General features: G+C 37.7%; 1 protein-coding gene across 4 annotated transcripts; it reads right to left on the bottom strand.

Moving 5' to 3' along the window:
• Positions 1-171,843: 171,843 nt before the first annotated feature.
• On the bottom strand, positions 171,844-550,096 carry INPP4B (inositol polyphosphate-4-phosphatase type II B). 4 transcript variants are annotated; one of them, XM_004588140.2, is made up of 23 exons: positions 549,883-550,096; positions 548,028-548,072; positions 520,597-520,715; positions 518,405-518,521; positions 435,104-435,154; positions 425,639-425,718; positions 395,653-395,764; positions 391,608-391,680; positions 374,133-374,280; positions 350,455-350,585; positions 349,974-350,078; positions 335,918-336,026; positions 306,498-306,675; positions 292,298-292,501; positions 279,303-279,462; positions 257,422-257,594; positions 256,246-256,369; positions 255,057-255,174; positions 252,428-252,568; positions 244,101-244,198; positions 226,269-226,381; positions 221,262-221,416; positions 171,844-172,013 (listed from the first exon to the last, which is right to left on the bottom strand). In XM_004588140.2, exons 1-23 carry the CDS (start codon positions 549,971-549,973, stop codon positions 171,881-171,883), a joined length of 2,778 nt encoding a protein of 925 aa, XP_004588197.2. In that variant the 5' UTR covers positions 549,974-550,096; the 3' UTR covers positions 171,844-171,880. The 4 variants fall into 4 exon arrangements, with proteins under 4 accessions (XP_004588197.2, XP_058522805.1, XP_012783286.2 ...); XM_058666822.1 differs by having other exon boundaries at positions 171,888-172,008; XM_012927832.3 differs by lacking the exon at positions 171,844-172,013 and adding an exon at positions 172,039-173,416.
• Between the last annotated feature and the right edge of the window lie 22,877 nt (positions 550,097-572,973).

Here is a 572,973-nt window from a genome sequence, read left to right as displayed (position 1 = left end):
TACATCACATGTAATAAGGAAAAGTGCAGCAATCATATACTTAACCCAAATAGTAAATCAGACCTGCCAAAAATGAAGGTTGAGGTCCAAAGTAACAGTGATGAGTTGTGCTCTTGCATTTTAATTTCAACTGAAGGATAGATACACAGGAAGATATTATTTCTACACAATCCCTGATAATAGACAAACAACTAGAATCCAGAGAACAGGGGAAAGCAAACAGAACTAACACACAGTTTGTGATTTAAAAAAAGTAAAAGCCCAATTATAAGTCTAGTTTTATGTTTATGTCAGAAGAATCAATAGGATTATTTTGTTGTGGAGCTGTGGCTGCAAGAGGAGTTTATAGCTTTTAATGGGATAGTGTCTGTGGCCATCAAAACCAGTAGCTCATCAAGTCACTCTAATATACATGGTACAAAAATCAAATGTGATTTTTCTGCCCTCTGCATTCACTCAGCACAGAAATATTAGATAATGCCTTTATAATTCTTCATCTGTGTCACATAAAGTTTTGGTGCAAAGTTTCTGCAATCATAGGTAAACCATGGTTAGCATTTGCCTGCCATTTGTAAATATTTTGCCCAGCAGAAATCCCATTTCCATACAAAGCCAGTTCAATATTTCTTGGAGTGTGCCTGATGACTGAATCAGGTCCTCACAAAAGAACTTGGTGTACAAGGTACAAATCCGCATCATTAATAGTCTCCTACCATAATTGCATAGTCTGGCCTACATAACATGGAAGCAAACAATGAATCATCAGCAAAGAGTCATGCTTTCATCCTATATTTTATTTTTTAATCATGCATTTCAAAACAAGTTATCTATTGAAGCAGTTGAAGAGGAAATTGCTACACAGAAACAGAATTGAAAATTGTGATTTGTTTTTCTATAGTGTCAAATCTTTCAGAATGATGCTCTCAAAGAATCCTGGATCTCCCTATAGCGTATTTCTGTTTACGATGACGCTAATCATTCTTTTCTTCATGAAGAAATTAATTCATTCAATGATATTGTTACCGTATTTATTGAAAATCTGTGTGTGAACCTTATGCTTGGTGACTCAGTAATTAGAGCTGTGCATGAGAAAGCCACATCTCTGCTGTCATGGACTGAACATCCACAGGACAATCCTACTGACAAAGTTTGGTTTTAGCTACTTGCTACCTGCTTTCTGATGGGCATTAGGGGAGAGTGCATAAAGGCAAGGACTAGAGTTGTTTAAGTTGTTGGAATGAGCTTCTTTGAGAAAGTGATATCTGGGTTCAGCTATAATTTACAATAAGAAATTTATCCACGGGGAAAGTGGGAATCAGAACCATCTAGGAGAGTGACTACTCTGTAGCAGGGAGGGAAAGTCAAAGTGATCAGAAAGAGGGAGAAGACTGAAAGGGGATCTGTGCCAGGTGAGTATCACCTGCTCTCCCAGATGCCAGTAGAGATTATTCTGAAACTGCGGAAGAGACAAGACTCCTTCTCTGACATATACATATTTTTAAATGGAGGCATCAATTTTGTTTTCAAGAGGAAAAGCTGAAGTCAAAGCCTCCTTTTCTGTGAATCATTGGTTCATAAAGTCACTCCTCATTAACCCTTCAACATGCCATCACTGCAGCCAGTGAACAATTCCCTCACAATGCAGTGACCAGTTTAAGCAGGTAATCACTACCCACAAACATCTTGGCAGTTTTTGTGATTTGCGAAGTTGGCGTCATAAGGAATATACAAGTCCTGGGTCGGGGTTAAGTGCAGTCAGAATTGACCTATGATCAAAATCTCATTGCAAGGAAAGTTTCTTGGAAGAATGACTTCATGAATCGCTTTTCACTGAGAACTATTTGGTACTAAAGGAGGCCAACTAATCTCATCAAGAGGAACAGTATGGAGAAAGTCACAAAAGTGCTAGAAGTGTACTCAGTGGAGTGATGACACGCACAGTGAAGGCAAGGAAAATGGAAAAAACAAGATGTGTGGGTGGAGGAGAAAGCTTGGAAAGCACAATTACAGTTCTTGTAATTAGGGATTCATAGTGGTTTAATTATGCAAGGGCTTAAAAGATAAGAGAACTGGTGGGTATAAGCAGAAGATGGGAAGAAGCAACGTTTTTGAGGAAGTGACAGCTAAGAGCCTAACATTGTGGTATTGGTTCTATCTGACAAGTGCTGTGTTTTCAAAGGTTTTTAAGATCATGGTTATCAGTCAAGTTCATGTTGCTGGGCTTTGTTGAAATCAGTCCTCAGGTGTATCTCTGGGTTGTCTTGTCTAAGGACACATCAGGACAATGGTAAGAATAACGATGATTTCACCTTTTTATGCTTCTTTAATGCTAGCAAAGTACTGTTATTTATCTTGTATTTGGTAAGCATGTCTGTCTCTCTTGGACAGAAAGAGTTCCAGAGGCTTGCAAACTTTTTATTTCTGTTACTGATGTGTAAAATTCAAAAATAAAAAGAATCCACCTGAAAGTTTTGTCTAACCTCACTTGAATTTTTTTATGCCCTATTGCCTTTTATATTTCTTCCCAAATAAGTACGAACATTATAATGGAGGTAGAAAATTATTTGTTGTTTAAGAAATCAAAATAAAGCTTGAGTGTGTATTTTTTATTCCATATTTTGATTATTTTTTCTTCACACAGTTCTATTTTGGTGTTTTGTTTGCTTTGCCCAGATGGCAAATGCACCATTAAGCTTATCCAGCCTGAATTAATTATCTTTTTATAGTAAACGAAAATCCTTTCCTTCTGACAAGATGTTTGCACTGTATTTATGAATAAATAAAGGCAGCTGTTATACACAGCATTATTAATAGCTTTGCTTTAAACATATCATCTGAAAAGAAATCCGCTCTTTTCCATATCACGTAAGCTGTTGGTGTTCCAGAGTTTGTTGAAGAGTGGAAAGCACAGACCTGTTATCTACACTGCACACTGGCAATCAATGTCTTGCTTTCTATGAATCACTTAGAGCAGCTAACAGAAGACAGGGCTCACTTCAATGATTGTTTTCTTTGCTAGCCATTTAGCCCTGATTTTTACAGGTTGAGTCTAAACAAAGAAAGCATCTCTCCTTGGAAACAGAAACTTAACATGCAGCCATAACCTCATTCAGGTGTTTGCAGGGACGCTATCTCTTGTTTTCAGTTGAGTGGTGTCTTGACAGGAGATACGCCATTGTAAGTGTGTGTTGCCAAAGCAGAGGAACCCTTTACTCTCATGGAAAGCCTTGTAAGTGCTGAGCCAAGAAGACTAAGGTGAAGTTTAACCTCTGTCACCATTATGAGAGTACAACGCTCCCAGCACAACTAATTGGGCTGCTGGCAGACCCTGGTAGAAGAAACTTGGTTTTTCTTAGGGCTTCGCTGTTTCTCAGTACAGGTAACTTGTCATTAAAGATTCATTTTTTAGATATTTTTTTTTGTAATAACACACATAAAGGCACACATAAAAAATGTTTTCAAGCCAAGGGTCAGTGAGAGAAGTTTCAGGTGTAAATTTTAAGAAAGTGTCTATTATCCAAATATATATTTTTAAATGTGATAGTGAGGATGTGGAGGAAATTGCAGGGGAATCAAACTAGTACAACTGTTAGGAAATATAATAGGAAGTTTACTCAGAAATCTGACAATAGATCTACCCTAGGAGTCAGTCATCCTACTCCTGGGAATAATCTCAAAGGAAAAGAAATCGGCATATGAAAAAGTTATTAGTACCCCTGTGTTCATAGCAGTTCAATGCACAATAGCTAAGATATGGAATCAAGATATTCATTAACTGGTTATGGCCTTATTAAATAAATATGATGCACGTATCTGTGATGGAGTACTACTCAGCAATAAAAACAATGTTATTCTGTGCTTGGCAACAAAATAGATACAACTGGATACCATTATGCTAATGAAAGAAGTCAGACTAACAGAGATCTTTTTTATTTTTCTTACTTGTGGTAGCTGATATAGAAAAAAATTCTGAATGTAAAGAGTAAAATTGACATCTTACGATTTGATAATTGTTTAGATTCATTGTCTATATCCCTGTAAAACAACAGTCTTTTCTAATTTTTACTTGTTTAGTACAATGTTTAGTGGAACATGAAACCTGTAATTATCACATTTCCAATTTATTTTTAAAAAGAAGAAATAAGGAAGAGAGGAAGACAGAGGCGGAGGAAGGGAAGCTCGGGATTGTGTCTATTAAATACATTGAATATGTTCTCTTTATATGAATAAAAAATAAAATACTTTAGTCTAAAAATGATAGAAACAAAAAAGTCTAACTCTAGGAAGACTGTCTTGACAGATACTCTATGTAAACAAAAATAGTAATAAAGTTGTAGCTGAAAAATTCTTGCTTCTGTGTAAAGCTTAAGCAATTTTTCTGGTAACTTTTTAAAAATAGAAAACTTATACATGACTTCTACATAATAAGCATTTACTCCACATGGGAATGGATTTAGAGACTTCTGTGACATGGACACCTGTGTCCCTAGTGTACTCAGTTTGCGATCACTTCTAAAAATATCAAAGTAATCCCCAGCAGCTTCGGGAACCCTTGGCTCCTTGTCAGTGCCTTGGCCTCTTAGATCCTTGCCTGGAAGCAGACTGACATAAACAATGATGGCAGTGATAGTGAGACAAGGAAATTCAATATCAGCTCAGTTCTATGTCTTCTGAAATTTTAATTTTTGTTTAACATTAGAGCAGCAAAAATGAGAGTAAATTTCAAGACATCATGAATTAAAAATTCAAATTTTAGTTAATTCATGAAATAGTTTATTAAATGTGATGATTATCTTTGTAGTTTTCCCATCTTAAATTGCTGCATCATTTGATGCAAAAATAAGGGAAATAAGATGTTTTTATCAATGATAGAACTTAGTCATTTAAATTTTATCTTGGTATAAGATCTCAGTGACTTCTAGCTTCATTTTGTCCTCAGTTTCGTCAATAATCAAATCTGTGTATGTGGTATTACATAATAACTTTTTAAGCATTAGGTGGAGCTGGGAGCGAGATGCCTTGAAGTAGGGCAAGGTCATACCTGCTTGTAGGTTTTAGCTCACTGCCTTTCACTGCCTTTGCCATGGAATAATCTGTTGTTCTCATCATTAAGCTATAAATGCAAGCCAATTTCATCAAATTTCATCATTATCATTTTTATTAGCAAAGATATGAAGGTCATATTAATGTGAACTTTAGTCAAAATTAAACTACTCTCAAGTTTTTATTATTGCCGGATTCTCATAGTAAATGTTAGTGTCAACAATGTGGTAGAAAGCACAGGTAATGTTTGCTAATTTCTCAATATTTGAAGTTGACAGTTGTGTGAGTAGATCACAATGTAAAAATGCGAAGAGTTGCGTGACTCTTGGAGACAATTATGATCAAGGTTACAAACCAAGCATAATTTTTGTTAAGTTCTCTCAATGCTTTCTATTCCTGTTTATGTCAAGTGTACTCTTAACAGGATGTCATGTCAAATCACTGAAATACAAAGACAAGAACTGTAATTTCCATTAGCTACAAATGAATACCGTTTGCATGAGGACCTCTGAACTAATAAATCATCATGAACAATGCCTTCCACCTCTCAGTTTTCCCTGGAAATAGTATCTATTATAGACAGCATCTCCCCAACCCACTGCTCCCCCAAAAGTGACTTATTTTTTCAAGAAAAAGAGAGTGCTGTTCTCATATAAAGGGAATTTTGAATGATGGTGCATAAAAATTAATATTGCTGGGTTGTGATACAGTTTAATTTTAGCATGTCTCTCTGTAAAGGCAAAATCTGACTTATTTACCAAACTCCTGAGTGTTAATTGTGTTAATTCTGAAGTCCTGCATGTTCTATGTTCCTTCAGGACATATAACCATCTCTAATGGGTGACATGTACCTATTAGAATAATTATCTCAATGCTTAATAGATTATCTATAATTAAAATAATCTGTACCAGATACGTAATGCTGCAGTGACCTGCTATGAATAAAGTGTGTTATGTTCCAAAAAGTCAATGAAACATGATGGAGTAGAGGTCACTGACAGCACCTTAGAGAGACAATTTAAAGAATAAATCTCTAGGAATGCAAAATCATTGTCTAGATGGCTAGCAGAATTCATTTCATGCTGTATAAAACCCTACAACAGACTTATCATGGTGGATAACTTAGCATGCGACCGCTTAAAAACTTAGGACTACCCTAGCATTTCCCTTCTGTGTTTATAAAGTGTATTTTAGAAATTTGGGTGTTAGGCTTCTGAGTTTTCTACATTTCGAAACTACGTTTGCCTGAACACAGGAGGAACAGCGTGAGGATAATGCAAAGCCCCACTTAAATGGCTCACCTGACAAAAGGACAGAAGGGTTCTTGGAGCCATGGGCTTGAACTGGACTCTAACCATGTGCTTCCAATCCCATCAGACATCACAACACATGTTTGGTTCTTTCTTTTATAAGGTCCTATCATCTTTTCAAGGGGTTCTCAAGTTTTAACATTTTTTTTTGGTTCACCAAGAGGGCTCATAAGAACACAGACTGTTGGACTCTCAAGTCTAGAATTTATGTCTCACAGGAATGTCAGTGTTGAGGGAAGAAGCCGGCATTCATATTTTTAACAAATGGTGTGGACTGGCTATGGGGAGTCCATAGACTATCACATTAGTATATTGCTTTTGAAACACTTTCTTTTGTAAGACTCATCACTCTGTTGTCAGTATCTGCCATTTTTAATATTTTTCCCCCTTACCAAATTAAATTCCAATCAAAAGAACAGAAACCCAGTCCCAACAGTCCTAAGTCATTAGGTGACTAAGTCAGAATTAGAACTTATGTCTGTCTCTCTGTAACCTAATAGAGTACTAATGGATTTATTCTTTAGATAAATAAAACACTTCAAAGAGTTCATGAAAATAGAAATAATAAGCTTTAGTGCACAGGATTTTGTAATCCTTACATTTCTTTTTCGTAATACATGTTCTCCACAAACTGTTTGAACACTCATATTCTTGGAAGTCTTATAAAAGCAGAATCTTTCAAAATACTGATTATTTATTTGAGAAATGGAGATACAAAGGTAGAAGGAGAGAGCACCTATGATGTTGCACTCTCCAACTGACTGCAATAACCAGGAGCTGGGATAGGCTGAGACAAGGAGCCTGAAACTCAATTCAGACTTTCCACATTTTGGCAGGGCCATTAGTTGATGCCTCCAAGAGTCTCAGTTGCCAGGTATGTGGAATAGACACTGAAACCCAGAACTCTGATGGGAGATATGGGTGTTTCTCACCACTGAGCCAAACACAAGTTGTAGGAGCTGAGTTTTGAAAGGAACCTTTTCGATTAAAGACTGAAACTTAACACAGCTTTACCCTTCAAAACAGAGTGGAGTGAGGCTGGTTACTACAACAGTTCTCCTCTAACCCTAGAAGCCCCTGGAGTCTGTTGTCATTGCCCTTCCTCCATCATTATCGTTTCCGGGACGTTGTCTGTCTACTGCAACAAACATCTCAATCATCTTTCTTCCAGAAAGAAGGCAAGAGTCCTGTGCAATGCCTTCCAGGTTCACCTTGGAGGAAGGTCTTTATGTTCTTTTCACTTTAAGCCCTGTGCAGATTGTTCTCTGTATGAGCAAAGACAGACTTAGGTTTCATTTTCTCTCCTCCATCACTTTCCTCAAGGACTAATAATTTTATCTTTTCTGTACATCTGTTTCCCCAAATAGCTTAAAATAAAACTGCTACGCTTGATTTTTTTCAAATGTCCTTGCAATCATACGAAGAGCAATTAATCAAGCAGAAATGATGATAGGTGTTTGAGGGAGAAGGCTGGCTCTAAAAAAACCTTGCCAGGGAATTCTGGTCATTCGCTCCACATAAAGTCTGTTCTAGGATGGGAGGAGTTCTCAAGGGTACATGACCCTGGGTTTTTCTGGTTGCTGTTAGTGGACCTTGGAGTCTTTTGAGACTGTGATATTCTAGACATTTCTGAGAGATTGCAGTGACTTTGTGAGGTCACTGTGTTTCTATTTAATTCTCACCATAGCCCAGAGTTTTTTTTTTTTTTTTTTTTTCTCAGACGTCTTGACAAGTGCCTATCAACCATATTGATGAAAATTCCTGCTTGGTGCAGTGGTTTTAGGTACTACCTCTGGAACACAATGCCACTTACAACTTACATGAAAGGGTCAACTCAGAAAAACTGGATTCAGAGAACGAATCCTGACTAGATGAGTCATGGAGAAATGCAGATACATATAAGAAGAAAGTGGACAAAACATTTGTGTGACGAAATGTAAGAAATTACATGTGAAAATAGAAATTAACAAATATGCATTGGTACCTAGAGACTTCAGATCTGTACTGTGTTTTCTTTTATAATACACATTTCTTCCAACATTTTTAGAAGACCGGTCGTAGAAATGACCAACAGTCACTTAGGTTGGGGTGCCTCTGTGGCCCGGGATGGAATCTATATGCACTGTGTACCCTCCTGTGTTTAATATTTTAAACCCACCTCTAAACCCCAATGTTCAATCCCAAGGTCAACTAGGAAGAACACAAATAATGAAAGATTCCCTTACTCTTCAGGTAGAGGAGTTACTGTGGTCATCAGCCACATTCTTGTGATTTCCAACTCCCAGCAAAGAGCAGAGTAGAAGAAGCCAAGGGGAAACCTTTCCTCCAGTACATCTTCACCATTCTTCCATCATGACAGAACCCTGCTGTGATCTAAAGAACACTCTCTGCTGTGTTGTGACAGCTTCAGTGTGCTTCTGAACGACTGGAAGGGGTGTTTGGAGTCCAGCTTGCACAGCTCTGGACACTGGTTCTGGAGGGGGTCTTGTTACTTGAAGATGACATTACCAAAATAGTGAAACTGGACTAGCAGCAGACTCAATCACCATGAAATACCGGGCTCCATACAAACATGGAAGAATCAGAAAGACTTACATTATGAAAATAAGTGCAAAAAACACCTTTGTTTTTGAAACCAAATAATAAACAGTCTGGATTCTGAAGCTTCCTTTCAAACAATCCTACTTTTCCAACTTCCTTGGAGGCACACATTCAGACATCCATCTTTCTGGGAGTCTGCAGAAGTGTTAAAAAGGAGAACTGAGAGAAATCTTGCAAGAACTCTAAAATTTACAATGAGTATTTAGTAATAAATGGGGTCTATGGGAGTTAAAATTAATTTCCCACAGAAGTGCAAAGGCTTCTTGTTTTAGGAAGAAAAGGGGGTGGGACGCTATAGGTGCCAGGGTTCATTACACACCAGGCAGTGGTTTGTACCACCATAAAATAATGGGAATAGATTTGCACTTACAAATTCAGAGGGTTTTGGATAAAGAAATGCTAGCAGGCCCAGCATAATAGCATAGCTGCTGAAGTCCTTGCCTTGAACACACCAGAATCCCATATGGGTGCCGGTACTGAGCCTAGTGGCCCCACTTCCCATCCAGCTCCCTGCCTCTGGCCTGGGAAAGCAGTCGAGGACAGCCCAGTGCTTTAGGACCCTGCACCAGTGTGGGAAACCCAGAAGAAGCTCTGGTCTCCAGGCTTCGGATTGGCTCAGCTCCAGCCGTTGTGGTTGCTTGGGGAGTGAACCATCAGATGGAAGATCTTCCCCTCCTTCTCTCCTTCTCTCTGTATATCTGACTTTGCAATAAAAATAAATAAATCTTAAAAGGAAAAAAAAAAGAAATCCTAGCAATTCAATGAAGAGATTCAACCCTTCCAATAAAGAGTACTTAAAGAATTGGATGCTTATTTAGGGAAAAAAGATCTCACATCTTCAAAAAAAAAAAAAACTTGAAATGATGAGTCTTAGATATAAAGCTAAATCTGTAAGATTCTAGAAAATAACACAAGAATCTCCACAACTTTGGTTTACATGAGGTTTCTTAGATCAAACCCAGAAAGTCCTAGCAATGAGAAAGACAAGTGACAAATGGAGCTTCACTGAACTGAAAGCTTCTGTTGATGAAAATTCATCACTAAGAGAATAAATAGCCAAGTCTCAGATTGGAGAACATATTCTCCACAGAAAACCTCAGGAAATAAAAAAGGCTTTTCTGAGAATAAATAAATAACTCATACAACTCAATGATGAAAATACAAATCAGTTATTGGGTAAAAGATTTGACAGCTACTTCACCAGAGAAAATATACAAATGGCCAATAAGCACATAAAAAGGTGTGGAACGTTACTATCCATCAGGAAATGCAAAGCAAAACCATCAGAACCTATTACACACCAACTTCAATGGTTACAGTGACAGAGAATTATATCATGTGAAGTAATGGGCCTCTGGTGTGTAAAATAGTGTGACAATTTCAGGAAATAGCTAAGCATGTTCCTATAAAGTCAAACAAATACTTCCCACACAACTCAATAGTTTCTTGAATAGTTTCCAATGCTTTAGACAGCAGTTTCATTCAAAATAGACACAAACTAGAACTATTTCAGGTGTCTGTCAACAAGAAAATGGGTTAAAAAATATGGTGCTATTAAATACCATTCTAAGGAAAAATCATATATGCAATAAGGTAGGTGACTTGGTATCCACTGTCCTAAAATTCACAAAGCCCTTCTGCTGAATGAATGAGGGGAGATCTGGCAAAATAACTTTTATATCAAGATCTTGAATAGTCAAAACAAAACCAAGACATTTGCTTCTTCTATTGAAGTTTTAGCTGGCAAGGGACACAGAGGAATGTCTGTGATGATGAAAATATTCTCTTCGTTTGAGGGGCAGATTCCACTTATTTATTAATTTGTCAGAGTCTTTGATATGTACAAATGAGATATTTCTATTTCTTTTCATATACATTTTATTCAGCAAAATGTCTCTAAAGGTTTGAAATCGTATTTTAATGTATTAAATAGCCATGGTGTGTCCTGTTTAACCCTCTCTGGAATTAACAACTTAGTTAAATTGTAGTAGTCTTGGAAATAACTTTAAAAGATTGTCCCTTTTTCCCACCAAAGACCTTGGGGATTTTAAATAATTCATCTTTGAAGACACAAGCCCAAATTTAAACTGAACTTCACACACTTAGTGGATAAAGCTCATTCTCATTCCTTAGCAGGTGTGAGGCAGATATTCAGAGGGGAAGTGTCTAAACATTTCAAGACCAACTAATGCATTCAATATCACAGTGGAGTATTACTTTACAGAGCTGTTGTTAAACCCTTGAAATTAAGGGACTCAATTCCTAGTCTTCCATGATTCCTTAAACATTAGTAATAGTAATATTACACATCATATATATATATATATATATATATATATATATATATATATATATTCCTCAAGATTACAAAGGAATAGCCCCACCCAAGAATGCTTTGTAAGCCATCAGTAGAGTATGGAGATTAGCTTGTTCACAAACGTACAAATTTTAGTTAGCTAAGTCAGTGTTGTCTTTGGAAGTCTTTTGAACTAGGTTCTCACTCAAATGATGTCCTTTTTGTGCAAAATCTTAAGAACTTATTTTAAAGCTCAATCATGTAACAAAACATGTTTGAAAAACTGGTTTAATCATTCAAAAGTCATTTCAAATTGCATTTGATTATTATTTTTAAAAATGCATCCTTAGGAAATAATGATTTGCTACCAGTGGCAAAATTTAAGAATTTATTTGCTTGACCAGGTAAGTTTTCAGGAGAACAGGAATCGAAAATTTTATGTAGGTTTGCAATATGGCTTCAGTTGGTTTTTAGGAAGATGTATCTTCCCGTTACGATTATGACAGACTTAATGTTTCCCTCAGCTTGTTTAAACTTACAAAGATGTTTTTTAATTATAGACCCAGACCTCCTTTTTCATAGAGCATTTTCAGAAGGAAAACAAGTCTGAATTTATTTCTGCACCCTTTTGTGTGTATGCAAATTATCTTGAAAGATTCCCCCTAGTAACACAACCAGGAAGTATCTTTCTCAAACACTTAGGAGTCATCATTCTGAAGTTATTGCCCTTCTTGTCTCTGTGGCTGGGCAGAGGCCAAACTTCAATGATCCTTTGCTTCAAGTTACTCAAATACCTATTGTCATAAAGACAAGAGGAGAATTTGCCTTTCCATTGGGTGAAATCAGTTAGTGAACAGGTGACATGCAGTTCTTCCCCGGCATTTAAAACCTCTGGCCCTTTGCTTTAACAGGTGTGAGTGCAACCCCTTTTTTCTATTGTATTAATATTAATATTGAATAAATAGCAATCTTGAGGAATTTTAAATGAAAAATCTTGGCTAGCCTAGAATAAATACATTCTTTAGTAATTTAAAAGTCTGCTTAACTTTGGTACAAATGCTGACTTTGACATTAGTTGGACAATTCTATTACAGATCATGGATAAGAAGAGCGAGCACTGATTGCAGCTAGTTAATTATGAAGCTATTACCATACTATAGCCATAGCAGAACTAAATCAAGAAATTAATGCAGAAAGAGACAGACATAACATTTCGAGAGTACAATCTATAGGACTTAGTGACTTCAGATATTTAAAAATAACCAAATAATTATTTGTAAGACAGAGAAAGAAACACAGAGATGTACCATCCACTCCCCAGATGCCTGCAACAGTCAGGGCTAAGGAAGCCAGAAGCCAGGAACAAGGAATTCCAGGTGAATTTCCCATTGCATGATAGGGATCCTGTTACTTGTGTTATCATTGAGCAGAGAATGCAATAGAAGATGATTCTGGCAGGGTGCATCTGGAGAACAATGAATTTCCTCTAACATGATCTTCGCTTTCACTGGTGACTGTTACCAATTGCTGAGAGCTAAGGCATAAGCACCTTGCACCTGATTTTTCTATTGATCATGGTGATCTCAATTTGCTATATTAGGTTTAAAGCTGGAGCTAAAACACCATTTGAGAGACCCTGGCAAATAGTAGTGTTGAACAGATTCAGATTTTCTGCATATTTCAACAAGAAAATAAAACTGTCTCCAGGGTCATTGTCTTCATTTCATCAACAGCCGGTGTCACAGTTGATTGCTGTGCTCTTGTACCAGCACATAAAACCTAAAACAGCTATTCCAAGGGTGCACTAAATATAAAATAGCTGAGTCATTCTATCTTGCTTGGAAACATATGGGAATCTCTGCTTCCTAATAAAGAAAACAATGGGGGTGGAGGAAGACATTAGGGGAGTATCTGAATCACAAAGCTTCCAGACCAAGCAAACAGCTTGAAATGTGCAATGATTTTAGGCTGTTAACTTTCAATATGATAATGTTTTGGAGGGGAGGATGCCTTTCGCAAGAAATTTTTAATAAGTTCAACTCTACATTGGCACAAAAAGACTAGGTAAACTACCTTGGTTAATATTAAGGTCTTTTTTGATTATACTTATTAATCATATTCAGCATACTTTTCCTGAATACCGATCCTGTTAACTTCCGCATTTCGGCCATCCATCATCTGAAATCATATTAAAATGAATGTGCTTGACCTCACCTTGCCATTTAATTGTTGTAAAAGTCAATGTGACATGAATGGGTCATTTGGGGCTCCGACAATGTACTAAATTACACTTAGAACAGGGTCACCATTGCAAAAACAGGGAGCAAATGCTTTCAAAATAAGGACATGTTTAGAGTCCAGAGGTTCTCTGTGTCTTAGAAAAAGCTGGACTGTTGTCTTTTTTATGCGGAATTGCAAGACTCTGTGTGATCTTTGCTCCTACTTAGAAAATTGCAGAAGAGGAGAAATAATTTTTGCCCTTCCTTATGTAAACTAATAGAAATGCATCAATGTTAAATCCATGCGTCAGAGTATGGGGCAGCTTGGCCTGGGTGTCCCCTTCCCCCTTGTTGCTTTCTCTCCAATTTTCCCCTGCTATCCACCCAGTCTTTCCTCCTCCCTCCTTAAGATGCTCCTCCCTTCCCCTTCCTACCTTCCTTACATCCCTTAGTCTGGCCTTCCTACTTGAGTGACTTAGAGATCACTGAAGTGCCCTACTGTTATTTGATGAGGCTTGGCAAGTCAGTGAGGCCTTTAAAAGATTCCTAAACTAATGACCTAAACATTCTATTTCTCAGAGAAATCAAGATAAACATAGAAATTTAGGGTTTTTTTTTTGGCAAAAATATGCATCTTCAACGTTCTAGACATAAATCATATTAGGGCTATTATTTATTGCATCCTCATTCTGAATTAACACCAAGCAGTTCATTTTCACGGCAGTAATCACTTAATCAGTGCCTTGAAATGAAACAGAAAATTCTTATTCCTTGCTTCCTTCACTATTCAGAATCATAATTAAAAATAATAGGACTCCAGACAACATATTTGGGTAAGAATGCATGATTCTAAGATGGAATGTTGGAAAAAATGGCAAAAACAAAAATGACCACAAATAACAATTAAATATTGCCAGTACTTAAGAACCAGTACAGTTTTATTATTTCTCAAGCCGTGTGTGCCTACTGTGCACAGTTATCAACCACCTGCACTTTCCTGGTCATCCACCCCAGTCTCTGGTGGTACTAATCACATTGTTTGGTTCCATTTATGGTAAATTCCATGGGCTGCAGCAATACAAGTGGTTCCAATAATAAACACTGGCAGAAAGAGGACAAACCCAGCAGATAATTCATTTTAATGGCCTGAGTCCCATGCACACAGCTGACAAAGTAAGCAGTGTTCTCTGAGGCACCTGAGACCCAATACTCAGCTACAGAAGTTTGCTCTTTTCTGTTTCAGGAGGGTAGACAACAAAGCATCTCTCAAAATAGGGCATATAAACAAATACATTTTGCAGATTTCTTGAACACATGAAGTATCAAAATATTAAATTCACTGGTTTAAGAATTGTTGGACTTTAGGAAGTTGCTAGGTCTACTTGTCTGGTGATAGAAAATGTTTGCTCTGGAATAACAAGAACAATGACTCCCATATCAATTTAATTTGATACTAAGATAATTTAATAGTGTTTAACCAAAATTCATAAGACTGGGAGATCATTGTGATGGCTGATTGAGTTGTCACAAGTGTTAACTAAAAAGATTGGATAGGCCCTGGGACATGTTCCCTCACTCAGCAGCAGGAAGGCCAACCAGATCTAAGTACCAAGAGTATTCTATAATGAAAATGCCTGGAATGAAGGAACACATTATTTATATTGGAACTACATTTGTCGTTAATAAGGAAGCATGGAAGAATTGATATAGTTGAGCATTCCACAAGGAGAAACAACTGTGGCAAGTGCATTAATTGGAGTGGTAAGCAGAATGTAGTGTTAAATTAACTACCCCCATCTTCACTTTCTATCTTCTAACTCTTTGTAATTAAATGTAAGTCATCTCAGAAGTTTTTGCTATCAAAATTGATACTATAAATTTATTACTGACTGTAATGATGACACGTGAAAATGTGCTATAAAATGTTTACAAATTTGCAAAGCATCTTCTCTTCAAAATCATTTGCTTGTAAAAATGTCCAGATAATTATAAAATTCTTATAAATTAAAATGTACGTTGTCTTTTTAGCAGTGTTTTAAAATTTTTATTGCACTTCTTTGAAAGAGAGAAAGTTACACAAAGAGAAAGGAGTAGGGGAGAAACCAGGAGAGGGAAAAGATCTATAACTTAAATGCCTGTACCATATGTTGCTAGGCCAGGCCAAAGCCAAGAGTGCAGAAATCAGATTGAAGCTCCTGTGTTAATGCCAGGGTTCTAACCACCTGGGCCATCTTCTGCTCCCACCAGCAGAGCCAGTAACATGGACAGGGAGAGGGGCTGGGGATGAAGCACCGACAGGAGACCAGTGATGGTAGAAGTCTCTGTGAAGTCTCCCTTTATTGCTCCTTCGCCTCTCCTTATATACTCTTCCCCTACCCCCACATCCTCATTTAGCAGGATACAGATGAGTCCAATAAGCCTAGGAGTTTTTAGCCACAAGCCCAGTTCCTGTTCCTGCCCAGGTTAATGAGCACTAATCAACTCCTTAGCCCACAATAATTTTCATGCCTCCCAGGATGTGTGAAGTCAGAGCAGAGCCAGATCTCAAACCCAATCAGTTCAGTAAGGAATGGAGGGATCCTAAGCATCTTAAATGCTGGACCAAATGCCTCCGCCATGTATTATTTTTGCTCCATTTTTTCATGAGTTTTTTTTAAGATTATATTTATTTTTTTTGGAAAGTCAGATTTACAGAGGAGGCACAGAGAGAAAGATGTTCTGTCTGCTTGTTTACTCTCCAAATGGCTGCAATGGCTGGAGCTGAGCTGATCTAAAGGCTGGAGCTAGGATCTTCTTCCAGGTCTCCAACACTGGTACAGGGTCCCAAGGCTTTAGGCCAATTCCTGCTTCCTTCCTAGGATATAAGCAGGGAGCTGGATGGGACGTGGAGCTGCTGGGATACAAATTGGTACCCCTATGCATCCTGGTGCATGCAAGGTGAAGAGTTTAGCCACTAGGCTACCATTCCGGGTCCTCCATAAGTCTTCAAAGTAAGTTTGTTATCAAGATTTGTAATTACATGATCTTTAACAAAGATTGTGGCTCTGGGGCCAGCCTTGTGGTACAGTTTAAGCCACTGCCGGCAATACTGTCATCCCATTTTAGAGCTCAGGTGCCCTGCATCTGTTCCAGCTGGCTGCTGATGCATTCTGGGAGGCAGTAAAATGATGGCCCAAGTACTTGGATCCTTGCCACCCAGATGGGGACCTCAGTGAGATTTACTGACTCCTGGCTTCAGCCTGGACAAGCACTGCCTGGTGCTGCCATTTGGGAAATGATCAGTGGATGAAAGATTCTCTCTCTAACTTTGCCATTTAAATAATTTTATTAACAGAATGTGTTGTGGGGAAAAATAATGAGATTCAAGATCTCAGAAATGTTAAGGGGAGCACTGAATGTACACATAGCTAGATACAGTTCACAACAGCAGTAAATAGAAGACAGAAAGGAAACCTCAAGGGTGATAAGGTAGTTCATTTGCTGGAAGTATTAAGTAGGAGATCGTGCAATTCTAAAAGAAAAGCAGTCATAGTTTTTCATTGTCTAAAAATGTAGAATAAGACAAGGATCTTATTCTTTCTGTTTCTGTGGGAGAGAAAACATTCCATCTCAAATGTATTTCTTTGCATATTTCAACTTGGTTATTCAGAGAAAGTGCAGTACTTCTCAGAGACAGAGGCTCTGCCAAGCTGTTCTTTTGTAAAAACGAATCCATGTCTATCTACATTAATAAGTAGGCAGAGATCTTGCTATCTGGTATGTATTCTGCTCTTCTCCTATCTGCTTAAAAAACATCTTTTCCAGCCTGGCACAGTAGCCTAGCTGCTAAATTCCTTGCCTTGCACGTACCGGGATCCCATATGGTTGCCAGTTCTAATCCCAGCTGCTCCACTTCCCATACAGCTCTCTGCTTAAGGCCTGGGAAGGCAGTGGAGGTTGGCCCAAAGCCTTGGGACCCCGCACCCTTGTTGGAGACCCTGAAGAAGCTCCTAGTTCCTGCCTTTAGATCAGCTCAGCCCCAGCCATTGCAGCCACTTGGAGAGTAAACCAGCAGACAGAAGATTTTTCTCTCTGTGTCTCCTTTTCTGTAAATCTGAGTTGGGATAGCAGTAGAAGATCTCCCAAAGAAGTATAAAGAAGTAGAAGTAGAATCTGGACCCTGCACCCACTTGGGATACCTGGCAGAAGCTCCTGGCTGCTGACTTCAGATCCACTCAGCTCTGGCAGTTGTGACCACTTGGGAAGTAAGGCAGGGATGGAATATCTTTCTGTCTCTCCCTCTCTCTGTATATCTGCCATTCCAATAAAAATAAATAAATCTTAAAAAAAAAAGAAACATATTTTCCTAGGAAAAGGAGATTGGGGGTCTGACGCTGGCCCAGAGAGAGCTGATTACAGGTGATTGTTACCTGGGCCTCCTCATCTACTTCCCAACCCAAACCTGCTTGCTGTGCACATGCTTCTCCCAGCCTTGCCCAGAACTCCAACCTCCAATGCCTTGAAGCTCTCTGTATGAGTCAGATATCCGATCCCACTTCGAGTCATACATATAAGTTCATGCACACACAACAAATACTGGATGGTCTTTTTCCTATTATCTGACTTTTGTCAGTTCATTTCATACATATTGCAAAAATTTCCTTTTTAAGCAAATTGCTGAAAATTCAGAGGGAAATGAATGAAGTTAAAACTTCATCATAATCCTAGCATGCATGAAGGGATGATTAAAAACATTCAGTATGTGTTGGAGACCAAGGATGGGGAATATAGGCCCTAATTAGGCTGGCATAGAGAAGCATTCTGTCGTGTCAGTCTCCTAGGACCCAGTCTCCAGCCTGTGGAATCTCTTCTGGCAGGTGCTGGAAGTCTGTCTATTTCTTTCATAATTTAGGTTGGCAGAGGAAAACACTTACAAGAATTATTTGTTTGATTGAAAGAGCCTTTGGTGTCTTTGAGTCAAGGTGTCTCCGGGCTACACTCTGTGTGTGTGAGAGCACCTGCTTTGATAGTTTGCCCTCTGAGATGTGGTCATAGGCTCCGTTGTCTGTGCCTTTTGTGTAGTTTTCCAAAAGAGAACCACAGAGTGGAGCCCACAGTCATCAGGGCCTCAACCACCTGCTGTTCCAGCCAGACAGCGTTTCCTTTTGTGTTTTTGTCTCAGGAGTCTGGATTTGTAGCTAGAGGATACATTCTTTGGTTTTCACCACCTGTTGTTGGTGGTGTGAATGGACCGCAGGTTTGCTGTGAATCCAACTTGTCTGTCTGAATATGCCAGGTCTCAAAGGAAATCATGTCTCAGACTTTGTGATTTGTCATTAAGTAGAAAGGCATAATCAGATTCCCTTTTTCTCTTATCCTCCAGCTGAGAGCCTGGCTTTGTGACCTCTGAGACCTCTGATTGCCACAGATTCATGATGTCCACAGTGCCTGGCAGATAATCTGAAAAGACTAAGAACCCAAGTCATCAAAGGACCAAGCAGCACTCTTTTTCCTGGGAGTTTGGTTGCTGTGGTCTCAACTTTCATTTCTTCCTGCCATTCTTAGAATGTTGGTAGGGTAAAAATTGTGGATTAAATCACTATTGGAATGAACACACCATTGGAAATCTTTGTTGTCAGTGGCCAGACAATGGATTATTTAAATTAGTATAGCTTCTGTGCTCGTTAATTTCCTCTTAACTCTCACATCAACAATTTATTGGTATATAGGAGATGATAAAAACAATATGATGGAAATGTATATATGATTCTCTGAAATAAAAACAATAAACACTGTTATTTAGACTTTTGTTCTACACACACACTTATTAAGATTTTCTGGTCTCCCTATAGGTTCATCCGTGTTAACTGAGACATTGTAACTATATTTAGCTCTCCCTTCTGCTTCCTCTTGAGCAGGGTTATTGCTGAGAAGTTCACTATCTACTTTGGGAAACTGCAAGATCTCCTGAACTTTGACTGTTGGGAACCTGATCTTCCCATTTTCTTCCTATTGCCATGTACTCCTTTCAATCCTCCATGGGATTCCCTTTAAGCCATTTCTGTTTCGAGCCATAGGTCAATGTATAAAAAAATATTACTAAGGAAACTGTGGCACTCACAGTGGCTTTGAGGTCATTTCTGGAGAGACCATTAATCCCCCTTTGGAGTCGTCTTTCTCCTGGTGGATTCCCAGGATTCACAGGTAGGGTCACCCATATAGAAAGGCCTAAATGTCATTGGTAATGCTGGTTTTTGGGAGTGTCTAGAGTTACTTTACACTACAAGAGGATCCTGGGGTCTTTGAGTTTGTGGAAATGGACAATTCACTGGGCAGAGCTGTGAATTTTCTTCCTTCCTTCTTTCATTCCTTCCATCTTTCCTCTCTCCCTTCCTTCCTTTCTTTTTAAAAGAAATATATATGTATTTTTAAAGATATATATATATATATTTAAAGACAATATATATATATTTGAACGGCAAAGTAAGAATGACAGAGACAAGGATAGAGAATATTCCATTTTCTGGTTCACTCCCCAGATGACCTCAAGGAAACCAGCATCCAGGAGCTCTAGCAGTTCCATATGGATGGCAGGGACCCAAATACTTGGACCACCTTCCACTGCTGTCCCAGGTGCAAATAGTGTTGAAAGTGGAGCATCCAGATCTCAGTTTTCATATGAGATGCTGGCATCACAGGTGGCAGCTTAATATGCTGTACCACAATGTTGGTCCCAAGAAGTGCAATTCTAATGTGGCTAACAGCAGTTACTGAATGCAAATGGATAATGCTGCATGAATAGGTAACAAGGAATTCAGATATCTAACTGGGGTCAGACTGAACTGGCAATGATGGACAATCAACTATGAGAAAAGTTCATTAGTTAAATTAGTCACGGGATTCATGGAGCTAAAGCCACAGCATAATGATAGGCATAATTAAAGCATTTCAGAGCTCTCCCAGCCTTGGTGACCTGAGTGGTAAGATAGCTGTTTTGCTCCTACAGTCTGGCTTTTCTGATCAAAGAACCAGGTCCTGTGGCATTTTCCTGTTCCTAGACTTCTGTCTAAGATCAGAGGGACCCAGGACTCGGTGCAGCCAATTACTTTGACCAGGATTCTGAACTTCTCTAAATAAAATAAAATAAAATAAAATAAAATACCAAAATATTACTAAACAATCGTTCAAATATATTGATTTTTGGTTTGTTAAGTTTTATAAAAATGGAAATATAATTGAGCCTGGAAGTAAATATGTTCTGTTACTATATGAGAAAACACAAATTTCCAGAAAGTCTGAAATAATGGTATTTTACAGAATGCTGATACATAATTTTAAAATTGACTTAAATTGTGCCTGATATGTTTTTTTTAAATTTATTTATTATTTTTAATTCATTAATTACATTGTATTATGTGACACAGTTTCATAGGTACTTGGATTCTCCCCACCCTGTGCCTGATATGTTAATGCCTTTTTCCCAACTAATTTTTCAAGCCCACTCACAAGCAATGGCAACTGTTGGAGATAAGAGATGCATTTCCATGTATATAATACCAAGAAATGTGTGTATTCTGGTGAGAAATTCAAAGGAAGGAATGAAGATGTGGCTTATATTCAAGGAAATAAACATGATCTATTGTGGAGGTTATTCAAAGACTGTTTTGCAACACCCATTGGTTCGCGTGGAAGACAGGGTTGGAAACAGAACTGACCCAGCAATTGCAACCATCTGCATGTGCATAAGCTGATTGGGATAACTGACTGTGCCGTACCCTGTACTGCCAAAGACACACACAAATCAGGCCTGGGATCACTTCAGATGGAGTTTGTTTGGGCATCCCTCCAAATGAACTGTTGATTTCAGAACCCCAACCATGAAGAGAAGTGCAGGTTCCACGGTCTGACCATGGAGTATACGTGTCAAAGCCTCCTCATAGACTCAAACGGAGCAGTAGGCAGTATATCCAGGTGCACATGAAGGATATGGCATTCCATCGGAACCTGCAGAGGACACCTGGTACCACAATAGAGGGTGGAGGATAGAACAAATCAGTCATCTACTCTAGCCATGTTTTGGCAGTGAAAATCTGGGCAGAGATGCTAGGGTGGGCTATATAAGCCAGTGAATTCTGCATAGATTTCCTCAGACCCTCAGACCGTGGGATGGGTGGGAGACTGGAAGGGCCTTCTGCTTTTATCTCCCTTCTTGCCCAAGATACAGATACTTTCCTGTAGCCCTTGACACTTTGTGCCCTGATCAACCTTGGGAAGATTATCAAAATAAAATAGTAATTTTGAAAAAGCAATAAAAAAATAATGACTGTTTTGGAGAGAGGCTTTTGACCTAGTTGTTTAGACACCAACATCCACATTAGAGTGCTGGATTCATGAGCCAGGTACCCTTCCGACTCTGTTTGATGTGTGTTTTTGGGTAGCAGCAGGTAATTGCTTAAAACTGTGCCTCTGTGATCCATTTGGGAGACATAGAATGACATCCTGGGATCCAATTTGATCTGACATAGCCTGGTCACTGAAGGTGTTTGAATGGTTACCTAGCAGATAGGAGCTCTCAGCTTCTCTGTCACTGTCTCTTGGATCAATTAAATAAATAAATTAAATAAATAAATAAATAATATTTTAAAAGATTGCTTTAAGATTTCAGAGATACAATGTAAATATATTGACATGTAAATAATATGTTTACACACACACAAAAATGCCAAAATATTACATGGATCAAACTGACTAAAATTAAATGCATTTACTACAAGGGTTTTAAATTTGATCATTAACATCGAAAGTCCATTGATTCACAAGTAAGATTTGTTTTTATGTACTATTACCAGGAAATACGAAAATACGATTTCACCCTACAGAACAGGGATGCAGATTCACACAGTCAGAGAGAGACTGTTGATCATATAACTGCCTGTGCTTCCTTGCTCATTAATCTCTTGGGAAATTGAATCTAATCTCTATTAAAGAAACAAGTTTTTTTTAAAGTTATGTAATATCTTATACTTTCTTAAATAATTTTGAACAGTCATTCTGATTAAATGAATTATAATTATTTTACAGTGACCTATGATCTTATCTCAGTGAAGTGTTTAGCCTCTGATATTGGAAAACTTTCTGAAAGACCAAAATTAATCCCTCTGACCCTACACTAATTTTGAGACTTCTGGAGTTCCTGGCTTTGGAAAAGAAATCTTGAAATAATTAGGTTTATTACATATTTTAATCTGTGAAATACTTTAGAATGAGAATAATGTTCAATCTTGATGTTTGAATGAATGTGTTGCTAATACAAGTTCCCAAATTGTCTAGAAGTTCATGGTAGCTTGATAGGACTTAGTAAATGTTAGCTGTCATAATTTGTGACATTGTATTTTTTTGTGTGCTACAGAAATAATGATATTCACTTTCAAGTTTTTGGCTAAGGTGAACTATTCCAAAATTTTTAAATGTGAACATTCTTTAAGGTTTATCTACTTTACTTGAAAGAGTTACAAAGAAAGGGCGAGACAGAGAGAGGGATCTTCCAGCTACTAATTCATTCCCTAAATGTCAGCCAAGAGCTAGGTCTTCTGAAGCCAGAAGCCAGGAGCTTTGTCCATCTCTCACATGCAGGATCACAAGGGTTTGAGTCATCCTCCACCACTTTCACTGACCACAAGAAGGGAGATGAACTGGAAGTAAAGCAGACACATATGGGACTAGAACGGATTCCCATATGAGATGCTGGCCCAATAGGCAGAGGTTCAACCTGATCAACATCACCACACCTATCCTAACATGGACATTTTGAATCCATGGAGTGTTTGATCCTGTGGCTTCTTTTGAAAGATCTTTGCATGAATGGACAATCCTAAGTTTTCCCGATGGCTCATAAAAATGACAAAAGAGCTATGATTAGTATTTCTAACTATCAGTCAATGGTAACTTTGAAAATGCCACATTGAATTGAGTAATCCCAGAATTTAGAAACTGAAGTTATATATTTGATATTCCAACATCAATAAAGCCAGAGTCAATTATGTATGACTAAAATGATGTTAATGATGTGTTTATGTCTTTTTGCCCATCCCATTGCGAATTCTTTTCATGGTTTGTTTTCTAGACTTCAGAATATTTTTTTGGTGGGTGGAGAATAGAAAGCTTTCTAGAGTTTGCAACAATTTTGTAAACATATTTTCTTGTGAGACAAATTGGAGCATTTACATCTCCTGCTGGATCACTCCAGAATTCAAAACCATTGGTGAATTTTTTTAACAAACTATTAAGAAATCAAAGAGCCGATAGGCCCAATCATTACTTACTGTACTTTATGCAAATAATCAGGTGAATTTGAATAAGACGAAAAACCCATTACAGAATGAGGCAGGTCCTGCAAGGTCTAATGCCAGGTGTGCATAAAAGCAACCTGTACTGTGGGTCTTTGCAGAAGAGACAGATTGTAGTCTTGGCCAGCACATGTGGGAGACCTGAGCTGGGGTAGTCAGCAATGAACATCACTGAATACAACTCACTGGCATACATTAAAACTAGGGCTGGAGGTCTACCTGGCAAGACTAGATTACAACACTCACCAGTGCGAGTCAGAACAGGCCGGTGTGTAATGTTAGGCTGGGCCATGACAATAACCAACACTTGAAAGAATCAGGTCTGCAGCAGAATATGTAGAGGGTTGTGGGTATGTGGGTTCACCACTGTGAAACTGCAATCTCTACTGACACATGCAAAATCTGTGGCTGGAAACAAGCCTGGTTGGAGAGTTAAGAGTTGGGGTTACTGGCTGGGTTGGGGTTCCTTCTGATGAACATCAGAGCCAGAATGGTGCAGTGGTCTGCACTGGACATGGCTGCAATATTGCTCAGTATGGATGTGGACTGGCTCTGGGAAGTGCCAGACTGGGCTAGACTCCAGAACCCACTGGTACTTGTGAGAGCCAGTGTGGGTGTAGAACATGCTGAACCATGTGAGAGCTGTGCCTGGGAGTGTACCAGGTGTGGCTGGGCTACAATACCCAACAAGAAATGTAAAGGGTGTGGGCTGATTTGGCAAGGATACTATTTCTGCCAGAACAAGAGGTGGACAAAATCTACCTGGGCTAAGCCACCCTCCCTCCATTTGAATCCCATTCATTCATACCTGGTATGCACAAGATCTGCCATGGGGAAGAGATCTGATGGAGGATCTTGGGGAACTCCTTTTTTAGGACAAAGTCCCTGCAGGTGAGTGCAAAAATCAAGGCAAGGAGCAGCCCATACCATGCAAGGTTACAGTACCCACCGTAATGTGGATCAGGTCTGGGGGTGGACCAGGATGGGACAGTTCATAATATTCATGATCAAATTTGAGAACCAGGACAGGGTGCAGAACACCCTGGGTTGGGTTGCAACATCAACCAGTCCTCATTAGAGCTGGGGTTGGGGCTCCACCATGCCCATTAGTGGAATCAAACCTTAACCTGCATTCGAGTCACTCACTTTTTTGGTTGTTGTTATCTCTGCAGGGTAGCCTGTTGGTGACATTGACAAATCTAATTCAATGAAAAGCATAAAGATTAACCCTGAGAGGAGTTTGATACTGGTAATTGCCCTGGATATCAAAGAATGGTGTGAAATATGTATGTTTTAACAAGGTCTTGATCATTAAATAGAAGATTTTAAGAGTATAATTTTCTCAGATCCAGCAAAGTAAGTTAAGTAGATAAGCTCTCAATTAAAAATAAAACCTTATAATCATATTTGTCTAGATTAAACAATAATGAACATAAGGCTTTATTGTAAAACAACAAACCTCAGTGAGTAGAAAAAATAGTATATGTGTTTGACTCAGAGGAGACCAACCCAACGAAATACCATTGATACCTGACAGATAAATGTAGAAGCTTATCCAGACAGACCCTACCAAATTACACAAACATTTTCTCTATTATTTGTTGGTTAGAAAATTCTCCATATTCTTTCATCACAAAATCACTTTAAAGTATAATTATCCAGAATTGTAGCATTCATTTCTATTTGAAACTATCAAGAGATTGTGAAGAGCATGATATATCCAGAGTAATCATTTTGTTAGAAATAAATTCTCTATTCCTCATAAGAAAATGCATCTGTACATTTTAGGTAGTTAGATTTACTTCTATTCAGTTCAATTGACATTATCTAGAGAAACTGAAAAAGAAAATTATATGATACACTAAGACATATATACTTAGCAATTCATTTAACCATTAACGGCAATAGCAAAATTTGTCTATGGATTCAGTTTTAACCCAGTATTGATTAAACCATCCTAGTGGCTACTTACAATTAAGAATTCCAACTTCTTTCTATTCTAAGGGGCCCTGGGAAGTAAATACTAAATTAAACAACATACAAACCAAAGATACTTCATTAAGGTATGGATTCTTAAGTCCAGTTTGTAGTCTTACACTTCATTTATCTTAGAAAATTAAAGTTTTAATTTAATGTACATAAGGTAATGAAGTGCATGCAGTGAGTCAAAAGACAGGTATGTGAGTCACTAGAGATTTCGGACAAACATTGGAAGTGTTCATTTCATATCAAGTTCTCCAGGACATCAGGGATAAGTGTGTGGTCTTCTTCCTTTCTTGTTGTAATGTTTTGTCTTGATTGACGATAAAAGGAAGACAACATACACTAAATATCAAAGTTATGCCAGGAACTGCTAAGGGATCCTTTTAAAGCAAATTCTTAAGCAGAATTATGAAATAGACAGTATAATCTTGAGCATGTGACTCCCAGGAAGTCTAAATAACTCATCCTAGGGACCAAGAAGTGAAGATAGCACTCTTATACATTAAATATTTTTTAATAATAAAAGAGAAAATAGATTGATTTGAGGGATTTGCTTGGTAAGCTGTCATTTATAAATGTAAAAAATTATAACATGTGGAAACCAAGTGCAGAAAATGGTAGATAAGACAGAAGAAGCCTTATGGCTCATCATTCAGAAGAAACCTACTTGCAAACCTGAGCTACGCCTCTCAGTGTGACATGAAACATCACTTTTACCATTTGGGGTAAGTAAAAAATCCGAATACTATAATAATACAACTATTCATAATTTTCATCATAAGATTCTTTTTACACAAGATGTTTAAACACTCAAATACCTTCATCATATCTTAAGAGAAATAGAAGATTACATATTAAAACATTTCATTGATTCTCACTGTATATACATGCATAGAAAGAGATATCGTGAGAATTCACAGACTGGAGATTCCACATACTATAACTTTACAAAATTATCTCTATTTTTAATAATTTATATATTTTATTATTCCATGATGCAGTTCCATAGGCTCCAGGATTTCCTTCCCTCCCACTCAAATATCTGTCCCCTCACTCTACTCTCCCATGTCATTATAATGGTATTGTCCTTCACAATCAGTTATAAGTCCATCATTCTGCTATTTAAGCATATCCTGACATTGTAGGCATGGACAGTGGCAGAGTCCAGCATCCTATTGTCAAGATATATTCAACAGTTTCATTGAGAGTCCATCTTCAATTTATAGAGATGAACAATGCATTGTATCTTCACATCTGTATTTAATGGTCTCTACTACACATTTGCTATACATCCCCTTAAGTTAAAAGCCACAAAATAAAACAGAGAGAACAAATTTTTTAAAAATTACTACAACAATATGCAATTAAGTAACATGGTACTGAATGACCAATGTGTTGCTGAAGCATCCAGAAACCATTGAATTGCTGGAGGAAAACACAGGAAGCACTCTCCAATATATAGGAATTGGGAGAGACTTCTTAGAAAAGTCACCAAAAGCATTTGCAACCAAATGGTCCCAACTACAGACCACCATGTTCAGTGAAATAAGTCAGTCCCAAAAGGACAAATACCAAATGTCTCTGTGATATAAGGCAAACTTTATGGAAAATACAAGATCAATAATCCTTGCAATATTGTTTTTGCTGCATGTCATGAATTTTGACATTTGGCTTTATTTTCATGTCTTCAGATAAGTTTTTTTTTCTCTTATTAAATTCTTTACTGACTCTTAGATCATAAAGCAGCATCATTTACTTCAAGAAAATTTTTAATTTTTTTCATTTCTTCAACAATACACGAGTCATTCATGTTGTAACTTCTTCCTGTTGTTGATTTTGTTTTATGAGAAACACTATTTTACTTGCATTTCTTTTTTGTGTTTTATTATCATTATTATTATTATTATTATTATTATTATTATTATTTTATAATACAGTTCCATAGGCTCCTGGTATTTCCCTTACCCCAGCCCCAATTTCTGTGCCCCCCCAGTTCCTCTATATCATTACTAAAGTATAGTTCTATATACACAGTCAAATGTCCATCATTGTGGGCATGGACAATGGCAGAGAGCCCAGCATCCTATTGTCAAGATATAGTAAACAGTTTCGTTGTAAGTCCATCTTTGTCTGGAAGCAGAAATGCATACTACAAATGCATATCTTCACATCTGGATGGTAGTCTCCATTTCACAGCTACTGTACATCCCCTCAAATGAAAAGTCATATTACAAAATCAACAATAGAAAGAAAAACAGAAATTTACAATGCCATGAAGTTAAATGACATGTTACTAGATATGACAGTCTCCATTACACAGCTACTATACATCCCCTTAAATGAAGAGCCACAAAACAAAATCAACATCAGGAAGAAAAAAGAAATTAACAACACCAAGAAGTTAAATAACATGCTACTAAATGACTAACGTGTAGCTGAAGGAATGAAAATCAAGAACCTTCTTAAAGAAAATGATGCTACTATACTCTTGGTTTTCTCCATTTTAAAACTATGTACATGGTGTGTTTCCTTTAAATGATTTGTTTTGAATAAATTTCCATTTCATTTTTTAATACACAAGAAACTGATATTCAATAATACACAATTTAAAAGAAATTTATCTTAATCATCCATAATAAGTGGTTAAAGCTTAAATATAGGAATGATTGGGTAGTAATTTTCTTAGGCTATCTTTTAAATTGTTATTTTAATTTCATTTCATGGGTAAGGGTATTGCAGACACATGTATGCCTACAATTTGGATGGAGAGGGTTGGGATGGAGGGGAAGATGTGTGACAGATAGTTCAACCTTTTCTCCTGTGTCCAAGATTGGGGTGTGGATGTGCTACTCCTTACTGTCAAACTACATTGATATCCAGGGGTGGAGCCTGTCAGTCGTTTGATGTTACATTGGAGATCCTGACACAGGAAGAACATTTTGAAGGTACTATCTGAGTGATCTTGAGTGTTCTGAGAAGGTGTCTTTTTGGTATACCTCATATAATGATTAAGAGGTGATTTTATTGTCATGTGATTTTTCATTCTGCTTGCCCCAACATCCCTTACTGACCACTTTCCTTCCAGATATTCTTTGTGGGAAAGTCAGACTTCCTCTGTGAGATCAGCACAAGACAGGGCTTTTCACACTCAGTGTGTGTGTGCCTCTTGAGGACAGATGTCCAAGTCTGGGCAGGGCCTTAGGTTTCCTTCTACAGCAAACCTTTGAGCACTGAATTTGTAGAGCTCAGTCTTGCTCTCACAGAAATAATGCTAGGGATTAATCATTGAAGCAGTTGAAAGAACACAATCTACTTAAAATTTTTACATTCTTTTCAATGTTTGGCTTTTCAGCCTTTTAGTCTTTATTGCATCCTAATTTGAATTTCATCTCTCTTTTTTAAGGTCATATCTTTATTTACCTTAATCAAGAAAACTTTGCAAATTTTCCGGTGAACTCATTACTAATCTTATGACTGATGAAAAATTACTAAGATAACTGCCTCTTCTGAGAAGGTTATTATTTTTTTCCCAATTTTGATATGCCTTTATTTACTGAAATAATTAGTAATATATTTTACATTTTTTTATTATTTACATTGTATTATGTGACACAGTTTTATAGGTACTGGGATTCCCCCCTCCCCTCCCCTAACCCTCCCCCCACCCTCCCCCCATGGTGGATTCCTCCACCCTGTTGCATTACCACAGTTCAAGTTCAGTTGAGATTCTTTCATTGCAAGCATATACCAAGCATAGAGTCCAGCATCTTATTGTCCATATAAGTTCAACGGCTCATTGGGGAGACCTTCTCTGGTCTGAAGGTAGAGCCAGCAGAATATCATCCCGATCCATTAAAAGCCCCGACATAACATCAGCAACAATTTATAACGTTATGGAATTAATTGACATATTATTGAGTAACTAATATGTTAAAAAAATGCAAGTTCTTTTTTAATGTGAACTTTCCCCTCCAAAATGCATTTTTTGCAAGTCCAGAATTTATCTTTGTTCTTCCTGAGTTAAATCATTTGGTGACTATAATTTCAATTAATTTCAGAATGCAGGAAAAGATTATATATATACTGAATATAAATATATTCAAATCAGAATACTGACCCTCTGCAATAGCCCCTTCCCTTCAAAATTGTTTTGTTCAGTCTTCTGCCTTTGGTTATGCTGTTCCCATATCACCATTACCACTCACAGCACTGGGCTCCAGGGATGTAAAAATCTTTTCCCAAATGATTTCCCAACTCAATCCATCCTTCAGTAATTACATTTTTAGATAATGGAAAAGAAACCATTAATGCAGACTGCTTTTAAATCATAATTAATTGCACATGCAAATGCACTGCTAAATTTGGATGCTCAATTACACAGCTAATTACATTGAAAATGAAAGTGTGCCCTTAAATTGAAGACCATGGGCCCTGGCCCACCTGTGTGCATCCTCTTATTTAAACAAGCAACAGTCTTTCTTCTTGATGCGGTTGGAAGCAAGGGAAGAAAAAGGGTACCACCTGCAGAAATTGGAAGATGTAGCCAATCATGATTGTCAGACAATTTGCATCTATAAAACAGATAGTCTATTTTAAACCAGATCCTTTGAAGATGAGGCACCCTGGAGATTCTAGAAGTTTTAGTATGGCCTAAAAACATCACACTTAGGAAATTCAGTGTCTTTACAGAGTACTTTACTTTGAAAATGTAGGAGATATTTTCCTAAGGACTTTTAGCTAACTGCTATAATATTTTATATCTTGAAAGCTCTGCTATGAGAAATTGGTAGTTAAACTGGAATATATTCACCATTAATATTACGAACAAACTGTATTATTTATTTAGCAATCAGAATGTATATTTTAATATGCATCTGATCATCTTATCACCATACATGAAATGAGTAAAAAATGTATGATTATCCATGTGTTAGGAGCAGGAAACTCTTTTTCAAAGAAGTAATGTTACTTTCTAGAGAAAGTAAATTGCAATAATGAACTCTAATTTCCACTTTAAAAAATCCAGTTTGATGGTCTTTCACCAAAGCAGTGGTGAATACAAAAATATACTTCATGGAATAAATGGTACTGTAATCTCTAGTATTCCAAAATTCATTGTTAAAACATGTGATAATTTTTTAAATTATGTAAGATCAAAATGATGTTAGGTATGGTGATACTTCACAGATCCAAAAGCATATCAATGTTCTAATTTCTGAACCTGTAAATGTGCTAAATTGCATTACAAAAATATACTCCAAAGACGGAGCTAGTTAACCATAAGGTAAGTACAGAGTTTTATGGGCTACATCAGATAACTTAGAAATGAAAGAGGGAAGCAGAAGAGGTTAGAAAGAGAGAGAAGAAGAGAGATAGAGCTACAGAAGAAGGTATAGATGGATACATCACTGCTGGATTTGAAGATAGAAAGTATGAGCCAAGTATTGTGTTTTCTTGGACCTGGAAAAGGCAGGGAGATAAGTTCTATTTTAAAGCCCCCAGTAAGGGACACAGCCCTGAAAGCATCTTCAGTTTAACCCAGTTAGATTTGTGCCAGACTCTTGAGATTTAGGATTGGATAAATGCATGTTTCTTAAACTACATTGCTTCTAATGAGTTGAGGAAGAAAATAGAAGACTAATACAAATTGTATATAAAATGTGTGACTGTATTATTAAAATGAGATAATCGCACATGGGATTTGCCTCTTAAATCCATGCCACTGTATTAGTTCTCAGAAACAATTTCTACGCTTTTCTTACAGTTTACTGAAACTGCTGGTCAAGAACTTGCTTTGTGAAGACAACCCCTTTTGTGTTTCATTTTTGATGAAGTTAGCTCTTCATGCAGCTTGCGGAGGCCTTCCACACATTGATAGAAACTCTTGAGAGGCAACTGTTTCTTAGTACTCAGACAGGAGTTCCTCAGCTTACAGTGCAGTTACTTGCTGAGAAAATCATCATATGTTGAATCTGCCATGTAGACATGCAAGTTTCGTACTTTGTCTACTGAACACCCCAGAGAAGCAACACAGAACGTTGCTGAGTAACAGCTGTGTTGCCCTGTGATGGCATGTCTGACTGAGAGCCACTGCACATCATACTGAGAGGTTCCAGGGCCCTATTTCATGAATGAAGCTTAACTTGGTTTTAGGTTGATTGACTTGCACATTGTAATTAATTTATTGTGTTTTCCAGTTACCATTATTGGAATAAAATTTGGATGATAATGGCATTCCTTTCCAAGATATCAATACCTTAGCTCATATTTAAACACTTAAAATCTTCATTCATCATAAAACCACAAACACTAAAGGGTTGTGGGTTCCTATTTCTTAATATTTCTGCATGCCTTATTGAAGATAATAGTTTTTGATGTTTAATGAAAAATTAATGTCAAAGCAGAAAAGTTACAGAAACAGTGAAGATCATACATTTTCTTTTATTGAAGTAAATTATTGGAAGAAAAATTACATTCTTTCATTAGCTTCCCCTTCCACCTCCAATTATCTTCTCTCTTTTCTTTTTTTCAGAGAGGCGAAGAAGCATTCCAGGACTTAAGGAAAAAGAATACATGACAAACAAAGAATGAAGCAATACTTTGTTTTGCCACAGCGATGTGTTAAAATGAGTAACGTTAACTCTAGGCAGTGCCATTGAAGGTAGAAGTTGACAAATTCCTTAGATTAGATGGAAGAAATTTCAAGGCAGTTAGAGGTTAACATAAATGCATTAATTCTTCTCTCTTTCTTGCTCTGGGAGAGCCAGCTACCTTGTCTTGGGGACGCATTGGTGCATCTGTGGAGAGGACCACATCAGAAAATAACTGAAACTCCCAGCAACCAGTCTGCAAGCAACTAAGACCTTCAGCCAGTAGCCACTGGAGGGGGCATTTGAGGCAGAGAAGTGAATTCCAATCAAGGTATCACATGTGCTGGTCCCAGGTGGTTGAATGTCTTGTAAACTTGGCGAAGCCTAGGGAAAATCCAACCTGTAGGTTGTACCAGGCTTGGGAAATAATTTGATCTGGCCCTACCAAGGCAAGTGCAGATAGAACTGGACAATAAAACACATCCACAACAGGCTAATTTTTAGATTGATACCTTTGTATGGTGTGCAAATGATGTTCTAAACCTCCACATGACCTGAGTACAGCAGTCTCCCTGACCGACTGCCACCATACACACAGCTGAGCTGCTTGTACAATTCCTGACATGGAAATTACAAAATCATACTTGTTTACTTTTGCATTCAATACATTTTGAGGTGGCTTTATATCAGGTAGTTATAAATAACTAATGTCATAAAAATGAGTGTAGTGCTTAATCTGAAAAAAAATGGAGCAGTGTTCACAGTGTTTTTGAAGAGATCCAAGAAGATGAAGATGCAAACTTTGAATTATCCAAACAAATGATATTTACTGTATTTCTTCAGGTGATCTGATGATTTTAGATTTCCTCTTAGTTATAAATGAGTCACCAAGAGCTGGTACGTTGGGTCTTCAAGGCCATCCTCATGTTGAACAATTTGCTGGAATGACTCTCCTATTCAGAAAAGATGTTAGGCTCATGATTATGCTTTATTGCGGTGAAAAGATACAGATCAAAATCAGCAAAGGTAGAATGTGGATCCAGTGCAAGTCAGAAGAGAACAGCTTCTAGTTACTCAATAATTAGATATTATCATAAGACACACAGAGTGAGAAAAGCCCATTTGAGCCTTGATGTCTGGGATTTTAATTGGGTGTCATTCAATGAGCTTAGTTACCGAGTACACAGTTCCTCCAGAGTTTAAACTGGTATAGGATGGTGCACCGTATTCAGGTCTTCCGAACCCAGTTCTATTAAAAATGTAACCTAACAATATCACAGTGAAGCTGCCTATACTTGTCTCGTAAGTCCAAATCTTTTTTTGCCTTCTTTCTTGCTAGTACAACCTCACTGATAATCATACTTATTTTCCTGCTGTTCTGAATATTCTTTCTCTCACTTTCCATCTATTCTATACGTTATTCCATTCTAAGATCATATTGAAGCATAAACATGTTTGGCCCAGAAACCAAAATGATTTATCTGGTTTCATAATTCTACACACCCCCTCCATCTAGAGAATACAGTCAAACAGAAAACATCTTGACAGGCAGGATTGGCCATGTGTTTCGACAATAATTTATAGGAGCCAGCACAGTCAAATCCTTTACTGAGATTGTACAAGGTTTTAGCTCCGTAGGCATTTTGAATTATCCCTTTGCTATATAGATATGTGGTTTATGCATTTGTGACTTCCCATTTGTTATTTTATCTGTGAAGCATCCTCATCATATAATCAGATGTAATTATTTTATTATGATGTGATAGCTTGGGATTCAGCTATGCTAACTTACCAAGGCTAAAGGTACACTGAGTGACCATGGTGTACAACACCGATGGAACGGCCCACACATCACCAGCTTGACAGCATGTCTAGGTGATTATAAGCGTGCTGGGCTTGCTTCAGTAGTGCTGCAGGCAAGAACGGAGCTTTTCTAGGGAGAAAGCTGTGAATACCCAAGTCAAATCAGATCATTCATCCCTGACTATTTCTACAAACTTCCCTGTGTCTTAAGTTACTCAGTAATAAGACACAAACTGAAAAATAATACACTTTCCTACCTACTTTAGCTTTAATTGTACACATAAATTAGAAATATAAAAACTTTGCACCTAAGTTAATTGGATGTGATGTGCTTTACTAAGGTATTAATAGGGAGAGGTTTGTGGACTGATGAACCTGGAAAAATCATTGTGGTTCCTGAGCCGGGCACTTTTATGATTGAGATGATATTTGAATATTTGAATGGAGTGATGTATACAGTAGTTTGGAAGTGAGAGAAAATAAAGCATGGCAGAAGACAGCATGGCCCAAAGAGAGGTTGTGCTAGCAAGAAGGAAGGCAGGAACAAATTTTGGAAACAGTGAGAGTGGCTGGTTTAACTGAAATCATTTGGCTGCATGTTAACAGGTTTTGTAAAGTCCAAAGAAAATTCAGCAGATGCAGTCAATTTCTGCTTCTGTGGCAAATTTAATCTATCAGACATTTTAACAAAACACACTTTGATCTCTGCAAATTTTCTCTTTTTCATTCATTTTCGCATTAATCTAAATTCAATCTTTTCATCTGATTTTGCATTTTCTAAATTTGCTTTGCCATCTTTTGATCTTGCTGTATTTTCTGCTCAACATTATCCTCATTTTCCTATTTGGACTTTGTACTAATATTGCTTTTATTCCTTTATGCGCCTCAACAATTAACACCAATTTGATCAAGTTGTGCACTTCAAGCCTCTTTAGGTAAGCTTTCTTTCAGCTTTTTTGTTTGTTTCAGTCCTTCTTCCTTGGTCTTCTGAAAAGTTCATTATCATGATGCATGGGTGATTTGCTTTACATGGGAGTAATATGAATTTTGACTTCATGTCAAACTGCAGAGGGACATTGGCTCCTGTGCAGACACAACTGCCTTTGTATTTGAAGTTGTTTATTTTCTTTGCATCTATTGAATAACCTTGTCTGCCTCTAGGTTTTTTTTTTTTCTATGAGGGACTTTATTAGGGTAAAGAACCAGGCTGTTAGCTAGAGGCCCAACATGACAGTTATTTATGGAGGTGAATCCCTTCAAACTTGTAAATTCCTGTTACACGAGCATAGCCTTTATATCATACATTTCAATCTTGAGTCATAAATCCATGTTTCAGCAACTAGATAAAAACATAAGCTTGTATCCCTACAAACCAGGTTGAAAAATGGATGTGGAAAGAGACAAAGCAGAGTTTAGTTGCTGCAGCCTGAATTCAGCCTTACATGCAGCTAAACGATTCTGAGTCTCAGAACTAGATGAGCTGCCTTCCTGTGGGAGACTCAACAATCCTGACATGGTGACATGTCAGTGGCCTGCCTACTGTCCGTTCTTCCAGGTAAGCTTCATTGTCTAGATAGAGTGTGAATCCCTGATGGTGTTTTGATTTTAAAATGCATGAAATCATTTCAGTTTTTACAGGTGGAAAATTTCAATGTAAGAGCAGGGACTACAGAGGTCTTAGAACAGAACTTGACATTCTTTGGTTGAAAAGATATTCCATTTTGAGCTTCTAAAGCAGCTGAATTTTGTATTCACCCTCAATGGTCTCCTCATCTTCCCTGATCCAGCGTTTCTGTTATTTCTTCTAGTTAATATTTAGAACTAAAAATAAACAAAGATGATACAAAAATAGTAAAATACAATGCAATTGTTGAGAAAGTATGGTGTCCAAAGAAATAAAAAGTCTTGAACAGTTGTGTGTAGGATATGGGCTTACAGAATAACAACACAAGATTTGCCTTCCTAACAAAATTTACAATACAGTATTGCTAAATATATGCACATTTCTGTACCAGAGATCTTTAGGTCTTGTTAACATTATATGATTGAAATTCTGCACCTGCTTATGTTAGTCACTTTGGGTTGCTATAACAAAATATAGACTGGGCAGTTTAAAAATCAGTCATTTATTTTCTCAAAGTTCCGGAAGCTGAGAATTCAATATTAAGTTACAAGTTATTGGATAGGAAGTGGCCTTCATTATTGCGATACAATCACTTTACTTCTTCTTAAGCATCCAGGGGAAAGTGAGAGAGGAAGAGAGAGATAGAGATAGAGAGAGAGAGAGGGAGAGAGAGAAAGAATGCTCTAGTGTGCCTTTTATGGTGAGGATGCTAATCCTAATTCAGCAGAACTGTGTGCTGCTCATTTAACTTCGGTCACATCTCCAGGACAATCACAGGCCAAGTGATTAGGGCTTCAACATAGAAATTTTTATTGGACACAATTTAGTCAGTTCACAGAAGAAGCAAACAGCACATTCTCATTTCTCTTTCCCATCAAAGCCTGGCAATCATCATTCTAATTTCAGCTTCTTTGACCAAAAATTGCAGTGGATATGAGAGGGCAAATAACTCATTGACATTCAATTTGATACTTTTGAATAAATACCAGAGGTAAGGCTGTTAAATTACAGGTAGTCTTATGTTTTAATTTAAATTTTATATTTTAATAGTTTAATTTATATTTCAATTTTTCATAGTGGCATCGTCAATTTATAGTTTCATGATGAGTGTTCTAGTTTGTCCATATCCTTTCTGGCACTCACTATTACAGCTATTTTCCTTTCTTTTTTGAAAGATTTATTTATTTTTATTGGAAAGGCAGATATACAGATAAGAGAGACAGAGAGAAAGATCCTCTGTCTGCTGATTCACTCCCCAAGTGGCTGCAATGGCCAGAGCTGAGCCGATCTGAAGCCAGGAGCCAAGGGTTTCTTCTGGGTTTCCCATGTAAGTGCGGGGTCCCAAGGCTTTGGGCTGTCCTCAACTGCTTTCTTAGGTCACAAGCAGGAAGCTGAAAGGGAAGTGGCATAGCCATACTATGTTGCTTACCATTTCATATAGACTTTCTCAATTAATATTTTGCAGGAGAATTATAACTACAGAACATTATTTGAGTGACTTCTTCACAAGTTTTTCAATGTTGATATCAAGCTTTACTCAATAAGGGCATAAGAGAAAAATGTTACATACAATGTGATGAATGTCTTGGGCATAGTGTTTAATTTGTTGCTGAATCCTAGAGGGATTATTTAAAATGTTTTTCCGGTTTGGGATTGAAGTGTGTGTGATGTGATATAAACATGTGATAGATTTGAAGCAGTTTGGGTGCAGAGGAGAGAACATGTATGGAAGATGAAGGTACCAACACTTTGAGACTCAAGCTGCTGTGGTGTCTGAGCAATCTGAAACAAGGCGCCTTAATTCTTTGAATCACCTTCGTCAGTTAAACAGGAGATTGGGTTGGGTGATTTCTTAAAGGCCTTCCCAGTTGGAACTGAGCTTGTGTCTACTATGAAGGGAGTAGGTCATTGAGGAGATGGGTTTCTAACTCTGAAGAGCTATTGTGTGTGCATCAATAAGGAAAAATTGTCAATATCCTACAGTACCATGATTTCTGCTATTCTGAGTAGCAGGTTTATCGTTATTTGCTAAACTACCTTTGAAATTTATATTCTTGTGACTTTCTCATGAAATTAAAATACATTGATTTTTAAATAAAAGTGTTTATTACAACCAGAGGTGCATGTGGGAAACAAATGTCATTGGCCAAAATTGAAAGTAATTACAAAAGTAATACTTCATACATTGTTTGATTTTCTTGTCTGTCAAGGTTCCAAGCTTGAAGCTGGATCTCTTTCTGTGAAAAAGTAACATGAACAAGTGCAAGGGAACTATCAATGATCTTTATCAGTGTATGGAGCTTTTACTATATAAAAATATTAAAAGGATTGGCCCAGTGCAGTGGCCTAGCTGCTAAAGTCCTCACCTTGAAAGTGCTGGGATCCCATAGGGGTGCCAACTCCCTGCTTTTGACCTGGGAAAGCAGTTGAGGACAGCTCAAAACCTTGAGACCCTATACCTGCATGGGAGACCTAGAAGAGCTCCTGGCTTCTGGCTTCAGATTGGCTCAGCTCCAGCCATTGTGTACACTTGGGGAGTGAATCATCAGGCGGAAGATCTTCTTTTATCTCTCTTCCTCTCTCTCTCTATATCTGACTTTGCAATAAAAATAAATAAATCTTAAAAAGGAAACAGAAAAGGTTCTTTTAAAAATAGTGCAGTTATTAAATGCAGTATTACTGAATTATTTTAAATGATTTATGATCACATCTAAAGATATTCCAGCCCTGGACTTGCCCTGATGGTCCCCACGTCTGTGGCAGCAAGAGCATAGGCCACACAACTTGAGAGACCTGGGTGCTTTTTTGATGCTGCCCTTGACCAGCTGTCTTGTTCTGGAGCTTCAGAGTGCTCACAAATGAGCATAGCATCCTTTGGAGGAAGTAGAAACAATGTATGCAAAATTGTAATGGAAAGGAAAGAACTAAAAGACATGACAAGAAAATACCTCAGCACAAATTCAGATGGGTCAAGGGTAAGGTGACATGTTAAACACACAGAGACCGTTTCCAGAGGAGACTGGGTCTCAAGGTCATGTCACGGACCTGTGCTTTGGGCTGTGAACTAAACTAGCTTCTCAGTGTTTAGCCTCTTTTTTTTTTCGCAAGCTGGGCAGGAGAGCTAGGCTGGGCAGGAGTTGGGGGTTTCCCTGCTCTCATTTAGAATGGCACAGCTGGCTGCTTTTGATTATTCCCTTTCTCCCATGTCAACTGGTTCTGACAAAACCCCAGCGAGGTAGTTTCTGGTTATCTAATTTCTGCTAAGAGTGTACCTTGCTAAGAAAACAAGAGTCCTGTGACATATTTAAAACTCTTTCTGAGCTTGGTGATTGGACTAGCAGTTAAGAGGTCCCATAGAACTCCCTCATCCCATGTCAGAATGCCCAGGGTTTTTTTTATTTTTTATTTTATTGTATTGTTGTTGACAATGTTTACATAGTTAATTACGGTTAAAAAAAAAAAAGGTTCATGGGGTATAGGGAAGTGGGCAACACTATTATGTCCATATTGTTTCCATCATGTATCCGAGGTAAAGGGGAATATTGAGGGAGAAGCCCCACCCGGTTTCCTGCCCACCCCAAGTCCCGGATGTGGGGCATGCTCTGAGATATGTGCTCAAGTGGTTTTAATAGTTCTCCAGTTATGAATTGCTGCCAGTTTCGCTCGATGAGGTCGTCCACTGACTGATATGGTCCATTATAAAGTCTCCGTTTGCCCCATATTTCGCTGCCAACATATAGCTGAGATAAATGATTGATCTGCTCTGTCTTCTGTCTTTTCTTGATTAGAGTTCTGAGTCCAGCAGCTCGATTGGGGAGATCTCCAAAGAAACTTTGAAGTATTCCCAGACTGGTTTCTTGTATGTTCTAGCAAGCACAGGGCCTGGCACAGTCCATGACCCCGATCAGCTGGTGGTTGCAGTTGCTGGGTTGGTTCTGTTTTCAGTCCCGAGTTGCACTGGAACCAATGGGTGTTGCAGTCCAGTCTGGTTCTGCCCAGCACATACTCAGCCCTTACATCAAGCAGTGGGAGCTGCAGCCTAGTTGGGGCGACCCACAATAACCCCCACCAGGCCCGCCCCCTACCCTGGTTTGCCAGTATGTGTAGCAGTAGACCAATCTGTCCCCCATACTTGTCACTGGGTATTAAAGCTTAGTTCCATCTAACCAACTCAACCATCCAGCTCTCACGGATGTTGTTGAGTGCCTCTCTGTCTAGCCTCCCCAGCCCCCGTCCTAGTTTTCATGCCCTCCCGCTGGAGTAGTGACCCAAGAAGGGGGAACCCACTTTTTCCCTCCCAGGTCTCTCAGTCCCGGTTTTTGCACTCTTTAGGTGGTTCTGTGGTTTGACTTGACAGAATTAGTCCCCAGTGCCAGCTGATGCTGCGGCTAAGCCCAAACATCATTCACCCATTCTAATTTATGCTTGCACCAGCAGGAATAATCAGCCCAGCCTGGCTTTTCCCTGATCTACTCCACATGCAGCGCACAGGTGTTGCAGCCTTGCTTAGTCTGGTCTGTCCCCATCCCAGCCCACGCTCTCCAGTGGGAGTAGCTGTCCGGCGAGGGGACCAGCCCTTTAATCCCCCTGCCAGCTCTGTCCCTCCCTTCCTGGATCTCACGTGTGCTGGCTGGGCGCTGCAGTCAAATCCAGTACAGGCAACCATGCCCTGAGAATGCCCAGTTTTGAGTCCTGAATCTGCTGCTGACTGCAATTTCCTTGCAATGCACCCTCTGGGAGGGGTGATGATGGCTCAAAAAACTGGGTTCCTGCCACGCATGTGGGAGATCAGGACTGCATCTCAAGCTGCTGCCTTCAGGCTGAGCAGCCTTTGCTCTCGTGAGTGTTTGAAGATTGAACCATGAGCTGGGAGTTTCTCCCTGTCTCTCTCCTCTCTGTCCCCTTTTCAATTAAACAAAAATATGAGTAATTAAATAAGAGAGAAATATATTTTCTTTTCCCCTTTCCTATTGTGAGAACAAGGATATTTTCCCTCAATATTTATAACAACCTAGTGGACTCCTTGAAACTAAGATTCACAAAACTGAAGGCTCCTCAATAGGGCAGTTTTTCACTCAATTATTTATGCAAGCCTCACCTCACCTTTTTTCCTCATTGTTTAAGATTATTTAAATGCATCTGTGATTTGGTTAATGCAGTGAGTTGTATTTATTGATTTTTATATTCTGAATCATGACTGTACCTCAGGAATGAATTTGACTGTGTCATGGGACTTGAACTTTCAGCTTGCTGAGGACTTTTTTTGTGTTAAATTCATCAGGGATATCGGCATTTAGCTTTCTAGTATTGTAGAAGTGACCTTGTCTGGTTTTGATAATAGAGTAATGCTGGTTTCATAAAATTAGCTTAGACACGTTCTTTCCTCTGACATGTTTTCAAAGACCTGAGCAAGTTTAAGCATTTTTATTTCAATGATTGAAAGAGTTCTCCACTGAAACAACCTGGCCTTGGGATGTTTTTTGTTGAGAAGTTTTCAATTACTAATTCAGTCTCTTTACTAATTATAACTATGATGAAACCTTCTGTGTGTAATGTTGTATGCTTGTAAGATTTACCTATTTCCTCTGGTTTATTCAATTTAGTGACTGTTCAGTCATTTATAATCCTTTCTCTTTCTGTGACATCAGTCATAACATCTCTTTCCTTTTTTTTCTTATCGTAGTCTCCATTTTTTCCTAGTTTGTTCAGCTATGTTTATTTTTGTTACTATTAAAATCCTATATCACGTTATCTCATTTTTTCCCCTTCTGTTCTCTATTCTTTACTCTGTGTTCAAATCTAGTCAGGGAAGATCAAGGGCCCCAGATAAGTTAGAAGCATTTTGAAGTATCTAGTAAACATCATTAGCTCCAAATAAAAGGAATGATTTACTTTTGTGCATTTTGTAAGAAGGTCTGATCATCATTCATCCAGTCCCACTCATGTGGTAAGCTCTTCATGTAATATCTGTCTGACGACAAGAAAATGCTTTGTCGGGTCCAGCGGCGTGGCCTAGCAGTTAAAAGTCCTCGCCTTGAAAGCCCCGGGATCCCATATGGGCGCTGGTTCTAATCCCGGCAGCTCCACTTCCCATCCAGCTCCCTGCTTGTGGCCTGGGAAGGCAGTTGAGGATGGCCCAATGCATTGGGACCCTGCACCCGTGTGGGAGACCCGGAAGAGGTTCCCTGTTCCGGGCTTCGGATCGGCGCAGCACCAGCCCGTTGCGGCTCACTTGGGGAGTGAATCATCGGACAGAAGATCTTCCTCTCTGTCTCTCCTCCTCTGTGTATATCTGGCTGTAATAAAATGAATAAATCTTTAAAAAAAAAAAAAGTGCTTTGTCAGCACTTCTGAAATACTGCCCAGGAAGGATGGATGATGCCAGGTTCTGCTTGTTCCAAGGAAGGCAACAGTGAAGTAATAGTAGCATTTCCACTGGCATTCAGAATTTCAGTGGAAATCATTAAGGACTGTGAACCATTACTGTATTGGTGTAATAATCAGGTGTTAATACTCCAGTTTCAAGGAAGAGCGTATTGTTGAAGACCCATTAAACTCCTTGGGTGAGGTTTTCAAATAGTGAGAGAGGTTGAATATTTGTTGACACATTGAAAAGAAGAACTTGGATATTGTTTCCTAATTCACATCCGGCACACATGGAACAATATTCACACTGAAGTAGAGCCGCTTGCTCCTAATACCTTTGAGGATTATTTTATGCAGCCACAGTGCCTCTTCCTTAGCATACAGTTTCTGTGCCAATAATATCAAGAAGGACTGAGGCAATGCATCTTAACCTGTGTAAGGCTTGAATTGTCAGTAAATAAAAAGAAATGCCGAACAACATGACCAAAAATGACATACCTGGTTTTTTTGTTGTTGGTTTTTGGTTCTTGCTTTTTTTCTTGAAATTTTTGGCAAAATTCCATAGGGTCTGGGATTTCTCAACCCTTTCCCAAATCCCCATCTCTGATTGCTTTAAATGAGGACTTAATGAAAGGATTGTGGGTAAATGGAAAATCTAGAAACACATTATGTGTAATAAAACAACGTTTCCAGATTTGCTTTTTACTAGAAATTCCTCCATACGTTTTTTGCAAAGCAAAGCCAACCATTGCTCAAGAGTCTGTTGGCTCTTTGCATCTCCATAGGAAGAATTCCTTACATCAGCAATGAATCAAAAACTATACTCTAAAACCAGACCTATGCACTGCATTTTTTTTTCTGATTTCAGAGGAATTAATCAAAAGCAAAATGAAATTCAGTCACATGAACTGAAATAGTATGGGAGGAAATTAAAAACCAGATTATTCACCAGAAAAAGAGAACACAACTTTAAAATCCTAACAGGAAAATATTCTGCTGCTACCTGAGAATTAGATCATTAAGCGGTGTCTCACTGTGAAGTGATTTCTCTGTATGCTTCTACCACAATCCTTTCATTGGACATTCTCTCTCTCTCTTTTTTTTAATAAAGATCTGATCTAAGTCTATTCAAGCCTATAAGATATAAAGTCTTTTCTTTCAATATCCTGAGCTTCTTTCTTTGCCTTCACTTTACTTACTTTAGGTTTTTGTAAGCATATAAAATGTAACCATGGAGCAACAGAGTTTAAAGAGAGTTACTTTGTAATTCTCATGAATATTTAAATGAATTGCGGTACATAGCGGTACACAGAAAAGTCATTTTACAAAATAAATGTGTTTTGCAAAAGAGCTTTTCCCGTGGTTATCAGATATGAACACTATGGGTTCTGTGTTGTCGTTTCTCAGCCATGCTTGAGCGCTTACTGCATAAAGAAAGCAAGCTGGGGGCTGTGAAACAGAGACAAGAACTGTCCTGGACGTACATTTGCAGGCCGGTGTACCCCTGCGCTCAGGGTTTACCTCCCGCCCTTGCTATCGCCGCTGCCACCACTATCACCACTCAGGGGGCATGGAAAACCTGAGCAGAATGCTAAAGGAGCTAAGTGATCAGCAAGACTACTCAACGTGTTCCTTCAAAGTCAGAACGTACGCCTAAAGAGGCACCTGCAGACAGGAAGAGCAGGTCCCCAAAGGGAAGCAGAGAAAACGAACACTAGCAAGGATGGGAATGAAAACAGATGCCCAAATCAGACCAAGCTACAGAAAGTTAAGGTGTTAACAAAGTCAAGTGAAGAATGCATTTTCAACTAATTACATACTTCTGTAGAGTACACGGATTGAAATTCACTTTCTCATCAAGTTTTACAAAACTGGAGATGCTTGTTTTACTCTTTTAAAGCTATGGTGCTAGTACACAGAATATTCCATTGTTTGGGGGAAGCATGTGTATGTCACTAACAAAACTTCTGAAGTTGGGTTAAGGTAGAGGCAAACACCTTTCTTTTTCAGGTTTGAGAGACTTCCTCTTTGCTGAAGGAAGGAAGAATTGGGAGGAATTCTTGCTACCGATGCATGCAGCTGGCATGACACAAACAGCTTGTGGCATGCAAAGAAATCGATTTTATGTCTTTTTTTACCTCTGCTCAACATGTCTTAACTTCCTTAACACTAGTGAGTTATTGGAACCCGACTTTCCCTGGATTTATTAGTAATATGACTGGAACAGTAAGAGTAGCAATGTTGAGATTGTGTCCCTCAAATAAGTAATTTTTCTAGACTGTGGGTCTCCTGATTAATTATGCTGTCATTTTAATTCATTTCCTGAAAATCAGGGTCAACTCATAAAAATGTGTTAATCACCGTGCTAAATGTGCAGTGTTAACCATCAAGCTAAGCTTTCCCATCAGAGTATACAATGAAGACTTCAATGGGTTTTTGTAGTGGCTTTTTGATTGCAGTGTTCTATTGAAGAAGGGAGTGTGAAAGTTGTTTTATACTTGCCATAACTGTCTTCCCATGTTCTGCCTGAAATGTTGTGTTTATTTATGAAAAAAAAAAAAAGCTTTAATAAAGCTGGATACGCTTTGTCTTGGGGAGAAAAAAAAAAGAAAGAAAGATGGTGGTGAAAGCACATCTCATATCTTTGCATCGTTGCTGTCAGTGAGTGGCACGGGCCAAGGATTACTGAAAGAAGAGTAAAACCAGAACTGAAGGCAGACCCTGTCAAACAGGGCATATTCCAGAAGAGAACAACTCAATGGGAAATCTGCATCTTTAGCAGGCCCCATATAAGCAAGGCCAGGATTGAGAGGAAGGAGTATATAGGTACTGAAGGGAAGCTTTACGTGTCTTCTACTGACTTAATGTTTATTTGTTTCAGATAGGTTAGACAGGCTGGCGCAATACTTCAATTTTCCATAACAACACTCTAAGAACTGGCTTTATATAATATATGTCCTGCTGTACACTATGCTGAAATCTCTTAGATGATGTATCAGAGCCAAAAGCGGAGCTCAGGGAGCCAGTTACAAGGATACAGAAATTACTTCGGTCACACAAGCATTCCCTACATGCCTGCAACAACCAGTGCTAGAGTGGGCTTACCCCAGGAATGCGGAATTATTTGGGTCTCATACATGAGTAGTTGAGGTTCAAACATCTTAGCCATCATCTTTTGCCTCCCAGGATGCAAAAGTGAAATTTGGGTTTCATATATTAATACTTTGTGGGATAGCAGCATGTTTTAGTGGTTCCAGAGATGAATTCTCTCAAAACAATGCTGAATATATATTTGTAACATATTTTATATATCAAATTAATTATATTATAATGTCCCAAACCCAGTATAGCAAATGGGTGACAATTTTTTCAACTTCTGAGTATATTTTTCTCTTGTTTTCTTTAGTTGGAGGCAGGACCCAGCATTCCACTTCAAAATGCCAGCAGTTAAGGCTTTGCTGATACTACATTTCTTTTATCACATCTTTGTATGTGAGTGTGTGTGTGTGTGTGTGTGTGTGTGTGTTATTCCAAGCAAAATTGCAAGCAAGTTAAAGATGACAGCCTCAAGGTTTATATCCTTCTATAGAGCATTGGCATAATCTTCCCATTATAGATATTATTCTTTAATGCCGAAATGAAGTAATGCTGTTACAGTGAAGCTTAAATTGGGTTTTGCTCATCTCCTTCTAAGATTTCTTTGAAATTTTTCATTTCCTCAAGTTCCCTTTGGTTGGGGAAAAGCAAATCCCTAGAGCAGGCGTTCTCTAAGGGGTTGTGTTTCTGTATTAAATTCTTGCCACAGGGCAAATCTCCTGACCCAGAAAGATTTATTCTAAAACTTTTCTAAATAATCCCATCCCTTTTCATGTGCTTCTTCCAGCATTCTAATTACGTTTTTGAGAAACGTGAGAACAAATTAGATGGCTGTGATGCTTATAAGAGATAAGAGAGGTTTGACTAGAGGCATTGAGCAAAGCTCCATTGCCCTTCTTAGGATTCTGCCTCTGCTAAATCTTTATCAATATGCCAAGCAGAATATATTCTTCCTGATTTGATTGGATTTTTGAAGAAAGAGTTGAAAATATTGAGTTACTGATGTATGACTCATGTGGAATTATTATGAAACTGTGCACTAGGGTACGTGCCGATTCGGGACTGTGAGCTGAGCATCACCACCAGAAGGGCACTGAACATTTGCACATGAATATGTGTGTTTGATTCCTAGCAAACTGACCAAGCCATCAGGTGCAGAGGGAGGCTGTAATAATACCGGGAAGTTTTGGTATTATTGGACTAAAGCTCATGTCTTTGGGATAAGAACACTGAAAAAAAACAAGAGTGCCTGTGAAATTTGCTCTAATCCTTGCATCCAGTTAATTGGGCTGCTGACTGTCACAAGGGCATTTGCTGGAAATGCCACTTATGACTCCAGATTGCTGTCATGGCATGTTCCAAAGGGGAGATGGGAGTAGGTGTTGGTTGTTGTCTGATGCACTCAATGATTACTTTCATTTTCCAGTGTATCCTGGGGTGCTTCCTTGATGGTCCTTTTCTGTAGTCATGCACTGTCTACTCCATCCACATTCACTTAAATTTATAGAAGCATAGGAGAGGCAGAAGCCTCTATGATTGGGAAAAAAAGATAAAAACCTGGGTTTTTCCCTACACTTGATCTTAAGTATGTAGAGTCACATTAAATATCAGATGAGTTAGCATCCTTTTCCAACAGTAATCACATTATAGAAGAGTTCTATAGAGCACTCCAATTAAGACATCTCTGTAGAGCAAGAAGGAAAGTTGGACTGCAGAAATAGGCTCCACAATGGGATATAGATGAGGTGTAGGAAAATTGGTTCCAGATTCGCATGGCTGATGCTGTGACCGGAGCCAGCTGCCTAAGCATATGTCCTATGCAGTCACTCAGGGCCTTGTGCTCAAAAAAATCCCATACTTCATTTGTTGCTCCGTATTCACTGTATCACATATCTTAATGGTTTGAACAAGTAGTCCTGAATATCAGCAGGTGTTCAGATTATGTTGTCATTCCTGACTATAACTGTTCTTCTTACCCCTTTTCAGTTCCTATATATTTGAAATGGGCTTTCATGGTTTCTTTCCTTATGAAATATTGTGTGTAATAGTAGGATGGGGATCAGCACTCATTGACCTATATCTCCCTAAAGAACACAAAAACCTGTGAAAGGGTAATAATTCAGGAGTAAGGGTAAGAACTTTCCTAATGACAAGTGGGAAAGTCACAATTTTTTCTTAAAGAAAACTGCCTACAGTGCTGGTATTATGGCACAATTAGCTATGCTGCTACCTGAATCAGAATGCCAGTTTGAGATTTGGCTGTTCTGTTTCAGGTCCAGCCTCCTACTGAGGTATCCAGGAAAGCAGCAGATGACGGTCTAACTACATGATCCACACTACCCATGTGAGGGATCTCACTGAATTCTGGGCTTTGACTTTTTTTTTTAAATGTTATTTATTTATTTATTTATTTATTTATTTTTAATTTATTCATTAATTACATTGTATTATGTGACACAGTTACATAGGTACTTGGGTTCTCCCCATCCCCAAACCCTCCCACCATGGTGGATTCCTCCACCTTGTTGCATAACCACAGTTCAAGTTCAGATGAGATTCCCTCATTGCAAGCATATACCAAACATAGAGTCCAGCATCTTATTGTCCAGTCAAGTTCAACGGCTTCTTAGGTAGACCCTCTCTGGTTTGAAGACAGAGCCAGCAGAATATCATCCCGATCAATTAAAAGCTCCAACATACCATCAGCAAAATTTTACATCATTATGGAATTAATTGACATAGTAATGAGTAACCAATATGTTAAAAATAAATGCGAGCTCTTAACCACATTCTGTGACCACCTCATTGACATTTCAATTTTAGTTTATACACAACTTATAACATACATAACATAACATGTTATACATAACATCATATCATCTTAAATTAAGGCAAACATGTGGTATTTAACCTTTTGGGATTGGCTCATTTCCCTTAGCATTATGGTTTCCAGTTTGGCCCATTTGGCCACAAAGAACTGCATTTTGGTTTTTTTAATAGCTGAGTAGTATTCCATGGAGTAGATGAACCATAGCTTTCTTATCCAATCCTCTGCTGATGGGCATTTTGGCTGGGTACAGCTTCTATGGAAATCAGTATGAAGAACATTCAAACAACTCAAAATCAACATACTATATGACCCAGCAATAGCACTCCTAGGAATATGTCCAGAACACTAGTTTTATGAGAAACCAACATGCACTCCTATGTTCATAGCAGCACAATCAGTAATTGCAAAAACATGGAAGCAGCCAAAATGGGCTTTGACTTTGAACTGGACCAGTCCTGCCCTTTGCAACCACTAGGGGAATGAACCATCAGATCTTATCTATCCCCCTCTGTCTCTCACTTTCTGTCACTTTCCACTTCAAATAAATAATTCTTTTTTAAAAAAAGGGAGATGGGGTAGGGAATATCCCTATGTTCTTAAATCTGTATATATGAAATACACGAAACCTGTTCCCTTAATGTAAATTAAAGAAAAAAAAAAAAGAAAAACCCCACTACATTTCTAGCACGATTGTGTTGTTCAAAGAAAAGAGGCTTACTCTCATATAAAAATGAAACCTTTTCTTAGAAGGAGTGAACACCTGTCAGTATGCCTGATTGAATTCCATTTCCAGAAGTTAAAATGTTTATTAATTTAGCAATAAAGAGTAAGGAAGTTTGTCTTGTGAGGTCTGGATTGGAGCTACACTAGGACAAGGTATATAACCAAATCTAATCCTTACACTGTTGGTGGGAGATGCAACGAAGAAAGAAAGTTAAATAAATAGCTAGAGAGCTGACACCTGAAGTTTTAAAGTGAGAATCTGATCTAGGCTTTGCTCATGTCTGGTCAGAGTCTGTCCATAATGCTTTTAGTTTGCACTGTCACCCAGCTGTCTTTCTTAGTTTTTCAATATTCTTTGTTTAGTTTCTGTAAGGCAAGGGTTGTCTAAATCATTTAGTCTTGAATGTGTGTCCTTTCACTACAGATTAATACAAAGTAACCTGCAGCCATGTTCCTCCACACTGAACGCTCTCTTATTTTTGTTTACAGCAACAACTACAAAAATAATAAATACATATCTTTAATCAAGTACAAAATATCATTTTGTTGTGTCATTTAATAAAGTCAAGCCAAGTGTAAATTTTTTGGACATTTTCGGTAAAATAATTTTACACATGAAGTATAGTGAATGTAGTCATCAGAAATGAAATATATCTTCTGATGGACAAACGTTTTCAAAGACAAGGAAACAAGTTTCAAAGGGGAATTATCAATGATGGTATCATGCTCTGAAGGAAAGCTCTGGAACCTGGGAAATGAGAAAGGCTCACATATTCAGTTACTAGGATAATAATTATTTCCATGAATTTATTTTTAAAATCACAAAGTAATATACAATGCCTCTAACATTAATATTTTATAATGCTTTAATGCTTTATAATTTTTGATGAATCAATATGCAATTGAGATTTGGAAACTATGGGATAGCTATATCAAATGTGGTATTTACTTTTATTGTTAGAAATGGAAGTCAAAGTAAGGAAGACATTATGATTACAAGGCAGAATCTTACCTAAAATGACAAGGCTCATGTTCACAAAGTACCTCAGAAATTATTTCCTGATGCATATTTTATTTTTTCAAAGCCTATGCAGGTAGGAATGGGGATTATAAAAGCAATTTGTCAAGTCATTCTTCAATCCTTTCTTCTGATTTCTTTTCTCCCAAGGAAAAGGTTTTTGTGTTGGAGAGGGCATTTCAGAGAAGTTAATTGTGTTCCTTTGCATAAAATCAGATTTGTCTGAGACACTTCAGAGCAATTAGCAAATTGTCATCCATTTTCCGCTTCTGGGGCACTGGGCCCAGGGGAAAATCAACGGAGACAACTCTCACAGTGAAAATGCTGACATTCTTTCCCCATTACATGTTTGTGCTATCTCCAATCTAAGCCTCATGCAAACACAGTTTTATTATTTACAGAGAAAAAAGCACAAAATTTAGCCTTGAAAAGCCAAACTTATTTTCCAGTTCTATGATTTCTTCCCTCTTGGTATTTCACAAGGGACGAGATTTTCATTTCATACCCATGAGAAGGAACATTATCATATCATCATCAAGAACTAAATTAGCTCCCATTACCCTTGATCCAGTAGTATGCAGTTGCCCAATTAGAATTTCTCTCCCCTGCTCTTGGAGCTTGGACTGCTAGGGGACAGTAAAGCAGGCAGTGAACTATAAGGTTCCTAGTGTCCCTCTTGAGGAATGAAAAAATGAGCATTGCTCAGGAACTCATAGAAGGGTAATTTCATGCCAAATAACATGAGCACTGTGATCTGAATATTTGATTGTTAATTATTATTTCTGGGAGCAAGTGCACTTGAGAAAGGCCAGTACCCTTCCATTTTAAGCACTTGTCATTAGGTAGAATGTTAGTGTCAGAGGTCTCATGGAATTATAATAGCTTGGTATAAATGTTAGTCTGTCCCTGGGAGAACAGCTCAGTATTCACAAGATAGTGCTTTGAAGGGTCTGTTTGTCTTCACCATTCTTTCCCTACAAATTTAAGTTTATTCTTCCAGGTTCTGCTCAAACAAGTGAGTGAGCTTTAAGGGCTGCAAGTTACTCTTTTGAGTTATCCAGGCATACAGCAAAAGTCAGCATCAACATGACATAATTAGACCTGGTTGCAAGGCTAGGACTCACCGATGTCTGGATCCTTGGTCTGAGGGAGGATCTTTAATTCCCAGAACCAATAAGTACACAACACTATCCCTATTGCACAAGTAATGTGAAAACTATGCCTCATGTCTGTTTTCATCTGGGAGTCTGGACTTTTAGTATCTCTTAGGTAAGAGAGCTGCCTATGTGATAAGCCCCATTAGGAACTTCGGGCAATGAGTCTCTGTCGCAAACTTGTGCATAGTTCCCTCCTTACTTCATGCCCCATGCTCCCTCCATGGCTGGTTTTGAGTGGTAGTCTTTGCTGTAATACATGGTAACCACGAGTACTACAATATGCAGAGTCCTGTGAGTTTTCTGCAAATCATTGAAACTGAGAATGGACACCCCAGCACACAGGATGCAGCAGCAGAGTACCTAACTCCGCTTTTTAAATAGACTTTTATAGTTAAAGTTTATGTTGTAGCTTTTATTTGATGTCACTTTAAATAAGTTCTAAAATGTGCATAAAGCTTGGAGAATTTTCAGAAAACTTTAATGAAAGCTGTAATAATTGGAATAAATCTGTTACCGTTTATCTACTTAAATTCATCTTTTTCTATAATCGGGCACAGTACTTAAAGTAGGTGCTGGATGAGATTTTCTTTTTAAAAATGAGACAATTTAGGTTAAGTTGATTACACAAACTATGAAGGGCAAACGTATGGGAATAATAGTCCACTAGTCAGTTCTCCAGTGGTGTGTATCGTGAATATCAAAGGACCTCTGCAGGCACAGAAATCCATGTGCATCCAAACATAACTTGTTGACCATAGGCTCATTAACTTAAAGTGTTACGAGCTGTTTCCACAAGACCATCTCCTCCAGAAATCAAAGAAAAGCCAGATTTACTTCCGTATTTGAAAATCAGTTACAGGGGGAAAAGACAGAAAGAGAGGGTGAGAGAGAGATATTACCTATCTGTTAACTCACTCCTCAAATGGTTGCAATGGTCAGGACTGGAAGCCATGAACTCCACCCAAGTCTCTCAGGGAAATACAGAAGAATAAGCACTAAGCCACCTTCCATAGCTTTTCCAGGGGGCATTAGCAGAGAGCTTAATTCTAAGTGGAGCAGCAGGACACGAATTAATGCCCATATGAGATACTGGCATCACAGGTAGTAGGTTAACACACTATGCACCGATGCTGGCCTCCAGGATGAATGATTAGTAGTAGGTCAAAACATTGCTGTGCTCCAACTCTATTCTAAATAGAAGTTAAACTACCATATTAGCTAGCACCAATAGGGCCTCAAATAAGATGTCAATTCTGCTTTCCAGTCACATGATGTGATTTAGGCCACATTGTTTATATTTCAAGACTTGTTTAATAATCCATAAATTTGGAATGACACAATGCAATTCACAGGACTAAAAGAATAGCCAGGTGAGAAAACATTATGTAAATGTCGGACCTGAGGACTACTCCTGGAACATCATGCTAAGTACTAAATAAGAGGTAGAAATTTTGACTAATTCTTTGTCCATTGGGAGAATCAGAATCTTCCCCAGACAGATGGTCAAGCAAGCATAAATAAATAAATTGAATACATTTCTAGCAATTGTGCTCTAGAGCAATTAGTTAGTTTCCCATGTGAGAAACAGTGTGATTGAAATATTACTGTTTGAAATTCAAAGGTTCTCTTGTAACTTGTGACTTGAAATACTTTTTACTTCCTCTACATGTTATTTTAAACACCATTGTGTTTCTTCTAATTTGCAATCATGCAGGCTCTCCAGGAAACCTTTCTTCAACGAGATTTGTGACCAGTCCATTCCATGAGTGGTATCATAACATTTTGTATGCCATATTTTGGGTAAAGTCAATTAAAAAAAAAGATTTATTTTATTTGAATGGAAAGTTAGATGCACAATGAATAGGAGTGACATAGAGGAAGATCTTCGTTGTGATGATTCTCTCTGCATGCAGTCACAACAGCTGGAGCTGTGCCGATCCAAAGCCAGGAGCCTCTTCCAGGTCTCCCATGCAGTGCAGGGTCCTGAGGCTTTGAGCCTTCCTCAACTGCTTTCCAAGGCCACAAGCAGGGAACTGGATGGGAAGCAGGGCCACTGGGATTAGAACTGAAGCCCGTATGGGATTCTGGAGCACACTTTAAGACTAGCACTTCAGCCACTAGGCTACTGTGCTGGGCCCCATGGTTCAGGTCAAATTTGGTGAAAGTGAATCCAATAACTTTCTGGATGCGTAGTAAGAGAGATGAGTAGGTAAACATGGACATCATTACTTTTATCCCTGACATAATTATATTGATGCCTGCTTTTCTCCCTTTCTCCAATTAATACATGGACAATGCTAACTTGTATTTCAGGATAGTGTGACAGCAGGGCATGTATTTAGAATTTTCTTTTCAATTTCAGATAGTAACTAAAGATATTTGGAGATGAACAATTGAAAAACAAAGCAAACCTTAGATAAAATTAAAGAAAGTAAGGATTAAGAGGTGAAAGAATAGTTTATTGCTAATTGGTAGCTAGAAGAAATGACTTATAGAATCAAAAAGTGAAGTTTCAACAGAGAATTTCATTAGACATGAATAATCCAAATAAACCTGCCACAGACCCCCAGCACCTTTGTCAGACCTTAGGTGATGTATGGTGCCGTTGGAGCACCACATTGATAATGACATATTATTGGTACCTTTGTTTCATCAGTTCAGAATTAGCTTCACCTATCAGTGTGCTTAAAGTACAGATATTCAGAGGTTAAGGACTAACTCCCAAGTTACCCTCCCTTTCTCTGAAGACTTTTTGACCCCAATTTAGGTAAAAATAATCAATACCTCCCTTGGCCCTTCTTTGTGTTCAAATATTACTTAGATTATGGAATCCATTACACTTTATTGCTATATGGCTCTTTTTTTCCATGTTGATTATAATTTTCTTATGGACTAAGAAATTAATTTATCTTTGTACATGCCTAGCACAAAAATGCATTGCAGATTAATGATCAATTGTGTAAATGAGTGAAGCTATAAAGGAGGAAAATAAAGAATGAAGTATGAAATTAGATTATCTCATACATTTAATAAAATGGTAGAATACAAATTGTTGAAAGAGAATCAAGTGTTTTTCTCATGGAGGCTTACTTAAGCAATGAGGAGAATGATTTTATACTTTCACACAAATCTTCAAAAAATTATTGACTGCAGAAATACTTTCTAAATGTAAAATAAAATGAAATATGAATTTCTGATCAATATTCTTTATTAAAGGAAAAACTATAACCCTGATGTCTGGGTAACTATGAATGAAAATAAAATACAAAGAAAAAGTAAAACAAAGGGTTGTTGTATGCATTTTTACCTTAACATTAAAATATTTTTTAACTGAAAATAGCTTTCAGACTTTTTAGTGGATGAAATTCAGTTGGGCACATTCAGCAATGTTTGGCAGGAGGTAGACAATCCCCTGCACTTCTTGAGACATAACTTAGTGCCTTGAGTATTACCTTAGTGTAGACTACTTCATTCACCTGTTTATTTTTCTAATTTGAAGCAAAATTTTGGACATCAGTGATTTTCCAAGATATTAAAGTGTGGGCTGTGGCAATAATGGTTCCTAAGACCATCAGAGCTCTGTATTCCAGCATCAATCACATGAGATATTTATTGGCACCAACATATTTTCTCATTAAAAAACACCCAAGAGAAAATGGTCCTTGATGAATTTGAGTCAGACCTGGCAGAGTTGGTCTTGAGACAAACAGTCACCTAACTATATATAATCAATAATTGAGGATATGGTCTTGGTCCCACCACTGAGCATACCAAAACAGATTTTCAAGATATTGAGATCCTGGAGGTATGGCTACACGGTCATCCCTTGCTTCTATTCAATTGTTTCTACCATCAGGACATGATGTGTAACTCTTTATCAAGTGATTAACTCTGAGTTTGTACACTGAAACTAGAACATATACTCTGTCTAAATCTTGCCTCTTTCTTCATATTCTAAATGTGCATACATATACATTAAACAGAATGAAAGAGGGGATATACATGCATACAATTCTAATATACTCAGTCAAAATAACTATTCAGTGCTATAAAGAGTGGTGGGAGCTTTAAATAATACAAAAGTGACTAAAATCTAATGAGAACTTGAATTTGAAAGTAAAATTGGAAGGGAATAATTAACTACAGCAATAAAGTAATCTAATAAATTGTTAATTGTAGATGTTGAAAATAAAAATTCAAAGGTCAATTAAAGAACTTTTTATTACACAACGGTGATATTAACAAAAGTATGACACAGGTAAGTTTGGAGCGGAAAATAGTCTAGAAGTAATGTTAACTGTGTCTTTAAGTCTACTCATTTTGAAAGACTGTGCGCTCATTTAGTTGAAAGTTTCCAAGAGTTTTGTTATATATGTGGATAGGAATTTTGAGTAGGCAGAATTAGAACTAAAAATCTAAATTCATTGTCCTCTTGGTGATGATACTGTCAATATGAGAATTGATAAGTTCAGCAGGGCAAAAAGTACAGTGAAGAAAGAAAAGTCCCTAAAAGAAGCTTTAAAAAAAATTTAATGATATGAAAGAGATCAGTAACATGAATAAAAATAAAAAGAAATTAGTAAAAATTGTAAATGTCAGAAATTAAGACCATTGTAACAGAAATAAAGAATGCTTTTGATAGACTCAATATAACAGACATAATAAAAGATATAGTGTTATTTTGACGACATCAACTATTAAAAATGGAATGTATATCATATGTTCTAGAGCATGCACATAATATCATTAGTGAAATCATATAATTAGTGAACAAATAGTGTAATTTACAGACTAAAAGTACTGTCTGGTATGCTTGTGAGCTAGGTTTTGGGGCAGGCTAGATTGGGCTAGGCTTAGTAACTATTTGTGCTTGAACAAACCAGAGTGGGTATGGAATGGTCAGTACTAGGCCCTGGTACCTACTGGGTCACAAGAGAGCTGGATCTGGGGTTGGACCAGCTCAGGCTGGAATCTAGCATCTTCCAGTGAGAGCTGGAATGGATGCAGGCAGTCAGGCCATTCTATGGTACCCATCAGTGAGTGACAGGACTGGGCAAGGAACATGTCAGGTTGGGCACCTGCTGGCACAGTGGAGATCTGGGGCTGACAACAGGCCTGGTAGAGGGACTTAAGGGACTGCCCTGTTGACTGTTGCTTCCACTGGTGAAGATGACAGATGAGACTGGGTGTGGTGTGGGCATGGCTGCAGCACCCATAGGCTATCATGTGGACCTTGTCGGGGGAAAGAGAGCATAATGGATTAAGCTGGTGCAACCACTGGCACACATGAGAATCAGAATGGGTACAGGCTGACCAGTGTAGGCCATAGCACCCATGACAAATGACTGCCCTGGGTGTGAATCATGTAAGTACAGACTACAGTACTCCTTTGCAAGCACAAGATTCTGGGCTGTAGGGGAGCTGTGGGAACTCTCCACAGAGCTTCTGCTGAGGAGCACAAGAGCCGGGGCTGGAGGGTAGGCCAGGCTTTACAAGGTGGTAGCACCAATTGACATGCCTGTGAGGAGGTTTGGGGGCTGGTTGAGCTGAATTAAGCTGCAGCATCCATGGGTATGCACGAGAGCCAGATAAGATGTGGTACTGCCCAGGCTAGGCTGCAGCACATGACAAAATGCACAAAAACCCTGGCTGGGGTCAGACATCATAAGGGTTAATGGAGGCTGCCTAAGTCAGCCAAAGTACCTGCTGGTGTTCATGAAGACTGGAGCTGTGGTGGACTTGGCTGGGTTAGGACGGAGTACCCGCTGATTCACATGGCAGATGGGACTGGAGATAGAATTGACCAGGCAGCTGCATCCACCAGCATGTGCATTCACTGGTGAAGCTGACTGATCAAATCTAAACCTGCACTGGCTGGCACACACAAAAGCTAAGTCTGAGATCACTCCAGGCAAAATTTCTTGGGGTACTCCATAACTAGACCGAAGACTCAAATTCTGGCCACAGGAAATCTCCCCCATATATGTGATTTTACCTTGGAATACATGCTTTTACCCTATGCCTCCTTAGTTGCAGATGGCTACGCAGCTGACAGCTCCTTTAGGTCAGCAGCGATGTCAACTGCTTCATAAAAGCACAGAAGACAAATCAAGTTGAACAACTCTCCCCGCCAAGCTTTACAGCATGTTCCTGGGTCTGTGGATGCATTAAGGTAGATTAATCAGCCCATAGACCTTGGAAAGATTTTCTTTGCACTGGTGCAATGAAATCAACAGCATCTTAAAACTATCAAAACCACTCAAGTAACACCCTCTGGACACTCTTCCCCACATTGGGCTCTCTAAGGCATCATCAAATAACGATCCCCCATCCCTTAGTACTGCTGCAGTTTCACAGCCAGGAGTGGCCCCCTCCTCTTTACTCCCAGTAGAAACAGTAGGGAAAAAAAGTCCCACCCACCTTTCTTCATACTTTGACCTCCCCACCCTAATCCGAGCCCCATATGGGTGTGCATTCCTGTCAACTATGCAAATGATATTGAAAATAGAATAAAAATTTAAAAAGAAGAAATTAGTACATGAACATTATAAGAGAGAAATAGTGAGTCAATTTAGCTAAACATCATGCTGGTCATAGAGAACACATTGTCCCTGCTCACACCAGCACCGAGAAAAAGGTAATAGTCAATCTAAAAATCAGTCAAACTTAGCCAGGTTTCTAATCTTGTTGAGCTTGAACTTCCTTATCCATAGACAGAATAAACATAACCCTTCTCTTGTGTGGTGTCAAGAACACTGACAAGTTAATCCTGGAGCATACGTAGAAGATTATCTGGCACAACATAAGCAGTCAATTAATCACCATGAGCAAAAGTTGTGTACAAATTCATGAGGAATAACGAAGCATGCATGATGTGTGAGCATCCGTGCTCTTCAGCACCATGCTTTACTTTCTGATGAGCTTTGAAAGCTGCTATTTATTAAGAGGAAGAAAACACAATCTAAATTCTATATCAACTTCAGGTTAGATTAAAGTATCAAGGAAAAATGGATCCTTCTGACAATAATACAAGTATAAGATAATAAGACTTGTTGCTTGAATTTTCTCTTTGCTCTCAGACATAAGAAAAGCTTAAACAAGAGTATTCAAGGCATGATAGCTGTCTTCCAAAGATGAGAGATTTGTGTGACATCCTTTTCCAGTTGTCGCTTTCCTTTGTATCTCCTTGGACCAAACTGACAGAATCATTTAATCCATCCAGTTCAAGCAGTCAAATATTGAATTACAGAATTTCCAGGTGCCTTCCATCTCTGAGATCCATAATGGCCACCAGTGATACTTCTATGGGGAAAAACTATTACATTTTTTATTCCTCTGTTAGTAACTGGATTTTGTTTAAATATCAGATCATTTAATGGTCAGGTTTGATGTTTTAATGCTTCATTTAGCATTTTGATTTTGTATTAATGTCTTTTCTCACATTAAAGCAATAATGCTTGGAGAATAAAGATTTTAAAGGCTATTTGATAACTTTAAATGTTGAAACACCAAATATACATGTTCATGTATATGAATATACAAGCATATGTATATATGATTTTAGTGGAACCATTACATCACAGTACATTTTTAGCGCCCTCATAAGGTGAGAATGTTACTTTTTCTTCATGAATGTTTTAAGACAGGAAAAAATAGGTATTGACAAACAATTGAAGATTTCAATTTCATGTCTACAAACTTTTTCTGGAAAACAAATGACACTGAAGTTAATATCAAAGTAGGTGGAATTTTGCCATAAAAATGATTTGGATGTAGAATATATATTCTTTTAATATGATGTTTCCTGGATATTTTTGTGAAGAAAATTGTAGGTGAGCTGATTATCCCATCCAAGTGCCTGTCACTATTCAAACAGAAATGCATCCTTTGTGAATGGGAGAAGACAGAAATGAAATAAAAATATTCTGAATTAAGTATAATGCCATATCTCAAACCTTTCATAATGGCTTCTCATTTCCAAGTGTCTACCTGTCAGACAGAAACTACAAATGTATTGATTTCAAGTTTATTGAAGCCTGGTTCTAGAAGGATTTTTTTAATCAATTAAATAGTTCAAAAAATATGTCTTAATCTACTATATATGTCTGGTATTTCTCTCCATATTGAAAAACACAGTAGTAGCAAAGCCTATCTGATTTTAGTAAGGTTACCTAATAGAGAGCGAATGAGGATTAGATTTTGTTCTTTTAAAAAAGTAGGACACATGGAATGTTACAGGATAACAAATGTTGTATATAAAAGGCCTGCAAAGGGAATGAGAAGCTGGGCTATCTTGGGCATCAGAGAGGTTATTACATTTTTAAAGAAGATGGTAAACTAGAACTTTTGAGAAAATGTTATTCATGTGAATAAAGTAAGTCATGGTTATTTGGAGGAGAGTATTCCAGGCAGAAGGGCAGTAAGGGCAAATACCACCATGGAGCAGTTTTAGAAAGAAGAATGACACGAACCTCATTTGTTTTTAAAATATTATCTTGAAAGGTACATACCATTGCCTATACCTAAAGTGCCATATTACATTTAAATAGCAGAATATTGGATTTGTGACTGTTGCTAAAGCACCATATTACTCTGATAATACAGAAAAAAAAATAGTGGGGTGGGAAGAGTGAGGAAGAAGGAAGGAAAGGCAGAGGGGAAATTCCAATATCTACTAAACCTTATCATGGAAAATAACAATAATAGCAAATAAAATCTTGTTTTAAAAGAATAAGTGAAAAGGTATAGCCGTCTTGGACAGAAGTAGGAAGGACTGTTAGGAGTTCTTTTACTCATTACATTAACAACCTTGGATTGGGTCAAGATGATAGCAGCCAATGTGGTTTTTAAAAATGCCCAAAATATTTTCTAAAGAAACTTTGATGGATTAGATATTCAGTATGAGGGTCAAAACCAATTAAAAAGGTGATCTTGCAAGTAATGGAATAGGAAAACATTAAGTGGAGTACATTCATAAAGAAGAGTCTCACATTCAGTTGTGAACATTTTCAATTGAAAATGCAAGTCCTTGCCTTGCATGCACCAGGATCCCACGTGGGTGGGGTTCTAATCCCAGGGTTCCCACTTTCCATTCAGCTCCCTGCTTGTGATCTGGGTAAGCAGTCAAGGATGTCTTAAAACCTTGGAACCTACACCCACTGATCCTGACTCCTGGTTTGGATCTGCACCGCTCCAGCCATTGTGGCCTCTTGGGGAGTGAATCAACAGCATATGGAAGATCTTCCTCTCTGCTTCTCATCCTCTCTGTATGTCTGAATTTCCAATTAAAATAAAATAAATCTTTAAAATCATGAAATTGAATGAGAGATTAAATAAGGGGTAAGTGTCTGGAGCATCAAGAAATTGGAGGAATTAAGATGTGCAGGAGAGAAAAGTATAGAGTAAGTGAGATAGAAAAGCAGATCAGAGGATTATGTAGAAGAGGTGAGGATGACCACTGGTGTGAAATGATTCTGGTTGGTCTATCACACAGAGAATGACAATTCATCCACTCTATTTAGCACATTATAGGAAAAATGTCTCCAGGAGGTGTTAAGGATGAAAGACTGATTAGAAAAGAAAAGAAATTTAAAACTTTAAAGTCCAATATTGGTGACAATGTATTAAGTCAAAATTGCTTTAATAGCAACAGAAAATAGACACCAACATATTATAAGTATGGAAATGCATTACAGACAGTAAGTATAAAGTAATGCATATAAATTGACAACTGTAACTACAAGAATATGATGAGAAAGAAATTGGAATAAGCATTAAAACCGCTCACTAGAAAAACAAAGCAGGGGGCCTGGCAGTGTGGCCTAGCAGCTAGGGTCCTTGCCTTGGGCGCCCTAGGATCCCATATGGCCGCCGGTTCTGATCCCGGCAGCTCCACTTCCCATCCAGCTACCTGCTTGTGGCCTGGGAAAGTGGTCGAGGATGGCCCAATGCTTTGGAACCCTGCACCCACGTGGGAGACCCAGAAGAGGTTCCAGGTTCCTGGCTTCGGATTGGCGCAGCACCGGCCGTTGCGGCTCACTTGGGGAGTGAACCATCGGACGGAAGATCTTCCTCTCTGTCTCTCCTCCTCTCTCTGTATATCTGACTTTGTAATAAAAGTGAATAAATCTTAAAAAAAAAAAAAGGAAAAACAAAGCAGGATAATAACTTCTGGAATTGACATTGCTAACTCTCATTCCCAAATCTCTGCTGTATCTATGAATGAGATAGAGAGTAACATTACAGTAGAGCAAGCGATAGTAACATTGTATGCTAAACTTTGCTTAAAACAGCATTTAAAAGTTTCCTTTGAGGAATATAAAAGTTGAGGTCACAGTCATCAAAGATGATATCGGCATACTTAAAGCAATGAGGAAACTGGCCTTACATTCAGTTCAACAAGTGTACCTCACAAAGCAAATAAGGAAACAAAGTCCTGACATTTATGTAATTTAGAAAGTTAAGACCTACTCAAAGATGGATAAAAATAAAAGCTAGCAGTGTTTAAGAATGAAAATTTGATCAATATCTACTTCTGGGTTACTTAATATTATGAAAATCAATGTGACAACGTCTTGTGGAACAAAAATATCATGCAGTCTGCTACAGATTATGCCTTCATTGAGTTTCAAGTCTATTTGAAGGAAAAAGGAACACAAAGAGTAACGTAAGTGAATGTTTAAAATATGAAGAGAGGGACTGACGTTGGGATGCAGCTGCTGAAGCTGCCTTTACAGCACTGGAATTACTATGAACATTGATTTGAGTCCCAGCTTTCCCATTTCTGATTCAGCTTTCTGATGCTAGCTCTGAAATGCAGCAAAAAAAAAAAAAAGCACAAGTATGTTGGCCCATGCTCTATATGTAGGATATTAAAATGAAGCTCCTGGATACTGAATTCCAGAAGGTGGAAAATCTCTTTTTTTGTTCCTCTAAGTCTGACTTACAAGCAAGAAAATAATTTTAAATAAACAAATAACTAAAACGTTAAGAGAAAACTAGAGTAGTTGTCCCCGGGTAGTTCATGTTTAATAATGCAATAAATGAGACATTGAGGCTACAAAGTTTTTGAAGTAAGAAGCTACTGACTAAATGGACAGAGAAACATTAATCAGTATGAAGCAGAGAGGGCACATTCCAGGAAGTAGGGAAAGACAGAACGGCAGCAGAGGGATACCTGGAGACTGACAGACACAGGAAACCAGTGGAAATAACATTGTGGTTTTGCCTCTATCTCTTCTTTCACTCTTGGTCATTGTACTTCTGGTTATCAGAGTCTTCTCCTTGGGGCAGGATTCTAAGCTGTGTCACCCACAGGTCTACAGTTAGATTTTATTGCAGTTAGCACATGGCTCTTTGTTTGCAGCCAATTGTGCCACTCCCTCCAGCAAGTTCCAGGTCTTGGTTCTTATATTAGATTTCCACCATGGTCTCCGTAGCCCCAGCTCCTGGCTCACCACTCCTCACCTCCTGTGAGGCTACACTGCTGTCTGTAAAATCTTTCTCCCACTTTCAGTTGGAGCAGGTCCCAGGATTAGGCAGATACCAGGTATCCTATATACTAGGTTGTTGGTGGTGCTGATCTTGCCGGAACCTGTTAACCATTAGGTCTGAAAGCCACACGGACCTGTTTTGACCTGTACAATGCTAATAGTCAGTATTATTTTCCTGTGGGACCAGTTTAATGCAATGGACTCAGTGAGTTCTCATGAGATCAGCACATGCACAGCTCACTGTTGTCTCTACAGCCTCAAAGCCTTTATTTACCACACTGATCAAGATGGCACATGATGTACCACTACTAGAGTTGTTGATTTGCTGGCCAACAGGTCTGAGGGCTACCTGGACCTATCTTTGTGGCACCTGTAGAATGCCACGTTGTTGCAGTTCACTGAGCCTGAAATGAGTTCACTGCCAGCTCATCATTTCCTCAGTCCTTTCCCTTGCCTTTTCCTCCTTAATAAAAATGGGGCTGGACTGGTTTGTGAAATCCATCCTGTTCCCGCATTGCCACTCTATAATCTGCAACTGTGTCTCTGCTCCGGGTCAAATCAAACAGATCTGCGGAAGATCAGTTCTTTGTCTGGTTTCATCTCCTGAGCTCCCAGTGAAAGTCCCTTCCCACCTGGTTGCTGGTGGAGTTCTGACTGCTGGTCGAGTTCAGATCACCATGCCTTGAATGCTGCTGGGGTATCAGTCTCTGCAACACCACACTGTTAATCCCACTGGTTTCCTGTGTCTGTCAGTCTCCAGGTAGCCCTCTGCCCTTGTTCTGTGCTCTTTTATTACCTGGAATGTGCCCTCTCTTCTTCAGTGTTGCTAATACTTCTGTCTGTTACACATGTCCTTACCCTATGGTTTCATTCATATTAATCATTATAGTTTAAGTTACGATGTTGAATATTTTGTTTTGATTGACAAACAAAAACAAAAATAAGATTGCTATCAACATGTAAAAGTTTTCCAGATTTTTTTATTTAAATAATTGAACAAGTAATTTTACATTTTAAAATAATTTTAAAGCTCATACTCAGAGATATTAATAAATCTTGGAAACAGTGCATATAGAATATTGGGACATACATGCAAGTAGTCTCTTCAGGAGAAAGCAAAGCAAAAAAAAATTTTAACAGTTTTTCTGACATTTTACACAGTTTTAACCATCAGGAAAAAGATGTATAATTGGTTTTGAAATTCAAAACATTTAGTCAGTATCGTTTTCCCAAGGACTCATTTTGAGCGGATGAACTGCTTTATATAAGTAATGGAATTACAGTATCAGAGGGTTTTTTTTTTTCCTTAAAAGCCTGAGTAATTTCTCCCAACTGGGATGGCTCATTCAAACCACAGAACACAGAAAATTATTTGAGTGACTATTTTCTCAATTCCCCCAAGGATGGTACATAATTATAACTTATCAGAGATAATTTAATCAATTATATGCAAAGGCTGCCTTAGAAATTAGAGTTTAATTCTCTAGTGGAAGGCGAGAACCTAATGAGAGTACATAAAAAGTAATGGCACTTTCACTGTATGAAGGAGGAATTTTTGAGTTTTTCTTAAATCATATGGTTTATAATTTTTAAAGATCAGTGTGTTTTATTCGAGCCTTTAGAAGACATGGATGATCTATCACAGATTATAGTTTGTCAATTGGATTTTTGACTTTATAGGTTTCAGTATCTTTCCCTTTTTCCCACCCTCACTTCAACCATTCCCTGAGGTCTCTCTCCTACTTTTACTTTTAGACCAACATTGAGAATAGTAGCTTTGATAATACTGTTAAAAGTGTGATTGGCCTTGGTTGTTTAAGTGTACATGCGTGCTTCTCTAGAAAGCTCTCAACGCATGGAGATCTCTTTTTCATGTATGTTTTTCTAAATCTTAGAGATTTTTAACATTTTGCCATATTTACTTCCTTTAAAGATATTATATGCATGCACATTTTTCCATTTTTTCTTGAAAGCAGAAATATCAATATCATGAATGGAGGGATCATGATAAAAACTTGGAGGAAGGAGGATGGATTGTCAATGCATGGCATGATTCAGCAGAGAAATATTGAGAACTATATTGAAATGTTATGACAATACAATTTATACTGTCTCTATATTAATTTCCCAAGAAAAAGAAAATGCGACATTTGTTTTCCTCAGTTTGGTTTATTTCACTTATCATAATGATCTGCAGCTCCATCTATGTTGCTGCAAATATTTTCAGTCATTTTTTATGGTTCAGTAATATTTCATTTTTTTTGACAGCAGAGCACAAGTTCATGAAAAATAGACCCATTTACAGCTATAACCATGAGGAGGCTGTCTAGCTGCCAAATGGATATTCAGATGCTGCCGCTTTAAAGGATAGTTTTTGGTCCCAGTGCAGTACCGTAGCTGTTAAAGTCCTTGCCTTGAATGCGCTGGGATTCCAGGTGGGCGCCAGTTCTAATCCCAGTGGCCCTGCTTCCCATCCTGCTCCCTGCTCCCTGTTTGTGGCCTGGGAAAGCAGTCGAGGACAGTATAAAACTTCAGGAACCGGCCCCAGCGTGTGATACCAGAAAGAGGCTCCTGGCTACAGGCTTCTGATTGGCACAGATCCAGCTGTTGCATCCTCTTGGGTAGTGAATCAGCAGACAGAAGGTCTTCCTCTCTGTCTTTCCTCCTCTCTCTATATATGACTTTCTGTTGCTGTCCTGCAGTGATGGACTTGGTGCAAGGAGCCGATAATAACATGCATGTACTCTGACTGATGGTCTAAAGCCAAAGTTGATTAACAGCACCAGACTTTTAACGGAAGCTTGTCATGTAATCATCCAGGGAGGAGGGGCTTGAGCCATTTACATCTTAACAGCAAGGTACAGTTCCCCAAAACACAGCTAGTTTCTCTAGCAGGTTCTTTATCTAAGGCTGTGAACCAGGTTGTATCCTGCTCATTCATCTCCTTATCAATTGCTCCTGGTGCCTTCAAGGGGGATTCAACTGGCTTTTATCTCCCACAATAGCAAAGATTTTGAATGTCCTTCTGCAACTTTCCAATAAAAATATATCTTTAAAGGGTTGCTGCTTTGTGGCTGGATCCATATAGTTATCTGGTCTCATGGACTTTCTTTTTTTTAAATATATTTTTATTTTGAATTCTGAATTATGTGGTGCAATTTCGTATAGGCTTAGATTCCCCCTGCAAACTCCTACCCCTGACAGATTATTCCCCATTTTACTACAATGGTGTAGTCTTTCACAACAAATCATAATTCTATTAGTCTCTTATTTAAGTGTACCCTGACATTGTTGGTACAGACAATGTCAGGCAGGCCAGCATCCCATTGTCTACACATGTTCAACAGTTTCATTGGGAATCTATTTTTTGTCTGAAAGCAGGAATGCATGGTCCATTATTCCCCCGTGTCTGCATATGATAGACCTTAGTACTCCATCATTATACATTTCCATAATTGAGAAGCCATGAAACCAGGTCAACAACTGATATCAGTTAGAACAGCCACAACAACAACAACAACAACATCCACAACAAATTACACACCATGAAAAAATGTGCCACTGAGTAACCAACACATGAGTGACAAAGAGGAAACACCAACGTCTCTTGGGAAAAATGATGCCACCGTGTAATCCATGAGCCAGTGAGGAATTCGACAAGAGAAAAAGAATTATTTGGAATAAACAAAACTGAACTATAAAACATCAAAACACATGGGATACAGCCAAAAAAGCAAACAACCAAACAAAAAAGAATACGGATCGGATTATTGAAGTTACATTTTCCATTTTGGTTTCCTTATATAACAGAGAACATATGATGTTTGTTCTTTTGTGATTAACTCATTTCACTGAGCATAATGATCTCTAGTTGGGACCATCTGGTTGAAAATGGCATAATTTCATTCTTCTTAATAGGTGAATAATATTCCATGGAGTAGATGTGCCACAGTTTCTTTAACCACTCTTCTTTGGATGCACATCTGGATTGTTTTCATGCCTTTGCTATTGTTGTTTGTGCTGCTACAAATATAGAATTACAGATCCCCTTCTCATATGCAGATTTCACTTCTGTTTGTTTATATTTCTAGGAGCAAGATAGTTGGGTCATATGGCAGGTTTATTTGGAATTCTCCAAGCACTCTCCATACTGATTTCCACAGTAGTTGTACTAACCTACACTCCCACCAGCAGAGAAGAAGGGTGACTTTCTCCCCACATCCACGCCAGCATGTGTTGTTAGCTGAGTTCTGAGTGTAGCGCATGCTCATTGGAGTTAAGTGGTACCTCAACATGGTTTTCATTTGTATCTCTCTGATGGCTAGGGAGCCTGAGCATCTTTTCATATGTCTGTTAGACATTTGAATCTGTTCTTTTGAGAAATGTCTGTTCATTTCCTTTGCCCATTTTGCTACAGGGTTGTTTGTTTGTTTGTTTGCATTGCTGCCCTTGGGTTTCCGAAGCTCTTTGTAAATCCTAGATATTAGTTCCCTATAACTTGTGTAGTGTGTGAAGCTTTTTAGTTTGATGTAGTCCCATCTGTTCAGTTTGACTTTGTTGCCTTTGCTTTTGGCTACAGACTCCCTTTTGATTGGCCAATCTCGATAGTTGGGCAGACTCTAGCTCTTGGAGGTGACATTAGTGTTATGGTACCTAGTCTGCAAGAGTTATTGGAGGTACCTGTCAGCCTAGCTATGAGAGGCTGGTAAGCAAATGCCTAGAATGTGAAATTAATTAACTGTGCACAAATCAGAATTGGTGGGCCGCTACCTTTGTTTCAAACCTGCGTGAAATTAGCATTTAAGAATGTACATATACATGTCTTAAGACATACATATATTCATGTCTTAAACATATAAATATATCAAATATATATTTTGCATTTGTATAAATATATATAAAAGATGCATAGTTTGTATCAAACCAAAGAAATAAGAATAGGGATAACTAATTTAAGATAATTTATAACCCAATTGTTCAGTGATTTGAAAATAGCAGAATGTCTGAAACTCACATAGATACCCAGTAAAGAGTTTCTTAATTATCAGTACATGGAATTACAATGTTTAGTCAGTTTGGGCTACCATAACCAAACAATAAAACCTTTAGCTAAATTAAACAAATAAATAACAGAGAATGTGTATGAACTAAAATTGAAATGTCAATGAGGTGGTCACAGAAGGTGGTTAAGAACTCGCATTTATTTTTAACATATTGGTTACTCATTACTATGTCAATTAATTCCATAATGATGTAAAATTTTGCTGATGATATGTTGGAGCTTTTAATTGTTCGGGATGATATTCTGCTGGCTCTGTCTTCAAACCAGAGAGGGTCTACCTAAGAAGCCGTTGAACTTGACTGGACAATAAGATGCTGGACTCTGTGTTTGGTATATGCTTGCAATGGGGGAATCTCAACTGAACTTGAACTGTGGTTATGCAACAAGGTGGAGGAATCCACCATGGTGGGAGGGTTTGGGGAGGGTTGGGGAGAACCCAAGTACCTATGAAACTGTGTCACATAATACAATGTAATTAATGAATTAAAAATAATAAATAAATTAAAAAAATAAAATCCTAAAAAACCAACCAAACAAAAAAAATAACAGAGAAGTGTTTTCTTACATTTCTTGGCAGTCAAAAATCAGGTGGCCACGTGTTAAGCTGTCGAAGGAATGAGTATTGCCTGAGAGAAGGCCACCTGCCTACTCAATGTTTCCTTGCATGGTACAGAGAAAACAAATCCTGCTATGTCTCTTTTCATGAGTATTGACCTTGTGGTTGTGTTGTGGCAAAGAAGAAGAAGAAGAAGAAGAAGAAGAAAGATGTCAGTGTGTTATATTGCTTTCACAATGAAGGCAAAAGAAACAAAGATGCTTTAGTGCATTGTATGAGAAAATTTCCTGACGTAATTGGCTTATCTCACACTGATGTCTCGTCTATTTCACAGAAATCTCTAGAAGCTGAATTTAAATTTGTAAGATGTATTTGTTTGTTTGAAAAGCACAGTGACAGAGGGAGGAAGGGACACATACACAGAGAAACATAGAGTGATTTTCCATCTGTTGATTCACTGCCCCAAACAGCCACGAGAGATGGGTCTGGGCCAGGCCAAACCCAAAAGCCAGTAACTCCATCCTCCACCCCCTCATGGGTGGCAGGAGACCAGACATTTAAGTCATCTTCTGCTGCCTTCCCAGTACACTAAGGAAACTGGATCAGAAACAGAGTAGCTGATCATACTGATATGACAAGTCAACATGGCAAGTGTTGACTTGTCACAAAACAGGCCCCTGATTTTCAAGTTAATGAATTAACAACATGACATTTGACCTTGCTCATTCCAGGGAAGAGTAATGCATCCTTTGAAATGAAGCTATGTGTTGCAAGGAGCTCAATGTTAATTCTTATTAGTCTCTGCACATAGTTAAGGGCTGGTATCACTGTCCACCTTTCAGTTGAGAATTGAATATTTATTGGAAATCCCTTACATTAATATTTATCAGAGACTTCATTTCTCAGAATCCTCATAAATAATCAGGCCAGTATATTTGACAACAGAGCACAAGTAGTCACAAATCTGGTTACTCTCAATGGGATTCTTGCAGTTAAGAGACACTTGGCAAAAGTTCAAAAACCAAGGGGGGAGCAGAAAACTAGGAATGAGACAGGGAATACATTTCGCTTTATCTTAAAAAGATAAGCTGTTTGAATCTTCAAAAACATATGCAATTTGCAATTGTGGCCATGACCTTTGAAAAGGACTTGGAGATTTCTGCAGTGGCTGATTGGTAGAAATGAGACAAGCACCCAGTTGCTAAAAGCTTTGTATCAGACAGCTTTTTGTTACTTTGACTAAAATGGTTAAAAAGGGCTACTTATTAAGGAAGTTGCTTTAGTTCTGCCTAAACTTTTGGAAGTTCCCCACCCAAGATGAGGTGACTCTGATGAGGCATCTGGTATGGCTGGATAATGGCAGAGGGATGATGTCATGGCAAGGAAGCAAACAGAGGTACATGGGGCTCACACTCTTCACCCACCCTGTCTGTGGTCTCTCTGTAATAATAATGCTACAGGGATTCCTTCAATAGGCTTCATGCTAGCTGCTGAACCCAATCCAAGGCTTCTCAAGAGGCTTCATTTTCAGTGCAAATGAAACAAGTCTCCACTTACATCCCTCACCCATTAACATTAATCCATAATAATTTGAGCACTGATCAATTTCTATTTTTTTTCAAAATTTATTTTTTCTTGGAAAGTCAGATTTACAGAGAGAAGGTGGGACAAATGTCTGCTGGTTCACTCCCCAGGTGTCCACAATGGTTGGAGCTGAGTCAATGCAAAGCTAGGAGCCAGGAACTTCTTCTGTATCTCCCACACAGATGCAGGATCCCATAGCTTTAGGCCATCCTCTACTGCTTTCCCAGGCCACAACCAGAGAGCTGGAAGGGAAGTGTAGCAAACAGGACATGAACTAGCACCCATGTGAGATCCAGGTGCATGCAAGTTGAGGACTTTAGCCAATAGGCTACTGTGCCAAGTACAGATTTATCAATGTTTTTTGTGGCTGGGGAACCAAAGCAGCAGGTTAAAATCACAATATAAAGAAAAACAGATTTAACATATAAATGCTGAGGGGTGTGTGTGTGTGTGTGTGTGTGTGCTTAAAATTGCATTTCTTTGAAAACAATATGATGATAGAGAGACAGCAACTAAGATTTCTTATCTTCTGCTGGTTCCCTCCCCAGATGACCACAATGAGCTGTGCCAGGTCAGGAACATCATTGGGGTCTCCCATGTGAATACCAGGAGCATAAGCACTCGGATTTTTTTCCACTGTTTTTCCAGGCAAATGAGCAGGAAGTGGGTTAGAAACAGAGTAGCTGGAGTGAAATCAGACTCTGATATGGGATACCAACATCATAGGTAATGGCTTCTCTCGCTGCGCCACAACCCTGGCTCCCTCAGTATCTTTAAAATTTAGGGAAATATTTCTGCCTTCTCTCTTCATGTAATAGAATGTCAGTATTTATGCTAGCACAGCAAACACAACCTTTTTTTTCATGTGATCCTGTTAATCTCGGTCTTTCTTTAGGCTTCTGGTGGTCGGCATGGACTTCTGTCTTATAGTAAAGTAAGGCTGCATTGAGATAGTAATTCCCGCACTGATTTTCCCAGTGTCACTCATGTCAGGCTCAGATACTTCGCAAACCTAAACAGAAGCCCAGTGCTCAAGCAAACAAACAAACAAAAACACCTTAAAAGTGCTCATTGGATGGGAAACAGGGAAACATAAAGCTGAAATTCAGTTGTTGGTATTTTCATAATGCATTTCCAATACCCAATTCTGGGATATTTCTTTATGTATATCTCTCCTTATTCTTAATCTTGTTGTTTCCTCTCTTCAGATCATCTTTCAAAAAACCAGAAAAGGATAAGATTTGCTTTTCAAGAGTTATTGACTTATTTGAAAGGAAAAGTTACAAACACACACACATACAGATTGATTTACTTCTCAAATGGCCACAGTTAGTGGGACTGGGCCATGCTGAAGCCAGGAACCTGAAGCTCCAAGTCTCTATGGGGAGGCCAGGGGTCCATGTATTTGAGCCATCTTCCATTGCTTTCCCAAGCACAATAGCATGGAACTGATTCATAAGTGGAGCAGTAGATACCTGTATTTCATGCAGCACTAACTGGCCACACCACAATGCCAGTCCCCAGGAAAAATTATCAAAACAGTGCCAAAAAGACCTCTATTGGTTCCTAGGCTATAATATAATATGGTTATAATCATCTGTTAAGTCATATGCCATCATAAGTCTGTTTGAAGTTTAAGGTTAGTATTATTTTTCTTATTTCACAACTTTTTTAAGCCTATCTGTCTGATGTCAATCATTATTTCTGTGTTGTGCATTTTTTTATTTGACAGCTAATATTTTTAATATATATTGGCTATAATGCGATACCTGGATACATTTACAAGTACACAATATATAATTATTAATGCAAACTTTTTAGCACCTCTATCACCTAAATATTTATTCTTTTGTTTGTTCTTATGAAAATTCAAAAGCTTCCATTCAAGCTATTTTGAAATATACAATTAGTTACTGTTAACTAATTACCATAATGGGTCAGTAAAGAGTTTTACCAAGAAAAAGTCCAGTCAAATTTTCCTCTCCAGATTGTGAATAAAGAGCCTCCCTAGGAACAGTTTTCATGTTACTGTTTTAAGAGCACTTCATGAAATACAGCTTTTTGGCAAACTTTAAGTAAAATGAGCTATTGTGAAGCACAGGCACCATGTGGTAGAGTGAATTTCTAGAATTTGTTCATCTCACTTGACTGAAATTCTACACCTGATGATTTGTAACAGCTCTCTTCGTCCATATTTCTTGGCAACCATTGTCCCTCTCTCATCCCATGAATTTGACTCGGGGGGTGGGGGGGTGCCCCTTGTAAGTGGAATCGTAAAGTACTTTCCGTGAATGTTTTATTTTACTGAGAAAAATGTCCTCAAGTCATCTGTGTTGCTACATATTGCTGAACTCAAAATGATTCGACATTTTAAAATATTTATTTATTTATAATTTATTTGAAAATTATGTTGTATGTGGGTGTGTGTGTGTTTCAGAGAGAGAGAGAGAGAAAGAAAGAGAAAGAGAGAGAGAAACATCTATCACTCATTCACTTTTCAACTGCTCAGAACAACTGATGCTGGGCCTAGCCAAAGCCAAGGACTTCATCTTGGTCTCCCATTTGAATGGTAGCGGAGACACAAGCACTTAAAACCATCCTTTCCTGCTTTCAGGCTCATTAACTGAAAGCTGGGTTGGAAGGCAGAGGCCAGACTTGATCCTTGTACTGTGATTTGGATTGCAGGCTTAACCTACCCTAGGTTAACAGTTTAATCACAAGAATTTCAATTATAAAGCTGCAGTGATTTCATGCTAGGGCACTTGAAGGCAGGGACAGCAAAACCAAAATAAGGTAAATGGGCTGCGCCAGAAGAGAAACTGCTGCACAGCAATGGAAACAGGAAAATGAAGACACAAGTGGCAGGAAGTCAATAACTTAAGCCATCACCTACTGCCTCCCAGATACAAAGCAGCAGGAAGCTAGAAGAGGGAGCAGAGCTGAGCCTCCCTCCCAGCACCTTCCCATGGGCAATGGCTAACCAAATGCAGCCTCTAAAACGATAGCCCAAATACCTGTCATGATCAGGCTTCTAAAAAAGTGAATTTTAAAAATTTATTTAGTGTAAAAATTCAATATGATGTGTCAATGACAGCTACTATACTTTCAATAATTTTAGTATTTAAAACCGCCTCCAAAATTCAGTGGAGTATCTTGTGCAAGAAGATGATTAAGGCATCATGGTAAAAAGTGGAAATGAAACTTGCATTTAAGCTGTAAGTAGACAGTTTAATAAGTGACTCTGACTAACAGTGATTAAGTTACTAAACTTGACAAAAAATTTTAAATTAGGCGTAGGATTTCTGTTTCTAGACACGTGGAAGAAATGCACTTTTCCTTATTTCTCCTATTAGCAGAACTAAAACTCTGGACCCATTTGCACAAAAACACACCCAGAAGAAAACTCCAGGGGTTGGTATTGTGGTATAGTGGGCAAAACTGTCACTTGTAATGGAAACATCCCATGTGAGTACTTACTCGTGTCTGGCTTCTGCATTTCTTTTCAGCTCTCTGCCTGAGAGATCAATGGAAGATGTCTCTCTGTGTCTCTACTACTCACAAGGAAGGCTCAGCTGAAATCCCTGGCTATTGTGTTCATCTGAGAGTGAATAATTGACTAGAAGATCTCTCTACCTCTTTTGTAATTGTGACTTTGAAATATATATGTGTGTGTGTGTATCCTCAGTGCTTTCTCTGCTTTATATATATATAATATATACGCATTCACACACATATATGTGTGTGTGTGTATATATATATATATGTATATATATATATATAGTAGAAAAATAAAGCTCTGAAGGACAAATGAGTACTGACTCCAGAAGAAAGGGAAATTTAGCAAGAAAAAAATAGTAGCTATTCTATTTCAACCATAGCCCACATGGGGAAAAATGCACATTTTATGGATAAACTGAAATTCTACCATTGCTAAACTGTATCAAGGCACCCATCTCATCCAATCTTCATCCCATTGAACAGGTGTCACTGAAGTAGTAGTAAGCCAGAACTAAATCCCCATCTCCCAAACAGTACAAGAACCTCACTTGAGTTATCAGCACTACATGTCGGAGTGTTCATTAGCAGAAAGCTGGAACTGAAAATGGGGCCAGAATTGAATCCAGGCACTCCAACATTGGCTGCAGTGGCCTAATCAGTGTCTTAACCTCTGTGCCAAATGCCCATCTTTAAAATCTTTTTTTAAGTCAATAATTAAAGCATTTGTTTAGAAATTTAGAGCTACAGAGAGGGAGAGAGGGAAACAAAGAAAGAGAGAACACGGTGAGAGCTCTCCCATTGGACAATTTATTGCCCAAAAGGCTATAGCAGCTGGAGTTGGACCAGTCTGAGTGAGGAGCAGGGAGCTTCTCCCAGGTCTCCTGTGCAAGTGCAGCTTCCTAAGGCTTTTTTTTTAAGATTTATTTATTTTATTGGAAAGGCAGATGTACAGAGAGGAGAAGAGACAGAGAGGAAGATCTTCCGTCGGATGATTCACTCCCCAAGTGAGCCGCAACGCAATTCGAAGCCAGGAGCCAGGAACACTTTCTGGGTCTCCCACACGGGTGTAAGGTCCCAAAGCTTTAGGCTGTCTTTGACTGCTTTCGCAGGTCACAGGCAGGAAGCTGGATGGAAGTGGAGCTGCCGGGTTTAGAACCTGTACCCATATGGGATCCCGGCATGTTGAAGGCAAGGATATTAACCATTACACTATCACGCCAGGTTCTTCCTAAGGCTTTACACCATCCTCTACTCCTTTTCGGACCATAAGCAGGGAACAGGATGGGCAGTGGAGCAATCAGGACATGATCTGGTGCTTGCATAGGAAGGGTTCATAAATTGAGCCATTTTGCCAAGCCCTGGACATCCTTGTTCTAAACCTATGCTTTAATGACCATACTATATGGCTTTTTAAAAAAGAAGCTTTGTTGCAACATTACATTTTCAGACTGTTTATCTGTGAGTTTACACACTTCATACAGCACTGAGAAAAGGAATGCAGGCATGTATTTGTGCCTATCTAGTTCACCTTGCAATTTGCTTCGTCCTCTGTAATAAACTATCTCAAGATAATTTTGTCTCTACTTAATTCCAAAGCACTCCATAAGAACTGAGACATTGAAAACAAAATTCTTACAGAGTAGGCACTGTTCTATAACGCTCATTGCATAGAAGAGGAAAATATGACTCAGAGAACTTAAGTGGACTAGGGTTCCTTGGTAATAAATAAGAGATCTAACGATGGAACCCAGTCAATGTGCCTTCCTCACTCTATTTTAACTATTGCAACCCCATTGTCTCTTCTTCAACTAAAAATCACAGAAATGTATAGCTACAGCCCAGAACGAGTGCTTGTGATGGAGGAGGACAAAGGGCCATGATACTATTGGATAAGAAACCCCTAATTTAGAGAGAGCAGGGAGATAGATAGAAAGATTTCCCTGAAGAAGAAACATTTAAACTGAAATCTGAAGACAAATAGGATTTATAGTCCATAAAATGTTGTTGTTTTGAAAAAACAAAGCATATGGGAAGATGTTCCAGGAAAAAAAGACAGAGAAAACCCCAAGAATAACGGGTTGGTTTTGAAGATTCAGTGAAGCTGGTATTCAGATGGACGGCAGGCATGACATGAGCTGACAATAGACAGCTGGGTCACAGTGGTTCTAATGAGTTTCATTTTAAAATATTTTATTAATACTACTTGCTTAAGGGCTATAGTATGGCATTTCAATATGTGCAGATGATGTGTATTGATAAAATAAAGGCAATAAAACCCTATTTTAAAGTTTTATTTATTTTCATTTGAAAGGCTGATTTTATAGATAGGAGAGACAGAGAGATCTTCCATCCATGGTTCACTCCCCAAATGCCCCAACAGCAGAGCTGAACTGATCTGAAGCCAGGAACCAGGAGCCATTCCAAGTCTTCCAGTAGGTGCAGGGTTCCAAGAGTTTGGGCCATTATTCACTGCTTTCCCAGGTAACGAGCAGGGAGCTGAATGAGAAGTGGAGCAGCTGGGACAGAAACTGGCACCCATATAGGATGCTGGCACTCCCTCCCCTGCTTTCACTTCACTTCACTTTATGAATTGAGGCTTGGAACTTCTTTCTTCTGTTGCGTGTTCCTAAAATACACATTCTGTTACTGTGAAATGTATCTACCCAAGTATACCATGTAATATTAGGATCTTAATTCTAACTTTTATTTTGTATACATTATTGAAACTCCTTCTGTGTTCACCAATTCTCTCAACTTCTAGTAATCACTATTCCGTATTCAGATTGATTTTTTGTCTTTTTTTTTTTTTTTTTTTTGCAAGGGAAGCCAGAAGTTTAACCCTTACTGGAAGAGTGATGAGCCATGTCCTTTGTGCTGTGGTCAATGGTAACTGGCTAAGGGATGCAAAGCTTCTAGGATAACAAGGCAACCACTCCTGACTAGAATAGTGTCAGTGGAGTTGCAGTCCAGTGGGTGGAGATTCCCACCCCTGCCCTAATGTCAGTACAGGCTGCTGGCAAAACTTTGCAGCTCTTATGCATCCACCAAAGGAATGTGTCATGGGAGTCTGGCAAGAGCCTAACTCCCTCCCTTCCCAAAGCAAGTTGAAATTTTCTAACCTAAGTTGTGATGTTGATTGTGGAAACAGTTACTATATCTTCGTTATGGCAAGAGATGATACTTATATATTTCATATATATGACATATATGTATGTGTGTATATATATACACACATATATACATATATATATATATACACATATATATACTGTATGTATGTGTGTGTCCAGAAAAGTCAGTTAAAGCAGAAGGCTTACATAAGGTCAGGAATCTGTTAAAACTGTACCCTAAAAGTTAATGAGTCGTTTTGTCTGTAGGAATAATGTTGTGGCTTTAGTAAATACCGTTTTTTGAAACGTAAACTTATTCTGAAATAAAGTACAATTCTAATTGTTTAAAAAAAAGGTTAATGAGTCAATTTAAAATTATTGATCACATGCCAACACATAACAGTCCTGTAGAGAACAAGGCTAAGCAATGGATAGTAAAAGAATTAATTAGAAATATGGAAGAATTAAAAACTAATCAAATAAGATCCAAAAACATCAGGGACCATGATTGACTTATGGCACAGCCAGGCACAAAAGTTCCGAAAAACTCCCTGAGTCCATTTCTGTTCTACGTGTACAAATCGAGTATTACATAATTCTGAAGTTCTAGAATTATCTATAGTTTATAATAACAATTATTAATGAACATATTATTAATTGTTTTGGTTGCTGTCCTCCTAGATGCTAAGTAAACACCCCTCTATAACACAGGACTGTGTTAGGGAGTTAGAGTCCCTGTCTTTAGGGCTTTTACAGCAACAACGTCTAGATGCTGGCATTCCAAACATTGATCATTGCCCATTGCAGGGGCCTTGCCTGAGGGAGGCATACCTCCACCCTGATCTTGTTTCCATAAAGAACCACGTGAAAGTTAAGAAATCCAGTTTCTGCCAATAAGGTGATGTCACCTACCAGACAGACCATATCCTACTCTAAAATTAGGTCTTAGTGAAGTGTAAAGCAAGCTAAGGTTAAAGCTAGAAATCCCAACACACTCCAATAACCAAATGATCTCAAAATTCTAAAATAAATATGACAAAAATGTTAGAATTAACAGGATAAAGATTTCAAAAGAGCTGTCACAAAATGTTTCCATGAGAAATTATAAACATCATTAGAAAAAGAACAAAAAGGAATGTTTCCAAAAAATCTCAGAAACGACATGGATAAATTAAAATGGAATTAATATAAATGTTCAAGAAGTCTTCAGGGAAAAGTAAAGAGAGAAACAAAGAGCATAAAATGAGAACCAAGAGAGAAGCAGTTTACTTGGATTCTAATGCTCAATGTTTTAAATGCACTTTTTTTAAAAAAGATTTATTCATTTTATTACAGCCAGATATACAGAGAGGAGAGACAGAGAGGAAGATCTTCCGTCCGATGATTCACTCCCCAAGTGAGCCGCAACGGCTGGTGCGCGCCTATCCGAAGCCGGGAACCTGGAACCTCTTCCGGGTCTCCCCACGCGGGTGCAGTGTCCCAATGCATTGGGCCGTCCTCAACTGCTTTCCCAGGCTACAAGCAGGGAGCTGGATGGGAAGTGGAGCTGCCGGGATTAGAACCAGCGCCCATATGGGATCCTAGGGCTTTCAAGGCGAGGACTTTAGCCACTAGGCCACGCCGCCGGGCCCTTAAATGCAATTTTATAAACAAGTTTTATGGTTTATAATTTACAGTGGTATGACTGAGTACATAGGAAATCCCAAGGATATTCAAAATATAACGTGGAGAATTTATGAGCAACTTCAGCAAGGTTTCAGGCTGCAAGGCAAACATACAAAGACATCTCACCTAGCAGAACAGATTGTGAATAAATACATGAAACAGTGTTCAACATATTCAGCCACTGAAAAATGCAAACTAAAACCACAATGAGATATCACACCAGAGTGCCTGTAAAAAACAAAACAAAATAAAAGCTAGAATACCAAACACTTATGACCATGTGAAGACAATGTCACACATACTTCATAGGAAGGTAAGATTCTCTGGATAGTAACTTCTTATTTTCTTCAAAACAAATATTAAACTACCGAGCAATAAAAGAGTTATACTTCAAAACATTTATATCAGAGATGTGAAAATAATGAAATTCATGTAAACTTTACATATAAAATATTTATAGTAATTTCACTTGTAATAGCTAAAAAGGAAACCATCAGATACTCTTCTGTGCATTGCAAATCAGGGACACCCGTAACATGGAAAATCACTTAGCTATGAACAAAAGTAGGAAGTGAATAGATCTCCAGAGAATGATGATGGGTGGGAAAGAGGAAAGCAACTGAAAATGTTACAAGCTGTATAATTTCATTTATCTAATATTCATAAAATCACAAGATTATAGAAGGGAAGAACAGGTCAGCAGTTATCAGGAAGTCAGGAAAGGATGGAGATGGGAGGAAATCGGGTATCCCTCTCAGAGGGAACCTGGAGGGATATTCTTGCTGATGGAAATGTCCTCCAACTTTGATATAATAATCTGAATATTCCGAGTATGATATTAGTCTATAGTTTTATATCATATTATCACTTTTGGAAACCAAAGGATATTTAAGATTTCTCTGCAGTATTTCTTATAATTGTACAGAAAAATTATGATGAAATCAAAGCATGATTTTAAAAAATCACGAAGTCATATTCTATTGCAAGATAGCATTAGAGGTCTGGGTACCATCTGAAAAGCCAAACTAGCAAGACTGCTGACTTTGGTTTCTCCTATCAGTCTCTGAGAAAATATAGAAGGAAAACAAAACAGTAGCAACAACCAAAAGAAGTGCAGAAAGTGATTTTAAACTTCTCAGTGTGGTAAGTATTTTTTCTAACCTTTGGCCTGGAATGTGGCTTTTTCCTAAAGAAAGAAACAGCAAGGTACTGTCATGGAAGGATGAAGCACAAATGAACCATCAGGGTTCTGCTTGTTTTCCCCAATGACCTTGCTTAGGGATAATGAGTGCCTGTCCTTGGCACCTGCTGCTACTCAAAACTAGTACAGCTGCTCTCAGAAGGAAATTCATGCCAAGTAAGAACTCTTATAGTTTTGAAGATCTGATTTGTTTTTATAAAGTTACTTTTAAGCCAATAATTTCCCAACAACTCCACTCACCTCTTCCCAAATTCTCCAGTGGCTGGTGAAATACAATTTGGGGAAAATTAGGAGTTGCTTTTTTTAAATTGTTGTTTCATTTATGTTTTAGATTTGGGGCTGCACACTTGTAATGTGTGATGTCACAGCTGATACCATTATGGGGGATGAGTTCATAGCTCAAAATTTTCAGACTTAAACAGTCCAAACATTTTAAAATGGAAATAACAATACATTAAAGATGCGGTAGAGCTAAAATACTAGTGACAAAAGAACTATGAGAATAAACTTAGATCCATAAAGCAAACAAAAAATATGAGAGAGGATACTGGCAATATGAAAAGCTATCATACTTTTTAAAAAAATCTATCAGTAGTAGTTATGAAACATAAAACAATTGCTATACAGACCTAACAGGTAAACATTATTCAGGTATTCAGGGCCAGCATTGTGTCAGGGTAGATTAATCTGTTGCCTTTGATTCTGTTACTCAATAAAGATGATGGTTCATGACCAGACTGCTCCATTTCTGATTGAGCTTTCCATTAACATACCTGCAAGAGAAGTGGAAGACGGCCCAAATGCTTGGGTTGCTACACCCTTGTGTGAGTTCCAGAAGGAACTCCAGGCTCACAACTCTGACCTAGCTCAGTCCCGACCAATGCAGTATTTGGTGAGTGAACTAGTGAGTAGAAGATTCTTTGTCTTTTTCTCTTCTTCCTTCTCTTTCTATAACTGTTTGTCAAATAGATAAGTATTCTTTATTTTTTTTCCAAAAACAACTGAGACAGTGATGACAGATGTCAGATAGAAAGCCTCATAGGAATTTTAAAAAAACATGCTACTAATATAAGTCACTGTGTAGGTTTAATCTGTGCATGAATTTGCCTCATACAGAGAAAGATGAAATCTGTAGAAAGCACAAGTTATTAAGAATAAGCCCAGAATTTTCAAATTCCCCAAGGAACAGACTTCTTTTAGAGGGGACTAGAGGCACAGTTAACATGGGTTTATAGATTTGAATTTGAGTACAATCTTAACCCTACCTGACTTCCGTATTTTATACCCAATTAATGCATTACATGGTTTAGCAGTTTTGACTTCATCCTAGCAGTCTTTTTTTTGTTGCATTTGAACAAAATATTATTTTGTTTTATACAGTTTAATGGGCCCTGGGATTTCCCATCACCCTCCCCAAGATCTTGCCCTTTTACTCCCACTGATTTCCTCCCCACCCCCCGCCGTTTTACAATGGGTATCTTACATGAACACTCATAAGCTCATCATGGTGCCAGTGAAGTGTCTCCCGACCATGTAGGTGTGGACAAGCATGGACAATGTCAGAAGGTCCAGCATCCTGCTGTCAGGATGTCTTCAACCATTTCCCTGGGAGTCCATCCTTGTTCTGTATGCATAGAGACACACTGATCTCTGCCTCCACCAACGAACATAACAGCTTCTGCTACACTGTCCTTATTCATCCCTTAAATACAGAGCCAGTGTACACAGTCCACAATGGGGAGGAAATGGTAAACTTTCATCAACGAGAAGTTAATGAACATGCAACAGAAATACCAATTTGTCACTAGAATGGTGAGAAAAGGGTAGCAAGGCCCTTCACATAGCAATAGATGCCAGCGCATGACCCATGTGTTACTAAACAAATTAGTAATGACTTTTGGGGATTGACTCATTTCCCTTAGGAAAATGATCTCCAGTTCAGTCCTTTGGGCTGCAAACAATTGTATTTCATTCTTTTTTAATAGCTGAGTAGTATTCCATAGAATAGATGAACCACAGTTTCTTTGTCCAATCCCCTGTAAATGGGCATCTCAGTTACTTCCATGTTTTTGCAATTGTTAACTGTGCTGCAATGAACATAGGGGTGCATGTTACTTTCTCATGTATCAGATCCTTTCAATACAGTCCTAGAAGTGGAATTGCTGGGTCATATGGTAGGTGAATATTTAGTTGCCTGAGTTTTCTCCATACTGACTTTCAGAGTGGCTGTACCAGCCTGCAATCCCACCAGCAGTGGGGTAGTGTTCTCTTTTCCCCTCATCTTTGCCAGCAAGTGTTGTTGGTAGTTTTCTGTATGTGGATAAGTCTTACTGGGGTTAAGTAGAATCACAGTGTTATTATTATTTGAATTTCCCTTATTGCTAGGGAGCATTTTTTCATATACCTGTTAGCCATCTGGAGTTCTTTGTATATTCTGAATATTAGCCCCCGATCTCCCCTGTAGTGTGAAAAGATTTTCTCTCACTCTATTGGTTGCTTTATTACTTTGTTGCTCCTTTATTACTTTGTTGTTCCTTTGCTATTTATGCAGAAGCTTCTTAGTTTGATGTAGTCCCATTTGTTTATTTTGGTCTTGACTTCTTTGCTTTTGGTGATTTTTCTAGGAAGGCACCAATTGTGAAAATTACTTCTTGACACTGCCTTGACAGGATCCCACACATTTTAGTATGTTGTGTTTGACTTTTCATTGGCTTCAATAATTTTTTAAAATTTATTCCTTAATTTATCCCCAACCTATTGTTCATTCACAAGCATGTCTGTCATTTAAGAGCTTATGAGTTTCCTGAAGTATTTTGCTTTATTGATCTGTAGTTTTACTCAGGTGGTCTGAGAAAATGCATGGTAGGATTTCAACTTTTTTGAAGTTCATGAGGCTTGCTTTATGACCCATCCTGGAAAAGGTTCCATGTACAACCCCCCCAAAAATACATATTCAATGTCTGTGGGATGGAAGGTTCTGTATATACCTATTAAGTCCATTTGTTCTATTTTCTGTGTGAATTCTGTTTCTTTGCTGAGTTTCTGTCTCGTTGTTTGTTCAGATTTTCTTCAGGATGTTTAAATAATTGTGTGTTCTTACATTGATTACCTTCTATTTCTGCTATTTTTTCTTCTGCATCACTCATCCATTGTTTATACTTTCCATTGTTTTCTTTAGCCCAGATATTTTGGTTTGGGCCTGCTTTATTGACTCTCTCTGCAATGATGTGATTCTTAAATTCCTTCAGTTCCTCCCAATAGTTTTCACTGTCTCTGAAGAGATTCTTGATGACTTTTTTTTATTCCCTATCTTGGAGTTCCTTAATGTCTTTTTCCTGCAGCTCTGAGACTTGTGTGATCTTTTGTTCATTTGTAGGGGGCTGGTGCTAGCTCCATCATCTGAGCTATTTCCTTTTCTATTGCCCCTTCCCATATCTATGGGCGTTCTTGCCACTGTGAGCCTTTAACCTCTGATGTGTTGGGGTTTTCTGGGACATTTGTGCCTGTCTGATGTCCTAGAGGATGCTAAGGTTGAGGGACACACACTGTGTCCCTGCTCATGGGGGAGGGTTGAGTTTCTGTCTGACCTGCCTTCTTCAGGCAGTGGATAAGCAGCAGGAATAGTTTTCAAGCCTCCCTCTGCCAGGTAACTGAGCAGTGAAAATGTTTTCCAGCCACTGACACTTTGGTACATACACTGTTCGCCTCTTGCTACTTGATGAATGAGACCTCTCATTCGCCGCCCCCCACCCCAGGCCTTGGTAGGTAGACAGTGGGAATACTTCTTTGGCTTCTCTCCCTTAGGCAGTTAGGTAGCAAGAATGCCTATCAGGCATTACCATTTTCTGGGTGATGGACAAGTGCATTCTCCAGCTGAGGCTCTCCATCTTCTTCTGCCCCCAAAAGACAAGCAGCAGGAATGCGCTTCAGCCACTGCTGCCCTGTGCGCTCCCAGGATCTGCACTTTTGCTGCTCGGTGTCTGAATCAACCCTCTGTCACTGAAGGATCCTGTGTCTCCCTCTCAGGTGATTCAGGCATACTGTTGTAGAGTGCGAGAGAGATCACACCGGACTCAGCTGTAGGATGTTCAGGAGTCTTTATTGCCCAAGCCTGGGGACAGCAGCTCCCGCTACACTCCAGGAACTACTGCGCCGCATGTCAGAAGCCAGGGGTTTTTAAGCCCTCACCTTCCAATTAGTTTGGAAGGTACACAGTACAACCTTTTAGCAGGAAGGAGGAAGGGAAGGTCCGGAGGCACTAAGTACTACCCATGAAGGATATAATTAACATTTCAGGGCTGTTAGCCCACCCTCCTGTCAGGAACTCTTTGTAAGTACACAATTAGCTTCACAGACTCCACCAAGCTGTGAACAGAAAGGGGGGGCCACAGCCATGTTCCATTTGCCCAGATGTCAAGGGGTGCTGGCTATCACTGGCTGCACCTCCTAACAGTACCTCTGGAGGGCTCAGGGTACTGAACCTTCAATGCGGGTGGACTCAACTCATGTCCCATGTGTTTGACTCAGATGGTCCAATTCTCCTCAGTTGGTGTCCCTTCCTCAGCCAGGGGTCACCGGGTCCCATGCCTGTGGGTTTCTTGTCTGATTTGTTTTCTTTCACCAGTGTTTTGTCCTATGGGTTCTTCCACCTTCCTCTGTCTCCTTTGGGAAGACTTACTCATTTGAAACTCACCAGGCTTTGACCGAGTGCTTAAGTGTTATGGGTGGGGTCCATATTCATCTCAGCTTGCAGGTTAAGGTGTTAAGCATTTTCAGCACCTCTTCCTCACCTGCGTCACTCCTGCCTCACTCCATTGGACCGCATGGAGTGTCAGACACTGTGACCAACAACTCTCCTATCTCTCTGCTCCTATCCCTACTCCCTCTGCAAACTCAGACTTTGTAATTGGCCATCTTGAACTCTCCCATCCTAGCATTCTAATTATGGTAATGTGAACATTGGTAATGTGAATATGGACTCTAACACAAGATAATGGATGCTTAGGGCACCAGGAGCGCCAGGAGTTTATATAATTAGTCTCAGTACACACTGGGAATATTCTACCCCATTCTGAACAGCATGGACTTGCTGAGGATATAAGCGTTCTAGCTCAGTAGTTGCCTTGCTCATCATTGAGTCAACAGGCTAGCTACAAACTTAAATGAATTGCTGATTGATCTAATGGCTAACATTCCAGTTCAGGTAACCCAACTATGTTCTTAATAAGGTTACCTGGATTTGATTCCTAGCTTCTATATTTCTGACTCCAGGTTCCCATTAATGTACACTCTAGGAGGCAGTACTAATGATGGTCCATGTGGGAGACCTGGATGGAATTCTTACCCCTGATGTTATGGACATTAGGGAATGAACAAAGCTTTCTTTTGGACTTTCAGATTAAAAACTATTATTTTCTATATATTTTAGTACTGCTTTACAGTTTTTATTTGAAAGGCAGACATGTACACACACACATGCATACACACACACACAGAGTCACAGAAATTTTTCATTTGCAGATTCATTCCTGCACTTGCAACAGCTGTGTTTGACCAGGCTGAAGCCAAAATTGGGACCTCAAACTAAGTCTCTCACATGCCTTTCAGATGCCTAAATACTTGAGCCTTCATCTGCTGCCTCTCAAGGTGCTTGTTATCTGAGTGTTGTATCACAGCAGCATCTGGGATTCAAACTGAAGCCCTTGGATATAAGATACAGGCACCTCCAGCAGCATCTAACTAATGTGCCTAATACATACTACAGCTACTGTATCTTTAACATGTGCCACCAGGGTGAATCTAGATTAGATAAGTTTAGAAATCATTGCTCAACCTGGTTCCAATTTTTAATTTGTGTATTCATTATATGAAAGGACTGGAAGTGCCATGGGAAACTGTAAAAGAGTTTAGAAATACTGGACACAGTGGGTACACATCAGATTGAAGTACTGGATAAGGTAGTCTGGCAAGGCATTGGTGAGGAGAGATTTAGACAAAAACTTGAGGATGAAAGAATGAAAGAAACAATATTTCCATGGAGATCAATGAGATGCAGTCAAAACATATGGTGCCAGATTACTCTAGACCAACGTGGCAGAAGCAGAAAGCATAAGAAAGCACATACAAATAAGGTGTATGAAGGATTCAAAGCAAGAGTCCTGGAGGAGGTAAGATGAGTCAATTTTGAAAACAGTGTGTGGGGCCCAGCATGGTGTCCTAGCAGCTAAAGTCCTTGCCTTGCATGCACCAAGATCCCATATGGGCTCCAGTTCTAATCCCAGCAGCCCTGCTTCCCATCCAGCTCTCTGCCTGTGACCTGGGAAACCAGTTGAGGGTGACCCAAAGGCCTGTACCTGTGTGGGAAGGCTTGAAGAAATTCCTGGCTCTTGGCTTCAGGTAGGTGCAGCACTGACTGTTGCTGTCACTTGAGGATTGAATCATTGAATGGAAGATCTTCCTCTCTGTCTCTCCCCCTCTCTGTATATTTGACTTTGCAATAAAAATAAATAAATCTTTTTTTAAAAGCCAGTGTAGGAATTAGCCAAGATTCACAGGGGATAATGGGAGAAAGTTTGCTAAAATAGAGTTGAACAATTCTAACTTGTCAAGTCACAGACCATAGCACATGAAAATCATTAGAGAATGAGATATTTCCATAGTCAATACAAAGAATAATAACATCCATTTTAAAAAATTAATCAATGCCTATGTTAGGCTCAGTTAATATTAGAGATAAGGAGGTTATGTTACAAAGTCATCTTTTATTTTTTTGTAGATGAGTTCACTTAATTATACATCTTATTATCACTTATTGCTTTTTTCTCTCCAGCAACAGTAAATAGGACAAAGTGCCAGCTCTCATAGAGCTTGCATTAAACTTGTTAAGGCAGAAAAACTATCAATACTCCCCCAAGCTTGCAGAGTGAAAAGTAAAATCATTCTTAAGAAATCTCTGCGGCCAAATACCTGAGCTTCAGAAAACTTACAACATCCCATCGCATTGTTGTTTATTTAAGACATAGATTGGGGTATGAGAGTGAGAAAAGCAGCCTTAATCTCTACATACAATTTTGAGTACCTTAATATTTGTGGTAAAATGATGTCAAGTGCAATGCAAAAGGTTCTGTTTATATTATTCACATGGACTGATAAATTATGAATATGAAGTGAGGAGCCCTTTTCATAAAGCTAAAGCTATATCTCAAGGTAGCCAGCGAAAAAGCTGTGACCTTTAAGAGCACAAGGATTTCACAGAAATTCAGTCCTCCAGGCAGCCACCCAGAAAAGTGCACACTTATCTACAAGCCTCAGAGACAAGCTGCACTCTTCACTCATATAACAGCTATGTCTTCCTTCAGAAAATTATGGAACTATTCTTAGACTCTGAAAGATTGCAATTGTGAGAAGAGCTAAGAGGAAGCCATGAGCATATTACATGAGGTTCTGTAAGTAGAGATTCCTTTTTGTTTGCTGTGCAAATTGAATATCAAACAGGTACATTTTAACTATATGGGCTGTGGATAGCTGTGGGACATTGCTTCTGGATGCTCTTGTTCTTAAATTATATATAACTGCTGCATTAAATGTAGCCTGATTGTACTCAATGGGGTCCTTTGTTGAATCTTGCCAGCCTTGACTAAATTCAGTATGCAGAACATTCTTGGCTGTACTCTCAATTAAATAACATGGTGCTTCCAGTTCTTCTATATGATGAAGTAATAACTGTCTTGTTTATTTTAGCCTTTAGGTACTAGATCAGTGTAGTAAAAGTGACTGTTGCTTCCATAAAGTCTGTTCAAACGTTTTCTCCCTGATAAACTTACTTAAAATTGGAAATCTCACTTTCACTTTAGCATTCCATATTCTCCTTTCTGTTCCATTTTTGCCTCCTAACAAATGATTTGCTGACCTTATTTATTTTCTGTTTTCCTTCAGTGGTAAGTTTCTTGAGAGCAAATATTTCTTCTCTATTTCTGTGTCGTGTTTGTGTTATAAATTTATTCTTTGAACCTACAGCAGTGCCCAGTGCATTGTAGGCTCCCCCGTAAGTATCAGTGGAAGGGAAAAGGGAATCAGAAATCCAACTGCATCATAGATTGTTTTCCTCGACCTGAGCTTGCCTTCAGCAGAGCACTAATGGAAAAGGAAAGTGTGGTCAGCTTTCCTGCTTCTCACTTCCTTCCTTTCTCTGTTAACTGGCTGCTACCTCTGGCTATGAGCATCCGGTGTGGAAACCATATGGAGAGCTGGGAGTTGTTGGGAGCCCCCATGGATAGGACATAAGAAAAAGGAAAGTCTAATTGCCTCTCTTCATTGTTTGCTGCCATGTGTGAGTGTTGAAAGAATACACTCTTCCTGATAAAATATACAAATAATACACATTAATTAAAATTTCAAAAATAATGTAAGGAAAAATATTCTAGTTCAGATGCAGGAAATGAAATAGAAGAATGCAGAACTATGTGTGCTTATATTTATGGCGGGGGAAGACAGCAAATCAGGGCCAGTTGGATAATAACTGTTACAGATACATAATGCAGTGATATCTTCCATGGCAGGCACCTTTACTGGACCCTAAAAAGACCACATTTCTCAGTATTTTCACTGCCTTGGCTTAAACTATAGCTCAACTGGAAGGCGATTTGTTATGTTACTTAGCTACTATTATCCAAATATTTTATTTGCTGTGTTTCAAAATGAAAGAATATGTACTGGGCCCGGCGGCGTGGCCTAGCAGCTGAAGTCCTCACCTTGAATGCCCCGGGATCCCATATGGGCGCCGGTTCTAATCCCAGCAGCTCCACTTCCCATCCAGCTCCCTACTTGTGGCCTGGGAAAGCAGTCAAGGACGGCCCAAAGCCTTGGGACCCTGCACCCGTGTGGGAGACCCGGAAGAGGTTCCAGGTTCCCGGCATTGGATCGGCGCGCACCGGCCGTTGCGGCTCACTTGGGGAGTGAATCATCGGACGGAAGATCTTCCTCTCTGTCTCTCCTCCTCTCTGTATATCTGACTGTAATAAAATAAATAAATCTTTAAAAAAAAAGAATATGTACCTATTATAACAAATGAAATAATTACATATAAATTTTAAAAGGCAAAATAAAGTTCCCTTTGTTTCATACTCCAAATTCCACCGGGTAACTAATATTAATAAGCTCTTTCCTTCTCTTTTCTTTGTTCACATATAAATATGCATGTAAATATGGAATATTATGTTAGTCCATTTTAATTTATATATTTTACTTATTAGAGAAAAAAATGCTCCCATGTGCCAATTCACCATGCAAATGCCCATTATAGCCAAATAAGGACTCACTCCAGATTCCTCTTAGTTTATTTTGTTATTTTTGTATACTTACCTTGTAACAACCATATATGCACTTATTTTATTACTTCTGGAAATTTGTGTCTCTCAATTGGTACACAATCGTGTCTTAAGTCCACATTTTTTAAAAAAAGTGATATCTCTTCTTGTCCAATGTTAATACATTTTAAAAAACTTTATTGCATTTGTTAGTATCAATAAAACACTAGTAATAGCATCTAAGTAACTTAGACTCTTATTAGCATAGTTTTAGGTTTCCTCTTAAAATTGTTAGATGTTAGTGTCTTTTTAAATAGATTTTACAATATTTCAGTGATACTCTATCTCTCACTGTTTTCCTTAAGAATAGCTGGTGGTGCTAGGGTTGTGACATGATGGGTAAAATCTTTACCTGCATTGCCAGAATCCTATATGGGTGTCAGTTGAAGGACCAGCTACTCCACTTCCTATCCAGCTTCCTGCGAATGCATTTGGGAAAGCAACAGAGGATAGCCCAAAGGCTTGGGCCCTTTGCACTCACATGGGAAACCCTGAAGAAGATCTTCGCTTTTGGCTTGCTTCTGACTCAGCCCAGATATTTGCAGCCATTTGAAGAATGAACCAGCAGATGGAAGATTTCTGGATCTCTCCCTTTACCACTGCTCTGTAACTCTGATTTTCAAATAAAGAAAAGAGAAAAACAAAGAGAGACAAGCAGAATAAATTTTATCAGATGCTTTTTCAGTATGTACTGATGTGATTAAACAATTTCCCACCCGATTTGTTACTATAATAAATTACTTTAAGGAATTTCAGAGGAGACATTATGATGCAGTGAGTTAGTTTGCCACTGAAGGTATGGCCTTCCCGTGTCTACTCACAGACTCCTGTTCTGCCTAGCCTACTCTGGGTCCAAATTCTGACTAATGTACCTGAATAAGTAGCAGAAGATGGACTAGTTGCTCAGATCCTTGGTTCCACATGGAAGACCAGGATGGAGCTCCAGGCCCCTGGCTTAGGTGTAGCCCAGATCTGTCTGTTGCAGCAGTTTAGGGAGTAAACCAAAAGCCAACAGAGAGAAGACCTCAACTTCTCTCCTGTGGCTCTCCCTCTTTCCCCTTAGCTTTCCCTACTCCATCCCCACCTTTTCCATCTCTTTCCCTGATATTTTCCTTTAAATTAATCTTTCTAAAAACTTCTACTTTCCTTATTTTATTAATTTCATCATGCCTTTTTTTTTGCTTCCATGCACTTTGTTTTTTAAAGATTTACACAATTGAAAGACAGATTTTACAGAAAGAGGATAGAAAAAGTCTTCCATCCACTGATTTACTTTTCTTTCTTTCTTTTTTAAAGATTCATTCATCTTTGTTGTAAAGGCAAACCTACAGAGAGAAGGAGAGAAGGAGAGAAAGATCCTCCATCTGCTGGCTCACTCCGCAAGTGGCCATAACACCAGAGCTGACCATTGCAGTTACTTGGTGGGGGTGAATCAGCAGACAGAAGACATTCTTCTCTGTCTCGCCTCCTCTCTGTATATCTGACTTTTCAGTAAAAACAAATAACAAATCTTTAGAGAGAGAGAGAGAGAGAACTATGGATCAATAGCCATGATGAACATAGATGCAAAGATCATCAACATCAACCTATTGAAACATAAAACCACCTGATCATCTCAATGGATGCAGAGAAGACATTTGACAAAATCCAACAGTGCTTCATGCTAAAAACCTTAAACAAGCATAAAAAGAACATTCTATAATACAATCAAAGCATTATACAAAATACCCAATGCCAATATCATACTAAATAGGAAAAGACTGGAAGATTTTCACTAAGATCTAGAAATAGTCAAGGATGTCAAAATTCACCACTGTTATTCATATGGTATTGGAAAACCTTGCTAGAGCTATAAGACAAGAAAAACAAATTGAAGGAATCCAAATTGGAACTAAACAATTGAAAGTATCACTTTTTGCAGATGACATTATTCTTCACATAGGAGAAACTAAAGATTCACTTAAGGGACTATTGGAACTCATAAGAGAATTTGGCAGGGGAGCAGGACACAAACTGATGGACATAAATAAATGGCTGAAAAAGAAAGTTTCAAATACAGTCCCCTTCAAAATAGTGGAAAGGAATCTCAGATTCCTGGGAACTAAGCTAACCAAAGATGTGGAAAATCTCTATACTTAAAGTTACAAAACATTAAAACAAAATAAGAAATTGGAGACACTAGAGATGATGAAATTTACCATGTTCTTTGATTGGCAGGATCAATTTCATCAATGTGTCTGTATTACCAAAAGTAATATACAAATTCAATGCAATCCCAATCAAATCCCAACTACATTCTTCTCAGAAAGAGAAAATATGATATAAAAGTTTATTTGGACACAAAAGGGATCAAGAACAGCCAAAGCTATCCTGAGAATTAAAAAATCAAGTTGGAGGAATCGCAATTCCAGGTCTTCAGACATAGTGCAGAGTAGTGTTCATCAAAACAGTCTGGTACTGGTACAGAAACAGAAGAAGATCAATGGATCAGAATATAAACCCCAACAGAGACCCCACACATGCACACCCAACTGATATTCAACAAAAGAACTAAAAATAATCCAGGGGAAAAGTCTGATCTCTTTGCAAACACTGCTGGGACAAATAGATAACATCCTGCAGAGGTAAGAAGCAAGACGTCACCTGTTTCCTTATACAAAGATCAACTCCATCTGGATCAAGGACCTAAATCTGCACCCAGAAACCATCAAAATATTAGAGAAAAGCATATGAATCATTTCTCCAACATATAGGATCTGGGAAATACTACTTACAAAAGTCACCAAAAACACAAGCAGTCAAAGCCAAAATAAACAAATAGGGCTACATCAAACTAAGAAGCTTATGTGCAGCAAAGAAAATGATCAACAAAGTGAAGAAGCAACCAATGGCATGGGAAAAAATGTTTGTGCACTATACAACAGATACAGAACTAATACCTAGGATTTACAAAGAACTTCAGAAACTGAAATACAGAAAAACAACCCTGTGAATAAATGGGCAAAGGAAATGAACAGGCAGTTTTCAAAAGAACAAACTGAAATAGCTAATGGGCATATGAAAAACTGCTCAGATTCTGTAGGCTGCAGAGAAACACAAGTGAAAACCATATTGAGGTTCCACCTAACTCCATTGAGATTGGGCTACAATCAGAACTCCACTAATAACCTACTGGCATGGATGTGTGGAGAAAGGCACCTTCCTTCACTGTTGGTGGGAGTTTAGACCAGTACAACTACTATGGAAGTCAGTATGCAGAGTGCTAAAAAACTGAAAATTGACCTGCCTTATGACCCAGCTATCCCACTTCTGGGGATATAACCAAAAGAAATTAAATCTGCATATGAGAAAGGGATCTATAGTCCTATATTTACAGCAGCATATTCTACAACAGCAAAGACATGGAAACAATCTAGATACACATCAAAAGAAGAATAGTTTAAGAAACCGTGGCATGTCTACTCCATGGAATACTACTCAGCCATTAAAAAGAACGAAATTCTACCACTTGCCACCAAATGATCCTAACTAGAGAACATTTTGATCAGTGAAACAAATTAATCATAAAAGGACAAATAACAAAAGTTCTCTCTGATATAAATCAAAATTCATGCAAAATAAAGAATCAATAATCCATTCAATATTGTCTTTGCTGTATCTCAGGGAGAATGAAATTTTTTTTAATTTTCATTCATTCAAAATAAGTTTTTATTTTTCTTATTCAATTTTTTATTGACTCATACATCACACAGTAGTATCATTTGCTTCAGGAATGTTTGATTTTCTTTTTCATTTCTTCAGTGACACATTGGTCATTAAATAATATGCTATTTACTTCATGTTGTAAGTTTTTAAATTTTTTCCTACTTGTTGATTTTGTTTTATGGATTTTTAAGGGGACGTTTAGTAACCATTTAGTAGAGACTCTCACACACAAATATTATGTGAAAATACAATGCAGTATGCATCTCTACTTCCACATCAAAAATGTACTCTCAATGAAACTGTTGAATGAATTTTGTCAAAAGAATACTGGACTCCACAACTGTCTATGACTATAATGTCAGGACACACTTGAATAGCAAAGTAATTGACTTAGGACTGATTGTGAAGGACCATACTATTATAATGAGAAAATCAGTGGTAACAGGACACAAATTTGAGGAGGGGGCAAGGAAATCCCAGAGCCTATGGGCCTATTTGATGGAATAATAAAATAAATAAATGAAAGTTCTTTTAAAAGTATCAGTTGCACATAGCGTGCTTTTACTTTCTCCCTTTCCTTGATCTCTCTCACCATTTGTCTTTCTTGCCCCTTGTTCTCTGCTTCTTGGGGGGGGGGGGGCTTTTACTAGATCCCAGTGATGAGATATAACAGCAGGAGCATGGGTAGTAAAGTCACATAGATTTAGATCTAAATTACTTTTCTGCTACTTCTTTCTGGGTGAATTCAAGTCACCACCAGCCTGTGAAAATTGGTTTCTCATCTGTGTAAGGCAACACTAACAGGGATAGTATGGAAATACCTAAGACCACAGTCTGAAATGTCATTATGCATCAGGTAGCATTTAGATGTTCCTCTTTCCTTTGCTGAAAACTGTGTGCTGCTATTTGCCCTAAGAGGTAAAGTAATTTGAAATTCTAGCCACACATCCCTCCTGCTAAGAAAAGGAGCAATTGGAAAAACAGCACCTTTTCTGTCCAGCCAAGCATGTCTGTTTCCATTTTTGTGTTCACGTTCTGCCTTTGCCCAAACACTCAGATTTGGAAGTACTTTAAGTTGACAGGTCTGTGTTTTCGCAAAAATATATCTATGTTTGGCTTTTGCAGGCAGATCATTTTGCCTTCCTCTTCCTAGTAAGAGATATTATCTGGAATCAGATTTGAATCCAGGATTTGGTCCTCTAAAAACAAAAATTTGACATAGTTAATAGACATAACATATATAGTCTACAGTTGTCTCTTTTCTTAGAGCATTCCAAATTTCTTACAAAACAATTTATTGCCTAACATGATGGTTGGAAAAATACATTAAATTTTCAAATAAATGCGAATTTCATAATACAAGAAGCCAACACTCTGCTTCCAGGGACAATGATTTCTGATGTTATCACAACCAAAAACTCTATTTGTTTTAAAAGATGTGCTTGTTTATTTGAAAAGTAAATCCAGGGTCAGAGGGAAAGACAAAGAGAGACCATCCACCCAATGATTCACTCTCCAAATGGCAACAATAGTTGGGACTGAGACAGCCACACCAGGAACACTATTTGGGTTCTCTCTATGGGTTAGTAGGTACTCAAGCTCTTGGACCATCTTCAACTGCTTTCGCAGGCACAGTATCAGGGAGCTGGCTCAGAAATGGGACTGCTGAGACAAGAACCAGTACTGCCAGCAATATAGGTAGCAGCTTAACCCATTAAAACCTAGCCCTAGCTCCCCAAATCTCTAATTCTCTACTTGTTAGCATGTAAATTTCTAATCCATTTTATTGAGTATATATTAAATTAAGGTTTGGTTAACTTCATCCATTCAATTATGTACTAAAAGAGTCCTTTATTACATTGAAATGCAATAAACAGTACATTTTATTAATTTTATAGAAAATGCACTGTAGAAAATATCAATTTTGTAAATTTTTTTTGAAAGTTGTGTTATATATAGCCTTGTCTCGGAGTCATCTTCGGTTGATACTTGTAGGATTTTGGTTGAAGAGATACTTTTTCTTTGAAACTGGATGAACACACGTAAGGACACAAAGTCCTCAAACTGTGCCTTGCTAACTTTACACCTACGTCCATACCAAGGATTCACTTCTAATTCCAGCTTTTTACTAGCATACACCCTGGAGAACCACAGTAGGGATGACTGAGGTTCCTACTGTCCAACTAGGAGATGAGTATTGAGCTCCAAGCTTTTGGCCCTTGCCTGGGATGTAGAAATGGATCAGGACTTCTGAGATTTCTATCTTTCTGTGTCTCTCTCTACTTCTCAAATAAACAAAATGAATAGAACAAAGTTAGTTTTACTTTTTTGTTAAAGGTTTATTTATTTATTTCGTGAGGCAGAGAAACAGAGAAAGAGGAGATGGAAATAAATTTTTCATCTGCTGATTTACTCCTTAAATGGCTACAAAGACTGGGACTGGACCAGGCTGAAGCCAGGGACTCAAAGATCCATTTGAGTCTGACATCATCATCCTTTTCCTTCCCAGGCACATCAATATAGACCTGGATTTGAAGCAAAGCACCCAGGAGTGTATTCTGTGCACCAATATATGACACCAGCATGGCAGGTGGCAACTTGGCTCACTATGCCACAATTTTGACTCTTATTTAAATATTTATAATATAAATAAATCACTTTGAGATTTTATTACTTTGCATAATAGATTATTATGTATTAAGAGTACAGGCAGCAATAATGAAGAGAAACTTATAAGGAAGAGAGTTGAGGGATAAATTTTAATCATTTTTATAACTGGATTTATGAATGTTGTCTTACATCAGAGAGAACATATAATATTTGCCATTTTTGGGGTTAACTTACTTCACTGCACAATGGTGTGTTGTTTAGACAATTTGGTTGCAAATGGTAGAATTTCATACTGTTGATGGTTGAGTAGTATTCCATGGAGTAGATGTAACACTCTAGCCCTTTCAATACTGTTTTTGCTACATCTCATGGGTTTTGATATTTTTGTTTTTATTTTCAATCATTCAAAATTTTTTTTCTTTTTAACTTTTCACTGACTCATAGGTCACACAGTAGCATTGTTTGCATCAAGGTTGTTGATTCCTTTTACATTTCTTTATTCCTGTTTTTTTCTTTCTGTTGTTGATTTTGTTTTATGGCTTTTTCATTTCAGGGATTGCCTATTATCCATGTAATAGAGGTTATCATATCCAGATGTGAAGATACAATGTAATGTACATCTCTACTTCCCAATCAAAGCTGAACTCCCAGTGAAACTGCTAAATATACCTGCCAATAGAATGCTGGACTCTGCCATTGTCCATGACTACAGTGTCAGGAAACACTCAGCAGAATGATGAACTTACGACTGTACTTGAAGAACTATATTATTGTAATGACATAGGGTCATCTGTAAAGCAGTAGAATTTGGGGAGGGGGAAGGTTTTGTACCACAAAATAATAAAATATGGAACTGATTCATGAAATAATAAAATAAATAAATTCACTAATAAATTTATAATTTCTAGGATAAAAGTCCATTTATTCTCTCTATTAGGAAATCATTCTTTGGGTAACAAACCATAATTCTATCAAAACAAATGCTTCTTATAGCCCCAGGGAAATTGTTATTCTAAATGTGTAGAAAACAATTATATGACAGTATTTGGTATGAAGCTAGAAGTAATTGGATTTAGGTACCTTGCAGGTGACATTAGGAAGTGAGAAGACTATACCTTCTTCACTGTACTTCGGGAAATTTCTGCTCCGAACAGGTTACTAGAGTTTTCATCAGTGTTCTATACCTGGTGATGCTGCAGAAATCAAGTTTTTGAACCATTTCACATCTCAACTTTTCTGGCACTTTTTTTGAGGCCTTCTATTTGGATCAGGCTAGATGCAATTTCAAGTTAGGTGTTTTGGATAGTATGTGCTTTCCTGCCCCTTAATACTGAAGTTAGCTGACAGAAAACTAATGGACTTCATTAGTTTTACTCCTTATTTTAATTTTTACTGCTTATTTTTAACTTCAAATATCACCCCCAAACTTGATTTTTCTGTTGCAGAAAGTCTAGAGAAAGGGAAAATAGAAAAAAATGTTTTATTCACCAAATGACATTTTAAGAGGCATTTAACAAATTTTTTTTGAAAGGCAGAATTACAGCGAGAGAGAGAGAGAGAGAGAGAGAGAGAGAGAGAGAGAGAGATCTTTCATCTTACGATTTACTCTTTAAACAGCAGAAGAGCTGGTGCTAGCCCAGGTTGTAGCTGTAAGCCAGGAGCTTCAGTTTGGCTTACTGAGTGACTGACAGGAATCAAGCACTTAGATCACCTTGCACTGTACTGATTTCCCACAAGGATTTCCAAGGAGTTGTACGGGAAATGAAACAACTGGGACCTGAACCAGCACTCATGTCAGATGCCGGTGTTGCAGGCTTAACCTGCTGTTCCCCATTCTGACAAGTCTTAATAAAAAAAATAATACTTTTGTTCTGTTTATCATCCTTCTTCCAACCACTCCCCTCTTTCGATCATATCCCCTTTTTCCCAGTGCCTCACCACAATCAGTTTTTAAAGAGTATGCATTTGAGAGAAGGATTTGGTTCAGAGCAAAATTAGAGGAAAGAATCACCTTCATGTTCCCTAACTCCATGTGCACACAGCCTTCCCCACCATAATGGTATGCCAGCTGATCATTATGAATCTAGCTTGTTATACCACAACCAGACGTAGACCATAGCTTACTTCATGATGTGTATCTACTCTTAGTGTTTTCATTGCCCTCAAATTCTCTTCCTTACCCCATGGCACATTTTTAAAGTTTTTTTTTTTTTACATAAAGGAAAACATGCATCCTTTATACTATCGTAAAATTTCATCATTCTGTAGAGAATTAGATTTATTTTGTCACAAACCCAAGTCAATACTCAGCATATAGATAAAGCAAGGGAGAAGGGACTAAGGGAGAGAGTGTCAGAAGATTGTTTTACTTGTAACTTTGGCAATCTTCTCTTGTGTATTAATACCTGAAAAGAGGTAAAGGATTGGTGCTAGTCACTCATTGGGCTCATCACTCATGGAGAGGAACTTCTACTTCCCCCCTGAGTGCCTGACAGCAGTCAGAGTGATCTCTCCACCCAATACTGGTTGTGAAGACCAGCCACTTAAGTCGTTGCCACATAAGCATAGTTTAGAATTTAAGGAGACACATTTTTTTCAGAACCCTGCCTTAACTTCTCCAAATCTGAGACTAACAAGAATTCACTAATCCAATGCTGGAGGCATCTCCATTAGCGTCAGAGGCCAAGCCTGACAAAAGTATTGGGAGTTAAAAATCCCTGGATTCTGCTACTTGATGGAGAACCTTCTCTATAGAGCTTCCAGGTAGAACTAAACATGATAAGCTTCCAGATCAAAGGCCAAAGGCCCAACCTAACAATGATGGGACTTCAGTGAGAGAAAGCAGAATCTGAGAACGCTCTGGAGGGAACCACTTCCTTCAAAACGTCACTTCTGTCATTTACAAGTGCTGCTTCAAAGACCATAGTATATCAAGAAATCCTATACATGTGGATATTTATAAGGGTGCATTCAAAAGAATGGAATTAAGTAAGAAATGTGTTTGGTACAATTTTTTTTGAAATCCAAACACAGTTTTACAGCAATGTGTGCATAAAATATACTTTCCATGAACACCTTGAAGCCTTCTCATATTCCAATAGAGACAAGTTTAAGAGATTGGTAAAACAAGTTTTTGGAAGTCACTGTCTCATGAATCCCACAAATGCAATATTTATCTAACTTTACTGCTGCTTACTTTACTCAGATTCCTATCACCAATTTTTGCTTGGTTTAGCTTTTTGATGGGTCTCTAGGACTCTTCCAATGTTTCTTACATTTAATCTTGAACAAAATGTCATCTGAAGTGCAAATTCCTGGATCTTATCCTTCCCCCACCCCGCCCCCCAAAATGAACTTTTACCCAATACCAAGGAAGCATACATGAAGAAAATACAAATCAAGTTTGTAAACATTGCTCACCCCACTTTTAGCCATCTGTTCTTTCTGTGTTGCCACAGCAATCATTCTGTGTGCAAATCTCACCAGTAGTGTCCCAGGCACACCCCAAAGCTCATATTCTTACTTAACTAAAATAGATGTCTTTCTATGTATAAGCAGCCTTCAAACGTTCTTGGAAATGACATTATTGTTTAATTCTCTTTCTCATGAACTGTTTGAAATATGCTTATATTGGTTATGCTTTTCCCAGTCTTTTCCCAGAAAGAATGTAATAGCCATCACAAAAGTATGCAAAGTACTAAAAAAATGTTGAAAATAGAATTGACAAATTTCCTTTGGTATATAAAAATAGAAATTCACATGTACGAGGGATCTTCAAAAAGGTCATGAAAAGTATATGTCATGAAAATATTGTACCAAAAACGTATCTTAATGATGTATAAAGATGTTTAAAATTCAGAGTTATGGATATGGGAGAGAATACAGAACTTTTCCATTTGCTGGCTCACTCCTCAGTGGGCTGCAATGATCAGCGCTGGATTAAGCCAAGGCCAGGAACTTCATCTGGGTTTCCCAAATAGCAAATAGAAGCCCAAACACTTGGCCTGGTTTCCTCTGCTCTTCCCAGGTCATTAGGAGGAAACTGCATTAGCAAGTAAATGGAGCAGCTGGGACACAAACCAGTGCACATATTGGATGCCAGTGTGGGAGGTAGTGGGCTTATCAGCTATACCACATTGCTGACCCCACCAGAACATTTATTAACTCCATATTTCCAAAAACATTTTGAAGCTGTCTGGTTTATACTACACCAAAACTTTAAGGTCAATATCAATGTTTTTAGACCTATGTAAGTCACATTGAATCTACTAAGAACTATAAAAAACTAAAATTAACTTTTAATTTTAAAAGACACATGTAACAGTATAGGTAGAAAAAAAATGCAAGTGAGATAAATTAGAGGAAACCAACATGTGTGCAGCAAAATGCAGCAGCATGACTGAGAGTAAGCCTCACATTTGGTTACAAATGAGCCAGTCATCAATGCAAAGAGATATACTTCATTGACTAAAGCGAGTCAGTGTACAGAATAAAAGAAAATATACATCTAATTAATGAGGCAAACCATCTTGTTCATACTAAGACAGAGCAAATACATTGTGGTGCCTGCTGAGGAAGTAGATCCTGTGCAACGTGTGAGAAGCAGCATCACCACTCAAAGGGTGAACTCAGACTCAAGAAGTATGTCAAAAGTGAGACTACAGTTACTGGGCTGGTGCCTACAGAGCCAGCACACTGGGGTGGATTACAGCAAGAGATTTGTTTCCTAGCACACAGGTGCCTCTCTTGGTTCCTCGTGGCTGTGTAACGATCAGACTGAACTCTTGTTAGAATTTATTTCAGTTCTATTGACCTGTAAGAATTTTCAGGTGCATGTAGCACAGCTGTAGTTCTAGCTCATTGTCTACTCAGAGTAAAAAATCTCATTTTTGAAAATGAATCGGATGTTACTTCTCACAAATACAATGAATAGTACTCTGATAATCAACACTGTGATTGTTTGTAGGGCTTGTGTGTGTGTGTGTGTGTTCCCTTACGTGTTCGTTACTGGCGTGAAGCCTAGTTGTACACATACCTTGACATGATGGGAGAGTCTCCTAATTTCTGTTTCTTCAAAGGTTCCATGGTCAGCTGCTGAAAACAAACAGAGCTCTACTGTGTTTACCAGGAGTAGGATGTGAGTTAAGTAAAAAAAAAAATAATAAATAAAAATAAGGTGCTGACTCAGTAGCTACAAATGTTATCATTTCCCAATAAACTTTAGAAAGATATTGGACAGCCATAAATACTTTGGGTAAAATCTCTGTACAGTGTTGTGGTAGTGTACGCATACTACTTTAGAAAGTTAAGTATGGGGCAGGACTACAAATCCAATATCAGAATGAATCACACAGAATCAAGGAAACATGCTTCAGCCCTGCAGTTGATAAACCAAAGCAATACTTCTAGGCAGGGGAATAACTGCTCTCAAGAAGTAATCCTTGGTCTCTACTAGCAAGCAGAACTTATGAAAACAGTTTCATAATCAACCCGGCAAATGTGTAAGGTCGTATGGTTATCCTCCTATTGTGACCAAACAAAGCCTGGGAGGATTAGAGTAACTCAGCCAATAATTAACAAAGCTGGCACCCAAACCCAAAGTCATCTTTTAAACTTCCATACTATGCTGCCTGTTTTCTATAAATTCTTCTCCTACCACTCTTATTGAACACAATACCAAAATGAGACATTAGTGGGTATATTTAACATTGAATACAATATTCCTTAAGTCCCTAAACAACTTCTTTTCATATAGAATGAAACTGGAAAAATCTAACACAATGTTGAAAGCCTGTAGAGTGTAGCTGGCACTACCCATATGCAATCACCCCTATAAATTTACCCTGGTCTCCAGTGTATCAAGCAATCTGCATCATGCTCTTCTGTACCTCAGCATACCATTTATTCCACAATAAATATTTATGCTCTTCTTACATTTCTGATAAACTTCCACCCATCCCTCAAGTCTCAATTCAAATATTTCATCTATTTTATTTTAGATAAGATAATATCTTAAAAAGATTTATTTATTGTTATTGAAATGGTAGATTTGCAGAAGGGATGACAAGATCCTCCATCTTCCGGTTCACTCCTCAAATGGTTTCAATAGCCAGAGCTGAGTTGATCTGAAACCAGGAGCCAGGAGCTCCTTCTGAGTCTTCCACATGGGTGCAGGGCTGCAAGGCGTTGGGCAATCCTCTCTAGTCTTCCAGGCCACAAAAAGGGAGTTGGATGGGAAAGTGTAGCAGTCAGGACACAAATTGTCACCCATAAAGGATTCCAGACTTGCAGGCAGATGATTAGCCTGAACAATACTGTCAGCTCCAGGATAATATCTTTTATATAAGGATAGGACACATGTGCTTATTCAGGTTGTTTGTGATATATATTACTACATTAGCTATTATAAGTGTGCAGGTATCCTTTTCCGCTTAGAGTGGGAGGCAGTGAATTATTTCCAGATAGCCAGGTAGAAGAGAAAACAGATGTACTCAGAACTGAATAAAGATACAGAGCCTCTTTAATTACTACCTTTCTCATTTAAGGAGTAAGTGTGAATTATTATCAGCTTTATCATTTGTAATCAAAAGTTGAACAGATGCTAAAGGTTTAGTTTAAATGATATGCGTTTTTCTATAACAATTTGCAATATGCTCTCTAAGCACTATTTACCTTCCACATTCCATAACCTTGATACAAGGGAGTATATTCTTAAAAGTAATTTGAGGTAAATTAAGCACAATAAATGCGACTTTATTCAGAGATAACATTTAGCAGGGCTGTTAGAGACGCACCCTCTGTGCTTTGAGTGGGCATTTGCCTTAAAGAATTTGTTTAACAAGCTTTCATTTCCTTGCTTATGTGATTTAAATTGTTCTTAGAACTATTTTCTCTGAAGAGCTTTGTTATGAATATGCAGCAATCACAATTTGGAGTTTTGTTTGCTTTACAAAATTAGCAACTAAGAGAACTATTTCTAGTTTCAATATCAAGGGTGATGGCAACATTCTTAAGCTCTTGTACACGTTAAAAGTTTTCTTTAGTCTGAAGTTGGGAGCTAAGACTTCCAAGCATACATCCAAGACAGAAAATTCTTCTATTCACTCATAAGTTGCTCACTCCATGCATGGTAGCCAGCACTGTAAAGCAATGAGTAGAGGAGCATGCTCACATTGGGTTCTAGAATAATTGGAGAACAGAGCAGTACATATTTTAAAAATCCTGTGGGTGTCCTTCGAAAGGGACTTAGAATCCAAACCCGAGGGTTTTCTTGTCTGTAACACTTTTGGATGCTTACAAGGAGAAAATGTTCACTCATTATTTGTGTAACCCAAAAATAAATTTGACAGCAAAGAAAAGACTAAAAGAAAACAATTAGAGGCTGACATTGTGGCATGCCGGTAAAGCTATTGCCTGGGGCATTGGCATCCCATCTGGGCACCAGGTCCAGTCCTGGCTGCTCCACTTTTGATCCAGCTCCATGTTGATATATGCCTGGGAAAGCATTGTTTTCAAAATATGAGATTCAAGGAAATTTCAAGAATCAACCAACAAGAGGTAGAAGTTCACGAAACAAATAAAAAACAATTTCTAATTAGAGATTTTTTTTGCAAATGTTAAGCAAACTACTAGATTCCATTCTAATATTGATTCAAACACTGATTTCCTTTTTATTTTTGTTCAGTGATACAACTGTGTGCCAGTCAATCTACTGAACTTCAAGAACATTTCATTGATATTCTGATTAAAATTAGCTATGGATCTTGGAATTTTCCCAGAATACAAGATGGGCCTCTCCTTTGCAATGGATTGTGTTGAAAACAATATTTCAGCTTTATGAATTTCTCATGTTTCAGTGTACTTTTTAGACCAAAGGCAGTGTATGGTATACATACTTCTGTGCTCATTATCTCTTGAGAAAATGGATTGAAGGAAAATGGACAGATTCTTCATTTTATACTTACTGCATATTCTTCAAATAATACTTCATAAATAAATACTCCAAGTAAAGAAATAATGGATGCCCTATTTTATGGAGTAACACAAAAAAGCTGGAAGAGAAATATCATAATTTACTCTAAGGAGGTAGGTAGTAGTACAGACTGACTTACGTAACCCCCAAATTCTCACCTTGAAATTCTAATTCCTAATACAACTTTTTAAAAAGGACTTGGGTTTTTAAAAATATTTTACTTGAAAGTCAGACATATAGAAAGAGATCTGCCATCCACCAATTTATTCCCCAAATGACTGCAATGGCCAGAGTGGGGCCAGCCTAAAGCCAGGAGCTAGGAGCTTAGTTCAGGCTCCCAACATAGTTGCAAGAGCCCAAGATACTGGGAATCATCCTCTGATACCTTTTCAGAACATTAATAGGGAAAAGGATCAGAAGCGGAGCAGAAAGGACTTGAACTGTCATTCATGTGGGAGTTTGGCAGTTCAAGCAGAGGCCTAGCTTATTATACCACCATGCTGACAGGGAAAAAAAAGTTTATTTATTTGAAAGACACACTTACAAAGTGAGAAGGAGAAATAGAGGTAACAATATGAGAGAGAGAAAGATATATGTTCCATTCCCTGGTTCATGCCCCAAGTTACCACAATCATCAGAGCTGGGCCAGGCTGAAGTCAGAAACCAGGAGGTTTACCTAGGTCTCCCACATGCATGCATTGTCCTACATACTTGGATCACTTGGAAGGTCTGTAAAATGGAGATGGTTTGAAGTGAGACATCCAGGACTCCAATTAATGTGCATACGTGATGCTAGTATTACAGCAGTAGCTTAATTTGCTATGCCACAACTTTGAACCCTCACCTAGTTTTTTCCTTTTTTTTCCTTTTCTTTTATAAGATACAAGTGACTATTCTTGTATTTTGAAATAATACCAGTAGGAAGCATTAAAGTTTAAAGAGATCATAGGTAAAAGACCCTGATCCTTTAGAATCAGTTGTGGTATACAAGGGAGCTGATACAGAGGATTACCATACACTGATTAAGATTTGAAAGTTTTATTACTGCCAGTGGAGAGTGGGCCCATACCACAAAGATCTCTTGACTCTCAACCACAGAATAGCAGGATTTATAAAGGCAAAGACCAGAAACCATGATAGACCCAGAGGGCCTGAGCTATTGCAGAACTACCTTAGAAACAAACAAACAAACAAACAAACAGTTACTAACTTTTTAACTTTTGCTGTAGCAGGTAAAACTCATTCTTCCAGTCATGCCTGAACAACCCTGCTAAAGGTTTGCACATTCTTGTCCAGCAGAATGTGGCATTCTCATCAGGGCTACAGCTGGGAGGCAGGTTTACCTCACTTTTAAGATGGAGCACAGCCCAATATGGCACCCTCAAGTCAGGCCTGTTATTTTAAGAAGCTTTGTGAGAATGAGGCTATCTCTTTCCTTCTCTGTCCCCTTCTCAGGCTTCTCTAAACAACTGAGCCCAAAGAGAACACAAGTGCCAAAGCTTCCATCAAAGAGCTGAGACTAGAGGCCTCTGAATGACACCTGCCTTGTTGGTAGTCTCAGACCTTCAGACTTCACAGAGGTGACAAGGAAATTTTGGAGAAACTATTCAGGCTGTGATATTTTTTTATGGCATCCCAAATGGCTTAACAAGGAGTTCTACTCATTTTTACTACTAGGGAGTGACATGTAAGATCCTTGCAATAATAATTACCTTCTAAAGATGTATTTATTTTTATTAGAACATCAGATTTTATAGAAAGGAGAGACAGAGAGAAATTGTCTATTGGTTCACTTCCCAACTGGCTGCAACAGCTGGAGCTCAGCAGATATGAAGCCAGATGCTAGGAGCTTCTTCCAGGTCTCTCACCAGGGTGCAGGGTCTCAAGACTTTGGGTCATCCTCTTCTGCTTTCCCAAGGCCACAAGCAGAAAGCTGGAATGGAAGTGGCACAGCTGGGATATGAACTGTCACCCATATGAGATTCCAGTGCATGCAAGGTGAGAGCTTCAACCACTAGGCTGCTGCTCTGGGTCCTGCGGTAATTATTTCTACATGCATAGCAGATTGAATGGTGCTCACCCTCAAAAACCCATACATAGCCTAATCCCCAGGATCTGTGAATGTTACCTAACAAGACAGAAGAGTGAATCTTACTTTTGATGGTAACCCATGAGATTATGTTAAAAATCTTTAGCATGAAGTGATTATCCAGGATTGTCTGATTATAACTTAAACCCATCACATTATTGTAAAATAAACAAAGTTGAGAAACAGAAAAAAGGCACTTGTTGGCCTTTTCATTTGTAGCTCCAAGTGAAAAATACTGGCCATCACCAGAACTCAGAAAAGGTCAGGAAACACTGGTGCCTCTAGAGGAAGTGCTGTTCCTCCAAAACCTTGCTTTGGAGCTTCTGACCTCTATAAATGTAAGATCATAGATTTAAGCCATCTAGTTCGTGATCATTTTTTCTAATGCAGCAACAAGGCACGAATAAATCCCCACCTTAAAATGCTAATCCATCCTTAAGTGATCCAACAGTTCTTGCATATGCCCAACATCAAACTTTAGAATGTTTAGAAACATTTCAGTCTCCTAGATCCAGTGTGTATATGGGGAGGGCATTTGTAAATTCATGCACATATCTTAAAATATTGGTGAAGATTTTGTCTACCTCTCTTCTTCTAAATAGAGTTGCTACCACTGTAGTAATATAGAAAAATAAGTTACAGAAGAATTCAGGTTTTCACCCATCTTTAGTGCTATTCTGTAATTATTATGGAATATAAGAAAATAAGAATAAGATATGAAAGAAATACCTTGAAACAAACCTAACTAAAGATGCGGAAGATCTCTTTGGTTAAAAGTAGAAACCATAAAAAAGTAGAAGACATGAAAAAATGAAGAAATCTACCATGTTCTTGGATCAATAGAATCAACATAATCAAAATGTACATACTACCAAAATTAATATACAGATTCAATGCAATTCCAATAAAAATACCAACAACATTCTGCTCAGAGTTAGAAAAGATGAAATAAAAATTTGTCTAGAAACACAAGAGAGCACAAATAGCCAAAACCATCCTGAAGAATAAAAATAAAGCTCGAGGAATCATAATTCCATATATCAAAACATACTACAGGGTACTGATAATCAAAACAGTCAGGCACTGCTACAAAAACAGAGATCATTGAAACAGAATAGAAACCCCTGAAGTGAGACCATGTATGCATAACCAACTTAAATTCAACAAGAGAACTGAAAATAATCCAGGGAAAAATGTTGACCTATTCAACAAATGCTGTTGGGACAATTGGATAGCAGCCTGCAGAAGTATGGAGCAAGTCATCACCTCTCAGCTTATAGAAAAACCAGCCCTAAATGGATCAAAGGCCTAAATACAAACCCTGAAACAATCAAAACATTTGAGAAAAAGGAAGGATACTCTTTGTAAGATACAGACATTAGTAAAGACATCTTAGAGAAGCTGCCAAAGCACAGGCAGTTATAGCAAAACTAAACAAATGCAACTACATGAAACTACAAAACAAAGGAGATGGACCCAGTGTGGTGGCCTAGCTGCTAATGTCCTCGCCTTGAATGCACTGGGATCCCACATAGGCTCCAGTTCTAATCCTGGCAGCTCCACTTCCCATCCTGCTTCCTGCTTGTGGCCTGGGAAGTCGGTCGAGGATAGCCCAAAACCTTGGAATCCTGCACCCAAGTGGGAGGCCTGTAGGAAGTTCCTGGCTTTCTACTTTGGATAGGCACAGCACCAGCCATTGGGATCACTTGGGAGAGAATCATTGGATGGAAGGTCTTCCTCTCTGTCGCTCCTCCTCTCTATATATCTGACTTTGCCATAAAACACATAAATCTTAAAAAAAAAAGGAAATGATCAATAAAAGTGAAGAAGACCCAATAGAAAGAGATGAAATTTTTGCACACTGCACAATAGATAGGATACTAATATCTAGGAGATAAAGAGCTTCAGATACTCAAAGATAGCACAACAAACAACCCTATAAACAAATGGGTAAAGGAAATGAACAGGCATTTTTCAAAAGAACAAATTCAAATAGCTAATAAACATGAAAAAAAAGCTCAGTCTCCCTAGCTGTTAAGGAAATACAAGTAAAATCCACATTGAAGATCCACCTAATTCTACTGAGATTGACCTACTTTAGGAAATCTAGTAACAAGTGCTGGCATGGTAGAAGTGTCAGCTAGTACAACTACTATGAATGTCAGTATGGAAAGTACTAAGACAATGAAGACTGATCTACTGTTTGACCCAGCTATCCCACTTCTGCGAATATAGCCAAAGGAAATCAAATCTGCATGTGAGTTAGTGACCTGTAATCCCATATTTACAGCAGCTCAATCTACAATAGTGAAGGCATCAAAACAACTCAGATGCCCTTCAACAAAGGAATTGATAAAGAAATCTGGCACTTCAGGTTCAATGAACCCTACTCAGCCATTAAAAGGAAATAAATTCTACCATTTGCAACAAAATGTTCCCAACTAAAGACCATTATGCTCAGAGAAATAAGTCAATACCAAAAGAATAGATAACATACCATTCTCTCTGGTATAAGGCACCATTCATGCAAAACACAAGATCAATAGATATAGAGTTAAGTTTGTGTATCATTGGGGAAGAGCATACCAAGAAGTGAAAATACAGTGCAGGATGCAACTCTACTCCCAAATAAAATGACTCTCAATAAAACTATTCAATGTGTCTTTACAATAGGGTGCTAGACTTTCCGTCATTGTCTATACCTAAAATGTCATGATAGACCAAAATGCTAGAATGATGGATTTATGACTATTCCCTGAAAGACTATACCACTGGAATAGTATGAGTGAAAATAATGGTGGATAGGGACAATGGAGAGGATGAAAAAGGAAATTTCTGAGCCTATGGAAGTGAATCAGGAAAAATAAAAATTAAAAGCAAAGCCAAGAGATCCTAAAATTGGAGAGTATGGTAAAAAATATTTCAAAGTAATGGCATTGGTAATGCTAGTTAGTTTTAAAGGTCCCAAAGTGCAAATTAGCAATAAGGTTGTGTTTATATATTCTAGCTGAGTAGCTCCTCTCATTGTCTTCAATTACGATAGGTGATTGGCAATATAGTTTGACTGTAGTTGCCCAGGCTGTTAAACTTTTACCTGGCATTTCTAAAGCCCTTACCTACATTCCTCAGACATTAACGTCAGTAAATCTTGAGCATACCAAGGTGACAGGGATGTCCTGCTAAGAGTTTTAAGTTGCTCTAATATTCTGCTTCTTCTGAAACTGAAGATTTTACCTAACTGGCAAATATTTAATACTCCCCAAAAATCAAAGCATTGATTTAAAATATAAACAGTAAAATAATTTTCCAGATACAAAGTATCATGTAAGTGGTAAAAATATGAGCACAATCTTGTCCTTAAGAGAGTTACTAATATGTTGTACTTATAAACACGTAGGAAGCCAATTCATCAAAAGGATCTAACGATAATATTACCATGAAAAAATACAAAAATGAAGGTGAAATCCCAGTTTATGATAGCAAGCATTCAAGGAAGTTACCTGCCTCCTTGGCAGGTGATTGCTGGAGACTTCATCAGCACCACTAAAGGAAATGGCATATAGTTATTACTCTACATACAAGGAAGAAAGGACTCAAACACAGGTGATTGGCTGGATCTCTATGTGTTCTATGGACAGTGAGTTAACAATCTTTTTTAAAAAAACATTTATTTATTTTTGTTGCAAAATCAGAAATACAGAGAGGAGGAAAGACAGAGAGGAAGATCTTCCATCCGATGGTTCACTCCTTAAGTGACAGTTGGAGCTGAGTCAATCCGAAGCCAGGAACCAGGAACTTCTTTTGAGTCTCCCATGCATGTGCAGGGTCCCAAGGTTTTGGGCCATTCTCAACTGCATTTCCAGGCCACAAGCAGGGAGCTAGATGAGGAATGGGTCCATTGGGATTAAAATCGGTGCCCATATGGGAGGTGAGGACTTTAGCCACTAGGCTGCCGTTCTGGGCCCTAAGACTCACTCTTAATACCAAAAAAGAACTTGTTATATCTTCTACATTTTCCCATGAACAGATATGTGTGTTAATGTATGTGTGTATGATGTTCCAATTAAAATTGAGAAAAACTGAATTCTCTGGACTCTTAGATGAAGCTGATGAAAGCAACCCTGTGGGGGAAAATATGTCTATTTGCTTTGCAAAAATGTGATGAGAACTCTGGTTCCAAAGGTAGATTCTCTTAGCTAAATGAAGAGATATTTTCTTCAGTTCTTGGGTTTTCTCAAAACAAAGCAAAACACTAACATATTTTTCTTCTGCTCCTCCTCCTCCTTTTCCTTCTTCTCCTTCTTCTCTTCCTCCTCCTGCTCCTTTTCCTTTTTCTTCTTTTATGATTCAGTTACACAGGCTCTGGAATTTCCTTTACCCCATCTATAAATACCTGCCCCTTCCCCATTGCTTTCCTCCATGTCATTACAATAGTATAATCCTCCACAAACTGTCCTAAGCTCATCATTAAGCTATCTAAGCGTATCCTGACATTATGGGCATGGACAATGGCAGAGAGTCCAGCATCCTATTGTCAAGATATAGTTAACAGTTTCATTGGGAGTCCATCTTTGATTTGGAAGTAGAGAGGCATACGGCATTACACCTTCACATCTGGATATGATAGCGCCTATATTACACAGCTACTATAGATCCCATTAAATGAAAAGCCATAAAAACATCAACAGCAGAGAAAAATAAAAAATCAGCAACAACATGAAGTTGTATAACATGCTACTGATTGATCAGAGTGTCAATGAATAAAAAGGAAAAAGAAAATAAAAAACCTTCCTGAAGCAAACGATGCTACTCCGTAACCTCTGAATCAGTGAAGAGATCAGTACGAAAAATAGAAACTTTTCTTCAAGAAACAAAATGAAAAGAAAAAATGTCAAAACCCATGACATAGTGAAAAACAGTATTTTGTTGATATAGTGTGGCTGACAAAAGATTGGGTTGTCTTGTTGGTGAAATATTTGTTCCCATATTGAAGGTCTTGTGTTCAATTCATCAGCTGGTTTCTGACTTTGACTCCATCAGTACAGACCTTGGGAGCAAATAGCATTAGCACAGATAATTGGGTCAGTGCTATTATGAAAGTGGCATGGATTGAGTTTCTATCTTATAGCTTCAAGCCTGGCCCAGCCTCAACCCCTGAGAGCACTTTATCAGTGGACCACCTCCACACCCCCTGGCTCTCTCTGCTTTCCAAATAAAAATTACAATAAATTTAAGACAATTTAAAGAAAGGGGATTTCAAAATGCACATATTGTTTCTGGCCAACATGCTCTGTTCTTCCAGTTTCTTCGGTTCCTTTCCTGCCAAAGACTACCAATTTACTGTAATCTATCCATGGTTGCAACATTCTATCTCACACAAGCTTGTTGTACAACAGCATGAGATATGGGGGGAAGATAGCTCGAATGACCTCAAGTATAACTCTTGGAAGGCAGACTGACAGATATTTACAGAAAGTGATTTTCAATTTACTGATTCACTCCCCAAATGGGCAGCAGGAGTCCAAGTATTTAAACCATCTCCTGAGTATATTAGCAAAAGCAGAGTAGCCATGAATTGAACTGGTACTCTGATATGTGGTGCTAGAATCACAAGTGAAGACTTATCATGATATACTATAATGCTAGCCTCTCTTTGTGACATGTATTCTACATCTATTATCACACGAGATAATGCATGTAAAAGGCCCTGCCTTACATAACAAACATAAAAAGTCTTAACTTAATGTCTACAGAACACATACAAATCCAGCAAATTCCCTGCCAAAGCTTTTACTTTCTTCTTCTGATAGTTTTGGTATTTGAGCGTCTTCCATGGGGTTAATAATACAGAGAACTTTTACAATGTTTTAAGAGAGTGGAGGAAAATCATAACAAATATACTAATATGAGATGCTATTTTTGTGTGAATTATTTATTTGAGGGTCAGAGACAGAGCGGGGGCTAGAGAGAGAGAAGTGAGAACCTTCTTTCCTCTGGTTCACTCCCCAAAGAGCAAAGGCAACTAGGTTAGGGAAGAGCGAGCGCGGGAGCAGAGAACTCCGCTCTGATCTCTATCCACCTGTGCGTCACGGGCCCAAGTATGTGGGTCACCTTTGTTGGCTCCTCTGAGCAATAGCAGGAAGTTGAGTCAGGCGCAGTGTAGGCAGGACACAAACTGACCCTCAGATATAAGATCCCAACACTGCCTGCAGTATCAGGCTAACATACTATGCCACATTGCTGATTCTAAATGTCCTAGTTATAACATGAAATAATTTCAGCATTGTATCTTATTAAGCACAAATATTATTTTAGCTGGAAATTAATGTAAAATGGTTAATAGGAAACAGTTCATTTTTTCACTGAGTATTCAGAATCTCGCTTTTGACAAATCATATTCAGAGTGCGCAAAGGTTATGTGTGATCTGAACCTACCATTATTATGACAATCACAAATGATGAGGGCAAAAAGTTTGGAGACAGAAAGCATGGGTGTAAATCCTGATTCAGCACTTACTAACTGTGGGACATGAAGAAATGTAAATAATCCAAGTGCCAGTTCCATTAGGAATATAGGAAAAGTTTAAAGCCTGAACAATTAGAGAAGATTAGGATAATACGTAGAAAATATTATACTTTGTTGTGGTTTAAGTTTGGGCCTGATGTTTATTTGCTAGATTCCCGCCTCTTGCCCTGGTCTTACGTTAACAATCTCAAAGACGAAGAAAAAAACAGCGAGGAAAATAAACTCAATTTTGGCAAAGCTTTTTTATTTGGTCTACATCACACAGATAGTTAACTCCATTTAAAGGAGGGGGAAGTGTTTCTGTGAGCAGGTGGCAGATTTTACAGACCCCCCCTTGTTATATAATCATCATTTAAAGAGGTAATTTAAAAAAAATAGATTTGAGTCAAATTTACCCAAAGGAAGTTAACTACCAAAAGCATAGTTTTTAAAATGGAGACCTGCATTCTGAACACTGTAATGAAATACACTGTTAGGAACCTTTATCTTTAACAGGATAAAGTAGAATTATATCAGTGTGTTTCGAAATATAGAAAAAAATGATTGAAAATATAAGTTCATTTTGATGAACCATATTTCATGTGATTCTTATATTTTCATTATATATGTTTTCATCATGAATTTTTTTAAAGATTTATTTCATTTTTATTTGAAAATCAGATATACAGAGAGAACAAAAGACAGAGAGGAAAATTTTTCGTCCAATGGCTCACTCCCCAAGTGGCCAGAACAGCCAGAGCTGTGCCAATCCGAAGCCTGGAGCCTGGAGTCTCTCCTGGATCTCCTGTTTCTGTGCAGGGTCCCAAGGCTTTGGGCTGTCCTTAACTGCTTTCCCAGGCAACAAGTAGGGAGCTGGATGGGAAACGAGACCGCCACAATATGAATCGGAGCCCATATGGGTTGCTGGCGTGTGCAAGGCGAGGACTTTTGTAGGCTATGGCACCGGGCCCCTTTTCATGAATGTTTTAAACACTTCTCACAGAATCATGCAATTAATTGAAACTCTGGACTATTTCATTTCCTCACTTCATAGATGAAATCTGAGGAAACAGAGTAAATTAATCATTAGCAAAATGGTAGCTAGTGATAGAGGGGCTGTGTGAATCCAAGCAGTTTAACTCAATCCTGGAATAGAAAGTAGTCCCTAAAGAATGTGCTCCACAGCCTTAGTCGAAAGGTAAGTGAGCAGAACATGCCGAATCCTTTGCTATTATATTCCCTTTGGCTGGATGTATTCACGCATGATGAAGTGAATAATTAAATTATACTTCATCCTCAGGTAGCAAAGGGCTTCAACCTGAAATAAGGAAAAGGGTATTGGGGGGAGGAGTTTGATTTAATCAGATAATTATTTCGGTTTTGTGTTTTGTTTTCAGTAGAGATGTCATTGTAATATTTCCAGTTTGACTTTCATTTTCAAATGTTTTGTTATTCATGGATAAGGGCGGAGGAAGATAAGTTGTTACTACTGAAGCATCTCTTTGAAATTCTTCTGGGCAATTAAACAACTATTTTCTCCTTATTAAATGCTGCCGAACAACAAGGCCTAGAAATTGGATCAATTGAAGACTGGTTACGAAAATAACAAGTTGATGTTTTGAATGTCTCATGAGGAATATATGACTCATTATGTTATGAACACCACATGAAAGCAGCTGCAAAAGTAAGTTTTTCCTCCATGACCTGAGCTGTGGGGAAATGATCTACAATGTAGCTTGATGTTCCTGACCCCCACTATCCTTAGTGCCACTGTACTTCTTGTACAGAACAATGGGTCCCAGTTGCGGGGAGTTTACATTTCCAAAGGAAATAATATGTGAAGCTAGGCAAGTTTCAGTGCCTTAAAGCTAGCAAAGAATTGTGAAACAAAAATTAACATATATGTATTAGTAAAAGTAAAAAAAGGAAATGTTTTAGAGAAATGTATTTAATAACTTATATAGGTGAAAGAAAAAGGGAGATTTCAGTGGTAGCCTTTTATTTTGCTAAGTATAAAATAAGGCAGTCTTTGATTGGGAAGGGAAAATAAGTTACCCTAAGTTAGCCAGCATTATACAACTTTAGTGTGAAAATTAAACAAGTGGAAAGGCTTTTGGTTTCAGAAGATATTACTTCATGGACTCTGTAGGAGTCAGTACTCACTAAACCTCTATTTCTGAAGCCTTCACATAGCAATTTCTCTTATTATTGTTGACAATATCTCTGAGCCTGTATTCTTCAGTTTATCATTCTTTTAAGCAATGTTTCTTTAATCTCTTCTAAGATCGCTCTCATGTGTAACTTACACAGTTTATACGCTAAATTGTATTCAACATTAGTATTTTTTGATGTAACATCACTTTGTGCCATTGCTTTGTCTTTTTGAACTGTTTTGCTGTGTTACTGCATCTTTTTGTACATTTAACAGTATCAAAGATTTTGAAACTATCATCGCCTATGCAAAAGGGGGAAACAATACCAAAGATGAGGGCTCCCTGTTTTGCATGGTTTTGCTGCTGTAATAAAACACTATAAAGGGAGTAATTAATAAACAGTAGAAATCTCTTGCTCACATTTTAGAGAACAAAGATCAGGTAGTCCAGAATCGAGGCAGAGGCGGATCCCATGCCTGCTAAGGACTCACTCCTCTCTTCACGCATAAGCTGTTGCTGCATCCTCTCCTGATGAAAGAGACAGTAATCCCCTTCATGGGGATGGAGAACTTACAGACATTCTCCTAAAGCCTCCTCTGTTATTATCATCACACTGAGGATAAGGCTTCAACACAGAAATTGGGAGGTAAGGATATGAACACCCACACGACAGTACCAAGCCCCTTTAAGTCTTTTCTTATAATTCTAGTTCTTGAGTGTAGCAAAGAATGGTTCATTGCTCTCCAAACCCCTGTTTGCTTGCTTGCTTTTCTTTTTTTTTTTCTTGAGAACACACTTCTAGACAACAACTCCCATTATCCCTGGGATGGCTAATGTTCCATTTCCTACTTAGTTTCAGTCATACCACTGATCTGCAGCCTGTGGGGTGTGATTGAAATTATCTGTGTCACTTCCATCCCTAGCTTATAAAAATCTCATCTCTATTCAATTGCCTCTCTCTTGGCCACTGAGTGCAGATGGGTATAACAACTTTAAGCTTCCTTTATAAAAAAGACAAAATGCTTAAGCTACAGAATGTGGGCTTCAGGAGAGACATTCCATCAGAAAAACTTATTTTAAACTTGAGTGAAATAACTTATGAAATATCACCACTATCTGGTGCTTTGTCAACTACAATGGTTCTAATTAACTGTATAATGAAGGTGATCTATGCAGTCCTGCAATAAATCCTAATCCTAATAACTTGACCCTTACATCATCCCTGCATGCTATCCCTAAATCTGAATTGCTGTATATACGTGACCTTTTCTTGGTGCTTCCTGAAATTGAACACTGTTCTAGAAACCTGTTACATATGGCGCAGTGTTGGTCTTACCTTCTGATGCTGCAAGTGGAATAGAATCAAGAGTTCTCTTCTTCCACACAAATAAGCATCAGAGACCTCTTCAAGAGTTTTAGGATGTTACTGAACGTGATGTCCTCTGGATCATTTCTGCTCCTGCTTGACTCTGGAGAGAGCTTCGGAAGCCCCAGATCTGCCTATTTGCAACCACATAAAAACTTATTTTTGCTTTGGAAGGAGTGGATTCCATGTTAAGCTTTAAAAATAAGCATATTCTTCATTTTAAAAAAACATAAAATACATGAGGAGGAGAATTGAAATAGAAATTTTATACACAAAATTAGTGGGTAACATAAATTCATGAAAATCTAATCAGTATAAAAAAATTTCAAGATTGATGAAAAATTTTAGCTGTCTAGGAGAACTAAATACTTAATGAAAAATTTATCTTTCTGCATGAAGAATCCTAATAAATGAAGGATTTCATAACAAACCTTCATATGTTCAGTGTCACAGGCTGATGCTACACCCATTACCTTCATCCCACGCTCATGTCCCAAAGCCTTGCAATCTGGGTATGGATTGCTGTAATTTGGACAGGGTTTGAATATGTCTCCTAAAATCACATCTATTGGAAGGCTAGTCCACGGTGAAGCTATGTTAACAAACAGTGGGACTGGGCCCGGCCTGGTAGCCCGGTGGCTCCAGTCCTTGCTTTGCATGCTCTGGGATCCAATATGGGTACCGGATCTAATCCCAGCTGCTCCACTTTTCCAGCTTCCTGCTTATGGTCTGGGAAAGCAATAGAGGACGGCCCAAAGCCTTGGGACTCTGGCCTTGCATGGAAAACCCAGAGAAGTTTGGCTTTGGATGGACTCAGTTCAGGCTGTTGTGGTCCTTGGGCCATGAACTAGTGCATGCAAGATCTTTCTATCTTTATATATATCTGCTTTTCCAATAAAAATAAGTAAATCTGAAAACAAAAAGTCATGCAGTGTAAAGCCTAACTTCTAGCATTGAAACATTAAATTAAAAGCAATTCCCAGCTTTACTGAGGTACAACTGACAGTGCATGTATTTGTGGTGTGCAGCGCAATCTTTAATCTAATATGCATTTTAAACTGGTCACAACAATCTAGCATATTAACACATCTATTTTCTCCCATAGAATTTTGTGTGTCTTTGTTTGCTGAGAAACTATAGTCTACTCTCACAGCACATTTCTATTACACAGTGCAGTATTTTTTATAGTCTCTATGCTACACATTAGATATCCAGAAATCTTTCATCCTCAATAAATGAAACTTTGTACCCAGTAACCAAAATATTTCCTCTTCTGTTACTCACCAGTCTAAGTCATTTTTATGATCTGAGGAAGGTCTTGCCATTTTCTAAGATGACTGTAACAGTTTACATCCCCCTCAATAATTTATAAGCACTCTTTTTCATCCACATCATATTTTTTATTTATTTATTGCAACCCATCACATGCCAATGGGGAATGATAAACACAAATAGTAATTTCCAAGAGCTGAATATTATAGAGTTCTTCCCCTCTGAGATCAAGTTTATAACTCCTGTGTGCTTAATCTCCATATCATAAACATGACTTCAGAAAGTTCAAAGGCGAAAGAAATGTGGAAAAATACAAGGTTTTTTTTTAGGTTGGGATGGTAAATATATTTTAGACCTGCCATAAATGAATGAAAATTACATGGCAATCTTGGTGGCAAGATTATGAGATTATGAAATTTAACTATGTGGTGATTTGAACTGGTTAAAGGAGATTATTTGCTGGGGTAAAAAATTAAGACTAAGAGTATAATAATTTACTGTATTGTAAGCAAGAAAAAATTAAGGATATTATAGTTACTTGTCATCAACCACTGGGCAGAGCACTACTGTAGTTTACCCCAAAATAACTAGGCACAAAATTATCAGAGAAAAATAACAATGATATGAGGAATTACTGGGATATATAGGATTTAGGAAAAGAGAATCAGAACAACTCCAAATGTCCATATTTAATATGCATTTAAAGGAAGGGTGATTTTCTGCTTTCAGCTCGTTCCTATGGCAATTTTGCCCTTGCTTTTATCAGCATCCCATATTTGGTTAGCTCTTTAACAAGCCAAGTGTCATTCAACCAGTAGGTCTGTTGAGAATGTTATAGGTTTTTCAAACTCCAGGCAGCTCCATTTTCCTATGGGGCGCAGTCATACCTCATCACATACATGACTACTCTGATACTTCCGCATTCCCTTATGACCAACAAGAAATGTGATATTACTGACATGGTTTCTAGTCAGAAAGGGGAGCCAAGGGTCCACTAGTTTCAGCCTGAGTATCACTTTTACTGCCCCCAGATCCAACATAAAAGCTGGTCGTTGAAGGATGCATTATAGCAATGAAAAGAAAAGAAGAAAAAAATGATTGAACCATGATGGCTGACTAAGTAGCTCTGGGACCCAGTAGTGGATATCAAGATGACTCGACCAGACATTAAACCCCAAAGGGCTGGGTGCCAAGGCAATAAGTGGCAAGTGATGCAGCGGAGAATTGAGCTACTGCTATGTGCTGAAGTGATGGAGCAGACATGACAACTACTGCTATGTACTGAAGTAATAGAACAATAACCCTACTCTTTGGGCAATGAACCCTGGAGGACACACTGGGTTACTGTAAAGAACCAATAAATGCTCTGAGGAACTAACCATTATCTGGGCACTAAATAATTAGAATGAGATATGGTGCGCTTTTACTTTAACAGTCCATATCTTATTCAAGATAATATTTTATGGCACTCTTTGACATTATATTTTTCTGCAATCAGTTCTAAAATCTCAGTAGTGTGGATGAAAATTTGTGTAATTCTGTCATGTGAGGAAATATTGGCATCTCCATATTCCATTGTTTGTTTTCCAATGTTTTAGTGAATATTCATCCCCAATTTTTTCAAAGTCATATAACATACAAGCAATACAATAATAGCATATTTTGTAAGTACGTGGAGTAGTGGCTTAGAGTCCCCCATTACATTAGGCACAAAGTTCTAGAGTGGTGAAGAAATTCCTTCTACAATATAAGAACACCCATGGATCCACCTGTGTGATTTTTATCTGCAGGAAGCACATGTGTATGCTTGAGACAACTTATAGTTAGAGGACAAAGACGTATTCAAACTTTTAAAAGATTCTCAACTTCTGATTGTCACAATTGATAGCATATAGAAATGACCAAAAAGTTTTTAAACCTCTTCGATGCTCAGACTTCAAAGTAGGTCAGTTGAAACATGATACAGCTGTATAGACGCAGAGTCTTCCCCACTGACCCACCATTTCCCCCACATTACTAAAATAGTATAGTCTTTCAGCATAGTCATAAGTCCATCATTCTGATATTAAGTGTGTTATGACTGTAGAACCCCATTGTCAAGATATATGTAATAGTTTCATTTAGAGTCTTCATTTTATTCAGGAGTAGAGATGGATACTGTGATACAGCTTCATTTTAATATGCTAGTCTACATTCTTCTAGATGAATATATGTGTGAATATATATATATATGAATATATATATTGATCTTATATTTTGCATGCATGTTGCCTTATATCAGAGAAAATGGTACGTTATCTGTTCTTTTGGTATTGGCTTATTTCTCTGAGCATAATGGTCTTTAGTTGGGAACATTTTGTTGCAAATGGTAGAATTTATTTCTTTTTAATGGCTGAGTAGTATTCATTGAAGCTGAAGTGCCAGATTTCTTTATCAATTCCTCTGTTGAAGGGCATCTGAGTTGTTTTGATGCCTTCACTATTGTAGATTGAGCTGCTGTAAATATGGGATTGCAGGTCACTTACACGCAGATTTGATTTCCTTTGGCTATATTCGCAGAAGTGGGATAGCTGGTCATACAATAGACCAATCTTCATTTATCTTAGCACTCTTCACGATGACTTGAAGTAGAGTACCTTTCTCCCCATATCCACCCCAGGAGGTGGTGTTGGATTTCTGAATATAGGCCAATCTCATTGGAGTTAGTGGTTTTTATTAGTCTTTCCCTGATAGCTAGGGAGCCTGCAAATTTTTCCTATTAAGCATTTGAATTTATTTTTAAGTCCATTCATTTTCTTTACCCATTGTTTCACAGGGTTGTGTGTTGTGAGGTCTTTGAGTTCCTTAAGCTCTTTGTAAATCCAGCATATTGGTCTCCTGTGTGTTGTGTAGTGTGCAGATTTCCTCCTATTCTGTTGGTTGCTTCTTCACTTTTTTGATCACTTTTCTCTGCTGTACAGAAGCTTCTTGGTTTGATGTAGTCCCATTTGTTAATTTTGGCTTTGACTGCCTGTGCTTTTGGCAACTTCTTTAAGAAATCTGTACTGATGTGTATATATTGAATAGTGCATCCTGTGCTTTTCTCTATATATTGATTGTGGATGCAATTTTAGGTCATTGATCCATTTAAAGCTGATATTCTTATAAGGTGAAAAGTTGGAAGAAAACATTAAGTTTAGTAGTCATTAAAGCTTTTTGTGATGTCAATATGTTCCCAATGTTGATCACAGTCATTCCAAGGCATTACAGAGAATGGGGAAACACATCAAATTGTCCAGTTTCTGTTATGTATCTGAAACTAAGAACAAATTTAAGAATTTCACATCTGTAGCCTATTAATCATTTGGTCCCCTAAGGGGCATGATGACAGAATTTGTTGATTTTGCAGTAAGAGTCTTTGTTTCCTGTGGAAATTATAAGTACATCTCAGTCCCCCTGTGTTCCCATAGTTACTTTGCCCCATCTTACTTGTAATTTTTTTTTTAATTTCACCTTAAGCCACATATGCAGTGTAGTAGAGCCTAATCGAAATCTGCTTCTACTTGTAAAGTGGTTTTATTTTTAGCCCTTCCTAATAACATTACTGAACTTACTATTGTGTGAAATTATCTCTTTGTGTTGTCACGTGGGCCTGGGTTCTTCTCTCCGATTCAGAAATAGTTCAAGGAGGAGAAACAGTAAACAAAAGTGGAAGTACGATGTTGATATGCAAAGCAGAAACACACACTTAAAAGGGCATGCAGATACATTTAAAGATGACCTGTACCTCATATGGTTTGGGATCATCCTTTTATAAGAGCTTGAGGCCTGGAGCACAGTGCTATAGGTAGGATTTCTAAGGAAAGGGCAGGAATTTATTGATCAATGTCCATTTTATGACCCAGCAGAGCCTCAGAAGGGTCATGACATCAGGCGCATGATGGGAGAAGTAGTCTCAGCCATGGTAATTTTATTATAATATTTTAATAGGCTCTAAGACCTACCATGTATTGCTCCTTTCCAGTAAGCATTGTCTCTGGACAGTGGTTTTGTGGCAGTGCATGATTAGATTCTTAGTCGCGAGTGGAGTTTTGAGGACAACCTGGAGAAGGAAGCAGTGACAGATTTCTTCTGGCACTTTCTCTCAACCTTCCATAACTTTATCAGTTCCATGAATCTGGATATTTTCTTTTCCTTATATATAATACAATCATTTTAAAGGAATAAAACACAGTTACTTGTGCATAAATTTTCTCAGACATATTTCATATAAAATATTTTAGAACTTATACACCAAGAACGTTCTTACGTGTGCATGATGGCAAACATAAATCAAGACATGCATTTTCCTCCTAAGTGGACCATATTCCTTTGCAAGTGACCAAAATGAAATGAATAATTAGAAAATACACTGAAACAGATTCCCACCACTTTTATAAAGCTATTATGTAAATAAAAAAGTAACATACATAAATGAGGAGGTTATTGGACACAAATGGCAAAAAATGAAGTTGATTATTTAATACTGTATTTTTTCTGATCCATGTTCCTTCATAGAAAAAAATTGGAATTATAGAAATGGGCCAGGATCCTATATAGGTGCCGGTTGTAATCCCAGCAGCCTAGCTTCCCATCCAGCTCCCTGCTTGTGGCCTGGCAAGGCAGTAGAGGATGGCCCAACGCCTTGGGAATCTGCAACTACATGGGAAACCTGGAAGAAGTTCCTGGCTCCTGGCTTTGGATTGGCGCAGGTATTTGGAGAGTGAATCATCAGACGGAAGATCTTCCTCTCTGTCTCTCCTCCTCTCTGTATATTTGACTTTGCAATAAAAATAAATCAATCTTTAAAAAGAAATGTGTGAAGAAAATGTAAATAGTAACCCTATTATGCAGACAAAACATATTTCATGGACATAAATGAGTACGTATTATGCATATGCATACCTATATATGTGTGTTTGCATGTGTATTTTAAGCTACAAGTGGGATACTTATACATATATATAATACATGCAAGTGTATACACCACACATTGTTTTGCATATTTGCATGTGTACATATTTATCCGTATGAAAATTGAGAGACTATTATACACACTTTTGATCATATATGAAGTTTCTTCAAACTGTTCATGAAAAAAATAGAATTAAAAGTTATTGTTTCCAAAAAAAATAACTTCCAAAAGTGTAGAAATACATATATAGCTTTTCGTACATTCTTCTGTGAATACTTTTCAAAATTCTGTTCAACAAAATGAAATCGTCTTATTTCATTTTGTCATGAACACATTGAAGTAGCCTCATACATTCATAAATACTTATATATTTTAGATATTAATTTATTGCATATTAATTTATGCTATTACAGTATCTGACAGAAACCAAGTGAAATCTTTCTTCCTGGACTCATCAATTAATTGAGACATAAAGAATAGAAGATGAGGTTCTACTAATATCTTTTTTACTGACAAAGATTGGGTTGGAGAACACACCTGTGTGTGCAAAACAAAGGACCAGCTAAATGAAGTCCAGAATTAGAATTATGTAAATGTACATACACAAGTATAGCTCATTCAAAATTTAGGAAATCTAGTTTCAGTGCGGAAGGATCTGGGATTGGAAAAGCCAGATGGGATCCCAGCATGATAACCTAGTGTCTAAAGTCCTCACCTCGCATATACCAGGATCCCTTATGGGCAGCAGTTCATGTCTCGGATGTTCCGCTTCCCATCCAGTTCTCTGCTTGTAGTCTTGGAAAGCAGTCCAGCATGGCCCAAAGCCCTGGGACACCTGCATGGAAGACCCAGAAGAGGCTCCTGGCTCCTAGCTTGGGATGGATTCAGCTCCAGCCATTGTGGCTACATAGGAAGGCCACTGGGTGAGTGAACCAGCAGTCAGAAGATCTTTTTCTCTGTATGTCCTTCTCTCTATATAGCTGTCTTTCCAATAAAAATGAAGAAATCCAAAAAAAAAAAAAAAAAAGCAGAGGTAAAAAAGTAGGATACAAGATTAGTGAGTTCTATTTGCTTGGTATCCGTCTTAAAATTCATATTTAATATATGACTATGTAATTACATCACAATAATATATTGAACACACATGTATTTATACATGCTACAAATATAAAGTAAATGTTTTTTTCTTAAATGTTACCTATTAGGGACTATGGCATTTTATAACAGGTAAAAGGGCCACTTGCCGGTGTAAGCCTCTCATATGGATGTCAGTTCAAATCGGCTCTGCTTTTGCTCCAGTTACCTATTAACACACTTGTAAAGACAGCAGAGAATGACGAAGTGCTTAAAACCCTTAACCCATGTAGGGGACCCAGATGAAACTCCTGGCTCCTGGTTTTGACTCTCCTAGCTCTGGCCATGGTACCCATTTTTGGAGTAGACCAGTGGATGAAAGACCCCACCCCCACCCTTAACTCTGTCTTTCAAATAAATAACATTTTTAAAAATTGTTCATTATTCTAATTTTCCAACCACATAATGTGTACATATAAGATAACAAATGTTTTGCAATCAAGGGCTGGAATTTTAGCATCGTAGGTTAAGTCCCATTGTGAAGCCGTAGTTCTTGTCTTCACTGCTCCATTTCTAACTCCCTGGTTACGTGCCTTGAGAATGAGCAGGAGATGCTCCAAGGGCTTTAGCCTGTGCCAGCCTTGTGGAAGACATATTTGAGGTTCTTAGCTCTTGGTTTCCTGGCTGATCCTCAACTGTTGTGGACATCTGAATACTGTATCAGCAAGCGGAAGATCTTTGCTAAATTGTATCACCTTCCCTCTGTCACTCTAGCTTTCAATTAAATTAAAAAAAAATATTTTCTTAAAAAAGTTATTCAGTGAAATTACATGTCAACAGTATCATATGCCAATTATAAGATTCACAAATATCTTCTATTTATGCAACAGCAACAGCAAAGACATCTGAAATTTACATATAAGTACTCTTTAAGATTTGTATTTGGTTAAATTAAATTTCAAAGAAAAATGCTTTTGCTCTTCAAACTCAGAGAAAACCCAAAACCAATTTTCCTTGACCTTTAGAATGAATTAGAGTTTAAAAGACTTGCTTCCCAATCTTTTATTATGCTAAATTCACTCATAAGAATTCACCATTTCTGGTTAGAGTAGAAATGCCTTCCACAAATATAGCCTGGGAAAGGTGTGTTGTTTTTAAACTTCAGAAATTCATAGTTTGATGTTAAGTTTCATCATTTTCACTTACAAAATACTCATGGTGTGAAGTCCTTGGCTTAGCAGGAAGGAATTCCCTCACTAGAAGTTTATGGGTTTGAGTCCTGGATGCACTTTTGATTCCAGCTTCCTATAGAGTACACCATGAAGGTCACAGTGATTACTCGGTTACTTGAGCCCTGCCACCCACATGGAAGACTTGGGTTGGTTTCCGTATTCCTGCCTTAAGTCTCAACCTCAGACATAGTGAACATCTGGAGAGAGAACCAGAGATAGGAATTCTCTCTCTTATCTGTCTTGCTTTCTCTCAAATTAAACAACCCTAAAAAGAACTCAGTATGTAACCTTGACTATATACCCAAATTTAGTATAGGAGACACAGCCTTAAATTTAGTGTACAAGAAAAACTTGAGTAAGGATCCATACTAACGAACTTGCTCCACAGTCCCAGCATACATTGTTGTCAAACATCATCAAAGTAGAAAGACAGATGGATAATAAAATCTTCTCAGTTTAGCTGGTTTGTTAGGGGTCATTTATTTTTCTTGCTGGAATCCAGAAGCTATGAATTTAAGTAGTAGGAGCCTCCTAGAAAAATGATAAATTTTGTCACTATGAATTGCCTGAACTTGGTAGTGGCAGGGGTAGGGACATGGGCATGAGTTTAGATTTCAGACTATTTCTTCCACCAAGCAACCACCAGGGCAAAGCCATTGTCTTAACTTGCAATATAGCAGCAGCATTCTTCACCAGCTGTTATTTGAGAATCTGTTTTTTTTCTCCCTCAATCTATTCTAAACTTCTTAATCTTCATTTCCCTCCTGCACTTCAGTCCTGAGGGTTTACTCAGATAGGTAGTACTGATTACAAGGCATTCTTCAAGCAGGTGCATTTGCACTTAGGGGCAGCAGCACTCTCCCTTTCTATGTCGAAATGGTTCCATTTAAGGAAAGTCCAGGCTTGTAGGAGATTTCACCTGCAGGCCACATTTGTTTCAACTGAAAAGTCACTGTCAGATTTCAGCACTAAAGCTGCTGTTGAGACTGTTGATGGGGCCGTATTTTGGCCGTGTGGTCCACTAAATTCTAGAAAATTGCCATTTTTTCCATCCATTAATTTCTCAAGCACTGTGATGCTTACATACTGTGTTGCAATTGTAATAATTTTGAAACTTTTTCTAACATTCTTCCTATTTTCTGCCACTGAGCTTCTGAATTAAACATAATTTAAGGTCAAATGCTTCAAGAAATACAACACAGAAGGAATGAAGTTCTACCTATTTCCATTTGAGACAAGAAATTTAGAAGCTGGAAGCTTCCTCATGCTCTTTGGCTCAGTGCAACTTTGTTGCCATCCTGTATAAATCCAAGAAATAATTCCCTTTTTTCCTTGCCAGTGAGGCCAAGCCAAGCTGTGCCTATACCATATTAAATTGCATCAGTCTGCAGCCTTAGGCCTTAGCACCTGCTGGAATTCACTGCCCTTGCTCAGTCATTTGTTTTGCACTACAAATTCAAGGTCAAACAACAACGATCTGCACTCATGCCATCTGTGCTGAAGAGTGGGTCTGCACCTTGGAGTCCATCTCTGAAAACAGTCATCTGGGGTCATAGCCACAAGATGTAGTCATCAGAAGTCAAAAATGCTTTATGACTCGTGCCTAGGGACTCAGGTTTCAACAATTAAAAGCTAGTTACACAAAATGGTTTAATATCTGGCCTGCTACAATCTCTAAAACGTACCTTTGCAAAAAGCCCATGCCCTCAGCAAAATATGGGGCAAACGGAGACTTTATGATGGACCATATCAATCAGTGGACGACCTCATCGAGCGAAACTGGCAGCGATTCATAACTGGAGAACTATTAACACCACTTGAGCACATATGTCAGAGCATGCCCCACATCCGGGACTTGGGGTGGGCAGGAAACCGGGTGGGGCTTCTCCCTCAATATCCCCCTTTACCTCAGATACATGATGGAAACAATATTGACATAATAGCATTACCCACTTCCCTATCCCCCTGAACCTTTTTTTTTTCTTTTTCCTTTAACTGTAATTAACTATGTAAAGATTGTCAACAACAATACAATAAAATAGATAAAAAAAAAAAGCCCATGCCCAGACTACAGACTAAGTGCTGCTCATTCTTCATAAAGATTTTCCCAAAGGTTTCTGTTCTACTTTCTCCACGTTTTCAGTGATTATATCAAGTGTGGAATGTAAAGACAGATACACAAATACATACAAACGTAAATGCTTTCTTTTATGTGTTATTTGTTTCACTAACTTGTGATCTTCCTTTAAAGAAATATTTATATTCTTGCTCAAACAGGAAGATTTTTTTTCACAATATATCTTATTTTTTTGAAAGGCAGCATTAGAGAGAGAGGGAGATATGGACAATCCTCCACCACTTTCCCAGGTATGTTAGCAATGAGCTGGATTACAGACGGAGCACTGCAACCAGTGCCCATATGGCATGCTATCATTGCAGGTGGTAGTCCAACCCATAATGCCACAGTACAAGCTTCTGTTCCACTTCCAATCCATCTCCCTGTAACTTAATCTGAGAAGAAACCAGAGATGGTCTGACTACTTGGGTCCCTAAACCCACATGAGAGTCCTAAGTGGATTTTCAGGTTTCTGGCTTTGACATGGCTAAGCCCTGGCCATTACGAACGTTTGGGGAGTGAACCAGGCAATGGAAGGTCTCTGTCTCTCCACTCTAATTAATCAAAATAGCTTTGAACTGGAGAAAACACCAAACATAGAAAAACTCATGCAAAGGTTCATGACTTCTTATCACTGAATTTGCCTACCCAGAGTCAGCAATTGTTCATCCCTTTAGCTGTGTATGTTTCATCTTTCCATATTCATAAATTGTATAATGTGCTCTCATTTTGAAATATTAAATTTTTGAAAATCTTTTTTTAAAGATTTATTTTTTTTATTACAAAGTCAGATATACAGAGAGGAGAGACAGAGAGGAAGATCTTCCATCCGATGATTCACTCCCCAAGTGAGCGCAACGGCCTGTGATGCGCCGATCCGAAGCCTGGAACCAGGAATCTCTTCCGGTTCTCCCACGCGGGTGCAGGGTCCCAAAGCTTTGGGCCATCCTTGACTGCTTTCCCAGGCCACAAACAGGGAGCTGGATGGGAAGTGGAGCTGCCGGGATTAGAACCGGCGCCCATATGGGATCCCGGTGCATTCAAGGCGAGGACTTTAGCTGCTAGGCCATGCCGCCGGGCCCCGAAAATCTTTATGTCCTTTTATTCCATCAATGTTCTTCCATCAATGTTCTTCCATGCTTAAATCATTGTTAATAATATTTAAATCAATAAATAATTAAATGGAATTTAGTTGAAAGCCAAATATCATAGGCATATGTGTTTTTTTTCATTTACTGAGAACATTATTTTTAATTACCGTATTATTTATTTAAATGGCAGATTTTTTTGTATTTCATACATGTAGTTTTAAAGGCATAATGATACTTCCCACACCCTGTCCCTTCTATGTTCCTACCTACATCTTTTGCCTTACAGTGTTAACTCTGTTGTTATTGTGTTGCTTTTTGGGATTTATGTCCTTTACTTATTTTAAAGGCAGAGTCATAGTAACAGAAAGAAAAAAAAAAACAGAGAAATCTTCATTCTGTTTCTTCACTTCACGAATGACCACAATGGCCAGGTGGTGGGCTAGGTCAAAGGCAGAAGCCAGGACCTTCTTCTAGGTCTCCCATATGTGGCCGTGGACCAAGTCGTTGATTCGTGTTTCTACTGCTTTCTCAGATGCATCAGCATGAAGCTGGATCAGAAGCAGAGCAGCTAGGATCCCCAATTGTGCCCATATGAGATGTCTGGGAAGAAAGAAAGAAAGAAAGAGAGAGAGAGAGAGAGAGAGAAAGAGAGAGAAAGAATACCTGGGATTAAAGAACTGGTACCCATATGGGATCCCGAGGTATGCAAGGCAAGGATTTTAGCCACTAGGCTATGGCACCAGGCGAGGGAGATTTCAACAGGAATATGAAGTAGGGTTATGAATAGTAAACAATTATGTCAATGTATCAATTTTACTCATACATTAAAATGTAAAGTTTTACCAAAGTTTCTCTTAAAATATATATGTATATATACTCTTAAAAAGATGTATGTATATATGTAAAGGTCAGAGTTGTAAGTGTTGTAAGTAGATATGGAAAGACACTGAGGCAAATCGTTCATTGGCTGATTCATGCCCCAGGTGGCCCCACTAGCCAGAACTGGGTATGGCTGAATTCAGGTGTCAGAAGCTTTATCTGGGTCTCTGAAATTGGTATTGGGACAAGCACCTAGGCTGTCTTTCATTAGTGGGCAGTTATATTAGACATGGAGTAGGTGGGACATGAACCAGTGCCCATATTGGTTGCCCACAGTGCAAGAGGCAGTTGTACCTACTGCACCACAATACTGGACCCAGACAATTTTTGGTAATCTTTATGATTTGATACTGTATCTAAGTTCCCACAAATCAGAGGACAGATGTGGTATTGTCTATTGGTATCTGGTTTTTTAGCAAGCATAATGGTCACCAATTGCAATCGTCTTATCGCAAAAACAAAATTTCATTCTTTTGTGTGACTAAACAGTATTCCATCATGTACATAAATCACATTTAGCTTATCCAGTCATCAGGATGGTCATGTAAGATGATTTTCTACTATTCTGGATTGAACTGTTATGAACAATGGGGTACAGGTAACTCCTTCGTATGCTAATTTCATTACCTTTAAGTATATTCTTAAGAGCCATGCGACTGGGTCATAGTGGATGGCATTTGTTTTCACATATTAACAATTCCATGATATACATAAGTAGCAGAATCTTAAACTTTTAAATGTAATTATACTACAATTTTACTACTATATATGGGCAAATATGATGGGAGGGAGGAAATAAAGAGCAAGGTGGGAATTCCTATAGCTTCAAAAATGTATCATGGAAGATAATAAAAATAATTGAACAAAAAGGAATGAAATAGGTAATTAGAATGGGTAATTAGCATATGTATTTAAATTAAAATCTAGTTATCATTTCATTGGAGAGAAAAGAAAACATTAACTATGATGTTGTTTAGATTTTGCCTTGATTGCTGAGCATATGATCAAGACATGGATAATACAATTTAAAGAACTGTTTTAATGGATTTTAGAAGATGAATCTGTTGTGGATCATACAGAATTTGATCTACTGGTATGAGAGAAATGTGGGATACTCCCACCAAATGAAATTCTTGATTTTATATCATGAGGTTCAATTATGAATTATGAAGCCAATTGCTGAGGATTTAGCCATTGTCAATTAAATTGGAGCAAGGCCCGAACCAGAAGAAAAGCTGGTCAGTATATGTTCTCTTCTAATGAATATTTCAAACCAGCCATTACTTTAATGGAACAGGAAATGGCCAAAGCTAAGTTTTTCGGAAGAACACTGGTCTGTTTACTTAACTAGGGAAGTTACAGGAAGAAGGATAAAAAGAGGGAGAGAGTGAAGGACAAAGGCAAGGAGGAAGAGGGTGAGAAAAGAAAAAGTATGATCTGATGCAATTAAGAACAATCCATCAGGAAAGTATCTCGCAGATCAAGCAACTGTGTTTCATGGCCCAGTGCCTGTTAAATTATGAAGAATAATCCAGACCTTGAATCATATGATGCAAAATCTTAATTTTTCAAAACAACATTAAAGAATTCTTAGGCAGCAGCTTCCAGAGGAGTAATCTAGGCTTCATTTGTAATATTTATGCTAGCGTTGACTGGCTTGCTTAATTCATCTTTATTAAAAATACTCTAACAAAAACTTCCAGAGGTACACTGTTGCTACATGCTTTCTGTGGCTATAAATTGTCTACTGTCATTTGCTTAGGAAAGTGCATTAAAATAATAGACTTAAGATATAATTAAGAATTGTCAGAAAGACACTGGACCAAATTAAGAACACATAATTTGCTGATGATAAAATCTCCAATATTTTTCAGAGTGTTGGAGATTTTAGAGACAATATCCATGAGAGAACTTGGTGTGTATATTTCCACTTGATAATGATTGAACTGCTAAACAGAAGCCCAGAAAATACCTCATACAAAGGGATAAGCAAGTAGGTCACTTTAAAGAAGGATCAAAGAAGCATAAAGAGACTCACAGGGATTTGTTCTAATTATTATTATAACACACAAAGAAACATCAACAAAGAAATATGATTGCAGATGGAATTAACATTAATACAGTTTTAAGAAGAAATTAAATATGCTGAACTAGAATGAAGTTAAGTTATGAATTATGAAAACTATAACATAAATTATAAAGGAATAAACATACTGTTTCTTTCATTTACTGTATTCCAAAGGAAAAAAATATATTGACTTTTATATATCAAATACCTAAAGATAATGTATTTATACATTGATATTCATTGGATATTCTGAAAATACTTTTCAAAGACTTCATACTACCAAAGTAAGAATATCAAACTCTCTTTTAGGACATAATGAAAAATATGTAGGTCTGCTTTTACTAATTTTTACAACCAAAATGTGCTTTAGTGATAAGCATATAAATGCATAAACTGAAAAGAATTCTATGTCAATTTCTTCTGAAGCAAATAAACCACTGGAAGCAAAGTACATAAAAAATACTAGCACAATTTTTCCTATCTTTGGTTTTACAAACATCAGTAAACTTCAGATGTGATTTCAGAATATGTTTTCAAATGCAACAGACATTATAATACTTTTTTTTGATGAGATGGCTACAAAAGTATTCTATTTTTGCCACATCTCAGTCCTTCACTGCCAAAACAAAATCACTCACTTGCTCAATTGGTAGAATAAGCCCAAAAGGGCAGAAGTGGAAAATAGATCTCATTTGTTGGAACAAAAAGGTATGTACTACTTGCCACCTTACACTTCAAAGCAAATATATATGCATTTTTGATTTTTTTCTAACATTCTTACAGTTTTACCATTTCTTGTGTTATAAAGCAAAACATTTATTCTAGATAATATTTCCCTAATTGAACTATGCACACCAACTCATAGATAGTCTTTTCTGTTTTTCTTCACACATAACAATTCATTTCGCCTTCAGAGGATTTGAGTGAGGTAGACACAACAATGGCTCTTAACACAGATTCAGACAGAATATAAGTAACTTCTTAGTGGTAAGGATTTCTATACTTGAATCACCTGGCTAACTCCAAACTTTCTACTCTGTGAGAGTGAGTTTACCTCCAATACAATGCTCTTCAAAAGTCTGAAAAACAATCTCGTAAGTGGAGATACATTGCAGTATGCATCTTTACTTCTGAATACAAATGGACTCTCAGTGAAACTGTTAAATGCATCTTAACAACAGAATGCTGCACTTTAGAACAATCTGTATACCTACAGTGTCAGGATACACTTAAATAGCAGAATCATGGACTTGTAACTGTTGCTGAGGTACAAAAGTATTGTTATAATACAGCGGAAAATAGTGTGTGGTGGGGAAGTGTGAAGGGAGAGGGTGGAAGGGGAAATCCCTGAACCTGAACCTTTATATAATGAAAATTAAATATATATGTATATATATATATTTAATAAAAAAACAAAGACTTCAGAGATCAAGCATTATGGTTCAATAAACCCAGCACTGGGGATGACCTGTGTCTGATGCTTGATTTCCGTCCTGGGATCACTTTAAATTCAGCTGCACTCTTGGAAGCCATAGATGGTGGTCCAATGATTAAGGCTCCTGTCCTTCACAGAAGTTCCTGGTCCTAACTGTTTGGGCCTGCCCAGCTTCGTCTTTGTATGCATTTGGGAAGTGAATCAACTGATGAAAGATCTTTCTCCCCATATACCCATATCCCTGACCTTTCCTGTTGCTTTGCCTTCCATATAAATAAAAGCTGTGTTGTAAGGTACAATACCATAGTACAGATGGTTAAGCCACTCCCTACATCGTGGGCATGCTATATTGTGCTGACTATTCCATTTCCATTACCGCCCCTTTCTAATGTGTGTGTCAAATCTGTACAAGATGGGTCAAGTGCTTTGGATCTTGCCAAGCATGTGTGTAACCAGGCTGCAGTTCTGGGCTCCTGGCTTTAGCCTGACTCAGCGCTGACAGCTATTTCCATTTGTGGAGTCCACCAAAAGATTTATGGTCTTTTTCTCTCTTTCTCTCCCTCTCTTCTCTGTCACTCAGTCTTTGAAATAAATAAAATAAATATTATTTTGGAGATTTATTCTACACAGCACCAGTCCCCTCAATCTAAAATTTCATAGGAGTTGGTATCATAACATAGCAAGTTCAGCAACACCCTGCTGTGCCACCATTGTATATGGGCACCAATACAAGTCGCAGCTGCTCAGTTTCCAACAATGAGCCTAGAAAAGCAGCAGGAAAGTAAATGGAGGGTGCTTGGTCCCTGCACCCACATAGGAGACCAGAGGAATTTCATGGGTCCTTGCTATGGCATCCCTCAGCTGTGGCCACTGCAGTCATTTGGGAGTGAACCAGCTGATGCAATCCTTCTCTCTCTCTCTCTCTCTCTCTTTCTTTAACCCTTCCATTAAACAAAGATTATATTGGAGTGCTTTGCTACCTTCTAGAAAAGGTGAGCAGGGTTTTTTGTTTGTTTGTTTTTCCTGGAGGGTACTCATATTATTTATTGAGATTTTATTAAAAATCAATTCTATTTAAAAAGGAAAAAAGATTTACTTTCATATCAATTATTTACTCGATTTGATGCTCCTTCTCAGATCCTAATAGCTAAAACAAATAGTTGGTGCACCATAGTTAACAGTGGGGTCTACATGACACCATCAACAACAAAGACTGTAACTCTAGAGTAGGCCATACTAAACACTTTTGAAGCATTTGAAAAAAAAATCCTTCAAGTATTTTCATTTAAACTATGAAATCTGATAATTATAGCACTACTGCCTCCAAAAGACACTTTATATATATTTTATATGATACCACATAAGAGTATTACACTGCATTCCTTATGAATACTTACCCTCCCAAAACGCTAGAATTAGTTGATTATGCAAACTCTCATTGTGAACCTCGGAGTCCATATTACAGTACCCTAAACTTTCCTCTTGGAAAATCTAAATTAGGGAAATTTGGGAGACATGGAAATTGTGGAACCATTCAAGTTGAAGTTTTTCTTCGTTTTGTATATTACCCCAACTTCCTGAGTTTACAGAAAGGAAAATTAAGCATTTGCCTCATGTCTTTTGATTTGATGCTATTTTTGACAGCACCATGTTCTTAGAAGTGTGGAGTATGTTTCTGATACTTAGCAATATGTCCCCCATTGCTACAGATAAAGAAAAAAGGAGTGAAGCAGTAATTTGAAAGAGATGCTATAGACAAAATTTCAATAGTACACTTGAGTCTGCATGGGGTGAAAACATCCTTGGGAGTGTGTGATGCTATGAGTAACCCACAGCTAAAACCAGCAGGTCTTTGCTAAGTAATTGAGGAATCCCACCCCCATTTGTACTCTTGTCTTTAAGTGTGTAATTATTGCCTGGGGAGCAATGTCAAGAAATTGTGGACCATCAGAAACAGCTTCAAAAAGTGCCAAACATGTTTTTATCTCTGTAGGAATGGATAAAGTAAGCTTTATTCCTGATTGTCATTAAGATAAATTCACAGAGAAGAAAACCCCATTTCAAGTCTCCTTTCAAATCCAATAATATTATCATATCACATTCAAAATATTTGCAACCAGTCTGTAACACAGCAGCTCAACGTTCTGCTTATGTCAGTTTTTTTTTGTTGTTGTTTTAAACTGTAGTGTAGATATTAGTAATTACTTTACTCCCACCTACAGTGCTTTCCAAAACTTAAGCATGAGGGTAGCTTTAGCTCCTAAAGACAATTAAAACAAAGGCCCTACATCAATATATTCCTCATAAGACTACTGAAAATTAGTAGCAAATATGCCAGTTTTGAAGACACAAAAATGCCTTTAATACATTATGTCTCAGCTTCTTCTAGAAGCTATGACAGCCTTTTAAAGCAAACAGTTGTTAGACACGGTCCTTTAAGCCCTGCTGGTAAAACAATAGCCTAACCATTTTATTGTCTGTCTTTCACTCCAAGAGTCTTGAGGAACCGTCCTCAAGATAGGACTCTCGAAGAGCAAATTCTTTTAAACCGGCAGAGTAGACTGTAATATTGATTCATTTTTTCAGAGCAGGAATGGAGCCTGAAAACTTTGATGATAAGGCCTACTTCTCTGGGCCAATGGGAAGGATATAGTAAAATTCATAAAATCACATAAAAGCCCTTATTTCCCACATTACATATAACCTCTCCATTGTTATTATAGCTATCATTATACTACAGAGCTGATGGGTGAAATGCTAATGAGCAATTCTAGTATTTTTAGAAAGAAGTCAAGGCCATAAAGGAACTCAGAAACTGGATTGTCTGCAGTTACAGAAAAGCTTTTCTGCCTCACTGCCCTTTGCAAACACAGGACACCAACATGCCACACTCAGAATGTGTGGGAATGCTGAGGTTTCTAAAATGTGTACCGTAGCCTGCCACTAATTTAAATCAAAAACACCAAACGTGTATCTTATTTGCACATGTAACATCCTCCTGGTAATCTCTGTTGTAGGAGTTCCTGGTTTATTTCTCCCTCTTTTGTGTCTAGGACAAGTGTTTGATATTCCATTCAATCATCACAATCACTAAGAGGCACACATTTAACCGATGAGGAAATAGATTTGGCTTTGGCAAGTTATTCAAGCTCACACAGCAATTGGAAAAAAAGCGTACTTTTGATTTTAAATCAATTTTAAAACATTACACGAAGGATAGTCAACAGATTGACTACATGCTTAACTTTATTTTAACCCTTAGGAGAATCTGTCAATATGGTTAACAAATAAGAAATCAGGACTGTGTTTGTAAGAAAACCAGGAAGATTATGTTAAACATGTCACATGAAATTTGAAGTCAGGAAAAACTTTTTCGAGTTCTTGACAAATTTTCAATTAAAAAAAGAGATCTATTTAGTTTTTGCTGGAAAGTCAGATATATAGAGAGGAGGAGAGACAGAGAGGAACAGCTTCCTCAAAGAGATAGCAATAGCCACAGTTGAACCAATCAGAAGCCAGGAGCCCATAACCTCTTCTGGGTCTCCCATGTGGGTACAGGCTCCCAAGGCTTTGGGTCGTCCTCAACTGCTTTCCCAGTCTACAAGCAAGGAGCTGGATGGGAAGCAGGGCTGCTGGGATTAGAACCAGTGCCCATATGGGACCCGGGTGTGTGCAAGGCGAGGACTTTCACCACTAGGCTGCCGTGCCGGGAACCAAATTTCCCATTTTAATGTTAGTTTTGGTCTGCATCCAAGATTCTCTAATGAGGAGTATACACTCTAGGGAATGTAAACCCCTAACAGTATAAAACAAAGCAAACACCAAAATCATATCCCAGATGTAGCTACTATAAGTTTCAGATATGTCTCCCCAGCATGAGAATTTCTAAATTTGTTTAACCAGTATTATAGATCTGTTTTTTTTTAAAAAAGTGCAATAATATGGTGTTGATGATGCGCTGGTGATCTGAAATATAGAGTAATTTGTCAGAATACCAAATGGATCTTGGCTGAGTTCTTGGTCCTACATTGTACAAATTACTACCTGGATCTTATTCTTAAATGGTGCTATGTCCAGCCAGTGAATCCAGCAGATTTTGTGTCATAGTACTCAATATTAACAGGACTAGCTAAAGTCACATATGTCTTGAGATGAAATTTTCCTTGAATATCCAAGGGATATTGATAGCCGACTGCTCACACATGCAGAAGTGTTTGTGTGTCTGTTTAACGCCTAATTGCTCCAAAGTACCTACATATGTGGCAGAGCTTAGTTCGAGCTTTGTTTTCACCATGTTGTTGTTGTTGTTGTTGTTGTTGTTGTTGTTGTTGTTGAAAGAGCTGTTGTGGGTGAGGATAGGCAGAGGGAGTGCCAAAAAGAGAGTGAGAACAAGACTCAAATCAAAAATGAAAGAGAGAGAGAGAGAGAGAGAAAAAGAGAGAGAGAGAGAGAGAAACCTTCCTTCTGCTAATTTAGCCCTCAAATGGTTACAACAACCAGGGCTGGACCAGGCTGAAGCTAGAAGAATAGTTCATCCAGATCTTCTTCCCCAAGCATGAGAGCAGGAAGCTGAATGGAGAATGGAACAGCAGTACTTGAACCAGCACCCATATGGGATCACATTACTTCATGCAGCGACCTAGGTCACTGCCACACAGCATTGGTACCTTCTAGCTTTCATTTTTACCAGTTTGAAGTAGAAAAATCTAACTTCTCATTTACCTCTCACACCTAGGGGTCAGTAATATGTATCAGCAGGATTTCAATAGTTACAAGCAGTCACAATGACTTGGATCAGGTCTAGGCAGCTGTATTTTCACTGTATGAATGGCATCATGCCATCATCCACACTGACTTTGGGTATTTGTCACCCCTTGACTGTTACCACCTTTCTGTCAACAAAAGAGAAGACTAGGGGTCCAATAGGAAACCCTGCTGTCCTTGACTTTCAGCAGGTCCCTGGGGAGATTGGCAGGTCATCAGACTGCCTGAAAACATTGCCATCTGTGGACTTTAAAGAAGCAGGCTTGCAAATGGTCAAACAAAAACAGTTATCCTCTTAGAAAAATAACTCTATTCAGATTTGAATGCCGTAACAAATATCCTTTAAATCAAGGGCTGCTGCTTCAAAGTTCTGGATTGGAAAAAGTTCACCATGAGAACCACCAGATATGTTATCTCAACTGTCTTTATAGTGATGTCTCTAAACTGTCCGAGGGAATGTGCAGTCTTAAGGTCAGATAAATACAATCCCTATTTGCTGCCCCATGGCAGAGGAAAAGTACCACGACGCTCTGTGCCTGGAAATAGAACAAGACTGATAGATAGACCTGGTTATTGAGGTTACGATTTTGGCTGCACACAATATATAGTGGAAGCTTTTTTTTTTGTTTTGTTTTGATTACTAGGCTCAACCAAATCAGCCTAACCTTACAGGAAATAATTTTTAGTAATTATGCACCTGCATTGATTTTTTTTTAAAGATTTATTTATTTATTACAAAGTCAGATATACACAGAGGAGGAGAGACAGAGAGGAAGATCTTCCATCCGATGATTCACTCCCCAAGTGAGCCGCAACGGCCGGTGCGCGCCGATCCGATGCCGGGAACCTGGAACCTCTTCCTCCAGGTCTCCCATGCGGGTGCAGGGTCCCAAATCTTTGGGCCGTCCTCGACTGCTTTCCCAGGCCACAAGCAGGGAGGTGGATGGGAAGTGGAGCTGCCGGGATTAGAACCGGCGCCCATATGGGATCCCGGGGCTTTCAAGGTGAGGACTTTAGCCGCTAGGCCATGCCGCCGGGCCCCACCTGCATTGATTTTTACAGATTTCATTTCTACCTAAGACTTTAAGTCTACATGATGCCTGACTAAAGAACTAACCTAAGCATAGTCTTTGAACAATATAAATTTTCTTTGTTGCTATTCAAAAACCTCCAAGATTTAATGACTTCCTAAAAATTGGTATTGTCGTATTGTATGTTGGTTACAGAAGCACACATGCTCTTCGGTCTTTGTAAGTTGCTACACCAATACCTGTGCAATTTATATTCAAGGGGAAGGCTTAGAAAACACTGTTTAAATGAAAAATGACCTCTCATTTTCCTGCTCTTGTACACACAGTAGAAGTGGACTAGCTCATTCTCAAGGTTGCTCATGACCTCATAATTCTCTACACATAATGGTTGAAGGCAAAACAGACTATAGACTCAGACTTATAGGCCAATCTCATATTTTCCTCTCTCCAATAAAGTAGTAAAAAATACTGTAGTACCATTGCTTTCAGGATCAAATCAGATAATCACCACAAAGCATTAGTCACACTGTTTAACACAGACAGGTTTTAATATTTATAGCAATTGCATATTTATATCTTCTATTTAACTTTCTTTAAAATACAATTGTACAGCTCTTACCTTAGCTCATGTTAGCTCATTGGTTAGCACATTCTTGATGTCTACCTAACAAATTTATACTGACTTCATGACCATCTGACACAGTAACTGAGTGTGTGAATTTATTTGCTCTTTCCCTAAAATGTCTGAGTTTTCCTCTGATCAAACGTGCCTACGAGTTAAAAAAATTATGTACTCTTTGTGAGTGATGCCCCCCCCAAAAAAATACAATGTTAAAAATCAATTGTAGAGAAACAGTGAGAAATGAAATTTAGCAGACACTAGGAACACAGGAATTAAGTGCCAAAAGACTTGACCAAATGTGTGTAAAACTGATTTGTCTTGGGCCCAGCAGCGTGGCCTAGCGGCTGAAGTCCTCGCCTTGAACGCCCCGGGGATCCCATATGGGGACCGGTTCTAATCCCAGCAGCTCCACTTCCCCTCCAGCTCCCTGCTTGTGGCCTGGGAAAGCAGTCGAGGACGGCCCAATGCTTTGGGTCCCTGCACCCGCATGGGAGACCCAGAAGAGGTTCCTGGTTCCCGGCATCGGATCAGCGCATCACAGGCCACTGCAGTCACTTGGAGAGTGAATCATCGGATGGAAGATCTTCCTCTCTGTCTCTCCTCCTCTCTGTATATCTGACTTTGTAATAAAAATAAATAAATCTTAAAAAAAACAAAGCTGATTTGTCTTAATAAGTTTCATAAAAATAGGGTTATATTCATGTTGTGTATATGGACATATGCACACACACACATACACATCTTCAACTATGTGATGTCTTCAATCTGCTGCCCATTTAAAAATCTCATGAACAAATAAATATAAATACGTTGTCTTCATTTTAAAATTCAGCTTTGTATCTCAAATTTAAAGCCAAGCATAAACTAGCATGTGAGCATCAACACAGCTGTAAAGAAGACAGTCAATTTGGGAATGTTCAATTTCTACATTCTTCCATATCTTCTATATTTTAAATATCTTTATTTTGATTTGTAATATATACATACTTACTTATTACACAGACGGAATGACAGAGAAGGGGAAGAAAGAGGATGTGGGAGAAAGAGATTCTTCCATTCCTTGATTCATTCCACCAATGCCCACAAGTCTTTTAGGGTCCAGGCCAAATGCAGGAACAAGTAATTCCACACAGAATTCCCAAGTGTGTAGCAAAGAGTCAAGTGCCTAAACCACCTTCCACTGGCCTCCCATATGCATCAGCTGGATCCAAAGTGCAGTAGCTGCAACTCAAATTGGTACTTAGATATGAGATATGAGCATTCCAAGAAACAGCTTAAACTATTGTGCCACAATGCCTGCCAATAATCTCCTTTGCTTTTAAGCTTCTTCTATTTTTGTTTGTTTGTTTATTTGTTTGTTTTGAGTTACTAGTAGACTTAAAACACGGAGTGCTTTTCATCCCAGAACTTTGACGGGTATCACAGAGGAAGTGCTTTCTGTCTTTTGCAGTTCATTTCTGTGTAACTTTCCGGATTCAGCCTCTGGGTCAAAAAGCAAGTTCTCTAGTATCGCCCTTCTTATTCAAGACCAACAAGGCATCACTCCTCTGTAACATTCAAACATCATGTGTAGTGTTTAAACTGTGGCTTACCTTATCTATCTTAGCCACAAAACTGAACATCTTCAAGGCAGGAATTTCAATTGTTTCCTCTTGAGTCCACTCCATAAACATAGTGTCCAGCATGTAGTGCTTGCTTATCAAATATTTATTCAACTGAATGGAATCTATTTAAAACCAAGTTGGTGTATCTAAATTTGTTCCAAAGGGACCCTAAGTTTCCACTAGTCAAAGAAGGAATATTTGTTCATGTGCAGTTTTCTGAAGTTAGATTATTTCACTATATATAAAAATAGCTACCTGATGATTTATTATTTATTTGAAAGAGAGGAAAGGAATTTAGTGTGACTTTGGTTCTCTGTCCCAAATGCCTAGTACAGCACAGCCCTGCTTTACTGGGCTGAAGTCAGGAGGTAGGAATTCAATGTGGATCTTCTAAGAGAGTGTCAGAGACCAAGCACTTGACTTATTATTGATATGTCCTGGGATACACATTGGCAAGAATCTGAGATAGGAAGTTGAACAAGGACCTTAACCCAGTCCACCCCATAGGGGATGCTGGTGTTCTAGCCAGAGGTTCAAATTTGTTGGGACAAATAATTGTCGAAACATGCTCTTTTTATAAAATCAGATTCCGACTTAAGTTGCAGTATCAGATTTCAGATTCTCACTGGGGTATACGAGATGGTAACGCCAAACTTGTGACACATGAAAGACGTGAAGCACAGCATTCAATGGGCTAAGTTCATGGAAATGAGTTGATCTCCAGGTTTGTACATAACCAAGAGTTTCAGTGTATCTATTTCATTTTCTGCTTTCCAAATGTAAATATTAACTATTCCTTTCTGCCCAACAAAAGGTACTAGGATACTTGCCCTGCCCCATAAGACAAATAAAGCACGATTTTTAAAAATTCATCAGAACTCATTCTTGCTGAATTCACTATCATGTGGTTCCAATATCAAAATGGTAAGTCTGTAAAGCATACATAAGAGCAGCAGCTGATTTTACATGTCTTGAGTTAGTAATACTATGCAAAAGTAGGTTCATTGGAGAAGGAGAAATTCTAGACTACAGGAAAATATATAAGTTCTAGTTAATAAGAGTCCTATATAAAATAAGATTGCTTTCATTTAGGTTGGCAGACATCTTAATGACATTTCGATTTATCTTATAGAGATAAGAGAATCCAGTTAATTTTCTTTACAAGGAAAATGAAAACACAGAAAACAATTTACACACTCAAGCTGATATACACCCCATCCCTCAAAATGCTCTCTCCAAAGAATTTATATTTTAACTGTCAGTAGTTTAATAAGAGGCATTGCATTGTTGAAGGTACTATATTCTTTCAAGAAAATTATTATTCCTTTTTTTTAATATTGTCTCCATTTAAAAGTGGAGAAGCTAAGCAAAAAGACAGTAAGTTGTTAGAGATTGGAATAATACCGATAATAGTAGATCAATTTTCCATTTTTACTGCTGTAATCTCTGGGATTCATTTCTCCTTAAATTTTAAAATGACACTTGAAGAAAAGCACAGTTAGGGCCATGAAGGACTCCAAGAAACCATTATCACTTCAGGTAAAATAATGACTAAATGATTTTCCACAGATGACTACTTGTCTAATACTTCAAACACAAAGCAAGGCAAAATGAGAAAAAATTATATAAACCCCTACATTGAAAATAACCTCACAGGCATTTGCAGCACAATGTGTAATACTAACCAGAATATACAGTCATTCACTTAATGCCTTAATCTCCTAATAATGTTGAATGCTATCCTGTTAAAAAATGCATATTATTCGTTACCATACCATTGTTAATCAAAGATCCATTCAAACGTGCAAGCAGTCACTGAATGTCCACCACCATGCATTAAAATCTACATTGATGTAAAATTTGAGCTTTCTTGGTAGTTAAAATTTTGTTTTCCTAGGAATCTGTGATCATTTCCTGCCCCGGGATGTAATGGAAGAGGAAATCATCATGGTATTATGACAGGCGGCTTTTAGCTTCATTGATGATTTACAATTTCACCTTCAAAACTTATTCTTGCTCAGCACTTGTAAAAGAAGTCAGCTGCATATTACATACAGGCTATGTGTTTACTCTTTGCTGGAAATTCATTCTGCATCTTAATATATTAAAAAGCTGCCTTTTGCACTGCATTTCAGTTTCCAGTTTGAGGACACTAGAAGTCTTAGAAAAGTGTTGTGAATTTCATGTCCTATATTGAAATTCTGATTGTCCTAGCTGCTCTGCTGTTGAAATAGTCTCATGCTACTACATCATAGAGGGCATTAGATGATGGCCCAATTGTGTGGATATTTGCAATGCCAGCAGAAGACCCAGGGGGAGGTCCAAATTCAAGTTTCAATCCAGGTAGATCTGGCTATTGCATACATTTGTGGAATGAACCACCAGATGGTAATCTATCTCTCACTGTTGCTGACTTTTAAGTAACTGAAATTAGTGAACATGAAAAGTCACATAATTTGCTCATTTTAATATGAGTTTCAGTGCTCTCCCCCAGTTTGTTTAAAAGTTTTATTTTTTAACATTTGATCCAAGCTAAAGATTTCAAACTGCCATATGTGAAACGACTATTAAATATGAAATAATTTAGAGAGAAAACTTTCAAATATTTTCAACAGTAAATGTCAAACACTAAAACTGTTTAGTTGGAGAACAACCTATCATGGAAAAGATACTATGGTTACAGAGTATAAAAGCATTAAAAATAACTGTGTTTCTGTATTTTAAATACACAGTCAATGCCAATTTCCAGTGCCATACTGAGACACAAAGCAAAATTATATAATGTCCTTGTGGAACTTTCTTCAGAAGAATATTCTAAGAAATGATTATGTCAATGAAATGTCCCTCACTATAAATATATATATATATATATATATATATATATATATATATATATATGTTTATAGTTTATTTTTATTGGGAAGTCAGATATACAGAGAGGAAGATCTTCTCTCTGCTGATTCACTCCCCAAGCAGCTGCAATAGCTGGAGTGGTGCCGATCCGAAGCCAGGAGATAGGAGTCTCCTCCAGGTCTCCCACGTGGGTGCAGGGTCCCAAAGCTTTGGGCCATCCTCAACTGGTTTCCCAGGCCACAAGCAAGGAGCTGGATGGGAAGCAGGGTTACTGCGATTAGAACTGGTCCCCATATGGAATCCTGGTGTGCCATTAGGCTACCGCTCTGGGCTCCAAAATAAATTTTTATAAGACTAGCTCATAAATAAGAATTTCAGAATTGTATCTAAACTATTAGTTTTGTTTAGGGTATTTATATCTGTAATCTTGTGCCTGCCATCTCCTAAGGCAGTAAGTCAAAAGAAAAAACAAAAATTTTCAACAAAATTCTATACAACATAATTTAGTCTTTAACCAACTCAAATTTGTTTTCAAATTTTATTTTATTTTAAAATTTTTGCTAATTACAAATACTTTTAGGAACACATAAAACTACATGTTTATGAGAGATCATATAATGTTTGCATATATGTTTACACTGTTTAATGTCTACCTAGGTTAAAAATATCTAATTTTCTCTGTCCGTAGGTTTTTTAAGCTTCTTGTAGATCCTAGATATTAGTCCCCTTTCACTTCTGTAGTGTGTAAAAATTTTCTCCCATTCTGTTGGTTGCTTTTTCACTTTGTTAATGGTTTCCTTTGCTGTACAGAAGCTTTTTAACTTGGTATTTTCCATTTGTTTATTTTGTCTTTGACTGCCTGTGCTTTTGGCATCTTTTCTAAGAAGATTTTTTTTTCCCATTCCCATTTCTTTTTTTTTTAATTTTTATTTTGAATTTTGAATTTTATGGTACAATTCTATAGAATCTGGGATCACCCCCTCTTAAATTCTAACCCCCCGACTGATTTTCCCAATGTGTACATTTCTGGTACAGACAATGTCAAACAGTCCAGCATCCCATTGTCTAGAAATGTACAACAGTTTCATTCGGAAAAATTATGCAAAAGAAATGAACAAATATTTTTCAAAAGAACAGATTAAAACGGTTAACAGACATGAAAAGATGCTGAAGATCCCTACCCATCAGGGAGACACAAATGAAAACCACATTGAGGTATCACCTAACTCCAATGGGACTGGCCTTCTTTCAGAGCTTTACTAACAACACCTGCTGGAGTGGATATGCAGAGAAAGGTACCATACTTCACTCTGGTGGGAGTGCAGGCTAGTGCAACTGCTATGGAAAGCAGTATGGAGAGTGCTTGGAGAATTGCAAATGAGCCTGCCATATAATCCAGCTCTCTCGCTCCTAAGAATATACCCAATAGAAATGAAAATTGCCTGTGAGAAGGGGATCTGTAAATCCTCTTTTTACAGCAACAGAATCTACAATAGCAAAGACATGGAAACAATCCAGATGCCTGTCCAAAAAGGAGTGGTTGAATAAAGTGTGGTATATCTATCTGTGAAATATTACTCAGCAATTAAAAAGAATGAAATTATACCATTTGTAACTAGATGGTCCCAACTAGAAAACAATATGCTCAGTGAAGTAAGTCAATCCCAAAATGACAAATATCGTATGTTCTCTCTAATAAAAGGAAAGCATCATGTAAATTAGGCTTTTATGTTTTTCTTTTTGTCACCTATATGTTGGTTATTCAGTGGTGTGCTTTTTCAACTTTGTGATGATGTAAATTTTTGTTGTTGTTTTAACGTCATACCTATTCTTGAGCTTACTTCATTGGCTTCTCATTTAACAGAATATATAGTGATGGAGTAGAGACTACCAGATCCAGATGTAAAGATACATTGCAATATGCACCCTTACATCCAAATCAAAGATGGACTCCCAGTGAAACTGTTGTACATATCTGACAATGGGATTATGGACTGACATTGTCTGTACCAGCAACATCAGGGTGTCACGCTTAAATAGCGTACCGATGGAATTATAACTCCTTATGAAGAACTATGCTATTGTAACGATATGTACACATTGGGAAAATCAATCAGGGGTGGAAATTTAGGGGGGAAACCCCAGACTTTGTGGAATTGTACCATAAAATTCAAAATAAAAATTCAAAAAAATCTAATTTTCTCAAAAAATTAACATTTCTTGTGGCTACAATTTACTGCAATAGGCAAAGACACTGTTGGGAATTTCAACATTTTGTATTTTCACAGTGATTTCAGTCTCGATTGTTCTGATTAATTCACTAGGGAAGACAGCAGAAAATAGCCCAGGCGTCTGAGCCCCTGGCACCCACCCTGGAGATTAGCTGGAGTTCTTGGAATCTGGCTCCAACCAAATAAAAAATTCTCTGTGTGTGTGTGTGTGTGTGTGTGTCTTTATCTCTGTCTCTGTTTCTCTTTCTGTCTCTCCTCTCCCTCTCTCTGTTGCTCTGACTTTCAAATGAATAAATCTTTTTCGTGTTTTCAGTGACCAGTTCTTTATGTGGAAAAATGCTCAAATCTCTCAATCACTTTGTTGCAAACATCAGGATTTTATTCTTTTTTATTGAAGATTGATAGTCCACTGTGCATATATGCCATAATTTCTTTATCCAGTTATCAGATGATAGGTATTTAGGTTGATTCTGCATTTTTGCTATCGTGAGATGAAGTACAATAAACATGGGAGTGTAGGTATCTCTTTCATATGCTTGCTTCATTTCCTTGGGTTATAGTCCTAACAGTTGTATGGTTAGCTCATATGTAGAACCATTTAGTGTTTGATGAATATACACACTATTTTTCATAATGGATGTACTAGTTTGCATTCCCACAAACTCTGTTATTGTATTTTGTTGGTCAAGTATGTCTTTTTTAATGACAATACTGCAGTTTTAAATACTATCTATTTAAAATATATTTTAAACTAACGCAAGATTTGTTGTTTTTGCTCAATGTTGCTTTGGTGTTTAAGGGCATCTACACACATACATATATATTTTAGTGTTTTCTCTAGTTCTGTAAAAATATAATTGGCATTTTAGTACAGAATGCCTCTTACATTTGATTTGCCCAGACATTCATACATTTATTGAATAAAAATGCTAGAAGTTGTTATCCTTGTCTTGTTACAGAATTCAGAGGACACACTTGAGTTGTGCTGCATGTAATAACGTGCTAGCTATTGTTTTGCAATATATGATCTTTATTATATTCACATGCGTTCCTTATAAACGTGTGCCACTTGTACAGAGTTTTTTCTTGATGCTTAGTGAATTTACTCAGTGCCAGTTCTGCGTCAGTGGAGATGATAAATATTTTTGGTTTTCGTTCTGTGGTGTAATATATTGCATCTAGTGATTTGCATGTGTTAAAACATTCTTGTACCCTAGGGATAAATTCTACTGGATCACTCTGTGTGTGTTCAACGTTCTGCTGGATTTGGTTTGCTAATATGTTGCTGATGATTTCGCATCTGCTTATTTATCAAATACACTAGATTGTATCTTTTGTCATCATTCACTCATCTGACTTTTAATAGCACAGCAATTCGTTTTTCATGGGATGATCTTTCTATTTTTTTGCAATTACTTAAGAAGAATCGATCATGATTATCATTTGAATGTTAAGTAGAATTCAGCATGAAACTGAAGGTATCAAACCCAGGAGTTTGGGCGTTACGCCTTTTGGATAGTAAATAGGGATTTTTCATAATGTATTTCAAGTGATCATATGTAACCTGTTCCATCAGAGTCTCTGATGTCCTTGCCCCCAGGGAACAAGACTGGTCAAGGTTGAGATGCCCTGGAAAAGCTGGTCAATCTCCACCTACTCCTCTGCTTTCTTGGAGTAACTCCTAGAAACACCCCTAAGATTCCAAACTACAAAAAGCCACCTTGCTGAAAGACTAGGCCTCTCCCACATGGTCACTCCCTTTAAGCTTTCAGTCAGACATCCTCTGCGGATTTATTTTTCTCTTTGATAATAAATCTGATTTGGCTGTCAGTTCCTTCTCCATCTCTCCATTTCTCTGTTCTGCTTCTGTTGCTAACAGTAACCAATGTGATCCTAGGCTTTTCTTTGCTGGGAGAATATTATTCATTGTCACTATTTATTGATCTGCTTAAGCATCCTATTAATTTATGATTCAATATTAGTGGAATATATGTGCCTAAGAAATTGTTTATTTTTATCAGATTATTATATTTTTGCTTATTCATTGTAATCTCCAATAATCTCTGTGGTGTATACTGTAATATCTCTTGTTCTCTGAATTTGTGTACTTAGGTCTTAAACTTAATGAAGTTGTCTCCTCTGTTCTTTTCATATATTATTTCCCCTATGTTTTTTATGTTGGCTTTTTATTCTTTTTTTACCCAAATTTTCTATTTATTCTTCCTGTTTCTGGGGAAAGGTGGGAGATCAGGCGAGAAGCCATACCCAGCCAATTGCCCCAATACGTGGCAATTGGGAATGGTTACCCAATATTAACCCAGTGTCCTGATATGGTATATGCAACGAAGTTTCTGCCCAGGTCGTTTTGATAGTTCTGAAATGCTGTAAATCTTTCCAATCTAAGGATGAGGAAACCCTTCCAGTGTCCATTGACTGACATAGGCAACCTTAGAGTCTCCATCCAAATTTTTACTGTTAACCTTTGGCTGGGGTAGTTGTCCTATTGTTCTGTTCGCCTTCCTCTCTTATGGTACCAGATGTCCTCGGTAGGCCCAATGGGCAGCCATATTCTCCATGTGCATCAAGGTTTGCCATCCACTGCTCTGTCTTTTCCACTGACGAGCAGCAGTTATCATAGGCAGTCCCAAGGACCCGGGCAAGGTGACCTGGACACTGCCAGACCCCACTGCTAGGACCCATGGACCTGGCATCCAATGTATGGGTGGGCCCAAGGACCTAAGCCAGGTGATCTGGGCGTTGCTGGACCTCCTGCCCCAGAGAACTTTTTATCCTTAGAATTGACTTTTAAGTTTTGTTTCTATTTCATTGTATCTTAAGTTCCAGGACCTCCAGATACCCATAGTAACCAAATATTTTCCTTGCTTCCGAACTGCAATAACCAGGAAACCTTGATTTCTTTCACTGGGAAACTGTAACTTAGAAATCAATGACTAGGTGCCTCATTGTTTCTGGTATGTTCTGATGTCTCATTGTTACTGGTATATCACTGCCTGTGCGTCATTTCCATGAATGAATACATACTCCACAAATATGTTTACAGAAACGTTTATGTATATACACACATTTTTGTCTGTTTTTTCTCTGGGCTTATGGATATTTATATATGAATATGTGTGTTTATATTAGCTATCTCATATGAAGTTGAGTGATATCTCTGTTTCCAATACAGCACCATAAGTTATATTCTTTCTTTATTTTTAACTTCTTTCTCAGACAGAAGTGAGTCTGCTTTCAACACCTGCAAAACAATGACTTATTTATTCAAACAGCATACATATGTTTTCAGAATTTCTAATCCATACTTGTATATAGGAAACAGTTTCAAGAAGATTTAAATGTGCATATACAATTATTTCCTCTTTAACTTACCCACAGTTAGGACATGAATCCAGTAAAAATACCATCTACTTCCAATGTGGTTGTATCAGAAGTCTGCAGAATAAATAAGTAAAAAGGAAAACATTGATAAATTTGAACTGAATGCACATGAAAATTCAACATGCTAAATGTTCAGGATATAGTCAAAGTACTACTTGGAAGGGTCTTTCTCACTAACTAACTGCTTGTTAGGATGAAAATTCTCAAGTCAGCAACTTAAGCTAATTTAAAAATGAATGGTTTCTGGTTCTTCTGCATATCATGTGCTGTATTTTTCTGCTTTCTTTCATACTTTTTCTTGATCATTGATTTATGGAAATTTGCATATGATATGCTGAGTTATCTATATAATATTTGCTTTGTATGAGTTTTTGATATATAGTTTTATATTTGTCATTAATTTTGGTCAACATTTTGCCATTATTTATTGCCAATTTTCTTCTGTCATGTTCTCTTCCATTGCCCTCAGTTTCCTATAACTCAAATGTCAGCTCTTCTGACATTTTCCTAGACCAATTTTGAAGCTCAATTTTCTTTTTCCTTTCATCTTTGAGCATGTAGAATTTCTTTTCATCCATCTTCAAATGTTCTGATTCTTTTGTCTGAATGATAGTGCTAAGACTTCCAGGTAGTCTCCACATGTTTTGCAATATTCTTAACACCCAGGATACCCATTTTATTTTGTCATAAAATTTCCACCTCTTTCCTCTAAGCTTCCATTTGATATTGCATTTCTCAGCTCTTTTATGTAAGATCCTTTGACAATTTAATCACAGTTATTTTAAAGTCTCTCTGCAGCTTGCTACAAACATTGCCACGTGGATGTGTTTCTGGTTGCTTGTTTTATGGAAGTATCTTTAGTCTTGTCTCTTTGTGTCATATAACCTAAGCAGCTTTGTCAGACAGTAAATGCTAAAGTTAAAGATGTTTACACTTAAAGGTCAATATGCCTTCCCTTGTGTGATTTATGTGGTTTAAAAGAAAGTTATGTTGTAACTCAGAGTAGGGCTTGGTATGCATTTTACTGTTGCTATGGTTACCATTAGTAAATTTCAAGTTCATCAAGTTAATGGTAGTCTTTAGTGAATTGGTTGGTCTTGCCAGATTATATTCTTTCTGTTTTCTTTATACTTGTTTTCTTTAGTCTCATTGTCAGCTCTCACATTTTGAGATCTGATTTTTTAAATAATTAATTCATTTTGTTTTTGATGATGCTTACATAGTCGAGAGGAATGAATGCACATAAGTACCAAATATTAGGAAGGGGAGGGTCCAGGAATGGGGCAAATTAGATGAGACAGCTACCTCCAATCTCCTTCTTAATTCTTATATCTGGGAAAAGTGGGGAGGGAATGGGAATGGGCTGCTCCCAGCATCCCAGCTGAATCAGTAGCCAAAAATGTGGGATGACCACTCAATGTTATCCCAGGGTCCCTGATGTGAAGCATGTTCTGAGTTTAGTGGTTTTGATGGTTATGACATTTTATTGATTTCATTGCTTCAAGGTTGAAGAAATCCTTCCAAGGTCCATTTGCTGACAAAGCTCACCAGAGTCTTCACACACCGAGATATTCACTGTCGAAGCTTGACCATGAGAACTGTCCAATTTATTCTACAATCCCTGGTACTAGACACCCTCTGTAGGCCTCAATGAACTGGTTGTCATGTTCCCCATGAGCATCTGGGTGTGCTCTCCACTGCACAGACATCAGCAACCAAGAAGATCCAGTTATGAAATGCACTCCACAGTCAGATCACAGAGCTTGTGATTTTCCCCATGGTTAGAGTTCTGAGTCCAGGGATCCAGTCGGGTGTTGGTGAGGAGGGCAAAGAAATCTCACCAGAGGTGACTCCAGATGTGACTCCTGTGTGTTCCAGCCAATGTCGGGTTCAGCTCAGTTTATAACATATTATCAACCTATACACATACTGGTAGTTGCAGTCATTTGCTCAGTTTTGTCCCCAGCCCCAGTTCACATGCAAAACGGATGCTGCAGCCCAGCCCTGCCCTGCCCATCACACACTCGACCCTCACACAGACTAGTGGGAACCACTACCTGCGGGGTCTCCCCCACAGATTCCTCCACTACCCCGTTGCCAGAGGGGCTGAGCCTGCTGCCCACCACCCAGCACTCCCGGCCTGCAAGAGACAAACAGATGGACAGAGGTTCTGTCTAAGCAGTTCCAATTTATTGGGGGAAATTCAATTCCTTATATAGGGTAAGCAATAGCCTTAGGCCAGGGATTTCAGAAACTCCAGGAGGGGAGAAACTAGGAGCCAATTACTAGGAGCTTGACTGCGGAAGCCACCTCCCATAGGCCAAGGGTAGGTGAGTGAAATGGCCCTGGCCAATTAGCTTTTCTTTGAAACAACGTGACTCCTGCCCTGGTTCACACCCAGAGCTCTGTCTCCGTAGCTGCCATCTTGCTTGCCATAGGTAACCCAGTGACCTTGACTATTAGTCGCCATCATATTGACTCAGTGACCTCTTTGCCCCTGATTCCCACACAAACCTAGTTGGATAGACCTCCAATAGCCCCCACCAGGCCTGCCTTCAGCCCTGGTTCCAGCTCCTTCCAGTATGTGCAGCAGACTTATCCAGTCTGTCCAGCATTCCATATACATTTTGGGTGTTAAAGCATAGCTCAGCCCAACTGACCCCACTAGCCAGCCCACATTTATGCTGGCAGGTGCCACTACCTATGCAGCCAAGCCCTGGTTCTCATGTTCACCTGCAGCATATCAGAAGGATACCCACAATTTCCCCTATTGGGTCCATTCCCAACCCCACATGCACTTTCTAGGTGGTTCCATGGTCTAGCCTGAGAGAACTTGCTCTCAGTCCCAGCACCTGCTAGTCAATGCTGCAGCAAAATTCAATCAGCCTACACTCTGGCTCATGCATGGCTCATAGATAGTTGCTTAGCCCAGCCTGGCTTTCCCCCTAACCCAGCAAATATACAGGACAATGGGCTTTGTAGCCCTGCCCAGTCTGGTCTGCCCCCAGTCCCAGCTCTAACACTCACCAGCAGGAGCAGTGGCACAGCAGGGGAGCTCATCTAGCCCCACTAGAGTTTGCCCCTCATCCCATGTCCTGTGTGCTGGTAGGTGCTGCGACCCAGCCTGGCATGGCTTGCCTCACCTCAGTATTCACCAGTGTGTACTACAACCAGGCTTGGCCATGCCTGCACCCACTTCCAGCTCACATGAGTGCTTCAGCCTAGCCCAGCCAGTCCTGACCCTAACACGAACTAGCTGGTATTTTAGCCCCACCCAACCTCTCCTGTACCCCATCCTGCTTCTCACATCTGCCAGTGGGTATTATGAACTGGCCCAGCCTGGCCTGCCCCAAGATATGAGCAATATATATGCCAGAATGTACTGTAACTTGGCTTGTTCTGGGCTGATCCCAGCCTTGGTTCTTGCACTTACCTACGGGGACTGTTTGCTGACAGAGGAGTTCCACAAGCTCCTCTATCAGATCACCTCCCAGTTGTAGATCTTGTGCACACCATTGGGTTCCAGGCCTAGCCTGACTTGGCCACCTCATGTCCTGGCAGATACAGCAGCCTTGTCTATGAGTCCATACCCACATTCACTTAATGAATGGGGCACTTAATGTTGGGGACTGCAGCTCAGTTCTGCCTGGTTCAGCCCCAGACTTAGCTTTTCATGGGTCAGCATATACAGAGACTCAGTTTAGCCTGTCCTACACCCACTCTGACTGTTGCAAGCACCAGTGGGTGCTGGAGCCTAGTTCAGTTTGGAACATCCCAGTTCCAGTCCACACCCAGGCTAAGAAATACTGCAGCAATGTAAAGCCCAGGCCGTTGCCCTCATTCTGGCTCTCATGCTTGCCAGTGGGAACCGAAGCCCAGTAGGGGCATCTGCCTATCTTCTTAACCAGGTTCACTCCCAGCCACAAATCCTGTGTGTACTGGTGTCTGCTCCGACCCAGCCCAGCATAACCCATCACCCAGCATGGCCTTTGCCATTTGATGCTGTGCCGTGGTCTGCCTAGTCTGTCCCGTTTCAACTCTTGCTGGTAGTTGCTGCAACCTAGCCCTTCCCAGCCTGCCCCCATCCCTGACTGTCTTGAAAACTGTGCAGTGTGATAACCTATCCCAGCCCAGCCCAGCCCAGCCCAGTATGGCCCACACCACAGCTTGGCTCCTGTGCATGCCAGTATGCTATGGTTTAGCCTGGTCATGGCCAGTTCACACTCCCAGAGCCAACACACACACCTGCTGACAAGTGAAGCAGGCCTGCCTGGCCTAACCAGTACCCTTCCCTGACTCACATATTCACCAGCAGGAGGTATGACCCACCAGAGGAGTTTCCCAGGTTCCTCTACTAGGCTCACTCCCATATTTAGATCTCACATGTGCTAGCAAGTGCTAGGCTGTTACCTGGCATAGTCTTAACCCCCAACCCTCAGTCTTGGCCTTTGTGTGCTGGTGGATGTTGCAGCCCACCCCACACCTAATTCTTGGATGAGCCTGTGGGTGCTACAGCCTGGACCAGCTTGGGCTGTTCCAACCCTGGTACCCATGCATGTCACTGGGTTCCATGTACATGCCTAGGTCAGCCTATCATCCTCCCCATACCTCAAGCAAACCAGCTGGTATGGCAGTCCCATGGGAGTGAGTCCATGATCACCCCACAGAATCTGCCCCAAGGCCCAGTTCTCCAGCATGCTGGTTAGTGTCATGGCCCAAGCTGACATGGTCCAAAATGCCTTGTCACTCACTGGTTGGTATGGTGGTCAAGCCCTACCAAGCAGGCCCCCAGCAATGGCATTCATGTGCACCAGTAGGCAATGGCTAGTATCAACAATCCCAGTTTAGGTCTCCTATGTGGGCATGTACATTGATTTGGCCCCCAAATGTCCTCCAATTTCCCTCCCTTCAATCACCCAGTCTCAGCCCTCTATTTTACCCCCATTGCAGTAGCCTGGTTGGTGGAAGTCCCTCAGAAGTCACTCCTCACCTATACCATTCTGCCTCAGAAGTCCTCCCTCCCACATATGTCCAGATCCACTATGCTGAGCAATCCACAGATCCCAAAGTCCATGAGCAGGTCACAAGCTTAGTCCTCAGACAGTGTACATTGCCACTAAGACTCTGCCTGCCTACCCAGGGTCCACAAGCATCCTTGTGCATGGATCCCCAGACACTGTCTGCTAGTGTACACACATCTGCCCCACTCCCTCAATTTTTAAACAAACATAACAGAATAAGCAACTATGCTGGCACACTGGTATAGTTAACACAAATTTGGCATTAGCAGGCCCAGGGTGCCTTCCAGGTATTAGCTTTGTTTCTCCCAGCAGTTTAACACTTGCTTAGTACAATGCAACCTAGGCAGTTGCCTGCAGCTGGGGAGAAATGTGATTATTGGCTATAGCCCTTGCCTATACTCTTGAAGAACCATAGTTTTTCTGCTTACTACTTGTTGAATTCTTCATTTAGTGGATGTTTAAGTTTGTGATGACTAAAGTAAACTAAAAGTACATCATTGTAGGAAGAAATGAAAAAAAAGTTTTGAAAGGAAGGAGGAGCAAGGGTAGGAAGTTGCCTTATTTTCTTAAATCCACTTATATGAAATTTTTCATCTTATACAAATAAAAATCAAATTAAAATATATTCAACAAAAAGATGAGCCCATATAAAATAACAACAAATGAAGATGTCAAACTTATTTTTGTTACCAAATTATAAAGAAATTTTAAAAAATTGCAAACCATACCTCTTTTTAAGTTTCAGTACTAAGATTTCAAAATCTAACCTTGAGGATATAATGACGTTACAAAGAATAAATAGACTAAAAAGGTTTGGAGGACTGAAACCTAACATCTTCCTTACTGAGTTTATTTATTTTTTTTTCCATGGGCTGAAGGTTGGAGCTGGGTGGCAATATGGAAAGATAATGAATTAAGGAGATAATGAATTAAGTAGAAAATTTCCATTTATATAGTATCATCTTTCAGAATGTTTCCTTAGATCCTGACCATATACAGTCAATACCAAGGAAGAGGTGGAGATGTACCACGAAGACCTGTCTTCAGAATACTTTGTAGAGAAAGGTTTCTGTGTCCTATTAAGTAGACAGCCTTGGCTCTTGATCAGGCCTTCTGTTGCCTCCCCTTTCCTTCTCTGTCTAGGATCACTTGTTTTGTGAAATCACATAACTAAGCGAGACTAAAGGTTTTTGTGTTGCATCCAGAGCTGTGGAGGTTACCAAGGGGATCCAGCAACCTAGTTAGTTTTCATTATCATTGAAAGTCCCAGGGGACAAAAAGGTTGCATTTTTCTGGAGATACAGTTCCAATATGGTTCCTGGGTCAGTGGTTCTGAGGACCAGTGTTTTCTCTTCCCAAGTGGTTTTTATTAGACAAACACATTGTGACTTTCCTTTGACCATGGTCAGTGGCACAGACACTGGTTTATAGCTTTTAAAGTACAGTATCCTCTGAGGTCTACCTGTTTCCTTATTAACTGTGAGGGTCTCAGTTAATTCCTAAACATTGTGCCCTACTGTCTAAGATATTCTATTCATGTGTGTTGCAAGGGCAGTTTTTAAAAGATATGACCAGTTGGAGGCAATTCAAGTGAAAAGCAAACAATTTTACATGGCAGTGACTAGTGTTTCCATGAGGGTTATTGATTGCTAAAAATTTAATGCTGTTATTCTGTTAATTGTTTATTTGTTGTTTATAAATTGATTTCTTCACTGTGACTTATTATTCTGAATCTGTGGTTTTCCACAGTACTGCTTATATTCAATTCTCACTGTGTTTGTACAATAAATTTTTCACTTTGTGGTTACCATGAGATTTACATAGGTATCTTTTTACTAAGAGTAAACAGTTTTATGCTGAAAACAACTTCAATATCACACACTCTAGAGGCTGGACCTTCTTTCACAATTCATAATTTCTTTCAAAATTGATCTTTTCAATTCATTAGTTTTTTTCTTTATTTTTAATGTTGTGCACATAGCTGAGAGAAGTGCACGCTCATTTGGCCTCTGGTTAGGGCGAGCAGGGTCAAGGCATTAACAAAGAACATATCACACATCTTTATTTTTCTTTGTTTTCTTCTTTTTACTTTTATTTTCCCTTCCGTGTCCACAGAGGGGGAAGAGTTGCTGCTTGTTGTCGGACTGTATCAGAACACAGGGACAGAAGATGGTCAGCTTATGACATCTTGCATACCCCAAATGGGTCTCTAAGAATGTTCCAAGAGTGTTACTTGAGTGATTTTGATAGTTCTGATATGCTATCAGCTTTGTTGCACCAGGGTTGAGAGATTCTTTCCAAGATTATTGACTGACCACGTCTGCTTCGGTGTATCCACAGATAGAGACATTCACTGCAAAGCTTGACCAAGACACTTGTCCAACCTTTTTTGCTTTCCATCCACTCAATCTCCTCTGCTGGCCTAGATGAGCTGGCTATCATGGTCCTGTGTGCATCTGGGTATGTTGTCCACTGCACAGGCATCAGCAAGTGAGGGAGCCCAAACCAGACATACGCACTCTGAGGACAGACAATACATTTTGTGATTTTTTTTCCTGTAGCCAAAGTTTAGGTCCAGTGATCTAGTTGGGAAGTCCGTCAAGAAAACATGCTTAGGATGACCTTAGATTTGACTCCTGTAGGTGTCAGCCAGTGCTGGGTCAGGTTTAGAATGTCACCTGCACCAGCCAACATACAGAAACTGGTGGATGCAGCTGCCTGGTCAGTTCTGCCCTCAACCTCATCTCTGTCCTGAACTGATGGGTATTGTCTTCAGGTCTGGTCCTCATATAAACCAGTGGGTGCCACAGCCCAGTTGGCATGAACCCCATTAACCTTTAACTGGCTCAGCCCAACCCTGGTTTTTGCCTGTGATGGCATGTTCTAGCTTGCTCCATTCTGAATCCTATCCCGCTGTCATGCGCATCAATGGACATTGTGGCTTAGCTCAGCCTGATGTGTGCCCAGACCTGGTCCACATGAATGCCTATAGATCTGCCACTTTGTCCAGCCTGGGCTACACCAACCCCTGGTTCTTGTGCTCACCAGGTGGGAGCTACAGTTTAGCAGGGGAGTACCCACAGTTCCCCCTACCAGGCCCACTCTCAGCCCTGGACCCTAAGGTTGTCATGGGTATTGTCCAGCCTGACATGATTTGTATCCAGTCCTGGCACTTGTCAGCAGGTGGTGGAGCACAGTGTGCCTGGGAACCAAAGCAGCTAGCCCCGACATGGTATCCACTGCCTCTGCCACACTGTGTCATTTCCCACATATATTTAAATAAACAAACAGAATGAGCAATTATGCTAGCACACTGGCATAACTAACACAGATTCAACAGTAACCAGGACCAGAATGCCCACTAGCTATTGGCTGCTTTTCTTCCAGCAGTGAACATTTGCCTAGGTACAAGGCAACCTAGGATGTTGGCTATTGCTGGGGATTATGCATTTAATAAAATATATATGATGTTATTATATATATATATAACATATATGTGATGTTATTAAATACATAATTATATATAAATGTAACATTTTATATGTATGTATGTATATACAATTCTTTGGCTTGTAATCTCCTTTCTAGAGACAATATTATGCGTAAAACAATATAGGAGTATTGATCTTTTGTTTATCTTTTTCAGTGAATTTTATGCCTGTCAGTAATTTGCTCTGCTTTAAGAAATACCTTAAACTGCACCAGCCAGCAGAGCCAGTAACGTGGACAGGGATACGGTCTGGGGATGAAGCACCGACAGGAGACCAGTGATGGTGGAAGTCTCTGTGAAGTCTCTCTTTATTGCTCCTTCACCTCTCCTTACATACTCTTTCCCCCACATCCTCATTTAGCAGGATATTGGATACAGATCAGTCCAATAAGCCTAGGAGTTTTTAGCCACAAGCCCAGTTCCTGCTCCTGCCCAGGCTAAGGAGCACTAATCAACTCCTTAGCCCACAACATTAAACATTGCTTTTAAAGGTGATCTAATGCTGGTGAGTTCCCTCCAATTTTATTTTGCCTGTAATAGAAAGACTATTTCTCCCACATTTTTGAAGTACAAATTTGCTGGGTACGATATTCTTAGATGGTAGTTTTTGTTGGTTGTTTAATTTCTGATTTCAAAATAACCCAGATTTTATTCTCTCTTGGCCTTAAAAACTTCTAATAAATCGAGAGACTAATACTAATTCCCTTAGACATGGTTTGTTTCTTTTAAATTTATTATTTCTGAAAAAGATGTATTATTTATTGTTATTGGAAAGTCAGATTTACAGAGAGAGAAGGAGATATAGAGAAAGATCTTCCATCCACTGGTTCACTCCCCAAGCAGCCACAATGGCCAGAGCTGAGCCAATCCAAAGCAAGGAGCCAGGAGCTTCTTCCAGGTCTCCCATGCGGGTATAGGGTCCCATGGCTTTGGACCATCCTCGACTGATTTCCCATGCCACAAGCAGGGAGCTGGATGGGAACTGGAGCAACTGGGACATGAAAGGCACCCATCTGGGATCCTGGCACATGCAAGGATTTTAACCACTAGGCTACCATGCTGGGCCCTGAATTTATTCTTTGTTTTTGACTTAAAACAGCTTCATTATGATAAGCTCATAATATGCTTGGAGAAAGCCTCTTTAACTTGAATGTGCTTGAAGATCTTTGAACTTTAAGAATTTGAATGTCTATTTCTATTCCAAGACATAGGGTACTTTCAGCAATTTTTTAAAACTAAGCTTGTCATCCCTATCTTTGTCTCTTCCAGAAAGAAATCTCATAATGCAATGCTCACTTAATTGTATCCCATAAATCTAGGTGTTCTTCAATATTCATCACTCCTTTTGTTCTCTCGGTAATTTCAAAAGATCTTTTAGTTCCAAGTTTCTTTTTTCAGCTTCCTCTTATCTGCTACTAAGCTTTCTTCACCACTTCATTACACTTACAAAAAATGTAATTTGAGCTGTTGTAATGGTATATTCAGGTTAAGCCATTACCTACAGGGCTAGGATCCCATATGAACACCTGTTCAAGTACCGGTACCTCCACTTCCATTTCAGCTTCCTGCTAATGTGCCTGGGAATGCAGCAGAGGTTGGCTCCTGCATCCACATGGCAGACGTGAAGGAAGCTCCTGCCTTGTGACTTTGGACTGGACCAGCTCTGTTTGAGGTGGGAAACTATCAAATAGGAGCTCTCTATCTTCCCTCCTCTATTTCTGCCATCCCTTCTTTGAAATAAACAAACACATAGACTTTTAGGGAAAAAAAAAATTGAATACTTCACATTCAGGATTTATGTTCAGATCTTCTTTTACTTATTTTTTTTAAGATTTATTTATTTTCCTTGGAGAGGTAGATTTACAGAGAGAAGGAGAGACAAAGATTTTCTATTGGCTGGTTCACTCCCCAAATGGTAGCAATTGCTGGAGCTGAGCCATCTGAAGCCAAGAGCCAGGAGCTTCTTCCAGGTGCAAAGGCCTTGGACCACCCTCTATTGCTTTCCCAGGCCACAAGCAGGGAGCTAGAAGGGAAGTAGGATAGTGGGAAAGTGAACCAGTGCCCACCTGGGATGCCAGTATGTGCAAGGTGAGGATTTAGCCACCAAGGAGCACGCCAGGACCTAGGAACTTTTATAAACTGTCCTTTGAATTTCTCATTTATATCATGAATTCTTTGCCTGACATCTTGGATTACTTTCTGTAAGAACACAGATTGAGTTTTCTTAATTATTTTCAATTCCTTTTCAGGCAATTTACAAACTTAATTTACTTTGGGATTAATTGCTGCAGATTTTTAAAAAAAGATTTATTTGGTTTTATTGGTAAGTCAGATAGATATACAGAGAGGAGGAGAGATAGAAAGGAAAATCTTCCGTCCAATGATTCACCCCTCAAGTGGCTGCAAAAGCCAGAGCTGAGCCTATCCAAAGCCAGGAGACAGGAGTCTCTTCCAGGTCTCCCATGTGGGTACAGGATCCCAAGGCTTTAGACCATCCTGTACTGCTTTCACAGGCTACAAGCAGGAAGCTGGAAGCGAAATGGAGCAGCTGGGATATGAAGCAGCACCCATTTGGGATACTGGCGTATGCAAGGTGAGGATTTTAGCCACTAGGCTACCATGCTGGGCCCAGTTACTGGATAATTTTTGTTTTTGTTTTTGTTTGGGGAGGTGGGTCATTTTTTTTTCTTGTCATTTTATTTTTCTTCTGTTCCTGTACTGCCTGTGACCTTGATGAAACAACCTGCTTTTCCAAGCTTTAGGCAGTGGATTTCAAGCAGGAAGCTTTCATCTGAAAAGTCCTGATGAGCTAGTTAGGGAGGACATGGTGACACCAGTTCTAAATGAATTCAGTATTGTTAATTTCCAGGAAGCTCCTCCAGGTGCAGTGATGACAGTGGGGGCTCTTGTGTCCTGGCAGGTAGGAGTTCATAGAAGCAGTGGTGGCAGCACAGGTCTGTAGGATTTTCACTAGTAGAGCCTTTTAGAGTCTGTGTTCTTCATTTCCCCACAGTGTAGAGTCTTTGCTTAGAGGTATTCCTCAGTTTGATGTCTGGCATGGCCACAAGCAACTAGAGCAATGCCGAGTTCCAGGAGACGGAGGCTCAGTGTGGCTTTGCTCTCAGGATGCTGGGCTCTGAATTCACAGAACTTATCATTCAGGTTGATTCTGAGGCAGCATGGAAGCGGACTGGCTCTGTGGTTTGAACCAGAGGGCGAGGGCTTACTAGCTGTGACTATACCCCTGGCAGTAGAACACATCACTCTCCAGCTCTGAAGGTGCTCTGGAGATTTGGGCCACGGCAACATGGCACAGGTGAAGTTCACAAACCCAACCAAGAAGGTATAGTGACAACTTAGGCTCTGAAAGATGAGGCATTGCAAAGTGGTCTATGAACTCTAGGATGAGGAAACCAAGTAATTTTCTGGTGGAAGAAAGTTTACTGGGATATCAGAACACAGCTGTTGCTTGAGCCCTTGGACAGCGAGAACAGCAGAGAAATGGGTCAGTGACGAAAGTGTCAGCAAATTAGACACTTTGGGCTAGTCCTGTTCCAAGAAAACAATGTTCCATAGTAGTTCAGCCAACAGGTTGAAGTGTCTCAGATTACCCACTGCTGTGTCCTCTTGGATATGGGGTACTACATCAGTTCAACCATAGCATGCATGGTACCTGGGCTTGGTCAAGACACTGTTTTTCTGATTGATGATGTGCTGCTCAACTTTAATATGGGAGTTGGAGTGAAATAAATGTTCTGGTGTTGCCAAAATGCAGTGTATCCTCAGCAACAGTGCAATAGTGACTTAGAGAGTCGGATAAAGCCAGTTAGACTTCACCGAATGACTGATATAGGTAAATATTGTACGTGTGTTTGTATTACTGTTTTTCTTTTTTACAATGAGTGCCCAAGTCTTCTGACTCCTTGTTAAATAATCTTACATTTTTATATGCTTTTGGAAGTGTTTATATATTCTGAATATAAGAACTTTGCGGGCCCGGCGGCGTGGCCTAGCGGCTAAAGTCCTCGCCTTGAAAGCCCCGGGATCCCATATGGGCGCTGGTTCTAATCCCGGCAGCTCCACTTCCCATCCAGCTCCCTGCTTGTGGCCTGGGAAAGCAGTCGAGGACGGCCCAATGCATTGGGACCCTGCACCCCCGTGGGAGACCCGGAAGAGGTTCCTGGTTCCCGGCATCGGATCGGCGCGCACCGGCCCGTTGCGGCTAACTTGGGGAGTGAATCATCAGATGGAAGATCTTCCTCTCTGTCTCTCCTTCTCTGTGTATATCTGGCTGTAATAAAATGAATAAAATCTTTAAAAAAAAAAAAGAACTTTGCTATTGTGAGTACTGTAAATAGCATTTCTCACATGGGATTACGGCTAATAATGACATTTATTATTTATTTTGAAATAATAATGCAAATTTATCAGTATTTTGTTTTGTCATGGGTGACTATGTGTTCTGTTAAGAACAAAAGCTCTTTTTATTAGTGCAGATAATTTTATCAACATTTTTATTAATGGTTAGCGCTGCTGTACTCTTTGAAATTTCTTTAACCACTGACAGTTACAAAGCTAATATTTAATATTATATGGTAGCTTTAATGCTTTATTTAAAATATATAGACTTGAAATCTTCCTGGAAATGATTTTCTGAAAACATTTTTAAGCTTCATTTTCTTTAAGAATACAGGAGACAGGACCTGGCGTGGTGGCCTAACGGCTAAAGTCCTCGCCTTGAATGTGCCAGGATCCCATATGGCAGTCCCACTTTCCATCCAGTTCTCTGTGGCCTGGGAAAGCAATCGAGAATAGGCCAAAGCCTTGGGATCCTGTACCAGCATGAGATACCTGGAAGAGGTTCCTGGCTCCTGACTTTGGATCGGCGCAGCTCCGGCCATTGCGGTCACTTGAGGAGTGAATCGCTGGACAGAATATTTTCCTCCCTATCTCTCCTCCTCTCTGTATACCTGAGTTCCCAATAAAATGAATAAATCTTTTTGAAAATTGAATAAAGGAGACAGTAGGGGAGGGAGGGAGTTTAGAGAGGAAGAAAGAGGCAAACATCTACAAATATCTAGAATGGTTTGTTATTCTTTCAGATCAAAGCAAAGAACGTCACATGCAATCCACATCTCCCAGTCAGCAGGGACCCCAACACTTAAGTCATCACCACTGCTTTGTACGGTGTGCATTAGCAGGAAGCTGGAATCAGAAGCAGAGCTTCAGTTGAAACCAGGCACTTCTACATGGAATGTGAACATCCCCAACCAGATTATGAATCACTAGAATAAAAGTTTGACCCTGATTTTTTAAAATGTGGGGTAAGGCAAAGATTAACATAAGGATATTGTTTCTCCAGTGCTATTTCATTGCTTCCTTTTCTTTGTCTCACTGAAGCTGGTACGTTTGTCATAAGCCAAATGACTCCACATGTATTAATTGATTCTGTGCTGCCATCTGCATATAATATTCTTTCCAACAAGATTTGTATTCATACTTACCATGTGTTCATATTAAGTTTATGTGAACATGGATATCCTTTGTTCTTACATAAAATCTAAGACTGAGATAGCTCAATCATATGGTTCATACTTGTCTACCTCTAAGAAGAAACTATTGGATTCTTTTTCAATGTATCTGTAACTTACTTTTCATAGCAACATCACTACACAAGAGTTCCAATTGCATGCATACACACATACACATATTGGGGAGAGAGAGAGAGATAGCGAGATGGAATCTTTTCACCACTGGTTAACGCCCCAAACGTATGCTATGTTTGGGACTCGGCTTGGAGCCAGGAACTTTTCTAGTTTATTATTATCATGAACTATGTTTAGCACTGAAACCATAATAATCCAGTGGTCAGTAATGCTGTTCATTAAATTTGACTTGCAAAACTGTTTAGAATTTTGATTCTCTCCACAAATAATTTTGACAGTGTTTTCCCCTTGCAATTCTTCCTGATTTGATATCAGAGCAATACTTGCCATGTGACTGAGTTAGTTAGTATCCCCTCCAATTCAATTTTTCATTATGTAGGTAAATGTCAGAAGAAGAAAGATATTAGCTAAAGTGTGCACGCTCAATTCCTTGTCTACTTTTACCATTCAAAATGGCAAATTGTGAAATGTGTTATGAAGACTACAAACAGTACCCTATGGGATGTTCCTCACCTGAAACAGGAACAACAGTAAAAGAATATTTATATATATTTTTCTTTCAAAAAAGTTCATATTTTATTCTAGGAGTAAGCCAAGAAACACTGGATTTCAAAAGCAATGCATGCTTCTGGTGATCATGGAATTCAAGTGAATTTACTACTTGTCCCTTGAGTGAAGAAACTCCTACCAAAATCAGGCCTCTTTCACTATAACCTAACATCTTAAAATTGGAGCTCCTGCGGGCTTGATCTCAGTCTTTAATCTCACTACACACACCCTCATATGAAGTAAATGTCTGTTTCCCCGATGTCCATCCCTTTTGGAAGCTGGTCCTTCTCAGTGCCACATAGAGTTGCTATTCATTCTTTCTGGTATAGGGGTAGAGAGGTGACACAAGCAACGCCCAAGTCCACCCAAGACGTGGTGGCTGTCTTCTGGGAGACTGGTGATTTCTCAGTGACAGAGGACTTCTTTCTTTTTGTGAGACTCAAGCTGAATGTTCTATGGAAGCATGGAGGTGGGAAGACTCTGCTAAAACATGATATAAAAACAGAGAAACCACAGGCAAAAACGGGATGTGCATACATCTAGAAATACATACAAATGTAACTGTATGTTCTCTACATAATATATGCCCAACTGTGTGATACACACAATATACATTCTATATGTATCTAGGTAACTATAGGCAGGTGCCGCAGATACAGAGAAGCGCAGCAGATATGTCCTCAGCTCCATTCCTTCTCTTTCACAGCTAAAGAGTCAAGATATTCCATTCTTGTCTAAGCTGGTAAATGTTGTCACTTTTAACAAGTGCTAATCACTATTTTAAGTATTCTTATTCATTTACATGTGCTGACAGCTTACATTATTACATTCTCACTTTAGACTCTCTAAACTTCAGCTTCGTATCTATTAATGTGAGCCTCCTGTGCTCAAAGCCAAACAATTGGCTTCTCCCTAAAAGCTATTTCCTGCTTCATGCTTCTGCATCTAACTATATTACCACCACCATTTAGTTGTTCAAGTCAGAAAGCTGAAACTCACATTAATTATCTGCCTTCTCTCACTCCCCCATGACACTCCAATCCATCACCAAGCCCTACTGTTCTTACTCCCTAAGTAAGTAACCTATAGCCTCCAGTTCAGTTCAGGCCAATGCTGCTCTTACAGTACCACATGTTCTCCTAACCGCCTTGACACTTTTAGTCTTGAATCTCTGTAATTCTTTAGCTGAACATCACCTAAAACAATTATTTTAAAAGTCTAAACTAGACCACTTCAGTCCCTCGCTAGGAAGATCGTACTCACTTCTAATTACCTGTAAATTGAATCGTTTCATGGTCTGAAAGACTTTGAATAACTCATTCACCTCTCCCTAAGCTCCATTTAGCCCACAAACTGCCCTCTCTTCTGCATCCCTGCTTTCCTCATCTCCTCCTGTGGCTGGATACTTCTCTCCCTGTGACTCAGTCCAAGCTTCATCTCAGAGAGATCAACTCTGATCTTTCTACAGTAAGTAAGCTTCAATACTACCGGGGCTCTGTCACACCCTTAGGGCATTTACCTCATGTTACATGTGATAGTTAGCAATCACTGGCCATTTGGATATTTTTTTTTCCATTCTCTTCTGTGACTAGTTGGTAGTAAGAATAGAAGAATAAGGGCCCAGCGCGATAGCGTAATGGTTAAGGTCCTTGCCTTGAATGCGCCAGGATCCCATATGGGCACCGGTTCGTATCCCGGCAGCTCCACTTCCCATCCAGCTCCCTGCTTGTGGCCTGGGACCACAGTTGAGGACAGGCCAAAGCCTTTGGACCCTGCACCCGCATGGGAGACCCGGAAAGAGGTTCCTGGCTCTTGGCTTTGGATCAGCACAGCACCGGCCATTGCAGCCACTTGGGGAGTGAACCATCGGATGGAAGATCTTCTTCTCTGTCTCTTCTCCTTTCTGTACATCTGCCTTTCCAATAAAAATAAACAATTTTTTTAAAAAATAGAATCATACCTTTTATCTAACATGCAACATTTTATTAAATAAGTAACCAAATAAATAAAGTGCCCCATTTTCTTTCTGATTTCCTCCTGCCTTCCAAATGTAATCTAGGAGCTCATTGGCAGATGTATATAATATTTTGAGCTTTGGTGGTAAGCATGTCAGATGGAATGTAGTCTCAATGCTGCACTGCAGAAGTTTGGGAAATGTATACAGAATGCCCACAGAAGACTTCAAGTACAATAGCCACGCCTGAATCACTGCACACAGTTTCTCACTTTCCACCACAAAACAGGAAGTCATGCCATCACCTTTGCCATACAGAAAATAATGTGAAGAAGAGAAACATGAAATAACTTGGTGTAGGTCTATTTCTAACAATGAGAGGAACCAAGATTTGTTCTCAGGTATTCTGACCCAAAAAATCATGTGCTGTGTCCTGAGCAGGTGTTTTCCCCTTAGAAATAACAGCCTTCAAGGAAAGCATACCAATTGAGCACAGAACGACAAAGGACAGGCTTCTGGGAAACTTCTGAATGCAAAACAGGTACAGAAAGCAGGAGGAGTGAACCTGCAACCTGCTGAGCAAAGGCTCAGAGACATGAGAAGTGTGTACCACATGGATCTGCGGAGGTGAGTTTTTCAGAAAGTTGGTGTTACCATATCCTCAGAAGACCATCACACTAGGCAAAAGGCATCACTCCTGATAAATCACCTTATTAGGAGAAGTTGTTATCAAGAACAATGTGTCATTGCTATTATTATCACTTTTAATACTTAATTCTGATAAAAGGGGACTGTGATTAAACAAGACATAAAACATAGCTTTCATCCCAAGTGGTCTAACCAAATTTGCTTTTTCCCTCCCTTCCCATTATGACTTGGGGTTAATAAAAAAAAATAATAAAACCTTTTTTGAGTCACACTTATTTATCAAAATCACTGAGAAAATAAAGAACTCAGTGTTCATCATTACACAGCGCAGGCCAGAGAATCATGCTCTTGTGGTTACTTTGGCACAGAACAGGTGCTGGTTTCACAAGGTCCAACCACATTATCTCACCTTTCCCTTTCTACCCTCTGATGAAACTAGACAATGCTGCAATAAACTTTCCAAGAAACTTGTAATCTGAGTTCGAGTGAAAATGTCACTCCATTATATCATTCAACAAATGCTGAAGGTGTTGAAGAGCGTTAACTCCTCATTCAGGCTACTCTTGCCCTTTTACATCAGGTGGCCTTTGGCTGTAATCCAACACACACAGTTTTACCATGAAGCAAAAAACTCCAGTATTGCTCCTGCTCAGATAGAGAAAGATACATTCGTGGGAACCTGCGCTGATGATCCTAGTACAGAAGAGGAATGTTTTTTATTGCAACACCAGATTTGTTTTTGAAGTTTTCCAGATGGCAAAATTTCATTCTTTATATGCAAGCAGGGGCCTCATTTGGTTAATTATTTTGCAACAAGATCTGATTAAAATTCTTTTGAATTTGACAACTACTACCAACTGCTATGATAGATTACCACTGAACAGACCCAAATAGCCAATAAGGAAAAGTTGCATTGTATATTTATATAATCATGACAGCGAAAATCAAGGATTTGCTCAGCGCTGGAGCAGTGACACCTGGCTCTTGAATCTCTATTAACCTTGTGGTTGATTTTCCTCCCTTGGGTAACTCAGAAACACGCACTCTGCAAATAGAAATAAGACTAACCTAGCATCAACGTAAAATTTTTAAAGTGATGTGGTCTAACGGAAAATTAACTTGCTTTGTGAAATATCATTTGGGGCACACTTCTGCCATCTTAATGAATGCATAAATATCAGTACACCAATGGAAATGGTAAAAAAAAAAAAGGAGAAAAGACAAACATAAAAATAGCCATTTATTTAAATAAACATATACACACAATATACAATGAAGATGGCTTACACAGAACAACAAAACAAAAATGATATTTTTTCAAAGGCCACTCTAAATAATCTAATCTACTTGTGTCTCATTTTCTAGGATTACAATTATTGGATCATCTAGATTAAATCAGATAAACAAATACTATTTTGTTGAATACCACAAGAATCTGAGAGTAATATGCTAAGTCAGATAAAAATAATATCCAGATAATAAGTATATGAATACAAATGAATGCTGTGAATGAGAATGACTGGAGCTATAGACAAATACAGTATGCCATTTGAGACGGTGAAATTCCTGTAACATGAAATATTTTTAATGTTGATGATAATAGAAAGGTGCTACAACAATTATACAGATAGCATAGCAGACTTGGCACAATTTATATCAAGAATGTACACTAGCAAATAAAATACATCGAGTGATTACTAAGGAAGCGATTATGGATCCTGCCCATTCGTGACCTGAGAATGACTTGAATAGGAATGTGGAAGGGCAACATGTTGTAAATATCTATGTGTCTGTTAGTTGCATCAGGCGTTCTTTCATTTCATAGTCACTCTCTTTGTGTATTATCCATAATTCAGAACTTGTTCGGTTTTAATTTAAAATTTTAAGCTTTCATGCATTTGTAAGAAAAAAAAACATGCTCAAGAAAGTTAATTGCACATACATTTTGAGGGATTATATTATCTCATATTTTCCTATATCCTTGTTACTAATAGCCAAAGATGATTTCTTTCAAATAAAAAATGTTTTAAATCTTCTTATTTTGTTAGAAATAAAATTCACAGTGATTAATGTGCACCATGACACAGAAAGAGAATACGCAGATTTCTACATCTTAACATGTAGTTTTGCCTGCAAAATTTTATCTAAGACAATAATTTTATTTTCCTCAAAGACTAGTTTTACTAAAGGTGCTATCTCTGTAATGAAAAGTTTTAAATTCTAACTGCCATAAAAACAAAAAAATGTAGTATATTGAGACGTCATAAAGCTAAGGAAATATGCAAATTAATGGGTGGGGAAGCACAGCATACACAAACTGAGGCAGAGTTAAATGACTGTAAATTCACACTAAAACTGGCAATCAACTACACAACTCCCATCAAATTATTCCTTCTTAGTAGTGTCTAATTTGAAAAGCCTCAAGCTATTGGCGATGCCGTGTGTTCAGGATGTTTGCTTCCCCCAGTCAATGCTAATCATGCTTTGCTTCAGTTTTTTTGATCTTTCATAAGTTGATTTATTTCATAAATGATTACAAAAGGTGCCCTGCATATTGAAATAAAATGACTAACCACTATGCTTGGAAATTACACAGCATAAACATCTGTGCTGATTTAACACATAATTCTACAGTTTAATTTGTATAATCTAACAGTTTGGGTAGGAATTGAGCTATATTTATTAGAATCTGGATATGGTAACAAGTTTTTTTTTTTTTTTTTTTTTTTTTGCTATTTTTACCAACTACCTACAATATGAACTTTAACACTGAAACATATTTGCCATGACACACTGATTAGGTTAAAGGCTGTTGGCATTTAATCCTGAGTTTTGTCAATTCAAAGCTGCATTATGAAGACTTTTTAGAAAACACTGGAAGTTTCCAAACCCATCCCTGAGATGTACTAATTTTAATTATGAATAAAATATAAACACAAAATATGTAGCTTAATAGGAGTCTTTAAAGACAGTACAAGCTACAACAAAACTGTAGCATGTCATTTTAGTAATGCTGTATTGCTTCTAAGAATTTGTTATTTTCTTGAGAAGTGATGATATTAAATGATGTACCGATAAATGTTTTACAGCTGGTTTCCAGAGATGAAATGTCCTGGTTTGCAGCATGCACTAGTTTCCCTGGTATACTCTCTCCTTTCAAGGCAACAAAGTAATGTTCTGGACATACAGTCAGGGAAAAGTTCATGAAACACATTGTTACAAAGGATTTCCACAGAAATCCCACATCACCTTGAAAGCACAGAGAAATAATGAAATGTGGTCAAACAGAACATGGCAAATTTTGATTATTACTTTTGTTTTTAATAAATTAATGGTGTTTCATAATTTCATATATGAGGGATTGCATTTAATAACCAGCTTTAAAAACAAACCTATAGCGTTAATTGTCAATTCAAGAGCAATGCTGCTCTCTTTTGTGACAGCATCTATATTCATAGGATGCTGTTTTGTTGGTTTAGGAAAAAAAAAACATTTTTCTCTACAATGAGTTATTTTCCCTTTCTACCTTGAGTATTTCTGTGAAATCTTACATTTCAAGGAAGATGAGAAACTATCCTTAACCTGGTGACTAGTTCATAAGGCTTCACTTTTTATTTACTTGTGTAAACTAACAGTGGAGTTTAACAATGCAAAATACTGCCCTAACCAAGTGTTAGTTATTTTAATACAATTCATTACATGGATCAAATATAAGTTCTGGCACACTGGTTTGTGGGACTAATCAAATTATTTGCATCACTGGGTGGTTTTCACAGACTGTAGACAAACTCAATGCCACACAAGAAAAAAACACCCACAGGAGAAACAAACTGGTGGCCGTAAGTATAGCTCTGCTTCAGGTGAACATTTCAAACATTTGTGGTCAATTGTTTTGGGCTACATTTCCAGATGGCAGATCTTTTGTCACTGGGTCAAACTTAAAAAAGGTTCCATTTTTCTTGTGCTTAATAGGCTTTTCCTAAAGCTCTATATATAACAAAAAATTTATATCTACATTCAGATATACTAAATGGGAAACATTTTGTGAGAAAAAAAAGTTGCTTACAAATGTCAATTTCTTGGTTTTTTTTTGTTTGTTTGTTTGATTTTTGATTTTGCTCAAAATCATCTCCGAAATTGGGGATATAGCTTTAAAACAAAAATATTGATAGAAAGCATGATTGGAACTATTTGCAAAAGAGACTGAAGTTGCTTTTGTGTAGCATTGTTCTTTAATTTAAAATGTCTAAGTAACAAGAAATAGAGTTAGTGATCCAAAGAAACAGAGTGTCTTTCATGAAATTAGCAATTGTTTTTATATGAATCCTCTTGATGACATCCAATTTTACAAATATGCAAAAATATAGGCTTTTACATTAAAATGTATAAGACTATGCTAATAGTAAAAATGCATATGGATTTTGCATTACAGTAAGCTTTGAGAATTCCATTTTGGTATTTATTTAGAAGAAAAAAATAAATGAAATGTGTTCTGAAATAAGCAAAACTGTTGGCTTTAATGTTTTTTACATATTTGAGTCAAGATATTCAATTTGTTTAAATAAAAACAAAAGTTGTTTATAAGAATATTTACAGAATAAATCACAAAAGGTCTCTTGGCACTCAGACCATTACCTAATATGCTAACACTTCGTAACTATCTAAACAGACCTTTGTTATCCCAATTGCTTTCCTTATGTTCTATAGTAAAATGGAAATAAGCAAATGTCCAGCAATTTCAAATGAAATTCTAAAAACTAGAAGATACACTGATTCACTAAAATGAGAATGAATCGTAACAGGGAGCACCAAGATCATTTCGTCCATGACTAGATTCAGAGTTCACAGCACCTTTTCATTGAAAAATTGGAGTTTGGCAGTTGTCTCAACAATACTCAAAGGTCATTAGATAAAACTATAGAAACAGTTTTAGTATGAAAATCCCCAAAAGGTCACTTGCAACTTGGTAATGATTCAAAACAAAACAAAACACAACAACAAAACTCAATGCAGGACTAAAGAACTGTTTGGAATCCATGTTTCAAGAGCTATCTTAAAAAAAAAGTATTTTTCCAGCTATAAAAAGTGCCATCATCATTCACTAATCTTATCACCGCTAAGAAAAGTCCGTGGAATAAACCTCTGGCTTTTCCAAGGGTGATTTCTATTCTCAATGGCATGCAGTCCCAAAGGGAAAGAAAAAAAGAAAAAAAAATCATAAAACTTGGAGAAAATAGCCTTCATTGTTCAGACTCGGGTACTCTTCAAGTCTGGTGACAAGTCCCAGTTTCTATTTAATTAACTATAATTTCCCCCGATTTGGCTCACATATTTCCCATAGCAGTTTGGAGCAGGAACAAGCTGCAGGCTCAGAAGTATGAAAGAGTAAGAAGGCAGGCAGAAATTACAATAGTTATTCTGCAAGAATGAAGCTGAATGATTGGCCCTAATTTTCTCATTTTTCAAACCAAAGTGTTGTAAAGGATGATCTCTGAGTACACTTTTAATTTGGAATCTTAAAATATCTTTTTAAGAATGGTGTTTTAGGGCCCAGCTAGAGTCCTCGCCTTGCTCCCGCTGGGATCTCATATGGTCTCTGGCTGGTATCCCAGCTGCCCTACTTCTCATCCAGTTCCCTGCTTGTGGCCTGGGAAATCAGTGGAAGATGGTCCGGAGCCTTTGGACCCTACACCCATGCAGGAGACCTGGAGGAGGCTGCTGGCTTTGGATTGGCACAGTTCCAGCTGTTGTGGCCACTTGGGAATGAATCAGCAGATGGAAAATCTTCCTCTCTGTCTCTCCTTCTCTCTGTATATCTGACTTTCTAATAAAAAAATCTTTAAAAAATGGTGTTTTAAGGCTTCTAATTGATCGAGGTGACACTCTGCTGGCTCTGCCTACAAACCTGAGAGGGCCTCCCTAAGAGGCCGTTGAACTTGAACTGGACAAGTGGGATGCTGGACTCTGTATGGTGTAAACTTTTAATTAGGGAATCTCAACGGAACTTGAGCTGTGGTTATGCATCAAGGTGAAGGAATTCATGATGGGGGAAGAGTTTGGGGTGAAGGGGGGGGAATCCCAGTCATGTAATGCAATGTAATTAATGAATAAATGAATATTAAAGAAAAAAAAATGGTGTTTTAAGTTGTGCATGTTTATTGAACTGAACTAGAAATATAGCTAAATCTACTATTATTTTACTGAGCAAGGAAAAATTTAAAATTTTTATTAGTAGACAGTATCTGGCTCTGTTTATCATTAGCGATGGTTGCACAGGCCTAATAAAGCTTTATTCACATATAGTGATTTATGCCAGACTATATACTTACATGAAGGTAACTGCTAGAAAACCGGATGACTTCCGTGAACTCCACTACATAGTTTGGACTAATGGAGGTTTTTATTATGACCATTGACAGGCTGTTCATCTTTAATCTCCTTGACATGTCAGTTACTTGCAGTGTTTGGTTTGTTATACTAACCTCTCTGCACGTTTATGACTTTGCTAACACTGCTCCTATGCCTGTTAGAGGAAGAGTCATGCCACCAGCATACCTGCAAGCTGCTTCAGCTGTGTATAATGTGAGATGTTGCAAAAACATGAGAAGCCTCTAATAGTGGGCTGTAAGTTCGTGGGTGGGCGAGGCTAGGAGGAGCTGCTAGAGAAGGCCTTTCTTTACCTTACAATCACCTCTCTATATTATCAATTATGTGTCCCTCTTTGGTCACCCCCATTCCTACTGAATCTCTACGGTTTCATTCCATGAGTGACATATCCCCTTTCTGCACTGCTCTCAACTAGTGAGGGTCAACACAGAAGAGCTTAGACTAGAACCTATGAGAGTTTTTTTTTAATGGATTTCTTTGAGAGTTAAACATAGCCAAGCGTTCAAGTAATTCCTAGACTTTGGCAAACATCTGTGGTCACCTTGTCCCCCAAAGTCATAACAATGAAAGAACTGAAAAGATTAAGGTAGGGATCATCCAATGGACATATATTTGTGTTCTTGTTTATTTACATGTTGATAAACTTAGGTGTCAGCTTTTCCGTAAGTGCCCTCTGGAGGTCTGTAATACTTGGGGAAAGCCATCAGCTGTAGCATGTTGAAAGCATACTTTCTGCATTTGATATTCTTCAGCACATTCTCTAGGCGGCATCCTTCTCTGGTGAAAGGGAAAAAAGCACAACTTCATGAAACACAGAATAAATAAATATGCTTTATTTGTTCAATGCAGAGTTGTGTCAACAGTCCAGGTAAAAATAACAAAGAGTCAACTCTACATTATTATTTTTTTTTTCACAAGTGATGATACATCTTACAAAATTAAATCATAGGCCAGGCCCAATACCATTATTGCCTTCGGAAAGAGATGATTAAAGTCTCTTTGCTCTTAACATATATTTAAAGTTTAATAAACTCTTTAAATATAATTTGATCCACAATACAGCTTTACTTCAGTTTCATAAATATATCTGCCTTTTTATAACTTTTTCATAAATTAATTTTTCACTTTCTTTAAAACACATTAAAATCTATATGTTAGCCCTAAGGATGCAGGTTCTAGGAATAAGGCATTTACTTGATTAAGTCTGGCCCTATAGATTTTTTAAAGAAAAGTTTGATCTCTATTTTACTTCATTATTTTAGCTGTGCAATGAAGAGAGAAAATGGCTTTCCGAACAGCCTGTTCCAAGTCTCAGTTTTGCAAGGGAAGAGTACTTCTCCACAGACGCTACAAAACTCACAGGTGCTAAAAATGGTACATCAACACACAAACAAGACTTTGTTAAAAAGAATAGAAAAGTACTCTGAAAGCCAAATCAATCCAAACAATAGTTATAAACAGGTTAATTTAATTACAAAACATAAATAGCCATTATTGTCATAAAGTTACTTGACATGAAAAGTTAATTGCAGCAAAGAAATAAAACAGGTTAGACACCCAAAGAAAAGTTTCTATTAGCTGATCACAACTACAATGTTTGCACAGTGGAAAGAAAGTCTGTAACCTCCCATGTCTCTAGGACTTTCTCAGGAATTCAATGTGGTATGCAAATCCGGTCTTAATTTTCTTAATTCCACGGGAAGAGGAAGAGGAGGTTCAGAACGTCAAGCTTTCAGGATTCTGTTGTCTTTTTCCAAAGACAATAATTTTGAAATACATGAGCCAGTGAACAGTGAGAAACACTTGTCCATGAACAAAAGAGCAAAATAATCCACTTAATGCATAGTACTTTATGTTTCTTAAATTTTAGGAAAAACAAAAACACTTTTAATTCAAACATTGCTTTAAATTTTTTGGATCTGAAAATGTAGAAATATTACAGCATTGTCCCCATAATTCAAAGTCCAATGTCATTTATAGAAAAGAAAGGAATAGAATGTAAAACTTATTGGTATTTGGCTAATAGCAATGCAAGACTTAAAATGAGCCACACTACTAGCAGGTGCGAGCTGACAAGCAGCAAGGCGACAGGGTAGAAGTGTCGAGAAGTTGGCTTGTTGTCAGTTAGACAGCCTGTCTCAGGATCATCGGATTCACTCAGTGCTCCCTGGGTTTGTCTGCTGTTAGACGGGGGAGTTAGGGGAGAAAAGAAAATAGCAGAGTTTTCATACAGTAAAGAAATTCAAGGAGAAATATTCTGAAAGACAGCACTTTATCTTAGACAATACAGAAGTTACAGATGAAGATTTTATGCTAACAAAGTAGTTCCCCAGCATGCATTCTTTTCTCCAGTTACAGCATAGAAAAAGGTATTTAAAACAAGTGGGTCCTTTTGCACAAGACTACGAGAGAAACCCAGGGAGATATTTGCATAGACTGAATCTGTAGGTGTAAGGAAAATTCAAACAAGCATAATAGCATCGATACACAAGACCACATGAATAACACTGAGAGATGGATCAGCTCATAAAAATGATATTATAGATACATCTTTAGGAAAGGAAATGAGAAACACAGGATGTAGTTTGAGCAAATGGCTGTGACTGGCACATTTATACACACTCTACTGGTATTGTACCTATATAATATATTTAAGGTTATAAAAATGATATATGGAAATGGCTTGGTCTTTAAAATGAATGAAACATCTGACATGTCATCTTTGCCAGCCATAATATTACTTTAACAAAATCCGACTCAGCACCCTTCTGTTAGTTCAGATCATAAATTAGCTTGTCTCCTGCTAATCTTACTGAGATAGATAAGGACAAATCAGTCTCCTGTGGACTCCCAATCTGAAAGGATTCAAGTGATATTTCAGAAAGTTTGCAAGTTAAATTTCCATGTTGTGTATGTGCATTTTCAGAATTATAAGAAAATAGCAAACAAATAAAAATAGTTTTTACATGCCATTCTGCCTAGAACCAGTTTTGAGTTGGGCACACCTGAAATATACCATGCTGATTTTAATCAAAAACACAATTATTTTCTATGGTTATTTCATTTGTATTAAGAATTTCTGTCACGTTCATTGGTCAATAGATGGTTTAAGCTCTTTATTTCCTCTTTCTCTCCTTCTACCATCCTGCCTTTCAAATTAGATTGAATGAATACACTGAATATATGTCATATGTAACAAATTATATATATACTTTTCAGCCATTTTTAGATTTAATTTGTATAATTTACCTATTTTTATCTGAAAAGCTGAGTCATAATAGAGAGAAACATCTTCCATCTGTCTGCTAGTTTACCCCACAAATGGCTGCAACAGCTGTGTGTACCTGCCCAGGCCAAAGCCAGGAGCCAGGAACTCCATCTTTGTCTCCCATGTAGACAGCAGGGATTCAAGTACTTGAACCATCCAAAGCTGCTTCCCAGGATCAACACTAGCAAGCATGCTGGATTTGAAGCAGATGCAGGACTCCATAGCAGGCATATCAACACAGGAATCAGGTGTCCCAAATAGTAGTTTAACCTATAGTGCCACAACACCTACCCAACTCTGTATCTTGAAGCAGAGAACTTCTTCCTCAGTTTTATGAAGAGTGCCAAAGTACAAAGGTAAGAATCTCCTTGGTCATGGTTTTTTTGCAAACATGTGCAGTCCAGAAAATGTTGAGTACCTGGAAGTTTGACCAAGTACAGACTAGCAGAATCTACACTGGGGAAGACAGCAACCCTTATTATTTCAGTCATCTGAACGATTGTAAAGTACTGTATCAATTGTGCTGCTTTGTGGTCTGATGTAACTAATGACAACGTAGAAGCAGGAAAATAAATGGCTTCCTAAGCAAAAGGAAATATTTATTCTGAATCTGCATATTTTTATTGCCAACTGTATAGATAACTTCAACACGCCCTCAATTTTCTTCTACATAGTATTTGGGACATGTTCAGTAGATTTTAGGGTTTTTTTTTTAAGGTTTCCTTGTATTTTTTACATCTTATATTGGCTTAAAATTCCTACATGGTTAATCCTAGAAAACCAGTGAATCCATCTATACAATCAATATGTTTTAATGTCTACTGTGAGCCACTCATTGCTATAGGAACTGGGAAGACAGACGTGAGTAAATCACAAAGACATCTGTATCCTTAGGAGGCTTATTTTTGAGTTAGAGAAGGGGGAAAGAAAAAATAAGAATAGCAATTGGTTAAAACACAGTGACAAAAGTGAAGGAGGGATGGAGGAGTGTGTGAGTGTGTGTGTGTGTGTGTGTGTGTGTGAGAGAGTGTGTCTTAAAAACCATTAGAATAGCACTCACAAAAAAGTGATGCTTGATCAAACACTGAAGTTGAAAAACAAGAGAATCCCATGGATGTTGAAGGTTATTTTCTCATTGAGTCAGTGTATTTTCTGATATAATGAGACAGACAAACCTAAGTTGAAATACAAAGAGACATGAAAGAATGCTGGGAAACCTTTGTTTATCTTGGCTTTGTCTCCAGGATGGCAGCAATGGAAGTGGTCTGAACTAACAGATGAGCAAAGAGGAGGAGGCACTCCAGCATTAGGAACCCCAGTGTCTTCACAGTCATCAAAGCTAGAACTGTCACTGAGTGTGGCAGTTTAATTTCCCCCTAAGACTCCCAATGTGATAGACAAAGGGCGCTGTATCGCCCCAGCAGTGGCTGTAGCTGATTCTAAATGACCCACTGGAGGCAGAGGACTAAAGTATTAAGGCTTCAATTTTATACTAGTGTGTAACTGATCCATTTAAAATTTTTATTTTTCCCATCCCATAAGCCATATCTTAGTAGCATAGCACATATAGAAACATCTATGCTATAGTAAATCAGAACACAGACTCCAGTGTGAGAATTTTGTTGAAACTCAGGGCTAACACTAGTTAAGTGACCATGGCATAAGCTTCTCAAAAGCATAAATCAGTTTCCTTATCTATAAATGGTGATAACAGCAACATATACATGAGAGCTGCTACAAAGTAGCAATTCGGTCAATATTTACAGCTCTTGAGAATTCATATGACAAACAGTCAAGTTATTATAACTATATCATCTATATACCAATAAATATACACAGCTTGGTAATATGGTTAGGGCCTTTTCAATTAGTATTAGCATTAATCAAACAAGGTTGTGAGCCAATGATCTGGTCCACTGGCCCTCAAAATAGGAAGTGCAGTAGGTGTTATTGGAGGAACAAAGGGTCATGAGAGAAGCTTGATTTCATCAGTATTATGTGTTTGTACCTCTATAGAATAATTCATTTGAATATCACCTCAATGGCTATATTATGAATGAAGAATGTTCATAACTGCTTCTAACAAATCACACAGTAATTTGAAATCATTTTAAACACAAAAGAGGCCATATTAAGTTCGAATGAAAAAGAAAAGCTAAAAAATAACATTCTATCCACTGTCTCCTGCAGAGAAACACCATTGACAAATACAAGCAGAGGCAGAATGTGTGACACTGTAGGAAATTGGGATAAACAGCCTGCCCAGGCTGGATGGGAGGCTAACTCACTGGGTATGCTGATGTACAAGATGTTTACAAGTAATACTTGCCTTGTGTTTTTTCTAACCTCAGCAATAACACCTACTAGTTATTCAAGCTTCAATAAAAACTCAGCTTACTTCCTTTGAAATTTCTCCACATACACAGAAACTACAGGGCTATTGAAAGGATTGAATAAAATGACACACAAAAAATAAAATTATGTCATAATTCATTAGATCCTTACTAAAATCGTCTCTTTTTATATTTAGTTTTTTTAAGATTTATTTATTTTTGTTACAAAGTCAGATATACAGAGAGGAGGAGAGAGAGAGAAGATCTTCCGTCCGATGATTCACTCCCCAAGTGAGAGCAACGGCCGGTGCTGCCCCGATCCGGAGCCAGGAGCCAGGAACTTCCTCCAGGTCTCCCATGTGGGTGCATGGTCCCAAGACTTTGGGCCGGCCTCCACTGCTTTCCCAGGCCACAAGCAGGGAGCTGGATGGAAAGTGGAGCTGCTGGGATTAGAACCGGCACCCACATGGGATCCCGGGGCATTCAAGGTGAGGACTTTTACCACTAGGCTACACCACTGGGCCCTATATATTTAGTTGTAAGGTGAATGTTATTTGTAGAAAATTGTAATTTTATAAAGCACTTGGTCCCTTTCTAAGGTTCCCAATAAGGAAAGAAATGCAGAAGATATCCACTATCTGTCTGTCTATATTTCTATAATAATATAAATATTACATTCTGAGTACAAGCTCAGGCTAAAAAAACGACAATGCATAAATATAATAAAGGGTTACTAAATTTTTCCCTGTGGAGACATCCTGTACACAGGCGCTGCCTTGTTGAAGCAATACTTTAGTTAAAAAAAAGTTTAAAATATCTTACTACAAAAATAGGGACTGATTTGTATTGGATGAAATTTTTCCTACAATTTCAAGAACACATTTTAAATTTTCCCATCAGAATGCTGTATGGTGTGTCTAAATGTAAATGACTAAATTAATTTTTTTTTCTTTTGGGGGGAAGTTTTATAATTGAATTAGTTTGTTGCTTATTAATTTCCATCTCTGGAGAGGAGAACATTGCATTAAATGCCTTTCACAGAATTATGCTCTCATCTTGGCTTGTGAGGCTGCTGCAGCACTGGGGGTTTGGGGTCCACAATGGCCACCAAGCACACATGGGTGCGCTTTGGGCTTGCTTTCTGCTACAAGTAGTACAAATATGGTCACAGATGGAGTTTATGCATTTTACAAGTATAAAATGCAAGAGATATATCAAGTGATATTCATACAGTAAGTTCCTCATTGGGAGATGATAGCAAATAGTTACTTACTGCCTGACAGGCAAAATTGGCAGTCCATTGTCATTAGGTTTAGTCATCACTGCTTGGTAGATTCCTATGGGAGTGAATCACAGTGCTGTTTCCACAGAAAATATGGCAAGATAAGGCATCTAAGGGCAGTTACAGAATCTGTTAAGTAGAAAATAACCTTTTCTGTAAAGATCTGTCAAAACAACCATTAAGAATAGGAACAAGTAATACGAAATTTCTCACTTTAAACACATTACTGCCTATGTGAGGAGACATTTCCTTAAGAAGAACCCAACGTGGGCCCGGCGGCATGGCCTAGCGGCTGAAGTCGTTGCCTTGAAAGCCCCGGGATCCCATGTGGATGCCGGTTCTAATCCTGGCAGCTCCACTTCGCATCCAGCTCCCTGCTTGTGGCCTGGGAAAGCAGTCGAGGACGGCCCAAAGCTTTGGGACCCTGCACCCGCGTGGGAGACCCGGAAGAGGTTCCTGGTTCCCAGCTTCGGATCGGCACGCACCGGCCCGTTGCGGCTCACTTGGGGAGTGAACCATCGGACGGAAGCTCTTCCTCTCTGTCTCTCCTCCTCTCTGTATATCCGGCTTTCCAATAATAATAAAAATCTTAAAAAAAAAAAAGAAGAACCCAACGTGTGCAATTTGATATTTACTTATTACTCCTCACGCAGTGTCCATAGGATACCATGTCGTGTCCTACCTAGATCACAAAGCATCCATTGCCAATATCTTCTGGAATAACTGACATTCAAAAGGAAAAGGTAGAGTTTTCCTTACTGAGTAGCAATTCATTCTCAGTTCTTACAGTTCAGATTTTATTCCTTTAATCACTGTAGCTCTTCGAGCTCCAAAAGGAAAATTAACAATTAAAACTGAATTGCGAGCTCTTTCCTGCAGCCAGCAAGCTGGTTTTCTCCCATAGCAATGGGGCTATTCTACATTTAACTGCAGGCTCCCAGTTGGCAGTGATAGGCATACCAGCTTTGAAGGATGAGTCTAGATTTTAAATTCACTATCTTACAGACATTTATTTGACTTAGTATTCATCTGATGAAGCAACATTAACAGAGTGCTGTGTTTCAGACCTTGGAGTGCTGATTCTATCAGATTTGAAACAGATAGGTTTATGTCAAAAAATGAACATAATGTAGGAGTGGTGCCAATGAAAGCTTTCAGAGTTGCACCAGAAATCAGAGCATCATTGATGCTTGGATGTTAAATGTGACTTTAAAAAATTCAAGTTGGATTTATATTTTTACAGAACAGGAAATAAATGTAAAATGTTTCCTATGCTTCTCCAGTAGCAAGGAGCAACCAAAGTTTCCTGAGAATTCAACTTCCTAGATTAATGGTTTGCTTCTATTCTTAGTCTGATAAGATTTAGGGAGAATTACTTTTTTTATTTTTTAAATTTTGACATAGGTCCATGAAATTAGATGACTAAAATACACTTAGATGACATAGTTACCTACCAAAATTTTCTATTTATTCAAAGTGTGATTAAAATATTGAAATATTAGGATTATTAAAAGATTGTTATTTAACTTTATGGAAATTTTCAAGAAAAAAAACTGAAAAGTTCTCAGTGGTCTAGATGTTAAGAGTAGCCTGTGGTCAGCGGATCAGTAGCCACTCTTACATGGCCTTCTCTTGGTCCAACTGGATTTCAGAATCTAGTTCAGGATATATTACTGTATTATTTCAGCTATAAATGAAAAAACTTCAGTCTACATGAAGACACTCATTCAGTGGACAAGACAATGCAACGGTGTTGAATATTCTGGTCATAAAGTAACCATTTCTAATAATTCTGGGAAGTTGGCCACTAAAGATAGAGAGATCTTGAGCATCATTAATCAAATTATTCACCTACAGAGCTGCAAGTACAGTGAAAAAGCTCTATACTCACTTGTAGAAAGGTACTTCCAACTAGAGGTTACAGAGCAAATATTAGAATGAAGTTTGGCAATCTAGAAGTTCAGAAAAGACTAAATGTAGGGTCAATATTGTGATATAGGCTGCCACCTGTGACCCTGGCATCCTATAGAAACACAGTTTTGAGTCCTGGCTGCTCGGCTCCCAATCCAGCTCCCTGCTAATGCGTCTAAGAAAGCAGTGGACGATGACCCAAGTGTTTGAGACACTACCACTCAGGTGGGAGATTCTAACGGAGTCCCAAGCTAGTGGTTTCATCCTGGCTGAGGAATGATTGCTCAGCAGCAAATCACCAAATGGAAGATCACTGTCTGTGATTCTACCTCTCAAACATATAAAGCTGAAATAAACAGAACAAGAAAAAAGAATGTATCTATTGGAAGAAGAATCCACTGGGTCTGAGAAGCAGAAAAATTATGATTACACGAAGACTGATTTCAAATAATAAAATAATCAGATGCTGTTTAGTTAAGGCCTTTGCTACTTTGAACAGCAGTGAACATGTATATAGACAGCAGTCCCTCTAGATCATGACCTATCTTTTGCATACTGCTTCTTACATATTTTATTCATTCCTCAAAAACAGTCAAGCTAGGAATTAGTATTAGCACTGGCACAGAAAAAATTTAAAATTTGATCAGGTAGAATATGGGGGCGTTTTTCCTTTCATGTATTGAATAAAAAAGCCATGTCTCTTTCCCTTTATGACTGGGATCTCTAGAGTATTTCTCCTGCTACCTTTCAAAACCATGTGATGTGCTTCTCTTGTCCGTTATTAAGATTAGATTCAATGACCTCTTCTATTACTTTTATAAATGATGAGAAGCCTGAGGAGAAATCTTTATGAGGGAGTGTCTGAGGTTGGGCTTTTTCTTTTAGGAAAAGATCAGTATATGATATGATAGCTATATTCAAGTATGTGTAAGAGGTATAACGGAATAATTTGTATACATCAGTTCATAATTGGCTAATATTCTCTATCATTTTTTAAAGATTTATTTATTTTCATTGTAAAGTCAGATATACAGAGAGGAGAGACAGAAAGGAAGATTTTCCGTCTGACAATTTACTCCCCAAGTGACCACAGTAGCTGAAGCTTAGCTGATCTGAAGCCAGGAGACAGGAGTTTCTAATGGGTCTCCCATGCTGGTACAGGGTACCAAGACTCTGGGCTGTCTTTGACTGCTTTCCCAGGCCACAAGCAGGGAGCTGGCTGGGAAGCAAGACCACCAGGATTAGAACCAGTGCCCATATAGGAACCTGGCACATTCAAGGTGAGGACTTCAGCCACTAGGCCATGATGTCGGGGCCTAATATTCCCTGTCTTTTTAATAATGTATTTAAGAGATAGTAGACAGCAGGTACCCCACATATTTTAGTAGTGCTAAAAGCAAGTACAGCTTCGAAATAGATTTTTTTCTCTATTTATGACAGGTAAAATATGAGGTATCTATTGGTAGGGGTGATAGACAGGAAAAGAAAACATCCTTAAAATTGAGACAGAAAGAAAGAGGGAGAAAACCTGAGGCAGAAGCAGAGGAAGAAACAAAGATAGCCGAGCTAAGGGAAGGGTACAAAGGGGCAACGTTTGGTACTGGAATGAAGACCAGCAGAGGGTCCAGGCTGTGGCACGCATGATGGAGGATGTCCTCTGGCAGTGGCCAGCCTCAGCATACACCTGTCATGAGGTTGGCTAAGACTAAGTGCCATGAAAGGTCCTGATGATATTGATGACACAGGGAATGGGAGTTGCAGCGGCTGGCAACTGCTACAGTCTGATGGTTTCAATGCAAGGACACTCTCTGACAGGAGAAATGTACAAAATAACGGAGCTTGACTTTCGTCCATTCTGGCTGCCTAGGAGCTGAAATGAGGAGTGAAGTCTAGCTAAAAGGAACATTTTCAGAGTAACAAATATATATTACAACTTACGCATCTCAGCAAGCAAAGGGAATTTCTGCAAAAGTAAAGACTGCAAGGTATTGATTGATATGTTCCTGTGATTTGTAGCTCACTTCAAGGCAGTTACATGTCTCTTTGTATAGAAACACCGACAAATTGTCTACATTTTAATCACTTCAAATTAATGGGCAAAAAAAAATACAAGAGAAAGGTCAGTAAAACTCTTCTAAGTGTGTTTGTTGCTAAAATATTTTAAATTGTAAACAACCATTGTCTCACTGGTCAGGTTGTCACTCTCCTGATGTATCTGAGAGTTTCTATACCCTTTTAATGGAAAATTAACACAGAAATATTTAAGGTATCTGATTCCCTTAGTAAGCCATCTCAGAGAACAGCGTGATAGAACCAACATTTTCTTCCTCCTTGTTAGAGCGGGTAACCAAAGCAGACAACTTGACTCCAGGGCCCCATTACACTCCTTAATAATAGGAACCACCCATACATACTACTCAGTTATAACTCACGTTGTTCCAAAAGAAGGATGTACAATGTATCAGGTAAGAATAACAAGAAGGGAAACTTGATCATGAGGAACTCAAGAAGCAAATCAGTTCAGCTTTTTATTACCTAATTCTATCAAGCCCCAATGTCTTTAAAGTGAGGATGTTATATCTGTCTTAATGGCTAATGTTGAGTATTACGTAAAACCACAGAGCACACAATCAGTAGTAAAAATAAGTAAATAAGAGTAACTCAAACTTGTTTCTATTTCCTTACCCTCACTAAACCTCAGCTCAACAGTTAGGGGTACCTTGGTCAGGGGTGGAGACGCTGAGTTCTCACCCTTCCTTATCTCCGGCACTCTGATGCCAAACTGCGTCAGAATTGAAGGCAATACCCTTTATCTCATGCTATATATTTATATACTTGCCCTAGTTTCAACAACTTCATAACTTTAATGTCATTTAACACTGATGGATCTTAAATGTATCACACTGCATTAGACTTTCAGTGGAATTATAGACATAAATCTTAATATTCCTAGTTAGATATCTGGTATAAAATTTTAGGAAACAAAAGCATGATGCAACTTGAGTTCCAGCTGCTTTGCTACTACCCCAAATCAGCTCCTCCCTATCTTTTTCATTGCAAAGTGACACACATCTGCTTCCAGACATTCCTGTAAAACAACTCAGTCCAGTTTGATTCTTCTGTAATCTTTACATTGTACATGCATCAATGCTGTTACTGCTAGACTGAAACCCCGTATCATCTTGGTTTCCTATTAACAGAAGTTATTTTACCAGCTTTAATACTCTTGTCTTTGAATTACATTTTACTACCATCTAACATCTCCATTTAGACATAAGGCAAAGCAACCAACACACTATCCTACTTGTATTCTAAAAACATTTCCTGAAGAGATTTTATGACACAAAAATCCAGCTGTGTCTCGGCTACCTTCAGGGAGCCCAGCTTGTCAAAACAGCAGTGGTGCATTTCCATCTGCAGGGAAGTGGAAATATTCTCAACTGTTTTGAACTCAGGGACCAAGGCTCTTGAAAAAAAGGAGGTTCATCAACATTCTTTCGCTGAACAAACTTTCCACTGTCTCAAGATTTTCTTCCCCTTCTACTGCTACCACTTCTCCTGTGTCACAGCATAGCAGATGAACCTTGCCAATCTTTCTAAACAATGGGATCTTGCTTCTGGGGTTTCATTGTTGTAGCTTAGATCGATAGAGCTGAACATAAAACAGTTCAGTATCAGACTTCTTCTCTCTAGTACTGTTCATTCTCAAATACTCAACCCACAATTTCAACTGAATTCTCTAAAAACTGAATTCAAATATTTTATCCCTGGAGCTGTTTACTCATCATATTCCCTGGAAGGATAGTATCTATCTTTCCCCACCTTCCAGTAGTTCCCATTACTATCTCCTGACTTTTCCTTTTAGTCCAATTATACCACACAAAGCACCATTACGCTGCTCTTTAAGGAATCAATTCCTGCAAAAGAAGGCTGATGCAAATCCTAGCAAAAGAGAATAAGACACATACAAGAATGTTACATTTTAGTTTTCAGGTGCAACAAATACTTAGCTAAGTGTAACAACAGCAGTTATACAACATAAAAAGGCAGAATATAAGCTATAAAATATGCCAGTGAAGAACAGCTCCTAATGTGTATCTCAAAGTGCTGTGTATATATATATATCACCATAAATCCCTGTTATAGAGATCCAAAGATGAGGAAATCTTTCTTCGAGAAGGAGACTCTGTGATGGATAGTGAAGGTAGAATAGAGGTTTGATGATGAGAAACGAAGGGCATCTGAAGGAATATAAATAACATGAAAAGATGTGGAACCCAGAAAGTATCAAATCAATTTGGGAATGAATCACAGTCTACTTTTGCTATAATGATGATACAGCAAAGAAAGCCGTGAAGGAAGGAAAAATATGCTATGATATTAGCTTTTTTTTTGCTTATCTATTGTATCTAATATCTTAAACACATATTTTATAACAAGAAAATCAAATAATTTATTTTAAAACAAAACAAATCCATGTTGTCAGTGTTCACTGTTGATGAAAAAACTTAGAATCCTTAATTTCTTGATGAATACGAACATTGAGGATGTTACAGCAGAAAAATGATGCAACTAGCTATGTGCTATAGGACAGCACCTGGCAGCAATAAAGGGGGCAGTTGGGGGGCTTGAGCAAGACTGAGGCAAGCAGGAAATAAATCAGTTATATGGACACAGATTAAAGACTACTAAGATGACCAGTGAAAAGATGATGGAACTGTCATCTGGCAGTGGAAGAAAAAGTGAGGAAGCTAGATATCCAAGACAGAAGTAATTTGAAAAAATAGAATTCATGTTAAGAGCATAGTTAGGAAAAGATAAGGCAAAGACAATGGTACCATCAAAGTTTCAGACTTAAGGGTAAAAGCCTTTACACTTATACCTGCTAATTATTTTTCACTGTATTAGTTAGGCATATATAACAAAATGTCACTTGCATAGAATTCATAGTTATATAGGAAAAGTTCTGAAGTTTAATGCAAAACAAACAGGTAACCTAGAGGAAGTTATCATTGTGGAGAGTAGAATGTGACTTTTTTAAATGAAAACAATAAAATAGAAAATGGATTTTTTAGTGCACGTATCTTTGAGATACAAAAATATTTTTTATAAACTCTTCTCCATGAATATTTTCAAGACCAAAATCTCTTGATCTCAAACAGGTCGTATATTTTAAACATTTTCATGCCCAATCATCCATCCATATGCTTAGATTTAATTTTCTTCAAACTTTTGAAGTATTTACAAATGTTAAAACATCTAATGGCAAAACTCTTGGGGAATCAACGTGTTTTAAAGCTGAAAAGGAAGAAGGCAGACAGTAGACAAGGGCACAGACACGTCACAGGTGCTAAGAAAATGAGTGTGGCCTACAAAGCGTAAGCTGCACCTAGAGTAAGCGCATTACAGAATCAATAGAGAGCATGTGACCCTATCACTGCGGGACTGGAGAGCATGTGACCCTATCACTGCGGGGCTGGAGAGCACGTGACCCTATCACTGCAGGGCTGGAGAGCACGTGACCCTATCACTGCAGGGCTGGAGAGCACGTGACCCTATCACTGCAGGGCTGGAGAGCACGTGACCCTATCACTGGGGGACTGGAGAGCACGTGATCCTATCACTGCAGGGCTGGAGAGCATGTGACCCTATCACTGCAGGGCTGGAGAGCACGTGACCCTATCACTGGGGGACTGGAGAGCATGTGACCCTATCACTGGGGGACTGGAGAGCACGTGACCCTATCACTGCAGGGCTGGAGAGCACGTGACCCTATCACTGCAGGGCTGGAGAGCACGTGATCCTATCACTGCAGGGCTGGAGAGCACGTGACCCTATCACTGGGGGACTGGAGAGCACGTGATCCTATCACTGCAGGGCTGGAGAGCATGTGACCCTATCACTGCAGGGCTGGAGAGCACGTGACCCTATCACTGGGGGACTGGAGAGCATGTGACCCTATCACTGGGGGACTGGAGAGCACGTGACCCTATCACTGGGGGACTGGAGAGCACGTGATCCTATCACTGCAGGGCTGGAGAGCACGTGACCCTATCACTGCAGGGCTGGAGAGCACGTGACCCTATCACTGGGGGACTGGAGAGCATGTGATCCTATCACTGGGGGACTGGAGAGCACGTGACCCTATCACTGGGGGACTGGAGAGCACGTGATCCTATCACTGCGGGGCTGGAGAGCACGTGATCCTATCACTGCGGGGCTGGAGAGCACGTGACCCTATCACTGGGGGACTGGAGAGCATGTGATCCTATCACTGCAGGGCTGGAGAGCACGTGACCCTATCACTGCAGGGCTGGAGAGCACGTGACCCTATCACTGGGGGACTGGAGAGCATGTGATCCTATCACTGGGGGACTGGAGAGCATGTGATCCTATCACTGCGGGGCTGGAGAGCACGTGACCCTATCACTGGGGGACTGGAGAGCACGTGATCCTATCACTGCGGGGCTGGAGAGCACGTGATCCTATCACTGCGGGGCTGGAGAGCATGTGATCCTATCACTGCGGGGCTGGAGAGCACGTGACCCTATTACTATGGGACTGGTAGCCTTTGACTTTGATAATTTTAGGAGCAGGGATTTAGAAACACCTGTGGAAGGGGCAGTGAAGAACAGCAGACAGCGTATTTCCTATTTCAACTATTACAATTAGTACTTTGAGAGTAAAAAGTGTAAACACTGCACAACACCTCAAAGAACCGTGATGGGCTGTGAGGGGAGTGTACGTTGGGACACAGACCAAAGGAGTTGATAGCGAAGAATCAGGAAGAATGCACGATGGTTGGCCATCATTTCTTTTGAGGAAAAGTAGACATTTGGTGTTGAGGATTAGTCATAAAAGAAGAGTTCTCACCACTTATGAAAAACTTGTAGATCAGAATCCACAACCTCAAAGAAGTTCCTGATTCATCTGACAAGAGTTTAATATGATGAGAAGGGGGTTATATGAAAGTAATCTAATTAGAAAATGTAGTTTTTTTTCAATCTGGCCACAATAATAAATTTTTCAAATCACTCTCACTGATTTAGTAGGAAAATAAAAAGATTTCTTAACTCACAATTAATTCAAAAAAAATCATAAATGAGAACATTCATAAAATAGTGTTTTGAGAATAGTGTCTGAGTAAAATCTTGAAGCTCAGTCCATGTAGGGTAGAAGAGTTCCAAGTGTTCACACTATAACTATCAATAGATGGAGTTAATCTCCTGGATGTTTCTTCTTTTATTTCACATGCTATTTGCTTTAAAGCCTTCTAGTGGATATATACACATAAATTCTGCTAATTGATAGCATGTGATAAGTGGAAATGATGATGAAAATGATCATGCTACCAATGCTGTTCAGTTGCCTTTTAATTTCTAATAGCCATTAACAAGATTTCCTTATCCTGCACTAGCTTTTATACCCAAGCCCACTATTTCTGATCCTAGTAATTAAGAAATTAACCAAACAGAGACCCAAAAAAATCCATACACAAAATCAATGAATCAAAAAGTTGGTTCTATGAAAAAATAAAATAGACATACAGACACATAGGCATGGACAAAACCTTCCTAGAAAAAAACAAAAGCAAAAGAAGTCAAGACCAAAATAAACAAATAGGGCTACATATTAAGGTAAAAGATTTCTGCACAGCAAAGGAAATATTCAAAAAAGTAAAAACAAAACAAAACAAATCAGAATGGGAGATCTTTGCATACTACACAGAAGAAAAGGACTAAATTCCAGAATATACAATGAGCTCCAGAACAACAATAACATCAAAACAAACAAACCAGTCAAGAAATGGGCACAGGAAATAGGCAGACACTTTACAAAGGAACAAATTCAAATGGCTAACAAACACATGAAAAAAATGCTCAAGCTCTATGGCAATAAGGAAATTCAAATAAAAACAACACTGTAGTTCCAGCTAAAGCCAGAAAGAATCGCTCATATGCAGAAAACTACCAACAACACCTGCTGATGAGGTTGTGAAGAAAAGGGAATCTTATTCTATTGCTAGTGGTAATGCAAGCTAGTGCAGCCACTATAGAAGTCAGTATGGAGAACATTTAGGCAATTAAAAAAATCACCTACTATATGACCCAGCAATACCATTTCTAGGAATATATCCAAAAGACTTGTTATACGACAAAGCAACATGCACCCCAATGTTTATTGCAGCACAATCAACAACCGCAAGCACTTGTAAGCAACCTAAATGCCCATCAACAGAGGATTGGATATAGAAACTGTGGTTCATCTACACTATGGAATACTACTAGGCAATTAAAAATGAAATGCATTACTTTGTGGCAAAGTGGGCCATATGCTAAGAGAAATGAGACCATATGCTAAGGGAAATGAGCCCATCATATGTTTGCTCTAATATAATATAATGTCAAATCTAGAGACATCATATGTGAATCTCACTCTATGTTACTCAATATCACTTCATATTTACCTGCACCTAATGTAACAAGAACTTGTGATGTAATTCATTAATCAACTGTCCACAAGATGTTGATTATTTATAATCACCTGAGACAGCCAATATTACTGTTATTGGTATTGTCCATAAACAATGAAGAACTAATCCTTACTGTATCTACATTATGGCCTCAGGATACAAGAAATAACCTACAACGAAATGTTAGACTCCTACATGACTGTGAGACACTCCAGTGAAAGCATGATGGACTTGGGAAAATTCACAATGGACACACATTATGAACCCAGAAGGGAGAACAGACTGGAGTGGAGGGAATTTAGGGGAGGGGAGGGGAAAGTCCACTACCAATTAAATTGTATCACAAAACAAAAACAAAACAAAACAAAAACAACTATTTCCCAAGAAATCTATGATTAAATAGTACGGAAATCTGGTTTTCAAAATTTCACTAAGACGCATAGTTTACTATTTATTTAAGAAATACGTGCCAAATTTTAAGTACTACTAAAGTAGATAAATTCCCTGCTTTTATGAAACTATTTCCATTTTTTATGGAATTATTTCAGTTTTTTTCCCTCACTGGTACCTAACTTTCCTTTTTGATTGCTAGCAATGCTGTACATGTTTTCTTTATAAATATTCATATATATCAATTATTTTATTTGTACAAGGTGAATAAATTTCAAGTATTTCGCCATGTATATTTAAGCGCATGGTGATACATTCCACTCAACTCTCCCTCCTGCCAGTCCCCACCAACCCTCCTTCCTTCCTTCATTCACGTGTTTAAATTTTTATAATAACACACTTTCAAAATCACAGACTTAGCAGTTTATTAAGCAAACAATTCAAGAAACAGTTAGTAGAAAGAAAAAAAAACTCTGGTCCTCAAGATTACACAGAAAGGCTGGAAACAATACCTACTCTTTTCAGAGATGCAACCAAATGAACGCCTTATGTAGGTAATCATAGGAGCCCTGAGCCAACATAAGCCAGGGGAAGGGTGTTGAGAGCAATCACAGATTGTCTTGTATAAGACAGCTGGAGCACATTTTGAGGCGGTGACCTCATCTGTGCGAATTTCCAACACTAACTTAATCCCACAGGTATTTTCTTCTTTATTGGCAATAAAAAAAAGTCAATGAACCAACACCTTACAAAACAATCTCCAAGAGAAGCCAAGCAACTCTGCTCCCTGCATCTCCAAATCTGGAATCCAGTAAGACTCAATTTAATAACACATAAAAATTGTTATTTGTGGAAACTTAAACTTTTACCATGAGTGCAAATATACTTGACAAGGTGATCTCGAATTAAAACAAAAATCTTTGTTGAGACATTTTAGTCTCATTATTCTGTAATCCAGGAGAGTAGTAAGAAACCCCAAAGCAAAACTGGCCAGAGTGGGGAGGGGAGGATTGCTTTGGCTTGGGACTCACATTTTTTTGACCCTTGTGGAAGCCAAGCAGGTGTCTGAAAGATTCACGGAGACAGCAGGGTTGAAGGAGCAGATGAATAAACAGCACAACTATAGAACAGTACAGACAAGGACACAAAAATGGAAAAGTCAGCTATGCAGAGGCAATTCTGACTAGTTCATACACATGGCAATTTAAGATTTTTGGTAAAGAAGACGGAGTGATGCGATTGGAAATGTTGATCCATTCAGAAATCATGAAGACCCTCAATCAGGGAAGTTTTTAACATTTCATGTAACAGGGAGAGACAAGATCATTGTCAAATTTTATGGGTGGAGGAGCAGGAAACACCTTTGTTTGTCAGAGAATGTATAAGGTAGATGAGAAGGTAAATGATTAGAAAGAAGTGTACAGGGACCTGAGCGGGGTAGCCTAGTGGCTGGAGTCCTCCTCTTGCATATGCTAGAATCCCATATAGGCACTGGCTGGTGTCCTGGCTACTCCACTGCCCTTCCAGGCCTCTCTGCATGTGGTTTGGGAAAGCAGTCGAGCATGGCTCACAGCCTTGGGACCCTGCACCCACATGGGAGGTGTGGAGGCTGCTTCCTGTCTCCTGACTTCAGATCGGCTTAGCTCTGGCAGTTGTGGCCACTTGGGGAATGAACCAGCAGATTGAGGATCTGTGGGGCTCTTCTCTGTAAATCTGGCTTTCCATTAAAAATAAATTACTTGTAAAAGAAAAAAAAGTACTGTTCAGAGGGTAATGCAGTAGTCCAGGTAAAAGGTCATAAAAGTCTAGAGTAAAGCAACAGAAATAGAAATGAGTGGGATCATGCAGGAAATGGGGGTGGGGCTAATCTACCAAAGAACTCAGCTGTCATAAGCAGAGGGAACAGTTGTAAACTGCAGTAGTGAGAAGACTGTGTTTTATCTCAAACACATTTTGTATTCTCTATTCTGTCGTGTAGGTGCACTGAAATGAATAATCACAATGCATTTAACATAGCCCTCATTTCTGACACCTGCAACAACTGTGCAATACTTCTCGGAATGGCTGTGTTGTTTGCCAAACAGATGGCTGTCAGAGACAGTACAAAATATCACTGAGAGCCCCTTGTGGTGATTGCTTAGAGTTAACTTTTAAATGAAAATGAAGTGTTTCAGCACTTTTCTTCTAGTAAAGTCAAGAGAATTCCAAGGGCACTAATGTTTATTTTTTCTATCCATCTGGTCTGCATTTTGCTTCATATCCATCAGAATCACATTCTATATTGACCATTGTGTTCGACTGAGTAAGGCAAAGACAAAGAGCTTGGAAAGGGATTTTCGCCTCTAGTTTTTCAATTTTGTTTAAGCTTTCTCCCAATCGCTCAAAGTTTTTCAGATGGAGGCTTCAAAGATCATGTGGTTCAACACTTCCATTTGTCAAGTGAGAAAACAACGTCTTCCAAGGAGGCGCTACTCATGGGTAGTCCAGAAACTAACTTGTAATAGTATTGTTCTCATCCACCAAATGAAGCAGCGTCTCTTCCTTCATGCACAGCCCCTTACAGAGAGGAAGGAGTTAATTTTTTTCACTTCTCAGATTTTTAAACATGGAGGAAAAAGTTGCAGAAGCAGGCAGGGGATTGGGATGGGTGCAGCTGGAAATCAAAGATATATGACTGCAAAACTTTTTCTGCCTCTTCCATGCCAGGGAATTTGGTTCCTCATCCTAGAAATTTATGGTGGGAAATTAGGTTTTCTGAATACACACACAATGATGCCTCCCATACCACTGAGAAATATAAGCCATTGAGAACTCCCACTTACAGAGGAAAGTAAATGAACACTCATTCAGATAATGTGGCCAAATCTCACAAAAACGTTACCAATTATAGGACACTGATTATTTTACCAATCCTGATCCTTGCAAGCTTTTGAACTTCTTTAGTCCCTTAGCCTCCTATGCCCCCTAAAGGCTAAGTACAAAGATCCATTCTGAAAATGAAAAGTTCAGCAATGTGAAAGGAAACAATGGTAGAAATTCTGTCAACAGAGAAGTCAAAGACACTCATATCATAATTTACAATCGTACTAGTTTTCAATTTTACATGTTATCTTCACAGTAAGTAGAACAGAAGAGTAGCTGGCTTACTGCATTTATGTAGCTTTGGAGTCTACTGCAAGCACACATGTCCTGTAAATTATGATGCATACTACTAAAACTTTACATCTGTAATTCAAAGAATAGCAATGGGAGGTACCCATACTAGTACAAAAAGCATAGGTGACCTGAACGTTGTCACATGCATTTTAATTGCAGCTGTATGGTACCAGGACATAGCAAATACATAGTGCCAATTCAAATACTGACTTGAATTTATTCGATTTGTACATTTGTTTGAACTCACATCTGTATTAAAGCTGATGGCATAGGACTTTAACACTTAAACATGTGGACATGTGAGTATGAACAATACTCAATACAGTTTATATCCAAAAGAAAGAAATGTAAGAGTTATTTTTCCTCAAACATGTTTACAAAATATATGAAGTTGAATATAAAAGGGAAAAAAAAGGAGAGAGGGAGGAAAGTATTGGGACATTATTGGAATTATATCTATGAAATAAATAAAACATGTTCTATATGTTATATTTACATTACTAATATATAATACAATGCAAATAATCAAACTATATTAATATAAAAATATTAATCAAACGCAAAATATATTGCTTTTGACTTACTTGCCGTGACAAAGGGAGTAGGACTTAATGATGTTTAATAGTTTAAACTGACTGGTGGTTTGAAAGTCAATTACAAAGGAATAAGAAGAAATCAGGAGATTCACAAGTAATAGTAGTAGATACTGCATCAAGAAGAGTATGTTATTTGTCAAATTCTGAAAGATGAGCATTAAATGAAAACATAAAAGAAAAAAAATAACCATAAAGTTACTTATGAACTACTTGGTACACTAGCTCAACTTGACTAAAATGTGAATCGTATGGGTATTCAGTAGATATGAAATATGTTTCTTTTTATAAGTGTAAACAGATCCAGAAGCAGAAATTAACATCATGGAAATTAAAGTAAGAATTTTTCAAGATACATTAAAAGACAATGTATCAAGAAAAATAAATGTCAATACAATAAATATCATAGTGCATTACTGAACTCCACAAGTCATTACAGTATGTATATCACATATACAGGAAGCACCAACCTGTCACTTAGTTCATCACTTTTCATCAGGAAATGAATGACTGTGACTGAGTTGCAGGATCACAGAGCTAACTCACATCTGCATTCCTTTAATTATTTTTCTAAGTAAGAAATAGACAACTAGTTGAAGATCAGCTGCCAGGAAAGCAACTAATGGATTATTTTAAGTTTTTAGCTATAGCCTAAAACATTCTCATATAGAAATACAAATATAATATTTACCAGGACTCTTATCCATTAGTTTTAGAAAATGGCACCAGAATGGACATGATTCTAATCAAAGAGGTAGCTATACCCTTAATTAGTTTTATTACCCTAAAATATTTGCCAATGGAGTAACCAGGAAATGGGGACAATTGATTAAAGTCAAAATAGAGATTTTAGTTAGTGGAGTCCTAAAAATTCGTTAATAGTTTTTAATAAATTTCTTTAACAGATAATTCTAATATCTGTTTTCCTTTTTACTCAGTAGATAGCATTGCATAAATACACTTTGAATCTATATATAGTACCATACCTATATGCCAGAAAAATAGTCTAAGGTTTGAATGACTTCTTTTTGTTATCTGTGCTACTTAGCAAAATTTTACTAAATATTATTTTAGCTATCTTTAAAATGAGGGCAAAAACATTTTCATTGTACTTAGGTTAATCTGAAAGGTAAATATATAAATATACACACAAAACCATACACATACATATGCATATTTATGTTTGCATACATCTAAATTTATAAATGTATGTTTATACACATATATAATGTATTTCATATGAATGGCATACATTAAGTATTCAATAAATGACTGCATGATTATTAATGTTCTTATAGACATCAATTATTACAAATTGAATCGACAATGGAATAAGACAAGAAATTCTAATTTCTAATTAATTCTGGAAAATACACAACAAAAACTAGCGATATCCACATAAAGTCTGCAAATTTCTACATGATTTCTGATAGTATGTTGCTTTAACTATAACTATATAGAGTAACAATGTATATTATAGCACTTTGTTTTTAAAAAAATCTTACTAATACAAATTTGATAGACTATTGGACAAAGTGATTCTTTTTTACAAGAGGGTTTTACTTGTAAAATATTACTTGCTTTCTTCTATTACTGTGTATTTTAAATAATCATTTCTCTTAATTTTCTATTCTATTTCTAGCTTAATGATTTTTAAAATCAAAAACTGGGATCTGGTGCAGTAGTCTAGTGGCTGAAGTCCTCGCCTTGAATGCACCATGATCCCATATGGGCACCCGTTCTAATCCTGTTCGCCCCTCCTCCCACCCAGCTCCCTGCTTGTGGCCTAGGATAGCAGTTGAAGATGGTCCAAAGCCTTGGAACCCTGCACCTGTGTAAGAGACCCAAAAGAGACTCCTGGCTCTTGGCTTTGAATCAATGCAGCTCTGGCCATGTGTCCACTTGGGGAGTGAACTATTGGATGGAAGACCTTCCTCTCTGTCTCTCCTCCTCCTTGCATATCAACTTTGCAATAAAATAAAATAAAATAAAATAAATTCTTAAAAAAAGAACTGAAACATGTTAAAGCAATATCCTGAATCATCAGTCTTATAATTCATCTCATCCTACATGAGTAATCATTAAATTCTGATAAAATGCTGACACAATATTTCCATAAGATATCATTAATTTAGAGATTTTTGTTCAAATATTTACGCTTTAAAATGTAAGTATTCAATTTCTTATAATTTAGATATTGTTAGATTGGTTACATAATAAAAGCATGATAATTTCATAATATTCAAATAGCTTTTTATTTGAATTATTTATTTGAAATTTAGTTTTCAAAAAACTCCCAACATGATGACTGAATTATAACCTATCATCTTCTGTAGTAATATAGTTAGATCAGTGTGTAGATAAGAATTGAAATAAATACATAGGTTTCTTTACACACTTTCACAGTTACATATTTACGTAACTATTATTTTTTTCTGAAAAAGGTCACAGTCAAGAAAGCATTGGATATGTCTAGTAAGCATTTTAAACATATTCTTTTATTTATTAATCCGAAATTATAATGTTTAAATTTGCTAGTTTCCAAAGATGGAATTATATTCATTGTGTTGAGTAGGAAAGTGGGCATAGCCAAAGCTGAGTTCAAGTTTCTTTACGGTAGAGTTGTCCTAAGATTTCACATAAAGCTGTTAGGTTGTGTTGGGAGCTAGCAACATCTATTTTGTGGATGTGAGCGATTATTTCAATCTGATTCAGCATAAAAATTTTAGAAATATATGTATGTCTTACTCAGCTGCTAATACTAATGCTTTAAAATTATGTCCATAATATATAATTACATTATGAGAATATATCAACTAGAAAATGCTTTGGAGGGGCATAGGTGTTACATCATAAAAGTAACTGGTATTTTAAGGAATATGTACTAGGAAATGTTGCTCTACAGAGTTCAAAGTAAGGTAAAAATTACAGAAAATAAAAAAAAACACTTATCAAAATGAACATCACATACAAGGTCATGCTATCTCAAAAAGGTAAGGAGAAAATAAAATGATTCAATTCATTCTGTGAAATGTGTTATCCTTATGTACATACAGATATCACTGAGTTTGGGTATTTATCCTAGATAGATGTTTCAATTCTCTTTTCACTTGATATAACATGAAATCTAACTAAATCTCTATGTACACTGGCAGATGTTCTGGTACAGCAGGAACACTGTGGCTTAGGATGCCCACATCTCATCCTTGGGTGTCAGTTCAATCCGCTGGCTATACCACTTCTGCTACAGCTTCCTGCTAACACATTTGGGGAGAGAGCAGAGGATGGCTCATTAGAAGGCTGACTGATTTGGGGTTTCTAGGTTGCTAGCACTGGACTGACTCAGCCCTGACATTGCAGAGAATTGTGGAGTGAAACAGTGGTTAGAAGAGTCTCTCTCTCTCTCTCTCTCTCTCTCTCTCTCTCTTTCCCTCTATTGTGTATATGTAGGTGACTGTGTATCTTTGAAAAAATATAAATATGAATTAAAAAAATAAAAATTTTATAAATGTGGGTCTAGGATCTATTATAAAAGAACACATTAAGGATAATCACATCATCCTCATTTATTTTCTTTTGATAGTCAAGAAACTTAAATTTGAGTTACACATTGAAATCTTACACTGTTTTGACTTCCTTTGAACCATATCCAAGTGTTTTTTGAAGAATAGACTATCACACTCTCATTATATTTAAAATGCTTGCAATATCTTATCCCTAAAAATTTGTTAAAATTTTCTGCACTTCTTTTACCATACATTTGAAACTTTTTAAAGATTTATTTATTTTTCTTGCAAAATCAGATATACTGAGGGAGGGAGAGACAAAGAAGAAGATCTTCCATCAGATGCTTCACTCCCTAAGTGACCACAACAGCTGGAGCTGAGCCAATTTGAAGCCAAGAGACTGGTGCCTCCTCCCACGCAGGTGCAGGGGCCCAAAGCCTTGGGCCATCCTGGACTGCCTTCCCAGATCACAAGCAGAGAGTTGGATGGAATGTGGGGCGACCGGGATCCGAACCAGTGCCCTTATGGGATCTTGATGCATGCAACGTTAGGACTTTAGCAGCTAGACTACTGTGCTGGACAGTCTAATTTATTTTTTAAAGATTTATTTTGAAAGTCAAATGCACAGAGAATGAAGAGGGGAAGAAAGATTCAGGGAAAGGGAAAAAACAAAGAGAGGGAGAATTGTAATGCACTGCCTGTTTCACACCCAGGATGACCACAGTGACCAAGGCCGGGTCACGCTGAAGCCAGGAGCAGGGAGCTCTATTAGGATGTTCTGCCTGGATGACAGGGTCCCAGTCACTTGGACCAGCTTCTGTTGCCTTCCCAGGCCATCAGCAGGGCGCTGGATGGAAAGCAGAGCACTCGAGACATGGACTGGCACTTAAATGGGATATTGGCTTCACAGCTGGCAGCTTTACCCTCTAGGCCACAACCCAGGAACTAAGGAGCTATAATTTATTAATGTCATTGAACTCAAGAGCATTGCACATTTTTTATAATTTTTCTTTTTTAAATTTATTTTAATTTTATTGGAAAGTCATATATACAGAGAGAAGGAGTGATATAAACAAACATATTTCATCTGCTGATTCACTCCCCAAGTGACCGGAACAGCCAGAACTCAGCAGATCCATAGCCAGGAGCCCGGAGCATCCTCTTGGTTTCTCATGGTAGTACAGAGTCCCAAGGCTTTGGGCTGTCCTTGACTGCTTTCCGAGGCCAAAAGCAGGGAGTTGGATGGGAAGGTGGGCCTCTAGGATTAGAACTGGTGCCCATATGGGATCCTGGCATGTGCAAGGCAAAGACTTTAGCCACCAGGCTGCCATGCCGGGCCCTATAATTTTTATTTTAAAGGCAGAGTTACAAAAAGCAGAGATAAGGAGAGAGAAACATCTTCCATCTCTGGTTCATTTCCCAAATGGCCACAATGGCCAAAGCTGAGCCAGTCTGAAGCCAGGAGCCAGGAGTCCCTTCTGGGTCTCCCATGACTGAAGGGGTGCAAGGGCTTAAGCAATCCTCTGCTGCTTTCTCAAGCCATTTGTGTGTAGCTAAAGTGAGAACAGAATAGCATGGCAGCATGAGCCCAGTACAATGGTTAAATTCTCACTTTGCACATGCTGGAAGCTCATACGAGTGCTGGGTTGTGTGCTGGCTGTTCCACTTTCCATGCAGCAACCTGCTTTTGTCCTGGGTAAGCAGTAGATATGGCACAAAGCCTTTTACCCTGCACCCATGTAGGAGAAGCAGAAGAAGCTTCTGTCTCCTGGCTTTGGATTGAATCAGCTCTGGATGTTGTCACCACTTGGGGAATGAACAAGTGGTTGGAATATCTTTCTCTCGTCTCTGTTAATTGGCCTTTCCAATAAAAAATAAGTTTTAAAAAGGTTCTTAAAAAAGTAAGCAAGTGGCTTAGCAGGGATACAAAGCAGCACCCATCTGGGAAGCCCGCACCACAACTTCAGGCTTAAGAATTACTAAGCCACAGTGCTGAGCCTGGTTTGTGCTTTTAGCAATCACTGCAGACATGAAACATTTACATGTGCAGGTGCAGATGCCTTACTCCTATCTGATTTCTTATAACTGTGGTTGCTTAACAGGTGTCACACAAGAGTAGGGACTGGGCTGATGAAATTTAAATACATTTACTGGGAAGACACACTCCTCTTAAAGAAGTATTAACAAGGTAACAGGTGGGGGTGAGTCATTAGCAAATCAAAATCACACTGGTTCAGGGAAAAGAGAAACAGCAAAAGGATAGGCAAATGGTTTCTGAGTTTGTTGCTCTCACTGAATGTAGATGCGTGCTTACACTTCACTTAACTTTATCCAGATGACAGAAACCATTGAGTTAGATGCTCTCTAAGCCTAAAGTCTATTGTACTTCAAGATTTCTAGGATTTACCTATACGATTCTAAACGTACATTTCTAACTGTACATTCACTATTGTCAAGATGAGTACTAGTAGAAATATGAACACATTTATTTTTAGACTTCAGAGAGAGAAAAGATATGGAAGTCAACATTAATATCTAGGTCTTACGAAGAATGTCTACCTAGCGAAGTTGAAGCCCAGGTAAAGGAACAATGAACCATCACAGAGGAGGCATCACTTAGGGTAGACTTCACAAATGTGGGGCAGGTTATCAGGCCAAGAAGGGAAGACACAGCAGACAGGGACAATGTTGGAAAAGAACAGTAGCCCCTAGGACCTAGCAGATGGCTTGTGAGGAGAGAGTTGAGGGGCTGGAAAAGATCGAGGAGGGGAGAGGACTTGTGAGAGGCCAGTGGCCTGCCCTTGGGCAGAGGGGGGTCAGTTTTGCTAAGTGTTTTGAAACATAAATGTAGACGGTTAACACAAAGGACAGACTGTTAGGAGTAGAACTCTGGTGGAAAATTTGATAGAACCTCAAGTAAATGCCAACATTTTACATTATCAGCACAGAGGGAATATGTATGTCCTGAGAGAAGAGCAGTGATGATGCTTTGAGAGGAAACACTGGATTTTATGGTCATATTGTTAATCTCAGTAGTGGCCATTACATTGTCCTAGATAGGAAAGTTGCTTCTGTGCCAATAGCTAAGGACCAAACTCCTGAGAATACATATTAGATACACTTGAGTGTATGTCAGAATTTAACACAATGCCTTGATTTCTCTCCAAAATACATGGAAGGGATAACCCAGGTATGGGAGATGTTTGGGAAGCTGATAAGTAAGTATTTGCCAAACTCGACCACAGAGCAAGAATATGACATTAAAAAGCCTTTTCATCACTTATTGTGTCAAGTCTACCTCTAATGTAGGGTTCAGCTACCATGCTGTAAACAATTGATGCTGAATCCCCCCCCCACTTGCAATCTGCACTAAAAATTTATAACCAGGAATAATCATTCACTCATGTCTGTAGAATGTCATTAATATTTTAGTCATAATCTAGAACAGCTGAGGAATGTACATGTTTTCCCAAAAACCCTAATGGTTTTAGTGAGTTTCTAGGCTCATGGGAAGGCAGACATCCTTTCTTAGAAATATTGTACAATTCCAAGCAGCCCTCACTTTCATTTATTTGTTTTGAATACTACTGGCCACATATTAGGCATTATTTAACTTCAGATGGCAATGCTGTCACACAGGACATAGAAGCGGGAAAAAAAGCAAACCTCTGTTCCTGTTGTGTGGTGCTGTATCACTCTGTTGAAACAACGCAAAATAAACCCAAACTGGGCTGGCTGTCCCATGCCAGGGTGATAATATGTTCAGCAACATCACTGTGCTTTTATGTGTTTCTGCAGAACTGCATGGCACAGGAGCTGAAAGAATCACTACTGTATCTGAACCACTGTATGAGCATGTGTGACAGTACCACTGCAGCAAGTTCAAATTAATTATAACCTCATTTTAAGTTCCAACTGGAACTTAACCTTACATTGAGACTGAGATGAGTTTTGTTGTCCCTACTGTGGTGCCCAGAGGAAGATCCTATCCAGGCACAGGGAGGGTGACTGCTTTGGGGGCTACAAACTGCTTTTGAGACAGCTCACCCCATTTGCACATACACCCTAATACAGGCAATGAGAGGACTCCCCAGTACTTCAGAGGACCTGTATTTTCTTGAGAACTTCATGGGTTGTTTCCTTGACTTCATTTGGGAGCTACATCATCTATTTGAATATTTGCTAATATAAACTCGTGCTTTGATCATAAGATATTCTACAATTATACAGCATTACCAAATTATGGTTACATATGTCCACAATGAGACAATGTCATGGGCATCACATGTTTGGAACACAGAGTTAAAATAAATGTAAAGGACATTAAATCCAGTTTTCCAGGTTTGAATAAATGCTCTGAAGTAGTTTACTTAAACTGCTATCATTATCTGAAGTTTTCCTAAGTGACAGAATGATTAAGGGTGTGTGTGTATACACACAGGTAAGACTCTCACTCATTAGTTTGAAACTTCTAGGTTTTTGGCTTTGCCTTTTAATTCAATAAACATCTTTTTTGTAGGTCCTTTCTGATCTTCTATAATTCCAACATGGCAGGAATTATAAAAGTAACTAACTTACAGAGAAGGACCTATCAGGATCACCATTTTCAGTAGTACAGCAGATTCAATGTGGTGGGATGGTTAAAGATACCACTATTGTTAACACATCACTGATGATCCCTGCCTTCCAGGAAGCACCTCAGAAGAGGCTCAAACTCTACATACACTCTTGTCATTTATAATGTGCACAACACTCTGAGGCACATGTGGACTGTAAACAATCATTCTAAAGAGACCATGCCACACAACACAGCCTCAAATTAATAAGATAAGTTTTTATCAAATAGGAAGGTTATATTAATTTCTTTATCTGATACTCATACATTTCAAGGCTGGATGAGATCATGATCCTTCAACTACAAAAAACACTACAGAAATGAAATTACATTGGTATTTGAATTTAATGAAAGGACTCCATTACACAGGTCATTTTCTGAGCCACTAGCGTTAGTATCAGTATATATATATATATATATATATATATATATATATATATATATACACACACACACATATATATGAAAATTTATATTTACATTTGGAAACTAATAAGACAGGGAGGGAGGAAGGCAGCCTGACAGAGAGAGGGAGGGAGAGACTTCCAAAATACCAACAATATTCCAATATTGCAAGGCTGAAACCAAGACTGGGATTCAATCCATGTCTCTTGGGTGGATGGCAGAAACCAACCTACCTGAGACATCAGCATAAACTTGTGGTCACGGTCCAGAGGTGGATATCACAGCAGAACACGCCTGCACAAGCTGTGAGCATCTTCCGTGCAGGTTATGCCCTACATCTTCCCTGAAGTGACCATTGAAAATATTAAAACTGATAAATAGTATTTGCTGAATATTATTTAATTCATAATTTTATCCAAAATATTTTTCACAGAGGTGTGTTGTATAGAATGCATAAAGTTTTCTTTAAAAAGGAAAAATAGCAACATTTTAATATTTTGTGTTTTTCAAATGATTTAGTTCCTGTGAGAAGTATTTATTTTTTTTAAGATTTATTTATTTTTATTGCAAAGTCAGATATACAGAGAGAACAAGAGAAAGAGAGAGAGATAAAGATCTTCCCTCTGATGATTCACTCCCCAAGTGAGCCGCATCGGCTGGTGCTGCGCTGATCCTAAGCTGGGAGCCAGGAGCTCTTCCGGGTCTCCCATGCATGTGCTGGGTCCCAAGGCTTTGGGCCGTCCTTGACTGTTTTCCCAGGCCACAAGCAGGGAGCTGGATGGGAAGCGGAGCCGCCGGGATTAGAACCGGCGACTATATGGGATCCCAGCACATGCAAGGTGAGGACTTTAGCCACTAGGCCACCATGCTGGGCTCGTGTGAGAAATATTTAAACTGTCTGAACTCTTCTAGCTAAATCCGATTTTTAAAAAGAATTCAAAGTACAGACAATAAAATGTGAAATAATGTGTCCCTTTTCCAAAATGTTACATCTCACAGGAAATGTGTGATTAGGAGATTCAACACAATGGTTTGTGAAAGAGATAATCCAAACAAAGCAAGATGATGAGGTATCTGTAAAAATGTGATCTCACTAAGGAAGTAAGCAGTAGCAAGAACAAAAGTGAGATTCAAGGACTTCGGATTTCCAGAACAACATAGGTCTGGGCCCCAGGAATAAGCCACTGTGAGTATCTGATGCTTCTGGGAGTGATGCAGTGCCAAAAATGACTACAAGCCGCTCTGCTTAAAAACACACACATATTTTATAGGGAAGTGAACAGCCTGAAGCACTAAATTAGAAAATCTACATATGCAAAAGGTTGGTAGCATTAATATTTTATGCCTGGTTCTAATGGGGCATGCTGCTGAAGGTGGAAGTCTACTCTCCTCTAGTTGCCTTTGGAAATCTGAACAAAACAAGTTATGAAGAAATTAAATTGATACATCAACTTTGAGCTACATTTTGTAATTGAAACAGAATTTCTCTCTTTTTCTGGTTGCTTGGAAACTTTGAAGGCTCCGATCAGGCATTTTACCTTTCACCTCTCAGAACGATGTTTGAAGAGGAAAATACGCTAAAAAGAAGAGTTTTCCTCTCCAATTTTATTGCACTCTTAGTGACGTCAGAGTACTCATCTTACAGGATGGCAGGGCCCACGGAAATAAGTAAACACAACAATTAGGAAACAGAGCATACTTCACATGAACTAATACAATGATTTTTTTAAATCCCATTTTAGTATGAGAATAGTAAAAATAAAACACAAACAATTTATTTGCATCATGTTAGCTTTTTACTTTATTCTACTTTTAGAGACAATTTGTCTGTAATCAAATCCTTCATTGGCTTAGAATTAAACACTATGTTCTTATTTCCACTCCAGTACTGGTTAACCATTGAAACTAAACACACGAAACAAAATTTCATTCTAGCAGGGAGCTACATTTTTCTATTTGTATTTAACATTCGAAAGAGTAGTGTCAGTAGCTTTTTCATATTTGAAAGACAGTTTGACACATACCCTGTTATATTGAACTTGAAATTGTGAGGTCAGTTCATGCTGACATTGACATTAATATTAACAAAGACTCACAGGCAAAACTAGAAATAAATTTGCCTGGGTATAAAGATTATGGAAATCCTTACACAACCATAAGCAAAAGAGAAAAGCATAAAATCCAGAAATAGTGACATTCTATTTCCTTAAATTACTCAGGCTTAAATTACATAAAAATTAGTTTTGTTTTATTCTCTTAAACTTTTTACTTTCTGCATATCCATTCTTTCTTTGTGGGATTTTTTTTTTTTTTTTTTTTTTGCTTTCCATTAAATAGTTCTAGAATTTAGAGTACTTAAGATTCAGTGGACACAAAGACCACTTTAAAAAAATCAACCTGCCATTACTTACAAAACTCGTGTGTTCCAGGCTAAGAGAACCAGAGGGCATTGCCCTACTCCTGTGGGTGCTTAGAGCAGGTTCCATACCTAACCCGATGGCACTCACCCAGGTGGCTGTGAATTTCCTTCTTGTGCCTGTTTTGTCTCCCCTATGAGACAGGCATTATTTGAAGAGCAGAAATAAAGATCTACTTAGCATGTTATATACTAGGGAGCAGTATATAAATATATATATACCCTGAGTCCAGGTCCCCTAGGAGAACAAGCGGTATCTAGCACAGGTTTCAGTATTGTATTCTGTCCACATGTAGGCTAGCTATTAATAAATAATTGCATTTGGTTAAAACTGATTATACCTGATTGATTATGTCTGAGGTGAATTAGTGCAACACAGAGTGTAAGGATAATACCTCTTTGTATAGTGATCCAATAATTTAATCAGTTCATGCTATTAAATCTCATTTTTGAGTCATTTAAATAAAAAGCAGTTCTTCATTCCCCCAAAAGCTTTAAAAAAAGTAATATCTTATCTCTGAGGCATTTTTCTTCCAATAATCTTTGGTGTTTTTTTTTCCTGATGGTACCTTTGAAGAAGTTATTTTAAGTCCAGTTTATTTTCTGCTTTAACAGCATACAGGAAACCAGACAGTCGCCAATCCAATACTACATTTAAACTACTGCATGATTCATACCACTTGCCTACCAAGTCTGAATGTAAACCTTAGAAACAGGAAAAATTTGAGACTTTGAAAAACAAAACAAAAAAAAAGAGAAAATCCTATTTTAAAAAACAAAGGAAATCCTGTTTTGCAGGAGCAATAATTTTAATTCCACTGGAAAGCCATAATCCAATATTGAAACTAGTGAGGATTATTCATGGACATAGTGAATTTATGAATATATATTTTAAAAGATCTGGCCCTAACATAGTTTCACTAAGTTTTAGAACAAAGTTTTGGAATTTGGGCGGTTGTGACATTTAAGGGAGAGGAAAATAAGTAAGACTGGAACTAATGGGAAGTACATTTTCTGTTACTGTAGTTTCAGCCATTTACAAAGGTGTGTGAAGGGGATGTAAATTCAGGACAGTCTTAGATCATTTAAGAAGCCATTCTATGTATGGAGAGATGAGGGGTCTTAAACCTTTATAATCATGAAACTCATTTTCTAATTTTTTTCAGGTCATTACTTTGTCACAGATCATAATTTGATAAAGTAATCCATTAAATATTCATTGTCAAATGTCCCAATGTTAAGCCTCTAGCAATGCTAATAACTTTTTTCTGTAGCCCCAGACAATACTATAGTTCTCGCCTCTCTCATCAATCCTGTAGTTACTGTTTAATCATTTATCCCAAAGCAGTTTGTCCACCATGCCATCAAAGGCTTAAAATGCACTCAAAACGTCTTGCATTTTTATATAGAAGGGTATTTGGAAGAGTCTACTCCTTTTGATAACTGACATCTGCCATGATGGAATAATAATGTGGAATAAAATAAAATCATTTCTGTGGAACCAATGCATACTGAACAATTCAACCAAGGTTTAGCTAGGCCCAATAATGCAGAGGGAAACCGATCACTGTAAAGCTGTACCTTTGCCTTTTGTGGTAGCAGACAAATCCTCCAAGGATATATGACTCCACTCTACAAAAGTACAACATGGACTTAGCTCAGGAATCTCATTTGGACTCTTGCATCACGGGTGGATCTGCATGAATTAAAGCAGGTGCCATGACTGCAACTATTCACCAATCTCCAGCCTTTCTCGATTTCAGTGTACTTGTTCAGTTGAAACCGAATGGGAGTATGCTTAAATTCACAATTATATTTCCCCGAATTTTCAAATGTGGCTAATTCAAGAATCAGCTCTAAATTAGTTGTAGTGCAATATGAGTCAATGTAATTATCTGATTATGCCCAAATAGGCTCACCTAATTGAAAGATACTTTGGCAGAGGGAAGAAGGGGAAGAGAGAGGGAGGCAGGGGAGGAGGCAGGGAGAGAAAAAGATAAATACATTTATTTGATGGTTCACAATAATCCCACTCTTGAGTCTGTATGATGCTTAAGCCAGGAGCACAAAACTTTGTCTTGATCTTCCTTGATGGTGTCAAGAGTCCATTTCCTTGGACCATCTTCTGTAGCCTTCCCAGGCACATTAGCAGGGAACTGTGTTAGAATTGGAACTGCTAGGACTTGAATGGTACTCTGATATGGAATGCTGGACATTGTAAGTGGCAGCTCAATTCTCTACAAATAAGGCCAGCTGAAATTTATCTTTCTACTATCCGGTTATTTATATATTTATGCAAGTGATTAGTCTCAGAGCACTTAATTGTCCATTAAGTGAATATCCCAGGATAAAACTCTCACTAAACTTGTTCTATTACTCTAAGGGGCACAGGAAATATATAATACCCCTTTAAGACACTGTGCATAGCTGAGGACTCAGGATGGCAAGAATAAAAATACATTAATTTATAGTCCAGTGTGACTTAGAAAGTACTCAAGTAGAGCTTGGAAGAAACCTTTCTAGATGGTAGTGGACATTATGAAAGTCTTTGTCACTCATTCCCAATGAGGCAGTTCCTTTGAAATGCTTGTGCAGCTTATGAACTCATCAATAAAGAGATAAATATAAATGTATCATGCTAAGTTCCTAGAAGGAGGGACTTTAAGTAAAGGGGTCTAACGGAGGTACTTTTTAGCTATAACATCTTGCACAAATCATATAAACTCTATATGTTTATTTCTTCATTTGGGACTTAATCCATAAAATCAGGAAGGTTAATATTTTCAAAATATGATACTTTTTAAAATATTGTACAAATAAGAGGAAGGAAGGAAGGAAGGAGGGAGGGAGGGAGGGAAAGAAGGAGGGAGGGAGGGAGGGAAGGAGGGAGGGAGGAAGGGAGGAAAGGCAAGTAGAGAGACGATAGAAAGGTAAGAAGGTGAGCAGACAGGTTATCATTGTATTTTACTTTGTATTTTTCATGTTAAATTCAGAGTATTTTGCCTGATACTTAAAAAGTGGTATTGACATGTAGTGGTAATATTGTTCAGGCAGGATGGTCTCTACTTTTATAACTTAAGGGTTTTAAAAAGTTATGCATGACACAGCAAGGAACTTCAAATATTTAACAGGCTCATCTAACTGATGACAAGCTTATCATTCTACAGTAATCCAGGCCGATGAGTACAGCAATAATTACAACTTATCTGGTGCCAGGCTTCAGTATAACATGTAGGTTATACTGTAGGTAATCTTTATAAATCATAACTGCCAATGATGGACTGGGATGGTACACAAAATAACAACCTTCACTCAACCCCCATGCTATTGGACAAGTACAAGTCAAGTCTAGCTGAAAATCTGTCAGGCACATTGTAGAAAGACTCCCTGCCTTGTCTGACAGGGTCTCTTGGTAATCTTGAAGGTCCTTTTCAAATGTGAAATCTTAAAATGCAATAAACATGAAAAGATATAAGTGCACAGAAATGGAGGAAGTTTGAGAACTGATTTTTGAAAGAGTAATAATCAAGGCATACACAAACATTTATTCTATTATTAAAAACAATAAAGTAATTAGTTTGCAATATTTGGGAAATCTAATGCTATAGTTTTAATAATTCTTTTTTCAATTTGTTTCATTTTTAGAAAATACATACGTATGGAAATTTAAAAATGAGTATTACATTTAGTGGTTTAAAAGTAAAAGCACATCTCTCACAAGTGATACTGACATTGCAATTTGAATGAAAGCACAATTTAGAAACATGGTTAAATTTCTAAGCAAAAGAAATAGAATTTTCTAATAGTTTGATGTATTATACACTATTAATTTATACCCAAAAGGAATGGTCAACATTTCTAGTATTTTATATACCATATACTAATAATTCATAATATGTGATATAATGCACAACTATATTTTATATACTGTATTTGCATTTATTAATATCTATAATGCTGGCCTCTAAAGGAATCAAATAATGACGTAAAAAGATTACTCCAATCACTTATCAGTTTCAGTTATTCTTTTTGGAGGATAAGTCTTGCAAGTTGCCAAATTCATATCCCCACATACACGCCTAGCAATGAAGTTTTGAGTTAAGACAATTATTCTTGAAGTAGTAATTCTGTGCTTATCCTCACTGTTGCTCTAGGAAGCTTATTTCTCCACATTGTACAAGGCAGACATTATGTGGCACCTAACATATCCTCTCCTGCCCATGGCAACATTATGCCTCAGAACACTGAGCCTTGCTTATTAGACTCCCAGCACAAAATTTCTTAAGGAAACATCTTCTGCAAAGCTTAGGTAAAAGGTTAACATGGACCTAAGAACAAAGTCAAGATTTAAAAAAATAATTCCTACATGAATCTATTCCTTGACATAAATGTCTACATTGGGGGCCAGAAAACATCTGGTTTCCAAAACTGATTCAAGAGAAAAACTTTTTTAAAGACCTCAAGTATGCATCATGCAGAAGTGGACAAACATTTTAACTATCCTTATAAATTAATATTCTTTTTTTTCTTATGTTTAAATGTTCTCTTTTGACTTTAAGCAAGCAAGTACCAATGGGAGCACAAAGCCAGACAAGAACTCCTGTGTGTTTACATGAAAATTCTGTTGCAGAAATGAATATTTTGCAGCTATTATCATCTTGCCAAGAATGATCCTTAAAGGAGAAACCAACATTACAGGCAGTGCAGACCACTTATCTTGCAACAGGTTATCTTCCTGCTTGGTGGTTGAAATTAGTTTATATCACCATGTCAAGAAGAAAGATGGATTCTGAAAGAGAAAAGACTCCCACCTAGACGACCACTCGACCTCTCCAGGAATTCATAGAGAGGGTACATACAACCATATCCTAAGTTCATTACACAGCTTCTGATGATCTTCTGCCCTCCATGACATAAACCTAGACTTTCCCAAGATTCCCTTTAGTTTTGTATCTCTTCTTTGTGCTAATGGATTTGTTAGGTCAAATATCTGCTTAAAAACAAACAAAAAATGTACTGAATCGCCACCCCCTGTTTCATTTCCCAAATTGTTGCAATGGATGGGAATTTGGCTAAAGCCAGGAACCAGCAGTTTCTTCCAGGTTTCACAGCCAATGTAGGGTCCCAAATACTTAGGCCAGCCTCTTCTGATTCTGCAGGCACTTTAGCAGAGAGTTGTATCTGAAGTGGAGCAGCCAGGACCTGAATCTGTGCCCATACAGGCCAGAATGCTAGTCCCCAAATTTAACTTTACTTACAAAATTCCAGGTAGAAATTTACAGAGCTTATCAACAAATTTGGAAACCATACTAATATGTGTATATGATTTAGTTGGAGATATGTGTATTTGAATAGAAATAAATAACTTTAAAATTGAGATTAATAAAACACATATGCGTAATAAGCTTATTTTCATAAGCACTGATACACTAACAATCCCAGACTCTTAAGGCTTTTGAATAGAATGGAATCTTTTTCACTTTCCCTTCATTTCTGTGTCTGTGCCAGGTTATTAATATTTACTTCTTTTGCTATTCAGAGGATGAGAGAAAAGGTAGCAAACTAAACATACACACATTTATCATAAAAAAATAAAGCAGAGTGGGAAAAAAAAACCAAAACTTTCTTTTAGCTTGCCACAAATAGAAATGAGACACAGGATTTATACTTTCCATTATGGATTGAAATCATGACCTTTGCAATATAAATTTCAGTTTATAAAAGGAACATTAAAGATTGCATAATGGAATTTCTAATCTACTACACGAATATCAAGCATATAGTTTCGTGAATAGACCTATTTAACTCCCAAAGAAAGCACCATGATTCAGAATTCATTTCCAATTTTCCACAATGACTCCATACTATAAAACATATAGCTGCATCCTTGCTACAGTGTTAGTTCATCAAAAGCTATGTGGAATCAAACCATCTTTATTTTCTTCCAATATATCATATCTTTTATTCGTTAATAACCTTATCATAGAAAACAGGCTCAATTCTGTTCAGTAACTACACCATTCACAGCAACTTTGACGCTATTAACATGCAGAATAATATTACATGTGCAACGTTAAGTCTCAGCAGATGGAACATTAAAATCATCAAGTGCCTGCGGCAGCTTGAATTTTCCATTTTCAGTCACCCAGAAATGCTTCCTACACAGCATCCACCTATATTATGTCTGGACATCGGGACCATGTCATATATAATAATCTGTGTCCTTTTACATATGCACTTGGCATTCTTGCTGTTAGGAAAAATTCATTTTTATAATGACCTGAGATACCTGGGGTTTTCTATAAATGGGTATACTTCAAGAGCAAATGCTGTAAAATTATCTCATTTCTTTTGAAAAGGAAGACATTTACATCTTTTTCAAACAATTGTATCTCTTGACAGCACTGTTATGCCTCTTTCTCACACCTTGTCTTTCCAAAAACAAATTTATTATAAATTAAATAAAACTGCTATAAAATGCTACCTAAGCATATTACATAAAATTAAATTACAGAAGAGAAGCTGAACCAAAGATGACACCTATTGTGTTTCTATTTTTAAGAGCAAAAGGACGGTTAAGGTGATTTACAAATTTTTCGATTATATACAGATACTTTTTCCTCAGCTAGGAAGATACACATAGTTCTGAAGCGTATAAATTTGGGGAAATAAAAACTAAACTTTTGCAGCGTAAAAAAATGGTAGTGAATTTCAGCTTATAGAATGCATAGAATAGATTTCGGGACACTGGAGAAGAGGATTTAGAGACTTGTTTTCTTGATTTTATTGTTATGTAAGTATTTTTCCCTGGTTTGTTCCCAAAGGAAATAAAGGCTGTAAATGTAAAGATAATATCATAAGTTTAAATCAGAAATTAGGCCACTATATTAAAAGATGCTCTATTTGACCATGAAATGCTAAGGAGCTTTAAAAAATTCATGAAGAAATGGAATTTTATGCTTATTTTAAAAGTGGAAGTTTATATATCACTTCTTCATGTGTATTTTTCATGAACTTATGAAGACCCCATGTGTTTTTGAAGTAGATGGATCAGAAATTGACCGTGATTTAGTAGTCTCTTCAAATGGAAAACTAAAAACTCAAACACAATCACACATATGTTCACATGCACCACTATCATTATGGAGAATCAGATACAACCCTTACGCTAATGATCACAGAGAATAGTATGTATTCTGGTAGAAGCCTAGACTTTTCCAGTGGTATGCTGAAAATATATGAATTTAATAACCTGGACTTACTTTCTTGTGTAGGAGGGTACATATAGCAGGAACCTCTGGTGTGTGAACTCATGGATGCCATTGCCTATGGGATGACTAAAATAACTGCTCAGGTGTACTGGTGGTAAAATCCACTGGATGGTGAAAGGGATGAGATTGGAAAATCACTGTCTGTTTCTACCTTCTAGGCACATAAACAGATTCTGAAGGTTGGCAGAACTGTTCCTGCCCACAGATCATTCAAGCCTTGTATCTAAGGAGAAAAAGCCCTTTCCACGGGTACTTCTTGGTTCAGTTCATTTCCCCAGTGCTAAAACACGGATCATTTCCCTACTAAAACAGAGGGTTTTAAAAGGGATTTCTCTAAAAGATCTTTGCTCCAGCGTGGTTTCTAGAGAAGTACATCTTTTGCAGTATCTTTCACTTAAGTGATCGTTGAAGCAAAACACTGTAATGTCAGGATACACTTAAATAGCAGAATGCCAAACCTATGACTGTGAAGGACTAAATATGACAATAATTCAGGGGAAATCAGTGCAGAAAGGGATTCCGTGAGATGGAGGGGAAATACCAGACCCTAAGTAATTGTATCACAAAATAAATAAATAAGTATATGAGTATGTTTTCTAAAAAAAGGAAAAAAATTGAATCGGTTTAAATGTGATTAGCCATGATTAAGGTAACTTCATCTAGGCTTATTTCAACTAGTAACAAAACAAAAAGACCACTGAAATTCTCAATGTAAAGTGTAACACTTTGTGATAATTGAAAATGAGCCCCATCATATGGTTTTCTAAAAAGCACATCTCTTTTTTTTATAGTGAAAAAAATAAGCATCAATTCCAATGTCAATGCTTACAATTCTCCTCTGTATGTTAAAGATGAGATAATAAGAAATAATAAGAAATTAAAGCAGTTTTTCTCAACTTGATTCAGTAAAAGCTGAGGTGCAAGCTTACTGAAAGATGAAAGAATTGCTTCCATATCAACAGCAAATAACTACACTATGCAAAAGGTGAACCCTATAAGCCAGAAGGTTTTGACACACACAATCTCTACTGACCTCTGTTGGTTAAAGATCACTTACTTTTATAAAGCCAAATGTTTTCCACATAATGTTTCCCCAAAATATAAAGTTCAGATTCCAACATAATGAGGATACCATTCAACACAGGATTAAAATCCAGTAATGCTTAAGCAATTTACTACATCTCTTATGAGTTAAATATTCACTAAAATAGAATGAGTAAAACTATCTTAATGGTGATAAATATGTTGTATATTCAAACTTATCCCGATTTACCTTACTAATGGCATATCAACTATCTTAATTCTAAGGAGCCATTAAAGAGTGACAGATTCACAGAATAATGGAGCAATAAGCAAATGAAAGGCAGAAAATTGAGCAATATGGTACCATGTTTTTATATTGCACACACACTCCCTTTCAGAGTTTGTGTTATGCGAAATAACACTGCACTGGAATTTTTGTGTTAAATTACTTTATGGTGACAATTAAATTTCCCAGAAAAAGTATTTTTGCTGAAACATTATATTAAGCTTATCATTATTTCAATATGATCATTTATTAATCAAATACAAAAATGTGATGCCCTGCTCTCTGCAAGAACATTGGGATGAAATGACCTTTAGCATTCAATGGAGGTTCCATAAGCAAAGACTGAATGATTATTTGCCTTTGCTAGAAATAACCTGCAATTCTTAGCCATTCTTTGCAAAATTCTATTGCAGATATTCATGGTAAAATTCACCCTCACACAAATATTTCAAAACTGAAAGATTGGATGGCTATAGCAGGCACTGAGTCTTGGCATAACATCATCAATGTCAGCTGATGACTTAAGTAATAGGTAATTTTATGAAGACAGATTCTTCAAGAGATTCTCAAATCAGCTTCCATCTCAGAGCCTCCTCTTTGCAGGACTTATTTTTCTACCTTTTCTAAGTCTGATGTTTAATTAAAGTTGAGAATCAATGCTTTCATCTTATACTGAAACAACCACTGGACCCTTTAAGAGTGAAATCCACCTAGGAACTTTGATAACTTTGGAAAACGAGAAGGCCCTTCTGCCATGCCTATCAAGCTGTTATTAGAAGCTGTGTCAGCAATGTGCACCTGCAGAAGCTCTTGAGACTAAGATGTTACATCCCAATAATCCCATACTAAATTGAAGGTATCACAGGTTAAAATTCATTTAATACTCCTAACCTACCAAAAGCTACAACTTAGTGGCATGTTATCCTGTATCTGTGATCCTGTGGCAAGCTGGGAAGTACTGAAGCTGGCAGTGACCCAGCATTGCAACAGTATCATTACTGCCCAACTATGCAACAGTGTCATTACACATACCTCTGTGAAAAGGTCAGCATGCAGTAACCTTTGCTTTCAAATTATGTTGGTGAAACACAATAAACTGTCTTAAGGACCATCAACTGTCCTAGAGTGTGGAAAAAGACTGAATTACTGCCATGAGTTAAGGTTGTCACTGATTTCTCTATTTATTTAAATTCAGATCAGAAACTTTGTGAAACATTCAACTCCATCTCTGGAAATGAGGATATGAATATTTCATAATTGAGTGACAGTTTCATATTCTTAATTTCAGATATCTATATATACACAAGATTACCTACTATCAAGGGACTTTAAAAAGTTTATAAAAGGGGCCCGGCGGCGTGGCCTAGCGGCTAAAGTCCTAGCCTTGAAAGCCCCGGGATCCCATGTGGGCGCCGGTTCTAATCCCGGCAGCTCCACTTCCCCTCCAGCTCCCTGCTTGTGGCCTGGGGAAGCAGTTGAGGATGGCCCAAAGCTTTGGGACACTGCACCTGCGTGGGGAGACCCGGAAGAGGTTCCTGGTTCCCGGCATCGGATTGGCGCATACCGGCCCGTTGCGGCTCACTTGGGGAGTGAATCATGGGACGGAAGATCTTCCTCTCTGTCTCTCCTCCTCTGTGTATATCTGGCTGTAATAAAATGAATAAATCTTTAAAAAAAAGTTTATAAAAGAAGTTGAGGCTATGACAACAGCTTCACTTCCAATTCAGTTCTCTGGATAATATTAATGTGCCTGCAAAAGGCTCTGGCCATGGCGGCCACTTGGAGAGTAAACCAGCAGACAGAAGATCTTCTTCTCTGTCTTTCCTTCTCTCTATAAATCTGACTTTCCAATAAAAAATAAATAAACCTTTAAAGGATTTTAGAATCCTATGTTACTCCTTTGTTTACTCATCTTCCCACTAATTAGATACTAAAAACATATATCAAGGAGTATTATTCTATGTGGTGGGAACAGTTGAGTGAACAAAGAAAAACAAAAATTTCGGCCCACATATATATAGACAGATAGATAACACAAAACTAGGAAAGAAAATGATATGACTACCTTAATGAACTTAAAAACTCCAGAGAAAAATTCCAGAAAAGCAATAGGAAAGATGAAAGGTAAATTAAATTGCAGCTGGTATTAAGTAAAATTAAAATTCAAACATACGGAAATAATTTTTAATGTATTAAAAAATCCTAGTTGGTAGCCCAGAATACTTATGAAGTGCTTTAGTGCCTCAGATCTCAATTCCAAACCATGTGGTAGCTAAGTCAATGAATACTCAGTTCAAAAGCATCAAAAGGGTTATGGTACACATTTTGTTTTTAGAATTTACTTATTATTTGAGAGAGAAGGGTGAGAGAAAAAGAGAGACAGATTAAGCGAGCTCTTGCCTAAGATGGTAGGTTAGACGTGGCCAAAGCTCAAATGCAAGAATGCTATGAGGGTCTCCTGGATGGCAGAGAGTCAGTCACTGGAGCAAACATCACTGCATGCAGGTGTCTGCATTAGCAGGTAACAGGATTCATGAGCTTGAAACAGGTATCAAACACAAAGTTTCAAATAGAATAAATGCTCCAATACTTATTTATTTATTTACTTACTTACTTGCTTATGAAGATTCATCTATTCAGCTTCAATGTCCTTGAAAGGCAGAGAATTAAAAAAAGAAAGCAGGGAAGTGGGTGGGGAACGGGAGAGCTAGTGTTGGTTCAGGATGAAAATAAGGGCCTAGAACTCCATCCTGCTGCCCCATGGGAGTGACAAGCACTCAATCACTTGATTTATCTCCTTATTGTCTCCCAGGTTGCATCAGCACGAAAACTCGAACAGAGGTGGTACAACCAAGACACAAAATGGAACTGCCACAGTTCCAAGCAACCTCTTAACTAACTGCACCAAAATGCTTACTTAAAAGCAATTGTCCCCCATCCCATTTGGCTCTGGTACTTGTCAATGGGTATTAAAGCTTAGTTCTATCTAACCAACTCAACCATCCAGCCCTCACAGGTGTTGTTGAGTACCTCTCTATCTAGCCATCCCAGCCCCCGTTCTAGTTTTCATGCCCTCCCACGGGAATAGTGACCCAAGAAGGGGGAACCCACTATTTCCCTCCCAGGTCTCTCTGTCCCGGTTTATGCACTCTTTAGGTGGTCCTGTGATTTGACTCGACAGAATTAGTCCCCAGTGCCAGCTTCTGCCAGCTGATGCTGCGGCCCTGATCTAGTCCACATGCAGCGCACAGGTGTTGTAGCCTTGCTTAGTCAGGTCTGTCTCTATCCCAGCCCACAGACTGGTCTTCTGCTACACATACTGGCAAACCAGGGTAGGGGGTGGACCTGGTGGGGGTTATTGAGGGTCGTCCCGACTAGGCTGCAGCTCCCACTGGTTGATGTAAGGGCAGAACCAGACTGGACTGCAACACCCATTGGTTCCAGTGCAACTCGGGACCGAAAACAGAACCAACACAGCAACTGCAACCACCAGCTGATCGGGGTGATGGACTGTGCCGGGCCCTGCGCTTGCTAGAACATACAAGAAACTAGTCTGGGAATACTTCAAAGTTTCTTTGGAGATCTCCCCAATCGAACTGCTGGACTCAGAACTCTAACCAAGAAAAGACAGAAGACAGCAGATCAATCATTCATCTCAGCTATATGTTGGCAGCGAAATATGGGGCAAACGGAGACTTTATGATGGACCATATCAATCAGTGGACGACCTCATCGAGCGAAACTGGCAGCGATTCATAACTGGAGAACTATTAACACCACTTGAGCACACATCTCAGAGCATGCCCCACATCCGGGACTTGGGGTGGGTGGGAAACCGGGTGGGGCTTCTCCCTCAATATCCCCCTTTACCTCAGATACATGATGGAAACAATATGGACATAATAGCATTACCCACTTCCCTATCCCCCTGAACCTTTTTTCTTCTTTTTTTCTTCTTTTTCCTTTAACTGTAATTAACTATGTAAAGATTGTCAACAACAATACAATAAAATAGATAAAAAAAAAAGCAATTGTCTGCGTGAGAGGTATTCACAGAGGACATATGGAGGAACCTGGAAAAGCCTCATTTCCCATGAAACTATAAAACTGGACAATGTATTAAAAACAACCACTTCAGATTCCTGGCAATCAGGAAAAAATCAGTCAAGTCGAGAAATGTTTAGAAAAATCATTGTACATAGCAGCAGAGCATTCTGGGCAACTTCACTACCCAAGGACCTGATGGGATTTTAAGGGCAGTGTAGAAGGAAAAAGCCTACTTGCAACCTTATTAGAAACAGTATTGCCATTAGTATCAGACTAATCATAACAGCATGTCTCACAGCTGGCTTGAGACCACAGCCCTCAGTGAGGCAATAGGCAGTGATTTCGGAAATGACAAGAACAAGGGGGACCATGGTAAGTTTCCACACTTTCCTGGATGACCTGAAGGATATTAACAGGGCCTACTGGAAATGAAGGGCAATGGATAACTGAAATTCTACAACATTGGTTGCATGCCCCAGCACACGAGCAATACACAACAGCACTGAAGGGAGTCTAACTGGATTGAGTTTTTGAGCATCATTTCTGATCACCATAGAACGACCACAAGCTACAGCAATATACATGTCACCCCTGGAGACAAAGCTAAACTGCTTTAAAAGGACACGATTGGAAATATAATATTAAAAGACCAATAACCAAAGCAGAGCGTAACAAATGTTGGTGAGGATGTGAACAGGAGAACACTTACATTCTATTGGTGGGAATGTAAATTATGGTAGCCTCTATGGAAAACAATGAAGGGGTTTCTTTAAAAAAACAGAAATAAACTTATCATATGATTCAGCAATCCCATCAGTGAATAATATACATATTTACACACTCAAAAGTCTTAAAGCCAGTAAGTCAGAGATACCTGCACCACTGTGCTTATAGCAGCACTGCGAATAACAGCCAAACTCAAAAATCAACTAAAGTCTCTAAAAAGGCACAAATAGAACAAAAAAAAAAATGTGCTACACTCTCTCTCACACACACACAGGAATATTATTCAGAAAAATAATAATAATAAAATAATATTCTAGCATTTGTAGCAAAATGTACTCAACTGGAGGACATCATATGAAGTGAAGTAAATCAGACACAAGACCACTGCCACCTTCATTCCCTTACATGCGGGAGCTAAAATTCAAAACAACCCCCCCCCCCCAAAAACAAGTAGACCAGCACTGTGGCGCAACAGGTTAAATGTCTGCCTGCGGGGTCAGCATCTCACATGCACTCTGGTTCTAGTCCTGGATGCTCCATTTCTGATCCAGCTGTCTAATTACAGCCTGGAAAATAAGCTGAGGCTGGCTCAGTTCCTCAGACGCCTGTGTCTGCATGGGAGACACAGAGGAGGTTCCTGGCTTTGAACTGGTTCAGCTCTGGCCATTTGGGGAGTAATCCAGCAGACAGAAAATATCTCCATGTCTTCTACTCTCTCTGTAACTCTGCCTTTCTAATAGAAATAAACAAATCTATAAAAAGCAAAATTGAGATAAAAGATATGTCTGTGTAGCACTGTCATTGCAAATACAGTCCATAAAACCTTTATATCTTTGTCAAACCAGCAGTTAACAACATCATACTGCTGCAGTTTTAATTATATATGATCACTTTACAACATACAGAATATAAGTGAAATGGTCATTTTTCTACTCAATTTTGTTTATAGTCATTGTCTGTATTGTTAAAGTCTTTTTACTTTTTAATTGTTAAATTTATTTGGTGAAGCATTAAGCTTTTTATTATACTGCAAACCAAAAATGTGCTATCTCAAAGTTAGAAAAAGAGAAAAAGAGACAGAAAGGGAGAAAAATGGAGTATAGGAGGGAGTGAAAAAAGGGATTTTATTATGTTCTTATATGTATATCTATAAATCACATTGGATCTATTAAACACTTATTAAAGTTAAACTTAATTAGTAACAAAAGAAAGAAGATGCTTAATTGTTCTGAACATCAGAAGCCAGCAGAACAAATTCTTCTGTGGGGTTCTCTCGGTTTATTCAACCATGAGTTGTATCTGTTTTATTCTGGACAAAACACCATACCTAATGCCTGAATATAATGGAGGATGTGATGGATAAGGTAGATATTAAAGAGTTCATATTCTAAAGCTCGTGTAGGCTTTGCAAGATATCACGATTTGATCAGATACTCTGTTTTGGCAGTTTTACTTTTCTAAAAGTTTATGTTTGTATAACTTCTATTGAAAGTAACAAATTTGAAGTTGTTAAATACATACAAAGTACATTTAAATCACAGTATGTAGTTACTTTTGATACAGAAAAATAATGTTAAAGTATAATCGGGAAGAGGAGGAAAATAATATTAAAATAGAACTAGTCGTGTGGCAAGTTAAACCACTGCCTGCAGCACAGACATCCCACATGATCATCAGTTCTAGTCCTGGTTACTCCACATCCAATCTAACTTCTTGTTAAAGGGCCCAGAAAAGCAGCCAAATGTGGCCAAGTCTTTGGGCTCCTGGATCCATGTGGGAGACAGATGAAGTTGCTGGTTTCTGGCTTCTTTCTGCTCCAGCCCCAACTGAGGCCATTGGAAAGTGGACTCTTAGATAAGAGACCCCCTTCTCCCTCTGTCTCTCCCTGTATCTTTATAATTCTGCCTTTCAAATAAATAAGTAAATAAACCTTTGGAAATACACACTAAGAAACCAAGATTCTAGTACTGGCTCTAGTATTTTTGTAGTATTGTGGCTAAACATTCTGGATATTTGCTTCATTATTTAAATGAAGGTTACCAATTGAATGTAATCTTTCATAACATACACAGCATTTGTAAACATATACATGTTTATAAGGTGCCATTATTTAATAAAAAACTTATTTGATTAAATTGGCAAAATATTAGATTTGATATCTTATCTAAGCTTGGCCAGCATACTTACTGCTGGAGTTAAACTGTGTGTGTTCATAAACATAAGGACATGAAAATTATTGCCAGCTAGACTTTACTGTGCCTGGGAGAGCTGAATGGTAATATCATGACTTTAAATTTATTTAACAAATCTTAATTTATTGTGTGCCAAAGAGAACTCTAATCACTTTACACTTATGACTTCACTTAATCTTCAAGATAATTCTAAGAGGTGACAACTACTATCATGACTATTTTACATATGACAAAACAAACATCAAGAGACTGATTAATTTACCTACAGCACTAAGCATAAGAGATGAACTTTTTAATAGCTAGCAAGAGACATCTGGCTTGGATTTAAACTCAGGTCGGTTGGCTCCTAAATCCAACCTGATACCTATATTGTTTTGTTGCCAGAGTTGATTAACTTATCATCTTGATGCATGAACAGAATATCCAAAGAGAGAAAGAAAGGGTAACTATTAAATAACAGAACATATCTTATTTTTAAATGTATACACATGTATGCACATAGAGACAAATCTTCACATTGCCATGTAACCCTTGCATGTATACAAAACCAAATGATAACTTTGCAGATATAAAATTTGAACATTAAAACAAAACAGAACACTCAAGAAGAGGATTACCAGAGAAGTTGAGACATGGAAGTTAGGACCTCAGTAACTTTGAATAATGTTTTGAAACCTTATTTAACTTAAGAACACAAAAAGCAACCCATAACGATTTTATGCCATGAACAACTGGCTGAGTACATAAGACAGAGTCTGAACAACTGTATACAATACCAAAGTATGTGGCTTAGTGCGACAGCTGTAAAAGAGATGCACACTTTATTATCTGTCTGATTCCTTCAAATTTTAAATATCTTATCCTTGCCTTATGTAAACTTGTAACTATTTAAGCTTCCAGACAATTTGCTAGCTCAGTCACGTGAATCCTACAATGCACCTTGCATTTCCATAGCAGAGGTTCCTGTTCCCCTCACCAAGCACCTGTATACCACCCACAGCGATGTCTGCAATGCTTTCCTGCATATTTGGGGGATTTAATTCTCAGATTCCAGATTTCTTCAATTAGTGCTGAGACATTATACTACAGAAAATAATACACCAACAAAATGTGTTTTACATGGCTGAGATGTTCATGTCAGAAGTCCAAGACAACCTTGGACATTTGTCAAAAAATTATGGTGGAACTCACCGATCAATGGAAATGTCAAGAGATATGAAATGCAATGAAATAGAGGACCACAGAAATCTCTCACTAGTGGAAAAGCATACAAGCTAAGAATGAACACAGCTAAGCACCCACATTTCCACTGAAAAAGACCGCAACAATTAAAAAAAATGGGAGTAAAAGTTATTCCAGGTCAGCAGCAGTCCTCTCCAGTTCAGTCCTAGACATCCATTTCTGGAAATGGGGAACCTATTCCATACTTCCTGATGTGATTCTAAACTAGTCTTTTAAGAAAAGACAATTTCATTTAACTTTTTAATTAACATATGCCCTTGCTGATGGACACTGCGAATGAGGCACATTTTCTTTCCCATTATGTCTTAGATTTTAATTACTGTAGAAATGAATCAAGAAACATGACTTGGGGCAAAGCGTTGCGGATGTCATCAGAGTAGCAATGTGAATACTTTATTTTGAAGTGTCAGTGTTATCTCCTTTATATGATGAATGATATGAAAATGATTCTGGGAAGTAGATTTCTGGTTGCTGACCCAGAGACCCTAGGAAGACCCAGAGCCGTGGGAAGCCCATCTGTCAATCATGACTGCAAAGGCTTTGTCTTGGTAATGGCTTAGTTGTACATTGCGCGTACTTATGTCTACTTAGTTGTTGAGTGAATGTACTCTTTGAGTGTTAAATCTGAGGATTCGGAGTTTATGAACTGGAGCGAATGAAAAATACTGTCCATATATATCATCAAATGTGTTCATGGGTATATTTTCTTTTATATCCTGAAAGAGAAGGGGAGGATACAGAAACAATTCTATCTCTTGTGCCATCAGTTATAATCTACAGAAATATAATCAATTTACTAACTATTTATTCCTGTAATAAATATGTAGCTTGGGGAAAAAAAACTCAAAATGATCTTAAATGAAACACGAGATTTAAGACAGATGGGATACCTTCTCATACAGTCCAGCGCCCGGATGAAGTAGTCCTTGTGCAACTGGTGTTCATCCCTCAGGATGGAGCACTGTTCGAGTGTAACCGACATCGAGGTCCTGTCTTTGGCACTTTTACAGCAAGTGAAACGGATGCCATTTAGTTTGCGACAAATCTGTAACACATGGACATACACAGCTGATTATTCATTTATAGGTTATTGTCAAATGGTGACCTAAACAATCCTAAACATTAAACATTTGCATGAATCTGCATTTGCATTAATTGCTAGAAGTCAACTGTTTCAATTTATTTCAATTTGTAGTTTTTTGACTTTAAATCCAATTATTTTTGCTGTGACTTTTACCTATTCATTAGTGTCTTTTTCAATAAGTCCTTGTGACTCCTTAACAGATAATTCATATGAGACATTTTGATCATTTATAAGCACCTGATATTGTAATTGTCCCTTTCAACACTGTTTCTGCTACATCACATGGGTATTCCGATTCTCGTTTTTATTGTCATCCTTGTTTTTATTGTTATTGTTTCAGTGCCTCATAGCTCATGCAGTGGTATTATTTTCTATAAGAAGCTTTCTGATTTTCTTTTTCATTACTTTTGTGACAGATTGGCCATTCTGTAGCATATTTAGCTTCATGTTGATGTAAATGTTTCGTTTTTCTCCCTGTTGTGGATTGTGTTTTTTTGCCCTGTATTTAAGGGGATGTAGAATAGAAATATAGCAGAGACTGACGTACCCAGATGTGGAGACATAGTTCAGTATGCCCCTCTGTATCTAGACCAAAGATGAAACTGTTGAATATAACCTGACTACCCACTGCAATACCAGCATAGAAGTCAGTAGGGGAGGGGATACGTGGAAAGGGAGATGGGAAATTCCAGAACCTATGGAGCTGAGTCATAAGATGAAATAAAAATTTTAAAAATGATAAAAACCACTTTATATGCATATACACGCATATGTACACATATATGTATGTGCGTATGCATGTATGTGTATACATAGGGTGTGGGAGTGGTGAAGCCGTATGAGTTGTGGAAGACCAAGCAGAAGATGCAATGCCACTGAGAAGCTACTGGAGCTGCAGTGCATGCTGATAGGTAACACAGCTCAGAAGCCACAACTTCACACACCCAGAGGTGGACACATGATTTGAATTCTAGCTAGTTTTATTCTTTCATTTTATATATCTAATTCATTTTTTTTCATTTTGCTTTTTACACTATGAGATTAACAAACTTACTTGAGAGTGAAAGAGCAAGCACACAATCCCATCCCTGGTTCATTTCACAGATGCCCAAAACAGCTTTGATCAGTCCGGGTCCCAAAGAAGGAACTCAGAACATCCAAGTACCCCACATGGATGGCACATTCCAACTATATGAGCCACCCCATGCTGCCTTCCAGGCCGTGTATGAGCAGGAAGCTGAATTTAGGAGCAGGGCTGGGACTTTTTATTTCCTCTGGAATTTTTTCAGGTTTAGAATTTATAACATTTTATCAGCTTTATTTCATCTATAGAAATCATATACATATACATTTACTATTTTCCTGAAAACTCAAATATTAATATCCCCAAATGAGGTATTCATAGTATTGGTCATTTTGTGGAGAAAATAGAGTACATTATGATGCAAGATTTAATGAAATAATATTTCTAACAATATTTCAAATATTATGACATCAGCACAGTTTTTTATAGCATTCTTCCAGAGGTTATGATCATCCTTACTGGTTGCTCATTCACCAGGCCAAACTACTGCCCTAAAGTGATGAGATTTTAAACATCCACATAAATCCTCATAAGATAAGTGAACCACTTTTCAATAACATACAAAATATCCAAACTTGTCATCATGATGGACGAGGAAATGTAGATTTAGTTAGGTCAAGTACATTTCACACAACTATGCAGAACTAAGATGCAAATACAGTTCTACATAAATCTAAGGCCCAATTCATTTTAGCTTTCCATAGATTGTTTCTACATTTCTTTTTGCTACCCATTTCTATTCTGTTCCACTGATAAGGATATCTATTTTTGTGCCAATACCAGGATATTTTGATTATAAATTCCCTATAGTATATCTTGATGTCTAATATTGTGTATTCTCTACCTTTATTTTTGTTGTTTAAGATTGTTTTAGCTACTCTGGGAATCCTCTATTTTGGTATGAATTTTCACAGGACTATTTATATTATTTTAAAAAATACAATGAGCATATCAACATATCATCCTTATTAGAAACGTACACACCACTGCCTATGATATTTAGTGTTCTTAATTTAAAGTCAAGTGGGTATGAAGGAAATTTTATTAGAATAGATGTAAGGTTATAATATTTGTATTTCTACAACTCTTGAACTATATGAACTTAATTTTATAAACTGTATTAATGGATACTTTTTCAATGCTCTCTTTCATTACTTAAATTCAGCAATCAAACCTCATAGATATATATTTAATTCAAAATGTAAAGCATCCAGAAAAGCAGTGCTTTCTTGAATATATTTAAAGACAACAGGAAAACTAAATAGAGATAGAGATTAAGACTTCCTGGAACCCATAAAATTCTATTCTTCTTCACGTTAAGGTATTTTAGGTAAATTAAGATTTAAAACCAACTTATTCATCCAGTCTAATGGTATACCATAAACCATATTTAATAAGCACATATATTGAAAAAGTATATTAGAAAAGCATGGGATTTTGAGAAAATATTTAATATATAGATGGGAAAATTATAAACTGCAAAAGAATACATGCTTTGTGATTGTATGTGTATGCCCTTAATTTCTCTATTTACATATAGTTAAGACATATGCATGTATGAAGATGCTTCTATGATCCTAAGTTGTCAGATGTCCTTGGTAAATGACCAAGCTACTTTCATGCTATTAATTAAATGGGAAAAAAACTAACAACTTATTTCAAAAACTTGGTAAGAATTAACCACCATAGCTGACCATTTCCTGTCTGGTTCTAAGCTTTCCTTAATGGTCTCTGTCTATCTGATCTAAGTTTTGGCAGTGGGGGGGGGGACCTCCGGTGCAACCCTGATGGTCATTGCAAAAGAGTGGGGGATGCAAAGTTGGAACTAAGTAAGGACCAGAGAAAGCTCCCTTCCTGAGTCCCAAAAGAAGTTTGGACTCACATATACCTTACTAGGTAGGACACAAAGAATAGTTACTCCACACTAAGGTATTGAAGATTTCTCTGAACACCCCTCCTAAAACTGCTCTGCACCTCAATTGTTAACATATGCCTTGTTAGAGTTATAAGTCAGTTTGGACTATCCTAAAATTTGCCATGTTCAGTAAAAATTATGCTTCAATACTATAAATTGCTAAATATAAAAATGAAAATAGACACAAGACAGCTGAATAGTACCCTATACACATTCTAAAGTGTATAGCAGCCGGTTGTGTATAAGTTAAAATTGAAAAGTTAATGAAGTAGTCACAGGATGTGGTTAAGAACTTGCATTTTCTAACATATTGGTCACTCAATACCACGTCATTTAACTCCATAATGTTGTAAATTGTTGTTGATGTTATGCTGTGGCTTTTCATTGGATGGGCTTTTCATCCTCTTCTGCCAGCTCTACTCTCAGAGCATGGATGGTCTCCCCCAAAAACGATTGAATTTATCTGGACAAGATGCTGGACTCTATGCATGGTACATGTTTGCAATGAAGGAATCATGACTGGATTTGAACTGTACTACAGAAACAATGTGGAGGAATCCACCATGGGGGGAGAGTTTGGGGAGGGGTTGGGGGAATCCCAGAGCCTATGAAACTGTGTCATAAAATGAAGTAATAAAAAAGAATTAACCACCATATTAATCTATAGGAATACAAAGAGGAGTCATAATGAAGGAAAGAACTATTAAGTGAACACTAATGCAGAATAGTCCTAAATTTGAACAGTAAAGTAAAAAGCCTTAAAGAAATGTTTCATAATTTTCCCTTTGATGTTCTTCCCTAGGATTCTAGGATGATGTGTAGAGTAACTCAAGCATCTTTCCTCTTCATTGGTCTTGGTAAATTATTTTTTATTATAGCTTATGGCAATTTTTCATTCTTCTCTTGCAGAAGACAGCAAATAATAATTTATTATTAAAAGTGGCTGATGGTAGGGAAAAGGCTGTTTCAAATGCTGTTGCCAGAAAATGAATGGACTATGCTAGAAGCTTAGTTCCAACTCATAAGACGTACCATTGTGGAAACTACGAACACGACATTCTTCACAAAGATCCCCGTTTTATGCCTTTCTGATGAAAAGACGTGTTCCTTATAAAAGGATTTAGGGTATAGATATTCTACAAAAATCATCTGTTTCATATGAGCAAACGTCCAATGGCTGCCATGTCAGGGCTCAAAAAAGCACAGGCATGATTCTCTCAGTAACTTTTGTAGAAGCCTATATGGAAATGCAGGCAGATCTTCCAACTAAGGGTGCCAATAAGGGAGAAAGAACCATACAAAGTACACCCATTCCCTTCTAAGAACAGTCAGTAATAAATCCTTTGCCAACTTCTACATTAACTGACACATTTATAAGCTCGTTAACTGTAATGTCCAGGAGTAATGTCCAGGAGCATTACTGAAGCTGTAAGTCAGTGATGTGGTAGCTATACTTAGTGAAACTATGTGGCTGCAGATCAGCAGTTCAAAATTCTGGGTCACAGGTCAACTAGCATTACAATCTAAAACCCTAGGGAAATGCAAAACACTCACTTCAACTTAGAGTGACAATATATCCTGGGCTGAAAGAACAGTTACTAAGTAAATTTCTTGTTTGGTACATCTTCCTTCAAGTTATGTTCTAATCTGTCAGTGCAACTATTAACAAGATTGAAATATGCAATTATCTTGATAACAGAGGACATCTGAAATTATAGTAACTGAAATTATAGTAGTTTTATCTAGCATAGTACATAACTGATAACACCACTCATAATGTGATGAGGAACAAGACTTGAGATGGAAGTGCTTACCGTTGCAGCCAGCCACATGATTTCCACATTTTTTCTTTTTTTGGCTTGGATATTTTGATGAAGATTTTCTAGTAATCCTTTTACATCATACTGTTCTTGAAAATGTGAAATGTCTAGGAGAATACAAAATGAAGGAAAAATGAAAAAAAACTTTAGCACTAAGTTGTACATGAATTTTTCATTTTGCAAATGTAATTTTCAAAATAACAAATGTCATTTGGAGCAGTGTCTGTAAGTTATCACAGTTTTTAATTCCTTGGGTTATATTTATTACTTGAAAATATGGTCAGTTTGACCTATTCTCTAATCTGTGTCTCAGTGGTAATATCAAACAGTCATATGCTATTATTTTAATGAGAAGAAAATTGCTTTTCCATGGATGATGCTATGATGCCATTAAACAAATCCTTTTTTTTTTTTTTGGCCACTGATTAGCTAGCTACTCTGAATCTAAAGGATTTTTGGAACTGAGTATCTCAGGGGTAAAATAAATCTGAAAGTTCAATTTTAAAACATGAAGTCGGTTTCTATACAGCAAAGCTCGACAGTGTCAGTACACCTGACATTGTGAATCAGATAGCATTGTGCTATTGTAAGGAAGTGCTGTTAACTGGGTATTACTAGGTGTCAGCAGTTTCCTTGAACTCTATCATTCACATGCCAGAAGCACACTTCCCAGTACAACAATAAAAAGGTCTACAGTTATTTCCAAATGTCCCCAGATGGAAAAACCTATTCTGATTGAGAACCACTGTCATAAACCAGGACAGGTACAACATGGAAAGAGGAACAATAGCTGGCCATAGTTAATGACAGATTGTTTGGGCAGAGACCAGAAAAGGACACTAGGCATTTCATAGGTAATAAGTGCCTAAATTTAACAATGTATATTAAACTTAGAGTAACATGGCACAAATACCTCTCAGAGTTGGAGATGCAGAATTTAAGGTTATAATACAGTAAAGGAAACTTATAAAATAGTCATTATTTTCCTTTTATTATTGTTTATAACTATTTCCCATATACCCACTGAACTACACAGTCTTAATTTTTACTTGTAGCACTTTTTCTTTAATTTAGCGGAACATTAAGCCTTTGGCTAAAAACTAAATTTAAAATACTATTGCAAAAACTAAAAGAAAAGAAAGAAAGAAGGGAGATGTGAGGAGAGAGCAGAGAGGACACGTGTAGTGGATGGGAAAAGCAGCAGCAAAGGGGAGGCGAGGGTAAAAACAAAGGAAAGAGAGCAACAAGAATGGAGGGGAGAAGGACAAAGTCCTGTTACACCATGTTTTGAACTGTATCAATGAACTGCACTGAATCTATTCTCTTTGTATTAATATCATATTAACATGAAATTTGATGAAAACTGGCATAGCAATTATTATGCAAATAAAACCAATCAAAAATTTGTATAAGTGAATGGATGAATAGATAATGCATAGTATGAAAATAAACTCTACTACTGAATGCTAAAGGTTAGAAATGATGAATTCCTGAGTCCTCATTGATGTTAGAAACAGAGGAGAAAATAACTAAAAACTAGAAAACACATGAGTGTACTTCAAAAATGTTCATGGAACAAGTCTACACAAAGTTTCTGAAAAATATTCTTGTGATTAAATTGTACTAGGATTTCAAAAATTGTACCTAAGAAACCTGTATTTTCATTTAATTTTTCACACACTTATTGAAACATGTTTATATTATTGACTTTGATCACAAAAACAAACTCTAATTGACTTAAATAGTACTTTTCAAATCTGAACCTGATGTCTAAGTACTAGTTTTTTTGTTTGTTTACTCTAGCATTAAAAGATTAGAGGAAGTAGCCTTATGAGCTACAGGAATGATCTCCAACTACCAATGAGGGGAGACATGTGGTGACGAGGCAATGGTCTCAAAAGCAGTCATCTTCTCAGGTTTGAGCGCATGGCCACAGCATAAAGGTCAGGTAGAGTTTAGATATGGACCTTGGGTTAGCAAGGTGAGACTTGAAAAATCCACACTGAATGTATGCATAATTCCAAGGTATTAGTCTTAAAGGAGGAAAGCTGACAAAATAAGTACTTACTATGTAATTAGAGAATATTCTCATAAGATAAAAAAGATGTGTTCACTAAAAATATCATACTATTAAGTAAAAGACTTTCTGAAACACAGAAATTTTAATGGACACAGCCTAAGATCAAGGGAAGAAAGCTGAATGTAGAATGCCCTGAAAAAAAGTTTTTTAAAAAGATTTATTTTTATTGGAAAGGTGGATATACAGAGAGGAGGAGAGACAGAGAGGAAGATCTTTCGTCTGATGATTCACTCCCCAGGCAGCCCCAACAGCTGGAGCTGAGCCAATCCAAAGCCAGGAGCCAGGAGCTCTTCCAGGTCTCCCACGCGGATGCAGGGTCCCAAGGCTTTGGGCCATCCTCGACTGCTTCCCCAGGCCACATGCAGGGAGCTGGACGGTAAGCGGGGCTGCTGGGATTAGAACCAGCACCCATGTGGGATCCAAGGGCATGGAAGGTGAGGACTTTTACCACTACGCTATTGTGCTGGGCCCCCAAAAAACTTTAAAAATAAATAAAACAGTAAGTACTCTGCTAATAAAAAAAGGTGAGAATGATTTATGCTCATAACATCTGAGAAAAAGAAGTGAGAGCTACCATTATTGCTTTTGATGTTGATAAATGGTGATAAAATGCATTTAGGGTAATTCATAAATCAGAATTATATATAGGTACATGACCAATATATAATGTATCCTTGAAATCACTCAAAAGTGAACATTGGTTAGGCTTACTAATTTATTTGTGCAACATTGTCTATATTGTATGAATGTCTATGTTGCATGTGTATTTATCTATCTATAGATAGACATGTGTAGATATTCAACCTTCATAAATGTGTGTGTGTGTGTATATATATATATGGATGGTGACATATCAATGTAAATATTAACAGTTTTCATTTTAGGTTATATGTTTTACAAAAATGTCATTTACATATCATTTAAAACACAGAGGCATTGCTTTTAAATAGTAATCACTAAAAAAGCAATGGTCAACACAGTATATTTATGAGAAAATAAACTGAATTCTTACAATATGGAAGGCCTCTTTTAAAATCTCTAGTTTTTAAGGTGAGGATGTTTGTATTAACCCATTATTAAGTGCAACAGAGTTTATACAGTGCTATGAATAACCCAGTGAATATCTGTCAGGCCAAAAAGGAGGGGTGGGAGAATCTGTAAGAATACTTAGGTAAGGAAGAGGGTCCAGCAAAGATAATGCTTTGTGAATGCTGAGAGTGTATGAGACGGAGTGAAAAATAAAAGTGATGCATAGAGACATAATGTGCTACTGTGGACACAGGGTGTGCTGATGTTCCTGGAGGCAGGATTCATGACGGGTCCATCTTGCTAGGCCGGGGAATCTGGGCTTTTTCCTAAGGGCAGCATTTAGCACACAGCACTGCGACTTCGACTAAAGGCTTTGGTGTATTTTTGAAATTGTCAAGGATCATAGGTGTGCACACACATACACACTTTCACACGCAAGTGCTAATTATCACAGATGAAGAAGATATGGTTAATTATTTAATGGAGTATCTGTATATTAAAAGCATTCAGCTGTACAGCATAACTATGTATTTTTATCACCAAATATACCTCAATTTAAAAAAGGAAATTGATAGCAGTTATGTAGACACATATATACATGCTCTATAACAAAAATTACATGTAATAATATTGACCTAAAATGTTTTTACTCCATTTCATGTTAGTGCTTAAAATGCCAGTCTGAAACCATCAAACTGATTTATTAACCCACAGCAAACATTTGCTAAGTACTAACATGGGGTGACCCCGTTTCCAGGATGCTTAAATGATTCTTACAACCAGGTTCATATCTGGAGGGAGAATCAAGCTACAAAATTCCCTCCCAGCTTCTAAATCCATACTTTCTCACAAGTACAAGCTGGTATCCTCAGGATAAATTTACAACCAGAAAACAATATATTGTTATAAACATAGAAGGCCCACTTCTTAGGAATTCTTGGATTCCACACAAAGCATATAATTTGTTGAAATAACTGAGTGTTACTCTCCATATGGCAATTTTTAGAAATAATCCACTGAAATCAGAATATGAGTTCCTATATGTATATTTGTGAAACAGCCATCTGCCATCCCATAATACAGTGCTTGACAAGAAGCAAACACGATGGATGTTTCATGGAAATTTTATGCCCTCTCCCTATGGCCTGAATTTTTGAAAGAAGTTATTTTGATGCCTTTTAAACTGTCAGGGTAACATTTCTACTTCCATGATGATAAAATTTGCTTTATTCAGAGTGCATCTCCATAAACTCTTACAGTGCAGTTGTTGCCAGTGTATTTCAACCTAGTAAAAATCTTGCAAGCCACAGACATTAGTTCTGGGCCGAGGAGGAGTATCATTAGTAATGACTACCCTGTAAGCAGAAGTTTAAGATGTAATTACACAACCTTATGTATCCACTGAAAATCATGGTATACACTCAGAGCAGATGATTTTGGCCAAAAATCACTCCCCTCAAATCTGAATCCAAGCAGATATTATTCCTACATTTCTCACTAAGATGAAATTAAATAACTGAGTCTCTGTAATGTATCTTCTTAGAAATGCTCTCTTTCTAAAGTGGAGTTCAAAAAAGTAATTAGAGATGAAAGTAAATAATTCTTTATTGTGGTAAATGACAAAAATGCCCAGGTAATTTCCTTGAGAGAATAAGTAGAAAGTGACAATTTTATGCACACAGGAAAAAGAGTAAAAATTATAGAAAACTTTCTCATATACAATAATAGTAATAATATAATGAGATGCACAAAACTGCATCGTGTTTATGGACATATGCTTATAAAATAAATGTGTATAGGAGAACGTAAAGACTAAATTCAGAGCATTGATTTCATCAGAGGATGGGAGACTATAGGGTGGAAACATGATGTTGGGATAAAAAAAGTTGTTTATTCTAACTAAATATTAAGGCAGTCTCAAGCTTGAGGCTGAACAGCGGGAGTGCGTTGCCAAGGACTTGTTATTCCTGCTTTCTTCTTTTTGTTTGATACCTTCTTTCAAAGAAAACACTGATCCAAGATTCTGCGAAAATGATTTTTAATGCCAATTCGCTTCCTGCTATTGAAGTGTGGTCTTGGGTGAGTTGCTTAACCTTTTGTCCAAATTTCCTCAACTGTAAAATGAGGACAATAACCTTGTCATGCTCCAGTGATTGGTAGCGGAAAGCAATTAATAAAATTCTTGGCAGAGGAACCTATATTATCCAACTATACCCAAATTCTGAAAAATAGAAGACATATTAGTGGCTTTAAAAAAACTTCGCAATTCTCTGATGGTTAGTGATCCTGAATATCTTTCCATGTGTCTGTTGTACTTCTTTGAAAATTCCCTGTCTATGTCCTTGCCCATTCCTTATTGCTTGTTTTGCTGTCATTGAGTTTCTTGAGTTCTTTATAGATTATGGCTATTAATACTCTATCAGTTGCATAGATTACAAATTATTTTCCTATTCCATTGGTCGCTTTTTTTTTTTACTTCTTGGGGTATTTTCTTTGCTGTGTAGATTAAAAAAATATTTTCAAAATAATAAATACTAGTGGGTAGGGGAGGAAAATGCTACACAGACACATCTGTAGCATAACCAGTAAGGAAGGTATTTTTTTATTTTTAATTTCATGCCACTGTGTGTCAATTTACAGACTAGTTTACTGGGAAAGACTAGTCTTCCACGAGTGGTGGCCTTCAGAATGCAAGACTTAGATTATTTAAAGAAGGAAGTACTCAGATAAAAAGGAATGAATGAATGAAGAAAATTTGTAAAAATGACCAAAAGGCCAGACATCTAAGTCTGTAACTACATATGCATCAGTGGAATACAGCTAATTAGAAGCACACTGTATCTAATTATGCAGGGTCACAAAGTAATGTAAGAGTTATAAAGCTCAATGCCTCATTGGCTAGGCAACTGGCCTTCTGTACACATGCAAACACATAGTCTGATCGCTTACTGTGTTCTGGTTTTGTACTTTCACTCAAGCTACAACTTAAAGAATGCTATAATGTTATGTGTTAGTTTTAACTTCATTAAAAGTGAGCATCATTTTGTATCACTTTTCCTTTAAAAATTGTCTTCAAGACTTCTTCAAGAGACAATGGATAAGAAAAAAATACCTTTTCTTTTTTGAAAAAAAAAATATGTATTTATTTTTACTGCAAAGTACAGAGAGGAGGAGACACAGAGAGGAAGAGCCTCCATCTGACGATTCACTCCCCAAGTGACTGTAATGGCCTGAGCTGAGCCAATCAGAAACTAGGAGCCAAGAGACTCTTCTGGGTCTTTCATGTGGGTGCAGGGTCCTAAGGCAGTGGACCATCCTCCTCTGATTTCCCGGGCCACAAGCAGGGAGCTTCATGGGAGGAAGAGCTGCTGGGATTAGAACTGGTACCAATACAGGATCCCGGTGAATACAAGGCAAGTACTTTAGCTGCTAGGCTACAGTGATTGGCCCAAATTCTTTTACTTTTTACCAATACCAAGAGCATCACAGTCTTCAAAAGCTAGGTACATCAACATTTCTTTCAAAGTGGATGGAAAATAAACTTATATATGCAGAATACAAACAAAATATAAAAGCACGGTATTATAAATATTCAAAATTTTTTAAAAGTCTATAATTTTAAAGTCAAGGCAGAAGTCCCTACGTAGTTTTGGCAAAACAGAAAAATAAAAATGAAAACAACAGTCAACTGGAGGTCACCAGGCATGGAATCTGGTTCCCATTTTTCTATTGGCTGAGTCTATGGACTTAATGAATGTTAGGAGCCACAAACTTATGGGCCTTGGACTTGACATGCCTGACAACCTGTTGCATTGCATAAGCCTGCCTTGGGCAAGCAGGGTCACAGCAAGCAGGATATTAGGCCAGAACATCCTGTGTAAAGCAAGCAGAATAGAACCTCCACCCTTGTTCCTGTTCAAATAATTAGTTCTTCCCGTTTTAATATAGATGATTAGTTCCTTCCCTGCTTCAATGAAGATAACTACTTCCAGGAAACCCCTACCCTTCCCCTCCTCCCCTAGAGAAGAAGGTATATATATGAGGAGCAAAATAAAGAGATGAGGCACTCTTTTCCACCAAGTACGTGTGTCCGTGTGTTTCTTGGGCCAGCAGCCCGGCATTCCCAGTTCACCCTCAGGGTTTGAGCGTCGTGTCCTACAGGTCGGGACAAGTGAATCTACCCTGAACCTTAAATCCCTCTTAGCAAATGATAGTGTTAGACTACCTATATTTCCCAAAAATTCACGCTGAGTAGTATTCATCTAGTAAAGTGTTAACAGGTTCATTTAATGTTTTAGATCTCACACTGCATAGGAAAGGCTATGCTAAAATTAATTAGGTGTTGACAATCTACAGTGTGATCTGAAAACAGTGTCTAAAGAAAGACTAAATACAGGTGGTCTCTATAAAGGTCTTATTTTATTTTATTCTATTTTATTAGAACTCATCCATGCTCACTATATAAGTATCATTTGTGACCTAATTTATATGGCAATGTAAAGTTGAGATCATATGGCCGTATAGGGGAAAATCTTGCCACTATTTATAAGCTTTTTCAATGTGATAGTATGAATTCCAAAACAATCTGAATATAGAGCCTTTTCTCATGCAACAATTACTAGCAGAAATACTGTGCCTTGATTAGATCATTCCATGGTTTAATAAATTCCTTTATTCTCTGATCCTTTATGACTTGTAATTAAATTATCAGATGTATTCTTTTTCTTGATACAGTCAATGAATATTTATGCATGAAAACCAAGTGTTAGACATATTTTTTTATATTTTGAATTAAAGTCAACACATGCAAGGGTGCTTCACAAACTGGAAATGGGATAAAAGGACGTTAGGCTTAGTGCAAAAACTGCTTGAAATCTATTCATATAAGAGGTTTTCATAAAGCTTGGAAATGTAAATTATAAAATAATGATGCATGAACAAAGATTCCTGTCCTGGAGCTGAAATCCTTGTGAAGCAGCAGTGTTTAACAAACTAAACACCACATTCTATGTTAGATCATGACAAATGCTATAGAGAAAAGTAAAGAGAAAGGGAGATGAGGTTATGCAAGGATGCAATTATAATGGGGTTGTTCAAGGAAAACCTGCAAATGCAGCATTTAACAAATAGAAAGAATTTGATGCCCTAAAAACAGCAAAAGATCAATGTGGAGCAAGTTATAACACAGAGACTTAAAAGAAGGTGCATCAAACAAGCAGCATTTTCGAGATTGAGACATTAGGAACAATTATAACAACTTAGGTTTTTAGTTAGAACAATTAGGGGCTAGGAGTATAGAGACCAGAAGGGTTTAGTGACATACATTACTACACTTGTATTTATTTATTTATTTATTTATTTATTTATTTATTTATTTATTTATTTATTTTGGAAAGGCTGATATACAGAGAGGAGAGACAGAGAGGAAGATCTTTCATCTGATGATTCACTCCCCAAACAGCCCCAACAGCTGGAGCCAGGAGCCAGGAGCTCCCAGCCAGGAGCCAGGAGCTCTTCCAAGTCTCCCATGCGGGTGCATGGTCCCAAGACTTTGGGCTGTCCTCGACTGCTTTCCCAGGCCACAAGCAGAGAGCTGGATGGTAAGCGGGGCTGCTGGGATTAGAACCAGCACCCACAGGGGATCTCAGCGCATGCAAGGCGAGGACTTCAACCACTACACTATTGCTCCGAATCCTACACTTTCATTTAAAAACAGTGACATACTAGTAGGTTGTGGTAAGAATAGACTGAGGGTCCAGTGTGGAAGCATAATAACTGAAGTCCTGGTCTTGCATGTGCTAGGATTCCATATGGGCACCAGTTTGTGATCCACCTGTTCCACTTCCAATACAGCTCCCTGCTTGTGGCCTGAGAAGGCAGTGGAGGATGGCTCAAAACCTTAGGACCCTCCACCCACATGGGAAACCCAGATGAAGTTCCTGGCTACTGGCTTCGTATCAGCTTAGCTTTGACATTTGCGGTCCCTTGGGAAGAAAGATGGAAAATCTCTCTGTCTTGCCTTCTCTCTGACCTGATTTTCTAACAATTAAAAAAAAAGAGTAGAATGAATGAGGGGTGATGGAGGAACAAAGAGCCTGGGGGAAAGTTATTTCCATAACCTGGATGAATACTAGAACGTGCATCAATGTAACTGGTGAAGATTAGTGCACGTATTGTGAAATTTCTGAAGGTAGTTGAAGTAATGTTAGGATTGAAAGAGATGTCTCAAAGTAGCTCCTTCCCCTTCCTCCAAAGTAATTAAAACGTTAGACTAGATAAAAACTTAGATGAAGAAGATTTTAGAAAGAGGAAGCCTGTAAGTGAATCAGGAAGCAAATTTGAAGTGTTGATCAGGACATATAAGATGAGAGAGGAGAGACAGATTGGCAATACACATCTGCAGATCAATGGCCAGTAGTTAGGTGATGTTTAAACCAATGAAGCTACATTTAACTATGGGCAGAATATATGTCCCTAATCTGCACAGTAGGATGTTCTGGCAATTTAGATGTCAGACAGTTAATGAGAAATTTATGTTGCAGGTTGGAAAGAAATATTGAAACAGTAGGAGCGATTGCAGAAAACAATAGTGATCTGGAAGCCAGGTGATGAAAGTGGAAACATCTCATTATGCCAAGTCTACTTACTGGATGAAGTAAGATGAAAGCAAAACTGGAACACAGAATGTAATAGGGTTGAAATCTGAATAAGTGAAGCTGGTGTAGATAAATATCTGGCTGGAGCAAACTTAAAATCAAGCAGAAAAAAAATTAACCAAACAGCAGCACTCACTTCAGCAGCATGTATACTAAAATTCAACAACTAACAATTTTCAAAATATGAATTTCATCTGCCCTTTTGGAGATGTTTTCAATCTTGAGACTGGGCTGTAATACAACACACTTTCCTCCTATAATCTCAGTTCCTGTTAAATGTTTCTCAATGTGTATGCAATATAAAGCTGAACATATGCTTAATATATGAAATATTTAAATGCAATCTGATTCCAAATATACATACATTTTAATAAAATAAAAATCAATTAACTGTATATTCTATTTCTGTGAGTGCCTGCATTGTCAAGGATGAGACATCAATGAAGCACAGATTATTAGCAGTCAATGGATCAAGCTCTAAATTAATCTGCAGTTCTCACTGGAATGATATTCATATGCTCACTTAGGAAAATCCTTATATCTCTAGTTCATTGACAAAACTCCCCCTAAATCTGCAATATTCAAATTATTATGTATACTTAGGGAAATAAGACATCTTAACGTAATAAATCAAAGTAATTTCACATTGTACAGAATCATTGCATTTGAATTGCTTCACAGGCTTAAGTCAGTCAGCTATGAATATTTGTTCAAAATCAAATAAATGAATGAAAAATAGTTTTAACATTCTGGGCAATTTCACATTCTTTTGTATCCACATGTAGAGAATAAGTAAAATGCAAAATATAAAATATAAAATGTATTTAATAGCTAATTTTTAACATCTTAACAAGGCCAAAGTAGTGATTCTCAGAGTTTTATAATGCAGCAGACTAAGACAGTGGCTTGTTGAAATACAAAATTATGATTTCCCACATCCAGATGAAGATTTGTTAGAAATTACTCCTGTATGGGTGTATGGTAGGCAGAGGTGCTAAGTAGCAAAGGTGTAGACTGTGCTGGCCAACTGTTGATTTAATCTCATAGTTGGACCTTTTCCCTTTCTGCACGATATCACAGGAAATCTAACTTCCCAAGCAACTTGGCACCACTTGGATTACACTCAAGCTTGGATAATGAAGAGTCAAGATGGAGATAAAAGGCTAAAAGGGTGGAAGTAGCAAAGTTCTGTCCACAATTTTCTCCTTCTTAGAGGCCTCTGGGTACAGCTGTCTTCTCCTTGACTAACTCTTGGACCATGATTCTAGCTTCCTTTGGAAAGTCATCATCAAGAATCTAGACCAGGTATTGTGGCCCAGTTTTGTTTTCTGGTGATACTACCGCTGACCTACTGATTGCTTTAGCACCTAGGCTATTAGATACCAATATTTCCTTGGATGACTCCACAGACTGCAGATGGATTTCTAAATGACTAGAATTCTTGTCTTCCAGACTGTGGCATGACTTGAGAGATGCAGACACTGAATATTTAATTTTTTAAGCATAAGCTATCATATTTAACTTAGGTGCCTTTCTCCAACTGATCTTACTTGTAGGGCAATCCCTACTTACATGGTTGACCATAACATTGATGGGTTATGAAAATAAAACAGAGGAAAAACATGAGGGGGCAGAGACTGACAGTGCTTTTGTCACAGTAGAACCTCAGTTGACAGAATCATACCGTAGCCTTGGATGCTTCTGCTGTGAGTGTTAGAAGGGTCTCTCAACATGAATGAGAATTGTTCAGAAGAAATACATTATTATCACATGCGGGACAAAGGTTAATAGTTTGACATTTAGTTTGGAATCTGAAAATGGCTCATCTATATCAGAAATCCTCTTTGGGAATCAGAAATATTCATACTTTGAAGACCTTGTGTAGTTTATCGTGTGTATATGTGTATGTGTTTGTTCACGTCATTTGTCTCATCACCCATCCTGATTCTATAAACTCAGGTCACTTCCAGAGTCTGTTAAGCTTGGAACAGCTGACTCCAGAGGTGGTAGATTCAAATGACATGAGCATTGAAACACCCAAGAAACATGGCAGCAGTGAGACAAGTATCACACATGTTAACCCCAATTTTATAGAAAGCAGTGACTGGCTAACCTAACCTCCTGGTTATGCAGCGATGCCCCTCTCTGCAGGAACACATACCTTGAAATGTCAGTATGAATTCTATCACAGTTTCTAGTTTGGGCTGCAGCTCCTGAAATAATCAATAACTGAAGGAAACATCCATGTAAATAGCCTCAATGTTTTGTTTTTAAAGTCTTTTAGGCCAGAGTGACAGAGAGAATGAGAGATATAAAAACATATCCCATCTAATGGCTCACTCCTCAAATGCCCAAGACCTGGGTTTCCAGGTGCATTAGCAGGGAATGAGGTTAGAAGTGAAGCATACAGGATTTCAGCTGGCACTCAAAGGCACTCATAAGGCAAGCCAACATCACAGACTGAGGGTTAAACCCACTGTGCCACAATTCCAGCTCCAATTTTCATTGTTAAGTGCAGCAAATATCATTTCATTCTTTTCACCCCAATATTAGTATATGTACTACCAAAACGAACACATTCAACTCTTCTCAACGACTTTATTTCAACAACTGATTTATATTATGTTATTCGATGTTTTTTAGCCATTTGTTGACATGTCTCAGTGATTCTGGTGTTAAACAATGTTTTGGGTCCAACGTGCAATTAGATAAAGCAGCTCCTAAGTTTATTTTACATGCAGTGTGATTGTGAATGATACCATGGTGTTCTCTTCATTTCTTTTGGAAACAAAATCCAACTGTTTCCTGGGGAATATGCTATTACATATTTGTCCTGTTCTAAAAAACATCCTGATTTGCTAGAGAGCTCCCTTCTATATTTGGGAAACATGTTTTTAATGGCCATATGGCAATATTCTCAAAATACCAAGAGTGATTTAGCCCATTCTTGGATAATACAAATTGCATTTATAGTAAAATTCTTTTTGACCTGCCTCTGAACAAAGCTCTCATTTCCAGGTTTACTTATCTCACTGCAGGGCTACTACTTTTTAAAATATAAATTCTGGGATTAATAATTTTCCTTCTTGTTTTAGCCTGGCTTGACCTAATTTGTTTCATTGATCTATTTTTAAAGGACAGTTACAAAAACCTGAATTATAAAAGCATGAAAAATCCTAACTGAAAATGTACATTTAAAGGGCACAAAATGCTTTAGTTTTAAACAAATTTCATTCCATTAACCAAATGTTAGTTCAGTAAACTAAACATTGGAGTTCTTGTCATGCATGCCTGGCTTTCATACATTTTATATTTAAAAAAAAACACATGCTAACCATACTAAAAGCATTGACAAGATATCAGAGAAAGTTATGATTGATCTGCTATTAGATTAACCTTACTAAAGTTAACAAAAAGTAGATCTGAACAAAATCTGTATTAAAGGTTATTTTATCCTCTGAAGCAGTTGAAAAGGTCTCTGGGGTGGCTGGAGTGGTGACTCAATTGGCAAATGTTCCACCTGCTAGTGCTGGCATCCTGTAAGGGGTGCTGTATTCCAGCTGCTACACTTCTCATTCAGTTCCTTGTTTGTCACCAGGGAAAGGAACAGGGAATGTCCCAAAAACCTGGGACCCCGCATCCTCATGGCAGATGCACAACCAGCTCCTGGGCCCTGGCTTCTGATTGGCTCAGCTCCAGGCCTGTGGCTGTTAGAGAGTGAATCAGCAAGTGAAAGATCTTTGTCTCTCCTTCTCTCTGTATATCTGCTTTTCCAACGAAAATAAACATATTTTTTTCTTTTTTCTTTTTTTTTTTTAGGACTCTAGAAGTGCAGAAACAGTGATGAACCAGCAGAGCTCTGAAGACCAACTCTAACCTAGATTTTGAAACCTTTGTAAATCATTTGCATACAAAAAAAAATCAACCCTCAATAAGTTCTGAGTGGCTTCTACCGGAATTGTCAAGATACTAAAGCGGCTTCCACCAAACCTGACAGATTTTCTTTTTCTGTAAATCACGATACAAAGTCTTCATGATACATGCAAAATGTGTACTATATAAAGACTGTGCATACCTTTTAATGTTTTGCACCAAATTAAACATTGTTTAATTCCATTTTTCCATGAACCTTTTTAAAAGGACCTTTGGGTATACTCTGAACACTAATTTATGCATTCCACAAGAGCCTGTGTTTTAGAAGTTTGTTGCTTATTTTTAATTAATTAATTGTTTATTTATTTACTAATCAATCACATAGTTACTAACAATGGTTCACCGATTCATAATGGAAACTTGATCTAAGTATGATGTGTGGAGGGATGATGTTATGATGCCATACATAACATCTGCGATGTTAACATCCTGTTAGCAAATCATCCATTGGAAACCTGGGTGCTCCCTTTCCAATCTAGCTCCATGATAATTCACCTGAAAAAGCAGCAGTCTAAATACCAGGATCTTTACTTCCCACATGGGAGATGTGAATGAATGAAGATTTGAGTGAAGTTCCAGACTTCTAGCTTCAACCTGGATCAGGCTCAAAACTTGTGACTACATGGGGTGTGAACAACAGATGGAAAAGTGGAAAAAACTCTCTCTTTCTCTCCTCACTTGAACTCTTAATAAATAACACAATCTTTTTTTCAAAAAATTCCACAATTATTTTGATATTTGGGAGCTGCAGCCTAGTGGGAGGTTGTTAGGTCACAGGGGATGACCTTGGAAGGTTGTTCTCCTGAGAAGCATGGATGTGAGACCAAGCTGGGATTAACACACCCTTCTCTCTGCTTTCAGTTTTGCTATGTTATCCTTCCTTTACTTGTGCTCTCCAATTGTCTCGCACTCCAGCTTCCTCAGGTGGCTGGACAAATATGGTCTTCCTGATACTGAACTGTGAACCTCCAAAACTACAAAATAAGCCACCTTCTTTCGTAAATAGCTTTCTTTTGTTAGGTAGTTAATCTCAGCAATGAAAACCTGACTAGATCACATTCATAGTACTTTTTCCTGCTGTTTGGAAAACTCAGTCTCTGCCACATACGGGGGTCCAGCCTTCTGCTTTGTCTTGGGCTCCTTATTAGATTTCTGGCTGTTTCCACAGGCCTTTTCATTTCTGCTTAATCAAGAACCTTTCAAGTCTGGTCCACAGTATAGGTCCTTAGTTCAGAGATTCCACCCTGAAACTACTACCTGTCTTTAGACATGCAGGAGCCTACCATCTTGAAAAATTGAATTGAAGAGAATCAGAGGAGAAAAAAATCCTGTCCCTTGATACTATTGTTTTCAGACGATAGTTTTCATGTTTTTCCATTGTATGCACTTTACTAAGTAAGTAGCTTTCACTCTGTTTACCTACTGAGCCTGTGTTTAGCAATGTAGTTTCATTCCATGATTCTTTTTTTTTTTATCAAAACTCCTTCACCAAAATTAGTGATTCACAATTGTCTAAATTAAATGGTTGATTTTCATCTTCAGTCGTCTTTCACTTATGCATTTATGTCCTTGTTCCTTTGTTCTGAAATAAATTCTTCTCTTCTGCCTCAAATCATTTTTCTACTTTTGAGGAGAAATTATTCCCCTAGTCACTCTTGTTTTATATTTAGGGGTACTCTTATAATATATCTGTATTCTTATTTTCTGTATGTGGGTTTTAGAAACATAATCAAACAATTTGTCTAAACTTGATTATCCAAAACTTATTATATCTTTTGCTAGTTTTAGACATTGAAAGAATACAATTTGTTTTTCTTAATGCAGAAATGATATCTGTGACAATGTATTAACAAGCAAGAAATGCTGGGAACAATCAAGTAAAGTGGAACTTACTGAATATCATCAACACACAAGCAACAATCAGAAAAAAAAAACCTAAGTTTTTCAGGAAAAGGATCAATGCTCCAAAACAGCAAGTATAATTCTGGAAAAAAAGTTTAGATTATCTACTGATTGCTTTAGCCGTTAAATTAAAAGCTGTTAGGACCATACAATACATCCTAGTAATCTTTTATGATACACAAAAATTAACAAGTTTTAGATATTAATGTGGCCTCCAAGAAAATGTAACCAAAATTGTATATATGAAAACAGTCTACTTACTTTCACTAAAAAACTAATGTTATTTTCTAAAAGAAATATTTTTGCATGCAATTCTCATAGAAATTTCAAATATTACAGTTATAACAACTCATAGAAACTTCAATATCATTCTTTCTTATCTCACAATGCTAGACAGCTCACCCTCACCATGAAAATAGAAGAGCCCCTGGGTGCTGGAATTCCCACGGGTCTGTATGGCAACACCCTTCTACTTGGTCTTGGATAAAATATAAAAGATATGAGCATTTGTTTTGGAGAAATAGACAGAATGTGAGAAATCAATAGTCCCAACTCCTTCAAATAAGAGAGAAGCACTTTATTTGCAGTTTTCATTAAGGACAGGATCCTATGACTCATGTAATGATGCCTCTAAAATATGAAGTAGTTTATGCTAGATCTACAGAAAATTCCTATTGCATTTTGTCCTATTTATTGATACTGTGAAATTTAACTGCTGTAATATTTTGGAAGGGAATAAAGGGGGCTAAAGAGCAAAACATGTATGTGATCATCAAGCCCAATGGGAAGATCAGAGAATGAAAAGGAAGAAGCACTGATACTTATCCCACTGAAATTTCCCATTATTCATAGAGACCAGTGATTAAGCCAGGTAAGTACTTAAGGGAGGAACTCCTGAACATTTCCTGTGCCTTAGTTCATGACCAGAAGACCAACTGTCTGAGAGCTGTAACACTAGACAAAGAAAACTGGGAGGAAGACATCAAACACACAGTACCTAGAGAGAGCAGCCAGTGGCAAGTCTGTCTATTCAGTACCAATCTTACATACACATCACAGCAGTTCCTTGCTATCCAGGGAGGAGCTGTTTCCAGGATTCTTAAGGATACCAAAATCCATGGATTTTTTTGTATATAATGGTATAGTATTCACATATAAGCCAAGACATAAATTGTCATATACTTTAAATCACGTAGATATTTAGTGCATTATAAATATTATGCAAATAGTTGTGACACTGCGTTGGTTAGGAAATAATAACAATGGAAAACATTCAGTTCAGATTAATTTTTGTTTCACAATACTTGTGATCTGGTAATCCTATTATACAAACTTAAATTGGAACTGCAAGCACATAAACATACATATGCTATTGCATATTTTGCTGAAAAATTCACTTGGTTATAAGAAGGCTTAAACACTTTCATACCTCATAAATTTCAAACTACGTAATAGAATACACACTAGAGAACAAATCAACTAAGATTAGATGACACATCAACTTTGACTAGTGATTCTGGTTAAAAATTTTCATAACGTATCCTGATTCCTTATTAATTTGAAATATTCAGTATCTCAACACAATAATGCTATTTATAAAGGAATTTAAATACACTCCTGATCATCTGACTTTGGACTGCTCAAATGCTATGTGTCTTATTATTGTCAGAAAAAAACAATTGCAAAACTGATAAATGGCGAAACTAAAAATCCAAAAGTGCAAAACATTTATAAAGGCTTGGACTCCTTAACTACTTCACATAAAATATTACAATAAAAATATTGTATAATAATACAATGCCTCATCTATGCCAGTTAATAATAACTTGCATACCTCAAACCTAATTTTACTTTCTACTTCTACATATGTGATATGTGTAATGTAACATAAAATTTAATTACTTCTTAAACTTGTTTACATGGTTAAGTATTACAGAAAAAATTCACTGGAATAAATGGAGATTTCTATTTGTAAGTTACATATTTTAACTGTTTTTCACTTTCTAATGGCACTGAAATTAATGTCAAAACATGAGCTGATACATTTAAAAAATTTCAATGTAATGAAACAGTTTTCAGCTCTGCTTATGTTTAGTTCAGATGAACTGAAAACCATTTTAACTTTCCCAAAGTATGCTATTTTATTTTGTTGACTCTACCTGACCTCTATTGAAGACTTATAAACAAGAAATGAACACTGTTGTTTTCTGTAGCTTGCATACTTACAATCAGGAGGCATCTTTTCCATAAATATTTTATAATACTCTTTTAGCAGTTCAAAATTTTCTTGATTAATATTTTCTTGCAAAGAGACATCTCCAAACCTAAAATTAGAAGCAGAGAAACAATTATGGAGTATAAATTAGCACCAGAAATCAACATTTTTTTTTTACATGAAGGCTGAGTTTACTTTTGGAGGCAGGCTCTCATAGAAAGTAACACTAATACTTCACGATGATTTCAAACATGTTCTAGTCTCTACTGACCTGATTCAACCAATCCACTCTGATATACCCAAATATTCTCACAACCATCAACTGTGTAGAGAAATTAACTAGCAAATATAAAGTGTGAGTCTATGTGCATGTGCCTATTTGGTACTCAGCTAATAACAATTTACCTTGTCCATCTTGTACTTCTTTGTGGGGACTTTACTTCTCTATGTATTTAGAAAGAATCATCTTTTCCTCTTTTTATCTGCCCGATTTTACACTTTACCCGTGAGAGTCTACAGAATGGTCCCGAAGACCAGGGCCAGACACTGGGCTGTGTGTACTCCAGCACACTCAGTCTGCAGGCACACGCAGAGCCTTTCAACCTCCTGGAGGTTGGTTCACTCATACCCAGGCCAGAAATGCCACTGTCTCTGTAGCAGTGTCCTCTCTCTTCTTCCAAATGCCTCACTTGGCTTGTCTTCCCTCTGAGAATTTTCCCAGTTCAACATTGGAGTCTATCTGTCCATTTCTACAGAAGGATCCTGTGTAATTAGCTTCTAGTTTATATCTCCACCCAAACCAGGTTTTCTAAGTTTCAGATGAAACATTCAATGTGACTTTCCCATTTCACTTCAAATGCAACATAACTCTAAACTGGAAGAAGAAAAAATATTTATATGGTTCTATCCACAATATTTGTAATAAACTCAGATTCAGTATCTACACACTATTTTAAATGTCCTAATTTGCTGCCACTCTGCCTACTATACATTGGTCATTTAAACATCAGTTTCTTCTCACCGGGATTCTGTCATCATATATTAGGTATTTAACAACACGCATTCTGCACTCTCTCAAAGCTTTCAAAATGTCAAATGGTATTCTTCCAATTTCTTCTCTTTCAGTGTACCCTCTACAACACAGTCAAATCTTTCATTCATTTAACACATATTAACTTTAATCTTAGCCATATCCCATGCCCCCTTGCACTGTGAAATATCTGAAATGTTGGAAAAGTTAATCTAGCATGCATTTCATCACTAACAGAGCTGCCTTTCTTCTCCCTGTGGGGGTAAGGTACACTCTCTGTAGTTTTGTACCTAACCTCTCCATAATTACTTCTGAAACATCTTTTGGGAATGTAGTGACACTACGTACCCTCAACATCAATAATCAACGCCTCTGAGACTTTCCTTTTACATGCAACTCAGCCCTCCCTTTCTCCTTCCCTGCACCTCCCCTGCTCTTGACTTGCTGGCAAGAGTGTCTATTTTCCTAACTGGGTTGACAGATTTTTATCCCCTACTCAAAGTACAGAAGAAACCTCCTGTTTTCTATGATCCTATTGAAAGGCAGCCACTTTTATCTGTGAATCACTGTCTCTCCTGTCCTATTTACTCCCTTATACTGTGATTATGGCATGACTCAAACCATAATATGTATTTGTTAACTTGACAAACTCATGAAGAAACCCTGCTTCCTGTCACTATCTGTTCTTTCTGTATCTCAAGGTTTGGAAGAACAGCATTAGCTAGAGAATAAATGTCCAATTTCCATAGTTCCAGAAAGTGCCAATGATTTTTCCTTAGGCTGTAGGATAAATATTCCAGCTTTTTGACTGACCCACCAGTGTTCTGAAAATATCCTCTGCTAATGTATAAGCATCATGCCCAAGTGTTTGTTCCCTTTAAAAGTGCATATGTAACACCTGATTCTGAAGTATGACTATTTGGCGAGGGTGTCTCTAGAGCAATCATTATGGTTAACTAAGGCTGTGAGAGTAGATATCTAAACCTATAGCAATAATGTCCATAACAAGAATGGGAGATCCTCCTGTCTCTGAAACAAATAGGATTCATGTGAGCATATCCAGTGTGGCCAGTAATACTCACCTGTAAGACAGGGAAAGAACACTGATTACAAACCACACTGCTCAGCATCTTGATATTGGACATTCTAGCCTCATAAGCTGTGATAAAGATTCTTTTTTAAGATTTATTTTATTTTTCTTGGAAAGTCAGATATACAGAGATAAGGAAACACAGAGAGGAAAATCTTCCATCTGATGATTCACTGCCCAAAAGGCTGCAACGGCTGGAGCTGAGCCAATCCAAAGGGAGGAGCCAGGAACCTCTTCCAGGTCTCCCACACAGGCACAGGAACCTAAGGCTTTGGGCCATCCTCAACTGCCTTCCCAGGCCACAAGCAGGGAGCTGAATGGGAAGCAGGACTTCCGGTGCCCATATGGGACCCTGGTGCATGCAAAGTGAGGACTTTAGCCATGAGACTATCATGTTGGGACCTAAAGTTCTGTCATATATATATATACACACACTAAAAATGTATTCACTTGAAAGAGAGTGAGAATGAGAGTGAAGTAGAGAGAGACAGATCTTCCATGGCCTGGTTTACTCCACAAGCAGCAGCAACGGTTGGGACCGGGCCAGGCCAAAGCCATGAGACTGGAGCTACCAGATCTCCCACATGGGTGGCAGGGGCCCAAACATTTGAGCCATCTTCTGTTGCTTTCCCAGTCACATTACCAGGGGTTGAACTGGCAGTGAAACGGTTGGCTTGAAAAGGTGTACATACGGGATACCAGTGTCATAGGCAGAGGTTTAACTTGCTGTGCCACAAGGCTAGTCCCTGAAAATGTTTCCTTCAAGCTACCTATATTATATTTTTTAAGTCTATAGCATTTTATTGTTGAGCTTACTATTTCCTTATTTAAGAATGGTTATCCATAACACATGTTTTATTTGGTGTAGATGCATAAAATATTAGAACTTGAAAATATGGCACATATGATAGACATGTGTAGCCTGGTAAAGTTCAAAGTTCAAAATTAAAGAAATGAAGCTCAGAGATCAGAGAAGAGATTTGCTCATCTAGAGTTGATAGATATTTTAGTGATATCCAAATTCAGCCTTCCTGCTTTTTTCAATGTTTTTCTCTACATTGCTGTTTTCCCCTGGAAGTTCTCTGTGCCTCATGTAGGTTACACATATTTGTAAACATCATTTTATTAACTAACTAACTAATTAAGTGATACAGTTCAGCAAGCTCTGGCATTTCCCCTCCAATCTCCCCAAATTCCTTCCTCCATCATTGATTTCCCCTATATTATTATAATATTACAGTACTTCATAATCAGTCATAAGTTCATCATGCTGCTACTTAAGTGTATCATGACATTTAGATATGGAGAATGGCACAGAGTCCAGCATCCAATTGTGAAGACATATTGAACAGTATCATTGGGAGTCCACATTTGATTTGGAAGTAGAGATGCATACTGCATTGCATTCTCACATCTGGATATGATAGTTCCTATTATGGAATTACTATACCTTCCCTTAACTGAAAATCCATAAGACAAAATCAACAACAGGAAGAAAAACAGAAAATTTATGACAAGAACTTAAAAAAACATGATACTGAATGACCAATGTGTTATTGAAGAAATGAAAATCCGAATCCTTTTTGAGAAAAAACATTGCTACTGCATGACCTATATGTCACTGAAGAAACAAGATAAAACATTTTGGAAAAAATTAAAATACAAATATTTAAATCTCTGAGATGAAGCAAAAACAATATTGAAAGTGACATCTATACCTTCACATGCTTACAAAAATATAAATATCTCAAATAAATAATCTAATAACTCATCTCAAGGACATTATAAAAGGAAAAATGAACAGGAAGCAATAATAAAAATAATAGTTAATATAAATGAATTGAAACTGAAAAGCTTTTCATATTATGAAAAGAAAGAGCAATTTTTAAAAAATGATCAAAACAAATTTTGAGCCAGAATTGTGAAAAAAAGCAAAAGAGAAAAACCAAATAAAATTAGAAATGAAAAAGAAAACATCCTAAGAAACTAGTGAGGTGAACTCTTCTTGCAGAATGGATCCTTTGATCCTTCTTATCACCTTTAATAGTTTTCGCATCAGTCTACATTGTCTGATACAAGAATGACTACACCCGCTCATTGTTTCTTTCCATGGGATTTCTTTTTCCAACCCTTCACTTTCAGCTTCCACATCTTTGTTGGTGAGATGTGTCTCATGTAGGCAACAGATAGATGGGCTTTGCCTTTTTATATGGTTTGCTAATCTATGATATTAGCTTGATGAGTTTAAGCCTTTTACATTTAAGATTAATATTGACAGGTAGTAATTTGGTCCTGTCATTTTAGCAATGGGCTGTTTATTGTTTGATTTACTGTTCTAATGTTGTTTTATTGAGATGTTCTCCATGTTTGCCTTTGGTTTTGGTAGATGCTATTTTATTTCTCTGCCAATAGCATATTTTGAAGAATCATTTGTAGAGCAGGTCTGGAAGAGGTGAATTCTTTGAGCTTTTTTTTTTTTTTTTTTTTTTTTTACTGTGGAAGAATTTTATTTGACTTTCAAAGACAAGGGAAAGCTTTGCTGGATAAGTTATTCTGGGCTGACCATTTTTTCCTTTTATAATTAGGATATGTCATTCCATTCACTTCTGGCCTGTAGCTTCTTGTGAGGGACAGCACTGAGTCTAATTTGGGCTCCTCTATATGTTTATTGATTTTTTTTTCTCATGTGGATATTTAAGGATCTTTTTCTTGTGTTCAACTGAAGATAGCTTATCATGTGTCATGGCAAATATCACTTTTGGTAAATACTATTGGGAGCTTTGTGCCTCTCCTGTACTTTGTTTTCCAATTCTTTCTCAAATTAGCGACATCTTCCATTATTATTTCATTGACATATTTTTAAAACAGCTCCTCCTTCTGTGCCTTCTGGAACTCCCATAAATCATATTTGGCCTTTTAATCATGTCCCTTAATTCTTGAATATTTTTCTTAGCTTGACCAAGTTCCTCTTCCAGCTGTTTTATGTTTCCCCCATTTCTGATGGAAATCTCTTCTAATTCTGAGAATCTTTCCTCTGCTCCACTGTCATTCTATTATTATTCTGTTATTGAGGAATGCCACTGAATTTTCTCCATTTTGTTCTGAATTTCTAATATACTAGCTATCACTTGAGTCATTGCTGCTATTTCCCATATGACATATCCCTTAAATTTCTTGGATTCCTGAATGTGCTTCTCATTGTTAAGAACCTTCATTACAAGTTTTTATAATTCTTTACCCCCATTTCCTTCATGTTTTCTTCAGTTAACTCTGAGTATCACAAAGGCTTTTACTCCTTTGCAGAGAAGTCATCAGTGATAGTCATTGTGTCTCTGTCTCTTGCTCTTGGTCCTTGTACTTCTGGTTAACAAATTCCTCTCCTTAGGGCCAGTTTGTAAGCTGTGTTGCCTACTGTTCCACAGGTTGATTTGACTGATTATGTTTACTGACCTTGTTCTTCATTTAAAGTCACTTGTGCCACTCCCTCCGGTGAGTTTCAGTCCTGGGCTTTTGTACTAGGCTTCTATCACGGTCTTCATAGTTCCTGGCTCATCACTTTCAAAGCCCTGTGACCTTGTTCTATAGCTGCACTACTGCTTATACAGCCATTCTGATACTCCTGGTTTGAGCAGTACCAGGGCTTAAAGAAACACCAGCTGTGATAAACCACTGTTTTGTCTATGGTACTGGTCTATCTGGAACCTTCTACAGGCCATCTGGACCTATTTTGGGTGGAACCCACAATATGCCAAGTCAGTACCATTTTCCCTGTGAGACCAGTGAAATGCATTCACCCAGAAGTGAGTTCTCTCCAAATTCAGCATGTGTGCAATTCACTACTGTTCCTTTAGCCCCACAGCCTTTTTCTCAGTACACAAAACGGTGCCTAATACAGCACTGTCAGAAATGTAGGGTGCCAAGTCAGTAGTGTTTTCCTTTTCGGGCCAGTGTGATGTGTTGACCCAGAAGTGAATTCTCTCCTAGTTTCTTTGCACGTGTGAAGCTCATTGTTGTTCCTTCAGCACCTCTCTCCTCCTCCCCACTCTCCGTTGCCTTTTCCTCAGTAAACAGAATGACACCTGATGTGGCACTGGTGGGCATCTGGGCCTGCTGGTCATTAGGTGTATGGGCTACGTGGGTCTATCTTGGATGGCATATCCTATAGGCTGCCAAGTTGGTACTGTTTATCTTCTGGGACCAGTTCAATGCATTGAGCCAGAACTGAGCTCGCTCCTGGCTTAGTACCTGTGCAGCTCACTGTTGTCCTTTCATCCCCATAGCCTTTTCTTTCCTTCAGTACACAAAATGCCACATGATATGGCACTTGTGGGCATCTGAGCCATGAAATCCACCCTGTTCCTGCACCCACCTGCTTGGGCTCTGCCACTCTGCTTCTGCGCATATTCCAATCAAGTAAATCAGTAGAATGGTCAGTTCTATGCCTCTGTATACCTCCTGAGCTCCTGGTGAACTCCTCTTCCTACCTGGCCACTGGTAGAGTTCTGATCACTGACCACCACTGGGTTATCTGGTTCCTGCAACACTGCTCTGCTGTCTCTGCTGTTTCCCCATGTCCACAAGTTTCCAAACACCCCTCTGCCATCAACCTGTCCTCTCCTGTTTGCTGGGATTGAGGTCTCTCTATTTCATTTTGGGTAATGATTCTCTGTCTACTTAAACATGTCCCTACCCTATTCCACCATCTTGTTTCTCAAAAAATTATTTTTTAACACATAAAATTGGTTGAATGGTGAGGAGAGACATCTCTTAACCAAGTGACTGTAAACTTAAGCAGTTACAATATCATGAATAATACAAACTAATTCATTGCAAAAACCTTGAAAAGACAGTGCTATCCAATCCTTGAAAAGTCTTTAAATGCATGAGTCTCATTTATTTCTCAAGATCACACCCACAAACCTTAACTCACTAATTCAAAATCAAACATCTCTACATTCTAACATAGTAAAATATCCAATTTAGAGTACTGATTATTTTCCCAGATTGTATAACTTTCAGTAATATTAGTCATCTAAAACACTAAATTTGCTCTAAAATCAGTCATATACATACATATATGTGTGTGTATGAGTGCATGCATATCTTACAGTAAATTCGGGGTTTTAGATACACACACATTTATATATAACTAGAATATAGAGGAATCTTGAATACTGATTTTCAAACATTTAATTGCCACTGAAAGCTTCTTATAAAATAAAATGAACAAAACTATGTTCTGATTTGTATGTACCATACAGAGATTAAAAAAGCTTCCATATACTTTGAAATTAGCATAGAATATAAACCTTTGCTATCTACTTTGTTACTGACAAATTAAAATTATGTAAATCAGTGATGCCTAAGAAATATCTTTTGATAAGATGTAGAGGAGGATAAACAATTTCCAAAAAACAGATGGCAGCAGGCTTCTTGAACATCACTGGTATTCAAGAGGGCTCTAATGCTTACAATCCTTTTATTTTTGCAAAAGCTTACAATGTATTTAACAAGTCATGCAGAAAATAAACTTAGCTAAATTTCAATGGTTATTTAGGAAGGAAGGAGAGATACAGAGTTTGTTATACACAAGAAAATATCTTAAATATAAAGCAAAGAAAGTCTAAAATTCCACCTGTGTGGAAACATTTTGAGTCAGACCTTGTAACAATGGATAACATCTTTGCTGAAATACTCCACAGTTGTGTTCTGTGAACTTTAAATTTTCACAACACTTATTGTTACTCATAAACTATGTAAAATATAAAATTTCTTTTCTCAAAAATGGTAGTTTTTCAATCAACCATTGGAATCATGTACAATCATTTGTAGTTTCACAAAGAAAATTATTACAAAAAGACACAGTAACATTAATCACAAATAAATATTATAAAAAGATTAGGTGTACTATAAATCCATGAATTTTTCAAAATTAAATCTGTTCACATTGATAAATATGAACATAGAAATCTAAAGCTTCTATGTGAGTTAGTATTAGTTTCAATGTTTTTCTCAATATTTTTGCAATATTTACACTTGAGACATGATTCCCGCAATATAAATATTTTACTCTGTACCAAACAACTTTGTACTGATAAATTAGAAAATGTTGTTCTCATCTCCAAGTTCTGTGTTCCGGAATCACGGGTTTGCTCAGCATTCACTAAAAGAAGGAAAAATAAATAAAAACCAAATACAATTTTGTACTTGAAGCTTACCTCTCAGCAAGAGTTTGCTGTTCATTGATTCCAACATTGAAAAGAACTGGATGCACACGAAGCAGCTGTCCTTCCTTGATCTGTAGAGGCAGCAAGTCAAACATCGAGGCTGGAAGCTTGACCTCCACCACATAATGTTCACTGACGGAGGTGAAGGACAGAGGAGGGAAGAATTACGTACTAATTTGCATTATGCATTTTCCTTAAATCACTGCTATAAGAAATAGAGTGAGAACACAGCACTGATTTGGTTTTTGCCTGCTATGTGCTTATGTTCTGTTGTTTATTTATTCAAAAATCACTCACTCATTTCTTTATTAAATTACTTGGCATAAGGAATTAGAAGAATTTGCTTATATGTTTAATTTCTTTTAGTTACTATGAGACCAGACTTTTGCCCCCGGATTATTTTCAGTTCTCTTATCAAAGATTAGTTAGCTGCACATATATAGGTTCCCTCCTGGGGTTTCTATTGTTCCACTGATCTTCTGCTCTGTTTCTGTACCAGGACCAGACTGTTTCGATGACCCCTGCACTGTACTATGTCATTAGGTCTAGAATTGTAATTCCTCAAGCTTGATTTTTATTCTTCGGTATATCTTTGGTTATTCATGGTCTCTTGTGTTTCCAGATAACTTTTGTATCATCTTTCCTGTTTCTGAGAAAAATGTTGCTGGGATTTCGATTGGGATCACATTGAATCTGTACATTACTTTTGGTAATATGGCCATTTGGATGATGTTGATCCTGCCGATCCAGGAACATGGCAATTCCTCTGTCGTTTAATGTGTTGTTCTATTGCTTTTTTAACGTTTTGTAATTTTCATTATAGAGGTCTTACATAACTTTAGTTATGTTAATTCCATAGTATTTGAGTATTTGAGATTTTATAGGGGATTGTAATTACAATTTCTTTCTCAGCCATGGAGTTATTTGTGTACACTAGTTTCATCAATTTATGTTGATTAAGCTTGTATCTATTGGAACCAATAGCCTCTTGATTGAATCTATTGGTTCTCCTATGTAAAGAACCATGTTGGATAACACTATTAGCATTTTGTTTCTCTCTGGTGCAAAAAACCAGCCTTCTATTTCTAGAAACATAACATCATGTTCATGCATGTGTTAGTTGATAAGTCCCTGAGTTACCACATATTTTTTGGCTATTATTAATGGTGCTTCCATTAAGATTCAGCTATAGAATTTTGTGCAAACATGGTTAATTATTCTAATAGTCATACGACAATTGAAACTTGATTTATGAGGCTGCCAAAATCTTCAACAAGGATGCACCATTTTTGTTTTTAGGCGTTTATAAATCATACTTATATCTTTTCAGTTCAAATATTTAACACATTTTAAATTAGGATTTAGTTTTCATATTGATAGGTAAGTTTTTTATGAACTATACAATATGAGCCTTTAATATGAAAATAGACACTTTGTCATCTATGGCTATATTTAATTTTAATTATGTTTTTGCTTCAATTTGTTAAGAGAAGGTAAGTTGGCTCAATGTTCTGATTAAAAAGAAGGGCCTGTATTCAGTAATTGCCTCGGTATTGGCAAAGTTCATGGCATGACATGGCAAAAGGCAGGTCACTATTTTTAAAGACATTGGCATCCAATAAGTCATAGGGTTCTTCGCTGACACTTGGATGAGCTCATCTGATCCTCCTCACCTACCAAAGCTTGCAAGTTCATGATTCGGGAATGAGCATTTGGTACTGTGCTTTAAGACTCCTCCTGGGATACTTGTTCCACATAGCAGAGTACCTGGGTGTGTGTCCTGGCTCCACTTCTGATCCCAGCCTTTTCAAAAATGTAATAACTTATTTATTACTTATTTGTTTGCTTGCTTGCTTATTTTTTAAATTTGAAAGACATAGTTATACAGAGGAAGAGAGACAAAGGTAGAAGTTCTACACACTGCTTCTCTCTCCAACTCTTAATAACATCTGGAAATTTTTAAAAGTGCTAACACCAGAATGGCTGAAACTTGGAGAACTTCTGATGGAATCAACTTATCAGAGACTAACACTCCTCTATTACAGGCCTATGCCACATACAATCATTCTTATTTTTGATATTTTGCTTATCACACACTGACCTTCAAAGCTATTTATTTAAAACCTTTCTCGGAAATCTCACAGTCTGAATGAATTGTCAAAAAATAATTAAGAAAAATGGTAGTAAATGCCCCTGACACAGGAATATATCTTTTCTAAAATGTCTCTGCTTTTACTGAATTTAATTTAAAGTCATTTCAAAAAGCATGATGCTATTAACTGAACGATTCCCGCAAATGTAAAAACATTGGGAGCTTTAGATCACAAATTAATAAAAAGAATCTGTTCTTTTCATGCTTGCTATTGTTTTGAATTTCTCTTTATCATGGGAGAACATTACCATACTGAGTTCATTACAATGTATTAATGCTCAGAAAAAACATCTAGGAACCTTTTTAAAAGACTTCCCCTGGTCATGTCACCTGCATCTATTTAATAGGAAAAAAAAAATCAAAAGACCTTTTCCCAAACTGTGTCTAAATTCCCTTTGACTCTTTTGTGAGGAGTTCATGCAAAATACATTAAAAAGTTGAGTCTTCAGGATATGGGGTATCACTTACCGTCTTCCTGTTATGACTGGCAAGACATCATTGGATTTGGCTTCAGTGATTTTAAATGCTACTTTCTTTAAATCTGAAATGCCAACAGCCATGTCCTCTAGCATTCCAATTTCATCACCTAAATGAGAGAAAAGACACTGAGCTACAAACATACTATCTGAACAAAATGTCATGGGCTACTATACCTCTCTGCTGGGGTTTGGCCTAGCCTTTTAGTGAATGAGATTCTGAATGCAGTGAATCCATTCTAAATGCCATTCTTCCGAGATGGAAGGTTTTCATCAGTGAAATAAGAACCATCTAAAAGGACTTCACAAGTCAATGTGTACACTTTGATAAACTAAAAAAAAAAAAAAAAAATCATTGGCCAGAGGGCTGGAGTGAGGTTTGAACTCCATTAGGAAACAAAGTGTAGTGCAGATTTCTTTCATGGGCAAGATTGCTGTTTGATTCACACAGATAATGGAGACGGCTGCCTGTAGACTGCCTGCCCTGGCTCGGGCTCATTTTATATTTCTATACACTGACAAAATCTGAAAAGGTGATAATTAAGATTCTACCCCAGCAATGTCCAATAACATGTAATGTGAACCACAAATGTATTTTAGATGTCTTAATAGTCACATTTTTAAAATAAAACCTAATAGATAAAATTAATGCTAGTAATATAGTTTATCCAATCCAAGATATCCAAAATGTCACAACTATAAATCAATATAAAACTATTAATTATTAATATGAGATTCTTTTTATTAGTCTTTTGAAGTCCAGAGTGCATGTCTCACATATATTGATTTGGACAAGATGCATTTCAACTGCTAAGAAGCCACATGAGGCTACTACTGTATTGAACAGCACAATTCTACACATTTGATTGTTAAGATTTTTTTAAATCAAGTCATTGAAACTATGTTGGAAGAGAGCCTTTTATATTAAACAAAAGACAGATAGCTCCTCAGGTGTCCACTCTAAAATAATCCATAATTCTATTTTCAAACATAATGAGAAGCAAAAGTAAGTTACAAGGTGAATAAATGAGAAAAGTAAGTTATTTTATTTCTGCGATGTATGGTGTGACAATAGTTTTGCTCTTACTTGGTTCATAGTTTTAACTCACATCTTAAAATACTACATGTTAACATTTTTAGTAATGAGAATATAAATTTAACATCTGCTACAACATACTTACTGTATGTACTTAGCAATCCTTCATATTGTACTATCAACCCCACGGTATAAAGCTGCTGCAGGAATCCAGGGTCATTTAAACTTGAATGCAATTTGATGATAAAACCACAAACCAATCCAGCCAGCTAAAATAAAATTTGAAGAAATTTACTGGTATCAGGAGAATCAGAGTTTTTAAATATTTTAAGACTTTAGAGGCATCATGAATTGAATTTACAAATGCCAATCTGTATGGCAAACTGTAATTATTCACATAGGCATACTAAAACAAGTTGACATCATTTGCTCTAGCAAGGTACTAAATGAAATCTTGTGCAGGTAACATTGCAGAATGGGACGCGAAGTGGATTTTGGAACCAGAGAGATGCGTATGTCCATCTGCTATCCACCATATTAACAGTGAAATTGTTAACTATGTGAGTATTTAATAATTTCAAATGTTCTTTGCATGAGTAGATACAGTAGTACTCACTTCACAGCCATTCAAAGGATACAATAGAGAAATATATAGCAGGCAGAAACCAAGTCTAGATCCTGTGTGGGAACATTTGTCATTAGATTGCCTGTGGATTAGGCATGGCATGAGAGTTGGTGAAAATATCCTCATTTCCTGGAATGCTTAGGAGGAACCCCACTGTTTCTTTCCATCCATATGTTTCATCTATAAAACTCACCCACAAGGGTGAAGACAAGAGTGAAGGCAGGCAGCATTGTGCCTCTGTAACGCAGGATGGCAGAGGTGTTACGAATAGTGTTGGGGATAGGAAGGCAAGGTGGTTCTGCCAAGCCTCTCATCAAGTCTTATGCCTTAAGCTTTATAAGCAAAATAAGAGATTATATTAGAAGGAAGTTGTATAAATAAAATGATTTATTTTGCCAAGTCTGAGCTGGTCACTCACATTGCAAGGTAGTTTCCATCTTTTATGGCATTACCTATACCATAATACAAGAATGGGTTTTCTTCATTTCTAAGACATTTCACGAACCCCAGTTTAGAGACACATACTTAAGCTCTTATAAACTATCCCCATGTGATATTCAGCTCATGCATATACATGAGGGGACCTTGGGTATCAGATCTTTAAAATAAAATGGCAGAAAGGAAAAGTCCATCAGCAGCAAGGATGGATGAGTAACAATCCCACATTGCCCTGCAGAAACAACAGCAGGCACCTACTGCTTGGCTGAAGACGATGTCTCTTCTCAGTGTGAGCATCAAACACTGTGGCAAGCTGTATGCCAGTTCCTGGAGAAGCACAAACGTGAGGGACTGCTTGGCTCGGTTCACTACTTCTCCCATGCAGTCTTTCAGAGTGAGGATGAGGGGGTACAACTGCTCATACCAGTCCTCTGATGGAGAGTGCAAGAAGAATGCAATAGGTAAATAAAAATGTCTTAGAATACAGAACACCTTACACTTTTTTTCTTCAGTGAAATTATACATACTATTAAGGATCAGTACCAATTATATTCCAGTGTCTCTAACTGTAATCTCTTGCCTCACTCCTCTTGCCCTGAATCACATATGTACACAGCCAGCCACTCCTAGGTGTATTCTCCACATGGATGAATTCAACATCCTCAGAGTAAACTTGCTCTTCTCTCTGCTTATTCCTCACCTACAACTGCACCTGTGCTGCTGTGTGTTTCAGTGTGTGCCACACCACTATGCTCTTAGAGTTTTCATGGTATCTTGATTATTAAGCAATTTTCTCAAATGAATTGATAATCCACAAGACATTCAACTTCATCTTCCTTTCTCTCAGCCCCATGGTTTGTTCCCCATAAGCAGTCTCCCTCTCTCCAGTCATTCTCTACTCAGGTTCTCCTCAACAGTGTGCTAGAATGATGCTTCTGATCAGGGTGACTCCATTCTCCCACTCACAGTCACTTGTTCACTTACAACATTTTCAAACATCGACATATCCAGAGTATACTTCAAACTCATATACACAAGCCTTATGAATGATCTTAACAACTAGTTAGTTGTCTTAGAACTTCAGTTTCAGTACTGATTCTCAGGTGAGCTGGACAACTTTGGATTCCCTGATCATGTCAATATTTTTGCAAGGTCCTATGTTCTCTCCTAAAATGTTCTTCTTTTAGCTATCCTCTTCAAAAACAGTATCTTTTCTGCAACTTCAGCTCAGAATTTCTTTGCTGCAGGAAGTCTTCCTTGATTTGTCCCAACCCCTGAAGTTTGACTTTCTTTGGTACTTCACTTCACTACTGAACTTCAGTTCCTTTCGATCTTCAGTTCATTTTCTTTGATACCCAAAGTTTCATGCCCTTTTTCTTTTAGAATTGCACTCACATTGCTTTTCATGAGAATGCAGTCTCACTAAAGGCAAGGGATTTATTTTTTTAATCACAGAAGGAATCTATAGAACTTAATATAATGACAGGAAGATAGAAAACACTCTGTTATAGTTTGAAATCAATATGCAAAATTAGAATAAAATAAGTAAAAATTAAAGATACAAAGAAGCATTAGAAAAGTGCAGTTTGACAGTATTTTGGTTTTCAAATCTCAAGTTAGAATGAAAAACTGAAACCACCTCTGCTATTTGCCTAGGTTTCAAATATACATCAATTCTATAAGTATGAACTTGGTTTATGATATAGAAACAAATTGCACTCTGTTTCAGTTTGAGTTCAAAGTCTTGATAAATGTCACATACTATTAATTTTAGAATATATGACATTCCACTAATAGATAAATAAGCATCAGTATGACAAATATAATTTAATATGAGTATGTGCTGCAAGATAATTGGGAAGCCAGATCTGAATGATACTCTAAGCAGCATCATGAGTGATATGAATTGTCATATCCAGTTAAGACCTTGAAAAATTTACAGGGAATGATAAAAAATAATTCTTTCAGTAGATCTACTGTCATTTATTTGTATATTAATGTAACAACTAGATAAAATTAACCCAAACAGTTGAAATAATAATTAATGGTCCCAATCTAATAAAAGCATACTGTTTTATTAGTTGTTATGTAAATACCTTTGTGATGTTAGGAGCCATTTTTTATACTACAGATAAAAGTGATACAGGAATAAAAAAAAAAGAGGAGGAAGGACAATCCAGTGGATGCTTCAAAATATATAATTATTTGATAAAAATTCAATTACAGGCACCCTAGAATGAAATATTTAAAATGGCCAGCAGAACATGTAAAAGACAATATAGGGCTCGGCGTGATAGCATAGTGGTTAAAGTCCTCGCCTTGAGTGCACTGGGATACCATATGGGTGCGGGTTCTAATCCCAGCAGCCCTGCTTCCCATCCAGCTCCCTGCTTGTGGTCTGGGAAAGTAGTTGAGGACAGCTCAGAGCCTTGGGACCCTGCACCCACGTAGGAGACCCGGAAGAGCTCCTGGCTTTGGATCGGCGCAGCTCCAGCCGTTGCAGCCACTTGGAGGGGGTAAACCATCAGAAGGAAGATATTTCTCTCTGTCTCTCCTCCTCTCTGTATATCTGACTTTGTAATAAAAATAAATAAATATTTTTAAAAAGACAACATACTACACTATACTTATTTGGAGAATAAAAGACACATCACAGAAAGCCTGAAGCAACAGTTTACATTTCTTTTTTTTTTCTAATTTTTTGCACATCTTACATCTTTTTCTCTCTCATACTTAGGTAAGCATTGCTGTCAATCTAAATGAGTATGGCAACATATACACACACACAAATGTGTAAAAACTAGAAAACATGTTCAGTAAATTGACCCAGACACAGATATCCTCGGATTCTTCTTGAATACCCATACATAAATAAACCTTGCGTGCAGCAGGTGGCGCTGGTTTATCAGGCTGTGGTAGAATTGGCTTTATAACCATGCAGCTAATTTTCATCTTACATATTTGCATAGTTTGCAAACATTCTGCATAAATTGTTTAAACACATACCAAGACACAAGCCTGTGAAAAGTGATTAATAGCTTGTTCATGGGCGTTATATGCTCTTTTCTATCAGAAAAAAGAAATTTAGGCTACAGAATCATTTTTCCCATAATGATCTTACGTGAAAAAAAAATCAAGTTAAATATAACTTTTAGCTTCCCTTAAAAATATTTAAAATAGAAAACCGCAATCATTTAGCCCATGAATTCTTCCAGACACATTAACCAGATAACCAAAGGAACAGTACCGTGTATATCCCTACCAAAACAGAAGCAGAAATCTAGAAAAAGAGATTTATGCTAAACCTCGAAGGAGTGCTATGATTCATATGTTAACAATATTCTAATGTAATTATAGATAACTTCCACAGCTAAGATGTAAAGAAAATGCTAATGTAGCAAAACATTAATTATGAAAGTGAAAATTCCAATTTGGTGATGAAGGTAAAATTTCTTAAAAGTAGCATGATTCCTATGGAGGAACATAAGTGAGAAATCTAGACATACATATTCTCGAGGAAAGGAACAATTTATTCCCGGCAAGTCAATGCAAATCGAAATAGCACAATGCAAATCGCACTGACTACAGGTTTCTACTCTGTTAACATTCACTCAGTGTAAATCTTAGGGGTGAGAGAAACACAATGGGGGTGTGACAAAGCAAAGTCTGTTCAAAAAGGACTTTTTGCTTCACTGAACACTCCAAATCATTATCACAAATGAACAGCAAATGCTTTAGTTTTTACTTTAAAAAATGTTTGTGGGAAAAGAAAAACAAAAACCCTTGTACTACTCGCTCTTCTTTCAAACACACGCACATATGTGTGTACACACACACACACACTACTTTCACCCTCATCTCTGCAATACAACCAGCATGCACATGGCTACACACATACAGGCACACACAGAGACACACACATTTCTGTGTAGCTGGGAGCTGAGGGGGCAACTTCACTTCTCACAGAGGCTTACCAGTCTAGCTGGCACTTAAATGCAACACCCTCCCTTGGGCTTCTTTCCATACAAAGGAAAATATGAAGCGAATGTTTTAGCGTCTGTATAAAAACTTGCTGAGGAGCCTCCTTAACCCAGTGGCCATCAGGCAGATTCTTTCCTCAGGAAAACATAAACCGCATGTGGCTTAGCTGAGCTTTTCCTGAGCTCTGTGAAGAGGGCTGGAAGGCATCCAAGAGCTGTTTTGCAGCCCTTGACTTGCTTCTCTTAATGTATTCAAGTGAACTCACCGAAGGATTCAAAGAATGACTGCTGAGTGCCCCCGTCACCTCCTGCACATACCATCCCTTTCCTGTACAGGATGTTCGCATACTCTGAGCTTGATGGTTCTTACTTTACTCAGGAGGAAAATAAAACAGCCAGGTATCAACTAGCTGTAGCGGAACATAATGCTTTCTTTCCAATTTCTGAGTCATTTTCTTCTCAAGTGTTTGATCTTTGCTCATTTAAAATAATTAGCAACCATTGTTATTTTCCTTATTGCAAATTTTAAGACATAGAAAACAAGCTAAGATGTTTATGCACACATGAAATTTCTATATAAATAGATAAGAATTGAACCTAGCTCTTAGAATTTGTCTAAGGTGAAAAGATACTGTGAAGCCCACCAATTAGAATGGCCTTTAAGGAAGCTGGTCAAATTCCTAATATCACAAGATGAATGCAGACAAAACCCTCAGTCAAGCAGTTCTGTGCTATGCTCATATTCCAGACAGTGCAGACATGATTATGGGTACAGTACTAAGGGTTCAGAGAAGAGGGAATTAACACCATGCTCACAGAATTATTGTTGCCTTGGACAATTTATGTCCAGTGCCACCCTAGATACAGCTATCTAACTGCCTATATGGTACTCTGAATGAGATTTCTGTTTTTCAGGTACAATTTTATAATAGGATCTTGTAATACGGAGAGGAATTATTGACAGGTCCTCCTCTTCAGATACTTCAGAACCAACTTCCTTTGTATGAATATAATTCATATGGCCAACCTAGTTATAGACCTTACACAGCTTTCCATTGGAGGTATAATTTGAGAACATAAATTAATTATTATGGAATTAAATGCATTTGTTGATGCTTGGCTGTGTCACATATTCTCCCTTAGAACGTCTCCCCGAAGCCTTCTTGGCACATCATGTCACTGTAATCAATCACCTCTTCCGGGCCAGGAGTTGGCAAGGAGCTGCACATGCATCTTACTTTACCACACCCTTTTCCTCTTTGTTTTTAAATTGTATCTTGAGAATTGTACTCTTTCAGTGAAAAAGTACAAAGTCTTAGATTGAGGCCCAAGGGTGACACTATTATCTATAAATCCTGACCCCTACCTGTTAGGGAATTTAAAAATAAAGACAAGGAGGTAAGCACTTTCAAGGGGTATCTACAATGTAAGGGAGAAGAGCATGCTAAGTGGTAACTGTTACAAAACAAGATTAGAGGTGTAAAGGTTTAAATTCAGTGAAACTGAATGCAGTGCTTTGACATTTACGGAACATGTACAGACAGAAATCATAGAAGTCTGCATGTCCTGGTTTATGGTGATCTTGCATTCAAGGAGAATGTGGAGGCTATAGTGTCGAGGAGGGAAGGCTGGCTGGTAATGTTAAGTCTTTCAGTAAATAGCATAAACTGACAAGAGACAGAAAATTACTGAAAGAGGGAAGAGAAATGACTGAGATGATTCAGGGAAGACAGGGATAAAACACAAGAATATACTTAGCCTTAAATGATAGCATAAAACCAGTGGGAAGTTAGGCATGGATCAGCCCCTTAGTAGGGATGAACAATGAAGGTTCGCAATGAAACAGGATGCTGCTGAGTATTTGTGAGCAGAATAAAAACCTAAGCAGCATGGTGCATTCTCAAATAGTTGGTTTGAGAGAGGACAAGTAGAAGCAAGGACTACAGCAATCCCAGAAGTTAAGGAACCCATGAACGTGGTTTCTTCTTCATATTCCACTACAGAGTAGCATTGAGACTACCAGGCACCCATGTAAATTAACAAACATGTATCTTCAAATGCAATCACGGCAGTATCCACTAAATAATCATCCAAGATAAGTGACTGATGTAACACGCTTCCAGATATATTAGAATTGAGTCCACTGCTTATCACATGACAAACAGTAGGCAAAGGACCAAGGCAGTTTTTTCCCATATCAAGGAGACCTTGTTTGTTTAAACAGTGATAGCCTGAGAGCACAGCATTATAAAACTTTCCATTCTTCTTCTGAAAAAATAGCAAAGGAAATGCATCAACTGACCTCCCAGTTGGATTCCTGTATTTGTAAGCACAAAGTTGAAAGCCTTAAGCAAATACTGCTAAGACAGTTCCCAGGAACTAATCTACTAATCAAACAAGCCCTATATTTGTTGCAGCACAACATTTTGGAATTTGGATTATGTCAGATCAAAAAGAGTCACATATTTTTCCTTCCCTGAGCTTATTTTGCCCTTTTGCCCTCAATAGAGTGACTTCAGGAGTCTGGCTCAATAGTAGGACACGTATTTAAAAATAGGCTGCTTATGTCCTAAATCATCGAGGACCCTAACATATCTGCCCATATAGCCCAGGTAATTTAAATATGAACCATGATGTAAATCTGTGGGAAAAAATGCAGAATACACTGAGTTGATGGGAGTCCAGTGAGAATTCAGGTATCCAGGAAAGAGGGGCTGCTCTCATACCTATAAACGAAGGAGGCAATTGTTCTCTGGTATTACTTAAGGCCAGTGGAATAGAGTGCATAAGAGTTTTTTTTTTTGTTTTTTCCCCTAAAAATGCAACAGAAACTACTTCTATAAATTTAATTTATAAGAACTTCCAGCAGCCACCAGCTACTGGGGGCACCCAGGTCGGTCTGGATTCCATGCTTGGGGCCCAGTTTCAGCCATCACCACCACACAGTTAGCTGGGCCCAGGCCTGCCTAGATCGAGAGGCTTCTCCCTTCCTGCTGACTATGCTGGAATGGGATCTCTTGGAAACAAGGTGGGCCTAGGCTCCACCCACCACCAATATTGTGTGGTGGGAAGCTCCAGAGGAGTGTAACCTTGCGGTTTGGTTAGACAAAACTTCCAGTAACCACCAGATGCTGGGCACACCCGAGTGGGGAGGGATTCTGTGCTTGGGGCCCTAGTTCCAGACACCATGACCACCCAGTGAGCTGGGCCCTGGCCAATGCGCCATTTGGTGCCAGGCTCTGCCTACTGGCCACCCTGCAGTGAACTCAGGGGTATTGGGGATGTGGAATTGCTGCCTAGATATGTCCATGTTGAGGTCACTGTGCACATGGGTGAGGAATCAATCCTGATGGACTCCCAACAACAGGGTAACTTTTCCTTTAAGGTAAGCGGGGGTATTGGGACTTAGTGTTTCTGAGGATTAAGACTGGATGATCTGTATGGGACAGAATGATACACCAGTCCACTTGTTACTCCTTTGTAGAACTTGTTATCATCGAACAATGCTAACCACCACACACCACTCCACGGAAAAGCTAAAGCTAGGGGCTTATCTAGCAGAGTTAGATCCTAGTACCTGACTGATGTTGGATCAATGGACAGGTCGCATTAGGCAGGGCCATGACACTAACCAGTACATGAGAGAAACATGTTGGGCAGTGGATTCAGGGAAGGGGGTGTGAGTCAAACCCTGTGGAAATACTAGTCCTGCTAGTTAGCTCAATAATTGGGGTGGTGATGGGCTGAGCTAGATATGACCACAGAACCTGCCATCACTCACAGGTAAAGGAACCGACAAAAGTCTGGGCAGGTCAAGGCAGCAGCACCTGAATGTGCATCCTAAAACAGGGTGTGGGGTAGCCTGGGCTGCAACGTTCACCAGCTCATACAAGGCCAGAATGGAAGGGCAGACTATGCTGGGCACAGACCTAACATACACTGGCATGCATGAGATCTGGATCTGGGAGTGGGTCAACTGGGGGTACTCGGAAAATTCCCCTAATTAGTCACAACTCTCACTGATTATCACATGGCCCAATTCCTGGGGGTTGGGCAAGCTGGCAAAAGTAGCTCCTACTGTTGGCTAATGTGCGGATTGGATATGGAAAGGGGCAGACCGGGCAGGGCTGAGCAAACCTTAGCTCACAAGCAAGAACAGAAATCAGGCTAGAGCACAGGTTATGCCGAGTTAGGGTCTTACACCTACTGGTTTGCATGAGCCAAGGATGCTAGGCCACAGCATCTAAGGCAAAGGCCAAGACAGGTGAGGGGAGATCGGTGGCTGGGAACAGGCCTGGTTGGGGAGCTGAGAGGATACCCTGGCTAGGGTGGGTTTCCCACTGGTGAGTGTGGGAGCCAGAGTGGGGGCTGTGTTTTGGTCTGGATATGGCTGCAGTCTCCCTTGGTACAAGTGTGGACTGGGACTGGGTGCATGGAGCTGGGCTAGACTCCAGCACCATCTGGTGCTCTGGAGGACCAGGATAGATGCAGGACAAACTAGGGTAGGTCTCTGCCACTACTGAGCCAGTGTGAGCTGTGTCTGGGTATGGATGATCCTTAGCTGGGCTGAAACAACCAACAGTGAGAACTGAAATGGGTTGAAGGCCAGTTAGGAAAGGACACTGTTCCTGCCAGGACAGGAGGTGGACTAAGTAGGGCTGGCCCATAGAACTACCAGTATGCACAAGATCTGGCATTTGGAAAGGTTTCTGATGGAGGAGCTTGGGAAACACCTGCTAGGAAACAGTCCCTGCAGGTGAGCGCAAGAACCACGATAGGGAGCAGCCCAGACCAGGCCAGGGAAAGGTACCCACCAGCATACATCTGATATAGGTCGGGAGCCAGACCAGGTGGAAGCAGTTCACTTCACCCGCTGGCGAATCTGAGTACTAGAACAGAGCATGATTCCAGCCAGGTTTGGTCCCAACACATATCAGTATACATTACAGATGGAATTGGGTGCCTGCTTGGCTGGGCTAGGCTGTAACCCTCACCAGTGTCAGCTGGAATTGGGGGTGGGATGGGCCAGGCCAGGTTACAGCATCCACTGGCAAATGCCAAGGCAAGCCGGGCCATGCCAGAATGGGCCACAGCAACCAACCAGAACATGTAGGAACCAGGGAGGGAGTGGGCAAAGCCCATAGGGGAATATGGATGGCTCCCTTGCTGGACAGCCACTCCCACTAGATAGCATGAGTTGGGATGGGGGCAGACCAGACTGGGTAGGACTACAACACCTGTGGGCCTCATGTGAGCTAGATCAGGAAAAAGCCAGGCTGGGCTGACTGTTCCTACTGGTGCAAGCATAAATCAGAGTGGGTAAGGGTTGCGTGGGCTTTGCCACAGCACCAGTAGGCAGGTGGTGGCACTGGGGGTTAATTCTGTCAGGTAAAACTGCAGAACCACCTGGAGAGTGCATGTTCCAGGAGTGGAAGTGACCCAGAAGGAAAATACTGGGCAACCTCCTCTTGGGTTATCACTCCCATTGGAGAGCATGAAAACGAGGTATGGGGTAGGGTGGCTGGACAGAATGGCACCAACCAGCATGTGTATGGGCTGGATATTGAGGTTGCTTGGACTGAACTAGGCTTCAGTGCCCATTGACTTATATGAGAACTGAATGGGATGTGGGACAGACTGGACCAGTCTGCCGTACATGCTGGCAAGCACAGGATGAGGGCAGGGGGCCTGGTGGAGGTTATTGTAGGTCGCTCTGACCAGGCTGCAGCTCCCACTGGTTTGTGTGAGGGTTGAGTGTGTGCTGGGCAGAATCAGGCTGGACTGCAACACACATTGGTTTGTGTGGAAGACAGGGCTGGAAACAGAACTGACCCAGCAATCACAACCACCTATGCAAATCCATAGGCTGACTGGGGCAACAGATTGTGTTGGATTCTGCGTTGGGATGCACATCCAACAATCAGGTCTGGGATCACCTCAGACAAAGTTTCTTTGGGGATCCTCCAACTGAGGTGCTGATCTCAGAACCCCATGAAGAGAACTGCAGGTTCCATGGTCTGACCATGGAGTGCATGTGTCAGAGTTGGGCCTCCACAGAGGCTCAGATGGAGCAGTGGAGAGCATATCCAGTGCACATGGTCTTACCCTTTTCCCGTAGCCCTTGACCCCTTGTGTGCCCTAATTAACTAGGTAAAGATAGCAACAAATTAATTATAAAAAACATAAATAAATTTAATTTGCAAATATTGAGTAAGCAGGCAAATAATCAAACATATCATAAATGTTGAATTACTCGGGGTTTTACCTGGATAACCATCTGCCTCACAGTTCCCAGATGGGAACTATCACCTCCCTTTTCTTCCATGCACCATAGTTTCTCTTTATGGTGTGAATATTTCCATGCTTTTGAGAAATAAAAGTAACAATTCAAGTAAAAAAATAACAAATTCTTAGTTTCCACATATGATTGCTCAATAAGTCTTCCAGACATTATACTTATAGGGTTAATTTTCATGAGGTTATTGTAAGTGCCACAAATGTGCATCTGATAAAATTTAACATATTGTCATCTTGTTAAAATGGTAATGACGAAAATATTTTTTTCACCGAGCTAGATTGCAGAAACTTTTCTCCTGGAGAGCATGAAGGTAGGTTAAGAGTTTGGGAGCAGTTTCCATGCTTTGCCACTGAACTAGAAATTAAAGTACACAGTCTGTTCAACTGTGTTCTTCATCCATTACCTCATAAGTATTTTAAGAAGAAAATAACACACACACATACACACTTTCAATTAGGTTTTAACAAATACTAAATACCCATAAATGTCAGGATCTATGTTAACACAAAGATAAAGTAATTTATATGTGCTATCCTTCATCTGCCCACATACTAGCATTATCTTATTAAAATGTACAAACTTACTGGAGAGGCAGAGAGGGAGAGAGAATAATATAGAGAGAGAGTGAATTAAGGGACTAATTATGCACATGATTACGCCACATTTCCATTATTGGGCAGCTTGATCCAGGACTTGAACATAGGAACTATGATACAGGATGTGGGCATCCAAAGTGGCATCTTAACCACTACCCCAAGTGCTGCAGTTCTTTGAATATTACACTTAAAATAAAACAGAGCAAAATCAGTGTGGCCATTATAAAAAGAGTATGGAGAATCCCCATACAATAAAAACAGCAATAGACTTTAGTTGTAGTCTTAATGCCCATTTGAGTACTACAGCGCCAGATTCAAGTTTTGCTTTCTCCTCTTCGAATCCAAATTTTGCTAACATGTGTCCTGGGAGGCATCAAAAGATAACTCAAGCACTTGGGACCCTGTCTGCCACATGGAAGGCTTGGACTGAGTTCCTGGCTTCTGCATTTGGCCTGCTTCCTTGTTTACTGTTGTAAGAGTGAATCAATGGGGGCTCGGCGGCGTGGCCTAGTGGCTAAGGTCCTCGCCTTGATCCCATGTGGCCGCTGGTTCTAATCCCGGCAGCTCCACTTCCTCTCTGTCTCTCCTCCTCTCAGTATATCTGACTTTGTAATAAAAATAAAATAAATCTTAAAAAAAAAAAAAGAGTGAATCAATGAATAGAAAATCTCTATCTGCCTCTGTTTATGTCTTTGGTCTTCCAAATACAATGGAAAGAAATATTAGAGAAGATCCACAAAATGATCCAGATATTCTACTTCTGAAAACATATTCAAAGGTTAAAAAAATAAAAACAGCACATGAGAGATGCATGCACTCTAATGTTTATCTCAGCTTTAGACACAATAGTAAAATTATGAATTAAACCTAGATACCCATCAATGGATGAGTAGATAATGCAAACGTGGTATATATACATGATGAGATATTGTCCAGTCATAAAAAGAAAGGAATCCTGACACTTGCAACAAAATAATAGAAATTGAAAACATTAAATAAGTCAGACACAGAAGGACAAATTCCATATATTTTCCTCATCAGTTCTTAATGTGGAAGTCTATCTATGGACCCAGTAAAAAAAAAAAGTATGAGTAAAATATTATTTTACTTTTTAAAAAAGTTAAAAAAAAAACTTTTAAAAACTTTTTTAAAAAAGTTTACCTGAATTGTATCCTTTGTTTAATAATATATTTTTCTAATTTTAGGATCTTTATCGTGAATCTGAAATTATGCTATATTATTATATCTACCTTTGCTTTTTAAAGAAACAAAATTTGTGTAGTAATTATATGTGAATGAATATGGTAAAATGCTAAAAATTGTGTAATCTATGTCTTCTCACTCAAATTCTTACATGCTTAAGTAATATTTACAATATTTTACAGTAAAAAGACAAACATACATGTGGTATGACTTATTTATAATGTTTTATGTTTGACTTGCAAACACACTTTAAATTGTCATATGGCCTGGGGCTCATACGACAGCTCAGTTGGTAATTTTCTTTATGTTAATGGCAGAGAAAGCCCTGGACAAAATTGAACCTCCATTCATAATAAAGTCTTGGAAAAATTATGCTTACAAAGGAACATACTTTCACATAATAAAGGTTATATTTGACAAAAACTTGATCAATATCATAATGTGTGAAGAAATTCCATCTATTTCTCCTAAGGTATGGCATAAGAATAAACATTCTCATTCTTATTTGAGATAGTACTAAAAGTTTTAGTTAGCACTATTAGGTGACAGGATTAAAGATATACAAGTTGGAACAAAGGAAGTCAAATTATATGTTGATAGATGACATATTTCTATATACAGAGAAACCTGAAGAATCCACTGGAAGAATATAACTGATAATTTCGATAAATTTTCAAAATGCAAAATGCACACAAATAAACATCCTTTATAGAAGCCAATAATGAGCTTTCCTGAGATAAAAATTTATAAAAGCAATTTCAACCACAATAGCTATGAAAGTTAATCAAATAAATTGAACTCAATTTACCCAAGTATGTGAAAGATTTCAGCAAGGATAATTACAAAAACACTTAGTAAATAAAAGAACAAAAAGCTAAAAAAAAAAATTGAAGGCGTCCATGTTCATGTATTTGGAAAACTGATATAAAATATCCATGATATTCAAAGAAATATAAAGATTCAGTGCAATTCCCCGAAAAGAAATATCAATAACACTCTTCAGAGAATTCTATAAAGCAATCCTAGAATTTATATGGAAGCACATACACACGCAGACAAATACCAAACAGCCGAAAAACCCTAAACAAAATCACAAAGCTAAGGATCAACAATGTCTGATATCAAGATATGCTGCAAAGCTGCTGTAATCAAAATCTCATAGTGCTGCATAAAAACAGACACACAGAACAATGGAACAGAATACAGAGGCTGGAATTACTTCATGAACCCACCGGCAATTCAAATTCAACAAGCACTAAAAATATACACTGGAAAACAGGTAGTTTTCAAAAATGCATAGAAATATACAAATTTAAACTAACTCCTACCTCTCACCTCACACAAATAATCACTCATAATGGATCAAATTCCTAAGTATAACAGATAAAACTATGAAAGAACTTAAAACACTTTTAAGGTAAGCACTCCAATACAATAATATAGGTAGGTAGGTTTTGTTTTTAATATATGAAAAGCAGAAGCAAGAAAATCAAAACAAGACAAACATGATAATGTCAGACTAAATGTTAAGAGGACTAAAATAAGTGCTGAAAACAGATGTAAATGAATCTTCAGGCAAATGATTAATGTGCAGAATATATCAGGAATCTAGAAAACTCAACAAAAAATAACAAAAACATCCATTTAGGAAATGAGCAGAGGATCCAAACAAACAGCAAATAATAAACATAAAAAATCAACAAATATATGAATAAGTGTTCAGCATCACTAGTCATCAGGGAGTGCAGATTAAAGTCACCATGAAGTATAATCACACTTCACTTAGAATGGCCATCACCAGAAGACAAAATAACATTGCTGATAAAAATGCAAAGACAAAGAAACCTTCTGGCATGTTGGTGGGGATGCTAATTAGGACAATCATTATGGAGAATTGTATGGCTATCTGCCCTTCTGTGTTCATTGCAGCATTATTCATAATAGCCAATACAAACTGATGCTGGATAAATGGTTAAGGAAAATATTTTATATTATGTATAATGGAGTCTTAGTCATAACACAAAATGAAATCTTGACATTTACAATCAAGTGGATAGGACTGGGGTTGCTCTGTTAACTGACATTAGTCAGACACAGAAAAATAAATGTCATACATTATCCCTCATATTTAGGTAGTAGATATGAACTTAAAATGGTGGTTACCAGGGATAAGGAGGGATAGAGATGATGAGGTAACAAGACCAAAACATTAAAGAAGAATTAAGTCCTATTGTTCCAGAACACAGTGCAACTGCTTTGATTCAAAATTATGTATTATATAATATAAAAACAGTATAATGAGAGCTGGTAGAATTCAAGCAAAAAAGAAAAGAGTGAAGCAAACAAAAGAATGCAGGGATGATATTAACTGATTTATCTGTTTCAATGGCAATCATGTGGTGCTATTAAGAGATGTGATCTGCATCCCTAACATGAGAAACACTGACCCTGTACATGGCTATCCATTCAAGTTTTAGTGTGTGGATCATCTGTAGGTACGTTCTGTTTGATCCTGGGTACATTAAAGAAAAGACATGTATTCTATTCCTTACTCAGCAAACAGCACAGCAATTCCATTCTTTACCTTGGCTCCATATCACAGTCATCTAAGGATGCAGAAAAACTCTAAGGTTCCCAGGGCATATCAAACACTTTATGGTGCCTCAAATAGGACTTGGTGCATCAATGTTACCCAAGGAATTTAAAATGCAGTCAAATGGAAACAGCTTTGCTGCATAATACCTTATATGCAACAAGAATAACTGCCAGCATGACTCATACCCTTACTGAAGAGCAAATACTACTCTATTGGGGCCACTTTATGGCAGATTCCCAAGAGATTCAAATATGTGACCAAGTAGAGAACCTGTACTTACTCTCTCTCTCTCTCTTTCTCTTTCTCTCTCTCTCTCTCTCTCTCTCTCTCTCTCTATATATATATATATATATATGTATGTATATATATATAATATACATATTGTTATATATATAAACAATATACATATTGTTTTATGACACAGTTTAATAGGCTCTGGGATACCCCCAGCCCCTCCCAAAAGCCCTCCCCTCATATTGAATTCCTTTATAATGTTACAGTGGTATAGTTCATATCCAGTCATGATTCCTTCATTGCGGGCATTGACCATGCAGAGAGTCCAGCATCTTATTGTCCAAATAGATTCAACAGTTTCATTGGGAAACCATCCCTGGTCTGAAAGCAGAGCTGGCAGACCTTACACTAAACTCTCACTACTGTCTCATGAGACAGAGTATGTTATTATTTACATCTTACAAGTAAGGAGCTGAGGTCAAGGAATGCTAAGCAATGAGCTGTAGTCCTTCAGTCAGCAAGTCATGGATAAAATGAACTTCTGACTTCCAGAGCCATGAACTTCATCCACAGCGATCTCCAGCCTGAGAAACGAAAAGTCCAAGTTCTATTGCCTTACCCATACAGGATGTTGCCAGGTGAGATATGTGTTCTCTGGATGCTTAGTTTTCTGCTGAATTTCATGTTTAATAGCTTTCCATAAATGCTCACATTATTTTTGAAAAAGTATACTTTTAGCCAGAAATTTCAAAATCCTATGTATATTGTTGCACAATTTTGTCACAGAAAAAAATTTCCCAAGATCTTGACATAAATAAAGACATGCTTTAATTTCAGGTTCATATTTCAGCCCAGCGTACATTAGAACATACAATCGTTTTTGTTTTATTTTCATTCATTCAAAACATTCTTTATCTTATTAATTTCCTCACTGACTTATAGGTTACACAGTAGCCAAGATATTCTTTGATTTTCATTTTTATTTCTTCGGTGACACATTGATCATTCAGAAGCATGTTACTTAACTTCACGTTTTATTAATTTTCTATTTTTCCTTCTGTTTTTGACTTTGTTTTATGGATATTCATTTAACAGGATGTATAGAAACTGTGTAATAGAAACTACCACAACCAGATGTGAAGACGCAATGCAGCAAGCATCTTTACTTCCAAATCAAAGATGGATTCCCAATGAAACTGTTAAATATATCCTGACACTAAGATGCTATACTCTGCCGTTTTCCCTACCTACAATGTTAGGATACACTTAAATAGCTGAATGATGAACTTTTGACTGATTATGAAGGACCATACTATTGTAAGGGTATAGGAGAAATCCAAGGAAATCTCAGAGCCTATGGAACTGTATCACAAAAAATTTTAAAAATTTTTCATACGTTGTGTATAAACTAAAATTGAAGTATAGGTGAGGTGGTCACAGAAGGTGGCTGGGAACCCGCATTTACTTTTAACATATTGGTTACTCATTACTATGTCAATTAATTCCATAATGATGTAAATTTTTGCTGATGGTATGTTGGAGCTTTCAATTGACTGGGATGATACTCTGCTGGCTCTGTCATCAGACCAGAGAGGGTATACCTAAGAAGCCGTTGAACTTGACTGGACAATAAGATGCTGGACTCTATGTTTGGTATATGCTTGCAATGGGGAAATCTCAACTGAACTTGAGCTGTGGTTATGCAACAAGGTGGAGGAATCCACCATGGTGGGAGGGTTTGGGGAGGGGTGGGGAGAACCCAAGTATCTATGTAACTGTGTCACATAATACAATGTAATTACTGAAGTTAAATAATAAATAATTAAAAAAAAAGAATACGTAATGATAGTGGCCTACTTTTAATATTACATTTTCCTGAGTTAGAACAGTAAGAAGGAATATTTGAATGCCAAAAGATTTGCTCTTTAGGTTATACCATGGGTATGAATAAAATTTTATTTACTTAAGGGATTTACTGCAACCTTATAAATGATTTTAAAGTTGGAGAAAGACAATATTCTGACTCAGAACTCCCTTGATTTAAAAAAAATATGTAACCATTTAGCTGGAATTCAATTTTGAGAGCATAACATTGTCAATACTGAGATTTGACTATGAATACATTTCAACTTTTGATACCAAAGTAAACATATCTTTTAATTTAAAAAATGTAGCAAAAATTGAGTAGCCATAATCCAAATAATATGTCCGGATCCATCAATAGATAATCTACAGCAGATTAATATCTCCCTCACAGCTGATGTCAATAATTTCTCAATAAAGGACAACTGAAGCATATTATTTCTTCATAACACAGCTATGACAGGCTTTCCTTTTGATGTATGTAGATATATGGACCTATACCATAATTAACTAATGTAACTAATATTACTAGAAAGAAAATCTTCATAGATCCACTTGTTATCATAAAAATATATCTAAACTTTTCTCCTATGTGAATGCACAATGGAAGAGGGATTGTCTATTAAGAAAAATATTTAGTTGTTTGAGTGTTCTCCATACTGATTGCCATAGAGGCTATACCAACCTGCATTTCCACCAGCAGTGGAGAAGGGTTCCCTTTTCCCCACATCCTCGCCAGCAAGTGTTTTTGGTGGTTTTTTGTATATGAGCCATTCTTACTGGCGTTAGGTCGTACCTCATTGATGTCTTACTTTAGATTTCCCTTATTGCCAGGGAACTTGAGCAGTTTTTCATGTTTGTTTGTCATTTGGGTTTCCTTTGTGAAATGTCTGCCCATTTCCCATGCCCATTTCTTGAGTGGTTGGTTTGTTTTGGTGTTTTGGTTGTTCTGGAGATCTTTGTATATTCTGGAGATTAGCCCCCTATCACCTATGTAGTGTGCAAAGATCTTCTCCCATTCTGTGGGTTGCTTTTTTACTTTGTTGATTGTTTCCCATACCATACGATCCAGCAATAGCACTCCTAGGCATATATCCAAAACACCTGTTACACGAAAAACCAACATGCACCCCCATGTTAATAGAAGCACAATCAATAATTGCAAAAACTTGGAAGCAACCGAAATGCCCAGCAACAGAAGACTGGAGAAGAAAGCTATGGCTTATTTACTGCACAGAACACTACTCAGAGACTAAAAAACAAAAAAAAAAACCAACCAAACAAAAAAACCCAAATGCAGTTCTTTGTGGCCAAATGGGCCCAACTGGAGACCATTATGCTAAGGGAAATGAGTCAATCCCAAAAGGTTAGATACCACATTTGCCTTCATTTAAGTTGAAATACTGTCAATCTGAAAAATGGTACCTGTAAAATGTAATATTATTTCAACCTCTAACAACCTGTATCTCATGCAACAACATATTATGATGTAACCAATGAACCAACAATCAGTGTGAGTCAGACTGCTTATGATCTACATCAAAGAAGTGTAAAACCTGAGGGGGGAATCGGGTGCGATCCTGACAACCTCTTAACAGGAGGTCATGTGCGTGGAGCAGGGGAGCACTCCAGGGTGGAGCAGGTGGTAAGGAGAAAGCCTGGATCCCAACCATGAAGACTCCCAGACCTTCACCACAAACTATTAATACGAGCAACAAGGACTATATCCCAACTGCCAAGGAGGCCACAGGGAATTGGATGCCCTCGGAGGCCGAGTACTCTGAGGTCACCCACCCCCAACCGGAGCTTCCACAGGGGATGGAAGAAGTCCAAACACTACAGTGCAGAAACCAACGTCATCGGAAAGACAACCAGAAGCCCTGAGTGGTCTGCAGAAACAGAAGAACAATAAACGTCCTTCCGGACCAGGGAGGAGAGCTTTCTCTGGTCCGAGACTGGCTCCACCTCTGGACCCCCCCTCCCTCGCAATGACCATCGGGATCGCTTCGAAAACCCCTCACAGCAAACAAACAATCATACAAACTAAAAAAAAAAAAAAAAAAAAAAAAAAAAAAAAAAAACTAAAATAAATAAACAACAGAAAGTAGAACTTGAAATCTGACAGGAAAGAGCTGGCATGGATTGGCTCATGCCTCGCTGGGTGGGTCACAAAGATTAGTTTTACTCCTCACCATGGTGCTGAGGATTTTCCTGCACACTCCCCCCCCCCCAAAAAAAAAAAAAAAATGTTCTGCACCTAAAATGTTGACATATATCTTGTTAGAGTTACAAGCCAGTCTGGATTATCCTAAAATCTGCCAAGATCAGCAAAATTTTACTTCAACACAACAACTGGCTAAATACTAGGATGAAATGGACACGAAACAGCTGAATGGTGCCTTATGGCCATTTTAAGGTATAGAGCAGCCGGTCCTGTATATGAACTAAATTGAAATGTCAATGAGCTAATCATAGGTTGTGGCTAGGACTTGTTTTCCTTATTTCTTTTTTTTTCTTTTTAATACACTGGTTACTCAAAACCATGTCAATTCCATAACATTGCAAATTGCTGTTGATGTTATATTGGGACTCTTAATTGACTGTGATGATATTCTGCCAGCTCAAACTTCAGACCAGAAAAGGTCTCCCCAAGAAACTGTTCAACCAATCTGGACAATAAGTAGCTGGCCTCTATGCTTGGTATATGTTTGCAATGAAAGAATCTTGATTGAATTTGAACTGTAATACTGCATCAAGGTGGAGGAATCCACCGGGGGGAGGGGAGGGGGAGGGAGGGGGGGATTCCCAGAGCCTATGAAACTGTCACATAATGCAAAATAATTAACAATAAAAAAAAAAAAAAAAAAAAAAAAAGAAATCAAATAGCCTCTAAAATCCAAAAAAAAAAAAAAAAAAAAAAAAAAAAAAAAAAAAAAAAAAAAAAACCTAATGCACTTTTAAGACCCTATGCTTCTCGGTAATGGGGCGGGAGAGCAGAGAAATCTTCCATCTCCCTAGAATGTGTGAGGCAGACGTAAAGCATAACCTACCAAGAACATAACAGGGAACAACAGAGACAACAGACTCGAATCAGCATTAGACAATAGTAAAACCACAAAGACATAGGGGGTATCAAGAGCGATCCTGACAACCCCTTAACAGGAGGTCATATGCACAGAGCAGAGGGAATCCCAGAGTGGAGTTGGTGGACAATAGGAGGCTTGTATCCCAACCCTGGAGACTCCCGGATCCTCACCAAGGACTATCAGTATGGGCACCAAGGACTATATCCCAACTGACAAAGAGACCACGGGGAATTGGAGTGCCTTTGGAGGCCGAGTACTCTGAGGTCATCCACTCCCATTTGAATCCCCCACAAGGGATAGAAAATGTTCAAACCCCTCCTCACAAGGCCCAATGTCACTGGAACAACAGCCAGCAGCCCTGAGCAGTCTACAGAAAAAGAAGCACAATAAACTCCCTTCAGGACTCAGAAGAGGAGCTTTCTCTGTTCCTTACTTAGTTCCAGTACTGGATCCCCACCCTCTCTTGCAATGATCATCAAGGTCGCCCTGGAGCCTCCCCCCAAAACAAAACAAAACAAACAAACATCAGAAAAAAATTAGAATAGACAGAGAACAACAAGGAAAGCTTAGAACTAGACAGGAAACGATCAGTGGGGACTCACACATACCTTACTAGGTAGGAAACGAAAACAAATTACTCCGAACTAGGGTATGGAGGATTTCTCTGCACACCCCTTCCAACAGTGTTTTGTGCCTCAACCGGTGTCATATGCCTTGTTAAAGCTATAAGCCAGTTCAGACTATCCTAAAATCTGCCAAGTTCAGTAATAATTATGCTTCAACACAATAAACTGCTAAATACCAAAATGAAAATAGACACGAGACAGCTGAATAGTATCCTGTAGCCGTTTGAATATAGATAGAAGCCAGTTGTATACAAACTAAAATTGAAATGTTAATGAAATAGTCACAGGATGTGGTTAAGAACCTGCATTTTTCTAACATATCAGTCACTCAATACAATGTCAATTAACCACATAATATTGGAAACTGTTGTTGATGTTATGTTATGGCTTTTAATTGGTCGGAACGATATTCTGCCAGCTATGTCTTTAGAACACAGTTTGTCTCCCCAAGAAACTGTTGAACTCAGCTGGACAATAAGATGGTAGACTCTATGCATGGCACATGCTTGCACTTAAGGAAAAAAGACTGGATTTGAACTGTAATACTGCAATAAGGTGGAGCAATCCACCATGGGGGGAGGGTACCGGGAGGGGATGGGGGAACATCAGAGCCTATGAAATGAGGTTATAAAATGAAATGCAATAAAAAAGAAAATGTTTAAAGTCATATTTCACAAATACGACTTCTAAAGGACTCTACTAAAAATCAAGAGAAGAAAGATTGGTATTTTACATGATTAAACTGATGTAAATATGAGTGATGAAAAATCAGGCAAATTGGAAAACATTAAACCAATTTCATAAAAATACTATTTCAGAAAAAGAATATAGTGAAATACCTTTTATTCTTTCTGAACATTTTTAAATTCTTAGCAAGGAAAAAGAGGTCTAGGCAAGTCTCAAGTTTCTGCAATTATGAAGAAATGTAGATGGCTGTTTTTAAGTGTCTCAATATAATCCGCTAAAATGTGCTTATATAGGGGGATCAATAATCAAACTCATAAAAATAACTGTAGTTAAAATGGCATCATATTTTCCAAGAAGCAGTTTGGACATACATTTAAAATTACCTCTTTCATTTGTCAATCTTTACCTATAGACACACACGTATACATGTATATCTTTCTGTACATTATTTCACAAAATACAATCTTATCTATATTTTCAGAAAACACACTTTTCAGAATTCAAGATGCTTAAATGCTTTTGGAATAATTCACAAAAATATTCTCCAGAATCAGGCAGGAAACATTCTACCATATTGCATTTCATTTAGTAATTATGTAAGACTGTGTTCTGATATCTTTCTAAGTTTCTCAGAGTTAACAGATCAGATGTTTCTTTGTCTTCCTAATAAAATTTTGGAAGAATGTGTGAAAGTAGATTAAGCCATGTCACAACCTTTAGAAGAATATTCTGTTTTTTACCCTAAGATTTTTATGTAAGGAAAAAAAATGATGAGCCTTACAAGTGGCTCTGAAACACAACTGAGCTGCAATCTGACAAACAGCCATCCATCACCTAAGCCAGGGCAGTGGAAAAGCATGCTATCAGCGCTCCCATCAAAGGCACTATTGACTCTCTCCTTCTATCTCATTTTATCATGACTTTCTCATTTTATTTACTCAGTCAGTGATTGGGAAAAATGATTTCTTACCCGTTGGCTGAGGCATGATGGAATCCACTAGTGAAGGGTCCTTTTCTCCATCTTCGCTGCTGTCAGCAGTGCCTTCACCACCACCGTCTCTTTCAATCAATTGATCCACCATCGCTATTACGCAGTTCAGGCTCTTCCCCACACTGGCCCACACCCTGTCCTGAAAAGAGCATGAGTATCACTACACAGTTTTCCACTGCAAAAGTAGGAAAGACAAAATCACACAAATCTGTTCTGGAGGAACAATCATCAGAATGAAAATTAGGCGGTTAGAACACTACCATGAATTTCATCAACTCACAGATACAAGATAACTGCTTTCTCCTTAGCAAAGCGAATTCAAAATCTTACAGATTTTTAAACTTAGTCTAATGTTTTAGTTCTGTTATACATAAATCATGAAGTATTATTACAGCCCACAATTACGTTTTTAAATTGGAGATCTTATTTCTTTAACAGCATTTAGTAAGAATGGAATGCCACACCAAGCTTTTTAAACAACAGCTATGATTATATATAGATTCTAATTTTTGAAATCATGATGACATACACATGAGCAATCACAGCAGTTTTTTAAAGATTTATTTATTTTATTGGAAAGTCAGATATACTGAGAGGAGGGGAGACACAGAGGAAGACCTTCTGTCTGATGATTCATTCCCATAGTGGCCTCAATGGCCGGAGCTGCACTGATCTGAAGCCACTAGCCAGAAGCCTCTTCTGGGTCTCCCACATGGGTGCAGGGTCCCAAGCCTTGGGCCATCCTCCACTGCTTTCCCAGGCCATAAGCGGGGAGCTGGATGGGAAGTGGAGCTGCCAGGATTGGAACTGGCACTTACATGGAATCCTGGCACATACAAGGCAAGGACTTTAGCCACTAGGCCAGTGCACTGGGCTGTATCATAGCATTTTTTAATTTTATACTGCAGTAGCTTAAGTCCATTCAGCTATTGCTGTCACACTACTTCAGGACCTTTAGTTCTTCCTAATGAAACTCCACACATATTATATCTAGGTTCTATTCCCAGTTCCTAGAAATCATAATTCTGCTTTCCATACTATATTTGATTACTATACTTTCCAGAAATACTGAAGTGCTGAAACTTGGACCACCTGTAACAAAATAGCCTAGAGAATAAAAATGCAGATTGCTGAATTCTACCAACTTAATCAGAAACACCATAGAGGAGGGGATCAAGTTTAAAGCTTGATAAATTACTCTGGAGCCTCTGAACACAGTAAGTCTTCAAACCTCTATTTAGAATGATATGGTACTGCTACATGATAAATCACTCTGAATGATACATTTCCTAGGAGGAAGAACATACCACTATGGTGCTTCTTTGTCATTGACACTCTCAGTCTGATTAGGGCCGAGTGTTGTTTAAGACATTACATAAAACCAAATTCTTTGATTCATTCTATTAATATTTTGGGTATAAATGCTACAGTTTTAATACAGAAGCCCGCCATCCTTGGGTCGCCTTCACGCTCTGCTTCCCACATCAACTACATGAAGACAAGGATCCCCCTCCAATCCCACTCTGTGTGAGCGCAAGGAATAAATATATTCAGGTGCTTTCCCCGTGCAATCCCATAAAGCTATCATTCAGTAGTTATTTATCCGGTAATGGAGCTATTTCAGGTAACTGGCATAGCATTTAGTGCAAACATAATGTTCAGCTAAATTACTTCCATGCTGGTGGGCATATTTTCCACACATTTAAAAAAAATTGCCTAAATTGATTCTGTTACTTTATACATATATAGACTAGCTTTACAAAGAATAAATCTATAAAGATGAAACCATAGTTTAAATTATTTCATGGTAGTTTTAAAAGATTGTTAGTTGAGTAATATAACCATAGCAAAAATGTTTGGACCATGGACATACATAGTTTAGAAGAGAGTGTAACAACGTTTCGTAGACCCCATTCAAAGTTAGAAAAGGCAACTTGCAAGGCACTTATGCGATGTTATCTATGAAACTATGAAAATCACCTCATGTTTGGGGAACACCACATTTTCATCTACTATTTTAGATGAAAATTCTTGCCTTATCTACCCATCACACACTGCCATGGGAGCCAAATATCCTGATTTCTATGAAAGTACTTGGGGAAATTAGTACACGTGGGCAAAATCATATCCAATCCATACTGGCTGCATGAATGAATCAAGCTTGTTTTCCTTTCCCCCATAATTGTGTGTGTGAATGCTACTATTAATCACAAATAATCATAATAATCTTTGTCCTACTGGTAGTAATTTATTCCCTAAAGAACTGGGAGCACTTCCCTTTATTAGATAAGACATGAATCACATATAGATTAATTATCCTGTTCCTGCTATCTTGGGGTGGGGGATGAGGTAGAGACAGACTGAAGCCATGAACCATGAAACCATGAGTTCTAACGAGGAACACCTATTCCAGGGGAAAGAAAAAGTAACCCTGAGGTCTTTACATCACTAACATTGGGATGTGGTGAGCAGTTTGCATTTCCAACCAGAACAACAACAAAAAATTGGTCCTTGGTTCCGAACATATTTATCTACAACTACCAATTGCATCATTAGGTAACTAAATTGAAGCAGGAGGCAACCATCTAGCTGATATTCAGAATATATTTTGCTATTAAGGTTGAAAGTGTGTGCAGAATCCTCTGAATTTCCCACATTACCTTTGCTTAGAAATAAGCTTTCAACTCTTTTCCTTTTGCTCAAACGGAAAGGAACTTAACAATCATATGACAGATCTAGTAGTATCATGGTTGCCTTTCTTAAAGAAAATAGTAAAGGAAAAGCTCAATTCTTCATAGAAACAGTTCTTAAAATCCTGAATAAGAAGCTATTTTAGAGACAAGCTCATATTCACACAAATATGCTGCTCTTCCTTTATGGATACCTATTGTTATTGGATTCTGCTGATGGAAAAATATTTTTAGGAATTATTGTATTTCTATGGGATGAACAAATTTCATGCATTTCACAATACAGATTTAGGAGCATATATATATTTCCCACCACCCACTCTCCTGCCATTGTCCAACACAAACCATACAATCAGGTCATTTCACAATCAGAGCCTTAACATGTCCTTGGCTAAGAAATTAAATAACAGCATGTAAAAAAAAAATCACAGTTCCAATGAAACTATTAAATATATCTTGATATTAGCATGCTGGACTTTCTGTCATTGTCTATACTTACAATTTCAGGATATACCTGTAGAATAGAATTGGACTTCTTACAGTTGTTGAAGGACTATTCCCTTGTAATAAACACAGGGAAATCAGTGGGGGTAGGGAAATTGGGAATGTAGAAGGAGTCTACATAAACACTAAACATTCTACTAGAGACTTCTGTGATTGGGAATGTTACATTTGAGGGAAAGAGCAGTCAATTGGTTAACTGTCAAACAGGATGGGTTTGAAGGCGTAAGAGACCTACTTTAGTAGAGACAGGATTAAGGATTCATCCATATAACTAGAATATAAGGCAAAATGTGGACTTCCAGAAAAGATGATAGACAATTCAATTACTAAGGGACTGTTACAAATTACTAAATTATTTTGCAACTAAGATGTTAAAAGCAAGTAGTCCAGATTTTGAGGAGGAATGCTCAATATTGGAGTTCACACCTAAATGAGAAACTTCCTATTATTATCTCTGAAAACGTGCACATAAAACAGCAATTGTCATTCTGATGATCTTTACTAACTTTGACAGTCATAGGCGAAATTCTTTTTTGCTTAGATTGCTCATGTCAGACCTACTTCTCTATCTTCTTTACTAGAACCACAGGATTGGGGCCACTGGCACATTGTTTCAACTGGCTAATCCTCTACCTGGAAGTGCTGGCAACCCACATGGGTACCAGTTCTTATCCCAGCTGCTCCACTGCTTGTGGCCATGGAAAACAGCAGAGTATGGCCTAATGTGTTGGGATCCTGTACATGCAAGGGAGACCCACAAGGAGCTCCTGGCTTCAAATTAACTCAGCCCCAGGCATTGTGTCCTCTTGGGGAGTGATGGAATGGATGGAAGATCTTTCTGTCACTCCTTCTCTCTGTAAATTGTCTTTCCAATAAAAATAAATAAATAAATCTTAAGAAAAAAACAATCACATAATTGGCTTCCAGCTGCTTCAAGGAAAGTGGAAGTCTAGTTAGCGAGAAGACAACTAAAGCATGAAGCTGTGGCTGCAGCACACAAAATTCCAGCCCTTCCTCACCCTTCCTCTAGACCACATTTCAGATCATATTTAGTGTCCCTGTCACATCGGAGGGTTAACACAATTTACTAACTATCAGAAAAGCACACAGAAAAGCCTTATCTTTAAACCTAGCAATCATTGTCTTACAAGATATCCTCCATATAAATGATGTGATATAAAATTGATGAGTTAAAACCTAGCCCTTAGTGAATGAGGCCTAACTGGTGTCCTTAATATTATTGAAGCCCTTGTAACAACCTCATTTCTTGGAGGAGAAGTAGCTATACACTTTCTGGTCAATGAGATCACAAAGTCCATAGGGAACTAGCAGTAGTATTATATTCCATTTTGAGCCGGATGCTGATGTTGGTTTTTCTTTATTTCTGGATGGGACTTAGGATAACACATAGGTCAAACTTCGTGTCACAGTTGCAAAAATGCGATGGATACAATAATGAGCAGCCGAGAAGACAGTATAGCTGGCAGAATAAGCCATGAGGCTAGAGGGCACAAATGCTTACTCAGCATGCTGTACATTTATGCACTTGGTCTCATCATGAGAAATTCTGACTGCTCTGAATCAGCAGCTAACTAATAAAAAATGTGCAGTAATGCTTAACAATCAATTTTTGTAAGGCCAATTTTTGACCAGTAAGAAAGTCAACATCACAGCAGAGTAGATAAAGGAGATCCAAAAGAGTTCCATAAATTATACTTTACTTGTGATCATTTCCTGAAGACCTGGGTTAGAAAGAGTTGGTGAATGAGCCAAACCAAATCTATTTTTACTAGCAAACGTGAGTTCATTTTTTAATTTACTCACATCATTTTTCTCTAGGCTGTCCACTTTCTATAACACTGCAAACTTGGTTCCTAAAGAAATTGTTGATACTTCTTTTCAAATCCTCATTTTACACAGACTGCTAGGTAAAACAAACTGAAGATGTTCTAACATTCAAATTGTCACATGTATGGCACAAGCTATATAAGACTTGAACACATCTAAATATACAAACATATGTCTACTAAATAAATCCAGATTTATAATATCCATCAGGATTAAATGAGATTACACAACGTTAGCTTCCAATGGATTCTTCATTTTAACTTTACTTCATTACTTACATAAAAATGCTTGATTTTCTCTTCCCAGCAACCACATTCCACCCAAAATCCTCTGCTTGTACTATCCTGAAATTCAATCCTTTGTCATACAAAAGAACTCAGGAAGTTGGCCCCTGTTTCTCTAGTACTGACTTCTTCACATTCTGCTTCTTAAGATCAGTTCTGGGGTACAGGGTGGTAGCCTAGTGGCTAAAGTCCTTGCCTTGCACATGCCAGAATCCCATATGAGTGCCAATTCATGTCCAGGTAGCCCCATTTTCAATTCAGCTCCCTGCCTGTGGCCTGGGAAAGCAGTCGAGGCTGGACCCTGCACCCACATGGGAGACCAGGAAGAAGTTCTGGGCTCCTCGCTTCGGATTAGCCAGCTCTGGCTGCTGCAGCCACTTGGAGAGTGAATCATCAGACAGAAAATCTTCCTCTCTGTCTCTCCTCCTCTCTGTATATCTGACTTTCCAATAAAAGTAAAAATAATTCTTTGAAAAAAAAAGAAAGAAATATCAGGTCCAGAACTACACTATTAACTCATTTCTATTGAGTGAAATGGCTGGAGAAGTTCAGCAAGGTTTCCCAACCACTGAAAATACAAATGACAGCACACATTAAGCAGCCACAATGGGAACAGCTGGCATAATTCTATCTTTGTCTATCCTTTCTGATGGGGAAAGTGAATCCTATGAAGGTGCCTTCCTCATTGAAAGATTAACAAAACCAAACAACCTTACCATGTTTGTCTCAGGAATGAAAGAAAGAAAAATGTGGGTAGGGAAAAACAGTTGATCCTAATTTATATTAGCTGGGAAACATTTATAGAAATGATTTCCACATAACTAGTTCTTTTTTAGTTGGCAAAGAAATAATCAAGTTAAAATTGCCACTGGGTTTCAGGAGGCCTTAACTGATGATGAGCTTAGCTATGGTCATCTCTGATGTTCTGAATCCATCCAGAATATTATTAGTTCTATGTTTGGAGATATTTTAAAGATAAACTATTGCATAATCACCTAACAACTGAGGATGACTCCAGGATATAGGGAGATATTGTGAAGAAGGCTAGAATAGTCATCTAAAATTTGATTCAGGCCCTGAGAAAAAAGAATTAAGGACAAAGGGATTGAACTGGGTACTTTTCATTTGGAGAAACAAAATCCACAAGAGAATTCTAGACTGGAAAAAAGTATAATAAACAGAAATATATAAAATTCAAATACCATGTATTTTAAAATTGCATTGCAAAACTAGCTATTTGAGGTCAAATTCCGATACATTAATTTATTCTAGAAAATGTATACTGCATACCTTTTGTGTGTATGGAGGAAACAATGAGTAAGAAAGATACTAACTCTTCCTTAAGGGATTTAAAAAGTTCACAAATACATGGAAGAAATAAACATTTACAATTGATTAAAATTCAGCATTCAACAGATTTCATGCTCCTGGAATGCAGGGACAATGCTTAACCATACAAAACGTATGACATGCGAATTCTTTGACAAGTTCATGGAAAAAAAACCCACCCATTCCAATAACTTTGCTTTTGCAGTTATCAAACATTTTGGAAATAAATGGCCATACTTCAGAACAAATATTACATAACTGAGTAAGATACTGCTTTGAAATCATGTAATAAGTCAATCTGAAAGAATTACATCTAAATAAACAGAATGCTTTGCTTCCTATTCAGTAATATCAGGACAATATTTCACATAAGCGAGTTCTGCCAGAGAACTGAACAAAATCTGTTTGGAATATCGGTTTGCATAAGTACCTGTCCAGTATGCATGACCTAGTTTTTCTTTTCTTTTCCTCTTTTTTTCCCTTTAAATGTGATCTCTGGGATGGACATAACAGCCTGTAGTATAGGTTGAAAACATGAATCACAACAAAATACCTGTGGAGATATGCCTGCCTAATGTGCCTTGTCCTCAAAAGTCAGCAGTGGTTTGCTAGAGCACTGCTTACTGCTTCGAAAGACTATGATATAAACAGCCCCATCAGTGATCCTGTTAGGTCAATTTTCCCTGGGCATTAAGAAAGGAAAACATAGCACAAACTGGATTATGACAGAATTGGCAAGGAACATCTCAATAAAGTGGTTTATGTAAATCTTGTTTCAAATGACAACCCCTGGTAGTAATGAGTTATATTTTAAAAACTCCAAAATTTTAGGTTATATGACTTCATAAACAGGATATTACACGTAAATATTGCTAGTGATCTGTGCCATTATTTCTAAGGTATAAGTGCTTATATAATGGAAAAAATGCATGCCATATATCGTGTTACTGAGACGTAAAAATATTGACCATGATAAGAAATAGCAGGTAGTTTCTAACCTTAAAAAAAGAAGATTAAATAGAAAATGTATGTTTACTTCAATTGTCAAGATATATTTAACAGTTTCATTGGGAATTTATCTTTTACTCAGAAACAGAAAAGAATACTGTAAGTTAGCTTCACTTCTTGGTATGCTGTCTCCTTACACAGCTCCTTTACATGAAAATTATATTCATTCAGAGCCTATGGAACTGTAATTTATAAAAAATTTAAAAATGGAAAAAAATTTATATTACATCTAAGAAGATAATTAAGTTGGATGACGAAATTTTGCATGTAGAAATACATAGTGTTATGTAGAAATACAGTTTAAATAAAACAGAAATACAGCTAAGATAAAATGGATTTTCACTAAGACTAAATAACAGGTATAGTTTTTCTAATTCCATACTTTGCTGGAATGGATGAGAATATAAAGGAGTCTAAATTTGCTTTTGAACAATTTATTTGAATAAGGATAGACAGATTTAGCCATGAACCCAACAGTGTAATAATGTTGAAATTAAATCCCAGTGTTGTAGAGAAATAGTATAATTACTGAAAGCCACAAAACTGGGTCAACTTAATAGTTTGGTTAGATGACATGCTTTCATATCTTAGGCAAACTAATCTTGGAACCCCAGCTGCTGGAAACATCTGCTTCAGTGGTGAGGAGGAAAAAAAAAAAAGCAGTATGCCATCTTTACTAGCTGAAATACAAAGCTATAGTTTTCTATCTCATGGCACAGATTGTCATAAAACCTCAAATACTCCTTTGCGATTTAGTTGTTTCCTAACTTTTAGGAAAACAAACTTCTAAATCATTTGGTCATTTAAGTAAAATTCAAAGAAATAACATTTTTTGAAAGCACTCATTTCACTTCCAACTCCTAACTTATTGACTATATAATTTTTATGAAATTATAAACCACCCATTTTTGTCAACAAAATAGGCTGAAAAGGTAAAGAACAGCCTCAAACTGACTTAGATTTCAGAGAAATTCTCTTTCCTGAACAATAAAGGTTGTTAGAAATCTCAGCAGGATAGGACTCAAGAATAATTTAACAACATGTATTCATGTGCTGCTATTCATCACAAGAAGTCCAATGCAATTGTTGCAGTTAGATAATTGTTACAGTCTCACACAGAAGTAACACAGATATTTTTAAAAATAGAGACACTGCAATCTAATAGGAAAATCTAAGTCAAATTAAGTAACATGTATCACAGAAACCCCATTACTTTAAAGCATTGAATTACTTCTAGAAGTTGACTAGATTTGTGATGACTACTGAAATTTTTCGAAAAACTAATTAAGGAGCACACAGATATGTTTCCAATTCATTTAATAGCACAGCTTCCAAAGGCATTTTCAATTAACAACATTTTCTTTAGATTTACTCAATTTGCTAAAGTTGGGTAAAGCTTTGAAAATAACATTAAATAGGAAACTGGTAAAATTATTTTCCATCTTTTTCATAAGAGATTTCTTTATCTTGATGAAGAATTATTTTACCAAAATATCATTGCTAAGTGCATAAAGCCTGGAATTATAGAGAGTCAAAATTATGTTTTGCAAAAGTTAATTGGGAAAAATAACTGAATGGAGAGATAGGGAGAGAAAAAGAGCAGGGGTGAAATATGTTTACCTTCTTAGTGTCATTTCTAAGAAATACATGAAATACGTTCTCTAACACAAAGCTTAAAAATGAAATGAAAACAGAAAAATCAACAAAATGCTGTAAAAATATTCAAATGGTTAATATTTTCAGAAAAAGCGAACTTAGGGGAGTGGATAAATGACCTTTTTGATTGGGATTTTTTTTGCAACTGTGATAAATTTAGACAAAGCACTTACACACTTCGTGGTGAAAAAAATGAGTTTCTGATCTTATGAAAAGATCTGAATGGCGGCCCAGTGTGGTAGCCGAGCAGATAAACTCCCTGAGATCCCATATGAGCACTTGTTCATGTCCCAGCAACCCTGCTTCCCATGCAGCTTCCTGCTTGTGGCCTGGGAAAGCAGTCTAGGGCAGTCCAAAGCTTTGAGACCCTGCACACACGTGGGCGACTGGAAGGGAGCTCCTGGCTTCAGATTTGTTCATTTCGGCCATTGCAGCCACTTGGGGAGTGAATCAGCAGATGGAAAATATTCCTCTTTGTCTCTCCTTCTATCTATATATCTGACTTTCCAATAAAAAAATAAATCTTTTTTAAAAAAAGAAATAAAAAGGAAAAGATACGAAAGTAACTGTAGACCTTTCTGCCATTGAAAGCAGCCAAAGCAATCTGAGAAGTCACGTCTTCACAACTAGTGTCAGAATTTCCAAGTAAATCATCCAAGCTGAGCGAGCATGATGTTGACTGGTACTTCCTTGCTGCCCCTTCCCAAGGAACTTAATTCTTCCTGTTTTGACATCAATGTGAAACCTGCACAATTCTCTACCTATCTTCTGTGCACGCTTCTCTCCAAGTATGATGCTACTTTAGTGGGGGAAATAGAAGCAGCCATTCAGCCCCACACACCTCACCAATGTAAAAAGCAACTTCACAATGCCCATACAGTTTCTGAAGAAGACAGCATTGCTGGTTAAGACTCATCTTTTCTCCTGTGCACTAGAATCAATGTTCTTTCTTCTTCTACAAGGAATTTGCTCTATCAGATATAACTGGTATCTCACAAATGATCTTTGGGATATGAATATGCTCAGATTTAACAAAAAATGATCTCAACACACACTAATTATTTCCTTCTGAATGTCAGACGCCATATCTTTTCTACAAGGCCTCATCATCTTCTTTCACGAATGGCTAACTTTCGCTTAGTTGCAAATTACTTCTGGAAATCCCACCTTGCCTCCAAGCCCCCACTGCAATTCCCATGTATTTCTTTTACTGTTATTATTTTTTAGGGTCCAATTTGTGGGTATAGGGATTCCTTCCTGCCTCCCCTTCACCTCCCTCCCCATTCCCTGCTTCTTCCATTTTTACCATATTATCACAGTAATATAGCCCTTTAGAAGCAGTTACAAGTTTAACATTCTGCTACTTAAGTATTTCATGACATTGTAGGTACCAGCAAAGGTAAAAGATTCAACATGATAGTGTCAAGATATATTTAACTGATTCATTCAGAGTCTGCCTTTTATCAAGGAATGGAGATGCAGACTGCAATGTATCTTCACTTTTCAGTATGCAAGACTCCACTGCACAGTTCATCTATAAGAATATATGTACACATCTTTTGCCTATATATTTTTTTATTTTGTATGCAAGTTGTCTTTCTATAGCCCTGAGCATACTGTGAAGTCCCCTTGGTGACAGAGTGAATCATGCAGAACAGGTACACAGTAATGCCCATTGAAGTGAACTGTCTTCCTTAGAATTTCTCAGCTGATGATGTTTCTCACTTTCTGCTTCCTTAGCTATAAGACATTTCAATATTTAAGTCATGATCAGACAAGCAGAAGTTCCATCAACTATAATTACTCATCTTTGTAATTGTTTGTCACACATTTTTATCTACCTCTATCTTATGAGCTCTAAGAAGTCATGAATCACCATGTCATTTGGGGCACCTAATTAGAATGACCATCTCAAAAGTTTTTATAAATAAAACAAAGCAGAAGGAAAAGAGGGAAGAAATTTTGAACAAAATGAAGAGGCTGGAGTTGGATAAGTCTTTGAATACACAGTAAAAATGGGGGGAAAGCAAAGACTGGTCTAAAATTCTCACTTGATTTAGTATAAACATGGCCATTATCTGTCAAAAATTAACACTGTAGAATATTCACATATTCACATTTTACAGACTCTCAAACAATATAAGCAAGTACTAATGAATGAAACCTAACTTTTCTGTATCTACCCAAATTATTGAAATCCACAGTTTTCACTTTGTATCAATTCTCTCCATTTATGTAAAGAGGTAGTACTGATTCTCTTAATAAAAAGATATAATTTACATTCCTTAGAGAAAAGAAAAACTACAAAAATAACACTTAACACTAACAGAATGCATTTGTTATATCCTCACATAGTTACATAATTTATCTTTTAACCAAAGAGTTAAGCTGAACAGGTGCTGTTATTTTCATTTTACATTTGAGAAAAATGAACTTCAGAGAGGTTAAGAGGTACATGTGCCTTGGAGTTGTGAATAAATTGAAGAAGAAGGTGAGGTAAAAGGGGAAAATATTAAAATTGCGCTTTTGAAAATGCTTCAGTGGGAAAAATACAATCTTAATCAGCAACAACAAACACTTATTCAGCATTTACCTCGCGGAGCCCTGCTCTGTCTTTTCTGTAATGAAAATTTTACCCAAAGAAAGAACAGGCATCACCTTACAGCCTCTCAAATGGCAGTATCCTAGAGCACAGTGGTCTTCAAGACATTTACTCCCCAAACATTCTTAAATTCCAAGATGGCATGAAAGAGAATTGTTAACTAAAACCTTTTAATCTAGCACTACCAAGTGACATCTGCTTTGCTTCATTTGATTTTGTTTGATTAAACAGATGCTAGAGAAGGGGGTGTGCATATGTGTGTACACACGCTTGGGCACAGGTGCAGATCTTCTGAAGGCTCTTGCATAAAACGTGCTGATGTAATCATAACACTGCCCTGGCCACTGTAACTTTATGTTCTTCTATTCTATTCTGCACCACAAGGATTCCTCCATCCACTTTTGCTTCTTTTGTCTGTTTATGTTTCCTTCCTTGCTACTCTTTTCAGATGTTTAAATGCATTCATTGATTTGCCAATTTTACTCATCTTAGAGCAACATCTTCTGTTTAATTGTGACCTGGAATGATTTAAGAAATGTCCATGTCAACTGTTATTTAAAAGTGAATATTTCATAAAAAATATGACCAGAGCTAATATGCTGTATTACAACAACAAAAAAAAATACTTCATTCAAGCTGCATTCAAGTTGTGGTTATATGGAGAATTTTGATGCTTTTCCAGAGAAAAAAAATGTTAATATCTTATATACCAGGCAACAGAGAAGGAAATAAATAAGGGAAAATAGAATTCTATTCTTGTAACATCTTTGCTTTGAGTATATAGTCTTGATTATACATGATTTATTGGATAGCAACTATATTTTAGTATCTAATAAGGAAGATCATTTACACAACTTCCAAACATAAATTTCCCCTAAAGAAAAGTGGGACCTATTTTCCTCTCATGTGCACTGCATTATGATTGGTTTCTAACATGAGTTTTTGGGGGGAGGCATGGGTGCGGGTGCGGGGATTGAGAAAGGTATCCATTTCCTTTCACTGTTTCTTGAAAGGGTTAGCCATCGAGAGGCAAGAGATACACAACAGACTTACCCACTCTTCCTCATCGTAGTCTGAATGATGTGGTATGGAGTCCTGCCTTTTCAGTGGTGGGGGCTGCTCTCGGGGGCCGCTCTCCTCTTTACTTCCCTTAGGAGAGGGTGTCTTCTTCAGGATTCCCCCTGGTCTTGCAGTGTAGAGTGCTAGAAGAGCGCTTCTGACCAGTTGATCCTTGAAGGCATGTACAAAAAGCTCTGTCTAGAAAGAAATGGACAACGTAAGAAACATCGTGGTAGGGACCTCGGTCAAGTGCTAACGAAAGGTTGATTGCAGATTTGTTGCTACTTAAGGCACAAAATGTACAGGCACCAAAGAGAGAAAATGATTCATACTAATCAATGGAAAATAGTTTGGCTTTGGATTGCTGCCAAGGACTTGAGATTTTCTGTTTTCATGTTAATGCTGAGGATTTAAAGGCAGTATAAGGGCATGGCACAGCAGCCTAGAAGCTAAAGCCCTCAACTTGCATGTGCTGGGATCCCATATGGACACCAGTTCCCATCCAGCTCCCTGCTTGTGGCCTAGGAATGCAGTCAAAGACGGCCCACAGCCTTGGAACCCTGCAAACACGTGGGAGACCAGGAAAGAAGCTCCTGGTTCCCGGCTTTGGATGGGCACAACTCCGGCAGTTGCAGCCACTTGCGGAGTGAATGATCAGACAGAAACTCTTCCTCTCTGTGTATCTGACTTTGCAATGAAAATTTAAAAAATAATAAAGGCAGTATAAATACCATCTGCTTTCTCAATCTCCTCTCTTTTCATTCCAAATCCTGTCTTTGGAGATGAATTTCCCTTGGGATGTTCGTGTGAACAACACCTAGCTCCTTCACCTTTTAAGTAAATCCAAACACACTTTAAAAGAAAATTTGATCAGTCTAAGTATATTTTATATTTTAAACAAGGTGAAGACTATAGAAAAATAAAGATTTCAAACAATAGTCGGGACAACTCTTTTTGCATGATGGGCAGATCTCAATAGTATAAAGAAAAGAGGAAGTCTCATCGGAAAACCTCTTGGCTCCTACTCCTTGTCACCCTTGAAGTGGTTTCCTCCTCATTCATGTTCAGTGACAGCAAGGTTCTTGTGAAACTCTACATGGCACATTACAAGCTTGGGGTAAATACCTAGTAAGGACTGCAGTAATGGTGGATTCCCAACTAGAAAGGACATTACAGCTGCAGTTTGTTATTTCCTGATGAAATACTTAATAGCTTCACTCTGTTCCAGACTGGAGACTATGGTGATTTATTTTCTGTACTGTAGTGTATTTAACATGTGTGTGGCCAAACAATGCAGTCAAAATAGAGAAATAAGTCAAGTACAGACTTACTTTGTTTATAAAGACATACTCTATAATTTACTAGGAATGGGTCATTTAAGACAGTTATTCTGAATAATAATTGATACCATTATCAAATGCAAGGTTAACGATACTCTTGCTGTAACGCAATGTAGCTGCAACTTGGTGTACTCTCAATGTGCTGTCATCAGTGCCATATTTGACAACTGGTTAACAAATTATGCCTTAAGTCTTCATGCTGTGACTGTCAGTAATAATGAAAAAAAAAATCGGTTAGAACTTGTACAAAACAAGTCTCTAGTAAGTCTGCATAGTTGCTAGTTGAAATACTAGAAAATTCCATTGCTATGAAGTACCTTCAAGTTAAACTTTTGCTAACCAAATTAGAAACAAAAAAAAATTGTACTGAGATGTTACAGGGGGTTCTTTTTTCGCAGGTACAGATGGGATAGGTCCATTTTCCAACAAAATCATTAGATATTTCCCCACTGATAATATCCACCATCAACCTGAAAGGCCCTGTTCTTTTTCCCCTTCTTGTTAAGTGTAAGATTTCTTGCTATGAATAGTTCTCATTGATAAGTCTGGATAAAATTATCCCTGCAACTACCTCTGCCATAGGTCTTATTAGAAGCTTCAAATATCCTGTTAGCATACTAGTCCTATTATGTCACTTCAATTTTTAAAATCCATTTTGAAGGTAAGAAAGCAAGAAATACAGGAAACAAAATATGAAAATAAAAGAGCATAAAATATTTTGGAATACATTAGACAAACAAAATTAAACTTTATGGTGGAAAGCGTCCAAAGAAAACTCTTCATTAATTTTTCCAGTGAATTGCTAATACAAGAATAGAAGATATAAAAGAATACAGACAGAAAAATTGGAAAGACAGTATCCAAAAAGGTTCTGTCAATGCAGTTACAGTAAAACTGAGAAACATGGTGTTTACATAATTTAATGTAGCATGGATGTAGCCGCAAATGTGATTTTAAATCTTCAAAAAATGTGAATTTACTCCTGGTTAGATTAACCAACGTATTTCTCTGTTGACACTGCAATAATTTTTTTGATTTATTTCAAGACAAAACAGCTTGTGTTTGAATTTCTGCTACTACAGCACCAGTCCCCACAATATTCACATAATTACTATGTAGCTAAATATCTATTCACACCCAGTGAAATCTTCTAAAGTACTTGTAATAGCCATCATTTTCTTCTCATGTCAGGCACAAGCATAAGCTTCATTTTGGTTATTTAAATCTCATCTGAATTGATTTAACACCAAACGCAAGAAAGATAATGCATTAGATTATCACCCAGAAAATTCTTCGGATAGCTAAAAATGAGGTGCAAACTTTCTTTGTATTCAATATATCTATTTATGAGAGGAATTATGGGAGGAAGGGAAGTGGCAGGGGAGAGGGAGAGACAAAGAGAGAGAGACAAAACGTAAACCAGATCTCTCAAGTGGTGGTGAGAACTTTGAGTGGTCACTGCTGCCTCCAACGGTCAGCATTAATCAAAAGCTGGAGCTGGGAGCCAGAGGTGGCTATCAAACATAAGAATTGTGATATCGGATGTAGGTACCTTAGCCACTAGCCACCCTCACACCACAAAAGTCTTAAATGCTATAATAGCTGATCTTTGTATCTATGTGGGCATATCTATCAGACCTCTTGAATATTCTGAGGACCACAAGGAATTGATTCATAGAATCACATTTTAAAAATCTAAGCATTTCATTGCAATATCCATGTGACCTGAGCAAACCTTTGTTTTCTTGACCTGCATAAATTTTTAAGGGTAAACCAAAGAACATCCTGGGTATTTTACAATCAAAATAAAATCAAACTTTTTTAGGCATTTAGACTATTGATTCAGAGAGCTACATCCAATGCCAGGGAGCTAAGGCAGATCCTGCAGAACTGTGGTGATGAATTAACTGAGTTCTGGCCATCCACATAGAAGACCTAGATTGGGACTCCAGTTACCAACTTCAGGCCCCATCCAGTCTGGGCATATGGGGAAAGTACCAACCGATGTGATCTCTCTCTCTCCTTTAAACAACTTTAAAATATAAATCAAGCTTGAGGTGATGAATGCAGTCCTTTAACCCCAACATATTTGTATATCACCATTCCTTCAGCTGAGATGAGGCCAGTACGTCATAGAGAGGATATACCTGTGTCTCTGTGTTTCCTACTCAATACTCTAAAGATTTCTTTTCTTGGAACCACATTTAATGAAAATGACAGGCTGTCCAAATGTTAAAGATATACGCAAGACAATTCATTTAAAATTATAACAATAAAAGAATAAACTACATTCAGAGCAGAATTCTTTGATTTGTTTCACATTTGAAACAAATGAAACATAAGATAGAGAAAGACTATCTTAAGTATGAAATATTTCCTAGATTTCTTGATGGCTTTCCAATTCCTTTTCTCATACAACTATTCTAGGAAACACACAAAACGAACCAACAAAAAATGAAAATTACTAAAAATCACCTCTCTTTTGAATGACTGCAGATAATCCACTAGTTCCTGAATTTTGATGTCAGAGTAGACAGAATAGGTTCATATTAAATCACTATTATTTTTACTAGAAATTTCAACAAAGAAAGCCAAGGCATTTTCTATTTAGAATCTCATTTTCTGTGAAAAGAATTCAAACCAACGCCTATCTTCAATACAGAAGAAACCAATAACACAAAGAAATGATTATTAGTTTAGTAATCATCTATATGTAATAATGAATCAAGTTTATATTGATATTTTATATGCTTTCATTTTTTATATAAAAATATTGCTCTGCTTTGCCATTAGTGCACTGATGTGTTTTCAACATGCCCAAAAGTACATCAGGGCTAACAGAAAGTTACCTGACTTACCCATATTATCCACTTGGCCTTAGATTAATTACACAACTACTTTTTGTAGTTTTTTACAAAACTACAATGCTTATCTGTTTGTGAAACTTTCATAGGAATTCATTGAAAAGCGTAAAGTTCACAGTTCTATTTATGTTCATCTTTCCTGACTTTTGAAGTTTCCTCTTTGACTTGTCACCTGCTCACTGACAATGTGGTAACTGAATCTAATTTACCTTAAATTATCTTATCAAGAGCCTTTTTTTTCATCGACAATGTAGCCCACACCCTCAGATTACACTGTCCTCTTTACAGTCTGGTTGTTAAAATCCACCTCTAACAACCTTCTGTACCAGGTTTATTAACATTGGCCACTGTGAGTCCTCCTAGTTAAGAGGCACTAACCTGAGCTCATTTTTACAATACATGAATTCTTAAATCGGAGAAATATCATGACTTTCCAGCAACTCAAAGATCAAATTTATGGATCAAATTCAGTAGTGTCTAACTGATGATTAGACATCAACTAACTGTATGTATGTTCATTAATTCCAAGGATTGATGCTTGCGTTATATTGCCATGCAAGTCCCCTAAAGATCTTTTTCTACATCCCAGTGGATATTCTCCACAGGATCCATCCTATTTGATTTAAGTTAATATTTTTTTAAAGATGTTGTTAAAAGGCCATCAAAAGGAGGCTAACATTGTGGCAGATAGGGTTAAGCTGCACTCTGTCCAAGTAGATCCTAAATGCTATATCACTTATCCAGCTATGATCTCTGCTCATGCACCATGGATGACAGCAGAGGTTGGCCTCTGACACAGCAGGGACACAGAATAGTATGGTTTGGGACACGAGAATAGAGTGCTTAGCTCTTGTCTTAATCTTTGCTCGCCCTTTGCCATAATGATCTTTCGAGGAGTGATCCAACAGGTAGATCTCTCTCAGTGTCACTCTGCCTTTTAAATAAATAAAAGATTATAAAAAGAACATTATGAGTAAAATATAAACTCCTGAATCTCAGCCCTGAACTACTGAATCAGAATCATCGCTTTAGCAAGTTCCCCTAGGGTACTGTTGGTATTTCTTCATGCCCAATAATGCCCGATATTTCAAATCCAACATCTATTCTCAGTCTACCTAATGCCCACGAAACATGCATTCATCTTTCCACAATCTACAACTTTCCCAGTGTCTACATTATAAACATCCTCCTGGGGAACAGCAAGGATGCCAATCATTTTAATTTTAACTTTAGGAAACACTATTAAAGTTTGCATATTTCCAAAGTGTTCAAATGCTTGTATACTCTCCCAGTAGGATATGTGTCCTAAAACCTCCAATTATATGCTCAGGGACATTTGACGCCTAGCGATTCTACTTAGATTGTCAGTGGCATTTCATTGTAATTTTCTACTACTCACTGGCAAAAAAATGCTGAACACTTAAAAATAATGATTTGGTGGGCCCGGCAGCGTGGCCTAGCAGCTAAAGTCCTCACCTTGAAAGCCCCAGGATCCCATATGGGTGCCGGTTCTAATCCCAGCAGCTCCACTTCCCATCCGGCTCCCTGCTTGTGGCCTGGGAAAGCAGTTGAGGATGGCCCAATGCATTGGGACACTGCACCCGCATGGGAGACCCAGAAGAAGTTCCAGGTTCCCAGCTTCGGATCGGTGCGCATCGTCCCGTTGCGGCTCACTTGGGGAGTGAATCATCGGACAGAAGATCTTCCTCTCTGTCTCTCCTCCTCTGTGTATATCTGGCTGTAATAAAATGAATAAATCTTTAAAAAAAGTAATGATTTGGCATTCATATATCTTCCTCAGTGAAGTATGATTTTAGTTCATTGACTCACTATAATTGGGATTTCTCTGTTAATTCCTGTTTTAAAAAAAAATTTATATCTCCCCATATGTAGTGTAACAAAGGTTATTGGTTCACTGTCAGATATGTATTTAACAAATACTTTTAGCAGTTATTCATTTGGATTTTCTACACTGATGCTAACTCATGAAGAAACTTCCTTTTTAGACTTTTGTATTTTATTAATATAAAGAGGATGGGTTTATGCATTTATAGTTACAGCTCTGAGATCATCCCTACCTCTTCACTGTCCTCCTCCCTCCCCTCTCTTTATCAGATTTGTTAAGTGATAATTTTCATTCATTCAATATTTCCAGACTTAATTTGACCAAATCATAATTTTGAACAAGTAAAAGGCAAGACAACCTCAGTCTAAAATCTGTTGATTTAACCTTTCATATATGTATGAGGTAAAAATGATATTTTTAAATAGGAATATCCAATTGGTCCAGCATAATACACTGAAAAGAATACCTTTTTAAAACGAATTTCTTTTGTAATGTTGTCTTAAAATATCTGAACACACATGTATGGATCCCATTTGTACATTCTGTAAACTTTTCTGCTTATCATATGTCTATGTTATACTAATATATAAAAACCATATAATATACTGGCAGTGTTCTTGTTGAAAGAAGAATTAATATGTTTGAATCTTTACTTGTTCTTATATGTACCATTTGGCATTCTCTTTAGTAAGAAATATCTTCAGAAAGAAATGTATATGGGCAAAGCTCCCCCTGTGTCATTTCCTTTTCTGAAAATTTTGATTTTTTGGTAGCCTGAATCTTTCATGAAATATCTTAGCTTTTGTTTGTCTATAAAGGTCCTTATCTCCCCTTTATTTCTGAGAGACATCTTCTCTGAGAATGGAACTGTAAATTTGCATTTGGTTTTGTTGTTAGTATTTGAAAACATTCCTTGGTTGTTTTGTGGCACCTAATTTGATGAAGAGGTCTGTTCCATATACTGTGATTTTTTTTTTTTAGTTTACTTTGTCTTTATTCATGGCGACTTGATTACAATGCATCTATGTCTTTAATTTTTATATTTCTTGAATCATACTGAGGTTATCGTGTCCACAGTTTTGTTATATTTAAAAACTGTAATAATTCATAAAAAATTATTCCCATTCCCCATTTCTTTTGCACTCTAAAATATTTATGCTAGGATTTTTGAAAATGTTTATAAGCAATTCATGCTCTAATTGTGTTTTACAAATTTTTGAGTTTAATTTGAATTGTTTTTAAGCCTATGCCTGCAAGTTCACTCTGTGCCTTTTACAAAAAAAAAAATCTAGAAAGCAAGACATAGAATCAAAATTTTTGCCATTCAGTACACTATAATCTAAAAGCATGCAGTGAAAGCAGGAAAACACGACACATAATTGATGTACTGTTGATTCCACACAATATATACTATTCAAAAAATTAAGTTTTAATCTGAGTTCTATTTGCTTGTTCAGGTCTTGGCTGCTCACTTCCCAATCCAACTCCCTGTAAATGTGTCTGTGAAGGAAAAAGAGGATGGCCTACTTGGCCGCTGACACCACGCAGAAGACCCAGATGTAACTGCATGTTTATAGCTTTGGCTTGATCTAGTGGTCATTTTAAGGAGTGAGTCAGCCTAGCTTCCAGTGTTCTGTCTCCACAACTTTACAATTCAAAACAATGAATCTGAAAAGAAAAAATTCAACCCTGGAACTTCTCTTCATCTACACCAGTTATTACAAAGTACTCTTTAAACTTCTTTGTTTCATCAACCACAAAAGAAACCGAAATTCCTTATATTCATTACATTATTCCCTTTCTGTTGGAATTTGAATGTACATAGGAGAGGTTGCAATAAAAACCAATCAAAAATCCATTCTCAAGAGTTTTAATTTAGCATATTGTCCTCCTATCTTCCTGGCACTGTTATCACAGAAAAGAAGAGGTTGTTAAGAAAATGCTAACTTTTGGAAATGAAATATATCTCGTTTTGCTTCGAATATAATAGATTAGCTTGGTATAGGATATTGAAGAATGAATAACATTTGCAATTGGAAGCTGTGATTTTTCTCAAATATACTCAAAACTTCCTTCAACATTTTATAAGATTTTTTTTTAGAAAATACCGGTAATAATACTGTAACACAGCCATATTTTAAAATTCTTCTAATACAAAATTTAAGGGCCATGCCTATGCAGTATTTGTTATACAGCATCAAGCATATAATTCAATTCTGTGTTTAACAGTGCCTTCTGAGGAGCATGATAAGGGTGGCTTGCTAAGCAACATTTCTACATCCCTTTGGAATGGCCAAAGTAAAGGGGATTTCCGCAAGGATAGCTCCCTGTACATTATATTTACTTAGGCATTTGTTTTCCTTGTTTCAGTTTCAGTTTCTTTACATAACACTCTTCCCTGAGCTTTTCTCTTTCTCTTCCTATCCCTTCATTTCTAATCCATTTCCTTCCCATTCCTTCCTTTCCCTTCTCTTTCCTTGTCATTGTGTAATAGCATATCTTAAAACAGAGAACAGAAACTGCATTTTTACCTGACCCTATTCTTATTCTTGTATATCTTATACTAAAATTTTAACGTAGCATTTTTTAATTGGGATTATTTAGATAAACTCAGAATTTCTGTTAGGTAAGTTGAATGATTTCTTCATTATTTTCACAAACTATTATACAGCCACTAAGCCCAACTAGCCATCAGAATATTTACTAGAAACTTTTAATTTATAATTCAGTTTACCTTAGTTTGTGTGCCTTAGAACATGAAAATAATGTAGAAAATATTTTTAGAATTATTAATGTGAAATTTCAGCTTTGTTGTTTCCAACTCACTCCCGTTTCCTCAGTTCTTTGTCTAAGCATCAATCATAGCACTCAAGACATACCATGCTGAAATTCACAGATACATAAAGAGTATGTTTATGCACACATTTTTAATCCAGATCTTCATATAATTGGGAAGGCTCAACTATGAAAATGAAGTTGTCTAGCTCATAAAATTATGAAAAGTGAAGACCTTATAAGAGTGCTACACAGTAATTAACCGTCAGATAAATGCTAACTATTATCACCAAAATCATTATCATTATTATCACAGCTATTACCATCAAGAACCTTAGTTTCTCAGGAATAAGATATCTGGGACTTATTTCATTCCAGTTCTTTTGTGTCATGCTCAGACTCCGCCAAGCAGTTTAAATTCAATAAATATTTTACTTTTTATAAATAGTGATGTTTGTTTATTTTAGGAAAATAGATGCTTACAGGGCTTGACCCTTGTATGACAACATTAGCAGTAAGACTTGGTTCCAAGTAGCAGCAGAGAGGATGGGAATTACTCATCGATCTATAAATATCTGCTAGTCTGAAACCCTAATATGCTTCCTTAACAACCTAGATTTCCCCAGTACTTTTTGCTTTTCTGCACAATCTGGGCATATGTTTAGTCGAAATTGATTCTATTATTCCAATCTCCATGTTTGATGGCTTACTTTGGAAAAAACTATCATCTCTTCACAGAAGAGTCCAAGACTTCTCTCCACGTCCTTCCTCAGCCTTTCTGACTATCCCATCTTACTTAACTGAAATTTCCCAGGTTCTAGTGGTCAAAGGCTATAAAATATCACTGTTTTCCAGTAAGTCTGAGTGAATAATTTCTGTTATTCTTGAAAACATCAATTGATGAATTCCTCAAAGAGGAAATCAGTTTCCAAATACATCAATTTAGAGTTAGTCAATGGCATTGAAAGAGAAGAAAACAGGACACAATGCAGAACAAACAAGACCACAGAACTAGAGCACAAAATGATTATTAAGGATGTTGAAATTATACCTGAGATTCAGCCTAGATTAGTAGACTTTTAGCTGTTTTCCACAAAACAGTAAAAATAAATGTCTGACATGACGATTACATGATTTTTTTTCTCACTAAAGAATTCATTTTATGAAATAAACATAGCTCATAATATCATGTATATTTAAATATATACAATAAACTTAATCAGAGAAAATGAGTTTTTTAAAATATAATTTTATTTCCTAATTCATGGTGTGCAAGATCCATGAAGCTAACAGAGAAACATGTTTAAGCCTACAAGGCTGGTTCAGTGGCACAGTAGGCTAATCCTCCACTTCTCAAGGGCCAGAATCCCATGTCGGCACTGGTTTGAGTACCAGCTGCTCCACTTCCAATCCAGCACATTTTTATGACCTGGAAGAGCAGCAGAGGATGACCCAAGGTCTTGAGCCATGCATCCACCTGGAAGGCCCAGAGAAGCTCCTGGCTTGAGCTTCAAATTAGCTCAGCTCTGGCAATTCCAACAGTTTGGGAAGTGACCTAGTGAATGAAGGATCTCTCTCTTTCTCTCTCTCTTTCTCTCTCTCTGCTATCTCTCTCCCCACCTCCCTGACTTTCAAGGAAAATAATTAAGTATTTTTAATAAAGAAAAAATATTTAAACATAAATATTGCTATTATTTAATTGAGACTTAAGATATGTCTACAACTATTTTACTTTAATGCAGAATTCTTAAAGTGTATTGTAAACTATGGGCAACGTTGAGTCTTCACAGACTATGCAAAACTGTTAACTTAGGAAATTCTTTCTAATTCCAGGAATGCATTCATGAAAGAACACAAATTTAACTTTCAAAAAAATTCCTCTTGGTTTCAAGGATTGAGATTTATTAGGAGACAAAGCTTGTCTACTCAGTAGAAAATACTGTGGGGTTTGGGCAGTCATGGCAAAGCTGGATTAAAGGAGCAGAAAGCAGCTGCCTCAACCACTACAGCAAGTTGTAAATGATGTATGAAATGACAAATCCCTGTCCAACACTCAGGAAGAATATAAATACTGTGCTGTAATCACTGAGTGGTGGCCTATTTGCTCAAATTTTCTGCCTAGGTGATTCCAGAAAAATCTCACCTCATATATAAATCCTAGAAAGAAATATGCCAAAATGAAATTTTACCATTTCACTGTATATAAATCCTAGAAAGAAAAATGCCAAAATGAAATTTTACCATTTCACTGTATATAACAATCTCTCATTTTCTTCTTTTTTTTGCCCCTGCCTCTAAGGACATTTTTTGGCCTATAGAATATTTTTATATTACTAAGAAGTTGGTGCACCATAATTTTAAACAAAAAAATAAATAAATAAATGTCAGAACATACGAATTACATAGACATCAAAATGAAATTCCATTTTAAAGTTAGCCAGTTCCAGTTATAACCCAGGTTTTGTTCCAATTTTAGGCTTTTTTCTGGGTGGATGACTTGGCAGATTTTTCTTAAAATTGTATAGCCTTAGGCATTTTCTCTGTGTATGATCCACTTTTGCGAAGTTGAAATGGACATAAGACGAGAAACCATTTGCCATGACACAGAAGAGCTCCTTTTAAATGGTGGGTACATATTTTGCTCCCTTTTCATAGTGCAGGCACTTCTTTCTGGCACATAAAGAATGTTGTATTTCGATCTGGATGTCTTAAGTTAGGGGATTCTCCTTTTAACTTATGAGAAAGCTCACTTGATGCTTCTGAAGGTTTGATATTTAATTTTTCATGAAAATAGATACTGGCTTTCGGCTATAAGAAAAGTGTACAATTTAAACCAATAAGTAGAAAAAACACAAGGTATTGTGACCATAAATTATTACCTCGGAATAAAAAGTACACATACATACACTCCCCCATTGTTAAGAATCTGTTCCTCAGAGAGGTGACGTACCACACAGATTCAAAGGCTAAAGTCACAATATGAACATTTTTTGATCTATTTGTTCAAGGACATATTTAATAAACGTGTCTTATAACGAATTGTAAGGTGTTCTCAGAATGCAGAGGTAAATGATAAAAACATTGGAATTAGCCTCTAGGATACCTGCTTTATACAATTAAAATGAATCTGTCATTTTCTTGGCCCATCATGGTTCTCTCTGCCTCACACTCATCCTATAATTATTACACAAGATGAGACCAAGCATCAACCACGGGCCAGACTTCTTTTCCCTATAAGAATAGGCTCATTTGGAAAAACAAAGTTTTAAATTCCACTAGATTCCAAATACTAACCAATACTTTCATGACTCTTTGGAATCTTCTAGTAGATATAGCAGAAAGCATATTAGAAGACTTGCCCTATGCCACTAACAGCAATCCACATAAAAGTTCTGCCTTCACACAAAGAGACTTCCTCCTCAAATGTGAGGCTTTGTATACAGAGAAACTAGGTCATTATCAGAGGAAAAGCCATCTTCAAAAATCTAATTTATTTAATAAATAAAGAAAACCAAGGATGCCAAAGTAAAGAAAAAAAAACACATGCATCAAGAAATAATAGGTTTTGTATCCAATGCAATAAGATAAGGCGATATAATCTATAAACCAACAATTAATGTCAGAATACTTAAGATCTACATCGAAAATCTGTAAAACCTACTATACCCTCAATACGCTATGTTAACCTGTAATGGGGGGGAGTGCAGGGAAATCTTTCAGGACCATAAAAAGAGTGAGAAAAAAGTACAATATAGCCTATCAAGATCAAATCTGGTAATTCATAGATAACAGACTCAAAGTGGCACTAAACAACAATAAAACTACTATACCAATGCATGAGGGGGGAATCGGGTGCGATCCTGACAACCTCTTAACAGGAGGTCATGTGCGTGGAGCAGGGGAGCACTCCAGGGTGGAGCAGGTGGTAAGGAGAAAGCCTGGATCCCAACCATGAAGACTCCCAGACCTTCACCACAAACTATTAATACGAGCAACAAGGACTATATCCCAACTGCCAAGGAGGCCACAGGGAATTGGATGCCCTCGGAGGCCGAGTACTCTGAGGTCACCCACCCCCAACCGGAGCTTCCACAGGGGATGGAAGAAGTCCAAACACTACAGTGCAGAAACCAACGTCATCGGAAAGACAACCAGAAGCCCTGAGTGGTCTGCAGAAACAGAAGAACAATAAACGTCCTTCCGGACCAGGGAGGAGAGCTTTCTCTGGTCCGAGACTGGCTCCACCTCTGGACCCCCCCTCCCTCGCAATGACCATCGGGATCGCTTCGAAAACCCCTCACAGCAAACAATCATACAAACCAAAAAAAAAAAAAAAAAAAACCTAAAATAAATAAACAACAGAAAGTAGAACTTGAAATCTGACAGGAAAGAGCTGGCATGGATTGGCTCATGCCTCGCTGGGTGGGTCACAAAGATTAGTTTTACTCCTCACCATGGTGCTGAGGATTTTCCTGCACACTCCCCCCCCCCAAAAAAAAAAAAAAAAAAATGTTCTGCACCTAAAATGTTGACATATATCTTGTTAGAGTTACAAGCCAGTCTGGATTATCCTAAAATCTGCCAAGATCAGCAAAATTTTACTTCAACACAACAACTGGCTAAATACTAAGATGAAATGGACACGAAACAGCTGAATGGTGCCTTATGGCCATTTTAAGGTATAGAGCAGCCGGTCCTGTATATGAACTAAATTGAAATGTCAATGAGCTAATCATAGGTTGTGGCTAGGACTTGTTTTCCTTATTTTTTTTTTTTTTCTTTTTAATACACTGGTTACTCAAAACCATGTCAATTCCATAACATTGCAAATTGCTGTTGATGTTATATTGGGACTCTTAATTGACTGTGATGATATTCTGCCAGCTCAAACTTCAGACCAGAAAAGGTCTCCCCAAGAAACTGTTCAACCAATCTGGACAATAAGTAGCTGGACTCTATGCTTGGTATATGTTTGCAATGAAAGAATCTTGATTGAATTTGAACTGTAATACTGCATCAAGGTGGAGGAATCCACCGGGGGGGAGGGGAGGGGGAGGGAGGGGGGGATTCCCAGAGCCTATGAAACTGTCACATAATGCAAAATAATTAACAATAAAATAAAAAAAAAAAAAAAAAAAAAAAAGAAATAATAGGTTTAACTTTCTGTTAGAAAGAAAAACTAATGTGCAGTAGCATCTTTAAAAAATGAGGTAAATTCATTTTGATCCAGAAGCAGTATTTTGAAGGTTGCTTTTAACTTAGTCTATTTTACATTTGCCAATACAATGAAATATAACATATGCTGAAAGCAACACCAGTAGGTGTTGAGTACTTCATTTTGCCCACTCTAGTGATGATTTAGCTCTTACTTGTTCTGCAAGCATTTTTAAAGAATTCTTCAAGCTGTCTGGAGAACGCTGGCTGGCAGAACTAAGCAGTCGGTCCGCATGGGTTGCTATAAGAGGCTGCAGCTGATTGATGTTGCTCAGAACTTCTTTTGCTTTGGCTGTGTTTTCAGGTGAGTAGTAAATATACTGGTATCCAGTACTGCAACAACAAAGGTAATGACAGGTTACACATACTCACACAAATAAAGAACTTGTAACCCTTGATACAGCAGGTTAAACAATAAACACAACCTCAAATACATCATGTCCTATTTAACAGATAAGAACTGTTCCAAGACAGGTTTACAACACCCTAAAAAGTTTTAGCAAAGTACATTTTAGGACTAGGCAAGACAATCCAGTTCTTTTTCAAACAGTCTATATAACAAAACCAATTATATTGAACCTATTAACATGTTTATTAATGAAGTTGAGCCATATAATAGAGACAGAAAAGGGTGAGCCGTTATATTTGAGCTAATCTCAAGGTAAATATTGCCTTTCCACTTGTTAGCTGATGACAGTGCACATCCTTCAGCTTCATTATTAAGAAAGTGGGAGTAATTGTGGAAATAATTCCAGAAGGCAGATAAGATTAGAGATCACTCATATAAAGTGATCTAAGATACTGATTTTGCCATGATAGTTGGGAAGATGGGGTTGGAAAGGGTGGCTAATATTATCAGCAAATAAATGGAGATAAAATAAATCCCAAGTGGCCACATGGATGATTTTATTGTATAAGAAATCACAGCTAAGATTTCCATTGTTTCCTGTATCTTTTGTTCTTGTGGCATATGATCTGACTTTGACAATACAGCTAAATTGATTGTTAAATTAAGATTATAAACTCATCATTACTGAGACACTTATCGAGTATGTTATGAAAGAATTCATACAGTAAAGCAAAAATGATTAGCTTCCTTAGGAAGGATGAAAGAAGCATTCTAGTAAAGAAAAAAAAAAAAAGAGACACAGAGATCACTGGCCACTCAGAAGAGATGACGGCTAATGTGTTCATATGGTTGGTATGACTTTGCTCACATCCATATTCATTCAACTGTCAAAGCACTTGTTCCTTGTACCTTGCAGCTTATGTTGAGTATTGATTGAATATTTCTATCACATTTAATGGATACGTTACTTAAGTGATCACATTTTTTTATTTGGTGAAATTAGAGGCCAACCAGAAAAATTAATTTCTAGGAAGCAAATCCCTCTTCTTCCTTTCATACTAAAAATACCTTTCATGGGAAAATGTCAGACTCTTTCAGGAGATATTATTTTGCCACCATACAATGAGTGCTCTTCATAATTTATTGATTTTATTTTTGTTGTTGCAAAATGATTAAAACACATGTCCTTGGGTGCTTGAATTATTTAGAAGAGAGAGCTAGAAGTCATTGAGGGTTACATGTTCATGACAGCTAAGAAACACATTGTTAGTCTGATTTATTCTCAATTTCTTAATTGTAGTTTCTTAAGAGAACAGAAGAAGTTAAAACATTTTACTTATATTTTAATGCAAATTAAGGTGAATGAGAAATCACAAACAAGAGGAGAAAAAAAAAAAAAAGGAAACGATATCTCTTCATGAGGTAAGCAGCTCTTATAGAAGCATACCAAAATCTTGACAACAGAAATCACACTCAGGAATGTCCCTTTGTTCCTTTGTACCAGATTGGATAGTTCAGCCCAGGATAGTTTAATAGATCAAACCAATCTGTGACAGTTTTTGCAGGAGATGATTATTTAAAGGTATTTATGAGTCACCAAAAAGTGGACAACTTTTGCTCTCCAGCAACTCTATCCACAGAAGTGGTGGCTGTTCTCTGATTATCCTTCCTTGGTCTGTGCCTGAGATGTGAGCAGGACCGTGCTGGTGTGCTGCTGGGGGTACTGATAGGCCTACTGTGTGGCTGGGTCCCCGGCACACAAGCATGCTCAAAGCCATGTGTGGTCTATGTCACGTTCTTCACATGGCCCTCTGAGTGCGTCACCACTGCTTCCTCATGTACTCAATCCTACTCATGCTCTGTGACTCTTATCATTACTGCCTTCCTTCTTTACCTCATCTCACTCTTTCCTGACCATTCTTTCCTGACTATGAGCTATGATCATTATCTTTTATACCTAGTTTTTAAAGTCCAAATCCTCTTATGTTTTACTCTATTAGATACATTTCTGAGATTTATGGCTCATGTGTTAAGTGGTGCCCAAATTTGAATGGGCATAAAATGCACTCAGGTATGAAGACAAAGCCTGTATGCTCACATTTTTTTTTAAAAAGGTGGGTTGCTTGGCAATACCAGGAAATTCTGCTTCAATAGGTTTAATATTTGTAATAAGCAGCTGAAGATATCTGGATTACAATGGACAATTGAGCATCTTTAGAGACACCTGCTACCGCTGCCTTGACTCTGACAGCCCCTCAAAATTCTTCAACATCCTGCATAATAATGTGTATAAAATTTACCCTTAAGGTGATCTAATTTTTGTAGGACAAGATATGAAGGATTTCATAGGGAAACAATGTAAAGATTATTTAGGGGTAACATTTTTTGAAATTCACCCTTAGCAGAGATCTTCAAAGCACTTCATGGGAAATATGCATTATGCAACAAATGCGGATACATTCTAAAAATGCTGGCCTCCAAATACACTTACAATTAGTTCGGTTTAAATGATTTTTTTTAAAAAATCACTTCTTTTATAAACTACTTTTACATTTCCTCTTTATATTCTTTATCAATTGTGTTGGCTTCCTTCTTGTAGTTTTGTTTGACCAATATTTTTCATCATTCTGTCATCTTATCCCCCCTAATACATTTCCTCTCTACCCACAATACATCACAGGACCCAATCTTAACCCCTGCCTCCTGCAGCTCAGTCAATCTCCTTTGGAACAGAGTCATATATTAGACACTGGTTCTGTGGGTGAAGTCTTAATGATGAACACCTTCCCTAGTGAGCCTGAAAGATTGATTTTCCTCAATAAAACCAACGTTGGTATCCATGAAATAGTATGGTATGGGAAAAGATATCACCATCCATAAAATAATTTTAAGTATGCATAAATTACATCTAACTTTTCAGTGCCTTACTCTTCAAAAATGTCATATTTTAATAATTATAGCTTCTTAAATTGAAAGCTATGCATGTAATTTAATTATCTAGATAAGAGGAATGCAGCTAAACACTATTTTATAGTGATATTTTATCCTATTTTATAGGATCAGCTATCAGTCAGATAAACCACAAGACAAAATATTGGATAAAACATATTTTGTAGAATATTAATAACATGTAAACCATTTGCAATCAAAACTGGAATTTGTTTTGCATTTTTCTATTGATATTATTGATTAAAGTACATTTATTTACAAGAATGTATGTACTTTATATAAAAAATTTGGTTTAAAAATGATAATCATTTTAACATAGAATACAATGATTTTTCCTTATTTTTTACAGATGCCATACTTTAAAGATATAAAGAAAGTTAAAAGACACAGTGATACATTCTCTCTAATTGAATTTGCACCTAATTAAGACAAGGATTTCCATATTATTAAGTGTATGGTAAACCTCTCATATTTGTGTTCAATTTTTGTTATTTCTCTAATTTTAGTACTGGAAGCCCAGGACTCAGTGATCAGAACTCTTCTGTTTTAAATTTGCATGTTTCTCCTTTTAATCTCTGGTCTTAAATACTTCACCTATACCCATAATTTTCAAGTTCATATCTCTAGCCTAGACTTTTTCCCATATTTCCAATAAGCAAGAGCTATCCTCCTGACAGCTACGAGCTAACAAGTCCTAAAGCAAGCTCCTGCCCTGTCCTTGTTCTCAATAACCAGCTCTTCAGTGAGCTACCACAACCTTGCTTTATAGAAAGTCTATTTAATAATGTCTATAACTCTTCTCTTCGTCTCCTACTCTTTGTCCAAAATTTCAGAAAACCTTCCTTTCATCCAGACTAACTCAGAGTCTATCAACTTACTTTCACTGTCCTTTCAACCAACCATCCTGGTATAAGCACCATCATTTTCTACTGCAGTAATCTATACTCTGTGCTCCCTACCACCATCCTTACAATTATTTATTTGGATATAAGTATTCACTAACATTGAGACTTCTTCAAAGTTAAGGTTTGAAGAAAGTAGAGGTCAGGTAAGAGACGAAAATGAAGCAGTTCTGATTAGTCCTGTATAGAAGACCATCCCTCAGGATTATGGTTGTCAATTGTACCCTTTACCCCCATGTACTGCTCTCTCAATTATTTCTCTTGTTCACATAAGCTACCAGTTTGGGCAGTAGAGTTTTGGGGAAATGGAAAGGTCAGCAATAAATAGGCAAGGAGGAAAAAAGGTAAGAAAAACACAGGACAAGTGAAGTGGTCCTTTGGCAGAGGGTTAAAATCACTGCATAGAATGCCTGCTTGCCTTTCTCTCTACTTTAGATCCCGCTTTTTACTGTTGTGCACTCAGAGAGGACGCAAATGATGGCTCAAGGACTTGGGTACTGGACACCCATGTGGGAGATCTGCATTGACTTCCAGGTTTCTCTTAGCATCTGCCCAGCTCAGTCCTAGCTGTTGCAGCATTAGGTCAGTAAAGCAGTGTGCAGAAGATCTCTCTTTCTCTTTCTGCCATTGAAATAACATGAAAATAGAGGAGAAGCAGCATGGGCAGAAGATCAGCAAAGCATTCTTTCAGGTACTGTGTCTGCTTGTATGCCAGAGTTCAGTTTCCCAAGAAAATCTATTTGCATTTTTTTTTTCAAAACAAGCACCACTCATATACTTTAAAAAGGAAACTCTGGAATCCAGGGGGAAAGGTAACCATGCATTCAGCTCTAGCTGCAAAATCACATGTGGATAATAAATGAAAATTCACACCTTAGTGCACTTGAATGTACCCTTCTGGCATCACAGGGCTTAACAATATGCTTCACAAAATTGTAGAAGGCAAAATCATACCCCTCTGCTTCCCCAGAAAACACATTCAATGTTCTCTTTGAAGTGAGTCTTAGAGAAAAGAATGACAAGAAAAACATTTTATGTATCTCCCATGGGTTTCACTTATATAATTAAATGAATAACATGATCTGTGCTTAAAGTGATGTTTATTTTCAAAAACTTTTTCAAAATCCTGGTTTCATGGGCATTTTAAAATCAGAATGTTCTAATGGTCTCCTCCCGGGACCAGGGAGGAGAGCTTTCTCTGGTCCGAGCCTGGCTCCACCTCTGGACCCCCACCCTCCCTGGCAATGACCATCGGGATCGCGCCAAAACCCCCTCACAGCAAACAATCATACAAACTAAAAAAACCTAAAATAAATAGACAAACAACAAAAAGTAGAGCTTGGAATCTGACAGGAAAGAGCTGGCGTGGATTGGCTCATGCCTCGCTGGGTGGGACACAAAGATTAGTCACTCCTCACCATGGTGTTGAGGATTTTCCTGCACACCACCCCCCCAAAAAAATGTTCTGCACCTTAATTGTCAACAAATGTCTTGTTAGAGTTACAAGCCAGTCTAGATTATCCTAAAATCTGCCAAGATCAGCAAAATTATACTTCAACACAACAAATGGCTAAATACGAAAATGAAATAGACACGAGACAGCTGAATGGTACCTTATAGCCATTTTAAGGTATATAGCAGCCTGTCCTGTATATAAACTAAAATTGAAATGTCAATGAGCTAATCAGAGGTTGTGGTTAAGAACTTTTTTTTTAACATACTGGTTACTCAAAACCATGTCAATTCCATAATGTTGCAAATTGCTGTTGATGTTATATTGGGACTCTTAATTGACTGGGATAATATTCTACCAGCTCTAAGTTCGGACCAGAAATGGTCTCCCCAAGAAACTGTTCAACCCATCTGGACAATAAGTAGCTGGACACTATGCCTGGTATACGTTTGCAAGGAAAGAATCTTGATTGAATTTGAACTGTAATACTGCATCAAGGTGGAGGAATCCACCAGGGGGGAGGGGCGTGGGGAGGGGTGGGGGGATTCCCAGAGCCTATGAAACTGTCACATAATGCAAAATAATTAATAAAAAAAGAACTAAAAAAAAATCAGAGTGTTCTGATCAAAGCTCGATTCTGCCACTTGTTAGCTTTGTGACAAGCGATGCTAATTATGTGAGAATTGTCTTCTAAACTTCACTTCTGTTCAACTCACTTCCCTCTAAGGAAATATATGTAAATGCTCTGATCATATTGGATCGCGCCATCTTTTGTAAGCTTTTACCGGAATGTAATTTTCTCTGTGTATTTTCTGTAGTATTATTCCTGCCCAAATAATTTTCTAATCACTCTAAATCACCTTGATGCCAACAAAGTCTGATGCTCTTTTACTTACTCCAGTGGACTATTCTGATTCGTCCTTGATTTTCACATTTTTGTTCACCAGCATAAAATGATTTGTTCATTTGCATTTCTACCCAGTCTGGTTTTTACTCTACAAATCTGAATGGATTAATATACAAATTAAGTTCCATAGATCCCCTTTAATCTCAACCACTTCTCAGGAACTCTCTGGATCAAATCAATTTATATGTCAGTCAAAGTATCCAGTCACAGAAGCACTAGAAGAGAAACCATTCCCAAATATATAGCAAAATGAATATTTACTATGATTATGCATGGGGAGTAGAAATCTTTTGGGGATGATCAAAATGTGTTAAACATTGGTTGTATAACACATAATAACTGAATTATACAAGTACAAAATCACTTTTGCAGTACTTAATTTTTTTAATTTTAAGAAACAAGTATATTTTCCTTGCTAATGATGTATTAATAAACACTAGCACTTTAATATTAGTCAAAGAGCTGTTTTTAAAACCTACCAATTCCTTTCCACATGTACTGCAATGTTTCTGCTCTGTTTACCAATGCCATCACGGGTCCCCATGGCAGTCACCTAAATCAGTCTCATTGATCTGCCCTGGCAGAGTAATTTTGCTCTTTCCCTTGCCCCATTGGACCTCAATCCTCTCATTTCACTCCTTTTCATACTCATTCATTCAGCAAACACTTCTCAGGTGAGTCTATTCTTTTTCCCAAAAAATGCACAATCTAGAGGGAGATTAGGACACGTCAGACTTAAACCAGACACAACATGGCTAAGGAATAGAACGTCTAGACAGATTAGGATTTGACACTATCCTCTACATTTACAGGTAATGAGTTCCACGACAGAGCGTAGACTGAGGAGGTGAGTAACAGGAAAAGACAAAGTTGGGGCCAGCTCACATGTGGATGTGGCAGTCTGCCCTTCTGCAAGGACTTGTGTCCTGCAGTCTCAGATATGTGTAGCCAACAGCACCCTCAGCACTGAAATTTGCCTAAACATAGTCCTCAAGCTTCTTCAGTTTTTTGTTTTTAGTATTCTAAAAACAAATATTGAATGAGTGGCATGATGAAATCTCATACTTTCCTGTTCTGACCCCAGACAGATGTGATCACTTTGCTTGGGGAATCTTCTCTATATACATTATTCGCCTATCAGTTATTTAGCATGCTCATGCCATCAGATTCACTACTGCTACTTTAGTGCTTAGGTTTAAACAAGATTCATTTTTACCAAGTAATGACCCCAAATGCAAGAATAGTAATACTGGTAATTTTATTACAATATATTGTTAGAAAATTTCTATTTTACCATTAGTTGTTATTAATCCTTAACAATCCTAATTTGTAAATGAAATTTACTATAGGTATACATGTAAAGGCATACATATGTGCATGTACAGTACATAAGATAATTCTTAGAGGGTTTAGTACTATTTACAGTTTCTGGTCATCCAAATAGGGTCTTGGAACATATACTCAACAAATATACCTGCCTACTATGCATTATGCACTTTGGATTTTATTCATCAGTCAACAGCAAGCTAAGAAACACAATTTTGAAATCACAAGACTATATTTACTTTGTTGGAAATACTACTCCAATCACAGTGAGGAATGTGGTTTTTTGGAGAGCCAATCTGAAAGCAAATTCTAAAAGCAAATATTGAAGTTGAATTCAATATTGAATCTGAATTAGAAGTTTGGCAGTAGAATAGTTAAGAGAAAATGGATTTGTGGGTCAGGATTTCCTAAGCCCACAGCTCCTGGACAAACTAGAAGTTAGAACTGAATTTTTTCCCTTCTATATTAGTTTTAATTTTATGATACAATTCCATAGGCTCTGGGGTTTCTCTCACTCTCTCCCAAAATTCCCCCACCTCAATTGATTTACCCCATGTTATTGCAATAGTATGGACCTTCCTAAGCACTCATAAATTCATCATTCTGCTATGTAAGTGTATCCTGACATTGCAGGTACAAAGTTCGTGATCTTTCACTTAGTTTTTAAAGATGAAACAAAGAAAGAATTGTCAAGATTCCAAACTATTGAGGAAATGGCTGTGCTGTTTATTAAAAGAAAGAACTCGCCGGGTGGGCATTTGGTATAATGGTGGACACTCCACTTGCAATGTTTTCATTCCATATCAGAATATCTAGATTTGAGTCCCAAAACTTCCCTTAATTTCAGCTTCTTGCTAGGGTGCACGTTAAGAGAAAAAACCCAAGTTGGAGATATACCACTTACAGAGGAAATTCAGAACAGGTTCCTGGCACCTGACTTCCAAGTTTGGCTTGACACAAACCTGCCAGTTGTGGGTATTTGGGGAATGAATAAATGATTGAGAGATCTCCATCTTTCTCTCTACCCCCAACTTTCAAATAAAATAAGAATTTTAGGATGTCCACTTTGTGCATTGCTATTCAACATAGTCCTAGAGGTACTTGCTGAGGCCATAAGACAAGAAAAAGAAATCAAAGGAATCCAAATGGGAAATGAAGAAGTCAAGCTTCACTATACGCACATGACATGATTCTTTATATACAAGAGCCAAGAGGCTCAATACAGAGACTCCTAAAACTTATATGAGAGTTTGGTAGAGTGGCAGGGTACAAAATTAATGAACAAAAATCAACAGCCATAGTGTATGCAAACAGTCCCAAGTTGGAAAAAGATCAAACCAGCAAGTTACCATTCAAAATAACAGAGAAAAGCATGAAGTATCTGGGAATTAACCTAACCAAAAATGTAGGAGACCTATTTGAGGAAAACTACAAACCTCTTAAAAAAGAAATTGAACAAGACCTCGAAAGATGGAGTAACATCCCATGCTCCTGGATAGGTAAAATCAATATCATTAAAATGTCTATACTGCCAAAAGCAATATATACATTCAATGCAATCCCAATCAAATTGCCCAAAACATTCTTCATGGAAGTGGAAACAATGATCCAAAGGTTCATCTGGAAACACAAAAAACCACGGATAGCTAGAACCATTCTCAAGAACAGGAAGTTAGCAGGGGGAATCACAGTTCCAGACCTCTGGACATACTATAGGGCAGTGGTTATCAAAACAGCCTGGGACTGGCACAAAGATAGAGAGGAAGATCAATGGAGCAGAATAGAAACACCAGACGGGAACCCACACAGATACAGCCAAATAATCTTTGACAAAAGGACAAACGATAATTCTGGCAAATGGGAAGGTCTGTTCAATAAATGCTGTTGGGACAACTGGTTGATAGCCTGTAGAAACAAAAAGATAGACCCACATCTCTCACCATACACCAAGATCAAATCCAAATGGATAAAAGATTTAAACCTACATCCAGAAACCTTTAAACTTTTGGAAGAAAATGTTGGAAATACTCTGCAAGATCTAGGAGTAGGTCCCTACTTCCTAAAAAGGACTCCAAAAGCAATAGAAATCAAGACCAGAATAAACAAATGGGACCTCATCAAACTAAGAAGCTTCTGTACAGCAAAGGAAACAATCAATCAAGTAAAAAAGCAGCCCACAGAATGGGAGAAGATCTTCGCACACGACATAGGTGATAGAGGACTAATCTCCAGAATATACAAAGAACTACAAAACAGCCAAAACACCAAAACAAACAAGCCACTCAAGAAATGGGCACGGGAAATGAGCAAACACTTCACAAAGGAACAAACCCAAATGGCAAATAAACATATGAAAAAATGTTCAAGTTCCCTGGCAATAAGGGAAATCCAAATTAAAACATCAATGAGGTACCACCTAACGCCAGTAAGACTGGCCCACATGAATAAAAGCACCAACAACACTTGTTGGCGAGGTTGCGGGGAAAAGGGAACCCTACTTCACTGCTGGTGGGACTGCAGGCTGGTACAGCCTCTATGGAAATCAGTATGGAGAACACTCAAACAACTCAAATTCAACATACCGTATGATCCAGCAATAGCACTCCTAGGAATATATTCAGAACACTTGTTTTATGAGAAACCAACATGCACTCCTATACTCATAGCAGCACAATCAGTAATTGCAAAAACATGGAAGCAACCAAAATGCCCATCAACAGAGGATTGGATAAGAAAGCTATGGTTCATCTACTCCATGGAATACTACTCAGCTATTAAAAAAAACAAAATGCAGTTCTTTGTGGCCAAATGGGCCAAACTGGAAACCATAATTCTAAGGGAAATGAGCCAATCCCAAAAGGTTAAATACCACATGTTTGATTAATTTAAGATGATATGATGTTATGTATAACATGTTATGTTTTGAATGTTATATGTTGTGTATAAACTAAAATTGAAGTATAGGTGAGGTGGTCACAGAAGGTGACTGGGAACTCGCATTTACTTTTAACATATTGGTTACTCATTACTATGTCAATTAATTCCATAATGATGTAAATTTTTGCTGATGGTATGATGGAGCTTTCAATTGACTGGGATGATACTCTGCTGGCTCTGTCGTCAGACCAGAGAGGGTCTACCTAAGAAGCCGTTGAACTTGACTGGACAATAAGATGCTGGACTCTATGTTTGGTATATGCTTGCAATGGGGGAATCTCAACTGAACTTGAGCTGTGGTTATGCAACAAGGTGGAGGAATCCACCATGGTGGGAGGGTTTGGGGAGGGGTGGGGAGAACCCAAGTACCTATGTAACTGTGTCACATAATACAATGTAATTAATGAATTAAAAATAATAAATAAATAAATAAAAGAATTTTAAAAGAAAAAGAAACCCTTTCAAGAGACAACCTTGAGGGTCAAAAAGATGGGAAAATATATGTTCATTTTGAAATGTATTAAAAAGGCATGATGGTGAAAGTAAGGCCACTTCTGAGAGTTTGCTCAAAACAGAATGAAAAGCTGATGGAGGGTGGGCATTTGGTCTAGAAGTTAAGACATCCATACCCCATACCAGAACCCTTGGCTTTGAGTTACAGCTTCCTTGTAATGCACAATAAAGGGAGCAACAAAGGAAGTCTCAAGTAGCTGGGTTCCTGACAGAAACATGGGAAAACTGGAATGAGTTCCTGGCTCCTGCCCCATTCCCTTTCTCTGTTTCTCCCTCTGTCTCCCTATTTCTGCATCCAAACTATTGGCTTAAAAGACAGGGTAATGCAGGAGCCTCTTCTTTGTCTAATTTTAATTTGGGATTGATTGCACAATATTTACTTACACCAATGTCTTTAAATACTTTTCCTAAATTCTCTTCTAGAAATGTTATAGTTTTAGCTGTTACATTTACGTATTAAATCAACCTTGTGTTGATTTTTTAATTTAATTATTCATTTGAAAGGTACAAGATAAAGAGATAAAGGGAAAGAGACAGAGACAACAGCAGAGGGAGAGAGAGAGAGAGAGAATGATGAGACATCTTCCATCCACTAATTTGCTCATTAGAGAGCTACAACAATGAAGACCAGGACAGGCTGAAGCCAAGAACCCAGACCTTGATCTAAGTCTCACAAGAGGTTAGCAGGTACTTAGGAACTCTGCTACATAAGCAAGGGGCTAGATCAAAAACAAAGCATGTAGGACTTGAACTTGTACTATAATACAGAACACTGACATTTTAAGCTGCACCTTAACTAACTGTACAATGTTGTTTGTGTGACAGTAACATGCTATTGTAATGATTATAGTTTGTACTGTCCTCTAAAGTTAGTTGATAAGGTGCCTCCAGTTTTATTTTTCTCATTTTATTGTCCTTTTTTGTGTATTTTGTGGTTTAATATAAATTTTGACTCATCATAATGAGCTGACAGCCAATAAAATATGAACAAAAGTTTTCCAGGTATTTCTTCAATGATAAATATCCAGAATACAGAAGGAACTCAAAAATTGCAAACACACAGAACAAGTCTATGAAATAACCAAAGGACCAGAACATGTGTTTCATCAAAAAGATACAAAAAATCCCACACAAATATTAGAAATATTCAATATCACTGTGAGGAAAATGTAAATAAAAATCACAATGAGATATCACCTTATCCCAGTTAGTGTGACTATTATCAAAGTGACAAAAATGTAATAAATGCTGATGGTGATAATACGGACAGGGTAAAACTGGCAAGCCGTTGGTGTAAATGTCAGTATAACTATTCTAGAAAACATTATGGAGGTTCTTTTAAAACTAGAAACAGGAGTAAGGCCAAAATGATCAACCAATGAAAAGCCACAGTAACCTCAAACACAGAAAAATGCCAAGAAAAAAGCAAAGGAAGGATTTAGAGGATTCATTGAGAAAAATCCTCACTATAAAACAGAGAAGAACAGACTCTGTGGGGTAGCAAATAGAGAGGGGAAAAAAAGACACTACTGCATGACATGTGGTTGGCAGTTATTCCTACATCTACGCTGTTGCCTACTGTTTATGAAGCATTATCTTATCAGGGTAAGCTGGGAGGAGGCTGCTGCAGTGCCTGTGCCTAAGTGGTAACTGTAACTGAGGGAGAATTCCATGGTGCCAATTGGCTTCCAATCCAGCATGAAGAACTGGCAGGGGCCTGAATAAATACTGTAGTCATGAATGGAGGTTACACAGTGCTCCTAGTCTAGTCACATAAATCACCAAACTCTAGAACTCTCTCCTAATGGAGAAACAGCTAACAGTCATGCCACTGTTAGAGGATGCTGGGCTTATAGACAGAGTGGCTAGCAAAATGGACAGGAGATCACCTTAATCTTGTGATTGTTGGATTTCTGCATATAGGCCATAGAGGCGAAAGTATCCCATGTAACAGCTGGTTTGCCATTCACTCACTTCCTCTGACTGTGAAGACTCAGAGAACCCTGTATGTTGGCGATAGACCTAGTGGAGGAGGCAGTAGACACAATGTGGGATGCGTTAGCACATTACAGAATGCCCATGATAAAGTGGATGATGTGCAGTGGTATTGTGAACTTACTCTAGGTTATATTATAGAGAAGGGTTGGGATGTTGGATACACTTGACAGCTCTAAAATCCCCCACTCCAAAATAGCCAGCCATGCAGTGCTACCCCCAGCTTGGATGTCATGCTGGAGATTTTTCTAATCACATTTATGGCCAGAGATACCCAGTCATTCACATACACAGTTGGAAATCAAGTGTAAACTTTGTCACTATACAAAACTTCACAGTCCAATATCTAAGAAGAGGCAAAAGAATTCACGAAATACACAAGCAATAAACATAGAAACCAGAGAAATATGAACAAGGGAGGGAATTGCTGTGATTACCCAAAGGAAACACAGTATATATAAATATTGTAACTTATACAACAGGAGACTGATTAAATGCAAGGGAAATACTTCTGCAGAAATGACTGTAAGGCTACGAAACAAAACAGATGAAATTAAAACAGCACATTATGCATATGAGTAATTCTGCAGAGTGATGTTGAGAAAAAATACCAAACAATTCTTGGAAAAAAAGTAGTTAATAAGTCAAACAAATTTTAAAAAGTGAAAACCCCCCTGCTAACTTCCTGTTCTTCAGGATGGTTCTAGCTATCCGTGGTTTTTTGTGCTTCCAGATGAACCTTTGGATCATTGTTTCCAGTTCCATGAAGAATGTTTTGGGCAATTTGATTGGGATTGCATTGAATGTATATATTGCTTTTGGCAGTATAGACATTTTAATGATATTGATTTTACCTATCCAGGAGCATGGGATGTTACTCCATCTTTTGAGGTCTTGTTCAATTTCTTTTTTAAGAGGTTTGTAGTTTTCTTCAAATAGGTCTCCTACATTTTTGGTTAGATTTATTCCCAGATATTTCATACTTTTCTCTGTTATTTTGAATGGTATCTTGCTGGTTAAGTCTTTTTCCATCTTGGGGTTGTTTGCATACACTATGGCTGTTGATTTTTGTTCATTAATTTTGTACCCTGCCACTCTACCAAACTCTCGTACAAGTTCTAGCAGTCTCTGTATTGAGTCTCTTGGCTCTTCTACATAAAGAATCATATCATCTGCATATACTGAGAGCTTGACTTCTTCGTTTCCCATTTGGATTCCTCTGATTTCTTTTTCTTGTCTTATGGCCTCAGCGAGTACCTCTAGGACTATGTTGAATAGTAGTGGAGAAAGTGGACATCCCTGTCTTGTTCCAGATCTCAGTGGGAAGGGTTCCAGTTTTTCTCCATTCAGTATGATGCTGGCGTTGGGTTTTTCATATATGGCTTTAATCATGTTGTGGATTTTTCCATCTATGCCTACCTTGGTTAGGGTTTTTAGTAGGAAGTGGTGTTGGATTTTGTCGAAAGCTTTTTCTGCATCTATTGATACTATCATGTGATTCTTGTTTTTCAGTTTTTGGATGTGGTGTATCACATTGATGGATTTCCGAATGTTGAACCATCCCTGCATTCCAGGGATGAATCCTACTTGATCTGGATGAATGATCTGTCTGATGTGTTTTTGAATTCTGTTGGCTAGGATTCTGTTGAGAATCTTAGCATCAATGTTCATCAAAGAGATAGGTCTGTAGTTTTCCTTCTCTGTTAGTTCTCTGTCCGGTTTTGGGATTAAGGTAATGTTGGCTTCATAGAATGAGTTTGGAAGGGTTGCCTCTTTTTCTATTGTTTTGAAGAGTTTGTAGAGGATTGGGGTCAGTTCTGTTCGGAATGTTTTGTAGAATTCTGTAGTGAAGCCATCTGGGCCTGGGCTTTTCTTTGTTGGGAGGTCTTTAATCACTGATTCAATCTGTGCTTCAGTTATGGGTTTGTTCAGGTCGTTTGTTGCCTCTGGGCTAAGTTTTGGCAGGTTGTGTGAGTCTAAGAACTTTTTCATTTCTTGGTGGTCTTCTGATTTGTTGGAGTACAGTGCTTTGTAGTAATTTCTAATTATGTCCTTAATGGATGCGGTGTCTGTTGTTATGTTGCCTTTTTCATCTTTGATGCTATTAATTCTTGCCTTCTCTTGTTTTTTCTTCGTCAGTCGGGCCAGTGGGGTGTCTATCTTGTTTATCTTCTCAAAAAACCAGCTTTTTGATTCATTGATTTTGTGTATCGTTTTTTTTATTTCTATCTGATTAATTTCCTCCCTTGTTTTGATGATTTCTTGTTTCCTGTTGTGTGTGGGGGGCTCTTCTGCTGTTGTTTTTCCAATTCCTGGAGGTGTGTGTTTAGTTCCTGTATTTGGTGCCTCTCTTGGGCCTTGACATGAGCTCCAATTGCGATGAGTTTACCCCGTAGCACTGCTTTGGAAGTGTCCCACAAGTTTTGAAATGTTGTGTCAGAGTTTTCATTGGTTTCCATAAATTTTTTGATCTCATCTTTAATTTCTTCTCTGATCCATTGTTCGTTTAATAGCATATTGTTCAGCCTCCAAGAGTGTCTGTATTTCCTGGGGCATTTTGAATTGCTGATTTCCAGTTTCATTCCGTGGTGGTCTGAGAGGGTACATGGTATGATTCCTATCTTTTTGAAGTTATTTAGGTTTGCTTTGTGTCCTATCATGTGGTCGATCCTGGAGAAGGTGCCATGCACTGCTGAAAAAAATGTATAATCTGTGGCCTTAGGGTAAAAAATTCTATAAATGTCAACCAAGTCCAGTTGTTCTATTGTTTGTATGAGCTCTGTTGTTTCTTTGTTGAGTTTTTGTTTTGTTGATCTGTCTACTGTTGTTAGTGGGGTGTTAAGATCACCCACTATTATTGTGTGCATATCTATGTCTCCCCTTAAGTCCGTGAGTAATTGCTTCACGTAGCTAGGTGCGTTTGAATTTGGTGCATATATGTTCACAATGGTAATTACTTCCTGATGGATCAGTCCCTTCACCAATATATAATGTCCTTCCCTGTCCTTTTTGATGTGTGTCAGATTGAAGTCCACATCATCTGAAATTAAGACAGCTACCCCAGCCTTTTTTTCTTGTCCATTGGCATGAAATATCTGTTTCCAACCTTTCACTTTCAGCTTCTTAGAATCTCTTCTGGTTAGATGTGTCTCTTGTAGGCAACAGATAGTTGGGTGCTGTTTGATAATCCATTCTGTTAATCTATGCCTTTTGATTGGTGAGTTCAGGCCATTTGTGTTAAGAGTTAAAATTGAGAGGTTGTGATTTTGCCCTGCCATACTTGTTTTTGTGGGTGTTGATATCTGTGTGATTGCCCTTCCTTGTGTGGACGTTAGTGGGGAGACCTTCCTGTTTGCCATCTTTGCTTATGATTCACCTCCTTTTCTCTGGATTTAGTGCATTTCTAAGGAGATTTTGTAGAGCTGGTTTTGTGCTGGCATATTCTTCTAATTTCTCTTTGCTGTGGAAGTATTTGATTTCGTTCTCAAATACGAATGAGATCTTTGCTGGGTACATTAATCTTGGTTGACAGTTGGTCTGATTCAGGATTTGGAAGATCTTTGTCCATTCTCTTCTTGCTTGTAAAGTCTCTTCAGAGAAGTCAGCAGTGATTCTGATTGGTTTTCCTCAGTATGTGATCTTTTCTCTGCTTCGTACTTGTCTTAGGATTCTTTCTTTGTCTTCGTTGGAGTGGAACTTGAGCACCATATGTCTGGGTGAAGATCGCTTTGGGTCATATCTGCTGGGAGTCCTCTGACCGTCCTGGATTTGGGCTGGGTTCATGTTCCAAGTGTTTTGAAAGTTTTCCTGTATAATTTCGTTGAGCACCATTTGCATTCCTGACTCTTTTTCCGCTCCTTCAGGAAGGCCAATAATCCTAATATTCGATTTTCTGAGGTTGTCTTTCATTTCTTGTATGGTCTTATTGGCTTTGTTCAGACTTGTCTCCAGCTGTTTCATGAACTGGGTATGTTTGTTTTGTGTGTCTTCCGTTTCAGAGATCCTCTCTTCTGCTGTATTTGTTCTGTTGGTTAGGCTCTCAATTTTGTGCTCTAAGTCAAGGATTTTACTTTTCATTTGTTGTATTTCTGAGGCTATGTGGTTCTTGAATTCCTTGAAGTCCTCCCAATTCTTCTCATTGTCTCTGACATATTTTAACATTATTTTTTTGAATTCCTTGTCTGGTAGATCTTCTATGTCTTCATCTCGCATCTCCGAAATAGACATTGGCTTTTGATCCTTTATTGGTAGGGTGTTGGCTCTCTCATCTGGATCATTACCTTTTCTGGTATTTCTTCCCATTGTGTTAGTGCATCTCTTTTGAGAGACCTAGGCACCAGTGTGCTGAGGGGTCTCCAAGCATTATCCTGTAGAGATCGGAGTCTGCAGGCGTGGAGTAGCAGGGTGTGGGAATTTTCAAGGCACTTTTGGTGCGTCTCCAGAACACTGGGCCTCAGGGCGCCACTTCTAGGGCCCAGCGGATTCAAAGCGCACTCTCAGCTCGTCCCCTACAGGTATGCTACCACAGGGCGTGGGGGAGTGAAGGCACTCTCTATGCGCGCCCCCTGTGCGCGGGATCACAGGGCTTGGAGGATTCTAGGTGCTTTCTCGGTGTGTCCCCAGTGCCAGGGACTGCAGGGCGTGGAGGTTCCAGGTGCTCTCTGGGAACGCCTCCTGCACGCGGGTCCGCAGTGCTCTCCTGGTGCGTCTCCCAAGCACGGGACTATAGGGCGTGGGGTGTTCCAGGTGCTCTCTGGAAGCACCTCCTGCGCAGGCCTGCCCACCCCAGCGCTTGCAGGGGACCGGCCGCCCCAGAGCTAGCACGGGTCTGTCCAGCCCAGAGGCGTGCTTGGGTTCCTGTGGGATAGCACCGTCCAGCTGAGTGCCAGACCACAAAGGCACGGGGGAGTATTCAGTGTGCCTTTTGCCTTTCTCCTCAGTGCACAGGACCGCTGTGCTGTGCGTCACCTCCCAGACACAGTTTTGGCAGTTTCAAGGCACTCGCCCTGTGTCCCTAGACGCTGGAGTCTCGGGGGGGGGAGGGGCGGGGAGATGAGCACCAATTGTGTTCAGGCTCTGTGCATGCCCCTGGGGGGCCAACTCCCGGAGCCTCCAACCCACCACTGTCCCTACCCAACTCACTCAAACCTCAGGTTCTTGCAGTCTGCCTCTTCCTCTGGTGGGAACCCTCGCCACAGGTGCGTCTCCCGGCTACTGCGTCTGGTGTAGGTCCTTGCGAGTCCCGATGGAACCTGGAAGCTGCAGCTGGCGCAGGTCCCAGCGGGGCTTGGCGACCAGGGTGGGCAGATGCCAGCAGGTTCCGATGACTCCAGGTCCTGATGTCCGCAGTGGGCGCAGGTACTGGTGGGTCCTGGCGACCAGGGTGAGCAGGTGCCAGCGGGTCCCGAGGTCTGCGGGTTGACTGCAGCTTTCAGCGTCTGCACTCAAAGATGACTCAGCAGGTCAGGAGCGGAAAGTCGTCTTCCCTGCCCTTTGTTTTGTTTTTCCCTGGTTGCTCTTCCAAGTTGTGTGGATTTTTTTGGCTCCACACTGTATAGAGAACTTCACGTTCTTCTCCCTGTAGTTCTATGCTGCTCCACTTACGCTTTTGTCGCGTTCTAGCCCTCTCTGTCTGTGAGCTCCCTCACAGTCTTCCTCCTATGTCGGCCATCTTGCGAGTCTCTTGCCTAACTTTTTCATAATATTCTATGATGTATTTAGAGATTTCAAAAACTGGATCAAAATTAAAATATATTTTAATTCCATTTCCAGGAACCCATTATTATTGAACTTAAATATTAATTAATATCAGTTAACTTCTCATCATATATCAGGTACAGTTAACAAATGCTTGGTAAATATTAACTCATCAAATCATCAGAACAACTCTAGTGGTGAGAGCATTACTTTGACTTCATAAGTGGAAAAACCAAAGTAGAGAAAAGGGAGATAATTTGACTAATATCACAAAGCCAGGAAGTCAGAAACTCAACAAGCAATTAATGCAGTCAAATCTAATTCATTGATGAAATCAACACTTCTGCGGTCCCTTAATTTGACCCAGAAACACTAAAGAGAATTACTGAGAAGACATGAGCATTATATTCCTAGGTTTTGAATTTGTGAATGATAGCTGATAATAACCTTTAAAAGTTGTTGACACACCTGGAAGAAGCTGTTAGCATAAAATACTGAACTTAGATTGCATTATCCTGAGGGAAAGTATGGACCTTAGGTATTTAATTGTAGATCTACCTTTATTACTGGACTTTATGTGCTACAAAATTTTTTTTATTTTTCAGATGTAGCTGAAAGGAAAATAGGGTAAAAAAAAAAAGTAAAAACTATACTACAAGTTCATTTAGGAGCATATACACTTTAAATACCATCCATTCACTTGTGCCACATTCAGTTCAGTGCTGTGTAAACCTCATCAATTACTTTGCAAAGTATGCCCAAACCTCAATGTTACCATTTTACTAAAAGCAATTAATTTTTTCTCCATGCAGAATTATGAACACATGAGTTAGACCTCATTTCTTAAATAGCTGATGTTGTGTACAAGATGCTGGTTATATGAAATTGCACTTGAAGAAGCCAGACAGATCCTGGCAGATCCTTGGAGAAGTTTTGGCAGATCCTGCTTTTCATTTGGTAAAATACACAGTGAGCCAAGAGTTAAGAAATAGACAATGAGTATCTAATTCACAGTGAGTCAGGGAAAAGGAATGCACCTCCATGGAAATAATTTACAATCAATCTCCCCAAGTTAAATATTTCTTTCAAGATGACATACCATCCGTTAATAGATACAACACACACACACAAAAGGAACTGACAGGGCAGTATCTATGTGATTTCATCATATTTTTCAAGAGAAAGTTTTTGACAGAAAGTACTTAAAGATGCCTTTCAAAGTGAAAGGAGCATAAATTTACCTATATGCCTTGAGACAGATATTATAAATATATCGTCTTTGGTGTAAACAAGTTTCAAGAGAATCACAAACGTATGACTTGTTTTTAAAAATGAAGATATGTATATATACTATATATAAACCTGAATATATAGGTAATAATTTCAAGCATTAGTAATTTTAGGCAATTTTCTAACATTGAATATGTGATAAAATAGACAGATGCAGACTTTACAGGAGAAACAAGACTAGAAGATCCTGTCCCCGTATGCTACCAGTAACTGCCTTTTTGAGGATGGATTCTTTTTTTAAGTTTTATTTATTTTTACTAGAAAGGCAGGTATACATTGAGGAGGGATTTTAAGGGGCATGCTCATTTTTTCTTTTGTTTTTAATATTTTCCAACTCTTTCTTTGCAAAATTGGAAAAGCATCACAGAAATCTTCCACCTCTTTAGAATGTGTGAGGAACTCGTTAATTATAACCTATCAAGAATATAACAGGTAACTTTCAGATAACAGACTCAAATTAGCATTAGACATTAGCAAAACTATAAAGACATGCAGGGGAAATCAAGAGTGATCCTGACAAGCTCTTAACAGGAGGTCATATGCACAGAGCAGAGGGGGAACCCCAGAGTGGAGCAGGAGGACAGGAGGAGGCTTTATCCCAACCCTGGAGACTCCCGGATCCTCACCAAGGACTTGATAGTATGGGCACCAAGGAATACATCCCAACTGCCAAAGGGAATTGGAGTGCCTTCGGAGACCAAGAACTCTGAGGTCATCCACTCCCACTTGGATCTCCCACATGGGATGGAAGATGCCCAGATCCTTTCTCACAGGATCCAATGACATCGGAACAATAGCCGGGAGCCCTGAGTGGACTTCAGAAACAGAAGAACAGTACACTTCCTTTAGGAATCGAAAGGGGAGCTTTCTCTGGTTCTTACTTAGTTCCAACTTTGGATCCCCACCCTCTCTTGCAATGACCATCAGGGTTGCTCTGGAGCCCCACCCCCCAAAAAATAGATTAAACAGACAGAGAACAACAAGGAAAGCTTAGAACCAGACAGGAAATGGTCAGCTTGGACTCACATATACCTTACTAGGTAGGACACAAAGATTAGTTACTCCTCACTAAGGTATTGAAAATTTCTCTGCACACCCCTCCTAAAACTGTTCTGTGCCTCAACTGTTGACATATGCCTTGTTAGAGTTAAAAGCCAGTTCAGACTATCCTAAAATCCACCAAGTTCAGTAAAAATTATGCTTCAACACTATAAACTGCTAAATACAAAAATGAAAATAGACATGAGATAGCTGAATAGTACCCTATAGCCATTTTAAGGTGTATAGCAGCCAGTTGTGTATAAACTGAAATTGAAATGTCAATGAAGTTGTCACAGGATGTGGTTAAGAACTTGCATTTTCTATCATATTGGTCACTCAATACCATGTCAATTAACTCCATAATGTTGTAAATTGTTGTTGATGTTATGTTGTGGCTTTTCATTGGACAGGATGATATTCTGCCAGCTCTGCTTTCAGACCAGAGTTGGTCTCCCCAAGAAACTGTTGAATTGATCTGGAAAATTAGACGTTGGACTCTATGCATGGTACATGCATGCAATGAAAGAGAATCATGACTGGATTTGAGCTGTAATACTGCAACAAGGTGGAGGAATCCACCATGGGAGGAGGGTATGGGGAGGGGTTGGGGGAATCCCAAAGCCTATGAAACTCTGTCAGAAAATGTAATTTAAAAAATTGGAAAAGTATCAATAAAGTGATCTATTAAAAACATATAACTAAGATCAGTTTTTGGTGCAGTAGTTATGAAACAGTGTAGGATGACTGCTTCCCATACTAGAGCCCCTGGGTTCAAGTTCTGGCCCAGTTGTTCATTTCAGATTTCTCCTAATTTGCAAGGCAACTCCAGTACCCCAGTCTTTGCCACACATGTAAAAAGCCACATTGAGGTTCAGGAATCCTACCTCAGCCTGGCCTGCCCTGTCGACTGCAGGCATCTGAAGAAAGAACCAGTTGATAAAACATCTTTCTCTATCTCTATATATCTCCGTGCTTTCAAATAAACTGGAATACATATTTCTAACTCTGTATCTATCATTTATCTCCCATCTATCTATATAAAGGCATAGAAGCTCTAACATTCCAAAGTACTGTCAGAGGAGGAAATATCGATTACCTTGTTTTGATTGGCAAACATTGAAAACACGTATTGAAATGCCCTTCTGTTCTCCATATTCATGATTAATTACTATTATGATTGCATAATAATATGTATCAATTTTTTTCTAAAAAAACTAAAAATTGACAATTTTTCTAATTTGGCTACATATGACATAATCTGTTGCTTCATATAAGATATAAACAGAGTCTGAATTTAAGATTGTAAATTGCTTCTTTTATGAGAAATACAGAAATCAAACTATAGAGAAATATAAAAAAAAAATTTCCGAGTAAGGTAAAAGCAATAAGTGTTCAAATTCCCTCCCCCCACCAAATCATGGATGCAATCTCAATTCTTTAAATACATGTATTTGAGTTTTTCTAATTTACAAAAATTTTTTAAAAATCATTATTTGTAAGCATGATAATATAATGCTTTCACACATCTTTGGTAACTAGTGTCCACTTGTTCACTGCTAAAGAAGACAGAGAAACCCCAGCTTCACATCAGCAGCTAAAAGACACGTGCATGTCTTTTTCCAGTATTAGTATTGATTAGATTATATAAAAATACATTTCACGGGTAGGCACTGTGATGTAGTGGTTATCAGCAACTTGGATGCCCAGGTTTAGTATTCTGCCTTGGATACTGTCTCCATTATTGTGCCTGGGAGGTGGAAGCATGTGATAGTTTGATTGCCTAAGTTTCTACTACCCAGATGGAACACCCAGATAAAGCTTTTGACTTTAGCCTGGCTCAAACAGGGCTGATGTGCATATCTGAAAAAAAAAAGCAAAACAAACAAACAAACAATACCATGACAATTAATTCCATAATGGTGTAAATTGTTGTTGATGTTATATTGGGGCTTTTAATTGATCAGGATGATATTCTGCCAGCTCTACCTTCAGACCAGAGATGATCTCCCCAAAAAACCGTTGAATGTATCTGGACAATTAGATGCTGGAATCTTTGCTTGGTATATGCTTGCAATGAAAGAATCTCAACTGAATTTGATCTGTAATACTGCAACAAGGTGGAGGAATCTACCATGGGGGGAGGGTAGCGGGAGGGGTTGGGGGAATCCCAGAGCCTATGAAACTGTGTCACATAATACAATGTAATTAATAAAAATAAAATAAATAAAAACAAAGGGAACATTCTCTCTCATTCTGCCTCTCAAATACATGAATAGGAACACATTTATAACAGACAATAAGAGATGATCTACTTGCATTTCTACTTGATAATAGTAAGAAAAACATCCCCAGCCCCAGTTTTCTTCTTGTGACCCTGTAATCGCTGAACTCAGAACATACAGATGTAGTAAAACTTTGTGCTTGCTAGGATTTGACTGTTGTGTCCCTCTCAAATCTCATTTTTTAAAAAAACATTTAAACAATAAAACTAATCAAAAGGTTCTCACTGACATTAGAAAATGGAACCTTTGTGAGAACTGCCCTGCCCATCCCATATATGAGGACACAGCCAGAAGCCACTCTGGAAGCAATGCATCCTTCTTGAGACACTGAGTCGGCTGGTGGCTTGCTTGTAGAGTTCTCAGCCTCAGGCACTGCAGCAATGCATTCTTCTGGTTTACAGATTATCCACAGTCAGATATTTTGTCACAGAAGCAATAAGGACTAAGGCATTGTTATTACTCTGAAAATTCAATAGTTGTAGTTCAGACACAACCTATACCATTATTTATGAGAAAATTTAAGCTCTCTTTTCCTTTAAAATTGTTCCTAATTGTTTAAACTTCAGATTTAAAAGCCCAGGGCAGGAATTTTGAATATGGGTATCCAGAGCACATTAGGGTGTAGTTACGTGGCAAACCAGGAATCCGGCATTAGGGTCATTTGAAGAAGGTTTCCGAGTGTGTTCCAGAAGAGTAGTTGGAATTTAATGAGTCAGAATGCCCAAGATGGAGCTAACGCATCATTCGCTACCTTTTTTTTTTTTTTTTGCCTTTGCAAAGATTTTTGGCTTTCTTGAGATGCTCTTGCAATCTAATGATTTTTATACATTTTTTTCTTTTGCTTCAAGGTCATAATGCTACTTAGTAAACATTCTTTTAGAATCTGATTTTCTAATAAAATCAGAAATGTTGAAGTAGAGAAAAAAATATGTTGTACTGAAAATCTGTTTTAAGACAGCAGAGTATTTATTTATACTTTGGAAGCGAAATCCATACTTTTCCATATAAACACTAAGTAAATGACACATGCCAAAGTGAATAAATTGTTGAGGTATCTTAATTTTGGTCTCTTTAGCAAACACAAGTACAATTAGTGTTTTGGTTCTTCCAGACAAGCTCTAGGTTTGCAACTCAATATCTTCATAATACATTCCATTTTCTGTCCTGCAAAATATTTAGTTCATGCTCATTTTTGTATGTTTCTCAGTCCCAAATTATTCCAGGGCAACACTGTTAGACTTTACTCTCACTTTTGCTTCCATTTCACAACTTGCTAATGAGCTTTAGAGTCTACACAGAAAAGGGAGTTGTGATCCTTTCCTTTAACAATAATCACATAGCTTTTAGTCCTCCCAGTGTACATAGCAACTGAGGGTTTCCATAATTGGTAAGTGCAAGTCAATTGTGTAGTTACTCTATTTCTTCATCAAATTCTCAAGTCTTCTAACATCACTATACACATACAGCTATATCAGTGATGTTCAGCTCCAGCTTACACATTCAACTCACCTGGGAACCTTGAAAGGCACACCCATGTCTGAAGTTGATCCACAAAAAGGTGGACTTAATTTGTCTGGGGTGATAGTCTATCACTGTTCAAAATATTTTTAGAAGCTCTAAGAATGATTCTAAATGAGCAGCCATGGAATGAATTTCTACTCCCCTTAGTATTTATCTAGTACACTGTGAAAGCGTGGAAAATCTTCTCTGTTGGAGTCTTCAATATGTTTAAGTGAGAGATTATACCTAATTTATATATTTATTTTGATATTGTTGGCCTGATTTCCAGAAAACTTACAAACAGTCCTCTGTACGCCACTCCAGAAAATCCCCAAAATCAAGACCACAATATTTTATTAGGAAGAGCATGAACTGAATGGAAATGCAAGACAACAAGCAAACTGAATACAACACTGATATGATTTAGCAGAGCCACGAGACAGGTACATATAAAACACTAGGAGAGAAAAACACATCCACTTGAGAAATTAGTAAGGGCTAACAAAGAGTGAAAACTTGGGAGCAATCACAGATAGAATTCCAAATACATTTATGCAGATGTTTTAAACAGAAGGAAATGGAAAATTGAACAAAAAATGAGAATAAGAGAACCTGCTGTATATGAAAGAGAACATGATAATGGAGAGAGAAAGAGGTGGATTTGAATGACATCCATTCAGTAAATATTTTATATAACATTTGAGAAACAACTGTGCAAGTTGGTGATACAAGTAGAAAATTGGCCTGGAGTCAGGGAGGGAATCATGGAGGTGTACAATATTCTGTGGTTCAGGAAGGATTCTACTGAAATTGCTATACACAGTTCAAAATGCACTCATGCATTTGGGTTTTAAAACTATAAATCTCCCAATTATTGTGTAACTTAAATATGTTTCTGCATGATCTGAATTGCATGGTATGGATATGATTAGCAAAGGTTTCTTAAACTGTCATTATATGATCAATATCTTCATCAAAAATTGATCATTAAATCCAATGTAATACTGCCACCTGTCATGACAGCATCCTATATTACAGTGCCAGTCAGAGTTCTGGCTATGCTACTTATGGCCTAGCTCCCTGCATATGCCCCCTTAAAACAGTGGAAGAAGGAAAAAGTGCTTGGACCCCTTGACCCCCCATCCACATGAGACAGCTAAAGAAAGCTACTGCTCCGGCTTCATTTGAAGGTACGTGACAATATTTTTTCTCTCTCTCTGCCTTTCTCCTTGTCTGTGATTCTGTCTTAAAATCTATACATACATACATACACACAAATATGTGTGTGATACATATATATGTACACATGTACATATGTATATGTATATATTTAAAGAGAAGATCACTAGGGAATAGGAATGCAAATGACATCTAGTCCTAGACGGTTTAGTTGAGAAGTAAATGATGACAAAAAATATATTTGTTTAACTGATCTAAACACTTGGGTGTTTATTTTGGTAGGTACTCGAACAATGAATCCAAGAAAAATTCCTTAACTTCAGGTAATTTTCTGCCTTACAAAATGTGCCCGTATACTTCATGTCCATGTTACTCACATTAAATGTTCATATTTGCTTCTTTCCCTTATTTTTACTGACAAATGCAATATTTGCTATTGAAAGAGGCTGTAGTAAGGTATTTCTGTGACAGAATATCACTTCAGGCACCAGCTCTGTTTTCAACATTGTAAACAGGCTATTACCAAGTTCTCCTTTGTATTTCATTAACAAGTGGCATTTGTCCTACATGATTACCCTATCAAGTGTTCTTTCAAGATCCACACTAATGTATTTTTAAAAATATTGTCTTTTATCATTACAGGTATCCATAAAACCAGAGAGCTTATGCAATATATGAAAAATAAGGTTAATCAGTGTTTATAATTATTGAACACATTTTCCCATTTTTCATAGACTTGATAATGGCATATTTTTCTATGTATGTATGTTTTTTATGTAACAGCCCGGCAAGGCCAGAAAAATGATGAAGAATCCATTATTCATGCACATTTCAAAAATCAAAAAGGTATTTCTCAGGGTCTAACACAAATGCAATATTTGTCCTTGGCAGTAACAGAGTGAAACTTCATAATTTATAAACATAATTTGCAAATTTCACAAAGATTCTTTATATGCTGCACCAGATGCTAATGCTGTGAAGATAGTTCTGTGTCTCCTAATTGTATCACAGTTTAAAAACTGATTAAAACACATGATTAACTCAGTCCTTAAGGTAAAGGCTTCTGGTTCCAGACAAAATAGACTAAACACAATCTATCATTATCCTAATCAAAATGAAACAGTGTAGATAAATATATGCCATAAATGAGAAGGTTCCAAGTGATGGAGAAGTTAAGGGAAATTGGATAGGGATCTGAGGTCTTGAGAAATGACATGATAGCACGTTAATTTCTTTTCCTTGACTCTATCTCAAATTGGATAGCAGAGAACCCCCCCCAAAACAAGATTACATTACAAATAACACCCAGAGAAAGTCAAACCGGGGGGTGGGGGCGGCGGCGAACAGCGGCCTAAGAGAACATGCAGTTTTTAATCACCCTTGACTGTCCTGGAGCGGGGACTACAAAAACTGGCATTCTGTCTGCATCCAAGGACGGCGCAGGGAACAGGTTGAAGCAATGGGGAAGGAAGGGGTGATCTGCTCAGAGGTTCACCCTTGTGAATGCCTGCATCCACCATCAGATTATATGAGTTCAAGGCCTGACTCCACCTCTGATCCTAGCTTACTGATACTGTGCACAATGGCAGTCGGCAGGCAACACTTGAGAACTTAGATCCCAGCCACACGTGGAGACACCTGCACTGACTTCCAGGACCCTGGCTACAAATATATAAAAGTAATGAACAAACAAATCAATAAAGTTGCATATACGATATTACAGCAAGGTGAGGAAGGGAAACATATCTCTTTAGTATAGACCACAGGCAAAAACTGTCTTGAATCCCCACCCCTAGTTCAATAAAGAGATGGTCTTCTTTGCCCAGGGAGTCTGTGATTTGAACAATCTTGCATGAAATAAAAAGAATAATCCTCTCTCCAGCAGAGCCTGAAGGTAGAACTTCCTCTCTCTATGGTGGTAACAAAACAACAGAAGTATGTGGCAACAGGAAGGTCTGGAGGAAGGGCATGGATATTCAGAGTAACTTGTGGACAAAAAATTCTTATGGCAATTGAGTAGTTTTACAGTAAAGGTTATGGTAATGGTCACAGTTTTATGAAACTGTAAATCCTGTGTCTGTGAAAAAAATGACAGTAGAAAATCTTGAGAACTTGAATAAGCACTACAACTGAGTTAACAGAATTAATCAAAATCAGTTTTGAAAAAGGAAGGAAGGAAGGAAGGAAGGAAGGAAGGAAGGAAGGAAGGAAAGAAAGAAAGAAAGAAAGAAAGAAAGAAAGAAAGAAAGAAAGAAAGAAAGAAAGAAAGAAAGAAAGGAAGAGAAAAAAGAAAGAATAAAAGAAAGAACGAACTGACAGGTAATGCTTAGTGAGCTGTCTGTTATTCAATTCTACTTTACTTCAGTTCTCTTTTTCTGAAAACCTGGACATTGAAAACCAGATCCTACACGTGATTTGAAAAGCCCTTGTTTTACCAATCAAAACTATTTTCCAATATATTACTAAACCCCCTATGACTAATGAATGACAATTTTTCCATAACTTGCAAGATTTGGGTTTTTAGTTAAAGCTGAGTATCTACATGAGAAGGAAAATAATTTTTCAAACCCGAGTAATGCTTTTTGTGATGCTCATGAATATAGTCACAGCCAGAGGATATTAGATAAGCTTAACTGGATGGGGCATGGGAATGTAGACAAATGATTGAGGCCAATACCTTCTATAACAGCATTTAAAAACAACTAAAAAAGTTGGAGAAAGGTACATGAGCATTATAAATATTGATGATTACACTGTGTTTTTGCATCATGCCTTTTGCTTAAGGAATGGAAAGTTTTCTCATTAAACTCCTTCATTTAGGTGTTAAAGTTCTGTATTGATATCTCTTTTTCGATTGGTACAACTAAATGATGAGGCAGCTATGAGCCTTGCCTCCGGCAAAGCAGATCAAAGCCATAAATTATGACCTAGATTTCTCAAAATCGTCGACTCTACAACTAAATTAGACCATTTCCAGGTAAATCTATCTGCACACATTTCCATTGTACAAGCAGAGATTGATATTGAAATGCCATTGCTTTCTCAGTAGCATAGCTTTCAAAAAACATTCTGTCAGGACAGTGCTCTTCAATAAGCAATATATGCAGGCATGTTTAAGCTACAGAGTGAACTGGAAATGACAGAAACTATTCATCCAACAGACCCAGATTTTTATCTTTAACTTATGTACAGACTTCTGCAAAGAGAAGACATTATCATTAGTGGAATGCATGTGTTCCTCCTGTCTTTACTTACTTTCTTCTCTCTGTTTCAAATCTATGGAGTAACTTCCGAAGACCACCGTTCTTAAACCCCTGAAAATGGGCTGCTGGGGCTCCCACAGTGATGACATCATAGAGAGCATCTGGAACAGAGATGAACCAGGAGATGAACATTTTGCAAGCATTTATCTGTAGCATGTTGGTTTCATTGACACATAGATACTGTGGGGAGTTTGAAAAAAAAATCTGTTTAATATCGTAAAAATTACTATGTACTCACATCTCAAGGGGGCCAGAGAAACTAATGAGGAACTAATGAATCTTTCTAAAAGCCACCTGTGCACCTAAACAAGTTATAATATTTCCCTGATTTATGACTGCATCTTAATTATATGCTACAGCATAGAACAGTATGTTCTTTCATTCTCCCATATACTTACTGAGATAACATGCTAATTGGTCTTTTTGTATTTTCCTTTATTGGTTTTGCATCATTTAATTTGCAATCATTGAAATGCAACTTTAATGAAGAACTGTTCAGACAAATTTTATACAGAAAGGAATCAAAATATTAACACATTTTGATTCAAGGGCAGAACAGTACTATCACACTTTTTAAAAATTCTATATAGAGTAGTATCCTGCTTATACATACTAAATCTTGCACAGTTTTGAATGCATACTTTTGCAGTTTCTTTAGTGGGCATGGAAAGAATGTACAAATTAAGTTGATCCATTTCCCAGGAAATATTTTGCTTTTGTAATAACAATCCATACATTTAAATTGAAACTCAATCCTTTGATCTCTAAAACCATCAGGTTTGATACATATTAAGTTTATGCCTTCCAACACATGCCATCAGTTTTTTACATTCAAATGAAAACTATCCCTATAAAAATGAAGACAGAGTAAATGCCTTCTTGTTAGACTATCTTGTCTGAGAAATCTAATTTCACAGTAGATTCTTTTCAGATTGATTTGAATATTGACAATAGTTTTTCAGATCTCATTTACTGTGAACACATAAATTATCTTATTTGCCTTAGGTAAACACCATAACATCTCCAAAGTAGTTCAACCCAAATGAACCTGGGTTATTGTTTTTTTCTATAAAATGAAAAATTTCAACAGCATTCAGAAAATACAAGGTCACAAGGAACAAAATGCAACCCAATCAAACACATGTATAAAGAACAGTTTGAAATATCACCACAGAGCTGACTTTGTGGCTCCAAGGGCTAAGCTGTCACCTGGAAAACTGACAGCCCATATGGTCACTGATTTGAACCCTGGCTGCTCTGCTTCTGCTCCAGATTCCCACTAATGCACTTGGAGAAACAGCAGAGGGCAACCAGGTAATTGAACCCCTGTCACTCATGTGGAATATCTGGATGGAGTACTAGTCTCTTGGGTTTGGCCTGGCTCAATGTTAGTATTGTGGCCATTTAGAATCAATTAGATCTTTCTTTTGTGTGTGTGTCTGTCTCCCCTCCCACTCAGTAATCCTGTCTTTCAAAAATAAATAAATGAATAAATCCTGAAAAACAGATAGATCACAGTAGCAATAAGCTCTTACCTTTTAAAAATCACTTTAAATGAGAAGTTTGTTATTTTCAAGATATAATAATATAAAAACCTAATTTTTTCCTAGTCTATCTGAGAGTAACCCAGGACTAGGAAAACAGCTTCATTGTATTCATGGAAATATGTAGACTGCATAAGCACATCTCTTCTATACTTCAAGGAAAGAGACTTTCTCATGAATCATGACCTCACCCTAAAATTATTAACTTTAAATTCTACTCCATCTTCAAGTACATTGCAGTGTCAATTCCTTTAAGAATCCAGATATCGTATTCAAAGTCTTCAGATCATCACTTAACCCTGGTGGTTGAAAATGAGTCCCTGAAACTGAATTCTAGGTCTGCCACTGGGAAGTTAGCTGGCATCAGGAAAAGTATCAGTTTTCTCAGGTTAAAAAAAAAAAACAGAACTGAATGTAATGAAAATGATAATGATTCAGTAAATATGAACTATCTGTAGGAAGCAATTTCACACTAGAGAAGGTGGGCTATAATTTAATTTTTGCCAATTTCTCCATTAACCTAAATACTATAGTTTGAAATGGAAACTGGTATTTAGGCTTTGTCTTCCTATTGGGATGATAGTCTGTGTTAATTCTAAATGCCAACAGGTAACTCATCACAACATAGTGATGTGTTTATCCCAAAGCATGAGTTACCAGCAACACCAATAAGGTATAGAAATGACAGAAATGATTGTCCAGCATTAAGAAGCAAAAGGTACTGGGCCCATAGTGATGGCTCAGTTGGCTAATCCTCCACCTTGCAAGGGCATGTTTTATATGCTGTCGGTATATGTCCCAGCTGCTCCACTTGTCATCTAGCTTTCTGCTTATGGCTTCAGAAAGCTGCAGAGGATGGCCCAAAGCCTTGGGACCCTGAGCCTGGGCGGAAGATATAGAAGAAGCTCCTGGTGTCAGATCTGGCCATTGTGGCCATTTGGGGAGTGAAGCAGTATATGGAAGATCTTTGTCTCTGTCTCTCCTTCTCTATATAAATGTACAGTTCCAATAAAAATAATCTTAAAATCTTAAAAAAAGAGAAAGAAGCAAAGATCCCTGTCATCTGGGACAATATATGAATCTGAAAGCCCTTTTGCTAAGTAAAATAATTCACAGAACGACAGATACTTCACTTATATTTACTTGTAGGTCTAATGATCTCTATGAGTTTTCTAATAAATAATCATATAAAAATGGACTGGGAGAGAAAATCAGGCACTGTTAGTAAATGGGTACATAGTTCTTTGTTTTCAAAGCTAGTGGCACAATAAATTTTATTGTTCAAATCATATTTTCTGTTTATTTTATCTTATTATACAGTTCCATAGGCTCTGAGATATATAGTTCCAATTACAGATGAATGAGTTCCACAGATCTAGTTTGACACGTCTATAATGAATACTCTATTAATAATACTGTGCACTGAACTCTGTGTCAAGAGGATATATCTGATGTTCATTGTTTTCAGAGTAAAGTTAAAAAATGAAGAGGCACGGGAAATTTTGGGGGTTGATGAATATTTCCTTTACCTTTGTTATGGTAAAGATTTCACAAGGTATGACTATGTCCAAAAGATTTCACAAGGTATGCCTACGACATTACATTGTATACATTAAATATCCAGATTATCATAGCAGTTATACCTCAAAGAGCCACTTTAAAATATAATATACATGTATATGTGCATGTTGATGTTGCAATACACATATAGAAATAAAATACATGTTCCATAAGCCCAAGTGAAATGTGTTCTTCTTTCAGCTTCCAAAAAAAATTACAATTTCTTGTAATCCTTCATGGTATCCAGAAAAGCCTGTTGCTTCTCCAGGACCACCCACCAAGTAGCATATGTTGAGAGAGGGACAGTATGACTATAGAGGGACAGAAGACAGAACTCTTCATTGGTGGAGATTTAAATAACTTCCCTTTGCCAAATCTACAAAAACATTCTACCACAAACTTTGCTAGCCTCCTTGTAGCGCCTTCTCAGAGGCCCATGCAAACGAGGAGCCCTGAAACCAAAGCTGTTTTAGTTTCACAGTGAATCTGTCTTTTCATCCATAATTTCAGGAGCCTACAAAGCAACTTTTTAGGAACAGAGACTTTATTCATCTCCTTCGTGGCTGCTGGGAATTGAAGGAACCAAGTAACTTTGAAGTAGAAGCAAAGGAAGAGGAGCAAGTTGCTGGAATAATATTCTTTCCCCATATTAAAAAGCATATAACTTATCTTTAAAACTGAATGGAGAAGTTGGAGTTATTTGAGTCCATCTGCAATGTGGCTCTTAAAGTTAAGAAAAAAATGGTGCTGTTTGTTCTTTCACTTGTTTTAATTCTATTTTCTCTTTATGAACGTCTCCCTTAAAGGGCTTATATATCTTTTTAGTGAGCCCTGTGAAATCTGCATTGCTGGCTAGGTCTGGCCTCTCCCAAATGACATATTCTAATTCATAACTGCCGTAGAGATGTCTGAGTGTCAGCCAGTCTGTGAAGCTAAACTTACTCTCTTGACCCCAACCTGCCTTCCTCTACCACTCTCTGTAACCAAAACAGACAACATATTCTCTCATGCCTCTCGGCGTGCAATCTTTGGAATTATTTTCATTTTTCTTTCCTTCATTATTATCTCTCACAAATGCTAACAGTTTTGCTACAAAATCAAAGTTCTTTCTCATCCCTGTTGACCGTTATCAGCCTTTGCTGCTGACCTTGCTTACTAGTTGGTGAGATTACTCCTGTCATTTTATTGCTAGCTTCTCCGCACCACATAGTGTGGCTTACTTCTAGACACATGGCCAGTCAAGCATAGGTCTGAGCACTTAGCTTCTTCTCACAATCTGAAGATGTTGATATAAAATCTTGATACATCAATGTAATACTCAGGTCACATCATCCAGCATTTAATAACCACTAACACCAAGAGTGGAAGCTAATGAGTACTGAGGATGCATCCTTAGTGCTTAGTACATAGAAGATACCCATCTTTAACTGACTGATATTTCATGGCAAGACTGATTTCATAATTCTTGAATATTATAAGCATCTTGAGGTTTTTGCATTTTTGTCCTTGTATTCTCTGGCTTGATTTTCCCACTTCTCATTCCTTCCCACTTCCTTAATGGCTGCACAAATTCTATCCCTTAATTTAAGATGATATGATGTTATGTATAACATGTGATGTTATGTATGTTATATGTTGTGTATAAACTAAAGTTGAAATGTCAATGAGGTGGTCACAGAAGGTGGCTAGGAACTCGCATTTATTTTTAGCATATTGGTTACTCATTACTATGTCAATTAATTCCATAATGATGTAAATTTTTGCTGATGGTATGATGGAGCTTTTAATTGACTGGGATGATACTCTGCTGGCTCTGTCTTCAGGCCAGAAAGGGTATACCTAAGAAGCCGTTGAACTTGACTGGACAATAAGATGCTGGACTCTATGTTTGGTATATGCTTGCAATGGGGGAATCTCAACTGAACTTGAGCTGTGGTTATGCAACAGGTGGAGGAATCCACCATGGTGGGAGGGTTTGGGGAGGGGTGGGGAGAACCCAAGTATCTATGTAACTGTGTCACATAATACAATGTAATTAATGAATTAAAAATAATAAATAATTTAAAAAAATTCTATCCCTTATTGGTGAACAATTAACACTCCTTCTCTCATTAAAGGACTACAATGTTTGGGACCCCACGAGGTCAGAGCCTGTAGTCTAGAACTCAGTTTAGGCCCACCATCTGGATAGCAGGCACCACCCCACTTGAGCCATATCATCACCTCTACTACCTACATGTATTATCACATTGTTGGAATTGAGAGCAGCACCAGGAACTGACCACCGGTACTGTGATAATGAGGTGGATGTCTTCATCACTGCAGTGATATATTAATAATAAATTATTATAGGTTAAAAAACGTAACAAACTATATAAGGACATTTCAAAAATTTCACTGAAATATGAAAATAAATGTGAACTGATTTTTATATAAAATAATTATGAAAAGCATGCATTTGTTTATAAAATGCATATTCACATTTTATGGAAAAAAAATGGTTTGGCCTAAAAAGGCAAAGGTTTCAGGTCAAGAATAGGCATTAAGTGCTCCAAACTTATTTTTCTCATCATAGAATAAATTTCAAATAACAAAGTTAGCACATATAGAAGTACACAGTAACTTTTCTAAATTCTAAAAAGATATTTCTCTCACTTCCTCACCTGCCAATACAATCATGCTCTTCCATTAATGTCAGGAGGCCTTTTCTCTTGAGATACTTAAGGTCATTATCTAGATATTTAAGGACATGAAGGCCTCTCTTGCCTCTCTCAGTTTTCAGTATTGCCTTTGATTCTGCTCATTTTGCTCAGAACTGTTTCTCAGAAAACTTGGATTGCTATGTGCATATTTTGTAGATCAAAGAATTTGAGCTTAAATAGGCATTGCACATCTCAGGTCTTAAAAAGTTGCTTTGAAGTTTTGAACTCAACTTTGATAACCAGAGTGACTGAAGTAAACAGTGGCAATGTAGTTGCTAAATGTTACTCACAGAACTGATGTGAACTAAAGCCAAAAGCAACAACTTTGTTCTTCAGCTGTGAATGGATACAATCCCGTGGGACACAGTAAAAAATAAGTGAAACACACAGGTGGAGTTTTGTAGACATTATCATTAGTTAAAACGGTTTATAGAGCATGTAAAATTGACCACTGAAAGTTACAAAACAGTAACACTTTTGAAGGAAATAACAGATTAACTGTCTTTGGGTATTTAATATTTTTCAATTATCATAATTATCAGTTATAAATGGTGGAGCAGCTAAACTTCTCTCATTTGGTTCCTTAAGCTTCAAATTTTACTCATAAGCACAGCAAAAATAATAGACATAGCTATGCATTTCTTGTGCTATATTTGCTGGTTTCTTTATTTCAAATTATGTACACTTTAAAGTACCACAGTTAACACCCCCCCACACACATCGCTGACCACCTTGATAGTCACAATCACTGAATTTAGGATAAACTGATAATTTTATTTTGAAAGAGAAGGTATGTAGGAAAACAATATTAAAAGTCGAATACAGGGCCTGATGAGGTAGCCTAATGGCTAAAGTCCTCACCTTGCATGTGCCAAGATCCCGTATGGGTGCCGGTTCTAATCCCAGCAGCCCCGCTTCCCATCCAGCTCCCTGCTTGTGGCCTAGGAAAGCAGTCGAGGATGGCCCAGAGCCTTGGGACCCTGCACCAACGTGGGAGACCTGGAAGACTCCAGGCTCCTGGTTCCAGATTGGGACAGCTCCAGCAGTTGCAGCCACTTGGGGAGTGAATCATTGGATGGAAAATCTTCCTCTCTGTTTCTCTTCCTCTCTTTATATCTAACTTTCTAATAAAAACATCCTAATATAAAACTTGAAAAGATTGACGCTGTTAGTTCCCAGTTTTCATTTTATCAGCTCTTTAAATTGTGTGCTTTCATGACTGGAATAAAGCCCTTGGCTGTATACAATAAAAGCCTTCAGATGTTTGGTGACAGGAAACGGCTATACAATTTTGGGGGATTATCCTATAAGAAATTGGAACAAAGATGTTGAATATCCTGTTTTCTTTCTCAAAAAACAAAGTGTGTATATTCCTTTTTTTGTGTTCTCTGATACCTCAAGCATCGTCTTTGACTTTCGGGAAATGGCATATAATGTCCTAGGAAATGTAGGCTCATCATATAATGTCACAGGACAGTAAGATTGTCATATGATGTCACAGGGAAGCAGGATCGTCACATAATGCCCTAGGGAAAGCAGGAGCTAAGTTCTGGCAGTTCATGCAGATGAAGACATCAGCTTGATCAAAACTTAATCACAAGGCTGCTTAACTTATTTCTTTCAGGATACAGCTTTAAAATTCTTCCAACTGTTGAGCTAGTGTTAATAATGAAAACAAGTATAGATATGCTGATCTGATATCAAGAAAAATTTAAGCATAATCCTTCACTGACTACTAATACACAGAAAACGCCTTTGGCAGAAAAAAAATTTGAGGGATTCCTTAAGGAAGTCGGTCTCAAAACATCCCAGCAAGTTTGTACCACCATTCAGCATATCTAAAGTAAATGATCATACGTTGATGAAATGATTCAAACTCTTAGCATATAGATATCTAGATTCTCTAATAGTTTCATTTGCTCATACTCCAGTATGAAGATTTGAGATTTAGTGAATCACTTCTCATAGTAAAACATTAAATTCTGGCCAATATGTATGAGATTCCAGCTGTAGGTATTTGATATAAAATAGCTTTCTTTAATAAACATTAAAGTCCTTTCCACAGAAATTCTGACATGTATTGAAAATACTGAAAAAGAAAACAGAACCAATATGCCAGGGTATGTTGGGCAGATGTGTTTCACTCTTACAAATCAAGAGCAAGTGCATTTCCTACAGGCTCTGAAACCTAACTAAAGAGCCACGAAACACTTGGTCTCTTCCTTTATTATGATCATGGCTGTATTACCCACCTCTCTGGTGACAACGGTCTAGCTCCCTACTAATGGCCTGTGGGAACAGAGTAACACAGCCCAGGTACTTGGGGTCCCTGTCATCCAAATAAGGAACATGGATGCGTCTCCTGGATCCTGGCTTCAGTACAGATGAAAAAGTGCCACTGGAAGAACTCTCTTCCCATCCCTGTCTCTCTCTTGTTCTCTCTCTCTCCTATCTCTATGACTCTGACATTCAAATGACTGAATTTTTTTCTCTTTTTTAATGAAGTATATACCTGGAGAGTTACTGTTTATTTGCGGATTTTATTTTATACTACCTTCACTTCTGTCTGAATCTCTATTTTGGATGGTGTTTTATCAGCTACACTAAAATTATGAATAAAGATAATAAAATAACAATAGATAGGGCACTGAACATTACTAGGAGTTTTTCATTTGTTAGTATAAACATGATCACATTCATTCTGCTCAGTTCCCTGTTTTGAGGGCTAGAATTTAGTCTTGCGTTTGGTAAATTTCTATTGTAAAAGACACATTAAAAATATAGTTGGCTTATTAATCAAATATGGATGGGCCACAATGTTCTAACTGGTAAGAATAAAAAAAAAGTATACGATATCAAAATAATCCAACAACCAAGACCTAGATGCTCCTCCTTGCTTCATTAACTGGCAAAATGTTCTCTGTAACCAAGATAAACACTCATATCAATGCACACAGATCATAGTAAGCTTGCATATAATTCCAACTCTGCTAAATATGTTAGGTTGCCAAATGGAAAATTTGGTTAACTACTATATCTTATAAGTACTAACTCTTTCATTTAAAAAATAAAAATAGAATACTTAGCTCAACTAATTTGCTCAAAGCGAAAATAAAGTGGTACAATGTCCGTAGTCTAATCATGACACAGACTAGGAAGTACATAATTCATCTGAACTAAGCTTTGAAAGAATAAATTCATGGCTGTAAAACTTCGAGAAAAAAAAAGAATAAAAGAGGGATTTGGGAGGGACATGGGAGGACTTGTGTGCTTGTGGAACTTTACCTACAAAATACAAATCTGTTTTCTTATTATTAACAAATTTTCATAACAAAAAAGATTACTAAAAGTAAATAAATAAGTGCTTTAGGTAACATCTATAATTGTCCTTTTTTTTTTTCTTGGAGAAAATCATTACCCTGATTGTGCTGTAAGCATTTTTTCGTAAGTAATTTTACCAGGTATATGTTGATCCCTAAATAACATTCAAGGGGTTTTTTTTTTGGTTTATTTCATAAAACAGTGGAAAATCTCATTAAAAGTGTATATGTCTGCAAAATATGTAAATTGACAATGTAGTTCAGACAATGCTTCACCTTTTTCTAAAATAATTTTGACCATTTTCTTTTATTTTTTTCCATTTTCATACATTTAAGAATCTGCTTGAAGATTTCCATGAAAATAATCCATGAGGCTTTTGCTAGGATTGCACTGAATTTTAATATAAATTTTGGGCCTGGCACAGTAGCCTAGTGGCTAAAGTCCTTGCTTTGAATGCACTAGGATCCCATATGGGTGCCAGTTCTAATCCCGGCAGCTCCACTTCCCATCCAGCTCCCTGCTTGTGGCCTGGGAAAGCAGTCCAGGATGGCCCAGAACCTTGGGACCCTGCACCCACGTGGGAGGCCTGGAGGAGGCTCCTGGATCTTGGCTTCAGATTGTCGCAGCACCGGTCGTTATAGTCACTTGGGGAGTGAATCATCAGATGGAAGATCTTCCTCTCTATCTTTTCTCCTCTATGTATATCTGACTTTGTAATAAAAAATAAATACATCTTTTTTAAAAAGATCAATTTTTATTTTTAGAAATTGTTATGTTAAAAATTGAATCTTCCAATCCACAAATATGGCATTTTTTACTATTTCCCCCCACCCCCGGACTATCTAAGGGGAGCTTTTCTTTTTCTTTGCTTCTTTTTTTTTTAAATTTATAAACCTTGTGTATGTGTGTGCTGTTTTCATGTTATTTTAAGTGACTTTTAGAACACTGGGATTTATAATGTTTTGTTGTTATATATGAAAACAGAGTTTAAGCTGCATACTGGCTTTGTGTTGGTGATGGTCCCTCTTTTTGTTTGTTTATCTATGAATATCAGAATTTTCAACATTTATAGCTATGCCATTTGGGAATAAAATTTTACTTTTTTTTTTTACTCTAATTTATCTTTTCCCCAATTTTCTCCTTTATTGATTTGTTTCAGTTTTTATTATAATATTAAATATAACAGAGGCCAACATTGTCCTAGTCTTGATCTTGCCATGGGGGGGCAGGGATATTTAATCTTTCACCATTAATTATGTCAGCTGTATCTAAAAAAAGAAAGAGAAACAGGTTCCAGGTCCAGCACTGTGATGTAGCTGGCTAATGTTCATGATGTCAGCATTGCACACTGAGACGCTAGTCTGATTCCTGTCGGTGTCACTTTGCATCCAGGTTCCTGCTGGTACACCTGAGCACTCAGCAGAAACGGCCTGGATGCTGAGATCCCTGCCACTCGTAATCTGGGTGGAATTCTTGGCTCCTGTCTTCATCCTGAGATCCACCTAGGGCAGCCCTCAGGGAGTGTGCAGCTGATGGAAGAGCTCTCTATTCTAATTCACTTCTTCGCCCTCTTTTTTGTCATCCCGCCTTTCAAATAAATATTTTTAAAAATAGGTGCCTTCCCTTTTCTAATTCTAGTTTACTGAGACTTTTTAATATCATTATCAGGGTTAAATTTTACCAAGTAATTTTTTCTAAATTCCTTGAAACTGCCACAGATTGTCTCCTATACTGTTTCAGTGTAGTAATCCACAACATTTTACATGGTAAACATATCCTGCGATCTTGAGATGGTGGTAATAATTATTATATATTACTGAGTTTACTTTGCTAAAATCATTTTAACTGTTGTGTTCATGAGGAATATTCATTTTTTATAAAATTTGTACCTGATTTGGTATCAGCATAAGGGAGACCTCCAAAAATGAAAGGGATTGATAGTATTTGCTAGAATCCAACAGTGAAACCTAATTTTCTTTTAGTAATAATTTAGATACATTCTTTAAAATGCTTTATTATAAAACTAACAAAAGTATTGATTTGAATGATAGAGTCAGACAAAGAGACACCTACCATCTGCTGATTTGCTCTTCAGTTTCCCATACAGTTCTGGCTGAACCAGGTAAAAGTCAGGGGCCAGCCAAGCTGAGCCTTCCACGTGGGCGCAGGGAGTCAGTTATGCCTTCACCTGCTGCCTCCCAGGTGTACTTCAGCAGGAAGCTAGAGTTGAGTGTAGAACTTGGAACTTGGAATGGAAGTAAGCAGCTTAAGAGTTGTGCCAAATGCCTGTCCTACAAGTATTCATTAACTATTTCTTCGGAAATCAGGTTTTGTAAGTTAACACTGTACAAAGGTATATTGTGCAGTTCATCTAAATTGCAGGATTTATTGATATAACACAGAACTTTCTTTTGATATTCTCTCAGTGACACACTATCTTTTATTGGAAATTTGTCCTTCCCTTTTCTTACTTGACCAATCCAATGAGACATAAATCAATTTTCATTATCTTAAAATTCTTAAATTTTGCTACTATTTATCTTTCTAATTTTTTCACTGTAGTATATTGCCACTTATCAGTTCTAACAGGGTTTGTTTTGTTTCAAATTTCTTATAATTTCAATTTTAAAACAGAATATTCTGTTTTTATTCTTCTTAAAAATCATGTTATAAAGCATTTTATTGGCAATTAATATTTATAGCTCTATAGTATACATTTGATACATGTATGCTATGTATAATGATCAAATCTGTGTAATAGTATTTCCACTTCAAACATTAGTTATTTAAAGATGTTGAGATCATGGTATTCTTAATTCTCCCATTGACACAGCAAATGATGAACATTTTTAATATATACAGCTAGATGAGTTTAGAGATCTGTCCCTCAAAAACCATCACCACATGTATGTTATAAACTTTACAAGTTTCCTCTTGCCCTGTTTTTTATTGTGTGTTAAACTGTGTGTGATAAGCACATTTAACATATAAATCTACCCTCTCAAAATCTTAATTTTGAAGAATTAGCTATTTATAGGCATAAGGAAGCTGAAAGGATGAAGGCACACACACACACACAGTCACAGTGAGTGAGTAACTGAAACTGAGAGAAAGTGAGAAAGACCAACTCATACATTAGCCAGACCAATGTCCAGATGTCCTTACGAGTCAGGGTTGGCTCAGGTCAAAGCAAGGTGCCAAAGGCCATTTCTATCACTTCCTATATGGTTGTTAGTGTCCTAAAAACATGGGTCATATTTCAAACGCCTCAAGGATGCATTAGTAGGAAGCTGCTGGAGGCAGAGGAGCTAGGACTTGAACCTGCCCCCTGACATGAGATGTGAGCATGCTAAGAAACAGCTTAATCTGTATCTGTAGTGCCACAACATACATGCTTTGCATAAAATGTAAAGCCTGAAATGTTGTTATTTTTAATTGTAGACACTATATTAATATAATAGATATCTAGGACTAACTCCTCTTACATAACTGAACATCCAACTAACACTTTGCTGTTTTCTCTTCCCAAAAGCTGGTGGTGACTACTGTTTAACTCTGTTTCTAAGCATTTGGCAATTCTGAATTCAGCATGTTGATAGGATCATGTATTATTTGTCCTTGTACGTCTTGTTTCTTTTTGTCAGTACTACATTCAGGTTCATTCCATCATTTATGTACAGCACAATTTATTTATCTGTCCATTATGGATATTTAGGTTGATTCCATACTTTGGCCTTTGTAAAAAAAAAGTTGCAAATTATGACAGTGAAGTTTTCTCAATAAAATCTTCATTTCAATTCCTTTGTACGTAAATGCAAAAGAAAGACTGGTAGGTCATATGGTAACTCTAATTTTAATTTTTTGACGAATCACTGTACTTTCTGTCTGTACATCAATTTAAAATACACTTCCAGTAATTATGCATAAGATCCTTTCATTTTATTTTTTTCTAAACTTAAAGCCATAATATTTTTTACAGTGACTTAAACACAGGCTATCAGGATAGATCTGTATGTCCACAAGCACGTGTATTAATAAGTATTAACACCGTCATGAGGATTTGATGATATTAGCAACTTTCAGTTTCCTAGCAGATGAGAAGCAGTAGTACATCAGTAACACTTGCCTTTGAAATAGGAAGACTTTGAGGGACACTGGTAAATACAGATGGTATTAACAATCACCGTATAAGAAGTAAAAAAAAAAAAAAAAGCCTAGTAATTTTACTGGAATATGAGGGCATGGTCATCCCAGATATACACAGAAGTATTATATGGCATTAATAGAAAGAAGATAGAAAATGAGAAGAGTAGTTTAAAACACATTTTATCTGGAAATGACAAAAAAATAGAAAGGCAACAAACATCAGACCCCACATCCACGACTCTGCACCTTCCTCGAGCATGCTGTGAAAACCTACAATGTTTCTCCTTGACAGATGTTCCTGATAATAAAATACAGGAAAATATTTTGCCTCCATTTACACAATAAACATTTTATCCTTTTCTGTTTCCATAAGAAAGAGATGGTTTCTGTGTCCCTGCTAAGGCAGAGATTTAGCAAATGTTAACATATAGGATTTGGGGTTTCTCAGAATAGGAAAAAAAAAAAGAACAAATTATTTTCTGTACTTTCTCCTAACTCAAAAAGGGTACAAATGTTAACTACTTGTCATCACTAATTAAGGATCTGGTGCTCACCTGGATCGACAACTAAATTCCGGTGCCTCGTTCACACATGTGAAAATCCAGAAATACAGCAACAAAAAAGAATACTCTTTTTGATAGTGTATGTAGTGTCACTACCAGCCTTAATTGCTTCATTTTTACATCACTGATGAGCTTTTACAGTCTGCAGCTGTCAACATATTTTTTAAAAATACACACAAATTTACCAATCTAAAAAGAGTAATATATGATACCTTTCAGGTGAGGGCTGTGTACATGCATTCTTTGCAAATGCAGATTTACAGGAACAAATTCTAATGTTTTCTCTCCTTTACTGCTGCTTGATTTGAAAGAAGACCCTAGGTGGAAAAAATTAAATATTACCACCAAATAAACAAATAAATGATCATTTTTGTGGGTATGTTTGAATGTATCTGTGCATATTGAAAAGTCTGACAGAAAAATGACAGAACAAATTTAAAGAAAAACATATCCCACAAGGTGCTTCTCTTCTCAAATTAGTTTTAGCTGCCTGAGTTATTCTTATCCCATTAGCTAGAGCAGAAGAATGTTCAACTCCCTTTTTTAGATGCCAACATGATACAGTCAAAACTCAATTTTTATTCCCCCATCCTTGGTTCTCTCATGTTCATACCCATAATGTTTATTACTGTTTTCACAAAACACACAGAAAATGCAATCTAGTTTGAGTGAGACAAAAATCTGCTTTCGCACCTGTTTCCCGGTTAAGTTCTGTCAAAATGTCTTGATACATGTTCACCATTTGATCACAGTGAGTCAGGACATTTTTCCGTAGATTGTCCCAGTGTGGGGAAAGTTCACCAAGTTCTTTTAGCTCCTGGTTTCTGTTAAGAAATGAAAAGGCAAAGTTAATTTTTATCTTAAATACTTGGATACATAATCCTTAATCATGGTTTTCAAGATCCATCTCTGGAAAGTTTTGTAAGCTTATTAGCTTAAGATGAACAACAGCATATAACACAATGAAAACATACAAGCATAAATCACACATACATTCAAACATTAACAAAGAGCAGAATAATAATAATAAATTTCCTTGACAAAATTTTCAGTAAGATGGGACATATAACACTTGAAAAACAACACATAACTTTTAATATAAAATTTATAAATTATTGGTTTCAAATTTACTTTTTTGAGAAAACAGCAATTTAATTTCATTTAATTTTATGACACAGTTTCATAGGCTCTGGGATTCCCCTGGCCCCTCCCCACACCCTCCCCCCATGGTGGATTCCTCCACCTTGTTGCAGTATTACAGTTCAAATCCAGTCATGATTCTTTCATTGCAAGTTATCATCTCTCCCAGTGTTTGTGGTCATGTTCGTTTGATTTCAAGGAATAGAACATATCACTACTGTATCTTTCCTCTGAGCTCTTTCCAATTCTTGTGAGCATTAGTTACATTCTAAACTTTTCAAAAGATTAGCTTTCTTCGCACAACCTTCAGAGGAAAGGATGTGATTAATCAGTGGATGACGAGGAAAGACAAGAGGAAAGCAGATGGCACACTGAAGAAACGGGAAGTTCAGTTCTCTAGTTGATTCTCTAGTTGCACTCAAATTACAGGATACTCAAAGTCAAGTTGAACAGCAAAGACAAAAACCAACAAATCATTCCAAGAGCTTTAGTTCTCTAACTCCAGAAGAGTTGGGAAATCAGATTACATCTGAACTAGATGGTACAAGCAAAAAACCAATATGTAAGGTTTCCAAAATTCAGTTATAATGAAGATATTATTTAAAGATACCTGTTTTAAGCCAACAGAGTCACCATGGGTTTATAACTCCACATGTGTTTACTTCTCTAAATCCTCATCAGAAAGAATAATTGAAAGGGGGATGGTGAGATAAACAAGAAAGGGTGGTGGAGTGACCCCTGACTTCACTGTAGGATATAGAGATGGGACTGTCTGTCTGTATATCTCCCTTAAGAGATGTCTGGAAAAATAATGGTCAGAACAGTTTAGCATTCTTCAGGAAAAGACCTGGGATAATATATGAGGAGTTAAAATGCATGGTAATATTCAAGACATTACCTTTTATGCAGAGAGTTATACAGTTAACCCTGTTTGTTCAAAAAATTTCATTGAAAAAGTAAAAATTCAGAGAGACTAACAACCAACACAATGTTTCTTTGAATTGGTAAAAAGTTCTGATACTGTGGAATACAGATTAAGGTAATAGTGCCAGAGTGGTGGCATAGCAAGTTAGTTCTCAGCCTGAAGTGCTAGCATCTCGTATGGGTGCTAGTATGTATCCTAGCTGCTCCACTTCTGACCCAGCTCTGCTTATGGCTTGGGAAAGCAGTAGAAGATGGTTCAAGATGCTGCAATCATTATATTAAATAAGGATAGTGGATAGTTGGGTATAAAAATCAGTTATTATTTTTTTAATCGGGAATGCTAGGGTTATGTTTGCTTTATTGCAATTTAATTCATCCCTTTGAACAAAAACTTCCACATTTGAAAATCTTGTTTATATCTCAATACAGTTTCTCTAGAAAGAAAGACCCAGGATCAGGCAATTCCCGGTCAATAACCAGAAGGAGATAAAAGAAAAACCGATGGAGGGAAAATGAGAGAGCAAACACAGGTGGTACATTACTGATTCAGACAGAACTTCAGAAGAAAAGGGCTGGTTTCTTGGTTATGTTGAAAATGCCAGGAAAATTATTTGAAAACCCTGTAGCTTGGAATAGTTTGTCAGATGGAGAGATTCGCATATCAGTTCCTTACTATATTCTATATTTCATTGGTAGCAATTCATCCTGTGCGAAAGTAACTCCCTGCACTTAACTATAAAGTCTGTTCCTGCCATTGCCAGAAGGGAAATAGCACAGGAGCTGACAACATTGTTGGCTCTTCTCTGAAAAGAGATGAGGCTCAGACCTAGTGAGGCACATTCCTTGGTAGGTGCTACTGAAGACAAAAGTCAGGTTTTCACCATAATGGACAGTGTTACAGTTAATGGTAAATCTGTGCTGACAGTGGCAACAGACAGAGCTTCCTACTAACCAAATGGCCAAGTACTGGTAGATATTTTTTGGTTGAGCCAACTGAGCCAAAATATGCAATCACTTGCATAATTGAGATGTGCATGTGTCTGTTACGTGCAGCTCAATAACTTACAAAAATAAAATGATTATATTTTCCCAAGTGCAGCCCAGTAAAATCCTTCAAACCAATTACCAGTTATAAACTTCTAAAGTCTGAAAAAGAGGTAACAAACTCAACTACAGTGTTCAATGTTCCAGTTGATTCTTAAGAGAAATTCAGCAATAATCTCCAGTATCACTTTCTGATTTTCCATACAATCTGCCAGCATTTCAACTGTCAGTTGCTGCCTGAGAGAATAAGTTCTTTCTTTGCTCTTACAGATTCTTGCTTACTATAACTGCCCATCTATATCTGTGCATAAGATACCTGAGTCTCCAGACATGATCTTATTGCTCAGATTCAGTAGCACTAGCTCTATCTGTTAAAGATGACTCAGAATTATCTGTTACCATTTTTGCTAATAGACTGTGCCATGTGGAATACATCTACTCAATGAGAAGCAAATGTAAAAATCTAGCCACGGAGAATGCAACAGCCTGTATCACCTATAGATTCAGCAGGTTCACCCTGAAGGGCAGGGTCCCAATTCTTCAGTATTTTCTTCCATGTTGGTGCTGTAGCTGAGCTTTTTATGATTAATATTATTCCACTTTTCTATCAGATCTGCAGCTTTTGCGTGAGGATGTAATGATTCTGAACATACTGAACATTATTACACTTTCTTTAATGTAACAACACATGTCTCTAGGTGACAGCAGCATTAAGTAAGCAACATTCTATTGATTGATGCATCTGGAAGCCATCGGATGTAAGTTCCAACAATGGCACTGGGAGGGGAAAGGAAAACACATTTTCAGACTATAATTCACCCACTTAAGAAAAATTGCGTTTCCTTCCAATGTGGACATGCTCCAACTTCATTTGGCTTGTCAATTAAGCTTTCACCAAACATCTGTTTTGTCTCTATGGAACCATGGAGCAATGGGACCAAACTAGTGGTTATTATCAATCTGTTTTTGCAACTAACAGTTTATAGTGATAGTAGTTATGTTGCCTTGGAAATGGGGGCCACATGCTTGCATCCGTTCCACATCTCTGTTTCTGTCATCAGGATTATTCTCTTGGGAGTCCACTGTACAAACTCATGGGTAGGTTGCAAAGGAGGTTGGCTAACATCCATTGCACAGGAAACATAAACACCTGGTAGAAGAGAGTTTCCTTTATGGTGTTTACACTACAAAACCATTGAACTATAAAGATGTTTTATCCTCACTACTGCAGGATCTTTCATTTAGCTAGTGTTCATGTCCCTTGTATACCATTTCTCTTCTATTTTGTTTCAGTTGCATAAGGCCATCAACTCTACCAATGCCCTGTTTCTGAGTATATCTGGACCTCACAGCATCTTTTTTTCCATAAATGTAAAGGACAATCTACAAACAGCAGATTTGCCACCTGAATGATAAATTTCCTTCACTGTTGATACTAAGTCTACACAAACCATCAGGCTAACATATCTTCCTACCAGTTTAAGTTATTTCCTCCAATGTGAGTTAGGTACAGGAGAACTTGCATACAGTTATAAATGTGAGCTGACATAGAATTATCAGTCGTATGTCAAGATAGGTAAAACAGGACTGCCTCCTACATCAATATGAATTCAGTTTCAGCTGTATCACTCTCATATAAAAACACATCACCCGATAACCTACAGTGGAATTGAATCAATATTCAGTTTGCAATGGGTGACTCCAGTCACAAGGTCCCTTTGTGTCGTCACCCTCAGTGTTGCATTCCCTATGAGAATGCCAGATTGCACCTACTACACCTGCATGGTATTTGCATTTATTTTTTTTCTTCTTAAAATATATTATTCAAGACTACGTGCTTTCATCATAAAAAACAATCTTACAGATGTTAGTCATAAAGAAGATTAGAAAAAAATATGAAATCTCTTGTTAAACATATGGAGAAATCTAACTAAAATCATTGAGTTTCAGGATCAGAATACCAAAAATCTTCTAAAAATAGCCATTTCTACTTTTCTGTTATTTCTTCACTGTAGAAAGAAACACAAAATAAGAAAAACACAAACAAAAAAAGTATATATTTGATTGATATTAGGGAGTGGGATGTAAAACAGTGGGATCTTGATTTTCAGAACTATGTATGTAATTTTTGTGTTTAAATGAACAAAGTTATATTTCTGGGTAAAAAAAAACCACTTCTGAGTATTTTAGTTTGATTGGAATACCTATTTTTGTATTGCAACTAATATTTTTAAATACATGTTCCAGGGCATTAACACTGGAATTCACTGCACTGAGATTCAAATGATACCAAGGATCTGTGGTCCAGTCTCCATGTGTTGCCTCATTATTTAAAGCAGGCACCTAGCAGAATGCTATCACTGCATAGGGACATTCTTTAAACAACTTATGTATGTGTGTATGTATTCATCTATTTTTGGAAAAACAGAGTTATATAGAAAGGAAACAGAGATCTTCCATCTGCTGGCTCACTCCTCAAAAGGCTGCAAGGGCTGGAGTTGAGGCAACATGAAGTTTGGAGCCAGGAACTTCTTCCAGATCTCCTGTATGGGTACAGTGGCCCTAGAATTTCAGCAATCCACTGCTGCTTTCCCAGATTATATCAGGGAGTCAGATTAGAAACGGAGTAGCTGGGACAGGAGCTGGCTCCCATATGGGATACCCGTGCCACAGACAGAGGCCTGAACGTGTTTTCGGTAAGCTTTCCAAATAAATGAATACTGGGTTTGTAATACGTCATTACATTTTTAATTCATAGAGAATATGTTAGTTAAAAATACTGCTAACTGTGCTTGAAAAAAATCTCTCTTCACTCACAAAAGAGTTTCTCCTTTCAAAAGCTCTATATTTCAGTTGCTGCTATGTAAGACTAACAAGAAAGGAATCATTCTTAAAAAAATACTGCCCTGATAAACACATATAATCTCATTAACTCACTGTTGACTCCCTTAGATTTCTTCATTTAAAACAAATACCCTACCCTGTTTCTAAATTATCCTAATTTTCAAAGAGTACAACAGACAAAGAGGAGTTTGAAAGAATATACTGTATATTAAAACATCAGTACATCTCCTAACATACAGCACTTTTTGTCACTGCCATCTGTTTTGTTTCCCTTTGCTATCTACAAAAATACAACAGGAATTATGCAAAGGAATTCTCTGAGACTACTGCTGTGGCCTGTTTGAGAAATATACAGCTTTGAACTGTAAATTATGACACTCTTTTTTTATTTAAAATTGTTCTTTTGAAATGCAATAACGGAGTGACATAAAGAAAAGGTGAAACAGGGAGGGAGAGAGGAGGGCAAAAAGGAGAGAGTGGGGAGGAAACGGGCAGACTCATCCCAGATGCCCAGTGACTGAGACTAAGACGGGACCAATGCCAAGAACTCGGGCAGGGTCTTCAATGTAGGTGGCATGAAACAAAATACTCTGTGATAATGTGTTTCCCAGGGTCAACATTAATAGGAAGCTGCATTCAGGCTCTGAAGGCTGTTACTGAATCCAGGTACTCTCATGGGGGTCATAGGATTCTTTCCCAGCATCTTAGGTTAGGCTAAATACTTCAAAGTATAATATTTTTGATAATAAACATTTACATGAAACTCTAGATTGACATATTTTCTTTTTGGAATTACTGCTATTTGGCCTGCCTGTAACACAGGATACTTGTCTTTCTAAAATACAAATTTCAAAAACAGAGTAAGCCGGGGTTGGGAAAGGAGTAGGCAGAGAACCAGAAAAGAAAAGACATCTTTCATCTTGAGTTCACTCCCCAAATGGCCACAAAGACCAGGGCTGGGCTAGGCCAAGCCAGGAATCTGTCCTCGATCCAGAACACAGCGTAGGTGGCACGTGCTTCTGTTATTCCAGGAGATTTAGCAGGGAGCTGGATCATGAACAGAGCAGCCTAAACTCAAACTGGTGCTCCTATGGATGCCAACTGCCCAAGCTCAGCCTTAACCAACAAAGCAGGCCTCACATGGTTTTTGTTTCAGTAAAATTCTAAGTTCCTCAAGGTTTTTTATGATTTTCTGAATCAATCATAATGTGGAACAGTCTCCTATTCGTTTGGCATATTTGAAAATCAATCCAGTGAATGAGATGAAGAAACAAGACAACTGTTTTTGAAGAGAGGAGACAAATAATTGAACATCGAATGAGTCATGGAAGTACTGGAAGAAAAATAAAGCTGCGTTTAATTTTTCATATATAGCACATGCAACACCTGCAACATTTACTTATGTATTTGAAAGGCATAATTACACAGAGAGGGAGTGACACAGATCTTCCAGCTACTGGTTTTTGCCCCTCAAGACCACATGGGTTGGCTAGGCTAAAGGCAGGACTTAGCAGGTTCTTGTAAGATTCCCACCTGGCTATAGGGGCCAAGCACATGGGCCATTTTCATTGCTTACTTAGGCGCATGAGCAGAGAGCTGGATTGAAGGTGAAGAAGCTGGGACTGCTGATGGTTGCAGATAGCTGCTAGATTCAATGTGCTACAACACTGGTCTCCAGATAAATGGGTTTTAAGATTTATGTTTGGCTTCTGAAGCTGTGTTGGCTACAGAAACTGGAAAGGATATGTTAGAAATGACATCAACTAAATGGACAAGCATCCCTTTCCCTTCCTCTACCTGCCCACTAGCTTCATTGTGACTTTCTAAATTCTGTGTAAAACATTGTCTGGAAAAATGAGGTTATACTGAAAAAAAAAGCCACTGAAACAAATACATGCACAGCTAGGAGGTATTTAAGATTCTACATTTTAAGAACCTAACTTTAAAGTCTGCTGATAATATGTATTCAAGCAAGGAATTCCAATACAGAGTAAAGGTGTTCACAGCCTTTGAGTGGCAGAGATACATAACAGTCATTGGTTGGTCTTACTACAGATTCCTGTTTATGGTCAGTGTTCCATATGAGAATACTGACTTACTGGATGAAAGGTTTCGTTTCAATTCATTTTGGCAACATTCAGTAATTTGGAATACAGTCCGATACAGACTAATGGCAAAGAAGAGTGTTGAGTTCAGACCAATTACAAAAGGGATTGAGCCACTGTAGATTCATTCTCCTGACCTGTCTCTTCTAGATTCGTAACTGTAGACTGCACAAGTCTTCCTTGGGACTACAGAGAAATTGGAAAAATTATCTTCAAGGGCCCAGCATGATGGAGTAGTGGCTAACGTCCTTGCCTTAAACGTGCCAGGATCCCATATGGGCACTGGTTCTAAACCCAGCAGCCCCGCATCCCATCCAGCTACCTGCTTGTGGTCTGGGAAAGCAGTCGAGGATAGCCCAGAGCTTTCGGACCCTGCACGCACATGAGAGACCCGAAGAGGTTCCTGGTTAACTTGGGGAGGGTTCTATAGGTTTACGAGCCACATCTGCATATCAGATTTCTCTCTCAGAGTGTAAAAAAACACTGTGGGTGAGAAGGGGCCAAGCTGATGATGGAGGACGATAGGAGGGAAACATGTAGAATGTACTTTGGGGAGCCAATTGTGGCTCACTCACTAAATCCTTGCCTTGCATGCACCAGGTTCCCAAACAGGCATTAGTGTCTTTCAGCAGCTCCACTTCCCATTCTGCTTGTGACGTGGGAAAACAGTGGAGAATGACTCAAAGCTCTGGGCCCTGCATTCACATGGGAGACCCAGAGGAAGCTCGTGGCTCCTGGCTTTGGATCGGCTCAGCTCCAGCTGTTACAGTCACTTAGGCAGTAAATCAGAAGACAAAGCCCTTTCCTTCTGTATCTTTCAAATCTGTCTTTCCAATAACAAGAATGAATTTTTTAAAAGAATGTACTTATGGCTCACTAATGGTCATTTAGTCCTTCTACCTGATTCCATAACTGTTCTCTTGACTTCTTCAAAAACAACCCTGACTACTGAGATGTTCAACTTGTCTAAGAGATCTGCACAGAAGTCTCTCGTGCTTGGCCTGTGCTCCACATGTGAACACTTAACTAGGAATGTGAACCTAGAATTATAAACTTTAAAAATCTGAATATACATATGTAAAACTTCCCAAAGTTGTAAAATGCAGTGATTGCAATAAAGAACACTTGTGACTAATGGTCAATTCATTCATAGAAATGTAGCAAGACCAATTTGATAAAAGGGAAAAAAATGGATATGGCCCAGAACAAAAACATTAAAATGCTATTTGAGCTTGTTATTATTTAAGTAAACAGAAATATGTTCCCATAATGAGCTTCATAATAGCATTTTGTAAAACAAAAATAGCTCATCAATTTAAATAAAGCCTGTTGGTAGTCATCACATAGTAAAACTACATGTGGGTGTGCATGGGTGGAAAATTTAATAGCTGGTCTACTTTCATTCATTAAGCAAGATTAAGCTTTAAATCAAGTCTAAAAGAAGTCATAAAAGATTTATCCACTAGGAAAAAATTAAATACTAAATAGTGAGTGAAGAATAGAACACAAAAAAATGACTGGGGGTGGCTTCAATTTCACAGAGTGATTGGCTGACACCATAAAATTGAACAAAGTTCAACTGGATGTCAAGTTTCACAGTATATTCGACTCACATATCAGAATGTCTAATTTAACTTACACAAGGATAAAAGTTGCATCCATAAATTATATAGGCTTAGTATAAAAAGTGCATTTTTATGAATGAAACTGTGGTTACTGTTGCAATTCATGAGCCACTATTTCACTGAAAAAGGACTGGATATTTGGAGTAGTCATTCACTCTGATTTTAACTTGACATTAAAATAAGTGGTTACTGTATTATAAACTCAATAAAGTTTCAATTTGTATGCAAAGGTTAAGAGTTGGAACACAGTTGTTACAGGACTTATTTATTTCACAGAGTTGGTATGTATCTGATAAGCAGCCAGATTCCATAATTTAATTTTAGGTAAATGCAGAAAAATGGAAAAAGTAACTATGTCTTGTGATAAAGATGAATTTCTGTTTATTTGTTTTTAAATACTGTCTTATTTATCCTTGACAGTTTGTTTTGAGGTTATGAAACATGGAAAACATTTATTTAAAAAAATTGCAATGCTACACTTATGTTAAAATCAATAGTATATGAAACTGTGTGAAACTATCTATTAAATCCACACACATTAATCACGTGTCTTCTCATTCTGAGTGGCCAAGCAAAATCACAAATCGCACCTGAAAGGCTGGTAAATCAAGCCTGTTTACATTCCTGTCATTCTTTTATCACTCCTGGCCACATTTTCAGGATTTGCACATATTTTTCTTTATTCTCTCTTCAAACACCCAAGAATGTGAAGTTATGGTATTTTCCAATTAATTTAATCGATATATAAATTTCACAGGCAGATGGCATTCTGGTAACTGCACCGGATGTTCTAATTATTTGTGGCCAATGACAGATACCATATGCTACCCAGGTGTCAGCCCCTGTCTCTTCCTTTTAATAATCAAGGTTATTAATAATCAATATAGATCAATATACAGTAATCAAGATACACAGAATGTATTCACTTAATTTTCAGAACAGTTCTTAGAGATGGTTGTTCTAGAGCCATACTAAATAAAAATATTCAGTTAAATGAAGTATTTTCAAATGTTTACTATTGTATGGATATAAAATGCAGCAGTGTAGCATAGAGTTCCATTACCATTAAAAGTTTAACTAACTGGACAACATTTCTCTAGGTAAATGAAAATATGACTGACAAGTAAGTTATTCCATGTCACTCTTTCAACAAGGAACGAAATTAGAACTTGAATCTAGGAGTTGCAAATATAAGAATGATCATTTTTTAAATTTTGATTCCAGGTGAGGATACTTTCCCTGACTCCAAGAAATATCCCTGAATAAGGGCACAAAATTTGACTCTTCCTACCACAAAACTGATTTGAGTAAAACTTTCATCAATCTCAGTTGAGTTGGCACAGATATTTGACTTGATATATGTTCCACATAGCTGGAACATCAATTAATGCAACAAAATTTTATTTTCTATTCCTTTGACAGATGTTTTTATGCTCTTAATTCTAAGCACTTTACAAATACATTCACTTTCTAAACTCACAAGAAACAGATGAACAAGATACAAATATTTACATCTTCATTTTACAAAAAGAAATGAGGCCCATAAAGTTAAATAATGCACCCATTGACACTCCTACATAGTGAGTAGCAGAAGTAATGTTAAGTCAGAATAGCTTCTCTGGAAATCTGTATTCATACTATGGTACCGCTATAACAAAATAACACAAATTGGTTGACTTCAACAATAGATACTCTTTTTTACAGAGTTCTAGCAGCTGCAAGTGCAAGGTCTGTTTCTTGGTTTTCAGATGACCCACCTCATAAGGTATCTTTAAATTTTGGCTCTGTAGGCCCAATGCAATAGCCTAGTAGTTAAAGTTCTCCCCTTGCACATGCTGAGATCCCATATGGTTGTCCCAGCCACACCACTTCCCATCCAGCTCCCTGCTTGTGGCCTGAGAAAGCAGTCGAGGATAGTCCAAAGCCTTGGGACCCTGCACCTGGCTCCTGGTTCCTGGCTTCGGATTGGCTCAGCTCCAGCTGCCGCGGCCACTTGGGAAGTGAATCAGTACAGAGAAAATCTTTCTCTCTGTCTCTCCCTCTCTCTGCGTATCGGCCTTCCCATTGGATCTGTGAACAGACGCCTCTGATTTCCTCCACTTTTATTTGGACACTCACCTTTTATTTCTAACTTTTTTTAGTAGCAAAATTTAAATTTTTAGGTCGCTGGGCCCGGTGGCACAACCTAGCAGCTAAAGTCTTCACCTTGAATGCGCCGGGATCCCATATGGGCGCTGGTTCTAATCCCGGCAGCTCCCTGCTTGTCGCCTGGGAAAGCCGTTGAGGACGGCCCAAGGCTTTGGGACCCCGCACCCGCATAGGAGACCCGGAAGAGGTTCCAGGTTCCCGGCTTCAGATTGGCGCAGCACCAGCCGTTGCGGCTCACTTGGGGAGTGAATCATCAGACGGAAGATCTTCCTCTCTGTCTCTCCTCCTCTCGGTATATCTGACTTTGTAATAAAAATAAATAAATCTTTAAAAAAATAAAATAAATAAATAAATTTTTAAGTCACAAAATTTTTAGATTATTTTTAAAATGTAATAAACTTTTCAAAGGCTCTACCTCCAAACAGTCACTTACAGTTATTCTTATCGGTTTTGTTTAACATGGTTCCCATTTTTAGGTTTTCTAATGCAATAGCTACTAGTCATATATAGCTATCAGATATTAAAACATGTAAGAAGGGCAAATGGGATGCTGAGTTTTTAATTTTAATAAATTCAACAAGCCTAAACATGCTAAATAGCTGCATGCAACAGGTGACTATGAATTTGGATAGCAGAGAACTGGAGTGTTCAACTAAGATTCAGTGATGTCCCCTTCTTATTTCTGCACCTAGTGCTCATCCATGGTTTCCTAAACCCCTGCTTGAACCAGTCCTGACATCCTATCCTAAGTGTAATCCATCACCACTTCCTTCTGAAAGCAGTCTCCAGTTTATCTGTGTCTCCATGTCTATCACCATCATCCTGGTCCAGGCCGCCATTTACAACAGCCCAGGCAAGCACAGTACTGCCTAATTGTTGCCAAGCTCAGTACTGCCTAATTGTTCGCCTTTACTTCCATTTCCTGAATGTAATCCTGCTGCCTTCTGCTAAAATTTTCAATTGTTCTCATGAAAAATATTACATCATTCATTGATTATTATAGGTATCTGAATAAGTTCCAGGAATAACATAAAAAACAAAATGATGATTTTTTTCCCCTCCTTTTTTTGTGGGCCAGAAATCTTAAGTGATCTGGAGCCTGTTATTTCAAAAAATGACTGCCTCACCCTCAAGTCCAGCAGTTTTGTGGACAGTCGGCATGTATGTAGGCTGATCTTTCCAAGGATCAATTATGGTCCAATGAATACATTTATGAGGAGCACTAGATCAGTAAACCAAGGAAATTATACTAAATTACAGAAATTATACTAAATTATAGACTCAACTGTTTAGTGGACAATTCTAACTTTCCATTGAGCTCAGAAATAACTGTGGTCAGACCTCTGACAGTTTGAATATTTACTGTGTCCATGATTCTTCCTGTATAGGCTAAGAGGTTTCTACCCGTTAAAGATATATGCATCTATGCCCCACATTGGTTTTACAATTAATTTATTTTTAAATCCCCATGTGCATAGGATTTAGTTCCTTTCTTACAAATTAGAAAACTGAACATCAGAGTAGGAAAATACATTATGTCATGTTATAAAGGTGTTAGCTGAGGTTAATGGAGCCAATTTGTGAAAATAGAGTGGCTGTACTGAAAACACAACGATAATATCACCACCTGGCCTAAAGCTGTAGACGCTTGTGACTCTTTACGTAATTACCACAGTAACCCTGCAAAAGAAGTAAATATATATATATATGTATAAATAAACTTAAAAATATATATATATATAACAAAACAAACAAAAAACAACAACAACAAAAAAGGAAATTTGGGCATGGAGCGATTGCTCAGCAGCTAAATCTTCGCCTTTTATGCACTGGGATCCCATATGGTTGTGGGTTTGTGTCCTGGCTATGCCACTTCTCATCCAGTTCCCTGCTTGTGGCCTCGGAAAGCAGTCAAGGACGGCCCAAACCCTTCGGACCCTGCACCTGCTAGGGAGACCCAGAAGAAGTTTCTGACTCCTGGCTTCGGACTGGCTCAGCTCCAGCCACTGAGGCTACTTGGGGGGTGAACCAGTGAATGGAGGATCTTTCTGACTCTGTTTTTCTCTGTATACCTGCCCTTTCAGTAAAAATAAATAAATCTTAAAAAATTACTAAAGATTATGCCTCATAGCAGACCAGATTATATTAATTAATTAAATGATACAGGAAATTTACAATTTAAGGAGCTTTCTGCAGATCTTAAGTCTGTACCAAGTGCCAGCTTTTGACTGGAGCTCAGGCCTAGGATTCCAAGCCTGTGTTTTCATCATGACAGCATATTCTCCTCTACTCCATCGATGTGAAGTAAGGAATTTTGATACAATAGAAAAGATGTGCTTCTAAGTGAGCTTTGTCTTAATTTTTCTAGCGAAGGATATTTTAACACACAAATAGTAAAATAAGATGTATATTTCTATTGCCAGCTTGGTAATACTAAGCACTCTACAGGGCTTCTCATTAAATGATAGCAAGAATCCATAACAATGAAACTAACAGCACACAGCATCTGTCTTCAACAATAGAAGCTGGTAGGACAAACGCATTTTATGTGACAAATAACACAAAATATTCTCACTGTGCATCAACATTGTAAAAATAAAAAAAGGAACAGAAAAATAATATTAATCAGGGATGAGTCGACAGTTGACAATACAGCCCTGATGTGATATCTTTTATGGTGGTGGATATTTATTTATTTATTTTGATTCCTAAGATTTCATTATTCTGAGAGCACAAACAAAAGAGAAAAGGAAAAGCACAAAGAAAAATAGAATTTGAAAAGTACAAAAACATCTATGAGACTCGTCAGTTTGAAGTATACTTGCCAGACATTAAATCTTAGTAGAGTAGTTGGCTCTCTATTGCTCTTCCTTATAATGAATGTTGCCTTACATTCAGGAAAGATTTTACTCTGCCTTCATTATTGTAAAGTATGCAAATGTCAAGAGACATCTTCCAAACTCTATGTTCAAGCAACAGCGAAAAAAAAAATGCGAAAGATGAAGTTGGAAAATTGGCAAGAAGTAAGGATCAGACAAGGAAACCTGGTCTGGCATTAAATGTATTTTGAAAAAAAAAATGTATTTCAAAGATGCTAAACATACAGGCTGGTTCAATACGTAATAAAACCTGATTATATATGGTTTCGGATGGGGGGAGGAGTGCTTGAAATAGAACTTATCTAAATACATCTAGCTGTAGGAATTTTAATATACACAAAATTTTAGAATGTTTTTGTAGACCTATGATTTCAAAACAGAGTGAACAATGCTAAAATTATTATAGCAAAAAATGTTTTGAGATAAAATACAAATTATAAAATTATCCATTCAGAATAAATTTACTCATTAGAAAACCTGTAAAAACAAAAATAATTAAGTACACGAGAAAGTTATCTCTCTCTAAAGCACTCTGTTATGTAACAAGTATGATTTCAAAGCTGGGATTTTAAAGGATCATCATGGGCAATTTTACACATATAATAATACACCATGTTCAACGCAGAGTTTTAGATTATAGCTATTTCTCGGTGTAGACATATTTTTAGAACTGTAGCTCTATACATGTATAATGTAGACTACAGAATATTTGAAATATTTTGTAATGAGCAACATACATGTGTTTGTCTTTGGTCCAAATCATTAGTCCAATTCATGTGAGTCTGGACAATAATGGCTCATTGATGATGGTAGATAAATCAGACTATGGAAATTAGGATTGAAAAGATGGTAGAACCATATTCCCCTCCTCACTCTAATTATGCATGTTAAGATATATCAAAGATTAAGGGTATGCAGTGAGTGCTCAAGGAAGTAGTACAAGTATTTTAGGAGTAGCATATCATCAGGACCAAAGGACAAATACAAACAGGGACTTTAAAATAGTAGCAGTCAGAACATAACCCAAAATGGCAGGTGCGCACAGTACACAGAGGATACCACTAATCCTGTGACAGAAGCCGCTAGTTATCCAATGATTTTAAGGGTTCAAGCTGTTTTTCATGCTAACTATATATATATATGCTAAGCTTCCCTCATTTGCCTATATATTTTGGAGAAGTGGGGAAAAGGAAAAATGAAGTTCTAAATGACTAATTTTACTAAGTGACAGGGACCTACAAAATGTTTTAAACTATGCCCTGAGAGCTAAATTTTGCATAATGTTTGGTATTTAGGTTGAAAGCAGCTCCTTAAACTAGAAGAAATCAAAGTACTATTAATCAACAAATCTAATCACTTATCGTTCAATGCAAGTATTTTTATGTTGCTGTGAAGAAAACTACTCTTTTGAATCTTCTTTGTTCATATGTAAGTATACTCCTTTCAGTATTCAAATATATCAACCAAAATTAAGACGGCATATATTAAATGAGTTGCCTAAATTGGTACTTAATGTCATGTTCATAGAATCAAAAAGGACTCATATATGGGTTAGGTTTTAAAGGAAAGTTAAGATGAACATCAGGAAATGATAGCCACAGAGCAGCAAATTCTGCTTTACCTTACCGCAGTGAGGCTCAAGGGGAGGAAAGTTTATATAGAAAATAAAGGCATAATTCCTTCTTGGTGGTGGATTTATAATGATTTTACATTAACTTTCTTGTTTTATACATGTTTAGTAATTTAGTTTTGGCTCTGGGAACAAAGAATCAGAAAACTTATTAAGTATAAGCCTTTTTTTTCACAGCAGTAAACATAACGTCAGTGATATCTAAGGCTTATTGTTGCGTATGACTTTGTAAGACCTAAGCCATAATATGAAATTCAAATCATGTAGTGTCATGAATTCACTACAGTGCCAATTCAAAAACTGTTACGTATGTGCAGCTGAAGTCAAAAAGTGTTGTTACCTAGGTCAATTGGAAGGAATCCCAAAGGATTTAAGCCCTATCACACATCTGATATTCTGTGTATGTACAGCCTCAAATTCAATGAAAGTGGTTCATGCTGAGTCCACATGTCACAGTAACTGTGAGGCTCAAAGACTATAGTGAAAATGCTTTAAGATAGCAGCTTCAGGCAAACACAAACACAGTATATGCAATGTGAAAGTAGGGGCTGCATTGCCAATGACTTGCCAGCCACAATTATACTCAATTTCAGAATTGGCTGCAAAGTATAAAATTTTCTTAAACATATATATATATACATATATATATATATATATATGTATATGTATATGTATGTGTATACACACACACATATATGCATTATACAAGACAGAAAATAGTATAGATACAGGTGAATATTCAACTGAACATATATCTACTTCAAATTTGTGAGTTAACAATATACCTCAAAGTAACCAGTGTACTGTCAATCCTATCAATTTGAGAAACATACTACAAAATCAATAATATTGCTCCATCTTTAAGACAGTTTTGATTATGTATGTGCATGTAGGCATGTATGTGTGGTTATTTCAAAGTCTGTGGAAAAAAAGAAATTAAAAGACATTTTGGTACAAAAACCTGAAAATCAAACATAGGTTTTATATGATGTGCACTAATTATAAACATTTTGAAGACCATTCCAGTGCAAGGATATCACATTTTTGCATCAAAATAAGGGTCATTATTATTATTGTTTGAGAGGCAAAGTGAAATGAAGAGAAAAAGGAATCTCATCCTCAAATTCCTGTAAAATCCAGGGCTGGGCCAGACTGAAGCTTGTAATCTTTTATTTATTTTTATTTTTAATTTTTAACTTTTTAAAAAACTGTTTTATGATAAGTTTAATAGGCACTGGGATTTCCCTTTCTCTTCCCTAAGCACTCTCCCCTTCCCACTGATTTCCCTTCTAGTTTTATGTGTCCTTCATGATCAGTCATAAGTCCGTCATGCTACCATTAAAATGTCTCCCAACAATGTAGGCATGGGCATTGTTGGAAAGTCCAACATCCTACTGTCAGGACAGCTTCAACCATTTCGCTTGGAGTCCATCCTTGATCTGTACGCATAGACAGATACTGTGCTTTGTCTCCGCTTCAGTCTCCTCTATACTTCCATTGTGCATTCCCTTAAATACATAGCTAGTGAACATAGTCCCCAACAGGGAGAAAAATAACAAACTTTTATCACCGCTACAGTGATGAAAAAGGAAATAAAACACCTTCATGGAGGAATAGGTGCCAATGTATGACCCATGATGTACTATGGAAATTACAAGAAAGCTAGAGCATCATTACTCATGAGATAGCAAAAATAGTGCTGAAAGGGACATTAACCATCTCACGCGTTTACAAGCAATCACTCTATTACGGATGGCTGATTAATCAATCACAAGAACATATTGAGATAGATAAAAATAACTAGGAAGTACAAAAAGATAAAGTTCACAAAAAATGAAATTTAACACCAGAAAGCTTCAATTTGAAATAAGAAAAGAACCTTCCCTGAGAAGATGAGCAAAACAACCCCTAGCTATGTTAGCACTGAGCTTCACCAGGGCACAATCTCTTAAAATTAGTGATGAATGAGAAGCTGTTCCAACCTATGGTCTTTATCCTATAGTAGAGAAAACATGTGATATTTAACCTTTTGGGATTGGCTCATTTCCCTTAGCATAATGGTCTTGAGTTTGGCCAATTTAGGTGCAAATGACCGTGTTTCATTCTTTTTAATACCTGAGTAGTATTCCTTAGAGTAGATGAAAAACAGTTTATTTATACCATCTTCTGTCGATAGGCATTTAGGATGCTTCCATATTTTCACAGTCACTGATTGTGTTGCAATGATACAGGGGTACATGTTGCTTTCTAATGCATCAGATTCTTTGGATATATTCCCAGGAGTGGGATTGTTGGGTCATATGGCAGGTGAGTTTTCAGTTGCCTGAGTATTCTCCATATTGACTTCCATAGTGACTGCACTAGCCTGCAATCCCACCAGCAGTGAAGTAGGGGTACTTTTTCCCCCAGATCCTTGCCAGCAGGTGTTGTTAGTAGTTTTCTGTACGTGGGCCATTCTCACTGCATTTAAGTGGAATCTCAGTGCTGTTTTTATTTGAATTACCATTATTGCTAGGGAGTTTGAGCATTTTTTTTATATGTCTGTTAGTCATTTGGATTTGTTCCTTTGAAAAGTGTCTGCTCATTTCATTCACGCATTTCTTCACTAATTTGTTAGTTTTCCTGTTATGGTTATTCTGGAGTTCTTTGTATATTCCAGATATTAGTCCCTTGTCTATTGTGTAGTGTGAAAATATTTCCTCACACTCTGTTGGTTGCTTTTTTGTTTTATTCATTGCTTCCTTTGCTGTGCAGAAGTGAAGCTGGTAATCTGTAACTCAATCTAAGTCTCCACTTTGGTGGCAGAGTCTCAAGTATCTGAGTCACCACCTGTTGCTTTTTCAGCAGGAAGCCGCAATCTATAGGAAAACTGTGACTTGAGTCCAATAATCCGATATTGAGTGTAAGTGTCCCTTGTGGTGTTTCAAACACTGAGCAAAATACCTACCCAATTTATATTTTATTCGTATTTTCTAGAAACTTTTTAGAGTACTCTCACATGTCTAACATTTCCTTTAATCCTCTTTCTTAGCTGACATCTCCCTTCACCCTTTAAACTCATTGTATCTGCAGGTTTATAGACCTTTTATCAATCCTAGTATTCGCTTCAATTTTCAATTTTCAACTCCCTTGACAAAATAGGCATACTTCTGTCGCATTTAATTTATAGGAGATGGAAACATACCTATTTTATATTGACAGTGGATTCCCATCAATTCATAATAAAAATTCAAAGTTGGGATGAAAAAGTAGATTGAAAGAATCCAATTACCATGAAAGAAAGTAGACATTTTTCAAAATCCAAACTTCACAGATATGGAAGACTTACAGGAGAGCAAATTCTTTCTTGTGATAAGTAAAAAGAAAGGTCTGCTTTTATACATGATTTTATTGAAATGCTGCTATAAATATTTACTTAAGTATCATCTGTGACTGCTTTTGTGCAACAATGGCAGATCTAAGTAGTAACATACACCTGGCAAGACAAAACTATTTATTTGCTGTGTCTTTAAATAATTGTTTTTCCTGGTACATAATACAGCTGAATCAGAAATCATAGGTCTGTATTGATTCTTTTCTTCTAAACACACACACTTGCATTTATAGTCCTATTTTCTTATCCAGAACTGAATATGAACAGATACACAATTTATATCTGCTTATTACTCACTACCAAAAAATGACACATCTCACTAACATATGTATTAAAAGTTCAGATCACAGACATTTTAACAGTGCAAATGGTCATGATATAAAGTTGCCCAGAGAATTGCTTTTCCTAAGAAAACACACAGGCTTCTTAATTCTTTCAGAGCAAATTTTTAAGCAAATAAATTGAAGCACTGAACCACTTGTAAGTACTAAAAGATAACAACACTATAAAACATGTAATTTTCATCAAACAAGAGAATACAGTACCTTTGTTTCATATCATAAGGGAACATGGGGCTTGTAAAACCCTTTACATGTTTGAATAAAAGTAGCACAACTGAGAAAAGGACTTCAAAGTGAAACTTCATCTAATCTGGAGATTCCATCCAAGAAAAATGTATCAGTTTATCTTACAGAAACACACTCACCACTTTAAATACTTAATTCAATGGCTTAAATTACCCTAAGCTATATTACTATATGTTATGATTTTGTATTGATTTGCATTTTATTGAAAATATAGCTCTTTACTTAAATTATCTCCTGTAATGAATGGCATCAATAGATCTTTAATCCATGATTCAAAAAAGTTTCATGGGTGATATTTTCTTCACTCCTGAATATTTAAGCATATATTGCCACTGTTTTAGTCATAAAATTTCATAACATGACTCTATTTAATAATTTGGGTTCACAGCCTTCTCCTCTCAGCAAGCGATAGCTGTTCTGTTGGTTTCTAGCATTTAGTTCCACAGAAAGTAGATTAGCCTGACTTAGCTTGGAAAGGGAAAAAACAAACCTGCAGTCTCAGCTACCTATTCACTCTTTTCTTTCAGGCTTTTCAGTAACTGCTCTTCTCCCTACACATTATGTTGTGGCTTCCAGCTCTCCGGCGTGCTCATGGTGCATCTTCTGACCCATTGTTTTAAACCTTTTTCCATCTGTGTTTAGCATTTGAAAATGGCGTATTATCCCTGTCTTCTACATTGCTGGTACAGGTTCTTAGTGTCCAATTCTTCGTGTTATCTCTGTACATTTAATTTGGCAGCTGTATTTTTAAATTTCATTTTTTTCTCCATTATCTCTCCCTGATTGGCCTTTCCCCCTTAGATTTTTTTCCTTAAAAATTTTTGATTTGGGTTTAATCAGACTTATCATCTACTGGCATAGTCTATATTTTCTACAGTTATTTCCTTCTGCCTCTTCTGAATTTTTGCATAGTTTTTTTCTTCTAAATAAAAATCTAAAGGATCAGTGTTGAGACTTGTAACACCTTCAAATGACGGGGGAACTTGCAGAAAAGGCACTAAAGACATAGTTATATAGAACAGTCTGGTCATGATAATCCTTAGCCAATTTTCACAATCAAGGTTTTATATAGTTTGGTTTCATAAGAAAGAATTTTGATTTTTTTAAAGCAATCCTAGTGCTCAGTTTGTTCTATGATGGTGCAGCATCATCTTCTGGGTCTTTGTTCCTATTTATCCAACAAAACTGTCCACCGACCCTGGTTTTAATTTGATAAGCAGATGAAGGTACAAAGGGAGAGAGAGAAGAGAGACGTGAAGAGAGAGTAGGAAAGGAAGGATGGGAGAGCAAGAGAAGCAGCTCACATGTGCTGGCTCACTCCTCATATGTTTCCAATACCATATAGTATCAAGATAAACTGAAAACTGGGAACTTAATTCAGGTTTCTGACATGGATAACAGACACGCAATTAATTGAGTTACAATCGCCACTTGCCCAGTTCTGTATTTGTAGGTAGCTTAAATCAGGACTGGGACTCAAAGTCAAGCATTCAACACTGGACACATTGTACTGACAACAGTTTGAACTGTTAGAGGAATCATGCATCTACAATCAGGTTTTTCTTTCAGTTACATTTTCTTAGCATTAAAAGAGAGAGAAAGAGAGATGATAAGACTACGTGATTAGGCCATCAGGCGATAACCATTTTGGTGTGTTAAAAATTTTTAAAATAGTTACAGTGATTCTGCTTACGAACATTCGCTGGCCTAACCATCCATCTCCTTTGCCTTATTTCACACTCATGATTTCTTGCTAGGATTTTCTGTCAGCGTATAGACATCAAGAGCTACCAGTGCTGTGCAGGTGGAGGCAGGGCTGAAGCAGCACTTCAGATGACGGCCCCAGAAGGACAGCTGCTCAGCCTTAAGATGCTTTCAAATTAATGATGAAAGACAAATTAGAGATACAGGTCTTTCTTCTTAATTTCTCCCTGATACTTGTTTTGTTTTGTATTTTCAATGTGAAAATACTGGCCTAAAAATATTATGTTAAATAATATAACAACATATAAATACATTTCGATGATTTGCATAAGTGCCATCATTTTCCATGTCTTTATAGATATTATTATGAAAATTAAGGACTGGCTAATGTTGTGAGATGCAGCTATTAAAGTGTCACTTCAGGGTATAGCTGCTTAAATCTATTTCATGTATTAATTCCTCCTCTGTGTTTCACTGTTTGATAATTTATAAGGTCTTGCCTGGCATCTCCAATCTGTACTTCTTGGCTCACATTCCTCCCTTATTCCATAACCTGTGGGAAAAACAGGCCATTTCCTCTGCCCTCAGGTTGAAACATTGAACTTTACATGGTTCAGGTAGGACTGCTTCTTAGGGTCCAATGACCTAGAATGCAGCTGTAATGAAGGTAACAACTCTCCTATGACTTTCAGAAATCAAAGCCTTCATTTTTCTAACCCAACACAAGTTCTTAAGCTCTACTATCCTTCCAGGAGACTCATATTCATGAGCCATCCACCGCACTAGCTATAGGTAAGGATAACACAGACAACCTAACTTGAGAATCATTTGTGTTATGGATCCCTTCTTGCATCTGATTGCTACATAGTCTATTTACATTCCTGCATATGTTACAGTGGCTCCAGGTCTGTTTCAATATTGGTTGTCTGGTTTTTAAGGCCCAATTTTCCTCATTCTATTATCAAACACTCATCCCCCTTTTAATCTTTATTTCCCTATATACATATTATTTTCTAATGATCCTGTTTCCTGTATATTATTTCCTAAAATTAACATTTATGTCCTCCTCACTCACATATACACCATCTGTGAAGTTATTCCTGCTCTAACCAATTCAGTTAATATTTGCCAGATTTTACCTGTCCTACCCATGGCATACTCAGTACTTTAGATCACATGGATTCCCTCAGATTCAGAGCCTTCGTGGTATTGGCATAGTTGCATACTTGGCATTCAACATTTTAAAAACCATGAGAGATTTGTTTAAAAGCCAGAGAGGCAAGTAATTTGATTAGTTATGGTTCAGAGGTCTTCTTAACCAATCAGCTCTGAAATCCTTCCATCTTATTCTAGCAATATCATCCATGAGCACAGCATATTTTTCTCATTATTTCAAACCGGTTTTAGATCACAATATATATGAGCCTGTTACTAGAAATGAGTATTACACAGCAGAGTCAAATATGAATTGCTGACAGGAGCAGTGTCCATAAAAGTAAGGTGAAGACACAAGAACTACTTCTAGGTCAAAGTTCAAGCTACTCAGATACCAAACTGACCTAAAGAAATACATAATTCAAGTCACAAATGAAAATCACTAAGTAACTTACAATTTTCTAGTAGTCATATGAAGCAAAATAGAAAACAGGTGACATTAATTGCACCAGTAATTTCTTAATACATTTCAAGTGTTAACAAGTCATTATTAATTCAGTACATATATGTGTATATTAATAACTCTAGATCTGTTGTGTACACTTCACACTTATAGATCATCTCAAGTTCGACTAATCACATTTCAAGTGTCTAGTGGCCCCAAAGTGAATAGTGCAGGATAAGCTTTTAATTATCTTCATACCTAAAAATTAAATTTAGGAAACTATGTTAATAAGCATATTAGCAATGCATGTTTTATGCCTTTATTTAACCATTTTACAAAGTTTACATTTTTATGATTTATTTTACTTATGGAAAGGCAGGGTTGCAGAGAGGGGATGAAAGATAGAAGGAGATTTTATATCTACTGGTTCACTCCCCAAATGATTGCAAAGGCCAACACTGCGCCAGGCTGAAGCCAGAATTCAGGAGCCTCCTGTAGCTATTCTAAAAGGGGCAGGAACCTAAGGAATTGGGAATATTATCTGCTGCTTTACCAGGGAACTGGATTGGAAGTGAATGAGCTAGGTATTGAACAAACACCCATGTGAGATGCCAGCATTGCACGTGGTAGCTCAATCCATTACACCACAATGTATATATATTTTAAAACATATCGTATATGATAAATATAAATATATATATTTTATTAAGGATTTTAAAAGGAGACACCAGAGTAAATATGAGACAATAACAAATTATTTTCTCTTACCTACACAAATCTTCTTTTATGTGAAGGGAAATCAATTCCTTAGGAATGTGAAAAGAAAGTACACTCTCTGACATTTGCTCCCGGATTCGCATCCACTTATTGTCAGATGTCGGAAATCTATATAGTTTACACACTGGATTCTTTAATACTGGGATGAGAGAAAAAAGGGGAAAAGTCAAATTTTAAATGAAATAAAGGCACATCTGGTGATACTCAATCAGCAAAATCATAAAACTATATGGTAATTTAAATATAGCATTATGATTTTATTTGATCAAAAACGTATTCCTTATGAGAAATCAGCAGTGCATTGAAGTCTGAGAATTTTATTTCTTAAGTTTATTTTTACTTATTTGAGAGGCAGATTTAAAAAACAGAGAGAGAAAGTGTTCTTCCATTCATGGTCTGACCTCACGTATGCCTTCAATAACCAGGACTGGACATAATCAGGAGCAAAGGACTTCATTTCGATCTCCCACATAAATGACAGAGAGTTAAAGATTAGAATCATCATTTCCTGCCTACCTAGGAGTGGATTAGCAGCAATATGGATTGAAATCACAGGACTTGAATCTAGGCACTCCGATGCAGGATGTGGGATTAACACCACTAGGCTGACCCTAGGACTTTTACATCTTATCTCTTTCAGTCATTTTGGGGGAAATACCATCTTTGTTCAGTTTAGGGAAAAATAGAATCAATATTTAATTCATGAGTGTGACTATTTAATTTACTTTCATTATTCCCTCGTCTAAAGATTTTATAGGTACCTGTATCTATAAATATGGGTGAAAATATAAATATATACACACAACATACATTTTAACAACTACATTTCTGAATTTCTTCTTATCATCTTAGTTAACTTTACCAATATACATCAATGGTGATCATTTCAGAAATTTCAAAATGTCTTACTACTAAAAACCCTTTCTTAAATATTAGCAAATGTTCACTCTTCTGCTTAATATGCATTAAAATCACAATATTATGCTGTTAATCAATCCAGAGATTTTCTTCAAACTGTGTGTTACAGAACCCAGACAGGGACGCTGTAAAGAAATTTTGTTTACTGTAGGTGAGCAACGATTAAGAGAAAAGCAATAAGACCAGGTATTCAAATATTCCAACACTCAACGAAAGTGCTTCAGAATGACAGCATGCTTTCCACAACTGCAAGTCCTATTTTTTATTTCCATTGATGTCAGACAATGAATTCCTTTCTTATGCTCATACTAAAGCTTAACTGGCAATAAAATATCACATCAGTTATCTATGGTTAGTTGCCTCCAATTTACAATTAAAGGTGATTAAAAATGATAGTTGATTCTAAAGTCAGTGTAAGACTTCAAGTAACATTGAGCATGGAAGACAAGTCAGGTATTATAAATATGCAAGGTGAAAAATGCCTTTCTAATACTATAGGGTTCAACAATGCCAACATACTTCCTTCCCTGCTGGGGAAACATGTCTTTTTGAATACTGAAATGCAGATCAATTCTTGCATTCTTCCACTATCAGAACCCCTTAAGGGGACACTCTGAATATTAAATTGCAAATATTTATGCCACATCCAAAACTTTAATTCCAAACATCCTCATCCTTCAGCCACTGGATACAAACTTCCCAATCCAGTTACATACTCTCTGCCAAGAATAAAACAAAGTGCTTACGGCCCGATAGGGCAAATTATCCAGAAGAAAACAAAGTATCCCTAGTGAGCTGAGAGAAAATATTTTTAAAACCTATAGTTTAATGTCCAAAGGTCATGCTTTGAATGTAAGCATGCTTTTACATTTTATCAATTATATCAGATGCATATGACATTCATATTTGTTTTATTTCATTGAAATTCAAAACTCTATAACCACTCAATTTAAAAACCCCAAACTTCTTTCTTGTTTAACAGATTTTTCAAAAATAAAAGAATTTCACTACCACTGTATCGTCCTTTCTCTAAAGTTAGAAAATAATCTAAGTACACACTGAATGCAACATAGTCAATCCGTTCAATCATATATGTAATCTCATGAATTCATGAGTGATGAGTCAATGTATCTTTTAATGGTAAAATAACTTATTCAAAATGTCTAAATTTCTCCTAAGTACTTATTCAACTACTAACTCCATGTACATGTTTACTTTTCTAGCTACATTTTTTTGCAAAGCAACACAACATGTTTCAATGTGCAAATAACACTAAAATTCTCAGATACTTTTCTTTCCTTTTTGTACATTAGTAAATATTTTTCTTAAAAAAAAATTTGTATTCTGAGGTGCTAGCATTGTGGCACGGCAAGTGAAGCCACCACTTGTGGTGGTTCAAGCCCTGGCTACTCTGATTCCAACCTAATTTCCTGCTAATGTGCCTGGGAAGACAGCAGAAGCTGGCTCAAGTTTTTCCAGGTCCTGCTATCCATGTAGGAGACTGGAGTGGAGCTTCTTGCTACTGGCTTTGGGCAGGTCCAGCCTGGACTACTGATGTCGTGTGGGGTATGCAACAGAAGATGAAAGCTAGTTCTTCCTTTCTTCCTTCCCCTCTCTCTGCTTTTCAAGCAAATAAATATTTTTTAAAGAAAATTTATTTTGAATTATGTCATAGAATATATCATCTTTTTCTTTCCCATTTTTAATTCCCAACAAGTTCTTAAATCCTTTTTGTTTTAATGCTTAATAAACTTGAATTAAATATTTGTTACAATAGGTGAGGCTGAAATAGATGCTAATTTGATTAATGAGCTCTACTACTCTTTTCTAATTACAAGACGAACATCACACAAAGACTCTATGGAAATACTGCTCTTTTTAAATGAAACATGTGGGACACATAAGAAAGAGAGCAGGCAGCCTAATTATAGAAAACATACTAATAAACTATCTTATAATCTTTTAGATTATGAATTCTGAACTATTGAGAGTCTTAAATCTCCACATGTTAGTATTAAATCATGTATATGATTTATCAGTACGTAAATGCAGTATCTCAGTGGAATCATTTTGCAAATCAATATGATTCAACAGCATCCCATATTGGACAACTACTATGTCTGAAATAAAGGCACCTACAGACTCTGTAATGTATCATATCTTTCAAAATGAAGAAATGTGGTTTGGTCTTTTACTATAATACTATTGTTGCACTAGTTTCAAAAATAGCACATACGATATTCTCAATGCAAGATTCTTGCTGGGGTCATGGTGGGAAGTTTTATCCTCACATAAAAGAAAGAAAGGGTGCTGAGGCATCAAATGCTGAGCAATGGGTCACCCATGATGATCATTTACTAAGTTTTCTTAAATGCCTCTGCCCATAGAGATGCAGCTTTAACGATTTGGCACACATGCTCCTGCTCTGTAAGAGAAAATGACACTGTAATTGACTTTGAACTTTCAACCTCCACTGTACCAAGTGTTTATTCAGGTAGAAGATTTTCTGACCATACAACAGGCTTAACCAATAACAAGAAATATATGACATCTATTAAAAGTGTTATTAATGCTTATGTTTATTTGAAAGGCAATGATACAGAGAGAGAGAGGGAAAGACTAAGAGAGAGAGGCATCTGATATCAACTGGTTCAGTCCCCAAGTGGATGCAATAACTGGAGCTGGGCCAGGCTAAAGTCAGGCATTAGGAGCTTCTGTATCTCCTACATGGGTTCAGGGGCCCAAGCACTTGAGCCATCTTCTTGCTGCTTTCCCAGATACATTCGCAAGGAGTTGTATTAGAAGTGGAGCAGCCAAGACTCAAACCTGCATGCATATGAAATGCTGGCATTCCAAGCTGAGGTCTAGCCTGATACATCACAGCCCTGACTTCCACAAGTTCTTATAAAAATACAACTTCCTATATATTCTCATCTTCATTGTTTCACTGCTCTGACCAGAATAATTGCTAAAAGTATCATGTGACAGATAGTACCAAGAGAATTATAGTGGGGATATTTTTAATAACACAATTAAAATCAGCTGATTAATTCTCCCGGGGTCCATCACCTGAGAAGAATGCAAAGACAGAAAGTAAATGATAACTTTTTTTCTCTTCAAATATGCCATACAACTCAGATTTCTACATTAGTTTCCTGAGGCTTTGTTAAAAAAAAAATGTCTAACCAGCTAGTATGCCACCTGCTTTTCCAGGGGATTCAGCAATTGTAAAAGCCAAGCTGTTGCAATTCTGAGTTAACCAAAGTATATATGCCAAAGAAATATTCAAGAGAGAAAAAAAATAAGGAACACACACACAAAATAAGATTTCTGCTCAAGCAACCTGAGGCAGAAGCGATAAATCAGAGAGACACTGCGGGGTCAGTTCTCTGTTTCTATAGAACAAAGATATGAGAGGAGTTATCAATTTGTGATTGGATAAGAACATAAGGAAATAAAGAATTTTACTCCAGCAGACTTGCTTATAACACTTATTTCATCAGAGGATCTTTTCTCTATTTCCCCCAGAGAATTCTTGACTGTGATTATCTGCATACATTTCTTGCTTTCAGGATGTACTAGAAATTTTATATTCAAATGGAAACTGACTTTATTGGCTTCAGGACTTAGAAAATCATTCTTTTAATGTGATGCAGAATCTTGTAGGGAATCCATTCACTCTGTAGTTTTAATTATGCAGTCGTATGATTGTTTAATTACTCAGCTGAATGTACATGCATTGCCTACTCTCCAAATACTGTCTTACATGTACTAATTGTAACTCTGCAATCCAGTTAGATGCTCACATTCTCTCATTTGTGTTTGCAACTATATTAGATTCACATATTTCTTACATGAAGTTGGAGCTTTTTGAGATTGGATGAGAACTAGAAAACCTACACAGAAATTATGAAAACATTATGCTAAGCACAGATGTAGAAAAGGCTGGGCAAGAATATGTGAGTGGAGCTCCAAAGTGCAGCACAGGGATATTACATTTTAAAACTAGGACTTTGAAAACATAAATATCTAAGAAATTTTTAGTAACATTTCTCTAGATTTTCTTATGAGAGTCAAATTGTGTTTCAGTTTTTAGGGCCAAAAAGAAACAATGAATGCAATGACATAACACACATGCTACGTTTGACCAAGTGCTGCTTCCCTCATTCAGCCAAACACATAAGCTCTTGGCCTTCCATCTTCTATTCCAAGGAAAGAATAAAGAGAACTACTGTAGAAATAACAATAAAAGATATAACTAATATTGTGTTTGAGTAGTGATAACTGGTGAATTTGGACTGAAGAATGTGGGTTTACGTCATGGGTGCTCAAAGGATTTATTTCAGCTTTGCTCATTTTGTTTCAGTCGATAAAGGACACACACATCAGAAAAGCCAAAGTCTGATTGTTCTTTCATGCTGAGACATCAAGTTTCTATTAGTACACCTCTGCTCCAGACATTCCCTGTATCTAAAACGAGCCCTTGACTCCACCAACTGCTTGTACTCTTCCTATAAACTGGGTTTGGACAGTAACCCTTCCAGAGAACTTGCCATTTCCTCTACCACCTCTTTCCCACCTCTCTGACCATTTGCTGCAATCTCCATCATAGTTTTTGTCAGTCACACAGCAGTTGTCTGTTGACTAGTCCTTGTCCTCCTCAGAATGTTATTTTGTGAAGGGAGGGATCCAACTGTTTAAGTCAAGGTCTTGTCTCTCAGTTGTTTCCCATCATTACTTTCCATATGGAGAGAACAGTCATAGCACCAACATCTGTCTTCATTGATAAAGGGCAACATAAGGGAGAAGGACATAACTAACCTCCCTCTTTTTACCAGAGTGCAGAGGCATTACGATAGAGGCAAAATTGAGCACCATGGAAAACTATTCACACACTTGTTCAGAACGTTAATTCTATGTATGATCCTATTGCTTTTAATATTGTCCCCTATTTATCTAAAATATGTAGGAGAGGAGATAAACCTACAACATAAAGAACACTGAAGAATTTAAAGACATTTGCGTTTTGTTATTAGTGACCAGTGAGGACATTTAACCTCCTAAATATGCTAGTTTAAAGAGAATGGAATACATCATACCTGTTTTAAAAATTTGGAAGGTTAAAGGGATATGGGCCAATTGTTTTAAGCTAAAATGACTACAGATTTCAAAGATAAAGAACAGCTAACACATCTGCAAAAGCTATGCAAATTAGTATAGGTAAAAGACAGCATATTGTTACAACAATCCTCTGACATTTGACAAGGCAATTGCTGAATTCTCACATGAATGAAAAGAACAAAGGTGGATGGGGTGGGGTTTAGAAAGAATCTCGTGGATTTGGGGTTAGCTGGACATTTATTCAAGACTCAGCACGTGCAAGACAGATGAGTGTTCAATATACACTTATGACAATGCTTGGGATGCCAGCATCCAATACTTGTGATCAAGTTCCTGCTCTGCTCCTGATTCCAGATCCTTAGAGGGCTCAAGTAGGGAAGCCCAACCACCAGCATGGGAGACAGACTGAGTTCCTTGCCTCCAGCTTACACTTAGCTTGGTCCAACTGTCATGGGCATTTGGATAGGAAATTCTCTTTCTCAAATAAACAAATGAGTTAATGAATGAATGAGTGAGGAAGGGAATACTCTTTAATATCATTAAAAATATTTTGTCATTGATGGGATAGTGATGAAAATGTTATTCTACTGTCTAATTCAGCCTATAGCATTGTAAAAAACAACAAATATTTACAATGTAAGAATACTTCAAAAAGTTCATGAACTTAACAATCTATTCAGCTTCTTCAAAATATGCATTCATATGAACTTTATTTTTAGTTGTTTTTATTTAGATGTATTTATTTTTTACTGTTTGTTCCATAGCTGGAGATTGATTTTTATTATTTCTGTGAGGCAGTTTTGTCTGTATAGTGATTCCTCCCACCTACTCTCCTTTCACCCTCCCTCCCATCATTTCCCCCATATTATTGAGATGGTATAATCCTTTAATAACACTTACAATTTTAACAATCTGCTATTTAGTGCATAACCTCTTCCGGGTCTCCCATGCAGGTGCAGGGTCCCAAGGCTTTGGGCCGTCCTCAACTGCTTTCCCAGGCCACAAGCAGGAAGCTGGATGGGAAGTGGAGTTGCCGGGATTAAAACCGGCGCTCATATGGGATCCCGGGGCGTTCAAGGCGAGGACTTTAGCCACTAGGCCACGCTGCTGGGCCCAGCATTTAAATTTTAAGGGTCAAATTTTAAGGGTCAATATAAGACTTAGATTTTAATTCATTTTCATGTGAATTTTTAAGTACCCTAGTAGAATGTGGCAGAACACAATTTTTTAACAAGAATTTAAGCAAAAAATGTTAAAAATACATTAAACATAAAATTAAACTCTTAAAATTAAAACAAAAAAGGCAATTTCATAGTGTGGCATAGCTGGCTAATCCTCTGCCTGTGGTACTGGCAACCAATATGACCACCAGTTTAGGTCCCCGGCTGCTTCACTGCTAATGGGTGAGAAAATCAGCTGAGAATGGCCCAGAGATTGGGGCCCTAGCATCTATGTGGAAAACATGGGAGAAGCTCCTGGCTCCCAGCCTCAGGTTGCTCCATCTGTGGCCATGAAAGGCATCACAAGAGTGATTCAGCAGATGGACGATTCTCTCACTCTCTCTCTCTTTCAATTAAAAAAAAAAAGTTTGCTCATCTTTGTTGGATAGGGTCCAGCAACAGCAAAACAAAAATAGCTTTGAAACTTGATGTTACTTTGCTTAAGTTGTGAAATTATAGTTAACTGATTTCAAAAATGTTCCAAAGAAATGTGAAAAGACATTTTGTCACAACACTTCAGAAAATACCAAGAACATACCTCCTCAGCCCCTACACAGAAACGCTGCAGAGTTTAAACTTGAGATATCTTGTAGGATGCCTGACAAAGTGTAGTCTTTTATCTCGTTTCAGGATGCAGATTTATTACAAGTACTCAGGTTAAACACTGAAGTTATATTCTATAGTTTAGCTTTTTGTATCTGCGATTTGTAGAAGTTATTGTAGAAAATATTTCATTTTTACAGTAAAATCTTAAAGAATTTCATAGTAATTTTAATGGAATGTTTAAGTTATTTTGTTTTAAGCCTGTTTAAATGGAACATCTATCTCACAGAGAAGTGATTTTTTTTAATTTATTTATTTTTATAGGAAAGTCAGATTTACAGGGAAAAAGAGACAGAGAAAAAGATCTACCATCTGTTGGTTCACTTCCCAAGGGGCCACAGTGGCCACAGCAGAGCTGATCTGAAGCCAAGAGCCAGGAGCAGGGTCTCATCCTTGACTACTTTCCCAGGCCACAAGCACGTTGGATTGGAAATGGAGCACTCAGGATACAAACTGGTGCCCACATGGGACTCCAGTGCTTGCAAGGCTTGGACGTTAGCCACAAGGCTACCGCTCTGGACCTAAAGTGATATTTTCTGTTACATGTACCAACTACAAATGAAATATACATATTGACAGCTGTTTGGTAAGGAGCTACTGCATTCTATTATACAGTATTCTAGTATTGAAGATCCTCATGTGTTCAGGAGACAGGTTACAAATCATCTCCCAAGACTCTGCACAAGTTCACTTTGCTCCTGAGCTTCCAGCTGCTCTGGGCACCTTCTGCGGCCAGGTGTGCATTCATGTTGCACATCACTGGAGAAACACATCATTGGCTGGTGATCACTTCTGTTTCAAGACAGATAGTTCTGCATATTTGTCCTTTCAAGAGGGTGTCAGTGAGTAGACTGAACCCACATCTAGGCTACAAATCCTTGCTATTTGTGAAATTTGAATTACCTAATCTCTCAGGTACATCTTTGGCATCACTGAAAAGTTTTGTCTCTTAGTAATGAAAGAAAAAATATCAGTAAGTTATTAATAAAATTCTAAAATAATGGAATATTTTTATGATTTGGTCCTTCTTGAAATGTAATGTGTAATGTGACTAGAATGAAAAAAGAAGATGCTGTAATGTTTCATGTTAAGTAGTTTATAATCTAGTACCTTACGTGATGCATGACTCATACTATATGGCTTATGCTTACTTTAGAAAAAAGTCTTGGAAAGACGAAGAGTTTCTCCAAGTAGGATGAACTGCATGTATTACGACTGACAGAAACACACCCCCTCACCTTGCTTAGATCCCAACTTAACCGAGGTACAGAAGTCGCACGTGTTGAAGACACCCTCAATGAATATAAAGAGTAGCACTCCCTCACTGTACGGCATGAAAGTCATCTTTAAAGAGTATGAAGAATAATTGTATACTTAGAGAAGCTAACTAATAACTAATCCAGCCAAAGAGAAGCTGCTGTTGTGGATTCCACCATTGCTGACATGTGGAAACTCATTCAAAATGGTTTGATAAAGAAACACTGTGGTCCGGCCCATTTGTTCCTCACATTTAGTTCAGTAATAGAAGGACTTCCGGGCTGGAGTGCTCTGTAAAATTGCAATTTTTCCAAAATGAATGGGAGAGGGGGCTGGAATTCCACAGGTAATTATCTCCTTGACAAAATTTGAATAAGTCTTGTGTCATTCTGATTTGCTGATTTTAAGTGAGAAACAGAACAGTCAACTTCCTTCAGGACTCAGGAAGGGAGCCTTCTCTGGCCCTTGCTTAGCTCCCCACCCTCTCTTGCAATGACCATCTGGGTTGCTCCAGAGCCCTCAAAATTAGATCAGATAGACAGACAGAGACCAATAAGGAAAGCTTAGAACAGACAAGAAAAATCAATTTGGACTCCCATATACCCTACTAGGTAGGACACAAAGATCGGTTACTCCTCACTAAGATATTGAAGATTTCTCTGCACACCCCTCCTAAAACTGTTTTGTTCCTCAATTGTTAACATATGGCTTGTTAGAGTTATAAACCTAAAATTCTAAAATTCACGAAGCCCAGTAAAAATCATGCTTGAATACTATATGCTACTAAATATAAATATGAAGAAAAAAAAGACACGAGACAGCTGAATAGTACCCTATAACCATTTTAAGGTTTATAGCTGCCAGTTGTGTATATACTAAAATTGAGATGTCAATGAAGCAATTACAGGATGTGGATAAGAACTGATATTTTCTAACACACTGGTCACTCAGTACCATGTCAACTGACTTCATGATATTGCAAATTTCCATGTTTCTTCTTGTTCTTGAATTTGTGTTGTGGTTTTTCATTGAAGGGGATGATACTCTGCCAGCTCTGCTATCAGATCAAGGATGGTCTCTCATCAAAACTGTTGAATTTATCTGGACAATAAGATGCTGGACTCCGTATGGTCCATGCCTGTAGTGATGAAATTAAGACTGTTTTTGAGCTGTACTGCTGTAATAATATGGAGGAAATCTATATGGGGAGAGTGGTTGGGGAGGGGTTTGGGGAATCCCAGAGCCTATGGAATTGTGTAATAAAATGAAAAAAAAAAAAAAAAGAAAGCAATCTGTTACCTGGAGGTATTATAAATTTTAAATGACCTTTGATTAGAATTTTAAAGATCCCCATGAAAAAGGAGTCAGGTGAAAATGAGCAGGGAATCTTAACCTGGCACTTATCTTTCGCCCCAAAATTTAGCAACCAGATAAATAAATAATTGTATCCAATGGAAAAAAAAAAATGAGAACTCCAGAGAAAGACAACTAGAGATTACAAAGAAATTACATATGACTATGTGAAACTGATTAGAATGAATACCTTGAGGACATATTTCTTAAAAAAAAAACAGCTAAAACTAAGCTAAACATTAACAAAATAATGTCAAATATTTGTGAGCCTAAAGTGGAGCCAAAAACTTCCCAATTCAATTTGATCATCAAACAAACAAACAAAAGCAACATACACAGCAGCTGAACTCTATGTCAGGTCACACTGCTGGCTGGCAAACCTGGGCTTTGACACCTGTTCTTTTGACAGCTTGTCCCATGATGCCATATTACTGTTATGAGACCCCACTAGTGACTGTGTGGCTGCAACATAAAGGTGTCTCAGAAGCTGTCCTTTAGCGGGAATCCATAGTTCCACAACCACGAGAAAGACTATTTACACTGTCTGCATTTAAAATCAAGTTCTTTTCCTCATGGATCCACCAACCTGTTAGGTTTAAGCTTTTAAACTAATATTTTCCATAAGTGAAAAAATAAATAATCAAAGAGTTGGGTATACGGTTTAAACAATTTATGAATAATAAAGTTAGAAAGTCAAACTCACTACAATATTTGTATATCTAACATTGCATCTTTTGGTGTGTCTGTTACACCTTACAGGTAAATCATTGTTTCACTTGTTTTACAGATCTGTAGGTGTGTCTCCGACTTCCTCCTCAACCTTTTTCTCCTTCCCTCAATTCTCTAAGCCTGAGAGATACACATTCCACTTGCAAAATGAAACACATCATAAGAAAGAATAACACATTAGAACAAAATACGTTTTCTTTTTAGTTTTAAAATAGACAAGTGAGCTTCCTGAATTATAAATGAAATCTCTGGAGATGTAAACAGAATAGCAAACAGCTTCTGTAAGATATGACGTTCTTTCACTCAATAAGCACTTTGTAATTCACTTGAGACTACCAAGATCTATATCATGCGTTAATGCAAAGCCTTGAGACGTATTTCAACAGCTTCCTTTGCCTTCAGAATTTTTCAAATAAAAATTTCACATGAGAATTTATGAGCTAATATTAAATTATTTTAGCTCAATAAACAGAATAAAAGACAAAAAGGAACACGTGGACCAGTGACTCACAGACTATATCTGCACAATGGACTTCTATATATGTTAAACAGAAACATTTTACAGATTGTGTTTAGAGTTTTTAAAACTTAAAAAAAAATCTCAGCTTTTTGTATTCAACTTTCGTGTAGCCTTATCTTTATCTAATATAAGCCAATTCAAGAGAAACACATGACAGACATCCTTGTTTCTGAGTTCTTGTCCAGACTGATGGACTAAGGAAAGTTAAAAGCATCATCAAAGGGGTGGACACTGTGGCACAGCAGGTTTACTCACTGCCTGGGACAAGCCATGCCATCTGATGTCAGAGAGCAGGATTTGAATCCCAACCCCACTTTGAATCCAGCTTCCTGCCAATGCATTGTTGGATGGCCAAGTGCTTGTGCTCCCACCACCCTTGTGGGAGGCCCAGATGGAGTCTCCCCACTACCCTTATCCTTCACTATGCTCCCTCTAGGTCTACATTTCTCTCTCTCTACCTCTACGTCTACCTCTAACTCTAACTCTCTACAATATACTGCTTTTCAAATGCATGGAAATAAATACATAAACATAAAAAAAAAATCAATAGAAAGAAATGAAGTATGACCACTCAATTTTCTGCTCCAGTGAAAGGAGGAACACAATCATCAACCATTACTTACTCCACTGTGCATTTATTTGATCAGGACAAGAGAACAGTCTAAAGACAGAAACTGAAAATTGAAGCCCAGTTTCCCGTATATGTGGCAGGTACCCAAATACCTGAACCATCACCTACTGCCTTCCAGTGTGCACATCAGCAGGAAGCTGGGATCAGGAGCACTTCCAGTTCTAGAACCCAGGTATGGGATGCAGGATCCTAAGCAGTTAAGTAACGTCTACACCAAACACCACATTCTAAATCATTCTAAATAAAAATATATTTAATCTGCAGAAATCAACTTCTCCCACAAATTCCAGTCTTCATTGTCCTATTACAAGGTAGACATAAAGAACAGTTACCTCATGATGTAGAATTTAGTGTAGTAAATGACTTACAGGGTTTATGGTCCTTACATTAGAAAGTGAAGATTTATTCCCCCATATGTTGTCTCTGTTCTTCTGTACATATTTGCTTGCTTAAAGAGTTATTTTTTTCTCTTTGAATTAATTCTTAACCAATTCGTACTCTAAAATAGGCTTTTTCATTGTGCATACAAATATCACAAGGTTCGTGTAAAGAAATGATTAATAAATGATCCTAAAATTACTGTGCAGATGATTCTGATGTCAACCTGAGTAATTTAAACTATATTGAAATTGAACTTAATGTCAAATTCAAATGTTTTTTTAAAAACTAATATTAAGTGAATGAAATTGATTAAATTATTATGTTAAAGGACTAAAGATTTAGTCAAATTTCTGGTTGTGTGAAATTTTTGACAAAATCTAGTTATTTTAACCACGCTGGTAAGTTATCAGAATCCTTACTAGTAAATGGAAACAGCCATCTAGATACAACTTTCAATGTTTGTTCCTCCCAATATTAAATCTTATACACATATAAGTCATACAAACACATATAAGAATTACATGGCACCACTGCAGCCATGTTGATGGGCAGAGTCCACGTAAGTCTGTGCAGAGGCACAGATGTCTGAATCTCCCAGCTACGTGGCAGTGGCTGGGGGAATCTGTGTCAGGCAAGGCTTCCTGTTGGGGATGCTAGCTCTCCATCCACCACTGCCAGGCAGTGGGCAAATATATGTGGGTCAAACCCTATGGAAATACAAGTCCCACTGGTTAGCTCAAGAGTTGGGGTGGTGACAGGCTGACTTAGGTGTGACTATGGAACCTGCCAACATTCATGGGTACAGGGACCAAGAATAGTCTGGGAAGGTGCAGGCTGCAGCACTTGCATATGCATCATAAAAGAAGGTGTGGAGTAGACCAGGCCACAACATTCACCAGCTCATACAAGGCCAAGATGGAGGGGCAGGCTTTGCCGGGCAAGGGCCTAACACTTTCTGGTATGTGTGAGATCCAGGTCCGGCAATAGGCAATAGGCTGAGTGAGGGAACTTGGGAAACTCTCTTAGAGGGTCATAGGTCTTGTCAGTGAACACGTGGTCCAGGCTTGAGGGTCTGGCAAGTTGAGCAAGGCAATTCCAGCTGTTGGCAAATATGTGGGTTGGTTTTAGAAGGGGGCAGACCAGAAACAGCTGAGCAAACCTTAGCTCACCAACAAGGGCAGAAAGCAGGAAGGATTACAGATCAGGCCTGGCTAAGCTGTCATACCTACCTGTTTGCAGGAGCCAGGGATGAGAGTAAACTGGGCTGGACCATGTGGCAGCACACGTCAGAGAGAGTAGAGACTGGGAGCAGACTGGGTCAGGCCAGGCTATGGCTTCCAAAGGCAAAGGCCAAGATAGAGGAGGGATTATACCAAGGTGGGTCAGAGCAACAACTGGCACATGCAAGATCTATGACTGGAAACAGGTCTGATGGGGAGCACAGGAGACGCCCTAGCTGAGTTATGGTTCCCACTGTTGAGTGCAAAGGCTGGAGTGGGAGCTGCTGTCTCATCTGGACGTGGATGCAGTATCCCTTGGCATAAGGGTGGGCTGGGTCTGCAGTGCACAGACAGGGCTTGATTCCAACACCCACTGATACTCCTGAGAATCAGGGTAGGTGGAGGACGGGTTGGGCTAGGTCTCTGCCCTTGCTGAGCCATGTGTGAGCTGTGTCTGGGTGTGGACCAGGCTTGACTGGGCTGTAACACCCAACAGTAAAAACCAGAATGGGTGAAGGCCAGACAGGAAAAGCCACTATTCCTGGTAGGGCAGGAGGTTGACTAAGTAGGGCTAGCCCATAGATCCACTGATGGGCATGAGATCCAGCACTGGGAGAGGTTCTAATGGAGGAGCTTGGGAAACTTCTCTGTTGGGACACAGTCCCTACAGGTGAGCACAAGAACCAAGAAAGGGAGCAGCCTAGACCAGGCCAGGTAATTGTATACACCGGCACAAGTTGGCAGTGAAACAGACTGGGCCAGTTCATATCACCCACTGGCATATCCAAGAGACAAAACGGAGTGTGGGTCAGGCCTGGTTGGACTGCAACAAGCCAGTTCACATGAGGGCTGGGTCTGGAGGCCGGCTTGGCTGGACTAGGGTGTAGCCCCGACCAGCAAGGGTTGGAATTGGGATTGGGCCAGGTCTGGCCAGGGCACAGCACACACTGCCATGCCAGACTTGGCTGTAGCACCCAACCAGCACACATAAGACCCAGAAGGGAGGAGATGAACCAAGTAGAGGGGCTGTGAAGTATTCCCTTACTGAACCATCATCCCCACTGGTGAGCATGAGAGTTGGGTTGCGGACAGACCAGGCTGGGCAGGGCTACAACACCTGTTGACCTCATGTGAGCTGGGTCAGGTGAAAGCCAGACAGGGTTGACTGTTCCTACATGTGCATGCATAAGCCATAGTGGGTGTGGGTTAGTTGGGCTTTTGCCATGGCATCAAGAGGCAGATGCTGGCATGGGGGGGGCAAATTATGCCAAGTTAAACTGTAGAACCACCTGGAGAGTGCAAGATCCAGGAATGGGAGTAGGCCCAGTAGGAAAACAGTGGGAACCTCCCTTTTGGGTTGCCACTCTGACTGGTAAGCAGGAAAACCAGGACTGGGGCAGGCATGGCTAGAGAGAGTGGCACCCGCGAGCAGCTGTGTGAGCTGGATAGTGGGGATAGTTGGGTTAAAATAGGCTTCAATGCCCATTGACATATATGAGAGCTTAATGGGATGTGGGACAGACCAGGCCAGTCTGCTGCATATGCTAGTAAGCATGGGAGCCAAGGCAAGGGGTGAGCCTCATATGGTCCCTCCAACCAGGATGCAACATGGGCAGGATCGGGCTGGGCTGCAACATCCATTGGTTTGTATATAAAACAGATCTGGAGAGAGAACTGACCCAGCAATTGCAACCACCAGCATGTCCATAAGCTGACTGCCCAACTGTGCCATACCCTGAATTGGAAAACACACACAAGAAACGGGTCTGGCATCACCTCAGATGAAGTTTCTTTGGGACTATCCTCATCTGAATTGCCAGACTCAGAACCCCAATCATGGAGAGAATTGAGGTTCCATGGTTTGACTCTGGAGTGCATGTGTAAAAGCTGAGCCTCCTCAGTGGCTTAGATGGAGCAGTGAACAGCACATCCTGATGTATATGGCTGATATGGCAGTACATTGGAGTCTGCAGAGGATACCCGGTACCACAACAGAACATGGAAGATAGAACAAATTGATCAACTACCCCAGCCAAGTGTTGGCAGTGAGTATCTAGGCAAATAAAGACTCTAAAGTAGCGTATGTCAACCAGGGGATTCTGGAGAAATTTCATCATGCTTGGAGTGGAGAGATCAGCAATAATTTAGATCTGTTCAACTACTGAAACTTCTTGAGCAGGACCCTCAGAGAATGACCCACATCAGGGCACCTGGGCTGGTGTCCAGTAGTTGTCCTCTATCCCAGGGTACAGAGGTATTTGGGAGGCTGGGTGTGGTTTCTCCCCGTATCTCCCATCTTCCCCCAGATACAGGAAGGAAAAAAAGAGAATGTGGAGATATATAATGGTTTCACCCACCTTCCTGTAGCCCTTGACCCTTATCAGCCTAATCAACTATGTAAAAATCATCAAAATAATTATAATTAAAAAAAGAATTACTTGGCATTTGCTTATATGCTGAGAAATCACTGTTCCTTCAGATGATCTCTCATTCTGAGTAAGTAAAGTTTTATTTACATGTTTTTAAACTAACGTTTTTATTCTTTATGTGTATAAACATAGGGATTCTTGTTCTTCCATAATCTCTATTCTTAGCTTCCTCCAAAAAGAAAACTAATAATAATTAAGGGGTTACGTATTAGTAAGGATTTCAAGTTTTGTATCATTCAATAATCTGATAATCCTAGCGATGTCACTGCTTAAACATAGACTATAGTAATTCAGGAAAATATAGTTGAGATTTCTTTTACTATGGCATCAACGTAATAATTTGTAAAAATAGAACCTAATTTTTATGATTAAAGGTCTAGAAATGAACATTGTGTCAAATTCCAGACCCACTACTGAACAATTTTCTTATCTGTGAAATATAGATATTGATTGTAACTTCCTTATAGCATATGTCACAGGACTGGCTAAGGCAAGGTTATAAGGCATTTAGCGCATTCCTAGCACCATTATAATCATCATTTACTATTATTAATGCTTATATAATTTAGCATTCAAAACTTAATCATACATTAAAACTAGTACAAATAATTTAAATATGTCATATATCTCATGTTTATTCTTAAATGTATTAATAACATATAGTCACTTGCTGAAATTTGAATACATTACTATAAGTAACACTATACACACGAGTACACCCAGAAATGTACAAGTACAGTTGTTGATTTTCCCTATTCAATGACAGTAGTTATTAACAATGTACATAATTAGGAAATGTTAATAAGAATTTCACATTCCCATTTTTTACCTTCTAATCTTTATTTCCTTTTTTAGTATCCTAATTCAGCAGCTAAAGGGAATTTGTTTTGCTATATAGCTAAGGCATCTGTCTTTTCCATGGAAATGCACAATATTCTTTCATTTCTCCGGTTTCTTGTGACTTATCAGTTATATGTAAATGGTATTCACAAATACTGCCCAGGTTCAATAGTGTGCTTACAAAATGCTAAAATTTATGTTCACATGAAACTATAACAGCAGTATTCAAAACTGAGTTACATACCTGTATTCAAAAAAGGCAAGTTATCTTTCCCGCTCACACTTTCTGGGGATGTACTTTCCCATACCAGGGGACACTAGGAGAGAATAAAAGAAAAAATAATTGCATACTACTTGAAAAAATTCAAAATGAGCAATGAACTCCTTTTGTTCACAAAATATACTACTCTATGCATAGTTGCAAAATGTTTTAAGAAAATCTTTGTCAAACTGTTTTCAGGCCTATCTTACTATGAAACTTGATTAATTTGTGATTATATAGTTATATCTATACAAATTATATATGTATTAGATAATTATAGGACATATTATAGTTGTAGTTAAAAGATACTGATGGAGGAAAAAATTAAAAAAGGAAAAAGGTCATCTCTAACCTGTTAATGATATGTTCTGAGTGCAGTACCTTCAACTTAACAAACTGAATCATTTAGCATTTCTATCACATTGACTGATTTTGGATTAACAGAGAGCTCATTATCTGCCAAAGTTAAAGTAACATTAAATAAAAGATTAAATGTGTCAAAAGAAATTATTATATATGGCAAAAATGGTATTTTAGTCTACAGCAAAACAATACAAACATTTGCTCTTAGGTTTAAGAGCCATTTCTAGATAAGTTGATTGACCCTTCTCTGAGCAGAAAGAAGAGACAAAACAGCACCTGGGCCTGTTCACACTGAATGAGGCACGGTCAGACAGGATAGCCTAGGCAGTCCATCACCAACCCAGGTATCGTCCTTCCGCTGTCTATGCGAACCAGTACTAACAGAGAAAACAAAACTCTCCTGGCTTCAGCAGATTGATTAGTGGTTTATGTTCACCTAGGCAGATTTTGATAAAGGATTTGTTTTTTCAAGTAAGTCTCCTCCTTGTTTTACTTAAAGGAGTTGGGGGAAGTAAGTAGCAAGGGAGTAAATTTTCCATGCAAAGGCACCAGCTATAAACATCCAAATGGAAGCAAGACAAAATCACCCTCCAGTACCTGCATGCCTTTGCTTCAGAGACAATGCCAGGTGGTGCCAATCCCTAGGCCACACAGTGATCACTGGAGCTATTTCTATAATGTGTTGATACTCTGTTGACTCTGCCCTTTCTCCCTGAGACTGTAGCCCTTTGAGGGAATATGGATCCTGACGGCACTCAGAAAGCAGAGATTAGAGATAAATTTTACCTAAATAGTGTTTTTATTTTTGTAATTTCATTATATTTTAAATCCTAACAATCAGAATATTCTCAAGATTTAGGTCTATAACACACAAATAAAAAGCACATAATGTATAGTTACTACAGCAAATGAACATGAATTAATTATTCACTAGGAATTGACTTGCACTTTGATCTGGGACATATTAGCCTCGATAACTCTGAGAAAATAAATGCCTGCTTTTCGACACAGTCTTTGGTATATCCTCAGGGCAGCCCAAGCTGATTAATCAAAGCATTGTTCTCTTACCTGTTTCAAACTATGTAATATAGACCATTTGCTTCTCTCACTGCATGTGTGACTTCATGTTCAGGGTAGGTATAGTCATTTCTCCCCAAACCAGTAAGAAGAATAAACTATTTCAGTTACTTTTCACGTATGCCAGACTTAAGCCATCATTAGTAATAGATTGTATTAATGTACTTATGCGTATTTTGATTTTGCAGATCCACAGAAAGGATCCTGCAATCAGAATTGTAAAGAAAATATCCTAGGGGGTGGCTGAATTAACTTCTGTGGCACTGGCATTGCTTATCAGCACTGGTTTAAGTCCTGGATGATCCACTTCCAATTCAGCAATCAAGTTCCCTGCTAATAAACCTGGCAATACAGGAAGGTCCAAGTTGTTGGGCCTCTGAGCCCACTTGGGAAATCTGGAAGGAGCTCTTGCTCCTGGCTACAACCTGACCCAGTAGCAACTATTGCAGTCATTTGGGGAGCTAACTTGCAAATGAAATGCCTTTCTCTCTCTCTTTCTCTCTCTCTCTCTCTCTCTCTCACACACACACGCACACACACACACACACACACACACACACTCCCATTCTCACTCTGCCTTTCAAATAAATAAAATCATTGTTAAAAAGAGAAAGACGCCAGATGATTCTGACCACACTTGAAATAACACTGAGACAAAGATATTTTCACATACCTCTTTTTATATTTACCTCAGTATAACTCTTTTTAAATATACCTCACTAGATATTCTTCAGTTACTGAGTTTACCAAAAGAGCTTATGGTAATATTAAAAATTCACAGAGCTCACTAAGAATATACTCAGTGCTAAGTAGATGCCAACAATGTTTTGTGTGTTTACCATTTTAGTCCACTTTTAAATTATATATGGTATATATTGCTACCGGCACCTTCTACTTCCAAAATAGTTCACTTAAGTCTTTCTACATACACATCATTAAGCCAGAAATATTATGGAAGACTTTGTTGGGCACATTCCTTACCTCTATAGCTATGAAAACAGAATGATTTAAAGCATACTACCTCATAGTAGTGACCTAATTCAGGATCAAGCAGTGGACAAGCTATAAAAGTAGGATGAGAGGGTGGCTGGTAATAGATTTTCTGTGTTAAAGCAATTCTCTTCTGAAATGGAAAACAGTTCTGCTCCTAATCTCCTGGCACACTGTTACAGGAAGGAGAGTTTGCCTGCTTCTACTCTTAGTATCAAATTAGAACCCAAATCTTTGCTTGGTCTAGAAACAAGAATTCATGTGATGACTTCAAAGATGAGTCCCCTAAACGGGCCCCTAAAGGAAACAAGCTTAGACTGTAGTAAACTAGTGCTAACACAGGGATCTTGAATGCACAAAACTCAACAGACTCTGCTGCAGAACTTCACCTGACCCTGATATTTGCAAGTAATCACATTTACTTTGCGACTCCTTGGATGTTTTCATGATGTAATGATTCCCAGGGGGAGATTAGGGAGAGTTATATATAAGGTAAGGGCTTCAGGTAGTAGAGAACAACTAGAACAACTTAGGCCATTCTAGGGCAAGAAAAAATATTTTGAAAGGTAAACTTAGTTAAGTGCTAGCTAAATGTGTGTAGCTGTTTCATAATTACCCAAATTCAGACACGCAAAAGATGAGGAGCACTCAACAGAAACTAAGTCCTAAGAGGCACTGCTATTTTTTCCTTTCCTTTCCTTTCCTTTCCTTTCCTTTCCTTTCCTTTCCTTTCCTTTCCTTTCCTTTCCTTTCCTTTCCTTTCCTTTCCTTTCCTTTCCTTTCTTTTCCTTTCCTTGCCTTTCTCCTTTTTCCCCTCCTCTCCTCTCCTCCCTCCTCTCCTCTCCTTTACTTTCTCATTAATGCAAAGTTACGAATTGCAGTGGAAAAGCAAACTCAGCTTCATAACCAGATATGTCTGTCCCCTGAACCTCTATTGTCTCAATAAACTAGGTAATTATAATCCTAAGAAAGAAATTTAGACTAATGTTTACACAGAGATTTTTCTTTATTATAGAAAGCAAAAGTTCCTGGTGCCCTATTTACATGCATTGAGACTTCATCTCAGGATTCATAAAAACTGCTTTTGCTGTAGCTGTCACGTTCGTTCATTCAGATCGTGCACCAGCCCCTTGCTCTATACTATTTCCTACCTTTCACTGAGTACATAAGGCAAACAGTTCTTGTTTAATCTGCTGGACTTCATATAAAAATTAATCCAACTAAAACTGCAAACAAAGATAGCTTTGGGAGTTGGAGAGTAGGTTACTTTTGGTAATAACGGTCTCTGAGTCTTCTCTGCAACTCATGCAGGTTATTATCAGAATGCAAAACAATCAATATTCTTGTTCCAACTTGGAAGAAGCAGTGTTAACAAGGCAGTTGGCAGCAAAGGGAAAGGTGTCTCTGAATAGTGCATAGTTCTACATAGTTCCTTGCAAATAGACCCTCTGGTCCAGGAGAGGAAACATATATATTGTGCATCATTTACCTTTTGAGTAATGTGATTCCCAAACCCTCAGAGTGTCAGGAGTGAAGGCATCTGGCAAAGCTGACTGTTTTCAATTTAATTTGTGCCTCAAGCTGGCTGAGAACCTACCTTTTGTCCCTGCATATCTGTTGTAATGTGGTCAGTTTCTCCATCTTCAGCCTCCCCCATCTTCACAACACTGACTTCTATGCTGCCAACCACTTTGCCACCATCTGAAGTTCTACAAGCAGAAACAGAAAAGAACAAAAAGTTTTTTTAAAAAAAACCTCTCTCAAAGCATGACGAGGATGCTTGTGCTTCTGCAAACCATTAACATTGCTATTTGCTCCATTCAATTTAAATTAAAATATCTGCTTCAAACAAAGAGAAATATTTGAATAACACTATTGCTGCATTTTTTCCACTTCAAATAAAAGTTAATCAGAAACTATGACTACCAAAAAAATACTGAGTGGAGTATGCACAGTGTTTAATGACACTTAAGACACTGAACATCTTACATCAAAATGCCTGGCTAAGAATACAGCTCAGATCTTCTTTCCTAATAATGTACAGCCTTAGAGGCAGTAGGTCACAGCTCGAGTGCTTGATTCCCTATTACCCACATAAGAGAGAGATTGAGTTCTGAGCTGTTGGATTCCATGTGGCACAGACTAGGTTTTCTTGGAAATTCAGGGAGTTAACCAGTGAAAGTCTTTGTTTACTCATCTTACTCCCTATCTCTTTGCCATCCAATTTTATAAATGGAAATTTAAAATACATACACATATATTTCTAAAACACTGATAAAACAGGTATTACAGGCTTTCAGAAATAACCTCCAGGGGAGAAAAGATTTCATAACTTACTAGCCATCAAATTCTAGGAAAGCATAACCATAGCTTTGTATAGTAACCATGTGAAATATTACACATGCATGTCACAGAAAGTTTGGGCCACTGGATACAAACTGATTATGTCTTTGCCCTAACATAATGTCTCTAAGTGAGCAGATAAAGAGGATTCTCTCATATCCAATGTAATTTCGCATAAATATAAAGCAGAACAGAATCCTAGGTCTCAGTTCACACAACCTATTATTTTCTTATGTAATGAAACCAAGTGCTAAAATTATGGAGAGATGCCACCAAGGCGATAAAGCAGCAAATCCAGGTTTCTGTATCATTCAGGTCTACTGGTCATTTGATCAATTTTTCTGTATTTAATGATGATGATCAACATTTTTGTTTCTATAGATTTTATTATTGGTTTCATAACCATAAGCCTGTTACGGCTAACAAATATCAGGGCATTCTAAAAGTGAAATTAACAGCCATCACACTTCAAGGTTCTTTTTCTATAAGAAGACAAACAAAACCAACAAACAACAACAACAAATTAGAATAGATAGAGAACAACAACTTGACCTGATTTTGTCCTGGTCAAGTCCTGGCTCTTGCAACCATCAGGTAAATGTACCAAGGGTTTCATCTCTGTTCAACATTCCCTCTGCCCCTGTTACTCTCCCTTTCAAATAAATCAGTAAATCTTCTTAAAAACGTTTTAAGATAATAAGTTATTTTAAAATGATGGAAAAATTGATTCAATAGATAATTGTATGAAAAGGAATCATGATTATTTACAAAATCATGGCAATTACTTTTTCTAAATTCATGAAAGGTACAAATTCAAACACATCTTTAAAGTTACATTTTTAAGAGATTCAGGTTTACTTATTCATATATTTGAAATTCATACTAAAATGAGAGAGGTTAAAAAACCCAGAGATTAGAACCTCTATTTGATAATTACGACAAAAATGACTGCAACAGCATATACTACGCTAAGCTGAAGCCAGGAGCAGGAACAGCATCTTCTTCTCCCACAAGAATGGCAAGAGCCCAAACATACTGACCTTCTTTCGCCTTCTCAGTCGCTTTCACAGGAAGGTAGGTCAAAAACAAAACAGCCAGGATTCAAACACACACTCTGATACAGGCTATCGGCATCCAAAGCTGAAGTTTAACGTGGCTTACCTCAGCTGATCTAAGTACTTTGAACAATTCTAGCTAATCAAGAATTAGAGCATCATATGACACCCGTATAGATTTTTTCCTAAGACTTAGAGATTTCCTTTCATGAGACTGATTTCCTGTAATAAACTAAAATAACCCTCTGAAAGAAATTGTTTAAAATGTTAGTAACTGAGAGAGACAGAAATTAATCCATGTATATACAGCAACCGGTCTTTGACAAAAGTGCCCAGACCGTTCATTGGAACAGGGATAATCTTTTCAGTAAATGAGGCCGGTAAAGCTAGTTACACATAAATAGAGGATTGAAATCATACCCTTACCTCTCTCCATAAATATAAATCAAAGATCTAAATTTAAGTCCTGAGATTATATTGTTCCTAGAAGAAAATGTAGCGGAAACACTTAAAGGCATTTGTGAGGATGAAGATTTCTTGGATAGGACTTCCAAAGTACAGGCAATAAAACTAAAACTGGAAACATGAGGTTATATTAGATGCAGATACTTTTACACACAAAAAGAAATGATAAAGTGAAGAGACATTCAACAGAACAAAAAAATCTGCAAGCTATTTATCTGACAAAGGATTAATATCCAGTATATATATATATATATATATATATATATATATATATATATATACATAACACAAAAAACTCAAAACAACAACAACCATCTTTCTCACCCATTTAAGAAATGGGCAACAGATTTCAATAAGCAGTGCTCAAGAGAAGAAGTACAAATATCCAAGAAGTGATTATATGAAAAAAATAATGTTGAGCATCCCTAGCTACCACAGAATTGCAAATGAAAACCACAATGAGATATTGCCTTGCCCCTGTCAGATTACTTTTATCCAAAAAGCAGAGAGTAACAGATTTTGGCAATGGTGTGGAGAAAGCGGAGGCTCTTATACACTATAGTATAAATATAACTTAGTGTAGCCACTGTGAGAAATGGTAAGAAGATTTCTTTAAAAATAACTAGATACAGCCTTTGCACATGACCCAGCAATCACACTACTGGATACATACCCGAAAGATACAGAACACTAAACACCATGTATCAAAAGAGATACCGGCACCACCATATGTATAGTAGCACTTTTGAGAGGAGCCAAAATATTAAATCAATCAAACTGATCATCATCAGATGAATGGGTAAAGAAAATGTAGCGCACATTCACAATGGGCTATTGTTTTATCATTTGCCTCATAATGGTTGCAACTGGAGGCCTTCAAGTTGAGTGAATCAAGATGGATAAAGAATACAAATCCCACATGTCTCCCTATTAGGTAGGCACAAAAATTAAAGAAAAATAAAGAAAAAATATTTCCCACTGTATTAATTTTGTAACAAATATACTGTTCAAAACTTTGTCATAAATCTTTGTTAAATGAGTTATTAATAATTATATACTACTATTGTGAAGTTACACATAGTTTCATTTGATTATTGTTAATAACTCATGCTTGATTTCTGCTGAACTACTGTCATTTTAACATTTGTTTGTTGACACTCTATGTTCAGTAGAATATTAACCCTCTGACTATAATGGGGACCAGATAAAGAAACTGTGGTCTATACACATGATAGATATTACTCAGCCATAAAAAGAACGATATTCTATCTTTTGCAACAAAATAGATACAAATAGAGTTCCTTAGTCTTAATAAGCTAGTACCCAACAACACATTATAGTTGTTTTTTTTTCCAGAAGGGCAGCAAATAACATACAGAGTACAAAAAGAGGAACACATGAGTATAACTGACATTTTGAGATTTGATTATTTTTATAGTCCTTGTCTATATTCCTGGGTAACAGTGATTTTCTATTTACTACTTGTTGAATTCTTTACTTAGTGAATATTTAAGTATGTGAATATAACTTAAATTGAAAAAGGTCATTGGAAAAAAATTAAAAGAAAAATAAGAAAGAAGAGGAAGGAGAGGAGCAAGGGAGGGAAGGCCAGTGGGGTGAGAAACATCATTAAGTTCTTAAAACTGCATATTGAAATACCTGAAATCTGTTCCCTTTATATAAACAGAAACTTAAAATTACACATTTAATTGGGAAAGAAAAATTTTGTTTGAGCAAACTAAGTTAGCTTAATTTCTAGGTATTCAAAGCCCATTGTTCTAATTTTTTTTTCACTGAACTAATCATAGTGGCAGCTTGGGGAGTGCATCAAAGGCCAGAAGATCTTCCTCTCTGTCTCTCCTTCTCTCTGTATATCTGACTTGCCAATAAAAACAAATAAATCTTTAAAAAGAGTGCAAACTCAACAGTGTGCATTATTTGGTAGCGATGCTACCTTGGGCAAGCGTCTTAAAAACATGAAACTTTGTTTTCCACAATCAAAAAACACAGGTGGTAATAACTATGGTTCAAGCATAAAATCAGGTAAGGTTATTGATGTGACACGCTTATTATCACTGTGCCTTAAACCAGGTAATCATCTCTTCTCAGTTCCCGTTTTATCTTAGTAGTAGCAGCAGCAGCAGCAGCAGTATGGAGTTATCATTGTTATCCATGAATTAATATATTTTATTTTACTGTGTCCAGAAGTTTTACCGAAACAGAAACCTACCACTACAACAGATCACTCTACAGGACCACATGGGACTTGAATTCTAACAGTGATTAAATGCTCTCCTGAGACACACATACTTAGTGTAACAGATGATACAAGCAATATTCTGAGCAATGCAGAGTATTCAAATTTCAAAATAATTGTAATGCAAGTGAACATTCAAAAATGTTAACATAGATAAATAAGCCGTGTTCTATGGGAGTAAACTCTCAACTATTGCCCCATCTGCCTTAAAAAAAAAAAAAAAAAAAAAAACTTTTTGATTACTTTTTCAGCTTTTCTCCCTTCTGGTTTCCAACTTTTTTATTTCCCTTAAGTTTCACTTCATCCCTGAGTGGGATTAAAACAAACAGCTTGTTTTACCTTTTGACATCACGGTATTCTGCAACTGTTTTATCCCTACAACTTTGGAGTACCTCAGTACATGCCTTCTTGTTTGAGATGGGTGAATGACAAACCAGTAAACCCAGTTGTGAAGGAAATGTACCAAAGATATCCAAAATAATGATTCATCTGGCCATCTAACTAAAATGTAAAGTTCAGAAGCTTTTCCTGTTAACTCTGCAACAAGTTCCCAAAGAAACAGGTATGAATACCTCTCTTCCATCAGGAGAGGCATTAAACGAGGTATCAACCTTGTGTCTCCAAAAACCCTTCCAAAGAATACTTTATAAAGAGTCAGGAAAAAACAAAGTTAGATACTTAACTATGATTTCAACCTACCAGGTGGGGACGAGAAAACTGTTGCTCATGACCAAAGATCTATTCATCACATTTGCACTGAACTGAGTTCTGAACCAGGAATCCAGAAACCCAAGTTCTCTTTCCTACTCAGCTACTAACTAGCTAAGAGACTAAGGATATATCACTTACGTAGTACAGCTTCCATTCTCTTTGATTGCAAAGCAATTGTTCTCTCTCATGGCAACTATATAATGTCAGAGCCCCCAACTCCAGATTCTGATCCATCATAAGCATCAAGAAAACCAAAGGTTGTTGTGGACATGTAAAAAATCTTAACCACATCCTGGCCCCGTTCCGTTATTCTCCAACTTCCATTCCCACTTTGGCCACATACAAACCAAATGCCTACCTGAGAAATAATTTAACACAGTCAAATATGAAAGGGTTCTATTTTCCTGTAACAACATATTTCTAATAGCTCGCACATTATAAATAGATGAATACACAGGCTTATTTTTGTGCAGAACATAACTGATGCTCATGCATAGTTTTTTCCTAATACATATTTTTCATGAAATTTCAAAAATAAATTGTTATCTATTTGAGAAGCAGAGAGACAAGAGAGAAGAGGAGAGAGCTCCCATCCACTGTATGCTCTTCAAATGTCCCCCAGGGGTGGCAGAAACTTTACAATCTGAGCCAGCACCACTGCTTCCCAGAGCCTGGACAACAGAGGAGTTGGAGCAAGGAGTCAGAACTGGATATCAAACTGAGCTACTCTGATGTGAAGTGTGGGTGTCCATATATATATATATGAAAAAATAATTTAAAACTATATGTAATGGTGGGTAGTCTTTATCCAGATCATTACAACTGTTTGACGCAGAGACATAAAAGACAGATATTTCATGGCCACTACACTTCTTGATCACAATGTGAATTTTTTTCTTTACAAAAGGAAATAGATTCAAATATGTAACCATGCCAACAAAATGAGGAAGGCAAGGCATCAGGAATCTCAGCCATATAAATCTACAGCTTCTTCTCACCTAGATTTTCAGCATACATAATACATCAGTGGTTAAGTTTCTTTAAAAATTTGCCTTCAAAATAACTCCCCTCATGCTTCCTTATGAAATATTCAATCTCACATGCTGAAACATACAAATGTTTTTAGAAGAGTGAGGAAATGGAATACAAAACATGCTTCCGATAGAAGACAATTTAATGACACATTCTTCGAACTTCTTTGCCATCTATTCTGCTACCCTCAGTCAAGCAAAAGTAGAAGAAAAAAATCTCAGAAAATGTTAAATAGCAAAATGTAAATAACTCCTCTAATTTTGGAAATGCCACAGTGATAGGAACCAACAAACGATTCTGCAAACATCTAGAGAAAAACTATCATTAGAACTGCCTGTCTTAGTGAATATAAAACAGTCATGCCACTATGCACAGCAATATTCTGCTGCAAGGCATGCCTTGCATTTAAACCACCCAGAAGTGTAACTAGGCAGTGAAAACTTGACTTGAACAAGAAAAGTGTCTCTGGATACAAGTATCAGTGAGATACTGTTGAACGCTTTGGTGATTATAATCTCACACCAAAGCTGAATTTCCTTAAGCTTCATGGAAGTGAGAACTCTACTGATATAAGTCTAACTGAAAATGCCTCTGTTATGGTTGAAAGTTACAAAATCCATTAATGCAGGCTAATAATAAAATTTAGCTATTGTTATTAACAGCTTGGGCACTTTGTGATTGAATTATTGCTTTTTGTCTTTGCTTCTTTCTAATGGTAAGTTCCTTCTAAGAAATTCCACCCAACTTGTAAGATTCAACTGCATTTCAGTGGAGATGTGCCATAATTAACCTATTCCTAATATCTAAATCTAGAACTTCAATTTTGCTTTGGCATCAGTAAGCTCTACTGAATCATTCTCCAAAGCTTCTCCTACATTTGTCTCTTCTTAGTAGTAATGTTTCAATTTTGTTACATTTGAAGAATTTATGACCCAACCCATCTTTTCCATTCCATTCAGTCCAGATTTTCCTCTTAATGCTATAATTTCACAATTTTATTTCTCTCTCACATGGAAATATTTTAAACATTGCCCAGTTCCCAATCAGAGAGGCTAAATGACATAGTCTGCTATGATTTAAATCCTTATATCAGGACCTGCCAAAATGTAGGAACAGCTGAGTATTTTTTGTTCAAACTGATCTACCTATATTGTACCATTATATAAAGGAGTATGTTTAAGAGAAAAAAACATGCAATCAACCCTGAATAAGAAAGTTCTTAGCTATATACTGGCTCTCCACCCAGAAAATAATTATTTGATTTTCAGTAGGCAAATGCATCCTGCAGAATATAGCTAGAGGAATCACAATCCCAGACCTCAAGACAGACTACAGGGCACCAGAAATCAAATTAGTCTGGTACTGGTACAAAAACAGACACAATCACTGGAATAGAATAGAAACCCGAGAAGTGAATCTATACATGTACAACCAACTAATTTGTGACAAGAAACCTGAAAACAATATGGTGAAAAAGTTTGGACTCTTCAACAAATACTGCTGGGACAACTGGATAGCAGCCTTCAGAGGTAAGAAGCAAGACCCCTACCTGTCACTTTCTACAAAATTCAGCTCTAAATGGCTCACTGTAAACAAACTCTGAAGATAAACAGCTTCAGGCACATTGGGGGATAATCAAAAACTTAAAAATCATTGCAGCAGCAGTGAGTCTCCTGTTTTTCTCCCTTTATTATCCCAATGCCTAAACTGAGTCCAATTCCAACCTTAGAGATGGGCATTGCTGCTAGACATAACTTCAGAAGTCCTCGTGCCATGCTTCAAAGCACCAGAAAGACAGAAAACTCAGAAACATTGAAAGGAGCCTGTTGTCTCTTTCTCATGCCCCAGATCCCAAGTAATGTTGGAATAACTGGGGCAGCAGCAAAAAAACTAGCAACTCTCAGCACTGACATGCACATGAATCTATGAATGAGAGAGTTTCATAGGAACAATATACGGTAAACATCCTTTACCCTTTGTTTCTCACTGTTCTACCACATGGCCAGGGCAAAGAGGGTAGAATTGCATGCCAAATCTGATAAGAGAATCCCAGGAAACAGGAAATTGCCACAGAAGTTGTGATAGAAAGAAGACAGGAAGAGAAATTGTCCCATTTTGTTCACGAACTCTCAGCCTTACACCAAACTTGTGTATTCATAGGTCTGATTCTAAAAAGTTCATCAGAGAGTTGAAGAACTCATCAGTGGAGCAGATCACCTTGAAGGTCCTACATGATTCTCTGTATGACAAACAGCAGAGAGAAATCCAAATGACGCTGTAAAGGTTTTGAAAACAGAAGTGAGGTTGAAATCACAGGGTTTCACACTATGCAAATGCAATACACAATTGCCTAGCAGTGAACAATTGAAAGGTGAAATTTTTAAAAATAGGGTATTTATTAAATACATAATATCTGATGTCTATATTACTAAAATACTAAAAAAATTACTGTAGCTCTAAAACAAAATACTTACGTGTAACTGTAATAACTATTTATAAGATCATTCTTAAAACCATAAAAGAAATCAAAGCTCCAAATAGATGATCTTTGCTGATGAGTTGTATGACACAGCATTATAAAGAATCTATTTTTCCCCCAATTTCCCTACAGATCAAAATAATACCAGATTAAATCACACAAACATTTTGATCGGCAGATATTGGTCAGCTACTTTGAAAAGTTAAAAGAAGAGCCAAAGAAATAAAGCAACAAACCCATCTTAATAAAAAAAAAAGTACAGAGAACATAACGTAGGAATTGAGCAAAGTATTTTAGGGTTACTGTAAATCTGTAATAATGAAAAATGGTGTAATTTTTTTCATTTCCATATTTGCTGTTAGCAAGTAGTACCTGTATATATTTGTGGACCATGGTGTAACACTGCAATACATGCATGCAGCATAAAATACCACTTGAAGCAATAGTATTTCCACCTCCCCACCCTGCCTCCATGTTTTCAGCCTACCAGCTTCTCTCCTTCAGTTGGTTTATGTGATATAGAACATGGTGTTGCAATATCCACAGTCGCTATACTCTTCTGTGAAACTCTCAAACTTGTGACCTTCTATCTGGCTCTGCTTTGTACCCTTTAACCACACTATATTCCATGTCACTCCCGCACAACTCAGTTCCAGCAATCACTACACTAAGTTCAGATTTACATCATTTAAATCTTTCCCATATGAGAGAGAACATGAGGCATTTGTCCTCTGGTGTCTGGCTTATTGCAGTTAACATTATAATCTCCAGTTTTGTCCTTTTGTTATAAATGACAAAATTTAACTTTGGGGGTGGGAGGGCAAATAGTATTTCAACTTATATGTGTTCCACATTGTTTTACATGCATGTATCTAAACAGGGATATCAAAACTGATGTTGTATCTTGGCTACTATTAAATGGGATTCAATAAATATTTGGCTCATATATTTACTCAAAAGTAAGATGGCTACATCAAATAAAATATACCACACATCAAAAAGATGATCTACAAGAAAGAGCAGGATTCAACCCAGAATTGTAAGGATGTTTTAATACATGGACATTGAAAAACGTTACATGCATTATCAACAAAATGCAGGATAAAATTCAAAAGACCATCTCAATCTATGCATAAAAGTCACTGGATAAAGTTCAAAGTCCAACCATGAGTAAAATTCTAAAATTGATTATAGGAAGTTTATTCTTCACCTTAAAAAACTACCTATGGAGTCGAAGAAATGAAAATGAGTTTTTGGTGTTGTTGTTATATTGTTGTTCTAAATCATTCCAGTTGTTGACCTTATTTCATGGCTTCTCATTTAAGGGAATGTACAGTGATGGAATAACGGAGACTAACATATCCAGAAGTGGGGATACAATGCAACATGCATCCCTGATTCCAAATCAAAGACGGACTCCCAATTAAACTGTTGAAAATGTGTAGACAATGGGATGCTAGACTATCTGACATTGTCTGTACCAGCACTGTCGGGGCACACTTAAATAACATACTGATGGAATCATGACTCCTCATGAAGGACTATGCCACTGTGGCAATATGGGGAAAATCAGTTAGGAGGTGGGATTTGAGGGGGGGGGGTGAAGATTCTAGTCTCTATGAAATGGTGCCATAAAATTCAAAATAAAAATTTAACACACACACAAACAAATCTACCTACGGGGCTGGCATACTGCAGCAACAGCATCCCATATGGTTGCTTATTCAAGTTCTGGCCACTCCATTGCCAATCCAGCTCTCTGCTATTGCCTGATGAAACAGAAGAGGTTCACTCAAGCCCTTAGGTCTGTGGACACTCACCCAGGAGACCTAGAGGAAACTCCTGGCCTCGAGTCAGCTCAGTTCTGTTTGTTATGGCCATTTGGGAGTCAATCAGTGAATGGCAGATCTCCCCCTCTGTGCCTGCCTGTTCTCTGTCTCACATACTCTCTCTCTCTCTCTTCTTCTCTATCACTAACTCTTCCTTTCCAATAAAAATTAAAAAAAAACCTATATATGACAACCCCCAGGAAACATCGTAATAAAAGCTGAAAAGCCAAAAGAATTATTCTATGATCTGGAGCTATCTAAATATTTTCATTCTACCCTTATTCAATATTTTATTGGATGGAATTCTTAGCAAGGGAAATTTGTAAGATAAAGGAAAAAAGATATACAAGCACCAAAGACAAAGTCAAATCTATTTCATATGATATGATTTCATACAAAGACAACCTAATTATCTCATCCAAACTGTCACATCTGATAAGTTTAGAATCAAACCACTGGAAAGGTTCTACAGAAAACGGTGCAGCCTCAGCACAGTATCAAAGGAGGTGGAGATTGGTGAGTCAGGAGTTGGGGCTATGGAGTTCTTGGTGGAAATCTAACGTAAGAACCCAGACCTGGAACTCACTGGAGGGAATGGCACAAATGACTGCAAGCAAAGAGTTGTGTACCAACTGCACTAAGTAAAATCAAACTGTAGACCTGTGGGTGACACAGCTTAGAACCTGCCCCAAGGAGAAGACTCTGTTAACCAGAAGTACAATGACCAAGAGCAAAAGAAGAGACAAAGGTACAATGAATATTACTGAAAACTGCCCTGCAACAGAGCAAAACCCTTTGCCAACCTCAGAGTTAACTGAGGAAGACATCAAGAAAATGGGCAACACAGAATTCAGAAAACTCATTTTAAAGCTTTTGATCAATTCAACCAATGGGTGTTGTATTCCAGCTCTATTCTACCCACTTCATACTTGGTCCTCATGCAAACCAGTGGGAGCTGCAGCCTAGTCAGGACAACTCCCCATAACCCCTACCAGGCCTGCTCCCTACCCTGGTTCCCATGCTTGCCAGTGTATACCGCAGGCTTGTTCAGGCTGTCCCACATCACATTTAGCTCTGGCACTTGTCAATGGGCATTGAAGCCTAGTTCAACCCAACCAACCTACTATCCAACCCACACACATACTGGCAGGTGCCTTTCTGTCTAGACACCCCTGCCCCTGTCCTGGTTTTCATGCTCTCCAGTGGGAGTGGTTACCCACGAGGGAGGTGCCCACTATCTCCCTACTAGGCCACTCCCACATCATGCACTCTCCAGGTGGTTCTGGCATTTAACTTAACAGAACTGGCACACAGTGCCAGTCTCTACCATCTGATGATGTGGCAAAGCCCAGCCAACCCTCACCCATTCTAATTTTGCTTGCACCATTTGGAACAGTCAGCCCAATCAGGCCCTTCCCCAGTCTAGCTCACATGAGGCCCACAGATGTTGTAGCCCTGCCTGGTCTATTCTGTCCCCATTGCAATGACCAGCATGTGCATAAGCTGATTGGGGCGATGGACTATGCCAGACCCTGTGCTGGCAGGTTCACACAAGAACCAAGTTTGGGATAATCTCAGATGAAGTTTCTTTGGAGATCCCTCCAGCTGAACTGCTGATCTCAGAACCCTAATCATGAAGAGACTATGTCAGCCAGTGGATTCTGAATAGGCTTCATCGTGAATGGAACGGTGAGACTGGCAGCAATTCAGAACTGTTGAACTATTAAAACTGGTTGAACAGGACCCTCGGAGCGTGCCTCACATTGGGGAAATGGGATGGGTGGGAGGCTGAGTGGGGCTGTTCCCTTTGTTTCTCCCCTGACCTCAGATACAGGGGAAAAAATATTAGTGTGGAAACAATGGTATTACACACTTTCCTGTAGCCCTTGACCCTTCGTACCCTAATCAACTAACATCATTTTAAAAAAATTTTAAAAAAGATTCTGATCAACAATGAGAAGCACATACCAGAGTTCAAAGAACTTAAGGAATATGGTAAACAGGAAATAGCAGCAAGAAAGCAAATCAAGGCTGATATATCAGAAATTAAGAACAAGTAGAGTAAATTAAAAGTACAGTGGAGAGTCTCCAAAATAGAATGAAGCAAGCAGAAGAAAGAATCTCAAAATTGGAAGATACTGTCACCAGGGGGAAGCAAACAAAAACCTGGAAGCAGAGCTGGATCAAGCCAAAACAAAGTATTCAAGAATTGAAAGACTATTAAGAGACCTAATATAAGAGTTATGGGAGTCCCAGAAGGTGCAGAAAGAGAAGGTGAGTTTGCACATGTATTTAATGAAATAATAAAGGAAAATTTCCCTAATCTGGAGAAAGAATTGGGAAACAACATCCAGAAGGGGCACAGAACTCCCAACAGGCTTGATCAAAAGCGATCTTCACCACAACACATGATCATCAAGCTCTCTTCAATTGAACATAAGGAAAAGATCTTTAAATGTGCACGTAAAAAAATCAATTGACATATAAAGGAATGCCAATTAAACTCACAGGAGATCTCTCACAGGAAACTCTACAGGCAAGAAGAGAATGGAGGGACATATTCCAGATTCTAAAAGAAAAAAATTGTCGGCCCAGGATAACATATCCAGCAAAGCTTTCTTTTGTCTTTGAAAATGAAATAAAATTTTTCCACAGTAAAGACAAGTTAAAAGAATTTGCCTCTTTCAAACCTGCCCTACAAATGATACTTCAAGATGGTCTCTTGACAGAGAAGAGGAATAACACCAAACAAAACCAAAGGCAAATGGGAAGAACATCCTAATAAAATGACAACAGAAGACTAAAGCAATGAACGACCCATTTCTAAAAGCACAGGACCAAATTACCACCCATACATATTAACCCTGAATGTAAAGGGCTTAAGCTCAATCAAATGTCATAGATTAGTAGACTGGATTGAAAAACAAAACAACATCTATTTATTGTCTAGAACAGACACATTCCACCAACAAAAATCAGCGGAAACTGTATCGCATGGATTTTGATGTTTTCTGTTAGTTTCATCTCTTCAAAACACTTTCTTCTGATTAAATTCTTCAGTGACTCATAGATCATACAGTAGCATCATTTTCTTCAAGAAGGTTCTTGATTTTCATTTCTTTAGCAACATGTTAGTTATTTAGTAACCTGTTATTTAACTTCATGGTGTTGTTAATTTATTTATTCTTCCTGATGTTGATTTTGTTTTGTGGCTTTTCATTTAAGGGGATGTATAGTAGCTGTGTAATGGACACAAAAATTGAAGGACACACACACAAATCCAAGAAGACACAGGAAAAAAAGAAAAATCTCCCATACTTATGGATTTGAAGAATTAATATTATTAGAATTGAATAGCCTTGATCCAAGGACAGATGCAGTAATAAATGAAATAAAATATGCCATCTGACCAGTTTGTTTTGGCAGTGTTGTAGGTAATTTAATGAAAAGAAAAGAAGATTGAAATGATTTGTTGCAAATTGTATTCCAAACATATCTATTTACTTGCAACTAAAATTAAACTCTGCTTCCAGCCAGCACCATGGCATAGAGAGTAAACTGTCCTTTGCAGTGCTGGTACACCATATAGGCACTGGTTCAAATCCCTGTTGCTCCATTTCCAATCTAGCTTCCTGTCAATGCACCTGGCAAAGCAGTGGAGAAAGGCCCAACTGCTCAAGACCCTGCACCAACATGGAAGACCCTGAAGCAGCATGGAATCCTGGCTTAGGACAGCCCAACCTATCCGTTTCAGCCATTCACAGCATACATCAGCAGATGGAACATGTCTTTCATTGTCTCTATATGTTTCTGTAACTCTGCCTTTCAAAGAAGTAAATACTTAATCAGAAATTCTGCTTAAATGTCACAGCATAAGCAAAGGTTCTAACAGTTCGTAGATCTAGGTGCAATACATAAAAATATCACACAGTTTAAAAAACTGAATCTGGGAATAATCTTTATGAATCATGATTAGGTATAGAATTCTAATATATGACACCACAATCAGAATACAGAAAAAACAAGAGTCAATATATTAAGTTTTATTAAAGTTGACAACTTTTAACCTATGAAATTTATTATAAAAAAGTCAAACTATTGACAAGAAGAAAATGTTTGCAAACCACATATCTGACCAAGAAAATGTAACCAAAATATATAAAAAACTTTCAAAACTCAATAGCAAGAACAGAATGTAATTAAGGAATGTGAAAAACTCAAGAACAGATAGGCTTCAGAAGAAGATATACAGAAGGGATCCAGAGTGATAGTCTAGTGGATAAGGTCCTAGATTTGCATATGCCAGGATCCCATATAAGCGCCAGTTCATGTCTCGACTGCTCTACTTCCCTTCCAGCTCCCTGCTTGTGGCCTAGAAAAGCAGTAGAGGATGGCCCAAAGCCTTGGGACCCTGTACCCACATAGGAGACCCAGAAGAAGCTCTTGGATCCTGGCTTCATTTCAGCCATTGTCGCCACGTGGGGAATGAACCAGTGGATAGAGGATCCTTCTCTCTCTAAATCTGACTTTGTAATAAAGAAGAAATATTTTTTTTAAAAAAAGGAAGATATATGGATGATAACAGAACTTAAAAAAAATATCCAACACAATGGCCATTAGCTTTTAATAAAATTTAAAAGCAGTGAGCCATCCCAGCTGAAAGACTCAGAAAAAGCACAACATAGATAGAACATTAGTGTCATATATCATCTAAAGGAAAAAATAAACACAGATGTACCACATAACCCACTAACCTCAATCCTAGACATTTAGCTTAGAGAATTAACACAAAAGCCCGCATGTGAAAACATAGCAACTCTACTCATAATCCACAAAAGCCCAAAACAATCAAATTAAACACAAATAGTTAAACTGTGGTACATCGATGTCATGGAATAATTCTTAGAAATAAAGGGAAACAAAGATGCTCATGATAGGTTGTTTGGATTCCAAAAGCACAAAGCCATGAGTAAATCCAGTCTCAAACGTTTTATAAGAATACATATACTTTAGTTCATTTGATGTCTTTCACAATTAGAAAACTTACAGTAATGGAGAAATGATCAGTGGTTGCCAGATGTTGGCAAAGTTGCATGTGTGAATCAAAGGAGCAATATGAGGGAGACTCCTTATAGTAATGGAATAACTCTGTGTCCCGATGATAAAAGTAGTTAAAAGAATTTATACAAGTGTTAAAATTCATGGAACTACACCACAATAAAAAGCCAATTTTACTCTGTAATTTTATGTTATAGAATAAATGAGAAAGGACACAGCCATTTTCTCTGATAATAAATTAATAATGGCAAGTAAAAATACCAATTTATTCTGGGAGAATAAAAGTCACATCATTAAAAGTTATCTATCCTCTTTCCACATCAACCAAATCTCATTTCTGACATTTTCTTGGGATACCAGAGTAAAGGGGTGGATTTTATCTCACCCAGTATTCTCTCAAAATATCTGAGGACATTAGACATTTCACATATGAAAGGTAGAAATATTCTACTTGAATAATGAGAAGCATTTCATCGGATATTTTATAGAAAAATGCTCTTTAAGAAGTACAATACATTCATGCCAACATCTCCTCTCCATGGTATAAATCAACTGGCATCCTGCTGTCTCAAATTACTTACATGCAGACTTACCCAAATAAAATCGTGGCTAAGGTCTTTGTTGAATTTATTTTATTGCCTCATACTTTTAATTCATAATAAGAGAAAGAAAAACTATTGGGAGAAAAACAGTATTACACAAAATACATTGAAAACATTTGCTGTGAAAACTATGTATGGGTTTTAGCATTTTTCACAGTAAAATAAACATCTTTAATTTCATTTTTCTTGAATGCTTTAAGTGTCTCTGTATTCATGTAAGGTTTTGGGAGAGGAAGGAAATAACAGCAAGAAAGGAGCCATTAGGCATTATGCACAGAAATTTACTACAGAAATTTACATATTTGAAAGGCAAAGCAGAGAATGGGAGTGATAAAGTATGATTTGAGAGGGAGGGAGAATAGGAGAAAGAAATCTTCTAGTCACTGGTTCAGTGCCTAAATAACCACAGAAAACAGGCAAGTTAAATTGAGGAGTCTAAGATTCAATCCAGGTCTCCCAAGCAGGTGATCCAGCTACTCAAGGCTTCTGCTTTCTGGGTTTGGCATCAGCAGGAAGCTAGAACAAAAAGCAGACCTATTATTCAAACCAAGGTGTTCTAACCTGGCTGTGAGCATTCCAAGTGGCTTTTTAGCCACTGAACAAAATACTCGCCTACAGCAAATTTTTGTTGTTGTTCCTTCAACAAAATTTTTTATACAGACAGATTTAAAAAGTCACAAAAATGTCACAAAAGTTAAAATGTTCTTTATACTCCAAAAACATTATGTAGGTAACAAGCATAGAGAATTGGATGGTTCATTTTTCAAGTACTCACTATTAATTACTAAGGAGAGGACAATATTCAACATTAAAATTTTGAATTATATATATTATTAATAGGTATTTTGTGCTTCTGGGTTTTCTGTCAGTTTTTAGTAATAGATATATGCAAATATCTTTAAAAGCTGGTAATAAAAGATCAAAATTATACAGAATGTGAACATAATTTCAGAGTATAATATATGTCAAACCTTGCAGTTAGAAATTCATCAAGCTTTAAATTAAAAGAGGCATGCTCTCTGAAACTAAGCAATTTTTGATGCATACTTTTTAATGCCAGATTGAGTTTGGATCTCTCCAAAAATCCTTCCTTTATCCAATCATAAAATTTTGTAATTTTTGAAATCATTCCTTTCTAATTTGATACCATCTATGGCCAAAATTTCATATTATACAAATATGTTCTAAGTTAGAGAAGAAATTCAATAATGTGTAAGCCCTTATTAAGCATTTATTTTTATACTTAAAACTACTTCATTGGCTCTGCTCACAGACCAGAGAGGGTCTCCCTAAGAAGCAGCTTGACTTGACTGGATTATAAGATGTTGGACTCTATGCCTGGTATATGTTTACAAAGAGGGAATCTCAACTGAACTTGAACTGTGGTGATGCAACAAGGTGGAGGAACCCATCATGGGGGGAGGGTGTGGGGAGGAGTGGGGAGAATCCCAGTTCCTATGAAATTAGAACACAATGTAATTAATGAATAAATTTAATAAAAAAAAAAAACTACTTCACGCACAAGAATACAATTGAGTAAAACAAAAAGCCTTATACATGCTAGGGTAAACAATGAAGGTCAGAATACGGTAAGAAAAACTGGCAGGGGCAAAATGTGAGTGACAATTTGGAGCTGTTTTTATATTCAGTGGATGAAGAGTTGTCTTTCACAAGATGACATTTGGACAAACTCCTGAGGGAAGTAAGAGAGTAAGCCATCCATCTTTCTCCAGGAAAGATCCTTGCAGGAAGAAACAGATGGTCCAAGGGCACTGAAGTGAAACACGGTTTTATGACAGTCCAGGAATCACAAACATGCAGGTGAGGAAGAAGGCTGGGTCAGACAAGCACCCTCTAGTGCTGCATAACAAGTGACTCTAAATTCAGGGATTGAAAATAGTTCCTAATCAGTATAGTCATCTGTGCAGCTCAGGAGTAGTCAGGGATGAAGTTGCGATGCATGCTAGCATTTTGTATAATGGTTCTTACTCCAGTTGGAACACCAGTGTCACATACCAAAGTGCCTGAGTTCAAGCTCTGCCTACATTTCCAGTCCCAGCCTCCTAATATGCCCATGTTTGGAGGCAGAAATACTAAAGTATTTGAGTTCCTGAGATTCATGTTGGAGGCTTGATTGAGTTGTGGAATCCAGGCTTTACCCTGTCTCAACTCCAGCTGTTGCAAGTGCTCGGGGAGTAAACTGTAAGATGGAAAGGAATTTGTCTCCCTCTCTCGTGCTCTCTCTCCTTTTTCTTCATGCCTTTCAAATAATGTTATTCAAAGATTTATGATGGGCTGCCCTTTCACATGAGGCCATTGGGAAGAATCCACTTCCCACCTCATTTAGGTTTTTGTGGCTGGGGGACTAAGATGTCTATTTTCTTGCAGGTTATTAGAATAACAGTCAGCTCTGAGGCCCTTCCAGTTTGTTGCTTCAAAGAAATTCAAGAGTTTCCCTCTCTCAACTGTTGTCATGGGATCTTGACCAGGTTAGGCCAAGGGATTAAGATCTTAGGTAACATGTTACCTCCTTCCATGCCATGGTGAGTGAGATTATCTGCAGCATTACAGGACATTGCTAGGATGGTTTTTTCTTTGAGGCAGGAAATCATGGAGGATTTTTAATGTGGTACAAGTTTTATGCAAGAACATAGATTACCATACGGAAAATGAATATTAGGAGGGGCAAAGAGAGGACCATGAAAAGGGGTAAATAAAGAGAAATGACGACAAAACTGACATGTATTAGATTCTAAATTTCACTTTAAAGGTAGAGCTGAGTCTCTGTATTGCTAGTAAATGTTTGTCAGTGTCTGACACACAGCAAGCTCTCCACTAAGTTGCCATTATTTTGGCTTTATGATTAGCTTACCTACTATCAAGTGTGTTTTCTTTCAGATTTGACCTACTGCATACAATATGTTTGAAGTGGCAGCTGATGTGAGGTATAAGCTCATGGCATTCACTCCCTGTTATTTAAATGATTACCATCAGTATCAGTATTCACCATTTCATTCAAATAGACTTTCATCTATAAATTAAGTGTCTCTGCTATTCTATATTTTTCTGTATGTTTCCAACATATTTTCAAAATGCTATAGAAATAACCATGGAGACCAATTAGGACTTTTTTAGTCTGCATCATTCAAAAGCCATCTGACTCTTCAGATGACATATTGATGGTGAGTTCTTAGCCACTGAAGGAACAACACATTCTCAGAGGACACTCGAATGGCTCCACAATTTTTACAGAAAGGCTTGAAGCCCTCTTGATTTTAAAATGCAAATCACATGAAGTTAGTATCTGTGTACAGAGGCATACCTGCTTAAGAAGTCTGAGAACTAATTTTGCTTTGAAGGTAATTTGTAGGAATGATGATTCCTATAGGAATTATATTTAACCTAAACATTTTGCTTTGGATTTTTCCGTATAGACCTAAGCCACTTTCACTTTATTTCACCATGTTTCTGTTGTTCTGGACATGCTTATGTAAGTTTTTTGTTATGCCAGTATTCTATCAGTTTCTGGTAGATTTTCTTTTTTCAAAAAGAAAACAAAGGTCAAAGAAGTTCAAAAATCATATGTTAAAAAATATGCTCAAAAATTGTATATTAAAATCCTTACTATAGGACTATCAGGAGCCTTATGGGCTGTCATATACCATTGGGACTATCAAAGAATATACATTGCCTGCAGTTTTTCTTTTAAAAGAACATTTATTTGTTTACTTACTTATTAAATTAGTTTGTTAGAAAGGCAATATATAGAGTCCAGAATGGGTGGGGGGAGGAGAAAGGAAAGAGGGAAAGAAATATTTTCTATCTGCTGGTTTACTCTCCAAATATCTATACCAGCATAGACTATGTAAGGTCAAAGTCAGGAGCAATGAACTCCATCTGGGTTTTCCTCTTGTGTGGCAGATACCCAGGCACTTGGACCATCAATCATTACCTTCCCAGGTGCATTAGCAGGAAGCTGGATTGGAAATGGAGCAGCTATGACTCAAACTAACACTCCAATATGAGATGGGTGTTACACATATTGGACTAACTTACAATGACAAAACATCTGTCCAAGCAGTTGTAATTAAACTGATTAAGATGAAAGAAGCCTTTTTTTCCATGAAGCCCACGTAGCAATTTATTAGATACTATGCTCTAATAACTATGGCTACATATTCTGTTCATACATACTAATCCAGTACATCAGCAGACAATATTTTACCAACCCTATTCTTTAATGCAACCATCTACAGGCAGGCTGTGATTTTCACCTGCATGAGCAGTTTACTGTTCCCATATAGTAGGACTCTTGAACTTTGCTGTGGGAATCTTTATATTGTTCCATATACACTGTTGTACGTAGTGCTCAGCCACCTTGTATTCTCTAACAACCTATCAGATGATTTAGTTACGACTGCACAGCAGAACTAGAAATGGAAACCATTAAATCCCTAAAATATTTTTAAACTAATGCCATCCTGTCTATGTTTGCATATTTTCCCTAGTTAAACTTGGTTTCTTTATTGATGGTAGAAGGGCTACTCACTGGCAGGTGACTTGCCAGCAGCTATAAGCCCTGGTTCCTCCTTCATCTGCATGACTGCTCATCCTTCTCCTTTGATGTCAAGTCCCTACTCTGGCCCTGGAACCTTCTGCTCCCCAACTCTGCTCTGACACCTGAGTCCATTTTCAGCCCCTTCATTTCTGCCCAATCACTTATTTTTATTTAACCGGACAGCAGCCCTATCCCCTCCAGCCTTTCCAAGTTAATGCCCACTGTACCTGGTGTGGAGGGGCAGAAGTAGGAGGATCTTCTGAAAATTCCCCTGGATGGAGGCCCCATGGTCTCAGACATTCCATCTGAGTGCCCCCATCTGTAAGCTCACCAGAGACAGCCATCTCCCATTACTGCATGAGAATTTGAACTTGCCACTGTCTCTGCAGCTCTGCTCTTCTCAGATGTTAGGCGATTCAGTGCTGCTTGGATAGCAGTTTCTTTTTTAAAAAAGATTTATTTATTTTTATTTGAAAAGATTCTACAGAGTCAGAAGGAGACATAAAGAGAAGGTTTTCCATCCATGACTTCACTCCCCAAATGGTCATAAAAGCTAGAGCTGATGTAAAGCTGGGAGCCAGGAGGATCTTCCTCATTTCCTACATTATTGCTGAGGCCCAAGGACTTTAACCATCCTCCACTGCTTTCCCAGGCCATTAGCAGAGAGATGGGTCAAAAGTGGAGTTGATATGTAAACTGGTCCCCATGTGGGATGTTGGAACTACAGGGAGGAGAATTAGTCTGCTGTGCCCCTGCATCAGCCTTCTTGGATGGCATTTTCAATTCATGGGTGTTCATATTTTCTTCATCCTACTCCCACAATCCTCTCCCTGAATAATCAACTAGAACTCATCATTAATCCCACAATTCCAAATTCTCAATTGAATACATTCCAAAGTTTCATTTGTAAGCTCCTACATATTTTTCTTTCAGAAAACACCTTTTTGATGATATTGGGTTCTTTAACAACACCAGGTCACAGATGCTCTGATTAATGCTATGCATTCTGTCCTGCACTTATTAATTCTTCCCCCATCCCATTTCCACCATCTTACCCAGGATCCAAGTCCATCACTGAGAAGCAACAAAACAATTCCCTTAGGCACAAGTACATCCCCTGTGCCCCTCTTTCGGCTTGCTATATCCTTGAGCAAAAAACCTACGAGGTGAGGAGTCGGTAGGATGGCTCAGCTGCCCAATTCTCTGGCTGCAAGCACTGATATCTTATACGGGTGTTGATTTGTATCCCTAATGCCACACTTCCCATGCAGTGCTCTGCTTGTGACCTGGGAAAGCAGCAGAGGATGATCCAAAGCCTCGGTATCCTGTATCCATGTGGGATACCTGGAAGAAACTCCCATCTCCTGACTTCAGATCAGCCCAGCCTGGCCATTGTGACCATTTAGATTGTGAACCAGTGGATGGAAGATCTTTTTCTCTCCTCTCTGTAAATCTGCCTTTCCAACATAAATAAATAAACCTGTTTAAAAAGTTATACAGTGAGTATTTCGCTCAGTGACAGAATACTGCTTGTGATGCCAGCATCCCATGATGGAGTACCTGGGTACAAGCCCTCATTCTTCTATTTGGCCAGTTTCCTGTTAACACATATCCTGGGAGGAGAGCCAAAACTCAGGTTTCAGGTAAACATCCGTTCTTTGGATAATAGAAACACTCTGTCCAGTTAGGGGTAAGTCAATTTCCCATCACTGATAAAGTTTAGGGAGCTGTGGCTATAGTATTTTAGGAAATACTTGCAGTGAAATATGCATACTAGGAAAAATACTATCGATGGCTGAAGGAATTAGCATGTTTTCATCAAGAAGCAGGGATAACTTGCTCATGGAGTGCTTTTTAAATTTTAACCTGAATGTACTGATTTCATGGATTGACCTGGGCAAACAGCCATTACTATAGCCATGCACAGGTGTGACAGAAAGCAAACGTCCATATCTATAGCAACACAGCTGCTAACTGAGCTGATAACTGAATCCAAGTCTGATAAGAAAGTTCCCTCTCTGCCACCATCGTGCTGGTAGGGAAGGAGAGAGACAACATATAATTAGACAAAAGAGTGGTTTTTAAAGATAATCTTATTGAGAAGATAGGAACCTTCTCCTTCTTAACTCATGAAAAGCTGGAATGAAAGCAAGGAGAAAATAATCTTTGTTAAAATAAGAAAAGTTCTTTAACAATAGACTTGTCCGAAGATGGAAGAAGAGTAACAAGTTCTGATTTAGAGTTCCTCATCACTAAAGAGGGCCAAATAGGAAGTTGAAGTGAAAAGGTCTCTTCTGATCTCCAAAAATACTTGAGGATCTCAAAAATTACAAGTTTTCTGGAAAGTTCTTGATGTCAGGAACCTGTTTCCCAAAGAAGAACCTTTTTCCATTCTGTCCCAGCTTTGGGACATTATAAAAATCCAATTGTTGTTGTTCACTTTCTTTACTAGTAAAAACATAAGCAATGCCATCTTCTTGGTTACTGCAGGCTAGAGGTCATTAGAGGATTAAATAAAGAGTCATTTTATCTTCTTGAGACATAAACTCCCGCATGTTTAAGAGGTCTCTGGTGGTATCAGAGTGTCTTATTAGCACCACTACAATCACACCAAAAGCTCAGTATAGGAAGCTCTCCAACGTAGGGGAGGGAGTTCCTCCCATGCATTTTACATCCAGTTGACTTCAGAGTGGACATTCTATACTTATTTGCACACTTTATCTTGAATACTATCAATATCAGAAAAAAAGAAGCATTTTGATAATACTTTCCTAAGCTTAGGATGTAAATTTTTAGTTGCCTGTGCAAAACGTTTAATTAGATCTACTATTTACATATACCATCCTCATTTAATTTTTCCATTGATGCATTCAATAGAATATAATACTATTTTGTCTTCTAATTAAACTCTTCTCTCCCAAAGACACATTTTTGGCTGCCAATTTCTATAGATTTTCTTTAATATAGGAAATGCTTTATATATTTATATAAAATACTTAGTTTGTGATAATGATTAGAATTTTCTGCCATAATCCTAATTCCTGGTGCCTAACAAAAGCTAACTAGAGACTATTAAAAGAGAATGAAAAATATGCAAAATATATATGACTATTCAGATACTGAACTTTATTTTTAAAATGTTGTCTGATGTTAAGGCAGATAATTCTGTGAAAATATGTCATTATAGAGTTATACATAATTATATAACTCAATAAATTGGTTGGGTGATTAATATAAGAGGAGCTATAATCCTTTATTTGTGTGGAAAAAAGAGTAATGGTAGGAAATTAAAGTTCTAAGAATGGTTTCATTGAAATGAAAAATACATTTGTTATTTAAGTACTATCATCTATTTGTGGCCAAGGTTAGTCTCAGGCCGACATGGGGGCTCAGATCCAGTTATGGCATTCCAAAAACAAACTTCTTTGATCCTCTGGTCTGTGGCATATAAAACATGCCTGCTTATCTTCCCTCGGGGTTGCTTGTGGCAATTTTATATGTTTATCACCCTGAGAATGCTGCATGGAGGATACATATCACAGCCCATTGAGTCTCTCCTTGTCATTATTTCCAGCTCTCAAGTTAACAGCATAACCCTAGGGAAATTAAGTAAATATATGGGGTGTTTTTGCTGTTGTTGTGTTGTTGTTCTTCCATTTTTAGAAACAGAAAATGAACTCTATATGTGCGTTCAAGTAGGTTAAATTGACTCAAAGACTAAAAAGAACTGCAAAACATCACAGTTAGGATCCTACCTTCCCTGAAGCAGTGTTGACAAAAATAGAAAATAGGTATTCATGGTTGTTGAGGATGTGAAGCATTATTCAAATAAAGTTCATGAATAAACACGTCTGTCCACACAGTATGTGATGCATGAAAGTAATTAAAAACTGATGCTTATTTTGCTGGAAAGACATTGTGATATCCACATATTTTAAATAACACACCAGTGCATATTTTTTGAAATATTCCTGTATATGTATATGCATGTATATAAGAATTCACAACATGGGGAAAATTTATACGGAAGATGATGTTTTACTTTGAAAAATTATTTTATATTTATTGGAAAGGCAGACACAGAGAGAGAGAGAGAGACACAGAAAGAAAGATTTTCCATCCACTAGTCACTGACCAAGCAGCCGCAATGACCTGAGCTAAGCTGAAGTCTGAAGCAAAGAGTGTCCTCCAGGTCTCCCATGCAAGTGCAGGGTCCCAAGGCTTTGGACCATCCTCTACTGCTTTTCTAGGACACAAGCCAAGCCAGAAACTGGATGGAGCAGCCAGAATACGAACTTGCGGCAATATGGAATTTCAATTAATACAAGAGAAGGATTTGATCACTAGACTATTGTGCTGGGCCTGGTATTTTTTTTTTTAATACCTTAGCTTCTTCTCTACAGCTATACATTACAAAACATAACACTGCTTGGGAAAATTCTTGATGGACACACATTATGAACCTGGAGGGGAGAACAGAAAGGAGGGGAGGAAATATGGGGGAGAGGGAGGGGAGAGCCCACTTCCAACTAAATTGTATTTTAAAAAAATTAAAAAAAAATTGTATTCCCATTTAGGATCACTGGAGTCATATCTGTATTTGAAAACACGACTTTAATCAAGGCTGAAGTTATAAATTGAGAGAAGGTTCATTTTCTTTTTATGCAAAAAAATACTTATACAACTATAATCTAGACTTAGCACTTCTACTTGGCTAAAATGATGTAGTTGCTAAATTTAGGGGATTACCTATAGAAAGTTTACAGAAGAAATAACACAGCAGTTGTTAAGAGGACCTTAGCGTTTGTGTGACAAAGTAGAGATTCAAGGTAAAGTGGTTTATGTGGAGATAGAGATTTCAGAAATTTTGCTTTCAGGCAGATGATAACCCATCAGTTACTACCGTGCTGAAAGACATTTGTCTCAGACATACTCTAATGCATTGGACTTTATATTCACTAACTTACATGGATTTTACCTAGAAATAAGTGTCTGGTAGTAAGTTTCTATTTAAGATACATGTCATCATCATGAATCAAAATTCCAAAAATTCATTATTGAATTTGTGCTATGCTTCAGGTGCATAAAACTGAACTTAAAGAGAAAGCAGTAAGAGGATATATTGGATGCACACAAGATTCTCCGGAGGACAGGATGCAAAAGGGGAAAAAAAGAGATTCTCTTACACCACGAGCTTTCTACAAGTTACTGAAATAAAAAGAGTAAACTGAGTTCTAATCCCACTTGAACATTCAACTGTAAAATCTTAAACAAGTTCTATAAGACAGACAGAACAATTCTGCATAGACCAAAGAGCGCATGAAAGTGCCTTACGATGTTTATTTTTTTTTGCATTCTAGTAGATTACTCAATAAGAGATTTTTTCATTAATTATGTCATCAGTAACATCACTGCAAAGTAATTTCAGTGCTACCATGTTTTTAAAAAATCTAGTAAACTACACCTGTACCTAGCATTTGAAAAACTCTCAATCAATATTAACTGAATAAATGAACACTGAACATAAAACGATAAGGAAACCTACAACAAAGCTGCCGCAAGATGCAAGCACTTCTGTTTCTCATTTTGCTAAGATGGATTTCCTAGAAAAGATGTTTTACCTTGCTTTTTGTGTTACTGTTGTTACTGTTTCTTTACCCTTTTGATTATTTTAGTATATTAGGAGCAATGTACATTTTTATTCTGTTATTAAATAATAAGAAAATATTATGATGATACTGGTATTGTCTCAAGAAACATTGGTCAGGCTGGTGGAACAAATGATGTCCGTAGCTTGGGGAGCAGGCCAGGTCCATGCCCTGAGTGTACCACGGCTGAACCAGAATCAGAAGATGTCATAGGTTTCCTTTCATCTCCAATCACCCTAATCCAGCATTTTTTTTCCTAATTTTTTCTTTGGTTTTGTGTTTTTATATATTTTTTATTTTTGATTTTAGTTTATGTATTTATTTATTTTTACTTCCTATCACTGTGGTTAAAATAGTTCTTCATGATACATCAACACCCATCACTTTCTGTAAGACCAGCCACCGTGGTGTAATCATACTGGAAGAAACAATGAGTAATGACCTGAACCTGAGTCTTTGCCTTGTGTTGCCCTTAGAAACATGGCATGCAACCTATCTTCAACTGGCTCTCAGTTTTGTCCTTTGCTGACAGGACACGCGGATCTTTAAAGTCATAAAATCATGGACTCTGAAGTCAGACACATGTGGCTTTGTGCCTTCCCTTGTCTAAGGTAGCAGTGTTACATAACCCATTCAACTCATTTCTGTATCTCAGTTTCTTGATTTATGAAACAGTAAGAAACAACATGAGAGCCTAGTTTAATAAGAGTCAGTGAGATAGTACTAATACATTTAACTGCAGAAAGCACCTTCTACTTTTTCTGCTTCCTCTTCTCATTTTTCCTATTATCCTGTCACCACATGAAAGGATTATCTAGTGTCCTGCATGCCTACAATTATTATCTTTTATATAAAAATACTATATTTATAGTATGCAGCAGTATTACACAGCAATGATCTAAAGAACAAAACCGGAACATACAATTTATAGATTAAAAAAAAGTCGGAAGAGAGAGGAATTACCAAATGTGCAATAACGAAACAAAATAGATCGTAATAGTAAAGATCGAAGTCCAAAATAAAGATATAAAGTCCTTATGAGATACTAGCACACTCAAAAACATTGTAAACAATACATTTAAATGAAAACAACATATATTAGAACCATATCAGTTACTAGGGGCATTTTCCTAAAAGCATGTAAACAAGCTTTACTTTATGAGACAATATATATATTATTGTTTCACAAAACTTGAAGTGTATGCAAATCAGATGTATATTTTTCTTCCTTTAAATGATCTGTAAGGGAAAATAAACCCACTGTACTTAATGCCTGCTTCAAAGCACATATGATACAACCACCAGATTAAATCATGGTGTTCCTAGAACTCTGTTGGGAGTTGTAGGGTCTGGAAGACAGACTATGAGAACACCCACAGGAGCAACGAACAAACAGCACAACTGTGAGTCCTAGGCAGTGAAAACACAATGGGAACAAAAGGCACTTCACCACCAGCATCCACAAAAGGCATGTATAAACATAACTTCACTTCAATGACTTGACTTCATTCAGTTTTTACTTATTAATTTTATCAAGGTAAAAAAGTTCATGCATACAGCTGTAAGAGCATGATGATACTTCCTACCTGAATGACTGGAATATCAAAGGAATAAAGTCATAAATAATCAGTGCAAGAGGATATTAAAAAACCAAACAACCAGTCAGAAGTGCTTCTTTCCTCTGACATATGTGCTTTAAATTCAGTACCTCAGAGACAGAGGCAGTGGAAATAACAAGAATTATAACATGAATAAGAAAAAAACGTCACATATGGGAAACCAAGACAATGATGACTATATGTTCAGTCTGGTTCACATAGAAAAAAGCCCATAGATTTGGCAAAGAATAGCCACACACACACACACACACACACACACATTCATTTCAAAAGGGTTTATGAACTTATTTTTTCTAGAAAAATCAGTTCTTTGTAGTGATTTATTTTCCTTTACACAAGATGAGCTGACTGGTAGTCAGCAGTGTTAACATCAAAACTGGAAATCTGATTTGCTTTAGTTGAGATCTATACTTTTTAAATCTCTTTTGTCTTCCAAGAGAAGTACTCTAAACTTGGCATTTCTGCTCTTATCCCTGAAGATATAGTGTATGTTCCCTAATGGCCATTTTATAAAGAACTTCTGTTAACTCTGACTTTTGGTTCAAATCGCTAACTACTGGTCTTTGGCATAGTATGCTGCTAATGTTACCGATGGTTGATAACATCAATATTGTGCTTTCAGAATCAGCAGGCTGAACAGAGCTGCTATGCATGTGATTTAGAAAGCAGGCATATTGTTAGCAGTTCTAAGTTAATGTTTAACTTCTCCTATCAGGAATCCAGTGGCAGATCAAATCCAAAGATCATGCTAGGGCATTTCCTGCGGTTCCAGTGATGTTGACAGCCAGTCTTTCAAGCTAGCACCGTGAACTTCAAAGTAAAAAATCATAGCACAATTAAAAAATTGCATTGGGGATATCGGCACAAAAGTATAAGTAGTTTTACAAAATGCCTCCCCAGAGAAAATACATCACCAGAAATTTCAGAGACACATTAAAAAGAAAGCTCACAAAAAGATGGCAGCAACAAATGTCACAGATATTTTTTTTCCTTCTGAGTATGATTTTTAAATTAGATTATACCATCAAGTCAAACAGCAAACCTTCGAGGATAAGGACAAGTGACAAAAAAAATGAGAGAAGCCAATAGTATAAATTCCAGCTGGCATAACTGCTCCTTAATGAAATGAGATGTTGGTTGTAGGAGGGTTGTTGAAGAAACAGGGACAAACAAGCTTAAGAGACGGCCTGTTCCCTGGAATTCACTTTCAAGCGTTTATCAAAACAAGATACTTTATATAATAAATAAATTGCATGTTATACAATTTTCATATTTGTTAGTATAATACTGGCTTAAGAAAGTATTATCTATTTACACAGAATTATACTTCATTGCACAATTAGAAAGGAACTGACTCCTGGTTTCAAATTTGCAATAAAATTTAAAAATATTTATCATATTTAATAACTTTGACATTAAAATATTCCACACTTTTCTAAGGATTTTTGTTTCCTATACCAAACAAAATTTTATTCATGCTCACAATCATGTTTCAATGACTCTTTTTAATTTGTAAGCATTTATGCTTGATAGAATAGCAACAGAATAAAGCTACAAAGTTAACCCAAAACAAATATATTTCAAACCTAGAAACCTACTTGATTGAAAATGTAGGACTCTGATAAACAACAGAAAAACTATTCAATAACATGATCACATTTGATATTGCTTTCCTTACTTCCAACTCATTTTATAACACCGTGATAGCTTCTTTTCAATAAGAACTAATAACTTTTCACAACCTGAAATGAGTTCGAATGTAAACCCGAATAATTGTTTCACTACAACGTGTTGTAGCAGAGACACAAGCTGTTTGAGTGCTGACATGTAATATCTTCAAGAATCATACCTTTCAAATGTAGCCAGCCATCAGTAAACAGTACCAGTTATTGACTTTAAGCATGTTCTTGCAAACAGAGGAACCCACCTCAGGCTTAGGGACAGCAGCTGCTCCTTTGACTTCAGTAGCTCCCCGACTTTAAAACTGGCATAGCCCAAGAAGCTCCTCTGAAAATGAGACAAACAGGGTTAACTGTGGTTCTTAACATTTGCGCCGTTACACCAACCACACATAATTAGAATTTAGAAAAATGAAATATGAATCTATTGGCCTGAAAAATATTTCACTGACAGAGACACAATTATCAACAGCATATCCACCACAGGACAGCGGCTGAGGGGTAAAAATGCATAAGTTTGTGTGTGTGTGTGTGTGTGTGTGTGTGCGCGCGTGCGCGCACAAGTGAAAACTAAGAGACCAGCAGCCTGGAAACTAACAAGAAACCCAAAGCTTTTCCACTAACTTCAATTTTCTGACCTTTTGAAAAGCAGAGTAAAAGGAAAGATGATAAATTCTCAATATTTACCAATACTGCTCTCCTTATTAACCTTCCTCAAGTCACTGACAGCAACAACTTTGTATTCCAGATATGAACAAATCTGTGACTTGAAGCTATTTTTATGTGGAACTCTGTGCAAGTTATAAATAGAAATGCCATATTTCTCCCCCCATCACAGTATCATTTAAAACCATTTGTTTCCTTTGTTATTTCCTTACTAGCATAGGAGAATTTCATTCCACAACACAAAAACAGAATGCTATTTCTTCACTTACATTTTTCAAAATTACTTTTCATACCTATCATACTGGCTGTTTCAATGCTTTAACTCAATATAAGGAATAAAACCCTAAATTGTGTTTTCTACTCCAGGATAAAAAATCTTTCATCTCTTTTTAATATTCCTGTCTACTACTAATTCAAAAAACACATTATTATGATATAAATAACACAAATAGGATTTCCCACTTTTTTCTTCAAGGTCAAGGAGTAAACATGAAAATATGAAATCCATATTATTCCTAGTGATATTGCAACTTAACACTATAGAGCTTTATATGATATGGATCTATTTTTTCAGAATATTCTCTCAGTATGGTCCATTGGGCTGCACTTAAATTAGAGGTTGAACTTAAGGTGTTGTGAAGCCAATTGGATTTTTTTTTTTTTACAGAAAACTAGTAAGCTCTGCCACAGATAAAAGTCTTCATTTACACTCAACAATTGCTTAACACAGGAGAGTTTTTGGTCTGAATTTCTACCTCTCTTTTGAAAATTCTCAGAAAAGATGGTACCAAAAGGCCTAAAGAAAACCATTTGAAAACAGAAATTAGTTCAAGTGTTGGAGATATTCATAGGTTGTGACTGGTAAACCCAATTAATTAATTTGAAACTCGAAGTTTCATTTCAGATGCCAAGTCACTCAAATCTAAAAAAAATATGACATGACATCATTAGTTGAAAAAAAAAACATGAGGCAAAAATAGGAGATTTACAGAAACAAGTTTTGGCAACAGGTTCACCAGCCATCTGGGAGCCACAGCAACATAAAATACAGAAATCAGACTGACTTATCTGCAACAGACAGAGCAAAATCCATAGCTGTCTGCTGTCTCGCCAGAGATATCTTCCAGAGAAGTGGAGAAGCAACAGCCCTCTTGACAAATGCACTGCTAGTCTCCAGCCGTCTTCCTTGATTGGCCCTTACCATCACTTGACATATGTTTGTTCCTTCTTTTTCTCACAAGAAAACACTTGAAATTTTAAAACACTACAAGAACTGTGTTTTGATTAGCACTACACACACACTATTCAGCACATAGTAGGCATGAATGCAATATTTACTCTCAAAAAGTGAATGAATGTTGCAGAAATATCTTTTTATGCTATTCTATCATAAATGCAAGAAATTCTCCTTGCTTCAGAAGCTTTAAACTACTGTCAATCATCAAATTGGCAGAAATCAGTGCAACATTGCAGTGAACAGACTGTATATTGTCTTCATGAATTTTATTATATATGTCTATCCCACTTATTCTTTCACTGATAATCAGGGTTTTGATTCAAATGCCTATTACTCATTCATTATTTGGATTCAAACAAAATCCTTAACTTGTCAAAAATTGCATTATGTAAAAAGATATAAAATTACTTTTTATTTGACTCCTGTGATTTTGTAGACATGAACACTTTTAGAATGAACAAAATAAATGACACATGTTATTATTGTGATTTTCAGAAAAAAAAAGCAGCAAATATCCCAGATTGGAATGTAACAAGACAGGTGGGATGGCTATTTTTAGGAATAAGCTAAGACACACCATAAGGTACAGCTGCAAGTAAAATTTATGACCGTAAGTCATTGAGCGTTTCTTCTGTCCACCAGATCGGGAGCTGCTGTGGAAGCAGAGCCATAGTTTCCCTCTCTCCCAGGCAGGCAGAGTGTCTGGAGCAGAGGGGTTTGTGTGGTACATCCACTCACCTCACATGAGGGCACCAAGCCAAGCACCATGCCCATGGTCCACTCCCCATATCAGATACAGTCTGATCTCAAGACCAAAAGGAGAGCTCGCAAAAATAATAACCTGTTCCAATTCAAATCTTATAATGGCATCCAAGTATTCTATTATAACAGTCTGTCAAAACGGAGGTGCTATTTTTCAGACATGAATACTATTTATCTTGAAAATGACTCTGTATTGGAACTACATGCTGCCTAAGATGTAATACAACAAACTACAAAAACCTCAGATAATGCCTACTTGCTTCACACTTCAACATCAAAGTACCTATACATTTGCTTTGTTAGTTTGGATATTTGTTTGCTTCACCATCATGTAAATAAAACCAGGATCCCTTTCATCCCAAAAGTTAGAAAATTAATCATCCATCAATAAGAATATATACTGGCCACATGGTAAGAGAATGAATTATCGAGAAAACAGTCTTCCCTAAACACTAAGTTGTATAAAGCAATTTTATCTTTTCTGTCATATTATTATCACAGTCATACAATCTGAATTTCTTTGAAATTTGTTTTTGTCTTCCAGATATCATTCTAGAGGCACTGGTTTCCATTTCTCCTTTGGTGCTGTTACTAACGGGGGGAAATATCAACAGATTACAAAATGTAAATCCTCACAAGTAGGGTCTGAATGTCTGTAGTGTGGATCTCAAGTAGCAATTCTCCCCAACACTGAAAATCTGGGCAAATGAATGCCTTCACCTGCCCCTGGCTGCTCTCCACAGCAGGCATGTGCAGGACTCATTTTCAAGTCTTTTTATGAGAAGGTCTGTGGTCTGATGTCGGTTATTACACTACAGTTGGCCCTAGTTCCTGCCTGAAAGCAAAAATCTGCATAGTCTCCACTTTTTATAAATAATTTAGAAAGAAATGTGTACTCTCTTGTACATGAGACTTCAAAAAATCCTGGCAGAGCACCTTAGTAAAGTACCAGGAAATAAGAAAGATGTCAAAAACATTAGCTTGGATAGTGATTAACAAAATATACCAGAATTCAGATTCTTTAGAAAAAAAAAAGTAAAGAACTTTACCTTAAATATCCCAGAAAAATCATAGTAGGAAGAAGAAAAAAAGTCTCTGAGAAATGCCTACAATTAACAAATAAAAATACATGCTTAAAAGTAAAAAAAAAATTTAGATTTAGGTGAGATACATTACTGAAAAATCTCTAGATAAAAAAATCAACAAAATAAATATAAATACCCTAAGCCATACACAGCTATTTTTGAGAAACTGGCCTATGACATTTCTAACTCAAATATCTGTTGGGTTATGTTTAAAAGAATCCCAGGCTTATCAAGATCAGATCAGTGGGTCTACGGAGGAGCTGGGACCCATAGGAGTTAACTAGCTTATGCTTAAGCATGTTTAAAAGACACCTTGGCTTGTTAAGATCAGTGGCTACATGAAGAAGCTGGGACCCACAGGAGTCCAAGCTTAAGCACAGAAGTAGCTAATAATATGCAGAGTCCAGCTTAGAGCCGTAGTAACTTGCTTCTCTGTCATTCCCCATCATTCTGTGTCCCATAGCCAGGACAGGCGGCAATTCCTTCCTTTCTGACAGGCTCTCCACCTGCACAACAGGTGGCTCCAACCTTTTGTACCTGCTCATGACAGTGCAACACTCACCATTATCATTCTGGTGCACAAACCCTAAAGAAGGTGATTATTAAACTGCTTGATGCATGACTTCACTCACTCACCTGGCTGGATAGTAATGTCAAAAAGGATGCAGAACAGTGGAAGTATCTGTAAGAATCTCAGCGGGGAGGACAGAAAGAAGCAGGCTATCCAGCCAGCCTCTGCAGGACTCTGAGCAAGTCCAGATATTCACTTTGCTCACCAGCACACTAAGGACAGCCTCGTGAGAAGGTCCTTGAGTGGCTTCATAGTCACCCCAGAGGAGGAGGAGGAAATGCAGCCCCATGCACAATGCCAAATCTCCATTATCCATATTCATCTCACAAAGCCTTTACTCAAAATACAAGCTGGTTTCTTTTTTAACCACAATTTGCATGAGACTATAAACTTCTTTGAACACTTTCCAAAGCTGTGCCAAAGCTGAGTATAAAAAATCTAGCCCCTCTTAAATATAAAATACACACTGAATATAGGTGACATAGTATGGGAATTGAAGGTGAAACACATGTTTACATGTTATATTCTGAAATAATGTTTTATGCATTAATTTAAATATATTAAAATAAACCAATCCCATTTCTTCCCATTTTTTAAAAACTTAACTATCAGAAAATTTAAGATTACACATGTAAAACACATTTTGCCTTCCCTATACTATTTCTATTGGTCACTGATGCTTTAGAGTTTAAATGAATATATTAAAAATGCTTTAACATATTCTCATTAAACTTTATGTGTAAGTAAAGGAAACTATGGTGTATGCTTTAGGGTTCCTAAAAGAACTGAAATTGATATCATAAGGCTGGCATGTATATCTCATGACTTAAGTGTTCAGGACCTTTTTCATACTCAAGAACTTTTTTGACAACCATGTCAGATACGATAATGTGGTTGCCCACCCTGTAAGGAAGGGGGGAATACATGAACTATTACCATTGAAAAAATATGCAAGCAAGAAAAAAACAAATTATACTCTGAGCGTTTCAAAAGCTAATGGATACTGATTTCCTCTGATCAGGCCAATTGTTGATATTTACCTCTTAAAAACTGTTTGAGATTTGCTTCTATAATAATCACATTTGCCATTTTATTGAATTCTGCTGGGTATTAAAATATGGATTTTTGCCATATTAATTTCCAAAAATGTTCTGGACATGTGTAGCAGATTTTTGAGTATGTGTTATGGTCCTAAAAAGAAGAAAAAAATGATTTGCAAATCACAATCATAGCATGCCTCCTTATTCAGTCAATGAACACACTGAATAGATACTCCCATAATGTGAATCTTACAGATTCACATAGTTCTAGGGACATTAAGAGTGAACAAAATAAACAAAGATTTGCTGTTTTAGACAGTGACACTGGGCAGAAGTATAGGGACAAAACTACCCGCTTTCCATTTTGAACAGAGTAATTCAATTTTAAAACTTGGAATTTTATCCAGAATCCTCTCTAGCTAGGGAATCAATTTTTCCCAGACATATGTAAGCTATAACACAGAAACTTAAATTTCTCAGAAAGTTGTTGCTCATTGGAAGCAACAGTGTCAGCAGTAACGGCTTTTTAACCTTTATTCTTATCTTTATCCAGAATGTAATATTGGAGGTACGTTTGCAACAATGGACAATCCTTTTGAAAAGCAGAACAGGATGATGAATAAAGTCTGACTACTTTCAATTATTTGTCAGTAACCACAGCCCTGGATCACTTCTCCAAAAAGTCCAAATGCCATCGGAGAGACCTCACTCAGTCATTTTAAACCACAATTTGCCAAGTTACTTGCCTCCAGATGCACTCCTAACTGATACGATAGGCATATTACAAATTGTCTATTGAGAATTTTCTTTGAGTCCAGAAGTGTAGCTGAGTTCCTATCTGAGAAAAGGACATAATATAGCAAACGCCCCCCACTCCTTCTGAGTTCAGACATCTCCCTTGAATTTTGGGCCAGAAACCTCATTACAACACTTAGTAAGGGGCCATGTTATCAACTCTGGTCTTTGGGTAACCACAACACAGCTGGTTGATACAAACAGAAAACGGAAAGAAGGGAAAGTCAACATGTTTGAGATGTGTTATTTTGGAGATAAGGATATTATCTCTTAATTTTCCACCACGGTTACATTTCTAGTCCCAAAGCAAAGAAGTCTGGTGTCACTTTTCATCTTGAAGATTTGTTTATTTTATTGGGAAGGCAGATTTACAGAGAAGGAGACACAGAGAAAAAGATATTCCATCTGCTGGTTCACTACCCAAATGACTGCAACTCCTGGAGCTCAAACTAAGAGCTTCTTTCAAGTCTCCCATATAGGTTGAGGACCCCAAAAGCTTTGGGTCATCCTCCACTGCTTTCCCAGGCCACAACCAGGGAGCTGAACGGGAAGTGGACAGCAAGGACAGGTACTGGCACCCACATGGGATGCCAGAGCTTACAGACTGAGGTTAGCCAGTTGGACCAATGCAATGACCCCAAGTAACTTCTCATCCTGTAGGTTCAAATCACATCTATCTCCATCATGGAAGGGTGATTATCTTTCCTTTGAGAACTGTGGTCTATCATTTATTACTGATGTGAATGAAGGCATATTAAATGTTTTACTCCAGGCTCTTGTCATAGACAAACATTCTGTGCTGATACAAATAAACTTCACAGGTAATAAAACTTAATAAAAAGCTGAAAAAGTGAACAAACACAAGTAGGCATGATTTGCCTCACACAGAGAAATATCTGTGGTGAGAGAGCAGATTTGCCCCAAGGCAGAAGGGTTTGGAGTGGAGGAAAGGAGATAGACAGACAACCCCTTCCTAGTGGGCCGCCTTCATGAGGTTGAGCATGGTGTCTCCAAGCAGGGAGCCTCTTGGAAATTATATGCACCTCCACAAGACCACATGGAATTCAATATCCATATTTTCTTGGCATGCTTTAAATTCTGGGTAAAACAGATTCATTTCAGGAAAAGTGGCATGTCAATTGATATGTGGGTGTGTAGGAAGAGCAAATTATGTGAGGGCCCATGACTTACAGTTCAACAAACCTAGTTGCCTGCCTGCCTAACCCATACTACAACAATTAATGCTATGGTGATGACAACAACAGCGATAATTCATATTACTGCCTGATGCGGCTGGGGTTCATAAAGAGGATAAGTACTGAGCACTAAGATGAGAGATTAAACACTTTTAGGAATGCCTATGCTGTATCTGTAGAGCATGGTAAACACAAGTCTACCTTGCATGGGTCAAATGAGCAATACAGCAAACATCTGATATAATATCATGTATGTGAAGAGTAGGTCAGGACAATAGAAAATTTACAACATGAAATTAAATAACATTTTTTTATTTTTACTCCCGTTTTAAATTTTATTTTATGGCTTTTCATTTAAGGGGATATACATTAACTGTGGAATACAGACTATCATTATCCAGATGTGAAGATACAATGCATTATGCATCTCTACTTCTAAATCAAAGATGGACTCCAAATGAAACTGTTAAATATATCTTGAAAATAGGATGCTGCACTCTCTGTCATTGTCCATATCTACAATATTAGGATAGACTTAAATAGCAGATTGATGGATTTATGACTGTTCATGAAGGACTATACTATTGTAATAATTCAGGGGAAATCAGTAGAGGGGGAAGAGAGGAAGGAGGGAAATCCTGCAGCCTATGGAACCATACCATAAAATAATAATATTAATAAATTTTTGAAAAGGGGTGACTCAGAAGAAGTATGGAGGAAATGGGAAAAGAAGGAAGTTGACCTTTTGTCTAGTAAAGAAACAGTAGAGAAGAGTGCAGTAGGCTTCAGAAATACCTACACTTGTGCTCCATAGGAGTGCCAAAATCTCAAGGCCTGTGCTGAGAAACCGTGAAAGGAGTGGTAGAAAAAAGTGAAATCAGGGAAAAGATATTCAGTAAATAAAATAAATTTCCAAGGACTTGAGTGAAAGAAGAAACACAAGACAAGAGACTGACAAACTTGTGCTAAGATGTAATCAAAATATCAAGCAAGAGATACCAATTCAAGGACAACTGGGAAAGTCAACAGAGGAGAAAAAAAAGCTGAATCAATTCACCATTGTGGAATCTCTATAAACAAAATTAAGCTCTTGATTAACTGACATGCTAGCCATATTAATAGTTGGCAATGTCCAGACATTTTAAAGTTGATGAAGAGGATATAAATGTATCAAGAAATGTACGCAGTAAGGAAGGGCAGGTGTATGTTGAAGCAGGGACCTGGGGGTTATCATCTGCAAGAGGCATACAAGTGAGCCCTGGGCAGTGAGAGGGAGCTGGTGTGCAGAAGAAGCCCAGGAGAGGATTGTCTTGTGTCCATGGTTAAGAAGGCCCGAGGCCAGGGGTTCCTCCCTTTGTGTTGGGAGGAAGCAATCAAAAACCAGGTTGTCTGAGAACAGATGTATGGAGGATGTAAGAATGGCACAAGGGGTTGAAGCAGCAGGCAGAAAACAAAGCAGAATGAAACAGTCTGTGTTAGGCATGAGGGGACAAGCACATCATACATTTTTGCTTCTGCTCCTTCACTAACAGAAGAATAACTGGCTCTCTGCTCAGTGAACCTGACCGACACACTGCTACAAAATTTTGGAGTGTTCACTTGGGGGTTGGGAAGTGGTAGTTATTGTTGTTGTCAAGGAGAAAACAAATGATGCACAGTCCAGTGCTCCACACATTGAAAGGTGGTTCTCAAGTGCCTGGATGATGTGTGGATATTTCAATGGACCCAGTCACAAGGCCTCTTGGACCAACTCCTGAACTTCTCCCTGCTCTCTGAAAGCACATATGGTAGAATCTGATCCCACTGGGCTACTGTCTGCACCTGAAGGCCTGTCTAGGAAGAAAGTTGTCAAGTACTCTATTCTTCTTCCACCTTCTGAAGCTAGAGATGCACTTGTTTCACAGCAGCAGGATGCTCCAATACCCTCTGATTATTGACAGCATCTCTCTTCCCACCTGCAATTGTGTTTAAGTGTCAGGAAGCAGAAAACCTCACAGTCCTCTGACTGATTCTCTGCCCCCTTCCCATAGCACTGCAGTTCATATCTCTAATTTCCCCAGCTACCTACTGGGCTGGGAATGCTGACTCTGAATGGCATTTCGGTTACCTGCAGGGCAGTTTCCACACTCATTTCTAGCCAGTTGAACCAAATATGAATTCATTGGAGAGTGATTTTCATGAGACAAGAAACAAATTTCACATGATTCAGCAACGATATGACAGCACTTCCCTGAACAGTCACACCTTGTTAATTTAACTCAATTTCATGTACCAGTTACCAGGCAGAAGTCCAGAGACAATGTAAAGGATTTCCTTAGATTTGATGTGTCTACCTTTCAGGGAAACATGGAAAACACTTACCCCAATTTCCACAGGGGGGTCCTTGTCTTCAGGGAGGGCGCAGGTTCGAACCTATGGAGGAAACAAACATTTCCAATATGACACCAAGGTCCAAAACAGTACAAAAACTTTTTAAATTTTCTTTTCATTTGGTGGCATGGCAAATTCTGTCTAATCATTAATGAAGGAACCTTGTATGACACCCTATGCTTTGCCATAAAGCTGTTATTTTATGGTGCTTAAACTTCCTGATTTCCCTAAGTAGGCTGAGCTGCCTGAGTCCCCACCCTGTCATCTCCTTGTCAAGCTCAGAGCTATCAGGGATTCAAGAGAATCACCTTTAACCTCCTCAAGAAAGAGCCCTCATGCAACACTCAAGGAAATAATCAGGATCAGAACAGAGGATCTAATGCAATGTGTGCTTCATAAACAATTATTCACTGAATGAGAACCCAAATCCTTACTCATTATACAATATGGTTACCACTTGAGAATTGTTGGCCCTCAATGCATTTGAAAATTAATTTTCATTTAGGGGTGGAAGTGTCAGATAACAAATCTCCAGAAACAACTCTTCATATAATTTGTCTCAGTGAAATATCAACTCCTTATGTGATGAGTGGATACCTATCTTCTGTTGAATGCTGAAACTGCTGTATGCATTAGGATCACCTCAAGAGATTATCAAACTATTGGTGCTCCTTCTTGCCGACAGCTACTCTGATGCCAATCAACAGTTAGCAAGCCTAGAGCTAAGATAATGTTTCAAATGAAAAGAAAAATAAGCCCTTCAAAAATTGGTTAAAAACAAAACAAAACAAAACAAAGTCTTACTCCTACTATGATGACATTTGAATAAAAAATGAGATAAGCAATTTACATGTACATAGAACAACAAAGAAGCACAACATGTTTAATTGGGGAGTATTGCAGGGTGGGGTTAGGAAATAAATGGAAAAGTAGCACTCTAAGAACACTTCATCATTCAATATTTTAGGAGGCATTTCAACAAAATCTGTTGGAAAGTACACTGCTCAAATCATACTTCATCTCAAGTCCCTTAGATCCTGACACTCCTGCCCCTACAAGATCAATTTTCCCAAGTTTAAGTGATGCCTAGGATACCACTAATAATGTTGGAAACCTGAACCAAGTTCTGATGGTCTGTTGATCTTTAACATAGTTTTAATTTACCTAGAAAAAGCTACAAGCCATGGCAAAATGTGCATTTTAACTTCAAGCTGAACACTTTCTTTGTTTCTTTATGGCAGATCCAACACTACTGCTTATACAATTTGTCAGTCATTAGGAGTCAAAATTGTCCACTAGATCACAAATAGATGACATGCAATCCCAACTGAGTAAACAACATTATCTGTAGAATACAGTTAGCTCTGAATTGGATAACAGACCATTTGCAGTTTGGTAGTAGCATCATTGTTCTTTGGCCCAGTTCTACTATGCAGGCTCATCAACAAAAAATCACCACAAGTTGGTACAGAGGAAATGGAACTAGATACAACAGGGGCTGTAATGTCCCACATACTGCGTACATGGTATTCCTATATACATATGGTTCCAATATATATTCATGTATAATTTGTGTATAAATATGGAATTGACAGGTAATACATAGAGCTTTGTTGACTATTTGTATTGTAAATATGCAAACACATAAAACACACACATACATATAGATATGTGCAAATATGCAGTATTAAAAAAAACTTGATAGGGTCAGGTGCAATAGATAGTGGCTAAATCCTTGCCGTGCATGTGCCAGGATCTCATGTGGGGACCACTTAGTGTCGCAGATGCTTCACTTCCCATCCAGCATCCTACTTGTGGCCTGAGAAACTAGCAGAGGACGGCCCAAAGCATCAGGAACCTACACCCATGCGGGAGACACTGAGGAAGTTCCTGGCTCCTGGCTTTGGATCAGTTCAGCTTTGGCCATTGAGGCCACTTGAGGTATGAGTCAGCAGACAGAGAATCTTTCTCTCTGCATCTCCTGCTCTCTGTAGAACTGCCTTTCCAGTGGAAATAAATAAATCTTCATAAAATAAAATAATTTGCAGTCAAATAACATTTTTAACAGCTTATACTTGGTTTTTAAAATTGAAAAATGTAAAAAATGGTATGAGGGTCAATATACACACAAATATTTAAAGCATTTGTTTAAAATTAAACATATATACTTATAGATATATATTATTTAATGTTGGATAAAGGTAGAATATAGTTACAAATTAGCAACATTGGCTATTAAACTCATAAATTAATATTAATTTATCAGAATATTTTTTATTAATACAAAAAATCTGCTGAGGAGAAAAACTTTTCTTCTGCAGTTGCTCAGATGAAAAATAAATCTAAGAATATCTATGGAAGTTTTTGCCCTATAAGTGAGTTTGTGTGTGTGTGTATAGGAAAGGCACTGAGACAGGAAGAGAGTAAAAAAATTAACTTCGTTTTTATTTTACATAATAGAAGTACAATATGCCACATTTTCTTTTGAAGCATTTTCAAATCAATAGTGCTGTGACCATCTTCAAATTTTATAAACTGATATTCACACAGAAAACATGCGTGTATTAACATGAGGTTAATAATAGGTGCTATACTGTGCTATATTGCATTCCTTTGAGCATTTAGAATACTAAATGTTCAAGACAGAAGAAACGGGATAGAGAGAAAGACACAAAAGGATAAAGGGAAAAGTTAAGGGGGGAGAAGAGAGGGAAATTAAAATGGAGGAGGAGGGGGAAGGAAAGAGAAAGGATGGTAGGGTAGAAAATGAAAAGATGAGAGGAAAGGAGGAAGGTTCAAGGGAAGAGAGAAAAGGGAAAAGACAGAAGACAGATGGAAAAGTGGGGGAGGGTGACGGCACAGAGAAATAAACTGAACAAATATAGATGCATGCTCTCGCTGTGGAAAGAATGGAGCAGTGAATGCTACAGCAGCAACTGGAATATTCCAGTTCATCAGCGGTGTCATGTCTCCTGAGAGTTACTGGCCTTCCTTAGGCATTCATTTTCCCTTTTTTGGGCTTTTCAGCTGTTCTTCATTTTTCTTCACAAAACCCTGTCCAGTCCCTTATGTCCTGAACATAAGAACATCTGCCTGACTACACAATCAAAGCTCTTACAGCTTCCTTTTGTGCTTTTATCATATCCAACAAAACAAGTGAAATAGGAGTGATCATTCCATGTCAATTACTTCTAAAGGCCAATATCAAGCCAAAATATTATTTTCTCTACCACTCTAAGAAGTTCACATTTCTGTTACTAAAATAACATTAGAAACAACACAAGGCCTATAGTGGAGTTATTCTAAATGGTTTCATCGCATTTTTACAGATGAATTCACTACTCTTAATAGTTCCCTTGAAAGAGACTATACGGTCCAGCATTGTGGTGGTTAAAGATAATATTTGGTGATCAAACCCATAGAGAAAAAAATCTCCACAAATGAACCAACCTCATCACCAAAAGCACAGCACTGCTCTCCCAAAAGTGGGAGGACATTGTGTTTTAAGGTTAACTGAGAATGAGGCATTGAGGGTTATCTAAAATTCAAGTTCTCCTTTGGAGCTTCAAGGTAAAGCCCATGCTGCAGTGAGTCTGCAAGGCACAGTGGCAGCATCTAGACCCATGCAAGTGTATCTCCTCACTGGTCTGTAAGGAAAGAATAGCTGGAAGGCAGAGGGAAGGTGTAGCCTGTCTTAGGGGAGCACCTCTAGGCAGGGTGAGGACAGATCCTCTTCCTAGAAGATTATCATGCCACATCATGTTGCTGATAATACATTCATCATCAAATAACATCCCCTTTTTTAATTAGAAGAATTTTTGTTCTAATTGTCTACATATGTTGAATTGACTTATAGAGCACCCTATTTTCTTGCTCCACATGAATTTACACACATAACTGCCTATTTGAATCACATGAGAAAACCTGACTGGGACAGATTATATGCACCCCCTTCCACAACATGAATTTGTAAAACGATCATGTATCCCAGGTCCTCTCTATCCAAACGAGGACATGGAACTGGTTTTCAAGAATAAAATGTGTCTAAGTGATACCTGTTTCATTCATGCTGTATTTTTCCTCAAGTGGAAAAATATGCAAACTTCATAGTTTCTTCTTATAAAAAGCCACAGAACACAGGGAATTGGATGCCCTCGGAGGCTGAGTACTCTGAGGTCACCCACCCCCAACCGGAGCTTCCGCAGGGGATGGAAGAAGTCCAAACACTACCATGCAGAAACCAACATCATTGGAAAGACAACCAGAAGCCCTGAAGGTCCACAGAAACAGAAGAACAATAAATGTCCTTCAGGACCAGGGAGGAGAGCTTTCACTGGTCCGAGCCTGGCTCCACCTCTGGACCCTCACCCTCCCTGGCAATGACCATCGGGATCGCTCCGAAAACCCCTCATAGCAAACAAACAATCATACAAACTAAAAAAAAAACCTAAAATAAATAGACCAACAGCAAAAGTAGAGCTTGGAATCTGACAGGAAAGAGCTGGCGTGGATTGGCTCATGCCTCGCTGGGTGGGACACAAAGATTAGTCACTCCTCACCATGGTGTTGAGGATTTTCCTGCACACCACCCCCCCAAAAAAATGTTCTGCACCTTAATTGTCAACAAATGTCTTGTTAGAGTTACAAGCCAGTCTAGATTATCCTAAAATCTGCCAAGATCAGCAAAATTATACTTCAACACAACAAATGGCTAAATACGAAAATGAAAGACACGAGACAGCTGAATGGTACCTTATAGCCATTTTAAGGTATATAGCAGCCGGTCCTGTATATAAACTAAAATTGAAATGTCAATGAGCTAATCAGAGGCTGTGGTTAAGAACTTGCTTTTTTTTTTTTTTAACATACTGGTTACTCAAAACCATGTCAATTCCATAATGTTGCAAATTGCTGTTGATGTTATATTGGGACTCTTAATTGACTGGGATGATATTCTACCAGCTCTAACTTCGGACCAGAAATGGTCTCCCCAAGAAACTATTCAACCCATCTGGACAATAAGTAGCTGGACTCTATGCTTGGTATACGTTTGCAAGGAAAGAATCTTGATTGAATTTGAACTGTAATACTGCATCAAAGTGGAGGAATCCACCAGGGGGGAGGTGCGTGGGGAGGGGTGGGGGGATTCTCAGAGCCTATAAAACTGTCACATAATGCAAAATAATTAATATAAAAAAATAAAAGGCCAGAGAAAAAGCAATCCAATTCTTAGGTGATAGCCAAGCTGTACTTGGGCCCCAGAGGGGCCACATGGACTGGCGTCACCTCTCTACCTTGACTTCCACTATTAGACTACTAAGTAAATATGCTTTTCCCACTTATATATAACCAACTATCACAAACTTGGCTACAAACAACACTCCCTCTATTCATTCGCCGTTCTACAGGTCAGAACTCTACATCTGGTGTGGCTACTCTTCACGCAGGTCTCAAAAAGCTTCACTCAAGTTGCCAGTAGGCTGAATCTTGACATACATGCCTCACTAGGGCAAGAGCTGCTTCCAAGCTCTTTCGGGTTATTCCCATAGTTCAACTGCTAACAGCTTTGGAGGTCCTCATTTTCTTGATGGCTAACAGCTGAAATCTACCATAAGCCCCTGGAGGCTGTACATCTGCACTCTCTGCCACATGACCTCTTCCATTCTCAAAGTCAGCCACAGACCCAAACCCCTTCCCTGATAGCCTGTCTTGAGATTCAGACCTAAGGATTAACTAACCTCCCCTACATTGGCTCACTTCACATGGCCCAGTCCTCTTCCCACAATCTCCCTTTCAGAATGCCATGTGTACCAGAAGAGCCTGTCCTGACCATAGGAGAAGCCACTATGACAGCAAAGACCTGGGGCCGATGTGGGAACCTACACTATAGGGTGGAAATTAGGGGCTGTCAGAATTCTGCCCACCACATGATCAAAATTTAAAAAAAAAAAATACTGCTCTAGTGCTAAGGCACCTAAATTGAAATGCTTTTGTTTGTTTTGAAAGTTAGAATAAGTCCCCTATTCATTTTAAAAATAAAATCTTGTTCAGCTTATAGTTATGAGGAATTAAAACAAAAAAAGCTAATATAAATTGTGCACTATTTTAAGATGACCTGACTTGCTATGATTCAACTAATATTATAAGCACTGGCAATGTCAAGAAGTAACAGACTAAGAAAGCAATGTATTTTTTTATCCAAGTTCACTAATGATAACATAGTATGAGTCAAAACATCTAATAATACTTGCTAAAAATCTTCAACTGACTGCAAATCTATCAGATGATCTTAAATGGTAATTTGTCAGTTTTTAATTTCTCTCTTGGAGAAAGTGTTATATTACAAATCTAAATTATTTCAGCCACCAAATCTCAGAAGGATTAGTGCTAATATAGAAAAACATAGTGTTATGAAAATTTAAGCTTACCATGTCACATATCAATGTTGTAGCAGAAGTGTCACACTTACATACAAAGGTTTTAAGTGAGTTAGGCTAATAAAAGAAGTGGGCCGGTTGAAAAGCAGTTTTTATTAACTTTGACAACACATAATCACCTATATTTGGTTCAAGGTGTATTCTTAATAGCAATTCAACTCATAGCAAACACAAGGCTTAGGGTTGACCTGGGACAGAACAGTTTGGTAAGCCTCAGGGCTGTGGACTGAATTGTTCCCACTATGTTCATATACTGAGGGGGTAATTTTGACTACCTCAGAATGGGGACTTACTTGGAGATAACTGACTAGTAAAGAAGTGACTGTATTACAAAGGGGTTTGGAGAATAGGGCCCTAATTAACAGGGCTGTTTTCTTTATACTGGGAAGTAACTCCAAGAAGTTCTTGCATGGAAGAAAGGCAGTATGAAGAGATGGCCATCTCCAAGCCAAGGAGAGAGGTGCTCTAGGTGGTCAAGCCCTCAGTACATAAATTCTGGAATTCCAGACTCCAGAGCTGTGATAACATGGTTTAAGACACCCAGTCTCTGTTATTTTATTATTCCCGCTTTCTTCAAATAAGACATTCAGTCTTAACTTGGTGTAGCCCTCCCAGACTTTATCCAAGAGCCCAACTAGTCTTGTTCTCAACCCTGAAGAAACGCAGGAGAGACTCAAAGGCTTAATACACGCTTCATCCCTGCGCAGTAAACACAAAAGCTGGCAAATATCTACAGACTTTGAGTTTCCTTTGATCTCTAAATTTGTCACTCCTGTTGCACATGGAAAGGAGAAGCTCTGCTAAGTTCTTTTTCAGCTATGGCTTTCTGTTAACCAAAGCCTTGATATTCAGATGTCTAGCTACAGGGAGACTGTGAATGAACTGTACTGGAGAAACATGTTTTTTGTTGTTGTTGTTGTTTGTTGTTTTTTAGCTCCTCAGTGTAGAGTCAACACTCTCTGTAGGGCTGTCCCTATTCTGGGTTTCCCAAGCAAGTTTCATTCTGCTCTGTATGGGCCATTAGCTCAGCTCTATAATCCTGGCAGAGTATAATTCAGCATGTTTCTTCTGGAAGAAAAAAGATGGCTGCTGACTTGAGGACCCTAAAGTCTCCTTTTCTCACTTCACCCAAAAGAGCCACTGAAAGCTCCACTGGTTCTCTTTGCTCCGAGCAGTAGCAGCCCTGTGCCAGGGCAAAGTCCCATTTGTCAGATCAAATGCAGACTCAGAGATTCACAGACAGTTCCTTGGGAGAAACATTATTCCTGACAGCTTCACGTTACTGGCTCCCCCTTCCTCTGAAATGTATTCTAGAGTTGTTTTTTGCTTCTCCCACATAATGATGTTTTCAGATGTGTGGTTTTCTAATGTTTCTGGCTGATTTGCTATCATCAGAGGTACTACTGCTTGCCAAACTTGATAGCATCTGTGAATTTTTAGAAGGTAAGGAATATCCCCAAATGAGATTATGGGAAATGAAAAAAGATCAGCATATGGTGCTGGGGTTGTGCTATAGCAGGTGAAGCCACTGTTTCTGGCACAGGCATCCCATACGGGTGCTGGTTGGAGTCCTGCCAGCTCCACTTCTGATACAACTCCCTGCTACTGAGCCTGGGAAAGCAGTGGAATGGGGTTCAAATTCTTGGGCTCCTGCATTTTCATTAAAGATCTGAAAGAAGTCCTTGACTTCACTCCAGCCTAACTCCAGCCACTTTTGGCCATTTGAGTGGTGACCCATGGACAAGAGATATCTCTTTTGGTAACTATGCCTTTCAAGTAAATAAACATATCTTCATTATTATTATTATTATTATTTTAATGAGCATTAAGTGTGATTGGACAGTTAAGTGAATCATTCTGTGGTAGTCTGTGCATGGCATATTTGATCTATCAGTAGCAAAAGCTTAATTAACAGGTGGTTCTTATGACAAAAATAGAATTAACCCTGAAGCCTGAACACCATCCAAAAATGACCTAATACTTAGTGAGTGAGCAAGCTATCTCAGTCTTTAATGAGTAAATGTGATCATCTTTCAAATGTTAAAATACACTACTTCTAATTATGTACACAGGAGCAGTCTACACACTTTCAAGCCAAAATACATTAATAGGTAAGACAGATGAAAGCACTCTTCTAGTTTTAATGCATCTAATTTTAGGTGTTTTCCATGTTTCTAAGTCAGTGATGTTTGCCCCACAGCTCTCTAGTCACATGAATCCTTTTAGGCTTAACTGGTTGCTTTTTTAGACTTCTAATTTCTCTAGATGAATACACCATTATCCTAAATTCTGTCAGTCATACAGGAATCACGTGGTTCTTTAGGTAATGATGACTACAAAGGTGACTCCAGAGCCACATTACTCTGAGTATCCTTGCCATTAGCCAAGGTTTATTCCATCTCCCTTCCCAACAATTACAGAGATCTGTTGCAGGCAGGTGAAGGAACACTGAACGGTGAAAACAACCACAGATACTCCCTTCTTTTTGAAGGACAGAGGTTTTCCCGAAAGCAATAGCTGTGACAGACAAGGCTTCATTTTTGAAGATATTTAAATTCCCTTCCTATGTGTGCTCAGAGAATAAACTCTATTCTCCTCTCCCCTCCTATTAATTTCTGAATCTTCCTGAAAGGAACATGAGGTTGCGGGGAGCTGGTGTCATCCAGATCCCATTCATCTTTTTTAAAAATTGTTTTTCTTTCTTTTTTATTTGGAAAGTTAGACTTACAGGGAGAAGACAGAAAGATCTACCATCCTCCGCTTCACTCCTCTAGTGTCCACCATGGCCAGAACTAAGCCAATCTGAAGCCAGGAGCCAGGAGCTTCTTCTGGGTCTCTGACATGGCTGCAGCATCCCAAAGCTTCCGGCTATCCTCCACAGCTTTCCCAAGGCCACCAGCTGGGAGCTGAGTGGGAAGTGGACATTTGGGACATGAACTGGCACCCATATGGGATCCCGGTGCATGCAAGGAGAGGACTTTAACCACTAATCTTTGGTGCACAGGGCCCCATCCATCTTCTTGTACCAATTACTTGAGCCATGAGCAGTCCTGTCCTTTACAGTCAGTTAAAGCAGAAAGACCAAACCTCAACAGCTATGTAATTTCAAACAGGTTTTCTGTGTTTATTACGAGACATTCAGATTTTTTTCAAAAGGAAATTATGATGCAGCTCTACATTATAAAAATACAATCTAAGTGGTTGTTTTACAGGCACTAAAGATCACAGCTGACAACCTGCTAAAATGTTTCCCTTCTACATTAAGAACTCCATTCCTACTGGCTCCAGATATTATCTAAAACACAGAACCCAATTCCACTCTCACATATTCTGCATCAAGTTTATCACCAGGTCAGAGCTCAGCAACTTCTTCCATCTTCCTTGTGCCCCATATTATTTCATTGGCTACCATCTCCTTTCTTCCCCAACCACCTCAATATACAATCATTATTGTAGCATTACTATGGAAAATAGAGTCATCACACTTGATCCAATCACTCGCCTCAGCAATAGCTCTGGATGGGCTGTAGGTTGCTCTAAAATAGTTTCTGCTCTGGCGGAGATGGACAGAGGGAATCCATAAAAGTCAAAGTTGTTCATTAAGAAGGATGAGCAAAAAGAAAATAATAACAAACTCTTTCAAAGACACACACATATATTATTCTGGCTGTTAGTATCTCATTTAATTCTCATAGCTCTATGTTGTATTATTATTTAGTTATCCATTTTTCAAATGAGAAGTCAGTCACTTCACTAACAAGTTGCAAGTTTGGTGGTCTGTTACAAAAAGTCTCAGAATTCATGCTGAGAGTGACTTTCATTATCTTGTGAGCTTTAAAAACCAAAAATCTATTTGCCTTAGGGACCACAGACAGCCACAATTTATCACACGGCCAGATTCAACACCACCATTGTTTGGTATTAACAGAGCCAAATTAACACCACAGCCACGATTTGGTGAACAAACACCATTAGACAGAGAATAATAGTATTAACATAAGCATGTCTCTATCAATTGCTCATTGAAAGTCATCTGTCTCAATGATATTGGAATAATTACTAGACACATTTGAAACAACCTTAGTCTATTATTTCTGTAGTTCAGAGAACATGCACCTGAATTTAAGGATATCACTATGTACCAAACATAAATTCTGTGACTATCTCATCTCTCTCTCTCTCTAAATATATATATATATATATATATATATATATATATATATATATATATTCAACCTACAAAATATTTCATAATTTGAAAAAATAGTGTGTTTGAGCATGGAATAGAGGTGATATCATGATAGCCACATCATCATCACCACTGCTTCTTTACGGAATTATGCCAAAGTATCTGTGAGTTTGAACAATGGTTCTCAACACCAGCTGCACATTCAAATCCTCCAGGAGGAGTACTTAAAACTGTAGATGTCAGGGCAGGCATTTGGCAGAGTAGGTAGGCTGCCATTTAGCACTACTGCATCCTAGGCAGGAGTGCCAGCGTTCAAGTGCTGCTCCACTTCATAGCCCAGCTTGCTGTGAATGTGCACCCTTGGAGGCAGCATCTGATGGCTCAATCACTGGACCTCCTGTCATCCCTGGCAGACACCCAGACTAAGTTCCTGGCTCCTGGCACTGTCTGGCCAAGGCCTGAATGCTGTGGGTATCTGAGGAATGGGCCAGCTGGTCCAGTGTTTTCTCTTTCTCTGCCTTTATTATAATTTTTTATTGATATAAAGTGAAAATGTTCGTATATTTCACAATGCAGATTTAGGAGCATACTGACGATTCCCACCTCCATTCTTTTTCCTATCATTATACTCAGAGAAATACATATTTTTAAATGTTGATGCCAGAATCCCACTTGCATGTTGCTTCAGATGGCCCATCCTTAGCTACTCAGGATATTCCTTTTTATTTTATTTGTTTTTAAAGATTTTTATTTTATTCTAATTTTTACTATATTTTACAATCTATTAATACATAGATTTCATTAATTTTACAGACGAAATTCCATAAATGCATCCATAACTTCTTCCCTTACTGCTTTCCCTTTCCATTTAATCTTTAAATCAACTTTGTGAGAAAACTGAGGCTCAAACTTTCAGTAACTTTTAGCCTGTAATGAAAAAAAAATTAAATTGAAAGAATATCAACATCACTAAGCTTCAGGTTATGGGTCTACTTATGAAGAAACAACGTTTCAGCTCAAACGTGTTACTTCTGAGGCCAATGTTTTTAACTCCCTACTGAGTAATCAGAACAAGCACCCTACACAAAAGACAGTGGAAGGCAGTTGCAGCACAGCTCCCAGTTAACTTGCAGCAGGGAAATTGTGTTGATGGCATCTCAAACAGCAACTAGGGCTGTGCCTGGACTGCCCATTGCTTGGCTACCAATGAAGACTTCCATGAACAAAGAAGTTAGGATAAATATTGCAAACCCTCCTGACTATGCACATATGGAAGTCTAATAGCTCTATTAAGAAAATGTATTTAAAGCTTTGAAAGATTGATTTATGAAATTGAGAACATAATTTGATTAAGCTGAGGATTCCTTTCACTATAATAAACCAGATATGTAATGGATCTGGGAGCTGAGACAAATTTTGCCTGCAATTCGTATCTTATGTGAACCATAGGTCAGCAGTTCAAACCATAGGTCAGCAGTTCAAGTGTGATCCAATCAGAGGATCCATGTGAAGGTCAACAGTATTTGCATAATAACAGGCAGTATTTTTCCCTTTTGTTCTCATCTTTCATTAGTGCATAGCAATGCTTTCAGGAATCACAAGACAGGTGATATCACAAAAGAGCGAAACAAACATCAGTTCAATCTCTCCTTATTGATCAAACATTAAAGAAAAGTGTTACAGTGTGAAACAATGTCACTCTCCTTGTTAATTTTTTTTTCCAAAATACAATTTTCCAGGAAGGTCTCTGTTAAACACACAATGGGCCTATGATTTGCCATTTAAGTTAATTAATAAATAGTAGATTTTAGAAAGTCTGTGGAAAACTAGAATTAAGATAAAAGTAAGTGCAGAGCCCAGCTAGTTCGTGCTACAGCATGAGCTCAATCTCACGGTCATGGGTTTGAGCCCCATGTTGGGAATGCTCCATCAAGATGTAGGTAAGAACAGAGGCTGGTGCTTAGCCTCTCAGGAAAGATGCCGTGGGGCATGCTGAAGTTTCTGGGTTTGACACCTAGTTTGCAGCTCTTGACTCCAGCTTCCTACTAATACAGAACTCAGAAGGTAGTAGTGATGGTCTAAGTTGATTGTGTTCTTGGAACCCATGAGGGAAAGCAGGATTAGGTTCCTAGAGCCTGACAGTGACCTGGCTCAACCCTGGCAATTATGATCACTTACGGAATAAATCATCAGTGGGAGCTCTAACTGTTCCCTGAATTTGCCCAACTCTCACTTCCTATCTTGCCTTCATGTGTGTGTATTTATGCAACACTCTGTGTAAAATCTTTCAGACCAAAATAGTTGAAAATTCAAAGAGAATTATGGTAAGGAAACAAGAAAATAAAGGCCAAAAAAAAGTCAGGGCGTTGGTAACAAATTGTTCACAAAATCACTATGGGAAATTCTGGAAGGGTTTTGAGTCAAGAGGTGACAGAATATTTTATGATTTCGCATTAGTGATCTGATATGTGGAAGACAGACTGCAAGGGTCAAGCAAAAGATAAGCAATAGGAACCACTTACGTACAAAAGTTGTGACTTTCATGCTCTTTTTCTGGCACTAGGATCAAGCTAAGTATACAGGATTTAGAGAAATAATTATTGGGTAGTCTTCAGTCACTTCTCTTTGATGTTAACAGAAAAATAATAAGAATACAAATTTAATGTAAGTGTAATGATATTTATCTATGAGAATAATAGCACTCAAACTGATCACAAGAACATTTGTGAAGGGGGCTGGTGTTTTGGGACAGTAAGTGGAGTTGCCACGTATAATACCAACATCCTTTATGGGTGCTGGCTGGTGTTTTGGCTGTTTCACCTGAGAAAGGTAGCGCAGAGGTTCCCAGTGTACCGGTATCTGCCATCCATGTGGGAGACCTGGAAAAAGCTCATGGCTCCTGCCTTTGACCTGACCCAAGCTGGGCTATTGTAGCCACTGGGGACTGAAGCAATGGATGTTAACAACTCTCTCCCTCTAACTCTTTCAAATAAAGAAATCTGTTTTTAAGAGTATTTGTGGATTACTAACTCTATGAAACAGTTATAAGCAGTATATGCTGCATATATTTACGTACTACACTGTGGATGTTAAAGAATAGTATAGTTTTTAAACATTCTAATATTCAGAAAAACTAGGCTAAATTGAAATATGAAGGAACAAACTCTCTAGAAAAAAGCAGGCACCCGTGACAAGCATCCCATAGGCAGCATCTTCATGGTGACTTTTCTGTATTTTGGCCACATTAGCAAGCAATCATGTAAAGAGCAAGGAATGACAATTAATAAGGTGCGATTGCAAGAACACAAGACAGAACAGGACCCTTCATAGTTCAACCAATCTCCTTCATAGTGATATGATGCCTATTAGCTGGACTTCGGAAAACATTTTTCAGGGGAAGCACAATTTAGCACATCAAGTTAAATTTATTCAAGCTCATCTTGAAAATGCATATCTGGGTTTTTAAAGTTAAACTTCTGAAATGATCTTCATTTGCACTGGAGAAGCAGCTGCCTGTGACATGATCTTTTATGGAAAGCCATCAAAATGATTATAGGAAATGTTCATTTATGTGTGGAAAGACAAAACTAAAGATGAATTTCAGGCTTTTGTTTAATGCTGCATCAAACTATACCTATTTTAATCCTATTTATTTAAGCAATATTTAAATCACCTTCATATTTTCCAATCAATTTTCTTCTGATTCTTAATGTATCTGGCACTCAGAATCAGAGAGGAAAACACACACACACACACACACACCAGGTCTGTGTGTGCAGGTAAACAAATCCCCAAACTGCACAATTCTATTAAGCTCTAGTAATGAAATAGCAGAATATTCTTGTCATTCCAAACTACTTAGGAAGTTTTAAAATACATCCTCTTCTATATGTTTGAGGACTTGAGAGTCTCAAAGAAATTGTATTTGAAACTTTGAGGCTTAACATGTAAAATTCTCAAGAGCTGAAGTACCTTTGTCATTTATAATGTATGCTTTGGGCTTAAAGTGAGATTGTACTCAGTATTCCGATTGCCTCAATGCTGACAGAGGCAAATTACTTGGACCTAGTGAGTTCAAGCATTTCAAAAGAAAATATTTTAAACTAAGTGCACTAAATGATGAGTCACAAGGACAAGAAAATCAAAGGTTGCCCTTTTATCTTTCCTGGCTCCTCATTTGGTCACTTACATATTTACATCAGTGGAAGAGACAGAAAGAAAAAAAGAGTCCCACGTCTGTCTGTTGGTTCACCCCTCAAATGGTCTCAATAGTCCAGCCCCAAGGTGGCAGCCAGGAACTCAGTCAGTGTCTCCCAGGTGGCAAAGGCCCAAGTAGCTGAGTACCTTGTGTCTCCTAAGATTTGCATTAGCAGAAAGCTGAGAACAGGAACAGGGTTGGAATAGGAACCTAGGCATCCAGCATAGGATGCTGTTGTCTGAATCTCTAGTCCAAACACCTGCTCCCTTTTCTTTCTTAAAGTTACTGTGTTGTATGATTTTTCTATTTTTTTGACCTTGTAAGATTTTTCTCTAAACGCTCAGATGAAAGTGCTCCTTATCTACATGGAAATCAGCCCCAGGGAAATTCAAGAATTTATATCTAATCATGAAGAATGAGATTTGGCCTTTAGTCAGTGGTATACAGTGAAATGTTTAATGGAGATGGTAGGAAGCTATCATTTATGGTGGGTGTCAATTTCTGTGGAATAAATCCACCCACTCAGGCAGGCCTATCTCAAACTACTGACGTGGTGATCACCAGGCACGAATTCAGAAAGCGTATGTGGCACAGGCCTCCTGAGCCAGTGTAAGTAGGCTCCAGCTCGCTACTTCGGTAGATATCAGTACAGCTGGGAAGTTTTGGACCCATGCCTTTTGAGACCTTGGTGTGCGCTGAACCAGGCCACAGCAAGTACAGGCCTCGACTCCAGATAGGACTCAGTAGACAATGGCTATCTTCCAATTAATACCTTGAAAATAAACCACTGTTACATCTCACATGCTGGAGGATAAAGCTACGTCTCTACAGCCTGTGATTTTAATGAAGTTGAAACAATAGAATTCAAATGCCTAAGAGATGACTGGGACTATCTTCCCAGACAGATTCCAGGAGTTTTTAAAGAATTTTTTCAAAGTCAATGGAAACTTTGTGCATGGGAAAGAAACAGATGCACACCATGAGTCTGGGTTGTCAGAATCAGTCTCATGACTTACTTGGGTTCTGGGGTCAGTGTCAAGTGCCCTGCCAGTGAATACTGGTTGCTTTAAACTCTCCATCTTTGAAGTCTCTGACCGTGGTCTTCACAGGCCACTGATCATGTCATGAATCAATGTTTAGAAAAATTCTCTCACTGCATATTCTACCAAATTACAAAGAAACTTGAGATTGCCCATATATCCTCTTGTCCATAAATGGATATCTATTCAGGATACCCCAATTACAGTCTAAACTGTCAGAGAAATCTGTAAAGGAATTTTAAAGTTTTGCTTCAATAACATAGCTGTCTTGCATAACTGTCATCTTACAGTTTAGTCCAAACCTCTCTATTTGTTATGATAGTTTGTGCTTATATTTCTCAGGAACTTCAGATGATTTTATTTAAATAAGGAGACATTCATGAGACCCTAGAGAGAGTCATGTCTTATTTCTTTAAAATAAAGTAGAAGGGGAGACAACTGTGGCTAGAAGTATAGTGAAATTGAATTAATAACCTTCATTGGCATTTCAATATTACAGCAGTCATGAAATGAAAATTACTAAATATTATTTTAAAAACAAAATAAAATGGTTTTCTATGATATGGGGAATGAGTAGATAAAATTTTATCATAGGGTAAAATTAGGCCCTGATTTGATGACTCAGTGGCTAAATCCTCGCCTTGCAAGGTCTGGCATCCCATGTGGGTGCTGGTTTCTGTCCCGGCTGTTCTAGATTCTATCCAGCTCCCTGCTTGTTGCCTGAGAAAGCAGTCAAGGATTGCCTAAAGACTTGGGACCCTACACCTGTGTGGGAGACCTGAAGAAGTTCCTGGCTTCAAATTGGCTCAGCTTCAGCCGTGTTGGCAGCCACTTGGGGAATGAACTAGTGGACTGAAGATCCCTGTCTCTTCTCCCTGCAAATCTGCCTTTACCACAAAAACAAATCAATATTTTGAAAGGGCAAATTTAAAAACCTATAGAGAAAGAAAGTAGAAAGGGGAGGGGAGATAGCACAAATCACAATGCCATGAAAAATCTACATTGGAATAGTTCTTTCATTAAAAGAAAAGAAAAGAAAAGAAAAGAAAAGAAAAGAAAAGAAAAGAAAAGGAAAGAAAAGAAAAAGGAAGGAAAGGAAAGGAAGGAAGGAAGGAAGAAAAGAAAGAAAAGAAAGAAAGAAAGAAAGAAAAAAGAGAAGCACAGAAAAAGATCATGATCTTGGAAATAATTAAATTCAACAACCTGAGTCTTTTAGCCCTTAACTTAGTGGTCTCAGGTCTCATGATTAGTTGTTAATATCACCATACTGAGCCTCAATTCTTTTTTTTTTTCTGCAAAAGCTTCTAAAATCAGAGACAGGTACCTAGGGTGCTAATCTATAAAACCCTAGACCAAATGCATGCCAAGAGCCATCTTTAATACATTCTAACCTCAGGTACTGAGCAGGGGCCATTGAGGTCAAATTAGTGGAGGCGCATTTTTATCTCTCTGTTCTTGCTTCTCAAAGAGAGGTTCTTGGATCAGCATTAGTGGAGCTTATAAGAAATAAAATGTTAGGTCCTACCCTAGAGTGCTGAATTAGAATCTGTGTTTCACATGACTCTCAGGACACTCCTAAAAAATCTAATAGGCCACATCAAACTAAGAAGCTTCTGTACAGCAAAGGAAACAATCAACAAAGTAAAAAAGCAGCCCACAGAATGGGAGAAGATCTTCGCGCACGACATAGGTGATAGAGGGCTAATTCCCAGAATATACAAAGAACTACAAAACAACCAAAACACCAAAACAAACAAGCCACTCAAGAAATGGGCACGGGAAATGGGCAAACACTTCACAAAAGAACAAACCCAAATGGCAAATAAACATATGAAAAAATGCTCAAGTTCCCTGGCAATAAGGGAAATCCAAATTAAAACATCAATGAGGTACCACCTAACGCCAGTAAGACTGGCCCACATGAATAAAAGCACCAACAACACTTGTTGGCGAGGTTGCGGGGAAAAGGGAACCCTACTCCACTGCTGGTGGGGTTGCAGGCTGGTACAGCCTCTATGGAAATCAGTATGGAGAACATTCAAACAACTCAAATTCAACATACCGTATGATCCAGCAATAGCACTCCTAGGAATATACCCAAAACACCTGTTTTATGAGAAGCCAACATGCACCCCTATGCTCATAGCAGCACAATCAGTAATTGCAAAAACATGGAAGCAACTGAAATGCCCATCAACAGAGGATTGGATAAGAAAACTATGGTTCATCTACTTCATGGAATATTACTCAGCTATTAAAAAAATCAAAATGCAGTTCTTTGTGGCCAAATGGGCCAAGCTGGAAACCATAATGCTAAGGGAAATGAGCCAATCCCAAAAGGTCAGATACCACATGTTTGCCTTAATTTAAGAGGATATGATATTATGTAAAACATGTTATTTTATGTATATTATGTTATATGTTGTGTATAAACTAAAACTGAATTGACAATGAGGTGATCACAGAAGATGGTTAAGAAATTGCAATTGTTTTTAACATACTGGTTACTCAATACTATAACTATTAGTTACACAACAAAGTTAATTGTTGCTGAGGGTATGTTGGAGCCTTTAATTGATGGGGTTGATAATCTGATGGTTTTGCCCTCGGACCGGACAGGGTCTCCCCAGGAAGCTGAGGAACTAGATTGGACTATAAGATGTTGGACTCTATGTTTAGTTTATGCTTGCAAAGAGGGACTCTCAACTGTACTTGATCAGTGGATATGCAACAAGGTGGAACATTCCACAATGGGGCAGGGCGGAGGGAGGGGTGGGGTGATTCCCAGTTCCAACGAAACTGTATCACATAATACAATGTAATCAATGAATAAAAAAAAATAAAATACAAAAAAATCTAATAGGCCATAAAACAAAGGGTATATCACTCAAAACACAGGAGACCTTGCTAAATGGATAGTGCTTTTCTGCTCTCCATTTCTCAAATTCTGTACTGTAAAAACCAAGAGGAATATGTCTTAATTTTAATCACACTAAAATGCACTTTGTGATGTTGTATCACAACAGTGTTCTCATATACATGAGACAGGAAATCTGCACAGAAACACATGTAATCCATGATTAAATGACAGGATTCACCTGAGTTCTTATTTATATAATTTTCTGTTTTTGTAGGTGCTGCATATAGATATTTGGTGTATTGCCTTTAATTTATTTCTAGCCTAATTTGATGTACTTGCAAATAAAATTTAAATTACTTGTACAATTTGATGCTAATATTTATGCATATACTGTGAAATAATTACCACAAACTGACTAATTAACCTACCCATTACTTTATATGCTGTATGTACATGTGTTTATGTGTGTGAATACATGTGGTAATATGCAACATGCCGTTTCTTAGTTAAGTTCACAGAGGTTAGAAAGTATTAGAAGCTATATTCACCATGTTGTATGTTACCTTTCCAGAACTTATTTTACAACCAAGAGTCACTTCCCATTGACTAGCACTGACCATTTCCCCTCCTCCTAGGCATCACGTTCTCATTTTACTCTGAGTGTCTAACTTTGACTTTTGTCAGTTCCACATATAACTGAGCCCTTTCAACACTTATATTTCTCTGATTTATTTCCGTTAGCATAAAGCTCTCAACTTTCATGCAATTTGCTGCAATTTTCCCAATCTCCCTTTTGCTATTTAATGATCAACTGATATTTACAGGGGGATTTCAAGAGTCTGTAGAAAATGGAATTAAAAGTTATTTTACATTGCTGTAACAAAGTTTGAAATTACAGTATTTTCATTGTATGAATCTTCCATAGTTTTATGATATACGTGTATATGTGATGCATATGTGTGTATCAATTTCCATATATATGTGTTTGCGTGTATGTGTTTAACAATTTCCTTATTTATTCTTCTATCACAGGACAGGCTGTTTCAGCATCTTGTTATTGTAAATAATATCACAATCAGCATGAGAGTATAAACATCTCTAACATGTGGATTTGGTTTATGTTGGATATCTAACTAGCACTGACATTATTAGAATCATGGTAGCTCTTTTTGATTTTATTATTTAATTTATTTTTATGAAGTATGATAATTCTTTCATTGCTGATTGTGACCACTCACATTCCTACCAATAATGACATTGTTATTTCTTCATTTCTTTAAAAAAATTAATCATCCTTACAAGGATGAGACTACATTTCATTGTGGCTTTAGTTCGTATATCCCTGGTAACTAAAGAACTTGAGTGCTTTTTCATGAGTTACAGTTGACCATTTGTACGCCAACTTTGATGAAATGTCTGCTCATGTCATTAGCCCAGATTTAGACTGAAATGTTTGGCTTTTTATGTGGGGTGAGTCCCTTATATATTTTGGATACTAACCTCTTATCAGATACCCGGTTTGAAAAATAAGTATTTTCTTCACATTTCATAGTTGTCCTTTTCATTTTGCTGATGACTGTCTCTAAACTCTAATGGATTAATTCTTTAGGGAAGAACCCGGCTGGTGGTGAGCCCTTTTCCGAAGCCCAGAGAGATCCTGGCTTTTTGTAACTTCCCAGACAAAATGTCTCTATCTCAAGTCAATCTTCATGGTTTATCTGCTACTTCCTGGGAAAAAATGCAAAAATGGAATGATAAAATCTCTGTGAGCATCAACAAATTCCCAAAGCAGCTGGAAGAGATATAATAAGAAAGGCATTTGGCCATTTCCATGGGAGCATCTTTACTTGCCTCATTTTCTTTATTAATAGCTACTCAGATTAAATCTTTCAAGGGCAAAATGTCCTATGAGCTGGCTCCAAACATTTCTTTGGGGTACAGGCTATTTCTTGTTTTCTCAGCTCTGATCCTGTTATTCTTCTTATCATATTCTCACAATACATTACTCTTCACAATTGAGCCATTAATGTCAGCACTGAACCTACTCCTTACAACTCAAAGCTGCCCATGCATGCCTTAAGGACACTTTCCCTACACAAGTGTCAGAAGGAAAGGACTATTGGTGTCAATGTGCTAGATATTTGCCGGATATCCAAAATTCACATTAAGCTCCTGATGCTTAAATCTTCCAACATCAAAAAACACTACTTAAATCACAAACTGATGGAATTATAGCTCCTTATGAAGGACTATACTATTGTAACAATATGAGGAAAATCAGTTGAGGGGATAGGAATGCGAGGCCGGGAATCTCAGACTCTACAGAATTGTATTATAAAATTAAAGATTAAAAAATAAAATTAAAATTAAAAAGTACTACGAAAGTCTAAAAAACAGTGTCACTAGACATCGCTGTGAGATAGTAGCAACTACGGGACTACAGAATGTGAAGGCTCAACTAAGTTTTTAAAATTCAGACGATAGATTTTCTCCAGAAAGAAAACTCCAGAATCACATATTTACAAAGAACACTGGCTTGCAACCATTACGTAAGAGAAAAAAAAAATGCGGCCTCGACAGCAATCTCCAAACACCTCCTTATTAGTCTTTCCACATACCACCATTCTTCACCATCTCCACCACAGGTCCACAGGTAAGCATTACCCTTTTGCAGGGATTGTGTTTGTTATGTTACCAGCAAACCAAATACACCACTAAACAGAAATATCTGGGCTTTATAGAAACAAAGGTAGGCAGAAGCCTACCTTTTCACTTCATATAAAATCAATAAAATTCTCTATATAAAAACATATATATGCATATATATTCCTATGTTTCCCTCAAAACTAGATTTATCATTGTTGTGGAATGCAACTAAGACATATTGCCACAAATAAACTTAATCTATGATTGTATCACAATGTATTTATCCCTGTCAATTTTAATGACTATTGTTTGCAATGAACTGGAATGAACCATTGCTATGATATTCTTGCAAATATATCTGGAAAGCATTTGCAAATTATTTTGTTGGTTATATACCCAAGAGATTAGTTGCAGGGTCTTTAAAGATCACACCTTAAACTGCAAGACTAAACTGGCTTTCAAAATGGTCTTATCTCCCTCCCAATTACATGACAATTTCACATCTCTATATTTGAAATTGTTATGCTTTCTAAAGTTTTGCCAATAATTGGTCCATACTTAGAACTCATTTGATTCTATTATTATGATTATAAATGAGTCTTATTCTCAAATATTTACCAGCCATTCAACTGTTCCCTTTGGTGACATGCTGGTTTAAATCTTTTGAACCTCACTTATTCTCGTTTGTGGCATCTTTACGACTTGCAGGAGTCCTTAATGAATTTCAAGCACATGAACGTACTTGCTCTCAGTCCTTTTAAAACTGTATGTTTTAAAAATGTCTTTTTCCTCTCTCTAAGCTTTTAACTTTTTTAAGATATATTTATTTTTATTGTAAAGTCAGATATACAGAGAAGCAGAGACAAAGAGGAAGATCTTCTGTACATTGATTCACTCCCCAAGCAGCCCAAATGCCCAGAGTTGCTCCAAACCGAAGCCAGGACCCACAAGAGGTGCAGGTTCCCAAGGCTTTGGGCCATCCCAGACTGCTTCTAAGGCCACAAGCAGGGACCTGGATGAGAAGCGGGACCACTGGGATTAGAACCAGTGGCCATATGGGATCCCAGAACTCTAGCCACCAGGCTACAATGCCAGGCCTGACTTTCTTGATGACACCTTTTCTATTTGTCCTCAATACTAATATCTGAAAGCATTATGACCAGATGACAAAAAAAAAATGGAGCCTAATCATATGCTTTTAAAAGACTTCTTAAAAATGTACCCAAAAACATGACCTCTAATTTTGGATCCCAGAAGTGATCTGGCAGCTCTTACACACATGATTTCAGCCATATGAACTCTGCATTGCCTATGTATTTATTGCTTTAGAACATGGTATCAGTTTGAAACTTTTTCATCTGAAAAATCTCAACAACTAGATCCTCAATTTCCTCGACAAAATCTAATAACAAAAAAAAACAGTTGATTAAATATCACTTGAGAAATTATTCTTCAATGTTCCTAGCCATTTATATCTAAATGCCACTTTTAAAGAAAGTAATACCACTACCAACATTATGACGCAACAAGTTAAGTCATTAGTTAAGACATCAGCTTCCTGTTTCAGAATGCCAACTTTTGTCCTTGTTTCCTCTGCTGCTGATCCAGCTCCCTAATCATGTGCCTGGAATGGCAGAGAAAAACGGTCCAGGAGCTTGATTCTTGCCTCCCAGGTTTTAGACCCAAGTATAGTTCCATCCTCCTGACTTCAAACAGCCATCTGAGAATGAACCAAAGGATGGAAGACTGCACCCCACCTCACCCACATCTCTCTCATTCTCTCTTGCTCGCTCTCTCTTCTCCCTCCCTCCCTCCTTTCCTTCCCATGCCCCCCTTCCTCTTTCCTACTCACTCTGTCTCACTCTTGGAAACTATCTGAAACAAATACATCTTTGAAAAACAGAAATTGTTATGCTCTGCCTATGGAAACCCAACTAATAAATGGGTTGAATTTTGTTTTCCCTCTTTAAAGTTCAACAAAGTGGGCCCAACATGATAGTCTAATGACAATCCTTGACTTACATCTGCCAGGATCCCATATGGGTTCAGGTTCATATCCTGACTGCTCCACTTCACATCCAGCACCCTGCTTGTGGCCTGGGAAAGCAGTGGAAGACAGCCTAAAGCCTTGGGACCCTGAAGCCACATGGGAAACCTGGAAGAATTTTCTGGTTCTTGGCTTTAGATTGGCACAGCTCCAGCCATTGTGGCCACTTGGGGAGTAAAGCAGGGGATGGAAGATCTTTTTGTCTATTTCTCTTTCTATCTGTGTATCTGCCATTCCAATAAAAAATACGTATCTTTTAAGAAAATTCAGCAAAGCAAAGCTCTCACAATCTGAATTCTGCATAATATTTGCTATTTTATATGACACAAATATTTCCAATACAAAATTTTAATATGCACATATTAGATGTCTCTTTTTCCTCTTTCAGTTGTGTTTCCGGAGTCTATCTGGCAGGACAAAACAGGTCCAGGGTAGGGGATGTCAGGGATGCATGCACTCTACTCTGACCCTGCCCGGTAGCTTCTGGCTGTCCATGTCCCTGACCAACATGGGTTTATCTGTTAAATTTTTGTGCTGAGAACTGTTATCCCTCTTTCCTTTGGACCTAGGAGAGAAAATAGCTCTCCCATTATTAAACCAGGTTACTGCATTCTTCTTTGTGGTTCTACTTTGCAAATATCCCCTTTGTAATAAACCCTCCTGGAATTACCTTCATTTGTGAGCGCCATCTGTTTCCTATTGAAACTCTGACTGATTCAGTCTTAATAGCCATGCTTGTGTTCAAAAGGAGAATCAAAACAAAGCATTAAGGTAGATTAGTGGAAGTGCTGCTTTCCTGGGCTCATGTATAAAGCATATTGAAGCACCAGTATTCCTTTCTATGGAGTTCAGAGAATAATAATCAGGGAGGACAAAATTATGATTGGCACAAGGAATGTACTGAATAGTGAAGAACAAAAGTGTTCTCTTTGGATATAGATTCTTTGTAGCGGGGCCAGGTGGTAAGCTCAAATCAATATCCCTCAGCTGGGTAGCAATCAGGGATCTTGTGAAAGCACTTTCTTTACACACTTCCTTGTATCCTCTTGTTAACTCATTCGTTCTATCACATTTTGAAACAGAAAAGGGACATTATTTAGGGCAGTTTCAAGAACTGAATCCTGATACTGAACTTCATTCAGAAATGTTCTGCCTTACTGTTTATCTCTATTTAAAAAGAAAGGTAGTTTGGATTAGTAGGCATTCCTGCTAGCATAAATTTCCTATTTTCTCACATTTTTGATGTGGCGTCAAAAAATAAAAATATACCTTTCCTCTTGAAGTTCATGCAAAACTAAAAAGCAACTATTAAACTGGAAAAGCTAAGCAAGTTAAAACAACAACACAAATAAAAACACCGTGTGATGATGTTACAAATAACTATTTTTAGTTCTCAATCCCAGGATGCTTCATTATTATTTATATACCACAAGAATTAAAGTCTCTCCAAATTAAGATGTGTTCAATGTCACAAAATGCATACCAGACAGAAACAGATTATAAACTGAAACTGCTAATCAGAAACGTACTGGGCACATCAGGGTATGGGAACTGCAACAAGGGCCTCTACCTATTCACCTACAGCAAAGTCGGTCTGTTTTTTTCCATGAAAAATGGTGAAGGCATAGTTTGCAGATCTCCTGCTCCTTGGCTTACTAGATGCCCCTGGAAGGTAGCAAAGAAAACAGTGTGGAAAAGAGTCAGTAACTACCTCCACTCTGTTTCTTCATAAACTCCAGGCACACCCTTTTTCCCTTTAGTGAACTGAGGTTTCATTCCTCTCTGGCAGTACTCAGGGAGACAATGAAACCGGAAGTAAAAAGTGAAGACCCTAGAAGCAGCCATGAAGTTACAGAACCGCTATTTTCTAATATAGCATTAAGTATCTTCTGGAGAAAAATGAGAATTACAGCTCTTTCATTTTAGCATCTCCAGGTCTGAAAAAAGGAGTTAGACAACTAAAACTTCCTGGGTTCAGCATCATAATCCAGGAACTTCAGGTACAGTTCATAATGCACTGATCATTTCCCCTAATATTCTGATAAAATCTAACTCTGTTTTTAAACACAAACATTGCACAGATTCCACATAAATGAGTATGTTTGTTTGATTTAAAAAGTCATTTTCTTCTCTCTGTTAATCACATGTAGCGCTTTATGGAAAGCCAGAGTGGATTTTCCTTTTGTTGCTGTTGTTGTTAATGTTATATGTTGTGTAATTTAACAATATACTTACTATATTTCTAAACCTATAAGATACATAAAGTTTGCACATCTTATTTTCAGCAGTAAATTGGGATTAAGAAATTCCCCATTTGTGGAGATTATACCACTAATTTTTTAATCTTATTTATAGGAAATGAATAAATTCAATGTTCTTCACAATAAAGATTTAGGAGCACAGTGATGCTTCCTACCACCTCCCAACTGCCTGCATTCCCAGCCACTCCTCTCCTTCCTTATTTCATTTTTTAAATTTTTACAAGGGCATACTTTCCTTTCACTTCACAGTCACAGGCTTCACACTTCATTGAGTATATATTTCAACAAATAACAAGGATGGAAAAAAATCCTACTATTCCTCAAGAGTATAAACACAGTGTGTAAACAATAATCAAATCTTAAGATGCCAATCTCTTTCATATTGATTACATTTATTTACACTGTGTATTAATTACCACAGATTAGGGAAAACACATGATGCGACCTGAAACACTATGCTTAGTGAAATAAGCCAGTTCCCATCAGATTTTCTTTAATCTGTAGTTATATCACTTATATTATTCATCAAAAACTCATCAAAGTATATATAAACAATATCTTTTGGGGTTGTATTTTCTATTTGTATTATAAAAAGATTAAAGCGATTAATAGTTCGGGATTAGGTCACTAGCGCTCAGCTGTGTCTTGGTTAATTTTATGAACTGCGCAGACCTTACAGTGGCTTTCATGATCTCCACTCCAACCTGGTGTTTCTATCCTACACAACTGCCTTGTTACTGAGGATAAGCATTGCTTCTCATGGAATAAGGCAGAGCTGACAGGATGTTATTCACAGGATGGTTATGTTACATGATAACACAGCATCAGGAAGTCTTCTTGTGATTGTATTGCAACATACATGTTGGCTTTAACAGAATGGAATCTAAGAACTGAGTGTGGATTTGATGTAGTAAACGGTTCTCTGTTGAAGAACCACAAATGGCAAGTAGTCAAGCTCAAGGATATCAGTAGAAAGCCAGGCAAAAATAGAACCTTCAATCATGCAAAGAAGGTTAAACATTGCCAAAAAGCAGAAAAATAAATGAAGTCAGTTTTTCTCCAGTTGAGTCTGCAGTTGAGAATACAGGTTGTCCAATGTGTCCAATGCCTTGATTTTAGCCACAAGAGGCCCTGAGCTCCAGATTCAGCTTAAGGTCATGTTCTGGCCTAGAGAAACTGTGAAATAATAAATACGTATGATATCAAACTGTTAACTCAGTGGAAGTTCGTTACACATTTCTCCAATATTCAGAGTTTTTAAGTGTCAAATAGAAAGCAGAGCAGGTGTGAACACACACACACAGTTTAGGACCTGACTCGTGGATCTCTCTCATTATTTGAAGGGAACTTTATTGCCATTATTACACTAGCACAACAAACCACAAAGCATAAATACAAGATGCGTGTTCTTGGAAGAGACAGATTGTTGTATTGAGATAGTAGTGAAGATAGGATCAAACTATTGAACCGATTAACAAAGCAATTATCAAATTCAATATGTAGGTTTTTGGTAAGTTTTAATACAATACTAAACAAAAAGAAGAAGAGGGTTTGGGGTATCCTCTCCATTTCCCACTAACCTCCCTAGGTTCCCCCAACAATCTCCACCTCCCAGAGACTTCGTATTTCTTTAGTGGCTGTGCATGTGGAAGATGGAGGTATTGATTTTTAGAAAGGGAATCTTATAACAGTTTCAGTTATACCAGAAATAAAATTGCATTTTCTGCTAGAGTGTAAGAATTGCTTCACATTTGCATAAGGAGTTAAACTTAAATTACAGAATAATATCTGTAAGGATAATTTTGTAATAGCACATATTTGAAAATAGATAACACATTTAGAGAAATGTCGTCAAGAAACATTCCCATTCCCTAATAGCAGTTTGAACTATCTCACTTACTGCCTTACTCTCTGAAGCTGAACTTTATTTATTACTCTCATTTTGATTCCAGATCATTTTAATTACCAATAAAAAGCAAGTACCAATGCTGAATGGATTATTACTTATGTGGATGCTTTTAAAACTGGGATTGTTAGTGGCCTCATTCCAAGGTTCTATAAATCATTTTTATAAGTGAATGCTATCATAATGAAATTTGGATAGAAACCCTTCACTGTTGGAGAAATGCAATGTAAAGACTAACAATACTTTCAGTATGTCAAATCAACATCATAGCAAAAAAAATTAATTTCTCAGTTTCATTAGAAGGACAATTATCTGTGAAGAGATGAATTCATTTGTATCTAGGCCATTCAAACATTAATTAAAAGAAATCTTAACAATACCAGCATAAAAACTGATGTTAGACAATTGTGTAATCTTAGTTTATACATATGGAGCAAACAGAATATTTTCTTATTATGATCACCCAAACCTAAATCAGAACCATTGAAACTGATATTCTGATGGTAAATTAACCAGGGATCTTAAGCAATGAGTATACTAAATAGACCATCCGAATAGTTGGATTTCATATCTTGCAATGAGAAAGATACTGATGTTCTAAAGAAGAAAAATAGACAAATATAGGGTGTGCATTTAATGAATATAAGAATATCTTTTGCTTTTGTTTTTGCATAAATTACTGTACATGTGAAATCATAAAAATACCTGAAAAATCAAAATAAATTTCCTTTTTACAAACTGGCGTTATGCCCATTTTTAATATTAATTCTATATTCAGAATTCCTCACTGATATGATAATGACTAGTAACTCTAAATTACTCCACCAATTCTGATTTATATCTTTATCAAGGCGAATTCTAATGAAGCCCAATAGTTAGCTACTAGTGTTAACTCAGTCATTAATAAATTGTTTATTTGACCAAACCACTTAATCTCTGACTCTTTGTCTTTAATGATAGTGAGTGATGATTTCCTTTACATTTCATTGCCGAAGATGGTACAGCACTAGATAACTTCACATTAAATTATTATAGATATTAATATTGCTATTTTGGGTCCACAAATAACTCACTAAGTAGTAAATAATACGCTAAAAAGTTAATAACATTGACCGTAAGATTCCCTATGCGTTCAAGATGTCACCATGTAGTTGCTTTTAATATTGAGTATATTTAATTACCTTTCTAACAACGGATATGAAAGAATTCATTCATAGTTTACAAAATAGATTTACTTACCCTGTGGGGGGAAAAATGTGCTTTTAAAAAGAAATAACCACAGGAATAATATAAATCTTAGCACAGGGAAAAGACACATGAGACTCCTTATCAATAAGTTTCTCTAAGACTGATTGATAAGGCTGTATAATAAAGGAAGCTGTATATTTGATGTAGGCTGTATAATAAGGGAAGCCAGGGGATTTATGCACTTTTGTATGTATAATTTTGCACGAGTATATTTTACATAAAATGTTTATTTTAAAAGGTCTTTAAGCAAACTCTGAGGCTTAATGCCTTCAAGGATGGCATTCTAATTGGAAATGTAGTGGTGAGGATTTTGTTTTTCCCTTCATGGAAGTCTGTAGTACCTCATCTCAAATACAGAGCTCTTGATCCATAATTGATCACATGCTTGGTCATGCAAAATTTCCATGAAAAAAATACAAGATTCAGGAAGGAATCCCAGCAATACAGTCATCAGTCATTCAAGGATCAGCTACATAACTTTGTTGGATAGTGTGATAAACATTTTCAATTTAAAATGCTGATATTCTTTAAAATACAAAATGGTAAAACAATCCATTATTTTTAATATTTGTGCCACTTAAATCATTCAGTTTGTATATAGCAATATTTTCTCGGGATGAATATCTTATAATAACACATTATTTTCCTGGTTGCTTCATTTCATTTGGATGTGTTGTATTTGGTAACCACTCAAATAATTCTAAATAAACTCAGCTGGGTTTTGCTTACTTGTATGCAGTCAAATAACACTGAACTGCACCTAACTCATTAATATTTAGGTAAACATTACAATAGAAGATCATTATGGAAGGATCTATGCAGTACAATATAGCATGACTTTAATGAGGACAAAACATTATATAATGACAGATATATTTGTAAATTTGTATGTATTTATACAATTACGAATTTACGAGATAAATAGATGTTTGCTAATAATTTAGTTTTATTAAAAAATTCAAAAAGTAACAGATAAATAGAGAAGAAGAGCATCTGATGAAAAGGCAGAGGGGGGAAAATACTGTTGAAAACTAAAAGATGTAGTTACGTCACCTACTGTACACGGCCTTTGTGACTGGTATTGTACATATACAAGTCAGCTCACGCTGGGTGGGACACTCCATGGTTCCAATGGGGTTTGTCTCCACCACAAGTCATGCTGAGGCTTGCCTTCCACTGTTCACACTATTGAAAGGTATACAGGGCGTTAAAAGATTAAGCTTCTCTGTTAACACTCAGTTGTTGCTCTCATTAAGAGTGACAATGAGAGTGATTTTTATAAAGTGAGGCTTGCGTTTTTCTTGGTCTCTGAGCACATGTTCTCCACTGGGTTCTTTCCCTTTTCACTTTCTCCTTTCCCACATGGAGCCCTCCCTGGGAGCTGTGCACATGCCAGCACCATGTTTCCAAACTTCATTCCCTTCCAGAATACTCAGCCTCAGATTTTTTATAAAAACACTAACCGCATGAAGCCCGATACCAAATATGAACATGGCCACACTAATTGAGAAGCACAGAAGTTGAACAGAGGTAGAGAATGAATTCGTTTAATCCAAGTCAAATATAGGTGATTCACTTTTGATATAAATTCCAACAGTCTTACCAGTAAGGAAACTGAGATTTATATTAGACTTAATTTAAACATGATCAAATGAATCAGAATAATCACAAAAGAAAAATATTTATTTAGGACTGATAACCATGATAACCATTATGTTCGCTATGAATGCAGCTCCTCTAGATTATGTCTAACCTATTAGATGAACCTATGGAAAACCACTTGTAGATCTTTTTCTTCTGTCCTATGGCAGTTTGGACAAACTTTTCCATTGTCAGCTACTCACCTCAGTTTGTTGATGTAAATACACTGCAGTGAATAGTTTTCCTAAGCCATGCATACATAGGTACAGAAACAAAGTAATGACATTGTAAAAGTACCATGGAGCAGTGGAAATAGCTCTAATTTATCACACATCATTATCATCATTTAATATGATGCTGAGCTGGGCACTTAATTTAAATACACGGTCTCTGTAGCCTAGAAATTTATGAACTAAAACATCAACAACACATTCTTGTTCCTTTCCAAAAGGATCTGCCCTGTGGTTTTCCTAATTAAATCTAAACATGTGGATTCAAAGAAAACCTGGTCATTAGCTTTATTCCATTTCCCATTTCTTCTGTTTGACTCCTGCCCTCTGTCATTCAATAATTAAGAAGACTACAGGGATAGGCAGGCTTATAAAGGCAATCAAAATAGAAATGCCCTAACATCAAATAATAGAAGTTAAAAGGAGACAATAAAGAAGGGACATACTACTAATGTGGAAAAAAAATAAAATCCTCTACAAATCAAAGCAGTGCTTGAATCAACAGGTGAAAAAAGTCATCATCTTGGTGAATCAGCAACAGCAGCAGCATCATCAATGTGAATTAATGCCACCAATAGCGGAATACAGAATATTATTTGTAAAAAATTAAAAGAGGGTAGAAGCTTTTCAAACAAAATAAGCTTCCTAAAGTTAATTATCCCTAACAACACAACAAAATAAACAGTCAGATAAATATTAAGTAATCTAACCTACACTTTATTGATAATTTATATATTTAGCTAAAGTCTGAATTTATCTTTTACATAAAAGTGAACTATTTGAGCAGCACTAATGTACTAAATAACAACATTCTAAGAGGCAGAACAAGTTCCTTCACATTTGAAATGAGACAGCAGGTGAAATCTAGTCCTTCTAGCCCGTCTATCATTGACCAAGTTCAACTTCAGGACTGATGTGGATTTCATAAACAAAGATGTCAGCTTATTTTAATTAAAAGTTGCTTGAATTTTATATTTCTCTTTACAAATAAGTAGTCCAGTCCTCTCTTTTAGAACACTAAAATAACCTCATTCACAATTCACGTGAGGTCCTCAAATACCTGACTAATTGCTGAGCCAGTCTCACAGGGAAAGCTGCCTTCTGCAGTTCAGGCATCCCATATGGGTGCAAGTTCTGGCTGCTCCATTTCCTATCTAGCCCCCTTGCTGATGGCTTGAGGCAAATACTGAGGGATGACCAGTGCAGCCGTGTGAGTGATCAGATGAAGACCCTACATCCTCGCTTTGGCCTGGCTCAAGCCTGCCTGTGGCAACCATCTGAGAAGTGAACCAGCAGATGCAAAGATGCAAAGTGTCTCTGTCTGTCTCTGTCTCTCTCTCTTTCACCATAGCTCTTTCAAATACATAAATAAATCATTAAAAATAACTTATCAAATCAAAAAGTTGAAGTTTACAACATTCAATTTAATTCCATCACTTTTATTGTCATCCCACTGTAATTTTTTATGGAAATAATTTCTTCTATAAATTAACTCAGTGACAGCTGAATAAACATTTCATGCCAATTTAATTTTAACAGATACTTGCCAAATACCTAGTGAGTATCTGCTCCCAGCCACTGTGAACCAAAATTCTCCACCGTATTCTTTCAAAGGATAACCTAAGGTGACTCTTAAAGTGTAAGAGCTAGCGTGAGTTTGTTCTTCAGGTGAAAATGCCATAAACATCCCAATTCCCTGATTATTTGGGGGGCCAGTGCTTTGCAGGAAAAGGACAGTTCTTATCTTTATGAAGCACCTGAAGCCTTTCATCATGGCTGACACACAAATTGAAGGCTGAAGAAAATCATGGAAGTATTGGTTTGAACACTGTTAAAAGGGTCAGAAAAGTCATGGTAAAATTAATTTGTTCACCTTTCACCAAATTAACAAAGATATTGCTATGTGACTATCTTTATTTAGTCTCCAACTTGCAAAAGATGAAAAACTATTGAATTTCAAGTAAACTATTAAAATAATTGTTAACTTAGTTTTAGAAAATAACTTCTGTGTGAACCTTTCTTCTGATACCTCCCTGCGAAAAGAATATAGAACACTGGGAACAAAATAGCAAAGCATTTGTGGGATGAGAGATTCAAGTAGGCAAATATGTTTTCTAGATTTAAGAGCAGCTGTGAAAACAGAGGTGATTCAGAAAATGAGACAATTTCCCACAAAGCATGGAAGGTGGAATGCCACAGAACTACACCTTGAAGATGGATAGTTCTATACTAAGTCACAATAATTCCTCTATGCTCTGAAGGAAAGTCCAAGAGACCATAACTGTCAGAAACAGAGCACATGAAGTGACGATTTAGGAACTGCGATACAATTATAAAATAATAGCTCCATTATGTGACTACATAAACATCAGCACATTTTGACAAAAGGAGCATAGAAAAGAAAATCTACAAGCTTCATCTTGTGACTGTCAAGAGTCCCCCATGTTTGAAGCCTTTGTTAATGACATGGAAGTGGTGTGGGACAGATTTGAGATCTGAGGGAGGATCCTGGGGAGCCTACTCCAATTATATCTACATCAGCCCTCAATCCCAGTATTAATTCTCTTGGCAGGTGATAAGAAATGGGGCAACTGGGGTGAGAGTTGCAGCAAACCAGGTGAGGTAGAGGTATGCAATGATAGCCCCTATGGGTGGTCCCAGCTGCTCCACTTGCCATCCAGTTCTTTGTTAACCACCTACAAAAAGCAGCAGAACACGGTCCAAATGTTTGGACCCTGCTACCCATGTGGGAGAACCAGATAAAGATCCTGAACCCAGGCTTTGGTGAGGTTCAGCTCTGGCCATTGGGGCCATTTTGAGAGTGAACAGATCTCTTTCCCTGTTTCATTCATCATCTATGTAGTGTTACTTTAATGTCATTAAGTCAACCCCATTCTGTCACTTAGTCTTGTTTGAAAAAAACACACATTTTATTGAAAAAGTAACATTTTATTTAGAGGGAGAATCTATAGTCAGCTGTGGATTCATCAAATAAATTCTTAGGCCTCAACACCAGCAAACCATCGACTCTCAGCGTTCCTCCCTAACACGATGATGATGAAGTAGATATTAGAGATCTCCAGCAAGTAGGAGATTCTTTATCCTCTTCTGTTATCCTCACAGCTGACAAGTGCAGATAAGGGATATAAAGAAATAAAAGAATCTCTCAGTATGAGCTGGTCACACACTAATCTAAAATAACTTTGCTCCAGGGCTGCAAATCAAACTGGCTCAATTCAAGGCAAGGACTGTCTAAAAGGTCCCTAATGAACAGTTTGAAGAAAGAGTCCTTCGCTCTATTGCCACAGAAGGTTACCAGAGCAGAGCCTCATCTGTCCCGGAAATCCCCTGATGTCAGCTTGAGTGTGTGCTTCCTCTCCAGAGCTGGGCTGCCAGGGGGAAGAGTGCTAGGAGAGCACTTCACAGCCAGTTCGGCGCTGGGAGCTAGAGGAGGTGGCAGTGTGAAGCTGATATGTACAGTTCAGCCTTGCCAGCACCAGTGACAGAGAAGATGCTCCTTTTACATTCCTTAGGAAAGAAAGCTATCTGGCTGCTCTTCCAAATTTCTGCCAGAATGAGATATTAATTAGCTAGCCATTTATTTATAATCTGAGTTAAAATAAATGTACATGAGTTGATGATCTTTACTTATTACAATTTTTACTTATTACAAATTTTGATTTCACAGGAGATAGGTCATTGTCCCCTCGCCCACCCTCTCTCCACCATGCACTCCAGTGAGAGAACAGTAACAGATAAGAACAGATTTAAAAAGCAGTATGTGAATAAATTTCCAAAACAGGGGTGCAGTAAAATATAAAATAATGCTGATCTTTGATTTTATTATCTGTCATTTCTCTCTTTGTAAGTTATGTTCATGGGAAGAAAAATCTAGTTTCTTATAGTAACTTAGCACTCAATGGTCCTGCAAGAGAATGAAAGCCAACTAGGCAGTAAATGATTGAAAAATGGAGAGTGATTGGAACACAAGCAAAATCCCATAGATCACTTTCTACATTTGTACAGTGTCATCAGAATGCTTCACAACAGTGTAACATACAGGCCTTTCCCAACATTATTAATTTATGAAGACATCTTATACAATTCCCCATATATCAACACAATCTCTGAGAAACATAAAATGAGAGAGAATAGAAAAAGTCCTACTATTCTCCCCACCTAATGGTAATATCTGGAATTGTTCTCCGCAAACTCACATCATCAGGCTATTTCCTCGTCTCAAAGATTCATGCTTTATGTTTTTATTTTTCATGCACAGCTTCAAAAGAGACAAACCAATAAAGATTTTTTTCTGGCCAAATAATTTCAGATCCTTCTGAAATCACTATTAGGAGAAAAACTGTTTAAAATATTCATCACCACCACAACTATCTGCTTTGAATATCTGTTCTTTTCAATGTATGGAAGACATAAGGCACTCTCTGTTGCCATTCTTGAGAAAAGATCCTCAATTTGCTCTAAAAATAATCATGCTGTGGGATGTAGAATGCTATCATCAGCATCTCTCAGGCTCTTAGAGGCAATAATCCATAGAAAGAAAATTACCCTGAACTATGAGGCTGAGGAACATGGGTTGAATGTCGCTTTCTTCTGTTGAGAACAGCCGGCTCTTTCAGCCAATTCCCAAAGATCTTTGGAGATGATCTGCGCTGACATGAGACCTCAGGATCATGCTGGATTACCCAAAAAGTATCAGTAGATTCACTGTCAGACTCTGCCCAACAATTAGTGCCGATGCTTTAATTACCATTTCTAAGAGATACTTTGAAGATAAATCAACACACATCATATGAAACAGTATCTGCCTTCTCATCGTTTTCCAACTATTTTCTTAAAAAAAAAAACTTTTTATGAGTTTCCTTCCCACAACAAATATTAACAATGATCAAATTCTCACTGCACTTCACTTTATCCTAAGCTCACCTCTTTCTGCCTTCACATTCTAGCTCTTTTTTTATGATAACAGAATATGTCATACAGTCTAAAACATAAGACGGTATTGTGTGATGTAAATACTGTTCAAGCACCTGCTCTTGGGGATTTATTTGACAACACAGAATCGCTGAAGAATAATTAAACCACTGTTTAATTTCAAGATGCAAAAAAGCAAATGTATTAATCATGATTATAAAATTCTAATTTATCATGCCATTATCATACTTCAAGTTGCCAAGCATTTTGTACCCTATACCAATTATTTCTCAGTTCAAACTCCATTTGTCCATAACATGCTTTGTGATGCTGGAACTGTGAATCTCAAAACAATATTTCTTGTGTCCCAGTTGGCCTTACTCTAGGCTCTTCCGATAAGGACACTAGATGTCTTTCTGCTGCTCCTAAAATTATCACCCTCACTGTTTGCTTACTCAGAGCAGCTGGTCTTTCCCATAGTAGCAGCTGAAACAAGCTGTAATATTACCAGTACTTACAGCACTATCACATTTCTTCTAAGGAGCAACATCAAGTTGCTCCTAACAGTCCTCTATAGAACGGACTTTGACCTATGGGAGTTGTTGCATACGCTCATCATCAGAGAAGGCAGCTCAGCTCCTAGGTCCTCAATGACCACAATTCCAAATTGTTCCCTTCATATTGAGTCCTAGAAGTTGGAGCTTCCTCCAACCATGTTATCTTTATAACTGCAACAGCATGCTATAGGTTTGGGGGAGCACTGAATCACTTCATGGTAAAATACCATGGCAGAAGCAACATAAGATTGCACCTCTGTACAGGGAAAGGTCAGGTGACATCATCCTTAAGATTTTCTAACAATCTGTTAGCAGAATGAACCAGGGTCTCTGCAAGAAATGTAATACATCCCAAGTGCAAGCCTTAGTGATCTAAGGACTCCCATAGTCTTCACCTTTAGAAGATTCCACTGCTCCTCCCTGTGCCAACTAACAATGTAAGGCCTCTACAGGACAAATCACAACTGAACTACAGCACTACCTTGGTGACTAAAATTCACTTCTGACCATTTAAGTCATCTCATCAACCATAACATTACTGCTAGCTAACTCATTTACATTTATCAATTATATTCATGTAGAGTAATGTTTTGTCTACAGCCTCGGATCTGACTAAATCAATCATTCCACCGTGGCAAATGAGCAAGAATAAATGTCTCCTTTTCAAAGAAGGCTAAGCAAAATTATATAACCCACTGATCAGCAAGATAAAAAATTAGGAGTGTGTGCTGGGCAGAATCAGGCTTGACTGCAACACCCATTGGTTCATGTGGAAGATAGGGCTGGAAACACAAATGACCCAGCAAATGCAACCACCACCATAACCATAAGCTGATTGGGGTGACGTACTATGCTGGACCCTGTACTGGCATTCATACACAAGAATCAGGTCTGGGATCACCTTAGACGAAGTTTCTTTGGAGATCTAACTGAACTTCTGATCTCAGAAGCCCAACCATGAAGAGACTATGTCAGCCAGTGGATTCTGAAGAGGGTTTATTGTGTTTGGAACGGCAAGATTGGCAGCAACTCAGAACTGATGAACTATCAAAACTTAATGAGCAGGACCTTCAGAGCATGCCCCACGTTGGGGACCTGGGATGGGTGGGAGGCTGGGTGGGGCTTTTCTCTTTATCTCTTCCCTCACACCAGATATAGAAAATAATAATAATAATAGTAATAATAATAATGTGGAAACAATGGTCTTACTCACTTTCCTGTAGCCCTTGACCCTTTGTGCCCTAATCAACTATATAAAGATTACCAAAAGAATTAAAAAAAAAAAAAACCTACCTAGGACTTGGACCCAGTTTTAAAATTCCAATTCTAGCATTCTTTTCCATAGAAAATGCTCTCATTTGAAAACCAAATAAAATACTTCTCATAATCATTTTACATATTCATCAAAAAGTCATACTTTCCAAATACAAAATACAGGCCAGGTGAACACAGCTGTGAAAAGTCAGTTTTTCTATGCAAAGTTCCAGGTTAATTTTGACATTAAGACTCTTCAATCACAATTATTTTTCTCAGTTTTAAGAGTTGAGGTTGAGACATACTCTTATTCTTGTAGTATAATAAACAATTATGATTCATTACATGTGAGGACACTGAAGAATTCCAAAGACATACTTGTGAGCACATCATTGCATAATAATATGTTTTTGTCATTAAAAGTGGAATTTAAACAGAAATAGCAATGTGCTAAATAAAATGTTGCATATTTACGTTTACTTGGTACTAAAAATTCCACAAATATGAAGAAGAATCTTAGAAGGCAACACTTATAATAAAGTATTGAGCATTTTCTGACATGGATACTTCAGTAAAATATTTTAAGATGTGCTTTCTTACTCAGGTTGGCTAAGTGATATGGCTTAGCCTCTTGTCTGTTCAGCGAATGTGTTTCTAAAGACTACTTTTTGTTCCTGCAAACTGCAGGAATTCCTTTGCAGTGCAACTGGAACCTAGTCAAGAAAGTACTGCATCTATCCCCCAAATGGCCTTCTCTGAAAACTGCCAACATTCAGACAACAAAGGAGAGGACGGAGGCTGCAGAAGCAATATATCAACTTTTTTTTCTCCAGTCATTTCTTTCCAGATTTTCAGTACCAGAAGCGCTTCTATCTGTAGTACCTGCATCTGATATAAAAATATATATTCTGTGCAACATGAAAATGAAACTTTGAATGTTAAGTAGTGTGTTTATGTATAGTATATACTATAAACTTGTTAACACTAAAAATATTCCTACCCCATGTCTGTGTATCTTATCATGACCACAAGAAAAATTCACCCAGTACTTTAATAAGACCAGTCTCCAATTCCATTTAGCAGTTCATGGCATATTACCAACAGAACAGAGTAATCAATACAAAAACAACAATGAAAGAAGTATTTTCCACCTCTCTATTTTGTTAATAAAATGGCTATTATAACCTCAATATTACCAAATTTGCCAAGGAGAAATTAGTGGTATACTGTGCATATCAATGTTACAGTCAGTTGTTAAGGAATACAGTTCACTAAGCAGAGGTAACTGTCATGCTCCAATTTATCAACACATCTCATGAATGGTCATGAATAGTCACTTGGCAGCATAGGACTGGTTTCTTTCTAACTCACCCCTAGATAATTAATCCGTAATAATTTAACTATTAGAATTATCTGAACTTTAATTATAGAAGTCAAATATGCTAAGTACACAGTAAAATGTACAGGTTTATATTTTAAACAACATAAAACAAAACCATCATATTTTTATGAATGGGATAATCTAGGAATTATTTTATTTTCAATCTTCAAAATTTGGAAAACTAATGAACAGAGATCACGGTAATAATATGCAAGGTCATTAGAAAATTGTCAAGTATTGGAAAACATTAAGATCCTTATGCTTTTGAGGATCCAGTAAGTTTTGTAGTTGTGAGTATGAATACTGGCCTCTAGGGGGAACTCCAGTCTCTTCCCCTTAATTTTTCTAAAGGCTAAATAGGAGAAGCAGAGATAATCATTTCCTTAAGAGAATGATTTGACTGGTCAGCTTCCATGATCTTCATTGAACTACTTTGGGGAGCTTGCGGAAGTTGAAATTTCCACAGTGTACAGAGGAGTTAGCATAAGCAATTGCTTCTCTCTCCTTGTTGGCTTTTCCTTCCCTATAGCTGTTGGACTGAATTACTTCCGCCCAGAATGTGTCTCTTCCCCCTCCCACCCTCTTCACATTTGTGTTGTGTGTGTGTTAAAACATAAATATGTACACAATGGGCATCCTGCTCAATAGCTTTTGCATTGTATTCAACCAACCACAGATGGAAAATATTTGCAAAAAAGTTGCATCTATACTGAAAATGTGATGACATTTTTTTCTTGTTACGAACCCCTGAACAATATAGTGTAGCAACACTTTTCATATAATTTACAATTTAAAAGTGTTATAAACAATCTAGAGATAATTTAATGTGTAAAAGAAGATGGCATAGATTGCATGCAAAAAAAATGCTATTTGAGACAAATATCAGGAAGCTTCCCATTTGTGTGTCTTGGTGTCCATGAGTTTAGAATTAATCCCTTAGGGTTCCTGGGGGATGACTTCTGCACATGAGCATATACACAGCTGCTCGAGGGTTGTTTTGATCACTGTCTCTGCTCAATCACCCATATCCACATTTCTGTAGGGTAAGTATTTACAAAGAGATACTTAGGATTCCTAGTACAGTGATTACCTAGTAGTCACATCAAAGACCTTTCTGTGAAGAACAGTATACAGCCTGCTTAATTTCTAATGGCACAATATCATTAACTGGCTTTGTGACTCTGCATGTCTGCTTGTGTGTGAGTCCTGCTTTGCTCAGAAAATAGTTTCTAAAATATCTTCTGGCTCCAAAATTTTGTACACCATGCTCCTCAATAATTTCTTCTCGGTGCTAAGTAAATTTTTTTCAATAACTCTTGGCCATCTAAGACATTTTTCTCACTGTATGATTTATGCCTAATTTACAATTTGAATCACATAACATGAAATCACAAAGCAAAACCCAGCATATTCAGCACCTAAGAAACATTTATTAAAATGCATGAAATCAGTCAGCTACAGAGTCCTGGAATGCCCACAGCCAAAAACCACCTCAACAAATGAATCTCAACAGCAAAGGCACAGTCAGCCTTCATCTAGCATATGGGGTAACATATGTGAGGAGCCTTCTCAGAGTACTGGGCCACTGGCTCAGCCAATGTACACACTGACTCCCACATCTACAAACTGAGCAGGTGTAAAGACATCTTGTGTAAGTCATCTTCAGCAGTGTTTAATCTCATCATTATGTGGCAATTCAGATGGAGGTTTAGATGAACACAGCTCCTCCACACGTAGGAGGAGTAGGATTTTCACAGGAAAAGCAGAGTGAGAGGATTCTTCTCACCTCCACCTCACTACACATACATGGTGCATTGGGCATTGGCCACTGAAGACTTTCACTCATATCCATTTCCCATGCTTTTCTTTTATATGTCTTGGGGACCCAGAGAAGGAACTCAGGAGAGAAATTCAGGCAGAAGACAAAGAAGAAATTTAGAGTCTTGAATGTCAATTCATAACAAATAATTCAAGTACGAAAATGAACTTGTTCCGTAACACAGAAAATCTTTAAATTGTGTTTGATGTAATGTCCTTGTTTTAGAAATCAGATTATCTGTTATAGTTTAGATGTTACTTCAAATGTCGAATGTTTCCTACAGGTCCAAGTATTTAAGGTTTGGTCCCCAAAAGTTTTGTGATAATGGTACTTAGAGGGTGGAAACTTACCCAAATTATGCTGTTTGAATGTGGGAACTCTGGAAGCTAATGGGATCTGAGTGAAGCTTGGTGACTAGATTTTAGTGGCTTTGTGAGACCACTCGTAGACAGAGGCATGTGTTCCCTGTCTTTCTTGTGCCACTGGAGACTCTGTGCTGCTCCAACCAGAGCACAATCAACAGAGGACAAATATAAAGAAACAACCGAGAGCAGACTGAGTTCCCAAAATCATGAGCCAAACATGAACTTTCTTCTATTTTTTTTAAGTTAATTGCTTCAGGTATTTCAGGTATTTTTTGTACTGATGAAAAATTGACTAATACAAAAACTGGTATTTAGATCCATTCCTAAATGGAATATTCTTTATTGCTTTAGGTGCCATTAGGGAACCCTGTGACACTGAAGAAAGGTTGATGAGAAAGTCTATCTTTACGCACTCCAGAATTGAGAAAATGAAAGAGAAATATCTAAAAACACAATCTAACATGTAAGTATATTAGTTACCCATTTCTGCATAACAAAGCAACCCAGCACTAAACAGTTTGAAGGTCAATGATTCAAAATCGCTCTGTGAGGTGTACCAACTGGGCTCAGCCACAGGGCTCTGCCACGTGGTGGCTGACGGCTCCATGGGTTAGATGTCAGATACCTACCACAAACTGACTTGTGACCTCAGCTAGGATGGTTGGCATGTTTGTCACAACTAGGAGGTATGCACCAGTGAATCTGTATTCAAAGCTTTTAATAGAATGCTAAAAGTTCCAAGAGGGCAAGGGTAAAAGCTTCCAGGCTTGTTAAAATAGAAGTTCATAAGTTATACTATTCCCTGCCTATTGCATTCTCCCTTTCAATGCAAATCATAAGGTTAAACAGACTCAAAGGGTAAGAAATGGATTCAACCTTCTTCATAGAAAAAACTAAAAGAAGTTGAGAGTATACCTAATCTAACCTATCCAAGCGCACGAGAGAAGCCAGGAAGTTATACAACATGCAGATTTGCCTTCCATTCTTTTTTTTTTTTTTCTCAAAATAATGTGTAATCGAGACAGAAGTGACCTAAGAAGCTTCAGATGGTTCATTATTTAGAATTCTAACAAACAGAAGCCATCCCATAGTCATGCTTTTATATCATAGCTGGCATTCATTAAATATACAAGCTAACAATAAGGACACAAATAAACACAGGGGTGTTCACAGAAACTTGATCAGTTTAGTAATTATGCACACATTTTTATATGCTATGAAGACATGACCTTCTTGGTCAAGACAATTACTTTTGTACAGATAATCTTTATGTAACAATACGAAAGAAAAAAGTTGCCAGTTTCTGGAAAGAGTGAAGTCTCTAGAACAGGCTGTATCTAACCATGCACACTTTGTGAGGCAAATAAGCTTATCAGAGCATGGGGCTAATGAAGTCAAAGCTTTGATCTTTAGATAGGCCAATTAATTTCATGGAGAGAGACCCGTTTGCATATAAAATAGCTTTGATCATTTCTTCCTCTAGTGAAGCTCTTCTTAAAAGAAATGGACGGAATGATTCAGTAAGATGAATATTCTGAAATGACACATACTTTGGTAAATGATATTAAGAAAACTATGGGGTTTTACGCTTTGGGAAATTTTCATATTGGTCAGGGTAAAAATAGGACAACTCAATTTATTTAGAAAGAATAAAAGGATAAATTGCTGAAAATGAGGTATAAGTTGCAACTAGAATTTAAAGGAGGAAGATATCCTAGAAGATATACAAAATGTACAAGGGCGATGATTTACACTGTACATTTACCTATGCTACAAAACATCTGAGAAGTACATATGGAAAGGAATGCAGTCCGGATAAAAAGGAAAAAAGCATAATGCTGACATGATGGTATAACACATTAAGTCACTGCCATCCGTAATGCAGGCATCCCATACGGTCACTGATTCAAGTGCTGCCCATGGTACTTCCTATCCTGCTCCCTACTAATGTAGTTAGGGAAGCAGTGGAGGGTGACCCGAGTCCTTGAGCCCTTGAACTCAAGTGGGAGACCCAGAGAAGCTTCAGGTTATAGACCAACTCATTCCTGGTCATTGCAGCCATTTGGGGAATGAACAAACAGATGCAAGATAGTCTTCCTTCCTTTCCTTTTCTTTTCTCTCTTTTTCTCTCTTTCTCTTTCTCTTCTCTGCTTTTAAAATAAATGAAACAAGCTTTAAATAAAACAAGTCTTAAAAAAAGAAATAGATTAGTTTTTGTTTTGTGTGTGTGTGTTTCTTTGTAAGTGGGTGATCTAGCTGTGTGACAATGTGGTCTACAGCCACACAGAATTTGCTTGGTCTTGGAAGGCTGGAAGGTGATAAAGAGCTCCCGGAGGTTTCTGAGCCATAGATGAGCTGTATAACGGAGATCAGCATACTGGCAGGTGAAGCTAAGTACTAACATGCATTTATATTCCTGAATAAAAGAACTCTCAATGAAACAGTTAACTGTACTGTGACAATATGACACTAAATTTTCTACCTTTGTCTATATTTACAATGCCATAATATACTTAAATAGCATAATACTGGACGTGTGACTTTGCTGAATGACTATACTACTGTAATACCACGGAGGAAAATGGTGGAGGCAGAATTGGAGGGAGGGGGAGAGAAGGGATCCCTATACCTAGAAAACTGTATCCTTGATAATAATAATAATAAAAAGAGAAAATGGTTTCTGAGCAATTGCATGAAGCAGAGTTATATTTTAAGAATATTATTCTGGTCACAATGAATACTGTTGATTACAAAGAAATGAGTGGTTAGGAAAAAGAGATTAACTATGAGCCTTCTTCAAAAGTTTCAGGGAAGATAGAATTACAAGATGTATATTTGGGTGTAAATTTTAAAATATGTGTATGATTTTATCATAAGACATTTCTATGAACTTTTAAAGCTCTTCATATCTACAACAGTGAAATACATGAATATATCAAAGGCCAGAGCCATGAGGAAAAATGTCAAGTACATCAATGGACAGTTCACACTTAGAAGAATCTGTATGGCTACAGCATGTAAGAAAGCCATGTAAATGCTTAATTCGTGTCTGAAATGAGATGGAGAAAATATGAAGAAAACATGGATATATTCTGATGATTTTCAGTATACTCTTTTTTGGGGTACTTGGGGTGCCAATGTTGATGTATGAGTGCAATAACAGCAGATGGAAAAATAAAAACACATCCTGTGTGTTTGGAATGATGATGGAAAAGCTGAGAAGTGATGTGCTTGTGGTACAAGGATCTACTCAGTGTGACTGCACACATTTCTACAGTTGCATTCAATACCACAGGAAGACAAAAGTAACTGGATAATGGGGGCCACTATTGTAACATAGCACTTTAAGATATGCATTGCATTGCCAGCATCCCATACCAGAGCAACAATTCCTAAAGCTCTACTTCCAATCCAGCTCCCTGGCAACGTGCTTGGAATCGCAGCTGAAGAGGCCCTAAGTACTTGGGCCCCTGTCACCTAAGTGGAAGAGGAAGACTTCAATGGTGTTTCAGGTGCCTGGCTTTGGTTTGGCTGAAGGTGCAGTCATTGGGTGAGTGGACCAGAGGACCGTAGATCTCTTTCACTTCTCTCACTTGCTCACTCTGTGTCACTCTGCTTTTCAAGTAAATTTTTATACCATTGTTAAAATAAATAAATTACTCAGGATGGAAACCAGCAGTTTATCATAATATACAAATTTATGTGAAAGTGACAGAAGTGAGAGAATTAATGGTTTTGCTGAGTTCCTTTTTGAAAACTCTTATTACAGAATTTTGATGGATTGTAACAAAAAGACTGCTAGAGGTTGTGCATCCTGGTCAGCAGGAAAGCAATGGTGAGGATTTGTAGGAATAATGAGGAGCTGGAAGCATGAAGGCCTGCTGCTTCTGGAGATAATACAGTTCTGGATATGACATCATACATCATTTGCATTTGGTCTCTGTTTTTGGTTCCTGGCACAGGATACCAATAATATGCTTGTAATTTCCCCAATGATAGAGGAGCAAATGTTTGTTCTTTGATTCTGGTTACTGACAGAAAGCTTCTAACTCCCTTGGGATTTCCTGGTACACCTAATGATGCAACTCTTGGTGGATGGCTGAATAGATACTGGTTACCAGAAAGACCAAGTCATGATTAGAGGCTTAGAAATCATAGGCTTTCTACATACCATTCTCTGGGAAGAGGAGAAAGTTAATGATTGAACAATAATTAAGCCTCAAAGATTTCAGGGAGCTTCTTCCCACCTCAATGCCAGCAACTCAAGACTCTTCCAGATCCTATCCTATACATCCCTCCACCGTGCAGTGTACATATGCTTTAACACATCTTTTACAATGAATAAGTATTAATACGTGAACTGTCTTCATGGGGTCTGTGAGCTGTCCTGGTGAATCAGCAAATACAAAGAAGGGGTTGTAAAACTTCTGATTTGTAGCCAAGTCAGACAGAGGTGGTATAAACTGGGGACCCACTTGCCCTTGTCATTCGAAGTGGAGGGTAGTTTCGTGGAACTGAGTCCTTACCCTGTGGGGTCTGTGCTAACTCTGTATTGCTTAGTATTAGAGTTAAATTGCAGGACACTGGTATTCACAGACAACTAGAGAATTGCTTGTGGTGAAAAACACACACAACTGGTCACAAAATTGCTGAGTTCAAGAGTACTGGAGAAAAACCAAACTTGGTTTTTCTGATATTCAGAGAGCAGTCCTACCACTCTCATGAGGAATAAGAATCAAGGCAGGCAGACATTCAAATCTCCCTCTTCTGTCTAGAGAAATACCCACAATAAAGTCATCTGTGGATATGGTAACAGTTCTCATCTTCCAGTAAATGGTCCTCAAATTGGGATCAACATGGCATAACAGGCAAAGCCATCACCTGCAATGCTGATATCTCATACAGGTATGGCTCTTTGTCCTGGCTGCTCCATTTGTAATTCAGCTCCCAGATAATGGTCTAAAAAATCAGAGGGAGGCAGCCCATGTATTTGGCCTCTGCCACTCATTTGGGAGATATGGAAGTGGCTCCTGGATTCTGGCTTTGATCTGGCCAGGTCCAGGCCAGAACCAATCTCTCCCTGACCCTGCAATCCCAATCTCTCTGACTAAAATAAAATAATCAAATCCAATCAAATCAAATCTTAAAAATATACAATGTTAACATTCATGAACACAACATACATATTAAATAATTGTTACAGCCCTTTCTGGCATTAGCATACTAAATCTTATTTTGTCCACAGTAAATCCACACTGACAACTGAGGATGACAATAAAAGTCGATACAAAAAATATCCCAAGGCTTCTCAGTCAGCTTAGCTATTAAGATGCTACTTAAAACACCCACATCCCACATCCATGTGTCTGGGTTGCAGTCGCATCTCCCCTCCTGATTCCAGCTTCATGTGAGAGTGTGTCCTGGGAGACAGCTAGAAATAGCTCCCAGACTTAGTTCTGTGCCATCCACTGAGAGACCCAGTTAAGTTCCTAGTTCTGGACTTCAATCTGGTCTATAATACATAAATAAGGCACGATAGAATAAAACTCTCCGGTGGTAAGGAAAAACAAACTGTAGTCACAACTGAATAGTACTGAGGGAGCTACTTTAAAACTACTTAAAAACATATTTGGAGCAACAATACAAACCACTAGAAAACATCCATGTCTAAACTGGTTATTTTGATCTGCTTAATTACAATGCTTAGTGAAGCTGAAATTGAAAAACTCAGCTCAGGAATCATCAGGAAGCTGTCCTTTTGAAGGGCATCACGAAGAACAGTCTGCTTGCGTTGTCCAAGCACTTCACCTGTGGCGTCATATCTTACCTATCATATACCTATCGTGTTGGGAAATAGCCCTGGAGAGTTGGAACTGAGAAGCCTTTCTTGTCTTTAAGAGGTTGTGAGGAAAAACGGCTTCTGAAGCCATTGTGATGCTGTCTGGCCCCAGGAATGAAGAGACGCCCAATCCTGGACAACACTCCTAATCTAATCACTCCTCATGGATTCCCTCATTTGCAAACACCTATGGGAAGACTGTGCTTGTCATCACGTTGTCACTAGGATTAGAGAGATAATTAAATGCCTCAAATTTAAATGTAGCAAATATGATTACTGTTTCTGCTACCACTCTATGTCTCACAGTTCCTTCCTCACTCAAGTTTATTCTTTTTTTTTATCATATAGCATTATCTTCATCTACTCTAGTTTCTGTATTGTTTCTAATTGGTTGCAACAAAAAAAACACAACATAGTAAAATTGTTAATATTCTTAATATTTCAACTTCTACGTATTTTCTATAACACAGTAAATACACCTTCTCGCCTATTTTAATATCATCACCAAAAGTAACATCCAAAGATATAAATTTGAAAATAAGATATCAACTGTATCTGCTACAGTTTAACATTTTCATGCTCTTTTGATTCAATTTTTCCCACAAATCTCTAGGTCTTGATATCCCTTAGCCTACTCCGATAACTTGCAGAGTTCAAATAACCCTTCTGGTCAGGAAATTCTTTTTCATGTCAGAGTTTATTTGGTCATGTTGAACTTTAATCCCATTTTCTCTAGATTTGGTTTTCCCATCAATTTTTTTAAAATAGGACTTGTGATGACTGCCATTATATAGTATTGACTGTGAAAAGAACTTCAGATCTTTCAAAATTATAATAGAAAGATGCAACGTTTCTTTCTGACTTAAATTATATACAGAAGCATTTAAAGCAATTTTATTTGAGGTAATATATGTACATATATATACATACATAAAAACAGAACTCATCATGGACTATGAGTTCAGGCTTCTGGCAACATCTATGTGAATTCTGACTCAAATGTAAGCACAAACATTACAGTCGCACAAACAACAATTATAATGAATCATCTCAGGAGCCCAGGGTCAAAAAAAGTAAATGAACAATCACTCTAGATAGAATATATAAAAGCATGCTCAAATGATGAAACTTGCTAACCTATGATTTTTTTTTTATTGGAAAGACAAATATACAGAGAGGAGGAGAGACGGAGAGGAAGATCTTCCATCTGATGGTTCACTCCCCAAGCAGCTGCAACGGCTGGAGCTGAGCCAATCCAAAGCCAGGAACCAGGAGCTTCTTCCAGGTCTCCCACGCAGATGCAGGGTCCCAAAGCTGTGGGCTGTCCTCAACTGAATTCCCAGGCCACAAGCAGGGAGCTGGATGGGAAGCGGGGCTGCTGGGATTAGAACCAGCACCCATATGGGATCGCAGCGCACTCAAGGCGAGGACCTTAACCACTATGCTATCGTGCCGGGTCCTAACCTATGATTTTTAATATGAATTAATAGTTGTCCCTGATAAGCAACTGGTCATCTAAAACCATCTATTTTATACTTAACAGAAAAATCAAATTGTTTCAAAATCTTATAAAATAAAACACAACAAAGTCCTGAGAAGTTCACATCAAGCTAGCCTTGCAAAACACAGCTTAGACATCTTTTTTATATCCAAGGATTACTTCATATGACAAAGCTAAGTTAGTTACTGACACACTGAAAATAATTAATGCTAAAATCCTTCCCTAGGGCTCTGAAGAATTTAGGTCATTTCAAGAATGGGATAATGTCTATGTTAATTCTGCAAATCCCACAGGATCCAGGTCAGAGATCCACATGTTACTGGGAAGGAAAGCATAATTTTAGATAACAATGGAAGATGATAATTTTAGTAATCTCTTCAATTTTAAAGAGTGAATATAATTTATAAAATGTTAAATTAAAAAGGCAAATTTCAGTTGTTTTAAGAGTATTATCTATGTTAGTACTTCCCTGGTAAAAGAGGAATCTCACCATGGATTTTATATATATACACACACATACACACACCATGCACATGTATATGTATGTATATATGTAAATGCATGCATATATGTACATATTTTAACCATGCATTTTAAACACATATATATGATGTGTATATATTTTATAAAAAGATATGTATATGGACATATATATGCATATATAACAATATAAAGTAATAAACATATAATCACATATATACTATGTGTGTTTGTACTTCAAAAAGTTCATGGGAGAATGGAAAAAACAAATTCTTATGTAGTTTTTCATATACATTTTCACCAACTTTTTGTACACAGATTTCAAATGTGTTTATCATGAATGAAATTAGCTTTTTTGAAGTACTCCCAGATATATCTATGTCCTTAACACTTTATATGAATTTTGCTATATATTCTATAATTTGCTCTTTTGGTGTCAACCCTGCGGCTTTCTGATAACTCATCTGCTTTATTCCACGTTTACTAAGTCGTGATTATTGACTCCTATGTAAGAGGATCTTTAAATGTTTGTTAGAAATAGGCACTAAGAAAAGAGCTATGTACAGATTTCAACATTTCTGGAACCAATGTTGATATAACTTAATTCCACAATCCATCAACTTTTAAGGCATCCATCCTTGTTTAAATTCCAGCCTTAAGGTAGCTATTTGGTGCAGCACCACTTAGTACTCCACAACCAATACCTGATCATACAAGTTTGAAGCCTTACTCTGCTCTCAACCCCAGCTTCATGCTGATGTGCACCCTGAGAGGCAGCAGGTAACGGCTGCAGTACCTGGATTCCTGCCATCCACCTTGGGGATCTTGACTGGGCACCAGAATCCTGGCTTTGGCCACATCTAGAGACCACTGCAAGAACCTGAGTGTAAATGAGGAGATGTGAGATCCCTCTCCCTGCTGTGTGTCTCTTGTCCCCTGTCTTCCAAACAATATCCTATTCTTTCTCTTCTTTCCACTGCTAGCACAGTAGTTCATCCATAGCCGTTGATTCCACCTGTTTCTCTCCTTTCCCTATTTCATCCACATTCCACCAAAAAGTACAAACACAACTATTTGTTCTGCCTTTACTGAAGTTATTCAGTGTGTATGTGTATGTGTGCTGGTGGGGGGATATTAAAATGAAAGTAACCCATTTTAAAGACCCTGCACGATCTGGCCCTATCTACATGAACTAGTTTTGGTAAGTGGGTAGGTACTGCCATCTGGCCCTATCTACATGAACTAGTTTTGGTAAGTGGGTAGGCACTGCCATTTGCCTAGCTTATGTAACTTGCGATTCCTTCCTACTGAAATCCTACCTTTGCTAGGAACAGCAATTTTCCAAGTGTTCCTTACAGTTGAGGTTGATTACCTAATTTCAGTGTCCTGTCACAGGAAGTATGATCTAAGGGACTTCCTTCAAGTTTCCTGACAAACATCACTGGTGCAAAAAGACTGTCCCTACTCTTCATACTTAAAATCAGATTCCTTACATTTAACATGTAGCATGAAATTCTATTTTTGTAGCACTTATTATAATTTGCAATTAAGTCATATAGTTGCCATTCAGAATGTGTCTCTCCATACCATCTGCAAGTTCTACAATGATCGTTATTCTTCACAGCCAGATACTGTCACATCTCATAGTACCTATACTGGAAGTACATCAGGAGACAAAAGGGTAAATAAAATAATCCGTTTTTAGGTGACTATCAAACACTATATAACATTATTATAGGTCAATTAACATTTTCTATCTATTTATTTTGCTTAAGGTTTCAGGCTTGGTGATAAGGGAGATCCAGAAATAAATATTGTGTAGCTCACATACTTCAAGAATCATGCTGACTGGGACAGGTATTGTGGCACAACGGGTTGTTTTTGCTTAGGATGCCAGATCTCTGTCAGAGTACATGGGATTAAATCATGCATCTACTTGTAATGTAGCTTTCTGTGAAGGATGTGGAAGACAACAGATGATGCTCCAAACATCTGCTTTCCTGCCAGCCATGTGGCAAACCCAGATGAAAATCCTAATTCCTGAGTTTGATCTGGCTCTTCTCAGCATTTCGGGAAGAAACTGATGACTGAAAAAATAAGATTTTGTTAAAAAAGAATTACCCAGACTAAGCCAAAAAAAAAAGTGGATACAAATAACCACAATGGATAACAAGTGCCACAGCCCGGGTCTGATGCCATAGCAGTTCATGGAAGAGGAATCACTGCTACCTACTGGGAAGATAATGTGAGAAAACTGGAGCTCCTTATTGTAACAGGTGGGAGATTGGCTGGATATGAGAGAGTCACAAGTGTTCAGACAGAAGAAACTACAACAGCACTTCCAGAAACGTCAGGCCGGGTGGGAGGAACTGAGAGACTCTAAGTAACCATACACATGCACATATATACAAAGAACAAATACATCAGCGCTTCTTGTTCACTTCCTATAACCCCTAGTTTGACCTTAGGAACAACAGTAACTGATTGTTAACGAAGCCAATTAAAGAACAAAACATCACTGGGGTGAAAGTGAGATAAAACACAGGATCTGGTGTCCTACTTAAGTCCCATCAAAACCCTTGGTGGGCTGGGTGGGAAAGCTCAGGAGACTAAACTGTAAACTTGGTCAAACTGAAACTGAATAGATAGAGCAGAAAAAGGAATACGTTATAAGGGTAGGTACAGAGATGATTATTTATCAGAAAGGTAAAAACACATGAGAGAAATGAAGAAAACAGGGTTTGTCTCACGTGTAAATGGCAAAAGTAATACATCTCTAAATATAGTCTGTGGTCTCCCTGTGCCCTGACTAGAAGGAAGGTACAGAAAAGAGTAAGAACCAAGAATCAAGTTTCAGTTATGAATGAGAACCTGATAATACAAAAGTACTTTTAGAAGCTTGTATAAAATGCATGTTATAAAAACACCATGCATAAATTGCAAAATTTCCTGCATCAAAATAATCCCTTTTGATTTTCCACAAACTTGAAAAAAATACCCCAGGTCTACACAGAAACATAAATACACACACACACATCACCATCTTTCAAATTATAAACAATGAATGGCAATGAGCTATTTCATTTGTATATGTTTAACAGACTTCAAAGTAATTCCCCAATTTCGTCATGCCATTAAGACAAATAAAATGATTATTTACATGTGTGTGCAAGTGAAAACTTAACACACTACAATTATGTTACTATATCTATACATACTTGCATTCTAAATGTTTCAGAATGTGTTATGTGCTTCACAGAATTTCTCATATCTTGAGCCTCACAGTGCCTCTGGGAAGTAAATAATACTTCGCTGCACATCTATTAGAAGCGTACATAAATGTAAAGAGATGATGCCACTTGCTAAAATAAACAGTAATTTAGTGTCTAAAACCAAGCAGAACCAAGATTTCAAACCCCCCCGAGTCCAGTGATCCTGTGTTACACTTAGCATAGCAGTGTAATAGCAGGTGGAAGAATGATCTAGGTGGTGTCTCATATATAATGTCACCCTAGAGTTATACATCACGTTTCTTCCAAAGGGGGTGCAGATATAATCTTCATTTGTCTTCCAACATCCCTGAAAGATAGGTAGGGGCGGGTAGGTTCATCTGCATTCCTCAAAATGGATTATCCGAGACAAGAAAGAGTGAAGTCACAGTGAGCGGCTAAACTCAGGCTGTGATCACTCTGGAAGCAGCTGGATGCACTGATGTGAGTAACAAAGCTGAGGGAGTGAACAGGGAGGACAGCATGAGGCTGGGCTGATTCCAGGAAAGAAATACAGTGTTGTTAGCTCACTGATACTCCTCGTAACATATATTCATTCTCTCTCTCTCTCTCTCTCTCCCTCCCTCCCTCCCTCCCTCCCTCCCTCCTTCTCTCCCTCTCTCTCTCTCTCTGCTGTTTCTGCTCATAGGCTTGTAAGAAACAGGTAACAGGAAAATAAATATGAATTTTATTGTGCTCCAAATTTAAGAGTACTGCTTGAGGATAAGCACAGAGTATATTAGCACCCCTTGTTTTAAAGAGAACTACCCAGGCTAGGGGGTTATCACTTCACCGCTTTCAAAGGCATGTGAAATAGACTCAAAGTCATACTTAAGTCCTGACTTCCTTTATCTACTTACTGAAGGAAATGGTGGGGATGGCATGTCTTGTTGTAGCATTTGTCTTTGCACAATGAAGTAAGAGCAACTTAAAACTATAGAAGCACTTGAGCAGTGCCCTCAGAACATGCTCCACTTTGTGACCCCAGGATGACATTGAGAGGCCATGCCCCATCCACAGGTACTGATGTGATCAAACTGCTAGGAGTGGCCCTCTCCCCTACCGCCCCCACTTTCCCCATATAGAGAAAGAAAAAAAGGAGATTGGAAACAGTTGTCTCATCTGCTTTTCCCCCATTCCTTGACCTTTTCCATTCTAACCAGTGGGCCACATGGGCATGCATCCTTCTTAACCATGTAAACATCATCAAAAATAAAATGGATTTATTATTAGAAAAAACGGAGGGAGAAAACAGAATACTTAATAGATAGTGGGGCTCCAATGTTGTTCAGTGTTTTCCGTTTGTGCATGCTATGCCTGATCTTCCCTGTATTTGTCTAAGCCAATGAAATGAAATTGAAAAAAAAAAAAAGAACTATTTCAGCTTACAATTCCAAAGTTTGGTTGCCATTGTAAAGTGAGAATTCTAGAAGAAAGCTGGACTGAAACTACCTTTACCAGGACCTCACATTAAAAAGACTGTTTAAGCATGGATGTAGAATGGGTTGGGATAGGTTTTATCTCACACTGAACCACATGAAGGCTGTGTCTGGGTATGGACCAGGTGGGGCTGGGCTGCAACAACCAACAATAAGAACCAGACTGTGTTTGGGCTGATTGGGCAAGGACACTGTTCCTGCCAAAACAAGAGGTAGACAAAGTTAACCTGGGCCAAGGACCCAACAGTGTGCACATGTCTGCCACAGGGAGGTACCTGATAGAGGAATTTGGGAAATTCTTTTGTCATGACAGAGTCCCTGAAGGAGACTGCAAGAACCAAGGCTGGGAGCAGCACAAGCCAGGCCAGGCTACAGTACCAGCCAGCATACACACGAGTCAGGTCTGGGGAGTAGGCCAGGCTGGGCCAGTTCATTACATCCAGTGGCAGATCTGAGGATCAGGATGGGTTGCAGGAGGGGCCATACTGAGCCACAAACAGTTCACACTGAAGCTGGGAGAGGGCGCTAACTGGGCAAGGATAGGCTGCAGCACCAACCAGCAGGGGCTGGGACTGGAGGCAGGCTAGAGAGCCAGGCTGAAGCACTCGCCAGTCAATGCTGAGGTGAGGTGAGCCATTCCAGTCTGGGGGCAGTGGGGAGGAACCATGAGCTCTGGGAGCGAGGGGTTTAGGGGGAGGCCAAGTGGGGCCTGGGTCACCTGGTCTGGGTCTTTAGGCCTGTCTGTGCAGTGGCTATCAGGCACGTGAGCCCCTGTGTTCGGGAGTCCGATGGGGCCTGGGTCACCCAGCCTGGGTCCTTGGTCCCTCCTGTATGATGGGGGCTGAGTTCATTAGCCCTGCAGATGGGGAAGGGATGTGGTAGAGCAGGGACCAGGTCACCTGGCCAAGGTCCTTGGGCCCACCTGAGTGGTGGGTGTTAGGTCCATGAGCCCCAGGGTTGAGCGGTCTGATGGGACCCAGGTCACCTGACCTAGGTCTTTGGACCCACCTGAGCAGTGGGTATCAGGTCTGTGAGCCCCAGGGAAAGGGAGTATGGTGGGATCTGGGTCACCTGACTTGGGTCCTTGGCCTTGCCTGTGAGACCTGGCCCTCCTCAGTTAATCGATGAAGTAGTAGATGGCTGGCCCAGATCCGAGCAGAGGATATGGCAGACGACTTGGGGCCTTCAGAAGACATCTGTTACCACAGCAGATGAAGGAGAACAGAACAGATTAGACAACTACCCCGGCCAAAATATGACTGCAAACAACTGGGCAAATGGAAATGCTAAGGTTAGCTACGTCAGCCAATGGAAATTGAAAGTATTCCCTCATCTTTGGACTGGCAAAATCGACAACACCACCTGAACAGGACACTTGGAGAGTAAATTGCAACAGGACCCTGGGCCGATATTGGGTGGCCGAACCCCATCCCTGGGTGCTGACGTGGTTAGGATACTGGGTGTGGCTTCTTCCCTGGCCCAAGCCTTGCCCTAGATGCAGAAAAAAGAAATGGAAAACTTAGAAACAATGATCATGCCTACCTTCCCTTAAGCCTCGATCTTTCCCACCTGACACCCTGATCAATTATGTAAACATCTAAAATGAAAAGTGAAAAAATTTTAACAAAAGAAAAAATATAAAAAAAAAAAAGACTGCTCAGCATCTGGGAGTGTTGCAGGGGTGGGGTGAGTTTCAAGTAGCAAGTTAGTGAGTATAGGATAAAGTTCAGGAGTTGGTGCTGCGGGGAAGCTCACCCCATCTCCTGATGCCCCTAAAATGGACTCTCTAGCAAGCCTATACAACTGGACAGCAGGGGTCTGAGAAGTCACAGCCATCAACAAGCAAAATGACCCTAGGCAATCTCTTCATTCATTTCCTCTTCCTACAACACAACACAATAAAAGCAAAGAATGTGCCCAGAGTCATCCAGGCAATCGTTCTTTGGCTTCCCAAATCAAGAAGTGACAAGAACAGACAGGCAAGCCACACAGCATATCCCAAGTGACTAAAACAAAACCTAGTCCATGGTACTACAAAGCAAATTCTTAAGAAACAAAAGGAAAAGGAAAAGGAAAAGGAAAAGGAAAAGAAAAAGAAAAAGAAAGAAAAGAAAAGGAAAGGAAAGGAAAGGAAAGGAAAGAAAGCTGATGTTTTTAGCTATACAGGATTTAAGTAATGCCAAAGGACTTGAATGCCATGGCATCTGCCTAGGATGCTGTTAAGGGATCTGCTACCCAGCTGGGAAGAGAAATTTGACATAACACTACAGGGAGGCAGACTGGTGAAAAATAAAACTATTTCATATTTATTCCCCACTGAGCTAAGCCTTCTCAGTAAACTGGAAACACACAGATGCAAAAATCGACTGAGACTGCAAAGAAGGAAAGGCAGACATTAGCAGAGAAAGAAGAATATTAGTCATGTCTTTCTGTAGAAGTAGTGCACTGTAATAAGAAAAATAACCCATAAGCAATAGGTGAAGGAAATGCAAAGAAGTAATGTTTGCAGCTAGCTCTATACATGGCAGTTTTGAGAATCCTTCCTTCACACTTACCTGTGGGCAGCACAGGTTGAAGAAACCAGAGTGGTTTACGCTTAACAGGACTTAGAACACTGACTTCAGAAATGTGGTTACATCAATTAAATACAATGTGTATTCACAACATTAGTCATTCCACACAGCAGTTCATTATAATGCACGCATCTTGCAAAAGCAGCCAAGATCCAGTAAGGCAAAGAATCACAAAGCCTTGTTACAGATCATACATCACTTTTAAAATATATATCAATTTTTTACTAGGGTTTGCTTACCCAAATTATTAATCCTAGTCAAAAGAGCCTATTGTTTTCCTCACATTGCCAGAGTAGCTTCCATTTGATCTTCCATCCTGATTATACAAATTGACCCTATGATTACCTTGATTCAACAGTAATTCTAACAGCATTTTCCCACATTATAAAATGGCAGCCATAAATTTTGCATACATTATTAAAGAATAAATGACTCCACTAAAATATTATTAGAGGTAGCTACTCCTAATTTAAAAGGCTCATTAATTATCTTTTAGCATGAGAATAACTAAGGCAAACCACAGAAGTTAAAAAGTAGAAATAAAGTGAAGCATGACTACTTAAATTTATGTAGACAAATTATCACTCGATAAACTATGTGCAGCTAAACATTACTCACGGAGTCTGCTGCAACAAAAATAAAATTATTCATTGTGAATTTAATTCAGTTCAACTGAACAAGCATTTCTTTAAAGCATCCTATAGGTATACAACGGGTTCATTATTAACCTGTGTTCAGATATGTAAAGATAAATAAGACATACTCAATGAAAAAGGAAGATTAAAAACATTAAGGTAATACCATCAGAAAAAATGCTATGTAAGAAACCAATATATTTTCTGGCTGAAAGCATACCTTATTAGCTGTGTCAACCAAGGACAAAGCACCAAAAAGGTAATGCATATGAGGAAAATTGACATGTTCAGATTTGATATTTATAGTCCTTGTCTATAATCCTAAGGGACAGTGGTTTTTCTATTTACTACTTGCTGTATTCTTCATTTAGCAGAAGGTTAAGCTTGTATTTAAAGTAAATCAAATTACGCCACTGTTAAAACAATGAAGGAGGATGTAAGGCGGAAGTGAGGGAGGGAGGGAGGGGTGGGAAGTATCATTATGTCCTTAAACTGAATATTAAAATGCATGAAACTTGTTCCTTTTACATAAACATATCTTTACAAAAGATGGCATAGTCAACAGGGTTGTACTGAAGCAGACACAAAGAAGGAATGACTTATTGAGGTATGGGGTTGTCAGGGATGCAAGCAAGAGGGCTGATGCACCAAAGAATGTAACCAAGGTGGGCAGTTCCCACAACCCCTACTAAGATGGGACAGGAAAGGATTTACATTCCATAAGCATGTGCTGAGACATGGAACAAGGAGTAGAGCTGTGGGACAAGAGAGGCACTGTGGCAGAAAAGGAAATTTGTCCAGTTTGGACATTACAGTAAATGTTGGAGGCTGTAAATAGATCTCTCTCCTCCTACATTTACTTTTCTTCCAGGGTTTCAGATGAACTATAACCAATACTAGATGAAAGCAAAGCAGCTCAGTACTCAAGCAAAGCAGAATAGAGAAGTAGAAAGAATGGGTGTGGGGTAGTAGACTGCTGGACAAATGACCATCTTGTCAGAATGGAATTCAGAATACAGTCAACTAGACTTGCAATAAACATTGAAATCTCACAAACCTGTCCTGGTAGCATCGAGCATACAAAAACGTAGAGATTTTGGAGAATCAATGAATATGATTCAGTCTTCAATTCATTTGACATTCTAACATTAGGAATCAATAGTAACTAAAGAAGTAGTAAGCACTGACTGTGTGGATCTTCTTCTAGCTGGTGCTCCTTGAAACAGAATACACAGATCTGAACTTCATTAGTACGAGAGGCACATTCTTGGGGCAGGTGTTTGGCTTTAGAGCTAAGCCATTTTTAATTCTACCTTCCTGCTACTGTGATCCCAGGAGGTAAAGGTGAGGGCTCGAGTAGCAGGATACCTGACAGCCATGTGGGAATCATACATAAAGTTCACAGTTCCTTTCCTTAGCCCTGGTCTCAATTTAATGGTTGCCAATATTTGGAGATGAATTAGTGGATGGCACATCTCTGTCTCAGTCTCTGACTCTCAAATAGCAAATAAACAGATATTTTGTATAATAAAGCACATTCTCTTCTCTAATTTAGCTTTCATTGCCTCTTCTCCATCTGCCCTTGTTTACAGGGAATAAATGTGTGGCTCTATGAAGGCATTTAACTTTCAAATTATTCTATATCCCTTGGATGCTTCAGAGATTTTGTAGGAAGAGATGTAGAAAGTCTAAAAATACAATGTAAAAGATGGACTACAGTGAATAAAATATGCACATTGAGGGCCAGTGGTGGTTAAAAGCATTTCGTGTAGGAAAATGAGAATGGATTATGGAAGTCACACGTTTTAAACATGAAGGGGTTTAGCACAAAATCGTTTCATAATAGCTCCACTAAGGAGGATTTGGTGTAGACTACATACACTTTAAAAGTTGAAGCAGCAAAAGTTATTTTAAATGAAAATCTGGAAGGTCTTCAGCTATTCTTACAACTATGAAGATACTGAATAATTATTCATATTTGTGCTATCACTGAAGTCCTTAGAACTGATATTGACTCTACCCTTAACTGGTCAACTTCTCATTTTCCATGACACCAATTCAACTGAAGGCTTACCTTTTTGTTTTTAAAGGCAAAATTTTCATGGGATTCACCAGTTAGTAGCATTAAGAACAATGTTAGTTTTCCTTGTGAAAGAGTAGATGCATGTAATAATGAATGAAAAATGGCTTAAGGTGAACATGTCCTGTGTAAGATCATGGCTGCACCTCCATCTGACACAAAAAAGAAATATAGATTTTCCTTAAAATATTTTGAGCATTTCAGTGCATTCTGAATGCTTAACTGTATGAGCTCACATAATAAGATTTTTTCTAGGAATAATTTATATAAGGTCAAAGGATATAAAAGATATATAAATAAAATATTTTCCTTGTCATTTAAGTATTAGCTACAAATATTAGCTTTGGACTTTAATGTAGTTATTGCAAAACCAAGGAACATTTTTAGTGCATTTAATCTAAATTCAAAGTTTCTAAAATATGAATTTCAAATATTAACTACCTAATTATAATAGAGGTCTTTATAATTGAAAAAGTATTATAATTACTTTGTACAATTTCTTAAATTGCTAAGAATTAACCAAAAACTACACCCACAATAAATACTGCATAAATACAGTTCTACTATCCTGGGTATTGCCTTTCTAAATCATGTTATCTGAAAAGTAGTTACAGAATACCTAGAATTTCAATGCAACTTGAAAGCCATACAATGGTATGGATGTAGAAATTAGAATTAAATTAAAAAGATGGAGCAATTTCTTTTCTTTTTTTTTTCCAGGGGCCTTGTCTCAGCTTTAACTATTGGTACTATTCACTGCTTCTCATGTCATATAGAAGTTTGGTAAGCAATAAGTTTTTCTTGGGCAACATAAATAAAATTAGCATGTAGAATGCTTCTAATTGGTTTTTTGCAAGATGAATGTCCTACATCCTTTTACAATTAACAAACATTTCAGATTGGTTTCTTCATATTCTCATGCATGTCCATGGGTCTGTGTGTGTGTAAATGAAATTTGAATATTGTTAGAGTGACTGCTGTAACGCTCCCTTTATCCTTTGCTTGAAGCAATTCCCTGAAACTCCTTCCAATTCTCTATGCCGGCCTGTAGTATTATCCAAGTTCTATCATATTGTTAGTTGCTGGACAGCTGTAACAAAAACAACTAAACATGTGGAACTTTAACATATTGTGACCTCTACTAAGAGTTCAATAGGACTTGCATTTTTTTTTTATTGTTGAATGTTTATAAGTAAGGAGACTAATCCTCTCTCCACAATAAAAAAGAGAAAAATGAAGTTTTAATAATGTTAATAACTTTTTCCAAGTCTTCTTGGTTGGTAATTCTCAGAGCCAGGACTCAAGCCTGTATTTCAATATCACCAAGATTTGTCTTCTCAACATTGTTCCCCATTGTCTGCAGTGAACACGTGCATAACAAGTCTTACTGGATCAAAATGGAGACAGTAGATTTAGAATGTGAGAATCTGTGTGAAATTCATGGTTTTGTAACTAGAAAGGGGTAAAGACCCGCTATGGACATGAATTTGTATGTACATTGTATATTTGTCTCTGAACTGTTCCCTATGGTGGAAGTATAATGGTTACCCATATGAATTTAATATTATAAATTCCCAAACCACAGGAACAAAATAGAACTGGATGAATTACAGGCCCTTCAAATTAACAAATTAAGAGAAACCCACCATCCAGCATATTTCCTTTTTAATAAGACATGTAAACATACCAAAGGCTCACAGGTATCTGAAGAAAATTTTCCATTAAGCCATGCTGCTTTACAAATATGTAAACTTCCAAGACCACACAATAAAAATGGCTTGCCTGCAACATTATGCAAGACAAAGGAAAATGTCCTAAGTATTGTAATTAAAGCATCTGATTCTCTTCCTAAAAATCTTGAAACTTGCCTTGTAAAAATACAAGTGTGATTATACTGATCTAAAAAGCTACTATAGCGTGAAGGAAACATTCAAGAAAATGATGAGGCCACTGTCAAAATGAGAGAATGTATTTGCAAATTATACATCTCATGAAAGAATGATATCTAGAATTTTTCAGAAACTCAACAACAAAATAGACAATTCAGAAATGAACAAAGCACATGAAAGGTATTTTTTCATCAAATGAAATACACATTTATGGTCAACAGTCAGATGAAGAAATGCTCAGGATCACCATCCATGAAGTAAAAGAAAATAAAAACCATGATGAGGCTTCACTTCAAACCAGTATTGTTCAGGCAAAAGTGCAGAGAAAACGGTACTCTAACACACTGTTGATGAGAATAAAAACTAGCACAACCATTATGGAAGACAGTATGGAGATGTTTCAGAGATATAAAAATAGATCTATCTTCTGTAACCAAGCCAACTCCCTCCTGGTAATACATCCAGAGGAAATGAAATCAAACAATGAAAGCTAACCTCATGATTATAACAACGCAATTTACAACAGGTTAGGTATGGAATCAACCCAGAGGTCCATCAGCTGACGACTGGATAAAGGAAATGTAGTGCATACACCTGAAGGAACACCTCTTAATCATTAAAAAGAATGAAATCCTCTTTTGCAACAAAATGGACGTATCTAGAGATCAATACACTTCATGAAATAAGCCAGATCTTTAAAAGGTAAATAGCACATGTTTTCTCTGTAGTAACTAATACATTCAGCACAAAAATTTCAGGAATATGAGTGAAATTTGCACCTTAGAAATTTTTATTGCTTTTGGCCTTGCCTACATTCCTGACAATGATCTTTTTAGTTTTTACTCGCTGTCTCCTTATCTAGTGGAGCATTAATTCTGTCAGTATAATGTAAATTAAAAATATACTATCACAAAAGTTAAAAGGCATACAGAAAGAAAAGAAGTGAGCAATCATTATAGTCTTAGAATTATATCTATGAATTACATGAAATTCTCTATATTAATATATTTTTAAAGTCATAAAAACAATAAGCATCTAAGTGTCAAGTATTGTTCTCTGTATTTTCAATTCTAAAAACTGAACTAAACTGCAGTAGTTTTACATCACACAATTTATATATACTTACAAATATCACATGATAGATACATACAACACTATTTGTTAATTCAAAAAATTAAAACTCAACCCCCCAATCTGATACTTCCATTATCAAATTCGGTTGATGAAAATAATTTCTTTCACTTTCAATATTCAAGACTTTGAACATTGGTATTTGAACAAGGCATCCCTACTCTTTCAATCATAAAATATTAATGTCTTTTTCTTTCATGTTTTTGGTAATAACTATTTTTATGGCATGTAACTATTCAGAAAAAGTAGTTACCATTAGGCAATTATTTATTCTCTCAAAAGTCACACAATCTGATGGGCAGAGCAGTGAAAGACACGACTGGTGATTCAAAAGGTCCCTCCAGTGAGAGAAGAGTGCAAGGAAACAGAGTGCTCTAACTACCCAGTTGTAATTATTGAGACATACACTTGTACAAACTGTTACAGAATTAAAGAAATAAACTATTGAGAAGAGACTGTGAGGAATGGTTCCCAAAGGAGCTGCACAGGAAGCAACAGGCAAATGAGTGTGCAAGTTAACAGTGACCGCACAGCAATCGACATGTGGGGGAATGTCTACTGGTCTAGAAGATGTAAGAATCTGGGGAAACCCTACAGCTCCACATGAGTGAAGGTGACTTTAACAGAGCTCAACCTTGGCAACTTGAATGCCAGCCTAAGGAAAACCTTGGTCGTTTCTCTGCAGGTGTGGTCCAGGAGAAGGAAAGAAAGTAGACAGAAAGGTAGTAATGAGTTATTCTTATTTGAGAACACTGAGATTCTAGTGTTTAGTGTGAAAGAAACTCTCGGCATTTTCCTTTTTCTCTTCACCACTTATAGTCTGAGATTTTTCTCTCAAGAGACCACACAACAATTGCTGAGGGTCTCACGTCATTCCCTAAGGAAGGCTTCCTCCCCCAATGTTTCCAGAAGAAAGCAAAATGACACTCTAGAACAGATAATGTCTCATGAGCCTGGCTTAGGTTGGATACCTAGCAAACTTTGGACAGATCATATCAACACACCAAACACTGATACACATTTTAATTATTTCATCAACATTGCTGGTCACATCCTCTTTGTGAGAAAACTTCTCAGAAATGCTAACAGCTCAAGGTCACAGTCAGACAGTAAATACTCTTACTCAAGTCAATTCTTTCCCAAACTCTCTCTTTCAGATATATATATGAATTTCTTCATAATAATTTGGTGGTAACCAGCCTCGGGAAACATCTAGTGGCATGCTTTGAGAATCTACCCACTCTCAGCAGTCACACTAGCCAAAGCTTGAGTCCCTGTGGAGTTCATCTAGAATCCTAAACTCTTTTAGATATTCCTTTAAAACAAATCACACTGATAAAAAGTCTTTGAAGATTTCTCGGCACAATATCAACCTTTATACCAAATATAAGAAAATAACAATAAAGGTAGAAAATAACACACACCGTTGACTCTGTCAAGGAAAAGGCTAAAGAAAAGTGTGGTGGATCTCACCGTGGGCTGGTCTCCCAGCCCAAGCCCTCGCTTTGTTTCCAGTATGCTTCCTAGAAACTGTCAGGAATAGGAGTTTTTGACAGAACAGACCTGCACTTTCTTGAGAACATGCCTCCCAGATGTGTGTTCCCTTCAGGAAGGCATGATTAGCTATGTCTTTCTGCACCTGAAGTGACTGCCTGAGCATCTATGGTACTGACTTCTGCTGCCTCGATATCACCCCACATAGTATCTCACATGATTGCTTCAGTAGATTTTTATCTCAATTTAGGTCTTAAACTAAGGACTTACTCTATGTAGCTGCCCACAAAACAAATAGATACATAGTGCACACAAAGGCAAGCACACTTCTCTTCTAGACTTGAAATATTGAAGGCTTTAAATGGAAACATTTTTTTTTCCTAGCCAGAGCAAGGATCAATCTCAAACAGCTGCAGGCTCAAACAATGACTACTTTGAAAATCTGACTCTGTGTTATGCAACACAGTGGAAAGGGTGGAGATTGAAGAGCCAAGTATGTAGGTGCTATAAATTCTATTTTTGCATCTATATTGCATAGATGGATGTCCTTTCATAGAGCAGAAAGTGTTTTGAGAAGATGAATAGGGTAATGACAATTGACCTTTTAAGGTTCTGAAAAATCTATGATAATAAATCTCAAACACCCAGAGAAAAACACAAATTTTTTTGTGAACTTGTTAGAATTTTCTCCCTGTGATACTTAAAGCATGCTTGTAAAAATGCTCATGTGGCAAAATAAAATAGGCACCTGAATAATAAATACCATTTGCCAAGTTGTTCATGGTTACTTTGGGGTTTGGTGATTAAGATTCTAGAACTAGATGACCTGGTGCAATCCCACAAACTTCTACCTAATAGCTTTGTGACTCTGGGTTTCAGTGTCCCACCACCTCTTTGTAACTTGATGTCCTCATTGACAAAATGGATATGATACTAACAATAACAATCTTATGGAGAGATTGAATAAGCAAAATATGTAAAGCCTAGAAACATACATAACTCTACATGTCATCTGCACAAGGCTGCAAGCATATTCTAAGCTAAGAAAATATTTACAGTTCACTACCCTTGTTAAATAGGTACATTTTGCTCCGACTATTCCAATCTGACATCTCTAAGGCACAGTGGTCTGACTGAAAAGAACATTCTTCCTACTAACTCTGTTCCCAAAAGCAGACAATAGGTCATACAAATGTGATTTTCTTTTATTATTATTCATTTTCGCTTAACTCACCTGCTGCTCAGAATTCAGTCTCCTAGTACTTTACAACCCATTTGAGTTGTAAACTCAATTAATTGTGTTAATTACATTCCTAGGGTAGTCAACCCTTTATGTGGTTAGGCTACAGCTTCTGTTACTTCCAGGAAATTTCTATTCTGCTCTTTAACAAAAGTAATATTGTGTCCCTACTCACTTGGCTCATGAAGATTAGGCCAAAACTATGAAAAATTTCATATTGTAAAAAAGTTAAAATCCTGTCATTTAATCACCTTACTACAAGTTCTAACTATTTTATATGGAAGCTAAAGGAGATAGTATAGAAACAAATAAAACAGTGGCACCATAGAGGTAGGAGTGGGAGAGACACTGGATACTGGGTAGCAAAATATGACTGGATAGCACAGCTGGTTGATTAGTTCACAACAATCTGCTATGTATTGAATAAAGAAATAGACAAGTTAATACAAAGTAATGATGAAAAAGCTAAAATTATCCTGATCTGATCATTTCACATATCTGTTTCTACATACACATATAATCACTAAATCATACTTCATATATTATTGCTTTAAAAATTAGATAAAACATGTAAGTAAAACATATTTGGACATAAATATGTAAGGCAAAGTGTGACCTGGGAAAAGTTATATTTTGTCATATTATTTCCACTTGAGAGCTTTCCTTGGATAGTGTTAAAGTTACAGAAACTTCAAAGCTAACTATACTTCAAAAATATAAATAAAGAGTATATAATGATATTAAGAACAACAACTGCCAGCAACATGCTTTGAGCAGTAATTGTTTCACCGGTACTTTACCAGGAGCTCTACAAAAGGTAAATCACTTTGTCCTTATAAACCCTTGTACCACAAAAACTCATATTATTCCTCATTTTATTGATGAGTAAACTGACAGAGAGGTTATGCAACTGGCTTATGTTTAAGCACATAATAAAGTGTTGGAGCCTGGATATGAACGCTGCTTGAGGTGGGCCACAGCTCACCATCATAACCACATACCAGAGACAGCTCTTAACAGAGGAATATGCTTCATACTACCATTTCCAATGATCTGAATTTCTAAGCAAAATTAAGTGAGGAAGACATTGTGGAATGTGTATAATGGAACAAAAATATTTCAGTAAAATATGGTGAAGGAGAGGAGCTTTCCCTGTGACAAAGTTTTTGGATGATGTAGGAAAACAGCATGTGTGATATTACTAAATTTAATTGTGATATACTTTTTTATTTTCTCAAATGATTCTCTTGGATTAAATCTGGTTTATACCCCAGGTTATTTTCACACTAAATAATATTTTTGTGGGCATTACAAATGTCAAGACATAACTGGATAACATTAATTCCTACTATGCCTTATGTCATATTCCTAGTCATCTTCACATGATAAAGGTGACTTTCCAGAAAAATCTGCAAACATATTACAAATAATAAGGTTCTCACTTTTCAGCAAAGTGAACTAGACTCAAGACAGATGGCTTATTATTTTTCCTTTGTTAAAAGGAAAAGTTCATAATATAAATAATGCCGAAAATGAAGTGTTAGTTTAAACGTGGAAAGACAGACAGAAAGAAAGAAAGAAAGAAAGAAAGAAAGAAAGAAAGAAAGAAAGAAAGAAAGAGAAATATAGATAGATCGATCGATCTCCCTCTGTGTTCTGGGATAGCCTCCTTTCAACTACTGCAATTCCCCAGGGATCATTACTGAACACCTGTGGCCTCATATCTAAAAATATGGCCATCCACTTCCGAAACTAACATCACCTTTCTGTGTGTCTGCTCAGGCTCCTTTATCCATGAGTACTTCGGTGTTATCTCATCACCAGGTCCTTCATTTCAAAGCTCTTCTCAGCTCCTTTGCTAAAAGGCCACTGGTAATCTCTATACACATTCTTCCATCTTCTTTGATATCTCTGTAGTTGTGTGCCACACTGACCTTCCTTTCCACCTCAAAACATTTCCATACTTCGGGTTCCAGGACACTGCAGTGTTTCCATCTCTTCTTATTGCTCGAACCTGATCCTCTCTCCATTTCCAAGTGTTAATATTTGTCAAGGTGTCAATTCTGTTTGTATTCTCGTTCTCTGCTTCATTTTTGATCTCCTTTTCAAGATCTGGGCATAGCTTTATTTTCCTGAACAGAAGTAATGGATCTCCGTTTGCTTCCTTGTATAAAATGCAAACCAAAGTGCTTGTGCCTTTAACGTGCAATCATGCATGGGAGACATACATAGACTAAAGGCCAACATGATCAGGATAGTAGAATAAAAAAAGAGGAAATCCTAGGCCAATGATAACATCATCATGCATCTGAATCAGTATTGGTGACTGTCATTGTTTTGTTTAGAGACTTGTGTCATCGTCCTTCTTGCTAGATTATATCAATTTTGACATATCAGTATTGTGAGGTAAGATCTCCAGATCACTTGGCAACATGGCTTAGTTCCTCTTGGATGTCAGTTCATCTATACCAAAGTCCAACATCTCTAAACTCGGCTAACCTAACATAGGCACCAGATGACACTGGCTTTTTATTGGTAGAAGAGTTTCATATAGTTACAGAAGAAAGAGCTTTAAAAGTGAAATGAACAACTTGAGAGGGTCTCAGTGCATGTTAGTCCATGCATTCAGCCCATAAAATCCCTGTGCAGTGGGCATCACCTAAAAACACATTACACATTCAGAGTCTTAAAGCAGGGAACTATATTCTATGGTCAGTTCAACTTGAAGAGGCAACTTAAAACAAACTTTGCAATTATAGTTGTCTTTCATTGAAGAATTGACTGAAATTCATGAGAATAAAAATAACAGAATTATCTAGTTTTAATCTGTTACTGAGAAACTTCCTACAGTTCAATGGCTCATTACCAGAAAACCAGAGTTCTGACCCAAAACTCAGTATGAGCTTAGATAAATTATATAACTCAAATTTGCAGCTTCCTAAGACATGGTAACACACTAGGTTTGCTATGAAGTAGTGTCAGATGTGAAACTATATGCATTAACTTTGCAATAAAAGCAGGCTTTTGTCATGTTATAATTAATTGGCTAATTTAAAAGATAGCAATAGAAAGACAAGTCCTCCAATTTATGCAACAGCTGGACCTGGGCCAAGTGAAAGCCATGAGCCTGGAACTCCAATTGGGTCTGTCATGTAGGTGGCAGGATCCCATGTTCTTGTACCATCACCTGCTAAGCTCCAGGTTATGTAGTAGCAATGATCTGAATTTTGGATCAGAGCCAGGACTTGAACCCAGATATTTTTGTATTGGCCATGGCTGTTCAACCATATATTTAAACCACAATGACAAATGCTCATGACTACATACTATTTGCTTGTTGTTTTCTGTAATGTCCCTAATTTAATTAGCAGTACTGTGAAAAGTAAAATGACATTATGCCTATGTAGTAAAACCATCCTGTTTTTCAATCTGACATTTTTAAATGAACGTGTGTCATTCAGGAATTATTTCTGTTTTGCCTATGATCACTCTGAGAGTCTTACTGGCAAAATTTTCTCCAAGTAATATGGGAAAACACATTTTGTGTAGTTTCTAGGTGGCTCTAATCCCAGAAGCTGCTTCAGTCTAAACTAGTTACTCATTCATGAATTTAAAGTTGCCAGGTTAGGAAAACAATTTGCTAATTTTTTTAATAACAAATACATTTAGGGAATCAAATTAAATTCTGAAGAAGGTAGAAAATTATTTATTATCTGCTATTTTACTTCTTGCAATGACCAGGTCAAAGAATTCTACAAAAATCTTTCACTAGGAGCATTTTGAATGATGTATCAAATATCAAACTGAATGACTACTCAGTGTTCAAAAAATCAAAAAGGGACAGGATGACTAACTGGTCAGCACATGAGGTATAACTATGATTTGGAAAATAAATCTGAAATAATAGAATTTTTTCCACTTGCTTTTTTCACGTGTGATTTCAAAAGAGTCATAGATACACTGTTACTTGCAACTCAGCACAGAAATGAGAATCAATTGTCAAACTGGTGTGGCGATGGAAAGCGTGGGCATGTCTGTGTGGTCACGTTTTGCAATTTTCGATGCAGTTTGGAAAGAAATAGTCACACAGGAAATGAAAGTTGGAATACTAGAATGCACATATGCAAATCACTACATAATTAAATGAGTGTAGAGGGAACATCACTACTCTTCCTAGGTTTTCAAATCCCAAAAGCTCTGTGCTTTAGCAAGAAGCTGTGCCCAGCCACAAATCATCAAACAAGAACATAGAATCATATCCATCTTCAAACTGATGGATTTACTGGGAATACAGTCTCCTGAAGTCAGCAACCCTGAAATCACTAATCCTTTTTTTTTTCTGGAAATGCAGTGTTGCTCAGAAAAGAACTCCGGAACCTAACACCACCACCTGTAGTAAATGAGGTTGATCCCTGCAGCTTCCAAGCCACTTTTATCTACATTTCCTTCCAGTCATAAACACAGCATGTATTGAACTCTCCATTTTAGAGCAGAGGGAACTGAGAGCCATGTCAGTATCTCACCTGAAGTCCCATAGTAACCAGATCTGAAATCTGAACTCCTGGCTTGAAGCTTTAGGTTTTCTACTCCACGTACACCAAGATTAAGAATGAGTATGAGGCCCAGTGCCGTAACCTGGTGGCTGAAGTCCTCGCCTCACAAGCTCCTGAATCCCATATGGGCACCTGTTCTATTACTGGTGGCTTCACTTACCACCCACCTCCCTGCTTGTGGCCTGGGAAAGCAGTCAAGGATGGCCGTAAGCTTTGGAACCCTGAACCCACGTGGGAGACCAGGAAGAAGCTCCTGGCTTTGGATCGTGCAGCTTTAGCCATGGTGGTGAACCAGTAGATGGAAGATCTGTCTGTCTCTTGTCCTCTGTGTATATCTGACTTTCCAATAAAGAACAAATCTTCTAAAAAATGACTCTATGAAAGCCCAAAGACCTGTGTCTTGATCTCGAGTTTGAAAATGTCCTTGGGACAGTGGTACAGCTGATTTCCCCGCAGCAGTATTCAAAAACCTTGCTCATGCCTCCACTGGTGGAGTTTTCGAATGCCTCTGATGGTCAGTTATGATAGCTTATTTCCACTTTAGTACCATCTTTTTTCAGGTACATACATGGTTAGTTTGTTATCAGTTCAAAGTCAAAGAAACTAATGGCAAGGGAAAGCAACTATTTATCTCACATGCACGCTTAGAATAGCAAAATAGGATAACAATAACACGCAACGTAAAAACATGCTTCTGCCTTTAAGCTCACTAGTTGAAGAGGTTGTTTTCACTGAAAGAGTTCTCTGAATATTAATATTGTCCTAAGGATATTTTTGGCTTTTTCATCCACAAATGAAGCTGAGCTGAGGATTTAAATTTTAAAGCTGTACCTAATGCATAGCTACATCTACATATATAACATAGTGAATATTATTCAACACACTCATATTCCCAACCACATGTATGGAGTTTTTACTATGATTCCCCGGTTTCTTTGTTGCTCCAAGGTCAGATCATGCTGCTATGCACATCTAAATATTCCTCACGGTTGAAATTCAAGGCAAAAAGAAAACATGGAAGCTACAAGGGTTGGTGCTATGGTGTATCAGGGAAAAGTATCCATTATGGGTGCAGGAAAGACAACACAGCCATCCATTATGGGTGCTGGTTCTTGTCGCTGTTCCTCCAGTTTCCTATGCAGCATCCTAGTAATGATCGAGGTGAGCTGTAGAGGACAGAGCAACCGTTTGGGCCTATCTGCCCAGTAGGGGAGACTTAGGCAAAGCTCCAGCTCCTGGAATGAGTGAGAAGATAGAGTTTTTCAAATAAATAAATCTTTTTTAAAAAAATATGAATGTTTCAACATATGTTTCAAATTGTCTGCATGAGGCAGGGGTAGAACTTGTGTTGGGTAAGCTCTTGTTTGCACTTAATCTTTATCAAACAATATCTTCTTGGACAGCTACTTGCAGTTCCAAATTGTTAAAATCACCATTGGTGCTTTTGCTTTATCAAAAAATGCAAATAACAATTTCAAAAACTTTTTGAACAAAATGTAGTTATACCACTATAAGCCTCCATATCGAACTCAACAAATCTCTATCGTGAATTCCAAAAGTTACACTCTATCACAATTGAAAACCATAGGCTGAATTTATATGGAAGATGAACATCTTTTTGAATTCACACTGAACTCCTTAGGCCATGCTGCAAGAAGCAGCTGCGACGTTAGCATTTAGCTCCATACACATTCAGCACATCTTAAAAGAAGCCTGACTCAGTGCAAGAAACTTAAGCAACACAGTTCTTGGCTACATATGAAGAAGATATCTGTAATGTGGAAACAGACATCCCAAACATTCTTAAGTATATCATCATCTGCTGTAGTACACGGCTGTTTCAGTTTAAAAATAACTTTTATATGAATTCAAATACTAGTCCCAACCTAGTTGTAATTATCATTCCACTGAAATGACTCCAAGGAAAGCTTGGGTTTCCTTAGAATTTCTTTTTGTTAACAGTATGCAGCATGTATAAGCTTATCGTAATTAAAATCTATTCCTAGCCAAAGCAGACTTTTATAAGTAACCAAATTCTGCTCCCTTTTGATTCAGAAGGAATATGCTGGCAAGGCACCACTTTTCAGCTTTACACAACTTCTCATGACTGGGTAGTGAAGGCAAAATCTATGTCCTTTGTGATCGCAAAGGTCAGCGTAAGGGATTTCCATCACTATAGGGTGTTCTCTAAGCACTCACCCGCACTTGTGACTGTACCAAGAATGCTCCTAAATGACAAGACAGAATCAGAGCTGGCCAGTCACTACAGCAAAAATACCAATTAGAGATTGAGAATTACGAGATAAGCAATCCAGAATCAAGAAATACTCTGAAATAGAAATGAACTCAGCTCAGTTTTATTCACAAATTTCAATGGTCAGCGATTAGATCAATTGCTTGGTGCCAGTAAGTAAAAGAATAAACACTTTTTTTTTCAATCTTAGAGGCAGAAAGATATTTCCCATCCACTGATTTATTTCACAAATACCTATAACAGTCAGTGCTGGGCCAAACTGAATTTCAGAACCAGAATCCAAGGCAGTCTTCCAAGGTAGGTTACTGAGGTCCAACTCTTGAACCATGACTGTTTCCTTCTAGGGTCTATACCTCCAGAAGCAGCCTGAGGCAGCACAGAAACCACAGGATTCCCATATAGCTTGCTGGCACCCTAACAGACACCTTCGCTGTTAGGTCAAAGCTGTTGCCCTCCTTTGGATCTATTCTGAACCATGAGTTAATCATACAGTGTACTTTCTATAACAACTCAAGGTGGTGGGTTCAGAACTTCCCTTTGGTTATTTCAGGGAGTTCCCAAGGCTACATAAAATTTTTAAAAATGACTTGACACTTTCTTCCTCTTCTGAATTGGCCTGCTTCCATGCTGTCTGTATTCGTATTGACAATCGCTGAAGATTGGTCCCCCACACCACCCTAGGCCTAATCACCCCCGCCCCACATCCACCATCATTCTTCCCAACTGCCACTTGTTCATAATGGTCCCTCCCTTGGTTTCTCACCCATTCCCCTGCTGTATCTGTACACACAGGACAGTTATATGTGTTTATTATGTAAATGAAAGCAAAATGTACATACAAGCCATTTTCACTGTTAGCTTTTCAATGGTTTAATATCATTTTTGAAACATTTTACTTGTCCCAGTCATGCAACACCTACATTCTTTCAAGCACACACTCCATTCAGAGCTCTAGATCGTAACATTCTTTTCTTTTTGGATAAGGCTTCACAACATCCCTTCATGTGCATGCATCAGAATGTATTCACAATGCCTTTATAGATAAGCCTTCTGTTTCTAGTTTTGCAATATTGTAAGCCAAGCTATTACAATACTGTTTTAAACATCCCTAAGGATTGGTATTTTCTTTTTGTGAAGTCAATACTAGGAATATTTTTGCTAAATCAAAATGTACCCTTACAGAGTTTGTTTTTAAAAATGTATTTTTATTGGAAAGGCAGATTTACAGAAAGAAGGAAAGACAGAATGATCTTCAATGTGCTGGTTCACTCCCCAAATGGGGATCCAAAGCTGAGCGCCAGGAGCTTTCTCTGGGTCTCACACATGTGTGCAGCATCCCAAACACTTGGGGCATTCTCTGGTGCTTTCCCAAGTCACAAGCAAGGAATTAAGAGTTAAGATCAGAAGCGGAGCAGCCAGGACACGAATCAGCATGTATATGGGATGACGGCACTTGGAAGTGGAGGATTAGCCAGTTAAGCCATTGCACTAGACCCACCCTTACTTTTAATTTTATATATACTAGCAGCTTGTTTTAAAATTAAAGAAAAGATATATAACAATTCATTTTTCTCTCATATCTCTGGCAACAATTATCTTTACAACTTTTGGCTTGACGATTTGGCTGTGGGTAATATCACTTGGGACACCTGAATCCCATACTGAAGTGACTGGGTTCAAGTCCAGCTCCAATCCAGATCTCTGCTAATGTGCCATAAAGGAGGTAGCAGGTAATGGCTCACACAGCTATGTCCCTGTCAAACCTAGGCGAGACATGGTTTGAGTTCATGGCTTCTAACTTCAGGCTGGAATAGCCTGACTTCTGCCACCTGCTTGTAAGGAAACCAACGACTACAGGAGCCAGAGCAAGTTATCAAATCCAGACATGTCATTACAGGCACAGTCATCTTAACTGCCAGGCCATACATCTGCCCTGCTCATTTTTTTTTCTTTTGCCATTCTTCTCAAATTAGAACTCTTCATATTTTGAGGTGATTACAAACTATTTTTCATATTTTCTGTCATTTAAACCTTTTATTCACATTGTATACTGTTTTCATTACCATACAGTCATAAGCCTGCTTGAACTTCCATTGTTCAGAAAGCTTCCTTGTTTCCCACCCCAAAATTATGCTAATGATCTGTCAGATTATTTTATGGGCATTTTAACATAGTTTGATTTCTACATTTACTTGTTCCACATGAAATAGATTTTAATACATACAATATGATGAAAATATTATTTTCTTTCAGATGAAGAGTTACCTCATCTGAGCTTTTTTCATAAATAATACATTTATTATTTATTAAGTTAACACCATCTAAATCATGACTTGTCAGGTCCAGAACCTTGCCCTGGTTTTGATATTCCACATCACTTCTCTACTTGCATATTTCTCTGATAAAACCCATACTTTTTTGTAATGCTTTCCTTTCCTTAATAATCAAGTAATTTTTGCTATTCATTTAAAGAGTAACTTTGGTTGTATTTTGATACTGTTTTTCCCCACAAACTAGAACATTATATATAATCATAACCATTCCTCTCCATAAAAAACAAATTTCATTGAGAATTACATTAAATTTATAAAGTGGATTTGGACCATTTCTATTTGCCATTTTCTTCCAAACACAAGAAGTTTTGCCCATTTGTGATGATTGTACTGTGCAAGATTTTATAGCCTTCTAGGTAATAAATACTATAAAAGAAGCTATTGACTTATAAACATATTTACTGATGACCAAATAGTTAACCTATTATATTATGATTATTAATTAAATCATTTCAGATGTGATAAATAGTTCAATATTATCAATAGAGATAAAACATTTCTGCCTTCCAAATTTTGTGTAAGTTTTTCATTGCATTTTCTATAGCTGTCAAGAAAAAGTTGGGTGATAACAATAACAGTTGGTAACTTAGGGTCCTCTTATGTAGCTTTTAGTTGTCAGATTTATAATACCTCATTAGAACATATTTTTATTATATTCTGATTCTACTCCCTTTTTATATTAAATGTTGTAGTTATACTAAACACTTCCTTAGTAGTGAATTTTCTCCTTTGGTTCTTAACACGATTAAGTTAGAAAATACATTGATAACAAGTCCAATTTTGCTTTGCTGAAATTCTAGTTAGCCTGAGTCTAATTTTTGCTCACATGGGTGATTTCTTATACATACTGTTTCACTGACTATTGGTGTGCCTTTGACTTTTTCTAATTCAAATCTGAATCCAATGGGGAAGCTTCCTACATTTCCATATATTCACATTCCCACTGCTTATGCTCCAGTGATTTCCAGAGATTTCTAGTACAACATTCATGTAGAAGGCTTGTAAAAGTTACTGCCTTTCACCCTGGCAGTATGATTCCAAGACAAACCTCACTGTCTGCATTTCTGCTTCCTTACAGTGAGGGAACACAGAGCTTCATAAAAATCTGAGCAAATTCTCTGTAACTGAAACGTTTATAAATAAAACCAATCCCAACCTGTGAACGTGACAGCATCTAAGAAGAAACTCTCTCAGCGTAATGGTATCCTAAAATGCTTAAAAATACAAGTGCTCACTATTCAAAACCTGATGAGTGAAAGAAAAAAAAATTTTTATGAATATTGAATGGAGGTGAGAATACAGGCCAGTGCTTTGTCAGGAAACAAAAGGTAGATCATACTTCTAAAATGAGTGATTAACAGCCCACCTGTAATAACAGAATAGGAAGTGGTCTGACCTAGCTAGCTGAATGTAATTGAAAACGAGCAAATTAATTTCAATTATTATAATTTACAGTGAAGCATTTTTTAATTTATTCATTTATAGACACTCAAATGTGAAAGTTCTAAAACTACAGTTCTATGGGTTCTATGAAACAAATATAAGGCTATAACATAGCCATTCATTTTATAAACTAAAATAGCTTATTCATTTATTCACTCAATAATTAGATTTTGACATACAATGATTATATATATTTATGGAGTGACATGTAATGTGTTGATGCATGTTTATACTGTAATTAAATAAAACAAATTAAGAAACCATATCACCTCATATACTTTTTCTGTGCCAGGATCATTTACAATCTACTCTGGCAATATTTAAATACACAATGACATCTGCTTTAATTAGTCCCCTTCACAGCTTCTTCCTGTTACTGAAACGTTTGATCAGCCTCTCCCCTTCCTCCAACTACCTTCCCCCACCAGCGTCTGTTAGAAGCTCTGCTCTCTCCATCATTTACAGATTCCCCATACGTCTGACATGCAGTGTTTCTGACTTCACACAGCCATGTTATGCACCCTCATCTATTTTGCAGTGACATAATCTTCCTTTTCTCTATAAATATTATTTCAATCATGGAAAGAGAATGGGTCTCATATATTTCACAAGTACAATTCTTAGGAGATAGGAATTCTCCTTTTCTACAACTGAACAGTACCACTGCATGAAGTTATTGTATTTCCTTTGTCTATCTATCCATCCATGAATACTTTAGTTGTTTCAATATTTTCACTCCTGTGAATAATATTTTGATTTCTTTGGATATATATTACGAAGTTGTGTTTCTGAATTCGTATGGTAACTCTATTTTAATTTTTTGAGGATGTCTCTTACTATTTTTTACCATGTCTATACTAATTTCCATTTTCATCAACAATGCATTAAGGTTTCCTTTTCTCTTCATTCATCATTTGTAACTGCCTTTTTGATAATGGCCAGCACAACAGCTAGTGGGTGATATTACACTGTACTTCTTCAAAAATATTTTTTTTTTATTTCAAAGTTGGATTTCCTTTACAGAGGAAGAAGGGGAGATGCAGAGAGAGGACTTGCATCTACTGGTTCACTCCTCAAATGGCTGCAATGGCCAGGGCTAAGCTAACCTGACGTTGGGAGCCAGAAGCCTATTCTTGCCCCTCCATGTGGGTGCAAGACCCCAAGGCTTTGGGCCATCCTCTGCTACTTTCCCAGGCCATAAGGAGGGAGCTGGCTGGGAAGTGGAACAGCTGGCACACAAAATGGTACTCACATGGATACTGCCACTTGTCGGCAGATGGTTAGCTAGCTAAGCTACCAATACTGGCCCCTCATTGTGCTTTAATTTGCAGTTAATGGATGACTAGCAGTGATAAACATTTATTCATATTATAGTTTTCACTGCACATCCTCTTTGAGAAAAGTGTTTTCAGCTCCTATGCCCATTCTTAGTTGGGTTATTTGTTTTCTTGCTAATGACTTATTTCACTTGCATATACAGTTTGGATTTAGTCCTCTATTATGTTCATGACTTGAAAATATTCTTCCTGGGCCCGGCATGGTGCCGGGATCCCATATGGGCACCGGTTCTAATCCCGGCAGCTCCACTTCCCATCCAGCTTCCTGCTTGTGGCCTGGGAAAGCAATAGAGGACAGCCCAAAACCTTGGGACCCTCACCCACATGGGAGACCCAGAAGAGCTCCCGGCTCCTGGCATCAGATTAGCGCAGCACCTATCGTTGCAGTCACTTGGGGAGTGAATCATCAGACAGAAGATCTTCCTCTCTGTATGCCTGACTTTGCAATAAAAATGAATAAATTTTTAAAAAAAGAAAAAAAAAGAAAATGTTCTTCCCAAATATATGAAATGAATTCTCACATCATCATTTTCCATGCTGTACAATCTATTTTGATGCAGTCCTATTTATTTATTATTTATTTTGCTACATTATGCCTGTACTTTTGGAGTCACATCTAAGAAATATTTGTCCAAATAACAGAGCTTTAGTCGTACGTATTCCTTTCGAAAATGATTAAAATAATCTTATATTACTGTTACACAGCCAATGTTTCTTCCTGCAAACACTATTTTTTGGTGAACACTTAGCAAGTATCAAAATATACACCTTCCTGCATTGTTTGAGTACAAAACGAAAACAGAAATATCAACAAAATCCCTTAGAAGATGATATAGAACAAGTACTGTGTGACCGTAGATGATTGCAGCACAGAGAACAGAAATCTATGAAACATCGATGAGCTGTAAAGAGCCGCACGGAGTGTAATGCTTTGAGAAGCACAGAGAAGAGATGGTAAAGGAGACAATGATGGAAACGCAACGCGTGTGTCTAGTGTAGAAAATACTGAGGAAAGAACTTAAACACGTACTAGTTCTTCTGCTTAAGAAGTTACAAAAATCTAAGAGTTAGTCACCCGTTTTAACACTGAGCAGTCAGGTGACCTACAAAACTCTAACTTTTGTAAAATGCATTAGAAAGCTGAGGACATAAATAGAGGAAATGAAATTGAGTTAGCACTCTTCCCAGACCCTTCAACTAAAAAGAAAAATAAATAAATAAATAAAAGTAGAACTACCACATAATCCACAGTCCCACTTCTTGCTTTTTATTCAAAGTGATGGAAATGAAGTTCTCTTAGGCGTACTGTCACTCCGATGTTTCAGGCAGCACTGTGCATAATAGCAAAAACGTGGACAATTAAAACACTCATCAGAGTTGTTAAAAAGGCTGTGGTATACAGATAGAATGGAATTTTATTCAGCCTTTTAAAAAGAAGCAGTGTCTGTAGTAGGTGACGATACATATTAGAACCATGTGCTATGTGAAATGAGTCAGGTCACAAAAGTACAAATATTGAATAATTCTATAAATAGGACATATATAAAATTTTAAAACTCTTAGTGTCAGAAAGTAGAATTGTGGATGCCAAGTACTAAAAAAATGATAAAATAAAGAGCTGCTACTTAGTTGGCATAAACTCAGTTATACAAATTTAATTAAGTCTAGAAATCGGTAAAATATTATTCACATAGAAATTCTGTATTATACGCAAAATTTTGTTAAGAGCGTGGACCAGAGGTTAAGAGTTCTTGCTATATTAGCAAAAGGTTAAAACAATAGTAATAATGAATTATCTGACAGGCTGAATTTAATCAGAATTAAAATATCCCAATAAAAAATTAACCTGTATCTCAATATGAAACTAATTCTTAGGAAACAATAATAAAAAGGAAACCATTTTTAGAAAATAAGTAAAGATTCTAACATTTTATGTCCCTTCCACACACACAGGTAGAAAGCAAATGAATCTATGGGTGGTAAAATCTTTTCAGACTCCTGAGCTTTTTTATGTGGAATTGGTAACTCCCTTTACAGACTACGTCAGGAGGTAAACACAGCCCAACAGAGAAAGACCGATGAGGGGACAACTGGAGAAGGCCACACAGACACAAGGATGCAAAGCTCAATTTCGAAACACCAGCTTGCACATTTCACATCAAAGTGCTAACAGCAAGTTGTCTCCTTTTTCATTTACAACAGATGGCCACTACATTATCAGATAGGTCTGGACATCTGAAATTAGTCTTGTGTGCTTGGTGTAAGCACTCAAATATGGATATAGAGGGTTTTTTTTTCATATTTTAATACTTTTTATCTCCCTAGTCAACTTTTAACCTTCAAAGGAAGAGTGTTTTTAAACATTGTTTATTTGTTTTTAAAATAAAATGCTCTGTCGGGTAGAGAAGAGGGCAAAATAAACCATTAGTGCCTGTAAGTAATCTGGAGTAACCTGGATGGATCTTGGATGCTGCCCATTTAAACTCTCCGAAAACTGTCTTTATCATAAAATAGATAACTATTATTATCAAAAATTTTATCAGTGATATTATCAAAAATAGGTAAGATTTTTATCAAAGGGCTTTATGGAGATTTTTTTAAAAATCACATTGTATATTAAATTGGGTATTTGTCATGTACATATGTTTCAATAATCGAAATTTCTTTTCCCTTACCTACTATGCCTTATTCATATCTTCTAAACAGTATGGAAATACAGCTAACAGATTTAGCTAGATCTACCTATCTGAGCAAGATAATTTAGAAAGCCAAATCAAAGTATATTAAACGTTAAATGCTTTCATTTTCCATAGAGAAAAACATAATAGATGAAACTGGAAAATTTTGTCTAAGAAGTTATGCTAGAACTGAATGCCTTGGGCATATAACATGTCTGATGTTAATTTTTTTTTTAAAGATTTATTTTATTTTTATTACAAAGTCAGATATACTGAGAGGAGGAGAGACAGAGAGGAAGTGGAGCTGCCGGGACTAGAACCAGCAGCCATATGGGATCAAGGCGAGGACCTTAGCCACTAGGCCACGCTGCCGAGCCCTGATGTTAATTTTTTATGCATTCTTGATAAAGTCACTTTTTCTGGAACTGGAAAATAGAGTTCTTGGTAACTAATGGTAAAAATAAATAATACAAAAAAATATTCATTATCCACTCTATACTGAATTCTTTCCTATGAGGTGACCACTTAATAACTGGGGGATATGAATTTTTTGTTGTTGTCTAACCCAGAGCAAAAGGAATGAGGTCAATATGCACTTGTGTAGAGCAGAAATTCAAAGTTCTACAATGGACGGAGCCATTTTGTGACTGAATCAGGTGTCTGCACGTGTGTCAGCTGTTCAAGGAAAGGGGAGATAAGGCAGGATGTGGATGTTCCTTGTCTTCCTCTTTGCTCTGAGTTATCCAGATTCTCCAGTTTGCCAGCTTGATTCTCCCAGGGCTGAATACTGTAAAACACGTTCTAAAAATGCATGTGTCTCCATTTCAGTTTCTTGTCATTCTAAAGTGGAACATTTAACCAGTATTCATCCACAAGACATTGACCTTGCTGTTAGAACTTGAGCTTTCATATCCTGGCAGTGGGCTTTGATTTGAGGACTTTAAAGGCCCCAGCCAACAGCTGGATGTTAGTGCAGCCTGTTTCGAGAAAAGGATTTCATCTTGGAAAAATGAGCAAAATGTAATTTCATTCCTAGTAACGGCACTATCCATCCTTTTCCCTCATCCCACTTCCACATGCCAAGCATTATCTATCTATCTGCCACATAGGAGAGTCTCTGCAATGGGAAGGTGTATGATGAAGGATGGAGGAGGAGGAAACAACAGTCATTCTAAATCAACGGTTAGACTCTTCTTGGTTACCATGATGATTAACTGCACTTCCACTGCAGTTACTAAGATGATCAATGTTAGGCTCAGCTGTTCAGAAGAATACACAGATAGATTCATGAAAGGCACGAGCAAAGGCCATTTCATCTCTTTAAAATCCTCTTTTGCTAATAAGTGCTTAAATGCATATGAAATGAGAAAGGAACACATTTATTTGACTAGTAACTCCACATATTGATAAACCTAACAAGAATACACAAATTAGTCCCCTGACTCAACTAATTAGTAGTCAATCAGTCACAAGATCTGACTGTATTCAACTGAAAGTGGCCAATAATTCTCTGTGACCAAAGTACTTGTAACTACATGCACATCGATTATTAATCTTCCAATACATTTGAATATTCATAATCACTACATATTATGATCATAAAATGTTTAAGTTTGCATAATTCTAAATTCAGTATCAGACACTTGTAGTCTCTGCTCAACCATCCCAGAGAAAATTTTAAGGGGGTCAGAATATGACTAGATGTCCAAGGGTACCATTAGTATATTAATGAGCTATATTTCTATTTACACTTCTATCACCAGAGCTAATTGTTAGTTATTTTTAAGGAAAATGTCATGAATTAATTAACAGCACTTGGTAAATGAAAGTTGGTTGCATTTCTTAAGCATGCTCAAATTTCACAAGTGTTATTTCACAGCTTACATTCAAGATCATTTAATATTTTCATAGGATCACACTTCTGATGCAGGAACAAAATCTTTAGAAGACCTCAATGAATTGGTTTCCAGAACCAAAATTAACAAAAGAGTGTAATTCGTGAGTAAGCTGGCAGTTCATCTCTAGAGCACTGATTCATGTCCACAATTTAAATGAAAAGAGCTGAAGGACAGAAAGATACTTAACTATCTAATATTTCTAATTTTGATATTTCTAAACATTTTATATACCCAAAATATAGAACCACATTTTCATGTGTCTACCATGGTATCCCTGTATGCTGCCCTTTCAACACTGTCCTAACATGCAGTGGATTGTTGGAAGACTGGATTTAACAACGTTTGTTGCAGAACATAAAATCCCATCCTCACTTGCTCTGCTTTTCCTTCCAACCTGGTCATTTCTCTGCTGTGTTTTCTCAGCACAGCTTGTCACTTTTCACACCACATCTATTTGAACCACTGCTCCAAATCTGGGTTTTTCCCTTTTCCCTCCTCCTGTCTTCTCTGAAAGCAGGGGACCTTGTGTTTAATCCATTGTTCAAACATAGGTTGGATGTCCCTGTGACATTCTATTCCTTTCCTATAGTTAGCTCAAAAGTCAAGGAAAACTAAAGGCAATGGCAACACTCCTAAGCATTTGCCAGCTTTAAAATGGCATGTTGCCTCTTTTTCAATGAAGTCGAAACAAATGTGGGACTGCTCAGGAAAACACAGTTAGCTAGTGATGAAATAAAAGCCTTGGTTAATATTACCCTCTTTGGTAGTCACCAGAAGATAACAGCCAAAATAACTGTATAAAAGGAGCAGCCTAGACTTGGTCATTCAGTAACAGACTTCTAAACACTTAATCCATACACAGTGTGAGGAAACAGAGGCACTGACAATCAACTATCACAAAGTTAGAAAGCAGCAAACACCAAGCAGTTTAGCTGTACAGTCGGCCTTCCTAACTGGATTGCAGGTACTACTCTTTCTATTGCATGGATGTGATCGTGCATTTTAGTGGCTGGATGGAGATCCCTTTGCTGCCACAGGGGTCTTCAGAAAGGTCATAGAAATTTCATACGGAAAAAATAGAGATACTTTTAAAACCCTTCCACCCAAATAAACTCATAATCCTATTTTCTATGAACTTTTGAAGTATGCTCACAGCACGTTTGTTTTTACTAAATACTATGCTGAACATAAGTTACTTCCACCTGTCTTACACATTCAGCACTTCAAAAAAATAGTAGAGGAAAGAGAAACTGTCATCCTTAGCAAAGCAGAAATGCCCAAATAAGGGCAGGGTCTAAAACTACATTTCCCCTATAGCAGGCACAGCATATTGCTGTAAACCAGCAGTGTGCCTTACAACCTTCCGAGAACCTACTGACCTACCTGCCATCAAAGCACGGCATGTCATAGGCTTCACTGCTAACAAGCAAGTTTCCAATAGTAGTGGTGCCTTGAGAATATGAATTCATTCATGTGCATAGGGCAGACCTCAATGAAAGAGCTGCTGGCCCTGGCAGGCCTTCCCCAGGAGCACCTTCTCTCCTGTCCAGGAACTGTACAAGCGACCTCTAGAGATAACCCTGCACTGAACTGTTGAACCAGGAGGAATGGTCCTGCTGGAGGAAATTCAAACCAGGTAGGAAGACTGAAGTGTTCATCAGAAAAGAACCCTGAGGTTTTACATAGTTTTTTTGTAAGGAGACCAGCTCAGGTTGTGGATGCCTCCTTCCTCCCAACGGCCTTCTCTTGTGGCTTTAGTGCCCATAAAATAAATGTATTAGGGAGATCTTCTCCATATACAATGAAAAATGGTAAGAGTAGAGCCTTGGGTTAATCACCTATTTTAGACTAATTACAATATTTAGAAAGCTTTGTTTTTAACACAATTTAATCTCTTCCTTTGTTTTCTGTCCACAAAATTGCCCCTTCAAATCAAAACAACATCAACTCTAAATGTAAACACTAAGATCAAGTTAGCCATTCAGATAAAGAGAAAATCTGTTCTGAAATTACTTACACCCAATCTAGTGTCAATTTGGCTCAAAATCAAATTAGTTTGAAAAAAGAAAACAAACATTCCTCAAACTATAATTATAAAACAAGCATAAACAGTGAACACACATCCTCTTTGAAAAATGTCGGTTACATAAAAATCCAAGTTTTGAAAAGCATGAATTCGTCCCTTCCCCAAAGCCAGACAAAGACAAATACTCACGGTGTCATGAGACTTATCCTTGACATCGTAGACCGTTAGCTTGATTTTGGTCTCCTCATAGATGGGATACTCAGATGGGAATGTGACACCCGTCAGAAACAGCGGGTCCCTTGTTCCCTGTAAGTATACAAGCAGGCAGCCTTGATTCAGTAAGGCAACAACTGCAGTTGGCAGCATGCAGTGACACCTGAGAAGGCAGAAAGCGTGCCTGAGTGTGTTTTTCTAGGAAATGATTCTACACCAAAAGAGATCTGAACTCCCAAATGTCACTAAAGAAGTACAAGGCCTAGGCCCCAAAAGCACTGATACAATAGTTGATAGCAAATTGATCTGACCATCCTCAGGGCTGTTGATAGTAACTCTTGAGAAACATTTTATTTTTATTATAAGCAAAAGTTGTCAGTATTTATAATACATTTAATAGATACATTTATAATTTATGTAGATAATCTGAGGTTGATTAATCTAATTGAAATGAAGCTATTTTCTCATGCAGAGTCATATGATAATCTTACACTATCTACTTTATTTCCTTTGCATAAGAATTCATGTGGTAATATCCACTTGTTTTTAGATGCTCATCTGTAATTTTTCACCCAAACTTACTTGCAAACTAATGCAAGAAACTCTAAATATGATGGATTTGGAACTATGAAACCACTAGCTCAGGATTCAGGGAACAGGGCATGTCTCACAGCAACTCACAATTCATTTTTAGAGAGCTGACAGTAAACATTAAATCTTGTATGTGTGGGGGTAGGGGACAGAGTACCCACTCAAACACAAGAATGTTTGTTAGAGTTCTATTAATCTGTTGCTAGGCAGGTTTCTCACAGCCTAAACTTTTATTCATTAGTCCATTCTTTTATCCAATATTTTTAAAACAGACAAAATTTACAATATGTGTTCTATAAAACTTTGAAATGTGCCAATTTCTATAATTAAGATAGTAAATGTTATATATAAGTATTTTAATCACAGTTTTAAGAAATGGAGGCAAACAAAGATCAACCAATTGACACTTAAAATTCTGACAACAGTTTTATATTTTTTAGTTAATTTAGACTACTTGGAAAAGCTTTGCATGTCAACTAAACACTTTTGTGATTTTAGCCAAAGTGTCTTTACAAGAATAAGACTACATTGAATTTAACTACAGCGGCACTCTAACTCTTCATATACCAGCAATGAAACCCAGTTTCCAATGAGCAGATTCCAAGCTACAGGCAGTATCTGGGTCATTCCCATAATAGACATGAGTCAAGCCCAGACTGAATCAGTTATTCCATCAACCGCATCAAAGGAGCAGTCAGTTCTAACCCAGCCAGGTCTGGAGGCCGCCTTAGGTGCTCACAAAGAAACTCCTTATTGCAAACAGAGGTGGCTCACAAGTCTAAGAAAAACAAGCAAACCTTAAGGAGTTTAAAGTATACTTTCCCCGGCCTCACATGTTCAAGTAAGCACCTCTCACTCACCAGGCTTGTGAAATGTGTGGAACACAACCATCAGAAAGGAAACGCTTCCTCTTTTGAATGAGATCCAAAACAATAAGGAGCTTCCTTCTGACACATTTTAAATGTGTATTAGTAACAATAAATGTAAGTAGGAAATCTCTCATCTGATGAGTCAGAGTTACACCTTTAGCCTTGAAGCACTACAGGTTAGTCACCCACCTTTCTTTGAAAAACATGGGTGCTTTGGAAACACAGTAACAGCAGAGAATGGAAAGTTCCCACCGGGTGTGAAGCGCACGGGAAAATGGAAAGGGCAAAAACACTGAATGTGTTAAAACTCTCAAGGGCACGATACAACTCCCCTTTCCCACAAAGAGGATATTCATTCTATTTGATTTTAAAGTGTTATTGTGAGTGGGGTTTTATTTTCTCCTTAATTTTCTCTACTTTGTTCTCAATTTAGGAATCTGAAAAGTGGAAAATTTTCTCTTAGTATGGAAAAAACCTAAGGCCTTTTGATGAAAATGGCAAGTTCCTCCCCCATTTGTTCATTCTGGTAAGTTATCAATGTATGCCTGATAACATGAGCTGTGTGTTCCTAATGACAGGCGCCTGTAACATAGCACGGGTACAGACCATTGTCTAACTCCGGTCAGTTGTTTGCTGAGGGGCGGGGAGGGAGAGACCAAGGAGAGGCAGAGAGAGAATAATGCCCGCGCGCTGCTCTGTCAAGCTCACCTCCACAATTTCAGTGCTGGCGTATCTTGTCAGATTCTGCTGAGCAGGGTGTATTACTGAGATCTGCACCACTGTATTCAGTTTCCGATCACGGACAGGAGCCACGAGATCCTTGCATGCTGGCGACCGCAGAGAAAAGAGAAAGAAAAAAAAAAAGCTAACACCGTATCTCCAGGAAAACTTTCGTCTGGGGCTTGAAAGTAGAGTTAAGTTCCCGCACTGCAGGAAATCTCCTGGGACTCTGGCTGGTTTTAAGAGGAAGTCCTTTGGAAGTACCTTACAGAAATAGGAAGTCACGTGCCACGTTGCTGAACTGAGAGTTCGTTTCCACTGACCACATTTGCGCTCATTCAAGGCTTGGCTGCTCTGAGATCCTGACTCTCCAGTGTTGTGACTGTGCTCTAAACTTGAGTCCCTCGAATTAGTCATTAAACTCCGGTGTTTCATAGATGTTTGTGGACAGAGTAAGTTTATTTTGGCCTTGTCAGGGACGCTGCGTTCTTTACTAACACTGAAGTAATCAGTTAAATGTTGGCATGCACATGTGAATCTTACCTATATATTCACTGAAATTGACTTCCTGCAGTCTGGAACAGAACTCAAAGCAGGGGAGGAAGCTGACAATTTCTTTTGTTTTAGTTTGGTTTGGTTTGATCTGTTTTGTTAAAAGAAAAAGAAAAAAGGCACTGTCTAGAATTAAAGCCAAGTTGGAGTTCAAGCAAGTGGAATAAAGAGTTAAAGATGGGTTAATAGTTGCAACCACCAAAGTTAAGAACTTTCCCTTGAGAAACTAAGCTCAGGTTACAAGCGCTCTCCACTATACCATAATTACTTGAGTATTTTCTCCTCTCACATATCATTCCTCCAATTTTCAAAGGAATCCAGAAACACTCTCAATTTTAGCAAACCTAACATCTTTTCTCTTCACTCAACTTCATGGCTGGAAGATGAGCTGCTGAAGGCGATATTGGATGCCCTCATCAGAGGCAGAACAAATCTGGCCCCAGCGATACCTAGGACAGACTGCAACTATGGATGGAGGAGCGCAGAGGAATCTTTAGGTCCTGGATTTCCTGGTGAGGGTGTGCTGGGCTCCAAACGCCCACCCCCCACTGCTGTACCCACTGCAGGAAAGAGGTAGGGGGGTGGCTTTAAGCCAAGTTGTGGCACTGCCTTCATTTGCAAGGCTTCATCCATTGCAACAAAGGTAATATGGCTTTAGTCTGAATCTTGAAAGCAAAGGAAAATACAGATGCAATTATCACCTTTCAATCGCTTTCAGACCACCTCATTTATGGAAGTTGGGCTTAGACTTTTAAAAAATTTAAAAAGCAGCTTCTTTGCAATAACACAGATCTATTTGTATTTTAGTCCCACGAGTTTAAACTAGACAAAATTCTTTCACTTTTCCACTTTTTTTGTCAAACTCTAGGATCCTCTTACTCCTGTTTGGCTTCAAAAATACTCCCCCCACCCCTTATTTAAATCATGTGTCTTTAAATGACACATTAGAGCTTAGAAAAGCATGTGTAGAAGAAATAGTAGCTAGAACGTATTTAACTACCACAATTTTTAGAGATGTTCTGTTACATGTCTTCTTCTATCACAAAAGTGTGTTTTGAATTTTTTACTCACAGATCTATTCAAGAATCCTTAAGTGGCTTCTGGGCACCACACACTAGAACAGCAACAGTTCCCCCCTTCAGGCATTCTGCTAATGGCTTCTCCTTTTGGAACACACCTCTGTGATGACTTACCACCACCCCACAGAATCTATACCTTTAAAAAATACTGATGAAGCTTTCAATGATGTCAACAAGACACCGGAAGGAAGGAAACAGCTAGATTTAAATTTGACTGCTCTTTGGTGGTTCTTTTGATCATTTCCTCTACTTGTGTTTAATTTAATCACCTGTTTTCTCAGATTTCTACTCAAAGTGAAAAGCTCCTCATTCTTGTTTGTCTTTCACTGTTTAGTAATATTAATAAAACTATTCTTTCAATTCCACAATGAACCATTTTATGCCCAATGCACACACGTTGCCTGCATGCTGTTCATACTCGCTGTGTGAGTGTAGAACATTTTGGGTGCAAGTAAGTCACTTATTCTCTGACTTCTTATCAGATTTGGTTGTGGGCTGTGGTTATTTCTCAGAAGCGAGCAGCTGTTCACCATCTCATAAGAGCAACTCGCAGATTCCCCATTAAGACAGAAAAAAAAAACTTATTAAACTGAAATATGTTGTCCGCTCCAATCTGTAGAATCCCCAATATTAATGAAACGAAATCAATAAAATGGAACTTTGTCTTTTATTGTATTCTATATCTAAAAGCAGACATAAAAAACCATAACAGCAAGTTATCGCTGAGAATACACTCATCTCTTTCCTTCCCCAAAGTCCAGAGCATGTGCTATTCATGAGGATCACACACAAGATGTTAGGGAGAGATTCTCAGACGCACAGGTTTCCTGAGCTATAGCCTCAAACTCCCTCTCCTTCCTAGTCCTGGGTCATAAATACTCTCAGATCATCTACTGCCTGCATTCTCAGTAAAAGTGAAAAAGTAGGACATCGAACAAAAGGACTTTTCCTATGCAAAAATACTTTTACTAATGTTTACATTACTGTCTAAACTGACCAGTGCTTTATTATTATGAAAAGTGATTATTAGTAATCTAAGCAAACTTACTTCCTTAAAAACTGTTGCTCTTCCAATATTTCTCTGTAAATGCAAAACCAGAATGAGTTGATATTTTGCATTCAATGAAACCCATGAATATCAGAGATCTAACTATGTAGAAGTCATCCCACTACCGAGGTGATAAATGCGGAGTAATGGTATTGTCTCATGAAGTATTTCTCATTGATCACTGTAAAACATAACCTGAATGGGAATTATGTAGGTGACAATGGAGAATCTTAAAAAAAAAAACTTACAGAAAACAAACTATGTTATACCAGTTTTCCAATCACACCACTGCCTGTTACTCAAATAAAACTATCCCAGGAATGGCCTACCTTATTTTTTTAAGGATTTATTTATATTATGTTTTAAAACACAAAGAGAGGGCCCAGTGCCATGGTCTAGCAGTCAAAGTTCTTGCCATGAAAGCGCCAGGGATCCCATATGCTGGTTCTAATCCCAGCAGCCCTGCTTCCCATCCAGCTGCCTGCATGAATCCTGTAAAAGCAGTCGAGGACAGCCAAAAGCCTTGGGACCTTGCACCCACATGGCAGACCCGGAAGAGGCTCCAGGCTCCTGGGTTTGGATTGGCTCATCTCTGGCCATTGCGGTCAATTGGGGAGTAAATCAGTAGATGAAGATCTTCCTCTCTGTCTCTCCTCTTCTCTGTGTTTCTGTGTATTTGATTTTGCAATAAAAATAAAATAAAAATCTTAATAAAAAACAGGGAGGAGGGGACACACACACACACACTTTGAGAGAAAGAGACTAAGAGAAAATATATGCAATCCTTAGATACCTGGAACTGGAACAAGCCAAATCCAGGAGCTTCATGCTGCTCCTCCATGTAAGGAACAAAGGCCCAATCACTCAGGCCATCTTCCTTTGCTTTCCCCAGAATACTAGCAAGAAGCCAGATTGGAAATGGAGCTCACTGGCATTGTGGCATAGCACATGTTAGCTTAACTGGCTGCAACAAAACTCTGAGCCCAAGTCAGCCTCATTTTATAAGGCGTAGGCCAGGTGTTAAGTGCAGCACTTAAAGCAGCTACTTGGGACACCACATTGTATTTTCGACTGCCTGATTCAAATACTAACTTCCCTGTTTTAATCCAGCTTCATACTAAAACTCATCATGGAAAACAGCAGATAATGGTTCACATACTTCAGTACCTCTCACCGACATCAAAGGACTGGATTGAATTCTGGGCTTCTGGCTGTGGTCATACCCATTCCCAGCTACTGCTGGCATACAGAGAATGAGCCAGCGTGTGATCCTCTCCCTCCCTTTCTCTCCCCCTTTGTGTTGGTCTCACTACCTCTCCTCTCTTTCTCTCCTCTCTCTTTTTCTCTTCCCTTTTTCCCCTTACCCTATTCCTTTGTCTTCTAAACGAAAATAAAAAAGTTAATAAAGCTAAAAGAACATAATATTTTAGGATTTTTATTCTATTTTGCGTATTTGAAATACCAACTATTTGAATCTAACTGGTAGTAACAAATAAGTTTTACTCTGCAATCATTCAGTCATCAATAGATTTGTATATATATTTTCGCCTTTTAATAGCTTTGTTTTGGACTGAGATAAAGTATTGTCCCAAACCAAGAAGCATTTAAATAGATACAGCATTACGGCTCAGAATCCATATGTGTTTATGTCCACCATATTATATTTTTTAAACTAAATACTGATAAAAATTGAAAAAAAATCTTAAAAAACAACTAATCCTTTTCCTCAGCAGAAAAATGAAAAATCTATGAGTGATCATTTTTCTTGTCAATTTTGACAGTCATCAACAACCTGAAGATACACTTTCTTTCACCAGTGGTGATATCTAGAATGCCTTCAGATACCCCTAGTTAGATTTGCAGAACATCCACGCAGCTTTCAATCCCCAAGAAAGGATTCTCAAAGTATGATAGAAATAAAGAGAATTTAAATACCTTAGAAGAGGGGCTGGGATGCTGTCAAATACCTAAAGAAAGGTAGACCCACTGTGGCTTGATTTCAGAATCTGTTTAAAGTTTGAAGTTCCTGTTACTGTGCAGTGTGCTACCATAAGAGCTACACATAAAATGTATCTGTTGTGGAATGTGGCCTGAGGACAAGAAGTGGTCAAGCTCTCTGGGTGTAGATGCTGTGGCTACTACCTGGACTCTGAGAAGGGTCTAGAAGGAAAAGGACAGGAGTCTTCAGAGTTACTGTTGAGTCAAAGATTCTGTGTACTCCTCAATACTGTTTTTGAAGATAAAGTGTTTTCTTTGACTCATTTAGCCTTCATTTTTAAATCACGTCTAGTTAATTGCATTGCATAAAGTCTTTATCATTCAGATCAATTTTGAATCAAAGTCTAAAAACACCTCAGTACATATGAGAAAGCTTATTCTAAACCATCATCGATTATAAGTGTCCCATTAAACAGTGTTTTGGATTCAGCAGTACTCCCCAAGTCCCAGCAGTTCTAAAACTTGTGTTGGTTATGGAAGGAGGAGGTGCAAGTGACTTCCACAGGCTTTCAGTACAGCAACAACGTGACCCACTGTGACTTCATGGCCCACCCCAAGCTTTTGTTTCTTCCCCTAAGAACTTTCTCTTTTGCAAAAGTAGGTCAATTCTCTTGCCTAAGCATCATTTCATCTCACTTCTTGCTATGAAGTATAAGAGACATCTGGCAAAATTTATCCTCTTTTCTCCAGATCAAAGTAGGTGGAGTGTAAAAAGAACTCTAACAAGAATTTTCACATCTCTACAACTCAACACTCAAAATCAGCCAAAGAGATTTTAAGCTTAGAGAAAAACTAAATAGCATAGCACATGGTGGATACAAAATTTATTTGGATACAAAACTTTATCTGGGGCTCGGCAGCGTGGCCTAGTGGCTAAGGTCCTTGCCTTGATCCCATATGGCCGCTGGTTCTAATCCCAGCAGCTCCACTTCCTCTCTATCTCTCCTCCTCTCAGTATATCTGACTTTGTAATGAAAATAAAATAAATCTTTAAAAAAAAAAAAAAAAAAAAAAAAAAAAAAAAACTTTATCTGAATGAGTCTAACCTAATGAGCTATATGAGACTGGAAAACTTACTTTATTTTTTAAAATTTTTTTATCTGTAAAATGAAAATAAAATACATTTCATATATTATAATTGTGTATATAATTATATAATCATATATAAGCAATATAACATATAGCATATTACATTATATTATATAATATATATTATAGCATATATTACATAATTATATATATAATTATATGTGTGTATATATATATATAAAATTCCAGGCAAATGAAAGTCCCTATACATAACATTATTGACATTAATATGAATGAACTTATACATACACTCCAAAATGCATTTTATCTATCTTGTAAATTATACTTAAATATATTTTTAAAACTTTACTTTTAAAATATTACCAAGTGGGCCCGGCAGCATGGCCTAGTGGCTAAAGTCCTCGCCTTGAAAGCCCCGGGATACCATATGGGCGCCGGTTCTAATCCTAGCAGCTCCTCTTCCCATCCAGCTCCCTGCTTGTGGCCTGGGAAAGCAGTCGAGGATGGCCCAAAGCTTTGGGACCCTGCACCCGCGTGGCAGACCCGGAAGAGGTTCCACGTTCCCGGCTTCGGATCGGCGCAGTACCGGCAGTTGCGGCTCACTTGGGGAGTGAAACATCGGATGGAAGATCTTCCTCTCTGTCTCTCCTCCTCTCTGTATATCCGGCTTTCCAATAATAATAAAAAAAAAAAAATCTTAAAAAAAAAAAAAGAAGCACCCATTTCAAAAAAAAAAAAATATTACCAATTGGCCATAACTTGGGATAAAGACACTCGCTTTTTCCAGTAATACTTTACTTACTAAATTTATACACATGGTTATTTTCTTTTGTTTCTGTATAAGCATTTCTTAAACCTTTTTTTTAAAAGATTTCTTTATTTTTATTGGAAAGGCAGATATACAGAGAGGAGAAACAGAAAGGAAGACCTCCCATCCATTGATTCACTCCCAAAGTGACTGCAACTGCTGGTGCTGAGCCAATCCCAAGCCAGGAGCCCAGAGACTCTTCCGGGTCTCCCACGCGGGTGCAGGGTCCCAAGGCTTTGGGAAGTCCTTGACTGCTTTCCCAGGCCACAAGCAGGGAATTGGATGGGAAGTGGGGCTGTTGGGGCACAAACTGGCACCCATCTGATATCCCTTGTCGCTTTCAGGGCAAGGGCTTTAGCTGCTATGCCACCACACCAGGCCCTCTTAAAACCTTTTATTGAATCACATTTCATAAATAAATAAATAAATAAATATGAGGCTTTGTTAACATAGTCTGTGAAACAGAATATGCACAAGGATAGTTATTATTTTCACCTCTTCTGAGACACTTATAAATGGGAGGAGAACAAGAGAGGAAAGCTTTCTTTTCCATCTCACTGGTGTAACATACTGCAGCTATGCCACATGTCAATGGTCAGTTCACTCTCTAGGGAAAGACAGGACTGGAAAGATGGTGCCGCTTCACTCAGAGGATCATGGCCGACATGGAGGTAGAGAAGCAATAACGACCGAGATGTACTAAGAGGCCTTGAACTTGCTCTGACAGGTCCATCAAAGGCTATACATACTAATGAAGTATCTTTAACTTGCAATTGAAAATAAATGCGACAGCCAGCATTTGGTCAGATATGCAGGCATCAGCCTGATGGAAGCCCACCTCCTACATGCTCTGCAGACTCTTCAGAGAAAATAGAGATACATCAATGTCCATTGAGACCAACAAGGACAATGGGCACACAGTACCCCAGAGGAGAAAAGGGGCCTACACAAACAGGGCTGCAAGGAAATGACCATCTGGCTCCAGCCTTCCTCAGAAGCTCTGTTGTAAATCTTACCACCACTCTAAGGCTGCCAGCCACTTCCCTGAGGATGCGGGCAAAGCTGTGTAGTCTAGCATATGGGGTTTAATCCACTTCTCAAATTCTTCATGTATGGTTAAGTTTCCAAAAACAACACATATCTATTGTTCCTCCTTACACTTTGGAAAATTAGATTCCACTAATCAACTGATAAGCCAATTTCAGTTATATTTTCAGTGTAATAAATTATTGTACTCCATTATGTGGTTTCACACTTACCATTCTATACTAGTAATTACAATCAGTTTAATCAATTTACAGAGTACATCGAAAGATATATGGAACACTTAAAAGCCTAATAGCCCCTCTCGCTAATAACTCTGCTAGTAAAATAGCCTTGCATGTTTTTAGTTTCCTCTGCCTTTGTTGTTTTGTTTTGTTTTTTGTTTTTATTCCTTCTACATAGTTTTAAAAATTCACCAATTTTTTGAGGACTAGCATGCCAACCTCTAAGTTTTGACTCTCTAAACAGATTTAGAAGATGTGTGCCTAGTGACCAGCACATTGCATTCTGTGATAATTCAACCATGTATAGAAAAATAACGACATAATGTGCAGTGTTCCTTCCTCACACCAATGCCCATGCTTTTAGAATTGCATAAGAAGTGAGGAACACCCTGCTCATTTTTATAGAACTTAGTCTGTGTATTTATTTTAAAAGTAGAGAAAGTTTGACAGAGGGCTACCATCCACTAGTTCCCACCCCACATGATGACAACTGGGTTGGGCCAGACTTAAGTTGAGATTCAAATTTAATCTATATGACTCACGCAGGGGACAAAAAGCCAGCTGTCTGAGCCATCATCTGCTGCTCTGCGGGATCATCCTTAGTGGAATGTTGGATTCCAGAGCTGGATTTGGAATCCCAGTACTCTGATCTTGGAAGCAGGCATTCTACCTCCTAGGCTAAAAGACTAATTCATCCATTCCCTTTTGAGTATTTGGCTCAGAAGAGGATGGCTCTTAATCACGATGTGTTGATTTATGAACATTGCTATATATCCTTCTGTGCTCATCCTATATTCTCTGTGGAATCTTTAATAGTCTTTAGTTCTTGATGTGGCTTTTCATCTTGCCTTTCCTGTTCATTTTCATTTATTTGTAATAGAGAAAGCCTGCCTTACGCAATTTCTTTCATTTGGTATTATTCCTTCTTGTTCTCTTTATCTCAAATTTCTTCTCTACCCTATTATTTTGTCACTCTAAAAGACAAGGTCATAGAAGTCACTGCAATACATGAGGAGTCTTCAAGGATCTCAGAACTGTGTATTACTAAAAATCTATCATATTCCAAATTTTTTGAAAAATTCGGGACCAAAATAAAATGACCCTTTATTTCTTTTTACAGAAAACTTTTGTAGTACCCTCATAAAAGTATTTATAAGACATAGGACTACAGGTTCAAGAATATATTATTCTTACAAATTATACATTTTCTCCCAAGTAACTAACCATTTAAAATATATATTGAGGTAAAATACGTGTGATATTTTGCCCAAAGCTGTTGTGATTTAATTAACCCACACATCTCTAAAGCAGTATTTTTTAAAAAAACAAGAATAAGATTTTTCAAATTATCTTTTTTTCACATGAAATCTTTTTTTTCCCTTCTGTCTTTTAGGACATGTGATTCAAAATATATCAAATTTAAAACAGTCCCCCCCACTTTTTTTTTCACTAAGAATGGTAGGAGTCACATAACTTGTAGCCAGAACTTTAATTTTAGGTTTCTAATCATGGACAAAACAAAGCAATTCAGTATTTAAGGTTCAGAGTAAGTCATCTCAAGGCGCTGACATACAAAGAAACACACATTAAGTGAACAAAATAAATAAATAAATAAAGGAATCCTAATGCACTATTCCTTTAGGCATCTTAAAATAATGTTTTTGCTCTTCTACTAAAATCAGCAATGGTAATACATTCATATATATGTACATAAAAGTATGCAATATGCATACATCACACACATATATGCACACACGTGTATACAGATACTACATGTATGTACATGTAAACAGATGCATATGTTTAGTTGGTTTTACTTAAGATAATGTCTGAAACATGCAAGGAAAGTAGAACTGGAGGTTTGAAGCATATTTTACTGAACACTTACCAGGTGCCAGGTAGCACGATATTTTGGTTATGCTGGTCCATGTTCAGGACAATAACGTGCCCATCTCTGCCTCATAATTTTAGTTAATGCATATGCATACTTTTTACTGATTTGTCAGTCAATATTGCTAGATTTCAGAGTGTGATTCAAGAATGAAGACTGCGTTTTCAGCTCAGTATTCAAAAGTTACTTTTTTTCAATAACATTCTGCTCTTTGTGGCCCTGTGCATACTCAATGATGATTTAGCCTGTAAGCAGAATTTTAAAACTCTAGCACTCTGATAATAGAATTCCAATAAAACTTGAGGAACGGATGAGGCTAATACCATAGGGAGAAAACAGATGACAGAGTTTGAGATACGGGTAATAATTTACAAGGAGGAATTTATGAAGCTTTGTTATAGAGTACTGCTTTTTTAAAAAAAAAATCCTGCTACATTGAGATTTGAAACCCACTGCTCCTAACTTTCATCACAATTGCTTCACCTATAAATTACAGTGATTTTCTCAATATAAAAGGCTAAACTCAGATTGTTGGGAAATAGGGCATGTAATAAAATCTGTTACATTTTCCCATAACAGAATAATATGAAATATACCACCACATTTTATGTCTCTCTGTGTTAAATTAAAAACATGTCAGCATTTTAAAGGGAAAGCTATAACTGGATGAAAAGATGAGATTCATTGCCTTAGTCTGGAGCAATGTTGATACTAACATAAATTTCCCATCCAGGAATAGTTCTCGATTTAAGCATCATTGAGGAATCTGGAGGGAGGGAGAGAGAAGGGAACTCTACCTGCACAATGGTGCTCTCCAGAAAGCCCCTCTGCTGAGGAACACAGGAGATGCCAGCTGTACAGCAAACAGCTTATTTGCATTTGAAAAGAACACATTTTGTTCAAATCACTGTTGACAGTACCAGAAGACTCCCATTCTTGAGTTTGTCCCCTGCTCCCTCAGCTTCTCTCATAGCGATCCTCAGCAAAACCTATTTCGTCTTGTTTTCATGATTATTACCTAGTGGCTGAGACTTCAGGTTCGTGCAGCTGAATTAAAAACAAGTATGTGCCTGCATCTCTGTCAATTTTGGTACCCTGTGCTATCAGCTGTAAACCCCAAACTGGCCTGGCATCACCTAACACTGCCTGCAGAGCTGGCTCTTTCTGTGCTTGTGCCAAAAACCACATTTCACTTAGAAACAAGTGCTTGCAGCTTTCTGCTGCTCTTTTCAGCAGGAACATATGTGCTGCTTAAGCAAGGAGGAAAATGTTATGCCAAGCAGAGGAGCATGTTGTTGAATACTAAAAGACATATCATGAGTCACTGACTGGAAATCTGTATGGCTGGCACTAGAATCCCTCGATCAAAGATAAGGAAGAAGAAAAAGTGACGATCTTAAGCCTCATAATCTCTTCTCTAGGGGCCAGGTGGCAACATATTTCCAAAGAATAACTACCGGCATGGAAGCAGAAAGGATCGTACCCAGCATCAGCAGAAGACCCCACTGGTAGATCCTTCTGAGAGTGGTTTAGGAGGAACTATTTCCCTGTTCCACCCATGAACAAAGAGGAGGCCTGTATGGCTGCTACAGAAAAAGACTAGCAAGTTGGTGTTTTGGTGGCTAAAGGGAAATGGTTGAGAGAAGTTTGCTCAAAGCTACCAGTCTTCCACTGAGGACTCCAATTGTCTAGGAAGCATTTGGGAACCTGGGGAAGAATGAAGATACAGCAGCCAAGAATTTCACCTGGAGGGCCTGGCAGTACCCAACCATACCCAACTTCCCCTCCCCATCCCAAGAATCTGAGGTCCCTTTGCTGGAACAGGAAGCAGCAAGCAGTGTGGGAAGCAGCTGTTCAACTCTGATTATTGCAAATACCTCATACTGACTCATGGTCTGGGATTCATCAAAGTCTGAATAAGGTCGTGCTCAGATGTGGTTTCCTGACCCACAATGCTCCAGGAGGATTACATAATATATACTGCACTCAGGACTTAAATTTAAGAGGCAGTGCCTAAAGTAAGGACAACAATTTACTAGTAAAAAATTTTCCCTATTAATGTATTGGACTCCGCAGCTATGTGTAGGTTAACAGTTTTATGAAATTGCTGTCGCTCTAATGCCAAATATTTTAAAGTGAGATTAAAATATTAAATCAAAGACATACAAAAAGATTAGCAATGAGGGGGAAAGGAAGAATGAGGAAAATAGATGAATCCATGGGGATAATTACTCTCTCATTCTATTGTCTCCTTTGAGATCATCCTTTGGGAAGGATATTTTGAAAAGTTCGAAGCTGATGCCTTCCCATTTTGTTAGAATCATCAATTCTAGGTGCTGTTTGGTGTCAGCAAAAGAAAATCTCAATACTTTGCTTCAATAATGGGGCTTTGAGGATGTTTATTTTTCTGTCATAAGATGGCTGACTCAGAGGAAAAAGAAAAATATATATATATATGTAAGGTTCATGCAAATAAATGACAGCTAGAAATGACTAGTGCTCCAGCACATCAGAGCAAGGAGGAGTCTACAATGAGAAAAACCAACGTCGACCACGTAGAGGATAGAAAAGGAAGAACACTCACAAATCCAACAGACTATGGAAATAACCTAGAGTGGACATTTTAAAACTCAGACAGGATTTCTAAGAGAAATTAAGAGCAAACTTCTCAGAATATTGGGGCTCTCCATGGAGAGTCATCTACCCATGTGTAATACGTGGATGAAGCTCTTAGTTTTGGCCTCAATCAGGCCAACCAGGGAAATCTGTGAAATGAGCCAGTGGATAGAAGATCTCTCTTTCTGTCCATCTCTTGTTCTCTCTTTGTAACTACCTTTCAAATAAGTAAATCTTAAAACAGAATTGAAAAGAAGAATCCTCTCAGCTCACACAGGACACATGGTAGCTGAAATTTCCCACATGTTGCGGGATTCTACACTAAAGAGGACAGCAACCTTATTGTATCACACTAAAGCAGAATTTTCATGCAGACAATTTCAGTATGCAAAGTGAGATTTTTTTTTTTTGAGAGAGGTCCCCTGCCTTAGTGACAGAAGAGGGCTCCAAAGGAGGAAAGACCTGAGAAAATGGTGGAGGTGTTATCTTTTACATATGATTTCAGGGAGGGGACAAATGAAATCAGAGGTGGGGAGGGGAATCCACTCACAACAGTCTAGCTCCTTGTCAGAAGGGTCCGATGGGCTGCCCCCTCCTTCCCAGCTACTGAAAGCTGGTATCTCAGGCCCCATCTCTGCTTTCACAGGATAAAAATTCAAAGAGATGCAAGGCAACACTTTGAACTGCTCAAAGATCAATGGGACTTCTTGACCCTTATTAAATTTAAGGTAAAACTGGTAGTCAGGGAGGTAGAATTCACATCTTAATTGATGCTCTACCCAGCAGCCCAGTCACTACTCTTGTGGGAAAACCAGAAGACTTCAGGACCTTCTCTTTCCAAAGAAGGCTAGGAGGGAAGCAAGATTTTATATTTTCAAAAATAACTTCACCAGGGACCAGAGAACGTAACTACCTATTATCCCACTTGACTCCTCACACTAAGAATCTAGGATAACTTTTTTTTCAAAAGACACCTTGTTATTCTTACTTGCTTTGCACTTTGAATTGCCAAAATTTGAGGGTATTATATCCTGATCCTGACTGCATGATTTCAGATTTATTAAGTCTCCATATTCCCATCAGGAAATGAGACAATGATTATACTTATCCTGAATGCGACGATCCAGTGCAATATGGGAAAAAAATTAGTCAATTCCTCAAAATGTATTAAGTATGTGCCCCTTTCTTCCAAACCTATTAGCTCAAATATTCTGTGAATTAGGAATTATTAATCGTTTCTTATACATAAGGAATGTCAGAAGACACTAAGGACACAACTAAAAAGAGCCATTTCATTCAGCAATCATTTATATACCTATCACCACTCTAAGTACCTTCAGTATACAATCTCATTTTGTGTGAAACTCAATCCAATAGCAGTGCAGTATTAGGCTTATACCCACAGCCAGCAGATCTCATGCCCCAAAGGCTCCAATATAAATAGCTGAGCCTTGCTCGGAAACACCATGTTCACCTTGCCTTCCTTCAGCATGGGAGCAAAGGATGTGCAAACTTTCTGACATCAGTCCACTTCTATTATTTCAGTTGTCTAGTTTTCTTCTCGTTAGTAGTAAATAACCGCAAGTAATCACATGTTTGCTGAATCTCACAATACAGGCATCTCAGTTACATTGTAAAGAATTTTTCACATCCAGTTTTATACAGTTAATCCTGCACATCAGATATACAGTCTAGTTACAGGAGCCAAGTTATTTAGCTCAGCTTTTAGCTGACTCTTCCTGACAGGTCTCTCTACAAGAATTCCATGCCCATTAAGACCATCTTCCTTCTGAATGTAATTTGTGCGCAATGAAATAGGAACAGTGAATTAGTTTTAAACTTTTGGAATTATAAAATGAACTAAGGCTAGCAAGAATATCAAAGTGTTTCAGGAGCATATCTCAGTCTGTATATTTATTTTATAAAGAAACACATGAAGGTAAAACAATAGAAGTCATGCATGAATTTGCTCCTTGGACACAGTGAATACCTAAAACGTAAAATGTGTGTTCCATGAGTTTAAGTGACAGAATCACAGCAGTAAAAAAGGAAAGCAAATTTTCTATTGTATGGATGTTAATGGTCTAATAGGACAAGAAGCTGAAAAAGAGAAATTAGAGAAAAGTCTAAATACGGCGATAAAATTCAAAGTTGGGAGACTCTGGATCCAGAAAAGCTTCTCCGATGAGGTGACATTTGGGCGGTGATTGTGTTTCCCTAAGATTAAGTTGAAAGAAGATAATAAATGTGAAAGTACGTATGTGTGGCCTGCTTGAGAAGCAGAGAGGAGACCCAAGCAGGTGATGCAGAATGAACTCAGTCAGCAAAACATAGGGTGAGAAAGGCCTGCTCTTTAAATATTACGTAGGATGTGGTCAGATATTTGATTTACTGCAAGTGAAGGCAAATCATTAAAGGCAATGGAGAAATTCAGAACACATTTCCAACACAAAAGATATGGGACCTGATATGTTTAATGTGAGATTATAAAGAAAAATTAAGTAGCAGCTAAAGTATGGGAATGGATGTGGTGGTACATTACACAGACTAAGAGATAAGAATGGGGATGGAGAAGTCATTTTTCCCTCTTTTCCCCCCATTTTTCCTTTCTTAATTTTACCTCCAAGGCAAGTAAAGGGAAACAGGAAATGTGAAGAGAAGAGTTATAAATCTAGAAAACAAAGGCTGATTTGCAGGCCGTGAAGTGACATCGAGTGATATGTTTAGGTTTTGCAACGGGAGAGAACACTCCGAATTTTCTGAATTTAAACAAAGTTTGACCTGGGAATATCTTGTTTGTTCAAACTGATTTCTGCCTTCTTCTCACTGCAGAATTCAGCTGTGTGAATAATCTCTCAGTTGTAAAACATAGGTAGTGGGGTAGGAAATCACAGAACACATGAAAGCTTTGAATTTTCCCCTACCAAGTATGCAGCTGTCAGTCACTCACTCAACCTCACTGAGACTCTGATCCTTCCCTTGAAAACCCAGAAGGCATCATCTCTGCCAACAGCAAATGTTAAATCTTACGTAAGACACATCTGGGAGCAGAAGGTTTTGTACAACAAATTAAGGGGAATTTGTATTAGTCTTGCCTCCCACTCTACCAGGTCTCTTCTCTTTCCCATGGTCCCCTGTTGGCCCAGGGTATATTTGGATGGCATCTGCCCAACAAGAATGCTGACTAACCAATCTCAACCATGCAATTAAAGCACCAGGATGCGCCCAGCACAATAGCCTAATGGCTAAAGTCCTCACCTTTTGCACAGAATCCCACATGGGCTCTGGTTCTAATCCTGGTAGCCCAGCTTCCCATCTAGCTCCATGCCTGTGGCCTGACAAAGCAGTCAGGATGGCCCAAAATCTTGGGAACCTGCACACTCGTGAGAGACCAGAAAGAAGCTCCTGGCTCCTAGCTTCAGACTGGCTTAGCTCCGGTTGTTGCAGTTACTTGGGGAGTAAATCAGTAACAGAAGATCTGTGTGTCTCCTGCTCTCTTTATATTTGACTTTCCAATAAAAATAAATTAATCCTAAAAAAAAAGCACCAAGGTATCTTTCTCCTCACAAACTTTATGGACTTCAGTTTTACACAAAGCAAATAGAGCCTCAAGGTAGTAGGAACAGCTATCGAAAGCTCTACTTTATACATTGAGTAGCGTTCTGAGTACTAGAAAATAGGGGAAAAGCATTAATAGAACACATGGAAAGTGAAATAGAATACACAGGGTATATTGGTCTTGAATGAATGATAAAAATAGAGAAAGTATGAAGGAATTATTTAGGGGGGAAATCTATTAGCAGAACATGGCTGAAGCAAAGTTTTTGCTATCAGTGTAAGTCTGCAGAGTGACAGCTGGTCAAGGACATTCCTTAACTAAAGCTTCTACAATAAACTACTTTAAAATAAATGAAACAACAAGAAGAGATATATTTTATGGTGACACACTTCAGTTAAATGATCCAGTCATGGCAAGAGGAGGTAAGGAATAAATCTGACCTCTTATATGATTTTCATTAACTGATGGCATATATCTTAACATCTGCCTGAGTACCAAGCTAGAATTTAGACTCAGATCAGCAAAAAAAAAAAAAAAAAAAAAAAAAAGACCCCAGGTCAATTACAAAACACATTAAATCTTTGAGCCAACTGCATTGCCACATGGCAGACTTGCTAAGCCCTATTAGATTCATGCTACTGTCTTTCAACTATATCTATTTCTATAGCACAAAAACACCATGGGGTAGCTGGCATGTCTCTTGGTTAATCATTTGGCTACAGGTGGTAGTATCCCATATAGATACTGGTTTGTGTCCCAGCTGCTCCACTTGTCATCCAGCTCCCTGCTTGTAGCCTGGCAAAGCAGCAGAGAATGGCCCCAAAATTTGGGATGCATTGTACCAGTGTGGAAGACATGGAAGGGGCTCCTGGCTTTATACTGGCTTTGCTCCAGTTGTTGTGGTGACTTGGAAGAGTGAGCCAATAGGTTGGAAGATCTTTGTCTCTCCTTCTCTCTATAAATCTTTCTAATAAAAATAAATAAATCTTAAAAAAAACCTTTGGAAGTCTTAGAAATTCTTTGTTGCTCATCTTTTTCTCATTTCTGTTCCTTCAATAGTTAAGCACAAAGAACACAGCATTTCTCTGTCCTAGCTGGGGCACATGTGGGTCTGCAACCCAATCACCTTTGTAATAATTATTAAAATAAAATTAAGTTAGGTTTCCACAAATAATAGCCATGTGATCCTATGAAGGTCACTGAACTTGTCAATGAATGTTAACAAAGAGAAGCACCTATTGAGTCCTTTTTTAAATAAGTTTTTATTTTGAATTTTGAATTGTGAGGTACAATTTTGTGTAGGCTGGGATTCCCCCTACTGAGTCTTTTGTAGGAACAGAGAGAAAATGAATGGGCTCAACCTGGTTCTCAGAAGGTATGCAATAAGTCGCAGCTATCATCGCGTATGAAAAATACAATGCCATAACCTGCTGATGACTGAGTGAAATAGTCACTCAAGGTCACTTTCTAATAAAAGTTAATACGTAGTTTAGTATATTCTAGGAATCAGTTTAAGAGCTTTGACCATAATTACTTAGCTCTCACGAGAACCTTAAAAGGGGATGGTGATACTTTTTTTTTCATTTTGGAGACAAGACATAGATTCAGACACTGCATTTCTTCAACATCTACTTGGGCTGGGTAGTTACAAGACAGGCTGCAAGTGCACGCAGACTGACCTCACATGACCAGCTTCTCATGGGTGAATTATATCGTTAGCTTACCCAGGTTCAATTTCAGCCTAAAATAACATTTTTATTTAGTTGTCTTCATTTCAGTGTTTTTGGCAAATGTTTGTTCTGAAAATTAACTCCTCTAATATACTGCTAGTTATTTATTGTTGTCAAAATCAAGAAACAGAAGGACATCCCTGGGAAGGCCCTTTCGTATGCAAATTCTATACCATTAAGCAACTCCCAGGGACACCTGTAAAAACTGTTTCAGTTAACACAGCACGAAAGGCAGTAACACTCAATTTTTTCATGATATGCAAGGTGTATAATTTCTTACAAATAAAGCAGCGTCTACAGTTGGTGTTCCTTTGCAACTTTAGAAGAAGTTCCTAATACCCATGCAACAGTTGTAAACTATTGCAAAAGAATGTGTAGAGTTTTAACTTACCTTCAAGTTGGATTATAAGTAATTAAAAAGGAAATATAAATGAGCCTTAAATGCATCACATTGGAAAATACGTTCTAGAATTTTACGTCTCATGTCTTCTACTCCCTCTGTATAGTTTCATGCATTTGTTTTGTTTTGTTTTGTTTTAACCAAGTGGAATTCTGCTCATCTAAGACCTGGTCCAAATCCACTATGTGGCCATCATTGTATTTAATCACTATTTGCTCAATGCTTAAACAGTTCCAGGTCTGTAGCTTTATTTCGCTTATATCACAACTGGCTAGCATTATTACAGCTGTTTGGGTCTCACGTCTTGCCAACAAATTCTTGGGAAGCACCGATGTGTGCAAGGGTGGGTGTTATAAGCCAATGGTTACAGTAAGTGTCTTCAAACACATGAAACTTGGCACCCATAAGATCTTTGAAAGGTTGATCTTTGGGGATCTCAGATTCATTCGCCAGTTAAAGATAATGTGGTGGTCGTGTTCAGGATTCCCACCACACTTCTCACCTTGAGCTTACCAGTTTATACTTGTGCCTGTCTAAGCTGCCTTATCTATAAAATAAGCATGGTAATAAAACAATTACTCACAATGAAATTGAGAGAATTAAAGTAATTAATCTATGTAAATTATTCAGAACAACATTTTGTAAACAAGTCAGTACTGAATAATTATTAGTTGTTTTCAGTACTGTCTTACAGAACCATGGCAAGGAATAAATGACATTACTGCTTTAAAGAGCTAAGAACAGAAGATCCTCCAGCGATCTCCTGGTACTTTGCACAATGCACTGTCCTTAGCAGATGCCTAGAAATTAGTTGCTCCATGGAACACAATATTTTGTGCGGGACGGATTATAGTGGACAAATTAAGAAGATGGCAACCAATTTATAATGAGGAAATAAAATACAGGAACCCCAAGCTTTGCCTAATTTTGAGCAGCTGCATATTTCGTTGCTTTGAAGCTCAGCTTATGTACTACATAGCAAAGTGACTTTTTTTTTTTACCAATAAATTAATACAAAAATATGTCTGTACATGATATCCCCTGTGATGTGTCTAGCGTATTATTTTAAAAGTGAAAATTCTATGGAACCTGTACTAACATCTTCCATTCTCCCACTGGCATTTTTAACAAGTTAGAGCAATCATTTATACAAAACAAACCAGCAAGAGACGAGAAAGATGAATACAGAAGAGAACTGGCATGTAAGCTGACATTTTTTTTTCTTTTAGAGAGACATGCAAAACAAAGTCTGATTTACTGCAATTCGTAAAGTCTGAGTGATGTGACACAGAGGTTAATAAAGGCTCCCGCAAATTAGAAAAGCCGCGTGTGGTGATTAGGCTGTTATTTTTTAATGTGACTTGTCAGTTTAGGCAAACCACAAGCAATTGATCACATGACAGTTTTCCCATCTGTGGTATTAGCTACTGGAAGTACAGTGGCTCTTTCTATATGTGAAATATAAATTCATTATATATACGGTAATACAGAATCTACCAAAATAAAGTATTTAGAATCAGTACTTTCTTGAACAAAAGATTAACAACTGAAATAACATTAGAATTTAATCACTGAACTCTATATTAAGAAACAGAGTTTCTTCCTTTGGAAAAACAGTTTCTGCAATTGTGCACCTTCATTTATTTAGTAATACCACTTACAGTAGAACTTCTATCACTTGTCAAGTGAGTGTGAAGTTAATATTGTATAAAGCATGTGAAATCACAGATTTTTCACAACAGCAAGAATAATACTTTATAAGAAGAATACTGTTTCTTTTTCCCTTCTAAGTTAATAAGATGGATGATCTTTCTCTAGCTAACTTGGTATAACTGTAAGAAAGTACTTATTCCGTGTCATTTTCTATGCATCTTCTAGATTTGAAGATTTTGCCTTATTCCAAACATCAACTGCCTGATTATATCACTCTCCTGGTCTTGAGTGTGATACCTCCCCTCCTTCTATTTGTCCTAATTCTGTTTTTCTTCCTTCAAAAAATTGTATAAACCAATCTTCCGTGATCATCCTTACTGATTTTACCTTCTCACACAAGTTTTACCCTTTATGTATCCCAAAATATTCTCAGAAATCCAAAGAAATAATGTCACCCTAAATGTCTCTAAAGATTTCCAAAGGCTTCATCTGACCCAATTATATCCTAGCTGACTGAACCAAAAGAGGATTTCACTTTTTCAGATACAACCCTTTCTTCTTCAGCCTCTTCAGCTTCTTTACAATTTTCTTTTTTAAAATAGCACCTCATTACAAAATCCATATGGTGCATTGCAAAGACTGTGGAAGATGTAACAAACCATAATAAGTGAAATAAAAATTCTACAGACTGGTGACAGTCACAATTGAAGACATTCATAACTATTTGTACACTTCTGTTCTCAGACATAACTTGATAAAAACCATATTGTACATGTAGTTTATTATCCTACTCTTACTTAAGTCGTTTCTTTGCTTCCTAGAAAGATTTTCCTGTAATTAGCCTGATTCTAAAACTTTTATATTTCTTTGTATGTTAATGTATCCTTTTCATAAATGATTCTTACCTGCTACCTCATATTCTGTCTTAAATATACATGTTTGAAGCTTAAACAACAGTACATACAGCTTAGTTCCAAGCTACAGGAGTCTGTACTTTCCTTTATATTTCCTGGTTTGGACCTATCAGGAAAAAGCCAAGACATGAGATAGCAGTTAAGTTCCACATGGGATGAACTCATCCTACATCGGAGCACCTGGTTACAGCCAGTTTCTTCCCTTCCAATACAGTTTCCTGATAAAGTATACACTGGCAGGCAGCAGTTAACAGACAGCTCAAGAAATCTGGCACTTGCAACAAGAATGGGAGACCCAGATTCAGTTCCAAATTCTTGGCTTTAACCTGAGCCAAGCTCTGGTTATTGAGGGAAATTGAAGAATCAACCACTGTATGGGAAAGCCTCTCTGAAGCTATCTATTTATCTTACTTTCAAATGAGTAAATAAGCCATTCTCATAAAAGCAGTGAGAGGGTGAGACAAACAGGGTAGCTCTGAATTTGTATGAATTATGTATGACCATATTCAAGAGATAGGTATTGCCTCTTACTGGTTTTCATCTGTGTTTTTTTTTTCTAATATAAATTTACAGCAGTTAATGAAGGTTTATCAATTTTAGATAAAACTAAATAATAAAGGCTCTGTTAAATACCTTGAATCTCAAATTACTTCCATTTTACGAACCAATAAAACCTTCCGAGGAAGAGTCAGTACATGTTAAATTGAAGAGGAAATAAATTCTTGACAAAAGAAAATATTCCAAAAAAGAAACATACTAACTGTCAAAAGATACAACAGCTTCATAAAAGACAAAATCTTGCAAACTCAGCGGATATCAAATTCCTTATTTCCCCTTCTTCCCCTTATTCACTGGGGCCCCAGCAGCACCAATCCCCAAGTTTGATTCTACACCTACAGGCTGGAAGGGAGGAAATCAGAAGAAGCATGGATCAGCACCTCTCCTACATCAGACTTAGCTACTGGGACCTTAGTTTTCCAGTAGCTCAGCAAATGGTTTAGCACTATCCAGCCATTTCTCATGTGGCTGGTTTTGGAAGATCAACTTGTAACTTGGTGTCATGCCTAAGTAAGCCAGTAACTGAATTACCTCTTTTTAATCCTAATACCTGCTGTTTAAATACCAGCTGGTAGTCTGTTCTCTTTTCTGGAAAATCCCTTGGGCCTTAGGTTAAGGATGGTTGATTATCAAATCTATGCCTACATCTCCAATATGCATCTTTGGGCACATTTTCCTTTGAAATTTGGATCTAACATCATATCATCTTAAATTAAGGCAAACATGTGGTATTTAACCTTTTGGGATTGGCTCATTTCCCTTAGCATTATGGTTTCCAGTTTGGCCCATTTGGCCACAAAGAACTGCATTTTGTTTTTTTTAATAGCTGAGTAGTATTCCATGGAGTAGATGAACCATAGCTTTCTTATCCAATCCTCTTTTGATGGGCATTTTGGTTGTTTCCATGTTTTTGCAATTACTGATTGTGCTGCTATGAACATAGGAGTACATGTTGGTTTCTCATAGAACAAGTGTTCTGGATATATTCCTAGGAGTGCTATTGCTGGATCATACGGTATGTTGAATTTGAGTTGTTTGAATATTCTCCATACTGATTTCCATAGAGGCTGTACCAGCCTGCAGCCCCACCAGCAGTGGAGTAGGGTTCCCTTTTCCCCGCAACCTCGCCAACATCTTAATTTAAGATGATATGATGTTATGTATAACATGTTATGTTTTGAATGTTACATGTTGTGTATAAACTAAATTGAAGTATAGGTGAGGTGGTCACAGAAGGTGGCTGGGAACCCGCATTTACTTTTAACATATTGGTTACTCATTACTATGTCAATTAATTCCATAATGATGTAAATTTTTGCTGATGGTATGTTGGAGCTTTCAATTGACTGGGATGATACTCTGCTGGCTCTGTCATCAGACCAGAGAGGGTATACCTAAGAAGCCATTGAACTTGACGGGACAATAAGATGCTGGACTCTATGTTTGGTATACGCTTGCAATGGGGAAATCTCAACTGAACTTGAGCTGTGGTTATGCAATAAGGTGGAGGAATCCACCATGGTGGGAGGGTTTGGGGAGGGGTGGGGAGAACCCAAGTATCTATGTAACTGTGTCACATAATACAATGTAATTACTGAAGTTAAATAATAAATAATTAAAAAAAAAAAAAAAAAAAAAAAAAGAAATTTGGATCTAAAATGGCCCTTCTTCCCCAAAGAAGCCAAATGTCTTCTCTTCAAGAACACTAGTTACCCTGATATTGTCCCTATAAAATGTAACACCATTTGAATCCATTTCTTTTCCCTACCTTTCCTCCCAAAAATTAAGTCAATGAATTATATCATTAGAGATTTCACGCTAGCCTCAGTGTTCCCTTTTCTACTGTAATCAATCCACAAAATGTGGCATTTATTATATCTCTCATCTGAGCAGTTGACATCTATAGAGTATCAGTCATCAAGGTATAAATTAATTTTAAGAACATGACTTCAGAGGGGTAAGGTACATAAGAATCACATATAAACATATGTGTGCCATTTTTTCTTATGTATTTCACAGGTGTGTATCATTCTGGATTTATCATATGTAAGTGGTATATACATGAAAATTTAGAAACTTGTTCTTATAAATATTTATTCTTTTTTTAAGATTTACTTTTATTGGAAAGGTAGATATACAGAGAGTAGGAGAGAGAGAGAGGAAGATCTGCCCTATGATTCACCGCCCAAGTGACCACAATGGCTGGAGCTGAGCCAATCTGAAGCTAGGAGCCAGGAACTTCTTCCGGGTCTCCCATGCAGGTGCAGAGTCCCAAGCCCTTGGGCCATCCTCGACTGCTATCTCAAGCCACAAGCAGGGAGCTGGATGGGAAGTGAGGCTGCCAGGACCAGAATCGGTGCTTCAGGGGCGAGGACTTTAGCCACTATGCTATCGCGCTGGGCTCTATAAATATTTATTATATTGACTCTGTAGATAAGTGTAGGCATAGGGTATTCAACATTATGAGAATTTTCAAGGTAAATGATTTTTAAACAATCCATAGAAATTTCTTGTATATAATTTTCAAGATCAATATTTTTCCATACTTAATCCACAAGGGCATTAAGAATAAAATGTGCCCAATTTTTAATAAATAATCCTATTTTTAAATGTGAGTTTTACTGATATGAAAACTCTTGTTAAAACATAAACTCAGTTTTTTCTACTTTTTACCTGCTTCATTCTTTAAAAACTATCAAAACTTTCCAGGAAAAAAAAATAACATAAATTGAGCTAGATACACAATTGTAAGGATGAATTATTTAATTTAAATGCAGCCAGCCATTAGAAATATGGGTATAGATAACAAATGATGTAAGCCACTCATTTTTTCTAATATATCTCTGTCTTATGTTAGCAAGACATGTTTAGTCAATCATTTACCTAACTGAACAAATCCAACCTCACTTACTTGAATAAAGATCTTGCAAGGAAATTCAGCAAGAGACAGTTTTATATTGGTACACAGAAATGGCAAAAGCAAACCCTTCATGAAAAATAATGTACACGGAGCAATTTGACACCTAACAAAGCATGACAACTAACATGCTGCTTCCCCAATTTAAAAGTTCAGACTATTAAAATCCTCAACTTAGAGAATCAAATATCAAAAATACAATTAGGAAATTGGGTGGAAAAAAATCCTTTCCCTTGCTTTTCTTCTTCTTTATTATTTTGCCTCCAGTGACATAAATATGCCCAATCCCAAACCAGAATTAAAACTGTATTAATGTGATTGTTCCCTATCATTCATCATGAAGTGAATACTAATTATTTACTCTTTAGTAGAAGCGAATTTATAGGATTAAGAAAATTCAAAGAAAGAAAATGTGATACATATATATTAGGGAACTTTTAAAAGTTTGTGGAAATGCAATTATCATTAAATTCGATTTTTCTGGGCCCGGCAGCGTGGCCTAGCGGCTAAAGTCCTCGCCTTGAAAGCCCCGGGATCCCATATGGGTGCCGGTTCTAATCCCGGCAGCTCTACTTCCCATCCAGCTCCCTGCTTGTGGCCTGGGAAAGCAGTTGAGGACCGCCCAATGCATTGGGACCCTGCACCCGCGTGGGAGACCTGGAAGAGGTTCCTGGTTCCCGGCTTCGGATCGGCGCAGCACCGGCAGTTGCGGCTCACTTGGGGAGTGAAACATCGGACGGAAGATCTTCCTCTCTGTCTCTCCTCCTCTCTGTATATCCGGCTTTCCAATAAAAAGGAATAAGTCTTTAAAAATAAAAATTCGATTTTTCTATGAACTCTTTGATATTCCCTAGTCCAGTTAAATCTTAGAGATTAGCTGTGCTGTCATCCAGAGAGTATTTAAGAAATTCTTCAATAAATGGAATGGTTAAGAATCTTCAAGTACCAATAAGCATAATGGCTTGGGAATGTTTCTTCCTGGAGCATGAAAACAATTCTAGGGAGGTCTGGGAGCGAAGGCGGGCAGACTTTGGCCTAGCAGTTAAGATGACTGCCTATACCTTGGAGTGTCCTGAGTCCAGCTTTTCCTAATGTGCCCTGAGAGGCAGCCAGAGATCGTCCATGTGTTTGGTATACCTTGCCACCCATGTAGGAGACCTCGATGGAATCCCCAGTTCCTAATTTGCACCTGAACGAGCACTGGATGCTACATGCATCTGAGGAATGAACCTATGGCTGGGTGCTAGTGCACTCTTTCTCTCTCTCAAATAAATTGCACACACACAAAAAGATAATTCCCTGAAGACTCTAGATAACTTGCTTTTGTAAACATTTGCACTCTTGTCAGATATTTATTACCATCTGATAAAATAAAATTATCTATGACTAAGAATCCTGGCACAAATTTTAAACGAAAATAGAAAGAAAACTCCATATTTTCTAAACTAGAGAAATATTATGATGAATAAATACTTTCAGCTGGTGGCCTCTTAATTCTTTGATTCAAAACAATACATACATATGATGACAGAACTGCTTTTGAACTTGACTAGGCTTTCAAGCAGAAATTGTATAGTTAGCTGTTTGGATGAGAGGATTTTAACTGAAACAGAAGACTGGTCCTTGGCTCACACACAGTGGTTGCTGAAGTTTTCAGGGCATCTTTTTGAATTTGAAAGGTGTGTTTCCTTTGGAAATGAACACTGGTAGATGAAGAATGAAGTAGCCAGAGTGTGGAGCGTGAGTCAGGAGGTGTCTGACCTTCCTTCAGCCCCTCGGTTACCCGTCTGGAAATTCTCTGTATGAAACACCATCTGAACATTCACTAGAAAAACTAGTGTGGCTTTAATGGTGTTAAGTTCCAAGTCTCATGACTCTGCCTATTTCTCAACACCTGTGGAACAAAGCAGATTCTAACACCCTTATTTTACAGTATCTTTCAGGTATAAGTTTAATTAAAAAAAAAAAAATTCAGGTCCGAGCGTGGTAGCCTAGTGGCTAAAGCCCTTGCCTTACATGTGTCGGGAACCCATATGGATGCTGGTTCTAATCCCAGATGCTGCATTTCCCTCTCAGCAACCTGCCTGTGGCCTGGGAAAGCAGTGGAGGACGGCCCAAAGCCTAGGGACCCTGCACCCATGTGGGAGACCTGGAGGAAGTTCCTAGTTCCTGACTTCAGATCAGCTCAGCCCTGGCTATTTCGGCTACTTGAGTAGTGAACCAACAGATGGAAGATCTTTGTTTCTCCTCCTCTCTGTAAACCCAGTGTTTCAATAATAGAAATTTTTAAAAATGTTTCTCAAAATATATATCACATACTTTTTGCCTCAAGTTATACTTCAAACCAAAGTATTCAGAGCAAAGATAGAAACTGATAAGTAATGAATGAAAAAAAAATAAGCTCCTAAAATAATTAGGACTTCAAAGCACGAAAAACCACTACAATAGCATACTTGTATTTTAATTTGGCATCACAAAATTTGAGAAACTGTTTTTATAAGTATAAAAATGTGGATGATAACACATATCTGATCTCAGTATGTGAAACTGCATATGCATATGTTGGTATATGTGTTCATCTGTGAAATTATTTCCAAAGCGTGACCTTTCAAAATATCTCAGAACTTTAAGAGGGAAAAAATGGTAGAAATATTGATAAGCCACATTTTTACCTTAATTAAATACTTTTGAGCAATAATTTTCCTTTGACATTTATTGTAACCATGCATTTGAATCAGATACCAAGTGGTTTCCACCCACTAGTGAAGCAGTGGGCCAGTCTCAGAATGAGTAATTAAAATAGAGCCCTAAAGAAAATTACTTTTCTCGACACATGCCAGATCTTTAGAGCAGCTAAATCAAGTCAAAGTTCGAATTTAATGTTCAGTTTCCAAATGTCAAGTCTCTCCGTAGAAAATCAACATGTACAAATGAATAAGGAGTATTTTTAAACAGAAAGTGGAATAAGAACTTTGTAATAACATAACACAAAGTGAAGCTCTACTTGTTGCCAGTCTCCAGCCCAAGGAGAAAAAAATACACATCTATTGGTTTCTAGAAATCAGTAACCAAACACAGCACTGTATCAGAATGAGTGCCAAGCATGGGATCTATGGTGAGCAGACTTCAATGAGATGCAGAAGTGTCTCACTAGTGAACCACTTGATGTTGGGGACTAAACCAATCTGCACCATAGTGCAAGTTCTTTCTTACAAATTTTGGAAAATAACACCTATATGTAGTGTCGACTTCATATATATAACCTTTTTCAGGAACGTCTATAAACATTTAATGATTTCAGTAACAAACCTAGAACTTACTGGTTACTATATAAATTCTCATTACACTTATTGATATGAATAAAGTATAATTCCTTACCAAGTATGAATTCTAACTGTGGTTCATTTGGAGTCTTCTGGATACCTATAGATAACAGGTGCAAATTAAAAAGAAAAACTCATTACCAAGAATATGTCAATATTTTTTACTATATTTCACTAAAATTTGGTTAATCAAGCTTAGAAATAACTAATTCTCAGTGGAAGAAATATCTCTTGCAGTACTAATCAGATATTGTAAGATTTCATTGCTTTATTTAGCTCTATAATCATAAGGAAAGTGAGAAATATTTTTCATAAGCCATAACAAATACAAAACATATTTCTTAATTGTATTGGTTTCTTTAGGATGCAGACAGACATACTAAAACTTCAAGAACCACTACCTCACCAAATACTGTTCTCAAAGGGTCTTCCTTTCAAGGTAACTCTGATCTGCCATGAATAATAAATCATGAACTAAATGGATTAGTTGGGTTATGGCTGAAATTACATGGTGTTGCATATGCTGTGTACTTATTCACAGTTCAAACTAACAGCCTATTCTGCATTTCCTTTTCTAGAAACATAACAACACAGATAAACAAGGTAGGGTCAATTTGGGCGGAAATCAATCTGAGAACAAAGGTATGAAAGTGGGAACACCTAATGGTGAGAAGGTACAGTGATTTGGTTAAAATCACTCATTATGTGGTAGAGGGCAGTCTGAAGACCACACATGGGCTGGGGTAAAAGTGTTTCTCCAACAAAGTAGATGAGGACAGTGTGTATGCATGAGATGTTCTTTGCTGCAACTCAGAAGCAGCTAAAGAAGTATGGTAAAGTAAGTCACTTGTCAATAAATGTAAGATTATTATAAAAATCCTTTCCTTGTTTTCCCTTGTGCATTGATCAGACGTCAGGTAAATTACTGTCATTTGGTCACTTAAACATTGCAAAGCCATGTATTTGTACGAATCATTTTTATTCTCAGAGTTAAAATTTTTTTTCCAAGACAACTGTTTGCTCCCTCCTGCTGATATTTAACAATGCTGTGGTTAACAATTTCAGACTTTCAAGAGCAGTTAGAGTGACAATCATTAGGTAGGTTTTTGTGAACTTCAAACAGTCTGAATTCTTTAAAAGGTTATTAACAATTAACTCTGCTGTAAGCCCTGACAAAAACATTTCTCAAACATGCACCCATCCAATACTATTTTCAAAAAATTATTTTTGTAATATAAATCAAAAGAGGAGGTTAGGCACATAGTTACCAGTGCTAAATAATTGGGCCGCAAGAATCTCTTGAAAAGACACAATTCGTACTAAACAATAAAATCTGTACCCTGGAATTTTAAACGTCTTCCAATGTTTTTAATTACTTAAATGGCACAAAAACCAATTATAATGTGAAAGTGTAAGTCTCAGCTAAATCTCCAGTCCTATTCTAATTATATGACTTAGTGCTCTCAGGTACAACAGGAAGTCTATGATTCCAATCTAGTAATTTCTTCCTAGTGCTTTCAGATCAAGTGCTTTTGGTTTCGAAAATTTCTATGTTCCAAAAAATACTTGCACATAAATATCTGTGCATTTCAAATGGAAGACATTTTAAAAAATTTAGCAGTGTCCAGGGCAAGTGTTTAGAAGGAATTTATTAGTATGTTAGTACATATTAAAGAACCTTGATTCTACTATTTGATATTTCACTTTTGATGGACTATCACCTACCTTACCATGTAAAAGATAGGAAACATCTCTAGTATACACAACATCAAAAAGAGAAGTACAGTTTAGGCACTCTTACGTATGCTGTTAGAACCCAAAGTGTATGAATACACATGTATTTACTTAATGATTTCATCTACTAAATTTGCATCTTCAGAGAACTACAGAAGAGGGGCACACATGCTTACTGGTGAACTGGGAGTTTGCAGGGTCATTTGCCTGGGTTGTGGGAAGAAAGTGCTGGCCTTCTTCTGATGTTCCTTCTTCTTTGATTTCCATGATGGAATTTCACAAATGTTTAATTTTTCCAAGATTTGCTTTCCAAATATAACTGACCAGTGATTCCGGGTTTAATGTAGATGTATCTTCACATTAGAGGCCTCTTGTTGAACTCTGAAATTCTGCACTTAGAAAACATTAAGAATGAGGCTATCAGTTACTTTGAAGTTTATATAAGGTTAAGAATAATCCTCAAATTTTCTTAAAATAACCTCCCAGCCGGTCCCACACATATTTTCAGCGACACTTTGCAAGGTTACAGAACTGTGACTCTTGGGTTAAATAGGTATTCTCAAAACAATAACTGCAAGCTCACTGAGTTACTTGTAAAACCAAAGGCACATTTTCTTCAATTCTCTGAAAGAGCAGATAGTTGCAGGGGCTGCTTTTTTTACTATGCATCTACTTTAGCAAGAGCAAATAGTATCATGTCAAAGTATTCATCTGTTTAACCAAGGTGAATATTATCATGTCGCTTTAAATCAAGTTACCAATGGAATTAAAATTCATACAATGTCTACTGATTGCTTTTTAATTATATAGCAACAGCCAAGTAATGTTTTGAATACTGATATGGTCTCAAACTTCACAAATCACCAAATTCACTTTTTGTTGTACTTAACGAAGCAGTTTCATTTATAATTCAACTCTTGATTTAAAAACTAATTTGGCAAAAATGAATGCAGAAAGTAAAGGGCCATTACACCAACAATTAAACCAAATCCACCGGTTTTGAAACTATTTCAAGAAAGCTCTACCTAATTTATTTAGCATTAACTCTAGATGTCTTTCTGATGATGAACATATTCATTGCACCATGCTTTCTCAAAGATTTAAGACAAACTGCTAACAGTAAGATAATATCTGTAGCGATTTGCAATCAATTCCTGTATGAACTGGCTCTTAAGATTTTAAATGTTACCAAATTGTGTGACCATCTCTTTTCAGATCCACCATTTTAAAACTTGAAAAGAGTGGCAGTGTAACAGAGTGGTTTAAAATGTCCTTTCGGGGGAGAATCAAGATGGCGGAAGGGTAAGGATATGTTTAAATGGACGGAGAAACATCTAATCACGATGAAGGCAGAGAGGCCACATTCCAGGAAATAGGATAGGACAAAACAACAGCAGAGGGGTACCTGGAGACTGACAGACACAGGAAAGCAGCAGACAAAACGGTGCGGTGTTGCAGTGACTGACACTCCAGTGGCATTCAGCTAATGGCCATCTCAACTCCACCAGCAGCCAGAACTCCACCAGCAACCAGATGGGATGGGACTTTCACTGCGAGCTTGGGAGGTGAACAAAGAACCGTCCATCCTGCTGGTCCATTTGATTTGACCAGGAGCACAGACAGAGCAGCAGATCACAGATGGGCAGTGTGAGAACAAGGTGGATTTCACAGCCCAGTCAGCCCCCTAGAGCCGAACTGGGCACCATTTTGCGTAAGAAGGCAACTGAGCTGGGATTGAACTCATTTCTGACTCAGTGAACTGCAGCAACGTGGCATTCTACAGGTTCCACCCAAGACAGGTCTGGGTAGCCCTCAGATCTGAAGGCCAGCAGATCAAGAACTCTAGTAGTGGTATGTCAGGCACCATTTTGTACACTGTGGAAAATGCTTTAGGACTGCAGGGGACAACAGTGAACTGCGCATGTGCTGAGCTTGCAGGAACTCACTGAGTTCCATGGATTTCCTGGTACCACAGGAAAATAATACCAACTGTGGCATCGTATGGGTCAAAATAGGTCCATGTTGCACCCAGACCTAACGTCCCACAGGTTCCAACAAGATCAGCGCCACCAACAACCTAATTATAGAGGACACCTGGTGTCTCTCTAATGCTGGGACCTCCTCCAACTGGAAGTGGGAGAAAGGTTGTACAGACAACAGTGCAACCTCGGGCTACAGAGTTCTTGGTGGAAATCTAACATAAGAACCCAGACCTGGAACTCGCTGCATGGGGTGGCATGATTAGCTGCAAGCAAAGAACTGTGTACCAATGGCAACAAGTAAACTCAAACTGTAGACCTGGTGGTGACAGAACTTAGAAATATACCCCAAGGGGAAGACTCTGCTAAGCAGAAGTACAATGACCAGGAGCAAAAGAAGAGACAAAGGCACAATGAATATTACTGAAAACTCCCCTGCAAAGGAGCAAAACCTTATGCCAACATCAGAGTTAACTGAGAAAGACATTGAGAAAATGGGGGACACAGAATCCATAAGACTCATTTTAAAGCTTCTGATCAACAATGAGAAGCATATACAAGAGTTCAAAGAATTTAACGAAGCAAGAAAGCAAATCAAGGCTGATATATCAGAAATTGAGAACACAGTAGAGCAAATTAAAAGTACAGTGGAGAGTCTCCAAAATAGAATGAAGCAAGCAGAAGAAAGAATCTCAGAATTAGAAGATATTTCCTGTCATCAGGGGGAAGCAAACACAAAGCTGGAAGCAGAGCTGGATCAGGCCAAAAAAAATTCAAGAATTGAAAGACACTATTAAGAGGCCTAATATAAGAGTTAATGGGAGGGCCCGGCGGCGTGGTCTAGCGGCTAAAGTCCTCGCCTTGAAAGCCCCGGGATCCCATATGGGCGCCGGTTCTAATCCCGGCAGCTCCACTTCCCATCCAGCTCCCTGCTTGTGGCCTGGGAAAGCAGTTGAGGACGGCCCAATGCATTGGGACCCTGCACCCGCGTGGGAGACCTGGAAGAGGTTCCAGGTTCCCGGCTTCGGATCGGCGCGCATCGGCCCGTTGCGGCTCACTTGGGGAGTGAATCATCGGATGGAAGATCTTCCTCTCTGTCTCTCCTCTGTATATATCTGGCTGTAATAAAATGAATAAATCTTTAAAAAAAAAAAAAAAAAAAAGAGTTAATGGGAGTCCCAGAAGGTGCAGAAAGAGAAGGTGAGTTTGCAAATGTATTTAATGAAATAATAAAGGAAAATTTCCCTAATCTGGAGAAAGAACTGGGAAACAAGATCCAGGAGGGGCACAGAACTCCCAACAAGCCTGATCAAAAGAAATCTTCACCAAGACACATGATCATCAAGCTCTCTTCAATTGAATATAAGGAAAAGATCCTTCAGTGTGCACGTAAAAAAAAACATCAGTTGACATATAAAGGAATGCCAATTAAACTCACAGGAAACTCTACAGGCAAGAAGAGAATGGAGTGATATATGCCAGATTCTAAAAGAAAAAAATTGTCAGCCTAGGATAACATATCCAGCAAAGCTTTCTTTTGTCTTTGAAAATAAAATAAGGGCCCGGCAGCGTGGCCTAGCAGCTAAAGTCCTCGCCTTGAAAGGCCCGGGATCCCATATGGACGCCGGTTCTAATCCTGGCAGCTCCACTTCCCATCCAGCTCCCTGCTTGTGGCCTGGGAAAGCAGTCGAGGATGGCCAAAGCTTTGGGACCCTGCACCCGTGTGGGAGACCTAGAAGAGGTTCCAGGTTCCCGGCTTTGGATCGGTGCGCATCGGCCTACTGCGGCTCACTTGGGGAGGGAATCATCAGATGGAAGATCTTCCTCTCTGTCTCTCCTTCTCTATGTATATCCGGCTTTCCAATAATAATAATAAATAAATCTTTAAAAAAAAAGAAAATGAAATAAGATTCTTCCACAGTAAAGAAAAGTTAAAAGAGTATGCCTCTTCCAAACCTGCCCTACAAATGATACTTCAAGATGTTCTCTTGACAGAGAAGAGGAATAGCACCTACCAAAACCAAATGCAAAGGGGAAGAACATCTTAGTAAAATGACAACAGAAGACTAAAGCAATGAATAACCCAATCCAAAATGACAGGACCAAAGTACCATCCATACATATTAACCCTGAATGTAAATGGCTTAACCTCAATCAAATGTCATAGATTAGTAGACTGGATTAAAAAACAAAACCGATCTATTTGTTGTCTAGAAGAGACACATTTCACCAAAAAATCGGTGGAAACTATATTGCATGGGATTTGATGTTTTCAGTTAGTTTCATTTCTTCAAAACACTTTCTTCTGATTAAATCATTCAATGACTCAGATCATACAGTAGCATCATTTTCTTCAAGAAGGTTCTTGATTTTTATTTCTTCAGCTACACATTAGTCATTTAGTAGCATGTTATTTAATTCTTGGTGTTGTTAATTCTTTTCTCCCTGATGTTGATTTTGTTTTGTGGCTCTTCATTTAAGGGGATATATAGTAGCTGTGTAATGGAGACTGTCATATCTAGTAACATGTTATTTAACTTCATGGCAATGTGAATTTCTATTTTTCTTTCTATTGTTGATTTTGTATTATGACTTTTCATTTGAGGGGATGTACAGTAGCTGTGAAATGGAGACTAACATATCCAGATGTGAGGGTACAATGTAGTATGCATTTCTACTTCCAAACATGGACTCACAATGAATCTGCTTACTATTTCTTGACAATAGGATCCTGGACTCTCTGCCATTGTCCATGCCTGCAATGATGGACATATGACTGTGTATGAAGAACTATACTTTAGTAATGATATAGAGGAACTAGGCGTCAGGGGTGGATGAGGGCTTGGATTAGGGAAATTCCAGGAGCCTATGGAACTGTATCATAAAATGATATAGTAATAATAAAATGTAAAAAAAAAATGTCCCCTGGGACAATGCTTTCTGTGTCTGAATTATGTTGGGTTTTGATTCTGCTTTTGATTTTAGCTTTGTGCTAATGCAGACCCTGGAACATAGCAGGTTTTAGCCCCAGTACATTGGTTCCTGCTACCCCTGAGAGACCCAGGGTTCTTGGTTTCCAGCTTTTGCCTGGTCCATGCACAGGTGATGACAGTATTTGAAAAATGGACAAGAAAATTAGTCTTGTGTATGTATGTATATTCCTGATTTTCTAACCAAATACATAAATAAATATCTCTAAAAAATTAAGAGAATTAAATAAAGCGGTATAAATGAATTTAAGAAAAATAACTCAGTACACTGACAATAAATAATATAAATGGCAACTCTGTACTTGGGGATCTGTGTACTTGAACAAATTTGGGTAAAACAAGACGACTAACCATAACTGACTAGAATCAGTTACCTAGAACACCTCATTAACAGGCTCCTACATTAAGAATATTACCCATTTAAAACAAGCTCACTACTTGAAAAATCACTTCAACTACAGACAGAATAGAGCCAACTAAACCAAACTAGGATTGCCTGTCAAACTTCTGTGATTCTACTCACTTCAGTTCTACTTTAATTGCGTTGGCAACAAACATAAGATCAGATATTGATTACTAAAGCACATACTTAGAAAAATTAGTTACAAAGCTCCCCCAAACAATTGTTTCTCTAGCTGGCAAATATAGCATTTGCCTGTGGTTATGGCTAGGTACAACAGTTCCTTTTCTGTATGTATTTGAAAATTTTATGGTTTAGTGACCATAGATAAGAATAGGTTGTGGTTATTGTATATCATAAAAAGATGCACTTGTAAAAGAAACAGTTTTTATGGATAGGAGCTGCTTGGTCCAGTTCCCATGTCTTTTGTTCCAGTGCAGATAGTAACAAGCCAAATGGTCATAATAATCAGAAAATATTTTTGGTTCTCTCTTCCTTTCTTGAGGGGAGGAGGTGACTGGTAAGTATAATCCAGTTAGATTAAATTGAGCAGCGGTTTTTACTGATCATTACAACAACAGATACCCATTAGTGCTCTATACCACTTACACTATAAAGGATAATCTAAGAGGCACACAAAATCACACAAAAGGATTATGGTTAACTAGAAAGGCAAGAGTACCAACACACATAGAAAACCTGGGGTCATTACATGATGAAGACACAAAGTACAGTATGTTCAACATTAGATGCCTGCAGTGGAGTATTGTTTACTCATTATTGAGTGACATACCAAATAGCATCTTGGTGTCATAAAAGAATATTCTGGTGAGAAACTGCAGGTACATAAGGTAATGTCAAGAGGAATGTCTTTAGCTGATATGGTACATTTGAAAAAAATGATCTTGAAGCCATGCTAGTTTATTTTATGTATGTTTTTTAAGCGGTGGAGAAAAAGACACAGAGGCAAAGAGAAAGAACCTTCGTGTACTGATTCACTCCCTGAAAGCTCTCAATGGTCAAAGTTGTGTCAGAGTCAATATCAAGAAGTAAACCAAGGTCTCACACATAGGTATGTGGTAGGAACTCAATTTCTCTAGGTTTTACTTGCTAAAGTGCTTTCTTAATAGCATATTTTCTCTTCAATATCACATAACTGTAGCTTAGTTCCCATCACATTTTGCATTTTTACAAAAAAAAAGTTAAGCAAGAAAGAGGAACTATATTAAAAAGTACAGAAGAGGAAAGAAGGGAAAAGATGAATACATTCTCTTAGACACTGAATAACCTTTTCTATGTCTTAGTAAAAGGGTTGTAATAAAGACCATCATTTTGAAACATTGTTTCAAATTATTTAAAATAACATTTTCCTATAGATTCTGAGCAATATTTATCACCATAGAACAAATTTCAAAACAGGTTGGAGGAAAAAGAAATATTCTAAATGCTTCATTGCTCATTTAATGTATCGTGGGGCTACGCCTTATTGACCAAATCCTAGAATTTGTACTATGTGGATTGATGATACTCCCAATGTTATTAGGCTGGGACCAGAAGTAGAGCCAGAGAGATGAGACTGGGGGTCAGATGTGTGACAATTGTGCTATGTGCTACTCTCTAGGACCGGAAATCTCCAAAGGGAAAAGAGGTGATCTAATGGATGGCAGGTGGATTTGCATGTTCCATCATAAATCCAGAAGCAGCCACTTTTCAAGGCGTCCTGTAGCAACATGGACCAGTCTCTTTAAATTTAGATAACATCTGTCACATAAACGAACATAGAAATGTTCGCTCAGTTTAATTTTATTTACGAGAAAGGCAAAGTTAAGGAGAAAGGCAGGGAGACAAAGAGAGAAAGAGACTTTCTATCTGCTGGTTTACTTCCTCAAATAGCTAAAAGAATTGGGGTTGTTCTTGGTTGAGGCCAGGAGTCTCAATCTGGTCTACCACATGAGTGATAGGTGTCTAACTACTTGGGTCATCATCTAATGATTTCCCAGGAGCTGGATTAGAAGCAGGTAAATACAAACCATGTGGCCAGAGGTTGTGATATTGGCAGTGCAGGTCAGAAATACAGAAGAACTGGCCAAAATGCAATAGGTTTTCCACACCATGTATAGTCATAGGACAACAGAACAAAACAAAACAAAAACTGTTTCATTAGAAACCACTCTTCAGCCTGAGATAAGAATGTCTCTGATTGGAAAACACCAATTCCATCACCATCGCCATTGCTGAAGGACCAATAACAACCACTACAACTTACATTTCGGTTAAACCCTTTATAGCAAACTGATGAAACCATCCTAAAAGGAAAAACAGGACTGGCTGACAATGTGTATAGTGGGTAAAACTGCTGCCTGTGATACCTGCATCTCATGTGGGTGCTGAGTTCATGTCCTGGTTGTTCCACTTTCAATCCAGTTCCCTGCTAGTGGCCAAGGAAAAACAGTGGAACATCGCCCAAGTATTTATGCCCCTGGTACCCACATGAGAGAGCTGTATAAAGCTCTTGGCCCCTGATTTTGGATTGGTCCAGCCCTGGCCATTCCAACCAATTCAGGAGTGAATCAGAGTAAAGCAGAGTAAACTTTGTTTCTCCTCTCTGTGCAGTTGGAGATTTCAAATAAATCAATAAACTTACTGTAAAAAAAAAAAAAGCATCAGCAGAGGCCAGGACTCAGGAGTAGCAGGTGAAGCCATCGCCTGCAATGTCAGCACCCCACTTGGGTAGTAGGCATAACCCCAGCTGCTAATGCAACTGTTAAAGCAACCACAGATGGCCTAGGTACATGGGACCCAAATGGCAGATCTAAAGAAGCCTTCTGGATCCTGACTTTGGCCTGGCGCAGCCATGGCCACTGCCACCAGCAGTGAAAAGATCACCAGCAAATGAAAGATCTCTGTCTATTCTGCCTATCTCTTTCCCTCTTGTGTGTTCTCCCTGGTAATTCTGAATTTCAAATAAATATTTTTTAAAGAAAAAGGTTAAACAAGCAAAATACAGAGTAGCTACAATACATTTCAACAAAAAAGATTTTCCTGTTGTGGCTTGGGCGGTTTTAACAATGCAGACTCAACAGTAGAGGATGGAAATGCAAACCTATATTCATATATTTTTGTGGCACTTTGCTCTCCTCCTCTTTTAGGGCAGACTTACAGACTAAGTTATAAAAGGTAAAAAAAGGAAGTCCTTCCAATGAAGGCGAAACTTACAACTCCCACCACAAAGTAAAACAATTTTATTTATTAAGATGACTTTATATGGAATGTTTAAAACGTCCTAATGGATCTCTCCCTTTAAAACAGAAAAGGAAATGATATCAAAATCTAGAAAGTATTCTAACAAAACACAAAAGAAGGTAACATGATAGGTATAATAGAAATAAGAGTTTAACCAAAGATAAACAAAACATTTCAATTTATCTTTGATCTCATTTTCTTTCCTACTAAAAAACACAGGATGAGGATTTGTGGTTGGTTTCACAAGTTACAGATTTTATGAAACTGACTTATTCATCCAAATCCTAAGGTGTGTTGTAATTTAGACTTTTTCCCCATATTAACATGAGATCCATATATGAAGTTTAAGCATATTATCAATAAAGCCCAAATCATGACTGATTACTTCAATACATTGCAAAATGAAAACAGAGGAAATGTCTGAACTTCTGTGAAGGCATGGAGACAAGACATAAATTGTCCTTTTATTTACTTTTTTCTCCTATTTGAAAATCTGTTACCCTTTTTGTAGCTGAGAACATTCATGTGGAACTTTTTTTTAAAGGATTTAATTCATCTTATTGAAAGTCAGATTTACTGAGAGAAGGAGAGACAGAAAGAAAGGTCTTCCGTCCACTGGTTCACTCCCAAAGGTAGCTACAATGGCTACAGCTGAGTCTATCCAAAGCCAGGAGGCAGGAGCTTCTTCCAGGTCTCCCATGCAGATACAGGGTCACAAGGTATTGGGTCATCCTCAACTGCTTTCCCGGGCTACAAGCAGGGAACTGGAGGGGCGGTGGAGCAGCCAGGACATGAAACCGTGCCCATATGGGATCCTGGCAGATGCAAGGTGAGGATTTAGCCACTAGGCTATCATACTGGGCCCATGTACAACTTTTAACAGGAATTTCGCAAAATTGTCACATTTAATTCTGAAAACATTGAATGCTATAAGGACCTTTGGGAACTTAAAGCAATTGCTATAAATTTGTTTTCAACAAGTCACAGCAAAATAATCTGTGAGTAAGGCAAGATCCATGATATATCCACTGTGAGATCATGGAATGTGCAATCCTGAACCTTTCAATTCTCCATCAAAGTCTTGCTGTGAGAATGACAGGTGGCTGTGGCCTCCAGATGCCATGTCTTCAGACCCATTGTGTAATCCTCACTCTGGCCCTGTGCTGCCTAGACTGCTCTCACTCAATCATTACACAGGGCAGGAGTATGAGTCAGGCCACTTCTGCTGATGCAGGATTCCAATAATGTGCAATCTTTCCTCGGCTGTTTTCCATTCAGCTTAGACTAGACCCTCTCCGCGGAAATACTGGCTGGGGCTTTTCCTGTGTAGGTCTGCTCCTGACTCTTCTGGCGAACAGGTATTACACAGGCGTGTTAACAATCTGCAAATTCTCCCCATCTATGTTGCCCTGTCTCACTCTGTTTCTCAAGTATTTTATGAAGAATTCATTTGCACATCTCATTCCATTTTGGCATCTGTTTATGTTAAAAAAGTGTAAACTCTCATAAAGATGCATGTCACCTCTGCAGAAATTTTCACTTTAAGTATTTATGTATATATACATATACACATTTGGGCTGACCTTTCATATACAAACAGTAAAAAATGATAATTCAATTAAAACCCTTTATGAAGCAATATACAAATAAAAAACCCTCTAACATTGATATTCTCTACTAACTTTTGCCAAGTTTGATATTCTCTGCAAATGGAGTTGAGTTGACCTTGATATTAAATCCACAGATTATTAATATTTGCTTTTTAGATGATAGCTATTCTACTGAAGTAAGATGAAAGAAGAGGAAAGAGGAGAGGAGAGGAGAGGAGAGGAGAGGAGAGGGGAGGGGAGAGGAGAGGCGAGGAGACGATTCATGAATGGCTCTGTATGAAAAAAGCATGAAGTCACTGAAAGAATGATGCATATAATGAGAAAAGATAATTGAGAAATGAATCTTCTGCAAACATATTCAAGAAGATAAGTGGAGAAGATGACAACTTCTGCAGGCCCCGGTCTCCCAAGGATTAACTCCACAGCTTAGCTTGTTTCTCAGAGGGTAACAGGGTGAGCAATTTTGGCCTGATACATCTAGCCACTGGCTTAACCGCAAGTTCCTGCTTCCTATTTGTCAAGTTATCTGCCAAGGGATTGGATAAACACAGGGAGGAACTCAAGGGATTTAGGGTGGCCGCTAGAGGATTGGATAAACACTGGGAGGAACTCAAGGGATTTAGTGTGGCCACTACTGGGAGGAACTTGAAGGATTTAGGGTGGCCACTTGAAGACTGGATGAACACTGGGAGGAGCTAGGCATAGTATAAAAGAAAGCCTGGAGTTGCAATAAAACTCAATCTGTCACCGATCGGCATTCTGTGTACTGTGTGTTTTCTCTGTGCGTTGTCTTTTGTGTAACCCTAGTCCCTCCGCTCGGCTCGGATTACGTGGCGACGCGGGCGTTGCCAACAAACTTCAGCAGATAGAACGAGCTGAGGGAAGGGGTTATCACTGAGCTGCTGTTTTCCTATGAGACAAGATCCTACAGTAAAAGTGAAAGCTTCACTTTTAAATAATGAAAATAAGATCTCGAAATACTGAATGGACATAGCAAGCAGAAGAAAAGTGATGATGAAGGGGAGGGTTGATGAATGGTCCAGAGCTGGAGACTGTTCTCTCCAGTGGTTTCACTTTTTTTTCTCCATTCAAGAAAAAAGCATGCTTGAAAACTCAGCACAGGGAAGGCTTCCTCAGACCAACTTTAAAAGCACAGATCATAAAGGAAAAATCAACAAATACAATTGCATTAAAATAAAAATGTTCTATAAACAAAAGATACCATTTAAAGTAAGAAAACAAACCATACACTAGGAAAATAAGCATAGGAAGTTCTAGCCTCCATTCAGGATGCACAAAGATGGAAAGAATTCTCACTTTCACCACAACTTCAAGAAAAGCTGAATAATTTTTTTTCTTGACCTTGTAAAAGAGATAATTTCTCCAGGCAAATACCAAGTCAAAAAATCTAAGAAATGACACATACCTCTAGGGATCAGGGAAGGAGGTGTCAGACCCCACACAAGCCAGTAATAAGAACTCAGTCAAGATAATTGAATGATTTACAAATGATCCATTCTTGGTTAGTAAGACAGCGAGGAGCTTCTGAGAAGCACAGCTCAAGGGACGTCTGAGGTAGTTATTAACAGGCTCTTTTTTATGGACCTCAGACACTGCTGAGAAAGCTGGGAGGCAGAGCTGGTATCTGAAGAACAGTGTCTTCACTCTACGCCTGTGAGAAGCAGTCAGAGGACGAACGAAGAACAAAAATAACAGAACTGCTGCCTGCCACGAACAGGTGAAGTGTCAACACCATCAGGGTGTGGAAACAAAAGCTTGAGAAATCTACTTGGGTCCAGAACACCAGGGACACTTTCATCTTCAACTGACTGTGGACGGCTCTATCCACTGAGAAAACCTCTCCAAAAAAACAGGAACACAGATTTTTCCCAACATCAAAGATGGAAGCTGAAAACAGAAATGCCTTTGCCCATTACTCCTGGGGCAGCAAACACAAAGACACAATGTACGAGAGGATACCAACCCCGGAAGGACACAGAGGAGCCTGAAAACTGAAATTCTGAGAGGTAGATGCTTCCAAGAAAAGTCTAAATCTCATAGTAGAAAACAGTCTCTTGCAACCCCAAGCCCCTCCAAAGCCACTATTAATACCAGTGAACTCTGCAACTAAGGTGTACTGAAGCAGCTATTGCAACCGGAACTAAATTCAGCTAAGTCACTGACCAGACCAGTTCCAAGTCCTGCATGTCCAAATGAAAGGCTCAGCAGACCAAGCAGAATGTGTACTCCCAGGCATGAACACTTCTTACCTCAGGTTCTACTAGCTACAACAAAAAACAAGAAGGAGAAGGGTGAAGGATGTGAATTGGAAGGAAAAATGAAAGGGAAAAACATCAATTAAGAGAAACAAACTCACAGATGAGTCAAATGTTTGTATTATTAGAAGGACAATCAAAATAAGAAAACGCTAAAAACTACTGGAAAAGATAGTCTGCATGGCCTGTTGGGAGAATTTTACAAAAGAAAACTATAAAAGGAATATAATGGAAATACTAGGCATAAAGTACATGAACAGAGAATGTCTTTGATAAACTGATCCACAGATTGACACAGCCACGGACATAACCAACAAATTTTAAGAAAGGCCAACAAAATTATCCAAACGAAAACAACAGCAGGAAAACAAGTGAAAAACAAAAGAGGACATTTAAACACTGAGAACCAAAACCCAGGTTTAATATTTGTGTTATCTGGCCATCAGAAGAAAAAAAAAAACAGAATACTTTAAGAGATGATGACCACTGATTTTCCAAAAAAATATTAAAAGACCACAAAATACAAAGCCAAAAAGAATAGAAGCACCAGAATAATAATATACCAATAAACCATCAGGAAACTTAAACAAAACCTAAGCATATATATGATTTTCAGACTACTGAAAGCCACAGAGAAAAATTTCAAGACAATGAAAAGAAAGAAAATTACATAGAGGAAAAGAGTTGGGAAAGAAGTACAATTCTTGTGAGAATTTTTGCAATTCAGAAGATTACAGAGTGACAATTTTAAAGTTCTGGAGGAACGGCTCATCGATACAAATAAAAACACTTTGTAAAAATTCAGACAAAATACCTTTATTAAGAAATACCAAAATGACTAATCCATTATTAGGAGACATGCACCATAAAAAGTGTCAAAGGAAGTACATCAAACATGTCATAACATGATCATAATTGGATGTACAAAAGAAATGAACAGGGTTATAACTGGCATAAAGGAAAATAAATGTCAATTTTCATTTTTCTTACTTTTAAAGACCACAGAAGGTAATTTGATAAGGAAGCAGTAGCCAGATTTTGTCCAAGGCCCTGATAGCAAATATTTTGTGTTTTGTGGATCATATATTCTTTACGATTTATTTATTTTTATTGTAAACCAGATATACAGAGAGGAGGAGAAAGAGAGCAAGATCGTCCGTTCAATAATTCACTCCCCAAGAGGCTGCAACAGCCTGTGTTGCACAGATCCGAAGCCAAGAGTTTCCTTCAGGTCTCCCACTCAGGTGCAGAGTCCCAAGGCTTTGGACCGTTCCCGACTGCTTTTCTAGGCCACAATCAAGCAGCTGTATGGGAAACGGGGCTGCTGGGATTAGAACCTGCTCCCATATGGGATCCTGACTTGTTCAAGATGAGATTAGCATCTAGGCTATGGCTCCGAGCTCCAATATATTCTTATTAAGAAGCTCGTGGCCTAGAGGCTAAAGTCCTCTCCTTGAACGCCCCGGGATCCATATGGGTGCCAGTTCTGATCCCGACAGCTCCACTTCCCATCCGGCTCCCTGCTTGTGGCCTGGGAAAGCAGTCAAGGACAGCCCAAAGATTTGGGACCCTGCACCCATGTGGGAGACCCAGAAGAGGTTCCAGGTTCCCGGCTTCGGATGGGCGCAGCACCGGCCGTTGCACTCACTTGGGGAGTGAATCATCGGATGGAAGATCTTCCTCTCAATCTCTCCTCTCTGTGTATCTGACTTTATAATAAAAATAAATATTAAAAAAAAAAAGAAGCTCTCAACTCTACTGTTCTAGGGCAAAAACACCTATTAAATGATGTAAACAAATGTGCACAGCTGTTATAATTGATTTTATTTACGAAATCTATTGCTACTCGAATTTGGCCTATGCGCCAGAGTTTTAAAACTACTGGTCCACAGCAAAAGTTACTGTGCATTGAATCTTTACAGGTTTATACTATTGGTTCTCCTATCCATGGACTCAATATTCAAGGACTCAACACACTGAATATGGTCTCCCTCCAATCCCTGCCATTAAAAATTAGTTGCATATTTAGTAAAAATACACAGTATCTCTTTATGCTATCTAAAAAGAAATTATAACAAGTTATATATACTGACATGTTATGAAATATTATAAGTAATCTAGTGATAAAGCACAAAAGACAATATGAGTAGGTTGTGTGAAAATACAGCACTAATTCATGTAAGGAATTTGAACATCCATGGTTTTTAGTATATTTTCAGAATCTTCGATCTTAACCCCACAGAGTTTAAGAGTAATTGAATAAAAGAATTAATATAACATTTATAGCAAAAATGATGGGAGTAAGGAATTGAGACTATGTTATATGGTTCATTAAAATGTAGTATATAATTATACTTAGGAAACATTTGAAGCTACAAATTATGGTTAATTATAATGTGTATGGCAATCCCAAGAGCAATCACTAACTACTTGGTCAAAATTAAGTATAGAACGCTTATAAACATGACATCTAAAACCATAGACTAATTTTTTAAAAACAAATAATTGATTAAAAAATATGAACTTATGAAGATATGACCCTACATGTGGAATTAATTATATTTGAAATATGAGATTTGCTTTTAAAAAAATAAGATCAGGGTCATATTGTGCCATAACAGATTAAGCTGCCACCTACAATACTGATATTCCAAATGGGCATCCAGTTTGAGTCCTGGATGCTTTGCCTTTGATCTACCTTCCTGCTAATACACTTGGAAAGGCAGAAATGTTCGTGTTAATGTGTTTGGGAAGACATTTGAAGATTTCCCAAGTAGTTGGGACCCTGGAACTCACATGAGTGACCGGACCAGAATTCCTTGCTCCTGGCCTTATCTTGGTTTAACCCAGGCCATTGCAGCCATTTGGGCAATGAACTGACAGTAGATTTAGTCACTGTCTCTCTCTCTCTCTCTCTCTCTCTTTCCCTCCCCCCCCCTTTCTCACACTCCCTCTCTCATCTCTATATCACTCTGCCTTTGATAAATAAATAAATGAATAAATAAATAATTTTGAAAGTTTATTTTCTGACCATAATGATATTCAATTAGAAATTATTAACAAAAAGGTATATTGAAAATTCCTAAACATCTGTAATTTTAAAATGTTTCCAAAAACTCATCAGCCTGAGTGAAAAATAGAAAGACACATTAAAAGTGAATTTATAGGGCTCGGCAGAGTGGCCTAGTGGCTAAGGTCCTCGCCTTGATCCCATATGGCCGCTGGTTCTAATCCCGGCAGCTCCACCTCCTCTGTCTCTCCTCCTCTCAGTACATCTGACTTTGTAATAAAAATAAAATAAATCTTTAAAAAAAAAGTGAATTTATATAAAATTGAATTGAATTTAAATAAAATCAACACACTAAATATCAAAGTGTTAAGTGGTTATATTAGAAAAGGGGGCCTCAAATCTAAGTTTTCACCATGTAACTAGGAAAAGTACAAATTAAACTTAACCAACATAAGGCAAATAACATTATAATAAAAGTAAATGACAGGCCCGGTACTGTAGCCTAGTTGCTAAAGTTCTCATCTTGTACACACCGGGATCTCAGAAGGGAGCCCGTTTGTGCCCCAACGGTCCCACTTCCCATCCAGCTCCCTGCTTGAGGCCTGGAAAAACAATCGAGGACGGCCCAAAGCCTTGGGACCCTGCACCTGAGTGGGAGAGCTAGAAGAAGCTCCTGGCTCCTATCTTTGGATCAGCTCAGCTCCAGCCATTGTGGCCACTTGGGGAAATAATGAACAGACAGAAGATCTTCCTCTCTGTCTCTCCTCCTCTCTGTATATCTGACTTTCCAATAAAAATAAATAAAATACATATACATACACATGTATATGACAAAGATTGTTTCCAGAATATATTAATAATGTTAACAATTGAATAAGAAAGGATGAAACAACCTAACATATAAAACAAGCTACCAAAAACATAAAGAGGTAATTCAAATATATTAAGCCAAATGGACAAAAAAGAGATTATCAAATCCAATAGTTATCAGGGAAATATAAGTTAAAATCAAATGACTTATAATCATATATCAATAATAAATAAAATGTTAACCTTTAAAGTTCAAATATTAGAAAGTATTAATATGATACAAACATTTATATGTTGCTGAAGTTCTAACTGGAGTGGATATTAGTCTGGTAATATCCAATAAAGTTGAAAAGCAGTACCACTTCTAAGCAATTTCTAGACAAACTTAATAACTAACCAAGTTCTAACAATAAAATATTGAAAATATCCTAAATGCTCATTGATATGAAAACGGATAAATCGTTATTTATTAATTTTGTATAACAGTGAAAATGAATGAACCCTCATTCTATATAGCAGCAAGAAAGAAGTATAAGAGCTGCAAGAGTTTCTGAGCTGCCTTTATGAATAGCCAAACAATTGCATCTACATCCTGCTGTGTGCCTGGAGACCACAGCTTTAGGAGGGTTGTGAAGGGGTGTGTTTGTGGGAGGTGTCAGTGCTCAGCAGCCTCGGAAACGAAGATCAACAGTTGACATGGTTTGGGGATTTCACCTGCTCAAGCAGTGAGAAAAATCTGAAGCCAACGATATCATAATAATATAGTGGCCAAGGAACGTATAGGCAGGATTGTTAGATCATTCAAGAGGGTGAAGTACTCAGTCCCAAGTGGCAACAGATTCAGGGTACAGCCTTGGGATAAATGAGTAACTGGAAGAGACACCAGAGTCAGTGAGACAAACAATGTGTTCAGGGTGTGACATGAGTCGTTTTCACAGAAACTGAAATTGTTCAGGAGGGCAATATTGATTGGCATGGGAAAATTATGTACCTAGTAGAAAAGGTTGCAGGAACCAATTTGATAAGTATAATAAATAGATTCGAAGTATATTATACATAGAGGCCTGCACTATTTAATTTTTTTTCATTTTATTTAAAAAGCACACACAATTGTACCATAAAACTCAAAACAGTTTTAAGAACTTTAAAAACATGCACACACAGAGGGAGGAAGGAAAGAGAAAGAAGGCCAAGATCATTTGATTGGCTAGCTCATTCTCCAAATACCTGCAGAAACTAGGTTTTGGTCACTCTAAGACCAAAGAGGTAAGAGCTCAGTCTTCCATGAAGGTGACAAGGGTCCTGGTACTTGAGCCCTCACCTCCTGTCTCCTAGATTGTGCATTAGCAGAGAACTGGAATCAGAGAGCTGGTATTAGTGGGGCATCCCAAGTAACAGTTCAACTACTGTACCAATACCGTCCCCAAGATACCGGTCATCTTAAATGAGGCCGTTAATAGCTAAACGGGCCTCCAGCAGCACTAGCAAAGTGGCAACCTTGCATTTGGGATTAGTAGCATGTGTCCTGGCTACAACAGGGTAGGCAGAATGGAATCAGAGCCATGTGAGAAAGCCAGGCTGTCAGATGAGACAGAGGAAACATGCAAGCAAGTGCTGGGAGAAGGAATACACTGCTTTTCATAGAAGCCGAAGATGACACGGACATCAAGTTTTATGTTAAAAATATGATTGCTAGTATTGTACTAACATCAATTAGAAATAAACATGGGGGCTCGGCAGCGTGGCCTAGTGGCTAAGGTCCTCGCCTTGATCCCATATGGCTGCTGGTTCTAATCCCGGCAGCTCCACTTCCTCTCTATCTCTCCTCCTCTCAGTATATCTGACTTTGTAATAAAAATAAAATAAATCTTTAAAAAAAAAGAAATAAACATGGAAATATACATATATGCATATATGTGCTATATATGTGTGCTTATGTATGTGTATATATATATAGATATAGATATACTTTGAATAAAAGTGAGTTGAATTTTTGAGAAGCTAAGCCCTAGACAATGGCTAAAGGGAATCTAAAGCATTGCCTACCTAGAGTTGGTGGCTTGGGTGGCATTCCAGCAGGACAGGGTTAGGAGTTACTGTATCATTGGCTCCAGGCAGGTTAAATTTGAGGCCTGATGATGCTAAATTGATGCTAAATTTTTCTACCTATCATTTGGGTTCCCATTGTTTTGATAGGAATTGTTGACTAAATTATCTATTCTTTTTTGGTTTTGTTTTGTTGATTTTTTTGCTTATCTTGTTTGTTTTTAAGCTGGTGATGTAGTCATCTATGGCTAAGTCACAAAACATGTTAATAATAGCATCACAAAATTTTTTTCTGGTAAGCCAGACATAATTCAAAATACCAACTTACTCAGAGAAGCTTCTAAACACCTGGATTTTGACAGAGTATTTTATTCAGGTGCCTGAGGATTACCCAAATACTGTGCAGTCTCAAGAACAGACAAAGGCAGGAATGTGAACTACACCATGTTATGCTTCTGCTTCCTCTGCTCCATTCCCTCAAGGGAACCCGAGGATGGCTCCGAAGACTGCCGTGATTCTAGAGGAACAACAGTGAGCTTACTAACAGGACTCTGTACTCAGAACCAGGAATTTCTTCTGCTTTAACATCACTAAAAGAATTATTGGTAGAGTAAAAGTAACTTTCAGTGAAAGGGCTCATATTAAGAAAAAGAGGAATATATGCTGGTAAATTTTGTATGTTCCATAGAAACACAGTTAAGCATTATTTAAAGGTTAAAGACACTCTAGCCTTCTCTCAGGGACCATGACCAGGCAGAAAGAGGAACCCTCCCCCCCCCCCCATTTGAGCAGCAGACGACCAAGCATGGGGCAATGTTTTTGCCAGTTGCAGGAGCAGACAATTGGATTCTGCAAGCCAGTTTCGCTACCAATAAAAAATTCAACAAAAATCTACTTTGTCACACATAATAGGTATAAGAACTGTCAGAGCTCCAGTTAACAGAAAATTTGAAGGCACTCATTCTACTTGCAGCCAGCCTTGTAAATAGTGATGTTCTTTATTGACACAAGACAGAAACTAACAATCCATGAATCTAGAAAGATCAAATGGCAATAGTCTTTAAAGACACAGCCTCTCAAAATGGGGCTGCTGAATGTCTACAGAAACATCTGCATTCTCTAGCAGGTGTACTGCAACATGAACCTTTAAGGTACATGAATGATCTACTGCACTTGAAAATGCTGTTTAGCAAAGCTGATTTCCTTGCACATTTAAGCCTGAAAAGCATCACACTAGAACACAGACGATGCCCCCAGTTTCCAGGCTCATACATTGCTTGAGGTGAACAGAAAACTCTAAGATTAAAAGTCAGTAGTAGCTAACAGCTCAGGTAACTTAACCAAACTTTCTTGACTAACGTCAGGGGCTATCTTTCCATTCTGGCCTGGACACAAGTCTCCCAAAGCCATTGCTTCATTTCTTATCACCACTGTTGCCAAACTTGCCAGCACCTAACTCTTTGAAGCTCATGACATCTACTTCTCATCTACCTTTATGCTGGCCTGTTTGTGATTCACTTTTGCCACTGCCCAGCCCTGGCAAAAGCTGGCTTCTGTTGTATCATTCTCCCTGTCACATTTGCTCTCCTCAGTAGCAGTTCTGCATCCTGATACCTGCATTCCACTTAGTACTTAACAAGGACAGAACTAGTTCATGGCATACTGAGCTTTGGGAGGGGCTAGAGTACACAGAGTAGTTAGATGGCAGAGTACAATAAAAAGTAGTTCTTAATGTCAAATACGATCATCCAGGGACCTGAAATTCACTAAACATTTCTGGACTGTGAGTTTTAGAGGCACCCAACAGTTCAAAACATTGTAAGTCAAATTGTGACACATGGAAACAGATAAGAAGAGGCCACAGACAGAATCAACTATCATAATCCTTCTATTCCTTTCAAATTTCAAACCAAAAAGGACTATTAATTTACAAGCATATCCTACCCAGATTCTATTTCTAATACTGCTTTTGAAAGTCATTTTAGCCAATAGTAGCCACAACTATGAGAACACTAATATGCCATGCTATATTACCATGATATGCGTTTGTCTTCATATTAAATTTATAAAGTAAATCCAGCTATGCAGGTAGAAAATGGAAGGTTAAAAAGTAATTGTTCCAGCATCTACTTACTAATTGAGGAAACCTGTAAGCAAGCTTGTCCCTTGTTCCAGAACATTCTACCTTTTTTTGCCACTTGGTTTTGAATATGCAAAATTTTTTTAAAAATTGCAAGTCCTGTGACAACAAAAAGTAGGGCAGAGAGACGCAGAAAGAAAATAGGTAGGTTGAGAAGACATTCATCTTGTGTTTTCTCTTTTGTAAATGATAAAGCTCTTATTCTTACCAACAAACACCCCTGGAAAGCGTACAGCTTAACAATACAGCATTTAAAGTCCAGTACCACCACCGACAAACACAAAAGAGAAAATCAGGACATGATACACATTTTAGGTTCCTATTTACAACACGTTATCTGTCTGAGAAATACCATCTGTGGTTCTTTCAGAGTCCTGATGTGAATATGCTTTCAGTTGACAACCAGTGTGAAAAAAACATCAAGAATAAAAAAATCAATGAAGTTTGAAAATACAGTCTAATGCTTGAATACATCCAATTCTCCAGACCCAGCATTTCAACCCAGCTACTTAACAAAGGGATTATAAACACTTGCTTCTTTTATTCATACTCCCTTTTGGAGATCAAATCCCAGTCAAGAAATAATCCCAAGTCACATTAATTAATAAGTGATCCTGGAAACCAGCAATAATCCTGACATTTAAAAGGATAGCACAAAAAAACCTCAGCTCAACAAACAATGAAAATGTGCTTTTGGCTCATTGTAATGCAGCTTGTTACTCATGTGTTTCAAAGGAGGATAAGAACAATGTGGGTCTGCGCCGTGTAGGAAGAAGGAAAAGAGCAGAGTGGCAAGGAATTGATGTGAAGCCCTGGGTCAAATCACTGCAGGGCCCACAATGCAGCCTTTGCACACAGGATTTGTTTTCTGCTCTTCCTAAACTGAGGACACCATAGCAGAACTATCTGAGAAGGAAAAAATCTGTTCTGATGGATCCAGGATATACTGGAAATTCAACGGTTGAAAATGGGCACCCAGGACAAGACCGGGATTTATGGTACACCAACATCTGGATTCTTGAAGAGCCTGTGGATCCAAGAATGAAAACAGCATAATCTGCATTAGTATTTCACACTACAAAAACCTGACAATTAAGGAAGACAGGTGGATTTCGGGCACAGGGGCCCAGCACAATAGCCTAGTGGCTAAAACCCTCACTTTGCAATTGCCAGGATCCTATACGGGCGCCAGTTCTAACCCCAGCTTTCTTCCCATCCAGCCCCGTTTGTGACCTGGGAAAGCTGTCAAGGATGGCCCAAAGCCTTGGGACCCTGCACGTGCATGACTCCTGGCTTCGGATCAGCTCAGGTCCAGCTATTGCAGCCAACTGGAGAGTGAGTCAGTGGGTGGAAGATCTTCCTGTCTGTCTCTTCTCTATATAAATCTGCCCTTTCAATAATAAAAAATGTGCACAAGAAAACTATAATTCATTAGGAGAACATTTTCCCTCAAATGAGGATAATTTGTTATCAAGATTAAAACCTTTAAGAATATTAGAGAGACTGTGTCACTGGGGTCCCATTATACCCTGTGATGCAGTAGCCGTTTCTATGATGACCTTGGACCATTCTTCACACAACTGGAGGAAGTGTACATTGCTACATTAGATTGTCATAATTCCTTGCAGTTACTTCAATGTAATGTCTGCCAGTCAGATGAAAACTAAGGTTCCCAGCATCTTCATTATTGTAAAGTCTGTCAAGCATGCAAAGCAATGTGTTATGTTCCCATTGCTGCTGAAAGTAACAGACACATGATAAAGGTGGACCAGCACCATTACTGGAGTCACAATTGTATGGCTCCTTCATCCACATTTTACAAATATCCCACTGTTTCAGCATGTTTGTTTAAACTTTATTTATATACATATTTATTTGAATGGCAAGATGACATGGAGGAAAGGAAAGCTAGAGAAGATCTGTGCAAAGTGGCCACAGTATCTGGGCCTGAGCCAGATCGAAATCAGAAGTCAGGAATTCTATCTGTTCTCCTGCATGAAATCAACAACTCTGGGCCATGATTTGCTGCCTCCCACATGGATCTGTAGGGAACTGGATTATAAGCAAAGGAGCCAGGACTGGATTCCAGGCACTCCAATACTGGATGTCAATGTGACAGGCAGCTTCCAAGTCTGTTGCACCATAACACCTGCTCCAACATGTGTTTCAACTATCCTCAATGAGCATACTCAGGATTATAACCAGCTCTCTTTGTGACAGTGCAGGGTGAAAACTGATATGACTGCTGCCCAGAGAGATCCTCTTCCAGCTGTCCTGTTCGGATTAGCAGCACATGTTTCTGCCTTGTATGCCTTAGGATTGTCTTTAAGATCTACCACAGTTATTGGGAGATTATTTCCTGCACATGAAAATGAGCCTCAGAAACAAAATTTCTATTGAACCTCAGATTGAGAGGAATGTTAGAGATCAAATTTATTCTTATCAACTAAGAGAAAGTTTTCTTTTTCCCTATGGTAGGAGAAAGAGATGGAAAGACTAAGGGGTGACATGAGAGGCAGTACCTAGGACATCGTAACAGTAGGACAGTCAAGGCAAGTAGCAGTTAAGAAAGCAGAAGTGTTCACCAGAAGGTAACAGAAGGTTACAGCGGTGCTGCTGTCCTTCGAATAGACGAATCAAATGTTCCCCAAACCCTGAACTGAAGAGTCTGGCTACAGGGAGAAAAAAGGAGATCATTTATTCTGCAAGGGTTTTACGACATTAGTTCTAGAGCAACAGATTTGTGACACTTTCGGGGCAGAA

The sequence above is a fragment of the Ochotona princeps genome, chromosome 7 (assembly GCF_030435755.1).
Source record: "Ochotona princeps isolate mOchPri1 chromosome 7, mOchPri1.hap1, whole genome shotgun sequence".
Taxonomy (NCBI): Eukaryota; Metazoa; Chordata; class Mammalia; order Lagomorpha; family Ochotonidae; genus Ochotona; species Ochotona princeps.
Note: the sequence above shows the minus strand (reverse complement) of the source record. Positions and strands in the feature narration are given on the sequence as shown.

Bases quoted from the DNA above. Each gene is read 5' to 3' on its own strand.
- INPP4B (XM_012927832.3), bottom strand. From the start codon at position 549,973: ATGGAAATCAAAGAAGAAGGAACATCAGAAGAAGGCCAGCACTTTCTT. The intron at 226,382-244,100 runs GTAAGTATGCAA...GTATTCTCCTAG, and splicing joins GGAAAAGATGCCTCCTGATT to ACATTTCACATTTTCAAGAA. The intron at 173,417-221,261 runs GTATCCCATCTG...CCCGTCTAACAG, and splicing joins GCGCTGGACTGTATGAGAAG to CAGACAAACCCAGGGAGCAC.